General features: G+C 35.5%; 4 protein-coding genes, 1 non-coding gene and 2 pseudogenes across 17 annotated transcripts; 3 read left to right on the top strand and 4 right to left on the bottom strand.

Moving 5' to 3' along the window:
- Positions 1-57645: 57645 nt before the first annotated feature.
- On the bottom strand, positions 57646-62746 carry CAPZA3 (capping actin protein of muscle Z-line subunit alpha 3). 2 transcript variants are annotated; one of them, XM_042945925.1, is made up of 2 exons: positions 61717-62746; positions 57646-57804 (listed from the first exon to the last, which is right to left on the bottom strand). In XM_042945925.1, the coding sequence occupies exon 1, from the start codon at positions 62627-62629 to the stop codon at positions 61730-61732; it is 900 nt and encodes a 299-aa protein (XP_042801859.1). In that variant the 5' UTR covers positions 62630-62746; the 3' UTR covers positions 57646-57804; positions 61717-61729. The 2 variants fall into 2 exon arrangements, with proteins under 2 accessions (XP_042801859.1, XP_042801860.1); XM_042945926.1 differs by having other exon boundaries at positions 61796-62746.
- Positions 62747-62812: 66 nt separating this feature from the next.
- PLCZ1 (phospholipase C zeta 1) lies at positions 62813-108483 on the top strand. Of its 5 annotated transcripts, none has more exons than XR_006204713.1 (14): positions 62813-62909; positions 63399-63554; positions 64591-64714; positions 76135-76366; positions 77398-77599; positions 81957-82101; positions 86699-86848; positions 89396-89617; positions 90867-91014; positions 94879-94995; positions 96311-96483; positions 102919-103051; positions 103667-103788; positions 107399-107485. XR_006204713.1 is itself a non-coding variant. In XM_042945921.1 (14 exons), the coding sequence occupies exons 2-14, from the start codon at positions 63544-63546 to the stop codon at positions 108422-108424; spliced, it is 1893 nt and encodes a 630-aa protein (XP_042801855.1). In that variant the 5' UTR covers positions 62814-62909; positions 63399-63543; the 3' UTR covers positions 108425-108483. The 5 variants fall into 5 exon arrangements, 4 of the variants coding, with proteins under 4 accessions (XP_042801855.1, XP_042801856.1, XP_042801858.1 ...); XM_042945921.1 differs by lacking the exon at positions 103667-103788 and adding an exon at positions 108339-108483 and having other exon boundaries at positions 62814-62909; positions 107399-107548; XM_042945922.1 differs by lacking the exon at positions 103667-103788 and adding an exon at positions 108339-108483 and having other exon boundaries at positions 62814-62909; positions 81957-82105; positions 86730-86848; positions 107399-107548.
- Positions 108484-119579: 11096 nt separating this feature from the next.
- Positions 119580-124661, bottom strand: LOC122223780 (the record flags this gene model as incomplete). The annotated part of the gene is given in 3 exon segments (XM_042944697.1): positions 119580-122600; positions 122603-124552; positions 124554-124661. Coding segments are annotated over 3 exon segments (5079 nt in total), but the record flags the coding sequence as incomplete, so codon positions are not given.
- A 23388-nt stretch (positions 124662-148049) lies between these two features.
- On the bottom strand, positions 148050-495386 carry PIK3C2G (phosphatidylinositol-4-phosphate 3-kinase catalytic subunit type 2 gamma). 8 transcript variants are annotated; one of them, XM_042945913.1, is made up of 35 exons: positions 495117-495386; positions 479302-479427; positions 470122-470880; positions 464588-464670; positions 460968-461125; positions 455500-455614; positions 436165-436267; positions 430474-430544; positions 421804-421867; positions 409324-409446; positions 404162-404195; positions 398873-399068; positions 396284-396406; positions 389356-389487; positions 375474-375588; positions 368196-368326; positions 360082-360270; positions 342507-342600; positions 338420-338514; positions 294888-295055; positions 277654-277834; positions 275501-275608; positions 269652-269744; positions 268069-268198; positions 263061-263197; positions 261055-261224; positions 241021-241177; positions 233965-234074; positions 214325-214514; positions 213712-213833; positions 210015-210123; positions 189088-189163; positions 176602-176696; positions 157766-157891; positions 148050-148440 (listed from the first exon to the last, which is right to left on the bottom strand). In XM_042945913.1, the coding sequence occupies exons 3-35, from the start codon at positions 470797-470799 to the stop codon at positions 148288-148290; spliced, it is 4629 nt and encodes a 1542-aa protein (XP_042801847.1). In that variant the 5' UTR covers positions 470800-470880; positions 479302-479427; positions 495117-495386; the 3' UTR covers positions 148050-148287. The 8 variants fall into 8 exon arrangements, with proteins under 8 accessions (XP_042801847.1, XP_042801846.1, XP_042801848.1 ...); XM_042945912.1 differs by lacking the exon at positions 479302-479427; XM_042945914.1 differs by lacking the exons at positions 479302-479427; positions 495117-495386 and adding an exon at positions 475446-475479.
- Positions 265535-265641, top strand: LOC122225662. Its single transcript, XR_006205278.1, has one exon. It is a non-coding gene; the product is annotated as a U6 spliceosomal RNA (small nuclear RNA).
- On the top strand, positions 349609-357765 carry LOC122223935 (annotated as a pseudogene).
- Positions 400765-403517, bottom strand: LOC122223934 (annotated as a pseudogene).
- Positions 495387-576716: the final 81330 nt, after the last annotated feature.

Genomic DNA, 576716 nt, shown 5'->3' with positions numbered 1-576716 from the left:
GTCAGTGACCCCACTTTGACCAAACAGTCAAAGGCAAGACCCTAAGCATCAAGTTTGTAAAATACTTCTTGGTTGTAAGTTGATAGTATGGATGAACAAGGGAAGGAAATTGGGATCTTTCATGATTAGGTAGAGCCCAGCTACTCTGCCTATTTGGGTTGCTCATGTTTAGAACCGTTAAGTGAGAAAGAAATACATTTCTGTCTTATTTACACTGCTTGTATTTGGGGGAGGGGGGCGGCAGGGAGGTGCTCTTGCTTCAGGAGCTTAATCTTTAAAGCCACACAGGAAGCTTTTAAAAATATTAATGTTCAAGCCCTATCACAATTTAAAAATGTAACTTTTAAGGCTCAAGAATCCATGTTAGTAAACTGAACTGATGTATGACTAGACTGGAAAACCACCAACCTACATAACAAAGATCTCTTTCTCTGGGAGCCTTCACTTTTTATATAACAAGAATAATTACAAGGAAAGAAGGGGAAAACTAGAGAGAAGAATAAAGCAAGTGAACAGAGAAAAGCTGATAGAAGATTGAAGTTACTTATTTTTCTGGTGGTGTTCATCTTTTTGAATCCAGTCTCATTTGAAGGTTGACTTAGCATGCCTGCTCTTGAGACACTTGCACATCCTTAAAACTGTGAAGACATAAAATATTTATTATTTACAATTTTCCCTACCTTCCAAGGATGTGGGCATCTTGCCACACGGGGAAGCACACGAGACTGGGGAGCTAGAGACCTCACTTGTTCTGCATTAAGAAAAAAAAGGACTCAGGTCTCAGTTCTAGAGCTTAGTTGAATATGCTGGACTTGGAGAGGAGAGACAAATGATGAATTGAGAGAGAACATTTGGGGAAATGATAGAAGTTCAGCCACCTTGTATGGAATATAAGCCCTTCTGACATGTCCCCACAAAACATTCAATAACAGGTCTTTTTGTGTGTAGCTAGTATGTTGAAGAGCTGGGTATATGCCTGGGTACTTAGAATGTTTCAAGGTACTAAGTTCAGCTTCCAGGTTGGTGTGAAGTGAGATGAGCAGTTGTCCATAGGATCTAGCCAATACTGCTTTGGTTTCTGAATTAGCAACCAAAAAGCACCAATTAGGACTATACAATCCTACCCACAGATGCAAACTTAGCCTTTTAGTATAATCCTCATGCTCACTTCTATATACCTACCAATTCTAATTTTGACACCTATTTCTGTGTTTTTTAACAATGGCTATTTTATATTTATCCCCTCCACACCTGATATTTATACTTTAGATAACAAATGGAGTTTAAGAAGAGAGAACTGATGCCAGCATTTTCAACTGGGTATAGTAGTCATCTTTATCTTCCTGTTTTAGACTGCTACTTATATTATGATGAACAGCCTCATTTCACTTTGCGACAGCTGCATTTTATTGATATAGCTTGTTATGTTTGTCAAAAGCCCATAGGTTACAAGTTGGTTTGAGTGCAAAGTGTTCTGATTAATGATCATCTTCAAAATGACAAGTGATAAAGCACTTGAGGATTCAGTGGATGACGAGACAACCTTGTACTATTATTGGAGGCTCTTGAATTTCTAGTTACTTTAAAAATATCTTTTTAAAGGTGGGCTAACACCCACATCCTCCAGGAGATTATAATCTGGGATAAACACCTCCATCTCTTGTCAAAAAGCTATTGCCAAGTATTATTACACCTCAATCAGTTAAAGAATGTGTACATGGTATTTGAAAACTGTAGGAGACTTTATACTATAACACATTATTGTTTTTATCTTTTCCATGTAGGCTATAAGCTAATAAAATACAGGATTTCCTTTTATCCTCAAAAGATGGTGTATTCAGAATTTCAGGAATATCCCAGAAGTATTCATAATGAAGGCTATGCCAGAAGAGTTGATTCATTTGTGAACTGTTTTGCTGTTGTTGTTTTGTTTGGCTTCATTTTTATAACTTTTCAGAATAGGACAGTAATTGCTTCTATTGCTATAGCATTTCCTCAGGACACCCATCTAGGATGTATTTCAGATGAAGTAGAGTCTCTTGTTGGCAAGTCCCTTTCATTTCACTCTGTTATTAAGAATCTTTTACTTCAAACTATTTCTTAGAATTTACATCTGGAATAGGAAAATAGAGGATTCTAACTATGTCTTGGAAAATTAATATTATAGTGAGTTTTCTTGCCATCTAGGGGATTGAAACTTAGCTGCAGATTCCCTTTAAGTGGCCTCTGTGGATGCAGAGCAGGATTCAGTTAGTGGGTAAGAGGAAGAGGGTATTGAAAACAAGGGAATGCTAGTGATGGCAATCAGCAGGCATTAAACAGTTCATGTTTTTAAAAATGAGCTCTGAATCAGAAGTCCTAATCACTCGGTCACCTGCTGGGCTCATTTGCCCTTCAGAAATAAGGACATCTCAAAGTGTAGAACATTTTAATAGAATAGCACCAGACAAGCTAGTTATATAGAATTTTATTTGACAGGCTGGAGCTTGTTTCCAATATTCTTTTTTCTGAATTACATGAAAAACTATATTCTAGGGCACATTGTGGAAGGATAAATTGGAGATGATAGAAAAATAAAACAAACTTTTTCTCCATTTCTTTACCCAGATTATCTTGCTGTGACTGTGACTACTAGATCCCATGATAAGGCAATTAAATGGTAGTTCACTGAATAGGGTTACTCTAATGACAGGCTGGAAGAAGAAAATAACACAAATAGACATACTGTTTGAGCATATAATTCAGTAAAATAAACCTGGTAGAGACATTATAGTGAAAATGGTAAGGCATTACACCCGATTATTATTTTTTCTTTGTAAAGACCTTCATACAAATTGACCTCCCTATCTTGCCTTCTAAAAGAATAACAGCATTAACTTGGTTATTAATAATTTTTAATCTTTGTTGAAAATTTTAGAAACATTTACTATTTCTGATAAGAGGAAAAGAGTTCATGATCCTGCTGACTTTCAATCTATGTTCATGAATATATAAAGTTCTGCAAATTCTTACGTACACAATTTGACCTACAGTTCACAAAGCAAAGCAGGCTGAATTGATGAAAACCACTCTTCCATAATCTATTCTTTCTCTGATTGGGAACAGTATGTTTCAGAATGACTTTTGAATAGTCCATTTGAGTCCCTGGGACCTCAAAATTCCCTCTAACCCTGTTTCTCTACACATTCCCAGTGGTATTTCCTCCATCCTTTTGAAGAGCATCATAAATCGGAAGATTCTCTACTTTATTTTCTAATTCTTACTGTAGTACTATGTTAATAGTAGAAATTTAGGAAAGCTAAATAAAAATCTCATAATTCTATCTCCAGACACAGCCAATAACATTTTGGTTTCTTTTCTTTTTCCCTTCTTTCCCCTCTCCTTCCTATTCTCTTTTCCTTCTTCCTACCTTTCCTGTCAGATTAAATCGAATTGCAAATAATAATAATAATAAAGGCCGTACTCCATATAATGCATTAAGAAACTCCTCATTTGGAAGCAGAATCCCTAGACCATTTTGGTCCATCAGTTTTTCAGATAAGCAATGGATATACACATACAAAGACATTTTCTCAATATTTAGGATCCTGCCTAAGAGCTACTTAGCTACTCCTCATATAGAGCCTTTTTGTAGAGCCTTATCTGTAACTTGTAACATAGGCATTAGAAGCTGAACTGCTGTTATGAGAGAAAGCATCTTATCCTGGCATAGATGCCGCTCATGAAGAGCATCTGGGAGAAGATGGTGGGGATCATTTTTATTTTATTTTATTTTTTCATTTCCAGCCCAATATAGAGCCATACAAGGGGAATGGGCTATTTATGAGTAATAAAGTAGTAGAATACAGGTTCTTGAATCAGATACACTTAGCCATGTTGAGTGAGTTTACAGAAATCTCTCAAATTACCTGAGCTTCCATGTCCTCATCTATAAAATATAGAGAGTAATCATTCAACTTACAGGATTTTGTGAACATCTCTCTCTCTCTCTGTCTTTCTCTCTCTGTCTCTCTCATCTGCTTGGTTGTTACAGTACTTTCCTCCAAATAAGCTGCCATATTCATTTTGATAGAAGTTAGAGTGTTTTAGGTTGAGTTCCAGAGAAAGACTCTGAGATATGTTTCTGAGCAGAAAGTTAACTGAGGCATGCTTTCTCACTCAGGACAATACCTAAAGGCAGGAATAGGCAGAGGGAAAAGCTGGCCTGTGATGAAATCTCAGTAAAGTTCTCAGGTGATCCCATAGGCAGATCTGGAGCTGGGATGGCCATTCTGAGTTGTTCCAAACTGAAGGGGGGGCTGGGACCTTGTACCCTTGTCCTGAGCAGGCTCTAGATGAAGGCTTCCCCAGGGAGGGAACATGCACTTGGATTAGGTGACTCCTCTTGACTGAAAGTAATTCCCAGAGAGGGACCAGCTTTGAGATGTCAGCAGCACACACTCTGGCAACTGAGGAAAAACCAGTGTCCAAGTCATGAAGGGCATAACTGAATCTTCTATTCTTCACACATACGTTGCTTAGAAGCTCTTAAAGTCAAGTTCACCCCATTTAGGAACATATCTTCCAGAGTGCTGATTTTTATCATTTCCTGGGAAACATACAAGACACAGCTTAGTGAGAAGGAACTGTACCCCTAACCACTGTTGCTGGTCTCAGGGTTGCAAATGATACTCCTCATTTCCCTCCTCTGCTACTCTGAGAAATGTGAGCCCCAGGTCATCATGCTTTTCTAGGGATGTAGCTGTTGCTTTTGAACATTTACTTTCCAAATGTGGCAGGGGCGAACCAAGAGACAGTCAAGTGTCAAATATATTCTTCTTGTTTACATGTGTAAGAACAACTACTTCCTACTGATGCACAGGGCCATTTATTGCCACCAATGTGGTGAGCCTTTTCCTTGGCTCTTGTAGTATTGTGGATGAATCCTAGAATGACTGGGTAATAGCCAAAGCATAACTGTGCTTTCTGGTGGAAGCATTCACCCTCTTGGAACCAGAACCTCTACAGTGGCAGAGTCCAGATATGTACAGGTGGAAAATATAAATTCTCCAAGTTGTCTGAGAGTGTGGTAAGTAGGGTCACTCTAACTGTTGCTCTTGGTTTTTAGGTTCATGTAATTTATTCAATAGGGGCTCAAAACCATGCAATAGTCATTACTTTTGGGCATCAGTGATGGTGCCCTATCCTCACAGGCATCTTCAAGGTGATGCTTCATCTGTGTCATCAAAAGATTGTTGTCTTGCAACCTGGTAGCTTCTGGTGGTATGAAATGGGACCAATGGATTCCATGGACATGTATGTGATCACCGCTACACCTACTTTATTATAAAACATGTCCCTTAGTCCAATGCAATGTTAAGAGGAATTCCCATGTCAGTGGACCAAATATTCTTTAAATACTTGTAGAATGGTACTGGCCAATGCCTGGAAAGCAAGAAAGACATCTCATATTTGGGATATGTATTGATCTTGGTCAAGAAGACTTGCTGCCTGTTTGAGAATTAAAGGCATCCAATAAAATCAAATTGGTACCAAGTACTTGATTTGTTCTTCTCCAGAACCGGTGACATATGGGGACTGCCCCCAGGCAAGGCAAAGCAGCTTCCTTCATCCAAAGGTCCATTTTGGATGATATGATGCTTTGTTCCTGACAAGTGGAGGAATGAATGTCTCAGTCCCAAAAGGCTTTCTGGAATAGCATACTGCTGCATCCACTCCATATAGAAAATAAATCTAGTTGGCTTAACTTAAAAAAAAAAAAGAGGAAAGGGAAATATATTGGAAGACTTTTGGATCTGGGGGTAACTCATGAAATCCAAACATGTGTTAAACATCTAAAAAAGGCAGAAATCAGCCTGGTTCTAGGGACTTAAGATGAAAGAGTATTGCTGTCAATTTGATTTAGCTCCAATAACTCCTAATCTGAGTTTGAATATCCTGCTCTCAAATTTCAAATTCCTAGAATAGTAAAGATGACTGGCCTAGTTTAGACCAGGTGTCCTTCCTCAATTGAGGTGGAATAATGTTTCAGAGGTATGGCCTCCAAGAACCCAACCCAGGGAGGCCATATTGAGATGAGACAAGTCACTCTGAATCTAGCAGCTAGCCTAGTAACGATTTAGTCATTTTTACTTGTTTTTTTTTCATAATGATACTAGTTTTTCAACTTTTTGCAACCGTATTTTTTTCAGAACCAAAATTTATTGTATAGCCCAATCATACATATTATATATGTATATCTTAAATGATATTATTGAATCTATATAAAGCAAAGGTACTCATAGTCAGTCCCACATGAATTGGAATTGAGGAAGTATTCCCTGTAGTCAGGAGTTATTTCTAACTAGATCATTAGAAGTATCTCTATCTTTACTGTCAGTAATGTTGAAAAACATGTACACCAAGGGGATAGTAAAGTATATTATACAACAAAATTCACCTTAAAAAAAACTTTTAAAATGTTTATTTATCTTTGAGAGAGAGGGAGAGAGAGAGAGAGAGAGAGAGAGAGCGCAAGTGAGCATGGGTGGGTCAGAGAGAGAGGGAGACACAGAATCCAAAGCATGTTCCAGGCTCTGAGCTGTCAGCACAGAGCCCAATGTGGGTCTCGAACTCACAAACCATGAGATCATGACCTGAGCTGAAGTCAGACGCCTAACTGACAGCCACCCAGACACCCCAAGAAAGCTTTTTAAAAATTATTCTTGAAAATGCCAAGGGAAATGTAGTCATATGCTACAAAAGTTTCTTTAAATTTTTTTTTCGACATCTCTCCAGTGGTAGATTGATTACACTGACAGTGCCATTATTTTGATTCCTTCCCTTTCTCCATACCTATAGTAGTTTGTTACATTATGGGCTCCAATAAACATAGCTCCCTGTATCCAAGCCTTGTGTAATCTTCTCCTGTGCTGACTCTGGACTTGGCTCTGTAGTTTTCTTTGACTATGGGACTTGTTTTTGTTAATGAGACATTAGCAATCATGACACAAAGCACTTATTCATTGGGCTTGTTCTCTATTGCTTTTATAACCTAGCCACCATCAGAAACCTGATTTAGCCTACTGCTGACACATAGCCCAATGCCAACGTCAACTGTCAGACATGGGTGTAAGGACATCTTAGATGATTCAGTCTCAGCTAAGTGGTTGATTAATCCCAGGAAATATCTGCAGAAGAATAGCTCCAAATAGTGAGCAAAGTCAATGATAATTGTTTCAGGTTACTAAGTCCCAGAGTGGTTTCTAATAGAGTGATAAACAACTGACGCAACACCCTATACCTTATGACACTGCATTTTCTCTTACTAAAGAGGCAGAGTTCATTTCACCATCTGTTGATTCTGAGTTTTGTCACAGGACTTGCTTTGGACAATGGGATATGTATTAGCAGATACGATGCAAGTAGAGGCTTGAAAAGCCTGTGTATGGTTTTGCTTTCTCTCTTGTTCCTCTGCTTTTGTCACGAGCAAGCCTAGCTTGCTGGAGAAGAGACCCAGTTCAAAATTGCTCAGTTACAACTGAGGCTATTCAATATTACGTGACTTGCAGCTGATTGCCAGACATGTGAATGAGCTCAGCTAAGGCCAGAATTGCCTGCCTAAATTGAGGGCTCAGACTGGTAACTAAATAAATGTCTATTGTTTTAAGCTATGAGTTTTGGATAATTTGTTGTGCAGCATTATTGTGAATAGATAACTAGTGCATCTCCCTTGCCTAAATATTATGCATTCACACCAGCTGCTAAAACATTGTCTCATCTATCCAAATCTTTCCACATGGTCCTCTTACCACTCTATTTTCTCAGTGTATATTTCAGCCTTGTATCTCAAGCCCATCTTGGTGACTCAGGTCTGAATTCTATTTTGTGGTTCAGCTCCCAAAGGGTCTCTAGCATCACTTCAGACCTGATGAGCTTCATAACACTGAGAGTCATGCAGTTCTCACTTTCATTCTAGAGTTTTGAATAGCTGGTGGATAAAAATCACATTTATTAGGACTGACCCAATCAATTCTGATGCTCAAAGCTTAGCTTTACTGTTCTTGGAGAACTAGCTTACTATAGCAGTCCCTCTACTAGCAACATAGAAATGGAACATTTCTCCCCATTTTGATTTTTGGTTATGATTTCCACATGCACATGCTTGCTACTTTTCAGTCTGCTATATAAGCTTTCTAGGGGAAGGAAACAATCTACTAGGGACATGGCGAATCTGGTGTTTTGAATGCCTTATATAAACTCAAATGGTGGGTCTGGTACACTCTCACTTAATCCTCCAGCCTTATCAATTGCCAATACCTGCTGCCCTGTATTTTCAGTGCTGTGTGCTAATCATTACTCAAACGACTCCTGCTGAGATAGTGCAGTATGGATATTTCTCTTATAATGTCAGTGCAACTTGTATCAGTTTATAGGCTACTTAGACCAATTGAAAGACCCACAGCAGCCACCAAGTCTCCAGGGGATCTAGTTAGTTAAACAGAAGTATGAATTTGAACTAGTCCAAGCATGTGTGATTGATCTTTTCCTTGCAAAAAATGGTTCTAATTGCTAAAATATAATGAGCATGCATTGAAACTGGGTTAAAAACAAATATGCACTGCATAACTTTAAGAGTAAATTTTCTATAGTTTCTCATTTTAGTAAATTCATATAATGCTGTATGATTCTGGTTTCCACTTAGAACATCTATTCTTGAACCACGTTTTCTTCTTAAACTACTGTTCTAAACTCAGCATGATCTTGTCAGTGCCCCTCTGATTTACCGGTGTTATTCCAAGAAGCACTATGACTCAGTTCTGGTTCAATGCCAGCCCTTTATGTGCTTTTCAGCAGACTGGTAGGCATGATGAAAATGAGTTAAGAAAAACAGGATTTTGAATTGATCACACACTGTCTGTGTGGCTTCAGTAACCTAGGGAACTTCTCAATTTCTTTATCTCTAAAATGGGATTAATAAAAAGGTAGGAATATTACTATAATAATAATAATGTACAATAATGGTGTTTTTATGAGAATTAAATCAGATCATATCTGTAAAGCACTTAGCACCATGAGTAGCATATGATAACTATTCTATAAATGTTAATTATTAAAAGGAGGTATGAAATATCTATTGTTTTAGCCATAGTTCATAGCTTAGTAGATGATGAACATGACCAAAAGAAATATTTAATCCAGTTGACATAACAGGTTCTCAATTAATTCATTTCTTTAATAAGTATTTATTGTGTACCTACAATATATCAGGAACACTATGTGAATCTTGCCCCAGTAGAGCATATATTTGTAAGTATGGATAGCTAGTACACATATAACTACCCAACTAATTAATTAAAACATTACCATTGAAGTGAGCACTCCAAGATGTCAAGTGGCTACGAGGATGGACAGCAGGGATCCTTACTTGGGGGGACAGGAGTACAAGAACTATATCAAGGAAGTGACATTTTGCCTTAAGACTTGAAGTTGAGCAGAAGTTAGCTTGGTAAAAGAGAGAAAGCAGGGTAGGGGAGAAAGTACTCTGTTGAGAAAAGAGCATCTAGTGCTTTAGAATCTAGGAACAGACTGGTCTACCCTGAGTCTGGAGAATGGGGATAAAAATGGCACTAATGATATTACTGAGATAAGCAGGGGCCAAATCACGAGGGCCTTTCTGGCCATACTTAAAATTTTGAATTTTATTCTAAAAGCAACGAGAAGCCACAGAAACATTTTTGTTTTGCTATTGAGTTGAAATTTGCATCACATAAAATGAACCATTTTAACACATACAATTCAGTGTCATTTAGTACATCCACAGTATTGCGCAACTATTACCTCTATCTAGTTTCAAAATACTACATTACAACCAGAGGAGACCCCACACCCCTTTAATACGCTCTTCTCATTCTCCCCTGGCTTCAGTCCCTGGTAACTACTAATCTGCTTTCAGTCTCTATGGATTTGCCTGTTCCGGGTATTTCATATAACTGGATTCATGTGATATGTAATCTTTTGTGTCTGGCTTTTTCCTTTAGCACAGTCTTTCGAGGTTCATCCATGCTGTGGCATGTATCAGTACACAGCCCCCTGACCTAATGGTGGTCCGACAATGATTTTTCAAGTTTACGGTGGCACAAAGCGATATGCGATATGCATTCAGTAGAAGCTGTACTTTTGAATTTGGATCTTTTCCTGGGCTGGCAATATGCAGTGTAATACTCTCTTGTGAGGCTGGGCAGTGGCAGCGAACCACAGCATCAGCCATGCGATCATGAAGGCTCACAACTGGTACGCTTACAACTATTCTGCACCCATACAGGCATTATGGTTTTCACTTTCAGTACAGTATTCAATAAATTACATGCTTTCAATACTTTATTAATAAATAGGCTTTGTGTTAGATGATTTTGCCCAGTCGTAGGCTACTACCAGTATTCTGAGCATGTTTAAGTAGTGCTAGGCTAAGCCATGGTGCTCTGTAGGTTAGGTGTGTTAAATATATTTTTGACCTATGATATTTTCAACTTATGATGGGTTTATCAGGACATAACTCCACTATAAGTTAATGAAGATCTGTACTTCAATCCTTTCTGTGACTAGTATTCCATTGTATGAGTATGTCACATTTATTTATCCATTTATCCATTGATAGATTTAACGGATGTTAAATCTATCAATGGATAAGATTCATGTTAAGAATCCTTTTGTTAAAGTTCCAAGGACACATAGACAGTTAATTCCTGTGAGAGAAGGGAACAGAGGAGCTTCCTGTCCATTCAAAATTACAGGAAATAAATATGACAATTGCAGTAGAAGGTATAATAAGGCTTTGAAACAACATTTGAAAAATTTTGACATTTGAATAATCTTATTTTTAATGGACTCAATTATTTCTTCTTGTCTACTGAAAATAACTCATGCCTCACTCATTTATGGGTTTTGTTCAAAATATAATTTAGATACTGAAGGTTTGGTAGTCAGACATTTTTATTTGTAAGAGGAGTATGCATTCATATTGTTTTGAAGAATTCTCTCAAAAATTTATATAAATACTTCATTGTTTCAGAAAGTGGTTGTTATGAGTAAGATTTTAATAACCTAGATGAATATGGTCACACTATTTTTCTAAAAATTGGGTGAAATAATAATAAGATAGGCAGAAGGGGGGAACTTAGGCTGAGAGCTATGTGAAAGATCTCCAAGAATTACTAAAAGCCATTCACCTAATATAGATAATTATTAATATGAATGGCCAAATCACTAATTTCAGGGGTACTTCCTTTCCCAAAGTTCAGAATATAATATATTAATATGCTACAGGTATAATTTAACATACCTGTTTTCTGATAAATATTTTTACCCCTGGGATACAACCAATTTGCTATTCATAAGAATTTGTAACTTAATTCTTTAAGATAGAAAGAACACATTATTAAAAGTAGTTATAATTATTATTCACTTTACAGACAATATTCTAGTATACTATCCTCAACAAACTGTAAGATCTATCTGATCATTAAAAGTATTGAAAGGAACTGTAAATTTAATGTATGAAGTATACTATAGTGTCCTGTAGATTTTTTTAAGGATCTTTTTTCAATTCTTGCCAACAAAGTATATTCATGGATAATGTTTAGTGACCCAGAAATAGCAAGATTATTTTATACCTATAGTTGGTATAACTTTCATTGTTTAACTGGACTATGAGATCTTAGAAAAGGATATTTTGTTTTGCCTAAAGGATGAGATGAGTACTAAGTGCCATGTAATAACAGTTTTCTACTGATTGCCCGGTATTGTCTTCGCTGCCTTATCTCTTACGATTGACCTTCATCTGGCAGTGGCTACTTAGGCTACTTCCCTTACAAGTGGTCTGAGGGATCAGTAAAGAAACACTTAAATTCACCTAGGGAGCAGCTTTTTAAAGAAGTCCTTTTGTAATTCAAGTAGTTACCCCCTAATGTTTTTTTATAAGAGCTTTTCAGAGGGAAGCTTGCTGTTACACTGTACAGTGTCCATTGGGTTAGAGTACTTTGTCCAGGGGCTCCTGGGTGGCTCAGTCCCTTGGGCTTCTGACTTTGGCTTAGGTCATGATCTCATGGTTTGTGAGTTCGACGTCGGGCTTTGTGCTGACAGCTCAGAGTCTGGAGCCTGCTTCAGATTCTGTGTCTCCCTCTCTCTCTGCCCCTCCTCCACTTATTCTCTCTCTCTCAAATAAAAAAAGAGTACTTTCTCCAAAAGATAATATGAACACATGTTTTAAAGTATATTACATGGTTTGAAGTAATAAGTATGTAGAGGAAAAATATTAAGTCCAAAGACATAAATACAGGGACTTCAATAATATTGAACAATTTCTAGTGAGAATTAATATCTAAAGGGCACATAGCATGTTAATGTAACAAGAAGAAGAACAAGTCTATCAGGGGGAGGGGGAAGAATCAAACCGACGTAACGAGAAAAAAGAGCAAGAGTGCATTGAATATTTTTAAAAATAAAAGCAAGAAGGTAGGATTTTATAGAGTATTCTTGAGTATCTCTTTTTAAAAGCTCTGCCTCTCCTCTCCCAAGGGGTCTGCATCTTACACGGTCATATTAAATGTCAAGTGTTGCAACACACAGTGATGCCCTTTCCTTGCTCTCAACACCTATTTATGCTGAGCATAGAGAAGGCTTCCCTGATTGGAAATCATTGACGGAGAAGCTCAGCATGGTTTCTTCTGAACAGGCATAAGCAGTTGAAGACAAGTTGTATGCATCAAATTACAATCCCTAAAAGTTTCCAACAGAGGAGATATTATCTTCTATAATTTAGAAATGTTTGGTCATGTGCTCAAATACAACATATATTTTGATCCTGAGCGATCAGACCAGTCTCCTTTAATTAATATTAAACATCAGGGGCACCTGGGTGGCTCAGTTGGTTAAACGTGGACTTAGGCTCAGGTCATGACCTCACGGTGGGTGGGTTCAAGCCCTGCGTCTTGTTGGGCTCTGTGCTGACAGTTGGGAGCCTGGAGCCTACTTCAGATTCCATGTCTCCCTCTCTCTCTGCACCCCCCCCCCCAACTCATACCCTGTCTGCCTCTCTTTCTTTCTCTCAAAAATAAAACATTAAAAGAATTTAAATATTAAACTTCATATGTAAAGCCACTGGATCAGATTCTTACAGGATCTAATGTCCTTTCCTGTTCTCATCTTTGGAGATTCCATTTTTTAATGTAAATTGGGAAGAACCAGGGCATCATAACATCTCATGACTGGGAGAGCCTTAGATCCCGCTTTGCGTTGCCTAAGTTAGTAGCAGTACCGCCGCCAGAACCTCCTGCCTCCCACCCACAATGATCTTTCTACAGTAGCACGGCTCCGTGTTTCAGAATACCTAATTCTGATACAGATATCCTCCAATGGAGACACTAGGCTGTCATTTATTTGTTATTTTCTTAATGGATGCAAGGATTTGAGTCCTTCTGGCTCTGCCTTTTACCAGCTGTGAAATTTAATCAAGTTACGAAGCTTCTCTGGGCTTCACTTTTTCATCTGTCAGATGATCAGGAAATTAGATTAATCTTTAAGGTCTCTTCAAACACCTAGATTTTGATTTTACACTATGCTTTTCACTACATGTAACATCTGAGAAGAATTTATCAGACGTCTTCCTATCAGTTTGTGATGAAGAGATCAGTCTGCATAGCTCACAAAGCTGGTTAAAATCTCAAATACCAAAAAGATTTATAATGTGTGATTCCCCTTGGACAAAAACTCTAGATTTATATAGATTTTCAATATTTTTGTGGACAATTATGGAAACATATTCTTGACATTTGCTAACTTGTGACTGGTCTTTTCTCTCCCATCCAGTGCCATTAGGATTCCTCCCCTTACCTGAGTGTCACAAAGCCCTTCTTACCCTTGTGACATTAAGATAATGGCAGGGGCCAAGTCTTGTAATCCCAATGCATTAAGGAATTGGGTCGAGGTGGTCTCCAGCCTCTAGTGTGTACACATTTTCCATCTCATTGTCTGACATCTATTTTTATCTGTGCTAGAATCTTATTTGAAGTTCATATTCTGTGGTCTCCCCCACCCCCAACACGTGCAGACACTTTCTGCAATGTTGAGAGCAATGTTGCACTTTAGCTCTATCTGACGCTGTAAATAATTAGACAAAAGGAGAAGGCATGAGCAACATTTTGGATGCTGTAAAGGAAGGGGTCTTGAGTAAGTCATCAAGTTGTGATATTCGGTGAGGGCAGGGGCAGACAGAGAGGAGTGAAATTTTAGTGAAAGATAATGATGAAAAGTGATTCTTGAATCAGGTAAGTACCATCAAAGCATTTGTAGCACTAGTTGACATCCCCATTCCTATTTATTTAAGTTTTGTTTATTTAAATCATCTTTACACCCAACGTGGGGCTGGAAATCATGACCCCAACATCAAGAGTTACATGTTCTTCTGACTGAGACAGCTAGGCATCCCTGAGGTCCCCATTTTTATACTTGAAGAATCGGGTTCAGGGAAGTTAAATAATTTATCCAAGGTCACATAATTAGTACTTAGCAGCAGATTAGGTTTTAAATTCACGTCCATGTAATTTTACAAAATGTAATTTTCCTATCCCTTCTCCAAATCCTTAGGTGCCAGATGTATTTTAAATATCAGAATTTAGAAGGCAATACAGTACAAATGTTGCAGAAATTTTTACCTCAGTACCCAGGGTTCATTGTCTCACTGCTTCGAAGAATGAAGAGGTGGACACAAAATAAAATGAGCAGCAGGCAAAAGTTTATTAGAGTATAAGATTAGAAAGGAAGAAGAGTAGGAAAGCTCTCTACAGAGAGGGGACATTCAAAAGTGAATGCCCACAACCATAGGCAGGTGTCCTTGTTTTCTAAGGTTCTGGTCAGCTCTCCCTCTTCACTTCCACCTTGTTCTTTCTCAGGTCCTACCCTTATTGGCTTGATAACTCTAGGTGCTGGGTTGTCCATTCCTGATTGGCTTGATTCCATTGTATGAGGGGTGGGCTATGGTTATCTCATTGCTTGTGGGTCATACGTTTTATGGTCTACTACTTATTTTTAGTTAGGTCTTTTGTCAAATTCCTGGGGGGATCTTGAGGGGGAGTAGGTGGTGTTTGTTACCTTCTTAGGAGGAACCCTTACACCTGAGGGGGGTTGCTGTGGTCAAACACTCCCCACATTCTTCTAAAATATGTGTTTTTCCCCACCCAGGGACCTCAGGTCCTAATTTCCTCCCCTCTGCCTACTGAATCCTCTTTACCTATCATACAAATAGGTATTATATGAACAGTCCCAGCAAGGGTCTGGAGCTCCCCGTAATCAAACATTCATATTTTGGCAAAGAAATGTGAATATTCACCTAAACATGAATATTCAGTTCAGTTTTGATACCAAAAAACTGTTGGGCTTTAGAACTGTCTGAATTTTAGGATTTTGGATTTAAGGATTGTGTGCTTGATTACCAGCCTGCCTGAGTCTACTGAGGGAGTTTTACATAAGTCCTGGGTTTTCCGACTGAGGAAAGTGTGTCTCTATCCCAGGCCATGGGGTAGTCCTGTCAGAACTGTTGCAGAGTTACAGAGGCTGTGAGTCTCTCTGTGGGGGATGCAGGGTGCAGGGACTAAGGCCTGAGTAGCCAAAGCCCAGCGTCAGTGCCATGCATTACTCCATGCCAAGGGCAGCCTCTGATGGCCATGGGTTTCCTGCCCTTTGAATCTCCATGCTGAAAGTTTATAGAGTGAATCTTTTCAATGATATCACATATTCTATTCTATTTGGGAGGTCATTGAAAAATATAGGACTTATTCTGTATAGATTCACATTGCAGCCAAATTCAATGAAGCATATCTAATTTGAAAGTGATGGATATCTACCATTAATGTACCAAAGCTGTCTTATGGTAAGGTTATTTGAAAATAGAGGGGGATTAGAAGTGAAAGTGATAGTGATTTTTTCCCCCTTGGGCCAGGCTACTAAGACTGGGAAAAGCAACTATGTACCTGAAATATTTTAAAAACTACTATATAATCATTATTTCCCACGTAGTATTTGAAGTATTACTAGTTGATGGCCTTTGTTGCTGTTATTGTTCCATAGCCCCTATTGGTGCTACATATTAACATGGTATAAGCATTAATAATTTCTAAATTGTGATTGAATATAAAGTTAATGTTATGAGGTCATTAAGAATTCATGCCATGGCAGTAGTCTGAAATACATAGGTACATTATGTTGTACCCAAAATAAATTTGACCTTGGTGCTTCACATGCATTAATCACTTTCTTCTGGGCACAATAGCATAAGCCTAACTGGATATGAATAATGGATGAAAAATTTTAAATTAATTTTTAACATTTTAGCCTTTGTATTAACACAAAGTGAAGTTAAATTAGGATTCTGGTTCTCTTTCTAGTGTTCCAGTTGCCAGATATCTTTAATTCACTAGGCTGAGAGGTTAGGATTAACTAGCATTAACTAAATAACTGCTACAATAAGGATGGAAAGTGTCCTATGGATGTATGGTTTTCCCCTTATCTCTGTAATCAGATTCATCTTGTTCAGACGAAGATAGAAACTCAGGATGCTAGGTTCCAACAAACCACCAAGGATAAAGCAGTACATATATACAATGGTAGGAGACAGTGAATTTATGTAAATAAGAATCATCAAAGACCTATCTGATGATGGTGCTAATCTGATTACAAAGTTTAAAAATCAAATTAAGTTTTTTTCCCATAAATTGACTGAAAAATATATACACTAAGAGTTAGTACCTACCCTCAGGCTGGATAAAGGTCTCTAACCTTAGAACTGGAAACTTAAGACACCAGTCTTTACCCAGTATGTTCTATGTCCTAAGACTTAGGACATAATATGAACTTAATTTACTTTGATGCACTCAAGATGACCAGAGTAATTAAAAAAATGTTTTAAAAAATGTTTATTTATTTTTGAGAGACAGAGCACAGATGGGAGAGAAACAGAAAGAGAGGGAGACACAGAATCCAAAGCAAGCTCCAGGCTCTGAGCTGTCAGCACAGAGCCTGACGTGGGGCTTGAACCCACAAACCATGAGATCATGACCTGAGCTGAAGTTGAACGCTTAACCGACTGAACCACTCAGGTTCCCCCAGAGTAGTTTTGTTTAATAAACATAAACATTCTCAAATACAGAACCTAAAATATCTTAATATTCCATAATTACATCATTTACAATAATTTACCATCTACCTCAACATTGTAGAATGAGTAAGGAGGGATAAATCAATAAGTAAATGAAAATACAAGAACTATGTCAGTGTCTATGATTAAGATATAATACATCCGTATCTTTTGCATTTAGAGAAATAATGTTCAACAGCCAGTTCAGTTATTATTAGGATATTGCTTTTCTTATTAAAGAAAAGTTTGATTATGCAGAAATGTTCAAAGGATGTTTACACATAAATTATATTTTCCTTCCTGCTACCAAGCTATCTATTTTCAAATTATCCTTAAAGGCTCTTTTGGCTGCATCTCCATTCTTTATGGGGATTATTTCCATTAAAATAAAATCAGCATGAAATAAATCTTCAATCATACATAAGTGACTCAAGTTTGTATTTTGCATTAAAATTAGAGCCTAGAGCTAGCTAAGAATTGTTTTATAATTAGGTGATGTTTCAGTTTTCTCAGATACATATTCTCCTGAAGGAATGTGGGAGAATATTCCTTTAGGATGGTTTAGTGTCATGCTGGTAGTTGCTGTTCATATATGTCTAAACAGAAAAAAAAAAAAAAAAAAAAAAAAAAAAAAAAAAATATATATATATATATATATATATATATATATATATATATATATATATTAATCATTGTGAAATGAGGGTAGCATGTGCCTCAGTGTTGTTTTCAGTTTGGGGCTACACACTCATGATTATTATAGTAATTCAACACAGTCAATTAAATATTGATATTTCCTAATGCAATTATTAAAAAAATAATAAAGAGTATAGGTCATGCGATGGCTTCTGGTGAACACACTGTATTCTCCTGGAAGGGAGTAGTTGTGGTGATTTACCATGTAGCTTATTGATATCATCAGCAGATAAAATACAATTATAATTCTTTCTGTGAGATGATATACCATGCAGAATGGGAAAATTAATCTAGTCACAGAGTCTGGCAATCAAGAGCAATTAATAAATGGTTATTTTGGGGTGACTCAGTCGGTTAAGTGTCGAACTTCAGCTCAGGTCACGATCTCGCGGTCCGTGAGTTCGAGCCCTGCGTGGGGCTCTGGGCTGATGGCTCAGAGCCTGGAGCCTGCTTCTGATTCTGTGTCTCCCTCTCTCTCTGCCCCTCCCCCCGTTCATGCTCTGTCTCTCTCTGTCTCAAAAATAAATAAAAAAACGTTAAAAAAATTTTAAAAAAGGTTATTTTAAGTAAAGGTTTTAAGTAGAGACTATGTCAAATTAAATACTTTCAACATATGCATTGATTGTGAAGTCTCTCTTGAAGAAGGGCTTTTTTCTCTGGAACTTCAGCCACTCAGTAATCAGTACCAGTATTGTGAGCATGGATTCATGAGGAGATCACAATTTTCCAGGGAAATTACCTTATAAATTATTTAAATGACACTATACATAACACTATCACATTTTTATGAGTCCCTGAAATCTAATATAAAGCTGGCACATTGCAATGAAATAAGAGATTTTCTAAGTCTTGTTCAGAATGTCCATATGGGTATGTAGGTGATACTTGTCTAGACCTTGACTCTCATGATATGACCATGACAGCAAAATCCTGTAAGTTTATGTGGGGGATGGGGGGAAGAAAGAAGGAAAGAAACAGGGAAATTTTATCAAGCGACAAGACCACTTTCATTTTCTAGCTAGTGTATTCTCTCTTGCACACCATTGTAATTAGAAAGTTTTAGTACCATGTGCTCAATATTTAATGACATCAGTCTACGATTGCTCTACGCATTAATTTCCACAAAGAATGGATTGTACTTGTCTCTAGAAAAGAACGATTCAGTCACTGAGCTGGGGGTTTCTTTTGTGGAGGGTGTAATGTTAACCATTGTAACCTTCCTTTTTCTTTGCTTCATAGTTGACAGATCTCCCCTTTATCTGCACATGTTCCTTCAGGAGTAATACTTTTTTCTATTTCTAAGATTTTGACTTTTCATAATGTCCCCTACAAATCAATAATGGAGTTTAGAAGTCACCACCAAAGAGCTTACAAAATAGTAGTATTGTAATTTTGGAAAATAAATCACCTTTAAAAAAATAAGATAAAGTACACTCGAGATTCATCCAGATGTGATGGGAGTACTAGATTTATGAGACCGAGCAAATTGGCAAGTATTTACCTGCATGGGCCATACATTGTTCTGTAGGAAGAATCAAAGAATCAAAATATCTTTACTTAATGTAAGTTTTTCTTTTCTTTAAAACTTTTAAAAATGTTGGGGTGCCTGAGTGGCTCAGTCGGTTAAGCGTCCGACTTCAGCTCAGGTCATGATCTCATGGTTTGTGGGTTTGAGCGCTGCATCAGGCTCTGTGCTGACAGGTCAGAGCCTGGAGCCTGCTTTGGATTCTGTGTCTCCTTCTCTCTCTGTCCCTCCCCTGCTCGTACTCTGTCTCTCTCTCTCTCTCAGAAATAAACATTAAAAAAATAAATAAAACTTTTAAAAATGTTTATTTATTTATTTTGAGATGGAGAGAGAGAGAGAGAGAGAGAGAGAGAGAGAGAAAGAGAGGGAGAGAAAAGGGGCAGAGAGAGAGGGAGAGAGAGAAAAATCCCAAGCAGGCTCTGTGCTGTCAGGGCAGAGCCGGAACTGGAGCTTGAACTCATGAACCATGAGATAGCGGCCTGAGTAGAAATCAAGAGTTGGACGCTTAACCTACTGAGCCACCCAAGTGCCCCTAATATAAGCTTTTAAATCAAATATGCTTAAATAAAAGCACAGTCTATAGTCAACTAGAAAGAGATCTGAGGTCGACAAAGTTGAGGGCAGTATTCCTTGGATTATTAAGTTGAGAAAAATGGGTCTCCGAGTTTCCAACTGGGGATTTCTCCATGAGTTCAGTTATGACAATCATGCCATGGATAACTATAACCCGGAATCTAGTCTGATTCCCTATTTTAATTGCCAAACCCAGATCTTTATATTAAAATACTAAGCAGATTGTGATATGATTTAATTACATAAGATTTTAGGTACTTTCTGAGTTCTTGATGATGATGATTTTGTTTCCCATCATCTCTATCAAATGATAACTAACAGGTTTACTCTTGAACATAGAGTAGATATTTATTTATTTTTCATTCAATACATACTTTCTGAACACAAATCATTTGCTCAGGTATGTCACAGAAAAAGTTTCCGCCCTCAAGGCTCTTACATGATGGAAGGGAAGGACATATAAATAAGTAAAGAAGTATATAATATGTTGGTTGGTGTTAAGTTCTGTGGAGGTAAATATAGCAGGATGGGGCAGGGAATACTTAGGCAAGGTGGAGTGGGGTGTCTATTTGATATAAAGTTGTCAAGAAAGGTCTCACTAATGTGGCGAAATTTGAGCAGAGAACAGAATGGCTATCTGGGCAAGAGCAATCAGGCAGCAGAACAAGTGCAAAAATATGGGGTGGGGGCAGCTTGTGAAGCAACAAGCCAGTGTGGCTGACTGCTAGTAGGAAAGAATGGTAGGGGATGAGTTCAAGAGAGATAACAGAAAGCCACTTGATGCAGGCCATTTTAAGGATTTAGGAAGTTATTTTAAATGATTTGGGAAACCACTGGAGGATATTGGCCAAATGAATAACTTGATCTAATTTTTATTTTAAAAAGATCTGTTGGATATATATGAAAAGCCTACAGCTAACATGATATTTAATTGTGAAAGACTGAATGCTGTCCCCTTAAGATCAGGAATGGGATAAAGATTTCTGCTGTAATTAGTTCTATTCAACATTGTACTGGAAGGCTAACTAGGACAATAAGGCAAGAAAGGGAAATAAAAGGTTCAAGTCTGGAAACAAAGAATCAAAATTACTTATTCTCAAATAACATTTTTTTTTTAATGGAGAAAATCCTAGGGAATCTAACAAAGAACTGCTAGAATGAATAAGTGAATTTGGCACAGCTGTAGTCTAATAGGTCAATATATGTAAGTACATAATATTTCTATGTGCTATAAACAGACAATTGAAAAATGAAATTAAAAATAGAATTCATAATAACATATTAAAGCAGTAAAATACTTAGGGATAAAAGTGACAAGAGAGTTGCCAGCCCATGCACAGAAACTATGAAATGTTTGAGTGACATTAAAGAAACTTAACTAAAGCGGAGACATACATCACGTTCATGGATGAGAAGACACAATATTAAGATGGCGAGTCTCCATGAAATAACAGTCATCTTGGTGAAGTAGAAGATTCAGACTTGGAGAAACAAATCTCTACTTGGAAAGCCATGGCACTTGGGAAATTTCCCTGAGATTTACAGATACCTGCCTGACTAGTCATCAGTCAAATTTTTTTTTCTTTCTGGAAAGAAAAAAAAAAAGGCTTACAATTGTTTATTGTAAACAAACAACAAAGCCCTGGTCTTTATTTATTTATTTAAATATTTAAATTTATTTTTTTTCTCGTGTTGTTTTTTTTAATATATGAAATTTATTGTCAAATTGGTTTCCATACAACACCCAGTGCTCATCCCAAAAGATGCCCTCTTCAATACCCATCACCTACCCTCCCCTCCTTCCCACCCCCCATCAACCCTCAGTTTGTTCTCAGTTTTTAAGAGTCTCTTATGCTTTGGCTCTCTCCCACTCTAACCTCTTTTTTTTTTTTCTTCCCATCCCCCATGGGTTTCTGTTAAGTTTCTCAGGATCCACATAAGAGTGAAAACATATGGTATCTGTTTTTCTCTGTATGGCTTATTTCACTTAGCACTGCTAGGAATTTACCCAACGGTTACAGGAGTACTGATGCATAGGGGCACTTGAACCCCAATGTTTATAGCTGCACTCTCAACAATAGCCAAATTGTGGAAAGAGCCTAAATGTCCATCAACTGATGAATGGATAAAGAAATTGTGGTTTATATACACAATGGAGTATTACGTGGCAATGAGAAAGAATGAAATATGGCCTTTTGTAGCAACGTGGATGGAACTGGAGAGTGTGATGCTAAGTGAAAGCCCTGGTCTTTAACAAACACAATATTAAAATTGTACCATAAAGGTCAGTGCTTAGGAAGGCTTATCTTTTGAAACCCAATCAGCATGTTTGAAGTCAAAACAAAAATTTTCTCCTCTGGAGGTGTCTGGGTGTCAGTTAAGTGACAGACTCTTGATTTCAGCTCAGGTCATGATCTCATGGTTTATGAGTTTAAAGCCCCACATCAGGCTCTGTGCTGACAGTAGGGAGTCTCTGCTTGAGATTCTCTCTCTCTCTCTCTCTCTCTCTTTCTCTTTCTCTTTCTCTCTGTCCCTCCCCCACTCACTCTCCCTCCCTCTTTCTCAAAATAAATAAACTTAAAAAAAATTTTTTTCTCCTATGGAAGCTGCACTTTGGAGTACTCCATATTTAAAAAGGCCATTTGCTAGTGTCTCCAAATTATAATTTTATTAATTTGTAGTATATTCCTCCCTAGTCTGCCACTTCCTTGGAAGCCTGGGATTTTCAGGCCAATATTTTATATGTAAGAGTCAGGTTTTATATATGGCTACTCCACACCTAGTAACTCAGGGGCAATATTAGATAATTTGTGGCTTTTATAGATGCTCATTCGGAGTCATTAGACTTGTGGAATTTAGGGTGGTTAATGACTACTCCCAGACAGAGGAGTTAGAAGTGCTAATGTGTGGTTAAGTTGTACCTGCTTCTCATTCCTTCTCTGCCCCCTCCCTGTTTTAAATTCATATTTTCATCTTTCAGAGCCACTTTGGAGTGAGCTGGATGCACATGCTTGCTGTGGGAGATAGAAAGATAATTTTTGTTTAATGTGCTGACAGCATGATCTTGCTAGTTAATTATTGCTGTGAGAGGACTCCTAATCCTCTCTTCTAAAACAAAAAATTTTTCGTATCTATTCCCTGCTTCTTAACTGTGCTATGAATAGCGATCCCATATAAAAATGAGTGCTTACCCTATTTTTGGCTAATAGTTTATCCTGGAAGGGATACGAGGGAATAGCATCACCCAAAGCTACCTATACCAAGGTTGCCTAATTGAGAGTTTGTTTTGTCAAGGTGAAATTCTGGTTTTACCTGCCGTTAAAGTTTTTCAGGCTAAAACTATTTTGACATACTCTTTAGAAGAGAACTTTTAAACTCTGCTCATTCATTTGTCTTTGTCCTGGAGGAGATTCAGAATAATTTTCTGAGAAGAATCCTGGCTCTGCCAGAGGGTGTTCTCTGTGTTCAGAGCACAGGTGATAGAAGTCAGGTCTTTTGATTCATATCTTTTTTTTTTCTTTGCAAGGAACAGAAAACCAGTCAAATTAGCTCAAATGGAAACGGGTTTTATTATCACAGGGGTTATATTAGTTTTCCAGGCTGTCATGAACCAAATGGTCTAAACAATAGGAATTTATGGTTGCACAGTCTGGAGGCCAGAAGTCTGAGATCAAGTTGTTGGTACAGTTGGTATATTCTAAAGGCTCTGAGGGAGAATCTCTTCCAGAATCTCCCCTAGCTTCTGGTGGTTGGCTGAAAATCTTCGGTATTCCTTGGCCTGTAGAAGCATCATCTCTCCCTTTACCTTTGCATGGTGTTGTCCCTGTGTGGTTGTGTATGGGTCCAAACTCCCCCTTTTTATAAGGACACAATCATATTGGAATAAGGGCCTACCCTACTTCAGTATGATCTCGTCTTACCCAATTACATCTTCAATGATCCTACTTCCAAATAAGGTCACATTCTGAGGTATTGGGGCTTCGGATTTCAACATATGGATTTTGGGGGGAAACAATTCAATGGGTTTTCACAGAACTCCTTTGTACAATGTATACCAGTGCCTCACGGAAATTGGAAGTACATCCGGCATTTCTGGAATGTCTCTCTATCAGTTTGCCTCTTCTTTCTGCATGTGTGTCTTATTTTCTTCTCTCTAAACTTGCTTCTTCTACAAGGCTTTTGGTTTGGGCTCCTCTGTAGTTTTGGTTTGTTATGGTGCTGACTCTGGCTTCTGGGGCTGTGGTTCCGGCAGCTGCCTATCGCTAACTGACTGAATGTTAATTCTTAAGAAAGACACTCTGATTGCTTCAGCTCAGCATTGGGTTGCCTGAATTGGGAGTTGATCTGGGGTTCAAGTGGCTGTGGCTGGGGGTGGGAGTGGGGCAAGGTCTGATCTATAGGCCAGTATTTATGCACTGTAGGTGAAATTTGGTACTTTGAGAAGGTTCCAGGGATAGAGCATGGAATAAGAAATGATGTGATTGAAGATAGCCACAAATTCCTTAACCCTCCTCCTACTGGAAGGTAAAATTTTATGTTAGCATGAGTCCTTGAGAACTAACAACCAAGGTAACATTAAATGTGCAAGAATGTTATCAGAGACAATGGCTTTGTGAAAGGAAACAGGGACAGAGACAGGAGAGGCTGGGAGAGACATACAGACACCAGTGCAAGTCTGACTCTGAGTGAAGAAGGGAGGGAGAGAAAGGTGAATGCATTCCAGATTGTTGTGTATCCAAGGAACTTTTGGCAGAGTTGTTGGGGAGTCCTTGGTCCATAGTTACTGACAAAGGAGTCTTATGTCTTTCAGGAACGGGTCTGCCTTATGTCCACCATACTCAATCACTGTGTGGACTCCAGAGTGCAGTACCTGGGCCCCTTGGTCAATTATACTGCCTATAGTAGGAGGACCACAAGCCTACTTCCCCTCCACTTGAATCTGAGTGGATCTTTGGCTGCTTTGAGCAACAGAATATGGCAGAAGTGACCCTCACCAGTGTCTACCCAAGGCCAACAAAATGTCAGCTTTCACTTCCTTTCTTTGAGAACACTCTCTTTAAGAGCTCTCAGCCACCAGGGAAAACTTAGGATTACCCCAGATATGCTGGAAAGGCTACATGTAGGTGACCTGGTTGACAGTCCTCACTGAGTTCAGCTTTCCAGCCATGTCTGCTGACATTCTTGAAGTGTAAGAGAAGCTGTATTGGACTCTCTGGCACAGCTGAATACTAACAGATGACCTCAGTAGTGCCATATGGAGCAGGAGAATCACCAGTGGAATCCTGCCCAAAGCACTGACTCACAGAATTATAAAACATAATAAATTGGTTGTTGCTTTAAGCTGCTAAGTTTTGGGGGTAATTTGTTACAGAGCAATAAATAACCAGAACATTAAGTCTCTTACATAGGATAATTCCATCAAAGGTGAAAGTTTCCATTTGATTAGGCCCTCCTAAAGGAACAAACAGAAGGGTAAAACAGCATGACATTGGGAGAATCAACTCTGAGACCTGAGTTCCGAAGATTGATTTTGTTACCCTTTGGAATTCTAATCAATCCAGAATATCATCCTCTTCAACTTGAGAAGACAAAGAATCGGAGAAGTCATGATGCTGTATACAGGATCCATGTCAAAGAGTTTAAGTAGACTTCCCTTTCTCTTAGGATTCTGGTAAGTTAGAAGTTGGGGCAGAGTTTTTAGTGATAATAGGAGGGACTAGCAGAGACTAACTGTGTCTCAATTTAGAGGAAGCCTCAGGTCCAGCCAGCATCAACTTGTCCCCCATTACAAGGGAAGGATGTGAGCAGGCCCCACGTACTGGGAGAATCCTAGAGCCAGGGGAGAAAAAGGTAGAGAAACCAAAGATAGAAATATGGTAAGAGGGTCAATCTTAAAAGTTCTCATCATGGGATAAAAAAAAATTGTAACTGACAATGGCTGCTAACTAGATTTATTGTGGTGATCATCTTGCAATACAGTTACAAATATAGAATTGTTATGTTGTACACCTAAAACTAACATAATATTATATGTCAAGTATATATCAATAATAATAATAATAATAAATGACAGGTGAGAAGTGTTAGAAGCAGGGTCTCAGACTCAGAAATGTTAACATTCATCTGTGAATGCTGGCTGGAAGTTCAACATTAGCTGGTCCCACTGCCAAAGTCAGATCGCACCTGTAATGATTTAACCTCTGACCAATGCCCTGCCTATCCTGCGCCATAAATGTGCCGTGCCTTGCCCTAAATCAATAGATGTTAGCAACCATGGGTTTTAGAATACATAGTTTCTCATGAAAATAATGGATGATAAATATATTTAAGAAAATCACACTGATCACAGGAGAGTGTGATGTATAGATGGGGAGGATTTTTATCACCTGGCTAGGATTATTAACCTGCCCAAGGTTAAGGCTTGGGGTGAGTGTGGGGATGGCCACAGAAAGCTACACAGGAGGGGCGCCTGGGTGGCTCATTCTGTTAAGCGTCAAACTCTTGATATCAGCACAAGCCATGATCTCACAGTTCATGGATTAGAGCCCCACGTTGGGCTCTGTGCTGACAGTTCGGAGCCTGCTTGGGATTCTCTCTCCTCCCTCTCTCTGCCTTCCACCACTTGCATTCTTTCTCTCTCTCAAAAATAAATAAACATTTTTTTTTAAAGAAAGCTACACAGGAAATGAGGAAAGAGCCTGTGGTTTTTCCTGTTATGATGTATTATCTTCTCTCTTACTACTCTCTCAACTATGACTTTTGTCAACCATCATGATGACACATCATGAGGGAAAAATAATTCACTTGTAAGTGGAAAAGTATTTATACTTAAAATAATAAAAGGAAGAAAAATCAAGAATTGTTAGAAACACATAATACTGAAAAAACATTTATGAATACATATCATGACCAAAAGTTAAAGAGCCATTTACAAAATGGAATAGATGAATTATGAATAATTTGAGATTTCACAAAGTTACAAGTAAGGAGCAGGCTAATACTGGAGAGTGAGAATGTTAAGAACCTTAAAAAAATGGGATAAACAAATCTTTGTTTGCAAACACAGATTAGGTTAAAGAACGGCAAAATCAACATATAAAAGTATTTATTAAAAAATGATTGAGCAAATAAAATTTTGAAAAAATCAAGAGGTTTAGAGGAAGTAGAAATGAGTACCTTAAGCATAAGAAATTAGATCATAAAACAGGGTCAAATCAGCATAAACCAGGATATATGGGAATAATTCTGCTTTGTAGACTCATAAAATGAAATACAGCCCAAAGAATTGAAAGAAAAAGCACAGGAAATATTAATCATTTTAAAAAATGTTTATTTATGGGGCACCTGGGTGGCTCAGTCAGTTGAGCGTCTGACTTCAGCTTAGGTCATGAGCTCACAGTCCGTGAGTTCGAGCCCTGCGTCGGGCTCTGTGCTGACATCTCAGAGCCTGGAGCCTGTTTCAGATTCTGTGTCTCCCTCTCTCTCTGACCCTCCCCCACTCATGCTCTCTCTCGCTCTCTCGCTTTCTCTTTGTCAAAAATAAATAAACATTAAAAAAAATTAAAGACTTCTTTAAAGAAATATATTTATTTTGAAGAGAGAGAGAGAGAGCGCCAAGCATATGAGCCGGGGGAGGGTCAGAGAGAGGGGAGCGAAGGATCCAAAGCGGGCTCCATGCTGACAGCAGGGAGCCTGATGCGGGGCTCAAACTTATGAACCTTGAGATCATGACCTGAGCTGAAGTCAGACGCTTAACTGACTGAGCCACCAGGGTGCCCCAGGAATTATTAATCATTTTAATGAGACACATTGATTCAGGCAAGTGTGAAGTTTTGGCAGAGAACTCCAAGTTGGAAATGTGTTCTCGAGGCTTCCTCCCCTGGCCACCCCCAGGATGTGGTGAGCTCTAGAGCCTGGCAGAGAGCAGCACTGAGCTGGGAATGGCCGTGGCCTCATCCGGTGCCTTGCCCTGCACCGTGAGCACACCTGTGAGGCCCAGAGTACCTGCCAGTTAGAGGTCGTGGACAACATGGGTCTGAAATGGGCTCAGTGCCCAGAGCAATTTAGATACTTGGCAGAAACTCATATTCTAATTATATGTTAACAAATTACTTCTTTATTTTAATTTTTAATCAAACACACCACTTGTAGCTCGCCTCAAAAAATACAAATATGTAATTATCACTGGGAAGTTATAAAAAATCTGGTACAAGGAGTTCAGTGTTTTTAATGTCTTTAAGAGAAAAAAATGCACTGCTACTTTTTGCCTATTCTTCTCAATTAATTTCACTAACAATTTTTCAATTTGTCCGAAGTGTCCTGCATAGTCATTTGAGTCCAGCCTTTGTCACTTACTACATAGACAAATACTTGACTTCTCTTACCTTCCATTTTCTTGACTGTAAAGAGGTTGGAATAGAATTTAGCTCATAGGATTAGTGATTAAGCAAAAAATGCAACTAAAGTCCTTTCCATAATAACTGCCACATAGTAAGCAATAAATGCTATTTATTATTACCATTAATTTATTATCTATGACAACTCCAGACATACTGATATCTTTCCTATATTTAACTTCCCCCACCTAGAATTGTAATATATTGCTTATTCTATTATGCTATTAAGAACCCCCAAACCCTTATGACCTAAATTAAATGAATATTCTGGCACTTAAATATCTTGACCTCTATTATCAGTAAAATTAATTCTGTTTCTAAATTATTCTAATCAGGTATCATTTTTATAAAGAGAGGCAACTAAGTTTAGTTGGTTTATCGTACAGTCTGGAGTCTTGCTGGATTATTGTCTCTAGTAATAATTTTATTCTTTTTTTCTTTCCAGATACATATTCATGCCATCTGCAAATACAGTTCAATCATATCTTCATTCTTATGTTTGTATCCCTATTTCTTTTTCTCCTTGAATAGTAATTGCCAATAATATTAATATGTGAATTGCAAGTATTATTCATATATTAAGCAGAAGTGCTAAAAAGGGGGGTATTCATTGTTATTTTTTTAAAAAGGAATGACTCCAATGAATTTGTATTAAATATATAAACACATGACTTGAAATAGACATATTTGATGGTCTGTTAAGAAATTCCCAATGACATTAGTCTTAGACTTAAAATTCAGAACAAATATTGGATTTTGTCAAATACATTCTTGGCATTTACTGAGAAGCTTAGAAGATTTTAGTTTTTTCCCCCTTATTAATGTGATGAGTCACGTTAATTATTTCCTTCATGCTGCATCAGTTTAAAATATTGGGATAAATCACTGGCGGTTTTTATAATATTTGGATGCTTGTATATCATTCTGTAATTGAAATTAGTCTAATAGGCCTTCTGTGGTATTTCTTTTTTAGGTTTTGGAATCCAAACAGTTTTTGCTTCATAGACTTGTTTGCGCTATGTTTTAATTTTAAATATTTTGGACAGTTGTTATCTATATAATATTCTTTGATATTTTTACAAAGTTTTACAATGAATCTGTGACAATGAAATACACATTATATAATGACTTTTTATATTTTTTCTCATTGATTTTATTAATGTGGATCTTTAAGGAATAGCCATTTGATAACTATATTCTTTTTTATAAATAGTTATCTATGCTACTTTGGTTTCTAGCAGGATGAATGTTATAGTTGAGATTATTTGTCACAATTTAAAAGATTTTTTAAAATAAAATTTATTAAATATTTTTTTGAATTGAGCCAATAGTTGATCATTGATGTTAAGCTCTTCAGTTGATTAATGAGTTACCAATGTCCAAAATTGGCTTGAAAAGTCAGACTCACATGAATCAGAAATCTTACCTAGTAACAAATTTCACCAAATAAGATCAAGGATACAGGCAGTCAAAAGGTTCAGATGCAACAGAGAGAGGTCCTTCCTGTTTCAAATATGCTCCTCTGATCTGGAATAGAGAGGTCTCTATGTGAGGTTGACTGGAGCAATGCCACAGTGAAAGTGTTTTAGTTATGAAACACCTGTATTTTATATCCTGGGTGAAGAGCTCAAGTGGCATTCTCTGAGGAATCACACCCCTTACATCTTGGATTCTATTTGCTTTAAATAATCTTTAGCTTGAGACTTCCTGTTAAAGGCATTCCAGAAATAAGTACTGTTCTTCCTAACAAATATTTCTAGTCTCTTTACCTGGAGGTCTGGGTGACAAGGTGGTCATTGGCCTTTTTCTCTGGGGGTCTTTCCACCTCTTGAAGGAAATGAATGATTGAAGGCCAGTTGCTTTAACTCCTTATTCCCAGCTAATTATTGTTTCTGGTGCTCATTTTTTACTGATTTTTGTCTCCTCTCCCCCAAGCATGCTTGTTTCCACTCTTAGTTGTATCATTTCTGTTTCCAACTTTATTTGGTTTAATTTGTTTCTTTCCCATCTTAGGATGGTATCAGTTATATATATTCAGAAAAGTATATTTTCTTTTATATTTCTTTGGTAATATCTTACAAATTTTGATGTGTTTTGTTTATATTTTTATTGTTCAAATATTTTCATATCTCTCTTTTAAGTAGGATTCTGAAGTAGTATTTTTAACTTATTACTAGATAACTTTGCTTTTGTTTAATTTTGCTATGAGTAGTGCAAATGTAACACAAATCTCTGCCTTTTGGCATTTTCTAAATAAATACTTGGTCTTCAAAATAGCATGTATTTGCAAACATTTACCAAGCCCTTAAACTGTGCCAAGTACTACTAAAATGGAATAAGCATACTTGTGTGCCCTTTCCTTTCCTTTCCCTTCCTTTCCTTTCATTTCTTTCTTTCTTTTTAAAAAATTTTTTATTTGAGAGAGAGAGAGAGCACAAGCAGGGGAGAGGGGCAGACAGAGACAGAGAGAGAGAGAGAGAGGGAGAGAGAGAGAGAGAGAGAGAGAGAGAGAGAGAGAATCTTAAGTAGGCTCCATGCTCAGCATGGAGCTTGACACAGGGCTCAACCCCTGACCCTGGGATCATGACCTGAGCCAAAATCAAGAGTCAGATGCTCAACCAACTGAACTATCCAGGTGCCCCTTTCCTTTAATTTCTTAAGGATTTTACTGTCTTGTCTTCTTTCTATGGTATCATCATTTTTTCTTTTTTACTAGATTATTCTCATTAACATACTCTAGTATCTCCCACCTTGAGTGGAACAGAAGGACTTTGGGGACTCAGTGTGTGTCCTAATCCCTAAAAACTGTGTATCTATTATATTACATGGCAAAAAGGACTTTGCAGATGTGATTAAGTTTTCAAATGAGGAAATTATCCTGAATTATCCTGGTAGGCACAGTGTAATCATGAGGGTCCTTATAAGAGGGAAACAGGAGGATCAAAGCCATAGAAGGGGATGTGATTATAGAGTCAATGATATGGAGCCATGGCCCAAGGAATGCAGGCAGACTCTAGAAACTGGGAAAAGCAAAGAGATAGATTCTGCCATAGATCCTTTAGAAAGAACACATCTCTGCCAACCCATTTTAGACTTCTGACCTCTAGAACTGCAAGATAATAAATGTGTGTCTTTTTAAGCCTTAGGTTTATGGTGATTTGTTATAGCAGCAATAAGACACTAATACATTCAAGAAACTGTACTCCCAAATGAGAGAGTGCTGCCTCATATCCTACTTTGGTAGCCATCTCTGTGCAGTCAAGTTTCAGTATCTTTGCAAGATAGGCACCTGAAATAAGATTCGTTATGTCTTTTGTTGCCTTCGTGTCTATTACTGTTTCATTGTAATGCCTACACAGATAAAATAGTAATAAACTGCTCTGTATTCATGAAGGAGTAGGACAGGGTCTATGCCCTATCTTCTAAGTTACTAGTATTGGATGTGTGTGTCCCTCTTATAAGCCACAGCCTGTTAAGGTTATTTTTAATTTTAATTAAGGCTAGTTTTGTTTTACAAGAAAATTTAGCTTCCTTACTTATTTTTTGCTTCTTTTGATTGCATTATTCATTATCTATTCACAAATTAAAATTTAATGCTCTCACTCTTTGCTTTCTATTTTCATTTACATGCTATCTCAGTGGACATTAAACTTTTCAAACACTGTATTTTGTTTCACACTGATTTAGGAGATTTCAAGGTAAGATATCAATATTAGAATATACAATCCCTATCCCCAAAATTTCCATTTACATTAAATATCATAATTGTTTAGTTTGCTTTGGTTTCAGTACACCTATTTCATGCATTCTATTCATTATTTCCTTCATTATTCTGCTATTATTGTCTCAAGAAATCCTAAAGAGAAACAATTGAGTTTGTTCTTGCTAGTGAATCCCATAAAGTTTTGCATGACCTGCATTAGTTTAAGTTTTTTTTAATGTTTATTTTTGAGAGATGGAGAGACAGAGCATGGGCAAGGGAGGGGCAGGGAAAGAGAGGGGGACACAGAATCCTAAGTGGGCTCCAGGCTCTGAGCTCTCAGCACAGAGCCTGACATGGGGCTCCCAACTCATGAGCCATGAGATCATGACCTGAGCCAAAGTTGGACACTTAACCTATTGACCCACCCAGGTGCCCCTGCATGACATGTATTAAATTAACTACCACATTCAACAGCAAAGCAATAAAATTTCACTCCCTTTTTTAAAAAAGTATGAGTTCCTACTCTTGATCTACATCACTCTTTCTGATCCTTGTAAATTTGATATGATAATAATAATGATAAAGCTGATATTTGTCGAGTACTAACCATGTGCCAGTCACTGTTTTAAGCACTTTCTTCATTAGCTCATTTCACCCTCACCATAACCATGTACATAAGTATTACTCTTGTCCCCAGTTACAGACAGAAAAATTAAGCTGCTGAGAGCTTAAATTGCCCATGGCATAAAATTTGAATGTGGAGAAGCTGGACTTTGAACCCTGAAATTCTGGAGTCAGAGCCTACTCATGTAAGTACTACACTAAAACACTTCTCTGAAATTTAATAACATATCATTCTGGTTTATTGTATAGGTTACATATTTTTCAAGTGTTAAAGGAGCATTTATTAACATGAAATCTTACCTCAAAAACTCAGTACATTTCTTTTTTTTTTAAATATATGAAATTTATTGTCAAATTGGTTTCCATACAACACCCAGTGCTCATCCCAACAGATGCCCTCCTCAATACCCATCCCCCACCCTCCCCTCCCTCCCACCCCCCACCAGCCCTCAGTTTGTTCTCAGTTTTTAAGAGTCTCTTATGCTTTGGCTCTCTCCCACTCTAACCTCTTTTTTTGGGGGGGGGGGGGAAGGAAAAAAAACCCAGTACATTTCTAAGGTAAAAAGTACTCAACTCTTAAATATGGAGAACAAACAGAGGGTTCCTGGAGGGGTTGAGGGAGGGGGTTGGGCTAAATGGGTAAGGGACATTAAGGAATCTACTCCTGAAATCATTGTTTCACTATATGCCAACTAATTTGGATGTAAATTAAAAAAAAATAAGTTAGAAAAAAGTATTCAGAGATTGTTACAATCAATTTGGAACATAATTTGTAATATCTTTCCAAATTGAAGATGTGCATAACCTAAGTACCCTATGAAAATTCTTCTTCATGTGCATAAGGAGAGCTACACAACACTGTTTATACTTGGAAAAATTGAAGAGAACATAACTGTCCATCTCCAGAAGAATAGATGCATGAACTGTGGATCATACATGCAATATAAAGTTCTATAGCACTCTAAATGAATAACCTATGGTTATTTGCAACCATGAATGGATCTAAAAATATAAAATTTTGCTAAAAAGAAGCAAGGATAAAAAGGATACGGTATCATATCACTTATATAAATTTAAAAGGAAGTAATATATTTTGTTAGCAGACACAGAATATACACCATGAAATTTTTAAAAATGAAAATGATAAATATTAAGTGCAGTAGAATGGTTACCTCATGGAAGGTAGGGACCATATAGGCCATATTCCTTGGTTACCTAAAATAAAACTTAATAACAATTTTAATAAAAATTCTTTATTATTTAAAACATCCCCAGGGGCATCTGGGTGGCTCAGTTGGTTAAGCATCCGATTCTTGATTTCAGTTCGGGTCATGATCCCGGGGTCATGGGATTAAACCCTGTGTTGGACTCTGTGTTGAGTGTGGACCCTGCTTTGAATTCACTCTCTCTGTCTCTCTGTCTCTGACTCTGTCTCTCTCTCCCCCTCTGCCCCTCTCCCTAGCTGGTACGCTCTCTCTCTCTAAAATAAAAATAAATAAATATATAAAACATCCCCACAAACTACCATAGGACAAAGAGCAAATAAAAATTCAACAATTCAACAGCTTAACAAAGAAAAAGAAATATGTCATATCAAAGCTTGTGTGATTTGGCCAGAGGTATACTCAGAAGTAAACACTTTGATGTGTTTTGAAAATTAAAAAAAAAGAAGAAAAGAAATGAATCAAGTATTCAATTTGAAAAGATAGAAATAAAAGAAAAATGATGAAATTTAAGGAATCCAAGTGGAAGTAGGTTTTATATATATAAACACACACATACATATGTAAAAACATTAAAAATAAGAATTAGAAGAGTTACAGTTAAATTGATAAATATATACAAGAACTAGTTTTTAAAAATAAGCCAAATCAATGGAAAATCTACAAAGGAATCTACAAACTCAGTTTGAAATGAGAAAGGATTTGACAATAAATGAAGAGTAGATAGAAATCATAAGGGATTTCATACTTATTAAAGCACACAACTTATACATTTCAATGATGAATGACTTTCTGAAGAAAAAGTATTAAAATTTACTCAAGATGTAGAAAACCTTTCTAATGTAATCATCAGGAAAGAAATTTAAAAAACGGCCAATTATTTAAAAATATAGGCTCCAGAGTCACAAAGTCTTTGAAAATCATCCATTTAAATTTTCAAGGAATAACTCGTTTCGGTAGCCTATGCTTCACCACAGAGCCCTTAAAACCCGTGTGAGCTGTTTGTTCTTTGTGTGCTCCTCGGATCCACTTTCCTTCTCCACTCTGACCTCTGCCCAGCCATACTACATCAAAGTTCACCCTGCCCTTTGCTTTTGGACTGGGTCCAACCAAACTGGAAACCCAGCAGGAGACAGGAGGAAGGAAGAAAGCTAGGGTGCACTATTTATTCCTTTGGATCTGTTTCTGAGGAGCTCGCTGCTTGAGATCCCAAATGAAGACCACAGGTTTTCTCAAAGTGACCATTTTCAGGTTACTCTCTCATTCCAGGTTCTGGTGACCGTTCCTTTCGAAGACCCAGGTGTGTTAGTCGCTTGTTTCCCCCTACTTACTGCTCACCTGTCTGTACCTTGTCATTTTATTAATCTTTTTTTGAATTATCTTAATTTAACTATATGATGTTTGTTTCTGGCTGGTATTCTGATTGATTCAATAAGCAAATCATTTAATGAAGTATCACATACAATACCAAAACTTGAAAAAGATAGTGCACAAAAGAATTACCAACTAATCTCACTTTTCATTAGAAAGAAAATTCTAAATTAAATGTTAATAAATTCATATACTCCACCATGGTGAAAAACACTCACCGTGAGTAAGTAGTTTGTATCAGACCACAAGGATAGTTTGATATGAATGCATTTATTTCATATTAATAGATTAAACAAGGAAAAATAAATTAACAGACACTGAAAAAGAAGTTAATAAAATCTAATGTATCTATCATTAAGAAATTAATACTTTAAAAAATTAATAAAAGATTGTCTCAAACTAAAAGCTACATCATTCTTTTTTAAAAATGTTTTTAAGGTTTATTTATTTTTGAGAGAGAGAGACAGACAGACACAGCGCAAGCAGGGAAGGGGCAGAGTGAAAGGGAGACATAGCATTTGAAGCAGGCTGCAGGAACCGAGCTGTCAGCACAGAGCTCCACACGGGGCTCGAACTCGTGAATCCTTGAACTCCTGAATTGCGAGATCACAACCTGAGCTGTAGTCGGACATTTAACCCATTGAGCCACCCAGGCTCCCCAAAGCTACATCATTCTTAATGGCGAATCAAAAGATCTTCTCTTTCCATTAAATTATTTCTTGCACTTTTTATTTAATAGTATTACAGAAGGTCAATGCAATTGGACATGTAACAGTAAAAGCTAGAGTGTTTTGAAAGCATGAGACAAATTATCACTATTTGTAGATGATATAATTTTTTGTGTAGATATCCTAGAACTAAGTAATCGCACTAACGTTATTGGATTTAAGAAAATTTTGTAAAATTAATAATTATTAACAATGTAATGACCACTTAGCTGAAATAACAGGGGAATTTCATTCATAATTGCAATAGAACAAAGAATGAAATTAGGAATTAACTTAAGAAATATAAAGAAATATAAAAAAGCCTATAACATTTAACTGCTGCATATATACGGATTCTTGAATAGATGGAAAGATATACATATTGTAGTACTTGATGAGAAGTCAGTATATCATGATAACTAATAACATGGACTTGAAATGAAATTGGCCCAGGCTTGGATTCTGGCTCCTTCACTTACTAGCTGCCTAAAGTTGTTGAGTTCAGTTTCACTATCTATAAATTAGGGATAATAATGATACTTGCTAGGGGTTCTTGTGAGTATATCAAGTCATAAATTTTTGTAAAGCTCATAGCATAGTGTCTAGAAAATTATAAGAGCTCACAAATGTCAGAACAACTAATAATTTTCCTCACACTCAACGATAGGTTTAACAGACTCTTGATCAAATTAAAAAATAATTTTTTAGGGGTGTCTGTGTGGCTCAGTCGATTAAGAGTCCAACTCTTGATGTCCATTCAGGTCATGATCTCACAGTTCATGAGATCGAGATCTCACAGTTCATGAGATCGAGATCTCACAGTTCATGAGATCAAGCCCCATGTCAGAGCAGAGCCTGCTTGGGATTCTCTTTCTCCCTTTCTCTCTGCCCCTCCCCTGCTTGTGCACAAGTGCTCTCTCTCTGAAAATAAATAAATAAACATTAAAAAAAAAATTGAAGTATATTTTTAGGGGGAACTTGGCAAAAATTCTGATGTTAACCTACAGGAAAATAACTAGATTATTTTCTTCATCAAAGAAACTTTTTGACAAAGAAGAGTTATGACAATGTCCTAAAGTGACCTATTTAAAAATATATGGTAAGGATTTAAGAAAAGGAAAACAGAAAAGTGGAAACTGACACAAGTGTCTGTGAGGTTTTAATATATCAATTAATGGGATAGGCAAGCATATTCATACAAATGGCACTGGCGTTTTTGGTGGTGAAGAAAAAAAAGGTTTGTTATTGTAACAATTTCACACAAATTGGCGATAAAAATTGACATAGTTAAAATTTAAAAGACATATCATCACACTATCAAATCACAGGGGAAATGTGATTTCAATTCCTTGTTGAAGTATACTGTGCTGTACATTGGTAAGTGTGCCTCAGCTTTATTGATAAATTGTTTAGATTCTTCAGGTCTTTTTTTTTTTAACTTTTTACTGTTTATTTATTTTTGAGAAAGAGAGAGAGAGAGAGAGAGTATGAGTGGGGGAAGGAGCAGAGAGAGAGGGAGACACAGAATCTGAAGCAGGCTCCAGGCTCTGAGCTGTCAGCACAGAGCCTGATGCGGGGCTCGAACTCACAAACCGTGAGATCATGACCTGAGCCGAAGCCGGACGCTCAACTGACTGAGCCAACCAGGAGCCCCAAGGTTCTTCAGGTCTTAAAATAACCTTGTACCTTTGTGAGAGCAAATTTACTTGCTTGGACACTTCTTGTGGTTGCTCTATGTTTCATTTTAAATTTGGATACATTCTTTTTTTTTTTTTAAGTTTATTCATTTTTTGAGAGAGAGAGAGTGAGAGGGGGACAGAGGGACAGAGGGGAAGAGAGAGAATTTTAAGCAGGCTCCATGCTCCGTGCAGAGCCTGATGTGGTGTAGGGCTTGATCCCTGACTCTGGGATCATGACCCTGAGCTGAAAAGAGAGAGAAATTTGGATACATTCTACTTCAATTTTCTGTAGTAGCTGCATGGTCCCATGCAAAGTCATTAGTATTTTGTGCTTTAGAATACACAAGGCAGATCCAGCCTTGATTTACATTTAAAATCTTGACGTTAGGCCTTACAAAATATGTATTCACACAAAAGGTGAGTTTGGGTAGTCAGAGCGTTTTTCCCATCTCTATATCCCACAGACTTTAAAATGGACTTTATAACTGTTCCCCCCCCATTCTGAGACTAGTTCACTTAGTTGAAGGTTGTACTTTTTTTTTCCCCATAAAGACGCTGGATCACCAGTGCTAAACAACAGGGCTTTTTGTTTTTTTCCTTCCTTTAAAAAAGTGGTCTGCTATTTCTATCTTTCAAGCTGCACGAATTGACTGTGCTTTACTGCAGGATAACTAGGACTTCCTACAGAGCTTTGTTATGATGATACAGTCCATTTCTCACCCAGGATGCTCCATTTCACCCTCATTATGGTTTTCTTTTCTGGGCTCTGAGGTGACATTTCATAGTCTTTGCCTCTTTAATTCTTAAAGTGGCAGAAACTTGGGATGGTCTGGAAAGTAACATCTGACACTTTCGTTTCCAGCATAAAGTGACTAATGAAATGCTAGACTAAAAATATAACTGCGGTGCCTGGAACAAATGGGGCGTGGTCCCACTGTACTTGGCATTGGTCAAAATCAGCTTATGCTCTGGTACCTGGCTAACTTTCATTAGTAGGAAACTTGACAAGTTGGAATGTCAGAAGAAATGAGGGTGAGGGAGTATCTGGAGAGCATAGGTCACAAAGCATAGATGAGGGAACTAGAGAGATACAGCCTAGAAAATGAAAGGGTTGGGTTATAATTATAAGGCAGAATATTGTCAAATGCTATATTGAAGAGAACACTGGACTTGAATTGAAATAAGTTGGGTCTGTAGTGTGTTTACCATTGACTAGCACTGTGGTCCTTGGGAAAACCCTTAATCTCTCAGGACCTCAGTGTCCTTTAAAATTGAGGGTGTTGGATGAGATCACCTCTGTATTTTTATGATACTCTCATTTCACTCTCTTGTTTTGTAATACTGGAGTTTATCTGTGATTTTTAAATGTTTTTTAATTTTTTTTGAAATGTGGGTCTCTTTCTTTATAAACAATGTTTACTGGGAACTCCATTATATAAAAAAAGATAAAAAACAGAGCTTGTCTGGTTGAATCAATGACAAAGAACTACAAAGTTTCCTGTCCACATGGCATTAGCACCTGTCACTCTTCTTGCATAACAATGTAGACACTGCCACAGAACTTCTTTATGGAGAACATAGTCTAAAACCACAGAAAATCGGATTAAAAATGAACATCAAGAGGCTCAGGTCATGATCTCACAGTTCGTGAGTTCCAGCCCCACATGGGGCTCTGTGCTGATAGTGTGGAGCCTGCTTGGGCTTTTCTCTCTCTTCCTCTCTCTCTGCTCCTCCCCTGGTCACTCTCTCTCTGTGTCTCTCAAAATAAATAAATAAACGTTGACTTTATAGGCTGAAGTTTATGAAATTGCCAATTCTGTGCCTCCACGGTGGTCAAATATCAGTAACTTCAGGTGGTTCATTCTAATATAGAGCCTTCCCTTTTCTGATCTTTGTATTTGTTCCTAAATGAATTTAGGATTTGATGCCTACATAGCTATTTGTTGTAGAAAGATAGGAGAATTCCCAAAATTTCACACCCCTCATGAAAACATCTTATTCCCACTTCAGGTGGGAAAAATTCGCCTTGCTACAGCAAGAGAAAAATGTATATTTACAGTAATTAGTCTGCTCTAATTTTCATAGTTATAATAGTTTTCTTTAATTGGCTTGTAATAAATTAAATGAGAAATTTTCGTAATAGGAAATATTTTAAACCCTTAAGGAAAGCTTTCATGCTTTTCCGAATATAGAAGTAGATATTAATAATATTCACTATTACTACTATCTGTATGTCTCCATTTTACTTCACAGATAATTTAATCAATTTCATAGTAGGACATTTGCAATTAAGAAATATCCCAAGTGTCTTCAAAATCACATGACATTTGTAGCAGTGATTTTAAATCTGTTTTAAATAGATTATGAAATATAAACCAAACTCCAGAGAATGAAATAGCATCTTATTTTGTGAAGAGTATACAGATTAGGACAGTTAATATTGTTGACGTGACTCCAAACCAACCTTTTGATGAAGAAAAAAAATGTTGACAAAAATTATAATATGCTGAAATGAAAATGAACTTCAAATAGAATCTTAATTATTAAAATAACTGGACTGGAAAAGACTATGATAGCTGAAACAGTAGTTAATTTTTCAGAAAGTACCATGGAATAAATTTACATCCTCAAGTTAGGCAGGAAAAATAATAGCACCAAATATATGAAGCCCTCTTGGTTTTCACATATTACTTCCTGAGAATGTAGATAGATGAGCAGGAAGGTGACTTTAATACAGATGCACTTGAGGGTTTAACTCATTAACAATCCAAGAAGGAATAATAAATACTTCAAATAAGCTGTGCTTTTCATATCTGCTCACTAATGAAATTTTAATTAACTGTGGAACCAATTATAAGATTTTGTATAAAATGTTGCAAGATTAATTTTTAAAATGGAAATTAAAGCACTCAAGCAGTTTCCTACTAGACTTTCTTTAGAAAGACTTACCTTCTTTCTTTTTCTTCAATTTTTAGGTTTAAAAAAATTCAAAGTAGGTCAAAAAATTAATACCCTTTTCTTTTTTATTTATATGTTTTGTATATATAACAATTTAAAAAATACAACATTATTGGGGCACCTGGGTGGCTCAGTAGGTTGAGCATCCGACTTTGGCTCAGGTCTCACAGTCTGTGGGTTCGAGTCCTGCACTGGGCTCTGTGCTGACAGCTCAGAGCCTGGAGCCTGCTTCCGATTCTGTGGCTCCCTCTCTCTCTGCCCCTCCCCCACTCTCACTTTGTCTCACTCTGTCTCTCAAAAATAAATAAATGTAAAAAAAAATTAAAAATATATAACATTATGTATCACCTCATTGAGATAAATTGTTAGTCAAAGAGGGACTTCTACTTAGTAGGTCCTAAATGAATTAATTCTTTCCTTCATATGGCAGTACGTGAAATATCCAGAGGTCTAGGAAGCAGATATCAGCCTAAAGAGTTTTTTTAATAAAATTCCTTTAATTTTCCTATCAAAAGTGTTATATAATAAGCTGATATTGCTTGTAGTGGTTTTTAGCTGTACAATGGGAAAGTTTACTTTCTTGGAGCTATTTCAAATGATTGAATACTGAAGATGTTCCCCCTGTTTCCCCCCCGGAGGTCTCCTGCCACCCCACTTCTACTGCCCACCCCATCCTATCCTTGTCTTAAGAGGCAAATTCAGGCAACCTGGATGGCCCAGTCGGTTAAGTGTCTGACTTTGGCTAGGATCATGATCTCACGGTTCATGAGTTCAAGCCTCGCATCGGGTTCTGTGAAGACAGTGCAGAGCCTTCTTGGGATTCTCTCTCTCCCTCTTTCTCTGTCCCTCCCCCACCCTTGGGGTCTCTCTCTCTCTCTGGAAAATAAATAAACAAAAACCTAAAAAAAAAGAGAGAGGCAAACTCAGTGGTACAGATTGGTCACTGTTCAGCTGGGAGCAAGGTGACCCTCTTATTTCATATCTGAAATGATTGCGAGTAATGACCCTTAATTACAAATTTTTTCTTTTTTTGTCTGGGGCAGAAAGAAATGGACTTCTTCTATTCTTTCATGGAAATATTACAGAGAAGCAAGTATGCAAAATCTTTTTGTGACATAGAGTAAGACATAAACACTCTGCCTGATATCTCATGCTTTTGTTCATTTTCTCATGATTTGCTTTCTATTTCTAGAGCCTTCTGATGACAGTCTTCCAACGGCACTATGAGTACTTTGGGAGTTTGCAAAGACAGTTAAGGGAATTATTTTCTAGATCCTCAAATTCCATATATATTTTTCTTAAAACCTATCTGAGGAGAACCTTCCTGCATATCCAGGTAGATTTTTCTCTCACCACCTTTCTTTTCCTAACAGTTATACCCCCATTCTATGAAACAAAGACATAGCCTTCACCCAAATCTTAGTATGGTACATTTTCCCAAGGTGTAAAAGATTCCAGGGCTCTAAGCAAAAGGGCATTTGAAGGTTGGTTGTGTTGTCATGTTCTAAATTCAGGTACATTGCAGGGTGGGATAAAGGAAGTGACTTTGCTTTTTCTATTGCCTTGAGTGGTATGGGAAACTGCATTGTTCTTGAAAAAGAGTGTCTTGAGAACAAGGTCTGTCATTTAAAGTTAACCGATTCTTTCTAACTAGATTTTTTGAAGTTTATTTATTTTGAGAGAGAGAGACAAGGAGAGAGCATGAGGGACAGAGAGAGAGAGGAGAGAAAGAGAATCCCAAGCAGGCTCCACACTATCAATGTGGAGCCGGATGTGGGGCTCAAACCCGTGAATAGTGAGATCATGACCTGAGCTGAAATTAAGAGTTGGATGCTCAACTGACTGAGCCACCCAGGCACTCCCTATTTTCAATAGTCATCCTCAAGCCAGGCCATTAGCTCAATAATGAAGAACTAAAGGATTAAAAATTGGATTGTTGATTCTTTTACGTGTAACTGGAAATTATTTAGACATTATCAAAAATTTTAAGGTACTGGATTAAAACTGTAAATGTGCATTTTATATGTTTTTATTTTTTTATTAAATTTTTTTTAATGTTTATTTACTTTTGAGAGAGAGAGACAGAGAGAGAGACAGACAGACAGATGGTATGTGAGCAGGCAAAGGGCACAGAGAGGGAGACACAGAATCCGAAGCAGGCTCCAGGCTCTGAGGTGTCAGCACAGAGCCCGACACGGGGCTTGAACCCACGAACCTTGAGATCATGACCTGAGCTGAAGTTGGATACTCAACCAACTGAGCCACCCAGGCGCCCCCACATACGATTTCTTTTAGACTGGAGTTAATCATTTACTAATATAGTTAAACTTATTTTCTCAATTATTTTCATAAAATATTTATTCTGATTTGTCAGGCTAATCTTTTTTGTCTATAAAATATTTTTGGACTAAGTAATTTTTAGCAGTACATAGCATTTCTTTCATGAAATACATAGGGAATTTTTATTCTGGATTTATTGTATTTTATATAGAGTTTTTATTTAATTAGACACCAAATGTACACATTTACCAAAGGAATACTATGCCTTATATCATACTCTTCACTTCATAAATAACTCATAAGTTTACACATGATGGGCTTGCAAATTAAGAAATTTATGTCATATTATCATGTTTTCAACTTATTAGAATATGGATAAATTACATTAGATATGAAAGCATTTAGTCTTAATGACTACTTTTAGTAATCTATAAGATCTGATTTCTAATTAACTTCACAGAATTTTTATATTTCTAAAAATATGTGATAACACTTTTATTGGAAGTGAAAACCTGAAGTTTGATTTTTTGCTGATCTGGTTGATTGGTTGGATAATGTGGGTTTGTTTTGCTAATTAGGTTGTATGCTGGACGTTTTCCACAAAGTAAATGAGTTAACTCTGCAGCTCCCAAGTTTTGATAAGATAAAACCATACTGTCAAAAAAGATTGTTGCATTAACAAAGATGTATTGAATTTAATATTTTATTTCCTCCTCCCTGTCTGAGTACATTGGATTAATAAAATACCTTTAAGTGAAAGAGGTACACATAAGGCTAGTCTTTGAATGAATCTGGGTAAAGCCTTTGTGCTCCTCCAAGAAACTGAGAGTGTCAGTGCCTATAATAGAGCCTTTGTAAATAAGTTGGTTTCTAATTCTTTGCTTTTAATACAACAGCAGGGCTACCTAACAACTTATGAATTGATACAGTGTTCAGATATTTTTTAATAATAGATTACCACGTGATTTTGCTATAAAATTTGGAAGAATTAAAGAAAAATTTTTTTAGTGTTTTTATTTATTTTTGAGAGAGAGCGTGAATGGGAGAGGGGCAGAGGGAGAGGGAGACAGACACAGAATCTGAAGCAAGCTCTTGGTTCTGAGCTGTCAGCACAGAGCCCAATGCAGGGCTTGAACGCATGAACCATGATATCATGACCTGAGCCAAAGTCGGATGTTTAACCAACTGAGCCAACTAGGTGTTCCAGAAATTCATAAGAATTTAAAGAACAGAGTGATACTGTTCATTGTTATAAAAAAAATCTTTTGATTCCTATCCACTTATTTATCTGATTGTTTGCTTGTAGCTTATATCCATGAAATAAAAATAGATTTTATGCTGAACCCTCTCTCTTCTAGCAATAATTTTCATTCGTACATATGTAAACTAATTAGAAATAAATGAGCTTGATCCATATCATTATGAGGTGACTTTCCAATAAATTCTGTTTTTATCTTTAATAATAAATCATTCATTTATAATATATTTATGTTTTTGAATAATTTCTTATAGAAGAAAAATTAAAAACTTTTAGACTATGGCTACAGGAAAAAATATATACATATTTTTGTAGCAAAGATGTATTATAACTTCTAATGTAAAAGACTTCCAGTAAAAGCCTTTCTAGCATAAAAATACATTACATTAGTATGAAATGTGTTGGTGAAATAAAATGCACAAGTTCAAGAAGATAAAGGAACTATATAAAATTAGCAAAATGCTTGTTCACTTAGGTTTTAGGTAAATCTAGACTATTTAGATTCTTCTGGATACTTTTTAAAACTTGATATGAATATTTCATTCCAAAATGTCACTATTTACAACATACTTGAAATTACAAGCAAGTGTTTAAACTTTTTATGAAAAATCTTAAGTGCATCTTATACATAAATCTACAGGTGGATATACAGTTTTCCAAAATGCTTTTGAGGATTTTAAAGATTTGTGAGCTGAAGACCTTGTTCTCTTGACGACAACTTTTAAAGCCTTTTTGTCCATTGAAGGACCTATTCTCCCCTGGCTGGTGGCCAAAGCTCTTTACTTCCAAAAAGGACTGTAAAAAGGCCTTTGGAGTTTCCCCATAGTAAGGATCAAATGCCTGGTTTACCATGCCAGGCGCTTCAGTCCACCCTAGCTGATTGTCATCCACTCTGGCCCCGACCACAAGTCTACATTCCTGCCACATCAAATTTCCAGTGTCTCTTGGACAATACCAGGTCCTTTCGTACTTAGTGCCTTTGTTCAACATGTTTCTTGTGCCTGCATTCATTTCACTGCCAAAGGCAAAAATCTCAGAATGTGTAGGAAGATTGATTTTGTTTAGAATATTACAAAGGAAGAGCACCCCAGATCTGAGGATCAGTGTGTTGGTAGAGTGGCTTTGTCTTATATTTTATAGAGCAGAATAGGGAAGTTATAGGTGGAATAATTTTACAGGTTGGGTTTTTGTAATAAGAAGGAATCAGTCAAGTGAACAAGGAAAGTTCATCTCTTTGTCAATCTAGTTCTGGGGGGACAAGTGGTTTAGCTGATCATTTATGAGGCAAAAAAAGAATGCTGAGGGTTGGTGTCTGGCATTGTCATATGTGAACAAGGGAGTCATGCAAGAGTCTTCTGGGAGTCCGGAGAAAGAGCATCTTCCAAGTCAGGTTGAAAAGGTGGTTCTTTGCAGTAAGCCCTTTCCTGGAGCACAACAGGGTGGAGGTTTTTGGAAAACCAAAGGTTGGGAGGATTAACCATCTTTATTTTCTAGGACCACAGGGCTTAGGTAAAACCAATTTTGTCACCACCTTTGTTTAGCAAACCCTCAGTAAAACTTTGAGTCTCAATTCCTTTGCCAAACCTTCATGAGGTCTCTAGAAAGCAAACTGAGACAGAGATTTGCTTGCAGAATGTTTACTGTAAAGTCCTTTTGGAATCAGCTCCTGTGGGGAGCAGACGAGGAAAGCAGTTTTGGTTGGAACCAGGGTTCCTCAAAGCAAATCTCGCTCACAGCCTGTTTGTGTACAATGATGCAGAGTTGTCCTGAATTAGTGCAAGGGGCTAGGGTCTCCTGGCATCGGTCTGGGTGTAGTCCTGATGGGGGGAGGAGTGTGCCCTGGTCGGGGTAGTGACAGCATCCACTATACAAGTCTCCCCTAACTTTCCCAGGGAAAGTTTGCTACCCTCTGTTCTCTCCCAGTGCATCATTTATGATTCTGCTTGTTATGTACTTAGTTCTTTATATGCCAGTAACTTTGACTCGGCTGAGACCTACTCAGAAACAGGAAAAGTGGCCTACTTTTTTCTGTGCTCCTAGTGCCTAACATGGGGTTCGGCATGAAGGAATATAAATATAACCGAATGAAGGAATATTCTTGTTTTTATTAAGAAAAAATAGACTGAAAAATAGAAAATAAGCTGTCTAGGAGATCACAGAATAAGTCAGTGGAAGGGTCTTTTAAAATTCACGTTTCTTGTAAACTGGACCTTAGTTTATTTTCATGAAGTGGATAAGCATGGATTCAGGACACCTAAATGCAAGAAAGGTGGAATGTCCAATTTCAGTCACATAGTTGGGGCTGGGACTAATTCCTCTGGTTGCATAAGCAGTCCTATCCATGTTCCTGACACTTCTTGCCATGTGTTAGAAATAGTGTATTTCTGCCAGACTTTCAGTTAGCCTCACTTGTCTCTACCTTCAAAATACAAAACCTGTCATCTCCTGCCACTCGGGGATAAGCCAACTTAATTCACTTTCTCTGCATCTGAATCAGAAAAAAAACTATTAATTCTAGGCCAAGGGATTCCAGAATTCAAAACTCTGGTCTCATTAAAAATACTACTTTTTCATTCTTTTTATTGTTTGGGTCTGTAGGAGCAAAGAGCAAAGATACTAATTTCTCAATAACATTCTCTATTAGAATGATCATCTCTGAATGGTAGAAAGTCTGAAGTATCATCATTAAATAGTAATAACTATCACTCCTTATAAGGACACTAATTATATGACATAATTCTTCCTGTTTCCTTAGCATTGCATCATCAAGCTTTTGGAGAACAGGAATCATCACTCATGTTACCTTTCAAATTCTACAGTTCCTGGTACAGCAGTGTTTTCAGAACAATGACCTGTAGAATACATTGATGAAAAGTAAATTCTGTATGTCATAAATCCGATGTTATAAAACATTACAAACAATGGTTTATGTTTTGTGTCACCAATGGTAGATAAATTTATCTTGATTTAGATATTCTCATGTTCTGTAGACCTTTGAAAAGAGTTTACTGTTGGCATCATGTGAAACTTCTCCATGGTCACTTTCCCAGGAGAAGGAGTAGGAATGCAGAAGAGGGGACTAGTTTTATTTGATGGATAGCATACATACATTTTTAACTCTGGATTTAGATGGATGGCCATGGCAGATGGGTTGGAAGGGAATCTCTTGTGTTCTCCTGACCTTGTAAGATATTTTCTCAACTATAGTCATTTCAAACACCTTTTGGCTTCAGCATGTAAGAGCCATATTTTAGTAATATGCTTAAAATGTTATTGTACATATTTTTGTGTTTGGCTATAGGGATGCCTATAATATTTTCTAATGCTACAATATTAATGGTAGAAATGCACTGCATTCCCCAGAATCACATATCTTGGGGTAGATGTAAATGGGCTGTCTAATGTCAAGCCTTGCACTGTCTGTTCTTTTGCCAGAAACTCCAGGGCATCCCGAGAATACGTGTGATTATCTGGCAAGGGCACCAAAGCGTCTCCAATACCTATTTGAAAAGTGTCAACTCATTTTCTGTTATACTGTCATTTCCCAGAAAAATATCACTAATAATTTTACAGCTAAATTCCTCTGAATGCAACACTCTGCTTAAAGATAAATGGATTTTATCTTTATGGTTTTGCTTTTTCTGACATACTCATTGAACTATAATAAGTAAAAAATTTAAAAATGAATAGTTCAGCAACTTCTTTCTGCAAATTGTCTTCACCATCGGGAAACTAGGTGAGGCAACAAGATAGGGATGAATCACATTGAGGATCAGAATGCGCGAAACTGGAAAAGCAGGTAATTTATGTACTCTGTAAAGCAGTTTTATTAAACAGAAAATTGCTACAATTTTGTGCAAGTCACAGGAAAGCCATGCTGTATCTTTATGGTCAGACTTTCATAATCCTCTGACCTGGTAAGAAATACTCTGACTTTCCGATTTCCCAGCGGGAACCCTACGCCCTGTACAAGTCCTGGCCTCTTTTGCTCTCTTCTGAACAATGTCTCAGTACCAGTGGCAGCTACAAGCCAAACTCACCTATTAATCACCCCCTAGGCAAAACCAGAGATGGACTTCTTTTCCAGTTTCAGTCTGTGCTTACCATGAGGAATTGAACGCCAGACACATGGCTGGCATTGCTGTCCTGGTTCAGCCTTGCTCATTTCTCAGCCTCTTACCACTCCTCGTCTTTCACAATTACATGGGCTGGAAATGAAGTGTGGTGCCTTCTAACCCCCTAGGAGTTGGGGGAGGGGAGTGGAAATTGCAGGAGGGAAATTTCACTTCATTTTTGGAGGCTTTAGGTTCATGTTGCTTCTGAATAAGTGAAACTGTTTTTACTTCTGTTTATTTTCTCCTTACATCCCTCTGTTTTGTGCTTTCAGTGGTTTATTTTGTGTTTGCTTATTATTTTTTCATTTGTTTTCTTGCTTCTTTTCTTTTGGCTTTTTATGTACTCATGTTATCTACTTATTTTATTCCCCATTTCTTTTTACCGGTCCTGCATAGGAAATCATTCTAATACAGTCCATGTGGGTTATGTTTTTTAAGTGTTTTCTTGAAAAATGTGTATTATTTGTGAGCATCTATTTTTAATTTCTGCATTTGTTATTGTGATGTGAATCACACTGTGTCTTACTCTTTGTTATCCAGAAGAGTGTTTTTAACATCCACTCATACTGTCATGTGCACCTCTCGTCCATTACTTCCAGTTGTCCAAGGCCCTCCATGGTGTGAGGCTACCACCTTTCCTTTTTAATTCATCGGTGGTGAACTTCTAAACTGCTGTGAACTTCCCGCCGCCACAAACAGCACTGCAGTGGACATCCTTGTCCGTGTTTCCTTCCAGACCAATGTGAGAATTTTGGAAGGAAGTGCACCCAGGAGTTGCTACGTCATAGGATATGCATGTGTTTAATTTGGTTAAATTGTGTCAGATTGCTCTTGACAACAGCAGCTTTTGTTTGACTTCCCACCAGTATTGTATGGAAATTCCTACACACACGCACACATACACTCACGTACAGACACACCTGTGCATGCACACATGCACACATACACAAATGCACATCTTTACCATAATTCACTTAAACCAGCTTCTGACTTTTGCCTTTTTAAATATGTGTAATGTGAAACTAATGATTGTCTAATTTGCATTTTTTTGATTATCTATATGCTTTTTTCATGGGCATTTTGGATTTCCTACTCTATAAATTACCTGTTTACGTACTTTGCCCATTTTTCTATTAGGATGGCTGTCTTCTTCCAGTTCACTTAAGAAGCATCTTGTGTCAAACTGTGTGTGTATTATCAGAAGAGGGGTAAGATTTACTTCTCTCCTTTATAGCTTCCTGCTCAAGACCTGTGTAATTTTACCATTCGTCAGCCACATGAAGATGATTTTAAAAGATCCGTTAAATGTTATAAGCATTAGTGATAACTTGATTTAGTGAGAAGTTGTTTATTATTCTCTTTTTGGATACCATCCACTTGTAGGCAGATCAGCAAAATAAATGACAAGGGAGCTGTTAAGACTTTCTTTCTTTCTTTCTTTTAAGTTTATTTATTTATTTTGAGAGAGCGTGAGCACAGGCTGGGGAGGGGCAGAGACAGAGGGAGAGAGAGAATCCCAAGCAGGCTCTGCACTGTCAGCACAGAGCCCAAAGTGGAGTTTGAATCACAAACTGTGAGATCATGACCTGGGCTGAAATCGAGAGTCGGACGTGTAACCGACTGAGTCACCCAGGTGCCCCAAGATTTTCTTTGTTAGAACATGTCCCTCCAGTTATCAGAAGGTAAAGGGGAAATCAAATTGTCCTCTAAACCCACCTTTGTCACCATGTACAACCACTCAGACTGCTCCATTGCAATGGAGTTGGGAGTGGGTCTTTCCAATCATTGTCTCTGTCTGAAGTCAGGTGCTGCTCAATCTGACCCTTTGGATCCTGTCTTTTGTATATACTCCCTAATCTTTACCTTGTGGATTTAGGAATTATGGGGGAAATAAAATAAAATGTGACTATAAACCAGACCAGGACTATAGCATTAATTAAGGTTGCATAATTTTGAAAAAAATACACTAATTCTTAGGGCCTCATTTCAGTTTCCTAATCTATGAATGAAGAAATAAAGCTGTATGATGGTTATGTCTCTCAGTCCAAAAACAAAAACCAAGAAACCAAAAAAAACTCTGAAGCTCTTCAAACTATTTCCAAGCTTCTAAGGGCTTGAAGAAGGCTTAATCATGAATTTTTCAAGACAAGGATGGAATAAGTTGTAAGGAAATACCCAAAGAAAAGGAAAATTCTTTGCAGAAATTAGAACATATAATGGCTAATGAAAATATATCAGTATGGTGTAATGGACTTTTGAGCATATGTGTTACATTTTTACATCAGAATTATAAAGCTCTTATATGTGAATGGAAGATATTAACTCCCTGAAGATATACATGGATATCTTATGTAAAATGGCAACTTGACTTTCCCAAAATGTGTTCGTGCAACGTTAATAAGTTTTACTTGAAAGAGGGTCCCATGAACAAACATTTTGGTTCAGCAATATTTAATCCCTATCATGTGCCAGGCATTATTTAGATGTTGAGGATATTCTAGTAAGCAAGAGAAACAAGGGTTTGTAATCCAGGATAGAAAAATCAGAATTTTCAAAAACTAAAGTGGTGGTGAGTGCTACAAAGGAAATAAAGTTGGTGATGTGGTGGATATTGTGATAGCACTGTATGGTGACAGATGGCAGCTACACTTGTGAGCATGGCATGGTGTGTAGACTTTTGTCCAATCACTATGTTGTATACCTGAACCTAATGTAACGTTGTGTGTCAACTGTACTTCAAGTAAAAAAAAAAAAAAGGAAGAAAGAGGGGCACTTGAGTGGCTCAGTCGGTTAAGCATCTAACTCTTGATATCGACTCAGGTCATGATCTCACTGTTCACAAAATGGAGCCCTGTGTCTGGCTCTATGTTGACAGCAAAGAGCCTGCTTGGGATTCTCTGTCTCCTTCTTTCTCTCTGCCCCTTTCCTGCTTGTGTGCTCTCTAGAAAGAAAGAAAGAAAGAAAGAAAGAAAGAAAGAAAGAAAAGAAAGAAAGAGAAAGGAAAAGAAAGAAAGACAGAAAAGACAGAGGGAAGGAAGGAAGATGGCATTTGGGTTGAGGCTTGAAGGATGAAGAGAAGCTGGTGTTAAGAAGAGCTGAAAGCTATGTTTTCAGGCAGGGGAACCTAAGTATAAAGGCCCCTCATGTAGGAGAGGGCTTGGTATAGAAAAGGCATAGAAGGAAGCCTAAGTGGACAAAAGAGTGGTCATGGAGAAGGTGAGTGGTAGTTGATAAGATCTGGAAGTGAGGCTTGAGCCAGAGGTCATGAGACTCTATGTAGGCTAATATACGAAGATTAGACTTTAAGAATATTAAACCTATTGATATATTTTAGGAATAAGCAGAGGGTAACATTTTTTTTTTTTTTAAAGTTCATTTTGGCTCTTTTGCTGGAATGGTTTTAAGAAACTAAGAGTGGAAACAGAGATACCAGTTAGAAGGACATTGCAGTGTTCTTTTGAGAAGGGATGTGCCCTGGACTGAAGGGATGGATGCAATGATGGAGGGAGGTGAGCAGATATTTTTTGGAGGTCAAACGCAAAGACCTTGTGGACAGATTATATGTGGTTGGTGAGGGGGAAAGGGAAGAACCACAATGATTTCCAGATAACACTCAACTAAATATATTTTTTAAGTGACATATTATCTCAGAGCCTTTAACATGTTAATGCACATTGATACCCCAAGCAGGGGTACATATAGCATTTTCAAACTTGTTTCTCCATGGAAACCCAGACAGTTCTCTTTAAACCTTAGCACATCCTTTGTGCTTGCATTCTCAAATTGACATTCACCTCTTAATGCTTTGGAAGTTAAAATCTATAGTGGAAAAAGTATTTATTTAAAGGAAACAGTAATAGAATTGTTGAATCATTATGTTGTACACCTAAGCTAATATAACACTGTACGTTAATTATACTTGAATAAAAAAAGTAGTAAAATAAGTAAATAACAAAAGAAAAAAAATGAAACAAAAGAAGAAAGAAAAGGAAACAGTAGTAGAGTGTAGTTTGTTTCTTTAACGTCTTTATCTATTTAACCATTCATTTACATATTCAACAAATGCCTACTAAACACTGCTTATGTTCCAGACCCAGTAATGGGATCACCAAAGCAAATAAGAATCCTTTTCCTAATGCAGTACATTTATAAAGAACTGTTTTTTGAAAATCAATTTAAAAGGAGGAATTGAGCAATAAGATAAAAGGAAAGAGGAGTTAGTCATACTGCAAATATTTTGTAAAAGAATTTTGGGAGGGAGTAAAATAAATTTGTAGTAGCATAAAGGAGTCTCTTTGGGATGCAGTCCCTTAGGAGGACACTGAAATACATGCACGGGTGGTTAGCAGCAAGGCTGGTTTCTTTTATCAGGTCTTGAAGAGTTTGATGTGTGGTATTCTTGGGTAAAACCAATACAGTGGGACTATGAATATTGGCAGGTGGGTTACAAGTTTATGTTGGACCAAGCTAAGTCAGGTAATGCAGGTTAACTCAAATTTTCCATAGTCATATTCCCTGCAAATAGTTGTGTGCTGGGAGTCAATTTAGTTCCAACAAAATGTACTAAATGGTACCATGTAACTATAAAAAGCCACTATCACCAGATTTTCCTCTCCTATTTCTTGAGGTCTTGGCATTAGAGATCATGGTACTCTGCAAGGACTTCTAGAAACGTGAATAAATCAGTCTGACATATGATTACCAGTGTAGACATAGCTAATATAATTCCAAAGAGACACTATAGATCTTTCTAAATTTTAGGGATTTGTTATGCTATGATAATAGTTTTGCAAAAGGGCTCTGATTTTCCTTTATTTTTTATAAGCAAATTTTTATACATTTTATAAATCCCATATTTTCTTATAAACCCATAAGAATTTGAGCTGTTGGACTGAAGATCGTTTATCCAAGAATGAGGTATAAAAAAAAAAGCATTGAAATGAACATGAAAAATACTCATTAAGAAACATTATGATACTGTTCAGGTATCTTTGGTAAAAACACATATAATATTTATGGAATTTTCCCTTTCTTCAGTCTCATGCTATGACTGTCTCTGAACTGAGGGCTGCATTTGCATGCTATTAGGGTCACAGATCACATTCCTAAGGAATAAAAAAAATAAATCTGTCCAATTAGTAAATCCTATTCACACAATAAATTCTTTTTTATTTGTATGAGTTTGGAACATGAACATGGTGCTTGTAAAGTGAGGGGCACTTTACATATTCTAAAGAAGAATAAAAAGTGACTAGGGAGATAAGAACAGTATGATAAGCATTATATTTATGCAATAAAGTTAATTCAGAAAATCTGTTGTATTTATAACCTAGAAGAGGTTGTCCTTTTCAAGGCATTAAAATGGACTAAAATATTCAGAAAACTTACTTGAAATCCTTCCAAACACATCTTTTATGTAGCTCTATAAAATATATTTATTTATTTAAACTAATGGCATTTCTAAATGAACAAAATGAACAAATGAACAAAAGGACGAAATAGTAAATGTTGGATGTTCATCTTACCAAAGTAAAAGCCCTGTAAGGTGTCAGAAATCACATTCAGAATGAATGTGTATAGTATCCTCCATTTGCCCCTCCAAATCTACCTTCTCCCCTTCCGCATCCTACTACTGGCCATGGGAGGCTGATGTACATGGACTCCCTTGCCCTCTGGCTTTGACTAGTTTTGCCAATGGGGAGCTCTGACAGAAGCTGGAGAAAAAAAAAAAAAGGAGAGCACTTATGCCCTTTCTCTCTTTCTGAGGGGCCTCTTCAGGCTGTCAGTGCTCCTTCATAGAGGCCCTTCTTCTGGTGTCCCATTATATTGACTCCTCCCTCTAGGTTCTGGTGGCCACTCCCTAACCTTGACCTAAATATGTGAACAGATTTAATGTTATTTTACTCTCCTCAGTGTTCCCGCATCTTTGTGGATAATCCCTTCATTATATCTTTTTGAACTACCCAATTTGTATTTTTCATATGATTTCTGTTTGGGCACAGACTGATTAAATTCTTGTCCCCGGAGCCTCCTTAAGCTATCTATATCTACATGGCATGTGATATAACATCAAGAATGAATTGTCAGGGCAATATAGTGTGGGAATTGTATTCTTATCATGTGCCAGACACTATGATCTTTAAAATGCAAAGCTGTACTTCCAACTCAGAGACATTTGTAAATTACAATTCCTAAAAGGTGGAGAATTTGTTTGGATTGATGCTCTCAAGAACTTTCTCTTATCTTTGGGAAATGCTTGTTGTGAAGTTCTGACCAACCTGAGAGACTATTGGAAGCTTTCTTCTCTTGGACATTTATTTATTCACCAATCATGTATTGTTCACACAGTATATGTAAAAAATTATTCTAGATGTGCATTCAACCATCACTTAACAAATGGAAAAAAAAAATCATACCAAAGATGTCATATATTTTAACCTTTCTTAATGTCAGAAGAGTAGTTATTGGTAGAATCAAGACTTGAACCTATATATTCTGATTCAAAGTTTTATAGATTTTCATTACATTGTGCATGAAAGAAACAAAATTTCTCCTTTGGCCTATTAAGAGAAACAGGGCAAACACTCACATCTAATATTCAAATTAATGTAGACAATTACCAGTGCGGAATTAAACATAAAATGCATTCACATTTAAGAAATGTAGACAGCACTTCTGGTGAAGCGTCTCTTAGGCTTCTTGGAAGAAGTGATTAAGTCCAGTTTAGTCATATAAGGTCCATGGAAGCGCAAGGGGCACTCAGATCATGGAGAAACTTTGAACACTGAGCCAGAAAATGTGAAATCTACTCCCTAGTCAATCAGTATCTTTTAAAAGTGTTTGATCAAGACTGTGAATAACATCAATGAGTAATCAGTTGAGGATTATGAAAATTAATTTGGCAGAACTTCATAGAATAGATTGGAGATTAAAAAAAGAAAAGAAGGCAGACTTATTAGAAATCTTGATAAGTGAGAAGTAACAAAGATTATTGATAAGGTGAGAGAGAGAATAAGTAAGAAAAATACTTGCAGGAACATAAGTAAAAAAATTCAATGACTAGTTACATTTTAGAAAATAGGAAAGAAGTTAAGGATGTCTGAGTTTTGGCCTTGAGTTAATGGCAAGATAGTGCTTCTAAGAGCAGAAAAAAAAAAGAGTAATTTGTTTGAGGGAAAGAGGAGCAGGTAAAAATAACAGCTTTGTTCTGGAAATGTTTACTTTGACATTGAAAGGTAGGATTTGTAGTAGGTAATATCGGAAAAGAAGCCTAAAGTCAAGTTGATTAGAGTCATCTGTGTGATTGTTTAGTAGATGTCTTGTTTTCATTTATAGAGTGTAGGTGGACTGGGGTTGGATGGATGTGGCAGTTGGATGGGAAGGGGCAGTGAGTATGGACAAAGGGACCAGTGCCAAGATAGAATATTCTTGGAGGTCTAAGTCAAACTGGGAGATATGTTTATGCAAAGCTCTTCTGGTAGAGTGTGGTCAATCAATGTTGTATCTTACAATAAATATGGTGCTTAGCGGGAAAAAAAAAAAAGCAACAAGTTTGGAAGCTAAGAGGGAAGAGAAAAATATGCAAATGGTATTGAAAATAGTTTTGAAGAGCTATTTAGTAATAAGCCATGGATTATTTTCTCCAGTCCTGTTGTACCTGATGAATATTGTGGTGAATATTTTGAAGAATGGGGTGGTTGCTGAAGACTTTGGTGACTGAAGGTGATAAGGTAAAAAGAAGAGGATGGAAAACTAAGGTTTGGAGAATATTTGTTTTTGAGTGTGAGGTTCGGTGGAGGGGGAGAAATGAAACGAATTAGAGGAAGGGGAGACTAAAATGCAATTATAACCGAGGAATTAAAGGTTTTTCAGGATGAAGAAGTAGTCATCTTCTCATGACAATAACTGACAAAAGGCAATTGGAATCAACAATTATGATATTGAAAACTTTTGAGAATGGATTTTTATTATATTATTACACTGGCAGCCAGAGGTTGCAGAGTTAAGGCAGCATGATGTGGTATACAGAACAGGAGTTTTCAAGTGTGACAGACCTGATTTGGAATCCCAGTTCTGTCCCTTACCAGCTGTGTCAATTTGGCAAGGCTACTTACGAATATTCTTAGTTTCCTAAGCTGTAAAAAATAATTCCCGGTTGTCAAATTCTTATAAGGAATCAATGAGGCAGATGAAATTGCTGGTAGAATGCCTAGAACATAGCAGTCTCTTAATTAAATCCATTCCTTTAAGAAAATAATAAGTGGTAAGGATACAGAAGAAAAAGCAAGAATAGGATAATCCTTTGAAAAGTTTCATGGTGAAAGGACCTGAGACATTTATAGGGAAAATTTTTTAGTCTAGTTGGAACTGTATACACTTGCTGGTGGAGGAGAGGAGCCAAGATGGATGGGGCTAGTGAGGAACTAAGAACCAAAAAGGGTAACTGAACAATCAAGAGGGTGGATGACAAAATATCAAGGACTTAGGATAAAGTGAACAGGAGGAAGAGTTAGTCTTAAAAAGGAACACACGCTTCTTTGGAGACTATTTGGCAGGAGAGAAAATAAATATATTTTTAAGTGTAGAGAGAAGAAGCTGTAGAAGCTCTTTTTGAAAGCATATGTCTTCTTGGTAAAGAGACTGTGTCATTTACTAAATGAGGGACTGATGAGGAAGCAGAGCTTAAGTAGAGTAGAAAAATTCGAAACACATCATGAAGAAGGCTATTGGGGTCAATCAATAGAAAAGACTAAATTGACTGCTAATCAGGAGAGACTAGTGACTGATGTGGAATTGAGATAGATTTCACTAGAATATAGGAAGCAGTAGACAGAGAACCCATTCTTTAACAATAGTACCATATACTAAGAAGCTCCTGAAATTATCCAAGCAAAAGGGTGAGAATCTAAGAGATGTGTCCTGGTGAGGAGATTGAGGAGAAGGTGAGATAAATAAAAAACTGGTTGAGTGACTGTGACCTGAAAGTACTTTTCATATTGATTTACTAAAATGTAATCAGTTATGTGAACTTCAAAAATATGCAGAGTCTAGTAGGAACTCTATTTGATTATTGGAGACCTTATTGATAAGTAGAAAGGAGTAGTTGGGGTTTGTATACTGTGATCAAAATTCCAACAGAAAAGGGAAGCTGAAGCCTGCTTTAGCCTCAAGGCAATCCTGAGGCTAGGGCATGTCCTCAGAACATCAGGGACTCAGTCTAGTGGGTGGGTTAAAGGATCTATGCTCCTCCTGAATCTCTGCTTGAGTAGAATATGATATAGCCATTGGGCTAGCCCTCTGGACCAGCCCCGCCAAGAGGAAGGGTACAGAAATCTTTGACAGAGGATTATGTAAAATTGAAAGAAAAATATGACTTTTAAAGAACTTGATTTTCTTAAACTTGTTGGAGAAGAAATCTCTGTCCATTTGGAGTGGGAAAAGAGCAAAGGTTTTTCATCAGAGCAGTAGGTAGCCAATTGCAGCTTCAGAATGCAATCAAATGAAGGGTCACAACATCAGCTGGGGGAATCTGCAAAGGAATAAATAGTTCCTAAAAGGACAGCAGGTATTGATGGTTTACAAAATCTTAAGGTCAACTAAACCTAGCATGTTTCATACCTTTGTTACCCTTATTCATTTGTTCACTCATTCACTCATTACCTATCAAATGACAGACAGTAATGGACTAGATCCTTAAATAGACAAGGTTCCAGTCTGATGGAGCTTACATTCCAATTGGGAATGGGATGGGGAGGAGAGAACACTGGAATATAAAAAATAATACATTGAAAAAAAAACAGTACAATGAGTCCTCAGGATCTGAAGCATTTTTTGTGTATGTGTGTATATGCTTGGGTATGTGTGTATATATGTATATTGCTAGAGTAGGTTTAAGTGTAGTTGTGTGTGTGTATGTGTGTGTGTCTATGATAAAGATACAGAAAGGATTAGTTGTAGATTTTTCTGGCCATTCTAGATCCAAACAAAGAAAATAACTACCAAATAAAATCAGTGTGGGAATGATTTTGGTATAATATGGCATAATTTAGTGAACACCTTTTTCTTTGTTTATATTCTTTTAAAGTTTGTTGCCTATCAGAGAAAACATTTGATATTTAATATTTCCAAGATTACTGTGGTGAGCTAGACATTCTCTTATGTTTTTGATGGGATTATAAATTATTAAGTGTTTCTGGAAAGCAATTTGGCAATATATATTAAAATCATGAATATGTTCTTATGTTTTCAATATGCAATTTTAGGGACTTTATCTTATGGGAAATAATCCACCATGTGGGCAAAGCTTTATGCATAGAGATACTCACTATAACCCAATTAATAACAGAAATAAAATGCCAAATATTTAAATTATGTATGAATAGAGAAGTAGTTGTCTTGTAGTAGGTGCATGAACTGTATGAATATCATGTAAATAATTAAAATTATGTGCTCAAGGAATTTTAATGACATAGGACCATATTTATGATATAGAAGGCTATGTAAAAAGAACAGGATAAAAATTTTTATATGTTGTAATTCTTAATATGTAAAACAATTCCATAAAATTGGATGGGAGGAAATAGGCCAAAATGCTTTATACCTGAAGCATTTTCTATGATTTGTACATGTGACTTTTTATATGCAGAAATACCAATAAATATTATTTTAAAAACCCCACATTTCAGTGGGAATTAAATGCTCCTGTGATTGTTCTATAAACCAGTAAGTCCTATTATGGAATGTTCTGGCAAATCAGCACATACATATATAAAACCATAATATCCATTCAAATTTTTGTTAAATAATCTGTCAGATGGGTATGTTTTAGAGCAATGAAGCGATTGTCTTGGCTGCTTTTCTTTAGAAAAGCTTTTCTTAACTTTTATTTTTATTTTTTTTTTATCTTTTTTTTAACGTTTTATTATTTTTGAGACAGAGAGAGACAGAGCATGAACGGGGGAGGGGCAGAGAGAGAGGGAGACACAGAATAGGAAGCAGGCTCCAGGCTCTGAGCCATCAGCCCAGAGCCCAACGCAGGGCTCGAACTCAGGGACCGCGAGATCGTGACCTGAGCTGAAGTCCGACGCTTAACCGACTGAGCCACCCAGGCACCCCATCTTTTCTTAACTTTTTAGCATAACCGATTATGGCCTGTCCTTGGTCTGTGCATAGCAAATCTGGTGAAGTAGTAGACATGGCTTTCATTTGCAAATAGTTTTACAAGAAGTGATTTTAATTGAGTAAATAGAAAGCATAAGCTTGGATTTATGATTGGACCAATATTTCTTAAAATGTAGTGCTGGGTAGGGGCGCCTGGGTGACTTGGTCGGATGAGTGTCTGACTTCGGCTCAGGTCATGATCTCACAGTCCGTGAGTTCGAGCCCTGCGTCGGGCTCTGTGCTGACAGCTCAGAGCCTGGAGCCTGTTTCAGATTCTGTGTCTCCCTCTCTCTGACCCTCCCCCGTTCATGCTCTGTCTCTCTCTGTCTCAAAAATAAATAAACGTTAAAAAAAAAATTTAAAAAAAATGTAGTGCTGGGATCCCTTGCAACAGAGTCATCTCTGAAAATTGTTTAAAATGTAGATTTCTTAGCCTACTAAATCAAATCTGAGGATGGATACTGGGAAGATGTATTTTTTTTTAATTTTTAAAAAAATGTTTATTTATTTTTGAGAGAGAGAGAGAGAGACATAGTGTAAGCAGGGGAGGGGCAGAGAGACAGGGAGACACAGAATCTGAAGCGGGCTCTAGGCACTGAGCTGTCAGCCCAGAGCCCAGTGCAGTGCTCAAACCCAGGAGCTGTGAGATCATGACCTGAGTTGAAGTCGGAGGCTCAACTGACTGAGCCACCCAGGTGTCCCTGGGAAGTTGTATTTTTAAAGATATGCCCTAAGTAATTCTCCTGAGATTCTCTAAGAACCACCAGTTAAGGTAGAAATGTTTGAGATTTAGAAATTCTAACCTTGTCTGCTCCAATGCTTCTTATGTAGAATGAGATCTTTTCTCAACAGCTTGGATCCAAAATACAGAGAATTTGGCCTAGCAGTAAGTCAGAATTAGGGGATGGGGTCTCTCTACTGTTCTGTTGCAATCTTATTAGAGAGCTTTAGATTTGGAATTCTTTGAGACCATAGGCAAGTGGTCAGTCACCTTGCTGGAAATAGTAATAGGGTGACTGAATAGGTAATTTGTGGTCCGGATCCTATGAAAGTGTCTCTTGGATGAAATACTTGCCTAAATCATTATAGAGTTTACAGCTCTTAATGAAACAGGCCTCCAGGGAGAGTGGTCATACCCTAGAGGATAAGAGCAGAGCCAGACACACCTGTCACTTACTATGTGCCAGGATGAATTAAACAACTCAAAATCTTAGATTCTTCTCTCATAAAATGGAATTACTAATAGTGCCAGCTGAATCATGAAAAGTTGTGTGCCAGTCGTTGAGCACAGGGCCTGGCATGAAGTAAGCACTTATAAATGCCTACAGTGATGACTTCACAAGAATTCAACTATGTAAGCTTGAGAGGTCAGGCTTTTCCAGTGATTTTTTCCCAAGTTTTCTATCTTTTCCAGTTGATTTTTCAAAGACCATCTTAGTTATCAGAAAAGCCCTGGGATTTGGGGCACCTGGGTAGCTCAGTCGGTTAAGCATCCGACTTCAGCTCAGGTCATGATCTCTCAGTCCATGAGTCTGAGTCCCACGTTGGGCTCTGTGCTGACAGCACAGATCCTGGAGTCTGCCTCGGATTATGTGTTTCCCTCTCTCTCTGCCCCTCCCCCATTCATGCTCTGTCTCTGTCTCTCTCTTTAAAAAATAAATAAACATTAAAAAAGAAAAGAAAAGCCTGGGGATTTGAATAATCCCAATTCTTGGAGGGCAGGGGCTCTAAGGTTACCTCTAGTTCTTCATCTGAGGTAGATTTTTGATATCTGTTGTTTTCATGGAATATCCAATACTTATGTCACTTACTGAAATCTGCTGTCTGGGTTGGGTATGACTGAACGGAATTATGTAAATTATCACTTGCAGAGTGACTTTTCTTTGTATACATTCTCTAGTTACTAAGAAAATCAAAGCTCATTTCCAAACACACACACACACACACACACACACACACACACACACACACACACACTCACAATACACACAGCCTTAACCCTGGCCACCTTTGTAATACTTCTGGGTGCCACATTGTTTCAAGCTGTTTTAGGTTCAAATAGGCATCTCTGGCTTTATGATGGTTGCTACCATGAAGCACACTTACATCACCCTTTTCTTGCCTTATTGGTTAATATTCCCTGAGTAAAAGTATTTGTTACACTTTTCCTTAATTTAAACTTGCATTTGTCAAGTGATAGGCATCTCTAGTGGCTTCTCAACTTTAGGAAAATACCAACACCCCTCCCGGAAATACCACTAAATCAGGCTGAGACAATTACCAGGAGCAATCCTTTAGATTATCCAGTTGCATAACACACTTCTTGAATAAATGACATAACCTAATTTAGGATACATCACCAAATTCAAGTCAGAGAGTATCCTTTGCCAGTCAATAAGAGTGCGGGTCACTGGAAGATCTCTTCGTAGAATTTTTCTCAGGGCTTCGTTCGATAACTCCTGTAATTCTTCTAAGACTGCAACTTGAAATATATTCTCTTGCTCTTCCACAAGCCTCGCAAAACTTAAAGCCAGTTGAGCTTGGTTAACTATTTCCAAGCTTTCTTTCAGGTCCTTGGAGATTTCAACATGAAGGTTGACAGCCTTGAAGAAGTGAGCTTGCACAAAAATTCTTCCTGTTACTTGGGTTAGAAATGGATTGATTTGGAAAATCCATTTAGATTTCCAAAGGCCATTCCAGCAGTCTCTTGTTTCATAGCTGTGGTCCTCAATGCACGCTATCAAGAACTCCTTATTTTTCACGTTTTTTCTCAGCACGTTGCAATTTCCTTTTGGGTAGTGATCACTCACGTACAGTTTTAAGGCACACAGAACAACATTTCTCAGGTATTCTGTCTCATTCCGAATGATACCGTGACTTTGGATGTCTTTTAACTGGTTTTGAAGCAGGTCGAATTTGAAAGAAAGTTTGCTTTGATAGTCAAAAAATCGGTAGTCACCCATTACGTTGTGGTGAGACAAGAGTACTGGATTTCCATCGATAGAGAGTGGTACACAATATTTCTGGCAGTGTTGGTGGCCTGCACACTCACCTTGATGGTGCATAAGTTTTTCATCACGGATAAGCAGACAGAGATCATCAAAGGCATTTACAAATTCCCCTGGAGGAGCCTGTATCAACAGTCTGCGAATTACTCTTTCTTTCTCCTTCCTACTCAGAACGCTAAGTGACATGCTTGGTTGCAGCAGAAGCAAAGCTTCTGAAATAAAGAGTATTCAAAGGATGAGAAAACATTCCATGAGACACCTTTCCCATCAAGGTGTTAAACATTCAAGCTTAAGATTACTATGGCTAATCATGAAAACAGGTTGTCTTGCAAGCTGAGTCTACTGATGAAGTCATAAAGAACCTTTCTCTATGAAGTGTGGAACCTTTGATGATGTCACCATGGGTGTTCAGGCCAAAAGAAAAACATGACGGTCACCTGACAGCGTGGTACCCAGCCATTCAGCTGTATGTATTTTGAAGATTTTAAAAACTTAGCCTCCCAAACAGCCTTCTTCAACAGTGGTGTGTCGCTGTGTACATTCTATGTTGTCAGGAATCCACAGAAGCAGCCTAGAGTTTCTAGAGAGGGTTTGGCAGCCCTTTGCACCTCTGGGGACCACAGTGGCATTTATTTATCCACGGGCCCTCAGAATATTCTCCCCAAACCCACTGGTAGCACATTATGCCCAAAAGTTTCAGGGGGGTTCAACAAAAGAGTAAAAATAAAACAAGGTACGATGGCAGTTGACAGAAAAATGCCAAACAGCAGAGGATACTGCATTATAAACATTGAGGGTTTGAAGATTGTCAAAATGTAAGCAAGAAGCCAGAAACTTTCAAGGGCAGTGAAATGCAGGGACCACATCTGGCATGTGGATTCTATGGGATTTAATTGTGAGCTATCTCCAAAGAACAAAGGTGCAAACCACTCTGTATTTTCTGCTTTCTCTCTAGAAAAGGGTCAGAGGCAACAGCTGATGAATATCAAGAAATTCCTTTACTACAAAAGGGCAGAGTTGACTATATTTGAAACCTGTGACAACATGTAATGGGGAGAGACTACTAAGCAAGGAGAAGCATAACAACAGGTCATGAAAATATGGAGAACAAATATCCATTCAAAAGTCCTTTCTGTTCCTCTTTTCTCTTCTTCCTCTTAATTAATCTCCTTTACTTGATTCTCCTCTTTCTTCTTGAAGAGTCTGGAAGTTAAGCCTCTCTTAGAGGTTTAAGTATAAACCTCTTCCTTCCATCCGTCCTAAGCTTTTTTGCATTTCCCTTACTTCCTGTCTTTTTCTTATGAGAACATGAGCTTTGCCATATTAAGTCATAGCCTTTATATGTGAGGGCTTTTCATTAGTTTTAGCAGTCTGAAACTCAGTGGAATTTTGAACAATTTTCACAAGTACCTTTCATGATATTATAAGTTGTCATATTAATTCCCAACTTCAGTTTTTCCAATTGAAGTGTCCTGATTTTTTTGTAGTTTGTCTGTGTACAATAAGTAAGCTTGATTATTTTAATTTTCTATTCATACCAAATATACACTCAGCATGGCATTTTTAACCCTTTCTGGTGTTACTTAAAATGTTGCCTTTTTTTGGCACGTGTAGCTGGACATCTGGCTAATGTCATGGTAATAATAATTATATCAAACATGGTAACTATTTATTGAACACTCAGTAGCAGAAACTGTGTTCAGTAATATATTCAGAACTTATGCCCTCACTTTCCCTAAATATTAATTTGCTCACCTTTCAGATGAGGAAAGTGAACTTGAGAGAGGTCAAGTGACAGGGAGATCTTGAAGCCCAGCTGTCCCCCAAGTCCATGTCTCAGGAAATAGACTGTATTTCCCAAATAATAACTTGATTCCTCAAATGTTTATTTTTATTCTTTTCCTGTAATTTTTATTGTGTTATGTATGCCCTCTCATACCTTCACTACAGAATAGTACCTACTTAATTTTGTTTTAACCATAATTTATCATAGAATTATTTTGTCACTTAAGCAAAAGATAGACTATCCCTTAAAAATAAAAATAAAAATGTTAAATTGAAAAGAAATCAAATATTTCCTTAGGCATTTTAAGTACTTAATGATTTTCTGTGAGAATTTCCTTAACTTCTTTTTTTGTGCTTCATACATGGTTTTTGTCGATGATTCGGGATGAATTTAGAGGTGGAAAAATTAACCTAGAAAAAACTCACAAATTACTTGAAAAATTAGATATTCAGTGCAATTATGTTCATGTGAAATCTATATTTAAGGTGAGATAATATCCACCCCTTGTCTGCCCCACCCTATGAAGGACTTAATCCAATATAGGGGAAATGTCAATAGCTACTTGGATGCTTTCTACAGAAAATACATATGAAAAATTAGTCTCTTGAGAATTAAAGCAATTAATTATGCTATATATATTTACAATCAAGAAGGAGAGAATTTAGGTAGGAGATAAAATAAGTTAATGGTAAAATTTGAAATAATACCAGGTTATTAATTTAGCATAATTAGCTGAAGATACAAGAATGTTCATGTAAGATTAGGATCGGTCATATGATTAGATCAAAATCACATAAATGAAGAAATGGTAAATGGATTAGATGTTAGTGATTTATAGAAGGAAAAAGAAATCTTGAGAAAAATGGTATTTTACTCACTTCAAAGTAGAAAATCATGCCAGAAGTTTTCTTTGTTTGAAGAACTAGTGGGGATGGAAACTGGATCAATTTTTTCACTAAAGGACAGAGGGAAAGATCATCAATAAGTAAGAAAAATCCAAGCACTCAGCTGAGTTTTGTGCTAGGAAAAGGCAAATTTCTTGGCAAGTCAAGTAAAAATACTGGATTGGCTAATTAAGTTAAGAAGATGGAAATCCTGAATATGATACTGTTTTCTGAAAGTGACTACCCAGATAACAGTCTGTGAAATTCTTACCATTAATACAAACTGGGAAACCTGTGTTACCGGCCTGTAAGCTAACCAGTTAGCCTGATATAATTTCATGGATGACGGCCAAGGCAGGCTTTTGGTTCAGAGAAAATAGCCTTGTTACAAAAATAGCCATTGCAAGGATATCAGCATCTTGGTGCTATTTCTCCAAGTCTCAATTCCCAAAGCATGATGTGAAGAGGGCCAACTGAAGGAGGCACATGCCCTGGGTTGTCTTATCAGAGAGGGACCTCAAGTTTAAGGAACCCAAATCTTTTATTACAGGAAGTAAGCCTGTCTGATCTTTGCCCTGGAGGGTGCCCTTATCATTATTATCATGCACAGTAAACAAACCTGCTTTTTCCCCTCGAGGGAGACATTATCTTTTCATCATGCAAACATCCTTGAAAAGCTAGTTCTGAAGTAAGTGTTGGTGCCTCTGCTGGAAAACCTGCAGAGACACAGGAAACCATGGAGCAGCCCTATCAAGTACTTCTCTCAACAAGATTTAGCCCCCATGTTTACAAATCACAAAGAGGAGGTTCAAAAAAAAAAAAAAAAAGCTGCACTTCTCAAGAGACTGCAGTAAAAGACAAAAGTTTCAGATTGTTTTTTATGAATGCAAGTAGTCCGTGCTGCCATAAGCTATCAGAATTTTAAGCAATTCATGTCTAATACTATACCTGAAGAACACAAGGTCTGTGAAAGATCTTCACAAGTAGAACTTCCCCCCAGTGGTATCACTCAATGGGAGAACCAAATATGTACTTTTTTGGTTTAATAAAATTCACGTTCAACACAACAGAGAGGTAATATATTAAATCTGTATCAAATGTGAAATGTGATCAATCTTATTCAGTGATTATCAGGTTGCTTTGCATTACCTGCAAAATGAAGATATGTGTCTGAGCTGTACTTGAGTAAAGTGCATGCCCTATTAAAAAGTGTTATGTAAAATGTGCAACAGTTCTAACAGGTAAAGAAATAGGTCATTAATTGATATTAACAATTATTTAGACGTGAGAGGGTGAAGGTCTAGTTTGTTTAGCAAAACCTTTCTGGAATGGCTATGAAAATAATTTTTATAATTGAGGGACAGAGATTGCTTAGAATTCTTTAAAAACCTCTTTAAAATGGCCTCAAATAATTTAAGCATAAATTGCATATAAACAAGGCTGATGATCATGACAAGAAATTGTTATCAAAATAATTCCCCTAGGCCCTTGAATAGATGATACTTTGTTGCCTTTGGCTACATTGCCATATATGCATTAAGAAATTAATTAAATAGAATGCTAGGGAAGGTGTATTGGCTAATGAAATTTTCTGGATAGCTAAAAATTAAGCTTCTTAAACATTGGACTGTTTTGCTTCAACTTTTGTTGTTTATCTTTCCAAAATTCACGGTACACCTTGTAGCCAGAGTAAATGCAATGAATCTTAAAGAATCTTATTTTGGTGACCAAAATCTTCCAGCTTCTCAGGGCTATTGTTATTGGCAAGCTCAATGGGCGTGGAGATTCTTCACTCCGTCAGATCTTCCCTGTTCAGTACTTGGCAAATCAGAAATTTCCCTAAGCAAATGTCTTAACCTGCAGAATGGGGAAACTAATATAGTTATCTTGCCAGATTGTGCTGAATAGTAAATATTATTTGTGAATGTATCTAGTATAAGGCTTGGAAAAAAGTAGGCACTCGATAAATATTATTTGAAGTATATCAATCATAATTGTTCAAAAAATATAGGAAGTTGCATTACATATATTGATTTCTTAAGAAGCTGGCATAAATTCTGATGTGAATTTATTTTCTTATTGGGTGAATATTTACTATGAAATTTAAGTAAAGAAGGTGTACCTTTATGACCCTGGCAAAATATTCACATTTTCATTTTACAAAATCAATTCTTGAGCCATGACGTGGGGAGCAATTCTGTAAGATTTTGTTTTATCCCTTTATTAAAAAAAAACTTTATTGCTTTTACCATTGTCATTAATTTGTAGCACACAATATATTTTATAAGAAATATTCTGTGTCATTTCAATATATATTGCTAGTCTGAGATTACATTCTTGATTGTTAGTTGAGTATGAAGTAGCATCCTTCTTAATTTTAAGAATTCATATTATTATAGAACTTACCTTAAGTTTTCAAATTCTCTAAGCAGTTAACAGCCATTATTAAATCTATAGGATGTCCATGGGACTCTGTTAGAAACTGCGGATTGTAAAAAATTAATAAAGTGCTCTCTCTCTCACTCTCTCTCTCTCTCATCAGGAGGAAAAGAAATACAGAAATTACTATTTTATAAGTAGATAATAATAAATATCATAGTTAATAATTACAGGGAATCTGAGAAGACAGAGACTCAGACTTGGGCATCTATAACAGAGGCTGTGGTACAGAGAGCATTCTTATTGTCCCTCGAAGAATAAGAAGCAGTATATGTAGATAACAGTGTGAGAAGTGCTTGGCGAATAAAAGGTAACGATGTATGACTTGCATATAGGATGTATGCAAGGAAGTGATGAGGAGTGCTAGGTATGGCCAGATCACAAAAGTCCTGAGGTAGGCTACAGAGTTTGGATTTTTTTTTATAGACGATGGGTAGCCATTGAACTTTTCTGAGGAGGGAAATAGAATAGTGCAAAGTTTAGGATATATCTGGCAGTAGTGTAGAGTGGTTTGAAAGTTAGAAGGTAGAGAGAGGAGGTAAAGTATTTCTCTGCTGTGTCTGCCCTACAAATCTGCAACTTGGGTCAATTCAGCTACATATTGTTTAGTTCCACTGCAAGTTTATGATTTCCTATTTTAGTTGGTCTGCCACAATCTAAGCTTATTTTTAATCGTCTCTCAAAAACAAATAGCTCCATATCCTTTTCTCTTTTTTTAAAGAATTTTAATTATTTTTGAGAGAGAAAGTGACGGAGAGACAGAGCATGAGTGGGGAATGGGAAGAGAGAGGGAGACACAGTATCTGAAGCAGGCTCCAGGCTCTCAGCATAAAGCCTGATGCAGGGCTCCAAACTCACAAAGACTGAGATCATGACCCAAGCCAAAGTTGGACGCTTAACCAACTGAGCCACCCAGGTGCCCCACTCCATATCCTTTTCTAAAAGTTATATTCTCTCCTGTAGCAAATAAACTGAAAGACACCTTTACATTTCTTTCTCCATTTCCTCAATGATTCATTGCAATAAATTTTGCCTTCATACCTACCTTGAAAACCTCTATTTTTAAAATGGTAAATACAATGGTTAGGCTCTCTGTGCATTTTATTTATCCCTCTTTTCTTAAACTACTCCTATTCTCACTTCTATGACATCACTTTTTTTTTTTTGAAAATTTCTGAACTTTCCTTTTCCATCTGTCCTTAATTTTCTTTCTTTTTACTTTACATATAATTCCTGAACAATCTTATTAACTTTTCTTTTTTTTCCAGTTTTATTGAGATGTAATTGACATATAACATTGTCTTAGTTTTAGGTGTACAACATGATTTGACATACATTGAATTGTATGTATATATTGAAAAGTGATTAACAAGTTTAGTAAACATCCATCAGCTCACATAGGTACAAATTTCTTTTTCTTGTTATTAGAACTTTGAAGATAACTCTTGTAGCAACTTTCAAATATGCAATATGGTATTACTAATTTAGTTACCAGGCTGTGTATTACATCAGCAGAACATGTTATTATATATCCTACATCAGTGTTTGCTATGGTCATCATGTATATTTCATCCCTAGTACTTGTTTATCTTATAACTGCAAAATTGTACCTTTTGACCACCTTTTGAGCCACCTTTTGATCAATCTGTTCTCTCTCTCTATTAGATCAGTTTGTTTAGATTCCACATATACGTGAGATCATATAGTATTTGTCTTTCTTTGTCTGACTTACTTCACTACATAAGGGACTCAAGCTTTGTCCATGATGTCAAAATTTATAGAATTTCTTTCTTTTCTATGGAAGAATAATATCTTATTCACATTTTCTTTATCCATCTGTTTTTAGACACTTAAGTTGCTTCCATGTCTTGGCTATTGTAAATATGGCTCAAATAAACATGGAGGTACAGATACCTTTTCAAAATAGTGATTTTGTTTCCTTTCACTAAATATCAGGAAATGGAATTGTATGATATGGTAGTTCTATTTTTAATTTTTTGAGTAATCTTCATATTGTTTATAACCCTTATTTGAATTCTTTATTAGGTAAATTGCTTATCTCTGTTTCATTAAGATCTGTTCCTGGGGTTTTATCTTGCTCTTTTATTTGGAACATATTCCTCTATTTCTTCATTTTCTTTTACTGTCTGTGTTAGTTTCTGTGCATTAGATAGAACAGCCACCTCCACCAGTTTTGAAGGAGTGGCCTTGTTTAGAAGAAGAACCTATTGTTCATCCCAGACTTAGTTTTTGTTTGTCTCTCAACCTTTGCAATTGTACAAGCAGCCTGCTTTATTCTTAGTGGCTCTCAGTCACTGAGGGAGTGCCAAGACCCATTAGTGTTCCTAAAGGGAGGATCCCAGTCAGCACCTAGATGTGGGCTGATTAGATCCCTCAGGCAGTAGCTTATAAAGTATACAAATAGACCTCTTTCAGGGAAAGACTGGAAGCAAATGTCTCTGTCATCTCCCTCTGCACCAAGCTCCTGAGGGACAACTAGACAAGGATTTTCTCTTTGTTTACCACAATTCTGCTGAACCTGTGAGCACAAACCTCTGAGTGGCAGCTGTAAAAGCTGGAGTGCCAGATATGTACACACATGTGTTTCAGGGAGATATTAGTGATCTGGAGGGAGATAGAGGGAAAGCAGAAAGATGGTACCTACTGGCTTCCCTGATCTCTGGGGGAGACTGTGGGGCCCCAATACCTGTGTTAGATTAGAAGCATGACTCAGGCTATGGCTTTTAAGGTGACCAGGTAGGCCTCTTTCAAGGAAAAACTACATGTTAGTCTATACCTCCGTGCTAAGCCCTGGCGGGGACTAGCCACCAAGAGTCCTTGTGAGCTGTTAAGAACTCTTTACTATAGTTTCGTGGATCTTGTGGACACAAGCCCCAGTTGGCCTTCAGAACTAGGTATTTGTAGGACTTATCTCTCAGGTGGAAGTCTTAAAATTTGGGGCATTACAAGTTAGATCCAAACACTTCACTCCTCAGGGAGAGCTGAGTGTTGTGTGTTCACTCTCAATTATATGTCATCCTGTTGGGGGTGATGTTTGTGGAGAGATTGTGTCTCAGCCTCTCCAACCCATTTTGATATAGAATTTTTTCTCATTTGCTCAATATATAGGCAAGTTAGTTCACTCAGCTAGTTTCCAGGTATCTTTCAGAGGGAATTGTCCCATATATAGCTGTATATTTGGTATGTCTTTGGAAGGAGGTGAGTTCTGGACTTTCCTATGTCACCACCTTGTTGACTTTCAATGGCTTCCATTACTACTTTATAACGGGAACAAAGCACAAATTTTCTATCCTGAACAACAAAACCATATACACGCTACTATTTGTTCATCGCCTGCCATATTCTAGGCCCTGTGTTAGGTTTTTGCATGCACTATTTTAACAAACATCCAAGGAAGTCGTTACTAGCCTCTTTTTACACATTAAGATATTGAGGTGAGGAATGTTGATATGGTTTATATCATATTACTGTGGAGATTCATATCTGGATCTGTCTGCCTGCAAAATCCTTGTTTTTTCTCCAGTAATACATTAGTCCCCACTTCCCATCCCAATCGTCTACTAGTTGTCTTGGCTTAGATGAAGATACTTCAAATTTAATATGTTTAAGTAACCATCTTTCCCTTCAAAACTGTCGTCTTCTCTTTTCTTGGTGATGGAAGCACCATTCTTTCAGTTATCCAAGCCAGAAACCTGGGAGATTCCGGGACTCTTCCTCTTACCTTACCTCCACATCCAATTTTCAAATCTTTTAAGTTGTATTTTATTTCTACACAAAGTCAATTGGTCTCCAACTATTTGCTACTCAAGGCGTGCTCCTCAGACTAGCATTTCTGGCATCCCTTGGGAGCTTGTTAGAAATGTAGCATCAGATGTACTGAAGCTGACTGTGCATTTTAACAAGTCCCTTGGTGACTTATATGTCCATTAAAATTTGAATAGCCCTACGAACTGGTTCCTTGCTTTGAATCCTAGCATCTCCCCTCTTTATAGCTGCCATAGTAATCTTTCTAAAACAAAATCTATATGATTTACCTCATTAAACCTCATCAGCAACTCACTGGTTGAGAATGAAGTCTGAGGGCCTCAGGGCCAAGGGCCCCTTGGATACAGTTTTGACTTCACCTTTATCTCTCTCACTGAAGCTTTACTAACATCCTCTCTAATAACCTGTTTTGTACTGTTACATGTTTATTTACTCTGATCCCAACAGTTAGAATAACCCTTCTCCCCATTTTCAGACAACTATCTTCCTTGTCATTGAAAGCTCATCTCCAGGATCACCTTTTCTATAAAGACTCTCTTTTTGTCTCCAAGAAGAATCACTGAACTTTCTTTGTCTGTTGTGTATAAAGTTTCTATTATAACACTTTCATACCGGCTTTCCTTTTCTAGAATATGAACGCCCAGAGGGCTCTGATAAGGTGTTGCCTTTACATCCTTATTACACAATTTCATTTCTGCTTCAAATATTTAGTTAGGAAGAAAGGGAAGACAGAAGACAAAGTTGCTAAGCAGTTTCAAGTAGTATGTCAGGGGCGCCTAAGTGGCTTGGTGGGTTATGCGTCTGACTTGATTTTGGCTCAGGTCATGATCTCACAGTTTGTGAGACTGAGCCCCACATTGAGCTCTGCACTGACAGTGCAGAGCCTGCTTGGGATTCTCTCTCTCCCTCTCTTTCTGCCCCTCCCCGGCTCACATGTGCTCTCTAAATAAATAAATAAATAAATAAATAAATAAATAAACTTTAACAAAATTTAAAAAAATAAGTTAATATGTCAGATCCTATGATATATTTTGAATACTTTGTTTTTAGTGTAATTTTACAGACAAGTTTAAAACACCTCATCTTAATTTAAAAGTAAATTTTATATTTTGATAGATCAACTTTCTTATATGGTTGTTTATTTTAAGCGACATCTCATCTTTTTACTAGCAAACTAAGCAGTGGAAACCGGGAACAACATGAAAAGCTTTGATTCTGTTCTCTGAAAGTATACTATCAGAATATCAATAGAATTATTTCAATATGTTCTTTTAGCTTCATGTTTTCAACCATACGTTTAAACATACAGTCACTGATGTCCTATGCTAGGGTAGGTCCAGTACTAGGCATTGGAATAAAAAGAATAAAATATCTTCATGGCATTTATGATCTTAAGGTATGAGATATGTTTTTAAATTATACATAAACAATGAATGAGTTTTTTGATAAAGTTCTTTTTATAATGCCTTGTAAAAAAAAAACCACTTAATATTTTTTTAAACAAAACTGGCTTCATTACTCTTATTTTATGCTGTAATTATAAATGATTAATATGTAACATTTCTAAAAGCTACAATATTCCCTGAAGTGGAGCCTGGCATTTTGCATATTTTCTATGATGTGTATTTAAAAATATCTTTTCTTATTCTTCCTAGGTTTAGGGATATATTAACTCCTTTATCCAATTAAATGCACATATTTCACCAGAATTACAACATTGTTTAGGTGATAGATCATATTCTGAATACCTCCAGCCAGGCACTCTTTTAGGTACCAAGAGTATAAGAAAAAAAAATGGCAAACTTCCTATCCAAGGCAATTCTAGAAGGGATTTAGAAAAAAAAGGCTTTCACTCCAGTGTAATAAACTCTATGATAGAAGAAGATGCAGAGTCTTATAAAAACTGAGAGGCAGGGGGATATCTAATGTGGCCTGGGAGAAGACAGGGACTTTGGGAAGACTTCTAGAATAAGACTTTTTTCAATAGTCAGTAAAAATAAAAATAAATAAATAAATAAAATAAAAAAAGAATGAGTAAAAATTAGTAGGTTAGGAAGTTAAAGAAGGGTATTCCAGACAGAAGAAACAGCCTATTCAGTAGCAAGAGATCTTGTTATTTATGCTATAACTAATTCAAAGTGCCAAAAGTATGAGGTACAAGGAAGAAAGGAATGAGAGCAGTTGCCATTAGTGACATCTTAAAGGACCCTGGATGCCACACAATGCAGTTTGGATTTTGTCTGGAAGACAAAAAAGAAATACTGAGCAATTTAAGAGGTAGTTGAAGGGATTGGATTTGTATTTTACACAATTTAATTTTGCTTATATACTGTCAATATGCACAGTGGTGTATTGATTGACATGTATGTCTTTCTTCCTGCTGCTTTTCTATGGGATTGGGGACAATTGACATATGATTTCTGAACTCCAGTTTCCTCCTACAGGGGAGATATTAAATTAATACATTGTTATTCTATCTGCTTCAGCCACTATTATGTGTCTCAGTCCTCAGATTTGAATCTTTCTTGCTCATCACTTTCCTTCTTCCCTCTTCTCCTGCTGCCAATGCTGTTACCCAGACTCCATGATTAGTGACTTCTGTTGCTTTCCATTTGCTTCTCTTTCTACTAAAATTAAAACTTCCCATCTTCAGTAATACAATTTTCACGTGTTGTGTGGGGTTTTTAATTTTTGGCAATTTAATTAATTTTTGATGGTTGACTCCTTTGGGTAGGATCAATTACAGCAATTATTTGGATTTGTGAAATTTTGTTTGAACTCTACACCTTTAATGCTTTCTAGTATCAGATGACAACTTTGATCTTTTGGGAAAAACAAAACAGAACAAGTCACATTGCCAAGTTTAAACCTTGCCCAAAAGTAATAAAACTGTTATTACTTAGTGGATAATGTATTTTATTTTACACTGCTATTTAATAGGACTGTAATTTTCAATTTATACAATTTTATATAACAAAATTTTCAGGAATTATGGGCGCACTTTGGTTTTTATGGGCTTGTTAAAGATCTTATAACAAATTATGAGTGGGATGGGGCTAAAATAAATATAATTCTATAACATTGACTTATGTAGACTTCAAAATCCAGAATTTAAAAATAGTAAGTCGAATCTTGTTAGTCAACTAAGATAAATTTATAATATGAATTACTCTAAGATTACATAATTTTAAGGAGCTATTATTATTTAATGAGCTCTGGGCCAATTTGACAACCATAGATCCCAGCCTTTCTCTCAAACTTATCTCTGTCTCATTCCCACCTGGGGCTTTATTTCAGTCCCTGCTTCCGCAAGTTGCTTCGTACACATGGATTAATGTTCTTTGTGAACTGAACTGGTGCTCTTCCTGTTTGATTCCCAGCTCTGACTGCCTCTTGGATCCCTCATATCAAACTGGCCTACTACTGAAATTTTGCTGATGAAATGAATAGATCATTTCCAGCATGTTTACCCCCTGTTGTACCCTGGGGATTCATTTTATAGGCACAAGTGCAAAAGAGGAAACACTAGGCTGGATGATGTGAGGCAAGCAGAACTTGATAAGATATAACCATACATGGATATTTGCAGCTACCATTTAATGTATCTCCAGTCCTCACAGCAGTTTGATGACATAGGTAGTGCTATCCCCACTATGCAGATGAAGATTATGAAGCTCAGAGAGTTTAATTTATATGTCCCAAGTTCCCATCTATTTTGGAGCTAGGAATGTAATGTTAGCTCCTTCTACTTACAAACTGTCAGATTTCACCACATTACAATGGCCCTTCAACACATGTTCCTTGTACTCAAGCTGTTTACAATGTAATGAGAAAGAATGTCAATAAATAGCCTCTTTTGAAATTAAATTTCCTTCTAAGGTATACTTCCTATACCCCCCATTTTTTTTTGTAAATGATTCTACTAGTTTTTATTCTAACTCTCCCTGATTCTAGACATTCCTGACTTCTCTCTCTCATGCATGTAAAATTTAACAAGTTGAGTCCTTCTGACTTCTCCGTTCATAATTTTGCTGATACCAGTTCTTTTGTTTCTACTCACCACCTCCTGCCTGGATTGCATCTTCTCTGATCCATCTTACAGTTCTATCTCTTCCAATTGGTTATGCAAACTAATCATTCTAAGCTTTTACTTCTGCTAGTCATTTTGCTACTCAGAAACCTCACAGTGTTTCTGTTACTTTTAGTAACTGGACCCAGCCCACTTTGTCTCTGTCTCATAAAGTTCAAACATGAATTTTCCAGAAGAGCCAGGTGAATCCACTCTTTCTTTTTGGAACCTAACTTGTTTGTCCCTGCCCCCAATTCTTCAGTGATTATGTACATTCCACTTCCTTAAGATACATAACTACTGCATTTACTGTAGTATTACCACCACTATTGGAGTTTCTGTAGCTTACAGTGACCTTGAATGTCTGATTTACTCTGATGTTTACACATACCTGTGGCATGAGATTACATACTGTCTGGTTTTAAGAAGGTACTGAAGGAGAGTGGAAGAGAAAAATGAAATGTATAATTGAAAGACAACCTAGAATCCTGGTGATTTCCCACACCTTTTTCCATTCCCAATGTGGCCACTGGATTTTAGGTGGTGATTTTTCACTTTGGTGTCATTTCATGCAGTTTTATAGATTTTATTTGAGATGTGAATCCAATGTAAGATTCATCTTCCTTCACATATTAGTTGTTTTATATATTATACAAATACTCTAACTTATTTATTTTGTGTTTTTTATATTCACCATGTGAGCCCACCAGTCATTTTTTTTTAGTAGGATAATGACAGGCTGAAGCAAGGAAGAATCACCATAGAAGAATTTAGATCAATTTATCGAATTATTGCGCACAGAGAAGAAATTGTTGAGATTTTCAACACGTATTCTGGTAACCAGAAATTTCTTGTTGAAAAAAACCTGCTCCAATTTTTGATACAAGAACAGTATATACTTGACATGAGTCAAAATGTTGCTTTTGAGATCATTCAGAAATATGAGCCTATTGAAGAAGGTATGCTTGCATTTCAAAGTTTTCTCAAATATTTAAATGCAATGTGCTTTTTATGAATTACAGTTCTCAAATTCAAATTTTTGAATGGGTCAAATTTGTTCTGGATAAAATAAAATATTGGCAGTTTTATTTCTATATTTTATAGACTGTATATAAATCTTTTAGGAAACTACATTGTGTAAACAATTACATTCTTTCCTACCTCATTGTCCAGCTTCTTCTTCTTCTTCTTTTTTTTTTAACTGCTTCAGTATATCTCGTAAGTGTTCAGAAATGAGCTTAGGCATGGAAAGCAGGATGAAATTCTGTTATGTGTACTGTAATGAAAGAAAGCATGTTCACTTTCATTAATAAGAGGAAAACCAAGTAATAGGCAGTTTTCTACTTTCATACATTACATTATTGAAAATATATAGAAATATTACATTAGCTAAGTGAAAACTATTCTAGGAAATGAATAAAATATTACAAAATTACTACTTTCTCCATTGTCTATACACGTAATTGTCTACAACATTTCATAAACATTAAATTTTGTTTGCTCTTCCTTCACTTTTGAATATAATCATCTGGTCTAAACTAAATGGCCATCTAAGCTAATAATGTATCAGAGAAAACTAATCTAGGTGATCAGTGGCCAGACCACTGAATACACTTGAGTTAGTGGGGAGAGAGTAAAAAATTAGCAGGAGGCAGACTTCTGGGGTTCTGCAATGTTTTATTCTTTGAGCTGGGTGCTGGTTTTCTAGATGTTTAGCTTATGGAATTTCATTGGCCTATGATATATGTATTTTCTTGTATGTATTTTTAAAATATTAAAAAATCAGAGATTAAATAATATACTCTCTACTTGAATGTTGATATAGAACAACTAAGGGTACTCATTAGAAAAAAAATGTGTTTCTACAGTAAAATTAGAAATAGTATCATTATTAATTTTAAATATTTTAGAAATATACTTTACTATTGAATAAGTGAGATGTAATTTTTATACAGTTAACGTTATTTCTGCATCTTTTTATTTGTTATAGTTAAGAGAGCACATCGGATGTCATTTGAAGGTTTTATAAGATACATGGGTTCATCTGAATGTCTAATATTTAAACCTGATTGTGGAAGAGTTTATCAAGATATGACTCAACCACTAAATGATTATTTTATTTCAAGTTCACATAATACCTACTTGATATCTGACCAGTTACTGGGACCAAGTGACCTTTGGGGATATGTAAGGTATTTATTTTGATTTTTATAACCATTACATCTTAAAACAATTGGAATTTCCAATAAGTGGTAATTCACAGTGAAAGTAGGCTTGCATGTTGTACAAAAACATAGGAAAAATAAATTTTGATTTGTGCATCTCTTGGAGAGCCATCCTTTGGGTGGCTATATAATTATTCTGTGTTTTAGTATCATTCATTTTCCTTCTAATTCTGTCTGTTGACCTCCTCTGCCTGGTTATTGGTCTGAGGTTTCCTGAATAATTTGGATATTTCTTATAGAAAATCATATGAAGAAGAATTTTCTTATCTTATTTAGCCAAGACAGCTCAGATTTTCAAAAATGTGGTTAAAATTAATTCCCAGACATCAACACACAATGCTCTAAGTGAAATCAACACATAAATAGATAAATTATATACTTTGGCATTTATAGATGATAGATAGATAGATAGATAGATAGATAGATAGATAGATAGATGATAGATTTACATAACTTAAAAGCAATTCATTATACACCTCTAATTTGGCATTCTACAATGTATCACACTGTCAATACCAGTCTTCAATTTAGTCAGCCAGCTGAGAATACATTGGTGAACAAGATTTTCAGAGCTGCTATGCTCATGTGTTCATGAGAATAGACATAATAAGCAGGTAAACAGATATAGTCATATAGAGAAAGTGAACTAGGGTAACATAACAGGGTGGGGGGTGTTACTTTAGTTAAAGGGTTAGGAAAGGCTTCTCAAGAGGTGATATAGTTTGGTCTGAAATTCTTTGTAGGAAGGGCATGCTAAATCGAAGAAATAGTAAGTGCTTAGCATGTTCAAATGAAAGAAAGCAAGTGTGTCTGGAAACAAGTGGAGAATGAAGAGAGATGAGTTTGAGGAAGTAGACAGGACTAGTTTATGAGAGCCTTTGAGGCCATGGAAGGGAGACTGGATTTTATTCCAGTGGTATTGGGAAGCAACTGGAGAGGTTTTCCTTAAAACAATGTCATAATTTGTTTACTTTTTACTGCACAGGAAAGACTGATGGTGCAAAAGTGGAGGTAAAAGATGATTGGGGAAGATATTGTAGTGATGCAGGTGGTGATGGTTATTTAGAAGATGAACTCATGAGGCAGGTGTTGAGATCAGTGGTTGAATTTGAAATATTTTAAGAAGGCAGAGCCATGAAGACTTATCAGGTGATTTGAAGGGAGGTGTGAGGGAAAGAGAGTACAGTCAAGATTTTGGCCTGATGACTTAGCACATGGCGATACTATCGACAGAGATAGTGAAGCATGAGGAAGCTGTTGTAGGGTGTGAGGCAAAAGCAAGAATGCAGTAGTTTCCACATTCAGCTGAGATACCAATTCATTATCAATTGGCTAGCTTGGGCGTGCCTGGCTGGCTCAGTCGGTTAAGCTTCCGACTCTTGATTTTGGCTCAGGTCATGATCTCCTGGTTCCTGAGTTCAAGCCCCATTTCAAGCCCCACATTGGGGCTGGCAGTGTAGAGCCTGCTTGGAATTCTCTCTCTCCCTTTCTCTCTGTGCCTCCCCCATTCATGATCTCTCCCTCTCTCTCAAATAGAAAGAAAGAAAGAAACATTTGAAAAAGTGGCTAGGTCAGACAGTCAGTTAAGTATATGTGTCTGGGACTTGGAAGAAATATCCAGACTAGAAAAATAAAAGTGGAAGTCATCATCATATAGATGATATTCAAAGCTATGTGACTGGTTGACATAATTAAGGAAAACATGGATAGAAAAGATATCTTATAATTCCATGATAATATCAAACTTACAAATAAACATAGCTTCTCCAGTTGAAAAAAGAAAACACATAAATCCACAAGCTCAGAAATAATCCATTTAAAAATCTATAAGAATTCATAGCTATACTTTCATTACAGAAATTTCTACTCACACTTAATTACTTTATTTTTTAAAACAGAAAATATGCATTTTAATCACGTTGATTTAGAAATGCAGAAAATTTACTTTTGAATGAAGAAAATGTTCCACCCAACTAAACATTTAAATTTAAATTTAATTGTATTTTTTCCTCTGTTTGTTTACCCACTTGTGAAAGATACAGTTTTAGAATGCAAGTTTTTCAAAATTTCTCTATTCATCAGAGGTGGTATAATGTTAATGTTTATTGATTAATGTTAAGCTTCTGGTGCTGATCTTTCCTCTCTTTCACTCCTCTGTTAATTATGACAGATACAACCTCTTTGAGTCTCAACTTCTTCATCTCTAAAAAAGGAAAACTAGCATTAACTGCCTTATAGCATAATCCATGAAAAGCCCCTTAAACTTATTGAAATGGAACATTTTTTTACTGAGTGACAGAAAAATTTCTATTATTCATTTCTAAAAAGGGCACTCAGTGTGAAATAGTAGAATGTGGCTTCCACAACACCACTGCGGAAGACACAACTTCCTTTTTTGTGCCTCTGAATAAAAGGAGTTAGCCTGACACAGTGCAATCCACTCAAATCATTTTTGCTGGGGACCAAACCATGTACTTGAAATAAGCAGTTTGGTAAAGTTTGGCTTGATCTAAGGGTAAAAAATTAAAGTTATGTAGAGAAGTAGCAAGAACCAGTGTTAGGTTGTCCTTCATGAAGTTTTCTTTTACAATTTTGTTTTTGGTAGTTTTTTGTTTTCCCAGCAGAGCGTTTATTCTCTGGTAGCAGCCCAGACTACTGATATGCTGTAGTGATAAAAAGGGCAAGACAATTTACTTTGACAATCAACCAAATAATGCAAACATTTTTAAATGGCAATTAATAGAGTTTACAAATAGATATTGCTTCTTCTCCAATTTAAAATAAATACATAAGTAAATCCACAAGATGAGAAACACATTCATTTCGAATTCTACAAATACAGCCCAATTGAGGACTTGTATGTAAAATTAGACAGTCACCTTATTCACCCATGGAAATATCTATAGGTAAACACGATTTTCTTAGAAGAACATTCTAGGTCATTTCTCCAACACAAGGACAAGCAGACTAACAAAACTCTGAAATTTTACATTACAGTGCATCACTATAGACGTGAATAAAGCCATGTGCACTTAAAAAGTAAAACCAAAGTGGTCTTAAAAAACAAACCTCAAGAAATAACTTATTAATTATTTAATTTTATATTTTCCATTGTTTCAGAAAATATAGATGAAATTTGCAAATTTTCTTCCCCTCTAATCCTCTACTTCCTCAGATTACCTCCATCTTTTGTCTAGAGGAGTATAAGGTCTCTATGTTTTTAATTCAACACCTGGACTTTGGGGTCATAATTGCTTTAGTTTTTCTCAGTTAACACTCCTACATAAATATTTCTCACATCATCTACTTTGAAAATAGACTAAATTTGACCCTCCAAAGAAGTATTAAATTGAAAAGTTCTATTTTCTCATATGGTCTCTGATACTCTATATTTCTGTTTGTAAGAACTGTTGATTCTGTATCAAGTACTTGGTGCTGGGACCACACTCCCTTCTGTTATGGCTGAGGTCAGGGTTTTTCAGGTCTTCATATTTGAGGTCAGATCATTCTTTGCTGTGGGAGCTGTTTCTGTGCATGGTAAAATGTTTAGCAGTAACCCTGGCTTCTACCCACTAGATGTCAGTTGCAAATCTCCTTTCCATTCCAAGTTGTGGCCCAAAAGTGTCTCCAGACATTGCCAAATGTCTCCTAGGAGGCAAAATTGTCCTTACTGAAGACCACTGGACAAGGGACAGGGGGATAACCCAATATTCTTCTTGGAAAACAAGTGTTAACTTGGTTTTCTATGAGAAAAATATCTCCATGTATGGCAGGGGACTTCTTTGATCTACTCCCTGACCCATGGCTATCTATTCTAAGATCCTGGGTCTCAGGTCAGCCTTCTTTTCATTCAATCTCTCTTCCAAGATTGTATTTTAGGAGATCACTCTGTCTGTCTTCCACGTTTCTTCTTACATCCCTGTAATTCCCATTTTTTTCTTACTAAAAACACAATAAATGTTTATCGATAGTGAACTATATATAACAAACATTTTTTTGAGACTGAAATTTTAGTTCCTGCCCTTGTAGAAATTAGAGTGTAAGGAATAGGGAGAAATTGCAGGATTCAGAGTCAACAGCACTACACGTCGCACCATCCTGATGGTGCTGGAACTGGGGTTGGTACATATCGCGTCCACCTCAGGCTGTGCTCACAGAAAATAAGAAGAAAAATGTGTTCAGTTTAACACAACAACTTGTCTTTATTATGGATTCAGTTCTGCATTTATTGCAAAATCACAAATAGTCTTTGTGATTTTTCATACTGTGGTATATATTTTTAATGATCCAGAATTGACCATTTATTTTGTTTAAATTTTGTTAGTGCCCTTGTGAAAGGATGCCGTTGTCTGGAAATTGACTGCTGGGATGGATCACAAAATGAACCTGTTGTATACCATGGTTATACACTCACCAGCAAGCTTTTGTTTAAAACAGTTATCCAAGCAATACACAAATATGCATTCTTAGTACGTGCGTATCTTTGTTAAATTATAGTTATTTAAGCACGATATAATTTACTTGCTTCAAAATCCTATAATGCTTGGCCTTAGTTTAGATCAGTGATATTTCAAATTGTGTGTTATGATTTTTGTAGTATATAGTTAAAGGTAGATTTACTGAAGTTAATCTCAGGTAGTAAGATGCATGTTTCAGGAAATTTTTTGTTTAATTACATATTATATATATATATATATATATATATATATATATATATATATATATATGGTGTGTGTGTGTGTGTGTGTGTGTGTGTATTGTGTCACAATGTAAAATATATTTCTTACCATGAGTTGAGTTACAGGCAAAAAATGTTTGAGAAATACTGGTCTATATAATAGTAAATATTTTACCAATATTCAATTACCTTACTTTCAATACATGAGATAAAATGTGTCAAAAATGTGTTATACAGATTGTTGACATTTTTTATGACTATGATGGCAGCTATTCATACAGCAAAGAATGTTTTTTTTTAAAGCTTATTTTTTTGAGAGAGAGAGAGAGCATGCACACAAGCAAGGGAGAGGCAGAGAGAGAGAGAGACAGAGGATCTGAAGGGGGCTATGTGCTGACAGCAGAGAGCCCGATTTGGGGCTTGATCCCCTAAACCATGAGATCATGACCTGAGCTGAAGTTGGACACTTAACCGACTGAGCCACCCAGGGACCCCAAGCAAAGTATGCTTAGAAGTTTATTTGGGGTTTTAAAATTATTGTTGGATTTATTAAAGTTATGGATTCAAAGATCTAGTTCTTCTGAGCACTTCTAAATTCAGCCTACAAATAAATTAGTCTATAAATTGAGTAGGATTGAATGGGTTTTAACAATCACTCAATTTTATTATTTTATTTATTTATTTTTTAATTTTTTTAATGTTTTATTTATTTTTAAGACAGAGAGAGACAGAGCATGAGTGGGGATGGGGTAGAGAGAGAGGGAGACACAGAATCCGAAGCAGGCTCCAGGCTCCGAGCTCTCAGCACAGAGCCCGACGCGAGGTTCGAATTCATGAACCATGAGATCATGACCTGAGCCAAAGTTGGACGCTCAGCCAACTGAGCCACCCAGGTGCCCACAATCACTCAATTTTAAATAAGACTTGGTTTTATTTACAAACGTGGCTAATTAAGCACCTTTAGGTATTTTAAATTATTTTTATAAAGTTAGAATATTTGTTTCTTTCTTAAGTACTTCAATTGCTGTGCCATTGAAGAGATTTAACAAAATCTTACTGAGTACTTAAACAGTACATATATAAGAAATTAAAACTTAGAATTTGATAAACCTAAAGTTCTCCTCAGTAGGTCAATACATTATCTATAAATATAAACATAACTTAAAAATCACAAATTTAAATCAACTGCCTTATTATTTGAGACTGCAAAATACTAAAAATGTGCAAAGTAGTCATATAAAATATGGAACATTTCTATTTTTAGTATAAAACATTGATATATGGCATTGATTCTCTTATGATTTCTAAATTCTCTGATGATTTCTAAATTTATACCTCTACCCCAATTTCTCCCTTAAACTCCATACAATATAGACATGTACATGTTTGACATCTCCACTTGCACATTTAACAGAACATTTTTAGAACTGACCCCAGATCTTCCTCTTCCTCCCATGGTCTTCCCCATCTCAGTTACTGCTAACTCCTGAGTTCAAGCCTAAATTGTTGTTGTCAACTTTAATCCTCCTCCCCTCATTTCTCTCCAATCCTTAAATAAGTTCTTTAGCAAATCCTCTTGGGTCTATATTCAAAATATACACTGAGTTTAACCCCTCCTCTCCATTCTCACTGTCACTGTGCTGAATAACTGACATCACCTCTCACTTGGATTATTGCAGTGGCTTCTTATCCAATGTTCCTGCTTTTTTCCCTGTCCCCCTGCAGTTTCATCTTAATGTTTCAGTCAGAGTGACTTTTTGGTAAGTCAAATAATGTCATTCCGCTTCTCAAAATCTTCAGTCCCACTCAAAATACAAACTAAAAGCCATGTTTAACCTGTTTTCTCTTACCTCCAACTTCTACTCGTCTCTCCCTTATGCACATGGCCATGTTAGCTTCCTTACTCTTCTCCAGACACATCTCAGGGCCCTTGCAACTCCTATTCCCTTTATCTGAAATACTCTTCCCAAATATTTGCATAGCAGACCCTCTCACTTCATTCAGGGTGGGTAACTGAGGAAATAGAGGCAATCTTAAAATTCAAAGGCCTCACAAGAATGGAAACCCCTACAGTTTTTAAGACTCGAAGAGAAAAAGATGGAATGAAAAAAAAAAAGGCTTTGAGTCACACTCAGTGACTTCTCAGTTGAACAGGGTGACTCATTTTTGCAGCAAAGGTTAGAATGAAGCTTCAATTTTCTACTTGAGATAGTCACCATTAATTTGGGGAAGAGAGAGCAGTAAGATAAAATAGATTTGATAATTATGATGAGGTAAGAACTTCGGGTACAGTTGTTGGCACCTGTAACTTACTAGAAGCAAGCATATAAGAAGTCTAAATTTTTAAGGGAATTACATTGCCAAAAACACAACACAATACAACAGAACAAAATAAAACACAACTCTGACTCTTAGGTGAGCCTTAAAACAACTCTTGGTCAAGAAGTGAGCTGCAAAAGTTGCCTGACATTAAGGAAAGCAAATTCCTCAACAACTACTTTAGATGTGGCCAAGGATATGGGGCACCTGGGTGGCTCAATTGGTTAATGTCTGACTCTTGGTTTCAGCTCAGGTCATGATCTCATGGTTTGTGAGTTCAAGCTCTGCATCGGACTCTATGCTGACACCGTGGAGCCTGCTTGAGATTCTCTCTCTCTCTCTCTCTCTCTCTCTCTTTCTTTCTCTCCCCCCTCCTCTGCTTTCTCAAAATAAATAAATAAACTTAAAAAAATAAAAAAAGAAAAAATGTGGCCAAGGATAAAAAACAAGAGGGCCTTTCCTGAAGGTGGAGCCAAGGAACACAGAAGACCCCCCCCATAAAGATCAACTCTCCCCAGTTAGTGCAGTCAGGGCTAATTGAAAAACCTCTCTGCTAGGACATCACTTTGCCTAGTTTTAAAATCACTTTTTATATTTGGGAAAATTTTTTACACTGTTCTCTTGATGTTAGATACAGTCAGTGTATATGGGAATAGGTATGAGGTTATGATAGTAGGTTGAATAAGTGCCCACAAAAGTTCTAATTCCTGGATCCTGTAAGTGTTATTTTATTTGGAAAAAGAGTCTTTGAAAATTTGATGAAATCAAGGACCTAGAGATGAGGAGATTATCCTGGTTGGGCTGGGTAGGCTCTAATACCATACAGAGGAGGAGATGATATGAAGATGAGGGGCAGAGATGGGAGTGATATGGCCACAGTCAAGGAATAGAACCACCAACCACCAGAAGCTGTAAAAGGCAAGGAATAGATCTCCCTTAGAGCCTTCTCCCGCCTTGATTTTAGCTGGTGAAACAGATTTTAAAATTGTGGCCCCAAGAATTGTGAAAGACTAAATTTCCATTGTTTCAGGCAACCAAGTTTTTGGTAAATTGCTGTAGTAGCCACAAGCTACTAATATACTCAGACATTAAACAAGCATAATGTCCTATTCAAAACTCTGTGATAATGCAAGGACCTTGCAAGTCCTTGGCTTGTTTACAAATTGGTAAATTTGTGCCCTAGTAATTATATAGGCTGAAAATCTCTTTGTAAAGTAATCTTTACTTAATAGATTCTCTTTATTATTATATCCTTATCTTTGTTTCTAATTATAAAGCAATGAGTTTTGATTGTAGAATTTAAAACTAAAAAAGTAGAAAATTAAGTTTTCTCTACTTACTGGTGTTAAACTTTTAACTTCACATTTAAAAATATCGAGGGGGTGCCTGGGTGACTCAGTCAGTTGTGTGTCTGGCTCCGAGACTTCGGCTCAGGTCATGATCTTCCAGTTTGTGGGTTTGAGTCCCACATCAGGCTCTGTGCTGACAGCTTAGAGCCTGGAGCCTGCTTCGAATTCTGTGTCTCCCTCTTTCTCTGCTCCTCCCCTGCTCATGCTCTGTCTCTCTCTCTCCTTCAAAAAGAAATAAAAACATTAAAAAAATTAGAATTAAAAAATATCAAAATAAATATATATATGATAAGCAAACATATATATGTTTCAGATATTAACGTGTAGAATTTTACTCTTCAGCAACTTGTATTTTTCCTCATAAGACTATATTATAGATAACTTCCTATAGCAGTATATATAGCACTACCTCCTTCTTACCAGGTTTGTATCATTCCTTTAAGGAGATGTGGCATAATTTATTTAAACAAGTACCCACTGTTGGATGCTTCCGTTGTTGCCTATATTTCTACTATAAACAGTAACAATCTTCCTTTTTATACAGATTTAATGTTCCCTGTTATGTCAAACTCAAAAATACTTTCAGTTTAAAGAGTACTTATTTTGCAAAGGTACAGAACATTGAATGTAAGTTTTAAGATAGATTAATTGCTTCTGTTAATTGCATTACAATCATTAAGGAGTTCTGATCAGTAACCATAGTAATGGTTAATTTTTTAGACATCTGACTACCCAGTGGTGCTCTCTTTAGAAAATCACTGCTCCCCTTCCCAACAAGAAGTGATGGCAGACACTCTGCAGTCTGTTTTTGGAGATGCCTTGCTTTCTGATATGCTTGATGATTTTCCAGACAAACTACCTTCACCAGAGGTAACATTTTGTCTGAGAAGCTCAGGTTAATCAAAAAAGAAAAAGCATGTCACTATGATTGTTGATCCATAAAACTGGGTTAGAGATCAATGAAAATTCTTAGCCTTGAGCCATTATAGGGGTGTGTCTTTGCAATGTTTTGCCTGGGAAATGTTCCTGTGAGCATTTAGGTAAATATATTTTGAGAAAGAGAATATATGGAGATAAACATAAAAACTCACATTTTTATTGTGTGTCCTAGCCCCATGAGTCCAAAGTTTCAAGTCAGTTAATATTGGGCCACAGGGATTTGGTAGGTTTTATAGGCAAAGGCTCAGAATGGGGCAAAAATCTAGGTTGTAAATAGAGCTTGTGTCTAATTCCTTAGCATCTGGATGTGAGGTTTTGTTTTGTTTTGTTTTGTTTTGTTTTTTAATCTGCTTTTTTCAGTTTCCCTGTCTCTTATGGGCCCCTTTCCATTTTCAGTTAAGCATACTCAAGTCCTTGGTTTAAAAAAATAACCCCATTCTAGCCTCATGGTTTTGATCTCTCTTCAGCTATCTCTTTATTATTTGTCTCAACCCAAATTTCCACTTTCTCATCTCCTCACAACCCAGCTTCCTCTTCCACCTGCACCTCAGTAAGTATCTCATTGTCCTCAGAGACTTTCCTACTGGTAAATTCTAACAGAGCTCTTGCAGTCACCATCTGCCTTGTTTCCTTCATGACATTCAATCATGGGAAGCCTTCTTCCTTTCCTTGAAACACTTTCTTCCATAATGCCACGTATTTTAGGTTTTCCTCATTTTTCTCTGACCAGTTCTTTTTAGTTTCCTCTGCCAGCCTACCCTCCTCACCTCAAATGTCATCGGGTGATAAACATTTTTTCTTTTACATGATAGTATTGCCTAACAATAATTTAGTTTTGACCTGTCGTCATTTTAGATGTAGAACAGTATTTGTGTCATATTTGAATTTTTAAAAATATTTTTCCTTATTTTATTTATATGAGTAGAAAATTTAAAGATGAAAGTGTTGTAACACTGGTGATTAGAAGTATAGGACTCATGATAAGAATGAGATGGACAGAAATAATTGAACAGATGGAAACACTGACTCTTTCACTCCATAGAATGTTCACAGATTACATGTGTTCAATTGTGACAAGAAAGAGATATTAAAGACCTTGTGCAAAGTGTGGACATATATTATCAAAGATTTAATCTAATAAAGATGTAATCTAAGGTTTAATCTAATGGTCTAATTCAGGAAACTGTAACAATTTTTAAATTTCTAGAAATGGAATCCCTTATCCTATTATTTATAAATCAACTTCTTAGCATCCACATATGTAGTTTTTGTTAATGTTTTTGCTCCTATGCTAAAGTAAAGAGATGCTTTCCAAAGAGTAAATGAGGAATTAGAGATAATGGTAATTTTCTCATACCTCACTCAGTCATTGGTGTACAAAAGAATTGCCTGGAGACTTGTTAAAAAGGCATAATTCTATTTCCACAACGCAATATTCTCATTCTCTAATTTTGCAGTAGATCCCAGGAATCTGTTCCCTTAACAAGCACTCCAGGGTGATGCTTTTGATGCATGCGATTGCATAGTGCACTTTGGTAAACTCCACATTAGAGAGTAATGTAAGGACCATTGTAATAGAGAGAAGGCCCAAGATGATGGAAATAATTTGAGTGGGTACCTGAGGATAACAAAGGGAAGGGACAAATTAGGGCTCCTTGAAGAAAAGAACTTTACTTCATACCCCGGATTCCTGCAGCATTATATATAAAACATAGCAGACATTTGATAAGTATGTTGATGAGTTAATTAGTGGCTGAAAAGGGTAGGAATAACTAAGGGAAAGAAAGGAATTGGAAGTCTTAGGATTTAGAATGAGGGACCCTGATGGGGAATTTTGCTATGCTCCTAGTTTTGATGGAAATATTAAGTTGATGACGCATGTGGGGAAATACAGTTGAAATATGAAGAAGATTTACAAATATTTACCTTAAATTTAGTCTATTTTAGGTGTCAAACATTATAATAGACATTTCTGAATACCTGATCTCATTTAATACTTTTTAATATTGGATAACAGAGTAATGATCGGAAGCATTTACTACCAGAAGTTGTAACATTCTAACTTTTGTAGCATTGCAAGTATTTTAACATATATATAAACATAACATATAAAATATTAGACATAAATATAATATATATAAATTACATATAAATATATGTGATATGTGTAGAAACATACAATTTTCATGTGTGTCAGTTTTTAAAAAGAGTAGCAATTTGTGGAATATATAAAAGAAATGGAGCTACAGTAAGTCCCAAATCATTGCAGGCTTATTTTGGGGTCAATTTGGGTCAATACTATAATATCACTGGTTTTTATCAGGGTATTTCTATAGGGGTATGGATAAAGATGGAGTTCTTATGTATTTTATTACTGTGGGCTAATTGAAACATGGTGAAAGACTTTTCAATGACTGTTAAAATACAAACTTCCCTGTAAATGTGTAATCGTATCTCTCTTTCAAATCGTTTCTGTAGGTATTAAAATTCAAAGTATTAGTTAGGAACAAGAAAATAGGAACCTTAAGGGAAACCCATGAAAGGAAAGGTTCTAATAAGCATGGTCAGGTAGAGGAATTTGAAGAGATATATCAAGATGAAATCAAAGGATCAGAAACATTGATTGGATCAGAAGACAATCCAGGAAAGGAAGATGAGATAATAAGCGTAGCTGGATTACCACTTTTCAAGAAAAGGAAGGTAAGATGACACTTTGTGAAAATCTTACAAGTGATGGAAAAGTTGTCTTATTTTCTTATTGGTGGAGAATTAAAAAAAAAATTTAGAGGGAAAAATCTTTTTCTTCTTTATAAAAATTCTAGTCTATCATTTAAAACTTGTTTGGAAAAAAATTATCATCGGAAAAGAAAATTTTAAAGTTATCTCTTTTCCTGCATTAGCTGTTTTTAATTTGTTCTATGGCCAAATATTATGCATTTTTAGGTAGTAGGCATTGTGCACTGTACAGAATGCAAACAACCCAATATTTCTGCCCTCAAGGAGACTATACTGTCAGAGTCAAGAAAACCACTGTAATAATATACAGTCTTATAAGTATGCAAATTAACATGACAAAAGAAGTTATCTTGAGTTGCAAGTGACCTAAAACTAACTCAGCTGGTTTAAGTAAAACGTGAATTAATTAATTGGCCCACATCAAGAAAAGTGCAGGAAAAGTCTTTGAATTTTAGGAATGACATGGTATAGTGTCTCAACTTAAGTCCACAGAATGGACTTTTTTCCAACTTTAGACCTATTTCTCTACATTGGTGCAAGACTTTACAAAGCTCTAGCTTTATATGCTTTCAGGCTCAAATCCAATGGAAGACCTATTTATCTCTCAGATGACCAAGCACATTTTTTTGTGCATTGGCTATGATCCAACGATGTGCACATCCCTGAGTCAGGTGCTATTGTGGGGGAATGCAAAGCTGTGATTAGCCAGGTCCAAGCCATATTGTCAATACTTAAGCACGTGGATTGAGCTTGAGCAAGGAATGTTTTCCCAAAACAAAACTTGGGAAGGGGCTAACAGATGTGCAGAGGAGATAGATGCTGGGCTGTCAAAGAGCAGCTGTATATTATACAACAGAAGTTATTCCCAAGTGTTAGATCACACTGGAAATACACTTACTCATGAATAAATACCCTAAAGTTGTCAAATTCATAAACAGATCTTTGGGAAAAAAGAAATAGTAATCATTGTTATCTTCAATATTTACTACGTTAGTTGAGATTTTAGATTATAGGCTGTCTCATGTTAACATTAAATACTATCATCATGAAAAATAATCACATTGATGCAATCCAAATGGTTTTTGAGGAGATATTATTATGAAAAGACTGAAATAATTGATCTGAAAGCATATTTTCTTTATTGGAAAAGGTATTTTTCAAATGATTCTTACAAAAATATGAAATTGCTGCATTTTATTTTTATACCACAAAGGTAAAGGTGGCTCTGGCCCTATCTGATCTTGTCATTTATACCAAAGCTGAGAAGTTCAGAAGCTTTCAGCATTCAAGACTGTATCAGCAATTTAACGAAAGTAATTCTATTGGGGAGACAGAAGCCCGAAAACTTTTAAAGCTGAGAGGTAAATTCTTATGATTCAAACAGATGAAGTGTTTAAACAACTTTTATTCACTGCCTAAATGTCAAGATTGGTCAATGACATTTATAAAAACGGTATTCTCATAAGCTTTCAACATATTTAATGCAATTTAAAAGGAGGCTATCTGCCTCAGGTCACATGAAGCTTTATTTCACAGAATTTGTTTAATTTTTTTAAGTCATGAAATTTTGTTTGGCAATGTCCAGCATGGACATTTTTGTAGGGAGAGCTCTGGTGAGCAGTTAGTGGAGCAAAGCCGTGAGTGACAATGTTGAAGAGGTAGGCAGAACCAAATTACAAGGAAGTGAACTTTGTCTTAGAATCAAAGGCAAGCAGGAGAAGATTGAAGTCTTAGGAGTCACACCATCCCCTATGTGTTTTTGAAGGATGTCTTTGATAGCAGTGCAAAGGTGAGACTTCCTGTAGGGACATGAGGAAGGCTCATGGTAGAGAGCATGGAGCCACAGTGAACTGTGTAGACCCAGCAGGCACCTAAGATAGACAAAGAAATGAACCTAGAACCTGTATGTCCCAGGTGAAGGAGAGCGAGGACGTGCATCTAGGGCAGGCTACCAGACGGCTATACAGAGTGTGTACTGTCCTGGCACGTCTGCAGTGGTGCCGCTGGTCTGCATGGCTTCTTTTTACTGTCTTCTGACTCGTAACCTGAGTTGGAGGATTCTGCTTGCTAGAGCCAAGATGCAAGGTCTTGGAAAGAGGATGGGAAGCAGATCTTACTTACCCTTTGTTAGACTTGTATGGTTGGGGAATAACCTCAGCTAAAAAAGGGATGGACAGGGCCCCGGGTGGCTCAGTAGGTGAAGCATCTGACTTCAGCTCAGCTCGTGAAACCATGGTTCGCGCACAGCATCAGGCTCTCTGCTGTTGGTTTGGAGCCTGCTTCGGACCTCTGTCCCTCTCTCTTTGCCCCTCTCCCTCTCACGCTTTCTCAAAAGTAAAAATTAAAAAAAAAAAAAAAGTAAAAAGGGATAAGCAATTAACTCAGCAGTGAGGTGACTCTCCAAATCCTTCTTAAAAAATACAATCTACCATCTTGTGTAGAAACACCATGACAGGAATATCAGCACCTGCAACTGACTCAAAAAAGCTGTTGGCTATTTGGAAATACAGATTCTGATATATTTCTTGGTTAACCTCTTTGGGCTGGCCACCAGTGCCCAAAGTGTTTTGAGGTATACTTCAACTCATCTCTTCAAACTGTCTCTAGGTATCTTAGGTCCTTTTGTTTACTTGTTTTTTAACTGTAGATTGTGTCTGAAATAAATTCAGTAGGGCTGAACCACAGTTAACAGAATAGAATAGACTTGAATAGAGTAGAAGAGATGCAATATAAGTAAGTGGGAAACATAATGAAACAATTATATGTGTATATTGTGTGTTGGGTGTCATATAAAATATATTTCTTCCTGTGAGTATTGTAGCAGGGTTTAAATTTGAATGACCTACTTTGCTAGCCTCTATTCTTTCAAACTATTGGATGGTTTTTGTTGTTCAAGGGAACAAGACCTCAGCGCACAGCAAAAGTAGTTCTAATTCTCTCACTCTCATTGTGTTAGCCACCTGCTCAAACTTTGATAAGGACTGGGAAGTTGTGAGTCGAGTCATAAAGTTTAGCATCACCGTCTCTTCGGAAAGAGTATAGAGCGTTTTTCTTCCACCCAAATCCAGTAATAAATAATTAATGCTGGGGCGAAGGTATGCTCCAAGAATGTCCATCATTATTAAAAACTTAAATGTCACTAAATTTATAATGCAGAAAAATCAGAAACAACTTTTCATATGAGTGGAGACATTTTAATCATTTAAAAATAATGTAGTAGGTGAATATTACTGAAATGGAATTATTTATTTTTCATACTATTTTTAAGTAAAAAATGGAAGTTTATAAAAGGGAACAAATAATATGATTAAATAAAAAATAAGAATATACATATGACAATAGAGTGAAAAGATATATACTAAGAAGTTACCTGGTTTTTAATTGAGTGATGAGATTATATATAGTTTTATTTTTTTTCTTATTTGATTTTCTCATTTATCTAAAATGAACATAAATTGCATGTATAATAACATAGTATGTTTAATTTTTAAAACTCAATTTCGGAAGTAACAAGATGATATTATGTTAAGGGTCTTTAGTGATCATTTCATCTTTATCACTTTGTAGATAGGCAAAATTAAGATCCAGAAGAGTATGGATTTTACCAAAAGATAAACATCTTGTTTAGGGCTGGATAAGGGATCATGATAGTTGGACATACATGATGTATTTATACATGAGTAGCTTAAAATAAACTTTCTCTCAAGGAGTGTGTAACTTCTAAAATTGAGAGCTGATGAAGTTAATTATTATTAACTTCAGTAATTATAATTTTTAACTTGACAATGATTCTATTCTAGTTTGACTATCAAAGGTAGTGGGCCATAGGCAATAAGCATTTCTCCTAATCCTGGTCACCATATTAGCAGGAGTAGTTGTGGGAACAGGATCTGCTTAATGAAAGAATAAAAGCCTTGGAGAAACACGAAACTGTGCTAAAAAATTCAAAGATGTCCAATGGTAAAGGGCATAAACTAGTTCTGAATCTCAAGTGATTTAAATAGAATATATACATATATATAAGCTTATAAAAATATGTAAGTAGAAACATAAATAGAGAGAAACAAATGGACTGTGTGTGGTATGTGTGTGTGTTTGTGCATACGTGTGCGTGAACTCTAAGTATAGACCTTATCTCAGTAAGGAAAACATTTGAAATAATCAGAACTATACCTGACGCTGTGGAGTACCCAACCCTATATATGCTATGTTTTGTCCTGTACATATATTTCTATGATAAAGTTGAGTTTATAAGGAGGCACAGAGATTAACAACAATAACTAACAATGAAATAGAATAACTATAACATACTATGATAAAAGTTATGTGAATGGGGTCTCTCTCAAAATACCTTATTGTACTGTACTCACCCTTCTTCTTGTGATGATGTGAGATAGTAATATGCCCACGTGATGAGACGAGATGAGACGAGGTGGATGATGCAGGTGTTGTGATGCAGTGTTAGGGTACTAGTGACTGTCTGGTGATTTGTCAGAAGTAGGATGATCTGCCTTGGACCTTGGTTGACTGTGGGTAACTGAGACTATGGAAAGCAAAACCACAAATAAGGGAGGACTGCTGTATTGGGAGGTAGCAGGTTCTCTTTCAGTGGAGACATGCAAACAGACATTGAAGGAATTTGAGGGAAGATGCTGTGGTGGTTAGGGTTGGCAGCTGAATTGAATAACTTTAAGGTCCCTTTCAATGCTGAGAATCTGTTGACTATTCAGCTGGGTTAATTTGGATGGCATTATATCTCTTTATGTGACTTACATGTGATTCTGCCCTAATGTGAAAACCAATGTAAAAAAAAGACAAAATGAAGAAAGATACAAGTTTGTTTTCAAAAATGGATGCATTTTATTTGGTATATGTGCTGTCGAAGCGAGCACTGGATGCATTTTATTTGGGATTTTTATATATTCTTACATCAAAGAAATTAATTTGGATGTGAAAAAATGAAATATATTATTTAATAATTTTTTTCTCAAGTGAATGCTTAGTATACATAAAATTGTCGAATAAAAATTATTAGTTTCTCAATAAGAGTGAATTGCAGCGTCAAAGACCTGGATTTATTTTGATTTCCATGAATTGCAAATATTTTTGCCTAAACAATACATATCAGAAGTACTGAAACAATTATAGGATTCTATAACATAGAGAGGCATAGCCGTTTATTTAGTTTATCTGAAATCTCTCATGATGTTCTTATATTTTTTTAGCCCACGAGTTTGTTCTTCACACCAGGAGGTTCATTACCAGAATTTATCCCAAAGCAACAAGAACAGACTCCTCTAATTTTAATCCTCAAGAATTTTGGAATATAGGTTGTCAAATGGGTATGTTACACTGAGTTTTGGCAAAAAGAAGATAATAAATTCATTTTATGAATTAATGAACGACTTATGAAAAGAACTTCCCAAGTAGATTTTTTGACCCTGGGTGTTTTGGGGTCAGGCAATAATGATGAATCATTGGTTTCAAGAGCTGAAGTTATTCCTAAATGGGTCAGAGAGGGTAAATCTAAGTGAGAATTAGGCACATGGAAGTTAAATTCATGAAGAGTTAGCATGGGAGAGGTAGGAAGAGAAAAAAGAAATAAAAATGGATGTCAGAGGACAGTGAATATCAAGTTCTTTGCTTGAAAGATTTGCTAAGGGCTTCTTTAAATCAAGTGACTTCTACCTTTTATACTTTACACCAGTTCTACATTCACAGTACTGAAAAGTGAATGAGATTGCATAGCTTTGTTATTTGTCTTTACCAGACTTTCCTTATTCCAAATTGATTAGCTGTTATCACACAGGCACTAACCAGTCAGAAGGTACCAGGTGTAAAGCCCTCTGCTCCTGGATTGCAGCAAGGCTCATAGGTTTGTGGACAGAGGGGAAGAGTGGGGTTAGGATTGGTGGGTGAGGGGATGTTAGGGAGAGAGAGGATGGTATTACCAGCCTATATGGATGTATTTTTATTTTTATTTTTATTTTCTTATTACATTTTTTTTATTGTTTATTTATTTCTGAGAGAGATAGACTGAGTGAGAGCTGGGGAAGGGCAGAGAGAGAGGGAGACAGAATCCGAAGCGGGCTCCAGGCTCTGAGCTATCAGTACAGAGCCCAATGTGGGGCTCAAACCCACAAACTGAGATCATGACCTGAGCCGAAGTCAGACGCATAACCAACTGAGCCACCTAGGTGCCCTGGATGTATTTTTATATTTTAACAGCAATTATTGCTCTGCCTGTTTTTCCCTTTCTCTTTAAGTGATAACAGTATCCCTTTGGACCTGAAAGTTTATAAAATATTTGGTGTCTTTTCTTCTGGCACCTAGTGTGCCTATTTTCTCTATTCTTGTATTTCCTGAATGTCATCTGATCTGTACATTGCTATTCTATAATTTATATTGTATGCCAGCTTGATTTTTAAATCAAAGTTATAATTTAAAAATTAAACTTTGAAACTCACCTTTGTAAATTAATATACACATGGCAGGAAGAAATGCTTAAAAATCAGGAATTATTCTGGCTAATGATGCTTGCTCTTAAAATGTTTAGAGATCTAAAATCCATGATTAGGTTTCAGTATATCTTTTAACTGTTTTTATTTAATTGTACCCTCTAATTCCTGACAATATCAAAATACTTTTTGCTCACAGTGGCCTTAAATTTCCAGACACCTGGTCTGCCTATGGATCTTCAAAATGGGAAATTTTTGGATAATGGTGGTTCTGGATATATTTTGAAACCACACTTCCTAAGAGATATTAAAACACAGTTTAATCCGAATAAACCACCAAACCAGAGTGATCCAGTTACACTTACAATAAGGGTAAGATTAATAGCTTTTACTTTTTATGGTTATTGTATAAGCTGGAGAGTATGCATTAATATTTTGAGTTCTACTAATTTCCTTTAATGTCCTTTAAATTTCAGTTGATCTTTTTAGATATTAAAAAGGAGTGGTATTTCAGCACCATTCTGTATCTGAAAATCTTTCTGTTGACTTCTGGCATGAATGATTATCCTGCTTGTGAATAGAAATATTGACGCTGAAAGCTTCTCCTCGCCAAAGCTTTTTTATTCCATCGTCTTTAGGCATTTAATAATGTGATAGAGAAGTCTGAGTTCAGCCCACTAGTTACCCTGTGGATACGCTACTCTCTTCCTCCTTAACTTCACAGAATTTTACTAAAAGATTTTAGGAGCACCTTGCTTTTCATTAATCTCCAGATTTAGACTTCCACAGCTCAGAAGTTTTGCCCCTTGTCTCTGAATAGTGTTTGGTTAGTACTTAGAAACCAAAAGTATGCATACGCTGTTCATGAGTATCTGCCTGCATGTGTACTAATTCCCGTCAACTCACTTTTTTTTTTCTGCCTTTGATTTTCCTCCATATCTGATTTTATTCTTTACTGATTCTAATGTAGATGTGAATTTTTCTTCTGCATCATCGGTTTCTTCCCCTCTAATTTTTATTTACCTCACACTGCTTCCTTTTTATTTCTGTCTGTATCCTAGCGAGCACCCTTTCCCCCTGACTCCTGTCTTGTTATTTCATCTTTTGTTTTATTATATAGTCTGTGTCATTTTATTGGGAGTAAAAGTAGTTGTCTAAAATTTATTGTTTCCATTAGTATAGACATTTTTGAAAACTTTCTTATTCTTCTATAACCAAAGTGCTATATTTATTTCCTTTTTTAAATGTCACTGAATCATCTGAAAAGCCCCTAGCTTTTTCTGTCCATTTAGGTATAAGCAATTCTATTTTAGATTGTATCTGCACCTGTGGTTTGCAACAAATTGGGTGGGTAGGGCTCTTCAGTTCCTGTCTTTAATTAACTAGTTGCTCCTAGAACCATATGAATCATCTCAGGTTTTTTTTTTTAAGTTTATTTTATTTATTTTGAGAGATAGCGCGCACACATGTGTGCTCAGTGGGGGAGGAGCAGAGAGAGAATCCCAACCAAGCTTGGTGCGGTCAGCACAGAGCCCAATGCAGGGATCGATCTCATGAACCATGAGATCATGACCTGAGCTGAAATCAAGAGTAGGACCCTTAATCAACTGAGCCACCTAGCGCTCCCCCCCACCCCATCAGGGTTTTTGTGTCTCCTGTTCTCACTCGGGAGTGTGTTGGCTGTGCTGGCTGATGAGAGCTTGCCTTCTCTGGTTCCCTGGCTGTCAGAGTGCAGGAAATGCTATCACCCAGAAGGCATGCCCCCATAAGTCTTCCTCCCTTGGCTCCTTCCTCTACGGTCCTGATGTCACGGGGCTTGGGGGACTATTTTCATCCACTTCAGGCTCTAGCCTTTTTGTCCCAGCTGAGAATGGAAACTTAAGAGATGTTGCCGTTTTCCAGAGATGGAGGTGGAAAGAGAGTATAGCAAAATTGAATGAGACAGAAATGATCCTGGCCACTGCAGCAGATAGTGGCAGCAAATATATATACACAGTAGCTATATATAGACTATATAGTAGTATAGTGCCAAAGTATGTAGTTGACTTTTTTCTTGGTTGTTAGGGATTCTGAGACTCTAAAGTAAGGGCATACGGTAGCTAGGTAGAAACTGCCTTCAGCACTGATGCAGCCCCAAATCAATTAGTTGGCACTCTTTCTAGGATCCAGCAAAATATTGTCCATTAAACTGCCTTTGCAAATATAACTTTGGCATTCTTTTTGTATTTTTTAATACAACAATCTAAAGGTTAGTAAATTTTTCTTTTACTTTTTCGTTATGGTGTTAGCTAGAAAGTATACATTAATATTTTAACTTCCGTTGATTTCCTTTAATGCCTTTTAAATTTCTGTTGATCTCTTCAGCCTCAATAGGTGGGCGGTATTTCAATCTCTTTCTACATCTGAACCAAGGTCTCCCTGTTGCCTTTTTGCATGAATGAAAAAATGCAAAAGTCTGCATTGTTCTAAACACCTAGTCTAGTAATTGTCATTGCTGTGCCAGTGAGAAAAAGGGATGAATCAGCTGCTTTGTGATCTATTCCTCACAAATCTGCTTACTGTGCTGGGGCTTTCCTATCTCTTCCTACCTGTCTCCGTCTCAAATGATTCTTTCTTGTTCACATTTGTGGGCTCCTCTTCCTCTACCCAGCTCTGAAATATTTATATTGCTAAGGCTTTTTCTTAATCCTCATCTCAAACTATTCTCCTTGTGTCCTTTTATATACATTCATGGTTTCAACTGCCAACAATGCCCAAATCTAATCTGACTTCATTTCTGGAATAAAGGAATATTTTAAATACCTTAATTAGCATCCTTACCTGTTTAATCCCTGTTCTGTCAAACTTAAAAATATTAAAGGCTGAACACCCCTGCCCGGTCCAATCTTATTTTCTTTAAAGGTCAACGAACTTAGTCGAATTCATTGTGTCAATTAACTCAGCCTACAAAATTGGGAACCATTCCTCTCTTTCCACATCTTTATCAATTACTGTGTTCAATCCATCTCTAAATTTCACTGATCCTACTTCGAAATATCTTCCTTATCCAATCTCTTGGTCTGATGCCATATGCTACTTTTTTTTTTTTTTAAAGAATTTGTTACCTGTCATCACATTTATTCGTTTGAACTTCTAAGGGGTTTTCACTTAGCCTGTCTCAGTCCTCCTGACCCATCTTCCACAAGTGGCCCAGAGAGATTGTGCTCCGTACTAATCTCATCATGCCTACTTAATATTTCTTTATGCTTCCTGCTTGCTTTCTTAGTTGGGGCTTAGCCTAATTCTCCAGCCCCACTTCTCACCACTTCCAGTCTTGTAGCTTTTTCTGTAACCATATGGAAGCCTTTTCTGTCCACATGCTACCTGCATGCATTGCTTATGCTTTTTCCTTTGGCTGGATTATTCTTCCAGCTTTCACCTGCCTGTTGCCTTCACACTTATTTTTCAAGATTTACAGGGTCACTTATTTTTGGAAGTTTTTTTCCTACACTAAATTAGTTACGCTTCTTTTTGTAGTTTTGTTTTTCCATAACACCCTATACATGCATATACTAGCCATTGTATTATACAGGCATATGTCAGAGATATTGCAGGTTTCATTCTAGACAACCACAATAAAGTGAATATCACAATAAAGCAAGTCAAATGAATCTTTTGGTCTCCCAGAACATATGAAAATTATGTTTCTACTATACTATAGTCTATTTAAAGTGTGCAGTAGTATTCTGTCTAAAAAAATGTACGTACCTTAATTAAAAATACTTTGTTGCTAACAAATGCTAACCATCATCTGAGCTTTCAGCAAGTCAAAATCTTTTTGCTGGTGGAGGGTCTTGCCTCAATGTTGATGGCTGTTGACTGATCAGGGTGGCAGTGGCTGGAGATTTGGGTAGTGTGGTACTGTTCCATCAGCTAAGTTGATGTAATATTCTAAATCCTTTGTTGTCATTTCAACAATCATCACAGCATCTTCCCCGGGATGAAACTTATCTGTTCAAGTTTTATCATGAGATTGGAGTAATTCAATCACATCTTCAGGCTCCACTGCTGATTGTAATTCTCTTGCTGTCTCCACCACATCTGCAGTTGGAACACACACATTTATTAGTTTGCTGATTTACATGGGCATGGTTTGTGGCACCCCCAAATAATTACCATAGTAATATCAAAGATCACCGAACACCGATCACTATAATAATATAATAATAATAAAAGGGTTTAAAAGTGAGAATTACCGAAATGTGACACAGAAGCATGAAGTGAGCAAATGCTGTTGGAAAACTGGTGCCAATAGACTTGCTCGATGCAGAATTGCCACAAGCCTTCAATTTGTAAAAAGTGCAATATCTGCAAAATGGAATAAAATGAAGCTCAATAAAACAAGGTACCCCTGTAATTGTTTATTTACTTGTACTTGTCTTTCTCCCCCCCTTGTCTGAAGGCCCTGTAAGGATAAGGACTGTTTCGTGCAAGTCTTATCCCTAGTGCCTGACACAAAGTATATGTTCAATATATGCAAATTAATTGAATGAATGACTTCTTTTTCAAGTTAAGAATAGTAAAGAGAACATATGTGCTCTTTGATTGAGAAAGAGAAGATGGAAGATGGCTAGTATGCATGGATGTTTACAAATGCCACCTGTTTGCTTCTGAAGGTTCTCATGTAGCGACATAAGTGGCATGATGTAAAACAGGCACGATTAATGATTTTCCCAGGAAACTGCTGCCATAGTCATGTGGGTCTTTCTTGCTTGCTTTGATCATCGTAGAGAGCTTTGTGATTACAACTTGTGCAAATTGGGGAAGGCATGACTCAGGGTTCAAAAGGCATAGTTTTGCCATTTGCTTTATGTCCCCGATAAAGACATTTCAACATTTCTGGTTTAATCTTTGTCATCTCTCAAATTAAGAGTTTCAGATTAGGTCAACCCTTTTCGAATTTATAAAAACAATGCAACAATTTTCCAAGTTCAAAGTCTGATGCATAAGGCCAATAGATGAAAGCAGAGGTGTTCTTGTTGACCACTAAAGGTCTTCTGTTTGACATTTGTCTTCTGTGGTGGCCCCTGAAAGGGCTTCTGTGAATCAGAGTGTAAAAATTATTTGAATAATAGTTTCTAAATTCTCTGTCAGTTCTCATATTCAATTATTATTATTATTTTTAGTGAGATGATTTTTTTTTTTTTTTTGGTGTGATGTGCACTAAAAGCTGAACTTTTCCATATTGGCAAAGGTCTATTACCTGCAGAGGGGATATTCAGCTGGTAGGCTCTCGTGTCAGTGTGCTAGTTGTTTATGGTCAATGTTCTGTCTAGCTAACCTGGTGTCTAATTTATGCTGGTCGATCAATGCCCATTCCATACTAGTTGTTAAATATTTGCACAGTCACCCTGGTTTCCAGCTAATGTTTAAATGTGTGGATGTAGGAAAGGAAAAATTACACATTGGCACTTTTTCTGTTTCTTTTTTTTCTCTTCCTTCTTTCATTCCTTCTTTCATTCTTATTGAAACTTATTTATTTGTTCCTGTTTATTATAATCTTCAGAAATTAAAATTATGCCTCAATTTTTAGGTTAGTACATTTTACAAATGAATACACTTGAATAATTGTCTTTTGTTTGGACTTTGCTCCTTAAAGTAAGACAAAACTTAGCTTCAACAGTTAGTTTGACTAATAAAGGGTTAAATAAAACTATGATTAGTTTAAGTGTTCTGATACCCAGTTCTTAATATACATATGAAATCATTGATTTTGTCAGACTCAGGTTAGTTATGATAATATTGACAACAAGAGATAATATAAGATTTTGTGATAAATTATCCAAACATATAAATTATACTATCAAGAATGCTATCATAGGAAATTATGCAGTGTTTTTTCTTACATTTCAGAAGTAGTATTAATATTGTTTCTAATTTTTGGCTGTAGACAGACAATATGAATTTCAAAATAGTTCATGTTATCAGAGTAATTCAGCCTGGTTTACAGTAGACTGTGATTATAACAATACTTTTAAGCAATGGCTTTTAACAGCTATAACAAATACTTTATTTGATTTATTTTATTTTATTTTTTAACATCTATTGATTTTTTTTTTTTTAATTTTTTTTTCAACGTTTTTCATTTATTTTTTGGGACAGAGAGAGACAGAGCATGAACGGGGGAGGGTCAGAGAGAGAGGGAGACACAGAATCGGAAACAGGCTCCAGGCTCCGAGCCATCAGCCCAGAGCCCGACGCGGGGCTCGAACTCACGGACCGCGAGATCGTGACCTGGCTGAAGTCGGACGCTTAACCGACTACGCCACCCAGGCGCCCCAACATCTATTGATTTTTTGAGAGAGAGAAAGAGCTCAAGCAGGAGAGGGGGAGAGAGAGAGGAGACAGGATCTGAAGCAGACTCTGTGCTGACAGCAGGGAGCCCGATATAGGGCTCAAACTCATGACCATGAGATCATGACCTGAGCCAAAATCAAGAGTCAGACGCTTAATCGACTGAGCCATCCAGGCACCCCCAAAACATATACTTTAAAAATAAAAATATACGTTGAACTATAAAACTCAGTGTGAATTCTACTATAATTATATAGTGAAATTAGAATAATATAGACATATTCCTAGTATTTACCTATTGATGCTTGAGGATAAAAGGGTTAAAGTTTAAAATATACACTATATTCCACTCTTAATTTTTTGTGGGAACTGAGAGTCTATAATCTTTTCTGAAATACATGTTTTATTTTCAAATTACATGACCGTACAGTTTGATATCCTGCTAAATTTCTGTGTTCAAATACTTTTGTGCAGCTCATCAGTGGTATCCAGTTACCTCCCAGTAACCACTCATCATCTAACAAAGCTGACGCATTAGTGATTCTAGAACTTTTTGGTGTTCCAAATGATCAAACAAAACAGCAGACTCGTGTCATTAAAAGAAATGGTGAGCTCCTAACATATTTTATTGAACTTCTACTGGATTTCTTGCTGGAAAGCTTATAATTTGTCTATTGATAGAGTTTTGATACATATTTATTAATCATAAGGCCAGGGCTTTGCATTAGGTTTAAGGTGACCAAAGTGTTATATACAGCAAAAACAATTGGATAATGATTCAATGTATTGTTCAGATATGTTTTCAGATTACAGATACAAAAACTTATCTGGTCCGAAAATTGCTGCTTTTTTTTTTTAAGTTTATTTATTTATTTTGAGAGAGAGTGTGAGCAGGGTAGGAACAAAGAGAGGGAGAATCCCAGGCAAACTCCATGCTATCAGTGCAGAGCCCGATGTGGGGCTTGAACCCACAAAAAAATGAGATCATGACCTCAGCTGAAATCAAGAGTCGGATGCTTAACCGACTGAGCCACCCAGGCACCCGAAATTACTGCTTTTTTACACTTTGACCTCCTTTTTATGTACCATATTGCTGAATTCAAGAGACATTTTGATGGCTGCAAAGCTGCTTAGCTTCTAGACTTTGTGTAAAATAAAGAATGTACGATTGTTCTGATACAGCATGTTACCCATTTTTACTTCGCTGTTTGAATTATTTTAGATCAAAGGTCTGTGACTTCTGGCTCTGGCTAAAGATGCCATAGAAACCCACTCATACAATATTTGGATTCATAAGTCAGTCATTTTTGCCAGAAGGGAAATGTAGAAATGGAAGTGACTTGGGTAAGATTTTCAGTTCTGCAATCCTGTGATATTTTATGTAATACAGTACTGATGTTGTCACTTCTTGGTTGAGTTTGAAACCATTAAGGACATTACAGTGTAGATTCCTGGGATTGACCTTTAGTCTGGATCACCTTGGAGGAGACCTTGGAACTGATTCGTGAGTCTGTAATTTTCTTTGAGTGGGTATTCCCAAAGTATAGTGGGCTTCATTTCAGAGTCTGAAAGTACGTACCAGATTAAATGGCACTGACAGAAAAACAGGTGCAGTTTTAACACTTTTTTTTTTTTTGGGTGGGTCATCTCCAGTAATATCCACCATCTGCCCCCTGCACTGACACCCCAAATACTCTTCCAGTGTGGCCCCTCATGCAAAGGGCATGGAAAAAAGATGTGGGGAGTTTTGGTTACTTCATCATAGGTCGTCGATGGGAAGGGATATTGGTGATGACCTGCCGCCTTATTTGTCATTCCTCAGAGCTGAAGGCACATTACAATGGATTTGTCAAGAAATGGTAGCCGCTTATGTCAGGAAGCTTATAGTAACCTACCTCTTGTTCTCTTCATCCCCATACTTGAATCTTCATGGCAAGATACACAGAACATCTATTTATACAGCACACCCCTTATAATGTGTTTCTAGCTCCCATTAGAATTTAGATTACGTCCTGGGTTTTATGGAAATATTCCTGTGAAATTAAATTTGGTGTATCTAACATTACTGAGCCTGTTTTATTGGAAGTCTGATGCTAAGTATCAAAAAACTTAAGATCTCTACTTATTAAAGGTATTATTATTTATGTATGTCCCAACTAACTCTATTTTAGATAGTTTTCAGTTCAGTATGGGACATGAGATACAATAAAACTATCACGATAGAGTCATTAGTGTTTTTTTTTTTAAGTTTATTTCTTTATTTGAGATAGAACGAGAGCGTGCAGGGGAGGGGAAGAGGGAGAGAGAGAGCAGAGAGAGAGAGAGAGAGAGAGAGAGAGAGAGAATGAATTCCAAGCCGGATCTGTCAGCCAGACACAGAGTTTGAACTCACGAACTGTGACATTATGACCTGAGTCAAACGCTTGACCAGCTGAGCCCCCAGGTGCCCCAAGTCATTAGTGTATTAAGGAAAGTACAGAGAATTGTAGTGGAAGGGGCACATTTGGAGATGGTTTTGGAGAATGAATCGGATTTTTTTCCCAGAGATTGTGGATGAAAGCATTGCAGGCAAAAGGAATAATATGCACGCTAAAACCTGGAGAAGACTAGCTTCAAACACGCTAGGTGAAAGTACTGAAGTTTAAAATGGGTGAAGTACAGGGTACTTAAGAGGGATTAGTGTGAGATAAAATATAAAAGTTAGGTTGGGAATGGTCATGGAAAATCATGAGAGCCATGATGAGGTGGTAGGTACTTTCTTTTCTGTGTTGTATGTAGAAAATGAATAGAATTAAAACTCTTAAGCAGGGATATAACACTAATATAGTTGAGCTTTAAGGAGATTATTTCTACAGATTAGGTAGGAAGACGTGTATGTGGGGGAAATGAGGAATACAAAATAGAGTCAGGATATGATTTCATGGCTAGAAGATGGGGAATTCAGGCCAAAGAAGGCACAGGCATCAGAAAAGCAATGGAGGACTTATGTGAGGAAGACTAGCGGGAGTAAAAGTCTAGAAAGCTGGACAAAGGAGGATACTAAGGTGGCTTAGCTGCTAGAGTAATTGTGGTGTAATAAGAGACATGAGAGTGGAAGGAAAAAGATCATATTTGGGTAAGGTGTGGAAGCAATTCTTCAGTTTTGGTCATGCCAGAGAAAACTGTAACTATCAAATTTGGTATCCTGATTTACTTCCCTTCTTTCCTCCTTCCTTTTCTTTCTTTCTTTCTTTCTTTCTTTCTTTCTTTCTTTCTTTCTTTCTTTCTTTTCTTTCTTTCTCTTTCACAAATAAAAAGACCTTCTCATAGAATACATATGATATATGTGAGACAGAGAAAGGGAGACTGTTTATAGTGAATTAGGGTTGGAGGAGGAAGATAAGTCAGTTTAAGAATTTTGTGCAGACATTTTGCAGTGTGTATAAAGAACTGACACTTAGACCTGCTCCTGTACTCTATGGAGTTTTCTCTTTTCTTTTTTTTTTAAATTAACTTATTTATTTTGAGTTAGAGAGCATGAGTGGGGGAGGGGCAGAGAGAATGGGGGACAGAGGATCTGAAGCAGATTCTTTGCTGATAGTGGAGAACCCGATGTGGGACTCGAACTCATGAACCATGAGATCATGACCTGAGCCAAAATCAAGAGTTGAACACTTAACTGACCGAGCCACCCAGGTGTCCCAGAATTATTTCCTTTCTTAAGGCAAGGTAATACATTCATTATACCCGCGTGAGTCAATTGGTTTAATATTTTCATGGGCATAGACAGTATTCTGGATCACTCTCAGGTAAATGTGTGCTTGTTGACCACAGATGTACCACAGAAAACAAATTCTTTACAATTTGTGACAAATTAGTCACAAATTCTTTAATGCTTCTGGAAGGGTGACCTAAAGAGCAAAACCTATTGACATAGCAGGCATAGCATTACCTTTGTACATGAAAACAATATTATTTCACCCTGAACCTTTGAGTCTTTATTAAGTAGATTTTATATTTTATCTGGATGTGAATTTCTTTTTTAATTTTTATTTATTTTTGGGAGACAGAGAGACAGAGTGCAAACAGGGGAGGGGCAGAGACAGAGGGAGACACAGAATCTGAAGCAGGCTCCAGGCTCTGAGCTCCAAGCTGTCAGCACAGAGCCTGATGCAGGGCTTGAGCCCACAAAGCATGGGATCATGACCTGGGCTGAAGTCGGACACTTAACTGACTGAGCCACCCAGGGCCCCCGGATGTGAATTTGATTCCATTAAATTACACTTAAGAATTGGATGATTTGGGTCATATCGTGATGGATTTCTTATTTGGCAAGAAATTGTTTGGGATGATTTATTTTGCTAGAGATCTAACTTACTCATCAACTTGGGACTTTAAAGTGAGCACTTAGTCAAAAGAAGGATCAAAGGCTGGCTTTGGAGCACTTAGCTCTTAGGCCAACAACTGTCTATGGGGTTCTTCCCATAATAGGAACTGCTATAGAAAAATTATGTTATTTCATGTATTTGTTACTGAAATGCCCAAACATAGCATTCATGTTGCTTAATGAAAAATTTCTGCTCTGAAATCAGACTCCATTTGTTTGAATTCCTGTCCTGCCACTTAATGACTATGTATGTGAAACCCTGAGGAAGTTGTGTAATATATTTCTGGCTCAGTTTTCTCATCCGTAAATATGGGTTGTAATAACCCTGATGGGTTTGTGGTAAGAATTAAATGACATTATCTACTTAAAGTTCTTATATTGCCCAGCAATACTAAAGACCCAATAGTTATTGCTACTGTCATTATTATTCCTTTCTCATTGGATGAGTGAAAAATTCAAGTGCTCTAAAACATAAGCTATTAACATTACTAAGTGTTGAAAAGAAAAATTTCAGAGAACAGCTATTATGTATTATTCCCTAAAGAACACGTCTATGATTCTTTGATTATATCTTCCTTTATCTTTCAGCTTTTAGTCCAAGATGGAATGAAACGTTCACATTTATTATTCAAGTGCCAGAATTGGCATTGATGCGTTTTGTTGTTGAAAGTCAAGGTTTAATAACTGGAAATGAATTTCTTGGCCAATATACTTTACCAGTTTTAAGCATGAACAAAGGTAATATTCCTAAAAGTAACAGGATTGTGATACCAATTATAATTTAAATTTACCAAAGACACACATTGATATACCAAAGAGCTCTATTCATGAGAGTCAGATGTAAAGGAAATTTTATGAATTGACACACATTTTCTCTCAGTGGAATTATAGAAATGTGTTTTCACATGGAAGGTGGGGTTGTGGTTTGGGATTGCTGGGAAGACAAATTAGACCAACTTGGTATGTATGAGCATTTCTTCACATGGATCATCGCTCTTTTGTTTCAATTAAGAGTAGTCATGACTACCACAAAGAAATAAAGGATGGGAATCAAAGAGAAGGGACAAGCAGTGACTCATTCTTCTACCCAAGGAGAGACTGGGAACCCAAGACAATCCCTTCTTGACTCTTTTCAGGGCTGCCTTTATGTCGTAGTCAGCTTGCTGGGGTGATTTATACTCTGCTCCCAATTAACTCATCCCAACGTGTTTGTGTTTACTTCTCTAACACCATCTGAGCTGTACCTTGGAAACAGAGTCTGAAGCAGAAGGGTGGTGGCTAATTTAGCACACTGCACTTTGAGAGAGAAGAAGTGTGAGCTGTGTGTTCAGCGTTAGGCAGTAAGAAGTCAAAATAGAAGCTTCAAATATTTTATAGTTTGTGGGGAATTAACACGCAAGATGAATATAACTATGCTGTCATAGTTTTTACCTATGCTTAGTAAAGATAATGTTCTTTCTCAGCAGCTCTATCGGGAACACTGCTAATTTATCTTTATTGTTCTAATTAGCTCTGATTCCTTTTGCAGGTTACCGTCGTGTTCCTCTGTTTTCCAGAATGGGCGAGAGTCTTGAGCCTGCCTCACTGTTTATTTACGTTTGGTACGTCAGATAGCAATTAATAGCACCTGACATATCATTAGCTATACATCGTAATAAAACAGCCAAAATGAATGTCTATATCTTTTTTTTTAACATGAAGCAAAATAATTATTTGCAAAAACAGAAATATTGAGCAAGTTCACCTGTAACGCGCAAAATAGAATGGTGGAAAAAGGAGAACCAAACCTTCAGAGGTTCGCAACAGTGTGGCATTCTTGTCAGCCAGATTTTCCTGTTCCTCTATTGCTGAAGCTGCTCTTGCCACCTGCTTGTATCATTTTAAATTGGTAGAACTTACAAGCTCTTAAAATATGTCTGATTATATAAGATATGTTGGCAAATATTTATCAGTAAAAAGAAATGTGAAATCTAAGAGTGTTTTAACTTCTTGACACCCACTACTGCAAGTGGTAGTGAAAAGGAATTAGATTCCCAGGTGCTTTGTGCCCTTTTGTATCCTAGACAGTAATTAGCCCCTGCCTTCTCGAGCTAGTTCTTAGATGCTGTGCATTGGATTTGGTACCCTGTAATTACACAGACATTTTTATGAGTGTATATGAAATTGATTTGCAGTCAAATGGAATTCAATCTCCATACCTGTAAAAGAGATCTACTACGTGGGCTTCTAGGCTTGCATCTCTGAATTAACCCACAATGTTTCTGAATCTGTGCTAAATGTACTTTGAAGGTTGTCTCTTGGTCAGAGATGGGATTCCTGTGCTATTTCATAGGCTGGGCTTCTCACCATCAGCAGGATTTTGATTTACTAAATGATATATGGAGAATAATACAGTTTCTTATGAACTCTTCTTCAAAAAACAGGCATATTAATACTTATCCTACTGCATTGTTGCATGGAGTGAGGCGAAAGTACCTAGCACAATTTTTGACTGATTAGGGGACCCTGATAGGTATTTGTTGAAATTAAATCTGAACTTATAACTAAAATCACAAATGATGGTTTGAGGTGTTTACTAATGTATTATCTCTTGCTGGCTAGAAAAATAAAAAATAACCCATTTACCATATTTTACTACTATGACTTACCCTCAAAACCAAATATTTAAAATAATAATGCCACCGGGAATTCAAATACTGAAGCCATAAGTAGTAAGAACTGTCCCAGTACATCATCATCAAGATGCTCTCTTATACAGTTTCTAGATTTAAGAGTGGGGTACACTCTTCCCATAGGGGGGCACAGCCACTTCCCAGAGGGATGCTTTTTATTTTGCTAGATAAGAAAAAGATCTCGTTTAAAACACCTATTGTTCAGAACATTAGCAGGTGAGATATTCAGCCCATTGGCCCAAGGCTTTAACCTTTTCTAAACTCCTAAAGCCTTTTGAAGATCTGGAATTCCATGAGATTTAAAGACTGATCAGGTGAGTTAGGCAAGAGTTCACTAATTCTACAGCAGTATAAACTTCTATTTCTTGTTTATACCACCAAGATTTGAAATGAGGGAGAAAAAAAGATATATGTATTTTTTTTCTCACTTTTTCTTCAGGTACTAATTAAATTCAGCTCACTAACTTTGAAGACCAAATCCTTCATTTTCAATATCCCCACTCTACATCAGAAAGGCATTTTTGAGAGGAAGCATTTAGATTATTTTATTTCCTGTCCAATAATCTTATAATACCCTTAAACATCTTTGGTTCCATTTTTTGTATACATTATCATTTACTTTCCTTTTGAATTGTACTGGAATATTATTATTATTGTTCTTGTTACTACTACTACTATTATTATTATTATTATTATTATTATTATTATTATTAATTTTCTCACAATAGAAACTACCATAGAAACTCCAGAGCCAGGGAATGTTCTCACTTTAGAGAAAGTTGGGAATGATGTGAGAAGCCAGCTTTGACTCATCCTGTCTAGGCATAATTCACTTGCAGGAAAAAATAGTGTTGGTCGGGGGAAGGAAACAGAATGAAAGGGCTAAATGAGCCCTTGGGCTGTGGCAACAGATTACCTCTTAAATTCTTAGGGGAAATGTCAGTTCCTCAGAGAAGCTGTCTACAATCTTTTAGTCTAGGTCATGTTTTTTGGAGTACATTTCCATACAACTGACAAAATGATAGCCAGGAACTGCTGTGGCACTATCAGGTAGGCCCTGTCATTGGTAGGAGCTTACCTGATGCTTACATTTAGGCAATAGTGTTCTGTTGACCATGACCGACTTCACAGAACAACACCAGACAAGGACACTCTGTGACTACAATGGGTAAAGAAAAAAACAAGATTACTTTGTAGCCATGACTAAACACGTGAATATTGTCCAAAAACAAAAATGCCAAACATCTTCCTATCCTGGCTAACGTGAATGGCTGTTGATTCTTTACCAATTATACCTTTTGCCTTGATTTATTCTTTTTATCTTATGGATGAGATTTATTCCAATTATAGAATTGCCCCCAATTCTTGACAACATCCAATGCAGAGGAGAGCCCTACTTCCTTGAAGCCCCCACAAACCATCTAACACAAGCCTAAATCCAATATTAAGTGCTCTTCAATATCCTATCACTGAGTTGCTCCATGGTTCCCCATTTGTGCATCTCTCTCATTACAACAAGCATAAACCCAACTGTATGTGTTCCTGGTGATCTTTGGCTGGAGGGCATAGACATAAACTTGGCTTCTCCTTCTGTAACATGTACTGCCATATAGTGATCAGTGCGACAGGAAAGTTTTGTTATGTTGTTGATTGTGACATTTTCTCTTTTTTTAATGCTTGTGGTTGTTTAGGGCCTCAGATAGAAAACAGAAAGAGCACAATCTCCCCATTTAGACTTACTCTGACTTTTGTTTGAGAGATGGTGGCCACTGGAGGCCAATGATGCTGGTTGCTGAGGAGTGAAGTTGCTCTATCTCTTAAAGAAATGTGGAGAAGCTCCCTGGAGCCATAAAAAGAGGTCTTTATTGTAATTTTGGGTAGTACATTGTGCTTCTGAGGGATACAGACAATGCACCCAAGATAGTACCTCCAAAGGTTGCAGTTAAAACCTTTATGCAAATTTCAAGGAATATTTGGGAGCCCCAGTGGTAAGAAGCTCACGTTGTGGATTGGTATACAGAGAATGGAATCACTTTCAGCGAAGGCTTTATGGACTTGAACAATGAACATTTTATTGGGACAACACATGAATTTCATTTTGCAGAAGTAATTAAGATTCCATAGTCTTGGTGCTATATAAACGTTTGTTAAATTGCATTTATTTCAAAGTAATAACCCCCTAGAAATATTTGCACCAACAAAAGATTCTTATGATGCATTTTTGATTCTTAGACCATGAATTTGAGGTCTCTGTATAACTAGAGCACACATTTTTACCAGCTATTAGAAATCTCTATTTCAAACATCAAAGGGATGGATTAAAGTGGTGTTTGAATTTATGATAGATTGGAATCTATGTGTCTTATATAGTTACACACCAGCCCAACACCTGGTGGTAGTTGGGGGAGAGTTGATGTTAAATGCCTTAACAACTTACACGTTTTCAGCAACACATGCCCTCTTTCTACTGTCCATGTATAAACAGTTTAACTTTCACACTTCCAGTCCTCTTTCCTGTTCTTCTCCCAGGACAGTTACTTTTCTAACATGAGACATATCTGTAGCATCAGCAGTACCTAATATATGCTGATATTAAACATAAATTAACCTAAATCCTTTCAACAATCCTATATTTTACTGTTAACAAAACAACCCCAAAACATTAAATTTGTCCAGGGTCTATAGTAAATGCCAGAATCTAGGTTACTGGTCCAGGGCAGTCTGTGAAAAAAAAATAATGCATTGATTACATCACACAATATACAAAAATTAACTCAAAATGGATTATAGATCTAAATGTCAAACTATGAAATTAAAACAAAAACTATTAACCTTTTAGAAGAAAGAAGATAGAATATTCTTGTAACTTTGGGGTAGGCAAGGGTTTGTTGGAACATTAAACCATGACATATAAAAGAGATGGTAAGTTGGACTTCACTTAAAAAGAAAAGAACTTTTGCTTTTTGAAATACAAAAATGAAAAGGCAATTTACAGAATGGGACAAAATATTTGTTTTAATTTTATTTTTATTTTTTTAAATTTACATCCAAGTTAGCATATAGTATGACAATGATTTCAGGAGTAGATTCCTTAGTGCCCCTTACACATTTAGCCTATCCACCCTCCCACAACACCTCCAGTAACCCTCAGTTTGTGTTCCATATTTATGAGTCTCTTCTGTTTTGTCCCCCTCCCTGTTTTTATATTATTTTTGTTTCCCTTCCCTTATGTTCATCTGTTTTGTTTCTTAAAGTCCTCATATGAGTGAAGTCATATGATATTTGTCTTTCTCTGGCTAATTTCGCTTAGCATAATACCCTTTAGTTCCATCCATGTAGTTCCAAATGCCAAGATTTCATTCTTTTTGATTGCCGAGTAATACTCCATTGTATATATGTACCACCTCTTCTTTATCCATTCATCCATCGATGGACATTTGGGCTCTTTCCATACTTTGGCTACTGTTGATGGTGCTGCTATAAACATTGGGGTGCATGCGTCCCTTCAACACAGCACACCTATATCCCTTGGATAAATGCCTAGTAGTGCAATTGCTGGGTCATAGGGTAGTTCTATTTTTGGTATTTTGAGGAACCTCCATACTTTTTTGCAGAGTGGCTGTACCAGCTTGCATTCCCACCAACAATACAAAAGAGATCCTCTTTCTCCACATCCTCACCAATATCTGTTGTTGCCTGAGTTGTTAATGTTAGCCATTCTGATGGGTGAGGAGATATCTCATTGTGATTTTGATTTGTATTTCCCTGATGATGAGTGAAGTTGAGCATTTTTTCATGTGTCAGTTGTCCATCTGGATGTCTTCTTTGGAGAAGTGTCTATTCATGTCTTTTGCCTGTTTCCATTGGGTATTCTTTCCTGCTTTGTCAAAGATTAGTTGGCCATACGTTTGTGGGTCCATTTGTGTGTTCTCTATTCTGTTAAATTGATCTGAGTGTCTGTTCTTGTGCCAGTACCATGCTGTCTTGATGATTACAGCTTTGTAGTATAGCTTGGAAGTCTGGGATTGTGATGCCTCCTGCTTTAGTTCTCTTTTTCAAGATTGCTTTGGCTATTCAGGTCTTTTGGTATTCTGGTTCCATACAAATTTTAGGATTATTTGTTCTAGCTCTGTGAAGAATGCTGGTGTTATTTTGATAGGGATTGCATTGAATATGTAGACTGCTTTGGGTAGTATCTACATTTTGGCAATATTTGTTCTTCCTATCCAGGAGCATGGAATCTTTTTCCATTTTTTTGTATCTTCTTCAATTTATTTCATAAGCTTTCTATAGTTTTCAGTGTATAGATTTTTCACCTCTTTGGTTAGATTTATTCCTAGGTATTTTATGGGTTTTGGTGCAACTGTAAATGGGATCGATTCCTTGTTTCTCTTTCTGTTGCTTCATTGTTGGTGAATAAGAATGCAACCGATTTATGTGCGTTGATTTTATATCCTGCAACTTTGCTGAATTCATGAATCAGTTCTAGCAGTTTTTTGGTGGCATCTTTTGGGTTTTCCATATAGCGTATCATGTCATCTGTGAAGAGTGAAAGTTTCATCTCCTTCTGGCCAGTTTGGATACCTTTTATTTCTTTGTGTTGTCTGATTGCAGAGGCTAAGACTTCCAATACTATGTTGAATAACAGTGGTGAGAGTGGACATCCCTGCCTTGTTCCTGACCTTAGGGGGAAAGCTCTCAGTTTTTCCCTATTGAGTATGATATTAACATTGGGCCATTCATATATGGCTTTTATGATCTCAAGGTATGCTCCTTCTATCCCTACTTTCTTGTGGGTTTTTATCAAGAAAGGATGCTGTATTTTGTCAAATGCTTTCTCTGCATCTATTGAGAGGATCATATGATTCTTGTCCTTTGTTTTATTGATGTGATGAATCACATTGATTGTTTTGCGGATATTGAACCAGCCCTGCATCCCAGGTGTAAATCCCATTTGGTCGTGGTGAATAATTTTTTTAATGTATTGTTGGATCTAGTTGGCTAATATCTTGTTCAGGATTTTTGCATCCATGTTCATCAGGGAAATTGGTATATAGTTCTCCTTTTTAGTGGGGTCTCTGTCTGGTTTTGGAATCAGGGTAATGCTGGATTCATGCTGGCTTCATAGAAAGAGTTTGGAAGTTTTCTTTCCATTTCTATTTTTTGGAACACCTTCAAGAGAATAGGTGTTAACTCTTCCTTAAATGTTTGGTAGAATTCCCCTGGAAAGCCATTTGGCCCTGGACTCTTGTTTTTTGGGAGATTTTTGATTACTAATTCAATTTCCTTACTGGTTATGGGTCTGTTCAAATTTTCTGTTTCTTCCTGTTTCTGTTTTGTTAGTGTATGTTTCTAGGAATTTGTCCATTTCTTCTAGATTTCCCATTTTATTGGCATATAATTGCTCATAATCTCTTAGTTTTTTTTTTTTTTTTTATTTCTGCTGTGTTGGCTGTGTACTCTCCTCTTTCATTCTTGATTTTATTTGTTTGGGTCCTTTTTCTTTTTAAAAAAATTTTTTAAATGTTTTTTAATTTATTTTTGAGACAAAGCATGATCAGGGGTAGGAGCTGAGAGAGAAGGAGACACAGAATCTGAAGCAGACTCCAGGTTCTGAGGTGTCAGCACAGAGCCCAATATGGGGCTCGAACTCACAGACCGTGAGATCATGACCTGAGCTGAAGCCGGATGCTTAACCGACTGAGTCACCCAGGCGCCCCCTTTCCTTTCTCTTTTTGATCAAACTGGCTAGTGGTTTATCAATTTTGTTAATTCTTTCAAAGAACCAGCTTCTAGTTTCATTGATCCGTTCTACAGGGTTTTTTTTTTGTTTTTTTTTTTTTGATTTTGATAGCATTAATTTCTGGTCTAATCTTTATTGTTTCCTGTCTTCTGCTGTTTTTGGGTTTATTTGCTGTTCTTTTTCCAGCCCTTTAAGGTGTAAGATTAGGTTGTGTATCTGAGATCTTTCTTCCTTCTTTAGGAAGGCCTGGATTGCTATATGTGTATATATATATATATATATATATATTGCTCTTATGACCACCTTTGCAGTGTTCCAGAAGTTTTGGGTTGTGGTGTTATCATTTTCATTGGCTTCCATGAACTTTTAAATTTCTTCTTTAACTTCTTAGTTAGCCCATTCATTCTTTAGTAGGATGTTCTTTAGTCTCCAAGTATTTGTTACCTTTCCAAATTTTTTCTTGTGGTTGATTTTGAGTTTCATAGCGTTGTGGTCTGAAAATACACACGGTATGATCTCAATCTTTTTGTTGGCATATAATGGCCAGTATATGGTCTATTCTGGAGAATGTTCCATGTGCACTGGAGAAGAATGTATATTCTGCTGCTTTAGGATGAAATGTTCTGAATATATCTGTTAAGTCCATCTGGTCCAGTGTGTCATTCAAAGCCATTGTTTCTGTATTGATTTTTTTTATTAGATGATCTTTTCTTTGCTGTAAGTGAGGTGTTGAAGTCTCCTACTATTATGGTATTACTATCAATGAGATTCCTTATGTTTGTGATTAATTGATTTATATATTTGGGTGCTCTAATATTTGACGCATAAATGTTTACAATTGTTAGGTCTTCTTGGTGTATAGACCCCTTGATTATTATATAATGCCCTTCTGCATCTCTTGATACAGTCTTTATATTAAAGTCTAGATTGTCTGATACAAGTATGGCTACTCCGGCTTTCTTTTGTTGACCATTAGCATGATAGATTGTTCTCTATCTCCTTATTTTCAATCTGAAGGTGTGTTTAGGTCTAAAGTGGGTCTCTTGTAAACAGCATATAGATGGATCTTGTTTTCTTATCCATTCTGTTACCCTATGTCTTTTAATTGGAACTTTGGGTCCATTGATGTTTAGACTGAATACTGAAAGATATGAATTTATTGCCATTATCATGCTTGTAGAATTGGAGTTTCTGATGGTGTTCTCTGGTCCTTTCTAGTCTTTGTTGCTTTTGGTCTTTTTTATTTTATTTTTGTTTTTTTGTCCTTTCTCCCCTCAGAGAGTCTCCCTTAAAATTTCTTGCGGGACTGGTTTAGTGGTCACAAACTCCTTTAATTTTTGTTTGTCTGGGAAGCTTTTAACCTCTCCTATTTTGAATGATAGCCTTGCTGGATAAAGAATTCTTGGCTGCACATTTTTCTGATTCAGCACACTGACTATATCCTGCCACTCCTTTCTGGCCTGCCAAGTTTCTGTGCCAGGTCTGCTGCAAACCTGATCTGTCTTCTCTTGTAGGTTAGAGGCTTTTTTTTCCCTTGCTGCTTTCATGATTCTCTCCTTGCCTGAGTATTTTGTGAATTTGACTATGATATGCCTTGTTGATGGTCAGTTTTTGTTGAATCTAATGGGGGTCCTCTGTGCTTCCTGGATTTTGATGTCTGTGTCTTTCCCCAGGTTAGGAAAGTTTTCCGCTATGATTTGCTCACATAACCCTTCTACTCCTATCTCTCTCTCTTCCTCTTCTGAGACGCCTATGATTCTGATGTTTTTCCTTTTTAATGAGTCAGTGATTTCTCTAATTCTTAAATCGTGCTCTTTTGTCTTAATCTTCCTCTTTTTTCTGCTTCATTATTCTCTATAAGTTTGTCTTCTATATCACTGATTCCCTTTCTTCCTCATCCATCCTTGCTGCCGCAGCATCCATCCATGATTGCAGCTCAGTTATAGCATTTTTTTTTTCATTCTGAGTATTTTTTACTTCTTTTATCTCTGCAGAAAGGGAGTCTAATCTATTTTCGACTCCAGCTCGTGTTCTTATTATCGTGATTCTAAATTCTGGTTCAGACATCTTGCTTGTATCTGTGTTCGTTAAATCCCTGGCTGTCATTTCTTCGTGCTCTTTCTTTTGGGGTGAATTCCTTTGTTTTGTCATTTTTAAGGGAGAAAAGGAATTAATGAGGTAGAAAAATTAAAAAAACTAAAATTAAAAAAATATTAAAATTAAACACACACACACACACACACACACACACACACAAATCGAATAAATGATGCTAGATCCTAGGTGTGTTTTGGTCTACGTGTTGAAAGTGGTTTGACAGAGAAAAAAGGGGGGGAAAAAAAGGAAATCATTTGAGAATTTGAAGAAATGAATACACCGAAGTAGACGCAAATGAGATGATGGGAGTAAAATAGAATATGAAAAAATTTACACAAAAGTAAAGGATATAGTAGAAAAAATTAAATAAAAATATTTTAAATAAAAATTAAACATAAAAATGATTTTTTTCTCTTTCTGTATTTAAGAAAAAGAAAAGAAACAAAAAAATGAAAAAAGAAAAAAAGGAAATCGTTTGAAAATTTGAAAAAGTGAATACACTGTAGTAGACTAAAATAAAATAATGGAAGTAAAATAGAATTTGAAAAAATTTACATAAAAGCAAAACATACAGTAAAAAAATAAAGAAAAATATTTCTGATGGAAATTGAAAGTAAAAATGAAATTTTTCTCTTTCTGCATTCAAGAAAAAGAAAAACGAAAAAGAGAAAAAAAAGGAAATCGTTTGAAAATTTGAAAAAGTGAATACACTGAAGTAGACTAACATAAAATTATAGAAGTAAAATAGAATTTGAAAAAATTTACATGAAAATCAAAAATATTGTAAAAAAATTAAAAATATTTTTAATCAAAATCGAAAAAAAAAGTAATTTTTTTCTCTTTCTGTACTCAAGAAAAAGAAGTGAAAAAGAGGAAAAAAAAAGAAAGAGAATTGAATAGATGGACCTGCTAACAGATTGAAATAGGACTGAAATTACTTTGTTTTCCCCTAGAAATCAGACTATGAAGCACTTTATTGTCAATGAACTAAGCAGGCGGTCAGACTCGTGTTCTTGAAGAGCGAGGTTGGCCCAGTTGTGCAGGGCTCTGTTATTGCTCCATTCTCCACTAGATGGCACCGCTAGCCTACTGGGGTGGATTGTTGGGGTGCTTGTCGATGCGCATGCGGGGGAGCGGTGAAAAATGGTGTCCCCCAGCCACCCAGACTGTTCTCCCGAATCAGCAATCGTGCACCCGTCCTCCATTTTCAGCTCTCGTCCACTCCTTGCTTTTCCACACTCTGTGACCAAGCCCCAGGCAGTACCTCTCTCCTGAGTTTTGTCTCAGATGTGGCTGTTTTCCCCGGCCCCTTACTTCTGAAGGACTGCGGCTTTGACCCGTTCTGCCCCTCTGCGGGAGGGTCTCACTGAGCAATGGCCGAAAGAGCAATGGGCGAATGTCAGCTGCACCCAGGAACCCTTGCTGGACCTGTTATGCCCAGAATTCGTGATCCCCAAAGACCACCAGGGAGCCGAGTCCGATGCAAAAGCAAAAGAACCTTTATTCGAGCTAGCTCGAGCTCAATCCCCTACCTGCACCGATGCAGCGGTGAGATACCAGGGAGAGAGAGCGAGTTTCAAAAGCACAAAGGTTTTATAGGGGTCTAGGGGCAGTTGGTGAGGTAATGGCTGTGGCCTCAGCCGATTGGCTGGGGAAGGGTCGTGGCCTCAGCCGATTGGTTGGGGAAGGGTCGGAGTCCTGTTACGCAGGTCGCTGGGCGTGTTTTGATCAGAAAGTTTGAACGGGTGAGCGGGAGGTTACTCAAGGGGAGGAGGCGCAGTCTGAGGTTTCTGTGAATTTCCCGGAAAAGGGGTCATGTCGGGGACATAGTCACTCAAGGTGGAGAACACAGAACAAGATGGAGTCGGCCGGCGTAGGCCCGCCCTTTCATTCCCCCCTTGTCATGTAACTTACGGACCCAATCATGGGACCGGCTGCATTTATGGTGACAAGGGGAACAGAGTTTGGAAGTTTACGCTAAGTTCTGGGAAGCATGTGTCCCTGGGGTGGCTCTGGGAGGTCTAATTAAGTATTGTCCCTGAGCTGGTATCTATGATCTGCCAGGTGATGTTTTGGGGGGTGTGGGGACTCCCGGTAGCATGAGCAATGACAAGCAGAGTTAACAGAGTTACCAATATTAGGTGGGTCGAATGTGCTGTAGCTTGAGCTTGAGCTTGAGCTTGAGCGGGTTGTGTTGGTCCCGACTGATGGCCCATCACGTGACGAAGTCCTTCCGGATCGAGGAGGGGTCCGCTGGCCGAACGTGGGTGTGATGGACCTAGGTCGCGATGCCGTCTACTTTGAGAGCAGTGGGGGTTGTCAGCACTACAATGTAGGGTCCCTTCCAGCGCGGCTCGAGAGTCTCTCAGTGGTGCCTCTTGACATAGACCCAGTCTCCCGGCTTGTATTGATGAGGTGTCGGGGTCGGGCCAGCCTCGTAGATGGCACGGAGGCGCGGCCAAATATCCTCGTGCGCCCTCTGGAGCCCTCTCAAGGAAAGAAAAAGTTCTTGATCTTTAAACTCTGCAAGAAGTTCAGCTCGAAGGCTGGGAATAACAGGGGGTGGCCTGCCAAACATGATCTCGTAGGGAGTAAAACCCAGAGTGTAAGGAGTGTTTCTAACCCGGTAAAGGGCGTACGGTAGGAGAGTCACCCAGTCCCCGCCAGTCTCCATAGTTAATTTGGTAAGGGTCTCTTTTAGGGTTCTATTCATTCTTTCTACCTGTCCTGAGCTCTGGGGCCTATAAGCACAATGTAATTTCCAGTTTGCCCCCACCGCCTTGGCTACTGCCTGTGTTACCTGAGAGATAAAAGCTGGTCCATTGTCTGATCCTACCATGGCAGGAAAACCATACCTGGGTAAGATGTCTTCTAGTAGCTTCTTAGCCACCGTCTGAGCCGTTTCATGCTTGGTTGGGTATGCCTCCACCCAGCCAGAGAAGGTGTCTGTAAATACTAAAAGATATTTATAACCATACTTTCCTGGTTTGACTTCAGTGAAGTCGACTTCTCATTGGGCTCCCGGTCTGGTGCCTCTGAGCCTGGTTCCTTTTTTATTTGATGTGGCTTTCGCGTTGGTGAGTTGGCAGGTCTTGCAGGCAGATACAACTTGCTCTATTTTGGTGTCCTGTTGGTGAATCTTGATTCCGGCATGTCGGATTAAGTCTTTTAATTTTCGGGCCCCCATGTGAGTAGACCGATGCATGTGCTCTAATATTGAGACTCCGAGCCGGTCTGGCAGCACGAGCTCCTTGTTTGGTGTATACCACCATCCCTTTATCTCCTGGGCCATGGGGAGTTTCTTGATCCGCTGTAACTCCTCCTGGGAGTATTTGGGCTGGTCTGGTAAAACTGGGTCTCCCGGGTCTGGTAGTTGTATGGTCATGGTGGGGACTGGAGTAAGGGCTACTGCCTTGGCTGCCTGGTCAGCCTTTCGATTACCTCTAGCTACTGGGTTATCAGCTTTTTGGTGCCCTTGGCAGTGGATAATGGCTAGCTTGGCAGGAAGCCATAAGGCCGTAAGCAGGTTAAGTATCTCCTGCTTATTTTTTATAGTCCGTCCTTCTGCCGTCAGTAACCCCCTCTCCTGATAAATTGCCCCATGAATATGAGCTGTGGCAAATGCATAACGGCTGTCTGTGTAGATGTTAAGCCGTTTTCCAGCTCCCAGCATCAGCGCCTTGGTGAGGGCTATGAGCTCCGCTCGCTGGGCTGACGTTCCGGAGGGTAGAGCCTCCACCCATACGGTGTCCGTTTCGGTGACCACCGCTGCACCCGCATACCTGTGTCCATCTCGCACAAAGCTGCTGCCATCAGTGAACCAAGTAGCCTCGGCATCGGGGAGGGGCTGGTCGGTCAGGTCCATCCGGAATCCATGTACTTGTTCCAGGATTCCCGCACAGTCATGTAGTGGAGCACCTAGGTCAGGGTCGGGCAGCAGGGTTGCAGGATTGAGGGCTGCACTGGGGTGGAACCGCACTCGTGGAGGGTTGAGTAGGAGGCTCTGGTAATGAGTCATACGTGTATTGCTCATCCATCTATCAGGAGGCTGTTTCAGGACCCCTTCAATGGCGTGTGGGGTCGTGATCCAGATCTCCTGTCCTAGGGTCAGTTTGTCTGCATCCTTGACTAGGAGTGCTGTCGCCGCAATAATTCTTAGGCATGGCGGCCAGCCGGCAGCCACTGGGTCTAGTTTCTTAGACAGGTAAGCCACTGGGCGGTTCCAGGGGCCTAAGGCTTGAGTTAGAACCCCTTTTGCTATTCCCTTATGTTCGTCTACAAAGAGGTGGAAGGGTTTCGTAATGTCTGGTAGGCCCAGGGCTGGGGCACTTAGGAGGGCCTTTTTTAACCGATTAAAGGCAATTTCTTCTTTTTCAGTCCATTTAAATGTTTTCCCCTCTTTGGTAGCTTCATATAGGGGCCTGGCGATCTCAGCAAAACCTGGAACCCAGAGGCGGCAGTAGCCGGCTGATCCTAGGAATTCCCTCACTTCTCTTCGGGAGGTGGGAGTAGGGATCTTTAGGACAGTTTCTTTTCTGGCATCTGATAACCGCCGCTGTCCGCCCTCCAGGATATATCCCAGGTAACTTACCCTCTCCCTGCATATCTGAGCCTTCTTCGCGGATGCCCAGTACCCTAAAGCCCCCAGGGTAGCCAGCAGGTCCTGGGTCCCTCGCTCACAGTCTTTGGCCGTGTCAGCAGCAATCAGGATGTCATCTACGTACTGTAGGAGGGTGAGGCCAGGGTGCTCCCTTCTGTACTCACCCAGGTCCTCGTGTAGTGCCTCGTCGAAGATGGTGGGTGAATTTTTGAATCCCTGAGGTAGCCGTGTCCAGGTGAGTTGCCCACTGTAGCCCTCCTCCGGATCATGCCACTCGAAGGCGAACAGGGGTTGGCTCTGGGGTGCCAGCGGCAGACTGAAGAAGGCGTCCTTTAAATGTAGTACAGTATACCAGACCCTGGAGGGCGCCAAGGAGCTCAAGAGAGTATATGGGTTGGGAACAGTTGGGTGTATGTCCGCGACCCTCTTATTTACTTCCCGGAGGTCTTGTACCGGTCGGTAGTCATTTGTGTGAGGCTTTTTGACCGGCAGTAAGGGGGTGTTCCAGGCAGACTGGCAAGGAACTAGTACCCCTAGGCTTCGTAGTCTCCGGATGTGTGGCTGGATCCCCTTCCGGGCCTCCTGTGACATGGGGTATTGTTTGATCCTTACCGGACTCTCTCCTGGCTTGAGCTCTACCAGGACTGGGGTCCTATGAGCGGCTAGTCCCATCCCCCCCCAGTCTCTGCCCAAACCGAGGGGAATTCTTGTAGCCATCTGTCTATATTATCCTCTCTCGGGAGCGCCTCCTGGTGGAGGAGGTATTCATCCTCCAGTTTCATGGTCAGTACCTGGATGGGGTGGCCCTTGCCATCGGTGACCTGAGGCCCCCCTTGTCTGAAAGTTATCTGAGCTCCAATCTTGGTCAGTAAGTCCCGTCCTAACAGCGGGTAGGGGCATTCTGGTATTACCATAAAGGAGTGGGATACCCGGCCCGTTCCCAAATCTACTGTTCTTCGGGTAGTCCATGAATACTGGCTCATACCAGTTGCCCCTTGTACCCAGGACTTCTTGCTGGCTAGTTTTCCTTGTGGGGTGCGGAGGACCGAATGTTGTGCTCCGGTGTCGACAAGGAAGTCAACAGGGGTCCCCTCCACTTTAAGAGTTACCCTGGGTTCGGGGAGAGGGTCCGAACCCCGACTCCCCTAATCACTTAGTTCATCTAGCTCTAGGACTTTTACTCGATCAGTCTTGCTTCCTTTCCCGCCGGCCCTTTTCAGACAATCTCGGGCCCAATGCCCTATCTCCTTGCAGTATGCGCACTGATCCTTCTGCAGCCTCTGTTTCCCCCCCTTGGTGGTTCTTTTACCTTTTCTTGCGTCGTCTGCCAGCTGCCGGAGACGGCGGTCTCGTTCCTCAGGGGAGTCAGCAGTGGTAGCTAGTAGTATTTTGGCCAGGTCTCGAGTCTGCTTACTGCTGGCAGCCGCCATGGCGCGAGCCTGCTTGTCCTCAGGAAGCTCCCGGTTATTATATACCTTTTCGGCTACCACCAGTAAGTCCTGCAGACTTTTTTCTCCTAGTCTATCTATTTTCTGTAATTTTCTCCTAATGTCTATGGCCGATTGGTTTACAAAGGCCATGATAACAGCTGCCTTGCTTTCCGGAGCCTCTGGATTCATGGGGGTATAGGTACGGAATGCCTCCATGATCCGTTCTAAAAAGGCAGCCGGAGATTCATCTTTTCCCTGTTGTACATTTCCTACCTTGGCCAAATTGGTTGGCTTTCTAGCAGCCATTCGGAGACCCCCCATTAGAGTCTGGCGGTAGACCCGGAGCCTCTCCTTACCTTCTGCCTTGTTGAAATCCCACTGGGGCCGAGTTAAGGGGAAGGAGGCATCTATCTGAGCCTGGTTGGTGGTGGGATTCCCATCTGTGCCCGGAACTAGTTTTCGGGCCTCGTTGACGATTCTTTCTCTTTCTTCAGTCGTGAACAGGACCTGCAAAAGCTGCTGGCAATCGTCCCACGTGGGCTGATGGGTAAAAAGAACAGAGTCTAATAAATCAATAAGCCCTGCCGGTTTCTCGGAAAACTTAGGATTCTGAGCTTTCCAATTGTAGAGGTCACTAGTGGCGAAAGGCCAATAGTGATGGGGCTGGTTCCCCTCCGCGTCTGGGGGTCCGGTGGCTCGCAGGGGCAGAATAGTGGAGTCGGCGGCGGAGGCGGATTGCTCCCTCTGAGCCCTTTGTCTGGTGAAGGGCGGGCTTCCCACTGGAGCGTTTCCGCCTCCCGCTCTCGGAACAGCGTCTGCCTCCCCCGGAGGGGGAGGATGGTGTTCTTCCAGCATCCTAGAGGGGTTATACGAGGGAGGAAAAATTAATTCTTCTTCAGTACCCCCCTCTAAGACAGGGTAGAGGGGTGCTGAAGGCTGGATAAGACTTTTCTTCTTCTTTGTCCCCTGCAAAGCAAGAATGGGTTTTGGCTCCGGAGGGAGCGGGGCTAGGAAGGGCTTAAGCCAAGAGGGTGGGTCTTCCACAAGGTCCTGCCAAGTGATAATGTAAGGGAGCTGATCAAGATGGCCCGTCTTAGGCTGAGAGATGATACTCCTGACTCGGTGGATGGTAGGGAGGTCGAAGGTCCCCTCTGGTGGCCATCCGACTTTGAAAGTTGGCCACTCGCTAGAACAAAAAAAACTGCCACCGACCCTTTCGGACTTCCACACTGAGGTTGTTAGCTCTTCCCCTCACATCCTTAAAGTGATCAATCATAATACTTAGAGGAGTAGTCTGAGTCTGTCCCATAACGTCCGTCCAGTAAGTCCACAGAACAAAACAGAGAAACACAAAAACAGACAAACAGAGGGCCCCTAGAAAATCTTCCAACTCCATGGAAGCAAAACTGAAAGCTAGCTTAGACATTTGAGGGGATTCCATGTCCCTCCAAAACCGATGAGGGGATTCCACGTCCCTCCAAAACCGATGAGGGGATTCCACGTCCCTCCAAAGACGACGGCCTCACGCCGACCAGCGGGAGCGACCCGCCTCGTCTCAGACCTTTGAGGGGATTCCACGTCCCTCCAGAAGGGAGAATCAGAACGTCTTCCGAAACTCCCGGCCCGTGGTCCTCCAGTGCGTCCACTTAGACCGCGTCGGGCACTACCAGAACTCCAGAAGTGAGCTCACACAGAAAAGACAGAACAAACAGACAGACACTAACCGTGGCCAGTCAGGCTCTCCGGGTCGGGGGTCCCTCAGGGGTCTTGGGGATCCCGGACGAGCCCCCAAATGTTATGCCCAGAATTCGTGATCCCCAAAGACCACCAGGGAGCCGAGTCCGATGCAAAAGCAAAAGAACCTTTATTCGAGCTAGCTCGAGCTCAATCCCCTACCTGCACCGACGCAGCGGTGAGATACCAGGGAGAGAGAGCGAGTTTCAAAAGCACAAAGGTTTTATAGGGGTCTAGGGGCAGTTGGTGAGGTAATGGCTGTGGCCTCAGCCGATTGGCTGGGGAAGGGTCGTGGCCTCAGCCGATTGGTTGGGGAAGGGTCGGAGTCCTGTTACGCAGGTCGCTGGGCGTGTTTTGATCAGAAAGTTTGAACGGGTGAGCGGGAGGTTACTCAAGGGGAGGAGGCGCAGTCTGAGGTTTCTGTGAATTTCCCGGAAAAGGGGTCATGTCGGGGACATAGTCACTCAAGGTGGAGAACACAGAACAAGATGGAGTCGGCCGGCATAGGCCCGCCCTTTCAGACCCTGCTGTTGCCAGTGCCCCGAGACTGTGGCCAGGTGCCAGCCGCCCCAGAAAAAGTTTGCGAGACAGTGTTAGCAGCAGCTTTTCAGGGATTATGGAAAATCACCACACACATTTGGCACCAGGCTTCACCCTCAATGACCTTGTTCCAGCACCAGGGAATGTGGCTGTTCTCTGGGGTCTGCAGGGACCAGGTGGCTTCAACAGTCTGTACCAAATGTTCTTCCAGCAGTGGAACCGCTTTTCCCCGTGTGGCCCAAGAACCTCCCCGACTCCACTCTGCTCCTGGAGACTCGCCCTTCCCACCAGAGCACCACCAGGTATAGAGCTGCAGAGTTGCAGACTTTTCACTCCCCTTGTTTACAGTCTTAGTGGAATTTAAACTCTCTCCTTTCTTTTTTCTCCCTTTTTAGTTTAGTCCCTGCAGTTTCCAATTTTCCGCTTTCTCTCTAGCTGTTTTCGGGGAGGGGTATTCTCCCCACCGTCTCTATCCCCTCTCCGGACACAAAAGCACCTCCCTTCCCATGCCTTCTCACCTTCTCGCTCTCCAAGTTCAGCTCTGCACTGTGTATCTTCTGAATTCTGTGGTTCAGGTTGTGCAGATTGTTAATGCTCCAATCAGTTTACTAGATGTGCAGGATGGTTTAGTGTTTGTCTGGCTGTATTTCATGGACATGAGACACACAAAAAACTTCCATGCTGTTCTTCCATCTTGGCTCCTCCCCTGAAAATATTTTTAACATATCTATAAAAAGACTTGTATATGCACTATATAAGGAATATTCACAAGTCAATAATAAGACAACCCAATAAAAATGAGCAAAATTTTTGAACATGAACTTCCCAAAGAAAAATATATCAATGCCCAATAAACATCGAAAAGGATGCCCAGCCTCACTATTCATTAGGGAAATGAAGAAAGCACAATTAGTTACCAATAGAAAGGCTAAAATAAAAGGAGCCATATAAATGTTGGAAAGGATGTGGAAACCAGAATTTTTATACATTGCTGTTGGGAATGTAAAATAGTACACTTTGGAAATGGTTTGGCAGTTTCTTTTTTTTTTAATTTTTTAAAATGTTTGTTTATTTTTGAGAGAGAGAGAGGAAAGAATGAGTTGCAGGAGGGGCAGAGAGAGAGGTAGACACAGAATCTGAAGCTGGCTCCAGGCTCTAAGCTGTCAGCACAGAGCCTGATGCAGGGCTTGAAGTCACAAACTGCAAGATCATGACCAGAGCCGAAGTTGGAGGCTTAACCCACTGAGCCTCCCAGGTGCCCCTGGCAGTTTCTTATAAAGTAAAACATAGGGGCACCTGAGTGGCTCAGCTGGTTGTGTCAGGCTGCTGATTTCAGCTTAGGTCATGACCCCAGGGTCATGGAATAGAACCCTGTGTCAGGCTCTGCGTTGAGTGTAGGTTCTCTCTCTGCCCCTCTCCCCTGCTTGCATTCTCTCTCTCTCAAAATAAAATAAAATGAAATAAAAATAAAGTGAAACATATACTTACATATGACTCAGATATTCCTCAAGGTCTACAAACATACACATGACTCCTTGATATTTACCCAAGGGACATGAAAGCATATGTCCACACAATATGCGACTGTTGATAGCAGCTTTATTTATAATAGCTACAAACTTGAAATTACCCAAATGCCCATTAACAGGTGAATGGATAAAGTGTGTTATATACATACAATAGGATACTATTTAACACCATAAAAAAACTAAACTATTGAAATATGCATAAATGTCAATGAATCTCAAAGTCATTATAATGAATAAAAGAATATAGGCAGAATAAGTCACACTGTGTAGTTCCATTTATTTACAATTATAGAATGTATAAACTATAGTGCCAGAAAGCAAATCAGAGCAGGGGGATTGAGATGGAAGTAAGGCTGGATTAAAAGGAGTTACTAGGAAATTTTGGTAGAGATGAAAATGTTATCTTGATTGTGGTGATGGTTTAATAAAGGCATATATATCAAAACTGCTCACATTGTGCACTTGAAACACATGAGGTTTAGTGAACTGCAATTAGATATCAAAAAAGTTGAAAAAATACAAACTCTAAGAAAGTAGTATCATCTCAATTCTCTTTTGGGCATTCTCAACCAGTAATCTGCATCAATGGTACACAAAATGTTGACCTGATTCAGCTGTGACAAAATGCATTCTAAGTGTAAGATTAGCCAATCTTCTAATCAGATCAGGTGATTTAAACTTCCCTAAATTGGGGGACAAAGGACTGAGTGGAGTGCTAAGCATGGAGAACTCTTCTAGACTCTGTGGGGTGCTGGGCTTGACAGAAACTTGCATGGAGTTGCTTGTACAATATTTATGGCCAACCCACATATACTGAACACCAATCATTTAACCAATGAAAACTATTTCTAATATCCCTTATGCTAATTGACATACTCTATTGTATAGAGATAGGCAGAGATATTAAACCTGTAAAGTATCACCTTTGGAGTGTAGATCCCTGATTAGAGTTTTAAAAGTGTTAACTGATCACTTTGGGAGGTTGATTAAAACTAATTTATGCACACACAGATATACACATGCATCACACAAACACACATACTTATGCACACACATGCTCATACATATATATTACATGTTTTATTCTGAAGTTAGTAAATTATAGATATTTAAACCAAAACAAAGGATGGATTTGTTTTTGAATTTTTAAATCTCTTTAAAATACCCAAATAATTATTTTTGTTCCTTGTCTAGAACAGTGGTTTTCAGCCTTATCTGAAAGTCAATTAGAACACAGAAGTCAATTAGAACATTAAAAAACATTTTCAGAGATTCTGATAAAATTGATGTGACATTGCTTGAACACTGAGATTTTAGTTTTTATTTTTTTAAACTTTATTTTGAGAGAGAGAGCGAGAGAGAGAGAGCGCACATGTGTGCGGGGGAAGGGCAGAGAGAGGGAGAGACAGGATTCCAAGCAGGCTCCATGCTGTCAGCAGAGAACCAGACACAGCACTCAAACCCATGAACCATGAGATCGTGTCCTGAGCCAAGATCAAGAGTTGGTTGCTGAACTGACAGAGCCATCCAGGTGCCCCGAGCACTGAGATTTTAGAATTCTTCAGTTTATTCAAATACAGGGCTAAGTATGTCCTCAAACCAGTGTCAGTAGCATAATCTGAGGACTATTTGGAAATGCAAAGGCCATGAGAAGCCAACCAGGGGATTGAAGAGAGGGAAAAGAATGAGTTCAGTGTATGTCTTCCTCTGATTCCCCCCGATGAGGTTACCTTGGAGTGGTCATAGTTTCAGTGTGACTTGCTTATCTGCTGGGTTCTGGTCAGTAAGAGTCAGAGTCCGAAAATAAGATATTAAGGAATGAAAACAAATATTCTGATTTTCTTTTATATTCATTCACATGTGATGTGTTGTAGGAATAGAAAACAGCCTCCAGCATGTTAAATGTATATTAAATGGCACAAATTTATTTTTATATATAGTTGGTTCATTCAAAATTTATATTCTCTCTTTTTCAAGGTATTTGACTTTGATTCCAACATCTATATTAAAACTTACGTGATCAGAGATAACATTATTGAATGATCTAGTAAGAAATGAGGGAGCTAGCACATAACATAAGTAAAAGCAAAGAAACAATCAGTCAAAAGCTTAATGTAATTCGAGACACTTTTTGGCTCCAAGAGCAATGAAGACTGAGCCTGGGGGTTAGAACAGGATTGTTGCAGGAGAGACAGTACCTAACAGAGGTGCTGAGAATTAAGTTAGAACAAGGTGACAGCTGTATTTTCTTATTAAAAGACAGTATTACAAGAGAATTTTCTGAAGTAATATACGTTAATTCCCTAAAAACTATAAAGCTATAAATCATGATACACCATGGTATCAAATAATATCTTTTACACTCTTTTATATTTTGAAAAAATCAATCCTTTTCTCATCTATTCTCTAGAGCTGTGTGCCATCCCATAGTAGTGTCTGTGGTGTCCCTCTGTCCAATAGGGGAGCCACCAGCTGCATGTGATTATTTGCCACTGGTGATGTGGTGTCACTAAGGAACTGAATTTGTGGTTTTTTAGTTAATTTAAATTGAAGTAACCACATGGGGCTACCGTGTGGGTGGGTATAGCTCTGGAGTGCTGGCCTCACTTCTGCTCTTCTCAGTTCCAGGCTTTCTCCATTATGCTCACTCACACGCCATCCCATATTCCACAAAAAGGACATGATCATCTGTCATTTTTCTGATATGTGTCTCTCTCTTCCTAGTCCTTTTCACTACATTGTGGATTCAACCCAATAAGATAATATCTTATTTGGATAGCACTTAGCAATTTACAAAATGTTTTTACATGCATTATTTAGTTTGATCCTTATTTAAAAAATATATATAATATATATTACATATTATATATACTTTACATATTTATAATTTATATATATTATATATAGATATATAGATGATAGATAGATAAAAATCTGTGGTTTTCAGTGATTTTCCCAAGTGAAAGTTTCTTAACTGATTTGATCAGGTAAAAGAGCTCATTTAAAAGAACAGGTGATTGACAATATAAACATAGGTGATCTGAGGCATTATGGAAGAGCATATTTAAAATTGTTCAGTGCTAATGTGAAAAGAACACTGAATTAGCAATATTCTCTTATTTATTTTATAGCTAGAAGTTTGTGCCTTTTAACTCCCTTCCCCTATTTTGCCCATTCTGCCCCCTATTATGAGTTAGATTTTTAGAAATTGAGGATAATAATTCCAACTAAACAGATTTGTGTTAAAGATTAAATGAAATAATATATCTAAAATATTTACTACTGTGCCTGACAGATAATAAGGATGAACAAAAATGGCTATAAGGATAATAACTATAAGGCTATAAGTATAAGGGCAATCACTGGCTATAGTACAGTGGTTAAGGGCTGACTTCTGGCACTTGATTTCCTAGGTTTCTAGCCTCTATTCCCTATTAGCTGTGGGACCTTGGACAAATGACTCAACTTTTTTTTTTGTTTTTTAGTTTTCACATCAGGGGACTCAAGACAATAATCATTGTTACAAGGATTAAATTAACAAATGTGTATAAAGAATTTGAAACAGTGCCTGAAACAGGAACACCATATACATAGTAGCTATTGTCACTCTTATCCTTGTTTTCATTACCTTTCTTCAATGAGAGAAGTTACTCTGATTACTCCCCTGGAGCTTCTCTATTATTATTTTTCTCATATGTCAAATGATTGTCTCTGTTCTCATTTGTAGCCGAAAATCTAAAAAGATCAATCATAATTTTTCGCTGGGTGATCTTCTGCACTCGTGTGTTCTGATGAGTGGATGGGCATCAGGCCCTACATGTCACCAGGCAGCATCCCTGGGCAGCAGGCATAGCTTTGGGGTTTGAGCACTTCTATCCAGAGAGTGACAAATCTTCTTGTGGGGCTGGTGGTGAGTTAACCTGTAGTGAGAAGAGCCTCACAGAAAGGAGATGAATTACACTAACATCACTGGGCTTCCCCAGGATGTAGGTCCTGTCTTCAGTGTGTCAGAAGATGGTGGGCCAGCAATCATGAGGTCCTTGAAGAAGGCAGGGGTCTGTAGGGCTGCAGCCCCAGTGCTCCAGTGGTAGCAAATGCTTGGACTGCTAGTGATGCTCTCAGTCCATCTATTGCCCGAGTAATTTTGATGCTCTATGTATGTAGGTTGAGTTCCAGCTGGATGAACAAGGTTTTGCTCTCAAAAATATTCTTTATTTAAATCACCTCAATAGGAGCTTAGTAAACTGGTAAACTGGTAACATGGCAAAGATGTATTCTTAGATTCTCCAACTTTCTAAGGAATTATTATCAGTGGGAATCTTCTTGGTGAATAGAAACCTATTATGTAAAAATTTTATGTGTGTTTCTTTTTAAGAAATAACATCTCTAATGTGATATTCTACAGAGAACATTACTGAAGTTATGGTTGCTGTTGTTCTCTTAAATGCCACTACCCACTAGTCCCTGAGAGACACAGGAGGTTAAGATAATGAGAAGGTGGAGGGGAGAAGTTTCTGATAATATAGCTTGAGACTGAGAGACAGGTGTTTTCATTTTTTAAAGCATAATTATCAGTAAAAGATGCTAAATGGATATTAATTTTGATGACCTCAGAAATCTGATTATCTTTTAGGTACTATTTCCTGAAGGTAAACCCTGGATAAAACTTTTCCCATTGGGGTACCTGGGTGGCTCAGTTGGTCTAGTGTCTGACTTGGGCTCAGGTCATGATCTCGCAGTTCGTGAGTTCGAGCCTCTTTTTGGGCTCTGTGCTGACAGCTCAGAGCCTTGAGCCTGCTTCAGATTCTGTGTCTCTCTTTTCTCTCTGCCCCTCCCCTACTTTCGCTCTGTTTCTTTCTCTCAAAAATAAATAAAAATAAAACATAAAAAAAATTAAGATTTTTCACATCGTTCCTATTCCTCCTCAGGATCCAAAGTGCTCCCAGCTCCCTACCCACCTCCCTACCTTGTGCTATTTCCTAGAAAAAATCTGGTAAAGCTGTGAGCTAGCCCTTTGCCTTCAGGCAGAGCTGGTGTGGTAGAAATTGCATGGACTTTGAATTCAAGCCAGGACTGGGTTTGACTACTGGGTTCAAAAATATTTCTTAACTTTTTTTGAGATTTTATTTTGTTTTGTTTTAATGGAGATACCATTGCTTAGTGTACTGAGTTTTGTGAAGATTAAATCATGTACTTAGGGTCGAGTGCCTTGTACCGTATACAGGCCTTCAACAAATATTAATTTTCCCCCCTTTGTCAATACAGGAATTAGTGAACAAGGATGTTGACTAAGAAAGAAACTTAGGCAAAGGCAAAAATGTCTTAAGAATTTTTAAAAACAAGCCAAACTCTGCCCATTCCCAGCTGTTTTGTATTATCTCTTTATTGATCTTCTCTATTTGGTGAGGTATTATTCTTATGGTTTTCTTTAGTTCTTTGTACGTGATTTCCTTTAGCTTTTTGAGAATATTTAAATAAAGTCTCTACTAATTCTAGTGACGAGGATTTCTCAGGGACAATTTCTATTAATTTCTTTTTTTCCTATGTATAGCACACACTTTCTTGTTTATTTGCATGCATTATAATTTTTTGCTGAGGATTGGACATCTTAAATATTGTAATGTGACAATTCTGGAAATCATATTTTCCCTTTCTTTGGGGTTTGTTGCTGCTTTTTGTTACAGTAGCTGTTTAGTGAATTTTCTGAATTCACTGTTCTGAATTTTCTGAACTATTGTTTAGTAGTTTATATACTTTATTGTGTATGCTCACTGAAGTCCCTGTTCTATTTCTTCAGACTACTGGAAAAAGATTTTTTTTTTTAATTTAAAAATCATTCTTGTCTTTGTATATAGGCTCTGTATGTATGTTGGGGGATGCCTTCAACACTCAGTCAGGAAGCTTGTAGCTTTGCCGTAGTCTTCATTTCTTGTTGCCTAGAGCCTGGAGGTCAGCCAGGGATGAGAGATTTGTGCCTTGACAGGTCTTAATCTGAACATGCTCCTGCCCTGGGCATGTGTGTGGTCTTATAGATTCTCAGGGACATGTGAAAGATTTTCAAAGCCCTTGTTTCCCAAATCATCACATTCCCTAGCCTTTCTTCCCATACATTTCAGTCTATTGTTTGCCCAACTGTTATCCCTTGTCCCCAGCAGCAGTGCTAATGAATACATTTGCTCTTGAATATTTTCAACAAATGTTCCCTGGCCAGCCACCTCAGCACTGGGAGAATTCTGAGGTAGGTGAAATAAAGACAAACCCTTTGAGCTGGTCCTTCAGGGAGCACCAGACAGATCAAAACAACCACAATTCTTTTAGAATAAGGTTTGTTTTGCTTCCTTCTGTATTAGGAACCTATATTAGGAATGCGGGCTGTTGTCTTTATTGGTGCTATTAAGCTGGGGAGTGGGGTATGAGGCCAGGGTAATTTAAATTGTCACAAAACTTTACCAAAATTCACTTGTCTTCTCTTGTTTAAGCATCCTTTTTATTTTAATTTTATTTTTTAAAACTTACATCCAAATTAGTTAGCATATATAAGCATCCTTTTGTGTGTGTGCGTGTGCGTGTGCGTGTGTGTGTAGATGGACCTTTGGAGTTTCCTACTCCATCATTTTTGCTGATGTCACTCTCCACCAATATTATTAACATCTTATATTAATGTATTATATTTGTTACAATTAATGAGCTAATATTGATACACTATTATTAACGAAAGTCCATACTTTATTCAAATTTCCCTAGCTTTTACGTAATGTCATTTTCATGTTTCAGGATCCCATGTCAATGTCATGTTCCAGGATCCCATCTAGGATACACATAACATTACAAGTCATGTCTTCTGAGCCTCCTCTTGGCTGTGACAGTTTCTCAGACATTTTTTGTTTTTGATGAACTTGACAGTTTTGAGAATTACTAGTCAAGTATTTGGTGAAATGTCTGTCAATTGGGTTTGACTGATGTTTTTTTTTTTCTCGTGGTTAGACTGAGACTGTGAGTTTTTGGAAGGAAGACCTCAGAGGTAATTTTCATCAAATCTTATCAAAGGTACATACTATCAACATGATTTTTCACTGTTGAGATTGACCTACATTACCTGATTGAGTTGGTGTTTGTCAGGTGTCTCCACTGTAAAGCTATTACCCATCCCCACCCTCTTTCCGTATCATATTCTTTCAGAGGAAGTTACTATGTGCAACCCACAGCTAAAGAATGGGTAGTTCTGTTTCATTTTCTAGAAGGCAGAATATCTGCATAAATTCTTTGGAATTCTTTATGGGATATTTGTGTCTTTTTCCTCATTTATTTATTCATGTTGTTATTCTTACCGATATGGACTCATGCATAACTGTTTTATACTTTGGGATATGATCTAATGCTAATTGTCCTACTTCTCCCAGCCTTGGTCATTGGGAGCTCTTCAAGTTGGCTCCTTGTCCTAGGGAATATCTTCACCCCCCACAAACCATCTAACACAAGCCTAAATCCAATAGTAAGTGCTTTTCTACATCCTATCACTGAGTTGCCCCATGGCAATCTTGTGGGGGAATATCTTCACCCCCATCACCACGTTTGTTTCTTTGTTTCAGCTGAAGGATCCCTGGTGGTAGATCCTTTCCCTGAAGCTGTGGTTGATGTTTGTGAACAATAGAAGTCAATAGTGATGATTAATGCTTTTGCCACCTGATCTTGAAAACACTTTGTTTTCTCAGGTTTAAATTTTACAAGTGTTGAACAGAATTTCCTACATTTAAAATCTTTAATATTTTTTTCCTTTTATTATTTACATATTCTTTTGCTTCTCAGATAGTTACAGCTGGTTTTATAACTTTGTAATCAACTTCTTATTTTGGCTTCTTTACTTCTCTAGCTCACATGGGCACAATGTTGTTTCTTGGATCCGAGTGCCTTTTTTCCTTTTCCTTTGCTCTCTGGCCCAGACATTTGTTTTTCTAACTTTCTACTCTCAGAGTTTTGCCTTGACAAAGACGAAGTTGGTGAGTTTCCACGTTTGTCACACAACACTTTCAAGTCTTGACTATCTTGACCCTCTGGAGTAGGACAGTCCCACCTACTCAACTTCTATTAGACCAACATCTATTCTAGGTCAAGCCTTAACCTGTAATCATCTTGTCTGGCTTCCTTTTAGTAAGTTTTCCCTTTGCTTGATTTTCTTTTCTTTTTCTTTCCATAAATTTTCCAAATATGTTCTCCAAATATGCCACCCCCTTTGGCAATAATTCTATTCCTCTGAATGTCACACAATAATTCTTGGAGTCATTTACCTCTCTCTTCCTGGGGTTTCCCTCTCAAATCTGACCAGATTTCCTTAACCACTTTATTGCTCCGTCCTAGTTTTTAAGGGATGGTTTGCTGGTTCTTACAAAATGTTGCTGCTTTAAGAGGGATCTTTTTAAAAATTTCTGAACTTAGTTCTCTCTAGGATGTCATTATATCTGCTCGCCAAGGCGTTTCCTCTTTTTTATCTGATTGATTTTTTTAGGTACCAGTCTTCCTTTCTGAACTGGTAACAACTGAAATATATTGCCCTTCTCCATCACCTTCCTTCAGAGAAGTTAGACTTGAGCATTATCACTTTTTTAACTTTGTAGTTCTCTCTCCCGTCTCTTAGCATCTCATTTCTCCTTCATATCTGCCCAGCCTATGCCTTAAGACCCCAATATTTTTTTAAGGAAATATCTTTCTCATTACTTCTCAGTTTGACACCTTCTATTTTATTTTCCTTCTTCTATTACCCTTGTTTTGATGGTAAGAAATAAGGCACCTGTTGAATCTACTTCAGTTTCTTCCTGGATCCTGGGGTAAATCAGAATCTCAGAGCCAAAGGCTGTCAGGCACAGACCTTTAAATGGCTTTCTCAATTTTTGGGCATTTAATAATCTCACTCAGTTATTTTTTGACCTCAGCCTAGGAAGAGAGCATTTTCTCTTTATAAAAAGAGTCCTAGTCCTTTTGATTTAAATATTAATAAAATCGACATCCCTTTTATGATTACAGCCATGGTTTGAACCTCTGAGCTCTAATAACTAGACTTTCTTCGATTATCAGATACAGAGCCTACTGGGGACTGTATTTTTGAAGTCACAGAGGTCTAATGAGTGTGCCTCATGAATTTAAGTTTGGTATTGTCTCTTCCATTGCTTGGCCACCCTAAGGGCACTTCACACACACACACACACACACACACACACACACACACACACAGAGAATACAGTTTGGGGAAGCTGAGATAGTAGGCAAGCATATTCGTGTCTGGAGATAAGATTTTTAAGCTACAATTCCACTAAAATTTGTAGTGCATTTTCAATCCAGCCACTGTTCAAATTTCTGGCCTAGTAGTTAGAGATCTGGCTAAGAAATCCATTAAAGAAAACAGCTGATGTTCTTTTATCACCTAACGCTTAGAAAAGCTTATTCAAGAAAATAAAAAAGGTTGTCTTTCCTTATAGTCTATTTTGTTCCAGGGACTAAATCTTCTGTGGCTTGTATTCATGAATGCCTAAGGTTTAATGCTACATCCCTTTAATGATAAAAACCCATCATGTGGTGCAATATAAGCCGTTGCAAACTACCAAGATTAATAAATTCGCATGGCCCACACTTACCAAAGCCCAAAGTCTAAGCGGGGTGTCTTGGTCCACTGAAACTCCTGTGTTTATGCTATGTAGGCCCCAGCATTCTTTCTAAAGAAAAAGCTTTCATTAGATTTAATCAGTTCAACTAAAATGTTTTCAGAGCATACAAGCTCCTGTGCTAGGAAATAAAATATATCTTCATTTGTGACAGTTGTGTTGCAATATAAGACCTGAAATCGCTGAGCAACTGCTTTAGTCACTAACATTTCTCCCATATGCTATCAAGTCATCCCTTCGGGCCTGGATAATATGTAAATAGCGGGACCTTCTCAATAATCCATTCCCTCTGGGAATCAAGTCCTGACCTTGAGCTAAATTTGCTGGAAGTGGCTGGAAGTGGCTGCTACCACAGCCACTTAATTGTTATAGGTAGCCATGTTGTGTCTGTGATCCTCAGTTTCTTTTAGCCTGTGTTTTTTTGACATGTCTTCCTTTTCTGTGGAAGTTTCTCAGGAATTTTTAAGATCAGAATGGACAGTTTGAGGGGGGTTGAGGGGTGGCCAATTGTCCAATGCTTCAGGTCCCTCACATCCACTTACCTTAAAAATACCTGTCTGCGGGGCACCTAAGTGGCTCAGTTGGTTAAGCGTCGGACTTCGGCTCGGGTCATGATCTCATGGTTTGTGAGTTCAAGCCTTGCATTGGGCTCTCTGCTGTCAGTGCTGAGCCCACTTCAGATTCTCTGTCCCCCACTCTCTCTGCACCCCCTCATAATAAACATACATTAAAAAATTACCTCTGTGTCTGTCACTCTCTCACATACACACACATGCACAAACATTCCATTTAAAATTTCATTTGAATGGAAAGATTATGCTACAATGAGACATTTGAATGTTATTACCCTCTAAAGATATAATCATCCTTCCTTCCCCATCTCATTAGACTTCTTGTAGGGAACAAATAAAGTACATTTGTAAAAAAGACTAAAGGAACTTTAAAACATTATATGAATGAAAATTAATATTAGAGACCTTGCTTTTCTTGTTTACTGGTGTCATTCAGTCATTTATTTAGGCATTAATTCACAAATACTAACTTGGCATCAACTATGCACCAGGTATTTGTGGAGCTGAAACAGAAAAACAAATGAAGACCCAATGTATTAGTTAGCTAGGGCTGTTGTAACAAAGTACCAGAAAATGAGTGACTTAAACAACAGCTTTTTTTGTTTTTTGTTTTTTTGGTTTTTTTTTGTCTCACAGTCCTGGGGACTAGAAGTCTGAAGTTAAGAGGTCAGCAGGGTGGGTTCCTTTTGACAATCTGTTCTATGACTCTCTCCTAGCTTTGGGGAGTTTGCTGGCAATCTTCGGTGTTCCTTGGTTTGTGGATGCATCATCCCAGTCTCTACCTTCATGTTCATGTGGTGTTTCTGTGTATGAGTCTATGTCTAAATTTCCCTCTTTTATAAAGACACCTGTCATATTGGATTAGGGGCCTACCCTACTCTAGTGTGACCTCATCTTAACTAATACATCTGCAATGGCCCTATTCCAAATAAAGTCACATTCTGAGGTGGGGGTTAGAAATTCAACATGTGAATTTTGGGGAGACATGATTCAGTCCATAAAAACTGCATACCATCTGCTTAAACTTAAAAGTTATAAATAAAATTAACAAGCTGTTAAAAATAATATGCTTTGTTCTCCTATTGCGACAAATGCATCTTCATAAACACCTGGAAAGGTAGGTTTTAATTTAGAATTCTTGGACTTCTTGAAGATTGTTGTCAGATTACAGTAGCCTGAAAAGGGCTGGCTCCCCTCCGGAGCCCTCTGTATGCCCCACTTTTTCTTCCTGCCTTGATCTGCTGTGGCTGCCTTCTGCACATCTGTGGACACTGTACCTGACACATTCTGCATCCATATAACCCTGCGGGCAACCTCCCTTAGGCCACCACTAGGGCCTGTGCATTTCTCACACTGAAGATGCAGTCTCACTGTAGATGAATGTGTCTCTGTAAGAGGCCTGCAAAGGCTGTTCAGGCAGGGAGTTCTGGGATTCCTGTCCTGGAATGTGGTCTAGAAAGAGGGTTCTGGGGGTGACTAATGCTCATAACTGGAGGAAGCAAGATTCTCTATGGTGAGGGCCCCAGGGCAAGGACTTCCTTTGCGGGGGTCTAAGGTTGCATTGTCAGTGAACAAAACTTGTTTACAGTCTTGGGGTTTATTGTTTAGTGAAAGGAGACAAAACATAAAACAATAAACAAAAGAAGTAAATTGTATAGAATGTTCAAAGGAGTAAACTGTATAGAATGTTCAAAGATGATAAGTGCACAAGAAAAAAAAGTAGAGCAGAGGGGGAAGGATCTAGTGTTTATCTGGGGATAGGGCAGGTTCCAATATTACAAAGAGCTGTCAGTGTAGGCCTGACAGAGCTGGAAACATTTGATCGAGACTTGAAAGAAGTGAGAGGGTCAGGCAAGTGGATTTATGGGACCAAAGCACCTTTTGGAAAGAAGGAGCTTTCTGATAAAGATTCAGGGTGGAAACATGCCTGGAGTGCTCAGGAAACAGAAAGGAGGCCAGTGCTTGAGTGCTATGAGCATAGGAGGATGTCATGGGAGTCAAAATCAGAGGTAGCTAATGGGAAGAACACAAAGGCCTTTTAGGTTATTTTAAAGTTTGGGGCTTTTACTCCGAGATTAGCAGTTCCTGGAGAGTTTTGAGCAGAAGAATGACATGATCCCTTTAGCTGCTGTATTGAGAATAGACTATAAAGGGGACAAGGTAAGCATGGAAACAAAGAGACTATTTAGAAGAAGGTGAGTGTAGTAATCTGGGATAAAGATGGCAGTAGTACCTTGAAGCAGAGTGGTAACAGATGGAAATTAAAAAACAGTTGGCTTTGGGCTATGTTTTAAGGTAGAGGCAATAGGAATTTCTGATAGACTGAATTAGATTAAGAAAAAGAGGGGGAGGCTAGCAAGGATTACTTCAAGGGTTTTGCTCTTTAAACAGGTTTGAGGGGAAAAGATCAAGTGTCTCATTTGGGATATGCTGAGTTTGAGATATTTAATAGTAGGCAGTTGGATATGGAACTCTAGAATTTGGGAGGGGGATCTGGGCTGGAGTTATAAAACGGGATCATCAGCAAACAGGTATTTAAAGCCACGAGAATAGATGTGATTTTTAGAGAGTGAACGTTGATGGAGAATAGGACCCAGGAGTGAGCCCCGGGACACTCCAACATGGGAGGTTATGGAGATGATGGTCCTGCACAGAAAACTGAGGAGTCACCAATGTTACAGAAGGAAAGCACAAGAGGGTGTTGGGTGTCCTGGAAGCCAAGTAAAGAATGAGTACTGAGGAAGATGGAGTTACTGATTGTGTCAAATACTGCTGATAGGTTAGGTCAGATTGGAGCTGAAAATTAACCTTTGAATTTAGCTGTATGAGTCAGTAGAGATCTTGACCAAAGTAGTTATGGTGAAGTGTTAGGGGCAAATAGCTCCTTGGAAAGAATCTGAGAAAAGAATGCAAGCAGAGAAATGACACGGAGTAGGGACAACTGTTCTGAAGAGTTTTGCTATAAAGAGGAACAGGGCAATAGGTAAATATTTAAAAGAGGAAGGAGGGTCCTGTTAAGTTTTTTATTATGGTTGTAGCATCATGTAACCATGTAACATCATGATTTTATGCTGAAGAGAATTATCCCCAGTAGCAAATAAAGAAATGAAGCTTTTGAACAGAAGAGAATTCCAGTAATGTTTGTGAGTACATAAGAGGGGTTGGGATCAAATGTACAAGTTGAGAGGTTGATTTTGTGTAGGAGTGTGGATAGTTCTCCTATGGTAATAGGTCAGAAGGTGAAATATAGGATCTGCTAGGTGGGTAGATGCTGTGCGGGAATCTGCAGAGGTCTTTTGACCGATTCCAATTTCTTTTTTAAAAGTATATTTATTTATTTTGACAGAGAGAGAGAGAGAGAGAGAGAGAGAGAGGCACAAAAAGAGAGGAAGAGAGATAGAATCCCAAGCAGGTGCTGCACTGTTTGGAGCTTAAACCACAGAACCTTGAGATCGTGACCAGAGTCGAAACCAGGAGTTGGACTCTGAACTGACTGAGCCACCCAGGCGCCCCGACTGATTCCAATTTCTAAGTGATGTAGGAAACATCAACTTGAAGAGAGCACTTAGGGTAGAAGGTGCTAGGGTTTCAGCAGAGAGAAGAGCTTATAAGCATTGTCTAGCAGAAACAGAGAGTGAAGGGACCTGGAACATATGGAGTAATTGCCCAGCAGTACTGATGGCTTACTTGACTTGGATGATCATATATTTTATTGTTTTGTTTTGTTTTTTAAAAAATTCTATTTATTTATTTTTTAAATTCACGTTAGTTAACATACAGTATAGTCTTGGCTTCAGGAGTAGAACCCAGTGATTCATCTCTTACATATGACATCCAGTTCTCATCCTGAAAAGTGCCCTCCTTAATTCCCATCACCCATTTAACCCACTCCCCCCCCACCTCTCCTCCAGCAACCCTCAGTTCTCTGTATTTAAGAGTCTCTTATGGTTTACCTCCATCCCTGTTTTTATCTTATTTTTCCTTCCCTTCCCCTGTTCATCTGTTGTGTTTATCAAATTCCACATATGAGTGAAATTTTGAATGGGATCACATCAACCCATACCAGGCACTCAAATATTTTCTTCTTTTAGTTTTTATTTTAATTCCAGTTATTAACATACAGTATTATATTTGTTTCAGGTGTACAGTATAGTGATTCAACACTTCCATAAATGATGCAATGCTCATCATGACAGGGTTCTACTTAATCCCCATCACCTATTTAACCCATTCCCAATCCTCTCCTCTCTGGTAACCATTTTCTTCTCTATAATTAAGAGTCTGTTTCTTTGTCTGTCTCTCTCTCTTTTTCCACCCTTTTTCCTGTTTGTTTTGTTTCTTAAATTCCACATATGAGTGAAATCATGTCGAATTTTGTCTTTCACTGACTGACTTAATTTAGCTTAGCATTATACTCTCTAATTCCATCCATGTCATTGTAAATGGCAAGATTTCATTCTTTTTTATGGCTGAATAATATAAACACATGTATATATATACATACACATGTGTATATTATGTATATTACATACATAACACATATATGATTCCATTATATATGTGTTACATCTCCTTTATCCATCAGTTGGTGAGCACTTTGGCTGCTTCCATATCTTGGCTATTGTAAATAATGCTGCTGTAAATCTAGAGGTGCTGTATCCCTTTGGATTAGTGTTTTTGTATTCTTTGGGTAAATACCCAGGAGTCAATTGCTGGATCTTAGGGTAGTTCTATTTTTAACTTTCTGAGGAATCTCCACAAAAAAATACTGTTTTCCACAGTGGCTACGCCAGACTGCATTCCCACCAACAGTGAATGAGTGCTCCTTTTTCTCCAAAAACACCTATTGTTTTTATGCTGTTGACTTTAGCTATGCTGACAGGTATGAGGTGATATCTCATTGCAGTTTTGATTTCTATTTCCCTGATGATAAGTGATGAACATCTTTCCATGTGTCTGTTGCCCATCTGTATGTTTTCTTTAGAGAAATTCATGACTTTTGCCCAATTTTTAATTGGATTATTTGTTTTTTGGGTGTTGAGTTTTATAAGTTTTTTATATATTTTGGATAGTAACCCTTTATTGGATATGTCATTTGCAAATATCTTCCCCCATTCTGTAGGTTCCTTTTTTTTTTTTTAATACTTATTTATTTTTGAGACAGAGAGAGACAGAGCATGAACAGGGGAGGGCCAGAGAGAGAGGGAGACACAGAATCTGAAACAGGCTCCAGGCTCTGAGCTGTCAGCAGAGAGCCCGACGTGGGGCTCGAACTCACGGACCGTGAGATCATGACCTGAGCCGAAGTTGGACGCCTAACTGACTGAGCCACCCAGGAGCCCTGGTTGCTTTTTAGTTTTGTTGATTCTTTCCTTACTGTGCAGAAGCTTTTTATTTTGATATAATCCCAATAGTTTGTTCTTGCTTCTGTCTCCCTTGCCTTAGGGACATATCTAGTAAGAAGCTGTCACGACTGATGTCAAAGAGGTTACTGCCTGAGTTTTTTTCTAGGATTTTTATGGTTTCAGGTCTCACATTTAGGTCTTCAATCCATTTTTAGTTTATTTTTGTGTATGGTGTATTAAAGTGGTCCAGTTTCTTTCTTTTGCATGTTGCTGTCCAGTTTTTCCAACACTGTTTGCTGAAGAGACTGTCCTTTTCCCATTAGATATTCTTTCCTGCTTTGCTGAAGATAAATTGACCATATAGTTGTGCATTCATTTCTGGGTTTGCTATTCTGTTCTATTGATCCATGTTTCTACTTTTTTGCCAGTACCATATTGTGTTGGTGACTACAGCTTTGTAATATAACTTGAAGTCTGGAATTGTGATGCCTTCAGCTTTGTTTTTCCTTTTCAAGATTACTTTGGCTGTTTGAGGTCTTTTGTGGTACCATCCAAATTTTAGGATTGTTTCTTCTAGCTCTGTGCAGAATGCTGGTGGTATTTTTGATAGTGGTTGTATTAAATATGTAGATTGCTTTGGGTACTATAGACATTTTAACAATATTTGTTCTTCCAGTACATGAGCATGGAATGTCTTTCCATTTCTTTGTGTCTTCTTCCATTTCTTTTATCAGTGTTTTATAGTTTTCAGAGTATAGGTGTTTTACCTCTTTTATCAGGTTTATTCCTAGGTATTTCATGGTTTTTGGTGCAATTGTAAATGGGATTGATTCCTTGATTTCTCTTTCTGCTGCTTTATTATTGGCATGTAGAAATGCATCAGATTTCCGTACATTGATTTTGTATCCTGCAACTTTACTGAATTTATTTACCAGTTCTAGAAGTTTTTTTGGTGGAGTTTTTGGGTTTTTTATAGAGAGTATCATGTCATCTGCAAAGAATGAAAGTTTTACTTCTTCATTACTGATTTGAATGTCTTGTATTTCTTTTTGTTGTCTGATTACTGTGGCTAGGGCTTCCAGTACTGTGTTGAGTAAAAGTGGTAAGAGTGGGCATCCTTGTCTTGTTCCTGACCTTAGAGGAAAAGCTCTCAGGTTTTCCTCATTGAAGATGGTGTTAGTTGTGGGTTTTTCATAAATGGACTTTATTATGTTGAGGTATGTTTCCTCTGAACCTACTTTATTGAGAATTTTTATTATGAGTGATGTTATACTTTGTCAAATGCTTTATCTGCATCTATTGAATGATCTATTGAATGATCATGTGGTTCTTAAACTTTCTCTTATTGATGTGATATATCACGTTAATGATTTGTGAATATTAAACCACCCTTGCAACCCAGGAATAAATCTCACTTGATCATGCCAAGTGATTTTTTAAAATGTATTGTTGGATTTAGTTTGCTAGTATTTTGTTGAGGATTTTTGCATCTATGTTCATAAGGGATATTGGCCTGTAGTTCTCTTTTTTAGTGGCGTCTTTATCTCGTTTTGGAATCAGGGTAATGCTGGCCTCATAGAATGAATTTGAAAGTGTTCCTTCCATTTATATTTTTTGTAACAGTTTGAGAAGAATAGGTATTAACTCTTCTTTAAACATTTGGTAGAATTCCTCTTGAAGCCATCTAATCCTGAACTTTTGTTTATTGGGAGTTTTTTTGATTACTGGTTCAATTACTTTGCTGGTTATCAATCTGTTCAAATTTTCTATTTCTTCCTGTTTCAATTTGGGTAGTGTATATGTTTCTAGGAATTTATTCATTTCTTCTAGGTTGACGAATTTGTTGGCATAATGTTTTTCATAATATTCTCTTATAGTTGTTTGTATTTCTGTGGTGTTGGTAGTTACTTCTCTCTCATTTGTGATTTCATTTATTTGAGTCCTTTCTCAACTTTCATAAGTTTATCAATTTTATTGATTTTTTTTCAAAGAAGCAGCAGCTGGTTTCATTGACCTATTTTTTTTTTTTTTTTTTTTTGCTTCTAAATCCTTTATTTCTGCTCTAATCTTTATTTTTTTTTCTTCTGATTTTAGGTGTTGTTTGTTGTTATTTTTGTAGTTCTTTTAGGTGTAAGGTTAGGTTGTTTATTTGAGATTTTTTTCGCTTCTTGAGGTAGGCCTGCATTGCTATAAACTTCTCTCTTAGTACCACTTTTGCTGCGTCCCAAAGGTTTTTGATCATTGTGTTTTCATTTTCATTTGTTTCCATATAGTTTTTTATTTCTTTTTTAAATTTCCTGGTTGACCCATTTATTGTTTAGTAGTATTTAATCTCCACATATTTGTGGTTTTTCAGATTTTTTTCGTGTAGTTGACTTCTAGTTTCATAGCATTGTTGTCAGAAAAGATGCATGGTATGATTTCAATGTTCTTGAATTTGTTGAAGCTTATTTTATATTTTTATGTGATCTATTTTGGAGACTATTACACGTGCACTTGAATGTATGTTCTGCTGTTTGAGGATGGAATGTTCTGCATTAAATATCTGTTAAATCCATATATTCCAGTGTGTCATTCAAAGCCATTGTTTCCTTGTTGTATTTCTATTTAGATGATCTGTCTGTTGATGTTAGGTGTTAAAGTCCTCTCCTATTATTCTATTATTATGTATTAGTTCCTTTATGTTTGTTATTAATTATTTTATATATTTGGATGCTCCTCAATTGGTTTCACATATATTTACAATTATTATATCTTCTTGTTAAATTGTCCCCTTTATCATTATACACTGTCCTTCTTTGTCTCTTGTTACAGTCTTTGTTTTAAAGTCTATTTTGTCTGATATAAGTATTGCTACTCTGGCTTTATTTTGATCTCCATTTGCATGATAGATATATATCCATCCCCTCACTTTCAATCTGCAGGTGTCTTTATATCTAAAATGAATTTCTTATAGGCAACATATAGGTGGGTCTTGTTTTTTTTTTTATCCATTTTGTCACCCTGTGTCTTTTTATTGGAGTGTTTAGTTCATTTACATTCAAAGTAATTATTGATAGATATAGTTTTGTCATTTTATTATTTGTTTTATGGTCGTTTCTGAAGATTTTCTCTGATCTTTTCTTGTCTTCCTCTCTTTCATGGTTTGCTTATTTTCTTTAATTTTATATTTGGATTTATTTCTGTTTATTCTTGCACATTTATTAGTAGTTTTTGATATATGGTTGCCATTAGGTTTGTATATAGCCTCTTCTGCACATAGCTGTCTATATTAAGTAGATGGTTGTTTAAGTTTGAACCCATTCTTTACTCCTTTTCTCCCCATGCTTTAGGCATATGTTTTTATATTTTATATCCTTTTGTTTTGTGAGTTTCATGACTGAATTTTTACAGAAATATTCATTTTTACTGCTTTTGTGTTTCCTACCTTGATACTGTCACTGTTGGTCTCCTACTCAGAGTCTCCTTTAATATTCCTTGTAGGGCTGGTTTAGTGGTCACGAGCTTCTTTAGCTTTTGTTTGTCTAGGAAACTATCTCTTCTTCTATTCTGAATAGTAACCTTGTTGGAGAAAATATTTTTGGCTGCAGATTTTTCCCCTTCAGCTCTTTGAATATATCATGCCACTCCTTTCTAGTTTACAAAGTTTCTTTTGAAAAAATCTCCTGCTAGCTTTTTGGATTTTCCCTTGTAAGTTACTGTCTTCCTTTGTCTTGTTGCTTTAAAAATTTTGTTTATCACTATTTTTTGCCACTTTAATTACAAATGTGTCTTGATGTGGGTCTGCTTTTGTTGATTCTGAGAGTTCTCTGTGCCTCCTGGATATGGATATCTGTTTCCTTCCCTAGATTAAGAAAGTTTTCAGCTATCATTTATTCAAATAAATTTCTGCTCCCCTCTCTTTGTCTTCTTCTCGGATTTCTATAATTTGAATGTTTTTACATTGGTGGTGTCACTGAGTTCCCTAAGCCTATTCTTATTTGCATAACCTTTTCTGTCTTTTGTTTAGCTTGATTACTTTCCATTATTCTATCTTCTAGGTCACTAGGTCCTGTTCATTCCAACAAGCATGTTTCATTTTGTTTATTGAGCACTTTATCTCTACTATGTTATTTCTTATCTCTGTGTTAAGGGTCTCACTCATGTCTTCCACTTTTTTCTCAAGTCCAGTAAGTATCCTCATTATAATTGCTTTAAATTCTCTATCAGGCATGTTACTTATAGCTATTTTGCTTAGATCTCTGGCTATAGCCTAGTCCTATTCTTTCATTTGGGATAAATTTCTTTGTCTTCTCATTTTCCCTCCTTTCTGTGTCTGTTTCTCTGTGTTAAGAAGGTCAACTATGTTTTCTGCTCTTGAAAGTGACTTTACATTGAAGAAATCCTGGAGTTCCCTGCAGTGCAGTCCCTGTTCACCAGAACCTGGCACTTCAGGAGAGTATCCTACATGTGTTGCTTATGCCCTGCTGTTGTGTCAGAGTCACTTTTCCTTTCAGTGCGGTCATCTGCATTGACTTTCTGCCTGCTGTAGACTGGCACTCAAATGTTTTCAATGAATAAATTTTACAGTCCTTTATGTGTTTACATGGTTATGTAGATGACCATATCTAAGAGCTTAAATTACTTTTTTATTCATTCACAGTGAAGCATTGAAAAAAAAGCAAGAATTTAACTTTTTTAAGTAATTTAAATGGCAGGGATAAAAAAAACCCAAACTCCTATTTTGTTCTCTTAAAGAATGTAGCATAGTGCTTTGAGTTGTACCTACTTTGTAGGTAGAAATCCGTAGGATTGTCTACTCAAGTCATGATGAGTACACAAGTAGCTTCAGAAGTTAGAGAAATTCTTGATGTGCAAAGAGAAGAGGTTTTGATCAGAGGGGAGAGTTTCAGAGTTTGACATCGTGGAGTTAAGGGATAATGAAATTTAAAAATGTGATCATGCCTCTGGTTGGGTGAAATCCAATGATGATTAATTGATTGGCATAGAAAAAGGCAAGAAACTGCAAAGAAGTTTCTTCCAAAAATTGGATTTAAGAATTTCAGGCATTTGTCCTTTGTTTTTCTGATAGAAAATAATAAATCATTCTGCTGGAGCTTACTAATTCCCTCGATAAATAGGATTATAAGTCAGTATGCAGGTATGTATATTTACTTCAAAGTTAAAAATCTGTTACAGATATACTTAGATCTTAAATTAATTGATGAGATTTATGGCCATATTTCTTGGAAACTACAGTCAGAGTGTTGCTTTTAACAGTAGGCACACAATTAAAAAATGTGAGCATGTGTTTGATTTAAAAGATATATTAAAATTAGGTGTTCTTTTATTTTACACAATAAATTGGCACTTTGTTAAGGAGAAAAGATTCTAAGAAAACAATGAAACACAAGTAGAGAATATATAACTCTAACAGACTAATTCTGATGTCTTTGTTTTGGGTGTCCTTGATACACTATGCTACCTTTGACAACAAAAATGTCCTGCTCTAGTGACAAAGAGGCCCAGAAGTGGAAAAAGATATAGGTAGTTACTGAATAATGCATTCATTGATAGAAATGGTCAAATTATACAGTTTCCTAGTGGATACCATTTTTCTTCATTGAGTGGGACAGTATAAAGTTGGATGTTAATTGCTCCCACAAATATGCTTTTGCTTTTCACAATAAGCATTAAAACATGTCCTTGGAGCTCTGTGACTTCATCATACACCACCTGAAAAGGGAATAATGAAAATATAAATCAGATATGCTTAAATGCGCTTTTTAAAAAATATTGCTTTTAATAAAAATATTTAGCCGTTAATATCATTTAGCTTGCCACAGATATGTTAATGTAGGATCTTTCATTTCTAACTGTAATTCTGGAAAGCTAAAGGTTCTCTTAACATAATGGAGTTTAATGACAGAATATTTCTCTAAGAAGTTTAGAATTTATTCTGATTCCATTAATAATTGTCCATCCCAAATTTAATATGACTGTAAATTATTCTCTAGGAGGAAATTTAAATACATCACCTTTTAACTGTCCTTGAATTTATTGTGCCACATGGGACCTTGAACATTATCTTTCTTTGTTGAAGACTAATGAGGAGAGCAGGCCAATCTCCATGATTTCCTTGTGTTAATTTAGTGCAGTACAACAATATTTCCTTCTACATGGGAAGAATTAATTCTATGCTAACTTTAATTTATTTAAAATTGTTTAATTTTTAATTATGAAAACACATGCTTATTAAATAAAATATGGATGAAACAAAAAAAGGAAAATCTATATTTCCACCATTGGGAGATAATTACAGTTAATATTTTGATGTTTATTTTTTCTATATATAATTACTTTTTAAGAACTGAGCTGTAATTATGCTGTATGTACAGTTTTGTGTCTTGCTCTTTTTCACTTGTTAGTCATATAACTAGTTTCTAAAAAGGGATCTGTTCAACTGTGTGTTATAATTTCCAGGAAGTAAATCATGGGCATTACCACTGGGTGCCTACAGTAGTAAAGAAACTTCAGAAGTGTAGTACTATCGAGAAATTAGTTACCCATCATAAAGGGAGGGGAGACCTGTGTATAAACCTAACATGGTTGCCAGGGAAACTCCTCAGAACACATTTAGAAAAGGAGTTTCATATGCTACTACAAACTTGCTTGCTTTTTATAGCCAAGCTACAAGATAGAAATAAAGTGTTCTCTATATGTACAAAAAAGAAGTGGGGGAAACCCTTTCAGTCAGTTGGGAGGTCTCCTCAGTGTATATGGATATGGTTTCTGGTCCATCACATTGCATTTGTCTACCATTTATGAACCCATGAAGTTATTGATGAAGTTCCATTCAAGAGCCATCTTTTAGCTGTTCTGAACAATGATTTCCTTATCAAATAAACAATTCAATCAAGGGACATGAGATGTGATATAACAGGTTAATCCAGTCTACCCTGCTTCATGTGACAGCTCCTGGCTACCTCCTCTTCTAGAATCCTATTCTCATTCCAAACAGAATATTATCTTTTCAGTTTCTTAGGACTGCTGATTCAGATTATTCCATTTCACTTATTGAGTTCCCCTGAGATAGTAAAGGAGTTTAAGCGCTGCCTTAAAAATCTCAAAACGCAATTACATTAATTATTCTTCATTACCAGCAATGGGATGCCCAGCATAGACTCTGTGAGCCACATCTCCTCCTGAACTCTTATCTTTCCAGGACTATAGAGTAAGCTCCTTTTTTTTTTCTCCACAGTGGCTATTTTGAACTGTTTAAACTATCTTCCATTTTCTTCTCCACAATACTTTCAGCAGATAAACTCATTTATTTTACAGAGAAAATAGATGAAGGGGCCCTTAAAGTGTGACTGTATGTGAAATAGAAAAATGGAATAAACCTAATTATTAGGGCTTTGCAAAAGTCTGGCTTAAGAACTCTGTGAATCATATAAATAAGCTCTAAAGATACAAATTTCTATGACATAATAATTTGTATGCATTTATGGTCATCTATATGTTTTTTCATTTGCATAATAATAATGGTGATAATAATATTTGCCTTTTAGCACTGTGGGGAGAATAAGTGAGATAATGAATGTAAGCCTTACAACAAAACCTGGTACCTATTGAACACTAATAAATTATAGCTGAGAAAGATCCATCAAATACACAAAAAGGAACAGCTGTTTCTTGCTATTTTGCATTAGTTAACTGGAGAAAACAGTTCCAGACAGAAATGAGCCTCCCTGGTATTTGGCAAGTTGAAATTCTCAAAAAATGACTTTAAGAATTAATTGCCTTTCTGGTTAAAATACAAACATTTGAACTCTAGAGGTTACATTACCTTACTTCCCCCCCCCCCCCACCTTGTGCTTCATTAGGCAAAAGTTATTTTCTTAAAAGTAACTCAAGTTTTATAAACATGCAATCATTATACATCATAGATAATATAGATCTATTTTAATTGCTTTACTGTATCCATAACATTGTTAAAAAAAAAAAAAAGCACTCTTATTTGTTGTGATGAGCACTGGGTGATGTATAGAAGTGTTGAATATTATACACCAGAAACTAATATTACTCTGTATGTTAACTAAGTGGAGTTTAAATAAAAACTTAAAAAATAAAGAAAAAAATAAGCTGTAGGCCTTATTTCTTATTTCTATTCTTACCGCACAATGACTAATTAGTGGTTAATGCTAGAGAAGTATGCAGATGATTATATTCTTTGAGACTTTTTCACCAAATGATTTAATATGAATATTCTGTCTTCACATAAACAGAACCAAAATGCACAGCTCTTTCCGTTTAACTTTATGATACTTTTTACTTATAGACATGAGCCAGGTCTTCATTGCCTTCTGACAAATACTGAATTTGTAGGCTTTAAATTATCACATCAAACAGAAAAAAAACCTTGTTTAGGGTAATTAATATCTGTTAACTTGTATACAAGCACTCACCATATGTTATTTGCCCTGAGGGCATAGTAAATAATTCTGAAGTGTGTTTAGCGTGACTTCAGTGGAAGAACAAGAACATGGAAACCAAAATGTGTCTACTACTGGTGGTAAGGGGAGCAAGGAGGCAGGATAATGAAAAGGAGAGTTCAAAATAAGTGAGAACAGGAAAACTCTGTGGGTGTGGGAGGAAGGGACCAACGGCATAACTTAGTGGGGTCGGTATGAGTTTAGGAATCTGGCAGTTTTGGACTTGAAAACCAGTAGCTGGACCCTGGTCGAAATGTTTGACATCAAGGTCTCAATGTCTTCATTTACAAATCGAGTTTTCATCATGTTATGAATATCAAACGAGAGGATGTTACAGATAACCATAGCTATGACTTACTGAGTGTACCATACACTTACTGCTATGCTAGATAATCATTCACATTCCGCAAGATATTTTAAGATCTGTGAAACATGTAGAATGTTCCTGTTCTGTTCTAATTTCCCCTTTATACTTTATAACAGAATAGTACCTAAGAAAGGAATACAATGTACAATATGCATTAGCTATAACAATATAATTGTGCCCTAAAATACGATCTGTTTTTCTAATGAATCATTGCAAAAAATGATGGTTTTTAACCACATGCCAAAGGTAACAGAGTGAAAAAGAGCAAGGGCATTAGCGCCAGGATCCCAGCTCTGTGTCTTAAAAGATGAAGGGCAGTTTGTGAGCATGCTTACTGCCAGCCCCACCCACCTCCAGTCCAGTCATGTCTACAACAGGGATCTATACATGATAGGGATTTTCAGGGAGACTGCTGGCAAAGTCTGTTGGGAATCACTCTGGGAAGTGTCAAATAGACAAGTTTGGCCCTGTATCAAAGAAAGTTTAGTATCTAAAGGGTGGATATAAAAGGGACCCTTGGCAGTGTCCCTGACCCAGCCTTTCTCAGTCTGGGTATTAGGGGGAAAGAGAGAACTATGAATAAAAATGGAAATAATTATTTTCATGAAAACCTTTGTAAGACATTGGTGATGCAATGTAATATGCACTTTGTATTCCTTTAAGAGATTTATATAAAAAGGGGAGTGAGGTCATTCTCTCCCACTTCCCAGAACATTGCGTGGCTTCGGCAGTTTAAGAAATCCCAGCCATACTGAGTGGTTGATGTAGCAGTATTTGGGAAGCAAAGCAGGGGACAAGTTAAAAACGAGGTGGATGCCATGTGATAATTTTCTGGGCTTCCGAGAAAACATGTAAATTGTTGCTGAGGGTGCCCAGAAATATTTGAGGGGTTTGGCACAGAGATGCGGCCTACAGCAGCACAGTAGAGGGCAAGAGAAAGTAAAACCAGAGTTAAAACCGGTGTACTTTTTTTTGGCATTTCTTATAACTATTCTTGTATTGATACAAGACACAGAACAAAACAGGAGAAAAATTAAAATGTTGTCTTCTTTTTATTCTCATCACTTTCTAAATTCAACCAGCTTCCCCACCAAACTTGTTTATATGATGATCATTACTATTAAAATAGTCACTTATCCACATATTAATTAACATTTCTGCTTATTTGAGTTATGTAGAAATCAGAGTGTACTAGGCATGGACTATGGACTATTGTTGAAATAATTTTAAAAGTTTCCAAACAATTTTAAAAGTGTTTAGAATTTATAAACAGTGTGTCCAAGCTACAAGTACTGGCTGACGAAAAAAGCATTGCAGTGATTTCTTTTTTTTTTTAAAATTTTTTTTTTCCAACATTTTTTATTTATTTTTGGGACAGAGAGAGACAGAGCATGAACGGGGGAGGGGCAGAGAGAGAGGGAGACACAGAATCGGAAACAGGCTCCAGGCTCCGAGCCATCAGCCCAGAGCCTGACGCGGGGCTCGAACTCACGGACCGCGAGATCGTGACCTGGCTGAAGTCGGACGCTTAACCGACTGCGCCACCCAGGCGCCCCGTATTGCAGTCATTTCTAATCAATGGGCCACGAATGTGGGAGGACCCAGAATTATTGCAAGCCATCAGAAAACTTATGGAAATAATAAGCAATATAAAATAATCTCCATGCATGTGTATTTGCTATTTAAAAATATTGCTTTAAAATATTGCTTGAAATAAATAAAACACAAGTTAATTTAAACTCCTGAATTGTCAGTGGCTTTTTGTCCTTATGTCCCTCCTTGGCTTACAAATGCTGAAGTATAGCATTAAGTCTAGAGAAATTTCTTGATATTCATGTAGGGGGTCTTGTACTGAAAACATATGGAAACAAATGATCTACTATTGGGAGAGTATATCTCTAGCTGTTGATATCATGATAAATAATAAAATTTCAGAAGATCTTTCCTTACTAAATTATATGTATAAATATATATGCATTTTTACACATCCATATAAAGCATCACTTATAAAACTACCCCAAATATTAAATTCCATAAATCTTTTTAGAAACAGCTAAATTTTAAAGATATTAAAAAAAAAACAAAAAACAAAAAGGTATTTCCTTTGCCCTCAAGAAATTTACAATATACTAGAAGAAAAAAAGCATGTAGAACTAAGTAAAAGAGGCAAGTGTGGCATAAGAGTCTAGGAGGGAGTAGTTCCCAGAATCCACATTTGAGGTAAGCTTCAAAGTTGACAGGGAAGAGCAGAAAGGGTGAAGGGAACGAGCTCCATCACAGAGGTCCTAAGGATTGTTCAGGGAATGACAAGCTGTCTTATGTGACCTGACAATAGGATTAGGTGTGAAGAAATAAAAGGTAATGAGCACACATATATTCCTGACCTATTTTTTTAAGTTTATTCATTAATTTTGAGAGAGAGAGAAAGCACAAGTCAGGAAGGGGCAGAGAGAGAAGGAGAGAAAGAGAATCCTAAGCAGGTGCTGCACTGTCAGAGGAGCCCGACACAGGGCTGGAACCCACAAACCATGAGGTCATGATCTTAGTTGAAGTTGGATGCTTAACTGGCTGAGCATGAGGCTCAAACACATGAACTGTGAGAAATCATGACCTGAGCTGAAATCAAATGCTTAACCGACTGAGCCACCCAGGAGCCCTCTGACTTATTTTTGACAAAGTTACAAAGACATTTGGTGGATTGCTTTTTCAATAAATGATGCTTGAGTAATTGGCATTAATAGGTTAAAACAACAACAACAACAAAATGAACTCCAACCTAAACCCCATACTTCATTCAAAAATTAACTCACAATAAATAATGGGCTTAAATATAAAATGTAAAACTAGAAAACAGGAAAACTAGAAGAGAAAATATTTAGGACTAGTGCTAGGTGAAGAGTTCTTAGATTTGCCACCACATATGCAGCCAAAAAAGGAAAAATTGATAACTTGTACAAAATCAAAATTAAAACTTTTAATTTGAAAGACCCTGAGAAGAGGATGAAAAGTAGTCATGGAAGACAGGTAGAAAATATTTGCAAGCCACTTATTTGACAAAGGACTACTATCCATAATATATAAAGAACTCTCAAAACTCAGCAGCAAAAATACAAACTACTCAATTAGCAAATGAGCAAAGACATGCAGAAACCTATCACTAAAGAGGATGGTAAATAGGCACATGACAAGAAGTTCAGCATCATTAGTTATTAGGTAAGTGCAAATTAAAACCACAATGAGGCACACTCAATACCTATCAAAAGGACTAAAATTAAAAAATAGCTGGCATAGATGCAGAGAAAACTGGATGCATTACTGGTAGGAGTATAAAATGGTATAGAAAAAGAGTATGGCAAGTTCTTTCTTTTTTTTTTTTAAACCTAATATGCCATTACCATATATTCCAGTAATTACATCTTGAGCGGTTATCTATGAGAAGTTACAACTTATGTTTGCACAGAAACTTATCCGTCAATGTTCACAACTGCTTTGTTTGCAATAGCCCAAGCCAAAAATAACCCAGATGTCCTTTAATGGGTGAACAGTTAAGGAAAATGTTATACTTCCATACCATGACTACTACTCAGTGGTGAAAAGAAAACTATTGAGACATGCAGCTACTTGGATAGATTGCTAGGGCATTATGGTGAGAGAAAAATGTTAGTTTCAAAGTGTTACAAACTGCATGATTCCATTTCTATAACATTTGAAATAACAAAATTATAAAGATGGTGAGATTACTAGTAGACAGTGATGGGGGAGTGGGCATTAGAGTGAGGGATGTGTCTGTGGCTATAATAGAGTAGCACCAAGGGTCTTTGTGATGGAACTGTTCTGGACCTTGATGGGGTGATGGTCACACAAATTTATACATGTAATAAAAATGCATAGAACCAATTGGAATGAAAATAAAAATGCATAGAACTAAATACAACAAAATGCATAAGAACACATGTAAAACTGGCAAAATCTCAATAAGGTCAGTGAATTGTAATCAATGTCAGTTTCCTGGTTGTGATACTGTACTCTAGTCATGCAAAATGTTACCATTGGGAGAGAGTAGCAAAAGGTTATTTGAATTCTCTCTGTATTATTTCTTCCAACTGCATGTGAATTTACAATGATCTCAAAACAATTTTTTTTAGTTTATTTATTGAGAGAGAGAACAAGTGTGCAGAGGAGGGGCAGAGAGAGAGAGAGAGAGTGGGAGAGAGAGAATACCAAACAGGCTCTGCACCATCAGTACTGAGCTCGAGGTGGGGATTGAACCCACAAACTGTAAGATCATGACCTGAGGGGAACCAAGAGTCAGATGCCCAACCAACTGAGCCACCCAGGTACCCCCAAACAATCTTTTTAAAAGTATATAGGGATGATACATAATCCATGAGGCAATGAGGAACTTTTTTTTTTTAATTTTTTTTTTAACGTTTATTTTTATTTTTGAGACAGAGAGAGACAGAGCATGAACAGGGGAGGGGCAGAGAGAGAGGGAGACACAGAATCTGAAACAGGCCCCAGGGTCTGAGCTGTCAGCACAGAGCCCGACGCGGGGCTTGAACTCATGGACCGTGAGATCATGACCTGAGCCGAAGTCGGACGCTTAACCGACCAAGCCACCCAGGCGCCCCCAATGAGGAACTTTCAAAAGAAATTTAAATAGTAGAAAAAATAAATATGACTGGCTTTTGAAAGACACCGTAGGTAGAAATGTGAATGATTTGATTGAAAAACACAAGAGGCAGATAGGAGGCTATTCTATAGTAGCCAAAGTCACAGGGACCTCAAACAAAGAAGCAGGGATGGGGCAGACAGAAGGTGATGGGTTTAAGAGGCAGGTGGCTGTACATATAAAAAACTTTTAAAATGACAAAACTTGGGGATTAGTTGGAAAAGTAGTGAGAGAGAGGGAAGTGTCATTAGAAGATATCTTTTTAGATGGGAAACAGAGGAGGGAACTCTGGTTTAAAAGTGCCTAGGAGACATTCAAATGGAGCTCTTTAGTAATCAGGCAGAGTACAGAAGGTCAAAAATTTAAGGCAGAAGCCAAGGCTTGAGGAATAGATGTAGATGCAACTTACAGAGAGGTGTTAAATGAAAATTTTTAGGTATATAAGATAATTTTGAGACTGTATCTATCAAGAGGAAATGAGGGTAGATCATGGAACAGCAAACAAGAATAGTTTTCAGAGGAAGAATGGCAAAGAACAAAATTAAATGAGTGGTTAGAGAAGATGGAGGGAGTTCAGAAGAGGTAAGACTCAAGCAAAAGGGGGGTGTCAAAAAGAGGGTGCAGTTGGCAGCGTGGCTGTAGAAATGTTCAGGAGAGTAGAACCTAAGGGTTCATTAGGCTCATTGAGCAATTAGGAGTCTACTGATGTCACTCTTAATAAAGCAGCATCTTTAAGTTCAAAATCCACACTGCAAAGGATTAAAGAATGAAAAGGAAGTGATGAAGTGAGAGCAGGAAATGTGAGTTACTTTTGCAAAAGTTTGGAGGCAATAGGGAGGGAAAGAAAATGTGGGTGCTTTAGAAAGGCTGAGTTCAGGAGTTTGTTTTGTTTTTTTAAAATTTCTGACCTAACCAGTGGATGAAGTAGCCTTAAGAAAGGCAAACAAATTAACATCCGAGCAAGGTACAGAGGAGATGAGAAGGGATGGAGTCAGGAGAATAAATGTGGGGTTTGCCTCAGAAAGAAGTTAAGGGTTTGGATATTCAAATTGTGAAATACACGTGAATTAGAGAGCTATATATAATATAAATTAATTTTATTGGTGGTTTGTACTTCTTTATTGTTTTTCATTTTTTCAAAGGAGATTTTATGAAGTTTATTGTTATACACAGGATATACTATGATAAAGTTATTAGGTAAAGAAAACCAGGTAAGGGAAAATAAGGTTAGAGAAAATAAGATGAAGTCAGGGATAATGTTAGGCAAAACAAACGCCATCGTGGGCTCTTGCTGGAGGATAGCCAAAATTTGAAAATTGGTTCATAAATGCTTTGAAAGCAGAATCTGTATTTTCCAGTTCCCATAGCATCGAGAACAGTGATCAGCGCACAGTGGCTATTTTGTGAAATGTCTTCCCTTTATGGAATAATGCTTCCAATTACTGCACATTTTCCATATTTGGTTGTTAAGCTGAAAAATGGTAAGAAAAATACAAAGCGACCGGACAAGAGATGAATCATACTTACAATTTCATTATAAGTGGGGTCGGTACATTTTGGAACAGATTTTGTTTTCCTCCTACGAACTTCACTGGGATATGGTAAAAGATAAAATTCAACATGTGCACTGGGCGCAGAGCCATCTGGGAGATGCTGCAAAGGAAAATGGTTATAAATATTAATGCGTGTTGCTATCAAAGAAAACAAATACAGAGCTACTAAATATCGAGACCAAAGGCAGGATCAAAATTTATTACAGTACTGTTTACCAGAAAATAAGAGAACAATCAAAAGAAATTCATCATTGCTCAAAAATATTCCCAAAGCACAGTGTAAAAGAGTAAAATCATCGATCTTAAATTAAGTGTTGTGTCAGAGAACTATATTTAAAAGCTTATTAAATGTAATTTACTTTAGTTTTTTATGGTAGAAAATAAATTTGCAGTTCTGACAGAAATGGTCAAGAGATAAATATAAACCACAGGCAGAGATAGGAATTAAGTGCCTCAGGATACTGTCCACCACTTGAAAATTAAAAAATGCAAGTTTAACACATAAAATAAAATGTAGCATTTAATGATAAGTATATGCATATTATGTAATATCACATTTTAAAGCAGAATGTAATTAATATACCAGTTAGACCTGCAACTTTAATATAGTTAAAAGATTTTAAGATAGTTATGACAATTTTATTATAAATTACCCTAAAATATATTGGATAACCCCTTTCAAACTATATTCTTTATTTTATTATTATTATAATTTTTTTATTTTGAGAGAGAGAAATATAGATTGAGCTGGGGAGGGTCAGAGAGAGAGGGAGACACAATCCCAGGCAGGCTCCACACCCTCAGTGCAGAGCCCAATGCCGGGCTTGAACTCACAATCTGTGAGATTATGACCTGAGCCAAAATCAAGAGTTGCATGTGTAACTAACTGAGCCACCCAGGCATGCCTCACACTGTGTTCTATGGAGTCTCTAAAGTTGCCTAAAATACTGCCTGATGGGTAGATTAATGTTGTTAAATATCTAGATCTTTGGACCCCCTGTCCCCAGGTCGTCCTAAGTGGCCTCCCAACTTCCTCCCTTCCCAGCTTCCCCATTCTGGCTGCAGAACTTCTCTCCTTCTTCTTTTCCACCTTTCCTTATTATGGATATTTTTATTTCTTAATAGTCATTTGAGGAATAAGTCCATTGTTTCAAAAACTTGGAAACTACCAAACTTCAAAGAAATGTGTTTCACCTTTATCATCTTGACCAAATGGAGAATAAATCATACTAGAACTCCAAATATCTAGTTTCATAAATGTTAGTTTGATAAATGTGTAATTTATATTTAAAGAGGATGATTTAAAAGTCTAATTTGAGAAATTAAATTCTTATTTGGTTGACTATATTCTAAATATTAAGTTGGTAATTTTCAACAAATACATTTTACTGTTCTGAATCACAATGACATTTATATGTTAACATCCAGTGCCCCAATGTCATTAGCTTTAATTGTATATCTTTCTTTGGCACTCAAAAAAAACATAGTGGAAAGTAAGAAAATATGATATATATTATAATAGTATTAATTTTTACTCAGTTCTAATTTACAGGGTGAAAATTACATTAGGAAAATTTTTTACTTTATTATTACTCACAAATTAGATATAATACATCTGGATACACCATATGTCAAAATGCTAAGATTGTCAAAATTGCTACTTCAGGTAGAGCTCAAGGTTTCTTTCCTCCATTGAAAACCTCCTCCAGGATAAAAATCTCTGAAATGTTTCAATGGGATAATGGAATCTTCGGTGATGCAGAAAGGAAGTGCTATTAATATTTGAGAGAGTGCTTTTACTTTTTTTGATTTGGTGTGGTTTGGTTTGGTAAGAAGGATGAAGGGAGAGTAATGTTTTGCTCTGTAATTCTCTCTTGTCTGCCATGGTGTTTGAGGATACTGCACCTATAATCACTGTATGCTCCAGCTTAGTGGTTAGAATCATGGTTCTGAAAATGGACTTTTTGATTGCAACCTGGGCCCCCAAATTTGCCAGCTATGTGGCTTTTGGCAGGCATCTTAACTTTTCAGTGGATCTGTTTCCTAACCTGTTGAAGGAGGATAAAGGTGATATTTGTCTTAAAAGACAAACCATGTAATGTGAAATGGAGTAAGACCTGATAAATGTTTGGTACTATTTTTATTTTCTATAAATTAAATTTAAATTAAACATAAATATACTATATGCACTGATTGCACAAGATATCCCTAATGTACTATGACATTTATGAGCAGAGTTCTTAACCTTGGCACTATTGACATTTGGGCCACATAATCCTTTGTTGTAGGAGGTTGTTCTGTGCATTGCAGATATTTTAACAGCATCACTGACCTCTACCCACCAGATTCCAATAGCACCATCCTTCTAGACATTGCTAAATATCATTTGGGGGACCAAATTAACCCTAACTAAGAACCGTTTAGATGACTCCCAAATAAAGAATCTCTAGTTCATCCTTAGAATCCAAGCATAGTGACCTGTGAATATTTCCATCCGGATATCTTCTTGGCACACTTACATAGAATCTAACCAAAATCTGTTGTCTATCCTTCCTTACACTCCCAAACAAAATTTTCGAGGTTGTTAAAGCTATATTAAAATAATACCATTTATTTTCTCTAGGGTCTCCCTTGTTACTGATTTTCAAATCCAAGCATAGCGAGATCAATATCCTCTGTTTGCCCAAGTACATCCGCCACCACAGATCTTTATTTCCTAACTTATTGTAACTAGATTTTAATGACTTTTTTGGCCCAGTCTTTCCACTTCTTTCCTTCATTCATTCCATATATCAATGTTGTAATTAACTTTCCTGTAAAGCTGCTTTGATCACGTCACTTTCCTTCTCGGGGCATTCAAGATTTTCCCCCATTGCCTGAAGAATAAACTCCCAATCACAGATGGGGAAAGATATTTTGCATACCAGATTTCGCCAAGCATTTAGCAACTAAAGGTTTGGGTTTCTGTTTCCAAGTTAATGTCCTTGACAAGGTCCTTGAATATCCTGAAGGTTTTAGGATAATAGAACAGAACAGGTTTCAATTTAAAATCGGAAGTGGATTAGATCTGAACAGCAGTGGACTTAGTATATCCTTAATAGCTTTCAATGCAGACATTGATTTCTCAGGTCTTTCAGAGATTCTTTTTGTTTTTTGTTTTGTTTTGTTTTCCAAAGCAGCTGTCCTATCAATATTATTATTTTTTCTTTCTTGTACTGTATCTTGATCCTTAAACATCACAGCTAATTTATTTAAAAAACTCTAATTGTGTTCTCATCAGTACTTCTCATTTCACCCTTTGCCCGGATGTTTATATGAATTAAATTTAACTTTGTTTTAAAATATATTTTTTAATGTTTTTATTTATTTTTGAGACAGAGAGAGACAGAGCATGAGCAGGGGAGGGGCAAAGAGAGAGGGAGGCACAGAATCTGAAGCAGGCTCTAGGCTCTGAGCTGCCAGCACAGAGCCCGACACGGGGCTCGAACTCACAGACTGTGAGATCATGACCTGAGCCGAAGTTGGATGCTTAACCGACTGAGCCACCCAGGCACCCCTAAATTTAACTTTAAAAGTGATTAAATAACCTGTACTTGTCTAAATGCCTTAACCTAGGATTTTTACTCTGGTTGCAGTTTAGACCTTCACAACGACTTAACACTTTTACCTGAAGAGTCATAAGGCTTGGAGATTCAGAGTTCTTAGTCTGATGCTCAGTCTAAGCAATGAGAAGTTTCCTTGTATTGCCCAGAGGATTTTCATATTCCCAGTGGATTGAAGTCAGGCAGTGTTACTACCACTTTCTTCTAGAATTCTGGCTAATATTGTTACTGTGCTAGAAGATGATGTAAAGTCATCTAAAATTAATTTTTGTTAATCATCCTAACTCTGGATTCTATAGATCCTAGATTTTCCTAAAATATTTTCATTACATTTTTAAAAGTTTTGTATATGTTATCTCCCTTATGACATTAAAATTCCTTAAAAAGGAAACCCACGTCTTGCTGTTTTACACTTCTTCCACATTTCCCTGGGGCTTTGCTCCATTGGTTACTCTACTACTCTACTACCCTAACCCTACCCTCAGTTCCTTCATTCTAATCTTTTAATATGTCTCTGAATCTCCAATGAAAAATGTAAAATCCTCCCTTGAGATTTGGCTTCCCTTTACATTATTCTTTTCTTCCCTTTCATAGGTATGCCTTTCTTTCATAGCATTCCTAGAAATCCAGTCCCTAACACAGTGCTTGGCATATAGTGAATACTAAATAAATAGTTATCAAATGACTGAATGGATGAGGTATATATTTAAAAAAAATTTAATATTTATTTTTGAGAGAGAGAGAGACAGAGTGCAAGCAGGTGAGGGGTAAAAGAGAGAGGGAGACAGAATCACAAGCAGTCTCCAGGCTCTGAGCTGTCAGCACAGAGCCCAGGGCAGGGCTGGAATTTGTGAACTGTGAGATCATGACCTGAGCCGAAGTTGGATGCTCATCCGACTGGGCCACCCAGGTGCCCCTGCACACAACATTTAAAATGGATGCCTGGGTGGCTCAGTCAGTTAAGTATCCAACTCTTGATTTCAGCTGGGTCATGATCTCACAGTTTGTGAGTTTGAGCCCCGTGTCTGGCTCTGGGCAGGCAGCATGGAGCCTGCTTGGGATTCTGTCTCTCCATCTCTCTCTGCCCTACCTTACTCTCTCTCTCTCTCTCAAAATAAACTTCAAAAAAAAAAAAATAAATGCCTTTCAATGTAGGGCACCTGAGTCACTCAGTCAGTTAAGCATCTGAATCTTGATTTTGGCTCATGTCATGATCTCAGGGTCATGATCTTATTGTCGTGAGATCCAGCCCCATGTTGACCCCTAGGTCAGGCTCAGTGCTGGGTGTGGAGCCCACTTGATTCTCTCTCTCCTTCTGCCTCTCCGCTGCTTGTGTTGTCTCTGTAAATAAATGAGTAAGTAAGTAAATAAATAAAATGGTTTTCAATGGTAGTTCTCTTGTCTCTGTGGTCAAAGAATAAAACTATATTGAAAAATGGTTAATTTATCAAAATTCAGGAAAAAAAAGTAAGCAGTAGCATGTTGGTATAAAAAGAAAGCACAATATAAACCATTTATTAAGTAAATAAAACCATTTCACATTGCAGGGTATGACAACCACCCTTTAGTATTTTCATAGAAGTGTATGGGGAAGAGACTTATTTTTCATGTATAGTAATAATAATCATAATAGCTATCACATAATGAGTATTTGCTTTATTTAAAACACTCTCTTAAAAAACCTTGAGGGGCGCCTGGGTGGCTCAGTCGGTTAAGCATCCCATTTTGGCTCAGGTAATGATCTCACCATCCGTGAGTTCAAGCCCCGCATCAGGCTCTGTGCTGACAGCTCAGAGCCTGGAGCCTGCCTTGGATTCTGTGTCTCCCTCTCTCTCTGACCCTCCCCTGTTCATGCTCCGTCTCTCTCTGTCTCAAAAATAAATAAACATTAAAAAAAATTATAACAAAAACAAAAAACCTTGAGCCAGTATGATTGTCTTTATCTTATTGAAAATATTTTATTAAAACTTATGCTCTTAACCATTACCCTATATATTGAGTCTCTACAAAGAATGCAAAGGAAACTACCAGATTCAAATTAAGAGCTCTTCTACATCAAGTTTTATCAGAAATGTGATGAAGATAGATGGTTTAAAAATAACTTCTGTAGATTAATTCAAAGCTTAATTGTATTTAATAGGTTCTTATCTTTTTGATGAATAATTTATGAGAATTTTCCATCAAATTTTTTTTTAACTTAAATGTTTCCCATCATGTGATAATATAGGCTTTGGTAGAAATCAACTGCTGGTGATTAAAATATGATAGGACTATCAAAACCTGAGGTCTATGCCAGAAACAAAATAACATAATAAAAAAGCATTTTCCTCCTCTATGTGCCTGCCAGATTGCAGTACTGAAACCCAGGCTAGCTACTATGAAGAGGGTCTTTTTATAAAATGACAATGCACAACAAAAATACAAAAGTACAATAAAAGTGCTTGTGATATGTGGTTTGCTCAGTGCTTTGGTTAAAGAAATAGTGAAATGATCTTTCTAATCTTTCTGTGTGTTTTCGTTAATATAGAGTGGCATGATTTCAGGTCCTCATGAATTAAATTGGATAGTCTTCTGCTTCATTTCACACCAATTAAACCTTTAATAGAATTCTTGTCACTAATAGGTGATTTTCAGTAATTTTTTAAACAATCAATTCAAAAATCAAACTACCATGTGTCTAACACTTTGGATAGTCTATAAGAGGTCACAGAAAAGTGATTGAAACAGTTTTTACTTTTAAAGAAATGACAAACTCATGGGCATGATCATCTTATTACATACCTATTAAAGATTTTTCATCCTCAACTTGATGCAGTTAACAACTAGACAGAAGTCACAGTCTAGTAGATAGAAACACTTTTCTGACTCAATAAATAGGAATTGAATTGCTTTTAATAATGCAGAGTTTTAATTAGAGCTACAGACCAGACTTTGCTACTGATTGTGTTGCAAAGTTTGGGAAGTTTTTCCATTTCTCAATCTTAATAACATATAAGAAGTATGGCTTTAAACCTCATTTCTTTTTAACAATGTATTCAATAGAAAATGCTGAAGAATTGTTTATGAGTTAAGTGGTAATTAAACTTTTTCTTCTTCTTTTTTTCTTTTTTTTTTTATAATTGCACTGAACCATTCTAAATGATTTCAAATCCTATAACCCTTAACTTCTATCCTCCAATGCTGAGAAAATTGTACAAATAAGAGACAGAGTACGTTTGTTAATGATAATTAAAGAACTGTGAAGAACAGATGAAACACTGGAATATTAGATTTATGATATTATACTTGATAGTATGAAAGATTTTTTGCAAAAACCCCAGAAACTAGTAATTCAGAGGGAAAGTAAAAGAGTTTTCTACTCGTATACCTCAAAAATATGCCTTGATTTTGTCCTAGTAAACAGTTTTATCATGATTTAAATAAAGATATTGATATATGATGGACAGTTGTCAATAATTGGAGTGTTTTGGGCAGTATGTTTGATTAGATAATCAGGAATGAGCTGTGAAGGGCTGGAATGATGAACTATATCTAACAAGGTTAGAAACAAATAGACTCAATGCCAAGTTCTCCTTTTGGGCCTGAAAACATCATTCTGAAAATCCAGGATATGAAACACTTGGCTTACGAACAGCACTTGGAAAAACTTTACAAAAATTGTATGTGACTATTGGTTCAATATATCTATGAGCCAGAGATTGCTAGCTACAACCTACAGTATGGTCCTCTATCACCTGTCTGTCTGTCTGTCTATCTATCATCATCATCTATCTTCATCTATCATATCTGTGTTTCATCTATCTATAGCAAATATACAAGAAACTTGTAAAGAGATGAAAGGTTAAAGGTAAAAGGATGGAAAAGATATACTATGCCAACCTTAATCAAAAGAAAACTGGAAAACATATAAATATCTGACAAAGTATATTTGACAGCAAAAAATACTACCATAAATAAAAAAGTTCATTTCATAATAAAGGAGTCAATTAATCAAGAAGACATAATCTTAAATGTTCATGTAACATTATACCAATGCACAATTATTGTTAAAAGATTTTAACATCCCTCTGTTAATAATTCATAGAACTAGTATACAGAAAATCAGTAAGGCTATAGAGGAAAAAAAATAGGGGGAAATGAGTGTCTTATAGGCAGCATATAATTGGATCATGTTTTTTTTGTTTTGTTTTGTTTTGTTTTGTTTTGTTTTGTTTTGTTTTGTTTTGTTTTACCCATCCAGCCACTCTATGCCTTTTGATTGGAGAATTTAAACCATTTACATGGAGAATAATTATTGACGGCTAAAGACTTAACTAATGTCATTAATTGTTTTCTGGCTGTTTTTTTTTAGTTCTATCATCCTTTTCTTCCTCTCTTGCTGCCTTCTTTTGTGAACTGATGATTTTATGTAGTGGTATGCTTTGCTTTCTCTTCCCGTCATCTTTTGTGAATTTACTGCAGGTTTTTGCTTTGTGGTTACCATGGGGCTTGCATAAAACATCTTAGGTTTACTAGTCTATATATGCTGATAAATTTACTTCAATCACATACAAAAACCCTACCCTTTATTCCCCCATTTTTTTATGTTATTGAAGTCACAATTTACCCCTTTTATACTGTTTATTCATTAACAAATTTTTGTCACTGTAGTTATTTTTAATACTCTTGTCTTTTAACCTTTATACTAGAGTTAAATGGTTAGTAGTCCACCATATTACACTATTAGGATACTCTTACTTTGATTGTATACTTATTTTTGCCATGGGTTGTATATTTTCATATGTATTTATATTATCTGTTAGTATCATTTCATTTTAGCTTGAAAAATTCCTTTTAGCATTTCTTGTAAGGCAGGTCCAGCGGTGATGAACCCCTTCAGCTTTCATTTATCGTTCAGCTTTTATTTGTCTGGAAAAGCCTTTATCCCTTCGTCATTTCTGAAGGACAGCTTTGCCAGGTAAAGTGTTCTTTGCTGGCATTTATTTTAGTTCACTACTTTGAATATATCATTCCATTCCCCCCTGGCCTATAAGGTTTTTGCTGAGAAATCTGCTGAAAACCTTATAGAAGTTTGCTTATGTTACAAGCTTTTTTCCCTTTTAAAATTCCCTCTTTGTCTTTGATTTTTGATAGTTTTATTATAATGTATTTTGAAGAGGATCTCTTTAAGTAGAGTGTTTTGGGGAACTATGAGTTTCATGAACTTAGATATCCAAATATCCTTCCGGATTTGGAAAGTGCTCAATCATTATTTCTTTAAATATGCTTTCTGTCCCTTCTCCCTTTCTTCTTCTTCTGGAACTCCAATAATTCAGAGTTCTTGTTATGGTATTCTAAGATCACATAGGCTTTCTTCACTCTTTTTTTTTTTTTTCATTTTCTTTTTCTTTTTTTGTTCTCTACTGACTGGGTAATTTCAAAGTTCATGTCCTCTATCTCACAGATTCTTCTTTTGCTTGATCCATTCTGTTGGTGATGCTCTCTGTTGGATTTTTCTTTTCATTTATAATATTCATCAGTTCCAAAATTTGTTTGCTTCTTTTTAAAACATTTTTATCTCTCTGATAAACTCTTATTTTGTTCATATATCATTTTCCTGATTTCGTTGAATTGTCTTTCTATGTTTTCTGTAGCTCACTGAGTTTCCTTTAAAAGTCTATTTGAATTCTTTATATCAAGCAAATCACATAATCTCCAGGTCTTTGAGTTTGGTTAGTAAAAGATTATTGTGATCCTTTGGTGGTGTCATGTTACCTTGATTTTTCATGTTCCTTGAACTTTTGCATCGCTGTCTTCAAATTTGAAGTAGTTGTTACCTCCTCCAGTCTTTACTAACACCCCACTTCAAAGTGTTCAAACTTATCTTTTTCTTTGCCTTACAACAGTGTGATGAAATGTCTCCTTTGCAAACCTGGACTTCCACAAAGGCTCTTTTATCTGTGGAATGTTCTCTAAGACAGTGGTTTCTAGGAGCTCCCTGACTATAGCTAAGAGGGGTTGGAAGCAGTTCATGAGCCACTACAATGTCATCAGCAGGGACTGAGGACTGAGTGTCTATTATCTGATGTATGGGTGCCTGGATCCCTTGGTGTATGGTGTTAGATCCCATAGCTCTCACAAACATAACTTTTGTCTGTGAATGGATGCTGAATTTTTGTTGTTGGGTGAGAGATGTCTTTTGCATGATGCTAATATGACTCTTAAGTTGATTACAGAAAAGCCAGGAAGAAACCAGATTAAGAGGACCAATGTCAGGACTCTAGCTTATGTTTTGTTTGTTTGTTTGTTTGCTTCAGTTAGAATGAAGAATTGAGGGAGATTTGGATAAAGAATAGCAATTAGGGTATAAGCTTGTCAGTAAAGAACAGAGAGTGATTAAATAAAATTTGTATAATGTGGTGACCTGTACATTGATGGTTATGTCAGCTGGAGATATGGTTAAGTGTCCAGAGTTGTTGAGTATTTAGAGAAATAATCCTCAGCAGGAAATCACTTTATTTTTTGAATTTTAAAAATTTTAATAATACATTTATTTAATTTATATATATATCATTATATATATATATTTATGATATATATATATAATCATTTGAACATGTAATCTACATAAAAATTGAAATTTATTTTCAGGAATAGAATTTAGTGATTAATCACTTACATATAACACCCACTGCTTATCCCAACAAGTGTCCTCCTTAATGCCCCTTACCCCTTTAGCTCTTACCCCCACCAACACCCCACCAGCGATCCTCAATACATTCTCTGTGTTTAAGCCTCTTATGGTTTGTCTCCCTCTCTGTTTTTATACTGAAATCACTTCATTTTTAAGTGAGACAGACTATTTAGGTCAAATATTTGTCACCTGACTATTCTCAGTTTAGTATTAAGTATTATAGATAGCAGAATTCACAGAGAAAAGCTATTCATTTATGAATGTAGCTTAAATTTAACTGCTCTGCATTGTGACTATTTTCACAGTGGTATACACTTAAATGAATATTCACTTATTTAACAAACATGTATTAAGGGCATATTATTGTGTTAGGCATTGCAGAACATACAAAATATATTTCCCACAGTTTCTTCCAATAAGTATATTGTCAATACAATTGAAACTACAGGATAAACCAAAATGATAAAGGTTTTAAGAAATGAGATAAGGCAGTGAATATCAAATGGGTGGTGTAAACAGTAAGTGTAAGGAGGTCAAAGGACAGAAGAATTACCAGGAACAAGAGTGATCTGGGAGATTCAGAAAGGATGAGGTTTGAGGTGAGCCTGGATGTTAGAAGGTAAATAGAAGGGAAGAGGAAGTATGATATACTTTGCTAGAATGACTGGAGCGTGTTTGATAAACAATTAGTAAACCATCTAGAATATAATACATGTTTTCTGTTGGGGAGGGTGGATATAAAGGCAGGTAGAGCTAAATTGTGTAGTACCTTAAATATTAGGCTAAGGAATTTGAGATTTACAAAGATTCTGTTAGCATTTTTATTGATATGTTAAAAATAGAATTTTAGGATGTTTTATGCAGAATGGATTAAGAAAGTAGAACACAAGGACAGGAATATCATAACAATCAAAATAGTCCATAAGTGAATTAATAGAGACTATAGAATAGGATTTTGGCAAAAATAAAAGTAACAGTAAACTAAAAGGATTTTCTGATGATTATATATAGCAGTACTGGAATAAGTTAAAATATGGAAAATACATTACAAGGAAATTTTGACCAGGGGTTACTTGAGGTTGGTGCAACGATTTTTTTAAATAAGCAGTCAAGAGTGAGAGTTGATTTCAGTGAAAAGTAGAGAGCTATAATTTAGCACTGTTGAGTTTCAGGAGATGGCAAGATATCAGAGTGCAAATGTCCATCAGGCAGTTGAAAATATGTAAATTGGGTTCAGAGATATATTTAAAGTAGAGATATAAATTTAGGAGTAATTCACATAATCTTCAAAGCCTCAAGACTGGATGGATTTTTTTTAGGAAATCAATTTGAAGAGTTAAAGCCATGAATACTGGAAAATCTTCACATTTAAGGGTTAAAGGTGAAGCCAGCATTTATTAAGCCACTATGTACATTAGTTTAAATTTGTAAATGCTGGGGTGTCTGGATGGCTCAGTTGGTTAAGTGTCCAACTTCCACTCAGGTCATGATCTCATTGTTTATGAGTTTGAGCCCTGCGTAGGGCTCTGTGCTGACAGCTCAGAGCCTGGAGCCTGCTTCGGATTCTGTCTCTCTCTCTCTCTCTGCCCCTCCACCACTCATGCACACACATATACACACATACTCTGTCTCTGTCAAATATAAATGAACGAAAAAGAATTAAAAATAAATAAATACATTTGTAAATGCTAAGGAAGCCTCAGAAAGAGTGCTGTCAAAGAAGTGTAGAGAATATATGGACAGTGAAGTTTCACTTTGTGAACAGTAAAGTTCACAAAGGAAGGACTAGTTAAAAATATTGATGATGGAAAGAGATGAGTTATTATTAGCATATTATTTATCATAGGTTTAAGAACAATTTATGGTTTTTTTCATTAAGAAGTAATTGGTAATCTTCGAGGGTCAGTGTTTACTAACCCTGAAAAATCATGGAACAATGAAATATCTCTATCTGGGCCAGCTCCTCTCCACTATCCACTGCTTTGCCTCATATTCTTTGAAATGGGAGATCAGTGTCATAATGGGCCAGCTCTAGAAGAGTAATTTTTTATTAATGAAATATAAGCCAAATACAATCAATGGGATAATTATTATTAGAAAATTATCCTTTGTCAAGAAATTGACATTTATTTAGACTGAAGTGCATTTAGGATAGAACAATGACATATCTCTTTCAAAAATCTAGATTAAAAATATTGGATTGGGTTAGTCAGAGGAGTTAGCCAAGTTATTCTTGAAAGGATATACAAGGGGTGCCTGGGTGGCTCAGTAGGTTGAGCATCCAACTTCGGCTCAGGTCATGATCTTGTGGTTTGTGAGTTCAAGTCCTGTGTGGGTCTCTGTGCTGACAGCTCAGAGTCTAGAGCCTGTATCAGATTCTGTGTCTCCCTCTTTCTTCCCCTCCCCTGCTTGCACTGTCTGTCTCTCTCTCAAAAATATATAAACATTTAAAAAAAATAAAAATAAAAAATAAAAGGATACACAGAACATTGTTATCTTTGTATGTCAAACATTGTCATCACCTGTACTTTATTTTCACAACCCTCTTTTGTCAACTTTACTAAATCTAAGTGTTGTATCTTCTACACCAACAGGCCCTTCAATTTGTTTGGTACCAAGTACAGAACTGGAATTGTATGTAGAATGCCATTTTGAGGTGTAATTAACCATTTGAGTGGTTCATGGACTACTTGTCCATGGAAGATATGGAAGAATTGTATGATCTATGAGGCCAGGAGAATATATATTTTAAAAATAAGAACTTCCAAGCTACACATACACATTAAAAATGTAAGAAAAATTTTAAATAGAAAATAAAATGCAATAAGATGTGTGTGTGTGTATTTAGCCTGGGGTTCTTACTGATGTGTTTGAGTCTTTTTCTTTCTCTCCTGTTATTTTTTTTATATTGATTTCAGTGCATTAAAGTCCAAATGTGTATGTGTTTTGAAATCTAGTATCCAATTTCTAATGTTTAAGCAAATCCAACAATAAAAGGGACACATTTAAATCTTCTCTATTTTTTATATTTTGTCTTACAGCTAAATTTGGGCTAATAATAATAGGAAAGGAAAGAGAAAGTAAAATAAAGGAAAAGAGAATAAAGGGAGAAAGTGAGGAGAGGGGGAAGAAAAGAAATGAGAACAAAGTTTTATCCTTCTGCTTTTGAAACAAATTCTTTTATTCTTGGAGAACTAGATATGGTGAGAAGACAAGTTTAGGGCTATAAATGATGAGGTCAAGGTTTTACACCAGTATTGCCTCTCTAGATACATCTGTCTTCTCATAGAATGAGACAAGTCCCATCATTTCTGTTCCTTCATCCCTTCTGAGCATATGGCTAGGAGATCTAATACCATAAATATTCACAGCAAGACAAAACAACTTTTAATTAGTTACTATAAGTTGCTTATTGAATAATAAGGCTACAGAAGTCTTTTTTAACTGAAGTATAGTTGGATCACAGTGTTACATTAGTTTCAGGTGTACAACTAGTGATTCAAAAGTCTATATGTTACACTATGCTCACCACAAGTGTGACTACCATCTGTCACCATACAATGTTATTACAATTACAATACCATTGGCTATATTCTCTATGCTATACCTTTTATTCTCAGGACTTATTCATTCTGTAATTGGGAGCCTGTATCTCCCACTTCCCTTCACTCACTTTGCCCATCCTCCTACTCTCCTCCCTCTGGCAACAATATAGTTTGTTCTCTATATTTATGGGTCTATTTCTGCTTTTGTTTGTTTATTTGTTTTTTTTTTTAGATTCCTCATATAAGTAAAATCATATACTATTTGTCTTTCTCTGGCTGACTTATTTCACTCAGCATTATACTCTCTAGGTCTATCCATGTTGTCACAAATGGCAAGATCTCATCCTTTTAAAATGGCTGAATAATATTCCATTATAGAGACAGAGGTAGAGACAGAGATAGAGATCAAGATAGAGATTGAGATAGAGATAGAGATGATAGAGATAGAGACAGAGATATACCACATCTTCTTTATCCACTCATCTGTCAAGGGACACATGAGTTGTGTCCATATCTTGGCTACTATAAATAATGTCACAAATATAGGGGTGCATATATCTTTTCCAGTTAGGGTTTTCACCTTCTTTTGGTAAATATCCAGTAGCGAAATTACTGGAAAATATGGTATTTCTGTTTTTAGTTTTTGGAGGAACCTCCACACTGTTTTCCACAGGAGCTGCACTGATTTACATTCCCATCAACAACAACACACAAGGGTTCCCTTTTCTCCACATTGTCATCAACACTCGTTATTTTTTATCTTTCCTCCTGTTTTCATATCACAACTATTCTGCCCTATTTTGTGTCTTATTAAAGGATTAAACAGCATTCCATCTGAGATGTGTCCTGCTTTCCCTGATATTACTTGCGCCTCATTTGAAATCATATCATTTTGCTATAGTGTAAGAGTCTCTGAGAGTGTGAGCACATTCAATATCAGAAGAGAGTCTGGAATCTTTATTGATTACTTTTAGAGCCTACTAGAATGCACATATTCTGGAGCAAGTAAATGGAAACAGTCTGGAAATGACGCAGACTAGGGGAATTCATGAGACCAGGAGAGACACTGCAGACATTGCAATTCATAGAGAGACATATATAGAGAGACATGAAGATATCAGTGGAAAAGAGCATTTTAGAGTGGGCTACTTGGGAAAATGCTAGAAAGATTTTTAAAAATGTTTTAAATTCAAATGATTTTTATATATGTCTCTGTTATATAAACTGAAACATTATTTTTAAAAGTCTTTGCCAACCTTCCAAATAACTGCATTACTTTGTCAGTCTCTGTTCACTAGAATAAATCACATTGGGCTGCTTTAAAAGGGAAAAAATTTAGCAAATTTTGTTTTAGCTTGTGAATTCACAGGAGGGACGTAATTCTTAGAGCAAAGCTTCAAAGATTTAATATAAGATAAACAATTCTTTTCATCAAACTTAATATTAAATATAACAGAGCTGCAGGCAGAATAATTCACTTTAACATTAAAATAAAATGAAGCACGACTTCAGTCTGATTACTTTGGCATGTGAAAATACTAAAGGCTCAGAAACTAAATAACAATTAGTTAAAACTTGAAATAAGCAAAGAAAATATGTTGAGAATTTATAGATAGATTTTCCTGTCATTTATATTATAGTGTTATCTCTGTCCTCAGATAAGCAGAAGAAATAAAAGAGTCATTTAAAAGTAGCTCTGAAAAATGCAAGGCATGAGAACTTTGTTTTGATGGTTTTTGGTAGGTGAACAAGATCGTAATTCTTAGTTGTTTATATCAGAAATAATTTGACATTCTTTTATTTAACAAAGTATTCATTGAGCATCTACTATGTACTTGACACTGTTTTAGCCCTTGGAGTAATAGCAGTGATATAGGGCCGTGGAGACAAAAAGTTAGAAAAGGAAGTTTGGAAGTGGCAACAGGTAGTGGTTTTGCAGCTTTACATATGGGAGTCAGAGAGGACCTCACTGAAAAGGTGGCAGTAAGACTTAGTCCTTCAGGATATGTGAGACTGAGCCATGAACCTGGGAAAAAACATTCCAGATGACATGAATAACAGGTACAAATGTCCTGGGGCAGAAACATGCTTATCATATTTAAGGAACAGGAAGGAAGACACTGAGGCTGGAGTGGAGTGATTGAGGGAGTCTGTCGAGATGAGGTTGGAGAGATCAAGGAGGCCAGATCAGTAGTAGGGCTTCATAGATCATTAATAAGTACTATGCCTTTCATTATAAGTGATATGAGTGAGACCTTACCCTCAGAAGGATATGAGAGAAGAATGACAAGATCTGACTTTTATTATCAAAGGAATATTCTGGCTCCTAGGTTAGGAAAAGATTAGGAAGAAATACAAGTAGAAGCAGGGAGACCCATTAAGAGACTACAGCAGTGGGGTGCCTGGGTGGCTTAGTTGGTTAAGTGTCCTACTTCAGCCTAGGTCATGATCTCACCATTCCCAAGTTTGAGCCCTGCATCAGGCTCTGTGCCAACAGCTCAGAGCCTGGAGACTGTTGCAGATTCTGGGTCTCCCTCTCTCTCTCTGCCCCTCCCCCACTTGAACTCTGTCTCTTGCTCTCAAAAATAAATAAACATTAAAAAAGTTAAAAAGAGAGACTACAGCAGTGATTTAGGTGGGAGATGATGGTGGCTTGAACCATTTATGGTAGCAGTGAAGGGCAAAGGAGTGCAATTCTGGATTTGTTTTGAAAGCAGAGCTGACAGAATTTGTAGATAAATTGGTTGTAGTTTGTGAGAAATGTCAAAATGACACCAGGGACTTGGAGTAAATAGTAGGATAAAGTTTCTATTTCCTGTTATGGGAAAGTTTGCAAAAGGAGCAATAATCAGGAGGCAATAAGCAGAAGTTTGATTTGGTGTATCTTAAGTTTGCAATGCCTATTCAATTTCTACTAGAGTTGTTGAGCAGTTAGTTATACATAAGCCTCTGGATTTCAGGGACAGTTCCAAGATGAGTTATAAATATGGAAGAGAAAGACATGTAAATGATATTTAACATCACAGGGCTGGAAGTAGAAAAGAGAAGAGGTGTAGGAATGAATTTCAGGGCAATGCAAAGGGATCGGGGAGAAGAGACGAACCAGCAGGTAGACTGAGAAGTCAGATTGCAAGAAGTATTATTTCATTATTAATAAGAGGACATTGGCATAGGCTCTAGGGGCCCTAGATGGCTTTTTACTCCTTATAGGATGCACCTGGTTATTTGCCACGTACCTATCACTTGACCTAAATCTTTAATTCTAGCTCTTGCTTACTTTCTCCCCTCCCTTCATGCCTGCATCACATTCGTTTTGAATATTCTTATTGTTAGTGTAACTTCATCTCACTATAAAATGCATTTTTGAAAACTGTCAAAAGTAATTTGGATATTTATCTGGTGAATAAAATGGGTGACCAAATTGGTTAATACTGCTTTTGATCAAATATTAGGCATGACTATTGAGTAATATCACCAAGTTTACTGTGTGGTTTATAGGCCAGATCTAAAAGCAATGTCAATAGACGTGTTCTAAAACGTTTTGATCAATGACATTATTGGAATAAATATATAATTTCCAGGAGGACTATTTTCAGTTAACAGTCATATAGCATATACATATGTAAGTGCTGTTAACTTGATTAACACCATTTCTTAACATTCTCTTACTTTATCACATATATTTATATAGATGCTTAAAGTCTATGAACATGCATATAGCCATAAACGTGCCTAATTGAATCTTCATTTCCCAGACTAAGAATTTCTTAAACAACTCCTATTCTCATTTAAGATGATTATCTGATCAAAAGCAATTGAAAATAATTATTTTAATGACTAAAGTTCTACAGAAACACATCTAATAATATTTGCCCAGCTATTACAAAAATTGCTGATTACAAAACCACAGACTTACAAATAAGCATCCTTGGATAGCTGGCTAATTCTAAGTTTGTAAAGGATGTATCCCCTGCAAATTATGCCAACTATTTGTTCACTGAACAGACATTTGTTAAATTCTAGTATGTTCCAGATCACATCACAATGAAGAGTTTGCTCTTTTAAGTCTTTCCAAGCACATCCTGAGAGATTTATATGCATAAGGGATAGAGCCAAAATAGGGCTACTGACTTTCTCTATAGTCTCCTAGGGAGTTTTACCATATGAAGGACCTGCTTTGAGTAGACTAGAGGAAGACTGGAGAAGTGGCAAGGCTTAGAGTTACCTCCTTCTGGTTACTGCACCCAGACTCAGACCATGAATCAATTACACTGTGACGCAGAATGCTCCCTCCCTTACTCAATGTCAATGGTCCAATTGCTATTCATACCTCTGACTTGACCCATCTTCAGAGAGGAATAGGGTATAATGGAATAGCTTGCAGTTGTTTTTAGAGGCTAACTACCATTGTTGTCCTATGTTCTGGTATATAAAGATGGGTTTCCTGTCCTCAAAATAATATTATGTTTTGAGGGGAAAGATATATCTCTGAGTAATTACATCAGAACATAATAACTGTTTGGGGGGTATGAACTCAATGTACTCAATGGGCATCTGGGGAGAAAGCCTTAGAGTTGCTGGCTTCACAGAGAAAGTGTTGGCATTATTCAAAGAGATGAGTTAATCTTCCACTAAGCTCAGCAAGATGAGATAGATGTAAATTCTTGGGACCTAGCTTTTTTCCCTTTGGACCTTAATGCTCTAGCTATTCCTGTATTTTCAAACCTTTTTCGCGAGATTTGACCTAACACTTCATTGTGAGTAAAGTCTAATTTTCATTCTAGGACTTGGCCTGTGAAATATTTTATAGTCTTTACCCTAGGGATTGCAATCATACAGAGGCAGAACATTGTAATTGGCCTACTGTTCCTCACTTAAACTTGGTGGCTGGCCCCATTCCTCTTACTAATGTTGACATTAATTGCCTGAGGGAGGCAAGTGATTTTTAAATGTAGGTTTACATGTTTCTCATTAGAAATAATAAACTTACAATGTTTTTCATGTGTTTCACTAGTATGGTCAGCTTCGCATCCTCATGTGATATCACTAACTGCACCTTAGGCGTCTTGTCAGGAAACTTCTCACCTGATAAAGCAATAGAATTTCAGTGGGTTAAGTTGGAAGCGGTTCATCACAGGATAAATTAGACATTTAAAGAGTAAAATAGGACCAATGAATAATGTGCAAAAGAAACATTTTTCAGATCATGTAGAAAACATAATACTCTTTCGGAAACTGAGTTGGTTGAAGATGGGATTTTTGTCTAATCATCCTGAACCCTCTCTTTCTCCTTATATTTTGTATTTTTGATTGATTTTGTGTTTGTTTTGATTATTTTCGCAATTATTTAAATTTGCAAACTTAGTGCCATTTTTGGCTCCAAATTTCTCAATGTTCAGCACAATAAGGGTAAGTATTAGAGAGCATGAAAGTGTTGACTTTAAAAGTCAGTAAGCCTGGGGTTCAGGTCCCAGGACTATACTTAAGACTGTGTTATAATAACTAAGTTAATTAACTTCCTTAAAGTGGAGATAATAGTTACCTACTTCAGAATAGTTGAGATGATTAGCTGAGAAATTCAAAAGTTTTCACAATGTAATCTCTCAATAAATGTTTGCAATTAATAATAGTCTTCTCCACATATTTGCATTCATTTCTTCTTGTCTAGTTCCATAGCTCCTAGTTCAGACTTATACGAATATCTTGTCTGAACTACTAGAACATTCTCTTCCCCTCTCCTAGAACTCAAATCTATTTGGACACAATCACCAGTGTAATTTTCCTATGGCAACTTCTATAAAATTACTGTTTTTTGTTGTTGCTTATTTATTTTTGAGAGACAGAGAGTGGGGGAGGGGGCAAAGAGAGAGGGGACAGAGGATCCGAAGGCACTCCTGTGTTAACAGCAGCAGGCCAGTGCGGTGCTTGAACTCATGAACTAGAGATCACGACCTGAGCCAAAGTTGCATGCTCAACCAACTGAGCCACCCACGTGCCCCTATAAAATTACTCTTTTAATCAAAGTACTCTTCATAGATTGCCAGTTCCTGTGAAAAAAAATCTGAATTTCTCAGACTTATATTTTTGCTTCCTATTGTATTGAATATTTCTGTTTTTTTTTTCATTTCCCACTGTCTTTATTCCATACTGTAGTCTGTATGTTCAGTTCTACAAACATGCTCTGCTCTATTATTCTCTTTATATGAAATGACCTCTTCTACCATTTTTGGCTATTGAACTTTTATCTTTCTACAAGGACTAATTAAAATGCAAAATAGTTTCTGTGGTCATCTCTCTCTGACCTCCCCTAACACAGCCCTTATCACTTACTATTTGTATCGTAATTATTATCTTACATGCCTCAATTTGTTTCGTGGACTATAATCTCCCCCAAGGGTGACTTTTTTTCCTATGTCCTCAAGAGATGTATAAATCAGTGTTGCTCCATAATGTCACACTAAACTTTTATTTAATAACAAAAGTAGTCTTATTTTTTTTTCGAGTTATATCATTCCATCAATAAAATGAAGGCTCTCATTTTTTAATTAAAAATTTCTGGTTTATAGCCCAAAGATTAAGCATAATTTTCAGTGTCTCTGATATTTCCATTGCTAATCTTTGGTTGTATATTCTCTGAGGGAAGTTAGAGAGAAGTTTACTAATAACAAGAAATTTGGCAGCATTCTGCTGTGGGCTCATTGTGGTCCACATTGTTTTCTGAGAGCCAGTTTCAGCTCCGTAATCCTCTCTAACCTTTGAGAATTAAACTTGACTGGTATGTCTCCTTTTCCAAAGATTTTTACATGTTTATGAGAGTAGTTTACACATTGTACGTTGGTAATTTTTTTTAAGTTTGTTTATTGATTTTGAGAGAGAGAGGGAGAGAGAGAGTCCCAAACAGGCTCTGTGCTGTCAGTGCAGAGCCCTACAGAGGGCTTGATCTCACAAACTGTGGGATCATGACCTGAGCCAAAATCAAGAGTCTTACGCTTAGCCAATGGAGCCACTCAGGTGCCCCTGTATGTAGATAATATTAATTAATTTTATCATCAATGTGCATTATTGATATTGAAATAATTAAAATTGACATTGTTTCTTACAATTGAAATGGTAATTACATAACAATAATTCAAAATTTCCTTAAAATATCTTGATTACAATGACTGAGAGACATTATGAGTTAGAGGTACTATGGGATAATTCTGATTGTAGTACTGAGGTAAATGGAATTCATAATAAAAAAATTTAATTGGATTTTTGGTATGAGCATGTTAAAAATGATGACTTTTTGATGTACAATGGACATTATTTTTGCATTAAAGTGTGAAAAGATTACTAGCTAGAAACTCAATGCATTTAATCAGAGGACTTTTAGGTTGAAGGTAAGAAATTAGCAAAAATTTATGATTGAGTGTCTAAATAGTAACCATATAACTGTTATTTGAACTGACTGAAGGTGATATTCCACTCTGAAACTCTTGTGCCAGATCAGTAACCAGATCTGTCAATACCTGGCAGAATTCAGAACTCAGTGAAAATTCAGGCCACCAGGAAGTTTTAGTAGTCAGTGTAGTAATAGTAGAGGTACTTAATATTTCTAGAACTCTTACTGTATGCCAAACATTGGCTGAGAGCTTTATGTACATGAACTCACTCATCCTCATAGCAATTCTATAAAATTTGTGTTACCTCCGTTTTACACATGTGGGAACAAAAGCATTTGGTCAGAAGTCATGCAGACAATAAACCATGCAGGGTCAAATGATCTCTAAAGACTATGTTCTTAAACATTGTGCTGTAAAGGGGCAAACATGGGGGCAATAATCTAAGGGAAAGAAATGAAGAACCCAGAGAGGGAGAATTTTGGGAATAGTTCCATATGGACAAGAAGATGCTGGAATATTTTGACTTTCTGCTTCAAGTTAGTCTGGAGAATCTGATTATACTTAATTTAATCATTTATAATAACCCTAAGAACTAATGGGACACCTGGGTAGCTCAGTCAGGTGTCTTACTCTTGACTCAGGTCATGATTTTGGCTCAGGCCATGATCTCATGGTTGGTGAATTTGAGCCCTGCCTCAGACTCTGTGCCGTGCTGACAGCTTGTCCTTACTCCCTCATGTGCGTGCACTCTTTCTATCTCTTTCTGTTTGATCCTAAGAATGATTGTGTTGAAATGTTTGAATGTAAGACACTACAGCAGATAATACAGCACTCATTATGCATCCTGTGTCCATTAATGTTAAGAAATAGCATTTCAAAATCTAACATTTTCAGATGATAATATATTCATAATTAAAAAAATAAAAATTTACTTTAAAAGTATACAGCAAAACATCTTCCCCCATTCCTAACACCTATCCACCTAGTTCCTTCACCATTATTTCATTAGTCTCCCATATGTCCCTCCAGAGGGACATTTCTCCTTCCACAATTTCTCCACATAAGCAAATACGAATAAGTATTTTTATCCACTCCCCCCCTTTTCCACAAAAGGAATAGCATATTTACTATTCTGCACAAAGATCTTGGAGACATTTTTATAATAACACAGAGTTTATTTATTTTTTAAAATATAGTTTCATACAAGGTGAAATACCATAATTTATTTAACCAGTTCCCTATCGATGGGCATGAGGGCAGTTTCCAATGTTTTCCAGCTGTTACAAACCATGCTGCAATAAATAGCTTTGTATGCATGTCATGTTGTACCTATGCACAAATATTATAGGATAAATTTCCAACAGAATTGATGGTCAAGGGTATTAGCCATTTGTAATTTTGATAAATGTTGCTAAATCACCTTCCATGGAGGTTGTAGCAATTTGCATTACCACTAGCAGTGTCTAAGAGTGCCTGCTGATTTGTAACCAAGCTTATTAATTAAATTTTTGAATTTTTGCCAAATCTGATGAGTTAAAAATGGTATCAGTGTAATTTTAATTTGCATTTTTATTATGAGTGAGTTTGAGGACCCTTTCTTTTGCTTAAGAGCCTTTGTATTTTGAGGTGCATACATCTTTTCATATTCTTTCCACAATTTTTTATTTGGTTATTGTCTTTTTCTTACCAATTTTTAGATGGTTATACATTTGACAACCAACTCTGTGATAAATTGCAAATATTTCACCCATTTTGTCATTTATCTTTGAATTTTTTAAAAGTTTGCTATAGTTTTTCTATATCATGCAAAATTGTTATGGCTCCTGGATTTGTAGTGTTACCTATACCAGCTCATCCTCAGATTATAAAAGATTCTTCTATGTTTTCTTTGTTATATATATGGTTTTGTTATTTACATTTAAAATCTTTCATCCATTTGGTCTTTAACCTGGCATATGGTCTGAAATATGCTATCTCATCACCATTTATTGAATTTTCCCTTAGTGGTTTGACCACATATTAAATTCCTGGATGTATTTGACCCTATTTATGTACAATCTGTTATGTTCTATTTATTCATTCTTTTTGGGCCAACACTACACTGTTTTAATTATCAAGGCTTTGTAATGTGTTTTATAGGGCTAGTATTACCTCTCTGCTTGTGTTCAATTTTCCTGGTCTTTATATATTTTTGTTTATGAACTGTAGAATTAACATCTAATTAAAAATAAATCTATTGATATTTAAAAAATTATATTCAGAATTATATCAGAAATATCTGACATAAGATTCATGATGTAGAATCTTCCTATACAAGAGAGCATGCTATTGGGTCTTTCCATTTGCTCAAGGCATCTTTGAAATCCCTCATTAATGCTTTAAAGTATTTTTCATTTGCTCTTGCATATTTCCTGTTCAATTTATTCCTAAGTTTTTTTTTTTTTTTGGCTGCTATTATAAATGGGATCTATCTTTCTTTCTTTTCTTCTTCTCCTTCCTCCCCTTCTTCTTCTTCTTCTTCTTCTTCTTCTTCTTCTTCTTCTTCTTCTTCGCTGCCTCCTCCTCCTTCTTCTTCTCCTTCTTTTTAAGTTTATGTATTTATTTTGAGAGAGAGAGTGCAAGTGGAGGAGGGGCAGATAAAGGGAGAGAAGGAATCCCAAGCAGACTCTGTGCTGTTAGCGCAGATCCAGATGCATGGCTCCATCTCATGAAGTGTGAGATCATGACCTAAGCTGAAATCAACAGTTGGATGTTTAACCAACTGAGCCACCCAGGTACCCCTGGGATTTATCTTCCATGTTTATTTTATCTTTATCTATACATCAATTTGGTACCTGATACCTTTATTGAATTTTCATCATTTGTGCTAGATTCTTAGTTGATTCTTATTTTTTTAGGTATGTAATCATGTTACTGGCAGACATTGTTTGTTTTGTCTTCTCTTTGCCAAACTTTGTTTCTAAGATTTTTTTTCAATTTCATACAATCATTTCACAAATATTTATGGATATCTTATGGACAAGGCACTGTTCTAGACCCTTGGAACAGGTTAGACAAAATTCCTCTCTTGGCATTTCTATAGTAGCCAGGGATATATAAAAAGCAAAACCACACAATAAACAAGTAAAGTTTATTATAAGCTGAATATGATAAATGATAGGAAAAAAAACACCCAGAACATGATGAAGGCACTGAGGACTAACAGAATAAGAGTCAGTTTGCAATTTTAGATAGGATGATCAGTGTACTTCTCATTGAGAAGGTAAATTAAAAAGTTATTTTTTAATTTATTATTTTTGAGAGAGAGAAAATGCATGCCTTAGTGGGGAAGAGGTGGGGGGGGGGTGGTGCAGATACAGGATCTGAAGTGGGGCTAGAACTCTTGAACCATGAGATCATGACCTGGGTGAAGCCGGACTCCGCTTAACTGACTGAGCTACCCAGGTGCCCAGAGAAGGTTAATTTTTAGCAAAGACCTAAAAGAGGTGAAACAGTAAGTTACCTGTTGGTAACCATGATGATCATGGGCATAGTGTCTTATTTTATAGTTTAGTGGAAATGCTTTTCCACTGTTTCCTTGTCATGCCTGATGTGGGCTTTGGATAGCCAAGATAGATACATTTTCTCATGTTAAAGCATTACCCATTTATTTTTATTTGAGTGCTTTGTCAAGAAAGTTTACTGAAATTTATCAAGTGCCTTTTCAGGGTCTATAGAGACAACCATATGATTTTTCTCTTTAAGTCTTTTAAGATGATAACATGTACACTGTATATTACCAATATTGAACCATTTTTGCATTTCTGGTCCTGGTGAATTTCATTCCTTTAGTGTGATGATGGATTATTTTAGCAAATATTTTAGAATTTTCCATTGATACTCAGAAGTGAGATTAGGCTGTGATTCCTTTTTTGCTGTTCTTGTATTCCTTGAAGCTACCAGCATAAATACTTTATATGCTTCATAAGAATAATATGGAAAAATTTCCTTATTTTTCTCTGCTCTGCAATTGTTTAACAGTGGAATCACCTACTTTTTAAAGGTTTTATAGAATTCCTGTGGAAATCATCTGAACTTGGTAGTGTTCTAAAGTTTGCTTTTTGAAGCTTGTTCTTTTCTCTCAAACTTGATCTTTTCTAGAGCAAGGAAATTGTGTTTTCCTAGAACACTATCTATTTCAGACAGATTTGCAAATTTAGTTTTGTAGACTTGAGCAAAGTAGTCTCCTACTATTCTTCAGTTTCATCTTTTTCTATGGTTACTTCTTGATTCTCCTTTTGTATTTTACATATTTGCATTTGCCCCATTCGTTTTAATGTTTATTTGTTTTGGGGAGAGACAGAGACAGAGAGTGAGTGGGGGGGGGGGGGCAGAAAGAGAGAGGGAGATACATAATCTGAAGCAGGCTCCAGGCTGTCAGCACAGAGCCTGACGCGGGGCTCGAACACACTAACGGAACTGTGAGATCATGACCTGAGGTGAAGTCGGATGCTTAATGGACTGAGCCAACCGGGCATCCCTGCCCCCAGTCTTTTGATTATATTAGCCATTGGCTTTTTTATTTTATTGTTTACTTTTAAACTTCCAGATTTATTTATTCTGTTTTCTGTGTTCTAACTCATTAATCTCTACTTGACTCTTCATCCATTTATTTTTCTTTTTTGTATTCCTTTGTTTTGTTTTGTGGTCTTATTCCAATTGTCCCAGTTATTGAGCATTGCTTTATCTTTCTCCCATGTTTGTGAGATGTACTGTTATTCTTTAGAAATTTTGCCATTTTGTGCTTTAAGTCCTTTTGGCCCAAGAGTTAAGAGAGGTTTGTTTTCATAAATATCTAAACTTAAGTATCTTTTAGCTTTCTGAATTTTTAAAATTAATTTCTCACTTTACTTTCTCATGATTAAAAAATATGTCTGTACTATTTCTACTTTTTAGGATTTATTGAAATTTTTCTTGTGGCCTAATATATAATCTATTTTCATGATTTTCAGGATAAAGAGTTTTTATATAAATTACCAATTTTCTTTATTAATTTTATTTAGTGTTCTTTGTTCTACTTATTTAAACATTTTTAAATGTTTTTATTTATTTTTGAGAAAGAGAGAGAGAGAGAGAGAGAGAGAGAGAGACAATGCAAGTTGGGGAGGGCAGACACACAGGGAGACAGAATCTGAAGCAGGCTCCAGCCTGTGAACTGAGAGATCATTACCTGAGCCAAAGTCGGACGCTTAACTGACTGAGTCACCCAGGCGCCCCTGTATCTACTTACTTTTTTCACTCAGTCTTTCATAAATCAAGAGAAGTTAATTAGAATATCCTATTACCAGTCTGTGTATTTTTCCTTGAATGTTCCATAATTTCTGCTTTATATGTGTTGCTGTCATATAGTTGATATGTAGTCATAACCACTCATATCGTTATTGAGAATTGTACTTATGATAGTTTAAAGTTGTATTCTTGTTTAATTTAATGCTTCTTGTCTTAAATGCCACCTTTTCTTTATTAACATCATGGCTTCTGGTCTCCATGTCCTAATGTACCTGTGCTTGGAGTTTAATTTTTAATTTTTAAAAATCATTTTCTCTTAGGTGTGTTTTTACATAAAGTATAGAGTTATGATTTATACTTTTACTCCAACTGGAAATTTTTTTCTTATAGATGAGTTTAAGCCCATTTCTACTTATTGATACAATAGATTCATTTTCTGTTATTGTTTTATGTTATTAAAGAAATATAACATTTTTGTTTTTATAATTTTTAAAGAAAATCTTTGGCTATATAATTTGTTTTTATTTTTATGTACTTGTAATACTTAGAAAACTTTTACTTTTGTTATAGTGGTTACTTTTATTTAGTATTCTTAGACTTTTATATTTTTGACAATATTTGTTTCCTAATAGAGACAGAGATAAAATTAATGTGTATAAAATTTTGCACTTGACTTTCATCTACCACCTAATTATATTCAATGTTATAATCTTTCTTAGTGTTTCCCTAACACTAATATTACATATGCTACAATTATTTTTATCACATGATTTGTTAGGTTTTAGCGATATCTTTTGATACTCAGCTTTTAGAAATAAAATAATTAGAAAAAGTCTTCTAACTCTCATCTTCTTTTATCTTTTCTTGCCTGCATTAGCCACAAATAAAAGTCTAAAATAATTTTCTAATTGGAAACATGGTATTTTATGATATAATATAGCAAATGCGTAAAATTTAAAGATTTCAACTTTCAAAAACAACCTAATATAAATATTTATTTCTAAGTAGCCCCAGCCCTCCCTTTCTTGTCCTTCCATCTCATTAAAAGTTACATTGAAAACCTGGGTAACATACTTCAATGTATAGATAATTGACTGAGTTCTGCTAGAGTAAGTAGCTATAACATTAACCAGAGAGACCCTGCCATGGAGACAGTGGCTTCAAGTTCCCTTTTAAATTAATAGCATCTCCAACTGGAGGTTGGTAATGTGAGGTAATGATTGAAAACTCCTGTTTGCAACCATTTGTTATTATCAATGGCATATAAACATGTTTATTAATTCATCCTCTTAACTCTGACAACTGTTATCTTTGATCATGTTCTACTCCATTACCTATGTTATTGTCACTATACCTTGACAATAAAATCTATCTTCTTCATGTCAGTGTTGTGTACTGGTAGAGGATGGATAGATTTATATTTTTGTGGAGGTACTATTTTGCATGGAACCTCTATTAATTTGGGGGAGTATAGAGGATCATGCTATTAGAGAGTTAAAGAGTATACAAGATAAAATGCAGCAACTTTCTGGGTAGTGCTTTGGGTGAGTCTGGTTGAGTCCATATTTAATGTGGTAATTTGTAGAAGATTTCTTTTCTAGGTGCTACTTCAAGAGAATTCTAGTGGTTGGGAAGCGGTGAAGTTCTTGTGCCTGGGCACTGCCATGGGAAGTGGGAAGTGTGGGAGAAGTGGCATGATTTGGGATTTTAGTTTTCTTCTCTTTGTCCCTTTAATAAAAATGACAAGCTACCTTGGTAGAGAATATAAATGTGTCATACATTGTTCTTTCTGTCATCAATCATTTATTCAGTAATTATTTATGGAGAGTGAATCTATAGTAGACCAGACACTGTGCTAAGCCCTGGGGTTACATTGTGAGCAATATAGACATGGATCATGTCTTCATGAATTTCTAGTCTACAAAGAAGCACACAAAGCCATAATCACCACTGCAATAATTTTGAAAAAAAAAAAAAAGCATTTTAGGAGTAAAGAGCAAAGACAATTGAGATGAGATATGAAGGATGCAAAAAAAAAAAAAAAAAAATGGTGGAGAAGGTAGAATGGGAGTCAAGTGGTCCAGGCAGAGAAAGATCCATCTGTTACGTGCTGGTGTGCTTGTCTTAGTTGAGGAACTGGAAAAAGAATCAAGATAGGGAAGGGTCTGATATTAGGGCTGGAAAAGGAAACTGGAGGATGCCAGATTCTGCTGGGATGCCATCATGAGAATTTTGGTCTTTACCCTAAGGGCAGGGGCAACTATATAATTTGTGAGGCTCAGTGATAATGAAAATGCAAAGCGAAAATGCAGGGTCCCTTTTACAAAAATTATTAAGAATTTTGAAATAGTGACAGAGTATTAAACCAAGTGCAGGACCTTTCTAAGCACTGTGTCTAGTGTGACTGCACAAGTCACAAACCCATGAACTTGGCCCTGCCTAAGAGCAACGGGAAGCCAAGGAAAAGTGTGAAGTAGAGAAGAGTATTGATTGGATTGGCACTTTAAAAGACAAATTCTTGGGGCGCCTGGGTGGCTCAGTTGGTTAAGCATGGGACTTTTGATTTTGGTTCAGGTCATGACCTCATGGTTTGTTGAGTTTGAGCTCTGTGTCCAGCCCTGTACTGACAGTGTGGAGCCTACTTGGGATTCTCTCTCTCTCTCTCTCTCTCTCTCTCTCTCTTTGCCCCTCTCCTGTGCTCTCTCTCTCTCTCTCTCAAAATAAATAAACATTTTACAAAAAGACAAATTCTGGGGCGCCTGGGTGGCTCAGTCGGTTAAGCGTCCGACTTCAGCTCAGGTCATGATCTCACGCTCTGTGAGTTCCAGCCCCGCATCGGGCTCTGTGCTGATAGCTCAGAGCCTGGAGCCTGCTTCAGATTCTGTGTCTCCCTCTCTCTCTGGCCCTCCCCAGTTCATGCTCTGTCTCTTTCTGTCTCAAAAATAAATAAACGTTAAAAAAAAAAAGACAAATTCCTTTTTTATTTTTATTGAAAAAAATTTTTTAATGTTTATTTATTTTTGAGAGAGGGAGACAGAGCATGAGTGGGGGACAGGAGAGAGAGAGACACAGAATCCAAAGTAGGCTCCAGGCTCTGAGCTGTTAGCACAGAGCCTGATGCAGGGCTTGAACCCATGAGCTGTGAGATCATGACCTGAGCCCAAGTCAGATGCTTAACCAACTGGGCCACCTAGCCACCCTTGTGTTTTGTTGTTTTGAAACAATAGGCTGTATTTCATATGCAGTCAAATATTGAGAATCAAATCTTTTGTCTATCACCACTCTGCCAAAACAAGTCTTGAGTATTGTATGATGTAGTAAGAAATTAGCAATGAGAAAAAAATCAAACCACCATTTTATTTTTTATAATAATCCTAATTTTTCGTGTGCTTATGTATTTCAAACATCCTATAGAGAAATAATACCTCAGCAAAACTACAAATTTGATAGTGATCCACAGTTTAATTTTTTGATACATAGAGAAACAATTTCTCTTAAGGACTTTTATGACAGAATAGAGATCAAGCTATTACTCTTTAAAAAGTCTGACAACTATAGAAATCAGCAACCTTATGCTTTTTTTTAAATCTCGTTAGTTCAAGTTTATAAATACTAATGGTAAAAGTTATCCCCAGCTAACAATATTTTTGAAAAGAAGATAATTGTTAGATATTTGTGTATCATGACAAGAAAAAAAGGAAATATTTTTTGGGGGGGACGTCATTCTTTAGATACATGTGATTAATTATAAGAAATTACCTTATATTTACTTAAAAATATTTATGGTTTGTTCTATTAACTATATTTACTTAATAATGTTTATGGTTTGTCTATATAAGCAAAGTGTCAGAGAGTGATGTCAAATTTGGAGATTGTGAGAACAGAGCAATGCATAGTGGGGAAGTGAGGCCTCAGTTTAAAGTTGCTTCAGTCTAACAGAAGAAGTAGGCTGACACACACATAAATATACAACTTAATAAGCAATTACACTATTCAGCTTGATCTGGTTGTATAGACCTCTGCACTTAAGTGTAAGTAACTACAATGTTAGATACGAGCAGAGGTGAGAAGCCGATGGGTCTAATCTTAAAGGCAAAGAATCACAAGGAGGATACGGATAAAATAAAAACAGAGAGCTGTGAAGGAAAGGAGGGTGAGGCCTAGCAAATTATGGGCTTGCAAATCTTTGTGAGATAAAAACCAGTATCAGTATTTGATAGCTACTGGCAATGGAATTATACTATGGACACTTAAAATTAATGGGACATTCAAAGAGAGTTCCTGCCAGTCTGGGAGAAATGCTAGAAAAGTTCATTAGGATTAACACACATTTGGCGGAAAATAGGGTAGATAATTGTGCTGGGATAGTTTGGGATCCAGGTAATAAAAGAAGACTTTGTGAGGTAATTACTGAGCTTTAAAGGATAAGAGTGAAATGGCTAGATAATTCATAATCATTGTTATTGCCTAATATTTACTTCTGTTGCTTCCTAAGATGTTGAGTAACCTGGAAAACTTACCTGCAGGGGAAAACAAGAACTCTGTCTCTGACATGCAATTCCACCTCGAAGCACAATTAATTGAAATGAGTTAATAGCGTGACATCATGTAGTTATCATAAATGGACAAACACAACTCGGTTTAATTTAACTTGAACATATTTTAAGGGGTTAAAAAGCTTTGGAAATGGAAAAGACCCTTAAAGCTTATTCTTTAAAAAGATTTTAATTTGAAAGTTGAAAAAAATACGTAGTTGTGATTTTTATGCACAATTATATTGAGACTCAAAAATTGTACATAGTAATAATGATAAAATTACTTGCCTAGGTCCACAAATGATGGTTCTTCAATTGTTTGTTGCACAGGCTCAGAGAGGAAAAAACTAAGCACGCAATCACTCTGAAAAAAAAAAGAAAATATAATATTTCTTCATATGTTACTTATTTATTGCTCCCATTCACTAGTAGAGGATAGACCCCTAATTTAATATGACTGGTGTTCTTATAAAAAAGGGAAGTTTAGACACAGGTATTTATGTAGGAAAGACAATGTGAGGAGACATAGGCAGAAGATAGCCTTTTATAAGTCAAGAAGAGAGGCCTGGAATAGATTCTTCCCTCACAGCCATCAGAAGGAAACAACCTTGTTGACACCTTGACTTTAGACTTTCATATTCCAAAAACAAGAGACAACATATTTCTGTTCTTTAAATCATCCAGCTTGTGGTACTTTGTAATAGCAGCCCTAGGTAAGCAAGACAGCACCCAATGCTGATCCCTTCATCTATGTCCTAGATTCTATTTCTTCCTCCTTAGGAACCTTGTGGAATATCTCAATCTATACATTAGTAACTTTACCTTCTTCCTTTCTTTCTCATCAGCATAAAGTAGTCTCTCCATTTTAACAACTAGCAAACAGAAGAGTCAAACCACACAAAGTATACTCACACGTAAATAATACCCTGTCACTAATGCCCCTTTCGAATCCTGTTATTTCTGCCCCCTCCCTTCCTTGACACAAACCTATGGGAAGAGCTACCAACATTCATACTGGTTTCACTTCTTCAATTTCTACTCTATGGTCTACAGCACTCAGGATTCCCCCCACTAATCATTCTCCAAAAATGCTTATAACATCATCTCTAATAACTTTTTCTTTTTTCATGTCTCCCGCCCACCCCACCCCACCAAATCTGATGGGGATTTTCTTGGCTATTATATAGCTACTCTATTTCTAGTGAAAAACTCTCTATCATTTGTTTTTATGATACTAGGTTGTCTCAGTTTTGCTTCCATTTGTCCCATCATCTCTTTTTGGACTTTTTTTTTTCAGGCTCCTTTTCCTTTTGGTTATAATTTAAGTTCTAGTGTTCTTCACTTCCAGGCCATCTCTCTCACTCCTGACACATTCTTTCTGGGTGATGGTATCCCTTTTGGCAGCTTCTACAATGATGCACCAATCTAAACCTTTATCCCAGATCTGTCTCCTGAGCCTCAGCCCTCTATATCAAAACACCTATTTGTTGGCTTCCTTGACTTTTCTAAAGACAATTACAACCAAAAAGTACACCAATAACTGCATTTTCTTTGCCTTCAATTTGCTACTTCTTCCTATGTCCAGGCTCAAAATAGAGTGTATTTTTTAGACTCTCCATTGTTCCTTACTCCACACATAATATTTATTGCTAAGTCCCCTATTGAATTCCTAAATATCTCAACTACCCATTTCTTCTTTCCAGGTATGCTTCTGAGTTCCAACATCCTCACTTTTCACCTAAATTACAGCAGGGATTCCCAACTCTTACCTTGCTACTCTTTTTTTTTTTTTCCTTAAAACTGAAATTTATGCTTTTATTTATTTATTTATTTATTTATTTATTTATTTTTATTTATTTTTTATTTTTTTCCAATATATGAAATTTATTGTCAAATTGGTTTCCATACAACACCCAGTGCTCATCCCAAAAGGTGCCCTCCTCAATACCCATCACCCACCCACCCCACCCTCCCACCCCCCAATCAACCCTCAGTTTGTTCTCAGTTTGTAACAGTCTCTTATGCTTTGGCTCTCTCTCACTCTAACCTCTTTTTTTTTTTTTTCCTTCCCCTCCCCCATGGGTTTCTGTTAAGTTTCTCAGGATCCACATAAGAGTGAAACCATATGGTATCTGTCTTTCTCTGTATGGCTTATTTCACTTAGCATCACACTCTCCAGTTCCATCCACGTTGCTACAAAAGGCCATATTTCATTCTTTCTCATTGCCACGTAGTATTCCATTGTGTATATAAACCACAATTTCTTTAATCCAATCTGTTTTCCACTTCATAGTCAAACTGATCTTTCAAAATAAATATCTAACAGTTAACTGCTTAAAACCCAGCAATGGCTCCTTATTGCTTTTATGAAACAGGCTAACTGCTTCACAAGGCTTGTAAGACCTATTTTGCTTGGGATATTGCTCATTTCCCCTCTTTATCTCTCACCATTTCTCTTCTAGGACTTCATGCTTAACTACACTGAATTATATTTCTTTCCTCAAGTGTGTCAGCTCTCTCACCTCTTTGTCTTCCTACACACTTTGTCGTTATCCATCCTTTCCACACTTATCCACCCATTTGCCCAAGGTTTTTCATGTGCTTTCTTTTCTACTCTTTTAGCCTCGTCGATAGGATATCAAGAGGAGGGATTGTCATTTATTCACTCATATCTAATAGAGTATTTTTGCTTAATCAATATTTATTAACCAGAACTGAGATCTGTTTTTACATAAAGAATACATTGGTTTTCCAATGCATATATTGTTATCTATGTAGCAGTTTTATGCATCAGTGTAAATTAGTTAATTACCAAATTTTGATCTCTATGTATTAATCTCTTGTGAACTTGCTTAATAAGAATCTATCCCCAGGAAATGTATCCATATTCAGGATGCTGACCAAATCAAGTTTTTTGTTTTTTTGTTTTGTTTTGTTTTGTAAGCTTAAAGTCAAACTTCAGACTGTGTAGAATTTGTTGAACAAAATTTGACCTTCTTGGGCCTTTTGACAACTAGTCAATTATTCTTCTCTGGCGACATTTTGACCTCACCACCCAATGGTTATTAAACTTCAATAGTAGGCAGAATATCTTCCCAATTAGTGTCTGAAATGTCACCACTAGCCAATTATTCCCTTGTGTTTACACTGTCATATCCTTGAAATCCTCATTTGTAATTCTGGGTGTGGGTGACATACTAAATACTAATTCCTTATTGTAACGAGATTGTTTTCATTCTTGAGGAGAAACATGACTCAGTGTCAATGGAGGGAGAAATCAATAAAAGAGATGAAGAGGGGAGGAAAAGTAATGTTGTTGGATCTTAAAATAATTAATTTTGAAATTTTCTCAGACTTGGCTTTACTCACGTGCATGCCTCCCACTGCTTTTTAGCACACTGCACCACTATAGAGTATGAGTTATAGAAATGTCAGTACTAAAGTTGTTCTTACTGATGACTTAGATCAATGTTCTCAGTTGGGTTTGTATTGATCCCCAAGCAGTGTAGCTACATTTAGTTGTATAGGTTGTATACTGAGCAACATTACAGGTGCCATTTTTACATGGATTCTAAGTATAATCCTACTTAGCAGTGTTCCCCATAAGTAGGGCTGGCAGATATAGCAAACAAAACCAGAGGATGTCCATGCAATATTTGCAACATACTTATTCTAAAAAGAGATATGTTTATCTCAAATTCAAATTTAACTGGGTGGCCTGCATTTTACTTGCTACCCTACAATATGAGGCGTCTAGAAAACGTGTGGGCACACTTTTGGTTGTCTCAGAGGATACAACTGGCAATTAATGGGCAAGGCCACTTATCCTAAATGTGCTGCAATACCCAGGAGGTTCTCACATTATGAAGAGTGTTTCTTTTCTGCTTAGTTCTTCAAAAGGTAATGGTCTCCCAGGTTAAAACAAAAACAAAACAAAAAACTCTGAAATTAATTACTCTATTGTAGAAGTGAGAAACCTGAATATTAGATAGCATAAGTGATTCAGTGATTGAAATTAGTACCAAAAACAAAACAAAACAAAAAACAAAATGCAACCAACCAACAAAGCCCTGTGTTACCTGTGTTATCATTGCCAATGGCCTATAGATGTGAAGAATGCATATGGGAGACAGGTGGGAGATGTGGCTACAGAGTCCTAGAGCACACTAGTTCTATAGAAACCTGAAACTACTGTGACCTGTTGATGAATGTTAAGCAGAAAAGCCTCACAATCAGATATTTTTAGAAAGGTGACAGTGTAGCATTGTGGAGAAAGAAAAGGCAGCAGCCAGTTTTGGAGAATATCATCAGCAACATACTGTATTTTCTAAGCATATTGTGTTTTCTAATTTTCCATTGTGCTTTCCCATTAATTCTCTAAAATGGCATTTGCATTCTCTCCCATTCCCTTTATCTCTCTGGTCCTGGTGGTGGGGTAGGTAGCCTCCTCGCATCTCCTTGCTCTTCTAACCTCCATTCTTTCTTCTTTTATAAAAATACCCTGCTTTGAAGATCATGTCTGCTGACTCTACTGCCCTCCCCACCTCCCTTGCTGTTGCACTTGTCTACTGACCTCTAGGTCACTGACCTTCATTTCTTGAACATTTTCCACCCTGGAACATTGTCATTTTCTTCAATAGTTCTTGTCGTAATTCACACTGTTTTATTTTATTTTATTTATTTTTGAAATAATTTTGTGTTTTACTTTACTTTTTTTTTTTTTTAGAGAGAGTATATGAGCAGGGGAGAGGGGCATAGCGAGAGTATCTTAAGCAGGCTCCATGCTGAGCATGGAGCCCAACATAGGGCTCTATCCCATGACCTGAGCCAAAATCAAGAGTCGGACATTCAACCAACTGAGCCACTCAGGCGCCCCATTTCATGCTTATCTTAATATTCACACAAATTATCCTTTCCTGTGGTAGTTTCTTTGCTTTTTAACTCCTCTCACCTATTGATGTTGTTCTGCATCCTACTCAGGCACTCACTCCTGTTCCCTTGATCTTGTCTCGATCAGTGAAGAAAGCGCTTCCATTATCTTGAAAAGAATTTCTATAAGCTACCACCAACACATCTATCATCTTACTTCACTTCTACCCTTTCCTCCATTACATGGGTGGACTGTCTGTACTTTAATCTCACACTGATTTGTCACAAGATATCATGCTCTTTACTCAAGGTTAACACTTTGGCCTCTGGCTAAGTTCTCATTTTTCTCATCATCAGTTTTTACTTCTTCAATAGATCTTCCTACCAGCATACATATATACTATAACATTTCAGTAAACAAAATTTCTTGACCTACATTTTCCTGCACATTATCTTATTCCTGTTCATCCTTAGATAAAAGCTCCTGCAAGGATAATTTCCTATTTTTATCCTAAATGCCTCTCTTCATATTCTCCTTTGAACCTATTCTTTTTTTTTTAATTTATTTATTTTTGAGAGAGAGAGAGAGAGAGAGCGTGTGCACACGAGTTGGGAAGGGGTAGAGAGAAATACAGAGATCCCAAAAGAGAAATCTGGGCTGACAGCGCAGAGCCCTATGTGGAGCTCAAACTCACAAACCATGAAATCATGACTTGAGCCGATATCAAGAGTCAGAAATTTAACCAACTGAGCCACTCAGGCACCCCTCTTTTGATCCTGTTCTAGTCAGAGTTTTGTTTCTAACACTCCCATCAAACTGTTGTTAAATTCACCAATGATACTCATTTTTCTAAATCCAGTGGTCAATTCTCAATTTTTGACCTAGCAGTAGTATTTGAAACAGCTGATTTTGCTTTCTTTGAATTTAATTTTCTATTTGATTCCAGGCATAAAATGCTTCTGGTCTCTAAGAGGTCACTTTTTTCTCAACCTCTCTTGTTGATTCTCTCCCATCTTCTCAAACTTTAAACTTGGTATGCTGCAAGGTCTAGTCCTCAGATCTCTTCTGTGTTTACATTTCACCCTAAGTAATCTCATCTAGTCCTATGGCCTAGAAAACCAATTATTTGCTGACAACTTCAATATTTGAATTTCCAGCCTTTCTTTTTCCCTCACCTCAAGACAGTCAATTTTCCTCTTGACATCTCCGATTAGAAATTTTGTATGGAACTCAAACCTAGTGTATTTTGATCTAAACTCCTGTTTGCTCCCACTCTCCACTGCTCCGCCTATAGTTTTCTCCATCACAGCAAATATTCAGCCAATACAGACTTGTATGGCCCTAATGGTGGGTTAGTGGCTGGCACTTTTCCTGGTCAGTGTCTGTGCCCTAACACTTGTTAAATATTTGGTCTATCCCTCCTATTTGGAACATTATATATTTGGTGAATAAATCAATAAGAGTTTGGGCTTTTTTTAGGGACTCTAAAGTTACTGGTCTTTGATATATCAATGTTTCAGGTCAATGCATTAGGTTTTATTAAACGCTTTATAAGATTATATACATATTTTCTTTGCTAGAGTAGATGTTTCACTAATATGGGTTTTTTAATGTCTAATAATGCACTTGAAAGTTAGAAATGCAGTCAACAAAAAGCAAATTTGAAAGCCAATTGAACAATTTAAAATTAATATCTGCATCAGCTTATTTTTGTCAAGTTCAGAGCTCTTATTAATATGTTGTTTACCAATTATATTATTAAGCCATTTGCAATTTAAAATGATTGATTTATGAGAAAGCTAATCAATTCAAAGTTGCTCAAAACTTGTGTTTTTCTTACATGAACAAAGACTACAGAGAGTTAAAGTATTTGCAAAGATCAGAAGTAATGTAATATAACACTGAGATCAATTTTTTCTTTCTCTAAAATAACACATTAAGAATTCCCATTTATTAACTGGCAAGCCAACATCTAGAATTGGCTGCAAGATTTAGTTTCAGTGAGTTAAAACAATAAGCTAAATCTATCTCTCTCAAACACTGTGAAAGACTGTAAAAATGTGAATTTAAAAATGAATTCCCATAAGAGTTTTAAATCAAAGTTGAACAGTAATTGTATTTTATTGCCTTTTTCATAAGGTAGCTTGTCAGAATGTCCAGTCTTTAATGTAGTTCAACCCATTATGTTCATATTGGAGTTACATAGAAGAACGACACTATGAAGAACGGTGAACTTCTAAAGAATCTTTCATAATTCTCATTCTAAAATGTCATCAGCACTTCACTAGACTCTGAAAAATAATCTTGGTTTTACTGATGGTACACATGTGACATTTATCCTGCCTGCAAAGTCATCCCAGCCAGCTCCAAATAGGAAAAGAGCAATGTAGTGACAAATGTAGTAATTAACATCTGGGTTTAGCAACCAGGGAACAAGAAACATATGTTCACTATTAAGATGGGATTTACCCATTTGGATTTATTTTGACATTGGATCTCTGCTTAAAATAATAACATTGCCTACACCATAAGTGATATTATTCCTTATTTTAAGAGGCTTTTAGAAATAAGCAGCAATACTGCTAAGAGCTAGAAATTACAGTGAATATAACTTTAAAATTAAAAAGAAAGGAGAGCTGTTTATATATCTCGGCTGAAGTCAGATGTGGGGATATGTGTGTTTAGGTACTGCAATCATGTGCTATAACTTATTATTTCATGTGTATATTGTTCTTTATAAACATCTTATTTAGTTTGCAACACAATTCCACCAAAACAGTGCAACATTTAAAGCAAAAAGAATTCCTGTTATCACAACTATCATTTGCTTGTGGAATGAAACTACATTGAAAGGATAAAAAGAAGTTTCTATTAGCTTCAGAGAAGAAAGTAAAGCTAAACAGACAAAAGCCAGGTAGATACAGGACTAGGACATCTAAACTGATGCTTCCAAGCTCATTAAAAGAGATATTGAGGTAGCATAGAATTATAGTCTTCATTTATGCCTATTTTCTTTTATCAACAGATTATATGGGCGTGTGTGTGTGTGTGTGCATGAGAGAAAGAGAGAGAGAGAAACAGAGAGAGACAGAGATTTATAGGCATTGCTCTATCTGGGTCCCTCTTATATCTTTAGACCAAAGCCCCAAAGATGTGTCTCCCATCTAGCCTAACTCTGATACCTGATATTGGACTTTAAAACAGACTGTTTTGGGGCACCTGGGTGGCTGTCAGTTAAGCGTCCGGCTTCGGCTCAGGTCATGATCTCACCATTCGTGAGTTCGAGCCCCACATCAGGCTTTGTGCTGACAGCTCAGAACCTGGAGACTGCTTCGGATTCTGTGTCTCCCTTTCTCTCTGTTCCTCCCCAACTCATACTCTGTCTCTCTCTCAAAAATGAATAAAGATTACAAAAATAAAAAAAAAACACCCTTTTTATCTCATTTGCTCAACAAAAAGCAAGACTGTTTACATTTGTGAATGACACTAGGAGGGAATATAGCAGCTGATTTAGCAAGATTGTCCAGTTTTACATTCAGGCTGCATCTTCTACTTCTTCTCTTCTTTTTCCATTCGCTGCCATATATTTCTTTATGTTCATGTCTGTATTTATCACTGTATTATAAACTCATTGAGAATAAAGTTTATATGGTATTAGTTGAATCTCTCCAATTTGTTCTCTACAACCAATTTAATCCTCTTAGTCTAGAGTGTTATACATAGTAATTGCCCAATAAAAATTTTAAAATCTTTACAAGGTTATGTTCAGTGATATAGAATATTTTTAGTTACAAATAAATGTACTAAATGTACATTAATAATAATTGTACTAATATAACTAAAAAAGAATGTGAGCTTTAGTACATAGGCATAATAGTATTATTTGTCTTTCCTACACTGCCATATGACAAGCAGCTAAGTAAGAAGAAAAGTATTTTTATGAGCATTTTTCTAGGGCCAGAGATGGGGATTATTCTATTGCAGGAATATTCAACACAAATGTAAAATTACTTTAAATCTCTTATTTTATTAGAAGCAGAAAGGAAACTTGCGTATGTGTAAAAATTTCCTCTAAGCCATTCATAGCACTTAAAATAATTAAAATATTCATGTTACATCCATGACTCTATAGATTTGATGATTACATAGATAAAACTTTGTTGATATATATGAGAAAAGGGAAAAAGTGTATCAATAGTACAAAACTTAGAAAATCTCAAAATAACATGATTTACTTTGAAATTATGTAACTTTTAGGCTGATAATGTTTTATTTAGTTAAACGATGTTTTCATTTCTAGAATATAAACAAACTGAACCAGGGAACAGTCCACCAACATATGGAGACACATAAAGTTTTCACCATGATTAATCCATTTGAAGATAATTGATAACTGACCACATTATGCAATTATGCACAAAGAACCTGGGTGATTAGGCACCTGGTATTAATGCTAATCAGCATCTGATGATATCCCTGTCAAATTATTATTGTTCTATTATCATATAATCCATATAATGAGTATTATATCAAGACCCATAAAGTTCCTTAGCAATAAGGGTGAAAAACCAATTATGAAGTTATGGAAGTCTTTATGGGGCCATTGGCACTTATCAACATAGACAGACTATTGAGAAAGACTGTAAACTACAAGGGAAGTGCCCTAGTCTGATTCCACTTTTGACTTTCTGGAATAGAATTTCTCAAATCTGGCTGTGCGTCTAAATCCACTTGAGTTCTTAAAAAACAATACAGATACCTAGATATCAACCTTTACCTAGAGAATCAACATTTGTAAGGATGAGGCCCCAGAGCATACTTTTTATTTATTAAAAATTTTTAAAAAATGTTTATTTATTTTTGAGAGACAGAGACAGAGTGAGAGTGGGGGAGGGGAAGACACACACACACACACACACACACACACACACACAGAATCTGAGGCAGGCTCCAGGCTCTGAACTGTCAGCACAGAGCCTGACACGGGGCTCGAACTCACAAACTGTGAGATCATGACCTGAGCCAAAGTCTGACACTTAACTGACTGAGCCACCCTGTGTCCCAAGAGCATACTTTTTAAAACCTCCTCAATTTATTCTAAAAAAATTGATCACAGGTGCTATTAAGGCACCCCTGGCCAGACCATATACAATGTAGGCAATCAATAAACATTTGTTGAATGACTAATGCAGTTTTCCAAAATAGCCTCTTTTATGCTAGTGCCCACATTTAATTTTTGTTGACTTGATTTTTATTAATATAGCACTACTTTATTTGTTTTGTAGTATAGAAATGGCAACTAATGAATTCAATTAAATTATCAGGGGGGTGTTACTTTAGAAGAAGGCACATCTATAATATTGGTATCCTTTTGTAAGAGACAAATGGGATCCCCCTCGTTGGAAGTTCAGTGTGAGAAGATGGCTGACATATTCTCACTTAGAGTATTTATAGGATCTGTGATTTTACAATAGTGTCTCATGTTTGATGATATAAATACCTCTTCTTTTTCCTTCTGTTTTTTTATTCTCACTCAACTCTTAGACCTTAATTCATCCAAGAACAAGACAATGTGGTGTCTGAAGTTTCTTCACCTTCCTTTTCCTAAATACTGACCAATAGGGATTAAAAACAAAAGAAAAACATCTCTTCCTGGGGTATCTACCGTAGAACTTGGGTTACCACATTAGCAAATGTGAATGTGATGAAACCTGGGACCTCTATGTGTGGTGGTTTTTTTCATCTGCCTGTGTACAGCAGTGACTGTGGTGGGCAGCAATATTCACTAAGCCTTGCTGTGTTAAGCTGCCCCTTTGCAAGTCTTACCCACCTGTTATGTCTGACCATTTGCTTCCCCCTCTCATAACAGTCCTCTGCTAACATTTCTGTAGACCTCATCCTGTGAGCAGACACATCTAAGCGTTCCCTATTGAAAGCCTGCTGCCACATAAAAACGGATCTCAAAACTTGTCTTCTTCACACTGGGGCCAGAAATCAGAAGCCTCTCCACTTTGCACTTACTTTTCTCTGCCTAAATGGGCCAAGGCCTGGCACCTTCAATGGTTACTAGATATTTTGTCAATCACCCTGAAAAGGCATCGCCTTTAAAACAGCTTTAGTATAATCAGTAAGGCAGCCTTCCGCATACAAAGATGATAATCCCATCCACTATCCCCTCATCATTTTCCCTTATAGACAACTGCCATGCCCATGAGGCCCTTGACTATAGCATAAGTTAATGGACATGACCTTAGGAGAATGTTAGAGTTAGTAGAGAACATTAATATGTCAACATTCTAAAAAGGGATGTCTGGCGAGACCCCTTGATCTTGGGGTCATGAGTTCAAGTCCTATGTTAGGCATAGCATTCTATATTCTGAAATACACAAAAAGTAGTTGAAATCCAATGAAATAAATTAAGTTGCCTTGATCCTATAGGGAAGAAGCCTCTGTTATAACACATTTCCCATTACTCACTGATTAAGACATAAAACCAAATATATTCAAAAGATAGAATACAATTTATATTGAGTAGGCAAGTTTAAATTAATGTATATGCAATATATCTACACATAATCATTTATTATAATATAGTTTTACTATTGGTCTAACACCATTTTCAACAATTATTTTATATCTTTGTTTTCAGTTTCCTCATTATATAGTTCTAGTCCCATAATGAACACATACTGTTTACTTCTTTCTCTTTGTTCGTAACAGACATATTAAAAATGTGCTCTGAGTGGTGTTTCTGAAGGGTACAATCATGATCCAGTGCACTATTAATGCTCATCCTTTATGAGCATGGCCAGGCAGTGTTCCTGGGCATGGTACTGGGTGACCAGTGGGACCACTTTCTGAATTGGCAGCTAGCAGAATTCCCAAGATTATTCTCTAGCCAGCCAGGCTCCGTCATGGGGTTCCTATGGGATTATACACTGGGGTGAGGAAAAATATCAAAATTACGTTAATTTTTATTTTGTAACATCATCCAAATATTCCATTTGTCTACAAATTTTTATTTATTTATTTATTTATTTATTTATTTATTTATTTATTTATTATTTTTATTTTTTTCAGATTCTAAACACATTCTCTTTATCACATATTTGATCCAGAGGAGAAACTATGTGTGGGAGGTGGGGAAAGGGACCACCTTGCCTAGGAGCAACCCCCATCTATTTTTCTACAAAATTTAAAACATTTATTACTTATTAGTTTAGTAGTTTCTATTAAAACATAAATAAATGACATGTTTTGGAGGCATGAGCTAATTTCTAAAAAAAAACAAAAAACCAAAAACCAAAAAACAACCCGAACTTATAGGATGTAAGAATAAATAAGCAACCACTGTTAAATACTTTTCAGATGCAAACTTTCAGTCTTTCAGGTTTTGAAAAGCAATATAAATCCCATTGTTAATATATGCCAATGGTTCTGTTATTATTCATTTAAAATATCAATTAAATATTGATGAGTTTGTAAATGCTATGCATGGGTAAAAATTGAATGAATATAGTTATTGAGTTTTTTAAGCTTCAAAACAAAAGGAAAGCATAAAACCATAATGGATGCTTCGTCCTTGAAATTCTTTTTGTCTAACACAACTTTCTCCCAATTTCTATTTACTAACTCCTATTTGCCCTTTACAACAACCTGAATGCCCAGCTCTCTGGGATGCCTTCTCTAACTCACTTGGAATTCAGTTAAGTATACCTCCTTAAGTGCTCAACCACTTGTCCTTTGATACAAAACAACATCTCCAGCTGAGAATCTACCAGCCTGGAAATAATATTGTAGCACAATCTTCTTGAGTTCATATTTGCTAAAAGTCAATCATATAGGAGGGCACCTGAGTATCTACTATATTGAAGGCCAAATGTCTGATCATGTCCAAACTGGAAAAAAAAGTGTGTGTGGGGGGGAGATGTCTATAGTATATACCTCATACTATAGGTAATTTTTCTCAAACAATAGTGTGCATTAGAACACCCTGCAAGACTTATTATTACACAGATTATTGGGTCTCATCTCCAAAATTTCTGATTTTGGGCCTCTGGCTGTCTCAGTTGGTAGAGCATCGACTCTTGATCTCAGGATTGTGAGTTCAAACCCCATGCTGGGTGTAGAGATTACTAAAAAATAAATAAATAAACTTCAAAAATAACAAATGGGCTAAAATTTCTGATTTAGTCTGTCTAGGATGGGCTGAAAAATTTGCATTCTTGTAAGTTCCCAAGTGAAGTTCCTAGCACAGTCCAGAAACTATGCTTTAAGAACCACTAGTCTTAGAAACTGGTGATAGGAATTCAAAAGTCTCACCTCTTGCTTCTAGCTATATGGAATCTAATGCAGTCATTATTGACAATTCTGGGTTTTTTTTCTAATAGCTTTAGGACCCCTAAGATCTGAATTGTGGGATTTTCTTCTTTTAAGTAGGTCTATTCATCATCAAACCATGATATTACCCAACTGGGAGGTACAGCAATAAGCTAACATCCTGAATCAGCAAACCTACAGTTGAGACAGAATTTTTAATACAGTCATTAATATATTGTATTTTTAAATTTCAGTAAGGTTTCCTTGATATACATTGATTTACTCTACCATACAGCATGTAACTGAAAAAACTTCAAACCATGACTGCAGTAGTCTCATCTACTTCCTTTCCCACATTCCAAGTAGAGAAGAAAGTTGTTGAGTTAACAGCTGAGAAACATAGGATTCTTTGACCCTTTATTAAGTCTCAGTTGTGGGATCTAGTGTAGTCTTCCTGCATAATGCTTGCAATTTACTGAAGCTTAAAATATGTCTACATATATAGGATGATGTTATGTGTAGGTTTCTTAGGTCAAGGTACAACCCAAGTACTGCTGACTTTTAACTAAGACTACAAAATCCGGGAATTGCCTATTAATGTCTGAATCAAGGCTACACTAAGAGGGGCACCTGGATGGGGGAGGAGAAAAGGAGTGTTCTCAAAATTTTAATCAAGAAACCTATACAAGGGCCAGTTGGTATAAATGCTTCTGTTATTCACCAGCAACTCCAACAACAATGGGCATTTTATTAATTAGCATATTGAATGTCAGACATTAGATTTTTTAAAATAAAAATGGTAGCTTATTGGCTAGCATGATTAATATTGGAAATGGGCTCTCATTGGTGATATTAAAGTTATTCCAAATGTGTGGATTACTTACAAATATTCCATAAATGTTTTTCATTTTTGCATTAAAAGGCAACAAAACAAAACAAAACAAAACAAAGCAAAACCACAAACAACCATAATAGGCTTGCATACTGTACGCTTAGGGATAATGTTTTAGATAAATCCCTAAAGAGTCCTAAGTCTGTCTAAAAACTCTGAAGGATTCCGTTAGTTTGGTACTTGCCTCTAAAATTTAGCATTTGTCTCATAGAAACCTTTAATTCAAATGGTGATAGAAACACCTAATAGTACAGAGAGCTAGTGCCCCTTTGAACATTTGGAAGGAGTTGCACATCCATGTGCATGTATAGCTTGTATGCTTATATGAGTGTGTATGGTATGTGGGATCTTAATGGTTTTTTTTTTTGACACATATAAGAGAGCAGAACAGAAATGGAGTCTGGAATTTCTGGCATTAATTTTCCAGACTATTCTCAGAATTATTGGTGAGTACATCAAACAGCTTACCAAGGAATCATTAAATATTTTTTCAGATGGGAAGTGTCAATAGACTTAGACACTCTGATATAGCCTATGAGAGAAAAGTTATATTTGAGCATAGGATGGGGGTGAGAAAGCAAAATGGCAGATATCTCTGAAAGCTGTGGGTGATGATTGCAGTTCTAGAATCCGATTTTTGAGGACAGTAGATTAAGCAAGCCATTTAATGCACACCTACTGATGAGGATAATTGGATTACTGCACAATTTGTGTCTTGAAACTTTGCTTGAAAGCATCAGAGAGCTAACAAGATAGTGAAGAAGTACGAAGCCAGGATGTGGGACAAGGATTTGGAGATGCAAACTTGGGTTTGACACTACATTTCTGTTGTGGGTATTTATTGATATGGGTTGGAACAGTGGATGGGCTGAGAGGTTGAGCAGTACTTTTGACCACCTTGCAGAAATAAGAGGAAAGGAAATGGAACCCAGAGCTGCCAAGTAGGCTCTTGGTGAATCTGCCTCATTTTGGACTTAGATCCAAAATGGCTACATCTGGGGCACCAAGGTGGTTCAGTCAGTTAAGCGTTAGTCTTCAGCTCAAGTCATGATATCATGGTTCGTGGGTTTGAGCCCGACATCGGGCTCTGTGCTGACAGCTCGGAGCCTGGATCCTGCTTTGGTTTCTGTGTCTCCCTCTTTCTCTGCCCCTTGCTCATCTGTGCTCTGTTTCTGTCTCTGCCAAAAAATAAATTATATATATAAAGAAACAAAACAAAATGGCTACAATTAAGGAACAAAGATGAACCTGAAATAGGCCCTCATAAAGGCTACAGTTTGGTTTTGAAAAATCTGAATCCCTGCTATTGAATTTCAGCAATCCTAGATTGTTAATGTCCTCAGATATTATAATTCTCTATACTAAAGTAACAAACAACAACATAGGCCTCCAATTATTTTTACAAACGACATTGCAGTGCAATATCTGGCCACAATAAAAAGGAAAATAACCAACCTTACAAAGGAACAAGACTGGATGATTAAAGAACAGTAGAAATACTAGACAATAGAAATATACATGCAGTGGGCCCCAATGTTGAAGTTTTTACAAAGATTTAAAAATAACTATGCTTATTATTTTCAAAGAAATAATAAAAAGGACAGATTTTCAGCAAGGAATAGAAACCAAAAAACAAGGAAATTCTAAAACTGAAAAATATAATAATTGAAATTGAAATTAAGAGCTCAAAGGATGGATTTAACAGTATATTAAGCACAAATAAGTAGGGGCGCCTGGGTGGCTCAGTCGGCTAAGCAGCTGACTCTTGATTTCAGCTCAGGTCATGATCTCACAGTTGTGAATCAAGCATTGCATTGGGCTCAGTGCTGAGTGTGGAACCTGCCTGAGATTCTCTCTCTCCCTCTTTCTGTGCCCCTCCTTCACTCGTGGGCTCTCTCTCTCTCTCTCCCTTAAAATAAATAAATAAACTTAAAAAAAAACTTAAAACAACCTTAGGTAAGTAGAAAATAGGTAACTCAAAAGCTAAGTCAGAAGAGAACTATTGAGAATAAATTAGGAGAACAAAAGGAGAAACAAGACAGGAGTAGAGGTATGAGGAGAATTAACGTATGTGATTACAGCTTCAGAAAAAGGGAGAGAGGAAAAAAATATTAACAATGTTGGAAGCAATAATGACAGAACTGTCCAAAACTGATGAAGGACATCAAGGAACAAATTTAAGAAGTGTTAATAAGCATGACAAATAGAAACAAAGTTGTATTTGAGCAATTAAATCAAAACTGTGAAAAACAAATATAAAAAGAAAGACATTAAAAGCAGATAAAGAATAAAGAAAAATAATTTCAAAGAAGCAACAATTATAACAGTTGGATTTGAAACAGAATCAGTGGAAGCTAAAAGACAATGAACTGATAGCTTTAAATATTTTAAAATAAAATTACTCCTATCCAAATAACATATTCAGCTAAAATATCTTCTGAGAATGAAGACAAAAACTTTTCAGACAAATGCAGATTTAGAAATTTTTCTACCAGCAAATTCATATTGAAGTAATAAAATGTGTCCTTCAGGTAGAGGGCAAACAATCCCATATATAAAGTCAGAGTTACAGAAGCAACAAAGATGAAATATGTGGGAAATATTAAACAGATATTGACTGTATAGAAAAAAACAGTGCTTTTTAATTTTATGGGATACAGATATAGAGATATATTATTGGGATACAGGTACAGAGATATATTATTAGCATAGCATGTAAAACTCAAACAGGTTAAATAGACTTAATCCATAGTCTCAGGAAAAATCATAGTGAACACTTATAAATATTTAGAAGAATGATAAAATATAATACTGTATATAAAAACTTAAGGGGTCAATTAAATCTTGGTTAGGCAGGGGGATGTAGAATTTTATTTATTATTACTTATTATTTTAAAAACTTTCAATGTTTATTTTTGAGAGAGAGAGAGAGAGCAAGCACAAGCAGCAGAGGGGCAGAGAGAGAGGGAGACACAGAAGCCGAAGCAGGCTCCAGGCTTCAGGCTGTTGGCACAGAGCCAGACATAGGGCTTGAACTCATGAACTGTGAGATCATGACCTGAGCTGAAGGCAGATGCTTAACTGACTGAGCCACTCAGGCACCTCTAGAATTTTAAATGTGTAAGTGAGGACAGGTTGAAAATAAACAAGTAACTATCTGTGAATGTAATACATAGAACAGCAAATCATAACCAAAGGAAGAAGAGGAAAGGAAATAATCATGATCAAACATAAATAAAATAGAAAAATAATATAATAAAGAGTCAATAAATCCTATGTTTCATTCTTTGCAAAGATTTGTAAAATTCATAATCCTCCAGCAAGACTGATTAGGAAATGACATATGCAAGGACTAGAAGAGTAGACATCTTTTCAGATCCTATAAATGTTAAAAAGATGGTGAGAGGATTCTCTGAATAATTTCATGCCAATAAATAAGCACAAATTCCTAGAGAACTATAACTTAGACCCAGGAAGAAATAGAAAATGTGAATTGTCCTATAACTCTTAAATAAATTGAATCTCCGTACTTATATGGCTTTCCAAATTAAAGAAATAGAACCAATTCTATACAAATTCTTCCAGCGAAAAGAAGAAAAGCAAGAAGTCTTTGCCATTGACATTGTGAAGCCAGCATATTCTCCATTCTAACCTGGTAAGGACATTATAAGATAGAACACCTTTGGTCTCTGTCATAAATAAAGGTGGAAAAAAATGCTAAAGAAAATGTTGTATCAAATCTAGTAATACATAAAAAGGATAATACATTATGACCATGTAGCGTGCATCCTAGGAATGCAAATTTGTTTAAAATTAGAAAATCCATCAGTGCAATTCACCACACTAATGGAATAAGGGAGAAAAATCACTTGATCATTGATCATCTCAACAGATTCAGAAAAAAAATTGATAAATTCAATATTCTTTATTGTAAAAACTTTTTCTTACAACAGGAGGAAACTTTCTTAAAGTAATAAAGGGTACCTACAAAAACTTGTGTATTTACTGGGGAACTTTAGACCTGAAGTCGGGAATAACACAAGCATGTCTGCTATCACCACCTGGAGGCCCTCGAGAGTACAAAATATCCAGAAAAATAAATATAAAATATAAATATTGGGGAAAAAAAACCTCTTGTTATTTGCAGACAATATGATTGTAAGTAGAATATTTAAAGATACAGATAAATTATTAGAAGTAGAAGTGTAGTTAGTGAGGTTGTTGAGAAAAATGTCATTATATAAAATCAGTTGTATCTGTATACTGGTAAAAAAAAAAGAATTTAAAAAATTGTTTAAAAAGAATTTTACCAAGTAAAATAAAATATTTTAAGATAGTATTGTTAAACTACTTTCGAGAAAAAAGTGTTTTAAAGATTTAAATAGGTACATGATAATGGATTGGAAAATACTAAGATGCATTTTCAACTAAAATCCCAGCTAGCTTTTGCATGGAATTGACAAGAAAGTTTTAAAATTTACATGTAAAGATGAAAGTCCAAGAAGAGCCAAAATATTGTTTATTAATAAGGGTAAATTAGGAGAATTCACTCTGTTAGATTTCAAGACTTAGTATGAAACTACAGTAATTAAGCTTGTTGGCACAAGGGTAAACAAAGAGATCCCTGGCATAAAATATAGAGCCCTGAAGTAGACACATCCCTACATGGATATTTAAATCATCACAAAGGTGTCACAGCAGAGGAGCGAGAAAAGGAAAATATTTTAAATAGTGTTGGAACAATTAGAAGTCTACACGGAAAAAAAAATAAGAATGACTCTTATCTCACATGATGCACTAAAATCTATTCTAGACCAATTGTAGGTTTCAACGTGAAAGGCAAAAGAGCAAAGCTTCTAGAAGATAATATATGAAATTGTCTTTATGACATTGAGGTAGCTCATGTTCTAATCATCTGGGAAAATATCAATACATTTTACTATATTAAAAATAAGAGTTTCTGTTTATCAGAAGATATAATAAAGAGAACAAGAGGGCAAAACACAGGAGTGGAAGAAAAATCATTACGACATATTTAATTAGCAAAGGATTTTTTTCCACAGTACATGAAAAATACTATAAATTAATAATAGAATGTCATATATTTTAATAGAAAAAGGGCAAGAGACATGAGCTGTCACTGTACCGAAGGGGACATCCAAATGACCAAACAACATATGAAGAGGTGCTCCATCTCATTCGTAGTTAGGAAAATACAAACTAATGCGCAATGAGATGCACACTCACCAAAATGGCCAAAATTAGAAAGACTGGCAATACCAAGTATACATAAGGTTGTGGAAAATGTGAACTCTTATTCATTGCAGATAGGACAGTAAATTGGTCATTGCCTATAATCCTGAAGATAAGCATATATTGAAATCCAGAAATTCTGTTCTTAGGTGAATGACCAACCCATGTAGATTAAGAGACATACAAGTAGAAGAATATTCATAGAAGCATTATTTGTAATCCTAACTTGGAAACATTCCAAATGCCTATGTAGAGAGGAATCTACAAACTGCCATATATTCATGTAAGAGAATACTATATAACAATGAAAATATATGCACCTTAGATATGGTCTATCCCTGCATTGTTGGTTTAAACGATCATTTTGCCATTGTCTCCCAGTTCTGCGGTTTGGCTGAATTCACCTAGGGTGTCCTTGCTTGTCTCTAGTAAACAGTCATTTGGTGACTGGAGCTGGAGTCATCATTCACTCAAAATATTGTGACATTGAAGCTAGCTGAAGGTGAGAACCTCCGCTGGGGACCAGCAGAGCTGTGTTCTCTGGACCTCTCTCTATTTGATCTATCCATATTGTTTCCCCACCTGGCTCACTCCGGGGAGCTCAATTTCTTATATGGCAGCTGAAGGTTCCCATTGTGAATATCCTGAGTGAAATTGGCAGAAGCTGCATGGCTTTTTGTAACCTAACTCTAAAGTCTTCTGTAGACGTTTCTGGATATATATTATACAATTTAAAAGGCTAAAAATTAAAAGAACATAATTCCAGCCCAGTAAGGAGGGACAGGATCTCCCAGAGTGGTGAGGAACATTGTTCTTCTTGTTTTTAGTCCCTCACTACCCTCTAAGGCTTAGCTTAGCTCTTGACAACCTGGCCCCAACCTCCTTGCTGATTTTAATCTTCCTTTCACATTTTGCACTTAGATCACAAGAATGCTGAGAACCAACTGAATTGTGCTGCACTTTTTCATGTATCTCTGTGATAGAATTATGGCCCTCCAAAGATGTTCACATTCTAATCCCTAGAACTTTTGAATACGTTACCTTACATGGCAAAAAGGGCTTTGCAGATATAATTAAATTAAGAATCTTGAAAATGGTGAGAATGTCCTGGATTATCCAGGTAGGCCCAGTGTAAACACAAGGAGACTCAGAGCAAGAGTCAGAGAAGGAGATGTGAGGACAGAATCAGTGGTCAGAATGTGCAGTTGCTTGAAAGGGCACAAGTCAAGAGATGCAGGAAATTTCTAGAAATTGAAAAGGCAAGGAAATGAATTTTTTCCTACTATCTCCAGAAAGAACCAGTCCACCAACACCTTGAGTTTAGTCCCTCAAGACCCATTTTCAGAATTCTGACCTTCTAAACTGAAAGATAATAGATTTCTGTTGTTTTAAACTCCCAAATTTGTGGTAATTTGTGACAGGAGCAATAGAATCTAATGATATCCCACCCCCCCTTTTTCCCCAATTTATGACCTTTTCTATATTGTTTGGTTTTACTTGAAACACTTCCTTACACCAACTCTTTTTAAAATCTTACCCGGTATTAAAGACCTAGCTCAGCTGCTCTCTCCTCCTTGAGACCTTCTTACCATCAGAATCAGAAATAACTCTTAATCCTCTAAAACACTAGGGCACTTACCAGCACTGATAGTCCACTAATCACATATTACTTCAAGTACTTCAAGTATATAAAGGTGCTATATACCTTACTGCTGTTCCAATTTCTGTTCAGGAATTTTATACATATTAGTCACACACTCACTTGTCGAGTGGATATAGGAGGAAAAGAAGGTTATCATAAAGTATTTAAAAATATTTCTAGTAATAATACATAAAATAGTTGATATTTATATAAAAATATAAAAGTAAGTTGTAACATACATTTGCAACTTCATATGATCCATTTAATATCTGTTCCATGTAATGATTTAGATCTCTGAATCGTTTGTGGTCTGAGTTTGTAAAAGGTACGTGCCACCAATGAGGAAACCTGTTTAAAACATAAATAAATTAAAAAAGAAGTGTATCTTTATTAGTTTGAAAACTGGTCTCTGCATCTTAGGGTTGTTAGTGAAGTTATAGCTACATCAGATGGAGGGGCCAGTGAAAACATTAAAAAAAAAAAACACATAGAACACATGATTAATCCTGAGAGTTTCATTAACATGATTGTGGTCACTTGTGCTATTTTAACTTTCATTAATATTAATGCTAATTTAATTTAATTTAACCTATTAAACTAATATATATGTTCCTTCTTGCTGTATTCATGGAAGACCACACATTTTGTCTTTTAAATACATGTGGAGGCTTAATAAATACTTTCTGAAGTTAATGATTCATTATTTTTCACAAAGGTCAGATTGTATTGCTTCTTCTGGGTTCATTAGAGATATTTCCGCATTAACTAAATTAAACATTTTACCAAGTGACATATGTTTCCATCTGGTCTTAGTCTTTTGGAACACTGTATCATTTTCCTCAAGAGTCTGACTTGCAGAATTTCCTCTGCACTCTCTGAAGATTCCTCTTGATGGGTTAGATGTGATTAAGACCAATTACTGAGTGGAATGAACTGTTAATGGATAGCATTTGGTGACATATTTTTCTGGCTAAGTACATTTTCTTAGGAACTACCTAGCAGCTTTCTCTGACTTCAGTCTTGCTGCTTCCTCCTTCATACTTCTGCTTCTTTGGTACAGGTATTTCCCTGGGGTAAGGGTATGAGGGATAGAGAAGGGCTGGCAGCAGACACAGAAGTAGGTGACAACTACGGGCCAACCCATTCACTGTTTCCTGTTGTAAATGTTAAGGAAGTCCAGAATTACGTTTGTGTATTTAAATAATTGACATTTTATTTTTCAAAAGGTTTCCTGCAATTCTAAGGCTTAAAGTATTAAAAATTTTCACCCGGATTTAATTATCACAATAATTTGTACCATATACAATTAGTTCAAAACATAGAAACACATTTGATTAACAGATGGATTGGGCAGGTTTTAAATATTAATTTGGGGGCTCCTGGGTGGCTCTGTCAGTTGAGCGTCCGACTTTGGCTCAGGTCATGATCTCATAGCTCTTGAGTTTGAGCCCCGCGTCGGGCTCTGTGCTGACAGCTGAGAGCCTGGAGCCTGCTTTGGATTCTGTGTCTCCCTCTCTCTCTGCGTCTAACCCACTCTCATTCTGTCTCTGTCTCTCTCAAAAATAAACATTAAAAAAATTATTTTGTATATCTGTAGATGAATTTTCCTTATTGTTAGAGTAATTTGGAGTTCACTATCAATTCTGTTCCCTTGTTGATGTTTTTTTCAGAGGTAGGTACTAAAAAATCTTGTATATAATTAAGTATGAGAGAATGTAAGAGTTTAGCCATAGTAATGTCATTCAATTGTCTGAAATGCTTTTCAGTTACATGTCAAATATAATATAGCAATCATTTTGTGAAAATGAGTTTTTATCTTTTATGTGACAGCACCATCATGTCCCCCGCCATTTTGTTCATGCCAAAGAGTAGGAAACATCTGACTGACAAACAGATTTGATATCTGGGTATTAGAATAATTCCTTTTTTCCCCCAGTACCAACACCAATGTCTTGACTTGCCTTTTATTTGATTCTCAGAGATTTTTTACTCTCTGGGACAATGTACCAAAATAAGTTCTAGATGGTTGGGAGAAGAACAATGTTGAAAGTAGAAGAGGGAAAGGAAATCAACCGTTTAATTTTTAAGCAGGTTAATTTAAAGACCTTTAATTGTATGGAAGATTCCAATGCCTGTGTATTCTTGGGAGATACAAAGAGCCTGCTTTGAAGACCCCTGTCATATACTATGAATAATGTGAATTTTATTCTTCATGACTCTAACTTTCTGATCATACTCTCCAGATCAGGTTAACATAATTCTTGTAGGGCTTCTCTTAGTAAATTTGGGAGTCCGAGGAAATCTTGATTTCATCCTTCATTTATATGTATCACTGGAAGCCTTGGTTCCTTTGGAACTATCTGCATACAAATATTGTCAAGGGCATACACGAACTATATGCTCCCCACCTCCAACCCCCCTCCCCCCCTCCCACACACACACATACACACTGCTTGAACGGTCTTAAAATCTTTTTAAATACCATTGTAAGGCAGTTGAACAAGGCATAATCTTAGAACTAAAGCTGAAAAATCAAGAAGAGACATATGGAGAGAGATTATTAACATTTTTAAGGTTTTACAAGTTATGTTAAGTGTAGTGGACAGATAAAAGTGTAGAACAGAGAAGTTCTTGAAACCAAAAAAGGGCAGCCATTGAACAATAACATTTTAAATCATTAATTGGTAGAGTACAATGACAGTCCCTGATGTTGAATTCAATATTTGCAGTCAAACTTTGAATTTTTTTTTTTTGCCAGCACCTCTTTTTCTGTTATTTTATCAGATGGTTTTCAGTAATTCTTAAAGCTGGTGTTGCTTTTAAGTTTCCACAATGACACTCCTTTCCTCTCAGTCTCTTGAACATACTCTTACTCTAATTTGTTGACTTCCTGATATTTAAAGCATCTGTATTTCAAAATTTCTGTAGCATCTGCAAGTAGTGAACTATTCACTCTTCAATATTTCACCATATCTCTCCATTCATTGATAACTTTGCTTAGATTTGTATTTTGGAAGGTGACTAAATCCTGAAAGCCTAGTAAAAAGCCTAGTATTTCATCCACATGTACAAAGTATGTCAGGTCAGATATGGACATTCACATTATTAAGGGACCATTTCCTTAACAAAAATTCCTAAGTGTAGATAAAATAACGTTTGATTTACCTAAGTGCCAATATAATTTCTGGCAAGTTCCTTTTTAAAGTCAAGATACACCTTTCGTATACACTGAAATCTATGACCTAAATTTGGCAAGTTCTAAGTGATGAATTTTAGAAGGTTTATTTGAACAGAAGTTGTTTGCAGTTACATTCTTAATTTGTTTATACTTAAATATTTAAAAAATGATAACATGAACAAAAGCAATGGTTTTCAAGATTGTTTGAAAAGAAACATAATGACAAATTAGATTTAGACGATCCAAGTCAAAGTTAATCGTTAACAACAAAAGTGAGTTGGTATTAGTAAATTTTACTTCTATGCTAAATGATATTAATGAATCTTTTTCTGGTATGGAAAATAAATGTATCAGGGCTTTTAACTGCAATTATTTGTTGAAAGAGTAGATATATCCAACTTAGTTCTGCATTTTCAATGTCAATTTTATTTTTATAGAAAAACCCAAAAAGATTAAATTTAAAAACAGGCAAATAAAACAATTTTCCTGGTAACTGATGAAAAATGAAATCACTCCTGAATTTTTCTGTCTACAAAATCAATGGCTAAAGGCAAACAGAGAAATTGCAAACCTTGTTCTGTTTTATGAGACAAAAGATTCTTTACTCTGGGAGTCATACAGACTCTGCTGGGATAGGTTCAATGGCATTGGAGTCAGAATGCTGTGTTGTTCACAAATAGAAAATCCCATAACCATAATTTTTCCTTATGTTCAAGGACAAGAACTGCAGACAAAACACAGGGGAGGAAGTGCCTTACTCTGGGAGAGTCAATGATGCAAACTGCTTCTGAAGTTGGCTGTGAAGTTTTGAAAACTGGTCAAATGATTTTTCTGTCAGGCTCATTTCATTGTTACCATGTATCACCTGGATTAGATACAGCTGCAGAAAATAGACAAAAATCAAAAGGTGGCATTATCAACCTGTGATACATTTTAAAATATGGTTTCATGTAAACTAAACAAAGCAAGAACTTTTCCACAAAATGTCATCGCACGAACAAAAGGATGCAATTTGTAAAGGCAGAATTACCTATAAACACAGTATATAAAGATATCGTAATCTTATGTGCTGGGAACAGACTGCCTAATTTCTGCTCTTCTTTTCATGCAGACACTTTAATTAGCTCTTGATTTATGGTCTACTACAGGCAGGAACTGTTCTCTTTGATGGTTCTCTACTAATAGCTCTGGTTGTTATGATTTCTCCTTAGAACATCCTCCTTAATGGCACTTCTGCTCAAACCGTAACTGCTTTTTCATTTGCATAGTAAAAAAAATATCATGATATAAGGAAGGATGTGTAGCATAGTGAAGGGAAGTCTGAGATGAGGTCAACAGATATTTAAGTCAAATGACAGACTTGAGACTTACATTACTGGTTTTCTTACTGAACCTTAAAATTGTCGCTCTTTGAATTGACCTGGTTGCACTCAGCATACAGGATTCCTGGGAAGGAGTCTGTGAAGCAGATTTGGCAGGACTTGTGGCTGTCATTTGTGCAAGTGTATGGATCAAGTTATTTAACTTAACAGGGAAGCACTCCAGACTTTCCTTTATTTTCCTAGAGAAATGAAAAAGAAAAGATAGTGGGTAACATTTCCCTGAGTTGACTCATTTCACTTAAGATTTGTTTTCTTGTGTTTGTTAGACGTGGAGGATAGTCAAGAGCCATGTCTGTTTATTTGGAGCCCAACTATTAAATGTTATTTTTAAAAACCCCAAGTCACAGCTTATGTTGTTAGCGAACATGTGTTGTTAGCAAACACAAAACTGTAATTGCAATTTTGACTTATTTTAGGTTTGTTTTCTAATTTTAGGAATGATTTATTTAAAACTTAATTTTAGTTTATAATTATTTAAAATATTTAAATAATTCAGAAGTTAAAACTACAAAACAATGTATATTCCAAGAAGCTGAGCATTTATCTCTGTACTCTCTATGCTATTCTTTCTCTCCCCCATATTTAAACATTCAAAAAATTATAGTTTAACTTTTATTGTTTATTTTATTTATATATATATTTGTGTTCTTCTTTCAACTGTATTAAAAAAAAGTTGCAGTTTATATACTATATTTAATATACATTATATGAAATATTTTTCACTCTGGTTTTTTTTTCTGGTGGGTTGTTTTTGATGTGTCACTGTTTTTCAAGTCTTTTTTTTTTTGTATTTGAGGTTTGCAATTGTGTTCGAATGATACAATAAATATCTGCATATAACATTTTTATTCCCTCTGTACCCTCCTCTCCAGTATCTAATTTGCAGTGTTGTCCTTTTTATCCTAGTTTTTTTTTTTTTAATAATGGTTTCAGGAGTAGAATTTAGTGATTCATCACTTATAACACCCAGTGCTCATCCTGCCAAGTGCCCTTCTCAGTGCCCATCGTCCATTTAGCCCTTCCCCCCACCCAACATCCCCCCAGCAACCCTCAGTTTGTTCTCTGTATTGCCTCCCTCTCTGTATTTTATTTTTCCTTCCCTTCTCCTATGTTCATCTGTTGTCTTTTTTAAGTTCCACATGTGAGTGAAATCGTATGATATTTGTCTTTCTCTGACTTATTTCACTTAGCATAAAACATTCCAGGTCCATCCACATTGTTGCAAATGGCAAGATTTCATTCTTTTTGATCACAAAGTAAGTAGTATTCCATTGTATATATATACACCACATCTAATCTTTATCCATTCATCAGTTGATGGACATTTGGACTCTTTTCATAATTTGGCTATTGTTGATAATGCTACTATAAACATTGGGGTGCACGTGCCATTGGAATCAGCACTTTTGTATCCTTTAGAAAAATGCAATTTATCCAATTGTATTTATTGCAATTGCTGGGTCATAGGGTAGTTCTATTTTTAATTTTTTGAGGAACCTCCATTCTGTTCTCCAGAGTGGCTGCATCAGTTGGCATTCCCACCAGCAGTGATTTGTATTTCCTTATATTTTGATTTGTGTTTCCCTGATGATGAGTGATGCTGAGCATCTTTTCATGTGTCTGTTAGCCATCTGTATGTCTTCTTTGGAAAAATGTGTATTCAAATTTTCTGTTCATAACTGGATTATTTGTTTTTGGGTGTTGAGTTTGATAAGTTCTTTATAGATTTTGGATACTAACCTTTTATCGGATATATCATTTGCAAATATCTTCTCCCATTCCATCAGTTGCCTTTTAGTTTTCCTGACTGTTTCCTTCACTGTGCAGAAGTTTTTATCTTGATGAAGTCCCAATAGTTCATTTTTGCTTTTGTTTCCCTTGCCTCTGCAGACATGTCTAGTAAGAATTTGCTGTGGCTGAGGTCAGAGAGGTTGTTACCTATTTTCTCCTCTAGGATTTTGATGGCTTCTGGTCTTATATGTAGGTCTTTCACCCATTTAAGTTTATTTTTGTGTATGGTGTAAGAAAGTGGTCCAGCTTCATTCTTCTGCATGTTGCTGTCCAGTTCTCCCAGCACCATTTGCTGAAGAGACTGTTTTTTTCTATTGCATTTTCTTTCCTGCTTTGTGGAAGATTAGTTGGCCATGCATTTCTGTTATCCTAGTTAATACTATAAGGCAAGCAGTATGTATACTCTGCTCTTCATATGTACTTCATATACCACTTCCATTTTCTTATAGAGCTATTCTACCTATGTGTAGCATACATACCACACAGTTTCTCTTCTAACTACCATTAAATCTTAAACTATCTAGTAGGCATTATGTCTGCATCTCTGTCATTGTGACTACCTGAAGTTCATTCTCTACCTGAAATTCCTCAGAAAGTGCTCAAAGAAAAAAGTTTTTGAGTTTTAGATGTTCACAACAGTTTGTGGCCTGATTTGTAAGTCAGTTTGGCCTAATACATCATCTTTGGCTCACATTTTTTTTTTGAGTGCCAGAAAAACATTATTCCATTTTCCCCTGGAATAAAGAATTAGTACGCAGAGCTCTGATGACATACTGAACTTCTTTCTCTTATAAATAATAAATATTTGTTTCTTTTTGCCTAGACGCCTCAAGGAAGTTTATTTTCCTTCAAAGTCCAATAGTTTTTCTAAAATATGTTTCAGGTTGGTTACTCTGGGTAATTTTTCCAAATATTCAATGTATCCTTACAATATGTAATTTCAAGACTTTTGACCTCAGAAAATGTAATTTATGATACTGATATTTATTAAAATGCTAAATAATTTAGTATTTATACCATTTTAATATATTATTTGGGTTTTACTTTTTAGGGACTTTTAATATATATATATATGTATATATATATATATATATATATATGTTGGATTTTCATTGCCTTTCTTAATTTTTTAATTTTAAAAGTCCTCCTTTTTTCATCTGTTTTTTCTAGAGGCATCTGTTGTGTTGTGTTTAATCTGCATTCTTTCTGGTTTGCTTTTAAAACTATGTTTTCTTTTCCCAGAAATGAGCTCACAACTGTATTGTCAATTAATCTTCAACAAAGCATGAAAGAATATCCAACGGGAAAAAGGACAGTCACTTCAACAAATGGTGTTGGGAAAACTGGGCAGCAAAATGCAAAAGAATTAAGCTGGCCTGCTTTCTTATAGCATACACAAAAATAAGTTCAAAATGGATCAAAGACCTAAATGTGAGACCTGAAACCATCAAAATCCTGGAAGAAAACAGGGGAAAATTTCTTTGACATCAGCTGTAGCAACTTCTTTGTAGATATGTCTTCTAAGGCAAGGGAAACAAAAGCAAAAATAAACTATTGGGAGTAAATCAAAATAGAAAGCTTCTGCACAGTGAAGGAAACAATCAATAAAACTAAAAGGCAACCTATGGAATGGGAGAAGATATTTGTAATTGACATATCTGATAAAGGGTTAGTATCCAAAATCTATAATGAACTTATCAAACTCAACACCCAAAATATGAATAATCCAATTAATAAATGAACAGAAGAGGGGCGCCTGGTGGCTCAGTTAGTTAAGCCTCTGACTCTTGATTTCGGCTCAGATCATGACTGTGAGGTCATGATCTCACAGTCATGATGTCATGATAGGTATTGAGCCTTGTGTGGAGCTCTGCATTGGGCATGGAGTCTGCTTGGGATTCTCTCTCTCCCTCTTCCTTTGCACCTCCCCTGTTCATGCTCTCTCTTAAAAAAATAAAAAAGATAAAAACAGATTCTCTTTCTCTCTCTGCCACTCCCCTCCTCACTCACATGTATGTGCCCTCTCTCTCTTTCTCTCTCTCATAGACACACAAAATGAACAGAAGACATGAATGACATTTTTCCAAGGAAGGCATACAGATGGCCAATAGCCATGTGAAAACATGTTCATCATCACTCATCATCAGGGAAATGCAAATCAAAACTAAATGAGATATTAACTCACACTCGTTGGAATGGCTAAAATCAGCATCACAAGAAATAACAAGTGTTGGTGAGGATGTGGAGAAAGGGGAACCCTCTTGCTCTGTTGGTGGGAATGCAAACTGGTGCAGTCCCTATGGAAAACAGTATGGAGTTTCCTCAAAAAGTTAAAAATAGAAGTACCCTGTGATCCAGGAATTGCATTATTTACCCAAAGAATACAAAAACACTAATTCAAAGGGATATACGCACCTCTATGTTTATAGCAGCATTATCTACAATAGCCAAATTATGGAAACAGATCATGTGTCCACTGACTAATGAATGGATAAAGAAGATGTGGGATACACACACACACACACACACACACACACACACACACACACACAGTGGAATATTACTCAGCTATAAAAAGAATAAAATTTTGTTAATTACAGGAATGTAGATGGATCTAGAGAGTGTTATGCTAAGTAAAGTAAGTCAGTCAGAGAAAGACAAATACCATATGATTTCACTCACATGTGGAATTCAAGAAACAAAACAAATGAGTAAAGGGTAAAAATAGAGAGGCAAGCCAAGAAACAGACTCTTAACTGTAGAGAACAATCTAATGGTGACTAGAAAGGAGGTGGGTGGGGTAATCTGTTAAAAAGTTGATAGAGATTAAGTTAGTGCACTTGTTAAGATGAGCACTGGGTGGTGTATGGAAGTGTTGATCCATGATCCACTATATTTTACACCTGAAACTAATATTACATTGTTAACTAGTGGGAATTTAAATAAAAACTTAAAAAAAAGAAAAGCAATCTAAAAAGTTGTGTTTTATTTTTAATTCTTTCTTGGGTTCAGTCACCTCATTACTGAGTTTTTTAAATTGTGATATATATTGTTCCTTTATGTCTTTATCATTTTCTTAATTTCTTTTAGCTCTATTTGAAATATAAGGATTCAGTTTAATCCTTTGGTGGGAATATCTTTCTGGCATACTTTATTGTAGGGATTTTGTTTACATCTTCTTTTTCTTTTTCTTATTATAACTTTGTATGACATTCAAACATGATCCATTTGGTTTAAGCATTTTAATATGAAATTAGTATTCCTAAACTTTTAAGATGGAGTATAAGGTTTTTGAGGGTCTGAAGCTCCCTTTGCTGTTGGTACCATACAGTGATGAAAAATATTTGTTTCATATTTTCTGAGATATGTTTCTTTTGCTTCTCCCCTCACCCCACTTTTTTCTGGACTTTGGTTTTCTTTTTCTCCTATGACCTTTCTCCTCTCAGTTTGGATTATACATATAGTAGTGTCTCTTCAGTGTAGGACTTTTTCCTGGAAGGTAGCTCCAATTACCTTTGAAAGCTCAAAGAGTTCTTTGACCTTTTCAGATCTGCCACAGAACGCTTGCCCTTCCCAGTGAATTGGGGTGAGTAAAAATTCTTCCAAGTTTTAGCTGCTGTTATCAAATTGACCTGCTCAGCTTTCCAGTGAGTACCCATGGAGTCTTTGGAGTTCTGTTCTCAGGTCAATGAGATGACCTGTTGCTTCTTTAGCTTCTTCCCATGATATGCTGGTATGCAGGTCTTATAGCTGACTTGTCCTACCTGCTTATATTTTAGGATTCTCAGGAATACTTTGTTGCCTAGTTTTGTTGTAGATACTGTCCATAGTTTTTGAGTTTTGCTACCTTATTTGATATGTTTTATTTGGAAGAGATTCAGGGATATTAAAAAACTTAACTTTTTATACTATTTAATTCAAACAACACAGTAAAATATGAAGTAAACCATGAAAGGATCCCTTCATCCCTCCTCCATTACCACTCTCCTCCCCAGAAATAACTAGTAGAAACAATTTGATATTATCCTTTTGTACTTTCTCTATATTTTTGTGCAAAAAGACACACACACATACATATCTACTATATTTATTCCTACCACATGCCAGCTGCTATTTTAGCGTTGGGATATATAGCAAAGAATAATAGAAATGTCTTCCTTTATAGAGTTTACATAATGTGAAATTCAGACAATAAGGAAATAAACATTTAAAAATAAAAGAGTCAGGAGAGTAATATATGCTATAAAAACACTAAAATAGAAATTGTAGAGATGGAATATGAGGTGGGTAACAGTTTGCAATTTTAAATAGGATGGTCAGCGAAAAGTTGAACTATTTGACACAGATCTTAATTTGGCAAGAGTGTAGGCCATGGGGACTTCTGATGAAAGACTTTTTTGTAGCAGAAACAACAGCTAGTCTAGAAACTCAGAGGAAGATGGGTGACTGGTGTTTAGCAGCTGGCAAAGAACAGCAGTATGGTTGACAGAGAGCGGAGGGGAAGAACAGAATTAGACAAAAAGAGCACTATTTTGTAAGGATGATGATGTGTGAGATAGAAGTAAAAAGACAGGAATCAAAATCATAATTCCATGTCATGTTGTAATTTGCTAATTTAACTAAGTAATATATTTTGGAAGAAAAATTTTATAATGATTGGTATAGTACGTGGCCCCCAAATATCTATTGAATGAACAATCTTTCTAATTCCGAACAGAGAAAAAAATATTCTATTTTAAAATAATTATTTAATGCTTATTTATATTTGAGAGAGAGAGAAAGAGAGAGCAAGGGAGGGGCAGAGAGAGATAGAGATAGAGACAGAATCTGAAGCAGGCTCCAGGCTCTGAGCTGTCAGCACAGAGCCTGATGTGGGGCTCGACTCACAGGCTGTGAGATCATGGCCTGAGCTGAAGTTGGATGCTCAACAGACTGAGCCACCCAGGCGCCCCCAAAATCTATTTTTTCAAATGACCACATACTATCTGAAAGTATAGATGTAGAATTTAACCAATTTTTTTTTTAAATTGCAGAGACTATTCTTTCCTCACTGATTTAATTTTGTCCAATACTAAGGCTCCATATAAGCCCAGGCCTGCTTCTTCATTGTGTTGCACTTGTTATTTGTCTATTTCTGTGTCAGTCCTACACACTTCCTTAAAAGCTGGAATTTATAATAAGCCTTGAAATCCATAAGTTCTTTTACCCTCTTCTTCTTTAGGCATTTTTTTTTACTATTTTAGGCCCTTTAATTTGCCAAATTTATTTATTTATTTATTTATTTATTTATTATTTATTTATTTTTAATATTAGTTAATTTTTGAGAGACTGAGAGAGAGACAGAGTGTGGGCAGGGGAGAGGCAGAGAGAGAGGGAGACAGAAGCAGACTTCAGGCTCCCAGCTATCAGCAAAGAGCCCGACATGGCGCTCAAACCCACGAACTGCGAGATCATGACCTAAGCCAAAGTTGGACACTTAACCGATTGAACCACCCAGGCACCACAATTTGCCAAATATACTTTAGAATCAGCTTATCAAACTCACCCATACACAAAATAGATGTGTACGGATTTGAGTGGTATTGCATTAAAACTATAAATCAAATTGGAGGAGAATTAACATCTTACATTATGGATACATGCAAGTGGTAAACAGGATAGATTTTTCCATGTAGTTAGGTCTTGTTTTACATCTCTTTGAATGAGTTTTGCATTGTTTTCTTCCTGTGGAAGTTTTGCATATCTTTTGTTGGATTTATTCATTAATTGAACATATTTTTGTATGGCAAATGGTAAATGCTATTTTTTCCTATTTTTAACTAATATTTGATAATATATGAGTAGAGTTTAAACTGATATTAATTCTAACAATATTTCTGTATAATATTTCCAAAATTTGTATTGACAGAGTCATGTAATCTGTAAGTAATGCTAGAGTTTTGTCACCCTTTGCACTGATAACACTTCCAGTTCTATGTTATCAGTGGTGATAGTAAGCCTTTTTGGTTTGTTCCTGATTATAAAGAAGTTTTCAATGTTTCACCATTAAGTATAATGTTTTCTTTACATTTCTATTTCTAGAGTTTTTAAAAAATGAGTGGTTCTAAATTTTATTAACTACATTTTCTTTATCTATTGAGGTGATCATATAGTTTCCCCTTTAATCTTATTTACTATGGAGTCTTGAATGTTTTATCTTGTAACTACTTGCTTTACTGAACTCTTGTTACTCTATATTTTTTAATTCTATAGAATTATTTTATTTGCTTTCTTATTCAAATGGAAAATGAGAATATAATAAAACTTAAACATAGAGCTTTACTGTCAATATAAAGGTATTCATATCTTTCTCCTGACATTCACGGGAATGCTTGCAGTTTTCCATTTTTATTTTTTTATGTATTTAATGTTTTATTTATTTTTATTTTTATTTTTATTTAAAAAAATTTTTTTTAACGTTTATTTATTTTTGAGACAGAGAGAGACAGAGCATGAACAGGGGAGGGTCAGAGAGAGAGGGAGACACAGAATCTGAAACAGGCTCCAGGCTCTGAGCTGTCAGCACAGAGCCTGACGCGGGGCTCGAACTCACAGACCATGAAATCATGACCTGAGCCGAAGTCGGATGCTGAACCGACTGAGCCACCCAGGCGCCCCTGTTTTATTTATTTTTAGAGAGAGAGAGAGAGACAGGGTGCAAGCAGGGGAGGGGCAGAGAGAGAGGGAGACACAGAATCCGAAGCAGGCTCCAGGCTCTGAACTATCAGCACAGAGCCCGACACGGGGCTTGAACTCACGAGCCGCGAGATCATGACCTGAGCTAAAGTCAGATGCTCAACCAACTGAGCCACCCAGGTGCCCCATCAATATTCCAGTTTTAAATGTAAGATATTTACCTAAGTTTCCTTCCATTCTGAGCTTACTAAAATTTTCTAAGAGGAATGGATGTTGAATATAATTAAATACTACTTTTCTGGGTTGGCATCTATCAAAGTTATCATGCAATGCCTTCTTTAGACTAATGTGACATATCCTCAATGTTAACCATGTAGTTCAATAATGTTTAATAATTTCCCCTTCAATTTTGTAAAACTTCAACCCATCTATCTTGTTCTGGTATTAGACTCTTTAAAATAAATTCCAAAATTTGTCATTATTAAACATCAATCTAGGCCAAAATTTGCTAAGAAAGTTAAAATATGACTGATCATTATTCACTTCCACATGTTCATGTTTCTAAAGATATTCTTTGACTTTACGAATTTATGGGTATATAGTATAGTATAAAACATTCATTTCTTTTCTCATTCATAGTTTAAGGAATGAAGATAATAATAATAATAGCGGAAGTATAATGCTAATCATGATTTACGGAGACCCTATCATTCGTTCATTCATTCATTCAACAAATATTTACTGAACATATTTTGTGTGTGGGGTGGAAAGCTCTAGGGTAACAGCATGTACTCGCTTCTCATGACGATAGGCCATGAACGGTAAATCTTAAATTCTAATGTATTCACCTTCATAAAATTTCAACTATGTCCATGCCTTACTCTTATGATGCCCAACAGTTAAGATGTAGGAAGACTGGAGATGAAGGGTGAACTTTTATGATAAGCCTATAGTTTTAGGGCAGACTTTCACCAATCCATCTCCCCTCTTGCAGGTGATAGATTTAAGGCCTGATAGCACAGTGCTGTTAAATATGACCCAATTTGGGACTGGGGACCCGAGAGCAGTAGGTTTCAGGCCTCTGCAAGGATCTGATTTATGCGGGTGGCAGCCCTGTGATTTATTTTGCTTAATGGCAGGATCAGCAGGATTATGCTTTGGAGTATCCTTATATTACAGGTTCAAAGCCACATTTCGAAGGAACCAGTTCTTAAATTTCTTAGGGAAAGCCTCCAGATCATCCTGATAAACACTTCCAGCTCCCTGCCAGCCACTGTTTTATGTGTTGGGACATAGAAGTAAAGGAGAGAAATCAGATTTCTGCCCTCAAGGAGTATATATACTTTGGCCGACAGTGCCACTAAATGCCTTATGTTAATCTTTTCATCCTTATAGGAAAGCAGTAAAATTATTTTAGCAATGATGCCAGAAAAAAAGACCAAGAAAGGTTAAATGAATACCAAAGGTGACATCACCTAGAAAGTAGTAACCAAAAATTTCAACTCATGTTTATCTGATTCCACAGTCTTTGCTCTCATTGTGGATTATTTATAATAAACAGTATTTCAACTTTGTCTTTAAGATTAGCCAATCAATACATTTATCATGGAATTCTTAGATGGAATAAAGGCACTAAAATAATGATCCTTTAATTTTTACATAGAAATATTGCTTAGAAAAACATTTAACAGTATTTCTTGAAGCCTGTTCTTGAAGGGAACATGGTCCAAAGGGTTATAAAATAACCATAAAATCTTAAGCCTTAGGTCCTATCTTAAAAATCTGTACAAATTCTACTCTACTTCATAACATACTTATCTTTTAATATGGCATAAATATTTTAAATAGCTTATCATTACAAACAAATGCTACTAACATATTTCCTAGCTATGTGTGTGTGAGAATGAGCCATTGAGTTTTTCAGTCTCAGAAAATTGGGTTGAATCCAGGAGGTCTGGTCTTTCATGTCAGGTTCAACATAGAGACAGAGAGCAGTTTTTTTCTCAGATTAAATATTATGATATTTTTTGAATGCACATTTACATTAATATGTGACTATACGGGGCAAAAGTTTTTCACTGCTTTATGAGTCACATCAGAGTAACCATTGAGGAGAGATGTCTATAATGCCGAGGACTGCAGTTGAGCGAAGGTTCTGAGGCAACAGGATGGGAATTTCAAGAGCATCTTTCTATTGCTGAAGTTGTTTATATCATTTTGTGGCTTGATAGAATACCTGTTTTACTGGTCAGTCTCTTTAGTCTAAGGAAAACATTTCTCAAAAGACTATCTGTGAAGGAATTTGCAGAAGAACATTCTTATTTCCCCATTGACTCTATAATTTTATCGTATATAAATAGAAGACTTTTAAGTGACTCATTCTCCCCATAAACCAATTTCTTCATCTAACCTTCAAACTTCACTTTGCTTTGATTTTGGCGTTTGTGATAAACACATTACTTTTTTTTGTCTTTTGTATTGGAGTTCCTGATTGAGTGTCCAGCTTTGTGAGTCATAACGATTCAGAGGGAACAATGACTTAATACAACTTTGTCACAGTTTGTTTTATTCCATTAAGAAAAGTAATAGCTCAACATTGACTTTGTAATCTCTAAAATATATGACCAATGTTTTCTCATAGTTAAACCTATAAAGTGTGCTATCAAGATAATTCCTACTTTGCTGCAAATTTATACTGGACAATAAGTATTCAAACCCATATTTTTTTTAACCAAAAAAAATATTATGAGATGAATTCAGTGAATAATCATTCTTGATACACAATAAAAAAAGTTTCTGTCTATGCATTTTTATTTTTAAAACTTCAAGATTGTCTGACATGAAAAAGAGATGCTTTTGGCCGTATATGTATGTACACATGTGAGAACACAAAAATTTGAGCTTCATGTTCTAACCTTAAATTTTAAATAAAATAGATACTATGAAAGGATATTTCATATTCATCCTTGTGGCTTTGATGGCCTGGTATCCTAATATGAGATACATGGCTATAAGCATTTAGATATTTTCTTATTAAACATTTAGATGTTTAGATGTTTTCTTACCATGTTCTTTCACTTAACCTGAAGACATCAGAGTTAAAAAAATCTGTATTTATCTGAGATTATCAGAGTATGAGGACTTTCATAGGTAGGATTTTTTTTCCATGTGATTTTGCTTAAGGTCCTGGGAAGAACATCCATTATGCAAGAAATCAATTTTGCTCTATTCTGAACTCACTTATTAGTTCTGCCTGTGATCTCAAGAAAGTCAATTAGCTTCCAGGAGACTCAATTGTTTCATCTATAAAACATAGTTGACGACTAAACCATGCTATTCCTCCAAGACTGTTGATAGAATTGAATTAGGTAACATATGAAAAGTCATTGGAAACAGAGTAATATTATGCAAATATTATTTCAGAAAACTTACTACCAAATAAGTAAAGAAATGAATATATATATGAGCCCAAAATGTAGCAAACTACAGATAGAGGGATACAAGGGAAAATAAATGTGCAGATTTATGGTTTTATGGAAAATGACTTACGGGGAACTCTCTTGAAATCCTACAAAAAATAGAGGTTAAAACAAGAGGCAGCTTTAGGTTTATCTTTCTTTCTTTTCTTATTTTTGTTTTCTTTTCTCCTGCTTCATAGTTTAGAACGTGGCTTAAAAACACCAAACAAACAACAACAAAAACTTTGCTCTTTTCCAAGTTAAAGTTTGAAGTCTTCAAAATTTACCTATGAGGTTAGTGAGTCTTATGTAAATGTCATCTCAGGGACCTAACTCTGCATACAAACAAGAATTCCAGGCTCCATGGTCTTGACTATCAATAAGTAATTCTTATACTTTCTTAGGGAGGCTACTTAGAAAAAGCAGCCACATCAGATCAGATGGAATAAAGGAACTAGAAAAAGGTTGATGGACTGGTCTTATTATGTGTAAGTATTATGCCAGTAAAATGATATTCCGGGTTTCCATTCCCACCCTCCCCAAAGCCAGCTCATTTTATTGATGACATTAACATGAAATCTTATGCAAAGCAAAAAAAAAAAAAAAATCTTAACATGCAATAGTATAGAAAAATCAATAATAATAATTGATAACCAACTGATAATTGGTGCTATAATTAAGGTAACAAAAATCTTTAAAATGTGAAAAATATATTTAAAAATAATAAATTACTTTAGCTGTTTGTTAAATCCCTGGAATATAGCAATCCTATGCAACACATAGGTCTGTCAGGAATGCCAGTGAGGATAGGCTGTTGCCCTTAGCTGTTGAGGGGTTAGCAGCTGTTGTGAAACAGCGCCATCTGGACTATTCATCTTTTGTAACTAATGACTTCTGGCACTCTGGGTGGGTGCATTGAACTTTCCAAATGCTCTTAACCTTTAGACTGATAGTCTCCGGAAAAGTTAAAATATCTTTTTTTAAAAGCTAATAGCTAAGGTGTATCATGACTTGATATTTAGGCAAATTGGGCAAATTCTCAGCGTAGCTTATATAATTCAAAAACAGAGACTCTCCTATTGCAGAAATTTAGAACAGCAGCCAAGCTATGGAACATTGTAATGAGTGTGACTAGGTCATGCAACTTAGGAAATACAGTATTGTAAAAGGTATTATACCTTCAGTTAAAAAGTGGTTTATAAAGTCAATTTAGTTCAGATTTGTTTTTACAATTATTATTTTTTTTAATGAGAGACTTTCACAATGAAAAAGAAACTTCCATCTGTTTTAATTTGCATATCTCTTTGAAATTTGCTTTCCTAATTTAATGAAAGTTGGACATCATGATTGTTAATTCCTCTAGGTTCTGGGTTTTTGTTTTTTGTTTTTTGTCTTTTGTTTGTTTTTCTTGTGAGCATTTATCTCTATGGGTATCAGTGGTTACTAAGGCAAAAGAAAACTTTGATCCATATTTGTGGAATTACAACAATCCAAGAGATAACAATTTGCAAAGTACTAGAAAAGCATCAAGAAAGTCTAAGGACAAAAGAATCCAGGAATCATCCCTCTCCCATATTTTCTTTAATGTCAAAGAGAAACTAGACAGAAGGCCATTGACCTGTTTTGAGGCATTGAGCACAAAGAGTCTCATTTCACTCTGTAGCCATGAAAAATAACTAAGGAAGAATGAGGGAAACACCGGAAGTTTCTGGCATTATGTCTGCACACTCAGGAGGCTCACAGACCCTGGCTCCTTTGTCTATGTGGAATCCAGGAGCACTTTTTCTGGATGTCATCAACATTTCCAGTGGCTTCATGGTTGTACTGGTTGGGACAGTCATTGTGCCTGCTCTGCCCAATGGCTCCTCATAACTAAGATTGCTCTCTCTAAAGCTCAAAGTTCAGAGAAGAAACTCTAGGCTGTTCTTTGGCAAGGAATGGCCCATGATAGGTGTAAGGATAGGCAACAGAATCCACGATGGCTTTGTGTGAAGGATTCTGTCCAGTGGGGACAAAGGCAACTATTTAAGTCAATTAGATTGTCTCTCTCTGGAATTTCCACTACAGAATACTGGCCAATGGGCAAAGAGGTAAAATATAGGCAGAGTAAGCAGAGTAGAAGTCCTTTGTTTCCTCTAGAAATCAGGTCCTATTGGTTTCTGGGATTTGTTAGGTTATGATTTGAGTCCATTTATACCCTTTTCTCCAAGGATACCAGATAGAATCTCTGGCTCTTGCTACCAAAATACCTCATGAAAACAAAATTAAGTTTGGAGTTTTGTGTTTTGCTTCTAGCTGCCTTCAGTTTTAGCCAAAGAGCCAGAGATCTTATGCTTACTAAACCAAAGAATCTGTGTGGCAGGCCAAATAGAATATCTGGAAATACATGGAAAATTTCCTCTCACATGTTTGGAGGAGAAAATGGATGAAGTGAAAAGCATGATCTGTATGTGGGAGGGGAGGTAGGCAGGGAAATTTATGCTTAATGATCCCAGTCTGGTCTGTGAAATAGGTTATCTGTTTCTAAGGACAGCTAACCCGAGGTTTGAAAGTGATTGAAAATTCTAAAGTAACCCATTCAGACAGCATTTTAATGGATCGTTGCCTTTCTTGCCTAGCAGTGGGCTCTGCAGAGGTATTACATGAGAGTATCCATTTGCAGGAATTGAGTCACGAGACTTTCTTGATTCTATTCAACAGCACTCAGCTGTAAGGGGAGTCGAAAAAAGTAAGGGAAGCAGAGAGAGGAGTTGGCAATGCTGTGAAAAACCTTTGTGGTCAGTAAAAGAATTTTATTCTCATTTTTCTCTAAATGCCATTAATTGTAATACAATTTTTAATGCCACGCTGAGTACAGCATCTTCTGAAACACTTACGATCACCTCTTAAGCCTGAGTGCAAATACCCAAGAATGAGGTAGGATCCTATATTGTTCATAAATAAAGCATTCTCTCGGAGAGGGAAGAAAAGCCATTTCTTTCAAGTCTCAAAAAATATCAAGAGGGCAGCCTCTTACTGCTACTGTAGTCAGGACTGGGCACTTAAGGTAGCCACACATGCTGTGTCTCAGATGGCTTAGTCCTCATTCATGACCCACATCTGTGGGCTTGCTGGTGGTGGTGGTGGATGGTGGATTTTCTTATTTTTACTTCTATCTTAGTAGTAATATTGGAATAAGCAGTAGTATAAAACACTTTTAGCCTGTCAGAACACAGAGAACACAGACTTTAAATATACAGGGGCTCTCAAAAGTATATTAGAATTAATGTCACCCATTGAAGCACCAAGACTAGTGCTGGATCCATTACATAATGGATATGTAATATCCATTACATAACTTTCCTTTTTTGGTAAATTATGTGCACTGGCGTCTTTATTCAAGTATCTCCTTCAGTTTTGTAACCCATGTGATGTCAGAGAACACAGTTTAAGATAACAATATTATTTACACAGAAAAGTAAACAAGTGCACATAATTTTTCACATTTATTTTAATCATGTGGATCAAGTCATTCAAAATTCCACTATTGTTTTTAATTAATCAGGCTACTTTTATAAATTCATTCTATATATTGCTTGAGTATAAACAAAAGAAATATCCTATAATTAGGTTAAAAAATTTTAATATATAAATAATAGAGAGATCTTAAGTAATTTTTCAAATGGTTAAGAATCCTAGTCACAATTAATTGAGGTTTCTTAAATCTCCATAACAGGGTCTTCACAGTGCTGTGTGATAGGAAAGATCATCAGCACACGATCCACATTTGCTTACCAAAGAACTTAAGAGAACATGTGGAAAGGCAAACTCAAAACACATAAATCATATCTAAAAATAAAGGTATGTAGTTGAGATTATAGGATAAAATATATCACTAAAGGGAGACATGAGTCTCATGGGAGATTTCTCTGAGCGGAAAAGGGGAAAGACAGAGAGGTTCAAGGCATCTGGTAATGAGCCAAATCAGAGAAAGGAAAGGGGTTGAGTACCTTGGAGTCAAATTACCCCATGGCGGTCCCCTGGGGCAGCAAACATAGCAGATCCTAAACCAAACATCCGGGGGACACCTGGTGATGGCACAGAGATGATAGTACTGGGAAGGAACATCTGTCCTCCATCAAGGCTTGGGATAGTCAAGATGTGAGGACTATTGCCCGAAAAAAGATCTACTTTGTTCAAACTGTAGCCAAAGTGGGCTCTAAGGAACCTTGAGAAAACTATGGTCTGAATTATGAAGTGACATACCCCAAGAGCCTGCATATGAGAGGGGTGGTTTTGAGCCCACAGGATAGAGTGTAAGACCTCACACTCTGTAGCATAACCCCCTGGATACACATTGTGGTTACATTCACAGCTGGCTATATCCTTTGGTAAATTATTTAACTTCTCTGGGGTCCTAATCTAAAAATTTAGATTAAAATTATATTATCTTACAGACTTTTTTTAAATCACTTTACTGAGGTATGATTGACATGCAAAAAGCTGTGTATATTTAATATATACAACTTGATGAGTTTGGAGATGACTATACATTTGTGAAACTATTAGGATAACCTATACCATAAACATACCCATTACCTCCAAAAGTTGCCTCCCATGCTCTTTATTTATAATTGCTATTATCAGTATTACTAATCATTTTTCTTACAGACTTGTTATGATGATGAAACAACTTACTCTATGAAAAGCACTAGAACAGGGCCTGACACATAAGAAATACCGCCCTAAATGTTAGCCATTATTATATAACTTTTATAGACTTAATGTTTGATGTTTACATTGCATCTCCTGTTAAACTTTAAAATATATCTTAAGGGGAATGAGGCATGTTTCACATTCAGATATGTTCGAAAGTGGAAAAGTGGGACTATGTCCCCTGTTTTACTTGGGAGAAACTGGTATAACCAATTAAGTGTATTAAGGTGATATACTAGACATCATGTAATTCAGTAATAAATTAAGGACAGCATGAAATAGCACACATTCTGTAGGATTATAGAACAAAAGACTAGTCATGATGGGAATAATCTGAGGTTTCATGGACAAGAACCTAGTTGTCCAGCATCTTAAGGGATACATAGAGTTGAAAGTTAGATCAGACTCCCCCCCATTCCAGTAATTTTTTTGATTCTTGGGAAGTGTTTCTGATGTATTAAATAGACAAAGGAGGAATGAATGTATATGAGAAATTTATCTACCCAGAAGAGGATTCCTTTGGGAATAATAGAGGTGGAGTGGATAAACCTTGATAAAGACAATCAGATTATAAGGTTGTCAAAAGTAAGAGGTAGGAAATGGCAAGTCAAAAACAATTATTGAACAGAGAAATGATGTGCCCTTATTTAGATGACCAAATGCCTTTTAAGTCTGCAATGGAGAACAAGGTGTTTACCATAAAATTGTAGAAAGAAGTTTAATTAACAGAACATACTATATAACATCTAAAAGTGAGAAAATTAGCCTGGCAGAAATATGCAGGCAGGATAATGAGGTCTAGCTCACTGCCAGGAGGTTAGTGGCTTTAGATCTACTTCCCATATTAGTTCACAATCTCTTGACTCGGAAGAGGACATAAGTAAATGTAGGCAGGCTCATTTCATGTCGAAGATTCTGCTCTTTATAGATCTGGGTGTATCAGTTAAAGTCAGAAAATGTGGAGGGATGGAACTCTGGCAGACAAAGCCTATCGACATTTTCCCTGTGGCCAGGACCTGAAAGAGCTTTTCTTCATCCAATATATAGTTTCTTTCCTTTGCTCTAGGTAGTAGTAGGGACTATTTGTAAACTGTCTAAGCAATGACACATCAAACACAGGCTTTAGCTGAATCACATGTTTCCAACCTTCATCTTTTCTGGACCTCTCTCTGCAACTCCTCTATCTCCCAACCAGGTCCCACTGACACATCAATCATTGTGCCTGTAGTGCAGCAGCCCACTTCAAAGGAAGGGATCCCACTCAGATCATAATTGGATAGCCTGAGGGGGCTATTTTTGGTACCATGTGCACTCACCTACTTAGGATGGAGGTAACTAGACCAGGGGCGAGCAGCTGGAGTATAAAGCTGCTTCCTGCTGATGGGATCCCAGAGCTGTGTTGAACTCTGAAGGACCTTCCAGGCTCTGTGACAGAAGACCTTCTGCTCTTCCCGAGGCCAATTGTTTGCCTTTCCCTAGGATTTTTCATACAAATCCCCCATCCCCAATAGCTGAGGCAACTTGAGAGTCTTTTATCCTTAAAATCAAGGATCTGAAACACTTATGCAAATCTTTAAGCTAGCGTCTTTGGCCACAGACTATTGTCAACTAATATTTATAGTTTTCTAAGTAGACATAAACAGATGCTTCTTTCAGAGATAACCTTTACTACCAGAGGGCATTTTTCAAGACTCAAAAAACCTACCAGACTCCACTAAAGAATCTCTTATGGTAGAATGTCAGAAACAAAGGAGGTAGCAGAAATGTATATTTTTGGCAAGGGCTCTGCCTGGTGTTCCTTAATGGTATCATATAATTTTCTATATTAAATGTTGAAAAACCCTAGACCAGGGGATTGAAGTCCTAGCTATGGGCCCTAATCCTAGCTGTATTTCTTACTATTTTTTTATTGTAGGCAAGATGTTTAATTCTTTGAATTTCAGTTTACTTATTTGCATATTTATTGTCAGAATAAATGAAGTATGAGGTCTCTTCCAGCTCTAGCATTCTATAATTCTACCATATTGCTTCTATTCAACCACAAGAGGAACCTATCTAGTAAAGTTCACAAAAGACAGATTCTTTGCAAAAGTGAAATTCTTTATGTAGGATGGCCCAATCAACTCTCATTGTTGCCTTGTAATAGAGAGAGTCCTCACTATACATTCTGGAAGGGGAAGAGTAAAAGTAATAATTGGCTGGGAAAGATTTTATTCTAAATACTGTTTTCCTCAAAAAGACAAAGCATACATCCATTAAAAAGAGTATAATCTGTGTTTACAAATTTCCGAAGTATTTGAACAATTAAAAAGTAGACTCAAGATTCAATATTAAGGAGTTATAGGAAAAAGTGTATTTCTCTACTTAAACTCTTTACTATGATAATAATTATGCTAACATTTATTGAGCACCTAGAATTTGCTAGTAATTATACTATCCATTCAAAAATTGAAGTTCAGAGGAATCTTCTATTATAAAATGCACCACTCTTTTGACAATGATTTTGAGTGTAATTAATATTCACTATATTCTGGACAGGCTCCTTCTTTGATGTATATTAGTGTTTTCTCAGACTTGCTTAAAAAAACATAGATTTAAAATAGAAGATAGTTACCAAATACTCCAATATTTGTATTGTCTTAGAGTTGAAAGTAGTGAGTCCATATCTCATCATAAATCTCTTTTTCCAAATTGTTTTCCTGGACATAGTTCAAGTAGAGCAACCAATCTATTTATGTCAGTCCTTGCTCTTTTTAGTGACCTCTTATTGAGCAATGTAATAGATGAAGAGGCTGGTTAGCAAACAATAGCATGGTACAGAAACACTGACTAAGGCCCTCTCCTCGACATTCACATTGCTCCCTTTCTATCCCTTGGGAAAGAAGACACAAGCTGGTTATAGAAATGACAGCTTTATAGTACTGACTGTTCACCCTGAAATCACCTCAAATGTGAAATGTATTTGTACACATGAATAAATTCATACTCATACATTCACAGCTTATCTTACTTGGTAAAATGACTTGTTGCTTCTAGGTCTGTGTCTTGTGGGCGAAGATTATTATACACATATTTCAGGTCTTGAATTCCACCCAGCTCAGGCAATCCTGCATGTAGCATCTTAGCAGGTAAACAAAACAAAAGCAAACAAACAAACAAACAAAACCTCAGAATAAATGTAAATCAGATCTTAGTTAAATTTGGTTAAGTTTACTTGGTTAATTCTACAAATGCATATACACTTAAACTTATACAGCAAAGCCTTTCAGTTTATAATCATGAATGGATAGAAGTTCATGATTTTTTAACTTCCTGTATTTACTAATAGAAGCAACAAAACAACAATAAGAAGAAGAACCAATAAAATTGTCAAAGTGCTTGCAGATTAATAATTTAATTTTATTGGGGTGCTTGAGTGGTTCAGTCAGTTAAGCATCAGACTTTGGCTCAGGTCATGATCTCATGGTCCACGAGTTTGAGCCCCGTGACAGGGTCTGTGCTACAGCTCAGAGCCTGGAGCCTGCTTCAGATTCTGTGTCTCCCTCTTTCTCTGCCTCTCCCCTGCTAGTACTCTGTCTCTCTCTCTCTCTCAAAAACAAATGAAACTTTAAAATAATAATAATAATTTAATTTTATCTTCATCATAAACCAGTGGAATAAGCATGATAGTATTATTATCCCTATCTTGTCTTCTTGTAGAAGAAGCATAGTCAGCATTGGATGGTAGAATGATAAGGGTTCTAGTATCAGAATTTCTGGACCCACCATTAAAAATCCGAATGATCATGAAAGTCTCTTAACCTCTTTGAATCTCCGTTTTCTCATTTTGAAAGTGGAGATAAGAATACTCAACATGTTCCGGGGGCAATCAAATGGCTAATGAATAAGAAAGAGCTTTATACATTATAAATTATTACACAAAAATTATATTGCAATACCCATTTTAAAGAAGAAAAATTTAATCCCCAAAAAAGCATAAGTGAAATGTCCAGATCAAATGGTGTGTAAGCACAGAGTATAAAACTCATCCCTCTGGCTCTTAATCTTATGTTCTTTCGTGACTCTATGACTCATACTCTAAGAACACAATTTTCCCTATTTAAGTGGTGATTACATTTATTAAAGATTATTGAAGCAATGCAGTAATTAAAGATAAAATTGTACAAAGGCTCAGATATTTTTCTGGCAGCCTTTGGAAAAGTACTGTGTTTATATTATAGTGTAGACTGAGAGATAATATTCTTTTTAGTTATAGGCAAAAAGAAAGAAAATTTTTTTGAGAAAAAGTAGATCTTTCTGAAATAAATTTAAACTTTGAAAAAGAAGAAGGAGGAAGAGCAGGAGGTGGAGAAGGAGGAGAATGTCAACAGTACCTCTATGACTAAGATAAATTATTTCCTGCTCTGGAATAGAGGCACTCTTACAGTAGTGGGAAGTTAAGAACAATGCTGCTAATTCTAAAAATGTAAAGGAAACAGTGAGAATATGGTTATGAAGGATGGGTATATTTATGATTGACTTGATGAAGTTCAAGTGAGAAAAAAATGGATTTGAAACTGTTCTTTCCTACTGTCCCCACCCAGGCAGAGGGAACAGCATGTATAGATGTACCAAGGAGCGCAAGATGTCTTTCATTATTTCACAAAAAGAACTCCAGGAGAGCATCTGGAACATAAGATATCCTGTGGGTAGGTGACAAGAGATGGGCCTGAAAAGGTAAGTAGGGTAGGAACTTTTAGCTATATAAAAGTTTTGTACTTTATCCTAGAGGCAAAAGGAAGCTCTTTTAGTGTTTTTAAATGGGCACTAAATAATTGAATTGTGTTTTTAAAAGATCATTGTGGTTATTTGTGGAAAATGGATTAAAGTGAGGCCAAATACGAGACTGGACTAGGAGAATGTTTATGAATAAAGAATAAAGTTATTGGATTTTAAATATATTTAGGAAGTAGAGTTGAGAAAACTGGGTGATCAATTGGATAAATTTGAAGGGCTGGGTGGGATCTAAAGTATATAGCTGTAAATATAGATTTGGGAATCATTAACATATAGATAGTAATTGAAACCTCGAAATGGATCAGGTAGTCCTGGAAAGTTATTAACTCCTTCTCCTTATGGATGATCTAAACTCATAATATCTAAATTTGAGCAAATTCTCTTCTTCCATAAACTCTTCCTCCTTTTTCCTCTCCATCTCCAGTGCAACCATTGTCCAACTAAAAGAAATTCATATCTTTGATTCCCTCTTCTAACTGATTCCCAATGTCAGTAACATAATTCTATAAAAACTACCTCAATGGTCTCTTGTATTCATTCTCCTTTCCATTTCAATTATTGTCTTAGTTCAGCTCCTCATTTTCATTTGATTAGATAATTTTGCCTACTTCTCCAATCCCTCTGTCTCTAATTACATAGCTTCTGAGTTGTCAGTTCAAAATCAAAGCTAGATGATGGTACTGTCTTCATCAAAAGCAAAGAAACTTCCAGGTTCTCAGGTGTCTGTATATCAAAGTCCAAAATCCTCATTCTGATCATAAATGTCTTTTGTAATCTAACTGTGATCTGTCACTTCATCTATTGTCTATATAGGTCTCCCTGTGTACCACAGACTAAGTACATTTGATTACCTCTATTTCCAACGCATGTCACGCCCATGTTCTTTGAGCTTCCACACATACTTATAGTTTTCTCGCAGCCGGGATTCCCTTCCTATCCTTCCTTACCTATTGAAATTCTTTTTGAAAGCTTAAATATTTTTTTCACCTTGAAACACCAGATTGTCTTGATAAGATTTAATTACTGCTTTTTTTGTACAGCAATCGTATCTTGGTCGCACCTCTTTCAAGTGCTTATTGCTGTCTTACTTTTACTATGTTTGGTTCACATATATGTTTGTCACATTTGGTTTTAAGATCTTTGAGGACAGGAACTGAGTTTTTATTTGATGTTAAATTGTTTATATCACCAAACATGGTACCTTGCAAATGGAACTTAATGAATGTCTGTGAAATAATGCATGCATGCAGGAATGTGTGAATGAATGAATGAATGAATAAATGAAAAAAATGCCTAGCTTTGTTGGGCACTGGAAGCCTGTAAATAGTAAGTTCAACCCCAACTACTAAACTTAAAATCAACTATAGAGAGGTATATTCTCAGGAGCAACTAAAGTGTAGAGTAGGCTTTATCTTTTCAGTTCTGTAATTAGAGTTCTGGACACATTTGTGTACTTATTGAGACAGTTTCCCCTTTATTAGACTTATGATTCTCTACTTGCTAACAGCTTTCTTCCCTAGATCTGAATTGCTTTCTGGTTTCTCTAGATACTCAGAATTCACACCTGCTTGCTTAGAACTCTGTCAAACATTTTCTTGGGAAGTACACCCTATACTTAATCCTTCTCCACCCCCCACCCTGGGCCCCTCATTATGCACCAACATCCAAGTGCAGATGGCTTCAAAGTAGATGGACTCAGCTTTCTCCTTGATATGTGGCTAATTAAAGGTAACAAGAGCAAATTTTGCCCTTGTTGATGTGCTCTGTTCCCCAGAGAGGCGGCTTTGAGTATTGTGACTCTGCCACTGGAGTAAGGATGACCTCATACCCGGGTCCACTTAGCCATGTCTGTTCTCTGACCCACAGAGATGCGGTTCAAGTACCTCTTAGCCTAGATTATATGGGCAATAACTTTAATTGGGGCAATAGGAAAGGGAAAGGGTGGCTAGGCTAGTATAGGTAATGAGCAGATACAGGCGATAAACAGATAAATTCCTTTTTAAAGGACAGAAACACTTTTAAATTTTCTACTTTTATTCTCCAAGTCCAAATCTATTTTGATAGTTATGCTTAGGGAAGCAGACACTCTTTGCCACCTCATAGAGCAGTTAGAAAGATTTCTTCTGGGAAATATCTGGTATAATAATGGGTGTGATAAACATTTTAAACTGGGTGAATGGTCCCTATGTTCTTTGGGAGCCTTCCATAATAGCTGATATTGATTTTTTTAATGAGAGAAAAGCTGATGAAATACAGGCTTTTATGTTAGTGACTTCAGCCAGCAACACTCTTGGGTCTCCTACAGATGTTTTGCTTTTAAGCACGATGGGAATTTCATGGATTATTTTTTTCCCTGATTTTCCCAGGAGCAAATAAAAAGGACTGTGGATATCTGGAAACATGCTGCTCTCAACAAGGGATGAGCCATTAACTCCATAGTAGACTTACCAGACACTTGTGGCTCATAATCCTGGATACTGACCATTCACAGAAGATAGAATTTATGACCCATGTCAATTATTTCTCAAGTTGTAACTGGGTCATGGAGCAGTAGATTTAGTTCTTTTAAAATAAGTTAATACAACAAGAGTCAGTTTGAGAGAGAATTGAGGGAAATATTGAATACCCACATGGGCAGAAAATACTCTTTCATGAATTTAAATTTGTTTTTATTTTATAGGAAGCTATGCCAGAGAAAGTGTGGTCCTGAAGCCTTACTGAAGCTTTGATTGTCTACAGAATCCCATAAGAAAGAAACCTCAAAAGCAGAGAATGAAGAGGTAAATGACCAGAAACAGAAGTAATATACTGCTGTTTCATATGTATTCATTGGTCTAATTGGTCCACATTGCTTCTGTCTGTTTTAATTTCTGTGAGAGTTTAAATCTAAGATTATTTGCTTAATCTGAATTAGGGCTCTGTACTGCCAAAATTTCCTTCTTAGCCTAAAAGTCAAGACCTGGGAGATTAAAACATACGAAGATTGTTTGGATATACTTTGTAACAGAAATCTTCAATATTTGATTTTAATACTATTTTATGAAAAATTGCTTCAGTACTTGATTCAAACATCATTTATCTCCTTCTTTTAAATGAAATAACATTACATAAACTCTTTAATAATTATTTTATATATTATGACTCATGGGCTAAAAGTTTTCTTTTCAGGTAGGTACAAAAGTTTATTAAGCAAGAGGAAAAAGTCCACCAATAGCCTTCTCAATTTTTTCAAAAGGCTGTCCTCTCACATTATTTTAACATGTTTACTTTTGTTATTCAGCATAATTTTAGTGTCACCTGAGAAATAGCATAATCTATATTTTGTGCTTTTCTATTTTGTGTTTATTTTTAAAATGTCTGTTGCTGGTTCTAGTAGTTGTTAGAATATGGTACTTACTTGTGTGCAGTTATTTATAACATTATAGACATGTAGAAATGCTGGACACTTCATTTATTGTATACACAAATTTTATCTTCCTTATCATATTGAAAACCTTAAGGCTGACTGGGTCTTATATGTAAATGCATCCTCACAGTTTCTGGTATGTAGTAAGTAGTCATGACCTCATGGATTCATGATTTGGAGCCAGTTAGAACCCAAGAGAATATTAGAATGATATGACCTGGATTTTTACATGTAAATGGAGTCGAGGTCACAGAGTTAGTCTTTGTAGAGTTTCCTCTGTGGTATGAACACAGATTATGAACCATTAGCCATCTCATAATTGCAATATGGCCTAATAGAATTGGGAGTTAGAATGCAAATCTACCAATATGAATCACTGGCTCTTATTGAAATAGCCAACTTGAAAATTCTAGACATGGGCAAAATTTATATATCTAGTTTACACAAAGAAACCAAAGTGTCCTTATGCATGAAAGACTATATGTTTACAATACTTTTTTAAATATAGATTTTTTAAGACAGAGTAAGGTACATATGTTGAAAGTTACAACAAGGATCCAATCAAGTCTTCATTGCAACAAGGTCAACATTTATTCAATACTACCCAATAGAACTTTTCTGCAATAATGGAAACGTTTTATATCTGTGTTGTCCCATATGGTATCACTAAGCCACATGTGGCTATTGAGCACTTGACATGTGGCTAGTGAGATTGAGGAGATGAATTTTAAAGTTTAGTCAATACTAATTAATTTAAATTTAAATAACCACATATGAGTAGGGGATATTATATTGGACAGTACTCTTTTGGATTAATAAAGATCTAGCATAATAAATTAATTGAACTCTACTATATGACAGGTACTATGCTGAGTGCTTTATATTAATGATCTAATGAGGTTATTATGAAATATAAATCAATTAGTACACATAAAGCACTTAGTATAATGGTCATGGAAAACATTCACTATTAGGTCATTTATTCATCAATCCTGCAAGGTAGACTCTATTATCTTCATTTAATAGATGAGGAAACATAATCTTATTGGAGTTAAGTAACAGCACCTAGTAGAATTATTGTCATCTGAAGGTTGTAAACCAGCTATTTGGGATTATTGTATTGACTCCAAACACCATATTGATTTACCAAAGGTGTGTTTCTCTCCTACATTTTGCTGTAGTTACTAGTATATATGTGTGTGCCCAAAGGAATCACCTCCTCCTTCTCCCAGAAATAGTTCTGTCAGATTCCTTTCCTCTCTCCCTGTATATATAGTGTCCATCTCTTTAACATTGGACAGCGAAATGAAACTTAAATTTTACACTTAAGTCAACAGCATACAGGAGCATGACTCAGTAGACCCAATGTACACCACTAAGTGTACTATTCTGTGGTTGAGTTGCTAGCAAGTTGTCTTATATTCTTGACCCCTAATTTCTTAATCTGAAAAATAGGCAAATGATCAAAGGCAGAGATTGGGAGGGATGCCAGGAAAAATCCTTGCTTGGTCTACATCATTGGGTTGTTATAATGTGTAAATGAGATAGTACTTTTTAAAGTACTTTTGAAAAATCCTAAAGCATAATAACAAGTGATATAATACTCTAACTACTGTCCTTAATCTTTAATCAAAATATACTGAGATAACCCATGAATACATCAATATTATTGTGAATAGAAATGTTTGAGACAATAACTGTGAATTAATGTAATGAATTATTAAGAAATGTGTTTATAAGCTGTACAGTGGTACTTTTAGTTTGCTCATTCCTTTCTCGTTTGAATAGCTCTTTGGGGAAATCCAAGCCATTAGCAAAAATAGACTACTGGAAGAGAGACATATATGAAGCTTATTATTTTTGTTGTTTCCTCAAGGGACTTACCATTTCTAGCAGGTTCAAGAGCAGTCGACTGTGCCTTCTGACAATATTATAAGCTCGACAGCAAAGCTCCACAAAATCTTGGAAATGCTGTGGGTTTTTCCCACCTTCTGTAATAAAGTACTCCATCTCTGAAGTAAAAATAAAAGGTGCTCGGTCCCTACAAACAAAAACAAATAGCAACCATAAGCAGGAAGAGAAGTGGTGTGTAGAGTTCAATTAGGCATTTACAACAACTTATTTTCATTTGATTTTTTTTTTTTTTTTTTTTGTATTTTCTATCTATTCTAAGGAATGGGACTATCTCCTTTATGGAGTAGCTGAAGAAACTTGCTAATTATGGGCTTTGAATAGCCTACCTGGGCTGCAACAGAGAAGGAAGAACATCGATCTATATATCAAATATTTAATTCCAAGTTATATTTGATGGAAATATTATCCATTAAAAATTATTGTAAGACCAATTAATAATGAAAGTGATTTTACAGAAAATATATTCCTAAATTAAAAATAAATAAGACAGATCATGTATTTGACTTCATGGTTTTGTTATTTAAGTTTTCTCTTTTCTTTCCTTTTCTTTTCTTTTTTCTTTTTTTCCTTAGAAGATATTGACTATTTAAGGGAAAAATTTTCAGGTAATGACAAATTCTTCCAGAAGGCAATCTGAGGGAAAAAAAAATGTTACCAATTCACTGTTGTATGCTTAGTAAGGGAAAAAAAGAGTCAGCTGTATTTTATTTCACACTAGGTCAAATAAAAATACGGATCAGAAAGCAGGAAATATGTGCAAACCATGTTGATATGTATATAATGTCACCCCCTGTAGTTCTCAAGGTTGAAAAACAGGAAAACAGAAGACCAGAAAGATGATCCTGTTTTCTCTATTTTTGCCATTTTTCTCATTTTATTTGAGACATAAAGAGACCTAACATGAAGCATTAGCATATCTAAGAGATTAGCAAAGAAAGGATTGGAAACACTTTTCTGTGATGTGAAGAACAACGATGAGACAAAGAATTTTGATACTGATTTGGCCTACGGTCCTCTAGAAACATTTGAGATAGGAGTACAGTTTTGATTAAAACATTGTTTTTAAAGTAAAGACATTTTTATTTTATTTATTTAAAAAAATTTTTTTTAACGTTTATTTATTTTTGAGACAGAGAGAGACAGAGCATGAACGGGGAGGATCAGAGAGAGGGAGACACAGAATCTGAAACAGGCTCCAGTCTCTGAGCTGTAAGCACAGAGCCCGATGCGGGGCTCGAACTCACGGACCGCGAGATCATGACCTGAGCCGAAGTTGGCCGCTTAACCGACTGCGCCACCCAGGCGCCCCAGTAAAGACATTTTTAAATAAATTCAAATAAAACATATTTTAAGATTTCAGCCTGGCAACCTAGATATAATTAAGGTTAGTCTAAGCAATAACTGAAAAAATCAAGGACTATTGAGAAAGCTTCTTTTTTTAAAATAAAGAATGATTATGTTTTTTATTGTTGCTATGCTTAGCATTTGAATAAATATATAACAGAGTGGAAAATTTTGCTAATCTGATTTAAGCCTCTCAGAAGTGTGGCTATTTAAATCAGAAAGCTATAACCTAGGCATTTTGTAGGTGACGTGGAGAAGCAGAATCTAATCATAGGCAAAGTATTTTAAAGAAAATAATCTACCTCTATTTGGCTATAGTTATTTTATTTTATTTTGTTATTTATTTTATTTTATTATTTATTTATTTATTTATTTATGATCCATACTACCACTGAATATCTGACTGAGAGGCTGGTGTAACAGTATCTCTACTTAACTTTATGTTCATTCATTCATTCATTCATTCAACAAAATTTATCAAGCATCTAGATACTGAGGAATGTGTCTTAAGAATCAAGTCCAAATTTAAAAATTTCTGCTTAAAATCCTTTTATTTTTGGCTGTCATTGACTTATCTGATGTATATGCTATAAGTATATTTTACAGCTCTTTATTTTAGTCAAGCTGGAAGCAGAGCTATTGAAAACAGGAGTTATACCATGGGTTCTAATCCTGGACCTGTTATATCTCAATTTCCTCGCCTCTGAGATGCGTAGATAATACTGAGCTCTTAGAATTACTGTGAAGATTAACTGAAAACGTGTACACACTGCCTGATACACAGAGAGTTCTACATGCTTATGAATTGCTATGGTTAGAGGCTCTATGCAGAGGAAACAGATTGCAGGTTTTCAATCATATTCTAGCATTTACTAGTTCTGTGGCCCTGAGCAAGTTATTTGTCCTTTCCATGCCTTAATTTCCTCCTCTGTAAAACAGAGACAAGGGCACTTGACTCCTGTGACTTTTGAGAGGATTAAATGGGTTACAGCATGTAAAAGTTTTAGGACACAGTCTGGCACATAGTAAGCACTGAACAAATGTTAAATACTATTGTTAGTCCTCAAACTAATAACAAATGTGTTCTCAGAGCTAAATCTTGTCATAATTAAATCTCTCTTTCTCTTCAAAAATGCCATCAGTTTAGGGCATCTGGGTGGGTCAGTTAGTTGAGCTTCCAACTCTTGATTTTGGCTCAGGTCATGATACCAGGGTCATTGTATGGAGCCCCACATCAGGCTCCATGATAACTGTAGAGCCTGCTTGAGATTCTTTTCTTCTCTCTCTCTCTGTCTCTCTCTCCTCTGCCCCTCTCCCCCACTCATGCTCTCTCTTTTAAATTAAAAAAAAAAATGCTACCAGTAAAATTCCAGGCTTCCTTCAAGGTTTAATTTACTCCCAGATCCTCCATATAACCTTTTTGCATAAGCCCTTAAGTGGACCTTTGAATTTGGTAGCACTTTTTATTTTTATTTACTTATTTATTTATTTATTTATTTATTTAATATATGAAATTTACTGTCAAATTGGTTTCCATACAACACCCAGTGCTCATCCCAAAAGGTGCCCTCCTCAATACCCATCACCCACCCTGCCCTCCCTCCCACCCCCCATCAACCCTCAGTTTGTTCTCAGTTTGTAACAGTCTCTTATGCTTTGGCTCTCTCCCACTCTAATCTCTTTCTTTTTTTTTTTCTTTCTTCCCCTCCCCCATGGGTTTCTGTTACGTTTCTCAGGATCCACATAAGAGTGAAACCATATGGTATCTGTCTTTCTCTGTATGGCTTATTTCACTTAGCATCACACTCTCCAGTTCCATCCACGTTGCTACAAAAGGCCATATTTCATTCTTTCTCATTGCCACGTAGTATTCAATTGTGTATATAAACCACAATTTCTTTATCCATTCATCAGTTGATGGACATGTAGGCTCTTTCCATAATTTGGCTATTGTTGAGAGTGCTGTGGTAGCACTTTTTATATGTCGCTCACACATGTAGTCATCACTATCGTTAAAATTTTAGTAGCATCTTAGCAATATCCCAGACTTCCATAATCAGAAAAAAAATTTTTATATATAAAAATTTTCCAAATTTTTCATACTCTCTATACTATATTTACTATATTGAATGGAACTCTTGAAATAACTTCAAGAGAGTCAATTTTACAGCTTCCTGAAATTTTCTTTTCTAATGTTGTAGATATGCTCTCTTCTTCCATATGCTTGACCAAATGGATTTCCCTTGGAAAGTTGTTGTAATTATGCTCAAGTTCATGTGATGACACATTTCCTCCTTCCATGGTAACCACCATTATGAGTCAGATGAAGAAACACCATAGCAGAAAATCAAATACACAAAAGAAGCATATCTAGGTTAGAGAAAATATAAACTAATAATAATATTGAAGGACCCAATTTTAGCTGTGTTTAAATATTATCATAATCTAAATTTTCCATGGGCCCCCAAAATAAAATGTTACATTTTTTCTATATGATTTGCATGAGTCACTGCTGAGCAATTTTTAAAATAATGTAGACTAAAATTTTTTTGTAAATGGAAAGAAGTTGAACATGTGAAACAGAATCCTATCACATCCCTATAAGCTGTAAAAATCGTAGCTGGGATGTGCTTTATCAATTCCCTCAAATGTGAACCTAATCCCAGGTCACAGAATTAATGTATTGGAGCCTATGTCTGAAGTTTAAGCGATACTTATAAATTTGAGATATAAATTGGTTATGGCATGAGAGAAGGTTGAAAACTATTTGATCTCCTAGAGTCCATACTGATATTACATTCTGAATCATATGCTGAAAATCTGTCACTTGTAGCTGGACAAATTTACCAAGAAATTTTTTGGTTTCTATTTCCCTAATAGTGGTTTTACCATTGTTTGCCTAAATCCTATCTGTTCTTGCTTCTGTACCTTTTACTTGTATTTTTTCCTGCTTCTGGCCATGTTTCTCTCTCTCTCTGTGTCGCACCTGATGCTCTATTTTTTTTTTTCTAATACTTCTTCTCTAATTTACCGATCCCTCACTGGTTTCTCTCTTACTTTGCCTTTTGTTTTAACTTGGCTCTACAGCTAATATATTTCATTCTTTTTAGTCTCTAGTAGTCTTATGATTTTTTCTCCCAAATAATCTGTGTGATTATCAAGAGGAGAGGCATTATTTTATCTTTCTTTTCTATATTCTTAATGTCTCAAACAATATTTTGATGATATTCTGCAATGGATGCAACAGTAAATATACTTAGTTCACACAGTTAAAAACTTGTGATAATTTAACATTTATGTGGGAAGGCTGTATGAACAATCTTATTGGTTACAATTCTGTCATTTTGTTGTCCAAGTTAATCTTTTTATTAACTTCTAATCAGTCCTTCTCTGAAAGTATTATTCTGTAAAACTGCAAGAATATTTTATACATTTCCCAATATACGTGAGAAGTGAGTAGTGCTTTACAAATGTATATAGACTTGAGAATTTTAAGGATATTTTTATTATAAACAAATACTAATTATTAAGGAGATAAATTATTTCCCATATCAATGGTTAATAATTTGCTGTTTATAATTACTTATGCACAGACTTCCCCCTTAATCATTCTGTAGAAGTGATCTCCTTGTATAAAGTCACTAGAATACTAAGATCATCATCATTAACACTTACACATTTTTATTTTACTGAGGGTACATAAGCTTTTAGGATATGTCTCTCCACTGGGTAACTAGGGAGGCATGCACCCAAACAAAATGTTAGAGTACTATAGTTATTTATCAACAAATATTTATTGAGCATCTATAATAGATGTGTATAAGGCTTATAGGTGATGTTACATATTTTAAAAATCAATATCCTAGAAGCAATACAAATGTATTAATAATAATGATAGTGTTTTGAAAAGGTCCCTCCAGCTGTAATATGGAGAAGAATTTGGGAGAGGGAGAGTATGTGAGTAGATCAGACAAGAGATTTTGCAGAAGATTTTGGTTAGATATGAGTAGCTCAGATTAGGTTTGTGGCTTGCAAATACAGAGAAGTGGGAAGACAAAAAATATTTTGAATCAAAAATCAAGAGGACTTCATATGGTTCAAAATGAGAAGAGTGTTAGGAACAGATTTAAATTTTTGGCTTGTGTATCAGGAAAACTAAAGTGCGACATTCCGAGTGGGTTCAGTTTTGAACAAGCTATGTTTGAGGTGCCTTTGAGATATACAGGAGTAGATGACATTGAGGTATTGTGATACTTATTTCCAGACCATAGAGAAAAGATCTAGGTTGGAGGTAAAATTTCGTGTGTCAGATTTCCACTTCGACTGCATCAGGACCTCAGGACTCAAGAAACAACATGGTGGGGAATTCTCTGGAGGTTTTTTTTTTCCCACATATATTCCAAACATAGACCTCAAGAAGCTGGCAATCGTGAAATGCCAGTGGGTGCAGACAAAAAAATTGCCAAGAAAAGCCTGTTCTTTCTAGCCAAGGGCCCAGGAAAGGGATAGCTGAACAAGGCAGAAAATTAAGTTTAGACAGTAACCACGCTACTCCAACCAAATACTGCAGAAAAGAAAAAAAAAATGACTCCACTTCCCAATGACACCAGTGAAGTCTTCAAAGAGAGCCTAAAATTCCATTCTCACCAGGCTGTAATGAGGGACATCAATTGTTGTCTCTGTGATATCGAGACCATTGAATAAGAAATTGGTATTGGTGGAAGGGAAGACACATAGATCATTTGAGTAGGATACATAACAGAAAGAAACTTACACAAATATGCCCAACTGATTTTTGATGAAGGTCCAAAAGCAATCCAACAGAGAAAAGATACAGATTTTTGATCCCATGATACTGGAGCAAATGGACATTCATAAGCAAAAATAGAAACGTAGACCTAAACCTCATTCCTAATATAAAAGTTAACTTTAAATGGATTACAGACTTAAATATAAAATGCAAAACTACAAAACTTTTGGAAAAAGACATAGAAGAAAATCTTTGAGACCTAGCACTATGCAGAGAGGTTTTTAAGAAAATAAAAAGACAATTTATAGACTGGGAGACAATGTTTGCAAACCACATAGCCAGCAGTAGACTTGTATCTGTAATCTACACAGATCTGTAAAAGAAAAACAATACAATTAGAAAATGGGCAAAAGACAGACAATAGAAGATGATATGAGGATGGTAAATTAGCACATGAAGGAAAGTTCGACATCATTAGATATTAGGTGAATGCAAATTAAAACCACAATGAAATATCACTGCATACCTATCAGAATGGCTAAAATAAAAAGTTAATGACAATTAACTTGCCAAATGCTGGCAAGGAAATGGAGAAACTGGATCACTCATACATTGATGGTGGAGATGGAAAATAGTACAGCTACTCTGGAAGACCACTTGGCAGTTTCTTAAACAACAAGAACAACATCATGCAACTACCATACAACCTAGCAATTATACTTTTGAAAATTTGTCTCAGAGAAATGGATATCTATATTCACACAGAAGCCTGTACACAACTGTGAAGAGCAACTTTACTTGTAATACGTAGAAATTGGACATAATCCAGATGTTCTTCAGTGGGTGAATAATTAAACAAACTGTAGTTTATCCATACTATGGACTATTATTTGTCAATAATAAGAACAAATTATTGATATACAGAACAGCTTGGGTGACTCTCCAGTGAAAAAAGCCAACCCCAAAAAGGTACAGACTGTATGATTACATTTATATAATATTCTTGAAATGACAAAATGATAGAAATGGAGAATAAAATTAATGGAGGGAGACAAGGGTGAGAGGAAAGTGGATATGACCATAAAAGGGCAACAAAGGATACTAGATGTCTTGAAACTCTTTTTCATCTGAACTATATCAATATCAACATCCTGGTTATGATATTGTACTATGATTTTATAAGTTGTTACTGTTGGGGAAACTGGCAAAGGGTACATGGGATTTCTTTGTATTATTTCTTACAACTGCATGTGAATCTACAATTATCTCAAAGTAAAATGTTTAATTGCAATTTGTATGAGTCATCTGGCTATTGATATTGATTGGTAGGAGCCTTGGGTGTGGCTGATACCAGTTTGGAGGAGACTGTAGAGGGAGAATAGAAGAGGGAAAAGAATGAGTTTTGTGGAATTCAACATTTAGTGTCATGGTAAAAGAAAACCTCTTGCACTGGATACTGAGAGGGGAAGAAAAACCAGACAGTGAGGATCTATTCCAGAGGGTAAGCTGAAAGTTATTTTGAGGAAGGAGAAGTCAACACCATTGAAATTTGCTGATCAATCAGGTAAAATGAGGAATAAATACTGTTCAATTAAACACTATACAGGTCATTGTGAGTCTTATGTAATAAAGAAGAAAGTCAGTTTGAAGTGGTTATGGAATGAAAGGTATGGAAAAGATGTCAAGAATTTAGACAACTCCTTCAGGAAGTTTGTGATGAGCAAAGTGGCATGGAAACTGGGCATTTGAGGCAAGGTCACTTAAACTTTGAAGAGACAAGGATATTCAAAAGGATTATTTAAGAGGGAGAGGATAAATATGTAAGACAAAATGAATTATTGATAGCATAATGTTTGTTAGAAGGTGGGAGGGAAATGGCTGCAAAGCACAGATGGAGGGATTGGCTTTAGAAGGGAAACAAATCTACTATAACAAGAAGGAAGAAGTTTATGCAACTGAGATGTAATTAGGTTTGTTAGTTTTGAATTGAGTTGAAAAGCAGTCTCTGTTACTGTTTCTATTGTCTCAATAAAATAGGAGTTCTGGCCCTCTATCTAAAGTAGGGAGTAGGGAATAAGGGTTAGGAGAGATCTGAGGTTTATTCTGCAAGAATAAAGTACAAATCAATGTGGAGCAGGAAATAGTTATATGGCTACAGAGTGTTGTTGGATTTCTGGGGTGTGAGGACAGCGTATTTGAAAATGAAGACAACCTGGGAAGGAGGTTGAGCTCCTGAGGTTGACTCACTAGGTTGAGCATCTGGCTCTTGGTTTCAGCTCAGGCCACGATCTCATGGTTTATGAGTTCAAACCCCTCATCAGTCTCTGTGCTGATGGTATGGAGCCTGCTTGGAATTCTCTCTCTCTCTCTCTCTCTCTGTTCCTCTCCCCACTCATGCTCTTCCTCTTTTTCTGTCTCAAAAGAGATAAATAAAAACTTAAAAAAATTATTTTGAAAATGGAGACGTTTGCCCTATAGTGTTGATGGTTTCTTACAGCGCTTGACTACCGTGGTGTAGCACAGAGAAAGATGAGTGGGTTATGGCACATGTTTATCATCTGCTTTCACACTTTTATTCACAATACTCTACTTTTAAATACAGGCTTTTTGCTCCTTTTTCACCACTAATTTAAGTCTTACCCTTTCTTCAAAGTCCTGCTCATATTACACTTCCTCTTGAAATCTTCCCAATATCACTAGCCCTCACAATGGAGACTGATCTATTCTGAAATATATTTTTAAGGAAATGAACCACGCATCCTAATTGTAACGGATGCATTCTGAAATAGCTGAAGTCTTATATCCTTAAAATGAGTGGCCATTTATTGTTTTATTTCTTAAATGTGTACGTACTTTAAAAAGAATGATGTTTGATTTTAAAGTATTAAACACATAAGCTATTTAAGGACACAGTAATTCACAGGAGCAACTTCCTCAAATGTGAATTATATACTCTAGATACTACCACTGGGCTTCATCCCAGCTGTTCAGGGTGGTCTTTGGCCATCCTAAGTTCCATAAAACAGTTCCTGGTGGGCTCTGAAATTAGAGTCACATTCCATAAACTTTAGACTTCTCTTACCTATTCCTATTAGATAGTTTTTTTAAATTTAAGAGAAAAAAATTTTAAATGTAAGAAAAAGGAAAGAGAATGAACAATTGTGCCTGCCTTTTTACCCATAAGAGAGCACATTGCCCATAGATGGGAGAGTGGTGCTGCTACTTTAACACTTGGTTTTAGTTTGCGAGTGCCTCTCACAGTGCATTCATCTTGCAGTATATTTGATTGAAATTGTTAAAGATATGGATTTAATATATATCATGGTCATAAATGCACGATAACTCTGTCATCTGTTACTAACTAAAGAAGCAGCCACCTGTCCCAATGCTGGACAGAAAACACAGCATGCTGGGATTATTGAGAAATGGGATTATCAGTTGCCTACGTGGCATTTTCCCAAGGCTCCTACCACCTACTGTCTATGATTTTGGACAAGGTATAACAACTAAGACTTCTCTCTGTCTTAGTTCTTGACTTGTAAATTAGAGAAAATAACAGCAACTACTTCAAAGAGTTCCTGTGAGGATTAATTAGCTAATGCATGCCAAGTATTTATGAGGCTTTCAAGGGTAATTTTGACTATTTCCTTTAGAATCTGATTCCCCATACCAGATGATGCAGCATCACAATAAGGGTGCTTACTTTATGCCACTTCCAGTGATAATCCACAGCAATTTGAGAAGACGTATCTGTTTCAGTATTGGTAATATTGGATATGGAGAGTGAAATGGAAAGATAGAGAACTTTATGAAGGATTCATGACAGTAGAATCTGTCTGCTGGGCTCCGTGAACATATATATTTCTTCTTTTGTCGTATAGTTCCTCTAGTATTTACTTGAACAACTGATAATGTCAATAAATGGACATTTATAAATTTCAGTCCCATACTTTAGATTCCATTGTTTGAATATGTATTTGTACCCTGAATTGAAATGTGGGACTCAATAATGAGGTACATTTTATTATTGTTATTATTATTACTACTACTACTATGTTCATGATTTTCAGGTGGTTTTATCCCACACTAAAATATATTGTTTCAGAGATTTAAAAAGTTGCAGACTCCCATCATAGTGAATGGTGTCATTAGTACACAAATAAACAAATGCAGAGTACACTGGGGAATGTTTAAGCCTACCCTTTCCTTGATATCACAAATGACCTACATTTCCGAGAACACATTTTGCTGTCCGACAGAAAGAACACAAGTCTCTTGTCTAATATTATGAGTTAATTGAGAAGGCCAATTTGGAATCCCCACTGGATAGGATAGAACCTTGTATAATTAGACAACACAGGAAATCTCCTATGTGAAATACAGAGGAAACATAAGGGTGTATATACTATTACAAAATGAACATTTAACGCCCTTGAGATCTCCAAGCTCTCAGCAATTATTAACTGAAGGGACTCTCGCCAATAATCTGTTCAGTGTAAAATATGGGGTTTTTTTTCCTCCTTGTCTAGCCTCTTGTAGATGCACTGTAGGGCCATATTCAGATTCTGAGAAGTTCCTGATCTTAATTAAACTGCTTAGTAACTTTAGATACTGACTCTGGAGTTCCTGTCAGGCTCAGATACATTATCTCTTATTTGAAAAGGGTAGTTAACATCCACCTCTTTAAAATGAGCAGTTCTAATTTCTTAAATCTGATATTTTGGGTGGGAGTTTATAGTAGGTCAGGATTTTGTGAGGAGAAGAAGAGACTGGTCAGCGTCTCTAAAATATAATATTCCCTCCCTTGAGTTTGAGTTCAAGAATAAGTGTACCGTTAGGCTTTGCATGGAATTCCAGTGTATTCTTGGAACAGAAGTTAGTCTACATATGAGGAAAAGTTGACCATTGCCATAATGCTTGGTTGAAACTGGATTGTGGAATCACATTTTAAATAGGCTTAGGTTAGAAAATCAAGTTGGATGTAAAAATCAAGAATAGTCCAAGTTACCTCTGGAAACATTTAAATCACCCATTAAGTTACCATATGCATGATCAAAACTTAGGAATCATGCTTGAAATAGATATTTTATCTCTAAGTTTAACACCATGCATGAGTTAAATTCTGCCAAAGGAGGAGGTACTGTTTCTTCAGTTGGACATCAGGTGAAGTTCTTTTAATAGGCTCATGTTTAGGAGACATTTGTAATCTTTATTTTTTAAAAAAAATGTGGGGCGCCTCGGTGGCTTGGTCGGTTGAGTGTCTGACTTCGGCTCAGGTCATGATCTCATAGTCCGTGAGTTCGAGCCCCGCGTCAGGCTCTGTGCTGACAGCTCAGAGCCTGGAGCCTGCTTCCGATTCTGTGTCTCCCTCTCTCTGTGACCCTCTCCCATTCATGCTCTGTCTCTCTCTGTCTCAAAAATAAATAAAAAAGTTTAAAAAAAATGTTTACTTATTTTGACACACACACACACACACACACACACACACACACACACACAGAATGAGCAGGGGAAGGGCAGAGGGAGAAAGAGAATCCCAAGCAGGTTCCACACTGTCAGCTCAGAGCCCAATGTGGGCCTTAATGTCACAAGTTGTGAGATCATGACCTGAGCCAAAATCAAGAGTCAGATGTCCAACCAACTAAGCCACCCAGTGCCCCTGTAGCCTTTCTTTAAAAACTAGATTCATACTTAGTACTACAAGATGCTTCTATTGACAGGCATGTTTAACTTAGACCTACTGAGGAGAGCATACATGTCTTCTGCATGCTTTGTTCACAGACCCACTGAATGCCAGAAGGCAGAATCCTCCCACCATTTAAATTGTACTCACTCTCCCTCTTCTTCCCCCCTCATTTCCTTCCTTTTATTTCCCCTTTCTCATACTTCATCCTTTCTCAATCATCCCTCACTCTCTTCATCTGAAAACTTACATGTCTCTCTTTGAAGAAAATTCATGTTTTTTTTTTTTTTTTAATTAGAGGAACTGTTTTCCACTTATACTGGGAGGGAAGTAGATATAAAAAAGGTTACTCAGAAGAAACAAGGTGATAAAATATAGTGTAATGATATGGGGAGGTAGGAGAAGAAAGAGAAACAATAGTATGGAGATGAGAATGACAGAACAAACTTCTTTTCTGGAAATAAGTCTATGTGAGAGTGCTTTGAACATCCAAGCACTGTTCAAATGTTAGGTGTAGTTTGTTTAGGGCTGGCTTTGTGGCTGGAGAAAGCCTTTGTACCATTTTTTTCAGTTATTTTATTGTAGAATACATATTACATAAAGTTTACCATCTCAACAATTTTTACATATATAGTTCAGTGGTATTAAATATATTCATAATAGTGTGGAACCATCAAAAAAGCCATCCATCTCCACACTTCTTTCATCTTTTAAAACTGAAACTCTATTCCCACTAAGCAATGACTTCCCATTCCCCCATCCTCCCAGATGCTGGCTACCACTATTTTGCTTTTTCTATGATTCTGATAACTCTAAGTGCCACACGTAACAATTTTGTCTTCAGAAAAATTGTACTTTCTCAGGTCAAGGGAGGTAAATTTTATGGCATTTTTGTAGTGATCCTTCAATCACCCAAGACTTAGCTTCTGCTAAGTGTCAGGAGACAGGTGTATATGATTCAAAGATGTCCTGCAGGCATTCACAGTTGGAGAGGTATTGGCAAGTGTGCTTTTTTTAGATACTGAGGCCTGCTTTGAGTAAAAAGAATCACAATGTTTATTTAATAAACAAATGTGTGAATAACAGACCAATGAGACTCACCCAATTTCAGAGGACATTAAGACAGTAATTAAAGCATGTGGGAGATCATTAATGCCTATATAGCATTTGGATTACATGAATATTACATTAAACCAGAATGATTGGAGTAAAACAAAAAATCTTTTAATCTGCTAAGGGAAAATTTTTTCGAAGATGGTTTTAAATTGACAATATTTAGAATATAAACATACAATACTCAAATTAGAAATTAAACATAAAAAAATTTTACATCAGGGGTGCCTGGATGGTTCAGTTGGCTAAGTGTCTGACTCTTGATTTCAGCTCAAGTCATGATCTCACGGCGGTGAAATCAAGCCCCATGTGAGGATCCGTGCTCAGCGCAGGTTCCTCAGTCACCTTTTATTTGTAGAGGGCTACACCTTTCCAATTGCTCTCCATCCTTCATTTCTTGTTTCCTCACAATAATCCCATGAGGTAGGTAGGATAAAGAATACTATTATTCCTACTTTACAAATGGTGAAAATGTAGATCCAGAGAGAGAGGTTACCTGACCCAGACCCATGTACTGTCAGGGGCAGAGATGTCACTTAGACTAGAGGGCCTTGTTGACAAGACTGCCCTGCTCCTTGTCACTTCCACCTGCCTGCCTTTGATCCATCAAGCTGACAGCTCCCCCCAAGCCCTCAAGTCCCAGATTCTCTCTCCCTCTTCTCCCCCTCTTACACACTCTCAATCTTTCTCTCAAAAAAGTTTTTTTTTTTTTTAATCAGTGGTAACTAACTATTGAAGATCATGTCAAGATGATTACAGATATAGGGAACGTTTATGACTAATATTGAGAGGAAAATTCTGAGATTAATTATATTTGGTGATTGATGATCTATTGGGACAAAACTTCAAAAGGGTATAAACCATGCTGTAATAAGACATATATAATATTTTGATTATCCTCATGTAAATATTTCAATAGGAAAATAAAAGTATTTTATTTTGTTTGTATGCTGGGATGATTTTTCATCTGTTTTAAATGGATTTATGTCCTCTGGTATGCTGATGTATATTTAATAACTAGCTAATTTATTTTAAGAGAAAAATAAAGCTCTCATTTATGACATTTGCCAATTGTCATGGTGTATACACTCTCACCATGGCTGATTTTAGGCTGCCAAAGTGATGTTTTTGAATATGGAGTTGAAAAGGAATACACAAAATAAGCTCTTGCCAGCTAGCATGAGCCCAGTCCAGCACACCTCTGTTTATGTATGAAATCATATCAGAAGTCAAGAATGATTTGGTGAAATACCTTACAACCTAATAAATCTGAAGAACAGTGCAAGGCAATCCAGTCTGTCAATCAACAAGCCTCAAAGTCAGAGAAGTTAAAGGACTAATAGTTCAATTCATGAATTTTAAAGCACATACTTTAAAAAAGTACCAAAATAAGATACATCATTTAAATATTTTTTCTTTATTTAGAGAGAGAGTGAGCATCCACAAGTGAGAGAGGGGACACAGGGAGAGAGAGAGAATCTTAAGCAGGCTCCACGCTCAGGGCAGAGTCAGATTCAGGCTCAATCCCCCAACCCTGGGATCATGACCTAATCCAAATCAGGAGTCTGACCCTTAAACAACTGAGCCACCTTTTAAATAATTTTAAACACAAAGAAACAATAATCATCTAGAGATTCAATTTCACTTCTTGTCACTTCATTTGGAATACTTGCATTACAGTTAATTACAACAAACATTTCTAGAGCTTTCACTGGATGCCAGGCATTCTTCCAAGCACTCTATATGTATCAGTTAATCTTCAAAAAAATCTGTTTTATAAAAAAACTAAATTGGAGCACAGAGAAGCCATTTGTTCAAGGTCACATCATTAGTACATTAATTAGCATGGGATTCAAAAAAACTCATACAGTCTATCTCTGGACTACCTGACGTCAACCACCACTCATACAGTCCCTAAAATTAAAGATTTCATGCAAGTCTAGCATTACTGAAGTGAAAGACCATACAGGTTGTAAAATATAGTTTTCAAAAAAAAAAGTATCAAATAATGAGTTAGAAGAGTAGTAAATATCACCAATAAATGTCTTCCTTAGTTTCTCCTCCTCTGTAAAAGAGTCACTATCAAGAAATTATGGAGTTGAAATTTAGAGTTTGTTACAATAATATCTTTTATTTAATGAAAAAATTGCTATATAGAAATTGTTACAGGGGAACTTTGAAAAATTGTGGATGCATAACTTGTTAACCACTTTAATTTGAATTTTTGTGAGATAAAATAAAATAAAGAAGATAATAATTAAGCAATATTTCAAAAGAAAAACCCATTGGCTTCAGAAAGTTGATGAAATTCTTCATTGTTTACATTGTGAGGATTAGCCAAAATTTCCCCAGAATCATTAAGGAATGCTAGGGCTGAATTGCCCTGTGATTTAATCCATTGGTGAATATCCTCTTTAATCTAATAATTAAAACCAATAATGAAGGATTGTTTGTTTATACACAGGATGTGAAATCCTTCATATTTATAACTGAGATGTGAGGGTTTTTTTCTTTCTTCAAAGTTAGAAAGTCTGCAGAAACCTCTGATTTGGTAAAAGCATGGGCTTTCCATATTTCTGGGAAACTGAATTCAGAGGAATGGTTTAGAGACATCTGGGCAAGGACTCCAAATGTGAGTGTTGCTGGGCTGACTCAATATAATCCAAGAATCAAGAGAGCCAATGTCTGTAGGCATTGTCTAAATAGGATTATATAGATGGTTAGTGGGAGAGGTTTTGGAATGGTGATGTAAGCATGAATATAAAAGGGCAATGGCCCAGCAAGAAATCAGCTTCTTTTTCAAGATCCTGCTTGTAAAAAAAACATTGCCTCATTGCTCTTCTTAAGGAAACTAAAGATCAAGGGAAAGATATACTACATCTGGTTCTGCTCTGTTGGACTGCTAACTTCTATTATTAAATTCTGTATCCTTGGCTAAAGGGTATATCTACAACTTAGAGAGGGGGTTTTATGTGTGTATGTGATTTCTTTTGCCAACCTATAAACCACCCACAACTGGAAACTGTACTCTTATGTGCAGTTGAACAATGGTTTAGGCAAATGTATTATTAAGTAAAATTAGTCCCTATGTGTTAGTAATCTTTTGTAAACCTAGAAAGTTATACAAATATTTTCATCTTCCATAGTGTTAAGGAGTATACAATAGTAGAAACACATGTATCTGAGATACGTGTACTTTCTAGTCCCAGTGGGTGCAGCATTTTATGTTAAGGAGTATGATCCTGGGTTATTACTAGAGCATTATGGCCTTGCTAGACTGTGAGAGACTAGGATAGTCCTAGGGCATTATTTACATACGTGGCTTTGTACATTATGGGTGGGTTATTAATATGCCTAGTATGTGTTTAGAAGGAGCTAGGTGAAGCTAGTCTCTTTAAAGATCAGGTCTATAATATAATAAATATAGTATAAGTAAGAACATTCATGTGTCCTAGGAGAATATAGAGGTTCAATTTATAAGAAGTCTATTGTCAACCTAGCAACCAATAAGAACAGCCAATGGTCCCAAGTTAGAAGAAGTTGGCCATCTTATGAAACAACACTCAAATGAACTTCAGAAACAGCCAAAAGACACTGGGAAGGAAACTATTAGAATGTAATTCAAAAGATATAGTGAATAAAAATGAGTAGGAATAGTTCAGTTTACCTGTTAAACTCAGAGCAGAAGTATCAGTTTCAAGACAGAAATCCAAGGAGACATTGCTAATTAGCCTTACATAGCCACTGGTGGAGATAAAATCTTGCAAATAATAATCCAAATGGATCATAATGCTTCAGTTGGCCTCCTTAGCTGGTGAACAATAATCAGTCATCTCAAGAAGACACTGCCAGCTTCATTTCATTCATCCAATCAATGATTATTGAATGATTGAGGGCTTCCACATGAATGGTTTATTAACTGATAAACAATATTGAGAACCTACTATGAGTGAGGTTATGTACTGTGCTGGACGCATTTTCATGTACCTCAGATGTTACCTAAAAGAGTTAAAATTGCCAAAGAGAGGACCTGAATAGACATTTTTCCAAAGAAGATGTAAAGACAGCCAACAGATGAGATATATGTAAAGATGCTGAACATCATGAATCACCAGGGAAATTCAAATCAAAACCACAGTGAGATACCACCTTACAGCTGTTAGAATGGCTAGTATCAAAAACACAAGAAATAACAAATGTTGGTAAAGATGTGGAGAAAACGAAACTCTTGGGGACTGTTGGTCAGAATATAAATTGGTGCAGCCACTATGGAAAGCAAAAAATTAAAAACAAAGCACCATGCAATCTAGTAATTCCACAGCTGGGTACTTACATTAAGAAGATGAAAATATTAGTTTGAAAATATATATGTTTCTCTGTGTTTATGTCCATTAATAGATGAATGGATAAAGATGTGGCATATACACACAATAGAATATTAGCCATAATAAAGAATGAAATCTTGTCATTCGTGACAACATGAATGGATCCAGAGGGTATTATGCTTAGTGAAATAAATCAGACAGAGAAAAACAAATACCATATGATTTCACTTATATGTAGAATCTGAAAAACAAACAAAACAAATAAATGAATAAAGAATCCAGAAACACATTCATAAATACCCAGAACTGGTAGTTGCCAGAAGGGAGGAAAGTAGGGAGTAGGAAAAAATAGATGAAAGGGATTAATAGGTACAAACTTCCAGTTAAAAAATAAATAAGGCACAGGGATGAAATGTACAGCATAGGGAATATAGTTAATAATGTAATAACTGTGTGGTGACAGATGGTGACTACACTTGTGGTGAGCATTTTGTAATATATAGAATTGCTGAATCATATGTTGTACACCTGAAACTAATATAATATCATATGTCAAAAAAATTGCTAAATCAGAAGCAGCAGTAGCTCTTGTAATATTAATAAACAAACAAATTGAGCTCCACCTTTTTTATAGACCCTGGTACATATCTCCATTATAGGACTTACCGTATTGTTTAGTAACTTGTTCTTATTTTTTATGACTTATTCAATTTTTTCTGTGAAACTGAAATATTTTTATTCCTTTTTTAACCACCCACATGGTCAACACTATTGCTGGTTAAATAAATGAGTAAGCGTTAGCCCAAATATCCAGTGGACAATACAGCAAAATAAATAAATAAAGATGTCAGAATTGAAATCTAATCTTTAAATTTCTAGGAAAGAATGGATTGTAGGGAAAAAGTATTATATGGGTAAATTATGTTCATGCTTATGTACATTAATTAGCTTTTGTCTTTCATAAACTAGGTATCTTGCTTCTATGCTTTTCTGATAGTCCGTACATCTATTTCTGCCTTTATCACATTTTATAATGATTATTTATGTTTTTGTCTTCTAGTAGTCTAAGAAAGAGCAAACCCCATTGAGGTGGTAAATGTGTACTATCCACCTTTGTATCCTCAAGATTTATCACAGTGCTTGGCACGCAGATTATCCTCAGTAGATTTTTAAGGAATGAATGCAGATGTGGTGAATTTTCTTGAGGTAGTCATAATAGAAGGCAATGCATTGAAAATAACAACATGTGAAATGATTCCATTTGTATGCTTCTACAAAATAGGAGATACCATATTATGTAGTTTATATTGGCATTTTAATACCAGATAACTGCCATCTAGTGAGAGTTCATCATGTTATATTATAGAAGACATTATTATTCCTTTGACTGAGTAGATACTTTTAGCTAAAAGTGAGTGATTACTCTTTGGAATGATTTGGTCCCATTTCTACTTTAAGGTATTGTATCTTTTTAAAGCAAGGGACTTTAGTCTTAAACTTTGGGTTTCCTTGTCCCAGTTCAAATAAAATAAAACAAAAACTTATTCATCCACCAGTCTTTTTGGTTTCAGTAAATGATATAATTATTTGTTAAGATTAAAGATCCAGGCATTATCCAGGCAAAATAGAATGTTTTCTTTTCTATTTCTACTTGCTAAGCCCCTCCCCCAGCCATTAGTCACTGCCAATGTCCAATCAATTAGCAGGTCTTATGGCTCTGACCCCAAATTATATTCTGAATCTCAGTTTTTACCACTTCTTTTCCATTAAGGCCTTGCCCTAATCATTGTAGTAGACTCCTAACTGTTCTTACTACTTCACAGGAGAGAAGAACACGTTTTGAAATTCACTGAAATCCATCAATGGCTTGCCCCGAACCCAAAATAAAAACCAACCCTCATACCATGTCCTCAGTGCCCTACTTGGTCTGGCCTCCTCAAGCTCTTCACCTTTACATCTTACTGCCTGCCCCCTCTCCATCCACTTCCAGGTCCCAGGTCTTCTTATCACTGGATCATACTAGGCTTATTTTCATGCTCATGACTATTACTTTTGTTGTTCTCTTTTCTTAGAAATCTATTCTCATGGAGTTCCACAAGGTAGATAATTAATTACACAGTGGTCTCTCATCTCTTTCTAGAGGCCTCTTTAAAATGGCATCCCTGCTCCAGTCACTCTCCATATAATTTCTTTGCTTCAGTTTCTTATTAAGAAATTAAATTCTTCATTTACTCATATTACTTCTTTACATGCTAACTTGTTTAATGTGTATCATTCTTCCTAGAAAGATTATCAGGTTTGTGTCTTCCTTGTTTGCTGTTACATCCTCAGAGCCTTGATCGGTTGTTGCTCACTGGGTATTTTTGAAATGACTTAAGGTTATTTCAGTGTAGGAAATGTGCTAGTTTTGTGATATGTAGACCAGGGATGGTGATTGCTATGGGCAATATACTGGATGTATTGAGACCACGAATTCATGCCTCATTGTCCATTCAGGGTTTATAAGAAAGCAAGAATATTATATTTCAGACAATTCAGACTGGAGCAGGATTAGTTTCTCATGGGAGAAGTCCACTAACAATTTGAGGAAACCTAATTTGTTCCATTAAAAATATATTGAAGAAAATATTTCCTTCAATCATATTAGACATATAAACATGTTTATGTTATCTGGGGGGGTTTGAGAGCTGGGGGAGCAAGCCATCTGCCGGGTTTCTATGCTATTACATGTCCTATATCACTCCGGGACATTGCTTAATTACTGTAATAGACATTATTTTCACACTGACCTTTTTATCCCTCCAAATGTTTGTGCATGACCTAGGAATTTTCCAAAGTCAATATGAAACATGTGGCCTGACTTTGTCAGCATGATATTGTCGTTATGTCGGTCACAGACTCCCAGGATGAACGTTACCACACACCAGCCGGCACAGGAATAGAAAAAGTTCCTCAAGGCCTAATTGGTTGAAAAGAAATAACACAAAGATAACACACAGATAAAATAAGCAAATGCATTAGCATCAGAGATAATGGTAAAAAGTAGTATAAAAAGCGAAATTACATAATCGAGACCCACTTCTACGTCTCAGTTGAGAGAAGATTATGATTAAATGACTGGTTCTTGATATGCTATAGAAGAACATGAAGCAATTTCTTCTGTGGCTAATAAATGTTTTCATTTAAATTGGGCAAAATATCTCTTTCATTCAGTTGGATCTAATTTTCATAGCTTATTGAAGAGGATTCCTGGTGTATTTTTTTGATGTCCCAAGTATACAATATTGAATGATTTTTTTTCAAGGTAAAAGAAGAAGGAAAAATATGGCTCAATATTTCCTATCCCCAGAGAAACTTAAAATGTCAATTTTGAATATTTGAATTTGTAACACAGAAAAAACTGTATTGAGATATAGGTAATATATTATGTTTATCCTTACAAATATGTCATCCAGCTAATGTCCAAAAGTGTCTTGGTACAGTATACATCAGTGAATGTCTGTGTGGGTGGAAGCAGGTTATCACTAAGTCAATTGTGGCTTCTGTTTCTTTAATAAACAGAGGTTTCTTGCCAAAATTACTCTTTGTTTTCAAATGTTTCCTGAGTACACATTATTTTCATCAGTGATACAACCATGACTGTAACCATGGTGGAGCTGTGAGTGATTGGTTGGGCCATGGTAATGGGTCTCCTGGAATGGTGTGGCTGACATGCTGGAGTGGAAATCTATGTCACTGGATTACCTGTCTTCGTTCCAGATATCCCAAGTGCCTGAACAAGTCACTTAATTTGTCTCATTATATATGTTTCACTTACGAAGTGAAGATAATAAAAGATGCCCTTATGTGTAGCTGTGAAGAGCAAATATATGCGTAAACACCTCAAACGATATAACCCCAGGGATTTGTGCAAAACTCAAGTTCTAATTTTGTGAATGATTACAAAATAGATTTCAAGGTAATGTCACCTCATATTTGTTATTTGACCTCCAAAACCCCATATTTTGCTCCACTTCAATCTCATAGAAATCTGAAACCGATGAACTCTTGGGTCTCCCTATCATGGCCTGTGTTAACTAGGGTGACCAATCATTCCACTTTGTTCAGGACTGAGGAGTTGCCTAGAATGAAGAAATTTCAGTGCTCAGGACAGTTTGGAGAAAATTCAGTGCTAGCCCTTATTGTATCTTTGTGTGAATTAGCATAAAGATGTTCCTCCCTCCAGGTAGACCCAGCTGGACCAGTTCATGCTTTGGCAAGTGGAATAAAGACTGGATTTAAGCAACTCATTCCTCAGCTGGGAGCCCTGGTAGATGGCAGAACCTGCACAACTATACACCACAGGCCAGATGCCAGCATAAAGGGAAGTGGGAAAAAATGTTTTCAGTCAAATATAATAGTACATTTTGTAAAGTTCTGAGATATTTATGCATTTTACAAACATTGGAAGAATAAGGCATGAAAAAGTAGAGCTCGGCAGAAGAAATGCATTGCAAAGGAAGGAGAGGGATTTATAGAAACTGGAGGTTGTATACAGATAGTCAGAGATAACTTGAAAGAAGTAGTTTCAGGAGCAACATCTCAAGAGAGATGGCTGTAAGAAACAAAACCAAATACAGAAATTTTATCTAGTTAATATACCATTTAAACTGGATCATTATTACTAAGCTGATGACTGAATGGATTAGAACTCAAGGTGTCCTTAATTTACTTTTTCATGCAACACAATAGTTAATGATCCAGAGCATATTCTTCTTTAAGTACATTATTTAAAATTAGCTACAGCAGGACAAACCTTTTCATAATCTGCCTTTAAATGGTTGTGCTGACTGAACCATTTTTTGATTGTGTTTTCTTTCAATGGTCCTATCAGTCCAGAATGGCGATGGATCTTTGCTAGGGTGATGGCATCGGGCACCATCTGCACCAATCCTGGTTGATAAAAAAGAGATGATATAAATAATTTCTTCTTCACAAGATGAGGAATACTTAGCTAACACATCTTGACCTATGTGGCAACAATACTTCTCAGCACTACTTCAGTTATCCTTTTCTTTGTAAACCTTCTTTTCTGAAGAAGACTTATCTGGATGAAGAAGACTTCCTTCTAATTTTTCTGAAGTCCTGGGGAGCACTTATTGTGTTCGGAACTATCAGAAGAAGCTTCACTATTTTTTTTTTTGAACTACAGTAGAGAGCCAATCTAGACGGTCTCACAGAACTCTCAGACAATAAGATAGTCGGTTAATTACTGTATGACTTGTGCATTCATTTACAGTTGAAGAGAGGACATTCAAACTTGTATAACAAGCGTATTTATGATAGAAGAGAACCAAATACAATATCCATAACAAATATTTCAAATATATTATAAAAATCAAGGTTCAGGTTAATGAAAGCTTCATAGTTAAATGTCCCATTTCTAGGAGTGAACAGAATAATTGCAGTAAACATGTGGAGAGCCATCTGCTCCTTTCTTCTCAGCCAACATTAAAGACAAACTATGCTAATAATTTTTTAAAGGGGAGCATATATTGATTGAACTTCATTAGGACCTTTGCCCCACTGGCCATGTATCCATTAAGGCTTTTTTCATTGTGTTCCTAAGGTTATTAAAATGTAAATATTTTCAAATCTTCTGATTTTTATTCTGTACAGAATAGCAATTTAGACCCAGTATTTAATAAAACTGCCCAGACTAATGTCCACAAAACAACCTGTAATATACTGTTCTGTAAATAAAATCACTGAAAGAAATTAAAGTCTAGTATTTTTGATTTCCACAATCTTGAAAATTGCAAGAGTTGAAAACTCAAATGTCCAAAGAGACCAAGGACACAAATGAAACTATTTGAAAAGAGAGATGTTTGAATTTATGAAACTATTTCATAATCTGTCTTCAAACATTCAGATTAAACAACAATTAATCAAATCACAGTGTTGGTAAATGAAACACTTCTCTGTGCTGGAGTCGGCCAGCAGTAGCTGGTTGCAGCCTTAATCTCTCTTAATATTTAATAGTCCAGTTGTGACTCTTAGACATCTACATTGCTGGATCAGAAAGAAATTTAAACATGGGGAGTGGGAATGGAATATTGAATGCTGCAGAAATAACCTATAAAGCATATCTGAAGGAAGGAAGGAAGGAAGGAAGGAAGGAAGGGGAGAAAGAGAGATAGGGAGAGGAAGGAAAGAATGGAGGGAGGAAAGGAGGGGGGAAGGAGGGAGGAAGGAAGGACATAACTGAATACTCTAGAAGTAAATCTTGGGCTTATCCTTAATATCATAGTACTTCTCCTTTCTCCCCAATAGTATTTGGCTCTCATGCAGGTTTTCTCATGTATATTAAGTGAGATAGAAAATGTAAGGCTTTACATTTTGTATTAATGTAATAATTTTAGAGAGAAGTGATTCCTCTTTCTAATACTGAACATTTCCTTCCTCAAATTTCCAGTTCCTCCACTTAATACACCTAAAGGGAAATCACCTTCTATCTGGTTCCTTAGTACTTCATTGCCTCACATTTGACCATGTCCAAAATAAAGACTTAGATTATTACACCATTTAGATACTGTGCTGTAGCAATGTCAGTTACTTTCCAGACCACATTTGTCTTTAGGGAATTAATCTTTGCTAAATCCCAAGCCATTTATCATAAGACTTACATTGCTGACTACCCTGAAAACCTTGCACCTAATTTTTAACAATCATGGTGGCCAAATTTTGTCTATTAATAAAACCATAAATTACATTTTATACATTTTAAGATAGTATGTATCATACACCTTTTAAATACTATCAAATCTGTGCACATTGAGTAATATGTATAGTTCTATTCTTATAGTCCTTGAATGCAGAGATTCTCCAATTTTAGTGTGTGTATATATATATATCACTTGGGGGTCTTGTTAAAAGGTAGGCTCTAATTCTTTAGGGTAGGGGTGAGGTCTGAGATTCTGCATTTCTGACAAGTTCCCAGGTGATGCTAATGCTGCTGATTCCCCGGGTCACATTTTAAATAGTAAGTTTCTTGGGGACAGAACTTTTCAAGGTGGTGTCATATAAGGCAGTGGCTCTCAAACTGGGGTGCATAAGAAATAATAGAGCAGCTTTTTACAGTCACAAAGACTTGAGAACCCCCTCCTCTCTTCAATGCCTACGTAGAGAATGTGATTTAGTACCTGGTTGGGTCTAGTTATCTCTACTCCATTTCCCCTAAGTAACTTTTACGCCCATCAAATTTGGAGAGCCAACAATAAAATAAATCCTGTGCTCCCTTCAGCAGCACATGTAGTAAAATTGGAACAATACAGAGAAGATTAGCATGGCCCCTGCACAAGGATGACATGCAAATTCATGAAGCTTCCATATTTTTCTGCCATTTAAACCAACGTGGATGGAAATAGAGAGTATTATGCTGCGAAATAAGTCAGTCAGAGAAAGACAGACACCATATGTTTTCATTCATATGTGGATCTTGAGAAACTTAACAGAAGACCATGGGGGAAGGGAAGGGGGAAAAAAGTTACAAACAGAGAGGCAGGGAGGCAAACCATAAGAGACTCTTAAAAACTGAGAATAAACTGAGGGTTGATGGGGGGGGGGTGGGAGGGAGGGGAAAGTGGGTGATGGGCATTGAGGAGGGCACTTGTTGGGATGAGCACTGGGTGTTGTATGGAAGCCAGTTTGACAATATATTTTTTAAAAAGATAAATAACTAAATAAAATAAATCCTAAAGAATTATTTGTCTTGATAGGCTCTCTTAAATCTCCTGGACATCATGTACAAAATAGTCATGTGAATTATAATCAACAATCATGTTGATAAAGTCATGCAAACTTCTGGCCTGGAATATACTCTCCTTAAGGGCAGCAACTCTGATTAGCTCATTTTAGTATACTTTACCTTACTCTGTGATATTTTTTCAAAATAATAGATATTCAATAAGCCTTGGAAGCATAATAAAAATGGAACCTGACCTCCTAAAAATGACATTTGCCTTAAAGATTTCTATTTTTCTTGAAGAAGTATTTTGCCAGTATAACGCCCTCTCAAATCTTACAACTATAGAAGATTGTTGATAGATAGGAGAGAATAATAGCTTGCTTGTTTTACAACATCTGCAACTGTGGACAAGTCTACATTCATATTTATTGAGCCATTTTATTAACTTTAAAAGATTTAGCCTCTGTTATATTCTATAGTTATAAACAAAGAAATGAGAAGATGGAATTGAAGAATTCCACAGAGGGGGCATCTGGGTGGCTCAGTCAGTTAAGTGCCCAACTCTTGGTTTCAGCCCAGGTCATGATCTCACAGTTAGATCTCACAGTTTGAGTCTCAGTGTCAGGCTTCCTGCTGACTCCGCAGAGCCTGCTTGAGATTCTCTCTCCCTCCCTCTCTCTCTGCCCCTCCCTTGCTTGCACACGTGCATGCTCTCTCTCTCTAAATAAATAAACTTAAAAAAATCTTAAAAAAAAAGAATTCCACTGAAGTCAGTGATATATTCAATTTCTGAAGAAAAGGTGATCCTTATGGCATCAAAAAGTTCAGCTTGGTTCATCTAGCTTTATTCTTACTCTTTTAATACATTAGAATTTGAAAAAGTTCAGTTACCCATGTAAAAAAAGGGAGAGTAAAACTCAAGGAATAACAATCTCAGAGCAGTGATGATAAAGACTCTTAGGAAATAGAGCTTTAGAAAGGGTAAAGGGGTAGACACTTGTCCTGAAAGCAAAAGCCCTATTATCAGAATCAAAATAATTGGGTAGTGTAACTTGTAACAGAGTTATCCTGAAGGATCAGGTTGCAAGTTAAACTAAAGTGGAGGTGCTTCTGTACTTAGTTTCTAAAGTCTCAAGTCATGGTTGTCTGGGGTACTGAGCCTAGTGGTGGAACCTCAGGAACTGGGGGGGTCAGACAGTGATAGTTTTTTGTTAGGTTTAAATTGTAGCTCTTTCTTAATAAAACAAAACAAAACAAAACAAAACACCCACAACAGACCAAAAGAAACAAACTACATGGTTCTAGGTTCTGTCTCTGGTTCTATGATTTTTTTTTATCCCTTTGTTTATGTAAATGTATCTGCTGTAATTTCTACCAATTAATTTAATGAAATTCTAAGTGGTGATGACCACATTTTAAAAAGATTATAAGGAATCTTAGGAATTATTTCTTCAATTTAGCACTATTGTAATTAAGTACAACTTTTACCTGTGATGTTTTGCTAATAATTTGGGTGGACCATTGACATTATTTTCATTGAAAATGTGTATAAATGTAATTGTATTTCTATATTTTATATTACATTTCTATAATAATATATTGGAATGTTCAAAGTTTGCATATTTGGTCATCTTTGACTATTGATATTATGATTTACTGAAACATCTTTTAGAAATTAAATGCAGGTTTATAAGGTATTTAGAATGTTCAGAACTCCTTTAAGCATTTGCGACTTTGTGAATTTTGTGTTAATAGGCAGCAATTGAATTTTTTTGAACAAGTAGGTTTTTCTATTATTATCTTTAAGAGAAAAAAAACACACAAAAGATACAGGAAAAGATACCACGGTTAACATCTGGAATGTCAAAATCTTAATTACTATCATCAAAGACATTACATTCCATGTAAACTATTTTGAAAATAATTCTTTTTAAGAAAGAAGAATGACTTTGTATATAGTTCTTTTGATTTTAAAATTTATAGTGTAAAATGAAGGCTGTGAAAGTTTGGTGTCATGCTACCAGTGAATGTTTGAGATAAATAATGTAAGTCAAATCACTTTCTAATCTATACTGACCTTGACCTTTTCCTGTGGATAGACATCTATAAATGATCATTTGCATATCCAACCCCTCTTGCAGCCAAATATTGTCCATCACTTGAATAATCTGCAGAACAAGCATATCCTGACGGAGATCATCGCCAGCCTGTTAAAAACAAAATTATAGACTGGATTTCTCCTTGAATTCCATTAAAGGCCTTCAAATATGGTATATGTCATTTCTTTCCTCAAAGAAATTTCTAGCCAGACTTAGGATGGTTTCAATTGTTTTATTAGTACTAAGAACATCTTGTGTTTCTGAGAGAAGATCAAAGAAAATAAGAACTTTCCTTTAAATGATTACAGAAGCTTCAGCCATCAAGTTAGAAGTTGCTTGGAATGCTGTTCCTGATAATAATCTTTCAATTTATCATCCACGTGCAATGTCTTAGACTTAAAGTCTAGAGAAGAGAGACTCAATGAATGTTTATCCAAATTTCAAACTCAACCAAGAGAGATTTCTTTCGAACTGAAACACTATTTCGTATGCCATAAATGTATATACTGATATACAGTTAGAATACCAAGAGCTTCTTGACTAGGAGTATAAATAGCACACACAGGATTCATTAGACTTTAAATCATTGACTTCTCATATTATGAAGGTGGTTAAAAATTTTGCAGAGTAAACAGCCTTTGATAATAAGAAGAAATGATTAAGAGATGGTTTTCTAGCATAAGTGAAGGAAATGGAATATGTCCAAAGGGAAGGAGGATAGTTTTATGCTTTTAAACTAACAGGTTTGGTTTTGAAAATGCTTTCTAAATAATATGCAGAAAAATATTCCAAGATGAAATTTTGTTATTTTTTTTCTTCGTCAAAAATGCAGTGTCATGTGACCATTAATGCTTGAGGTGACACAGGTCAAAGCCAAAGTAGGGTGTGCTAAAAATTACCCTCAAAAATAGTCAAAATCCACCAAATAATTCACTCTGAGAGCTGGTTGTCTGGTTTGGCTGAATAATTGATTAAATTAAGTGAATGAATGTAAATTCTTACTGTTCCACTACAGTTTCTTCTTCAGTCCCTCTTTCCTACCTGTCTTTAACTCTGTTACTACCTTTTACTCTTTTCTCATGGGATTCATGATAAAGACTGATTTGGCCCATATTTATTTAAAAAGAAGAAAATAACTCAAATTATTAAAATAAGCAAGTTCTTGCAGATAAGAATTTTATGTTAAATTAACATATCATTTGAGTTTCAGCTAATATTGATTCTAATTTAGTATATAAACCAAAAGAAAACTCTTCCACTAAGGGCTAACCAAACATTCCACATTCTGTGCTACTCAAAAGTGATTATATAATTTTATTCATTGAAACATCTCTTCTTAAGTTTTGCACTGAAGGTTCACTAGCTTGAGCCAATAACGATTTATTTATTATCAATCACAGTTTGACATGTACTATAATTCTGTAAAAATGCAGAATAAAAATAACTGGAATCCTCTGTGTTGTTGCCAGCAGAAAATAGCTGTAATCATTTCTTTTTGTGAGAAATAAATCAATAATTCTACCTGTGAAATCAATTTGATGTTTCAGGAGGGCTACTGTACCTTAAAAATGACGCTGATGTTTTTGCCTATTGGGTTAGCATTGATGAAAGTAATCTTCAGTGGCAAAGCATTAGATGTGAAATATGAACATGCCTATGGAAAGAGAAGGAAAAAAATGCTTAGAAAAATAAAGGAACAAGAACACTTTCCATGAAATCACAGGCCTCTTGGATAATTTGTTATAGAAGCGAATATAACACATATGAATAATTTTTACACTTTGGAACAAAGAAACATATTTATTAACAACAACAACAAAACAACTTTAGTCTACTAACCAAAACCTTAGAAATTGAAAATACAGCTTCTTGGCAGGCTGTAAGTCTTCAACTACATTTTTTTCTCACTGAACAGTGGTGATATGTTGGGAGGTTAAATAAACTAAGTAGTATGTAGATATTGTGTTTATGCTAGTCGGTTAATATCTAAAAGATAAAATTGTTATTAAAAAATCTATTTCCATTTAATTATTTCTTCCCTGCAGCATACTTTAAGGAAATATGGATATAGAGTTAAGAAAATCCTGGTGCAGTAACTCTGGAAAACAGTATGGAGGTTCCTCAAAAAATTAAAAATCAAATTACCCTATGACCCTAGCACTACTAGGAATTTATCCAAAGGATACAGGAGTGCTGATTCATAGAGGCACATGTACCCCAATGTTTATAGCAGTGCTATCTACAATAGCCAAATTATGAAAAGAGCTCCAATGTCCATCAACTGATGAATGGATAAAGAAGATGTGGTATATATTATATATTTATATTTATATACACAATGGAATACTACTTGGCAATGAAAAAGAATGAAATTTTGCCATTTGCAACAACATGGATGGAACTGGAGTGTATTGTGCTAAGTGAAATAAGTCAGTCAGAGAATGATATATGATTTCTCTCGTATGTGGAATTTGTGAAACTTAACAGAAGACCGTAGGAGAATGGAAGGAAAAATAAGATACAAACAGAGAGGGAGGTAAACCATAAGAGACTCTTAAATACAGAGAACAAACTGAGGGTTGATGGGGTTAGGGGGTTGGGGGTGGGGAAAATGGGTGATGGGCATTGAGGAGGGTACTTATTGGGAGAACTGGAAGTTGTATGTAAGTGATGAATCACGGGAATCTACTTCTGAAACCAAGACTACACTGTACATTAGCTAACAACAATAAATAAATAAAATTAAAAGAAAAAAAGAAAGAAAGACTTGGGGCACCTGGGTGGCTCAGTTGGTTAAGTGTCTGACTTTGGCTCAGGTCATGATCTCGCGGTTAGTGAGTATGAGCCCTGCATTGGGCTCTGTGCTGACAGCTCAGAGTCTGGAGCCTGCTTCAGATTCTGTCTGTCTGTCTGTCTGTCTGTCTCTCTCTTTGTCCCTCCCCACTCATGCTCTGTCTCTCTCTCTCTCTCTCAAAAATAAATAAACATTAAAAAATGTTAAAAAAAAAAAAGAAGATCTGAATTCAAATTTGAACTCTGTAACTAATTAGCTGCAAGATCTTGGGTAAGTTACTGAAATGTTTGTATCCCACTGAAAAATGGGGATAATAACCCCTGTCTCAAACATATTTGTAATAGACATATGGACTAATGGATATAAAAGAGCTTCTACAGTGCCTGACACTAATTGAGTACTTAAAAAAAAATAATGCATTCCCTTTCTCTTTTTTGTTAATGAACATTTTCTTACCTTCACAAATAACAGTACAACATATTTCATTTCAATTTCATTTCATCTTTTCATTTCTTTCAATTACACTTTGCATTTCCACTTTCAGCTTATGATATTGACTACTTTCCATTATACTTTCCTTGTTGCTTATTTTCCTTTATGTTCTTACAATTGTTTGAGTGTCAAAGGCTATATGTCTTTAGGCTATTAGAGACTTCATGTTGACAGTGAAGAGTTAAATCAATACTAAATAAAGGAAAATAATGTGATGGTTTCAATTTATCAACTTAGTAAAATACGACATCAATACATGTTGAAAGATCAGCTTGAATATCATTATTTTTGAGAAGTCTGAAATCGGTAGAGGTAGAGAGGAAAGGATATATTTTTTTAACTTAACCTATCAATAGAAATCTAACCTAATCCCTAAGCAAACAGAAACTCTTGCTTACTGAATCAATTCGAGGTTTATAGTAAATAGGTGAGGCTGCTTATTAAGTAATGAATTCTTGCTTCAAGAATCAGTCAATCAAGGAACATATGACCTTCTTTCATGGTATTGAATTAGGAAATCCTGTATTAGACCAGAAATGAGTCTAGATTAGTGGTTTTCAAACTGTGCTCATCCAATTCTTGAGGGTCTTTTTGAGACATCCAAGTCCAGGGAAGAGAAAAAGGGTAAAGGGAGGCTGAAGGCAAAGCTTAATTACATCACTCAAAGCTGTTTTGCTTTAATTATTTTATAGTTTGGTTTTCACATGCAGAGTATTTTTTGAGAGTCATGAGAAAAATATTTTATATTTGACAAATAGTACGCACAAACTGTTATCTATATGGTAACAGAAAGAGACACCGTATCTTCTCTCCAAGAGCCTACAGAAAGTTGGTATGAACATATATACATATGCATTAAGTTGAAAATAATTTACAAGACCATTTATCATAGTTGAATGGAGAAGCACTTTAAAAAGACAAGTCTTTCAGAGATGAGCTGAATTTGAAGATTGTGAAAGACAGAGATTAGCAAGCATTTTTTTTTTAAAGGCTTTCTATGAAGGGAAAGGCAAAAATGAGAATTTAGACTAGATGTTAAAAGTGGATTATGAAGGCCACAACCAAGAAACAGGAAAGAATGAATTAAATTCTTGGAAGATAATTTTATTCAAATGGTGAGATAAAAGAGCTGGAATAGAGAAAAGAAAATAAGGAAAGCTAGAATAGATAACGCAAGATATGACTTCCGTTCTTGAGAAGCACACACTAATGACATAGATTTAAAATAGCTTTTAAAAAAGGAAAGAAACCTATTAGTAAATGACATGTGTGGTCCTCACTTTCCAGGAGCAGAGAAGAGATTGCATTAAGTTATAACCACTCTCCTAAATGGTCCATTCCCTAGTGACCCAAAGGAAATGGTCCATTGTGATTAGTGCTTCCAAGGAGAGACAAGGGTAAAAGTTCTTTGAAAGAAGGTTTAATCCAAAGCTGAGACCTTTGCCCTCCATCTTGGAGAACCATACTTTAAAAAATGGACTGAGCTAGGCCCGAGTGCTTCTCCCCAGTGTAATTCACTGATGGTGATTAAAATAGAATGTTGACTGTAGTCTTTCCCATAGTCACCACATTCATAGAGCTTCTCTCCAGTGTGAACTCTCTGATGCATGATAAGCTGTGAACTATCCCAAATGGCTTTCCCACAGTCACTGCATTTATAGAGTTTCTCCCCAGATGGGTTCTCTGACATCATAAAATTGGTGCTATAACCAAAGATTTTTCCATACTTACTACATTCATAGGATTTTTCACCAGTGTGAATTCTCTGTTACACAACAAGATGTGAGTCTTGATTGCTTATTTTCCATATTTACAGGGTTTTTTGCTTGTGTGAAGTCGAGTGACATAAAATAAGACATTTACTCTGACTGAATGTCTTGTCATGCTGTATTCCAAATGTTTTTCTCTGGTACGAATTTGCTCATAGCCAACACGTTGAGAGTTCTGACTGAAGCCTTTTCCATACTGCCTATATTTATGTGCTTGTTCCCAAGTGCAGAGGCTCTGATGTCAAATAAGACATTTACACTGACTGAAAGCCTTACTATGTTCATTATTCTCACAGAGATTCTTCCCATTATGGATTCTCTGGTGGTCAAGATGGTTTCTTCTTCCAAGAAGAAAAAAAAAAAGCTTCCAAGAGCTTTTCCACACTAATTTCAACTGTAATGCTTCTCACTTGTATGAAGTACTTGATGTTGAAAAAGGCTTTTACTCTGAATGAAGGCCTCCTACATAAAATTTATAAGTCTTCTCCACAGGATATTATCTGAGGGTCAATGCGTAGGGAACTCTGAGTGAAGGTTTTTATATATTAAGCACATTTATAAGGTTTTCTTAATTATGGAATCTCTGATCTTGAATGAGATGGGAGCAATGATGACAGATCTTTCTATGCTTGTTACATTCATAGGGGTTCCCTCCTTTGTAGATTTTCAAATGAACCATTGTCTGAGAGGTCTCTCTAAATGTCTTATCATATTCATTACATTCTTAGAAGCTCTTGCCAGTATGGATCTTCTGATACAGGTTCTAATTGAAACCTTGCCCCATTCACCACACCTTCAGATGCTATGTATGTTCCTTCAGACCTCCTTGTTTGGCAGGACTATAGAATAGACTAAAATGTTTCCCAGGAGAGAGTGTCACCTGGTCACATCTGCTGTTTATTGCTCTATACACAGGTGCCCAGCCTTGTGTGAGGCACAGCTGACCAGAACAAATGGAGCAAAGAGGTAGCTGCTTGGTGCACTTCCCAGACTCAGGAAAAGTGTCTGCAGGTAAGTAAAGGAAAGGAGTATGGTCCCAATTACAGTGCTAGGTGTGGTGCTAGGTGCAGTGCTAGGTCACCTGGGCTGGTGACCCTCAGCCTGATCATCTCACATGGGCATCCTCAGTAGCCACCCATTAGAGCCAACGTCCCACATCTTCAAGGTATACAAAAAAACAAGACTTAATATGGCATTGTAACTGAAAAATATGTTTTCCTCCTTAAACAACAAATCAAGAAAGCAGCAACAACAACAACAAAAATAATATATGGACTCAATGATCCATACTGTTCTTTCTCCTTTAAGATACCATGTCTTTGAAATGCCACATTTCCCTATATTATCAGCATTAATCAGTGGATATTGCTAATGACTAAAAAGTTACACAATTTTTGAAAATTAGCAATGATTTGGAACTTAGCCCAGATAGACCTATGTCAACTTATAAAATTTGATGCATTATTTTGTTATTTTTCAAAATATACTTGTGCAGCATATTAGGAAAGTTTCTAAGGTGTCTGAAGCAGCAAAGCCATAAAGGCAATAGTACCAACTTCTTGGCAAGAATTTTTATATTCATGCTAATAATGGACTAATTTTTCTCCTAAGTATTGGATTTGTTTCCTTGATTGTCATATGGCTTTAGTCAAGTAACATTTATTGTGCATGTGTGATAGTTTAACCTCTTTTCTTCTAAGTCTTGCTTATCAGTCCTTTCTCTATTTGCGTTTCCTAGTCTTCTTGGACTTTTGAGGAGGAGGCTAATAAAGTTCATGCAAAAAAGGAGAAAGAATGATTCTAAGTTAAAGAAGTGTGACTGGCAGAGGCTTAAGAAGAAAACGAATTTGTGTCTGATGCAAGGAAGGTCACTCCAGGCATAAGTAAAATAACAAAATATATTATATGGCACACTGACCCATGAGTTTCAGTAAATTTTAAATTAAATAAAAACTGAGATGTTGTAGCTAATAATATCCTTAGCATACTAGGCATGTGTATGCACATAATCTAAATAAGCATGAAATTAAACCCAGCCTGCATAAGGTCACCAAATCAACCATTTTGAATAAATTAAGAAATCAATTTAGGGAGAAGTATCATTATTTATTTATTTATTTACTGAACTGATAGTTTATTTCTAAACCTACAAATCTTATGATGAGGTCAATGCAATCTCAACCTTACACAGTGTATCAAATGCAGCACATAGTATGGATGGGATTCGATTACTTTTTTCTTAAGGTACTTGCAATGACAATTTACAAATTGTTTTTGCCATTTCAAAAAACATACAGTGAACTAAATAATGCAAAACAAAAACACTCAGTTTATCTACCAAATAAACTGACTTACATCATGATCAATACCCCTTATACACAGGGCAGGGTTCAGAGGAAGGTGACAGGTATTTATACACTGAAAGAATTCTTCTAGTCTGCCAATCTCTTTCTTCAGTACCTCCTGTGAAAAATCATTAGAAAAAACATTTCAGAAACTGTAAAGAACTTGAATTTTCTTTCAAGTTATAATTTTCTTCTATTGATTAAATAAACTCTAATTCTGGGGCTGCATACTTGGATGCTTTGGGGTCAAATTGGTTATGTAGCCATATACAAGGAGGCAGTGGGCTAAAGACAATAGGGAGTGTTGGGGAAAATGGGGAACTAGAGCTCATTCTCTTTCTACAGGATTTTAAATTCAATTACAAACAAAACCAAAACAAAGAACTATTGTGTTCAAACAAAACACAGGATGGGATGGATTTGACTTGTGGCCCACCAACTTGCAATACCTGCTTCAAGTAATGATTAACATGATCAATTTCTGTTGAATCTAATTTCTTTGAATCTTAGTTTGTAACTCTCAAGACTTATACTTAATAGTAACAGTAAATTTTATTTCTTTAGTTTTAGTTTCAGTTTTTTTTTTAGTTTTTAGAGAGAGTGAGGGGGGGCAGAGGAAGAGAGAGAGAGAGAGAGAAAGAGAGTATGTCAAGCAGACTCCATGCATAGCACGGAACCTGACAAAACATGGGGCTCGATCCCATGATCCAGGGATCATGACCAGAGCTGAAATCAAGAGTCAGACACTCAACTGACTGACCCTCCCAGGTGTCCCAGTAATAGTACATTTTAGAAAACAAATTCACATATGTTAAGAGTAATAATGGCAAAAGATGATAATTGCAGACAGTTGATAATTGTCAGAAATAGCAATGTATTTGAACAAATAGTTTACTAAATGCCAAGGAGTATATTTCCGATACTTGACTCACTACCTTCCATAGTTCTCTGTACCTGTGGGAAGGTCTGAAACCACAAACAATACCTTTAAAATTGTGTATCCCTTATCAAAAAGTGCGGAAAAACAGTAACAATTTAAAAAATAATTCAAGAGCCACCTGGGTGCTTCAGTTGGTTAAATATCCAACTCTTCATTTCGGCGCAGGTCATAATCTCACATTTCATGAGATCGAGCCCCACATCGGGCTCTGTGCTGACAGAGCATGGAGCCTCTGCTTGGGATTCTCTCTCCCTCTCTCTCTGCCCCTTCCCTGCTTGCTCTCTATCTCTCTCTCAAAATAAATAAAAATAAACTTAAAAAAAACCTTTTTTAAAAAAACTTAAATTCTAGTTAGTTATCATACAGTGTAGTCTTAGTTTCAGGTGTACAATATAGTGATTCAACACTTCCATACAACACTAATTAGTACCTTTTAAAAAGAAGTAGAGGGGCGCCTGGGTGGCTCAGTCGGTTAAGCGTCCGACTTCGGCTCAGGTCATGATCTCACGGTTCGTGAGTTCGAGCCCCGCGTCGGGCTCTGTGCCGACAGCTCAGAGCCTGGAGCCTGCTTCACATTCTGTGTCTCCCTCTCTCTCTGCCCCTTCCCTGCTCATGCTGTGTCTCTCTCTGTCTCAAAAATAAATAAACATTAAAAAACAATTTAAAAAAAAAAAAATAAATAAAAAAATAAAAAAATAAAAAGAAGTAGAGAGAAATAGATAGCAGTAATTTGAATTGTGCAAATTTGTAAATGCTTCTTCCAACTCTTTTTTATTTTCTTATTTTCATGTGAAGAAGTGTTATAAAAACAGCCAGTCAAGGTGAGAGAAATATATTTATTTGAAAGAATAATGTCACTATCACTTTGGAATTTAATGCAAGTGGTCAAAAAAGGTATCAGACTTACTTAACTGTAGTATGCATCTCAAGTATGTGAGGAATTTTAAAATGTAAGAAATAAAGATGGAACTCATACACAAGTTTTATAATTTTAAACCAGTTTATTTAGCTTGCTTTCAACTTTTTGCTACCACCAGAAAATAATTAATGAGTCATTAACTTTAGACTGTAAATTGAAAAAAAAAATCTTGATTAAAATAATTGATTTGGGTACCTTAGAACTAAGTATAGACACGGAATTTACTTTCTAAGCTATGAAATTAAAACTTAATTGAACAAAAGATTAAAGAAAACACTACATGAAGATTAATTTCTCAACAAACCTGTCTTTGAGGGTCACTGGCAGACTTGACTTTTTCCCCAATGTCTCCCAGAATTTTAATAAGTTTCTTCTCTTTGGAAAACTCATCACTCAAGGCTTTTCCTGAACAGAATTGGAGAGCCGCCAATAGTTTCTGATACCAGCTTTTAAAATAAGTTTCATTCTGTGCATCCTTTAGCAGCCTGAAGGAAAGAGAGAAAAAGAATTCTTGTATCTATAGCTGATTTTTTAACCACCTCCAGCAAGAACAATCAGTGCATTTTGGACTAATCTGTATTTGGTGGTTTGGGCAGTTTAACAGCCTTGAATGGGGGAAAATGTTGTTTATTCGTTGGCAGTCATCAAATTCCATCTGATAGTTAATGAGATTCCTAGAGTGAAGAATCAATAAGAGACCTGCTTTTTATTCATTTCAGTTCACAATGCACTTTTTCTTCTTTCAGGCTTTTTAATTCTGTAACAAATACTTAAGAACATATTTTTGACTTATTAAAATAAGGACAAAGAATTTTAGAAATAGTATTTATTAGCGACTTTACTATATTGGAACTCAACCATAAAACCTACGTTTTTCTACTTTTCTTCAAAAGACCATGTCCCCCACACTGTCACATACCTATGTATTTCTCTTTCTTCTAGTATCTTCCCTTGACTATCTGCAAGAAGATATTGTAAAGGCAAGAGCATGATTTTTGTTTTCAGGCATTTCTGGATTCAAATCTCAGTCCTATACAACTTCTAAGTAACTTAGGTTACTTAACTAGGCTGAGATTTTCTTTCTTTATCCATAAAATAAAGCAATAACTCTGACTATGCACAGCTGTACAGAACACAGAATGAGCTAATGCATTCAAAAGGGCTTAGCACAATGTACCTACTAGTCAGCCAACATGAGTTCATCTGTGTTTCATGGCCTCCCCAGCCAACTTCTGCCACTGCCTGGCTGCATGTGCATGTCATGAACATGGGAGGCATAGAACATAAAAGAGTGAGAATGCTTTGCTAGATAACGGAGTGGTAACAAATATTTTACTACTCTGTCTGCCATGTGACAATTTTTATCGCCTTGAAACTTATTCTAAGATGCTTAAACTTTACTTTCTATTATGCCCTAAACCACTGAAATAGAATAAAAAAACTAATACCTTTGAATGTTAACCTCTCTTTGATTGATTCTTTTAATCTTAACTGGTCTCTAGTCTTCTCCTTCTCTGAAAGATTAACTTTAAAGAAACTAGAAGAAAGTTATTGTGAGAATGGAACACTAAAAAAAAAAAAAAAGATTAAATGCAGAGCAGTCGAAAAATATATAGATGAATTTCATTCTGCATTCTTAATTTTGCATCTCTGCCTAATATGTATTATGCTATAGAGACTCTAATACATTATTTTCATTTGTTTTATGTTCTCTGTTTCTACATACTGAAGTTAAAATATAATTAAGTGAGTATACTTTTTTTTTTTTTTTTTTTTTTTTTTTGGTAAGAGCTTGCTCTCTTGTCATTGTTATAAAGCCAACTTATCGTCTAGCACCTCTTTTGCTTTTACGTGGAATAATAGTTCTTATTTACTTCTGGAAAGCATTTTTAAAAAACCCTCAAGGGGTTAAAGAGGCATTGATGAAAAAATGTAATCCACTGCTTATTTTCAATGTAAGAAGAATATTAGACAATGAATAGTTCTCTTATACTTACCCTTATGGTGAAATTTTAAAATGTCAGATGTAATAAATGGAACCTGTCATTATTTGGAAGCTGTAAGAAAATGAGTTTTGTGTGAGTGTGAATTGGAAAGCCGCAAATGCAAGCATCCACATGTAAAACTTCAAGATGCCTTATGTAAATTATATATCTCTCAGATTCTCTCAGTATTTTGAGGACTTTGGTAATATATCATTTTATAGTGTACTTGGCTTTCAGTGAGATAGGCAGTTGATGGGTAGAGTGTTTCTATATCTTGACCAATGCTTGCCAGCATTTTCATATACTTCGAATAGTGAATCACTTGTTTTAAAAATATTTTTAACCAGTTATAGTATATAAATATAACTATAATCTCCTTACTGCTATATACATGATAAAAGGAGAAGTTATTTTGTACAGATGAAGTCAGCCTTTTACTAAAATAATTTTTTTTAAGTTTATTTATTTTGAGAGTGAGAGAGAGAGAGTGCATGTGAGCAGGGGAGGGGCAGAGAGAGAGGGAGAGAGAGAATCTCAAGCAGGCTCCATGCTGTCAGCACAGAGCCCCATGTGGGGCCCAATACCACGAAGCCATGAGATCATGACCTGAGCCAAAATCAACAGTCAGATGCTAAACCAACTGAGCCACCCAGGCGCCCCTACTAAAATAATTTTTTGAAAACATATGTTTAGAGGTGGGGGCAGTCAAGGGGACTGTCAGAATTATATAATTTGCCTTCATAATACTCTTAATTTTTTTCTGTTAGATATGTATTTGGTTATTTGATTCCTCGCTCAAAATAAAACAGATCAGGGAAATCACTGGATTCTACTCCTGAAATCAATTCTACACTGTATGCTAACTAACTTGAATTTAAATAAATAAATTTTAAAAAGAACAGAGCAGGGGAGATTTGCAGAGAGAATATGACTGTGTTCTAAAAAAGATTTCAAGGCAAAGCAAACTTGCTGTATTCCACTGTGATTATTTTCCTTGTAGAATATGCCTCATTCAAACACTACATTCCTGCTAAGATGATACATTCTCCAGGTCAAATCTGGTTCAAGCTCTATGGCTTTTGACTGACTAATGAAGAGTTTGTCTTTACACATTGCAGAAGTGAAATCATGGAGTGATGGAGTGTAGGAGATGACCATGACAGGTAACATAGTCCATCCCTATGCATGGGTGCTCTCTCTCTCACTCAAAAATAAATAAACATTAAAAAAAAGAAGAAATAAAAACAATAATCCCTTTTCAAAATGAAGTAAAAAGCATGTATCTCTTTAGTCTTTACAACTTTTACTTCCTAGTGTTTAAGAGATTTATTTAATATTTTCCCAAACTGAGGAACTTGACACATTTTTAGTCCTTACAAAGACAATCATTTCCTATGACTAGTATATTCTTAGAATATTGATTTGCTTTTTCAGAAATTTAACTTTCATTGAGTTTTGCATATAAGGAGCATTATATTGGCAAAATCTACAGAAATGTGATTTCCATTCAATAGTTATTTGGCAATATCTGTCAATAAACCATTTTGTAACAATTCTTATTTTAAAATGTTTATTTATTTACTTTGAGAGAGAGAGCACGCACAGTAATGACATCCATACTGTAGAGATTGTATACATTTTTAGAACACTTAAATATACGGGAGGGACCCATAAAGTATGTAGCTGACTTAATTGTATCCCCATATGTAATTTATATATGTAATATTTACTACCACCTCAAAAGTGTTCTCTTTGAAGTGTTATATGTGCACACTAATGATGTCCCGTTGTGTTCTCACTATATAGTAGATTTGATTATTGCTTCCAACTCTCTGCTTTCTCCTCTGAAGGAGATTATACATCTCCATGTGTGACTTCCAGTGCCTTCCCATAGGCAGAGTTGACTTTTCTGCCTGTTGTCAGGGTTGGTCCTGTGACTTGCTTTGGCCAATAGGATGTCAGTAATGAAATGTATATCCGTGTCCATACAGATGCTTTAAATATGCTATTATGGATTGGTTTGGCGGCTTATACTTTTCTGCTTTCTGCTGTGAAAACAGTGTATTCCAGCTGGGGGCTGCTCCTCCAGTCCTGGAGTGACAAGACAGTATAAAGCAGAGCTAAGCATTGCTGTGTGGAGTCCAGTGGAGCCGAGCCAAGCAGGACTAGAGCAAGTCTGCAGCCAATGTACTGCACGAGTAAGAAATAAATCTTTGTTGTTGTAAGCCACTGAAATTTGGGAGCTATTTGTGGCTGTAGTAAAAACTAATGAATATGCCCAATTTTCATACTTTCTTTTTCCATTTTCTTTGCTTTTGTTTTTATTTATTTGTTTGGATTGCCTTTAGAATATGCAGCATATTTTTTACACATCCACAGTGTTAGCCCCGGGGATATTTTGGGGCATATCTAATTACTGAAAATGAATAGTCATTTGGAGCCAAGTCTGGTGAATTAGATGAGTGATCAATTTGAGTATACTATTTCAGATTAAAAAAAAAAACTATTAAAGTAATAAAAATGGTTTTCTTTTATGGACCATAAAAAGACCCTAAAGGATTTAAAAAATGATTTGATCTGGCTCATTTGGGCATATAGATTCTGTTACACTGCTGACATTGTGTTGTTTTATTACTACTAACATACTTTTTGACCCATTTAAAAGTGTGAATAGGCCTATGTACCATCTGTTGCTTTGTCTAGCCAAGTGTTTGAGTACCTAGTAGGAGATTCTTTCTGAGTAAAAATGTACTAATGAGTGGACTAGGGGACTGGCAAGATTTTTTTTTTAGGACTTACAAAACACAGAACTAGACAAAGGGCCTGATGGCTTAGGGCAGTGAGGGAGGCAGTAAATGTAGCTGCTCTGGAAAACTAGGAGCTCTGCTCTAATGCTAATAGCTGTAAGAGTAGAATGGCTGAAGAGGCAGGGGACCGATGGCTTTGGACCAGAAAGTACCCATATCAGCATGTTTGAGAGTCATGAGTCATCAGCTTAGTGAGGAACAGACTATGCCCACTTCTTTCTGCAAAGTCCAAAGAGGAAAGCCCAAAGAGAGCCATTTATTCAGCTGTGTGCCAGAATGGAAGAGTGTGTTGCCTCATTCCCAGGTTAGATTTCTGTTCTGAAGGAGGGTTTACTGATTTCCCCTGGGCTTATGTGAATAGGAAGAAAATGCTAGGGCAGGATGGAGAGAAAGGATAGGAAAGGAGCAGCCCACACTCCCGCACCTCAACTGTTTGGCGAAGCAAGAATGTGCAAGTTTCTCAAGGTTCAAATAAACACATGGAAGGTAATTATATGTGATCCATATGTAGAAAGGGGTTGATCCAAGGCCAGATATCCTTACGGGATGCTCCTGTAAGACTGCCCAAAGAACTCATCCACGTGAGGTAGCTTACTTTCCCAGTGAACCCACACAGGGCCTTGATGGAAAATCAGAGACCTCAGACAGAGGATTGCAATTGTTTGTACAAGTGTGAGCATCGCTTTTCTTTCTTTTTTCTCTACTCCCAAGTCAAGAGAAGTAAGAACCAGAAAGGAGAGTGAAGAGGAGTGGAATATCAGATCATATTCTCTACCCACTGCAAGTCTCCCAAACTAAAACTTGGCTGGTGCTGGAGAATAGGGAGGAGGTGTGTGTCAAATTGGAGAAGAGATGAAGTTTTAAAATGGACAAAACTAGTGGGAGTTTTTGATCTAAAAGTAAGCAGGAAACTGTGGAATCTACTTTGGTTTTAATTGGGAGGATGTGAAAGAGCAAAGGTAGTACTTTAAAAATAATAAAAACTTTTATTGGAGACTACCAAGTTCAGTCAGTTTAAAGAAAACAATAAGACTTAAAAATCTAAGTTAGTATAAGAAGAAATACAGTTTCAGGAAATTCACTGATTGCACTGCATGAGAGAAAAAGCCTCCAAATGCAGAATAAGAACTGAGGGGATTTTACCTCAAAACTCTGAAGAGGGTTGGCTGAGATTTATCTTTTTCTTCCCTTGCCACTTCTGTAAAGGCAATGCCCATTTATTTGTGGACGATTATTGCTATACCCAAACTTGTTTTCAAGAAGTCATAATTGCAACAACGGGATATTAATACTGTATATATGTGGACACAGAGGTATGCACTTACTATTATAATTGGTAGCTTATCATCATATTTAGATAAAATCTTTAACAGATATGATCAGGCACACATTTAATTATAAACTTAAATGGCATTTTTTCCCCCAAGGGAAAATTAGCCACGGATGGTACTCAGTTTGTGTGAACACCCTCATCAGGATTCCTGTTATACAGCAGTGATGTCCTCTTAGGATCAGCTGGAAGCTATGAAGGGGAAAAAGACAAACTATGATGAGCAGATAAGCTCCCCTGAATAGATTTCTGAATCTATAGTAAGGAATCAGAGCCCTTTCCACTCGTCTCGCTGATCCACTAACATGTATTCACATGTTTACACATTAAATATTCTGAATAATGTGACTTAAAAGCGAAAACTCTGTACTTCTCCATTCCAACATACACTTATTGCTTTCGTGTAAGTTATTTTTTTTTCAAATCACTCTTCTAAATTAAGGACTAAGCTGTGAATAACTGTTAGTGATCTTTCTCAGCCCCCACCATTTTACTCCATATACACTTATTAATTCTAAAACAAAAGAAAACAAAACCAGATTGAATTTTAGCCCTGGACACCCTTCACAAGAGATAGCTATCTATGAGACCTTCCTGAATTGCATCTCTCTTTTCTCACATTCTGGTTTTCTCCTTTCCCTGATCCCCGAGAATCTTTGTACTCCTGCTGCTCTTTCTTTGCTGAAAACTCTACCTAGTCCTGCTCTCTCTTCTTGTCCTGTTGTGCCAGGCACCCAATTATTCCTTGTCCTTCTTATCCTAGTCAAACCTATTATCTCTCACTGTAAATTATACTCATATACTCGGAGAATAATATCACTTGAGCATGGGGCTGAATGATATTTTGAGATAATATCTCCCACCTTTTACATTTATTAGGTGAGAAAACTGAAAGATTAAGGAACTTGCCTAAGATACTATGACTAAAACCCAGAGTTCCTAAACCACTGCTTCAGGCTCTTTCCGTAGTACCATATTCTGTGTCTGTTACGGATGAATGAGTGAATGTTTATGTCCCCACACCCCCAAATATATATACTGAAGCCCTAACACCCAGTATGATATTTGGAGGTGGGACCTTTGGAAGGTGGTTAGTTTTAAATGAAGTCATAAGAGTGGGACCCACATAATGGGATTAATACCCTGAAAAGAAGAATAAAAGACTGGAGTTCTGGGACACCTGGGTGGCTCAGTCAGTTGGGCGTCCGACTTCGGCTCAGGTCATGATCTCACGGTCCGTGAGTTCGAGCCCCACGTCGGGCTCTGTGCTGTCAGTTCAGAGCCTGGAGCCTGCTTTGGATTCTGTGTCTCCCTCTCTCTCTGCCCCTCTCCCATTCACGGTCTGTCTCTGTCAAAAAATGAATAAACGTTTTTTTTAAAAAAAGGCTGGAGTTCTCTGTTCTCTCTGCCATGTGAGGACAGAGCAAGAAGGCATACAGCGTCAATCTATAAGCTGGGAAGACAGTCCTTATGGGAAAATGGAATTGGCTAGCACCTTGATTTAGGATTCCCCAACCTCCAGAATTGTAAGAAACAAATTCCTGTTATTGAAGGCACGGTCTATGTTACTTTTTTTTATTGCAACTTGAGCTGATTAACATAGTGTCCTAACAACCATTAAAACATGATTTGGAAGACAATTTTCTGCTTGCATTACCTCTGGCAAGAAACTTAATGCATTAGTCCTTCACTTTCCTAGTCTGTAAAAGTTGGAATTGATGAGGTTTAGTAAGCTACCTTCCAGCTACAGGGCTCTATAATTTTAATCCCTGATGAATTTATCAAGCATTTACTCTATGCCAGTCATTTTTCAAGCATTCTACATAGCTGTGTTTGGTAATCTTCATATTTGCCGCAGGTAACGACTCCTTCCGTCTCACAAAGATATTATGGTTTATAGAGGTCAAGTAATTTGCACAGTCACCCAATCAGTGTACCAGGGATTCAAATTTAAGTTTATCTGACTCCAAGGCCTTGGTTCTTTACCACTGTGCTATACCACCTCCTGACATCCTGACACAGGTACCAGCTAATGATTTAGCCTGAAACTAATACACATCTAGGAATCATTTCTTGCCATTTTAATCTCTTTGTCTGGCTTCCTGTTTTCTAACCCTCAGAAGTCTCATGCTCTCCAGATTGCTTTCTTTCTTCTCAAAGTTCTTCATTTGTCCTGCTACCTATAAATTCCCTCTCCACCAAAAAAAAAATCCAATGATATTTTCCTATTTTTAACTTTTTTTGGAAATTTTAAAGAAAAGTTTGTTAACATAGATATATTTTTGTGTGAAATATTTATAAGCAGGAATACTTTTCTTTCTCTTGCCTAGCCTACAAAAAGAAAAGAGTATGTGGGCTTTATTTTACATGTGGACAATGCCAAATCACACACCTGACTCACCTCTTCTCCATCCTTCCTCACTTTAGAAAGTGAGACCAACACCACAGTTTCTAAGGATCTGGCCTCCTGTGGCTTACTTAGACTAGTGCTGGGGGGGGGGGGGGGGGGTGGGCTGGGAGGAGAGAGAGAAGATGGTAAGTTGAAAGTAACACCCTGATTGCATTTGGGAATCTAAGAATTCAGATGAACTGTGCACACAAAACAGATGTACCTTGAGTTACCCACCTTAATTGGGCCTGTAGTTCCAAATTATTTTAAGTTTTGGCAAAAGAGAAATGGGGTGTCACTAACACCAGCACATGTGCTGTAATAAAATAAATCCTGCTTGACACATAATTAATGCTGAAATCCATGCTCCTGGAATTTTAAATTAGTCCAATAGATGTCTACATTTTCCATTACTTACTCTTAGAAAATATGGTTCTGAATTGAGTTCCTAACTCAGCTCTTTTCTTCTTTTTTTTTCCCCCTGACTACATATACAGTTACTTTAAAGGCAGTATAAGCGTCTTTTTCATAAAGTTTTCTTAACAAAATTTCTTTTAACAGCAAGGCAATTCCTTTGCTATATGAATGTTTCATAAGAATAGTAGCCTAACAATAAAAATCCTCTTTACCCCTTAGCTTTTTGTTCTTTCACAGCCCTCTCATGAAAGCTGGATAATCATCATATTGTGCAGTGAACAATTCATGTGTTTGAACACAGCCAGAGGGGCAGGTTTATAGGTGTAAGGCAAAGCTAGCTTTGAAATACCTAGTTTCCCTGGAACCTTAGTTTCAAATCACCGCTGGGGCAGCTGCTTCACCCTTCATTCTTGAGTCACAAATAGCGTGGTTTATTCTGTGAGGATATTAAAAGTTCCCTGGGATGTTATCCGTAAGATTTGGAGCTGTGTTTGATGTCCTGAGAAAATTTCTGGGACATTCTTGCTCACTGTCATGAAACAGCATGTCCCCTGAAGTCAGCTAGTACCATTTAATCCTATTCCTTTGGGAAATTCATTAAAGACTTAGTAGTGTTCTATAAGGCCTCCACAACCTACCTATTTTTCTGTTGATTTATGTGATGATGTTATCATTGTTCTTGTACGGATTAAACTTGCCAGGCAGGGATAAGTGTCCTGTCCACTATATCATATGCATATAAAAAGAGGACTAAGCATATTCCATTTCCAATGTTCTCTACATCACTGCACAAGTGACTTAGCAGTCTCCGACCTCAGTCTCTCCATTTGTAAAATGATGATAATAATGTCTGTCCTGTCATCAAATCTATGTTTCTGTTATGGTCCGAATTGTGTTTCCTAAAATTCACATGTTAAAGTCCTCACCCCCAGGGTATCTGTATTTAAAGAAAGGCCTTCAAGGAGGTATTTAAGATTAAGTGAAGTTCCAAGGGTGGGAACCTAATCCAATAGAACTGGTGTCCTTGTAAGAAGAGGAAGAGAGACCAGGTGAGCATATGCACAGAAGAAAAGGTCATGTGAGAACCCATCAAGAAGGCAGTTGTCTGCAAGCCAGGAAGAGAGGTCTCAACAGAAAGCAATCCTACTGGCACCTTGATTTTAAACTTCCAGGATTCAGAACTGTGCGAAAATACATTTTTATTGTTTTGACCACCAAGTCTGAGGTATTCTGTTATGGCAGCCCTAGCTGACTAATGCAGTTTCCAACCTGGAACTCTTTTTTTTTTGCAATCCAGACCTACATGTTCATCTGTCTATAAGATAACACTCTTAAATTTTCCTAAGGCATTTCAACTTCAACATGACTAATTTCATTATCATTCCCCCCAAGACCTTCTTTTTCACCTGAATTAACTCCATGAATAGAATCACCAGCTTTCCATCACCCTAACTAAAAATGAAGCAGTCATTCGTGATTCTTCTTTCACCTTTCTACACCTCAAATTTGTTACCATGTCTTAACATGTTCACCATCTAAATAGCTCTCAGATCTAATTTCTTCTCTCTGCACCCACTGACAGAATTTAATTGAAGACTTAATTTCTTGAAGGTATTACTGGAATCTTCTGGTACTTGATTTTTCTACCATATGCATCTTAATGTTTTTCTCCCTCAAATTAGTCCCTTTTACTTAGTCAAGTGAAGTCCTGTTCTTGTAGTTATAATCCATATAGCCTTTAGGATAAAACATAAAGTACTAGTGTAACTTGAAGGGCACTCATGAGTTAATTTCTTTACATCTTCAAGTCCTGTTCATGTGCTTCCATTCCAAATGTAAAGTACTACTTATAATAACTGGCATCTTCTCTGCCTTCTCAGGCTACAATGCTTTTGCATCATCTCATCCTCTGTGCCTAAAATTATATTTCAATATGCCAACACCTGTTTATCCCCTAATGTTCTACTTAATTAACACCTTTTCCAAAAAGTCTTTCCTGCATAGGTGTGCAGCATCCCCTTTGTAAAGGTGAAGTACTTACCTGTATCCATTATTCTTTTAAAACTTGGTTTATTGTGGTTTTTAAGATTGTGCTTTAATTGTTTTGTTTTGTTTTAATCTCATCCCTATTTGACACTAAATTCTTTAAGGGCTTCTTCTGATTGTGGCAAGAGTAAGCAGTCAATTTGTTGAATAAATGAATTGACTACTAAGTAAATACATCTGGTTTTCCTAAAATTGGATTCTTCTATTTCTTGATTAAAATTTTAGCATATGAACTCAAACTAATTTATTAATTATTCTGGAATTATAGAATCTTATTAAACTATATTTTCACATGCTATTTTCTCTACTGTCCAAAAAAATTAATACTATACATATATATGCAGATATTTAATATATATTTGTTAACCTACACATTAATTATTTGCAAACTTTGAAACATTCCAAGAGGTTACTAGAGATTCTCCATCACGTTTTGATTTGAGGACTCAGATCGTGGGGAAAAAATATTGGAGGGATTTTTAATAAGAAAAAATAATTGTTTAATTAAATGAATTTAGTGGAGGATGGTCGATGGAAAGTCCATCACTGGCAAATTAGCTAAATGTTAGGCAATTTGAAGAGAAGCTTTTTTCCATCAGATAAACCATATCATTGTAGAATTGGAATTTCTTGCATCTCAGAGGGAAAAAATATTATAAGTGTTAAGAAATAAGTGATGTCTGTTTGTGAGGGAGTGTGTCTGTGTGGGAAAGCAGATTGATTTAGGTAAGTAATCAGAGCATTTATTTCCAAAGGATTTTCAAAAGCTTGTTTGTAACACGCTTAGACTCTGCTACCAATAATATTGGTTCAAAAAAAGAGTCAGACTCTAAAATTTAGTCCTATTTAAGAAATGACCAGTTAAAGGTATATCTGTCAAAATTAAAATAGCCTATAACAATCTATTATTTCAATTGTTATTTTTGTTTTAGGTCCTCTTTAGAAACAAGACTTTTCCATTTTGAGCCACCAAATCATTTAGTCCTTTATGGGACTCTCCCTTCATAATGATCTTTTAAGAAAAGTTTCAAGAGCCTTACTTTAATGACACTCTTTTTTTGTCTCTGAAATCATCAGTGGAGGTTGGATGATAGCACTCAAAGGTCAGATAACTGAAATTGCTTTGGAATTAATTGGTTAGTGATTTTCTTTTTCTTTCTTTCTTTCTTTCTTTCTTTCTTTCTTTCTTTCTTTTCTGACACACAGTTTTAAAAAAGTAGTTTACTGTTCATGTTTCTTAGAAAATGGCATTTACTACTAGTCAGAATTTGAAAGAAAATTATTAATTTGAATTATGAACCAAATAATATTTACATGCTCTGTCTTTGAAGGAAGTTCTTCCCTAAAATAGTATTTTCCTCTGTATTAGTATTTTACATTAGACAAATTTAATAATTCTTAACTCATTTTCTTATTTTTATTCTTTAACTTTTTTCTGTTCCCCTTTATTTCAATTAGCAACAGAACAAAATAAATGATCTATTTTAATGGTTTTTCTGATTACAGTGTAATGATTTTTTATTTTGATAAATAAGGAAAATAGGATACTAAGAGGGTATGTTATTGATGAATATTTCTTGTTTTCTTTCCAAGAAGTCTGGAAAGGAGTATATAGACAAAGAATCCAGCAAGAGAAAGTCTATTATTTTTGCATGGCAAATTCTGATTCAGATCACCTCATTTATGGTCTCATTTCTCTCTCTCTTGAATTGGTCATACCATTGGTAATCAATAAAGTGTTTCTTTCAGTTTGAAGGCCTTGAAATGTAGGCAAAGGCTCAGGAGTCAGATGTATCTGAGTTTGTAACATGACTGATCCACTTAATTGCTGTGTGACTTTTCACCTCTGACTTAATTTCTCTGAGCCTTAACAGTATCTAATAATTGCTGTGAGGATTAAATGATATAATTTAGGAAAGTACCTAATGAAAATCTGACATTAATATCAGCTCAATAATAGTAGTTGTTCTTGCCATTCCTAGATATATGCAGTTTTCTTTAGATGTCATAAGTATTTTTGGTTACAGTGTGGCTCATTTTATGAACACACACAATGTGTTTCTCTAAACATGACTGAATGGGAAATCTAAAGTTTTCTCAATCAGAATAACTGCTAACTTAAAGGTATTTCTTATTTGAATGGTATTTAGCCAACAAGTTCAATTTATTAAAAACAATGAAGAAGAATGGTGAAGCTTTCTCCACTGTTCAAGACAAATCTGGCTTCAAGGATATTCAAATTCAGTATCTTCAGTTTGTGTCAGGTCATTGTCTAAACCACTGGCAAAACAACCACTACACTAACAAACAAAACAAATGTACAGTAATAATAACAGCAATGATTGAAATCAAGGCACTGATGTAAGAACATATGGTAATTGATTCAGCAAGCACGCTAAAGTGATCATTATTATTACTGATAAGATTGAATATATCTGAGTATTTTTCTTAGTTTTTCAACATACACTGAATAGTTGCTCTACATATATCATTTGTACTTGACCCATAGAGCTGGGCTTGTTGTTTTTAATATTTAATCTGAACTGGTTGAGCAGGCAAAGGAGCAGCAGTCATAAGCAGAAGATGGATATAGACATTGTAAACCTCTATACCATATAAATGGCTGGCTGGCCCAGAAACACAACGCAATTTGTTTTTTCATGAGACATGTGTTAATTAATTACTTCCATGTTAAGTTTGCACAGTAGTGGAGAGAATAATTATTTCTTTCAGTGTTTGCCCAATGAAAAATAACCCAGAAAGATAAGCTATAAAATATGGGTTGACTATTCATAGACTAAGACTATTCATAAGACTAAGATTCATAGAACTAATGTTATTTAGAAGTTCTTTTTTTAATTGTAAAAATAGTATATATTTTTATTATTTTTATTTTTATTTATTTTTTTAAATGTTTATTTATTTTTGAGAGAGACAGAGACAGAATGCGAGTGGGTTAGGGGCAGAGAGCGAGGGAGACACAGAATCCGAAGCAGGCTCCAGGCTCTGAGCTGTCAGCACAGAGCCCGACGTGGGGCTCGAACTCACGAGCTGTGAGATCATGACCTGAGCCGAAGTCGGACACTCTACCAACTGAGCCACCCAGGCGCCCCTATTTTTATTTTTTTAAACAAAATTTTATTTAGAAGCACCTTCTTTCTCCCACTCCCAACCGCATTAGAAAAAGAGATAAAAAAGATTTGCCTAACTGAGCATGAGAAAGGCACTAGACCACTGTTGGTTTTATTCTCTCCTTTCACACGCCAAAATAACTTGAAGGGAACTTTGTGGTTTGAAGAAAAACATGGTTAAAACATACTGGAATAAACTTTTCTATATTTAGAGATGCAATGGTTTAGGCCAGAAGAGTAAAAGTGACTTGTTCTAGTTTATTCAAGTATTTATTTATTTATTCAAAAGATAGATTCTAACCACCTACATAGAGCTGTTAACGTGGTTGTGTCCAAAACATGGCAGCACAGAAGTGACCAAGACACTGTGGTGATCATGATGACCGAAATTCTTGGCCATGTAGTTTACATTATAGTGAGGAAAGAACAGATGCTAAACAAATACAAAAATGAATAAGCAACATAATTTTAAGACGTCATATAAACAACCAGAATGCGACCTATAGGTAGCTAAGTGAAGCCAGTAAAAGAGCATCTTTAGACACAAATCCAGGGTATAAAAATACAATTAAAATATCTACAGATGTTTCATTCCTAAGATATGGATGCATTTTAAAAGAAAGATACTTAAAGCAAAAGCAAAAGAATTAAAAATGTATAATTGTCACCACTTTTTGAACTAAATTAATGACTGCTTAATCTATTTCTTCTTTTCATGTTTTTACATATTTGACTATATTTTTGGAATTAAGGAATGCTGAGTGTCCTTTCAAATTTGAAAATAAAGATAAGTTTAATTAGTTTCTGTTTGGAATAAGTTAGTGAGGAAGTCCAGTTCAGTTTAAAATAATAGAATCGGGGCGCCTGGGTGGCGCAGTCGGTTAAGCGTCCGACTTCAGCCAGGTCACGATCTCGCGGTCTGTGAGTTCGAGCCCCGCGTCAGGCTCTGGGCTGATGGCTCGGAGCCTGGAGCCTGTTTCTGATTCTGTGTCTCCCTCTCTCTCTGCCCCTCCCCCGTTCATGCTCTGTCTCTCTCTGTCCCAAAAATAAATAAAAAACGTTGAAAAAAAAAAATTAAAAAAAATAAAATAATAGAATCACATTTCTCATAGCTTTCTAAGGGTAAGCCACTTGGATTTTTTTGATGCAGTTTGATTTTGGTATAAATACATCATCTTGTGGTTTTGTAGATATTCTGTGAATAATTAACACCCAAATATTCATAAATATTAGTTACTGACCATGGGTAATATATTTTTTTTTAATTTTTTTAACGTTTATTTATTTTTGAGACAGAGAGAGACAGAGCATGAACAAGGGAGGGTCAGAGAGAGAGACACACAGAATCCAAAACAGGCTCCAGGCTCTGAGCTGTCAGCACAGAGCCCGACGCGGGGCTCGAACTCACGGACCGCGAGATCATGACCTGAGCCGAAGTCGGCCGCCCAACCGACTGAGCCACCCAGGCGCCCATGGGTAATATTTTTAGGCACTGTGAGAAAACCATTGATTGAAGCGAAGGAATCCCTAGCTTCAGAGGCACATACAATTTCATTGGGGAAGTAAGGTATACTTAACTACACGCAGTCTTAACATTATGAGAATCAAATAATGGCATACAAATTTTTGTTATAGAAAATTAATTAGGAAGAAATTTCTGTTCAGAATGATTACAGAAAAGTCAGATATAAATTAACTCTTAAGAAATAACTAAAACATGGATGGGTATGAGTTGCAAAAGAAGTAAGTGATACAGGGAGTATCCAAAAATGAGACTTTCAGAAGGAAAGGCTCTGTGATAGGAATAAACAAGGATTATTCAGGCAATAATGACCTGAAATCTGACTAGAGCAGAGAGTTTATGGCAGAGACTAATGGAAAAAGAGTTGTAAAGACAGATTTGGTGATAGATTATGAAAGACCTTAAATATTTAGCTAACAAGATGGGATCTGTTCTATAGCTAGAATTAGGGAGAGTAATGCAGGCATTCCAGATTTTTGAGTAGGGAAGAGATGTTAAATTTATATAAGATGAGATTGGTCAAATCCTGAGCACTCATTTTGCAAATGAGCAGAGTAAGTTCCATAGAGAGTAATTATCTTGCCTGAGGTCAGGCAACAGGTTCTTCGGTAACAGTCACTTGGTTTCCAGTGCATATTTATAGCTTCTCAAGATGAGGACAAGTTTTTGTTTATTCCTTTTCACACAATTGCATTGTTGAAAGTGGCTATTGTACATGAAAGGACAGAGAAACAATTTAGACTAAATCTGGTAAAATGCTTGAGGCCTCATAAAAGTCCAAATCAGTGTTTCCTGACTTCTTAAAAACTGTTCTCTCTTTTGATAAATAAAACCAATCTCATGTCCTTCTTTAGTACTCTCCAGAAACTTTGAAATCAAGTAAACTATTTTGATGATAATCAAATATTATAATGCCGAATTTGATTTTTCAAACTACACATACACCTATTGATGTGAGCTATGTCTCTCTCTCCTCACTCCTGACAATGAGAACCACTAACCCAAACCATTACCTGAAATTGTAGCAGGAAGGAAGGAGGAGTTAAAAGAGAGTCTTTGAAGAAAGAATGTCTGGGATTTACAGAACTTGGAGACTGGATATGAAGCTGAGAGAAGGGGTGGTAAGGGTGTCTCCAAGGCTTAAGTTGCCAGAGTGTTCATTCAAGGAATGTCAACAGGTCAGATAGTTTTGAGAAAAGCCATATAAACATCAACAAATTGTTCTGAAGCACAGGAGTTTTCAGAGCCTTAAACATCTTGAAGTGTACTGTGACTTTCCATGACGGGAAAAACACGTCTAGCCCTTTGAAAGTTTACTTTGACCATTGAGCCCTAACTGCATGAGACAGTGGCTCCTGAAAGACATTTTTGAGATATGTACCTCTAAGTTATCAGAAGGTCTCTCAGATAGATGATAGCTCTATCATCAAGTGGCAGAGACCCTGCAGCCAGTGTCTTCCTACCTTGACCTTTTGCCCTGATTTTAATGCTTCTACCAACCAGCAACTTTGCCAAATACCCTGGGCTTGACTAATTCCCAACCCATGTTTGTCTGGATTATGACCTTACCTGCCCCGATGCCAGCCACCTATCTTTACTCATGCTTATTTTATAATTAATAATCTCCCAATTTAGGGGCATCTGGGTGGCTCAGTTGGTTAAGCATCTGACTCTTAGTTTCGGCTCAGGTCATGATCTCAGGGTTCATGAGATCAAACCCTGTGTTGGGCTCTGTGCTGACAGTGAGGATCCTGCTTGGGATTCTCTCTCTACTTCTCTCTCTACCCCTCCCCCACTGGCACATGTGGTATCTCTCTCTTTCTCTCTCTCTCTCTCTCAAAATAAATAAACTTAAAAAAATCTCCCAATTTATAATGCTATCATAAGCAATAATTTTCCAAACATTTTTACCCTATTATGCCTAAATTGGAAGTCCTCTTCCCACTCTGGTCAGAAACAGAAAGATGAGTAAAGATGTGATAAAGAAAGAAAGCATGTTGGGCTTTAACCCTCAGGACCACTTTAGACACGGCTCCGAATCTTCTAACAAGGTTGATAGTGACAAGTCTCATGAAAAGCCTAAATGGAAAACATAAAAAAAGAGTTGCAGGTAGCTGATTTTTGTTTTTCCTCACTTAAGAAAAAAATTAAGCACATAGAGAAGATAGCTAGGAGGTAAGAAGTGCTGCTATCTAATACTACAACTACCTGTTTATCAAATAAGCTTTTTAAAAAAGAAGCTCTTTAAGTGAATTAAGCATGCATGCATCTTTTTTTTTAATGTTTATTTATTTTTGAGAGAGAGAGAGAGCAAGAGGGGGAAGGCCAGAGAGAGAGGAAGACACAGAATCCAAAGCAGGCTCCAGACTCTGAGCTGTCACCACAGACCCCTATGCAGGGCTCGAAGAGATCGTGACCTGAGTCGAAGTCAGATGCTTTTAACCGACTGAACCACTCAGGTGCCCCCATGCCTGCATATTTTAAAGAGAAAAATAAAATGAAAGATCACAAGATAATATAAGAAACTAAATGTGGAGAGCAGGGAGTGATGGAGAGAAAGAGAATAATATGGAGAAAATTTGGGAAAGATGGGTTATCAGAAAATGTTTAAAGGGGCTAAAGTGTTAAATATGAGATGAGTATCCATAGGATAAAAGTCAGAGTAATACATTTAACAGCTAGTTTATGTAAACTTTACCTATAATCCGAAACAATTAAAAGCCCAGTATAATTTGAGCATATCATGTCTTTGAAAAGGTCATAGTTGAAGTAAGCAATATATTGCCATTAATTTCCAAGTTTATGAAAGTATTTCTAAGAAAACATTTCCCTCTCCACTTCACAGGAGTTACTCTTTTATTTCCCATAAGAAATGATCATTTCAATTTTATGCAGAGTCAAAAGCTTCATTGCACTAACATCAAAGAAGTTATAAACTACTTTGCAGGTAAGAGCCTTCTTATCAGAAATGGGCCTCTCAGGCAGCTCCAAATTAGGGGCAATAGTTTAGGGAGTGAAAGGGCCTGAGGAGCTGCTAGTCCCATTTGTGTAGAAAGCATATCTAACACTGACTTGGAAAAAAATGTCTGGAAATACAATACAGAGGCTTTATCTGAATAGTTGATTGAAATAACCTGTGTACATGATCAAAGACTATATTCAGCAGCTTCTACAGATCCTTTTGCTACATAGGGATTACAAGGCTTATGATGATATAATTTCAGAGAAGTAAAACCATGTTGAGTTTTTTTCTTCTCCCTAAAATACATTTCCGTTATTGGTTTATCTTATGCATTATTCACCTTTGACCAATGAAATTAAGCCGCTCTGTTTCACATCAATACATTGACTCATTTTCTGGTCGTTAAGCACATGCTTTTTTGTTGTTGTTGTTGTTCACAGGGTAAGATTAAAATACTTTAAAAAAAGTAATCCACGGCAGCACTTACATTGATTTTTTTTTTTTTTTTATTAAACTCAATCCTGGAAAAAACAATTCTGAATCATAAATGGTCAGAAATGTTTTTTTTAAATCAAAGCATGTAACTGCTCAAAGATTATAAGATACAACAATCATGATGCATTATTTATAGACAATAAAAGGAGATGTCACAATTACTATTTGTTCCCCAGAGTATCATGACCTCAAACTGAACTTAAGGAAATTGTATAAGATCAATTGAAGAATAAAACACAAAGACGTCCAAGAATTTCCTTTGAAGCGTTTAAAGAATAGGCCCATGAATTCAAAGATGAGTCATTCCTGCAAGCAAGAAGGAAGAATAGTTGGCAGTTGTGAGGTAGTGAGTAGAGCCTGGCGAAAAGATTTGTAAGAAAAGGAGCAGTGATCCTTGTAAGAGGGTGACAGACCGAACATTTGATCATGGAAAGTAAGGAGACTGTTCTGCAGATTCCCAGGGAAGGACCTTATTTATCAAAAGTGAAATATTTATCAGGATTCTTGTCAGGCAGGTAACTCTTATCTTACACTGGTTCCTGATTCAGGTCAACTTTGCTTGACATAGTTGACAAGTTTCTGAAAAATTAACTGTAAATGAAATTTTATTTAAAAAAACCCAATATTTTAAAGGCTCTGTTTGGGGAAAGCATTCAAGAATCAGTAAGGAAGCCAATCAAGGATAATATTTTCAAACGAGAAATATTACTCCCTCATTCCCTTGCTTCTTGGTTTTGGAAGTCAGCATTCCGTGTGTTGCATTTCCTACCAGAATAAATATACAACTATACCCAGAATGATTCTAAGAATAGGAGGAGGAAAATCAATTCTCTGAAGCAGTGTCTATGTATTTAAAAGCTGTTTTCCAGCTTATAACTTGTTTGAATTGGTGAATTTGTAATCAATGAACTGGACAGTTCAGTTAACTATATCAAGCCATTTGTACATGGCTTCCTACCCTACGGCATTTCAAAAATAGTACACTATGAATGACAAAAGTAAGGTCATTCAGGACTTGTTCTTCTAAATATGGTAAGCTCCAAAAGTGAGCTCAGTAAAAATAACAAGGAAAGGTGAAAATGAAGGCTCCTACAGATTGTGTGTGTGTTTTTAAGAACTGTGATCTTGTATTATCCTATTAGTTCTGTTAAATTAGGAACACACAAAGTAAAAAAAAAAAAGGTTATTAATTCTATCTGTGTCAAATGTTAATACTTTATTCATGTATGATTGAATTAAGTTTGCAGCAGATGAAGGTTAGGGAAGGGTAATGGCGATTATCTGACCCCAGAGTCATCTAAACAGAGCTTTCTCCTTTCTATGCTAAAGTAAAGTGGTTTGCTATTGACTTTTTCCCATGTGCTAGTTCTTGAAACATTCAATCTTCTCTAAATAAATTCATCTACCCATCTGGTTATCATGCTATTCAACAAATGCTTAAATCTTCATGAAGGCACTTACTTTTTTATATTCTTTAAAATAGTCTTATTATTTAACTGAATATACTTATTATAAGTGTTACAAGCTTGGATATTTGTAAAACATCTATATAGATAAAATACAATAATGTATTTTACATACTGTTGTGTGGTATATAAGAATTTATTTTTTAAAGGATTCTATGAATTAAAAAAGTTTGAAAACAATATTAGTATCAACCCTAAAGATGTTTGGGGGTGAAAGCAGAACTCTGAATATTTCAAGATGAAATGTGACAATGGTTAAGGACATTATTCCAATTTTTATTGATTTTGCTTGCTTTTTTTTTTTTTGTTAGTTCATTAAGCTTGCTATTTCTTCTATTGTTGATGGGAATTTTGCATGGTTTCATGTTCACATAAAGAATGTATATCAACAAAGTCCATTGTTTCTACATTTAATGCATATCCTGAATTTGATTGCTTTATGCCAGTTTCATTACTATTACCATTACTATTCAAATTTGGACTGTATGAACTGTTCTGCCTATTTTCATAGTTATATCCCCCACTTGCACAAAGACACATACAAAATCTATTCACCACACAACAGCTGTGAGGCTTTTAAATTGTGAATCAGTTCATATCCTTCCCTGTTCAAAATCCATCAAAAATTTTCTATTTCTTTCATAATAAAATCCAAAGTTCTTACTATGGCTTATGACAATCTGATCTCTACTTACCACCATGGCCTTACTTCCAAACATGGCTCACTCTAGTTCATCACCTGGCCTTTTCTGGTGTACCACATTACCCAGCCCTCCATCCTAAAGGCTTTTTCCAGGCATTCAAATGGATCCCTCCTGTCCCTCACTTCATTCAGATATTTGCAGAATATCTTACTATCCCTACCAGCAGCATCCCGAACACTGCTCTATTTGTCTTAATAATGCTTGTCACCACTTGACATTACACATTTGTTTGTACATTTTCTTTTTTCCTTCTAGAATATACGACCCTAAGAGCACAAACTTTGTTTTGTTCACTGATGCAACCTGGCAACTAGGAAGTACTCATACTCAGTAAAGATTAGATAAATGACTAGATAAGTAAAGGAATGTGCATGCCCTTTCTCTTATCCTGCTGATGTAGACTAACACCAAAGTAAGCCATATAAATAGTGATTACTATTTTACATCACTGAATTCTGTAATATCTTCACAACTCTGACATGGTGATTGTTTTTTGAGATGTTTACCCAAGGTTAAAGCAATTAAAAATCAAAATTTTAGAAAAATTGATCCATTTAAGATAGTTTTCAGGCTAATTCTATGATAATTTAAAAACTGTATAATTCTATTTTTTAAAATTTTTTTTAACATTTATTTATTTTTGAGACAGAGAGAGAGCATGAACAGGGGAGGGTCAGAGAAAGAGGGAGACACAGAATCTGAAACAGGCTCCAAGCTCTGAGCTGTCAGCACAGAGCCCGACTCGGGGCTCGAACCCACGGACCGCGAGATCATGACCTGAGGCGAAGTTGGACACCTAACCGACTGAGCCACCCAGGCGCCCCAAAATTGTATAATTCTAAAGAGATGATCCATAATAAGTTCCCATGTAGTCACAGTATTTATCATACTTTATCCTGTTTCAGGTGAACCTTCATTTCTTTGGGTCTATTATACTAAAGAGACATATAGTAATTAGGAGTGTCTGGAATTACACTACTCAAATCCCAGGTTCAGTACTTATTAGCTAAATAACTTTGGGCAAGTTACTTAATAATTTAAGTCTCATTTTCCTTATCTGGAAGATAAGGATATTAATATAGTCTATTCTACAATAACACATGTTTCTTTAATGTGAATTAGCTCATGTCAGATTATCATGGGGAGTGATGTTAGCATAATGCAGAAGTCACACTGGTTCATACGCAATTTTTTCCAGCATACAATGTTATATGTCACTGAGAAGCAGCAGCTGAATGCAAAGTACAGGAAAGAGTTGAACACAATAAACCATGGAGGAATAACAGTAGTTTTATCTAAGTCCTCTTGGTTTGAAGTAGCCACAAGCTCTCTCATGAAAGATTCTAATACAAGGGTCCATCTCCATCTAGGTACCTTTATCTTATACTCTTTAAATTAAAATCTTATATTTACTTTATTACTTCTTTATTAGAAATGTAACATCTTTACAAATTATTATGGCATTTATTACTGAGATTGTTATTATTTTGGCTAGTGCCCTAATAATAATGCTGATAGAAATTTTGAATAGTCTGGTCCAAGACTTTCCCCCCATAATTCCTACTCCTTTAGTAAATGATTCTATAGGATGTGAATTTTCTTTAGGAAAGCATACAGTTTTGGTGAGGTCTACATGAGCTAATCCATGTGAAACACATTAGAGTGCCCTCCACCTAATAAATATTCAAAAAACAATGCTTATCCCATGCTCTTAGTGTGTCTCTGTGTACATATGTAATTTTTTTGAGAGATTACTAAAATTAAGGCACTGTGTTAAACACTGGAGATACATAGTAAACAATGAATCGGGATAGGCATATTGCTTCTTACAACAATTTTGAAAATATATTTTAAATTGACTGTTAACTTCTGTTTCCAGTGGTATAACAGTTTAAATGTTCTAACCAAGTTTCCTGCAGAAAAAAAAAAAAAAAAACAAATGCTGGATTACAATTTAAAATATTTATTTTTAAACGCATGAAATGCACTGAATGAGACAGGTGGAAAGAAAAGATTACTCAGATATCAAAAAAATTAAGAGAAGGCAGAAATGCAGAGAGGTAAACAAGACTCCGAAACCAAATTCTGGCTCACATTTGTGAACTCAAGCAACCTGGAGTTTTGTTTTTCCCATGGGGGATAAGAAACAAGTATTGTGCCCTAAGAACAGGACATTTAATAAGAAATCTGTACGAAATCTTGGAGCCCAAAGGGATAGGCCTTTAGTGTAGGAGTGAACTAAAATCAGATAGACAACTTCTAGAGCACAAGGAAAATTAACTTCCTGAAACTTCGGTGCTGAGTGGAGAATTCTTCTGACTCTACCTGGGTTTATATCTTATACACATAGTACCCCAGTGCTCAAAAAAATCCTTAAGCAAATAACTTAGTTAACATAATTCTGAATTGAGAGAGCTATCAGCCACCTGGTAGAAGCAAAAGCAAATCCTCTTGAAGGAATCTACCTTCTACTGAAGCAGTCCTCATACCAATGGATGAGAATGCTCACAGATATGTTTCCAGAAAATATGAGCTCTTAATACCCAAATTTACATAAAGAAACAGGGAACCATGAATCATAATTGGGAGCAATAAAAGATGAAGGAATCAGGCCCATATAGATTTCATCTGTTAGAATTATCAAACATGCAACAAAAATATTTATATTTCACATGTGTAAAGAATTCAAAGAAAGAATAAAAAGGATGAACAGGAGAGAGACACTAGAGTAAGATAAATAATTTTTATTGGAAATAAAAATGTGATTAATATAAATTAAAAACTTTCTCTCTTTCTACACACACACACTGCAAAATATTAGAAATGGCTGAAGAGAGAATTAATGAACAGGAAGACAGATTTGAAAAAATTGTCCAAAAAAATTGTTTTTATCAGGGAGATAAAAAAAAAATAAAAAAACATAGAAAAGCAATACAAAAGACAAATAGAATGTTATAAACACTTAATTGGGTTTCAGGAAGAAAGTAGAGAAATAATGGCGGAAAGTCAATAATTGAAGAAATAAAAGCTGAGAAATCTCCAGAACTGATGAAAAACATTAATCCTTAAAGTCAGAAGGCCAAAGTTCTGAGCAAGATAAATAAAACAAGTTAACGTCTACACACATCATAGTAAATCTAACGATAAAGAAAAGTATTTAAAAATGGTCAGAAAGAAAAACAAATATTGAGAAAGAAACAACTAAGATGATGAATGATTTCTCAATAACCACAGTCAAAGTCAGAAGGTAGTAGAATGTATTCAAACCTGCTGAGAGAAAACAATTGTCAACCTAGAGCTATATGAACATACAGCAATATCTTTAAAAAAATGAAGGTGAACTAAAGTTATTTTAGAAGATAAAAGTGGCCAGAGTTTGCACCCACCCATCTCCACAAAGAATGCCCTTTAGATAGAAAAAAAAAAAAATGATTCCAGATGAAAAGTCTAAGATGCAAGAAGGAACAATGAACAAAGAAAGTGAAAAATATACATAAATGTTCACTAAACATACAAATAATAACAATATATTATAGAGGTATATAAAACAAAATAGAGCTATAATACATAACAGCAATAGTATTCAGGCAAGTTATTCAGAGATAAAGTGTGCTAAGGTCACTAAGATGTAAATTTTCACGGAATCAAACTGTAGTTCCAATAGGTCAGGGTTTTTGTGTGTTTTACTGAGATATTCTAGGAGCTGTATCCATGCTCTGAATGGATGAAAAAAATGAATAAAGTTCCTTATTTTTCAATTTTATATTCTGATTAAGTATAGATGTTATAATTTCTAGTGCAGTTATTACAAGATTAGACAGAGCTTAAAAATGTCAGACTAGTAAAGGAGAGATAATGGAATAAATAAATCATTCAAAAGAAAGTAAAAATAAGAGAAACAAGATAAAATTACCTAAAAAACACAAAATCATAAAAATAAATCTAAATGTATCAATATTTACAATAAATATTCCTGGCATCCACAGTAGAATATAAATAAGTTGTGATACACTTATATAAGAGTACTACAAAGCACTGAAATTTAATAAACTAGAATTACAAACACATAAATTTCAAGATCATAATATTGTACCAAAAAAGTAATTTGTAGAAGGCATACACCATGATTTCATTTACAGAGTGTTAAAATGCATAAAATGAAATGATATATTTTTGTAACAGTACAAAGGTGAGTGGTAAAATCACAGAGAAGCATAAGTGAATTTGAATAATAAACTTAAAAGTCATTCAAGTCATTCTTTCTTCTGATAAAGAAGATTAAATGTATGTGATTTGGATAGGTTACACAGAGGTGTCAAAATTCATATTTTGAGGTATCCTACTTGATGATGCATGTGTGGGTGTCTGTTGTATTGCCATTTATAATTTAGACCTGTTTTATATTTCCTTTGCTTACCTAGTTAATAAAAACAATTAAAAATCAAATCTATACAAAATATTTGTGGGACACCAAAGAATACTGATGCACTCTAGGTGTCTGAGGACAACTCTCTCTCTCTTTTTAAATGTAACACTATGTAAGGGCATATGGGGCCACATTTACACTTAAGAGGTAGCCAATTTTCAAGTTTTACTACCTCATTTATTCACTAATGCCAGACAATTCATTTCATCATTCAATAGTTTATGATTCGGTAATGTAAATAATTCTCAGGAAGGTAATAATGGAATGAAGTATACAGTGAAGTGTGAAAGTCTGAGATCAGAGCTTTGGCTGACTTTGTATAAAGAAGAGGGGAAGCACTGAAAACCTGCAAGTGGGAAGGGAGGAAGAGAGATAAAAAGTAATGGGCAGAGTGGAGAAGTAAAGAGCTTTTATGATCTCTGTAGATGTGTCTATTGCCAGCTCTGAGGCCATCAATACACTTATTTAGTGCTAACCCAAAGGGATTTAGGGTAGGAGGACACTGGATCTCTGAGTTTCAGTTTCCTCACTTGTAAAATGAGAGAAAGGTAATGGAGACATATAAGGTCTCTTCCATTTTCACATTCTATGCTTCTGTGATCACAAACACAAACACCATCTTAATTGCCATATTCTACTAATATAGAATAAAAACTACTAAACTACCCATGCTCATTAAATTCCATTGAAATTATGAACACCTGCATCAGAAACATAATCAACACATAATCACCTGTGCAGTCCACTGGTGGTTAATTAGGGAGCATTCTTCCCTTTGTGTAAACATTTAGCAGGAATCCTCCATGTTGCCTATGCCAAGTTTATTTGTGACAGGAGAAACTTGATTTGAGGCATTAAAGAGGAAAGGTGGAGAGGTGGCTAACAATTTCTATTTGCAGAATTTTATTCAACTGCTAAGCTATCATTGTCGAGGGGAGATAATGTTTTGATCTCTTGCTGCCTTTATATTTAATTTCCCTTCAATATGTTGTTAAAAGCTGGTGTGCTTTACCATAAGTATGCTTGAAAATCACATGGTGAAAGAAACTCTTCTGTATGCTACAAAGTTTTGGTGTGTGAGATATACCATGTCAATGAATAGCCCAAGCAAATCTTATGACTGAAAGAATGACAGAAATCAGATCACAGCCATGTTGATGAGAGTGATTATTAACAATAATTAAACTGAGTCAAAATCAAATATATCCTTATCAATTCCTTAATTTTCCTATGCTTTACAGAAAAACTGTATCTTTAAACACAGTGATAAAAACTGTGGTATTCTTTATTTTTTTAATGTTTATTTATTTTTGAGAGAAAGACAGAGTTTGAGTGGGGGAAGGGCAGAGAGAGAGAGAGAGAGAGAGAGACAGAATCTGAAACAAGTTCAGGCTCTGAGCTGTCAGCACAGAGCCCGGCGCAGGGTTCGAACTTGGGAACGGTGAGCTCATGACCTAGGCTGAAGTCAGATGTTTAACCGACTGAGCCACCCAGGAGCCCTAAGGCTGTGGTATTCTTATGTAAGCAGTGATAATATGCCAAATGAACACTACATTTCATAAATGACAGCATTAAAATAAAGCTTTTCCAAACCATTGAAAACACTGGATAATTTAGTTTTATTAGTAACACAGAGACTAGATTATATTGTTGGTAAGCAAGTTGGTCTTTAGAAAGCAGCCAATATTATGTGTTGAAATAAGGCCAATTTAATCAGTGAGAAGAAATTCCTGAGCTAGAAATCCAGTTAGCAAAAAAACTTGACATTGCTTGGAATAAACCTAGAGGGTCCACATTTAAAACTTCTTCTCTTGTAAAGTTGGCCCTAAAGTTTTGGATTTTCTCACAGGTTAAAAATATGTCTCATTCAGCTTTCTCATGGGCATTGGTTCAGATTTCAGAATCATCAACACCTTTTGGCTTATCCCCTGTCAGTGATCTACAAAAATAGGCCTGAATCAAGGTAGTCAAGATAATGAAAACATGAGGAAGTGAGAGGGACAAGGACTACTTACTTGATCTCACTATAGTTTATTCTGATATCAGCCACAATATGCATGCAATATCCATATAAGGGAAAATCACAATGTGTGTGTGTGTGTGTGTGGTGCTCCAAGTGCATTATCTATCTTTTGCAAAAGGACTATTTTAATTTAAGTAGTATCTGAGTGTCCAATATTCTGTGGACCATTTGTAAAGTTTAATATTAGAATTAAATCTCTTTAACCTTTTTAAAGAATTAGCTAACGATGTTGTAGATTAAGGTAAAGGCTACCCTGGAAAGAAATGAAAGTAACTTATTGTGGTAAGCCAAGTAATATACCCCTTCCCCCCAGTATGTCTGTGCCCTAATCCCCAAAACCTATCAATATATTACCTTATGTGGTAAGGGACTTACAGATATGATTAAGTAAGAATTTTGAGGTGGAGAGTGTCCTGGACTATCTGGATGGGCCCAATGTAATACAGTCGCCTTATAAGAGGGAGGCTGGAGGGTCTGAGTGAAGAGAAGTGATGGAGACAGAAAGCAGAGCAATTCCACTGGTGGAAGAGGACTATGAGCCAAGGAATGAATGTGGGCAGCCTCTAGAAACTGAAAACAAAACAGCAAATTCGACTCTCTCCTAGAGCCTCCAGAAAGAATGCAGCTCTGCTAATACCTTGATTTTAGCTCCTTAAGACCCATTTTCTGACTTTTGATGTCCAGAACTAAGTTGGTGGTAATTTGTTACAGCAGCACTAGTAAACTAATACATTTGCTGTTGGGCCTTTACTGAGAAATGGAATTCTTTGCAATGCAAATTATATAATAACCCTCTTAAAATAAATATGCCATTAAATTAAGAAATACTAGGGGCACCTTGGTGGCTCAGTCAGTTGAGTGTCTGACTTCGGCTCGGGTTATGATCTCACAGTTCATGAGTTTGAACCCTGTGTCAGGCTCTGTGCTGACACCTCACAGCCTGGAGCCTTCTTTGGATTCTGTGTCTCCTCCCTCTATCCCTCTCTCGCTCAGGCTCTATCTCTCTCTCTTAAAAATAAATAAATGTTAAAAAATTAAAAAAAATACTAAAGAAAGATAACAAAACCATGTCCAATCTCATTTGTAATTCAATGAACTCAACAGTTAGACATTATTATCAAATCCAGTTAGAGTGCAAGTGAGGGTGAGAGTACAGGAAACAGCCACTCTTATGCATGCCAGAGAGGGTGTAAATCCCTACAACCTTAAGAAAGAGCAATGTAGATCAAAAGAAGCATACATTTACATTCTCCATTCCAGCAATCCCACTCTTAAAAAATAGTCCAAAGAAATAACAAAGGACCTATGTAAGTATTTAATTACAAGGAAGTTCATCTCAATATGAAGGTAATAAAAAAATGTTGAAAACAATCTGAATATCCAATAAGGGGTTAGTTAATCACATAATAATAAATCATGATATTATAGTAAGTAATCACATTAATTAACAATAGAATATTGGTCAGTTGTGAAAGCGATACTATGAAAGTGCATTACTTTTTGGAAAGACGCTCAAGGTAAAATTCTTTTTTATAAAGCTATGTATAACACAGTATCTACAATATAATACATTTTTGTATTATATACAATACATATTATATGTCTATAATATACACAGATTATACACATGCCTACACATACACACACAATTTAGAAGAAACTTGTCATCAGAGTTTACTATGAATATATCACAACTGAACTACAGGATCTGTTCTAAGCATTTACATACATTAACTCATTTGATCTTCACATTAAACTTACAGAGTAAGTATTATTATTCCTCTCTATTCTATATCTGAGGAAATTCAGGCCGCCAAAGTTGAATTTTTTCTTTTGTCTTTTTTCTTTTTTTAAGAAATTATTTGTTTAAGCTTATTTATTTTGAGAGAGAGACAGCGTGAGTGGGGGAGGGGCAGAGAGAGAGAGAGACAGGGGGAGAGAGAAAGAGAGAGAGAGAGAGAGAGAGAGATTGAGAATCCCAAGCAGGCTCCACACTGCCAGAGCAGAGTCCAATGCAGGGCTCAAGCTCACAAAGCCACGAGATCATGACTTGAGCAAAACCAAGAGTCCAACGCTTAACTGACAGAGCCACCCAGGCACCCCCAAAGTTGAATTTTTTCAAAGTGACCTAAATAGTGAGTGAGAGATCTGAAATTCTACCCTGGCAATTAATGTGCAGGGCCTGTGTGCCTAACCACTAGATGACACTGCTAAACTTGAATGCTAGGATCAGTGAAATTTTAAAAAAAGTGGTGTTTTTTTTTTTTTTTTTTTTTTGTTTTTTGCTGATTTGTATTTTCTAATTTTGATATAAAACAACAAATAATAGCTAAAACTGACATATATTGAGTGGTTTAATTGTTCTAGGCATTATGCTAAGTGCTTTATAAGCATGATCTCAGTACTAATTAACATCTTATGAGGCAATATTTTTAATCATACTGTTTTGAATATTAAGCAACTAAGTCTCAGAGAAATGAAGAAACATTTTACAATCACACAACTACTCAGTATCAGATTCAAATTCACATTTACCTGAATCTAGGGCCACTATTCTTAACCACTATGCCATGCTGCCCAAAGAAATAGGCCAGTGAACAAAAGTTCATTAAAAGGAAAGAAACTGTCCCTTGGCAGCCTGAGGTTCAGAGAGCTTCAGGATAGCATTTGATGTAGCATAATAGTAGTGGTTCTTTATACACCATAGACTTAGTTATATTGAGTATATTTTATGAAACAGTTCAATGTAGACACAGGTTAAGCACTCAACAGACTAGATATGAACCTCACTACAACTAATGTCTTTCCAATATAAATCCACATAGGAAAATTAGAATTTAATGTTTCCTAGTAGGAAAACACTAACTATATAATATAAAGAAGTAAAGCAGTCTGCATATTCACAGGGATCAGTATCTAGACAGTAGAAGTGAATCTTTCATCCTCTACTGTGAACATATCCTTGAGGATTTTGTTGTACTGAAAGAAAGTTTTCAACCAAAATAACTGCTTCCTAACATAGGCAACACTGTTAATTTGTTCCTCATATAGGCTAGTTTCTTTTCCTTTTTCTAAATGCCTTAGAATTAGGTGAGTAGCTAAAATGATTCATACTGGACTGACGTGCCAAACATCTGCTTTTTTATATACAATTATTTATGGAGCTCTCTATTATAATATTGAGGGATTATTTGAGGAACAGTTACACATTTTTTAAAAATGGCTGAGAGTTTCCAGGTTATAAACTTCTTAAAACTCTCTTTCCCCAAGAAGTTTTCTTCTCAGATTTTAATGAGGATGACAGCTGATAGGCTACAAAATCAGTGGGTTAAAACAATAGCCACTTATTAGCTCATAGTTCTGTAGGTTAGCGGCCCAAGCATAGCATGGTTGGGTAGTCTGCTCAGGCTAAGCAGATTTTAAGGCTAAAATCAAGGTATTAGCCAGACTGGGTATTCATCTGGAGGCTCTGGGGAATAATTCACTTCTGAGCTCATTCAGATTGTTGGCAAAATTCAGTTCCTTATAGTTGTAGGAATGAGGTCTATGTTTCCTTGCTAGCTACTGGCCAAGAGACCCCCTTAGCAACTAGAGTTCATTATCATTTCTTACTACATGACTGCTTCCATCTTTAAAGTCAGCACAGAGTATCTTCTTGCATTGATTCCCTCTCACACTTTGAACTGTTTTAGTGACTTCTTGCTCTTCTGCTAGCTGCAGGCAAGTCTCTGCTTACATTGGCTCAGCTGACTAGTCAGGGCTGCTCAGGATAATCTCTCTTTTGCCATATAATGTAACATACTGTAGCATTACGGTAATGATGGCTCATTATATTCACAAGTTCTTCCCACTGAAGGGCGGGAGATCTCACAAGGATGAGGGTCGCTGGGGCCATCTTAGAATTCAGTGACTGAGCACTTCTGTCACTGATCTACTTGAAAGATTAATTTAACATTTACGTAACATATCTAATGAACATCTACAGGTGCCGGGTACAGTGCTAGGAATTTGATGTAACATAATTAATCACACAACCCACTTATTCTTTTTTATTTACTCCATGGCTCATCATACAGGCAAATTGTTTGGGGTATGGAAATATTTTTTCTCTAAATAATACAGTATGCCTGGGCAGGTATTGATTCATGTTAATATTCCTTTCATTCCTTAAGTTATCTAATATATTAAAATGATCAGTCCACTCTTGGAAATTAAAAACACTTGGAAGATCTATCCCTAAAATTTCCCATCCTTTCATGTCTATAAAACTAACCTAAGTAATGGTGGATATGATGATGGTAGTAAATAAGAATAGCAGGGGCTAACCCATAAAATTTCAGACGTTTGAATCTTATTTTTTAAAGATTCACGTAAAATAAATTGTTAATATTAAAAAAGAATGAAGAAGTAGATGGTATAGTTTTTTTTTAATTTTGAGAAAAAGATCATATTAAATAACATTTAGATTCTAGTTAAATAATGCTAATTTTCTGATTAGGTTTAACTTACTACAAACATGATTAATACGACTGTAGGTCCATGTACACATCTACTTCATAATTTTTCATGTTTACTATGTATAGAAAGCCCCCAAATTGGCAGCTAACTCTCCCATGAGTATTACTAGATTCGTACTGATTGAAAGACAGTCTGGAATGAAAGTTACGGTCTTTCATTTGAAAAAATCAGTACATCTGATTCTTATTTTATAGAAATTGAAAAGTTTTTAAATCAGCACAGATTATTACATTACAAGGGAGAGTTTGGGAACATTTACTTGCTGGAGAGTTGCAACAGAAAGCCCTAGGGAAGTTTTTTGGAACATGATGAACACACATACATCTTCCAAAATCAATGATGTGGTTTAGACAGGTAGAAATAGGCTCACACAGAACTGAGTCCAGTGATAGTGGCCCTAAAAAATGGGCTGTATTATTGTTAGTCCACATAACAGTATAATTTCCTGATGGTCACTAAAAAAGGATTGTGAAATCATTTTTCTGTATTGAAGGGATTATGCAGGAATATGCTGTATGCATATTCATTTTTCTACTTTCTCAGTTACTATCATAAATAAAAGGAGATTCAGAAAGAAAGAGGTAATATGTAACTTTGCAGGCTCAAACAAAAGCATGTAACTATACTCTGCTGATATCAAGCTCACATTCACATCTATCTGATAATTTTTCATGCACAAACCCCAAAGTACAATATAATATGCATATCTTTATCCCCACTTTCCACAGCTCCATTTTGGTCTTGTATCCTTCCAGCCAATTTCTCTACTCCAGTTCATCCTGGAGATTGCTCATTTTTTCTAGGCTTCAATCTTATTCTCATTTTACATTAGAATGCTTTGCAAGTAACCACTTTTTGGTGGTTTTCAAGGGTTTTGGCTCTCAGGAATACATAATTCTTAGAAACTGAAAACTGTTGTGTAAAGAGGATGGACTGTAAAACAAGACATGCACAGTCTCAAATCCAGCTCTGCCATTTACTAGCAACATGGCCTTGGACACATTTTTGAAATTTGATTTATTGAAAATAAATTTAATTTATTCTTAAACTTGTGTCTAGATTTATTTAAGTCTCTTATTGAATTCTGACTAGTAAACAAGTGCTTTTGCTGAGTTCTTCTTGAGGGCAAGGACTCTGTGTTACTGCCTTGTAACCCAATAATGGGCACATTATCAAGTTTAGTAAATATATCTTGGTCACTTCTGGGCACTTCAGAATGGTGAAAAAAACAAACAAACAAGAAGAAATGGCATAAGACAAAGGTCACTGACAGATTATGAGTGGAGGCAGAAATCTCTTAAAAGAAAGTATCATGAAGATTTGGAACTTAAAATCTATTGCAACTCAAATTCTGTGATTCAAGGAAGAAAAATTAAAATTTGAACATCAAAAGAGACTTAATCAAATAAGATGATTCTATTCACTGTTATTCACATTAGAGTCTTCCTAGCTCTTTTTTTGCCCCTTCATACTTCAGGTGCGAAGCATCTGTTGACATGACCTACCATGATCCTGCCTCCTGGTGTTCATGCTCTTGTGGAATCTCCTCCATCGAGCATGGGCTGAATCTGGTGACTTCTAACCACTAGAATATGACAATGGTGATGTGTGTCACTTCTGTGATTATGTTATAAAAGACTGACTTTAGTCTTCTTGGTATTTCCTGTGGCTTTTCTTTTTCTCTGATAAAAAGGGCTTCCTGACAAGGAACTGAATCTTGTCAACAATCACTGAGTGAATTTGGAAATAAATCCTATTGCAGCTGAATCTTGAAGTAACTATGGATCCCAGGTTGACACCTTGATTACGTCCTGTTGAGTGAAAAACCCTGAAGCAAAGGACCCAGCTGAGCTGTGCCTGAATTCCTGACCCACAGAAACAGTGAGATAATAAATATGCGGCTTTTAAGCCACCGATGATTTTGGAGTGTTAGGCAGCATTAGATAATGAATACACCTCACATACAATTCAACAGTAGGCTGTCAGCTGTACCTTCACATTTAGAACAGAAAAAAAATTCTGACTTCTAAAATTCAAAATTGGGATATAATCTTACCATCTCACAGCTACCACCTTCATATAATGCAATATAATTTTTCATTTGATTACTGCAATAACCTCCTGGAATATATGACATTTCTGCTTTTGCCTTTGCCCTCTTAATGCTATTCACAAAACAGCAGGTAGTGTGATCCTGTTAATGGATTCTATTCTCCTTCAGATACTCAGCCACCTTACAAAAACCTGTATGATCTGTTTCCTTTCTTTATGTGTATGACCACACGACACCACTAGCATGACCATACTGGTTTCTCACACTTACCTAATATGCCATCATAATTTGATACCTTTGCACACTGTTTTCTCAGCATAGAATGTTCTTCACACAGTATTTTCATGGCTGGCTCCTTCCAATACCTTCACTTTGATGCCTTCATCTCAGAGAGGTCGTTCCTGGGCATGACATCTAAAATTGCACCTTGTCTCTCTGACACATCTCCCTGTTTTATTTTCTTTTTAGTATTTATCACAACAGAATATTTTATACATTTTACTCATCTTGTTTATTATATTTCTCTTCCACTAGCAGGTGAGCTCCATGAGGGTTCAGAGTTTTTGTTTACTGCTGCATCTCTAGCACATGGGACAGTGTTTAATACATAGTAGGCATTCATTAAATATTTGCTGAATTAGTTAAATGAATGAATAAGTATTACTAATTTGCATTTGCTTGAAGAAATTAGTAGAAAAATTCCATTTTGAAAAGTGGATATGTACCACATAAGTATGCAACAGCATTCTTAGATCACTTAAAGCCACCAGGAGCTTTATGTTAATAATATGCTAAGCAGTGGGGTGGAATTAAGCCAGCTCTTGGCTCTTCCTAACAAACAGGAGTAAACTTTGGCGTGGAATGCTCTAAATCACAGATAACTGACAACATTCAAATTAAGCACTGAGTCAGAACACTAATTAAAACTTACATTTAAAAGCTAATTGAGCCGTGTTCACTTATACAAATTATTCAATAGCAAATTACTTCCTCTTTCTCATTTTAATTAAAAAGAACAAAATAAGGCTGACAGAAGGTCTCTCTTTGTTGCTTCAAAATTACTATTCGGAATTAACACCTGGAAGAAAATTCCTACAGGCACTTTCCAATGTGTTTAGTATTGCCATTAACCTCAAGATAAGAGTGTTTCCTTGAACTTTAATGTTGAACCTAAGGCCTCCCCCTGACATTCAGGACCTGCAAGTCAGTTATTAAAAGCACTGGTTGCCCAACTTTTCATCACATACTCCTCAGAGGAAAAAATTGTGGAGCAACTCTCAGAAATATATGCATTATCAAGAGTTATAAGCATATTCTTTCAGACTAATAAATTACATTGTATAACATACAGAAAGGGAAAATTTCTTAAAGAAAGAAAAAGAGTAACTAATATTTAAAAATAATTAAATTGCATTTGTCTGTTTTAACCAAAATGCATTTTTTGTTCTCTCTCAACATTATTATTACTACTACTTAGTGAGAATTATATTATTGAATATTCTGCATTATATTTTAAGATCTTAGTTTACCATTTTATGGTACAGAAGTTTGGTTTACATATTTGGTTTCTTTGGCTTCATTCCTGTGAAAGATCTTCACAAAGATGCAGAGATCCAAGTGGAGAAAATGCAACAGAGTCTATACTGTCATTGATATATTTTTAATAATAATTTTAATGATATTATTTAATAGCTAAGCAAACATTTTCAAAATTTTGCTAGAAATTTTTAAATTACCTGATAGCTATTGGTTGTTCTTACAAAGTAGTGGAAATTGTTGTACTTTTATACCTTTAAATTTTTTATTTGGAAGATTTTGTAACAAGTTAGGAAATTCTGTCCCCAAGTTTTAAAAGTATACAGACGTGAGAGATTTTGCAAGTAATGCTTTTACATAATTTTTGGCAACAAATCCACTTAGCTATCCACTTAGAAAATCCACATTTTCTAACTACTCCCTCTGTAGTACAAAAGAATATTTACTTTTCCCTACTGTTAAAAATTACCTTTATTTTGAAGGGGCACATGAAATGAGGTGTGTGTGTGTGTGTGTGTGTGTGTGTGTGTGTGTGTCTGTGTGTTAAGAGAATATCTGCCAAATAGAATACTACTAGACATTACAGGAATGGTTGCAAATTTGGAACTCATATTTTGTAAATGAAAATGCATAACTCATTTTTAAATTTGACAACTTTCTTAAATGTTCTGTCACAGGATAACCTCTGAACATCTGTCTGGACAAAAATTCCTCATGGTTACTTCCTATATTATTACAAAGTATTGTATTGATTTTGCCATTCAAAACAATGTAAATCTACTTGACCAAGCATAAGTGAAAAGTGCTCCTCTGTCAATTACTCTATGTTGTAGAATTCACTCTTCTTTCACGACATCACATAGTCTTAAGAGAAAAATGATTACCTGACAATGGATCAAGTGAGGGTACCAATGACAATCCTTATATTAATAATGCAATGGTTACTACAATATGTAGTTCAGTGTCAGCATTTAATGACTGAACCAAACGTGAAGCACCATGGAGTCGTGGAAAGAGACTAAAAAAAATTAAGGTCTCTATCTACAAGGAGATATCACTATGTCTTCCTCTCTCCCTTCCTTCCTTCTTTCCTTGAGAGAGACAGAGGAAGAAGGAGAGAATCATAAGCAGGTTACATGCCCAGTGCAGAGCCTGATCTCACAATTGAGTGTTCATGACCTGAGGCAAAATCAAGAGTCTGATTGATACTCAACCAACTGAGCCACCTAGGCGCCCCTGTTTTCATCCCTTCTAAATGAAGAAATTTCACTGAACTCTTTATACCCTGTATTCTATAGTAGGTATACTATTAAATAGTAAAAACATCTAACAATAAAAAATTTTAAAAAGAAGCAAAAAAGAAAGCTTGGCCTTTGAAAACCAGTACACTAAATAGAGTATACTTTGTTATGCATACTCTGTTTAACATATATATTATCTTGATGATTTAGAGAACTCTCTAACAATGATATTCTTGTACATGATTCATGCCAATGATAAGATCCCTACTTTTGCTCCTTCCTATATTAGTTATAGCAAAACCACAACCAGCAACAACACAACCTACTTCCTTCACTGTAACAGTTCAAATAGGAAATTATGCCCACTTAAATAATTTGGGAAAGATTTAATGAGACTATTAAAAAAGATATGAGTGAGGTGTAGGCAAACTGCTATGAATAGGCAGTAAGTTGGGGACAATAACAGTGGATTTGTTAACACTCTTAGGTCTGAGGTATGGGAGAGTTATGGGAACTTAGGAGAGTGTCCATGACTAAAAGGAGCGGTGAAGACAAGGCCAACTGAGGGACAGTCTTACTGGGCTCCTCCTAGGCAAGGAATACCCCAAGAATATACCCTGCACTTTCTTGTTTCTTTGTAATCTCTTGCTGGGGCTACCCATTGGCCCTATCCAATCACAACAAAAGGAGCTCTGTATACTATTCAGGAAGGTCAGCTTCCTTGGGCACGGAGCAGGGTGAAAGGAGAGAGTGGTTCTAGAGAATCAAACAGAAGATATCTGGTGAGATCATCTTCTAGTTTATTCCCTTCTATATGATAAAGTAATTAAGTGGCAGATTGGCAGTGTCTAAATTTTGTTTTTTATAAAAAACTACGAGGAGATTATATAGTCTGTTGCCCGAAAGCATGACTAATTACAGTTTTGTTTTTTTAGTTAGCTACTTTTACTTTCTGAACAGGCAATGCATTTATGTTACAAAGTCCAAAAGATGTAAACAGGACTACGGGGAAAATTAAGACTCTCATGCTCCTTTCCCTGTGCCAATTTTCCCTCTCTCCACAAAACCATTACCACTACTTTCTTTTTTTATCCTTACAAAGATTTCCCATGCATTTGCAATCAAGGGAAAACAGATAAATATATATTTCTTATTTTTTTACAAGAATAGTAGCATAATGTAAACACACTACGTTTCTTTTAAATTGTAATAACACATCTTGAAATGGTTTTAAATCATTATATAGGCTTCTTTCTAAGGTATACAGAATTTTATTTTTACAGGTTTAACAAAACCTTCACCAATTCTCTGTTGATGAGAATTTATTTCTGATTGTTTCCTACAACCAGTGCTACAGTGAATATTATACATGCATCATTTTCACATGCCCTATTATATTTGTAATAAGTAGTAAAATTAAAGCAAAATGACTGTTAAAAGTTTAGCGGATTTAAAAATGTAAATTGTGCTGATAAATAAACCTCCATAAAAGTCATAATATTTAAACTTCCAACTACAGTTTTGGATTCTCCACATTTTTCTCCAGAAGTTTCTCCACAGTTTCTCCACATTTTCACCAGAAGAATGCTACCAAATTTTTTATTGTTGCCAATCTGACAGGTTAAAGTGGTATATATTTATATTATAATTTCTATTATTATGACTCAGGTTGGACACCAATTCATGTGATTAAGGACCCATATGTTTATCTTTTATTAAGTTACTTCTCAATATTCTTTAACTAATTTTATGGATTTTATAATATATTTTTATAATTTTATAATTTTATAATAATAATTTTATAAAATAATTCTTTAAGGAAATTAGTTATTTGCCACTAAAAAAACCTTTATATGTAAAACACTTGGCTTATTAAAGTTTTTTCCTGTATTTTAAAAAAACTTTTAATGTTTATTTATTTTTGTGAGAGAGAGAGAGAGAGAGACAGAGCATGAGCAGGGGAGGGGTAGAGATAGAGAGGGAGACCCGGAATCTGAAGCAGGCCCCAGGCTCTGAGCTGTCAGCACAGAAACTGATGCAGGGCTCAAAACCGCGAACAGAGAGATCATAACCTGAGTTGAAGTCATATGCTTAACCTACTGAGCCACCCAGTTTTTTCCTGTTTATAAAAATAGTCTCCTATCTTTTGTTTCTCTAATGTTTTTATGGTCTATTTCTCCCTCTCTCCTTGTAAATCTTTGATACATTTGGAATTTAACGTCCTGTATGAGTTATGTAGTCAGTTTTTCCCCCAGTTGGTTATCTAAGCACTACTTATTAAATTATCTGTGTTTCCTCTAATGATTTGAAATTATTAAATATCTAAGTTCTTGAAGATAATTGGGTATATTTCTGGACTTTCTGTTTCATTAATAATTTTTGGTAGTCTCATTTTAGACAGTACCACATAATTTTAATTATGGATAATTATTAGTTTTTATCACAAATGTACTAAAATTATAAAAAATCATCACTGTGCTGGAGAGTGTTCATGAACATATCAAACTCAGAACGTAATTTGAATGCATTATTTGGGTCTTGGCTGAAACAAATGGACTCAGAGAAATATTTTTAATAAAAACAACAAATAAAAACATTCAGATTGTGTTGGATACAGTATTAAATCAGGTCAGCACACAGAAAGAGAAAATAGTCATTGTTGTTGATACTGATGCATATTTGTCATTGTCCTCAGCAGCAGCAATGGTACCACCACCACTGATTGACTATTGTATGCAGAACCTGGTCATCACGACCCCATTCTACACTATGGAAACTGAGGTTCAGAGAATTTAAATTCTACATACAGCTAGAAAATATCAAAACCACAATGCAGGCTCAATAAAAATACTGACGAGCATTTGTTACATGTATTAGGTAAGCGTGAGAAGTCATAAGATGCTTGCCTACACAAACACAAATGTAGCAGTTCCGCCTTATCTGCACTCCCATTTCCCATGGTTTCAGTTACTTGTGGTCAGCCACAGTCCAGAAGCAGATGACCCTCCTTCTGATGTATGGTCAGAAGGTTAATAGTAGCCTAATAGCATGTCACAACGTCAACATCATTCACCTCACTTCATCTCATCACACAGGCATTTTATCATGTCACATCATCACAAAAAGACGGGTGAGTACGGTACAGTCAGATATTTTGAGAGAGACAGAGAGACCACATTCACATAACTTATAGTATATTGTTATAATTGTTCTATTTTATTATTAGTTATTGTTGTGAATCTCTTACTGTGCCTAATTTACAAATTTAACTATCATAGGCATGTATGAAAAGGAAAAAAAAACATAGCATACATAGGGTTTGTTACTATCTGCAGTTTCATGCATCCACTGGGGGTCTTGGAACAAACATACTTTCCTCAGATAAGAGGGGATCACTGTACCAAATGACTGATAAAGACAATGTCATTTAAGACTTGGGCAGAGTTAGAAATCCTTCAGATTGAAGTTGTTCAAGTTAGACTTCATACTAGTGATGGAACTGGTGAAGATTATGACTCAGGAGGTCATTCCAGGAAGGGGGATTGAAGGTCAAACATAATGTAATACAGGGAAAATGGCTCCTGTTGTTTGGAGAATCATATACATTTTATTGGAATGGGAGATGTTATATTCATAGATTCATTTCCGTATTCATTTTGTAAGAGAATAGTGCTTTGGTACTCTCTGATGGGCAAGAAGAAAGCTAATATTTGTTGCTTATCAAGTGAAATACATTCAGTACCTATGAGAGTTCTGAATAGGAGTCAGGCCTGAAGTGAATATTTGCATAGTTATGTAATACTTCAGGAGCTGAGACTGTGCAAGAGGCAACTGTGTAAACAAACAGCTCTTGTGTGGTGAGGAGAAGGTCATTACACTCAAAAGTGTTTTCCATAAAAACTTTACCAGCCCATATTAAGGAAATCTTTGGATCTTTCTTGTGTCTAAATGATTAGAGATGGCCTGTATAATTTTTAGACTTAAAGAATGGGAGAGATCAGGAATAGAATTTCGTATAGATTTTGATTTAGTGATCCATTTTCTTATTAGAATCATAATGTCACTTTTGCTGTGAAAGAATTCTCTGTTCATTCTGTCTCTGTTTTGCCTTATTCTATATTTTTAACCCAAATTTAAACTTTTTGAGGACAGTCAATAATACTTCTTATATTTTTTTAAATTGGTCCCCTGCACTCCCCACTCACGGAGTATCATTAAATCTTTCTGAGTGACATGAATACAGTTACTTCTCATACTTTGGGGGCTAATATTATCAGTTGAAACAAAGTAACAGTGAGCACTCATTTCAATATAGCTTTCATTTAAATATGTTGTGCCATAATACACATCAAATTCCAATCCGGTATCTTTAAACTAATAGAGTATGGATCTTAGATGCTGCTGATACTTGGTAATTTTTTTTTCTCCTTAATGGAAACTGGTATTCAGTCCCACTACTGAATTAAAATGTTGTTTATTTAAAGTTTTACATTTTATGGCTTCATTTGAATAATAAAATGCATATATAGAACTAAGAGATTAAAAGAAAACAAAGCTTAGAGACCAGTTTAATCAGGGATTTAAGTAGGAGAGTCTGCTTTGCTGCGCTGGGCACCTATAATTCTGTCTTCAGTACACAGTTCTCGTACTTTTATTTTGCTTTTATCATCTGCTTCACTGGTTTGTTCTTTGCTATATCATTGAAATATCTTGGACTCCTATTACTGTAAATACTGAATATAGAAAATAAATAGGCCCCAATACAGTATTTTTGCAAATGAGTAATTAAATGAGTGAAGAAGTCAACTAAGCATTTTGAGGAAATAAAAATTTTGAACTCTAGCCTTAGATATAGGTGGTTATTTAATACATAGGTCAGCAGTTCAACAAAAAGAACAGTAGTGCAATTGGACAAGTGAACATTCATAGATTGATTGCAATAGATGTATCAGGTAGATGCTTATGACCCTATCCCGAAGTGTTTTGTTTTTTAAAAAAATTTTTTTAACGTTTATTTATTTTTGAGACAGAAAGAGACAGAGCATGAACGGGGGAGGGTCAGAGAGAGAGGGAGACACAGAATCTGAAACAGGCTCCAGGTTCTGAACTGTCAGCACAGAGCCCGACGCAGGGCTCGAACTCATGGACTGCAAGATCATGACCTGAGCCGAAGTCGGACGCTTAACCGACTGAGCCACCCAGGTGCCCCGCAAGGTGTTTTTTATCCTTGAACAAGTTATGTAGCTTTTCAGAGGCTTTTTTTTAATGCATAAAGCTAATCCTTGCTTTGCAGAAAGGGGAGCCAGAGAGTTACCAGATTTAGCAAATGAATGTATAGGACACCCAATTAAACTTCAATTTAAGATAAGCAATAATTTTTAGTGTGTGTCCTAAATATTATGTAGGATATACTTACATTAGAGATGAAATTCAAATTTGGCTATGTTTTGTATTTTACCTGAAAACCCAAATTGCAGATGATCTTGGTACATACTACACACATTGTAAATCACAATGAAAGTATTGGTGCTCTAATGTTGTTCATAAGGCTTATAATATTTCCATGACTGTTAAAGGTAACATAGTGTGATTGTTAAAAGTAGGATCTCTGGAGTCAGATTGCCCTATTCAAATTTCATTCTTCCACTAACAGCTTTGTGACCTTAAGCACATTCCTTAATGTCTCATTTTTCTTATCTGTAAAATGGGGATAATAACAGTGCCTAGGGGCAGAGCTGTCATACAGATTAAATGAGTTAATTTCAATGAAATGTTAAACATAGTGCCGGAAACCAGGAATATAAGCCCTGGATACATGCTACTTATGATTGTGGTGTAAAGTGAAAAACAGTCCCATTGTGCCCAAGACTAAGGGGTCTCCTTCGGCATGAGACTTTGAATGCTAAAGCCCAGATAGTCCAGGACCAACTGAGACACAGGGAAACAACTCACGTATATGAGAATACATAGCATTTAGTGCTGAGTAGTAATAGAAATCAATTATTAAGAGCACTGATTATATTCTATATTTGCCAACTCTTGTCTTGAAAAACTCAAAGAAATCATTATAGGAGAATTTAAGGAGGTCAGAAGCTTAGTCAGGAGAACAGATTCTGAACAATTAATTCCCGAACAATTTGATAAGCAATATTAACAAAAAGTTTGGCGATCCAGAGAGTCTTAACTGACTCTAGCCAAGAATGGAGATTTAGAGAAGATATTTAAACTGGATATTGAGAGATGCCAAGAAGTTTTTCAGGAAAAAAGGGAAAAAGAGGATTTTAGTATCTTTATTTTTCTTAATTTTTTAAATGTTTATTCATGGGAGAGAGAGACAGAGAGGTGGGGGAAGGGGAAGAGAGACAGGGAGACACAGAATCCAAAGCAGGCTCCAAGGGCTGAGCTGTTAGCACAGAGCCTGACGTGGGGCTCAAACTCATGAACCATGAGATTATGATCTGAGCTGAAGTTGGACGCTTAACCAACTGAGTCACCCAGGTGCCCCTTTAGTATCTTTAGACAGCAGGAAGATGCACTAGCACGTATGTTGGTATGGTGTCACCATGAGTGCATTGAGTGAACAGTAGAAAATGAGGATGAAAAAGCACAGGAAGGACCAAATGTGTAGGGCTTATATGGTTTTCTATTTATGTATGTATTTACTTATACAATGTAGAAAAATTTTAAATTAAATATGAAAAATGATGCAAAAGGAAGGTACAGATAGGAAAGGTGGACCCAGGAAGACAGGTGAGTATTCAGAATTCATACCACAAGGCTGTGTTAGAAGTCAGCTAAACTTTTTTTTTTTTTAATTTTTTTTAACGTTTTATTTATTTTTGAGACAGAGAGAGACAGAGCATGAACGGGGGAAGGGCAGAGAGAGAGGGAGACACAGAATCCAAAGCAGGCTCCAGGCTCCGAGCCATCAGCCCAGAGCCCGACGCGGGGCTTGAACTCACAGACCGCATGATCGTGACCTGAGCTGAAGTCGGCCACCTAACCGAGTGAGCCACCCAGGCGCCCCTGAAGTCAGCTAAACTTTTGACCCCAAGTATATAAGTAGCCAAAGGGAAGTAATGACATTTAATGAATGTTTACTATATACCAGCCACTGTTCTTAACACTGTAAGTCTTCTGGTAGTTTTAAACAGCTTTGAATGTAGAAAAGATTTTTCAAAAATTTTCCTTGAAAAATTAAGTCACTTTACTAATTTTCAAATTAAAAAAAACATAAATTTCCTTAAGGTTTTTAAGTTTAACTTATATATCTTATATTATTTATAAATGTACCAAATTTTAGCAATGGCCTTCAGGAAGGGAAGGTCTTTAGTTACCGTCTTCCGAGTTAGAAACCTAACACCCTTAAACATTTGGAACTTCATTTATAAGTTGAGTATATTTTGAGTATATTCAACTTTCTTTTTAAGTAACTCAGTGGTCTGTCTTGACAGAGAACATTTTCTTATTATATCTACTACATAATACTGTAAATATTATAAATATGGTGCACTGTTTACAAAACTGTTTCATATGACTTATAAATGCAGTACCATTTCAACCTAAATGACAAAGCTATTTGATTACTTGGTTAATCTGTTATTCTAAAGGCCAGATTCTCTTAAATATTAAAAAAAAAAAAAACTAAGGTGGCATACATACAAATATAGTAATAACTACTACAGTTTAATTCTCTCAAATATTTCTACACCTAATTATAAATCTGAAAAATAAATAATACCTTTTTAAATGTACCCAATCCTGATAATGTTGCAACTTGGTGGTAATATGTGTGTATAGCGGGGTACGTGGTAATGGTACCATTTTCTCTATTTTTATAAATGTTTGAACATATTTATAATAAAAAATGAAAACGCTTTGTCATTAAAAAAGCAAACATGCTATCTTCCAAACAATCTTGGAACTAGCTTTCTAAGCAATTTTTGTGTTGCTTTCTTGGCTTTGATTAAGTTTTCTAAGCACCAGAGTGGATTCCTGGGTAGGATGCTGACCAGTTGAGACCTATTTTGTAATTTCTAGGTCAACAGCTTCCAACTGTGGGAATCTTTCAACCCATGTTCCTTAGATTCACATTAGAACTTACATAATTTTCCAGCCTGACACTGACATTCTGCTATATCCCCTCATTCCTGACCTCCCAGCTCCTTATCTGTCTGCATGCTGCTGTGTCACTTAAATAAGTTTTACTTTTCTCTGGATCTTAAAATATTTAAAGGACTTTCCTTCTGGCTCCATAACCACTGAACTTAAGAGAAATTCTGATTCACATAAATTCTTGCCCTAATTACTTGAAGATTTTAGTTAACAGGGTCACTTGTCACTCTCTCCAACATCATTTACATCACAATTTTTGGTGATTTCATTATCCATGAGATGAGTTTCTCAGTATCCTGGACTCTCAATTCCTTCACCTCTTTTTTCATGATGTTATCTTTAATATCAGTCAAACTCATGTTATATACTTGACCTCATTATTATCAGTGTTTGCAAATTCTCTTTCATTTCAATTTCAGGCATCTCATTCTCCACCCACCACCTCCTATTTTTCTAGTTCACTGCTTCTAGTAATCCTAATGCTTAAAATCTTTTTGTCTATGCAGACCTCTGTAATTCATCAGTTCTTTTAACTCTCCTCCCAACTTATGTCCTCACTTTTGTCCTTATACAAGTTTCATGGTTTATCACCATAAATTATAAATCATTATATTGTCTATCCTTTGCAAGTACCTTCAGTTCTCTTGCTTCCCTTGTTTCATGATATGCTATGGTAAACAACAATCCTGGTTAAATCCAACTCTCCACCTATTTTTTGGGCAAGAGGAAAAGCACACATCTTTCTAGTTGGCCCTACTTTAAATTTATAAGCAGTAATTTCAAGTGAGTCCACTGTCCTCAAACTCCCAACACCTTCTGCCCCGTTTAGAAGATGATTTTGTTTCCTTCACTACACAAGCAATTACCATGATGTCTCTCCACCTACCTATTCCCGTCTATTTTTCATTTCTTCCTGTTACTATTCCTGGACTCTGTGCCAATCCTCTTTTGCCATAGAACCCAATCCTATCATTACTCAATACCTTTGCATGAGAAATTTTCCTATTTTCTTTGGTCTTATCAATGTTACCCTCTCTATTTTTTTCCACCAACATACAAAAAAGCTGTTATTTCTCCCATCCTAAACAAACCAACCAACAAACAAAAAACAAAAAACAAAACAAAACTTCTGTCATGATTCCATTTTCTTCTTCAGCCACTACCCCGTATGTCTTTCCTTTTCCAGCATAACTCCAAAAGTTACTGTCTCCGACATGTCTCTGTTTCTTGAGTTTATTCCTACCAGACTTTCACCTCCACTCCACTGAAATTGCTTTTTCAATGACTTCCAGTGATCTTCATGGTGCTACTCAGATCTCAATATTACATGACCTATTAGCAGCATTTGACAAAGTTAATCATATTACTTTTAACCTTTCTTTAGTCTTTTAGGATTCAATACTTTCTTGGTTCATCTTTTAGATCTCTGACTGCTTGTTTTTAGTCTTATTTTCTGTTTCTGCCTTATCTCTTTGGCTTTTAAATGTTGGCTTTACTCCAATACTTGGACTTTTTTTTCTTTCTCTCTGTTCTCATTCTTCTATGATATCACCTACTCTTATGCTTTTAAGCCCCATTTTGTGTTGGTATGATAATTCCTTCCTTTTTATTCTGTAGTCCAGATAAAGATGTTCAGTAGTAGTTATTCCAGATTTTCATAGATCCAAACTGATCTTTTGGTATCTTTTTCCCACCTCTAGAAACATGCCCTCCTGAAAATCTATTCTTTCAATTGTTTGGGCATCAGTCTTGGTATCATCATTTAATTGTTTCTCTTATGCCCCTCAGCAATCCATCAGAAAATTCCATTCACTTTACTTTTATGGATAAACCCAGAATTTAATGATTTTTCACTCCTTCTGCTACCATACACTGCCCTGAGCTACTATAACATTTTAGCTGGATTATTCCATTAGCCTCCTAACTGGTTATCTCGTTCCTGCCATTGTTCTTCTTCAGTTGATCCTCAACACAGCAGCCAGAGTGGTTCTATTAAAACATAAACCAAATCACGACTTTTACCTTCCCAGAACTCTCTAATGACTTCCCATCTTACTTAAATTAAAGCCCAAAATTCTAATAACGACATAGAAATTTTTACATAACCTGTCCTCCCCTTTCTCCCTTTCCCCTCTGACTTCATTTCCTATTATTTTACCCCTTGCTCAGGTTAATTCAGCTATACTGACTTCATTGTAGCCTCAGAAAACTACATTGGTTTCTCTCTAACACCCTAAATACACCCCTCAATGCCTTTGAATATGCTATTTCCTCTTCCTCATATTCTCTTTCTTAGATACCTAACCATCCATTCAGATGGACCTCACTGAGGTCTTTTCCCAAATGCCACCTTTTTAATGAGGACTTTCCTTGGCCTTCTGTCTTAAAATTGCACCTCCCCATCCCTCATATTTATCATATTTCCTAATTGTTTCATTTTTCTCCATAGCTTTTATCAACATCTTATATCTTGTTTCTCTTAAAAGCTATACAAGGAAGGATAGGGATTTTTGTTTTATCCCTTGCTATATCCCTGAAGACCACAACATGGAATGTACTTAATAATTTTTGTTGAATGAGTAAACTCTTCCTCTGAGATAGGATCACAACTTGCAGGTGTAAGCCTGACACCTGGTTGGATTCTCTGAGTCACATGGCTATGTAACTCTACGGTCTCAAATCTTACACATTACATTAATTCTCACAACAATCTTCTAAAAATAAATGTTATTATTATCCTCATTTTAATGCCTGAGAAAACTGGTCTTATAAACGCTAAGCACTTTGCAAAAGTCAGACACCTAATAAATAATAGAACCAGAGTTTGCATTTAGGCACAGTGAAGTAGATTCTAAACTGTAAACTATTATTCTGTGAGTTAAGAAAGCCAACATTTTCATATATTAAAAACAAACTGGTTGCTTTGGAGAAACACAAATTTTTCTGACACTGATAATAAAATAAAATTTATTCCATTGGATATTTTATATAGAATAAGACTAATGAATTTGATCTTGATCTTATGAGCACTGCAGAATCATTGAATTGGGCAGATGAAATAATAAATAATAGTAGTATTAATCAGGAAATCATGATGTTCTGAGCTAAGGGTTTAGTGGAGATGGAGAGTACTGACTCATGAGATTTTATAAGTGATTTGGTAGATATAGAGGGAGATGGAAGAAATTAGTTAAGATACATAAATGAATAGTTAGGAAACTTGCTAACTTAACTTTCGTAAAAGTTGGCATTGAGCTCTAGATTGAGCATGCATGTACAATAAAGTCAAAATGTGAAAGGGCTAATAGATTATATTTCTGAGTTTGAAACTCCAAATGAAGAGCCATTCCTAGTAATGAAAAGATTTAATATGAAGCCATGGAAAGTAGTTGTTGAAGTGTGAAGGAGCTAAAATTTATTGGTAAAATAGGATGTAAAGTGCTCTTGAGGCATTTTTTTAGCTGAATCATCCTTCCATTTAGAAATGAAACTGTCCAGAATGGTGGCAAGATGTGGGATGGTGAGAAATACTAGAAGTGTGTCCCAGAACTTTTCCCACTTACATGGTTTTTCCATTTACACTTAGATGAAATGTACATGAATTCGATCACAGAATTATAGATTTATGCCCACTTATCTGATAACTTACTTAAGTTGGGGAGTGCTAATTAAAACATTCTTAAACTATACTCCAACAAATAAAGTGCCATCATTTGATTAAAAAATAAAAAGAAGAAAGATAAAGAGAGAAAACAGAAGGAGAAACATCTGTTAAGACTAGGAACTGCACAAGGCATATTGCATAATTTTATGTCACTTCACTCTCAGAAAAATTTCAATTCTTCCAATTATTGATTTATTCAATGTATATGTACTGAGTAGCTATAGGTGTCAGGTCTCATGGTAGGTATTTTGGTAAGCATTTTATTCCATTTCCTCATTCATGAGGAAAAGAGATTCAGGAATTTTAAGTCAATTAACCAGAACCAGATCCCATAGCTGGGATCACTAGTTGCCTCAATACAAAACACCAAAACTGGTGGGTACAGTGCTATCCAGAGGTTGGGACACCAATTGGGCCTAAATATAATATATGTACAGAAACAACAAATGACTTCTTGAAGATAACCATCTCTACATATCCTGGGTAAAGGAAAGAGAAAGGAGAACTATACAATCATCATTTGTCATTAACAAATTGTCAGATGGGCAGGAATGGCCAGGTGTGACCTTGGAAGTGAAACTTGTATAAAAGGCAGGTTTATCATTATACCTAAAGAAAAAATTATCTCACTGTATTCACAAGCTCAGTAATAAGGTTTATTACAAGTATTTTATACCAAAGGGATACATCATTCAAAATTTAAAAATCTAGCTTAATAATGGAAAAATCCAAGATAGCCACCAATCACGAATCATGAATTCTGTCCTGGTTCATGAGATGTTTCAGTGAGTTTCTATTTTCTTCTTAGATGGTCTACAACGCTTTCCTAGTGTGGTAGGTTTAGCAACACAAGATCCATTCTCTTCCTGTGGTAAGGAGTTTGTTTGCTTGCTTATTTATTTATTTATTTATCTGTAATAAGGTTTTTTTTTTTTTTTAATTTCAATTCCAGTATAGTTAACATGCATTATTCTATTAGTTACAGGTGTACAATATGGTGATTCAACAGTTCTATACATCATACTCAGTGCTCATCATAAGTGTACTCTTAATCCCCTTCACCTACTTCACTTTTCCCCTACCCACCTCCCTTCTGATATGCTTTATTTTAAATGAGTACCCTCAATTAAAGTTATTTTTTTTCAATAAGAATATTTTTTACTTGAAGCATACTACAAAATGTGTGGTCCCCAAAGGGGTTCTTTAAGTTCTTTGTCTTTTAAGTTCCCAACTTCTTGCATGAGTACAATTTTGCATTTGTAGTTCATAGCCATAATCCTTTAAAATAACTAAAGAACTAATGAAAATTTTTACACAGATTTTCTTCTTCTGAATTGTGCTAGCAGACAAGTGAGTGATGTGAGTGAGACAGAAGGTGGCTGTTGAAATGTAAAAACATGTATCAACAGGCAATCTGTGAATGTTGCTAGATTCCTTTGTCAAATTTCTCTGAAACTAAATGCACATATTTTCAACCTTTTCTGACACTTAGAATGTTTCATGATACTTTGCTCAACAAGTCTCTAAACTAGTTTATACAGTGACTTTTCTGCTCCCACTTCCACCCATTTCAGATTCTATTATTAAACTTTAATTTTAAATTTGAATTGGAACAAAACAAAGAAAGAACAGTGGTAGGAATGAGGAGTCAAATGTCAAGAATCCAAGATCTAAATTCCATGTAATTATTAATTTGTGATACGACCTTGGGAACTGGGATTTTTTGGATACTTCTTATGCTTTCTAATTGATTAAAAATATATATCCTTTGGATATACCAAATATATATTAAAGATCTTAATAAACATGATCTCAGTTTAAGTTAACAATAACTCTGTTAGGCATAATTATAGTTCTTTTACAGATTATTAAAAAGATCAGGAGGTTAAGTAATTTTTCTAAGGCTATACAGCTAATAGACACTTGAGTTGGAATTTCTACTCAAGTATGTTTCTCCCCCCGCCAAAAGCATTATTCTGCTTTTTATTGTTTTTTGATATACCCTTCATAATATTTAAGCAGGTGGAAGGTCATAGTATATAGGGCACAGGGACAAATTTTGGCTATTCTACTTAATAGCATTGTACACTTAGCCTCTTTAAGTACTAATTTATTCCTCTGAAAGATGGACATGTTGGAGGTGTTGAGAATCGGTGAAATAATATGAAAAAGTGACTAGCATAGTATCTAGCATTAACTATATTATTTCTACCTGTCATGATAGGAACACTGAAGACACAGAGTTAGATGGTTAGAATTCTTAGTGATACTTTATAAGTCACAGCCACATTAGAGTTGATAAACTTTAGTATTCTGGTCTTTATAGCATAGAAAGAATAGTAAAATATTCCAAAGATTATCCAAGTCACTATCTTATCCTCAATTCAGTTCCTGAAGTTCCTTGGTCCTGGAAAGGGGTTCCCTGGACGATTAACACAACTATTTCCAAGAACAAATAATTGTGAAAGAATATGCTGAACTTGGGTTTACAACTCAAAGAGGATTTGAAAATCACTGAGTGTAATGTTTAAAATTAACTTGTTGAGACAGCAGAGTTGAAAAATAGACTCTAATATCTGTGGTAATTGCCTAAAATAGCTAGGAAGCTTAAAAAAAACACGTTGCTTAAACCATGTTTATTAGCATTTGCTTATATTTTCTATCTCTTTCACAAAAGAGCCATAAATTATGTATATAATAGGAACTCAATTAGAGAATAGATGAATGAAATAGTAGATGAATGAAATAGATGAATCAGAGAATAGATGAATGAAAGAGTAGATGACTAACATAAAACTCTCTCTTTCCTCAATATACTCATGCACTTTCTTGCATCTGTTCAAATTACCCTCACAACATTTAGTTACTGAAGCTGTAGATTAAGTGTTGTGAGATTTCAGAATCCTCAATCAATTTATGTTAGCAGTTTATTGAGCAGCATCCTCTCTAAAAGTGATAGTAAATTTTACTTGGAATAAAATAATAAAAGTCCCACCATTTTGGTAAATTAATGACATTCATACCACCTTAGGAAACATCAGTACACAGTGCCCAATTTAAAAAGAAAGTGACATGTACATTAAGGTTCCTCCTTTTAACAATTTCAGATGACTAGACCTAAGCAACATATAATTATGTGGCATATCTGTCAAGAGTGGTTAGTGTTTCGGGCAGATTCTAGCAAAGACGAGCATTATTTGTGCAAGCTGTTCACTTGTCACTGGTCAAAAATGAATCATACATGTCAAAACAAAAGCAAGAATTCTAAGTTATTAAACGTGACAAGTATTTGATTAAAATATCCAAGTCTGGATTTTGTTGCACTAAAAGCAATACATGTGAAGTTCTTTAGACAAGGAAAAGCAAAATAATTGTCTTTCTCTTGTAACAACAACAATACAAATGAAATAGAAAATCGAGTTAAAAGAAAAGCAAGAAAAACCTCCATTCAACCTTTCCAAAGAATGATCTTTTGATGAACAAACATAGAAAATAAAATAGAGCCTGAAAATAAAGGACTTACCCACCAGCTGATACAAACAAAACAACAGCAAAAAACTATCAATCTTCCCAGTCCAAAAAAAAAAAAAAAAAAAAAGCAACTAACCAACCAACCAAAATAGGACAGGAACCAGCAAAAAGCAGAAACTGCTCAGTAATTCCCCAAAACTCATACAGTCTCAACATAGAAAATTATATTTTAAAAAGATAGTAAGTGGCTTTTTACTAACTTAAGATTTCCCCATAAAACACTTCTTATCAAATCACTAGGTATAACTTTTTATTTTTAATCAGGGTTTCAAGAAACAGCAGTTAAGTCAATATAAAGCACTTCACACTGTAGACCCAATCATTGGTCAACATGTGATAGCTCTTCAAAAACTCTTATTCCAAAGGATCATATTTATCGGTAAGTCATGTAACTCAACTTCCCCCAATTACAGAGAGCTAGGGAAGTTCATTTTTTTTTAAAAAGAGCAAAAGTGATTATTAGAGTACCAATGGTCAACTTATACATTTAATATAATATGATTTTACTATAATATGACTCATTTAGTGTAATATGACATAATTATATGCTGTTTTAAGTACAGTAGTCAAGAAAAGTTAACCTGTAGGCAGTATAAATGTATGTGGCATAATAATTTTTAAACTCATTCAACAGTGTTTATTAAATACCAATTACATATGCTATGTGCAATGTTTGCTGTTAAGGATGGATGATTAAGGTAGGCTCTCACAATCCAGAAAGAGAACATAGGGTTTTATCTAAACTAAACCTAGTCTTCCCTTCATAACTGAAAAAGAATCAGATTTTGTTCAGATATCAAAATCTTCAGGGAAGATGATGAGTTTAGAGGTATATTATAAATATTCTAAACCAATTAAGTCAGTTTACCTGCTTGCCATCTAATCAGGTGATTGGCTCAGGATAACATGTGACCCAATTCTGGCAAATCTTAAAGGAACTCAACTCTGCTATGAAGTTTATAAGAAAATTTTTTTTATTGAGGAAGAATTGGCCCCTTTTCTTTTGCTACATGGTGTCACCTGTGGCAGTCTCCTTGTAACCATGATCTGGACTAAAAACAAGTAAACACATTGGAAATGAGAAACAAAAATATGCGAAGAAACTGGGTTTATGATAAAATTGGTTAGCTGCTGCAATAAAAAACTCTGTAACCACTCAACTAATGAACTTCTTGTTATATGAGATAATTAATTTTTCATATTGTTAAAGCCAGTTAAATCAGCATTTTATGTTACTTGCAGCCCAAAATATTTTAAAGAAAAGGTAAATGGTGAAGTAAGCAAAATATATAATATGCTAAGAACTATATCGGTAGTGGGTACAAGGGCTGAGACATCCTCAAAGAGGATAAAAAGTTGAGCTGAGTCCTAAAGGACTCTGTGTAACAACAGGACAACTGCATTTCAAGAAGAGAAATGCCATGTATAAAGCAATCAAGGCATGAAAGATCTCGGAAAATTTGAGTAACAACTAGAAGTCTATGTTTGGATGTAGAAAGCCATACAAAATGGGGGTAGAAAGTAGGCAGAGCAGAAATTATGAAAATGTATTTCAAGGTCATATTTAGTTGGAATTACAGAATTATGCTAGCTATCTGTGTGTTACCCTGGAACGATACCCTACTTTATGAGTTCTGGATCAAATTGTATTACATAGAGATTATACCAAGAGCCATGTGGAGTATGGATGGGCTGGAGATAGGTAAGAACAGGAGGAGAGGGAGGAGGAGGGGAGGAGAAGGAGGAAGAGGAGGAGGAGGAGGAGGAGGAGAAAGAGAAGGAGAAGAAGGAGAAGGGGAGGAGGAAGAGGAAGAAGAGAAGAAGAAGAAGAAGAAGAAGAAGAAGAAGAAGAAGAAGAAGAGGAGGAGGAGGAGGAGGAGGAGGAGGAGGAGGAGGAGGAGGAGGGAAAGGAGGGGGAGGAGGAAAAAAACAAACAAAAATTAGAAGGCCTTCTACTTGCAATAGTCCAAGTAGGTAATACTGGACTTGAGCTTGGTAAAAAGGCTTGAGCTAAGGTGCTAGGCATAGAAATGAAAAAGAGACAAATTTAAGACATTGTTAGGAGAAGCAATAGTTAGGTCTTAAGGACTAATTAAATGAGGAAGGTGATTGGATAATTGTTCTGTGTTGGATATCTTGGTAGTGGCTGTTAACCAGGATACTGAATATAAAAAACGAGGTTTGGACACAGTGTGGGCAAGGATTGAAAAAGAAAGGGAGCATAGGGATATTTAATTCAGTTTTGGACCTCTTGGGCTGAGACACCAGTTACCCAGCATAGCTACATAAAAAACTTAATAATGATCTGTCTAGATAAAATGGTTTAAAAATATAGCCATATGTTAAATCAACTTGGAAATAGAGAATTGTTGGACAAAAGACATTTTTAGAGGATGTCTGCCAAAATGATGATTCTTAATCAGGTAGTTAGGCAATAGTCTTTTTTGTCTGTTGAGATTAATCTTAGTTTTTGAAAAGAAAGCCAATTAATATATATGAGGGTGCATACTGGTTTTCCTTCCATGTCCTCTTTCTCTTGGCCAAATTTCTTGATGGACAAATTTCTTGAGTCATCCACATTGTTTCACCTCCATGGCAGACAATGCTGTGGGTTTACCAGATCAAGCAGCATTTTGCTTCTGTACATAGCTAGATACTTGGTCCACTTTCTTATATTCTCTTGCATGTAGGTAGAGCCTTGTTACTGATTTTGGCCTATGAAATGTAGGCAAAAGTGGCATGCCTCTAGACCTGGCACCTGAAAATACTTTTGATATGATGCTCTGGTTTTCTCTCTTTTTTAAAAACTCTGGATATAGGTACAGGGAATCTGAGTGAGAACTCCAAACTCGGGGGACAACTGAACCATAAGATGGAAGCCCGGCAAGTACTATCAATGTGCTACTACATTCCCATTCTGTTACCAGTCCAGATCTTTCTCCTGCTTTTTAGGCTTCTATGTCTAATTGCTTACTGGGTTTTTTACTTAGAAGGAAACTAAAGATGAATTTTGCTTATATTTTATTATTGCCAAGTTCTGGACTGGAGCATGGGAATTTATTTTCTAACTCATTTAACTTGATGAAATGGGATGATTTGAATTGCATTAGCATATTGCTGGTTGCTTAAGTAAATAGTGTTTTTGAAAAAACTGAGTCTTGGTTTTTTATAATATAAAGTCCTGCTTTTATATAGTATGTATTAAACAATAAGTACAAACTGAGACTAAGAAAATTATTCAGAAACTGTTTTCTTATCACTCATGGCTTCATAGTAAAACTAAGAGAACAGATTTAATGTTTTAGGTATGAATCAGGAACCACATAAGAAAAATTCTGGGAAAAACCTACTGTTTCCTTCAAAACTCCTTCAAGTATACAGTGTTTTTGGAGCTTACTACACACACTTATTAATTAATATTATAATTGATAGTACTTGTGAGTCATGCTCATACCTAAAACTTCTGAGTATTAGATATAGAGATCTCAATTTACGATATTGTTTTCTTTTCAGTTTTGCTTTAAAGTTAAGGAAAAGCCACTCCTTTAGTATTTTAATGAGTACCTAATTATGGATAGAAAGACAAGCAAACATTTTATGAATTCTTTGAGTTGTACTTTCTTTGAAAGTAGATATTGAATTGCCAAGAGACCTGAATTGGGTATTAGATGTCATTAAAAAAAGATATTTTAATCTCAATTCTTTAGCTAGCTAGATAATTGTAATTGGAAGAATCACTTGTTGAAATCCTTTACTGGGTAAAAAAAAACTGCTATAGCAGTTGATTTCTAAGGTTCCATTCGACTCCCAAATCCTATAACTCTATGAATATTTATTAGTCTATTTATTTTGGAAGCCAAATTCAAATATTATTAAAAGACAAAGACAATTACTAAACAGAATGCCTTTTTGTTGACCATATATTTTGTTAGCTAAATTAAGGCTGCAGTCTGATTGGGAAACAGTGAAAATTAAGCAGCATAGTGTTGTTTTTCAAGGACTTGCCCCAAATCTTTAGCATTAACGATGACAGAGGAAGACTGATATTATTATAGGGACACCAGATTACTATCTAAGGAAGCAGTGATACAATGGCAGTGTCTATTCTACTGAAAATTGTTGGAGAGTGGATTAGAAAGTTCAGTTCCCAAAGGCCAGATCTTGTCTAAGTTACAACATTTGAGGTCAGTATGTATGCACAAAATGTTCATTTTTATAGCTCTTGACTTTTAAAAAAAAACAAAATAGAAGAATTTGAAGGGGAAACAATTTAAACTATGGATAAATTTAAGGTTGACCTTTATTCCTGGCTATTGTATTGATTTGAGATAGAACTTTGTTTAAGATTCTAAAATTCTATTTTCATATGTATTTAATTTAAAAAAAATAACACAAATGGGGCACCTGGGTGGCTCAGTTGGTTCAGTGTCCGACCTCGGCTTACATCATGATCTCGCCGTTCCAGAGTTCAAACACCACATCGGGCTCTGTGCCGACAGCTCAGAGCCTGGAGCCTGTTTCAGATTCTGTGTCTCCCTTTCATTCTCTGTCCCTCCCCCGCTTGTGCTCTCTCTCTCTCTCAAAAATAAACATTAAAATAATAATAATAATAACACAAATGATATAAGATAATTTAAAATTACATTCTGTTTTTAAAATCTTTTTATTTAAAGAACTATATAAGACTTAACATAAAATAGAAATAAAACAGAAAAAAAAACCCCAGCTGTTCCTTTATTGTGCCTTAACTAGAAAATTATGCTAATGCATTTTACAGATTATAACATAAAACGTAAACTTTCTTAAAAATATCCATCACTTTTTTTCAGGTTGGTTGAGGTAAAGAATAGCTATTGTTAGCTTAGCAAATTGCTTTATTGGAGAGATTTTATCCTGTGTATACTTTTCTGAGAACAATACATGAAAGACGATTATAAGAGATCAATATTAAACGACAGCAAGCCATATCTCTACCTTATAAAAAAAAGTAAAGCAATAATTTATTATTCATTACATTGTAAAAGTAAAAGGTGAATTAGTAGTAATGTAATGATTCTAGAAAGTAAAGGACTGAGGCTTTAAAACCTTCTATTGATTCTGTATTATGCATGCTCTATTACACTGTGATAACTCCGTAAAGTACAGCTCTTTACTCTTTCTTCAGGGAGTGTTTCAGATACCAAAGTAGAGAGCACTTACCTCCTTTGTGTATACATTTGTATGCCTGTATCGATATTTAACTCTGACAGAATGGGAGTGCACGTTTAGGCTTTTTTATTTACTTGATGGCCAGCCCTGTCTCTCTACCTTGTCGTTACATTTTGGATGGATTACTGTAAGGTGGACAGAATTTGTTGTCAGATCTCTCCTTCTAGTTTCTTCCCACCACATAGCCTGTGAGCTTGTCTAGGCAAGGACTGTTCTGTTTTATCCTTAATAGTTCAACGGTGTCTAGTATCTCAATGTTTGTCACATAAATGAACAAATGCTAACCTAATTCATCACAAGCACTATGATCTGAACATATATACACATATATACATACACATTAGAAGAAAACTTCTGGGAGGGAACAATACTTAACCTAAAGGAATGACTCACTAATGATAAAATTTCAGGTATCAGGCGTGATATATTTAAGAGAAGGGGTGAGAGGGACATGTGTGACTTCAAATCACATGATGCAACATGTCCACGTTATTTTGCTTTATTTAGAGTATTTCCTCCTTTGAGAAATTACCCCAAAATTCTAGAGGAGAAAAGTTTAGGACTGAGTGTTTAGAAAATGAATGGGTAGATTTTGCATCATTTCAATTTTATGAGTGGCAGATTAAAGCTCATAGGATTTGATCCTTCAATGCCATTGCTGTCTTGGGAACCCCTTGTGGTGCCAGAAATACCATTGTCTTAAGTCATTCAGGACCAGCAGACACTGCTGAAACAACTTGTTCTTTGAGCCCTAATTCGTGACTTCCGCTCACACTCTCCCTTCAATCCAGTCTTTACTTTACTAGTGATAGGCATCAATCCCCTGAAATTGCCCTAGCCTTCCTTGCCAGCTCTGGTTTGACATCAAGTCTGACTGACTCCTCAAGCAGCCCTCTTCTGCCCCCTTCTGTCACAAGTCTGCATGTGCACAGCTGGACCCAGGCAAGTTAATCCCATTCATTCATTCAATAATAATTTATTGAATATTTTCAAACACCATGTACCATACTAGCAAAGATTAGTATGAGTACTGTATAGAAACAAAATTGCTGCACTTAGAGTTTGAAAATGGGAGCTTCACCTCAGGCTTTCCCTATACTTTGAAGGGAACACTTTCAGATTTTTGTAACATGTGACTTAAGTAACAATTTATAAGGGATCCATGTTATAAAATGGTTCCCCACCACACAGATTTGGATTCAAACTGGTTCTCTCTCTCGGGGCTTATTCAGTCAGACTTAAGAGTATGAAAGATGGCAGCGTTGCTGCGCAATTTACGACAGATCCTATAGCATACTGATTCTCTAATTAAAAAACAAAAACAACATATATTTTAAAATCTTTACCTTAAACAGAGAAATGCTCATCTTAGGTCAGGTGATAGAGCTATGTAAGAGATATGGAGTTACAGGGCTTGGAAAACAATTGGACATGTTAGTGAGGAACAGGGAAGATCCAAGCCCTGGGTGAGCAGGCAAGATGTTGAGTTCCATGTTGAACATGCTGAATCTGAGGAAGTGAGAGCTCATCCAAGTGAAAAATAAAATCATTAAATTGTATGGATTTATTTGTTTAAGTGTATCATGGAGGGTCTGAGCTGCATCTTTAACACTTTAACTCAAACATTCTATATACAAATATTCCCTAAGCTTGATGCTAGGTGCAGGTATTTTTTTAAACTCCAGGCCATGTTTTAAATATGATTAATATTATTTCATGCTTAGGATATTTTTCCTGATACTTTTTAAATTTAAGGTTTAAAAGGATGTAGGGATTTTAAAATCTCCCTCCTTGTTTTCATTTTCCTCTTCCCATATTCTTACAAATTAAGCACTCAAGAACAAACATTTCATTTGTAATTTATGTTCTTTTCTATTCCTTCTATATTACTCTCTTTTTGAATCAGTGAGAAGTGAAATGGGCTTTGTTTTTTGTCTTTCTTTTCTTCATTAGGGTGAGAATTATACAGAGAAAGACCTTCCTCGCAATTCTTTGGAAAGAGTGACATAATTAAATTTATTGTGAACTTCCAAGTATGACACTGATTTACAACTTTGTTTGCATTCACTGTTGCCTTTCAAATGACTCCAATTTTCATGCTACTTTAGCAAATGAAGGACTTACTTTGGGGGCACATGTATTACAACAATCATTACTCTAGTAGAGAAGTCCTTAATATTTTATTCTACTTTTTAAAGATATCTTTTTGAATTATATTTTATATACATATTATATTTTGGTTCAAATATTTAAATCAAGATCATTATCAGGTCATGTCACTTTTTAACATGCTTTAATTTTCATAAACACATGTCAAAAAAAGTGAAAAGCACAAAAAATAAGTGAAGTTTTAAAGGAAATAACCACTGAGTTTGACTGAGTTCTAGTTTTACTATGAGAGCAGAGGACCACCAAGTGTATCTACTTAACTTCCCCTAGCTAGGTAGCAGCTGATTGAAAAACTGAGGAGCGTAAGACTTCATTTAGAGCTTGATCTAAGAGTCTATTCAGTGACTGGCCCAGTGCTGGTCATGTGTGTGATGCCTCACTATACTGACATAGTAGAAGAAAATGTTCTGCTTTTTATATTAGGTATTTAAAATAAAAGTGAACATCAGAATAAACACTGGTGGTTGATAGTTTCTTGTATCTCTACTTTGCTATGAAATGCTTGAGTTATTTTCATGGGAAGAGTGGTGTCAATATGGGTAACATTCCTCGAAGCAGAAAAACATACTCAAAAGTTAGACTTTTTTTCTACTAATTAAAGTTCTTCACTAGCAATTGAAGCTAGTAAATGATGCCTGCCATACATATGTGAGGACAAAAGATAGGTCTATTTAATTTGTGGATCATTGATATTTGTAATTAAAAGTTTTACTATGAAGGTGAGTCCACAAGTTTAGTAATAAAAGTAGGAAGTATGGCATCCAATGAACATCGTGTTCAATAGGATCAAGAATAGGTGATAATGGAAGAAGATAATGGAGGATAATATCTCTTAAGTTTTATTTCTCCACTAACAACATTCAAAATTTATGTTTGGAGAAAAGTTGAGTACCCTAGGGATTTGCAACACCAAGTATATGTTAGCCTTCACTATTTACCACTGAATGGTACAAAAATTACTTTTAAAGCACACATTCTTCCCAAACATCCACTATCTCATAAGTAGATTTTATACTGAAATCTTCAATGAATAGATATGACCACAAATAGCACAGGTGATTTAAAACTACAGGAAAGCTATCATCCAGATTTAAAATTCTGATTGGATGTAAACAGAAGCAACTGTACAAAGGGGAGAATTTGAAGACAATGACAGTTAAATTATACTCATAAATAAAAATAACCTTGACAAACACTCAACTTTGGCAGAGTTTTAAGTAGAGGTTAATATCAATGACAAGGGAAGAAATCTTTCACTTCTTCCAAAGCTCTATGGAGAGAAATTGACAATTAAAAAAAAAAGTCATCTTGTCCTATTTTAGTTAATCTTACCAGTAAAGACGATGGGCAATCTGGATGCTTTGCAATGAACGGTGCAATAGGAGTTGTACTAGAGGACTTTCAAGGTTCCATTCAAACTTGGCAGCCTGAAGTAAGAGATATAATTACTTACTTCTCTTCTCAGTAGCAAAATTATAGCAGACTACAAAGGGACTTAAGAGGCTTAAGAAAAGACAAGGGGAAACAGCATAAACATCCTAACAAAATGTTAATATCATATTTGATAACCTTATTAGCTGGTGTATAATAACATAAAACACACATCACACAATTTGGATTTGTGTAGTCTCTTTCTTATTTATGCTTTAGTATCACAGGATAATAAATAGAGCAGATGGTTGGTTGATGGAGTTCAACCATGCCTAGGAGAATCCTGGAACCCACAAAAGTAAATAATATCATGATTAGTGTCCTAGATATAAAAATGTCACTATTAAACAATAGATATTTGTCTTCTTTGGGGAATGAAATTAATCCATATTCAAAGCCTTAGCTGAAATAACCAATGGATATGTCAGTATTAACCTGCAGAACTTGACACGTTACTTAGAGGTTTCAAAGCTGATTGTTGCCACCCTAAGCCACCCATCCCACAATCCTTTCCCTCATCTCCACTCTGAACAGCTCTTTAGGAGTTTCTAGGATTCCCAACCTGGTGGAAAATACAGACAGCAATGGCAGCCCCTAATATCCTGTGGACCTAATTCAGACTTCCACCTGTACTCTGCAGGGACCTCACTATCAGTACGCAGTACAGTACCTGGGCCCCATCGTCATCCTAGAAATTCAAATATGTTGTGAAAGTGAAAACCAGGCTCTCTTGATAAAAGTTTCCATCCCTGCTTAAGAGGCAAGGCTTCTATCTTTAGCTGCTCTATAGCCATTTAAGTCACACACACACACAGACACTCATACACAGAATTTAAGCCAGATTACATACTATAGTGCAGAATTTAAGCCAGGTCCTATACTATAGTACAGACAACAGATAAAAGTGGGCACAACATGCATTCAGATACACACCGGAAGAAATACCTCAATATGCTGACCATACTCAAGGATGAGAAAGTTTATAAATTCCTAAGGTATAAGAGTGCCAAAGATGATTTCAGCAAATTTGCATAAACTCTTGATGCTGTCTGAATGTATAAAGACCATAATGTATGTTGTCTTAAACTGCAGCTATGGCTTTCTTTCACTTACTTGCTAATACTGGGCTGACTAGGTCATAAGTTGTGTTTATGACCTAATCGTATATCATATAAGCACATGAGCAAGAGAGGTGTCTTGGAATTTACTTCCATGCTTTTCTTTTTAGATTTCCCAATTATTTCTTCTTGATGCAATAACTACTTGTTGCTCTTAAATTGCTTCATTGTTTCTAAACTATAAAGCATCACTCTGTGTACTGATACAATTTTTCCCCTAAATGCTACCTCACCATCTAGGAGGGAGGCAGGCAATATTTCTGGTGCACACTGCATTATTATGAAATGTTCTTGGAACCTACCCACATGGTGTTGACCTGTGGTTTGCAGTAACTTCTGGGTCTGTGTCTTAATTGCTTTCTGTCTATGAACAATATGTCCTGTTTTTGTTATGGTCTTACAGTTTTATCTTATTGCTTTAATATATCCTGCATAATGCTCACAAGATAATACATAAAATAACACACTTCAAGAAAATAACGAATGGGGTAGAATTTTTTGTTTCAAAAGTTTTTATGTTTTTGAATTTTTTTTAATGTTTATTTATTCTTGAGACAGAGGGAGACAGAGTGTGAACAGGGGAGGGGCAGAGAGAGAGGGAGACTGAATCCAAACAGGCTCCAGGCTCCGAGCTGTCAGCACAGAGCCCTATGCGGGGCTCAAATTCATGAACCATGAGATCATGACCTGAGCCGAAGTCAGATGCTTAACCGACTGAGCCACCCAGGTGCCCAAGAGTTTTTATGTTTTTAAACTTTTGAAGGCAGGAGAGAATGTGGAAGTTTAATGGCAAATTCTATAATAAATGTTTTGAAAATTCTTCCTAATTTTATTTTTCTAGCCATTTCTTTCCACCTCAAATCATTTTATAAATTTCACTTTTTTTTCAAATATTTATTTACTTTTGGGAGAGTGCAAGCGGGGGAGGGGCAGAGAAGGGGACAGAGGATGGGAAGCTAGCTCTACAATGACAGGAAGCGGGCTCTTCGATGACAGGCTGACAGCAGCGAGCTGGATGTGGGGCTCAAACTCACAAACTGCGAGATAATGCCCTGAGCTGAAGTTGGATGCTCAACTGACTGAGCTACCCGGGTGCCCCTATAATCTTCATTTTTATTTTTTTATTTTTATTTTTTTAAAAATTTTTGTAAGTTTTTACTTATGTATGTATGTATGTATGTATGTATTTATTTATTGAGAGAGAGAGAGACAGAGAGAGAGAAGAGAGAGCACAAGCAGGGGAGGAACAGAGAGCAAAGAGGAGAGAATAATCCCCAGCAGGTTCCACACACTGCAGAGCCTGATGCAGGGCTCGAACCCATGAACTGTGAGATCATGACCTGAGTCGAAGTCAGACACTTAACCAATGTGCCCCTATAATCTTCATTTTTAATTAGAGAGTAACTCAGTGCTTCCTAATTGTACTTCTGTGCATTTGCTGTTGGATTCTGTGTGCACCTTGTCTTATGAATTTAGACTTGCAGGTTTATGGCTCTCAGCAATATTCCTGATGCCAAGTGTATTGATTCAGACTGTCATTTCAAAAAATTTTGTAAAAGGTTATTTTATTTTTTTTGATTAGGGTAAGATAGAGCATGTTGCCCATACTCATGAGCCATGAGATAAATAGTGTTCCTACAAGTTAGATTAATTTTTATTTTCACCACACTATCCTGGTAAGTATAGAAAAATCACAACTATAAGGATTGGTAGAAGTAACTCTATGGTACAACTATTTCTAAACCAGCTCTCTCCCTAGGAGTCCTTCAGAGAAGTATATATTCCATGTGCAAAGCAATATGGTATTCAAGTCACTGATAGAGGTTTTCCCTATTACTTTCAAAGTTTTCTGTCCTAAATGTTCAGAAGCTGAGGCACTTGGCATTTAAAATAGCTTGCAATTACAACCAGACCTTTCAGATAAGAACACATCTGAGTTACAAAAATGAAACAAAAATGAAAAACATCAAGACCATTATATTTGAACTACCTATTCAGCCCTTATTTCATAGTCAACTTGGAAAAAAAAATATTGTTTGTAGTTTGGGTATTACATGGTCATTTGTAAGATGTATAGTTGTTTATAGTTCAAAATATTCAGATTAAATCAGTCTTTGCTCATATTTCTATATAAATTTATATTATTTTCTAAAATTACTCCAACATTGTGATATTTAATGTTGTGGCTAAAATGCAGTTATCTGTTGGCAGAATTAGAGTATTATCTTATTAAACTACTTTTATAGGTTCATAATCAATATTAGAACATCCTAAGGCAAAGGCAAGAAACACATATGTTATGAGTAAAAGACTGTTTTTCACATAACATTTATTTGATTAATTTTTAATTGTTCTACGTAGATGAAAAGATTTCATCACCAGCATTTCTACCCCCCCCCTTCCAGTTCTAATTAATAAGTGAAGTTGTTTTTTAAAAAATTTCTTTTTTGGCTTTTATATACCTTTTTTGTAACTACCAATTTGGGCTAAAGAATTTCTATGTTACCCATGTTGACACATGAGCTATAGTTTAGCTCCTGGCTTGCCAAATTACAATATCACTTTTATGTCGTCTGTTGTGGAAACTTTTTACAATTTTTTTTAAATGTTTATTCCTTTTTTGAGAGGGAGACAGAGCATGAGCGGGGAAAGGGCAGAGAGAGAAGGAGACACAGAATCTGAAGGAGGCTCCAGGCTCTGAGCTGTCAGCACAGAGCCCAATGCTGGGCTCGAAATCACGAACCATGAGATCATGACCTGAGCCGAAGTCAGGCACTTAACCAACTGAGCCATCCAGGTGTCCTGGAAACTCTTTTTAAAAAATTATTGGTTAAAATCCTGGAATCCTTTGGCAACTCTGTGGTTCTTACCTGAACTAGCTGTGGGAGATATTCCAGTAGTTCATCATTCAAGAGGTTGTCTAATTGTTGAACTGCCACTTTACGAATTTCTTGATCTGGAAAACTAATACAAAGTATATAGATCTATTAAGCTATTAATGGTATGGAATAATCCATGAGAAATGTCAGGGAGAAGAGAGAATGAATTCCACCCCAGCACGTAAGATAAAATAATAATCTCACAATCAATTAAGATGATAATTAGCACCAAATTATTTTTCCACATTCTCTACTCTCATATGAACTGAAGTAAAATGCCCTTTCAACTAGATTTCCTTGGAAACTTGGGTTTAAGTCAGAATTGTTAGCTTTCTCGTCTATAAAGGATTGTAGGATAGCTAAAATCTTGAAACTCTTTGCCGTACATTTTGCTAAGAAAATTATTACCAGTTGGAGACCTGATAGCTTATATAATTAAAAATGGGATATAATATATTTAAATGAGTTTTGGCTAGGTCATAATGAAAAACCAGAAATCTAAAGTACCTTACAATAAATAAACAACAATAATTTAATAAGACTAAATATTACTAGAATATGAAGTTCTTGAGGGTAACTGCCTTATTCAATTTTGGACTTCATATGTCTGTTGTAAGATTAAGCACCCATTAGACACTTAATAAATGTTTGTTACTGAACTAAATTTATGAAAGTATTTAGCATTTGAAAATCTATTCCAGAAACAATTAATCCTCAGATGGGCTCCTCAGACTGCCATCATCTTGTTCCATCAGAAGAATTAGATTCAATTATCTCCAAGCTCCTGGGAAGTGCCTAGAGATAACTTTTGGCATCATACTGTTTTGACGTGATTTTGACATACTGCTTTGACATGATTAGATATAACTGGGGCTTTGGTGAGAAAAATTAATTTTAAATAAATATGTTTTCAGAAAAAAATCAATATGAATAATTTAAAACTTGAAGGAACGGGGCACCTGGGTGGCTCAGTCGGTTGGGCGTCCGACTTCAGCTCAGGTCATGATCTCACAGCTTGTGAGTTCGAGCCCCGCGTCAGGCTCTGTGCCAACAACTCAGAGCCTGGAGCCTGCTTCAGATTCTGTGTCTCCCTCTCTCTCTGCCCCTCCCCTGCTCATGCTCTGTCTCTCTCTGTCTCAAAAATAAATAAAAACATCAACAACAACAAAAAAAAACTTGAAGGAACTACTTACAGTAACTGATTGAAAAAACAAGTACATAAATAAATAAACAAAAGCCAAAAATCTTTTTGTATGGAAACAAACTGAATGCTTTCAACCAATCAGGAGAGAGTTCTGAAGATTGGCTCCCAATACTATGGAGATCAGGAAACTTTTAAAGTCTTTAATGTCCAGTCTCTTTTCAGCATATTAGGTTACTGAAGGGTGAAATGAATACTATGCAGCTACAGTGTCAAGAAAAAAATTGGTATTACTTAATATCTCTCAACTGTCCTTGATAGCAGCTTGAAATGTAATGCATAAATGTAATGTTTTACATAGTTTTTCTTAAGTTAAACTGAGCATTTTAATTGCAACAAAAATTTCACTTCCAAGGTTAGTCACTCAAAACCCTTATTTCTGACCTGCAAATATTTTTCCTATAATTTTCTCCCTTTGAGCAATCTAGCAGTAAGACCTAGTAAGAACTGTAGTCCAGACACATCTTCTGAAGTACTGGTAAGATCAGAAGATCCCACCATAACATCAAGTGCAGATGAAGAGCAGAAAGGGTGCAATAAAAATGCAAAGCTAGAAGGTCAGCTTGTTTTAGCACACTTACACTACTTCCTCCTAACTAAATGTGATTGATTCAAATTTATTGCTCTCAATTACTAAGCCGTTTGTCTGAAGCTTGTAGACATCAAGGTCAGTTTGAGGACAGTTTGAAGTCTTAGAGGAAAGAGTTACCTGGAACATTTTGCAGCCTAAGTGATGACTTAAGTCAGATACTAGTCACCCATGCTTTCTTTCTTTTGTGTGTATTTTATATTATTGGTACGAATGAAAACAGAAAGAAATAAAGAAACAAACATCACAATGAAACAAAATTCTTTGGTGAACACTATACCTCTAACTGTGTATTTATTTCCATATACTGGAATGTAAACTCCATGAAAGCAGAAAATTTTTGCCTGTTTTGTTCATGGAGATGTCCCAAATGCCTCCAGACTGGTGAACATCCTGTACATATTTTTTTTTGAAGAATGTTTAAACTGAATTTTCTTCCCAACTAAAACATCTCTGCTGCTAGACTTTTCTATCATGGTTTGTGTTATTATCTTTCTCCAATCATGTAGATCTAAAATTTCGAGTCATATTTTCCCCTCTTTTGCCCTCTTCATCGAATTTCCCCCCCCTTTCCCATCTGGCAAAATTCAACTGATCTCTGAAGTCAAAACTCAAGGGCTGATTTACCTGGAAAGCTGTTTCAGCTACTTTGTAGCCTCCTGTAGAGTTTATCACACTCTTCTCAGTGGGATTCTATATTATGTACTTGGTTGAGGGCAGGCTCATTCATTATAAATCCCTGATACAAGCACAGTTGAATAATAAGCTCCTAGTAGTCTCTTATCTTTATATCTAATCAGTTGCCAAGTTCAGTGGACTTTTCTATCCTAATGGCTCTAGCATTATGCCTGTTTTTAGTTTCTTCTGCATCTAGCTAGTCTAGGCCATAATTATCCCATGCTGGTATTAATATTTTTCATAGTAATACCTTAAAAATTTCCCTAAATTATTTCTTTTTAAAATATCCTTTTCTTTTGGGGAGAGCACAAGCAGGGGAGGGGCAGAGAGAGGGGGATAGAGGATCAGAAGCAGGCTCTGCGCTGACAGGCTGACAGCAATGAGCCTGAGATAGATGTGGGGCTTGAACTCACAAACTGCCAGATCATGACCTGAACCCAAGTTGGATGCTCAACCGACTGAGCCACCCAGGTGCCTCCTCCCTAAATTATTTCTAAATTCACTTGTTATAAAACTTTAAATGGTTTTCTATTTCCAATGGGCCTCTCTTAGGTCCATACTGCTTATCTAGATAGCCAAAGCTAGCCAAACATGAGATTTTTCTCCTACTGTAATACTGAATAAATTGCTCTGGCTGACTCACTGATTATTTTTATTCTGAAAATGTCATATGCATTCTCACCTTTGTGAGCACTGTAACCCCCACGTGGAACAGCTTCTCTTCTCAGAGTTTGAGTTCCTTCAAAATGTGGTCAAATGCTTTTAAAGGTTACTACCCCAATGTTTACTAATCACTTCTCTGAACTCTAAGGGCATTGACTGGCTGACTCCATTGGGCAATTAGGATATGCTAGTGTTTATTAGAATTTATCGTTTTTATATATGTGCCATCATTCTCAACTAGTGAATAAATCAACTGAAGATAAGAATTGTTCTATACTCTCTTTTTAATACTTAGGATTTAGCACCATGCTCCATACGTGTTGGGTCATTAATAAAAATGCACTGATTGTGATGATAATAATGAGAAAAATCATACTATTGAGCCCATTTATCTTGCTGTTCTCTGAAATAATTTACATTGGTAGCAATAGATTTAACTCAAAAATACCACTTATACAAGTTCCAGGGGTGTTTTAATTTGTTTTCTCTCAAAAGAGTGAGAAAAAAACAAATCTGAAGGTAACAAAGAAGAAGGATGTATTTTTTTTTTCAGACTTTTTCAGGAATAGAACAAACCCTAGCAACATCTATACACTCAAAAAGAAAAATTATATATTTGTATTAATATGTAAAAATGCTGGAAAGAACATTTTTACACATTAATGGAAAGGAATGGATCTTTTTATTCACTACTGTTGCATTTAGTTTAGAACGAAATTGGAGGAGAAATTGCTAAGAAGCTAACCACATGACATCCTGAGATGTAACTAAGGCCAAACAACAGTAAAGCATATCCAAATATAACTTTCATTTGCTTATTTTAGGAAGAGTTGGCCACATTAAAAGAGATGTTGGCAGTGTTAGTGGAGCTCCTGGGAAATGTGCCCCTTCATACATTGCTGGCAGTATGTAGCAGAATGTATTAAAAAAAATTTTTAATGTGACTATTCCTTGATCTAACTATTTACTTTTGAGAATTTATCCTAAAAAAATAATCAGAGCTATGTATAAGGATATGTGTAATTGGAAATAACACAAATGTCTAAGAATAAAAAGTTAACTAAGCTATGACCATATGGTAGAATATATGTAGTCTAAAAATATTCAAAGAATATTTAATGATATGAAAATATTATGAAAAATGTATGTAGTATAATACCAGCATGTACATAAAAGTGTGCATATTTCTCCATAGGCTTGACAAAAAGATGAGAAAAATAAAAAAGTTAATACCAAATACCTGAATATTAATACTAAATTTCACAGATGACTTTAGTTTTCTTTTTTTAAGCTTATTTTTTTTAAAGTTTTTCAAACTTTACGTAATGTTACATTGGTTACTAAAATATAAGGATTTTTTAAAATTAAGGCTCATTTAAATAATTATGAATATATTTGAATAAGTACAAGTTCATTATCAGTACTAGAAAAAAGCTCAAAATCATATGTCCCTTTAAGAGTAAACATCATTGTGTAAAAGAACAAGTATACTTTTTGTCTGATTTAAAATTTTCTTTAGTATAATAGGTCCAAACAGGGATCTCTGCCTCTACAGAATTTATGCTTGATACCTTTTCAGGGCCCTGAACTCAGGCAAAGATCAATGGATAAATATGTTCCACAAATCTTGGCATTTCTTGCCTGTGATGTTGTCTGAAATTGTTTAAACATTCTCATGGGATATAGTTATTGGCATTTCATGCTCAGTAACACATTCCTCAATGAGGTGAGGGCTACCCATATTTTCTGACTGTCATGTGATATTTACAGACTGAAATGTCACATGTGACAGAAGAACTACAACTTATTTTGAATTTTCCACAAGCCAGGCTATTGTACTTTCCAATGACCTGATTTGCTTGAAAAGTATACATAATGCCTGCCAATAATAAAGCAGGGTCCACTCTCTAGTGATTCTGCTAACCTTGGGACTACTAATTACTTGAGGCACGGATATGATACCTTGAGTCTGGGGAAGAAACAAAAGTATCATTAGAAGATTCATCAGGCTGATATTAACTAGGTCCTTATTTATTTAAATTTGTAAGAAACTTGCTTATATTCATACAGAAAATAGACCATTTACAATGTAATAAATGGTGATCTATCAGATTTGAGATATTAAAAAGATACAAGGTCAGTAAAATTCTATTACTTGTTGGAGAGGAGATCATGTAAAGTGAAAGGAATTTTCATTTATTATGAATTTTTAAAATTAGGTGTAACAGGAATTCATGTGAAGTAATCACCTCTTTAAGGTTATTCATCATTTTTTAATTGTTCATTTAAGTAACTTTAGGTTACTTAATTTACTTTCCAAGCATGTCTGAATAGGGGAGCAAAACCAATTTTGATCAAAAGCAAAACATCAGACTGGCTTACTATTCAGTTTGATATGAGTTTCATGAGCAGTGATTCTATCTATTCAGTGTTTAGTTTCCTCTAAATTGAGCTAACAATTGAGCCTCTGCCTTCTGTAAAAGGACATAATACCACAGCTAAGATAAATATAACTCTGCACAATAATTGTTAAGGAAGCATTTAAAAATTGCACATGGTCCATTGTCCAATGAGTTCATTTAAACACAAAGAAAAAATACTCCTTGAAGACTAGGATTATAAAAGTTAATAAAAGAATCTAAGACATGGTTAAAAACTCAAAGGTGAAAAAATTAGGTAAAATGAAAGCAACTTCAAGATAAATATTTTCAAAGGAACTTTAGGGAAATATCAAATCTGTATTTCGCCAACAGTGTAAACACAAGGTTTATAGTCAAGCAGAGGATTAAGTTGGAAGGGTAATCCTTATGTGGGCAGGAAAGTAACAGTATCAAATATGTAATAACTCTTTAGTTCAAGCTGGAAGTAGAAACTGACCAGTGTTTAGGGTTCTCCTGTTTTGGGTCTCAAGACCCTTTCAGCACTCTTAAAAATTATAGAAGATACCAAAGAGTTCTCATTTATGTGAGTTATATCTATCAAGAATTTCCATATCAGAAACAAAACCAGGGCATTTAAGAAATATTTATCAATTCATTTAAAGTAACATCAATAACCCCTTTACATGTTAACATAAACAATATATTCCTATGAAAAATCGCTATGTTTTCAAAAATAAAGAAAATATTTAGAGAGAAGAGTGATACTGTTTTAGATTTTTGTAAGTATCTGTAATGTCTGGCTTAATAGAAGACAGCTAGATTCCCCTATCTGTTTCTGTATTAAATCTGTTGTAATACTGCATGTCAGAAAACACTCTACACCCATGAATGAATGCATGTGACAAAGGCAAGTGACATATTAGAATTATTATGGAAATAATCTTGACCTAGCAACACCCCTGTAAGCACTTCGGGGATTGCAAACCTAATTTTGAGAACATAGTTTTGGCATGAGTTATTGTTGTGGGCCCATAAGTCAAGGAATCGGTACCTATGGTCTCTTTTGAAGACAGAAGTACATCAACTTATCTTTTCCCTGAATGACAAATTGGCTTTGAAGTCATGTGACCAACACTCAGATTTGGGAAACATCATTCCTCCTCTCTTCCCTCAATCATTTACAACCCTTGTCAGAGGGCTATAGGAACATCACCAAGGATCCCAACAATTTTCAAAAGGGACAGTGACATCATGAAGTGAAATTTTCACAGAAAAATACACCTTTCAACTTCTTCCATCTGACTAGTTATTTTGTGACTTCTATTCCTTTCTCATTTTCTCCCCGTATCTTGTTTTTCTCTTTTGTTGTTCTTTTTCTAGTTTGAAAAATGATACAAGGTCAATATCTGGCTCAAAGAATTCTTGAAGTGATGGGGAAAAGCCAAATGTGACGTAACAAATGCCAACCTTTAAAAAAATCAACTTTGGGTAAAATGAAAAGCAAAGAAATCTGAGATCAAATTTAAGTGTAACAGAAATGTCAGACTTCAGAATACACAGTAAGAATTCATGCAGAATGCCATGAGGCTATTCACAGTTAAAAGCTGCAATGTCAGGTTAGAATTAGAAAACTATCAGAAGTACAGAACAGTTTCTCCAGCAGGTTTTGAGTCTGATGACACACTCAGCATCATCTTGGAAGAAAATGTCAATATGAATGTATTTGCTATTTTTCTAGTACTAAAAATGATCAGATGTGACAGAAGAAATTTCTTTCTAGAGAAAGTGGGGAATAAGGATTCTTTAAGATGATTGTAAATCTCTACCCACTGAATAATTCATGTCCGTTCAAGGATTTTCACATGATTGCAGAATATTAGAATTCAAGGAAACTTGGAGACCTGGTTCAATCTCCTAATTATACAGATGAAGAATCTAAAAGTCAGAGTTTGAGCTGTTTGCTCAAGGCCATTTGTTAGTGGCGCTAAAACTGGAATCCAAATACCCAGAACACTAGGCCAGGAGGCTTTCTATAGTACTTCTAGCACGACCTTTTTATCTTTTGACTAGGTATTGTCATATATACTTACATGAAATCCACAAGACAGGCCTGAAAATATTTATTTTACTTAGTGCATTCTAAATGGATCAATAGAGATACATAATAGGGAGAAGTATAATTTATCTAACTGGATAGGGATATTGTCCCAGTCATGACCCAGTAGGCATAAGTATGAATCCTAGATCCAAAGATATTTGGAACTGTGCAGAGATATTTCCTGATGGATAGTCTATGGATTTGCATATAGAAATTGGGAATTAACTGTATGTTTATGGTATTAATTAATCACTTATTTATACTTAAAGAGTAGTTATTGATTTTGTTCTATATGTTTACACTTTGATTTTACTTACAGACAAGCTTAGAAAAGCACTGCATAAAGCAACTGGTGTAATGAAGGCACCATGTAGAAATTTTGTGTTTGGATGGATTTAACATTACATGCAAAAGCAGCATGATGTTATGGAAAAGAATGAGGGATTTTGAGCTTAAATATGAAGGATCTTGTTTTCCTAGCTTACACTTTCTCTCTCTTTTTAAGCAAATTTATCTATACCCTTGACTTAATTCCCATCCTTCTGTGGATGATTTCCAAATTGTATTCTCTCTCTTAGATTTTCCCTTGAACCATCACTGGCTATCTCAAGGACATCTCAAAGCTAATCTATCCCAACCTGAATGGGAAGGTTAATCTATAATCTATTTGTTACCCAGAGTGCTCCCTCTTAGCAAATGTTTCCATTTTCTACCTACTTGCATTATAAAGAAACCTAGAAGTAATCCTTGACATCCTCCTTTTTTCACTGCCCTTCCCCTATCTTCTCACTTTTACTCCTAAATGTTCTGATTCCGTTCATTTTATTACATCACCACTACCACCCTTGTAAGGCTGACTTCCTATCCTCTGACACTTGGACTACTTCTATAGCTTCCTAACTGTCTTGCCTCATTTACTTTCGCTTCTCTCACCAAATTTATGCTTCGCTCAGAAGGCAGAGTGATCTTTAAAAGATGCAAATCTGTTCAAAATATTCCCTCACTTAGAACCATTTGTCCTTTCCCAATGCTACTAGAATAAAGATCAACTTGCTCAACATGGTCCTGTTTAGATGTCCTTAGAACACCAGTTCTCGCTCTATCTTAACATATCTGCTAATCTTACAATATACATTTCTTCCCTGGACTCCAGGAATGCTGGCTCTCTTTCAGCTTCCTGAATTAAGTTTCTGCCCCAGGGCCCTTTCATGGATCCCCTCTTCCCAGAAACTCTTTTCTTATTCTTCCCTTTCATCAATTCATTCCCACTCATCCTTTGGATCTGAGCTCAAACTTCCTCAGGGAAGACTTTTCCCACTTTGTAGAAAAGGTTTGGTTCCTTTGTTACATGCTTTCATAGAACCATGTACCTTTCATTCAGAGCTGTTAGAACACCTGCCATTTTACATTTATAATATGGCATGACCTATTTCTCTCCACCTCCAGTAGATGGCAGCTCCATAAAGGCAGGATTATATTTCTTTTTTGTGCATTATGCTAGTTGTAGGGCCAAATGAAGTGCCTTACATGAATAAGCCATCAGTAAATATCCATTGAGTAAATGAGCAGACAAATTTGGCTTCAATTTCTTCTTCTGTAAAATGGGGATCAATAAAATCGGGGTAATTGTAAATGTTGCTAATAATATTAAAGAAGTTGTTTTGTAGAACAAATCATGTAACGTGAAAATGCTTTGTAAGCTTTGTCATTCAGTTGTGAATTATTTATTATTAAGCTGCTAATTCTTTCACATTTTAAGAAGTAAATTTAACTTATTGAAACTTAATTGAAATGAAATTATTCCCATGGATTTATTGATATTTACAGTTTGGTATTGAAAGACTCTGAAAACTCTAAATGATGTAATTATGTTGAAGAGGATAGTAATGATAAAGATGATTGGTAGAATTTTATTGAATGGTCTCATAAGTACCTTATCATAATAGGTACATAATGTTATTATCCCTGCTTTATAGATAAGGAAATTTGTCCAAGGTCATTCAGGTAATAAGCTCTACGAAGCAGTAGAGCTAGATTCGTCTGATTTCAAAGTTTTTGCTGTCAACTGTGAAATTTGGAAGCAACACCAGAAACTTTCTAAAAGTGCACAAAGACAAGATATTTATACAAGGTATATTGGGTTTATCCTATACCACATTTCTCATTCTAAGTATATCAGAAGAATATTGACTCTTCCTTCATAGAGAAAATATTGAAACTTCCACATTTTTCTCTTCTGCATTCATACTTATCTATAATTGTATTCATATTTTTCCTTGCCTCCCACCTGAGGGGAAGAAGTTACTCTCTTCCTTTCCTCGGATAAAATTACCATTTGTACTTTTATTCCAGGCTAGTGGCTGTTGGTACCATCTCATTTTGCTACTTCACCCATCCCTCTACTTTTGGATCTTCCCTTCATGCATCCTTCAACTCAATTTGTAAACATGCTTGAAGCTATTTTATTTGAACAAGCATACAAATCCCAAACCTCAAAGCCTTTCCCATCAGTCTTATTTCAAGAGTCACAATTATCTAATTTATTTCTTCCATTTGCTCTTTAGGATCTTGAAGTATGGCATCCAATTTTACTACAGTATTAAAACTGCTCTCACTAATACCATCAGTGACTGCTCATTTTTCAATCCATTGATTTGGTTTTAGACTTAATTTTATTTAACCCTTCTTTGAAGACTTTGAAAACCTTTTTTTATGAATTCTAAATTACTACCCCTTTCTCGCTCTCCTCCGACTTCTTGGTCATTCTTCCTGTTGCCTTTTCCAGCTTTGCTTGCTTTATGCTGCTCTTAAAATGTTGCTACTCTCCGGGGCTCCATCTTTGCCTCTTTCTTTACTTCCTCCACATACATACATGCAGTGCCTCTACTTCTTGGCTTCAATTACTGCTTTCAAGCCAATAATTCATATATTATTTTTCAAGCTTTGGTTTCTCTGCTAGGCTTCAGATCTGAATATACAACTGTATACTGGTCACCTTCTCCTAGGTGTCCCACAGGTTTTTGTTTTGTTTTGTTTTAATGTGTTTTTATTTTTTGGGAGAGAGAGAGAGAGAGCTCGAGTGGGGTAGGGGCAGAGAGAACGAGACACACACAGAATCTGAAGCAGGCTCCAGGCTCTAAGCTGTCAGCACAGAGCCTGATGTGGGGCTCGAATCCACAGACTGTGAGATCATGACCTGAGCCAGAGTCGGCGCTTAACTGACTAAGCCACCCAGGCGCCCCTGTCCCACAGGTTTCTAACTATGCAACATGTCCAAAAACAGAACTCTATATCTTACACCACCTAAATTTTCTTTTTTCTGTAACCCTTGTCTTGATTAACAATATAGTTTTCTATCATTTGCCCAAAACGGAAAGCTCAAATTCTTCCTTATCTCTTCTCTTTTTTTCACTTTCCTCTGAAATGTTTCTCAGATCTGCTCTGGGGAACTCCACTATTTTTCACGCCCAGATCATTTTTCAAATGCACTATTTCAATACTTGACATCTATCTAATATCCTTGCTCTCATTGTCTTTTTTTAGTTCATCCTTCACATTGGTGCCAGAATTATCCTTGTATAATATAAATCTGATTCTATGACTTCCATTCTTCACAAAATTCCATGGCCTGCAGAAATGCGTCAGTAGTAACTACCTGGCTCATGAGACCTAAAACATCCTAACTAACCTATCCTTTTCAGTCTTGTCTCACAGTACAATTCCCTTCTAATATGACATAGGATTACTCACTATTCTCTGAAACTCCATAACTGTCCATATGTTAGCCTTTCTTCCAGAAAGGCCATTTCCTGTCTTCTCCACTCAGTAAATTACTATGAATATTTCAACTCAGCTTTCAATTCCTTTGTGAAGATTTCCTTACTTTTTCAGAAAGAATTTGCCTCTCTCTCCTTTGGGCACATATAGCACTTAAAACTTTGATTATAGTATGGAGTATATTGTGGGGCAGTCTTTAGCATAAGTATTTTTCTCTTATTGTTTTTTAGGGATAGCCACTATGTCTTACTATTCAGTCTCCTTGATTCATTGCAGGTCAATTTCCAAGTACACATATGTGTGTCAATCTATAAATGGGAAAGATACATCATTATCAATCACTTAACTATTTAGTCTATGTGGAAGTTATAACTGCCTCTCTCTTCCATATTCCATAGTACCAATTTGCAATGCTAGTCAAAAATGTCTTTATTATAAATTAATCCCTACAATAAAATATGTAATGGCTTTGTGCAAACATGTTTATGAAACATTTTTCCAAGGAAACTGATTTTGGAAGCTAAGGCACTGCCTGTTAAGCATTGTTCTTCTTCCCGCAAAATAATAATTTTACATCATGTGGGATGGCAAGTTCTGGTACCTTGTCAAATTTTTATTTAAGTTTCTGATGTAATCCTCTGATGCCAGTTCAGAGTTGCTATTTTTAAATGAATACTTTCCTTGAACTGTCTTTTAATTCCTTGGGTAATTTCTGCTTGCTATTAGCAGTTGAATAGTTATGCCTGTGCATCAGAGTTCAAGAAAATAGCAACCATCTGCCAAGAACCACAGACCTTCGCCCTTGGTCTCTGGTATTCTGACAGCACTGCCTTCTCTAATGGAAATATCAGTACCCAGTGAGCATACTGCTGGCACTCAGTAGTGGAAATATTAACACCCTATGGCCTACGCTAGGTAAATTAAATCTCAACATGTCTCTTGCTAAAAATAAACCAAAAGGAGATGGTGAATCTTTGGATGGGATTAAACAAACAGAAATATTAAAAATTTTTCTGAGCTAGAAATGGAGCACACCAGTTCTCAAGAGGTTAAACCATTGGAAAAATAAACTATTCAAAGGAGAAAAAATACAGATCTCTGAAGACCTCACTCTGACAACTCACTTAACAAGCACAAACTGTTTGTTCTCAGAAAAGTCAGCTTTTGAATTTAGAGAAGTTGAAAGGTTCATTTTTGGAAACAGCTTGTCCTCAAGGTTTTTTTTTAGTGGTTCAGTTAAAGAGAGTGGGAGTCATAGAATGAGTGCAATGGAAATATTTTAACCTTTCCAGTGACCTTCTTTGGTGCATGATAAGGAACTGTCCAATGTTCATATAAATCAAGTTTCTAATAAGTTTCCTGAATGATGCTCAATAAACAACACTTTACTTTGAAACCAGTCCCTATAATCTCTAAATATCTGATTGTTTGGAAAAAAAGAAATTACACAGTGAAGTAGAAACATCCAAGCATGACAAGATGGTTAAGTACTGCTATTTACTATAATAAGACTATTTTAAGATAGTTTTATTTGCATATTTAATATGTAAATAGCCTTGGGGCACCTGGGTGGCTCAATCAGTTAAGCGTCCGACTTTGGCTCAGGTCATGATCTCACAGTTCCTGAGTTTAAGCCCTCCGTGGGGCTCTGTGCTGACAGCTCAGAGCCTGGAGCCTGTTTCGGATTCTGTGTCTCCCTCTCTCTCTCTGCCCCTCCCCTGTTCATGCTCTCTCTCTCTCTCTCTCTCTCAAAAATAAATAAATATCAAAAAATTAATATGTAAGTAGCCTAGAGTATGTATGTAGAAAGGCTATAAGAATAGTGGTTAAGATTTCAAGCTCTAAACCCAATGTTTATAGCAGCACTATCAACAATAGCCAAAGTATGGAAAGAGCCCAAATGTCCACTGACAGATGAATATGTATAGAAGACATGGTATATATATACAACAGGGTATTACTCGGCAGTCAAAAAGAATGAAATCTTGTCATTTGCAACAACATGGATGGAACTAGAGTGTATTATACTAAGTGAAATTAGTCAGTCAGAGAAAGAAAAATATCATATGACTTCACCCATATGTGGAATTTAAGATACAAAACAGATGAACATAAGGGAAGGGAAGCAAAAACAATATAAAAACAGGGAGGGGGATAAAACATAAGAGACTTAAATATAGAGAACAATGCGAGGGTTACTGGAGGGGTTGTGAGTGGGGGAATGGGCTAAATGGGCAAGAGGCATTAGGGAAAACACTTATTTGGATGAGCACTGGGTGTTATATGTAGGGGATGAATCACTGGATTCTACTCATAAAATCCTTACTGCACTATATGCTAACAAACTTGGATGTAAATTAAAAAGTAAAAAAATTAAAAATATTTCAAGCTCTAAATCTCTGGATTTAACTTGAACTCCTCAATTTAATAGTGTAACATTGGACAACTTAATCTCTATAAGCCTCAGTTTCCTCATAGGTACAATTGGAATAATAATCAGATTTGCCTCATAGGGTTATTGTGGATATTAAAATTAGATGGTACTAAGTAGCACTAAGTAAAGATTTGATCTTTATTTTTAAAACACTGAGGTGGTGCCTGGGTGGCTCAGTCAGTTAAGCATCTGACTTTCTATTTCCGCTCAGGTCATGATCTTACAGTTGGTGAGTTTAAGTCCCATATCCAGCTCTCTGCTGTCAGCATGGAGCCCACTTCCGATCCTCTGTCTCTCTCTCTGCCCCTCTTCAGCTCATGTGCACTCTCAGAGCACAAGCTCTCTCTCTCAAAAATAAATAAACATTAAAAAAAAAATAAAACATTGAGTCAAATAGATTTTCAGCTTCTGTTCAGGTAGAGAAGGCTCACTATAAGCAGAATTATGCTTTTTTTAAAATGTTATTTATTTTTGAGAGAGAGAGAGAGAGACAGAGTTCAAGTAGGGAAGGTGCAGAGAGAGATGGAGACACAGAATCCGAAGCAGGCTCCAGGCTCTGAGCTGTCAGCAAGAGCCCAATGTGGTGCTAGAACTCATGAACTATGAGATCATGACGTGAGCTGAAGTCAGAGGTTTAACCAACTGAGTCACCCAGGCACCCCCAGAATTATGCTTATTTATCAGGGATCAGAGAATATTGAAGTCTATTTAGTGAATTCTTTCATTTTACAAGCAATATTAATCCTTTTATTTTACAAGCAACTAAGCAATATTATAGGCTTCATTCTGATAAAGATTTTTATAAGAGGCTCCCATGACTCCCAGAGCCAGCATGGGGTTGGGAACTCAGAGTGCTGTCACAGCGGTGAGCAGCGTGGTGTGCCCCCCTGAGGTGCCCGTGGTACATCAAGTATTTACTGCTTGGTTTCAACCTTCTCTCCTGGCTGATGGGGTTGGCTGTCTTTGCTTTTGGACTATGGTTTTGGTTTGGAGACACCATGAAGAATTTCTTACCAGAGAAGGGGTCACCAGAGTAATTCTACATGAGGCTCTATGTGTTGGTTGGAACAGGGGTCCTGATAACAGTTGTGAGCTTCTTCGAGTGCTAGAAGCCATGAGACAGTTGCATTGTGTGCTCAGCATTTTTACCTGCCTAGAGGTGATATTTGCTGCTGAAGTAACCTTTGGAATATTTGTTTTTTATAGGCAAGGGTGTAGCTATAGGACGTGCTCAGACCATGTGTGTGGAGGCTTATAACTATTACCTTACAGAGAATGAAAAAGGAAATAGGGCTGTCAGTACCTTCCACTCAACATTTCAGTGCTGTGAAACAAAAGCTCTGAAGAGATCCAACCCACAGAGCTGAAAGCGCTTCTACGGCACAAGCAATATATGGATGAGACTGGGACCATAATCAGTGTTAATTAAGTTTTAAGTCGTCAAAATTTATTGGTATTGGAATCACGTAATCTTTCACATGATATTCAGCATGGTCCTTTGCTATGCAATACTAAACTCAAGAGATGGGATATGAAGCTACTTTGACATGAAAATTGTAACCTACAGCTTTCATACAGCTGTTGCAGGAGCTAGGTCATTTTTAACATTCATAGGACACTTAGGATCTAAAATAATTTTCCCTTAATTGTACATTTGCACCTGAATATACATTTGGCTAATTATTGGTTTACCCCTTGAGGGAATAGCTACTAATTATGTTGACTGAAAGCATATTCGTGTGTGATCTGCCTATTTCTGGTATATACTTTATACATAATGAAATCTGTTTGATGGGAATTCCTGATTCTTGTTATGTCAGAGCAACAACCTATTTACCTCAGAAAAAAAGATCAAAAAGCTTTGATAAAGTTTAAAAATGTGGGTATTGAAAAAAAAAGATTTTTCTAATAGTCTATAAACTTTATAAAAAAAGTATTCATCGACACATTTAAATATCTTTAAAATAGACCAAGATCTGTCTTAGTAAAACAATAATAATCCCCTGCCACCCAATAAAGTGGGCTTATGCTTTAGAAACTAGAAAGTTGTTATATTGTCTGGTGAGAAAATTATGCTTTGGATATTACAGAGATTCATACCTCTATTTTTAACTTTACAATTATTATTTTCAAATTTTAATAGTGTTATTGAGATATAATTCAAATGTCATGCAATTCACTTAAAGTGTAAAGTTCAATGGTTTTTAGCATATTCCCAGAGTTGTGTAACTATAATCACAGAAAGAAACTTCATGTTCATTATCAATCAACCCTCTTTTCCCCCAACCTCCCCTAGACCTAGGCAATCACTAATCTATTTTCTGTATCTATAGATTTGCCTATTCTGGACATTTCTTATAAATGGAATCATATAATATGTGGTCTTTTGTGATGGGCTTCCTTCATTAAGAATAATGTTTTCAAGGTTTATTCTTGTTTTAACATGTATTAGTATTCATTCCTTTTTTTATTATTGAATAATACTACATTGTATGGATGGGCCACATTTTATTTATCCACAAATTAGTTATTGGCCATGTGAGTTGTTACTCCTTTTTTGTTGTTATAAATATTGCTGCTCTGAACATTCACATATGAGTTTTTGACTGAACATGTATTTTATCTTGGATATATACTTAATAGTGGAATTGTTGGGTCATACAGTAACTCAGTGTTTAATATTTAAGGAACTGAAAACTGTTTTCTAAAATGATTGCACCGTTTTACACTCCCACCAGCAATGCATGAGTTTTTCAATTTCTCCACATCCTTGCCAACACTTATTGTTATTTGTCTTTTTGATTTTGATTATAGCCATTCCAGTGAGTATGAAGTGGTATCTCATTGTGGTAGAAAAAGAAAACCCTTTCACCTCCTTTTCCATCCCAGAAGTTTTGGAAAGTACACTAATTTAACATAAATCTAACTATATCAGTTTGAAAAGTCTTTTGCGTCACTCTCTCTTCCACATTTCTCCTCTGTAGGACCTTGAGAGAGAAATCAGAATAGAACTGGTCGCCACAACTCTTCTCTGATTCTAGAGATTACAGACTTTCTTTATGGCATCACTGAACTGATGCTATCAAGACAGATTTAAAAAAGCTCGTCTTGGCTTTTAATATAGAATAGAAGCCAAAAAAGAGCTGTTTCCCCAAACTAGAGCCAGCTTCCACACTTGTTCCCATACATTTATCCCTAACTATAAAAAGACATCATTCCTCCACCCCTGATTGCATCCTTGTGTATTTTATTCTGAGAGACTATCTGGAGAATAAATAACATATATTTATATATTATTATAATTTATTCTTATCATTATCATTGGCATATTAATTGTACACCTACTATATGTGGGATATTTTGCCACACTTTGTATACTTCAATAATAAAAGATATGGTCCCAGTTATTCAGGACTTTTTTTCTTTTGAGAGGGGTCAGAGTAGAGAATTTAATTTTTCCCTATTTAATTTTGTTGTTATTTCTGTAAGAGTAATGTAATCTTCATGTAATCTTCACACAAGAGACTGTGACCATTAATTATACTTACAGTTTAGCACTGGAGACACAATTATAGCTTAGATTTGTTTAAAATTTGTATTCATAGTTTACATTTGTCTAAATTTAATATCTATAGCTATTGAAATTGGGAACAACCAGAATAGCTATTGAATTAATCATATAGTCCTATTTTTTCTCTTCAAATTTTCTCATCAGTAATACCATGATTGTTTTTGCAATTCTTACCTAGAAGTCAGAAGTCCAAGTGCTTCCAAAGGGCAAGAAAATTTCCATCTTCTCAAAATGGTATGCATTTCTGAAACAGTTCTTTCATCCCATCCAGGGGCACTGCCCAAGACCAAAGGAAGGGAGCAGTTTTCATTATTGCAGTAGAAACGATAAAACCATAAGTATCTTCTCTTTTCCTCAGAGAGTCTGCAAAACCAGATTGGAAACTGTAATTTGTTGGAGTTTGCTCCACTAAAAAATGTTACAGAACAAAATTTTACTCAGTGCTTTGACTTTTATTTTACTTTACTTTGGAAAACAAGTTCTTTACTTTCTTGGAACAATTTGAGAGTTTATTAGCTTACTTCCCTAACTTTGTTCTTCTATAGAAAAATAAAATAGACTTCAGATAATTCATATTTATTTTTTCTTCCTCTTACCTTTGTCACTTAAAAAACAACAACAACAACAACAATGTCATTTTGGTTAACAAAATCTATGCCTCCTTTAGGGCTGACCAAGTTTTATCTGAATCCTGCAACGTGTACTACTTAGAACAGAGGTAATCTCTTACCTTCTTTACAAATTTAGACCCAAATGGGCCCGTGAAGAAATGTCATCTTTTAAAGATGATATTCCTTCATCTCAAAGCAAGTTTCATCAGAGTTCAGAAAACTCTGCTCTAAACTTTGAAAACAAAGAAACTCAATTCATCCCTGGATTTGGGCTTTAAATTCTCATATTTAGCTGGAAGTTTGGAGTTAAAATGCCAGTGAATAGGATTTATTTAAATGCCCAAGTGTTTCCCCCTGGAGAATGGTTCCAAACAGAAGATCGAAATCTAGGACTAGGGCCATTGACTTGCTGACAGTTTATCATGTTTTGCTCACACTTCAGCAGAAGCATTCAGAACCACAGTTCAACTGGAGGACAGCATTTCTCACATGACAATGACAGCTTTTGAACACTGTCTCCTCCAAACTGACAATGCTGCTTAGCTTAAGTTAGCTAAAACTTCCAATAAGGATAATGAGAAATATTAAAATATCTTAAAGGCTTACATTTCTCTACATTTTTAAAAGCCATCTTAATCTACAAAATAAAAGGGATGGATTATAGAGATTTTTAAAGTATGTTTTGGGCTCCTGTCCTGTTTTATCACTACCTTCCCCACCAGACAGTCCTCAGAAGAAAAAATGCCATGACAAAGTTATTACTAAATTATTATTGAAACAAATTATTTTGCTCTGATTAAGTTTGTTTTTCCCCAATATTGAACAAGACATATTTGTTTTACTTTCTTTTATTGAAGCATAATTTACATCAAAAGGAATGCACACACGCAGTTCAATAAATTTTAACAAATGCATGTACTGAATGAAAACCACATTCCTTTCAAGATAAAGTTTTCTCAAGCAAACAAACAGAAGCAAGCACTGGTAGGATTTCTTTCACTCTGGATTAATATTGCCTACTTTAGAACTTCATAAATATTAAATCATAGAGTAAATGCTTTTATTTATAGCCTCTCTCATTCAGTATAATGTTTTAAAGTTATCCATATTATTGAGTGTATTAGTAGTCCAGAAATTTTAATTAATGAGTATTATTCTTTTATATGAATACACCACAGTTTGCTTATCCATTCTCCTATCTGATAGACATTTGAATTTCCTGCTTGGGGATATTATGAGTAAAGCTGCTATAAACATTCGTGTGCATGTATTAGATTGATTTTTCATTTCTCCTAGGAAGTTCCTAGGAGGGGGATGACTGGGTTTTATGTCAGGTGTCTGTCTACCTTTAAAAAAAACTATTTTCTGAAAATGTTTGTAAAATTGTACATTATTATATGCCGAGTATGATAGTTCCAATGATACCACATTCTTGCCAACACTTGATTTTGCCCATTTCAAGATACTATCATTTTAATGGGTGCATAGTGGCATCTATATCACTAATTTGGGGAGAATTAGAATTGTCATCTTAACAATAGGGAGTATTCTAATCAATGATATGATATAACCTTTTCTTTCATTTCTCTTAGAAAAGTTTTATACTTTTTAGTGTAGAGGTTTTGATGTAAATTGAACTTTAAAACAAAATTTTTCTGTTTTTCACTGAAATACAATTGCATTTTGTACATTGATGTTGAATGCTATGATTTTACTTAATCATGTCATCTGAAAAGAGAGGAAGTTTTATTTCCTTCTTTCCCAGTTTTACACATTTATTTTTCTTACCATAGTGCACTGGCTAGGACTTCCAATACAACATTGAGGAGAAATACTTAGATAGATATCCTTGCTTTCCCATCATAGGAAGGGGGAAAACATTCATTCTTGCACCATTTAATATGATGTTGACTTTAGATTTTTTCCATTGATCTAGATTAAACTCAGGATTTTAAAGTTGAGAAAGTTCCATTCTATTCCTGGTTTCATGAGTTTTTATTATGAATGAGTGTTAAATTTTATCAATTGTTTTTTTCCCTAAATCTATCAAGATGACATAAATTCCTTACATATTTTTTTCCATTTTTAAAATTTTAATGTAGGTGAATCCTTATATTTAAAACATATGACTGTAAACAGAATAAAGTTTTATACTGCTTTTGTAATGTAGGTGACAATTTCTTGCTTTAAGTTAGAGTTTTTATTCTATTTATATTTAACATAACATGGATATAATTGGTTTGATTCTACCATATTGCTATTAGTTTGTTGTTGTTCAAATCATTTCTTTGTCCCATTTCCCTTTTTTTTCCTGTCTTCTTTTCAATTTTTTCTTGGTATTTCATTTTTGTTTTCTTCTTAGCCCGTAAATGTGCACTTAAAATTTGGGGGTGTAGTTCTCTAGAGATTTCAGTATTATCTTTCAGTATATCACAGCCAACAGTTGATAAATATTATACTGCCTTATGTATAAGAACCTTGAAACAGTATGTTTCCATTCTTCTATTTCTCATTTTTATTACAGTTGTTATATATTTTAATTTTATATATTATTAAATTTTTTGTCATATTTATTTTTGAGAGAGAGAGAGAGAAGAAAGAGAGAGAGAGAAAGAAAGAGAGAGAGAGAGAGAGAGAGAGAGAGGGCATGAGCGGGGGAGGGGCAGAGAGAGAGGGAGACACAGAATCTGAAGCAGGCTCCAGCCTCTGAGCTGTCAGCACAGAGCCGGACACGGCCTCAAATCCATGAACCATGAGATCATGACCTGAGCGGAAGTCAGACACTTAACCAACTGAGCCACACAGGTGCCCCTTAATTTTACATATTATAAATGCAGCAATACATTATATATTTATATAGTTATAAAAATATAATTAATTATTTTTTAAAGAAATTGTTAAATATGTAAGTAAGAGTAATTTTATTTCCTACCTATTTTCCCTTTATGATGATTTTCATTTATTCTTATAGTTGGAGCTTCATCTAGTTATCATTTTCTTTCAGCTGTTAGTATTTCCTTTAAGATTTCTATGGTACAGATAAGCTGATCATAAACAAATTCAGCTGTGTTTAACTGAAAATGTTTTCATTCTGCCTTCACTTTTGAAATATAATTTTACTGGTTATAGAATTCTAAGTTGATAGATTTTCTTTTGCCCTTCCTAGATGTAAGATAATATTCTACTATCTTTCAGCTTCCATTGTTTTTGATGAGAAATATGCAATTCATATTGTGGTTGTTCCCTGTATGGAATTTGTTCATTTTCTCTAATGCTTTAAAAAAAATTTTTTTAAGTTTATGTATTTATTTTGAAAGAGAGAGAGAGAGAGCATGCACACAGGGGAAGGGCAGAAAGAGAGGGAGAGAGAGAATCCCAAGCATCTAATCCATGCTGGCAGTGAGGAGCCTGATACGGGGCTCCAACTCATGAACCATGAAATCATGACCTGAGCTGAAATCAACAGTCAGACACTTAGGGCCTGACTTTAGGGCCACCCACTTTAGGGCCACCCAGTGCCCCTAAAAATTTTTATCATATGTTCAGTTTTTAGAAATTTGACTATAATATGGGTATGCATGTGTACTTGATTGGGAGTTGCTAAGTTTCTTATATCTGTGGGTTGAATTTTATATTTTTCATTTTAATTTATTTTTTTTTCTGTGGTTTCAATTTTAAAACAAATTTGTAAAATTTTGACTATTATCACCTTTTCTTTTTGCCTTCATCTTTCTCTCCACTCCTGTGTGTCTAACACATATATTGTCAGTCTAACAGGTCACAAGAATCGAACACTCCTTTTAGGATTATTTTTTTCTGTACTTCAACATGGCTAATTTTCTATTGCCCTCTCTTCAAGCTCACTGTTGTTTTTTTATTATGAAATCTATTAAGTCTTTCAAGTAATTTTTAAAAAATTTAGATATTGTGTTTTTTCCAGCTTTTAAATTTCCTATTTTTTTACTGAGATTTCATTTGTTCAACCATATACATCTTGTTTTTGGAAATCCATAGATGTCTTTATAACAGTTGTGTTGAAATCATTTTCTACTAATTTTAAAATATCTGGATTTGTTTCTGTTAATTGCTTCCTCCTATCCCAGGCTATGATTATATATTCTGGAGTCTTCCTATGTCTAGCAATTATTGATTTTATGTTAAATATTTAAAATGCTCCATTTTTGAGAGTCTGCATTTTGCCATCTTTTGGGTGTTGAATGTTTCAATTTTTTTAGTAGGCAGTTCAAGTACTAGCAGATGAGCTTCAGCCTTTTGAGACTTGTTTTTATAATATGTTAGGTTGGGCGTAGCATAGTTTTTAATCTTGGGCTAAAGTACACTTACTCTTAATATGCATCTTTCTGACTTCTTTATTGAATGCTTGAGGTGTTCTGGGATCTTTCTTCATTCTATTGGCCAATATTTCTATGTCTCCCAGCATTGTGCAGTCTGTGGAATCTGTATCTATTTCACTTCTCCCTGTGGTGGTTCCTTTGCAGGCCCTGCAAACTCTCTACCTGCTCATGAGTAGCTTAGCACTCAGTTACATATTTCTGTAGCTCTTATCCTATACATCTTCCTTCTCTTTACTATTACACACTAGAAATTCCAGCTGCCTCAGCATCATTAAAATCTGATCTCTGCCCACTTTTTTTTTTCTTTTTTAAATCTCAGCAAGACCTCTTCTTTGATTATGGCTCCCAGAGCCATAATGTAGAAAGTGCCTCTAGGCTGAAAACCACTTTATTCATGAGCTCACCTCAAGCCCTGTCCAATTTCTGAAATCAGTTATTTCATATGTATTTTCTTGTGTCATATTCCTTTAAGTTAGGAGGATAGGTGCGTTTCATGGCTAGAAGTGGAAGCATTAATTTCTTTCAAAACAAATATTTTCCTATCTTTTTTTCTAGAATCTTCTTCATACTAGAAACATTTTTTTACTTGTCGTCAAGAATATATATTATTTTAGGGGTGCTGGGGTGGCTCAGTAGGTTAAGCCTCTGACTCTTGCTTTTGGCTCAGGTCATGATCTCGCGGTGTCATGGGTCTGAGCCTCGTGTCAGGCTCTGAGCGCTGACCATGAGGGAGTCTGCTTGGGTTCTTCCTCTCTCCCTCTTTCTCCACCCCTCCCCTACTCACACTCTGTCTCTCTTAAAATAAATAAAAACAAAACCTTTTAAAAAATATATATATATATTAAAATTTTTACAAATATTGTAAGTATATTTTCATTGAATTTCATTGAGTCTGAACTTCCTGACTCTGATTACATTTGATCAATTTGAAAGAAGGAACAATTGTCATCAACTAAATGACAAAATGTGGTATTTTGAAACAAGTAAATCTGATTCTTTTTTTTAAGTGAATCTGATTGTAACACAAGTTTTATCAAATTGAAGGCTGTTCTTTTTCAGAATCCAGAATAAAATTGTCCTGTATTGAGCTTAATAATTGTATTTGAGTAAGTGAAACAGAGGAAAATGTTGCTTGTTTTATGTGTAAATTATTAATTTAAGTAGAAACTGAGGACTGAAACAAGTTGAGATTCACTGGGGTAAATTTAAAAACACAAACTCCTAATATTTAAAGGAAGTTACTGTTATTATTTGTTGCTTTGATGTTTTTTTGCTTGAATATATTTAAAATTTCAAAGCATGGCATCTTTTTCATATTTAAAAAATCCCCAATTAAAAATATATTAGTCTGATATGTGACACATTTGTTAAATGTAATCTTTTATATTTTTGAGTAAGTGGTAGGAAAAGATGCTTCACCTAGTTGACAGTAGTTTAGTATAACAATGGATTATCAAAATGTATCATAAGGACTATGAGAATGTCCATCATTTACAACCCTTAAGGTAACTTTTTATATCAGATACTATGTGAGGGAACTTTATTCATTATAACATTTATTTTAGAAGTAGTATTTGAAACAATTTTTCTTAATGTTTATTTATTTTTGAGAGACAGAGACAAAGAACGAGCAGGGGAGGGGCAGAGAGAGACACCCACACAGAATCTGAAACAGGATCCAGGCTCTGAGCTGTCAGCACAGAGCCCGATGCGGGGCTCAAAACCACGAACTGTGAGATCATGACCTGAGCTGAAGGCTGACGCTTAACCGACTGATCCACCCAGGCACCACTTACATGCAGTATTTTTAAGCACAGCTTACAGTACTGGAAATATAGTGACAAACAAGATAAATGGGTTTCTTGCTCTCTCGATTCTTACAATTTAATGAGGAAGACAAGGAAAAAATGCATTAATGAAGAAGATGACAATAGATTGTGTTATGTGTGATGATAAAAGGTAATAAGGTAGAGAGTAAAGAGAAAAAGGTCACTAGATAGGGGAGTCAAAGAACTCTTTGAGAAGATCACAGTTCAGTGCACACCTGACCTACAGAATGAGATGACTCAGTTGTGTGGAGAACTGAAGAAGGAATATTTCAGGTAAAGGGAACAACAAATGAAAAGGCCCTGAGACGGGAAGTACATGGAGACTGATGTCACTGGCTTGAGGAAAAGAGTATTACAAAGTGAAATTAGAAATCAGGGCAGCAATAAGATTCTCCAAAACAGAACTCTTGATCATACTGAACACTTCAGTCTGAAATGGCCCAAAATTATTCCTTCTCCAGAAAATGACTCTAACATCTGCCCATTCAATTTTTCAAAACTTTGGATCCTCTATTGACTTAACTTGATTTCTTGCTTTCTCGGTTGGCTTATCCCCTAATTGCTATTACTCATCAAGTCATGTCTTCTCAACTTGCAAAACACGTCTCCCAAATCTAACCATTTCTACCGATGTCCGTTGTCATCACCCTAGTTTTAACCACCATGACCTCTTGCTTTAAAAAATTGTATCAACCTTCTTGCTCTACTGCTTCCATTCTTTCTTTCTCTACAATACATTCTTCAACTTGCGGTACAAAGATCACTCAAAAAAATTATTTAGATCACATTACTCTCTTGTTCAAAATATTTAAACAATTTCTTATTCTTGGAATAAAAAGCTTTATCACATTATATATCATCACAGTATATACTTAAAAAGTTACTTCTTAAGTTTTATGCTTTTGCATGCTATTAATGAGCACCATCAGTGATGGATTAGATATTACCAAGTAGAAAATACCAATATCAGTAGTTCTCTTACAGTTCTTCCTGGGATTTGATATCATTTTTCAGAGAATGAGTGCTTGACAAAATTTAAGTACGCATTAGCCACTAATTTAGTACTATTAAAACATGATTTATATCTATTCTTTTTAAATATGCATAAAAATTAAATGTTGCTTTTTCCAATCTACTAAAACAACTTTCTACTCAGTTGAAGGATGGTTGAGCAATGGTTTATCATTGTTAAACACTGAAATATATCTAATCAGTCTCTGCTTTGTTGTACCAAACTAAATGATTGCCAATCTTTTTATTCATCCTTTGACTAGAGTTAAAGTTGCTAAATGCCATGGGAGAAAAATCTTTAAAAAACATAAAAATTCTAATTTAGTTCCTAAACATTAATTGATCATCCAACAGGTGTCACTTTAGAAAATGAAAGGAGTTTTGTTAGAAGGTTCACTCTTTAAAGATACCAGTGCTTCCAATATGGTTGTTGGTATTATGAAGATCAGGCAAAATTCACTCACAAGACCTGGGTCACTTACAGTAAGGGAGACTGTTTCTGTGAAAGTCTGGAAATATGTTTTAAACACTCTTTTGGTGGTTCTTCTGGTTTACTTCTATTCTCTTCGGAATCAAGTTTCATATACTCCCACTCAGTAGCTGGAAAAGCAATCTGAAATAAAAAAAAAGATTTGTCATGTATTGAATACCTCAAAATGCACCATTAATTTAATCTCTATCTTAGGTTTGTAGAAACTAAAGGAAAATTCCTATGTGTCTGTGCTCTTTATTACTTAAAAATATTTTTAAAAGAATCATTAGGGTTTGAACTTGGTATTAAAATAGACATGGTATTTGGAAAATACTCCATTATTTATATAAATGGTATAAATTAGTAATCTGTAATGTTGTGTGAGGAAAAATGAGAAAAATAATAAGAATATTTGAGGTTTCATAAATTTAAATATTTTGTTTTTGTTTAATGCTGAAATTATCCTTTCTACATTTCAGTATCAAAATGTGTTTCTATTATTAAATGATAAAAATTGCAAATGGTAATTATAGATTTTCATGTAAACACCTGGGAATAGAAAAATAATTACTTTATGTTGGTTTCTTCCTCAGGAATCTACAGGGCTATGAACGACTCTGTAGACATGAAATCTCTGGTAAAGATCTGTTTTGCAAGTGCATAACCAAATAGAGTATTTTTGCTCTGGCTCTATCATTTAGCTTTATAGATAGGGCTAGAATTCAGGCCTTTTTTGGGGCAGAATATGCTTTCCATTAGATCATGTTTCAGTGAAAATATGATTCTAGTAAATAAAAAAAACAGTTAACAAAATATACAGTTTCAAATTATGTAAATGAGCTAGATATTTTAGTGCTCCATATGTGTGTTTAATGTTTTAATACATTTTTTTCATATTGAAAAATGTAAATAATTTTTCTTTGCTGAACTACATTCGTTTGGGATCTCAGAGAAAATTGAGGAACACTATAAGGTAGACTGTAGGATACAGTTTGAAATACAGTTGAATCTATTTGGGTTATTTACTAGAAAAAAGTTTTAGCAATTTTATAACCTCTACAATTTGTTGCTACATTAGTTTTTGGTATAATTTTTGTTATACTGTACCACTTATTACTCCAACATGATAAAAGAACTAAGTCACAGAAAAATAATATAATAAATTCTGCCTCTTGAAAAAAAAAGATTAATTTGGGTGTCTTAGAGAGAAGTAACTCTAATATTAGCAGGCTACAAGTTACTCTTTGCATGCCCAAATATGTTTAAACACATGAAATAAAAATACTAGAAATCAGGGCACCTGGGTGGTTTAGTCAGTTAAGTGTCTGACTCTTGATTTCAGCTCAGGTCATGATCTCATGGTTTGTGAGATCGAGCCCCATGTCAGGCTCGGTACTGACAGCATGGAGCCTTGGAATTCTCACTCTCCCTCTCTCTCTGCCTCTCCCCTGCTCACATGCGCGCTCTCTCTCTCTCTCTCTCTCTCTCAAAATAAATAAATAAACTTAAAAAAATACTGGAAATAGTATTTGATGAGCTAGTTCCATTTCATGTTGGTTTTAAGTAGAGGGCAGGGTGGGTGAGGAAACTAAAGCCATTGGATGAAAATATAGAAATATCCCTTTGCACAAATATATAATAAATTATTTGATATATTTCACTTACAAATTTTAAATTTCTGATATATGAGTGACACCTTATACAAATTGCATTATCTCATATGTTATGAAGATAAAATTACTGGTTCTTGAGCCATTGATAGAAAAGATTAGAATTTCTCTCAGATGACGTTTGTTCTAATTTTTCACAGAAGTGAAGTTCCCCTAAAGTGTATGTCATTATATTTGCTCTAGAATTTTTTTTGGGTACCACGGATTATGGAGGATATAAAAAGTATCCTCACCTTCAGAGAACTTAAAGCCTAACTAAGAAGACTCTGGTCTTCTTCTGTGATTATGATTAATTAAGCCTGCCTTTGGTCTCAAAATTATTTTTAATGGAGTAATCCCGGAGATCTCAAATGTCTCCACTGCATGTGCCATGATACCTATTTGTTACATTCCTGCCTCAAGCATTGAGGATAAACTCCTGATTTCAAGAACAATAACAACAAAAAATTATGAGGCTCTTTCTTCTGGGGTATGGGAAAATATTCAGACCTGATCATCAACTCTCTAATTCACACCTCCTTATATATTTGGATATTGGTTTCTTGTGTTTGGTTTATCCATCTTGTTTCACTTCCTCTCCTCATCCTTCTTCATTTACACTTGACCACCATGGTTCCTACTATGATTTCATGACCTGGAATGCCTTGAAGGAGCTTCTGTGAATGTCCCTAGCGTCCATGGCCATAGGTGCCCATGGGCCTAGCGTGGGGCCCCATGATTCTGTCAGCTTGTTCTAAGAACTACTCTCTAGACTGTAGATGTATTTTGGATTTTATAAGGCATACAATTGTTAGACCAGAAGGGCTATAGTAGTTCAGGGGCAAGAAAGCATACCTACCAACTGGATGGCAGTTTGGTAAGTCTTAAGGAAGGAGTTGTAAAAGAGGGACCCATAAGACACTTCAGCAGAGATGGTAAAGAAAAAACAAAACAAAACAAATCTCTGATACATTAGGATGCAAATGTACTGTGTTCAAAGGACTCATATCAATAATAAGAATGTTGCCTCCCCCTAACATTGTTGATAATGAAAAGTAAGCCTGTAATAAAATGTTAGGTAAAGTAAAATACTTTGGGTGAGTGAGTAAGGAAGAACTGGTTTAAGAAGAAGGCCACTTAGGGGTGCCTGGATGGCTCCACCAGTTAAGTGTCTGACTTGATTTTGGCTTAGGTCATGATCTTACGTAGATTGAGCCCTGCATCAGACTCCCTGTAGTGACAGTGCAGAGCCTGCTTGGGACTCTCTCTCTCCCTCTCTCTCTCTCTCTGCCCCTTCCCCACTCATGCTTCTGTCTCTGTTTCTCAAAATAAATAAATAAACTTAGAAAAAAGAAGAAGAAGGCCACTTACATAAAAGGAAAAACCATACACTCCGGTATGTGGATTCTAATAAGTGGACCAAAGTGTTAAGTTTAGAAACATCTGTAGATTGGGTTATTATAGTGATCAGAGGTATAGATGCACAGCATCAGTTTTAGAAATACTAGATATCAGGTACTATGCTGGATTCTGGGGATAAAACACTCAATGCTTTCAGAAATCAAGAAGTCAATAGGAAAAACAAGTCAATGAGAAAGAAATATGTGGCCCATGTGTTGAAAAAAATCTTATTGGTTATTATGTGAACACAGAAGAAGGTCACTTAACCCCACTTGGGGTAGAAACAGAGGAAAGCATGTGGGAGATATTCCTATGGGAGGGCCTGTGGATTCTAAAAGATGAATATTAATTACACAAAGTAAGAGGAGGGGTGGGCAGTGGATGGTGAAAGGAAGAGGGAGGGCACACTGCAAGAGGAAACCGTATTTGTAAATGCACATAAGCTAAAAGCAGGACAGTGCATGTCAGAAACAATAACATTTTCAAAGTTGCTGGAGCTTGAAGTGTCAGACAAGGAATGGTAAGAAAAACAATGTGTGTGTGTGGGGGGGGGGGGTCATACTGTAAAGCATGACTTAATTCTCTAGGTAGTGTTCAGTTATTGAAGAGTATAAATGTAAGAGTAGCACGTTCAAATTTAAGTTTTAGAAGGATCACATATGGATTCTGAATGAGAGAATGACAAAGCTAAAGGCAAGGAAACCAGCTAAACTGTTGTAACCTAGGAGGGAATTTCTGAACTAGGGCAGATGTGGCAAATTGAGAGGATACACTTAGGGAACATATGGGCGATAAATTGCAGGATATAGTATATACTGATTGAGTAGGGATAAACAAGGAGGAGGCAAATGAAACAAGTGAGGGTATATGGGGGACATAAACATAAATAATTCAGGGGGTGAAAGCAATTTGGAGAGGAAGGTGAGCTCAGTTTGGGATATGTTGTCTTTGAAGCTGTCTACGGAATATCCAGTTGGGAGTTTTAGCAGGTATATGGCCATATTTGCCTGAAGCTTGTGGTGTGAAAGAACCTGAACTAGATATAGACTGAGAAATGAACCTGGATACATACTGTGAACAAAACCTTAGTAATGAATGAGAGCTAGCAATTCCAGTGCTAGGTATGTGTATTGTATATGTATATGTATATGTATATGTGTGTGTATATATATGTGTATATATATATATATATATCTCCAAGATAAATGAAAACATATTGTCTACACACAAACTTGTACACGAATGTTCACAGTAGTGCTATCTTAATAGTCAAAAGATAGAAACAATCTAAATATATATCAACTAATGAATGGATAAATGAAGTGTAGTATGTCCATACAATATAATATTATTCAACAACAAAAAAGGAATGAATACTGATATATGCTCCAATATAGATGAACTTTGAAACATTATGCTAAGTGAAAGAAGCCAGTCACAATAGACCAAGTATTATATTATTTGATCTATATGAAATGTGCAGAATAGGAAAATCTATAGAGACAAAAAGTAGATTAGTAGTTTCTTAGAGTTGGAGAAAATGGAGGAATAGGAGGTGATAGCTGAAGTTATGGGATTTCTATTTAAAGTGATGAAATGCTCTAAAATTGATGTTGATGATAATTGTACGTATCTTTGAAAAAACTAAAAAAAAACTCAAAATACTATATTGCACACTTTAAATGGGAAGATTATATGGTATGTGAATTTTATCTCAAGAAAGCTTTTTAAGAAATTTTTCCAGAGAGAGTATATATGCTGAGAATAGCATTGGGTAGCAGATGGAACCTTTGAGAACTTGTCAACAGAGAGGATTAGCAGAAAGGGAGCCTGGGAAGGAAATAGAAAGGATAATGAGAGAAGAGTATTCTGTAATGGGGAAGAGAGAGTGCCAAAAGTTGCAGAGAGGGCTAGTATGAAGAGAAGTGAAACCATTGGATAGGCCAACTAGGAATAACAAGTAAACCAGAATATAGTGAATGTAGACATGAATAGGGGGATGGGGTAGTAGAGGAATATAGAATAGAGCAAGTGCAACGTTGATTAAAACTCTGCTTTTGGTTCTTAAATTGTGATAGAGCCACTGTACTACATTGTATACAGGGAGAGGTAGGAAGTTGATCCAGGTAAATGGAGTCATGCAATAATCTGTCTCCATTTCTGAACTCAGATCTACTTCACACCATTCACTGCTTCTGGTCTGTGCATCAGCCATAGAACCCCCTCCCCTCCAAAACAATGATGGACTTGAGGGATTCGGGTTCTGTGCCATATCACATCCCTTATCATACTAGGGTGGCTACCATGTGGCAGTAACTGTCTAATAAAGACGATCAGAAAAGTACAATCTTAAAGAAGTTGGATAGGCATAGTGTAACCCTTTCATTGTACAGAGGTGAAAATAGGTTTGGTGATTTGTTCAAGGTCATGAAGTTTTTTGTTAAAGAGCTAAGACTATAATCTAGATTTTCTAACTCTGAGCCTGATGTCTTTTCCCTGAGACCCATCTTGATTCCTTAACACAAACACTGGTTGCAGAACTCTAATTTCCTCACTATAATCTTTAGGTTGAAAGATTCTGCTCTAAATTTAGCTGTGTATAATTAAAGTGATTTTGGTCCTTAAGGGTTTTAACTTTAATACCTTAATAACTCCTATTTTATTTTGTATATTTCATCATTAATTAAAAATATCCTGAGAAGTTTCCTTGTATGTCTATACCATTTGAAATTATTTTATAAAAATTTATTGATTTAACTTTTTGCATACTTTTGAGTGATTTACATGCCTCTCCTTTTTTTATGTAAGATAAATTTAGTTATGGCTCCAGATGTCTACTTGAAAATCTATGCTGCTATTGAATACTTGAAACTTGTCCGTATATTCCACTTGCCAGGATCTGTGTTCTAAAGGAGCTATTCCTCTCATCTGAGAAGAATCATCTGTTAGTCTCCCTTCTTCTTCCACCCCCACTACTCCTGATAAAGACCCTTCTAATCATAACTTTATATCCTCAAAGCTCTGGTAATGATCAGACTTGGAAGATTCTCATTAAGCTGAGGTAGTTTGAATCTGGCAAGGAATAGTCTGATAAAAAAATGCATTGTCCTCTTAAAAGAAGGTAGTTTTCCTGTTACAATGGGACATCTACTAATCAATAAGCCATCATATGTTGAGTGTCTATGATGTTGTGCCAAGATCGAGCAAACACTTATTCATCATCATGTCTGTAAATTGGAAATAGACCTTTGGTTACTTCTTGGTGAGGGCTTATTTCAGAGTGGAAGCCACATTTTTATTGGTATTATTTTTCTCTTCCAGTTTCAGCATCTTGCTATCCATCTTGCTAAACATTGTCCCTCACCCTGAGCCTAGAAACTTAAGAGCTTAGAGGCTCCACTATCTTTCTTTAGAGCAACTATGCTCAACTGAGGGCAACTTTTATCCCTAGAGGACATCTGACAATATCAAGAGGCAGTTTTAATTGATTTAGGTGCTACCAGCACGTTAGTAGATAGAAGCCAAACATATAGCAGTTCTCAGTTTTTCCTTATAGATATGGAAAGTTCACATTCCCTGCACTTCCATATATGGGAGTGGCCATGCTTCATGTATCAGACCAATATGATCACTTATAATGATGAACACACAAGGAGCTCTCAGCAGTAAGGACCAAAGCTCAGAATCATTAGCCACCTCTTATTCATGATTACAAATCACAGAAAGAAGAGAGACCTTAGGAAAAAAAAAAGTATGTTGGATAGATTTTGTTTGAAGTTTCTCCCCCACTGCTGAGCTAATCACTAGTCATACAGGAAACACAAACTTGAAGTATTTTAAGGAAACATGACACAATGCAGAGACAGGTGTAAGGTATCAAGTTAATAATATACACCAATGACTGTTTTCAGACAATGGACAGGAAAATGAATACACATAATGAATATAATAATGGCAATGCTCCATCTCTTTCCTTTATGATCATGTTTGGTGGAGAATGGCTTGAAATTGCTATTATGTAAGCTGGGAGAAAAGTGCTTTGAGAGTACTGGATACAAAATAAAAGCACCAGAGGTTTTATGAATCCCAGCAGGTTAGAGAAAGAGAAGACTATTAAAATGTGTGATCCTAGAAGAAAATTGTTTCTATAATTGACAAGCTACTCATCAACCAATACTTTACATGAATACTTTTTTTTTCTTGCCATACATATTTTAATCTCATAGTCTGACACTTACCTGTAGGGTCACTGGGGATGGCTGGCTTATATCCCATACTCCTGGAGCTATCATTTCTATGGGAGGCTCACTCTGTAATGTCATGCTGAATAGCATAGACCCGAGAATGGACTTGCTACAAAAGACAACACATACAGACATACAGGAGTCACTTCATAAGGGAAGTTTTTATAACCTATAAATATTTTCTTTTGAAATGTAAACATAACCAGCTATTTTAGTGGCTTCATTCAGTAGCTAGAAAGGAATACAATATTCTATAAGCCTAGAAACTGATTAGTAGTTAATTTCTAATATACCACATGCATGGCTATGTTCACAGATAGCTACATTTATTTTCCACATGAGAAAACTGTTTCCAAAATAGTTTCTGACAGGTAGAGTTTTTCCTTAATTTCCAACAATATTGATTATAAGATAAGACTAAGAATCTTAGATTTATATTCTTGGAGTTATGAGTGCCTCAAGTCAATGAAGACATCAACTCTTCAGAACATTTTTTGCTCCACAAAATGACTAAATTCCTTGGGCATCATTAAAGGTATGAGCTCTAAATTTATAGAAAGAAAAGATTTAAATTAGCATATGATCTGAAGATTCAAAATAGTTGTAATTCACAGAGGAAATGCTTCTAAATAGAAAGATTTTTCATAGTCTGAATGTTTAAAAATAGGTTGTATTAACATTGTAAATGAGAGTGAATACAAGAAGCCTTTAGACAGGAAGAATTCATGGATGGTTTTAACAGCTTCAGTAACATCCAAATCCATAGATCCATATAGGAATTAAAAGAGAATCTACATGTGATTATATATATGAATTAGATTATTGATAAAATGTTCCAATTGATCAGGGAGGACAGTCTTTGACTTTAACATACCAAAATAAAAATGTCAGCAAGTCAACAAAAATTAAATTTAAGTTTATAAAGAACTTTAAGGCATCAAGTGAGTCTTTTGAAAACAGTATAGAGTGGGGAGGAGCTAAAATGGCAGAGTAGTAGGAAGACCCTAGGCTTGCCTCATCCCTTGAACACAGTTAGATAAATGTCAAATCATTATGAATACCTAAGAAATCGAACTAAGGAAAGCAGAAAAAAACTTTACAAATAGAAGGAGACAGGAGGACACATTGTGGAAGGTAGGAGGTGTGGAGACATGGTTTTGGGGAGAAACAGATCACAGGTGCTGTAGAGAGGAGAGAGCCCTAGTTGTGGAGACATGGGGAGAGAGAAGAGCACATAGGGGATCACACAAGGAAAACACTTCCCCAAAGCCACTGGGTGGGAAAACAAGAGGGGCTGATTTTCATGAGTATTTGCAACCAGTGGCGCTCAAAGACTAGAGTTTTAGAGGTCCATGACATGGATGGTGTAAAGCCTTGAGGGTACTGCAGCATTACTGTAGAGTGGGCAGGCAGGTAACCCAGAGGCAGAGGGTTCAATCTGTGGATCACCTCAAATGTACTGGGAGAGACAGTTTACCCCTTCTTAGAGTGTATCTGAGAGAGGTGGCATTGCCTGTCTGGGGACAAAAGGAGCCAGCAGGCACCAATTCCCTCTCCCTCCCCTCAGCATAGGTGCAGAGACACTTGTTGAGGGCAGCTAACTCAGCCACTGGCTGCTTAGTGTGTTTTGCTCCAAATTCTACACTTCTGAGCTCTTGTGCAAGTGCCTTTCTGGGTCAAACCCATACCAATCCCAGTGCAGTGAGATTGTCCCCCAGAAGATCAGCACAGATCCCTGACACACTAGCTCCCTAAAGTTTGGAATTTTAAAACTCAGTCGGGACAGAGCAAAAAGTCCACTGCACTTGTCCAGGCAGGCACTAACTTGAAGACAGATAATGTGAAAATAGCGGTCTGAAAAACACCTATAACACACAAAGGGAAGTATCTGCTCTTTTGGGAGGGCTTTCCCGGCAACAGCAAGCCTGAATTGCTCTCTCCAGGGACAAAGGAGTGGGCTGGTGCCCTTTCCCTTCCTTTCCCCTCAGCATAAACTAACTTTAGTAAACAGCACAGGGCCAACACTAGCTGCCTAACCTGTATACGCCAACTCCCACCTCCCTGAGCTCTGCTGGTACTGCTTTTCTAGAGAAAGTGTGCCTGAGAACCAGCATGGCGGGTCCCTCTGCCAGAAGACCAGTGCAACCCCCCTGCATGCACCCCATCTACTGACCATAGAGTTCTGTAAAGCATGAGCTCTAGTGGAAATAGATTCAGGTCTTTTTTAACAGGCAGGTCAGAGCATACCTAGGTAAAACTCACCACACTCTGGCCAAGGTACAAACACTCCCCACTACAGGCAAGGAGAAACCCTGCAGAGGACTGACCTGAGGGAGAGCAGCCATAACACAGGGGAAGAGTATGTGCAGCATACACCAAAGACACTTCCTGAAGTGCCAGGTCCTGAACATTATATGACCTCTTCTTCTTCATAAAGCTATTACTCTCAGAGGCAGGAAACATTATAGGCTTTCCTAACACAGAAGAATACAAAGATCTAAACAAAATGCCAAGATAAGGAATTCATCCCAAAGGAAAGAACAAGAAAAGGTCATGGCCAGGGATCTAATTGAAACTTATATAAGTAATATGCCTGATCCAGAATTTAAAGCAAACAATCATAAGAATACTATCTGGACTTGAAAAGGCACCAAGGAGTTCCTTACTACAAAGATAAAATAACTTAAAAACAATCAAGCCAAAATGAAAAATTCAGTAACTGAGATTTGAAATCAACTGGAGCAGTGACCACAAAAATGGAAGAAGCAAGGAATTGAATAAGTGACAGAGCAAATAGAATTGTTGAAAACAATGAGGTTGATCAAAAGAGGGAAACAAAAATCTTGGACATGAAAGTAGACTTAGAGAACTCAGTGATGCCATAAAGCATAATAACATTCGTATCATAGGAGTACCAGAAGACAAAGAGGGAAAAGGGGGCAGAAGGTTTACTTGAGGAACTAATAGCTGAGAAACTTCCCTAATCTGGGGAAGGAAACAAACTTCCAAATACAGGAAGCACAGAGAGTTCCCATAAAAATCAACAAAAGCAGGCCAACACCAAGACACATAGTAGTTAAATTTGCCAAATACAGTGGTAAAGAAAAATCTTAAAAGCAGCAAAATAAAAGAATTCATAGGGAAGACAAATAAGGTTAGTAGCAGCTCTCTCCACAGAGACTTGGCAGGCCAGAAGGCAGTGGCATAGTATATTCATCATGCTGAATGCAAAACCCAACAACCAAAAATATTCTATCCAGTAAGGCTATCTATCATTTAGAATAGAAGCACAGAAAGAGTTTCCCAGACAAACAAAAACTAAAGGAGTTTGTGTTCATGAAACCAGTCCTGCCAGAAGTATAGGAGACTCTTTGAGTAGGGAAAAGAAACAGAAAATCTCTAGAAACAATGACAAAATAAGCATTAAAATGGCATTATATTCATATCTATCAGTAATTACTCTGAATGTAAATGGACTAAATGTTCCAAACAAAAGACCCAGGTGTGTCAGAATGGATAAAAAAAAAAAAAAAACAAGACTCATCTATATGCTGCCTACAAGAGACTCATTTTAGACCTAAAGACACCTGTAGATTCAAAGTAATGGAATGGAGAAATATTTTTTATGCAAATAGATGTCAAAAGAAAGCCAGAGCAGAAATAATTTTGTGCGACAAAATACATTAAAAAAAATTTTTAACGTTTATTTATATTGAGAGACAGAAAGAGACAGAAAATGAGCAGGGAGGGGCTGAGAGACAAGAAGACACAGAATCTGAAGCAGGCTCCAGGCTCTGAGCTGTCAGCACAGAGCCCAACGTGGGGCTTGAACTCACAAACTGAGATCATGACCTGAGCTAAAGGCGGATGCCCAACCGACTGAGCCACCCAGGCATCTGTAGCAAAATACATTTTAAAACCAAAAACTATAACAAGAGATGAGGAGAGCACTGTATCATAATAAAGGGGTACGTCAAACAAGACAATCTAGCAATTGAAAATATTTATGCCCCCAACTTGAAACACCCAAATATATAAAACAATTAATAACAAAAAGAAACTCTTTGACAATAATACAATAATAGTAGGGGACTTTAACACTCCACTGACATCAATGGACAGATCATCTAAGCAGAAAATCAACAAGGAAACAATGGCGGCACTGAATGATACACTGGACCAGATGGACTTAAACAGATACATTCAAAATATTTTATGAGCAAAATAAAAGCAGCATAATACATATTCTTTTCAAGTGCACATGGGACATTCTCCAGAATAGATCACATATTGAGTCTCAAGTAAATCCTCAACAAGTACAAAAAGATTGAGATCATACTATGCACATTTTCTGACTACAACTCTATGAAACCTGAAATCAGCCATAAGAAAAAGCTTTGGAAAGACTACACATACATGGAGGTTAAAGAACATCCTATTAAAGAATGAATGGATCAACCAGGAAATTAAAAAAGAAATTAAAAAAAAATACATGGAAACTGGGGCACCTGGGTTGCTCAGTTGGTTAAGCATCTGACTCTTGATTTCAGTTCAGATCATCATCTCACAATTCATGAGTTCGAGCCCTACATCAGGCTACACATTGACAGCATGGAGCCTGCTTAGGATTCTCTCTATCCCTTTCTCTATACTCCTTTCCTGTTTATGTTCTCTCTGTGTCACAATAAATAAATAAACTTTATTTAATAAATAAATAAACAACCAACACCACAAAATACAATTATAATAGAATATTATGAAAAATTATATGCCAAAAAATTGGGCAATCTGGGCAAGATATGGATAAATTCCTAGAAACATATAGACATCAAAATTGAAACAGGAAGAAATAGAAAACTTTAACAAACCCATAGCCAGTAAAGAAATTGAATCAGTAACCAAAAATCTCCAAAATAACTAAAATCCAGGGCCAAATGGCTTCACAGGGAATTCTACCAAACATTTAAAGAAGAATTCATACATATTCTTCTCAAACTATCCAAAAAAATTGAAATAAAAGGAAAACTCCAAAATCATTCTACAAGGCCAGCATTACCCTGATTTCCAAAACCAAACAAAAACTCCACTAAAAAAGAGAACTATAGGCCAATATCCCTGATGAACATGGATGCAAAAATTCTTAACAAGATACTAGCAAATCAAATTCAACAATACATTAATAGAATCATTCACCACAACCAAGTGGGATTTTTCTCTGGGTTGCAAGGGTGGTTCAATATTTGCAAATCAATCAGCATGATACACCAAATTAATAAAAGAAAAGGTAAGAAACATGATCTTCTCAATAGATGCAGAAAAAGCATTTGACCAAATACAGCATACATTCTTAATAAAAACCTCAACAAAGTAGGGATAAGAGGGAACATACCTCAACATCTTAATCACCATATACAAAAGACCCACAGCTAATGTCAACTTCAATGGGGAAAAACTGAGAGCTTTTCCTCTGCAGTCAGAAAGAAGACAGGGATGTTGACTCCCACTGGAAGTCCTAACTTCAGCAATCAAGGCAATCAAATTGGCAAGGAAGAAGTAAAACTTTCACTATTTGCAGAAGACATGATACTCTATGTAGAAAACCTGAAAGACTCGACCCCAAAATTGCTAGAATTGATACACAAATTCAGTAAAGTCACAGAATACAAATTCAACATACAGAAATCTGTTGCATTTCTATATGCCAACAATGAAGAAGCAGAAAGAGAAATCAAGGAATCAATAACATTTACAACTGCACCCAAAACTGTAAGATACCTAGGAATAAACCTAACCAGAGAGGTAAAAGATCTGTACTCTGAAAACTATAAAACACTGATGAAAGAAATTGAAGATGACACGCAGAAATAGAAAAACATTCCTTGCTCATGGATTGGAAGAGCAAATATTGTTAAAGTGACTATAAGGACCAAAGCAACCTACACATTTAATGCAATCCCTATCAAAATACCACTAGCATTTTCACAGAGCTAGAACAACCCTAAACTTGGTATTGAACCCTAAAAGACCCCAAGTAGCCAAAGCAATCTTGAGATAGAAAAGCAGAGCTGGAGGCATCATGATTCCATACTTCAAGATATATTACAAAGCTGTAGTCATGAAGATAATATGGTACTGGCACAAAAACAGACACATAGATCAGTGGAATAGAATAGAGAACCCAGAAATGGACCCACAATTACATGATCAACTAGTCTTCAACAAAGTAGAAAAGAATATCCAATGGAAAAAAGACAGTCTCTTCAACAAATGGTATTATGAAAACTGGACTGCAAGAAGCAGAAGACTAAAACTGGACCACTTTCTTACACCATACATAAAAATAAATTCAAAATTGATGAAAAGCCTAAATGTGAGACAGGAAACAATCATAATTCTGAAGGAGAACACAGCGGGAGCAACTTCTTACTAGGTACATCTCCTGAGGCAAGGGAAACAAAAGCAAAAATGAACTATTGGGACTTCAAGATAAAAAGTTTCTGTAAAATGTTGGAAATAATCAACAAAACTAAAAGGCAACATTTGGAATGGGACAAGATATTGGCACATGATATATCTGATAAAGAGTATCCAAAATCTATAAAGAACTTATCAAATTCCTCATCCAAAAAACAAATAATCCAGTTAAGAAATGGGCAGAAGACATAGACAGTGTTCTGAAGAAGACATATAGATGGCTAAGAGATACATTAAAAGATGCTCAACATCACTCATCATCAGGGAAAAACAAATCAAAACTACAATGACTTATCACCTCACATCTGTCAGAATGGCTAAAATTAACAGCATAGGAAACAACATGTTGGCAAGGATGCCAACCCTGGGGAACCCTCTTATACTGTTGATGGAAATGCAAACTGGTGCAGCCGCTGTGGAAAACAGCATGGAGGTTCCTCATGAAGTTAAAAATAGAACTACCTTATGATCCAGCAATTGCATTGCTAGCTATTTACCCAAGGAATACAAAAAATACTGATTTGAAGGGATACATGCACCTCTATGTTTATAGCAGCAATATCAACAATAGCCAAATTATAAAAAGAGTCCAAATGTCCATCGACTAAATGGACATAAAAGAAGTGACATATATATATACATACATACATATATGCACCACACACAATGGAATATATCTGAGCCATAAAAAATATGAAATCTTGCCATTTGCAACAATGTGGGTGGAGCTAGTGAATATTATGCTAACTGAAATAGGTAAGTCAGAGAAAGACAAATACTATACGATTTCACTCATATGTGGAATTTAAGAAACAAAACAAATGAACATGGTGGGAAGAGAGAGGCAAACCATAAAACAGACTCTTAACTATACAGAAACTGAGGGTTGCGGGAGGAGAGGTGGGCAGGCCAATGGGTTAAATGAGTGATGGGTATTAAGGAGGGCACTTTGAGATGAGCACTGGGTGTTGTATGTGAGTGATGAATCACTAAATTCTACTCCTGAAAGTAATATTACACTGTAATTTAACTAACTGGAATTTAAATAAAAAGTTGAAACTAAAAAGAAAAAAATGAAAAACTATATAATTTCATTTTTCCCTTTACACAAACTATGCAAAATATGAAGGAAAAATCCAACAACTAAAGCTTTCTTTAAACCTTTAGCTTTCTGAGTCCTGCTTTTTTATTTTCCATGTCTAAAGATATTATTAGAAAGTGTCTAAGGGAGTATAATTTGTAAACATTACTAGACAGATATTTTTATATGACCCAAGACTATTCTAGGATGAATTTTGAATTTTCTTTATCCCTTTGTTCCATCCCTCCTCAGCTGGAGAAAGAAACTTGTTTTTTTGGTAGAATAATGAAGAGGGGATGGTATAGTCAGCTTAATGCTATAATTATTTGAAAATTATTAATATCACTTTTCATTATAGAGTATATAACCTTCCCCCAAATTTTCTGAAGCATCCATCTGCCTAGAAAAAGTTCTGGATTAGCTTCAGGCAGAATGCAAGAGGAAGGAGCATGTCTAACACCAAACCTGGAGGGCACAGATGTTAATGTTTTCCATAGCATTTATAGAAAACATTCTGTCCATGCTTAAGGGTTAACAGGAATGAGGAAAGAGGATGTGGCGTATTGGGTGGAGATTGCCACCACTTTCTAGCAATTTGAGATTATGGGAAGCAGAAGACGGAGAAAGAGGAAGTAGAATGAGTATGGCTGACCTAGGTGTCCCAATTTCCCCCTCTTCTGCCTTTGCAAGACAGATGTGGAGGAATGTTAGATGAATGAGCACAGCAAAATGTTGAAGACAGAGCGTGCTCCTCTAACACTCTGTGTTTCAAATCCTGGAGGAAAACCACATCTTGAGCCACTCCTGTACCTACTTGTGTTATGATTAAACTTTGGGCCCCATGGTAAGGACACAGAAGAAGCTCCTGAGTTTAACTTTATTGGGCCTTCTTTGTTTTTTGTGTAGAAGGGATGAGATGTAGTAACAGCTAAAAATATCTAGGTGAAGAGTACCCAAAAAGGGGTCATGTGGTGGGAATAAAGTGTGTTTGTAATAATGGCACCTGACTGAACTATTCAAGCTGGGGTCAACTGGGAACTCTATGGTACCTAAGAGAGACCAAGTAATTCAGGGAGTGCTAGTAAACCCTAGCCAAGCTAGAACAGCCACAATCATGAGCTATACTAGCTGTAACAAGCAGTTACCAGCTTAAAACATGCATTTGATTTGGATATCAAAAGTCACCAAGACAAAGAATCTGTTCCCTTCTGATCCCGTGTATCCGGACACCCTATTAGAAAGAGAATGAGGGTGTCAGGAAGCTGTCTGAGTGACTGAATGTTTTATCCAAATGAGACTGTTTATTTCTAAAATAACTATTTAAATTACTGAATTGACTAATATTTTGTCATTGTTGTAAAGTTTTTTCTCATTAGTTACAGGGTGGGAACTCATGAGGAAAAGTGTGATTTATTAATCGCATTTTTCTTCACATCTAAGTTATACAGTGAATTATACTTATGACCTTACTATATTTATATATCCTGGGTATACCTCACTTTGCAAATATAACTGATCTAAGCTGAATCCTACAGTGGATGAAGGGACTCAAGAATAACTGTTACTATCTGTCATTATTCTCCTTGGATGAAGTCTGGATGAACAGCTGCCATGGCCTTAACCCTGAGGCATATTGTGCAGAATGAAGTCAGAACACTTAATTCAAGTATGTGCATGAAGAGACATCAAGCAATAGAGAGCATAGTGAGAATAAACTTCTAGCTGTCCAAGTGAGGCTAATATAACACATACTTCAAGGAAATTCATGGGGGAAAGGATGTTTGGCACCATTCTTTGAGCTCTCTTGTGTTTGATATTAGCTAATTCACTTTCTGATAATAGATTACATATAATATCTTTTGAGGTATTGCAAACATGGCAAATAAATTCCCATAGACTTCTGTAAATAGAAAATATGAGGATGATGAAGACCATTAGTGGAATTAAAATGCGAAGAGAATGCATCTAAGAGTGATGGTGGTCTCATAAAGAAAAGAAAATGGAAACATTTAATACCCAGGCCAGTGGGGACCACAGTCATTTTTATAGTACTACTGTTAAAAGGTTTATTAAGTGAATTAAAATTAAGCATACAAAAAAAAAACATTATGAAGATAGAAGATGGGAAACAGCTTATTTTGAGAAAAGAACACCAGAGGTTATCAAGACATCTGCACCCTATCTTCATTAACTAGCCTGAAATAGCTTAACTTCTTTGAACTTCTTTGATAAAATCTGTGGGTTTTCAAAGTAGTTTTTCCCCCCTGTGGCTTGATGGTTGGAGGTGGACTTTAGAAAGGTGGTGAGGAGATGGCAACTAGGTTGGATTCCAGGATTTTAAATTTCCCCTCTCACTCCTCACCCAACAACACATACATGGACTGGTCATCACTCTTATACTCTGAGGTTTTGAATAAGATGCCATTAGAAAAAGGGCCACAGTGCTAAATATAACATTTCAAAATATTTTTTTCTGGAATACCCTTAAGGATATGTTTTATTTCAAAATTGTATAAATTCTTATGCTTAGAAAAACCAACCCCAAATCCATGGCACTGGGAGAACAGATGGGCTGGTTTACCCTCTCTGTGTCCCTGATTCCTCTAGCTGTGAAATCAAAGGTTGAAATAAAATAATTATTGTCACTTTTAGCTATAGGATTCTATGTGCATCCATGGCCTGGCATTCTGGAACCAAGAATAGAAAAAACTCCAGATCTGAGCAGCCAGCCTGTTCATAGGATCTGATGTTATAAAACTCTTTGGGATTCTGCCAATCCTAGGTCTAATAGGTTTCATATCCCAAAGCAGACCACAGGCAAAGCTGAGGCAGGAGCTTCTTGTATGTTGGTGAGAATGTCACAGTGCATTCACGGAGCAAGGTGTGACACCTAAGGGCAGGAAGGGAGGCAGTTTAAGGTAGTAAAACCTGTGAAGAGAAGTCAGCCCTGCCTTCTTGTTCTTGTTCAATTCTTAAGTAGACTGGTGACCTATAAAAAGTCCCTTAACCTTCCTTTATCATAGAGATCTTCATCTGTAAACGAGGTATTTGGACTATTTGAACACTGAGGGCCTCTCTTGGACAGGAAGAACAGACAATAGGGAATTCTTATCCACAACTTTTTTATATTTGATTTTGAGGATATATCTGAAATGATAAGACACAGTGGGGTCAGAGTTGTCTACTCAAGCAAAAATCTAAGGAAATCAAGTTGTTTTGAAATTAAGATTTATTTTGGCTCTCTTTCGAAAATCGAAAAAAATCCTAATTTTTCTGGGCTTTAATACACCTGAAAAGCTTTGAGAATACTGATGCCTGAGCCCCAGTGCAGACCAATTAAATCAGAATATTTGGGTGCACTTGGTTTTTGGATTTATTTTAAAATCTCCCCAGGAGATTCTATTGTTCAATCAGTGTGGAGGATTTCTGTGTTGAAGGAGTTGACCACAATTTAGAAATGCTAAGTAACTATCCCAAATTTGTTTTGAATTTAAGTAGGGAAGGTAGCTCACAGAAATTGTTGAGGTGAGAAAAACACTTTCTTATTGCAGTGTGGAAGCATTGTGAATATAAATGTAATGGAAGTTCTGTCTGCAAAAGAAAGGACTATAAAACTTCTGTGGACAAAATTTTACCTTTGTACTTTGGTTATTTTTTATAGACCTGAAGGTGAATTTGTGTGCTTCAAAATGTTAAAATTTATTTTTATTTGTAGACAGTCCTGATGTAGCCATAACTGATATATCTTGAGTTAAATCACCATGGGTTCTTTTGAAAACCACTTCTGGAAACCACAAAGAGGCAGGAAGCTTTTAATTCTGCATATTTTCAGATTGTGGGTAGGTTGGAAAAAATAAAGATATAAGTGCTCAATACAACTCCACATGGCTAGCTATGGGCAATTCAAACTGTAATAAGTGACAGATTCAATATGAAATGTTTATGGGCCGGGGTCATTCTGTGAAAGAAAATGAAATTAAGTGGCCTATTTGCTGTACTCTGGAAATATGTGCATTGAATAAATTGGGTTAGAATCTCTGTCACTCAGAGCAATGAACACAGTGGGAGTCATCACATTTCCCCAATTGCCCCACATGATGGATTGTTGATGTCTTGAAAAGATCTGGATTTCTTCAAATTGTTTAGCATAGAAGAGAAGCAGATTTTCTGATTTTCATGAGAAATGATCTTTCAGAAATTTATTTACAAATGCTTATCAAAGCGCTCTTTGAAGTAAGTTTTGTTTTCTGATGTGATGTCTCATCATCCACAATTTCAACACTTTCCCTTAGGAAAACACCACCAATATCAGTCCCAGATGGCATTAGTTAAAGATGAGCATTTACAAAAAATGTTTACTAATAATAAGTGATATATGACAAAACAACATGGAGGCAGTAATTTACTATCATAACCATATAGAAAAAAAGCCTTGAAGATTAGTTTGAAAGACATATATTCCAAACTTCTTATATATTTAATCTTTATTGATTGTTATGTGCAAAGTAGTGTATTAGATGATGGACGGAAATAAAATGGACTGATTTTTTTTTTCAGTGAATAGCTAGAAATATTACTCTACAAATATGCTGGATGTTACAAATTCAGCAGTTGAAACTTTAAAGAAACTCACTCAAGAGAAGGAAGGGCACTTGCATAGCTGCTTCTAGTGCGAAAGTAATGAAAGTTCTTAGCCCACAATCAGATTTTTGAAATATTTGCTAGTAGCAGTAGGTATTCCTTTTAGGGCTAAACCATTTCTTTATTTTTTTTAAGATTTTATTTTTATTTTTAAGTAATCTCTACATTCAATGTGGGGTTCGAACCTATAAACCAGAGATGAAGAGCTGTATGCTCCACTGACTGAGCCAGCCAAACGCCCTAGGGCTAAACTATTTCTTATAGTCTTTGGAAATGTTATTTCTTTTTAAATCTCCTATAGAGTTTGATTTTTTCCAGTTCAATCTAGTAAACAAACCTCTACTGATTTCCTATTTATAAGAGGTACCATATTGGGTGATAGATACTATAAAGATAAATACATTACTTGTCCTCAAGAAACATATTTGTGGGGGCGCCTGGGTGGCTTAGTCAGTTGAGCATTAGATTCTTGATTTTGATTCAGGTCATGATCTCACGGTTGTGATATGGAGCCTCATGTCAGGCTCCAAGCCCAGGGTAGAGATTCTCTCTCTCCTTCTCCCTCTGCCCTTACCCCATGTGCATGGGTGCAAACTTATTCTCTCTCTCTGAGAAAAAAAAAAAGAGAGAGAGAGAGAGAGAGAGAAAAGAAAAGAAAAAAAATAAAAGAAACATATTTGTGGAAATGGACTCTTGCATGAAAATAAATAAGAGAGCAACACACACACACCAGATCAGAATTAATCCAACGAAGATGATCTTAAAGATTTATCATGGTTGCTTTGATGATAAATTATTATAATGACCAAATTTGGGAACAAAAAAACTGATGAACAATTTCCTTAGCATTTTATATTATATTATTTATATTATATTATATATTATATTATATTATATTATTATTATAATATTTATATTATATTATTACTATATATACATTATATGTATATATATATATGAACATTATAACAATATTAAAAAAGCAATATACATTCTAGGCTTTTAAAGATATTGTATTTTATAAGTCAATTCTAAAGCAAGTCCTGCCACATGAAAACTGACTAAGCTCATTTATTTGAAATATTTTTTCCTTAATAGCATAGAAAACCATGTAATTGACTTTGTCAAACATTCTAAGTATTAATTGCTCCAAATCCTTATAGTTAAGTCAACGTTAATTTTGCAATGACCAGTTCTGATAGAATATCTAAACTCATAGTTGGCTTATTTTTCTGAAAAATTTTACCTTAAACCTATCAAATATTTTTGTCTTGGCAATAAAGTATCAGCAAACCAGTTACATTGTATAATTTTACTTCAGCCAGAATTCCATGACTCACATTGTTTCTAAGTGAAGGTATTGATCTAAGTCATTTTGAATAACTAATTTCAGAGAAACTGGCTGGTCAGAGAAGGAAAAGCAATTTAGATTGGTCATGCCAATACTTTTTTTATTATACATGACCCAGTTGACAAGTTGAGCATGAGGCTTGTTTCTAAATCCATTTTTACAGTTTTGCTTTTCAGTTCCACTTTTAATAGTCATGACTTATATTGATCTACCTCAATTTTAGAATAAAATGTCTTCTTGATTTTCTCATGCCATATATTGCAAAATGTTCATTTCTAAGGGGGGTTTATTGAGATGAGAGCTTTATTTATCACAAATGATATACTTACTCTTTTGGAAACAATGGAAGACAAGTCCAGGCCAGTAAATTGGCATTATTGGTTGTACAGATAATTCCAAACAATCTTATAGTAAGCATGGATTCCCTTGGAAGTGACTTTATTTCAAGAGGAAAATTGATCCTAAAAATAAAAGAAAGAAGTAGATTATCCAGTTACAAAGATTTTTCATAGATATTTCCTTGTAATATAATGGTGTGTGATAAAATTAACTATTTGAATTGAGGGATCCTTTTGAACTTTTGTGTTTGATCTTATAAAAATGGAAATATAGCAGAAACACATAAAATAATGTGAGATTGGTTAGTCAATAAATGTGGATTGCTTTAATTATAATTTTGAGATGCAATCTTATTTTCAAAAATTACAATGCCAAGCATTTACTCTTTGTAAACACAGACTAATACTGTTTTAGGGAAAGGGGGGAGGGAGGAAATAACTTGAAACAAGTCTTAAAGCATAAATTTGCTATAATCATATTGAGATTTGGAAAAGAATATTCCAGGAAGAGAAAAGTACAAAAACAAGGTCATCTATGCATGGAAAGATTAAGTGTAGCTGAGAAACGGTGAGTGGCTCATTGTGGCTAGAACAAGCGATGTGGTCAAGTTGGTTGGGGAAGTTATACAGAATATAATTGAAAAGGTAGATAGTTGCCTGAATGCCTAAGAACTCCATATGCCAGGCAAGGGGATTTGAGCTTTTTCCTCATGGCAAAAGAGAATATTTGAAAAAGACAGCTAAAAATATACAGAATTGCTCACAATTTTCAATGTGAACCATTCTGGGTAATGATGAAATCCCAGGCATTTGGGGGATGATTGCTAAAATGTAATGGACATACCAATTTCTGGTTAGGTCAAAGGGAAGGAACTTCAAATACAGACCCTGGATGGATTGCATATTTTGGGCAAAAAAGGGGGACAAGGGTAAAGACAGGATTGTTAATGGTGAGAAAAACTTGGATTCAGACACTGAATCCATCAATATATAAAAGAGAATGTCTAGAAGGTTACATATGATACTGTAAAGACTGAAAGGAGTGCACCTGGGTGGTGTAAGTGTTTAAGAAGAAGAAGCTTTGACAGAAAGTTGAGAGTATGATCTGAAGTCTCTAATGGTGGGCAGGGAGAGGGGTACCTTTCTTTCTTTTCTGGAATCATCTTGATTCCATAGAAATGATCAGGTTCTACTGTAAGAATCTCAAGAGACGTATGGCATTTAGGAAAGATCTATTTATGAGATGAGGAAATGAAAAATATAGTTTTCAAATGGCTTAGATGGGGCAATGTGTTTACTAGAAGATGAGAATGCTAGGAAGATATGGAAAAACTAAAACAGGTTAGCAGATAGGGGAAGATCATGGCAACTGATTCCCTAAGGAATGGGAAAAGAAAGAGAAAAGTGACAGAGCAAATGGGACAGTTTGTACTGTATGATATCTGATGGTATTAGGTATGAGGAATATGAAAAAAATTCACATTCCTTGTGATTCCAAGTTGAATTTTGACATCAATTTCTTAAGCAGTAGGTAATTGTTAAAATACTGATGATGACCAAAGCCAATGTTCAATTGGAAAGTGCTGACTGAGGCTGGCCCAGTTGAGACCTCAGGTAATATTGAGCATTTTCTCACACTAGGATTTGGCTGTCTAATCTGGATGCTAAGGAGAAGTCCTTACTCAAGATGTCAAATAACACATTTGTGACCCCCTTTTGTGAGTGGCTGGGCAGTATTCAGTCTAAGAAGAAATGAGGAGTTAATTCAGCCCAGTGACCATACTGGTTTTGAGAAAGTACACATCCATCTTCCCAACACGCTATTCCTAGTGATAAAGAGTCCCAGATCCAGGGTGTAATAAAGCAGCTAATAATAAGGAAGACAGAAGGGGTATTATAGAGGTAAATTTAATAACTAATATTTGAGTGAGCATATTACTGGAATAGGAAAATGAAGAATTAAAGATGAATTCTAGACTGGTAGATTATGTTATAGTGGATAACTTCAACTGATACAGAAATATAAAAGAAACAGGAAATTGGGGTAAGGGTAAATACTATGCAGTTTAAGGTGTGATATAATTGAATTAATAACAACTCAGATTTCAATATGTAAGCTATGAGTGGAGAGAACAAGTCAGAAATTGGAATCTAGATATATCTGCATTCAAATATTGGCTCCATGACTAATAAGCCTCATTTTTCCTTATCCACAAAATGGATCAAACATTGTATAACACAGTAGGTGGCAATTGTTGGTTATATATCAGCAATACATTCATTATTCAACCAATAATGTAATAATTTATATTAGCCATTGTAGACAGATGAAATTAATTCTAGTTAAAAGTAGGAAAGGTAAATAAAGGAAAGACTATGGTGAATAAAATGTATTTTTCAACATTAGCAAAGTTTAGATTATTAAAAAATTAATTTGTTTCACATTTATATATTTAAAAATCTTTATTTTCTTTCATATTCTTTTATACCCAAAATATCCACCTAAGATATTGTGGACATACTTCTCAGCTTAAAAGAAGCTCTGAAACTCAACATAAAATGTTGATGATCCTATGGAATGCACAGTAATTTCTTGAATGTGCTCTCTTTTACTTGTAATTGATTTTCTATTCAGTTTTCATATTTCTGTGCTAGAATGGAAGATATAATAATTTCACTTTATTCCTCACATAATCTGGAGTGTTCTTTTTCTCATTGAGTCTGGCTTCCTCATGTATAACTGCACTTGTTAGTGAGCTTTCATATCAAGAATGACAAAAATTCAATCAGTTACAGTGGATAGTTACTGTCAATTTCCATTTTGTCATTTTTATTAATAAAAATAAATTCTTCTAGGGTAAGAATACATGCTCTCTAAATAGTTATTTATTCATTTCTTGCATACATATGGATCTTTAAAGCCAGAATAATCTCATACTCACTAAGAAATCTTTTTTTAACTTCTATATAGCTATTGAAAAATTAAAGGAGTGAACTTTTATACAAAAAAAGTTAGAAAAATACTTTACGAGACAATTCAACAAGTAAAGTTGGATTGCTTCTTTTTATGCAAGTAGCTGGCATAGATTTAACCATATATTTGCCTACTCTACTGTTGAAAAATGAATAAACACTAAAATTTTTCTGAAACACTTTTTTCTTCCATATGAGATAGTTTTCCTAAGATCAGAGTAAGTTTCTCTTGATAAAAATGGGAGATTTAATGAAGTAAGAATGTTTAGAACTCTCCTTTTAACACATATATAACAATAAACCATTGTAAGGACTTTGATTTTTGTCTGAATGAAACTGGGAGCCATTTCAGTATTTTTAAGGAGAAGAATAACATAGCCTGAATCACATTATTTTTTAATTTTTTTATGTTTATTTATTTCTGAGACAGAGAGACAGAGCATGAGTGGGGGAGGGGCAGAGAGAGAGGGAGACACAGAATCAGAAGCATAGCCTGACTTACCTTTTAAAATAAGTCACTTTAGCCACTGTGTGAGAAGGACTATCGAGGTGCAAGAGAAGTAGGGAGACCATTATAAAACACTGGTAATTCAGGAGAGAGAGAATGGGGGCCTATACCAATGATAGTTATGAGAAGTAATAGTCTGGAAATATTTTGAGGAGAGACCCTGTAGGATTTCCTGAGAGCAGGAGATTCAGGTTAAGGATGTGATCTGAACAACTGGAACTGAAAAGGATCATCCAAGGTGGCTATCCAAGGATAGAACAAGTTTGGAATGTAAGGTTTACAGTATTGATTCAGAAATGTTGAGTGTATAAATGTGGAGTTTGTGACTGATGCCTGGTTGGTGATATAACTTTTGGAGTTGTTGGCATATAGATGCATTTAAGGATATGTGATGGTAAAAGAAAACTAAAGGAGTAAGTTTAGACACAACAGAAAAGAGGTGTAAGTGCTAAGATCATGATCAGTCTGGGAAAAGAGGAAGATAGAGAAGTAATGTCCTGTGCAGGAGGAGGAAAGCGAAAAGAATATGGGAGCCAAGTGGAGAGCATATTTCAAGATGGAAGGTGAGAGCAACAGTGCCAAATACTCCTAAATAGAGGATGTAAGATGAAGACTGAGAAACCAACATTAGATTTAACTATGCAGGTCACTAGTGACTCTAATGGGCAATTTCAGTGAAACAGAGTGATGAAAGCCTAACTGGAGTATATTTTAGAGTAGAGGGGAAAAAATGAAAAAAGTGAATATACACAACTCTTTGGAAGGGTTTTGCTATAAAGCAGAGGAAAAACACAGGGTAGCTGCTGGTAAGAGAATGGAGCTTTTTTTAAATTTAAGATGCGAGGACTATCTATAGAATATAAATACTTTGCCAAGGATTTTATATGTTTTAAGAAATAGTATAGAAATCACAGTAAAAACATCAGCTTTGGAGTGAGAGTAGATCTGAGCACTAGTTCTGCCGTTTACTGGTTGTGGGAACTAGGCATAAAGTTAATTATGCTTCATAACCCTCAAAACACTGATCTTTTAAAAAGGATGACAATACCTGTTTCATATTTTTGTTGTTAAGATGAGATAATATATTTTGGATATACTATGATGATTAAATATGTCAAATCTATGTCATACATTATTAAATAACAAATTTTCTGTCCTTAAGTGTCATCCTTAAAGGATGACAATACCTGTTTCATATTTTTGTTGTTAAGATGAGATAATATATTTTGGATATACTATGATGATTAAATATGTCAAATCTATGTCATACATTATTAAATAACAAATTTTCTGTCCTTAAGTGTACAGCCTAGTAATGGAATGTATAATCAATTATAGTATAATAGATACATGTTGAAATACATAAAGAATGCTACAAGCACCTAGAAAAATGGTAATTTTTAATTCCATTTTTAATAGAAATGAAATCAAATGAAAATAATTCTAGGTTGAGGTCACTAATTCTATTGGGGGAATCAAAAACTCACAGGAAAGATAGTACATATACAGCCTTGAAGGAACAGAAGAAAAATACATCAGTGTAGTTATTCCAACAACACTAATGATTTTCAATTTATTTGGGGTTTGGGAGGAGGATTTTTTAAATTGACTTTAGAATTACTAGGTGTTTTTCTTGAATTGTTTAAATGATAGCACATATCTATCAGCTGAAAATTAATCTGATTTTTTGAAATAGTTAGGAATAAGTTTTAATTAAGTCAGAAAAATAATTTTAGTCATTGAGCTAGTTAATAACATTTTTAAAGAATCACTTGTTACATGAAATTCATTTGCCTGTCCATAAACACTGAACTCTTACTCTATCTAATGCTGCTTGTGTTGCCAGGAACAGAATGGAAAATTTTAAAAATAGAATAAAATAAAATATCAAAAACAAAAGATCTTTTTTTCATTTGGCAAAGTCAAACAGAAATATAAGCAAACACATTCAATAAGAGTAGATTGAGGTTCACATCAACCAACAAAAGAAAAAGTGGCCAGTTATTCCAATGATGTAAAAAGAGTTTATAGGGAAGGTAAAAGAGTGTCTTGAAGGACAGGTGGGCAGTAAAGGCACTGTGCTCTTGATAGATGGAGGACCCCTAGCAGAGACATGATTTCTCAGTTTATAGTTAGGATAAATAGATCAGATGCAGAATGACTGGGTACAGGGGCAGGGAGTGGGGCTAACTCCAAAGATAAAGGTGCAGAGATAGGCAGGGGCCAAACCACTAGGAGCCTTGTATGTTGTGCTAAAGGATTTGTATTTTATCTTGTAAGAACTGGGGAGCCATTGAAGAATTGTATAAGCAGAATTCATTTTGTGCAATAGAAGAGGATTTTGTAATTAAAGAACAGGTCTTTGGTCAAAGGAATTAAGAACCTAACCAAAGAAAGGAAGATAAATGTTGTCATAGTCCTAGAGGAAGGAGGAATTGCTTTAGCATAGAAGGAACTATGGAGTATTTAAAAATTGAAGGCCAAATGTCATGTCTCCATTGATTGTAGTAACACTAAGATTGGGATAAATGGCACTATCTAACAACATCCTTGGAGTCCTAGAAATTTTGACGCATATTTCTCTGAGAAAAAGCACAATATTGGGGAGTCAAATCATCTCCCAAGCCAGATCTTGTGAAAAGGCTAAGGGATAGTGGGTTGGGTTTTTTTTTTCTATTTGAGGTAGGAAGAAAATTGATTGTAAGGGCAGCATTGGAGACGCCAGAGAAATGACTGAAAGCTAGTGGAATAATGTCATAGGAACAGCAAGGAAAAGCAATCATGAAATAAAGCAGAAGTAATCATGAAATAGCCATAGCCAGGGCCTGAGTCTCCTGAGATTCTGAGTAAAGACTTGAGGAGGAGGGAGGGGATACAAGGGAGCAGGAAGGCATGGATTGTGTCAAGATGGTGCTTTTTTCTTCACGTTTTAACAAGTCTCCATTAAATGAGAAAGTAGGTGCCAGTCTCCCAAAACTAGATGGTAGTTTACACAAGGCATAATTATTATCAAAAAACATGATTGTTTAAATACATTTATAATTGGCTCTCATAGGAAAATGGAGATTACATATGTTATTAGGTATTTTCTTTCTTCTTTGTTATATCTAGAATCTATTTCCCTCAGCCCCAAATAGAGGGTATCTCTTATATCCATAGTGTGTGAATGATTAATAATTCTACTTTCTCCAATTTCCCTTTGTGATCAATTCGTTGATGTAAATTGGATACTTGTCTAGGTTTCTAAATGGGTTTTTTTAACCTGTTGAATTGTGCACTCAGTTATCTATGAGAATGAGCATATTTATCACATCACTGAATCACATCAACTGGTAATATCTTTAAAAAATCACATCTTTCAGTTTAAAAAAAAAGAGAAAAAAGAATCCCTGATCTTTATTAGATAAATGATCCTGCCAAAATAAAGATTAAACTTACATTTCATTCCAGTTGACCAAGAAAAAGAACAATTTTTTGACTGGAATATTTCTGTAGCTTCTCACTTGGCACAACTTCTTTCCAGCATATGTAAGCCAACAGGAAAAAGAAAATGTTTTATAGCTAAAAAAAAAATAAAATAAAAATTTAAAAAATTGATTCAATAAGCTGAAGACTATAAAGAAACCAGTTTTCTATATGGATCAATTATTTTTATAGTTAAAAGTCAAATGAAAAAGTTATATTTGCTTGTATAAAGTATACCTCAAAAATTACTTTAAAAATTCATGTTGGGTGACATCAGCAAGGTGGTACAACAAGAAGCCCTAGACCCTCCTTCCCTCATGGAAACACCAATTCAGCAATACATGGATGAATTCCCTTTGTGAGAAATTTAGAAACAAGAGTGTCCTGCACTCCAGGCAAGTGCAAACCAGTCACATAGAAATCAGTAGGAAAATTTGTGGCACTGCTTTTCCAGAACTCCTCCCCAGTAGAGTGTAGTGTAATCAGGAGGAAACCTAACTCCCAGCTTCTCCCTGGGGTGGGAAAGAGAAAACTGGAACATATGTCCAGCATTCAGACTTTTTAGGGGGCTATCCAAGGAACTAGTTTCTGTCCTGCCTAAATCTAAATGCCTAAACCAAATCTAATTTGAACTAGCACAAATTCACTTGCCCCTGTCTTTTCTCCCTCTTCACTGGAAAATGAAGAGGAGAACATCCAAACTTCTGGCTTCTTCCTAGGGAGAAAAAGAGTCGGAGTGTGAGTCCAATGTTTCAGTGTTTTGGGTGGTGGCCTGAGAGACTGGTTTCTGTCTTACCTAACTCATAGCACAGATGGGACCTGGCAGGGAGCAGCTGAGAACCAAAAAGAGCTGGGGAGTTTACAGCTGCACTGGCAAACTTGTAGTACCACAAACAGACACTAGGGAGAACAAAAAATATGAGTTTCTTAAGAAAGAAGCAAAATGTCTCTAATTTTTGAACAATCAATGCATAAAACAAATCAAATGGGAAATTAGAAAAAATACTGATACAAATGAAAATGACCACACTATACTAAAATTTATGGGATGCAGCAAAAGCAGTACTAAGAGAGAAGTTTATAGCAGTAAATACTTACATGAAAAGAAGACATATCAAAAATAAACAACCTAACTTTATATGTAAGGAACTGGAAAAAGAGGAACAAACTAAGTCCAAAGTTAAAAGAAGGAAGAAAATAATAAAGATTAGAGCAGAAATAAAGCAGAGAATAGAAAAATAATGGAAAAAAAAATAAAAAAACTGTCACACCATATGTAAATGCAGGCTCTGTGCATATAGTGTTATCAGTATTTATCTGGCTAGTTTTTCCATGTTAGTTAAAATTGATAAGTATTTGCTAATGGTTAAAAAATGTAAGAAATTTATTTTATTATATTTATTATATTATACATCAGACCTTTAAATTTTCAAAAAATTGAGAAAAGGCATAAAAGAATCATCCCATGGATTTAAAGAAATATGTGTATGTGTAGATAGGTAATGTTTTTTACATACAAAAGCCAATTTTTCTTTCTAATTAACTTTATAAATATGTGTACAGTTCAGTTATTTTCAAAAATACAGATAGCATTTTCTTTTGTCTATTTATTGGAAAGGTTTCAGCTTTTCTTTGAGATGCTAAATGCAGTGGGTACAATAAATACATTTATAAGTTACTATTCTTTTATCAACTTTAATTGATTTAATACACATTCTACTATAGATTTAATCCATAAGGCATTTAAAATAATGATTATAAGGGTGCTTGGTTGAGCATCGGACTCTTGGTTTTGTCTGGGGCCATGATCTCGCGGTTCATGGGTTCAAGCCCCACATCCAGCTTTGCGTTGACAGCACTCAGCCTTCTTGAGATTCTCTGTCTCCCTCTCTTTCTGCACTCCCCCTTCCCCCCAATTCTCTCTCTCTCTTTCTCTCTCTCTCAAAAATAAATAAATAAGCATTTAAAATAAAATAATGATCATAATATGAATCTAATCATGTTATTAAAGAAAATACTACATAATAGAGCCAACCTAAAATCTAGCAATGTTCCAGGCATAATTGTGGTTAATTTCCAATGTAACTCAAATTACTCTTGGCTAATTCCCACTTTATCAAGGTACTAATTTCACAAAACATTTACCACTCACAACTTGATGGGTATCAGAGTGATTTTTTTTTTCTATTAAGTACTTCTCCCTGTGTGTGCTATCCCTCTGTTCTGTTAATTAGCATTGGTCTTTTAAACTCAAACATTAAAAAAAAATTAGGGCAATTACATAAAGTAGGTTGAGAATTTTCTGTTTCTATAATGATATACTGACAATATGCAGCTATTTTTAATATGGAGAATGGGAGAAGACTTGAGGGAAAAGGAATGCACATTTGGTAATGAAGTTTTTAAAAATGGTTTTAAGAATTAAGATAAATTTACACTGGTTACATTTCAAAATCTTATAAAATATTCGCTCCTGCAAATAAGAACAAGACAAATTATACTATAATTAGAAGCCATGTAAATATTAACTAAAAGTTTTGTGAAAAACTCACCACCACTCACCTGTGCACCCAAGTCTCTGGAATGTTGTGAACTGCATACACTGTGAAGCTCAGGTGGGAATGGAGTCCAGGATTTACATAGGAAATGTCATCAGGTATATTTAGAGGCTGGAAATCTGCATAAAAGCTGCGGCAATAGACACTGATTAGCTGGTAGATGGCCCTGGAGAGTTCAGTTGTCACTTTCTCTATCAAGCCTAAGGTGGGGGAGAGGGGGGGAAGGATAGAAATCAGGTCATCTGTGAAGAGCCATACTCATTATAAGCCATCAATTACAGCTTTGAAATTTCTTATGATAACTTTTAAATAAAATTTAATTAAAATGACCATCTACCAACTGACACCAATTAGCCATCTGTGCCTCTCTATGCAGCCTGAATTAGTTGATAGTTGTGTAGATAATCAATAAGCTTTCACATCTTCAGTTGCAAAAATCTTGGAATCATGGCCTTTTATCATAGATCAGAGTTTTGGATTATTAATTTGGCATTCTTTAATTTGAAATATTTTTTTATTCTAGTTTATGATTGTTAAGAATTAGCTTTCAGACAAGGAACATGTTTTCTACATGGCTTAGAAGTACTTCAAACAAATACTATCTAAAAATTAATCATAATAAATTTGACTATGCTATTATGTTTACCATTAACTGAACACTAATCATATACATTGTGCTATTGTAAAAGGAGAACAGTAAAAGTACCTGGCTGAGATCTGAAATAAGCTTGAAATGAAAGATTTATGATGCTTACTAAATCTCTTCAAAATTGAAGACTTACTTAAGTTTTACTATTAGTTGTTTAAACGGAGTTTATTGATTATTCCTAAAAGTGACTTGTCACGAAGGAAAAAAAATGAGAAAAAAAATGACTAAGTATAGGGGCTAATAGCTGTTAAGTGTGTACTAAATGAAGGCATGCCAATTTCATAGACCATATGGAAAGGGTCACCTAATCACGGAATTTAAGGTAAACTTTCCTGGATTTCTCTCTCCTAATAAACTCCCAATAAAATTCCTTCCTGAGAGGAAGGAAGTGGAAGAGACTGATGAAATGGACCAGGTAGTTAGGTAGTGGACTTTGATCAAAATCAGGAAAGATAGCGTCATTATAATGGTGAAGTTTTTGAGGATGATGAACATTATCCTAGGGGTGGTGTTCAGTGTCAGACCTCTTCATGGGGCCACTAAATAACACCAACTACCGACATTTTGTATGCAGTAGTGAATGAGTGAAGGAATATACTTCACTCATTTGCAATTGTTTTTGTTTTAATACTCAACTATGATAGTGTTTCAAAAGTTAAATGAAGAATAAACTCTAATTTAAAAGCTCAAAAATTACCATCTTTTAACCCAAATCAAGAAAATCTTTAACAAATATTTAAGTGATAAAGGGTTTAGGAAATGAAAAGAATGTATGAAGGGAAGTAAGTTGTGAATGGAAGCTCTGGTGCCCTCCTCAGAGTCCCTCATGCGTGATGGGCTTTGCTGAAGGGGCCTCCAGGCAGGTGGCACAGCTACCTACGGTAATGGTCAAAGAGCTCCTCGGTGTGAATCTGCCAGGCTTCAGTCTCATCCCCGAAACAGGCCTCCTTAAATCCTATAAATTTATTCTGGTTGGACAGCTTAAGGCAGAAAACTATTGAAAAAGAAATCAGCCTAATCTGATCTGAATGTTATTCTTTCCCTTCCCGGGCCAGAAGAAAAGTACTGAAATGCCACACTTTAGATATTTCTACTTTTCGGCCACGTCGTCCTGGAGAAATGAAATGGAACTGCAGCTTAACTTGTGGAGGGAAGCCAGAGAGGGAATCTGTGTTCTTTGGTGACACCCACATCCAGCTGGGTACAGCACTGAGGAGAGCGGGGCCTCGAGGCCCTCCTCAGGAGTGTTAGATCTTATCAGGAGGCCTGAACCCTGTGTCCCTGAGGGCCCTGAGCGCTACTCTGCAACTAGACCAGACCACCAGCTGGATAATGCCGCGGTTGTTGAGGGAGAGGAGGTGCCAGCCTTCTGAAAGAACTCTGGCACCAGACACATCAGGTTGCAAAAGGTGGCATGGCAGATTTCAGAACCGTTCTGCTGCCTGGCATCAGCCAGGTGGATGCAATTTAGTAAGCCACTTCCCTTCCGGCTCTGTCTTCCTAATACCCTCAGTCTCGGGCTTCCAGTGCGACTTGGGCCGATTTAGCTCGTTCAGCTAGATATGGGCGCCTTCCCTCAGCAGGTCTGTGCTGACTTTGCAGACCCCTGGCACGTGTTTGCTGATGATGTCAGTGGTTTCTATCGCGTGGGTCATGGAGGAATGGTCGATTTTATTAAGTTTCAATCCCAAGTTTACAAGTCGGAACACCAGTCAGCCTAGCCTGTCTGCGACCTAGGAGAGTCGGTAGTGCAATCGGAAGAGGCGTCCACCTGGTACTGGGATTGCCTGATGATGAAGATGTGCCGCATGGCCTTGCCTTTGTAATGGTCCAGCCTGGGCATCAGTTCTCCTGCAGACTTCAGGCTCCTCTTCCGGATGTTGATCAGGGTCTGTGGGCCTCCCAGTACCTGGTGGTGTCCCAGACACCCCTGCGCACGTGGCCCCGCCCACTGTGGCGGCGGCTCCGCTAGGCTCTGGGCTTGGGCTGGGTGCTCCCAACTCCAGGGAGAAGGGCCTGGCGGCCGAGATCTGCCGCTGAGAAGTCACCGAGATAACAGCTAAGCGCGTCCTTTGAAATTACGTTGTTAAAACGGGCAGTGATTTTGATTTGATTTGATGTGTGCCAAGTCAAGTCACATAGTACTGGTATTTATTCAAACGCATGCACTTCCTCGTCAAGTTGTTTCTGAAGCATAAATTGCTTGTAGTTTCTAGTTGTTTTGAAAAGAAAATAAAAGAGCCAGCTTTTTCCTCCATCAGTCTGCAGTGTTCCAATACCAGACAATTTGGTACTCAAAAATCATGCCACTTTCAGCAGGGAGCTTCTTTGAACCCCATCCTGTCCCTCAGAAGCTCTGTCCATAATTAAAACATTCTTTTCTTGCTCAACACATGCTATTATTCCCTTGGTTATTCGTAAGTTTGTACAAAATTTATAAGATGGCCACATTTTACTTAAAATGGTGCCCTTTGTTGAAATCAGTCTGAGGGAATGAGCAGCATGAAATAAGCCTTAATTAAAATTCTCAGAGAAATCAGCAGTAGCAGTTAATAAAACAGAAGAGTAAAGCAGCATAAAAATCGTTTTTAAAGAGGACTCAAATTCTTGAGGCCGACCAACAGGGATTCTCCTGAACAACAGGAGGCAGGGAACTATAAATTTATAGAAACATGTTACCCAGTCCCCACATTGTGCTGTTGGTACTCTGAATCAGGAAGTATAAACTTAATAATTCCCAACCTTGTGCAAATGAATACACATCTAAAATAAATCATAAAGTTGGGTCAGAGATCTTATCAATTCAAGCCCCAGCATGTATTTTGGGAAATCTTAATTATCTGGGTATTTACTCAAACTCTACTCTTGACTTTTTCTGCAGAAATACAGTTCTTGGTTATAATTTGCTTCTTTGAGGTAGTATAGAGATGTGTGCTTATGCATTATGCTTTACTTCCAGAACTCTGGATGAAGAGTCCATTTCACATATCATCAGAAATGTACTAGGGACTCAAGATAGTGGGGTTGGTGGTGAAATGTGGAGTAATAACATTTATCACACCTGATTTTACTCTGGGAATAGAGTTATAGTGTCATAAATTGAGAAATAGTGACAATATATATTTGATTAAAATTTATTAATTAGGGGCACTTGGGTTTCTCAGTCAGTTAAGCATTTGACTCTTGGTTTTGGCTCAGGTCATGATCTCATGGCTTGTGAGTTAAAGCCCCACGCAGGGCTCTGCACTGGCAGTGAAGAGCCTGCTTGGGATTCTCTCTCTTTCTCTCTGTCTCTCTCTCTCTGTCCCTCCCTGCTCATGCACTCTCTCTGTCTCTTTCTTAAAATAAATAAATAAACTTAAAGTTTAAAAAAATAAGATGCATTAATTAGAATCTGTGATGATTTAGCATTAAAAAGAAGTCTTTGTGAACATTCCTACACAGTTCTCTGGGATCTTATATCCCAAGCCCTTAGGACTATGGAATGAAGGGATTTTATTCCAACATTCCTAGAAGAAAGGAAGAGAGGGCCAATTCCATCTGACATAACCTCCAGCTTGTTCTCTCTTCATTGTATCACTTGGACTCTGTGTTAGTGATATTGTTAGGGAGCGTCCATCCTTTCCCTTCCTTAATGATGTTCTGGAGTTATGAATGCCTGGAACAGGGATTTTTGCGCCAGTACAGTTTGTTTGTGTGCGTGTTTGTTTTATCTCCATGCCCTCTGCCGTCCCATATTTCTCGGTGATGTGAAGGGGGGAGCTCTTCAAATGTAATTGAATGTCTTCTTTTGAGTGGTGGTAATTAGAGTAGAGAGGATATCCCTCCGCACATTACTTTCTCCTAAAAATGATTAAGGGAATGGAGGACAGGTTGGGGCTATCGTTTGTATGTGAGTCTGTTTCCTTGAAGATACTCGCAGGGTTCATATGCCAAATACCACTTGCCTGTGCAAGCAAGAACAACTCTGACCACACCCTGCACATTGAGTAACTATCATGTCTGCTATGCATATTGGGGAATCAAAGAGTTTAATTCCCTAAGATCACAGAGTCAAAAAGTGGCAGAGTTGAAATTAACCAGATTCCAAAAGCCAGATCCTTTGCTCTATACCACACTATTGCATATCCACTGTTTTCTGTAGAGGCAAAGTCCTCCTGTGGCTTGCAGTTTTATAGGCTCGGAGCCTCTGTGAACACTAATTATTCCAGGACCTAATCCTCCTACATATTATGTTAGATTGGTCTTTCAAATACTATTTTAATTTAAATTTGAAATTAGTGACTTTGAAGAAAGACATCTGCTATTTTTTAGACTCTTCTTACATCAAAATATAAGTAGCTAAATAACATTTTATAGTTCTTGGAATGGTTATAAAAATATTTTCAGTATTCCTTTCTTTTTTATAGACCTCTTGACTTTTCCCATTTCTTAAAAATGTCAGGCTAAAAGTTTAGAGTGTTGATTTTTATTCACTTGCAGAATAATCATTTCCATCAGTAAAAACAGTTTAGCAAAACATTTATGCCTCAAAAAATGTTTGTGTGCGTGTGCTACCATAATATTTGGATAAAAAATTGAAAAGAATTAAATTATTTTTGTTTCTGTAACTGTTTCTTAAATGTGGGTACATGTATGTTTTACCTTTTGCTGAAGTCTCTGAATTTTGATGAAAATTCTGAAAAAGAAAAATAAGTGCACAGACAGAATAGTTATTTAGAAAACAAATTCACAAAACAACCAAACTGATTATATGCAGATCTAAACACTGAAATTTCTCTTGCATCATAAAAAGACAAAATATTTATTGTTATCATGTATCAATGTTGCTTAATAAACAGAAGGAAGTTAAATTATAAAGTAAAAGGAAAGCATTCTGAATGTTTTAATAAACAATCTAGGTTTTTTGACTGAAAAAAATTTAGAATAAATTCAGCCTGTTTAGTGTTTTTTTAAAAATTTTTTTTTAATGTTTATTTATTTATTTTTGAGAGAGAGAGACAGAGCACGAGCAGGGGAGGAGCAGAGAGAGAGAGAGACACAGAATCCAAAACAGGCTTCAGGCTCTGAGCTGTCAGTACAGAGCCCAACGCGGGGCTTGAACTCACAAACCATGAGATCATGACCTGAGCCGAAGCCGGACGCTCAACCGACTGAGTCACTCAGGCACCCCAAGCCTGTTTAGTGTTATTAGAACAGTTCTATATATATTGGCTAAACTCAGTTCCTTCCCTAGCATTAAATAAGTTTTTGAAATAAGTGCATTTTAATTCTTTCTGTGTAGTATGTCCAGTTCTTATTATTAGCAGACGTTCAGTTGCGAGCTTTGCGCTGCTATGCAAAGAGGGCTGGATGGAAGTGGGCAAAATCAAGGGCACCTGGGTGGCTCAGTTGGTTAAGCGTCAGACTTTGTCTCAGGTCATGATCTCACGGTTCATGGGTTTGAGCCCCCTCTCCTGGGATTCTCTCCCCCTCTCTTTCTCTGCCCCTCCCCTGCTCATGCTCTCTCTTTCTCAAAATAAATAAATAAACTTAAAAAAAAATCAAGTGGGCAGAATCATACAGATTTATGGTATAGTTTCATTTCTTTTTTTTTTTTTTTAACGTTTATTTATTTTTGAGACAGAGAGAGCCAGAGCATGAACGGGGGAGGGTCAGAGAGAGAGGGAGACACAGAATCCGAAACAGGCTCCAGGCTCTGAGCGGTCAGCACAGAGCCTGACGCAGGGCTTGAACTCACAGACCATGAGATCATGACCTGAGCCGAAGTCGGACGCTCAACGACTGAGCCACCCAGGTGCCCCTCATTTCTTTATTTTTAGGAGATTTAAAGAAACTGACAGTAAAACACTTGTGACCATATTCTAAATAAAACAGTACTATCTGAAATTATATTTTTTGTCATTTTAGTTCATATTCATTAGTATGGTTTTATTATTTATTTGCTTGTTTGTTTATTTGTGTTTCTATTTGTTGGAGACCTAGAATTACTTTAGTGGTTTAGGATTTACTGGTTATAACTTCATTATCATGAAAACTGTATATAGCGATACACAGTTTCACAAAACTGAGGTTTCAGTCTGAAAGCAAACATAATTTTCTAATATGTCAAATCCATTTTAATTGGTGCTACATTTTTAAAAATTTTGCTTTAAGTTTGTTTTTAAAGCCCAGTTTCTCAAAGGATAATCGTGGTGTTTTTGTTTTTTTTTTTGTAATCAAGAACTTGCTACAATATTCCTTTTGAAAGAAAACACTTGTATCATGTTTAAAATTTAATTAAATTTATATATAGCTTTTTCACTTAAAAGCATTGTTCACGTGAACCTTTTCAGAAGCATTTCTCTTAAGTATAATATTTCATCTGAGTGTAGTTTACACCACTAGGCTTAATAATTGCACATAAGATCTTCACCTCACCCATGTGGATGAGACCATTAAAGTTGTTAGCCTGACTTAACTAGAATTCAATTTATTTCAGAAATATAAACTTGTATTTTAAAATCACCATGACATCCACCTACAGCACAATGTGTAAGACCATATTTTTCTCTTTGTGTTTCATTTATTGTATGAACATGTAATGGAAATATATTATGTGAGATTCTGGAATAGAATTTTGAAGGATGGAAAATTGTTTCCAGTGCTGAATAAGACTATAAACTGCATTTGTGATATAATTCATCATCTTGCCAAAACTTACATTTAATAAATACCTCATTACTTCTCTGTATGGCAGGAAATAGTCTCTTGCAAGTTGACCAAAAAAGGCAGCCAAGGGAAAGGAAAGCTTTTCAAATTTGAGTTTGTTGGCAGAAGATTCATTTTTCTCAGTATTTTTTTAATCTTAGGTTCATGGTGGTTAGACAGACTGAGGTACTTTGGCATTGTTAACTGCAGTTGGTTACTGCACAAATTCTGAAAATATGTACTTACTGTTTGTGCTAGCATTCTTATATATAGGTGGGCTCTTCGATTAAGATGGAGAAAGAGGTGAACATGTTTGAATGAAGGTGATGTAGAATAAGTGAACTTTTAAAGTGTGCTCAGAATAAGTATAATCTGTTTATTTTATTTTTATTTATTTATTTTTAAAGTAGGTTCCATGCCCAGGATGGAGCCGAGCTCAGGGCTTGAACTCACGACCTTGAGATCGAGACCTGAGCTGAGATCGAGTTGGATGCTTAACTGAGCCACCTAGGCACCCCTAGAATCTGTTTACTAAGGGTTTTAAACTGTCTGTTTTTCCCATTGACATATATGAAATAAAACTGGTAATTGTCAACTGTTTATTTCTATGTGTGAGTAATCACATATAAGTTAGTGCTCATAAATATATAAGATAGGTGAAATGTGATTATGAGCTTTTCATAAGAATTATAATTGTTCAGTTTTCCTAGGATTCACTTTCTCTTTGAAGGATTCTTTTGGCTTCAGCTATATTGAAAATTTGACATTTCTGAGAAAATTGCCATTTTGTTCTTTTAGGGAGTTTTCAAAAATGAATGTTTTAAGATAAAGCTTTTGTATCTTGTAATATTTTTAACGGCATTTGAAGTGCTTTATCCTAAAATGAGATTTTCCTCATTCTTTGATCAGTTATTTGTTTGTATTGATTCACTGAGAGCCGAACATAAACATTGAAGCACAACCAAGTGGTCTTAGCAGATGGAAAGACATGTGTTCACATTCATGCATGTGGTCTCCTCCTCTGGCAAAGGTTCACATTTGTCATGATGCTGGCTATAATCAGTAGTCGTGAGAAAATGACCTACGTGGTGCTTGTGTGAATTAAAACCTTCATGTCGGCTATATGGGGAGGAATCTCAAAAAGTACCACCAGCACCATTCCTACTACCTTCAGTAATAATAATGACTTATGCAAGAAACACTATCATTTGGACCTTTATTAACATTATTTGTAACACAGGAACCCTGTAGATTCTGCTGTTTGTTTGTTTGTTTGTTTGTTTATTTATGCAGTGAGGAAAGCTGAAACGCAGAGGTATGAATTAATTTTCCGAAGGATGTTCAGCTAAAAACTGGTAGATATTGAGTTCAAATCATATTTGCATGACCCTAAGCTCTTTGTATTTTATTGCCAGCTCTAGGTGCTTGTAATGTCTCCCAAATGTGATACTCTAAGAGAAATTAGTTGCTTATTGAAAGTTAACTCTCACTACCTTGTTATCTCTGAAAGGATATCCTTGAAATGTCCTTCTTAGCATCATATAATTCTTAAGTTTTTGAGTTTATCAAAATATTTATTTTCACAACATACTGATGATAGGCTTTTGGCGACTATGTGGAATCTTCCCACTCTAACACAGAACAGAAAAATATGACCAGATTAAATGTGATCACTTCAAATTTTTTACCTTGTTGTCTTTTCTGAAGACCATGGATATTAATATGTACATACAAAAACAGCTTTGGAGACTATATAGGTACTTCATTGTCTTCTATTGGAAGGTGTAAGAGTAGATATTTTCCCATTAAGAAAAATGTAAGGAAATGAACACATATTAATTTCAGACATCGAATTTTGATATTTATTGATTATATTGTTTAAATTTTGACTTCTTCATGCTTTGTAATTTTAGCTTTTAATGAATGTTTATCTGGAAAATCTTTTGATAGGATGATTCCACTGCTCCTGAGTCATCACTGTCCCAATATGTAATGCAAACAAGGTATTCAAATTTCTATATTCATTATTACTCTATAATTACAAAAATAAGTTCTAATTAAAATAAGACACAGAAAATCCAACATTTGAACCAATGATGATGATTTATATATATTAATATAATTGTCCACTTTCTAAATCAGTCTTTTTGAAATTTCAAGGTTGGCATATTCAAGGTAATATAATCTGTGCTGTTCCTTTCCCTTCAGGTAAAGAATGAATGTAATCATTCTTTCTTATTAAGTTTCACATATATTGAGGAAGAGGCCTAGTTTCAAATCTCTATTTGGCCACTTATTAATCCTCCGTACATGAGCATTCTAAGCATCTGATTTTAATAATAAAATTAACATTAAAACACCACTTCATGGTGTATTGTTGGGAGGATGAACTGAAATGAAATAAAAGTGAAATGAAATGAAGTAATAAATAAGTGAAACTATTATTGCAGTGTACTATCAAGTATTAGTTATTATCATCATCATATCTTCTTCATCATTTGCTAAACTAATAACAAGATTGAATGGATTATTGTGACCAGATTTCCTAATCTTTTTCTTGGGCAATAATCACACCTGTAATTCTATATTAGATTTCTGAGATTAAAAAAAACATATAATACTTATTTTTTTTAACTGGAAAAAAATGGTATTAATGCATTATATATAAGCAGTATGCACTGCAAATTCAGCAAAAGATACCACAAAAAACTGGTCTTTCCTATATGTGTGCTTGTCCACATAAGCATGGATACTTGCTCCTGAATATACTGGTGCACATGAAAGCCATTAATAGTCTATACAAACACTTGTCTGTGAATGTTATATAATTGTTTCCTCTAGGTAGGATAGTAGGATTGATTTGAGTCTCACTTGGAAGATACATTGCAGTTACAAACTTCAAAGGTGTAAGAAATTTCCTTTTAATTTAATTGAATCCTTTTGGTATAATAATCTATTTCGTATAATAGAATCAAGTTTCCATTACCCCCAAATGATTGAAATATTTATGCGCACATACACAGACACACACACACAGTAGGCAAAATTCTTTCACTCTTCTTAATTATTGAACTCAGGTTTAAAATAATTACTGTCTAATAAATGAGTATATTTACCTCTGCATTTCTCTGAAGAGTCAGATTTAGTTCATTTACAGCATCTGTAATTTGTTTGGTCTCCACACACCCCAGAACACCGCATATATTTTTTACTTCTTCAATAATATTATCTACATTTTGCTATGGATGAAAAATAAGAAAATGCAATTTAATTCGGATGCATTTTAAGTCTTTACCAGATTAAGAAAACACAACTACTCAATTATAACATGGAAAAGAAAAATTTATGAGTAGTTCATGTGGAAAAAGCCAGTTATTTTATTTATGTGAACTCAATATGATTCTCCAGAACAACTAAATGACAGTGGGAGGGAATGATATGTTCTTTTGTTTTGTTTTGTCTTCCAGAACAATGCAGAGGAGAAAAATTTGTCATCAATCTTCTCCAATGTTCAAAATAATTTTAAGATATGATTAATATCTAAAGTACTAGAATGCTGCTCTTTCAGAGTCTATGTTACATCAAATATTTCCTGAGATAAGCTTGGAATATAGCACATAAAATAACAAAGCTGCATTCTTGTCAGTATTCACTAACTCAGAGTCACAGAGATAGAAAGAATTTAGCAAACTCCTGTGTAATAGAACATTCATGACTGCTTGCATACCTGTAATGTGGAAGAATTCTCTACCGACAGGACAGTCTATCAATTTTTGAACAAGTAATTTTTACAAAGATTTTTCTCATATTGAATCAAGATGAATGTCTCTAAGTTTGCAACCATTTATTCCAACTTATCATTCCAGAGGTACTTACAGTAAAGCTAATTACCTTTTCACTTGAACAGCCATCAAATACATGAAAATGATTGTCATGTTTCCCTTCTCTTCTTTTTTTTCAGGCTAAAATTTTCTAGTAACATCAACTACCTTTACTTTATGTACATTAAACTACAGTCTTATTATGGCTTAGGTCTCAGTACTTTGTGTACTCCATTTGTGATCCAAACTCCCTTTTCCATCTAAATATTAGATGTTCTGAAATGTTAACATAACAAGCTTTCCATTTTTCCTTCTTATATATTTTCTTAGGACAATCGTACCAAATCTTGTCCAGGTATCACCTCTATGAAAAAATATGCTCAAATCTAGCCTTAATGTCTCCTGAAATCCAGTGCAAATACATGCTTCATATCTGAAGAATCTCTCATATGATGGATCAGCCATCATAGGATTTGTAAATTTTAAGCTGATTATTCCCCTTTTACCAGCACGTATTTATTTGTGTGTATATATTAGAGGAAACTCCATGGTTTTGGAGTTTAGAAAAGTATTCCCTTATAGTGGTTTTGCATTTGCTTCTGCCTGTGTCCAAAATAGTCACTATATTCTGGCACAATTTTTTGGCATAAATTCTTACTATCGTGTAAATTAATACTTCACAGATACCCAGACAATTTTTCAGGTAATCATTTCCTCACTCAAAGCTCCTGGGTAGAGAGAGGCTTTCTCAAAAGCTCTCTTGGTCTGTAGGCATTATTTTTCTTCTCTCACTGTTTACAGGTGACAGTCTATCCAATGTCCGGGATTTATTCAGAGATTTCAGCTCCATATATACCCCTTTCTTAACTTCCCCCTTTGAATCAATATTTTGGTATCCTTTGGGTAAACACCTAGTAGTACAATTGCTGGGTTGTAGAGTAGTTCTATTTTTAACTTTTTCAGGCACCTCCAACCATTTTCCATGGTCCTGTACCAGTTGGCATTTCCACCAAGAGTATAAGGGGGTTCCCCTTTCTCCCCATCCTTGCCAACACCCACTGTTCTTGTGTTGTTAATTTCAGCCCTTCTAACAGGTGTGAGGTTGTACCTCATTGTGGTTTTTATTTATATTTCCCTGATGATGAGAAATGTTGAGCATATTTTCATGTGTATATTGGCCATCTGTATGTCTTCTTTGGAAAAATGTCTATTCATATCTTCTGCCCATTTCTTAACTGGATTATTTGCTTTTTGGGGTGCTGAATTCGGTAAGTTCTTTATAGATTTTGGATACTAACCCTTTAGCAGATACGTCATTTGCAAATATCTTTCCCCTTTCCATTGGCTGCCTTTTAGTTTTGTTGATTGTTTCCTACACTGTAGAGGTTTTTATCTTGATTAAATCCCAGTAGTTCATTTTTGCTTTTGCTTCCCTTGCCTCCAGAGACGTGTCTAGTCAGAAGTTTTTCCAGCCGAGGTCAAAGAGGATGCTGCCTGTGTTCTCCTCTAGGAGTTTTATGGTTTCCTGTCTCACATGTAGGCATTTCATCAATTTCGAATTTATTTTCGTGTATGGTGTAAGAAAGTGCTCCAGATTCATCATTCTGCATGTTGCTGTTCGGTTTTTCCAACACCATTTGTTGAAGAGACTGCCTTTTTCCATTGGACATTTTTTCCTGCTTTGTCAAAGATTAATTGACCATACATTTGTGAGTCCATTTGTGGGTTCTGTATTATGTTCCACTGATCTTTGTGTCTGTTTTTTGTGCCATGTTTTTTTGTGCCAGTACCAACCGTACTGTTTTGATGATTACAGCTTTGTAATACAGAGTGAAGTCTGGAATCATGATGCCTCCAGTTTTGGTTTTCTTTTTCAACACTACTTTGTCTTTTGGGGTTCCATACAAATTTTAGGATTGTTTGTTCTATTTTTTTTTTTTTTTGCAAAAATGCTGGTAGTATTTGGATAGGGATTGCATTAAATATCTAGATTGCTTTGGGTAATAAAATTATTTTAACAATATTTGTTCTTCCAATCCATGAGCATGGAATGTTTTTCTATTTCTGTGTGTCATCTTCAATATCTTTCATCAGTGTTTTATAGTTTACGGAGTACAGATCATTTACCTTTTTGGTTAGGTTTATTCCTAGATATCTTATGGTTTTTGGTGCAGTTGTAAATAGGATTGATTCCTTGATTTCTATTTCTGCTTCTTCATTATTGGTATGTAGAAATGGAACAGATTTCTGTGCATTGAGTTTGTATCTTGTGACTATGCTGAATTAGTTTATCAATTCTAGCAATTTTTTTTGGTGGAGTCTTTCAGATTTTCTACCTGGAGTATCATGTCTTTTGAAAATAGTGAAAAGTTTAACTTCTTTCTTGCCAATTTGGATGCCTTTTACGTCATTTTGTTGTCTGATTGCTGAGGCTAGGACTTCTAGTACTATGTTAAATAACAATGGTGAGAGTGGACATCTCTGTCTTTTTCCTGACTGCAGAGGAAAAGCTCTCAGTTTTTCCCCATTGAGGATGATATTAGTAGTGGATCTTCATATATGGTTTTATGATGTTGAGGTAAGTCCCCTCTATCTCTACTTTGTTAAGGTTTTTTTTTTTTTTTTCAAGGATGGATGCTGTATTTTGTCAAATGCTTTTTTTGCATCTATTGAGAAGATCATATGTTTCTCATTCTGTCTTTTATTAAGGTGGTGTATCACATTAATTTGTTTGCAAATATTAAAGCACCCATGCAGCCCAGGAATAAATCCAACTTGATTGTGGAAAATAACACTTTTAATGTAATGTTGGATTAGATTTGCTAGTATCTTCTTGGGAATTTTTGCATCCATGTTCATCAGGGATATTGGCCTGTAATTTTCCTTTTTAGTTGGGTCTTTGTCTGATTTTTGACTCAAGGTCATACTAGCTTTGTAGAATGAATTTGGAAGTTTTCTTTCCATTTTTACTTTTTTGGAATAGCTTGAAAAGAGTATGTATTTACCCTTCTTTAAATGATTGGTAGAATTCCCCTGTAAAGGCATTTGGCCCTGGACTTTTTTTTTTTGGGAGATTTTTGATTACTGATTCAATTTCTCTGCTGATTGTGGGTCTGTTCAAATTTTCCATTTCTTCTTGTTTCAGTTTTGGTATTCAGTTTTGTATATTTCTGGGAATTTGTCTGTTTCTTACAGTTTACTCAATTTGTTGGCATATAATTTTTCATAATGTTCTCTTATTATTGTTTGTATTTCTGTGGTGTTGGTTGTGATCTCTTTTCTGTCATTCATGATTTTAATTTTTTGGCTACATTTTCTTTTTGAAAAGTCTGGCTAGGGGTTTATCAATTTTATTAATCCTCTCAAAGAACCATTTCTTAGTTTCCTTGATCTCTTCTACTGGTGTTTGTTTGTTTCTGTATCACTTATTTCTGCTCTAATCTTTATTATTTCCTTTTTTCTGCTGGCTTTAGGCTTTATTTACTGTTTCTTTTATAGCTCCTTTAGGTGTAATGTTAGGTTTTGTATTTGACACTTTTCTTGCTTCTTGAGGTAGATCTGTATTGCTATACACTTCCCTGTTACAACGGCCTTTGCAACATCCCAGAGATTCTGGACTGTCATGTTTTCATTTTCATTTGTTTCCATGTAATTTTTAAGTTCTTAAATTTTCTGGTTGACCTATTCATTCTTTAGTAACATGTTTTTTAACCTCCATGTATTTGTGGTTTTTCCAAATTTTTTCTTGTGGTTGGCTTCAAGTTTCATAGTGTTGTGTTCAGAAAATATGCATGGTATGATCTTAATCTCTTTGTATTTGTTGAGGCCTGATTTGTGACCTAGTATGGGATCTATTCTGGAGAATGTCCTATGTGCGCTTGAAAAGAATGTGTATTCTGCTGCTTTAGGTTGAAATGTTCTGAATGTATCTGTTAAATCCCATCTGGTCCAGTGTATGAGTCAAACCAATTGTTTCTTTGTTGATATTCTGTTTAGATGATATGTCCATTACTGTAAGTGGGGTGTTAAAAATCTCCAACTATTGTTGTATTATTATCAATGACTTCCTTTATGTTTGTTATTAATTGATTTATATATTTAGGTGTTTTAATTTGGGGGCATAAATATTCACAAGTGTTACATCTCTTGTTGGATATTCCCCTTTATTATGATATAGTGCTCTTCTTCATCTCTTTTTATAGTCTTTGCTTTAAAATCTAGTTTGTCTGATATAAGTGTTACTACTCCAGCCTTCTTTTAACATATAAGTATGATAAATGTTTCTTCATGCCCTCGCTTTCAATCTATAGGTGTCTTTATGTCTAAGTGAGTCTCTTGTAGGCAGCATATAGATGGGTCTTGGGTTTTTGTGTGTGTGTGTGTGTGTGTGTGTTTTTAGCCATTTTGATACCCTTTGTCTTTTGATTAGAGCATTTAGTCCATTTACAGTCAGAGTGATTATTGATAGATATGAATTTAGAGCCATTTAGTGTAAAGTGGTTTCTCGAGATTTCCTCTGTTCCTTTCTAGGCTTTATTGCTTTTGATCTTTCTTTCCCACTCAAAGTGTCTCCTTTAATATTTCTTGCAGGGCTGTTTAGTGTTCATGAACTCCTTTAGTTTTTGTTTTTCTGGGAAACTCTTTATCTCTCCTTATATTTTGAATGACAGTCTTGCTGGATAAAACATTTTTGGCTGTATATTTTTTCCATTTAGTATGTTGAATGTATTATGCCACTCCTTTCTGGCAAGTTTCTGTGGATAGATCTGCTGTTCACCTGATTTGTCTTCCCTTGTAGGTTAGGGATTTCTTTTCCCTTGCTGCTTTCAGGTGTTTTTCCTTACCTCAGTATTTTGCAAATTTTACTACAAAATGTTTTGGTGTTGGCTGGTTTTGTTGATTTTGATGGGAGTTTTCTGTGCCTCCTGAATTTGGATGTCTGTTTCTTTCCCCAGATTAGGGAAGTTTTCAGCTATAATTTGCTCAAATAAACTTTCTGCCCCTTTTTCCCCTCTCTTCTTCTGGGACTCCTATGATATGAATGTTATTATGCTTTATGGTGTTACTGAGTTCTCTAAGTCTACATTCATAATCCATAATTTTTCTTAATCTCTTCTTTTCAGATTCATTATTTTCCATAATTTTATCTTCTATATCACTTATTTGTTCCTCTGCTTCTTCCATCCTTGGAGTCACTAAGCCAGTCGGTTTTGCATCCCTGTTATAGCACTTTTGGTTTTGCATCCCAGTTACAGCACTTTTTATTTTGGCTAACTAGTTTTTAGGTCTTTTATCACTGCAGTAAAGGGTCTCTCTGGCTTCTTCTGTTTCTCAAGACCAGCTAGTATTTTATGATCATTGCTTTAAATTCTGGTTCCAACATAATACTTATATCTGTTTTGATTAACTCCCTGGCCATATGTTCTTGTTCTTTCTTTTGGGATGAATTCCTCCATCTTGGAATTTTCTCTAGGACTCTATCTTTTGTGTATCAGGAAAGCCTGTGCCTGGTCCCGTTTCCACTAGAGCTGAAGCTTTGCAGCACTCTATGATCAGTAGATCTGGTGCATATGGGAGGTTTGTGCTGGTCTTCTGGGGAGGGGACCCCTGCTGCTCTGGCTCTCAATCAGACTTGCCCTAGTAAAAAAGCCACCTGCAGAGTGCCAGGGGGTAGGTCTTGCAGTAAGTGGCTCAATCCTCCACTGTGTGTGCTGTACTGCTCCCTAAAGTTTGCTGTACTGATAAGAGGGGTAAACAATGGCATCAGCCCACTCTCTTCCCCAGGGAGGGTATTTCGTGCCCACCGCTGTTGAGGAGGTCTTCACAGAAGGGGGAACAATCTCTCCCCTTGTGACCCAGGCTTCTGTCAGATCCCTGCCTTCACCCTATGTTTGATCTGTCTCAAGGCCTGTTGGTGCACTGTTCCTCTGTTTTAACTCAGATGAGTGGCTGGGTTTCAAAACTCCAGATTTTAGGGACTTAGTGTGGGGCAAACTTGTGCTGATACCCTAGGGGAGGGTCTCACTCCCTTGTGGCTGATAATGGTTTCTCTCAGAAAAGCAGTTGTACGACTGGCAGGGACTTGGATTTTTATGGTAAAGCATAGCAAAACAGCCAGCATCCAGGTTAGCTGCCCTCAGCAGGTGTCTCTGCTTGTATGCTAGTGAATGAAGCAGCTCCGTGGCACCCACTAGCTTTTTTGTCCTGAGAGGCAGTGCTGCCTCTTCCAAATGTACTGCAAGAAGGGGAACTGTCTCTCCCAGAATGATCCAGGAGATCCTCAGAGCATGCTGTCCACTCCTGGGCCTCTGCCCTCATTCTCCACAGGATCCCCCTATGCCTGCCATGCTTGACTCTGGCAATGGCACAGGCTTCTAAAACTTCAGACTTTTAGCTCTGCTGCTTGTAAAATCTTGCGATAATCAGTCCCTCTCATTTTCTCAGTCAGCATTGTTTTGGGGAAGTGTTTTTCTTGTGCAATCCCTGCATGCTGCTTTATCTTTCTCTCTCATTCCTTCTCTCCCCTCTCTCCATGATCAGGGCTCCCTTCCCTGCACAGCACCTGTGATTCCTTTCTCCCCCAAATCGTATCTCCACACCTCCTACATTCCACAGTGTGACCTTTTTTTTTCCTTCTAGTTGTGCAGTTTGTTCTCTCAGTCCTCAGATCAATTTCCTGGGTGTTCAGAATGATTTGATAGTTATCTAGCTGTGTTCAAGAGACATAGCAAGCATAAGGTCCTTCTCCTACTCCACATCTTAACTCTCTCCCCATTTAAGCAAAAATTTAAAAAGTTGAACTATACCACATAGTGAGAAGATGGGGCAATGGGAACTCTCATCTGTTATGAAATATGTGTGACCCTATTAAAAAGTGTCTATGACCCTAGGTATATACCCTAGAAAAATTCTTGATATTAGCTCAGGTGTACATCAACAGTGGATTAGATAAATAAATTGAGGTTCTTTGAGCTAATTGAATACCATATATCAATGAAAACAAATCAAAACCACATAGGACAAGGTGGATAAATCTGAAAAACAATGAGCAAAAGTTATATGGCTCAAAAAGTACATATAGTTTTATTCCACTTATGGAGACATTAAAAAGGAAAGCTAAAATGTATATTTCTAATGAATGCATAGATATCCTTTGGTGGTAATGTGAAAAGGTAAAATGGTGAAAACAAAACCTACAAAATACTTTTCACCAAAGGATACCTCTCATGTAGAGAAAAGAGATATAAAGTGGCACACGGGCAGATCCTATGATACCGGCAATATTTTGTTCCTAAACTTACTGTTTAATAAGAATTCCTGCTCAGGTATTATTCTTTAGTTTGTATATGTATTATTAAATGTTCCTCATGTATTATATAATTCACTGCACACATCCCAAATAAAATGTCAGATCATGTTATTCCTTTGGCAAAATCCTTCAATGCTTTTGATCTCACTTGGAATACAAATTATGTTGGCTAGTGATTATTTTCCTTATTGGAGATCTATTTTCAGTTTTTCATTTTTTGCTTCCTTAAGTCTGAAAATGTCCTATACATAATAGGTTTGACTTTTAGTAGTTTCACTATGCCCTTTATTTCTGCTAGGGTAGTTTCCAATTCTGCAATTGTGTTTTATTTTTCTTGTGACCTGACTTTATCTCCTTCATCTCCTTGACTTCTTCTTTTGTAACCTTTAACCAGGTTCTTGTTACCTATTCATTTTGTCCTATTTTCTTCTTACGATTTTTTGTTCTTTTTCCCACTTCTTCTATTCTATGTTGAATACAAATCGGTTTTGTGACATTTTTCTTCTTTCTTCTGAATCCTACTCAGTCCTCTACTTTAGCAATAAAAACTTACCATAATCAGCCCCCAAAATATATAACTTTAAAAATAATCACTCTAATAGCACTAAACTAACACTTGTACTTATCTTTACCTGAACACGTTTTATCTTCCAGCCACTATATTATATTAAACATATCTCATATGTTTTTTTTAATTTTAAAAATATCATTGTCATATTTTATTAAATTCACTCTAGTGATGAATAATATGAACTCTAAGAAAGTTGAATAAAAACTTTCTTTAGTGTAGGGTTGGCATATACTGCTATCTGACTTTGGAGTCTCTGTACCTAAATTCTGTCCTTACTGCCACTCTGTTTAAATTATGTTTGAGGGGTGCCTGGATGGCTCAGTTGGTTAAACATCTGACTCTTGATTTTCATTCAGGTCATGATCTCATGGTTCATGAGTTCGAGCCTCACCTTGGGCTCTGCACTGACAGTGTGGAGCCTGCTTGGGAATCTCTGTCTTCCTCTCTCTGTCCCTCCCCCGTTCATGTACTTGCATTCTCTCTTTTTCCTCTCTCTCTCAAAAATAAATAAGCATTTAAAAAACAAATTATGTTTGAATTTGGCACTTTTAAAAATCCAACAATTTGGATTAGGTCTGCTTGTTACTAAAAGAGCTTCAGTTCTAATAAAGCCAAATACAGAAGATCCTTATGTGCCCCCTTTATTTCTACTTACACGTGGAATTTTTAGCTTCTGTCTAGAAACTGAATACAGTTGGATTTAGGTCTTAGGGAGGGGAAAGTGTGAGATAATTATTATTCTGTGTTACTCATTTAGTTACTTAAACCTGAAAAATAGAGGTGCCATTCTGGTTATCTAGTTTGTACTCTTTCTGTGTCATGAGCTAGATGATAAAGTGTTTGGAGGTTTTTAGCTCTTTTTAGACCAAGCAGATGTTTCATGAAGACAAACCATATTTTAAAGCATGAGTAGATTTTTCTCAATCCACATTTATCAGTTTATAATTAGTTCATCAGTTATTAGATTCTAGTATAAGCTTGTCATCAGTAATAAGGATTGCTAACTTTGTTAAAAGGTCCTATTTGGCACTGTAATAAAAATTTTGGAGACAGTGCATTAGAAGCTACTAGGAAGAAGCAACTTTGAATCAGAAGTTGATTCTTGCACCTAGATTGAAATCTTGTTTTTTTCACTGTTTTGCTTTGTATATATACCACTCTATGTACATTATTTATGAATATGCTGTCTTTCCAACTAGATCATCAGCAACTTCAGAGTATGGTTTTGTTTTCTATTTCTCTCTCTCTCGCTCTCTTTTTTTTTTTTTTTTTTTTTTTGAGAGAGTGAGAGACAGCAGGGGAGAGGCAGAGAGAGAGGGAGAAAGAATCCCAAGCAGGCTCCATACTGTTGGTGCAGAGCCTGACATGGGGCTTGAACCCACAAACTGTGAAATCATGACCTGAGATGAAATCGAGTCAGATGCTTAACCAACTGAGCCACCCAGGCACTCCAGATTTCTATTTCTCTTGATTCTAGTGAATAAATAGTTCACTAATTAACATTAAGTAAGCTAAGTAAGCTAAGTAAGCATTAAGTAATACCTTAGGGGAGAAATTCTTTTTCTTTTATTCTTAATTTGTCTGAAATATTAGAGATGAACACAGAATATAGAATGAATATAGAAAACGTTCCATACCTTTCTGGATATTAGTGGCATAGAAGAGAGGAATAAAATGCCCAAAATAAAAGTTCTATGTAAATTGCTTACAAAATTAGCTACTTAGCAAACATAATAATCAGGGCCCCCAAAGTGAAATCAATAAAATCTAAAATATGTTAAATGACCATGGCTGGGGAAAGAAAATATTTGAAAATTTAAATTACCCATATTATTCAATAATATCTGTGTCATATTTATTCAGCCTGCATGTTTTCTATTTTTTTAAAAAAATTGTTTAATAATCCAAGTTTGGGAAATATAAAAAAAACATTGTTCATGTTGGCACTATTTTTGACATTAATGAAATATTACTTAATGCAGTTGTCAAATAAATAGAAGTACCGCAGTCTGTCCTCATTTCTCAGATATTTGCTAGTGATGCCTCATAGGAAGAATCACATTTAAAAAGATCATTGTTTTGGAAGGAGTTCATCTGGAAAATCACAGACACTGTGGCCTATTTACAAGATAAGTCAGATGTGGGTGATGATAACTATTTGCCTGTGTTAATGTAAAGACAGTAATTATTTGATGTTTTGCCAACTTTCAAGTCATACTGAAAAAATTTACAATAATCAATGGATTCTTTCAAAGTGGAAATATTGGAGGCTTTGTATAAGAGTTAGAAACTTCTTGGAAATTAAGAACTTTACAGATTCTCAACAATTTGTGTGCATGTGTGTATGTATAAAAAGGCATCTGTGATACATGAGCAGTACTGAGACATTTAGATAATTACCAGTCATCATAAGTAGGCTATCATAACCTCAAAAGTATATCTATATATAGTGAAGAGACATAAATGATCTAGGAATGAAGTCTTCGTCTGCCTTGTGTACCTGGTAAATTTCAAATTCTACACTCAAAAGAATGACTATCACAAAGGTGAAGAGTCAAGCTGAAAGAAGTACTAATTATGACACTTTTATGAGACTCAAACCAATCTTCTGTGAATTTCTTTCACATTTCACATTTTAAACTTACATATTTAAGCCAGACTCAAGAAAGAAAAATGGAATTAGAGTGATAGGATTACATTTTGCGAGGGAATATGAGTTGTGTATTTGTCATCATCATGTCTTTAAATATTTATGTGGAATTCACATGAGTTTGGTATCTATCCAGAAGTATTTATTATTTTCAGAATCTTCTGCTAATTAATATTAGGAATAGTTACTTAGGGTCTTTATCTTTTCATATATATCAGGAGTCAATTATTTAATGGAAAAATAAATCCTCACTTGTTTTAAAACACTGTATTTACACAATTTTCTATAATCACAGCATGTTTTATCTGTGGAAGATTTAACCCTTCCCTGGAAGAATAAGCTATAAGATATGGTCTGCCTAATGGTGACCACAACTTTGATGCCCAGTTGGTGACCAAATCTCAGTAATCTTGGGCTAAGTCCATCATATTTCCTTGCCAAGCTAGCTTCTCCTTTCTGCTATTTTAATAAACTGATGTCTCTATGTAGTCGGTTGGCAGCCAGGAATGTGGAGGTATTCTAGACAACCTCTTCTTTTGTTTTACTCATAGTCTTTCACCAAATCATATAAATTGCACATTTTCATATATTATGAATTTGTCCCCTCCTGACCACCACTATTGTAGAGTTTTTGTCAATACCCTCATCATCTCTTTGGGCTAATGAAGTGCTCCTCTAGTCACCTATCTGTCATTCTGTTGCCTTGCATAATGGCTCTATGTCATCAGCTGATAAATTAGAAAATCCTTAAATTGTCCATAAAGTGTCCTTAGGATCCTACATAAGTTGGCCCCTGTTTGCCCCTTTTATCTGGTCTCTTTCCAGTCTCTCAAACTGAACCCTAGTTGTAGCCATTCCAAATTTCATACAGTTTTCTAATCATTCTAGGCTTTTCCTAACTGCTTCTCTTTATGTTGTTCTTCACTAAAAGTTATCCCCACTCCCCACCTTCTTTCACCATGTGCCTTAGTTGGCATACTCATTTTTCAACATTCAGATCAAATAGGTAAAATTGATAACTTTCTTTTGTGTCCTGTATACACATAGGTCTTTCACATTCACAGTACCTATGACACTTTATTCATACACATCTATTTACTTGTGTGTTTTGCCACAATAGAATGAAAGCTGCTCAGATATTGACATTCTACTTTATTCATCTTTGTGTCTTCAGAAAATTGCAAAATTTTTTTATGGTTAATAAATACTTATTGAATTGATAGATGAAGTAACAAAAGTTAATACCTGGGTTTTCAATAGGCATTTCAGGTGGAAGTCATATTTTTTGATTACTGTTGAGAGGCACTGTCTGGAAAGAAAAAAAATGACTTTGTCTAAAAGTGGGTAAGAAAACTTATATTAACTTTAGCATATTTATCATAAGTTCTGTTTTGTCCATGATTCTATAGCAGACATGGTTTAAAAAGGATTGCTACTGACACGGTTTTAAAAACCATTTCGGAAGGATGTTTATAAACTTTATGTAACTTGATAGCCTACAGACATATCTGAAAACTTTAGAACTCCAAAGAAATCCATGACAAATTAACCAAACCTCTCAAAGACTGTTCATAATATCAAACTATTCTTACTTCAAAATGTAAGTTATGAAAGGATTTATGAGCAGATAATGACAAATACTAACATCAAGAATTGTTAAATATGCAAACACTTGTAGAGAATTGCTCTCAGAATGAATGACATATATTTATAATAGATAAGTCTGTCTTTGGCATCAAACCTCTGTATCTTTTTGCCCTAAGCTTCCCTTATTTCTCCAACCTTATCTGTGCTTAGGTGGAATACATGTGAGATAAGCAGAGGTTCTTCTTACTTCACTAATCAAAATTATTTTCCAAACATCATGACTTTCTCTTCCTATTTCTCTTTCTGGAAACCGCTGAATTGAACAAATCATACAACACAAAAAGTGTTAAAGACACACCAATGTATTTTACAATAACTGCCTTCTCAGCCTTTATTAAATCATCACTTCAGTTGGATTAAATCTGACAGTTCAAAGACAAAATGCATTGACCATGTAAAAAATCAGTGGAGGTATAGGAAAAGAATAGTGAAAGATTTGGCTATTGAAGGGAGGGTTTTTATATAAAATATGACCACAAAACTTAAAAGACCCTCAAGAATATATACCCTCAGCACCTTGCTGTTAAGCATTATATTTATTTTATCGAAAAAACCCTGGAAACTAATGAAGGTGTATGATTTGCCCAACTTCTAAGAGGAAGTTAAGTCAGGGAAGAGTGAAACTGAAAATAAAGCTCCTGCCATCTAGTGTGTGATCTTTTAATGACACCATAAAGTAGTCTGAGGAGGGAAGGCAGAATAGCATTGTATTACAGAGAGCAGTCTTGGAGGTCTCCAACTTGGAGGTCTCCAAGATGGCAAAGTACGAGATCCCAATCTCTGTATTCTCACAATTAGACAACTATCTATGAACAAAAACAGCTCTGGGAGAGCTTAGGAATCCTTGCAAGAAACTTTGACAACACTGTAGAACAAGAAACCCTGAGAATAACCACACAAAAATGGGAGGGTACTTTCATTTTGCCTGCATCATCTCATCCTGCAGGCCAGCACTGCTCACTGTCCATAGGGAAATCCCCTTGCTGGGAAAGGGACAGTAGGTGAGCCAGCAGCTTCCCCCAGCCTTTTGGGACACTGCAAGAAGGACCTGCATTGATTTTACCCTACACAGAGACCAGCAAAGCTGAGATACGTAAAGACGGCCAGGAACAAGGAAGAAGGGGCTGCCAGCATCAGCAGTGTAGGGGGAGTTACTATGGTTCCCAGTGACCTGCACTGCAGAGGGCCCCAGTACCTTTCACCACTGGAGAAATCAACAGCCAACACAGCAGCTGCAGACCCGCAGGCAGATTTCACCGTTTCCCTTCCCCTATCACACACAGGTATTCATATTCACAAACAGCAGCTGCTTGAGTCCCTCCCAGCTCCCTTTCCCACCCACTGCCACCCTAAGGCTCACTGGCAGCTGGTTCCCAAAGTGTGCACCTGCAAGCCCTTGGCCTGGTTTCTGTACTGGCCTTCACTGCCATGCACATGTTTTAGGGAGACACTGCAGGCACAGGAATGCACACCAATTGCCAGGACCCCCACAGATGCTTGTGGGCCTGGTTCTGGCCCTGTTTCCTGTGACTGGCCTACACTGTTGGGCTTGCTTGCAACCAGCCGCTCCAGCTGTGTACCTGTATCTAACCAGCCTGAATCCCATAATAGCCTCCATTGCTGTGCACATGACCAAGTTGAGACTGCAGCCACAGGAGTGCATACCAACATCCAGGACCCCACAGTGCCAGTGCACCTACAGTTAGTTGTAGCCCTTGCTGCCAGCCCTGCCCTCCCCCATACTATATGTATGTCTGCAACCAGTCCCTGCCACTACACAGGCACTTGCAGCTGACATCCAAACTCTATGTGTGCGTGCCACCAACTCTAGCAACAACCATTGCCTACCCTGGGCCCTAGCTGCTGGACCCAGAAACACCACTGAAGATGCCAACAGCACTTGTTAAAGATGTTGTAGGCCCCAGTGGCCTGAGCTGAGGAGACATCACATTCACCAGACCTGGGTCTTCCACATGACTGTATACTTGGTGCCCTGCACCACTAGACTCACAGCCATAGCATGCTCCAGTCTGCCTCACCTGCAGGTGAAGATCCTGTACTGAGGTCAGCCTATAAAGTCTGCTTCTTCCCAGGCCCAGACATCTAGGCAAGGCTCCAGGGATCATAAAGAGTCAGGGAAATATGACACCACCAAAGGAACACAGTCAACTTAAAGCAACTGACCCCAAAGACATGGAGCCACATGAATTGCCTGACAAAAAATTCAAAATAATTATTCTAAAGATGCTCAGAGAAATATAAGAGAACACAGAAAGACAATTTAATGAACTCATCAAAACAATGTAAGAACACAATGAGAAGTCCAATAAACGTATAGAAAACATAAAAAAAGAACAAGAGTTTTGGAGATAAGAAATACAATGGCCGAACTGAAATTCAATATAGAGCTTCAGCAGAAGAAGGGACCAAGCAGAAGAAAAAACCAGTAAGCTCAAAGACAGATTATTTGAAATTACCTAAGCAGAAGAACAAAAACAAAATTAAAAAAAAATAAAAAAGGAATTAAAAAAGTCTATGGGATTCATGGGGCCCCATAGAGAGAAACATGTGCATGTCATTGGAATCCTGAAAGAAGAAGATAAGAGAAAGGAGCTGAAAGCTTAGTTAAATAATGGCTTTTGAACTTCCCAAACCTGGGGAGATATTTGGACATTATGAAGTAATAGGTTACCCCATAATTTCAATCCAAAATGATCTACTCCAAGACACACAACAAAATAAAATGGTCTAAAATCAAATACAAAGAGAAAATTTCAAAAGCAGCAAGAGAGAATAATTTTTCCTCATAAAATAATCACCATAAAGCTATCAGTGGATTTCTCAGCAGAAATCCAACAAACTAGGAGAGTAGGATGATAAGTGTAAGTTGCTGAAAGAAAAAACAAAACAAAACAAAACAAGAAAGACCCCTGCCAACTAAGAATACTTTACCCAACACAATTGTCCTTCAGAAGTGAAGGTGAAATAAAGACTGTCACAAACAAAGGAAAGGAGTTCTTCAGCACAAGGCATGCCTTAGAAAAAATGCTAGTTCCTCAAGCTGAAATGAAAAGATGCTAATTAGTAACAGGAAAACATGAAAATATACAACACACTTTACTGGAAAGATAAGTATATAGTCTAATATAGTAATAATGATGTGTCAATTACTTAACTCTAGTATAGAGATTAAGGAAAAATATTAAAAATAGCTAAAGTTTCATATTGTCAATGGATATATAATACAAAGAGGTATAAATTCTGACATCAAAAGCATAAAATGTTAGGACAGAGTAAAACGTAGAGTTTTTATGCAAATAAGGTTAAATTGCTATCGGCTTAAAAGACTGTTACAAGATATTTCAAGTAAACCTCAGAGTAACCACAAAACAAAAACCTATCACAGATATGCAAAGGTAAAGAGAAGAAATTAAAGTATACTACTATGGCCAAACATCAATTCAGGAAGAGAGAAAGGAACAGAAAAAGAAAGAAAGAAGAAAGAAAAAAAGAAAGAAAAAGACAGAAAGAAAGAAAGAGAAAGAAAGAAAGAAAGAAAGAAAGAAAGAAAGAAAGAAAGGCTACAAAACAAAACAATTAACAAGATGGCAATAGTGAGTCATTAACTATCAATTATTATTTTAAATGTAAAGTTTTTCAGTCAAAGGACAGATAGTAGCTGAATGGATGAAAAAAGACAAATATACTGCCTGCAAGAGATTCCCTTCAGCTTCGAGAGCATACATATATTCATAGTGAAGGGATGGAAAAAGGTACTTCATGTATAATAGAGACCAAAATATAGTAGAGGTAGCTATACTTATATTACACAAAGTAGACTTTAATTTAAAAGCTGTTACAAGAAACAAAGAAGGATCAAAAGAGACTATTATGAACAATTATATGCTAAAAAAATTGGACAACCTGGAAGAAGTGAACAAATTCCTAAAAAATACGACCTACCAAGACTGAATCAGGAAGAAATAGAAAATCCAAATAGACCAATAATAAGAAGATTAAATCAGTAATTAAAAACCACCCAACAAAGAAAAATTCAGGAGCAGATAGCTTCATGGGTAAATCCTACCAAATATTTAAATAAAAATTAATGCCAGTTCTTGTCAAACTCTTCCAAGAACATGAAGAGGTAGGGACACTCCCAAACTCATTATATGAAGTTAGAATTACCCTGATGCCAAAGCCAGATAAGGACAATACAGAAAAAGAAAACTATGAGCCAATATCCCTGAAGATTATAGATGCAAAAATTCTCAACAAAATACTTGCAAACCAAATTCAACAGCATATTAAAAGTATTATATACCCCATGACCAAGTAAAATTTGTCCCTGGGATGCAAGGATGATTCAACTACACAAATCAATAAATTTAATAAAGCACATTAATAGAAGAAATCATTGATCATCTCAATAGAAGCAGAAAAAGCATTTGAAAAAATGTAACATCCTCTCATTATAAAAACTTTCAACAAATTGGGTATAGAAGGAACACATCTCAACATAATAAAGTGTACATATGACAACCCACAGCTATCATCATACTCCGTGGTGAGAGGTTGAAAGTACTTCCTCTCAGGGGTGGCTGGGTAGCTCAGTCAGTTAAGCATCCAATTTTGGCTCAGGTCATGATCTCAGTTTGTGAGTTTGAGCCCTGTGTCGGGCTCTGTGCTGACACCTCAGAGCCTGGAAACTGCTTCAGATTTTGTCTCCCTCTCTCTCTCTGCCCCTCCTCCACTCATGCTCTGTCTCTTTCTGTCTCTCGAAAATAAAATAAACATTAAAAAAATTTTAGAAAATACTTCCTCTAAGAGCAGGAACAAGATAAGTGTTCCCACTCTCACTCCACCTATTCAACATAGTACTAGAAGTCTTACAGTAATCAGGCAAGAAAATGAAATAACAGGCATTCAATCTCAAAGGGAGAAGTAAAACTGTGTCTGTTTGATGATGGTACAGTCTTGTATATAGAAAATTCTGAAGATTCCACCAAAATACTGTTAGGACTAATGAACGAATTCTATAAAGTTTCAGGATGCAAGATAAATACATACAAATAGTTGAGTTCCTATACACTAACAATGAAAGTTTTGAAAAATAAAAAAGTTTTACTTACAATAGCATCAAAACAAAAACAAAACCAAAAAAAAAAAACCTTAGGAATAAAATTTAACCAAGGAAGTGAAAGAGCTATACACTGAAAGCTATGAGACATTGATGAAAGAAATCAAAACACATAAATAGAATGGCATCCAAGTTTTTATATCAGAAAAGTTACTATTGTTAAAATGTTCATACTACCCACAGCCATCTATAGATTCAATTTATTTTTTTTAAGTAAGCTCTATACCCAACATGAAGCTTGAACTCACTACCCTGAGATCAAGAGTAGCATGCTCCACCAACTGAGCTAGCCAGACATCCCTATTCAATATAATTTTATCAAAGTTCCAGTGCTATGCTTCACAGAAATAAGAAAAATAATCCTAAAATTAATATATAACCACAAAATATCCGGCAGAGCCAAAGCAATCCTGAGAAACAACAAATCTGGAGGCATTACACTTCCTGACTTCAAATTATATCACAAAGATTTGGGAATCAGAAGTATTATGACACTGATATAAAAACAGACACATAGATGAATTGAATAGTCTTGAGAGCCCAGAAATAAACCTACACATATATGGTCAAGTAATATTTTACAAGGAGCCAAGAATAATAAGTGGGGAAAGGATAGTCTCTTCAATAAATAGTTTGGGATAACTGGATATTCTCATGCAAAAGAATGAAATTGCACTCTATCTTAAACCTAAAACAGCAAAGGAAAGAATGCATAAAATGAAAAGGCAACCTAGTTTATGGGAGGAAATATTTGCAATCCATATATCTGATAAGGGGTTAATATCCAAAATGTGTAAGGAGCTCATACAACTCAATAGTGAAAAATCAATCCGATTTAAAAAATGGGCAGAGGACCTGAGTAGACATTTGCCTTAAAAATATATACAAATGGCCAACAAGCACATGAATAACAAGTACATAAACAATATCACTAATCATCAGGAAAATGCTACGCTTGACTTTAGCTCAAAGGCTGAAAAGAAATGGGGAAATGCAAATCAAAATCACAATGTGATATCCCCTCACACCCCTTAGAATGGCTATTATCACAAAGACTCTGGTCAAGGCTATTCAGAAAAGGGAACCCTGGTGTACTGTTGGGAATGTAAATTGGTTCAGCCACTATGGAAAACAGTATGAAGCTTCCTCAAAAAATAAAAAATAGAATTAACATATCATCCAGCATTCCCACTTCTAGTATTCAAAGGAAATTAAATCACTATCTTGAAGAGATAGCCGCACTCCCAAGTTCATTGCATCATTATTCACAATAGCCAAGACATAGAAACAACCTAAATGTCCATCAATGGATGAATGGATAACACGTGTACATATACATATACACACACACATATAATGTTATTATATATAAAATGTATATATACACACATGTATAATGCTATTATATATGAAAAATATATGATATATATCAATACTATAAATACTATATATAAAATAAAAATTATATTTATATAATTTAATGTTGTATACAATATTAATAGTTAAGTGGAATAAGTGCTGAGTGTTAGACATTTGGTTTTAGTCCTGGCTATGGCATTAATTATCTGTATGATGGCTGACAAACTTTTAAACTTTTCTGTGTTTTACTTTCCTTACCAGAGGAGAAGCAGCAATGCCCTGGGGTTAAAGGGAAGGGGTGGAGGAATTAGATTTTGAAATTAGTCTGTGACTGCCGAATTTAACTCAGTGGACACTTGTATTGCACAATGGTCAAGGTCACCAGACTTCTGTGAGGGGGCTGGCAATGGCAGGGTAAGACAGAAACAGAAGGAAAACTGTCTTGCTCTCCCCTTCTTCTCACATCCTCCCCTTGTCTCTCTGTGCCCCAGACAGCATCTACCTACATACAAGTGACAGTCCTCCACCAAACCAGTTCAGAACAGTCCTTTGTCTCCCAAGGATTTCCCACTTTTTAAAGAATTTGTCAGATTTGATGCTTTCCTCTAAGGTTTTTTTTTTTTTTTTTTTTTGGATAAATTTATTTTGGAATGAGGAAACTACAGCTGTTGTTAATATGCCATTTTGATGGGAACCTATACCTGATCCATGTAATTAGCTATAAAATAAAAATTTAGATTAGGATATATTCAAAGTCCTCTGTAGTCCTACCCATTCTGTGACTTTGTTGTGTGAGGATGAATATTTTGGGGAAAATAAAGAGAGGCATACAGGGAAAGACAGAATAGTTTTAATAAAAGAATAGGGTCTTTGCAAATTTCACACAGCCCTGATTTCTGTCCTACCACTAATGAACTGAATAGCCTTATGGAAGTTATTTAACCTTCCAGAACTTGGGTTTCTTTGATTCTGAAGTAAATTTTGTGTCTTGTCACAGGGCTGTAGGGAGAATTAGATGAGATAATGCATGTAAAATGTACAATAACTCCACTAAGTGATTGATAGCTATTATGAATAGTCACTAAAAATGATTTTAACTCATATTTTTTATATCAGGCTTTGCTTTGGAGATTATGATATATACCTCCCATACCCGATTTTTTGCTCATTCAGCTCAGAACAACTTTAATTTCAGATAAACCCATACTGTAGCAGTGATATCTTCTCCCAGGCTAGCTTCCTGATGGGTCTATTCTTTCAAATAATACACACATACATTTAGATATGAGAATCAGTTAGGATATGTTCATTTACTGTCATTTGAGTTTCCCAGTTTGAATTCATGCTCTTCTGCTTATGATATACCAGTTATTTTCAGGGAATTCAAGAAAAATTTAAAGCAGGATGTGGTGACTTTCAAAGTGTGGAAATTCAGTTATACAAAGAGCTTAGTGACACATGCACACGCAAATTCACAAAATGAATGAGGAAAAAAATTCTTGAAAACATAATAACCGGTAGCAGAGATATTTTAAAATGAATGTTAGATTGTTCTGGAAGGTGTTAGCAGCTCTTCAAATGTATCTGAATAGCTGTGAAGAATAGATAATTATTAACAGAATTTGCCAAAGGGAGATATCTATTAAAAGTACAATAGCTTCCACGGTACTAACGAAAGGACAGTTTTTACAGTCAACTGAAAAATATTGTGATTTGGCACTTGAGAACTTGGTCAGAAAGTAGTCTTGGAACAAAGTAAAATGTCTTACCTGGATATTTTCCAAATATGCATAAATTCTAGAAGTTGGTTCAGATAAAACTGACTGTGGTCATCTTCATGCTGTAGACAGCAGAATATATTAATATTTATAGAGTGAATAGGAATGAGTACCAGATAAAAATAGGTCTGTGGCTTCCTGCTGTCATTTTATTCACCTCTTTTGATAACCCTCATTCATCACTTTAATACTTTGTTTTAAAGACTTTGTAAGACTCTTCTTAACTCTATAAGCATTCTTTTCAAAAATGAATCAGAAGCTGAGCTTTGGGAGAGGATAAACCTCAAGGACAGAAGAAAAGCATCCTGGCATCACCAAGGTCAAACATTAAGTTCTCCTAGCAGAGGGCAGTTTTGCAGACTGGTTCTCTCACATACATGCACATTTTCTTTACATTTAGGCTATGGATGCTATGGCAGTGTGTGGCCTGACAGCTTGCCAGATCAGTTGGCAGGCCTAGAATGAACTCCCAATTTTTCAACTTCACCACACCTTGCCTCCCAAATGTGAGTGTAACAGAACTTTCTATTTCGTGAACATTGAAGTGTGCTAATGAGTGACAACTATAAATTCCAGGAGTTTTCAGGAGGCATGTGTTTTCTCCCAAGATTAGCAGAAACTACTTATCATAAACTATCAGTCCTGTGGTCCATACGCATAAACACACATGCGTGCGTGCATGCACACACACACACACACACACACACACACACACACACACATTTTCACACCATAACTCCTTGATTAGCTCTTCTGCAACAGGCATTCATGAAAATCCTGTGCAAGTCTGCAAAGGAGAATGCAATATAACTTCCCCGTAATTGCACCATTTTCACTATACACAGCTGTTAAGTTTGAGAGCTTAATGCCTGGAGTGCATGCAATCTTGGATGTTAATACACAATCTATTTTTAAAACTGCCTATTAGAGCTCCTGACAGGAAACATCAGAAGGAAAACCTTTATATGGCCTAAGGTCAAAGGTGTATCATTGGGCTCTTTTGTGAGGAAGAAAGAAGTTGTTACATGGAGAAAATAAGGTCATAACTGTAATACAATACCTTGAATGCACGCTAAAAAAAAACAAAACAAAAAAAACCCAAAAACTTTCAGAAGAAGAAAAGAAACTTCTTTCAGAAGTTAAAACAACCAAAGCAAGCATATAAATAATGACTTATTTGCATCTTTCTGTATAGCATAATCATATTCATTTTAAAACCACTTTACTTGGCTTCCAGAGATGCCTTTGGGGGAGAAATTGGCCTTTGTCATATTGTCACTTACAAGGAAAGTTTTGTTTTGTTTTGTTTTGTTCTTATTTAAGGGAGCTCAAAAGTCTAGAGAACAGTCTTGAGCAGTTGTCCATGGAATATATCATACACTTTACTTTTCTCCAAAGCTGAAGGCATACCTTCATCTTAAGGAAAAAGTTAAGGTTTCTTTTTTTTTCCTTTTTCATACAAAAATCTGCTGTCTGTGTTCTGTGAGTTTCCTTGAGCTAAAATGAAATTTGATTTTATGATTAATGTCAACAATGTTGAAAATACTTATCAAATTTGAGAGACATAAAGAGAACATTTTTTTAAAGACTCAATTATACACATCTAGTCAAGATGGAGATTGTAAAATTTTGAAATTTAGAAAGATTTATATGGACTGTCAAACTATTTTATGAATAATCTCATGGAACAAGAATTAAATTACCATATTTCTGTATAACACAAGCAATTTTAAAATAGGAAAGGCATCTGAGATGAATTGAATAGTACAATGTGCCTTGTACAATTAGAGAACTCTAAAAGTATCTACTGAAAGGCAATGGTGTCAATAAACTTAATGAAATGATAATTATCATAATGTTCCTAGCATTATATAGAAGAAATAAGCCATTGTATGTTGTTTTACTGGAAAGAAAATATAATTTTTATAAATGTTTTTATACAGCTAAAATTATGAAAACTGTAGAGAATTTTGAAACCACTTTAAACAATAGGATCAAGAGAGAAGAACATGCAGTATCTCCTTACCATATAGAGTTTGTAATGGTAAAAAGCTAAAATGTCATCCCTAATTTTATGACATTAGTAACTGATACTTACGTAGTCCCAGTTAGACACAGGCACTGCTTTAGGCTTTCATTTACATTTCTCAATTAAGTTACAATAATAATCATATTAGGTAAATATTATTATTCACATTTTTTAACAAGGAAAGTAGGGTGAATATAATAATTTATCCAAGAGAAGACATTTGATTTTGGTAGTATGGATCCGGAATCTCTGTTTTTAAACAAGATGCCAAGTTAGCGAATTTAACACTCTTTATTTATATTTATGGTGAGAACTAGGTTTATATGTTCTAGGATTAATACATAGAAATGATTACCACCCCTGATTCATCTGTCAGGTGTTCTTACTCCAGGCTTTAGAAGCATAGTTATCTCTTTCTTTTGAAACACATATCTCTATCAGACTTTTAAATGTATATTTGTTTATTGTATGTCTTCTTTACCAGAATGAAAACTCTGCATTCTAGAATAAGTACTGAAATGTCTTGTTTGTCTTTGTATCTCCAGTATTTAGAAGAGTGCCTATATGGTAGTTGATGAATAAATGAGTATCTGTCTGCACGTATTTGTTTCCTAATACATAATTCTGAATTTTAAGTAGGTTCGCTAACTTGTTCATTCACTATGTAAGACCCTCAAAGACAAGTACTAAATATTGCATGTAAAAAATATTCAATAAATATATGTTGAATTGGGGCACCCGAGTGGCTCAGTTGGTTAAGCATCTGACTTCAGCTCAGGCCATGATCTCACAGTTCATAAATTCAAGCCCCAAGTCAGGCTCTGTGCTGACAGCTTGGAGCCTGGAGCCTGCTTCAGATTCTGTATCTCCCTCCCTTTCTGCCTCTCCCCTGCTCACACTCTGTCTCTCTCTCTCTCTCAAAAATAAACACTAAATTTTTTAAAAAAATATTTGTTGAATTAATCAATTGTTTTTAGATTATATATAATGTACTTGCATAGTATCTTAAAGTAAACCCTTATAGATTTTAATAAGGATGTAATATCTTCTCTTTGAAATATGATGCTAAAAAATCCTTCAAGAACCAGTATTTGGGGCGAATAGAGACATGGGATGCCTTTTTAATAGTTTGTGTGGAGGCTACCACTGCTCTTTAACTGAGAGTCAGAGCCAGTTGAATCCCCTGTGCACTAAGCCCTTTGAAGTCTGGGATGTTGTTGATTTTGTTCAGTACTCTAACCTACTACACCACAGTGATATAGTTAATATGTGAGTAAATGGAGAATATATAAACTTCTGTGTCATCAAGCATATTATCTTTTTAAATGTTTATTTATTTTGAGAGAGAGAGGGAGGGGCAGAAACACACTCACACACACACACACACACACACACACACACACATACACACACACAGAGAGAGACAGAGAGAGACAGAGAGAATCCCAAGCAGCCTCTGTCCTGCCAGCTTAGAGCCCCATGCAGGGCTTCATCTCATGGACCATGAAATCATGACCTGAGCCGAAATCAAGAGTCAGGTGCTCAACCAACTGAGCCACCTAGGCACCCCATCTATTTTTAAATAACAGTGTTAGAGTAGGAGAAGTTGTGGTTGAGAAAAAGCATTTATACTTTTTATCTGTAAATTGTTGAATTGGCCAAGAGATGGTGATATTCACTATAGGAAGTAAAGTTTGTGAGTTGAAGCATAAAAAAAGCAGCCATGTAACTTAAATCCTGCTATGATCCAAATGAGACATTGAAAATTAGGAATTTCTAGTGATAATTATATACTTTACACCCAGAAATGACTATATTCTTGTCCCTGGATATGATGATGACAACAGCCCATAGATATTACATTGGCTGGAATTATGATATAGTGAGCTCTATGACTAGACTAGCTGTGCTCAAATTTCATCTCCTTCTTTAGTAGCTATGAGACTTTAGGCTGAGAACACCCTTATCTTCTGAATTTTCAGTACTTTTATTTAAAAAAAGGAAAATAATAGTAATTATCACTTTTTTTGCTCTTGATTTATTGTGAATAAATACATATAAAGCACTGATAACAGTACTTGGCATCTAATATATACTTAATATGGTTAATCATCATGGAACACCTATCATGTCCCAGACTTTGAGGTAAGTGAATATAGCCATGGAAAACAAAACTATCTATCTATCTATATAGATATCTATATATCTATATATCTATATATCTATATAGATATATCTATCTATCTATCTATATCTATATATCTATATAGATATATAGATATGTATATATACACATCCCAAGTATACTTGTCAGGTAGGTTGATAGCATAAAGTATGGGCTATGGAGACTGACTGGGCTCAAATCCAAGCTCCTCTGCTTACCAGTTCCATGAATATGATCTGGGCACGACCATGGAGCTCCTTGTGATTCAGTTTCTTTATTTTTAATAGTATTTGCCACATAGAATTATTGTGAAGATTAAATAAAGTCCCAGACTTAAAATATATGTCAGCATACATTGTATTCGAGTAGTGGTGTTAAATGGATTTAAATATAAACCTTAATTTACATGGAATTGAAATGTTAGTGATTTGTGAATTGCTACCAATGAAATAAGTTATTTTTTAGCAACATGAAAGTTCTCAAGGAGAGTAGAAATTCTAATCATATATTTTCGCTTCTTCCCCCATGTTGAAATGAAACATGATGATTTTAGCTTTTTCAAACCATTGAGGACAATTTGAAGACTCTTATGTTTATTAATATTGAGAGTATTAGTTGTACTTTATAATGTTTCTCTGTGGAGATTTCAGATGCATAACCCTGGAGCTGTCAACACTGGCTGAATTGAGTACCAGTTCCAAAAGATTTTTCTAAACAACTCTCTTTTGGCCTCATTATGTTATATTCCACATAGATATACTGCAACCTAATGCACCACCTGACACTTTTTATGATGAAACACCTCAGACTAGGAAAAAAAAAGTCATGCACTGGAAATCTGTTATCTGATGTAAATGACAGGGTGATGGGATTTTTGCTTAAAGCAGGTAATTGGAAGATTCTACAGATAAAGCTGCCAAAATATCAAAGTTCATTGCATACTGTGCAATTTGGGTTTGAAATAACTCAAGACATCACATAGGGAATAAAATTCATATCTAACAGCATGGAATTGTGTCATTAAAGCACAGTAATCCCTTTCTGGGTAGTTTTATTATATATATTATGAATATTAATCTGTCTTGATTTAAATTGTGTTGATACCGACAAACAATCTTCAAATAGAACAAGTTATTTTTCTTCTTTCAATGGCTTCCCCCTCACATTTTTTACTCTGTTCACTTCCTAGTGGCTTCCTGGATAGTATGAATATAATAACCTTAATAAGTTTCTCATAAGTTATTTTTCCAAGAGACCAATTGATTTACTATTATACCAGGGTTGCAGTAATGTGTTCATGTAATTGCTTCAGTTCGAATTGTTAACAGGCATTTAGGTAAATATTTCATTATGTTTCAGTAAACATACTCAAATGAACATGTATTCATTAAGCTATGTAATTCCAAACTGGCAACCATCCATAAAGATAGGAATATTGTCCTTAAAATGATCAGCTTGAAAATTCAAACCAACGCTAAAAAAATCTTACCTTTCGAGATAATTTTCCTGGAACTTTCCCATTTTTATGAAGAGTAAGTTGAATAACAGATTTATCTTTCTGAAATATTTTGTGGCTCCCCAAAGGGTAATCACTGAAGAAGAAAAAAAATGAATACAGTCATTTCCTCCAGAATACTCCCAAGAGTATTATTTTCCTCTCTGACTTTGTTTCTTTTCATTTTTTTGGAACTTAGTCTGGTAAAATTTTCTATATATCCTAGTCCTATATACTTATTTAAAAATATATCCCTATTATATTCATTTTAAATGATAAGATATTACAATTATTCTTCAAGTGCATCAAGTTAGAAAATGATTCGATATCTTTGCAATGGAGATAAATTATAATAGAGAATATTTTACATATCCAAAGTTAGTTGTTTTTTTTTTTTTTATACAGTCCTCTCAAAGCTGAGGACAACATCCTTCTGGGAGGTCTAATTGATGCCACAAAGTGTATGCAGGGACCACTGTATCAAGGAAGTGGAGCAGTGAGGTGGAGATGTCATGGGCTTTAGAGACAGATTTACTAGCTCCATGACCTTAGGCAAGCCAATTAAACTATCTGAAACTCAGTATATGTATTTTAGAGTTGATATTATTAATGTCCAAATGAAAGGGTTGACAAGCAAATTAAATAGAATATCCCCACATATTTTAGAAATTTCTAAAGGCATAATTTTCTTCTTCCTTCCTTTCCGCTCTCTCCCTGTAAGAGCCATTAAAAAGGATGAATTATGTTAATGTACTTTATTAAGGATCTTGGTTAAATGTATGAAGGATTTCAGTAGAAAAAACCCTTATATTAAAACATTTGAGGGGTGCCTGGTGGCTCAGTCAGTTAAGTATCCAACTTCAGCTCAGGTGATGATCGTGAGTTTGAGCCCCTCGTCAGGCTCTGTGCTGACAGCTCAGACAGAGCCTGGAACCCAGATTCTGTGTCTCCCTCTGTCTCTACCCCTCCACCACCCACACTCTGTCTTTCTCTGTCTCTCAAAAATAAATAAACATTAAAAAAATTAAAACATCTGAGGCCCTTAAGTTGACAGACCCATTTATCTGGAAAATTCACTAAACATTTGGGATCGGTTATTCCCAACAGTGACAGAGAAATAAAGCATTACTCAGTTGATAGCTAGTAAATTTTCTATAAATGTTCTTATTTTGACAACTGATATCTTTTTTAAGAAGACCCAACACCTATCCACTCCCTAAATGGTGAATGTTGGTATCCATAACATTTGTTTTACACCTCATTCCCACAGCCCCTGTTAGATTTCTGTCCCAGTACTCCCTGTATTGTTCCTTGAGTTATTTCTGCTGCTAGTCTACACATAAGGCATGGCATGTGTATTCCCTGAGTTCCTGCCTTCCTCACTGACCAAGTTCTGCAGCAAGGGCATTCTCCATATTCTATCACATGGACTCAAGTTCCTCTCCTTTCACTTCCCACCCCCAACTCCTCTTTCCATGCAGAGTCCTGTTTTCCTATTCCTATTCTGGGAAACATTTTAAGAGTAGTGGACCACCTTGCTATCAGAATTCCTCGTGTGTTGAAGGCTGGACCCCAGTCTAGAGACTTAGTCTCAGATATGGTTGCTGCTTTCTTGAACTAACTTTTTTTTTTCTTCACCCATTTGTATGTATACCCCTTACTAGGGCTTCCAAATAAAATAGAAGATGGCCAATAAATAAGAATTTCAGTAATAGTGAATATATTTTTTAGTATAGGTATGTCTCATGTACTGTTTGATATATAATTTCAAAATTTGGGATTTTTTGAAACTGAAATTTAACTGGAAAGCCTATATTTTCATTTACTAAATTTGCCAATTCTACCCCTTTCTAAAAGTAGGATCTAGTTCTTCTCTTATCTTGCCTTCACTCTTTGTGTGTTTGTGCATGTGTGTGTGTCTGTGTGTGTGTGGCAGGATCTGAGTAGTTATCAGATTTTGGGTAATTACCAGAGTTTGTAAGTCTCTTTTTTACCCCTATAATTCATCTCTCTCTCTCTTTTTTATGTTACATTATGGGAAACTTCTGAATTGTACTAAGCTGTGGGAAACAAAACAGATAAGAAAAATTCTCCTCTTTCCCTTTTTCCAGAAGAATAGTTTACTCAGAGTTTATGGCACTTTTTTGTAAGCTGAAATAAATACATTTATTTATTTATTTATATTTATATTTATATTTATATTTATATTTATATTTATATTTATATTTATATTTATTTTATATTTATTTATATAAATATTTATATATATTTATATATTTATATATTTATTTATTTATATATAAATATATATATATTTATATATATATAAATCTATATAAATATATAAATATATTTATATATTTATTTATATATAAATATATATTATTTATTTATATATATATCTATATAAATATATAAATATATTTATATATTTATATTTATATATATTTATATTTAAATATATATAATATATAAAAATATATATATTTAAATATATACATTTATATATATTATATATATTTATATTATTTATTTATTATTTTATTTATTTATGTAAGCTAAATACATATATTTTTCTGTTAAAAATGAAATCATTTTATTTTACCTGTGTCTCTAGCCTATAGCTAAATATTTTTTAACTTACTTTCTAAGACTTTTTTAATCAGAAAATTTAAACTATTTTACCCATAGCAATGCCTTCTGCTGTTATTGCTGTTTATATTAACTATGAGTTTTTATTGTTTTCTTTCATTTGTTGAGGTTACTGAATCTTCTTTGAGTCTCTTCTTTATCTTTAGAGGCTTGGAGACATAAATATATTTTTATATTTATATTTTTTATATTTATATTTTATATTTTTATATTTATATAAAATTTTATATTTATATATAATACATATATTATTTATACATAGTTATATTTATATTTTATATAAATATTTATTTTTATATTTTATATTTATATATATTTTTAATCTTCCAGTGGTTACCTAATATTTAAATAACATGTATCTTATTTTTTCCATTGTAACCTCAATTTAATCACTGTGTACATCACATTCTCAAATAAGCCTTAGCACCTAAATATGACATCAGTTTGGTTCTCCCACATTGCCCTCCAATTGCCCTCCAATTGTCCAAATGGGGACTGTATGAATTGTAGGTCTAGATTCTCTTATCACTTAACTGATGAAATCAAGAAAAGTGTAAGTAAAACAAAGTTAGAGATGGGAATTATAAAAAAGACAGATGTCTGAAAACATTCTATTTTTAACTAAAAATATCTAAATAGACTCTCAATTGCCTAAGTTTGATATCAGAGTAAAGGAAGACTTTGATATAGGATGAAGGGTCTATTGATTACAACTTTATGTCTTCTTTCTGGCATAAACCAAACCTACAAGTAATTATCTTTAACTTCTAGTTCCACATTCTTTATAAAAAGCATGTACTTGAACTTGAGGAACAACCTGAATAAAGAATTGGTTTAGATTTTTATAATTATTGCTCTAATCATTTAAAGTTGTTTCTTCCACATTTAATTCAGCAGTAATAGTTTTTAATAATTCCTTTTTATCAGTTGTTATAAAGAATTCAACTTAGGTGTGCCTGGGTGGCTCAGTCCATCAAGTGTCCAAATTTCTTGATTTTGGCTCAGTTCATAATCTCACAGTTTGTGGAATTGAACCCATCCTTGGACTCTGCACTGACAGCCCAGAGTCTGCTTGGGATTCTCTCTCTCCCTCTCTCTCTGCTCCCTCCCACCCCCTCCCCCCACAACACACACATGCTTTCTCTTTCTATCAAAACAAATAAATAAACATTAAAAAAAAGAATTAAGCGTAATTTTTTTTCAGAGCAACACTCTTTTTTTGTTTTTTATACTTATATCCTTATATAGAATCCATCTGAAATGCATTTGTTGAGTAAAGAGTGATGCATAGTTCCAATTTTAGACATTTTTCCAGTATACTGGCAATTTTATTGAACACCTCTAAAGAGGATGTCTTTTCATCTGTGACCTGTTGTATTCATCACATGACCAATTTTCATAGATATCTGATTTCTGGACTATAAGTATTCCTTTAATCTATATATCTATTCCTGTGCCAATAACAGATTGCTTCAATTATTTAATTGAAGCATATTTTGAAGTGTGGAATTGAAAGTCACCATTTAAAAAAATTATATTATCTATTTTTGCACGGTTTCTCTTCCAGAACAATTTTAGAATTAGTGTGCCAATGCTAAGGATAAAATGCTAATATAGTGCAGACTTATATTTAATTTATGGAATTATATAAAAAGAATTGGTATTTTTATAATATTGAATCTACTCCTTAAGGATAAGTATATTTCTACATACACTCTAATTCTCTTTTATGCCCTTGAGTAAAGTGTTAGTTTTCTTTCCAATCGTTCTTACACATATGCTTTTTGCAAGATATTTTATAGATTCTGTTCTATTATAAGTCAGAGGGTTTTTTTTTTTTTTCACAGTATTTATTAGTTGGCTTTATATGTTAATTTATCTGGTGGAATCCTGTTGTAATACCTAATGGTTTTCAGTTGATTATTTTGGATTTTCTAACAGAAAATTATTTTCTTTAAAAATAATCATTGTTTTGTCTGTCGCTTTCCAATATGTTTTCTTCCTTTTGTTTTCTTATCTTACTGTGATGTATAGGATATGAGGCACACTGTTGAATAGTAGCAATGATGGTAGACATCCTCCTCTTTTTCTTGCTTTTATCGGAAATGCCTCAAAGGATTAATCATTGGATGTATTCGCTCTGTATTCCTGGTTTACACTTTTCCTGTTCTATTGTATTAAGAATTTTAAAAAAAATTATAAATAAGTTTCAAATTTATCAGACGGGCTTTCTGTATCTGTTAGGTGCATCACAGTGAGAAGATCATTTTTTCTTGAATATGTTAATGTATTAATTACATTGATAGATTTTCCTAATTTAAAATTATCTTTACATTTTTATGTAGACTTGTCCCCGTAGTAGGTTTAATTTGCAAGTTTTAAAGGTTTTTTTGTATATGTCAAAACTTAGAGAGGCCTATAATTTTAACATTTTGTTATCTTTACTTGTTTTAGGCATCATAATTAGGTCAGACTTGTAAACTGCATGTACCTTTTTCTCTGTCCTGGAACCGTTTCTATAATTGAGAAATCTCTAGTCCTTGAAGGTTTGTTGCAGTTTAACTAAAAACTAACTTTCACTCCCCACTGCGCATTATTTTTACTTTTATACTTCTCTCATTGAGCTAATTTTGAAAATTCATCATTCCTTAGGAAATCGTCTTTTTATAAAGCTATCAAATGAATGTCTCAAGTCCCTCCTATTTTAAGTATCTTTCAACATTTTATCTAGGAGCTCCACAATCCCCTTGCAACTGTTTCCTCCTTCCCATGGTATCACTCTTCTTGTTTTACCAGGTTTTGTAGTAATATTTTTTCCTGTCCTTTCATGAGAATTTTGGTGCGCAGGTAGGTAGATTTGCATTTTAATATACTAATTTAGTCCTGAAGATCTATATCATCATTCTAATTGTGGGAATATCATGTATGGTTTTGCATGAAAAAGATCTCAAAAACTGGAAAAGAAGTACAGTTCTGGTCCAGATATCTCATTTTGCAAATAAGGACACTTATATTGACAAAATAAGATCAGAGATTAGAACATAAATATTTGAAGTAAAAATAGCACACATAAAACTTACTTATAGATTCAAGCATTCCTGGTATAATGTGATACACGTGTTTCTTTTTTTCCATGTGTTTCTATCCATATAAGGGTACAGTGAGGTGTTTTGCAAATTGTGGGCTAAAAATAAGAGGTCTCTTGGGAAAAAAGGGTTGGAAGAGACCAGTCAAATCAATAAGGTCTCTAACCAGAGCGCACATGCACATACATACACAAATCTTTAAAAAAATTTTTTTTTGATGTTTATTTATTCTAGGTGGGGGGGGAGGGGGAGAGAGAGGGAGACACAAATCTGAAGCAGGCTCCAGGTTCTGAGCTTTCAGCACATGGCCCCACACGGGGCTTGAACTCACAAACCGCAAGACCTGAACTGTAGTTGGATGCTTAACTGACTGAGCCACCAGGCACCCCTACATACACAAATCTTAAAAAAATCAGGACAGTTTTTAAAAGACACACTAATTTTAAAAATATAAAGAAGTATCATGGTAAGTAAAAGAGTTGGCTTTATTTGGTTAGAAGTGAATATGAGAAAGTTTGATGCTTCTGAATACAGAAGCAAGAGCAAAAATGCCCAAAAATTGTGGAAAATTCTGCAATAAACATTTTCAAGACAGCCCGAGGCCAAGGTGAGAAAAAGAATGCATGTTTGGTGAATGGTCAGTGGTCACTGCCTCAGCAACTTCCTGAATGCTTTGCATTCAGCCACTGTTATTTAACAGAACAATACATTAATATGCCAGAATGTTTTACATGTAGTAAGGTAACTTCTATGAATAAGCTAATTTATGTTAGAGTAACATGTTATATTGCAGAAGAGATTGTATTCAGTACCTCATTTTTTCAGGTATCATGTTTAAAATACTAACAGTCCTTTTTAGGTATGTTAACAATAACAAAACTATTATTGTCCTAGAATTGTCACTTAAGATTAAGTCTCTGATCTTACAGAGTCTCCATTAACCATAGCACTTTCTAAGAGCTATAAACTACTATTCATCACTTTGCCATCACTCTTCTTGGCAAGACCACCATTTCAATCAATTTGTTTGTAACCACTAGACACATGTGGCTATTGAACACTTAATATGTCACTAGTCTGAATTCAGATGTGCTCTAAGCATAAAATACACTTTGAATTTTGAAGACTTAGCACAAAAAAAAAGGAATGTAAAACATCTCAGTATTTTTAAAATTGTGATTACATGTTGAAATAATTTTGGTTAAATATTTGAGTTAAGTAAATAAAATATGTATTAAAATTTATTTCTACAAGTTTCGTTTTATGTGTTTTTCAAGTGGCTAGTAGAAAACTTAATTATGTGGCCCACGTTACATGTCCATTGGACAGAGCTGATTTAGAGGAAATAGAAGAGAGAAAAATAAAAACAAGGCATTCAAGAATAGAAAGGTTGGTATACAGAATTTAATGAGTAAGTTGAATAAGGAAAAACTGGTTTGTGTTTGATGACTCTAGGTATCAGGAAATATAGGAAGAAAGCCTACCATCCCAAGAGAAAGAGAACAAAAAATATTGCCACTACGATGGGTAATATTGGAGAACAGGACTTGAGCACTAAGAGAAATCCCATATTTAGGTATTACTATACCTCTAAGGTGAACATTGGAATTATCTACTTCAGATTATACCAATGATGTTTTTTCTCAATCTGGTAACATTTTAAATTGGGTGCTTAGTAGTTTCATTGAACATTCATGTAAAAAACTTTGTTAAATGAACTGAGTCTTTATGATACAATAAAAAGTTTAGTTTTTCTTCATATATACGAGTAAGTCAGAATTCTGCACATCCACTATTTGTTCTCTCAACAAGTATTGGATTCCATCTATGTGTCAGTCACTATCTTCAGAACTGTTATGAGTATACCTGTCATTTAAAATGAACACCACAGTCTGAATCCTTGTACATAATTACTTCTATTTCCTATTCATAAGTAGCTCATGTTATTTTAAAGTATTTCTATAGCAGAATGTTTATTTAAGGAGAGATTAATGACCTTAACACCAAAAAATGATATGCAAATAACCTCAAATGTGTCTTATGGGCAAAAAAGACATCCTAATCCTAAATAATATTCGACCTATGAATACTGATTCCCATCAGCTTAAGCACTCCTTGTAAACTCACATTTACAAACATTATTGTTTTATTGGAATAAGTACATACAAGTCCTTATTTTATAGGATAACCTAGTTAGGTTTAAATATTCTTTATTCTTATGTGTAGGAAATAGTCACAGAGATATATTGTGAAATGTTATGGTCATATAGAGAAAAAATTACATTCATTTGATTTTATAAATTGTGAAATATTATGGTCATATATAGAACAAAATTATGTTCATTTGATTTTATAAATGTTGAAATCCAGTATTGCTAGAGCTATTAAATATATTTCTTTAAGGAAATTTAGCAATTAAGCTGCTTTTTAATACTTATGTTTACTAAGAAATATAAGGTGAATATAACAAAATATTAAAATATTAATAATACCATAGCACTCCAGAGAATATTTTTCAAGTATTTATGTGTGTTCTGTGCACACAGAAGTACACACATATTCCTTCCATATTTGCCACTTAAAAATGTTGATCATGTTACTTCTGTCATAATCCTTAATTCTAGTATGCTTTGTAACCAATGAAAACACCCTGGATTTTATGCTTAAATTGTTACTTGCTACTCAGCATAAATAAACATCAGTGGTACATTGTTTTCCTCAACCAGTGATTCTCAATTTTATTGTTATTTTGCTTTCAGGGGAACCATGAATAGGAAAAGTTAAATGTCATGGTTTAGAGAGGCAAGCATAGGTTAAATTCTAAAACTAGGGCTTACAGCCATGGGGTATTTAATAGAGGAGGGTCATAGTTTTGAATAGAGACCCTCTATGGAGCATAAATTTTATCAACAGCTACTACTCAAGAGAGAACCTCACCTAAGAGATCTAAACTTTTTTTTTCAGGTGCGCCATTTTTCCTTAAGAATTCCCTCTAGCTTGTAAAAAGCAACTCTCCCTTATGCTTCTTCACTTCAATATCATTGTGTTTCTTTACATATATAATACACATAGTTTTTAATTCAATTTTTTTAATCTAGAGGAAGTGTTTTATAACAACTTTCAAGTTTACAATGCCCTCTCTTAAGCTGTGCATTCACAAAAGATCAGTAATAACACAAAAGTTTAAATAAATGAAGTTAGAGGCACCTGGGTGGTTCAGTTGGTTAAGCATCCTACTTCTTCTCAGGTCATGATGTCACCGTACCTGAGTTTGAGCCCCATGTCAGGCTCTGTGCTGACAGCTCAGAGCCTGGAGCCTGCTTCAGATTCTCTGTCTCTCTGTCTCTCTGCCCTCCCTAACTCACGCTCTGTCTCTCTCTTTCAAAAATACCTAAACATTAAAAAAAAGTTAAATAAATGAAGAAGATAGAGAGTAAATAAGGAAGAAACACATCAGTGAATGTGGAGCTTTGTGTCCTTTACAAAAATATATATACTAAACTCATGGGAATTATTTTTGAGGTATGGTGTGCAGAAGTTGTAATATAGTCACCAACTCAAGAGATCAAAAATACAGATCTTATCCCATTTCAAAGTTTCATTATTTTCCCCACAAACCTCCAGAGGAGAAACATTCTGCAGACTTTATGAATATAAACCATTCAAGAACTCAAATTAAAATAGCACATTTAAGCCTCATTAAGGTGATATTGGCTAATTTGAAATACTATGCAATTCACATATTCTCTATCTTATTCCTTAAGAAAAACAGATCATTAGATTACTTAACCTTCAATTAATTCAAAATTGGTGAGGAGAGGGAGATTTTTAATTCTTAGCTTTTAGAAGTAAGTGCTTTTGAGTAACAAAAATAACTTGATAGCTGCTTATTGATTATTATAATTTTAGGTATAATGATATTAAATTATATACCAATGTTTAGTTCTGATTTGCCTTGTCTTCTTGGAAAAATAATGCAACGGGTTTTTATTTTAATCAAGTGATTCTTTTTATCAAGTCTGTTGGCTGATGATGCATGTCCAGTCACCATAAAGCTTTTTAGAAAACTTGAGTCTGAAATATGCTTTAATTCTTACATGTAGCTTTTAGTAGCAAATGACCCGTATTCAGCACAAGACTTTCCTTTGGGAGAATTGCTTTCAAATGAAATTATATAGAGAGTATTCACATATTAGGACATTTGTTTTATGTAGAATTGTTGGTTAAAACCAGATGCAAGTTTATATGGTACATTATTATTATTGTTACTTTAGTTAGCTGTTTGCTAAAGATAGAAAGCAAAATTAATTTTTAAAAATTAGGAAAAATCCTTTGACAGAGATCTAAAAACTAAACTGAAGTAGCTCAAGATGCTCTTAATGAATGATCTATTAACAGAACACAACTTTTATTATGGTACGTGAAAGTTCTCAGAGTTTTGACACATTCTTTCCAACGCTCTGACATGGTTTTATGATTTCTAGGTGGAAGAGCAAAATTATGTAAAAGAAAAAAAAAACACCGTAAGCTATTTATTTACAAAATTAAGTCTAAAAAGAGTCAATTATAATATTGGCAATCTTAGGCTGTTCTGAATGTGCTGAAAATAATCAATTTGTTTAAGTCGCTAAAGGAAATCCTTAATTTTATTAAGAAAGGGACTCATTCCGCCCACCCCCAGGAATGTATACAGTATTCAGTTTTTCCTGCTAGTGAGTATAATCATTATATATAAAGTTTAAACTTTGTATAGCTTAACTTTATAAAACTTAGCCTTTTCCCTACTGGTAATTAGTGGTCTGATTACTTTGAATAAAGCAATTCCAATTTATAACCAGATATTTAAAGAATAAATTAATACAGATTGTCATGAAATTAGCTAATTTTTTTTAGTAGTAGAAGGTTTTCTTTTTCAAGAAGATTATTTTAAAATTCTAATTAGATACAATTTTTGAAGAGGATTTTCTCACTCTAATCGAAGGTTATTTAAGATTTTCTCAACTGGGAAAGGTCAGAAGAGAGAAAAGGGATTCCCTAGTAGATAACTAGATCAAATTAATCAATGCTGCTAATGAATAAAGACGTGGATACAGCCTTTTAAATTTAGATTTAAGAATATATATAACTATATATGGAGCCTGCTTCGGATTCTGTGTCTCTGCCACTCCCCTGCTTACACTCTGTCTCTCTCTCTCAAAAATAAATAAACATTAAAAATGTCTTTTAAAAAAGAATATGTATGACAAAAATAATATATAAGGCAATTTCAAAGTAAGATTTTTAATTACCATAGGTTTTTCTTTTTTCTTTTTACATTTTTAGCACTCTGGGTTCTAGCATTCTTTGACAAAAGTCAATTAAATCATATAGAACAGTTTTGTTTTGTTTAAATCATTGATAAAACACCCGGTCATAAATGTAAGCAATAGGCTCAAGCAGAATTTTCCAGAAAGATTATTCAGTTTCTTCTTATGCAGCACTTGTGGTTTACTACTGACGGTGCAGTCATGATTTATTCAACAAAAGCTTTTAAGCATAGTAAATTTTATTGTTTCATGCAGCACCTAAGAAACATTATTTTTAAGTTGAATTAGAAAGTAAAACATATAGCATGACTTGTGAGAGAAGAAATTACTTACATCACATGAAAAACCTGTACTCCTAGTAAATGTTGGGCTGGATACTAAGGGGTACAATTATGAAGTAACATTATGCTTCATATATTACAAATACATTTATGAAGAAAAAGGTCATGTGAGATGGTTACGAGTGCAGGTGAAGGTACAAATCTTGTTGCTCCCTGGAAAGAAACAAGAACCAGGCACACTGGGTTTTGTATCTGTACTGCATCTAACAGGAAAGAAAAAAAGGTAGTTGTTCCTGTCCTCAACCTGCCACTGTATTTGCCCAATGGGGTCTGTCTGCTGGATAAGATCATGAGAAATGGGGAAATGAAATTACCCAGGACATTCCAGCTATTGTAATTAATTTGAGGTCTACAGACCAGGAACATGATGGGAGATGTTAATATGTTTTGAATGTACAAGATTACTTTTATTTTTCTATTATTTCTCTATTTAATTTTTTGACTGCAATGTACAGTTTTAGTATTCTGTACTTTGTATTGCTAACAATTTTGTATGAAGCTAACTTGAGCCTTATGAGAAAGTGGATAGTTTCTGTCCTAATTCTTTAATTTTTTCTTTGTTCGTAATATAGTACTTAAAACCATGTATAAAGCAATTTTTTAAGGAGAATACTGTAGCTAATGAAACTATTTGATAATGTTGAAGTACCTGGTAAATACATGATATCCAGGTGTAAGAGGTCAGGAACCTTCTCATTTTTGAGAATAGTTGTGGGGACATGCTATTAAAGTGAGTTCCTGTGTTTATAGAAACATTTAATAACAAGGAGGGAGAGAGCCAGAGCAAAAGTGAGAGCAATACTGCTCTCAAAACTAAATAAACATTTAAAAAAATTAAAAAAGGGAATATGGACTTGCTAGGAAAGTTCTCTTTCTTTATTTTGCAATATGTTACAAAATATAAATAACATCTTTTTCTTTAATTAAAACAATTTTTAATGTTCTTTAAATTTTTAATAAATATTTATTTTTGAGAGAGAGAGCGAGCGAGAGAGAGAGCATGAGCAGGGGAGAGGCAGAGAGAGAGGGAGACACAGAATCCAAAGCAGGCACAGGGCTCAAACTCATGAACCGTGAGATCATGACCTGAGCCAAAGTTGGAAGCTTAACTGACTGAGCCACCCAGGCACCCCAAAAATATAAATAACATCTTATTTGCTTTGTTGATTAAATTCACTTTTGTTCAGTGTACAAAAATGTACTGTTTGGGAAAAATATGTAAATTTTTTTTCATAGAGTCTAAATTATTATGTTATTAATATCCCTGGGCCTCTAAAGACAGGTGAGTCCAATAAAATAGCAAAGTATAACCTAAGGAGGAAACACAAATAGAGCATCATGAATATACTTATTAGCAAAGTTATGAAAAGTATCCTGACCATTTACATTTTAATTGTGCTAACAAAAAGTCCTAGCTACTTCCTCAAAACTTGGTTGGTTCATGAGGTAGTTACTTATTGGGACTATTTTGACAGACAAATATACCAACTAAAAGAAACCAAGAAGTTTAAATTTTAAGTATTTGTCTTTCTTTATCTGGTCTAACGTAGATGAAAAATTGCAAAAGTGGCAACTAAATATAATTTATCTCTATCTTTATAATCCAGGACAGATTAAAATTGCATATTTCTGATAACATAAGGAGAACTTAATATGAGAAAAATATTATTTCTACATCATCCCACAAAAATAATAGTGTTTTGTTTTGTTGGTGGTGGTGTTTTTATGCTAGGGCAGTAGCAGAGAGAACACTCTCTACTTCTTAGTTCACTATATATTAACAACCATATACTTCTATTTATTTATGTATTTATGTCTGTATTTATGTATTTACTTATTTATTTTTTGAGAAAGAGATAGAGAGTGTGTGGACACAATTGGGACAGGGCGAGAAGGTGAGATGAGAGAGAGACAGAGACAGAGAGAGGGAGAGGGAGAAAATCAAGCAGACTCCACGTCCACTGAGGAGCCAACTCAAAGACTCAGTCTCATGACCTTGAGATCACGACCTGAGCTGAAGTCAAGAGTCGGATGCTTAACTGACTGAGCCACACAGGCACTCCGACAACTACATAATATTTTTTATGTATTTAGACCTACACTCCACAGGAGCTCAAAGCAATCTATATACCCTGAAAAGATTAATAGAGGCTTAGTAAAATTTTAAATCTGGAATTAAAGATTACTAAAATGTAATACTATAGCTCATTTGTAAACTAGAACAAATACATTAGAAATAAATTATTTAAAAGATAAGTTGATGTTAAAGAAAGTTAAACTCATTTTGCCAAAGCAACAGTGATACCGTAGCATTATCAATTGTGGGCAGCATTTGTTTTGAAGATATTTATTTGCTTAAAGAGTGTCAAAATTCCAAAACAATATTTTTGTCTAATCAGAAATTTAATACTAGCAAACTAAATCTGACAATACATTAAATGAATAATTTACCACAATCAAGTGGGATTTATTCCTGGGCTGCAGGAGTGGTTCTACTCCTGGAACTATTATTACACTATGTGTTAACTAACTTAGATTTAAATTACAAAAAAAAAAAAATGAAATTGAACAAGCCCACCTTTAGTGATTGTGATTTTCCTTCATTTTAGTCTAATCACTTCAAAATGTCTCTGATTAAAGATTTTTAAAAATTTAAATATGTCAGAACATGATTGTTCTCTAAACTATGGTTTCTTTTTCTCGTGTTTGACCCAAATTCTGTATGTTGGATTATAAACCCATGTTTACAGCCCAAATTAATGTTCATTATCTCTAATGAAACGTTATCCCCATAATTTTTATTTTCAAGTGGCCCTTCATTATGAAGGAGACTTTGTTATACATTAGAAAGGTTTGGGCTTCATAGCCAGGTAGACTTATGCTATCCACTTTGCTGCTTCCAAATTTCATAACCTTTAGGAAGTCATGTAATTTCTCTTTGCTTCAATATTCCCATCTGTAAAATGGATATAATCATGCTTTTCTTATATGAGAGTGAATGGTACTACATATGAAAATTCTAGTCCATAAAAGACTTTTAACAAGTAAAGTAGATTTTACTGTTGTTATTTTTACTGTTCTTATTATTTTCACCTCAATGAGGAATAATTTATTTCTTTAATCTCCTAATAGTAAAAAAGGCAGGTTTATCATAGATGTTTTGTAAATTAAAAAAGAAATGAGTAAATATCATTTTTATTGTAGTCCTTTTTCAAGGTGTAAGTAACTACTTTAACATTTTAGTGTATAAGATTTCTTCTTTTCCAAATAGAAATTTACTTGTAACAAAAATTAATATATTTAAATGTTATTTGAAAAGATACCTTTCACCTTTTAAAGGTATGATACATGTTTTTATTTCATATGATGCTATATTTTTTATTGATTTATAAATTCTGTGCCATATTATAATAAAATTATGCTCATGGCCTGTTTTACCACTATTTTGGAGTACTATTGGAGATTTCATTTTTTTCCAGTTTTCATTGTCATTGTTGCTAATATTAGAAATTATGTTATGGTAAATATGCTTTATAACTAGGTCATTTTGTATAATTATAATTGTTACTTAGAGGTATTCATAGAGGCAGAATTGCTGAAACAGATGATCCATCAGTTTAAAACATGTTTCTACAGACTTTTAACACATTTTTGACAAAATTCTCTTCAGCAAGTGCTATATCAATGTCTATTTCTAGCATCTGTTTACATATTGTCCATTTCCAAATGAATTTCATCATATTTTGAGAATTTGATGGGCAAAAATGGTATTTCATTGTCTTAATTGGATGTTTGTTCTTAGATCAAACTCTAAATAATTTCTTTTTTAATGTTTATTTATTTTGAGAAAGAGAGTGAGAGTGAGAGAGAGCAGGACCAGGGAATGAGCAGAGAGAGAGGGTGAGAGAAAATCCCAAGCAGGCTCCACGCTGTCAGTGCAGAGCCCCACTCGAGGCTCAGTCTCACAAATGGGGAGATCATGATCTGAGCTGAAACCAACAGCCCAACGCTTAACTGACTGAGCCACCCAGTGGCTCAGGTGCCCCTGAATAATTTCTTGTCCATTGAATTTATATTCATGCTATTCACATTTTTAGCCTGTTTTTTTTCTTGATAATTATTTTTTAAAAACAAAATTTAAGTGTATTTTTTATATTCAAAAGCTATTAACATTTTATCACATGGTACTGATTTCTTCTTCAGTATTTATTCTCCAAATAGAAGTTTATCATTGATTTTTCTTTGCACTGTTTCCATATTCTTCCCATTAATCTCTTTCTGTGATCTACAAGCAGTTGGTGTATGATAATGCTAATAATGCCTTCATGATAAGGGCATTGTAAGAACTGATTACAGGGCTTTATGAATTTTTAGGCAAGGGAGAGGGCAAAGGTTGTATATAACCCATCTTCGTCTTGTATGTGTGTAGTTCTCAGTAGGAATCGAAGTAGACTAATACAATCTCTGTACCCCATTCTTGCAGACACCCACAAAACTGCATATATTTTCTACCATGTGCTGTAGCATGAAGAACCTATTTGCTATTTCTTGTATATTCTTCAAGAGCTTTTGCACTATTGTTTTATAGTTCAGACCCAGGGCAAGCAGCCAAACCTGGGTTTGAATTCAGGCTTCATTCTACCAGCTTCCTAGTTATGTGATCTTCAACAAAACCTCAGACTTCCCATCTATAAACTAGGGGTTAAGCAGTATCTATTGCACTGATAATGTCATAAGACTTACAAGTCTACTCAATATGAGGTAACCAAATAACATGCACTTGATAAATGGCTATTATTATTATTTTTATCAATCAAAGCTAGTCAAATACTCCAGATGAAGTGTAGTACTATAACTGTTAGAGCGTAAATTATTACCTATTGTATCATTTACTTTATTTTGTGTTACCTGTGTTCCTTCTGTAGAAAAACATTATGAAAAGATATCCAAGTGTTTAAGGGCACTTTTTTTGACAAATTTCATAGGAATAAACAACAAAAAAATCTTACTGATTTAAATGTTATAAAGAATAGTAATGAATATTATGCTTATTTTAAAAAATCATAACAGGGGCGCCTGGGTGGCGCAGTCGGTTGAGCGTCCGACTTCAGCCAGGTCACGATCTCGCGGTCCGTGAGTTCGAGCCCCGCGTCAGGCTCTGGGCTGACGGCTCGGAGCCTGGAGCCTGTTTCCGATTCTGTGTCTCCCTCTCTCTCTGCCCCTCCCCCGTTCATGCTCTGCCTCTCTCTGTCCCAAAAATAAATAAAAAACGTTGAAAAAAAAAATTAAAAAAAAAAAAATCATAACAAAGAGGTAGTATGTTAATCTTAAATAGTAAATAAATCCCTGATTTATTTATTTATTTATTTATTTATTTATTTATTTATTTATTTACTTGTTTATTACTATCTTAATAAAAGCCCAATTAAATGAAATATTTGATAGAAATAAGTGACTATAAAAACATTTAGGAAATCTGTATGTTTATATTAACAAGAAAAAGAAAAATGTTACATACATTTTTAGCAGTCACAGTTGAGTTAATTATAGATAACTTACACATTTAAAACAGTAATTAAGCCAAAGTCATTATAAATTTATTCACATTATACTTTTCCAAATTTCTGTCTCTTCAATACTTTTACTTGTGGGATGTTATTTCCTACTGATAATACTCAATATAAAATTTTGATAATTTTTTTAAAAATTTTTTTCATGTTAATTTATTTTTGAGAGAGAGAGAGAGAGAGAGAGAGAGAGAGAGAGAGCATGCATGTGCTCACGCACAGGAGGGACAGAAAGAGAGGGAGAGAATACCAAGTGGGCTCGGCTCTGTCAGTGCAGAAACTGACGCAGGGCTCAGGCCCACGAACCGAGAGATCATGACCTGAGCCGAAATCAAGAGTTGGATGCTTAAGCGACTGAGCCACCCAAGCGCCCCTTGATAATGTTTCGTATTTTTTGCATCTAATGTTTGACATTAGCTGAAGACCAGATGTACATTTGTAGGCTAAACATTCAGAAGTTGAATTTTAATGAGTATTAAGTATAAGATTACATTTCTCAAGTATTTCTCCTTGCTCTTTGTATACAGTGTCAAAACCATATATTGGAAGAAGGTAGCAGCCCAGTCATTGGGTATATAAATGGGTAGGTGCAAATACATAAGGGAGAAGGGGGATATCTGTGAGTTAATGCAATGAAATATCTATGACATATAAATATTATTATTTTGTTATAAATGGAATACAGAAAGGTAGATAATGTCTTAAACAGTCACAGTTAACATTGCACAGTAAAAGACTGGATTTCCTGATAATATTGCTAAATTCACCAAATTACTGACAAGTTATTTTCAAACACATTTGGCATTATTCTACATTATGGTAGAATAGTAATGACAGTAACAATGGGTATCTAAAAAGAAATACACTTTGATGAGACTTGTCAATCTTTAGACACTTATGGAAACACAAGGAAAAAATGTGACAAACCACTTTATCGACTACTTCAGTTTACTTTACTATTTAGAATATCTGTGTAATAACAGCAGAGAAATATCTCCTTTAAAGCTGTGTTATATTTTCAAGGTTGGTCTTTAAGGAATTTCAGAATAGGCATAATTGTGATACAAATAAGAGAAGATGAATTTTCTATCAAATAAGTATTTGCAGTTGACCTACATGAGAACAGACTTTTTTAATTGCTTTAAGAGCTTCCTGACTAAAGAAATGAAGAAAGTTACTCTTTTATGAAAATGTTGTAATGCTTATACTCAAATCCTCTGTGATTTTTAAAAATCAGTATTTAATCAGCATACTAATACAATTGTAAACCAAAAATTAGTTATTACATTAAAATTTATTGTTTTCAAAAATTGTGACCAGGGGTGCCTGGGTGGCTATTGGTTAAGCGGTTAAGCCTCCAACTTCGCTTCAGGTCATGATCTCGCCATTCATGAATTTGAGCCCCGCATCTGGCTCTGCTGACAACTGGATCCTGCTTTGGATTCTGTGTCTCCCTCTCTCTCTCTGCCCCTCCCCTGCTCATGCTCTGTCTTTCTCTCAAATATAAATAAATATTAAAATTTTTTTTTTAATTGTGAAGTCTTTTTAATTATTTTTTAAAAATGTTTATTTATTTTTGACACACAGAGAGAGACAGAGCATGAGCAGGGAAGGGGCAGAGAGAGGGAGACACAGAATCTGAAACAGGCTCCAGGCTCTGAGCTGTCAGCACAGAGCCTGACGTGGGGCTTGAACTCACAGACCACGAGATCATGACCTGAGCCAAAGTCGGACACTCAACCAACTGAGCCACCCAGGCGCCCCAGTCTTTTTAATTCTTGTGTGTGTGTCTGTCAGGTGTATCAAGCTACATTTTAATTTTTTTTTTTTATATTTATTTTTCTTTGAGGGAGAGGGAGACAGATCGTGAGCGGGGGAGGGGCAGAAAGAGAGGAAGACAGAATCCGCAAGCTCCAGGCTCTGAATGGTTAGCACAGAGCCCGAAGAAGGGCTTGAACTCGTGAATGGCCAGATCATAACCTGAACCAAAGTTGGAGACTTAACCGCTTAACTGACTGAGCCACCCAGACGCTCCGTGATTAGCCTTAATAAGCTTTATTGCAGTAATTTGTGTTGCCCAGAATTTTCTTCGTTTCAAAACTGAAAGTTCCATGTCCTGAGAATGTCAGCCTGGTAACAGGTCATTTAAATACATGTTGCCATAAATACACAAGATAACAAAATAAAACCAACAATGCACCTGTTGCTATGAGTCTTAAAATTTTGAATTCATATTAAAAAGGGCAAAATTGATTTAATTATGCTGGTTCTAAGACTATAGTGTTTGTCCAAAGTATGTTTAAAAGAAAAAAAAAATGAAGTGTGTCTTAATATAGGTTATAACAATGATCAAAATTTACCTTAATAAGATACTTACTTCTGTAAAAATTCTTCATAGCCACATATACTTAGAAGATGATCTTTGGGGAATAATTCGTCATTTGTAGAAAAATGTAGAACCTCTGCAATTAGGTCTTTGACAAGATAATTAGCTAAAAACAAAGGTGAATAATAAAAAGTTAATAAGAGCTTATCATATATTGGCTGGGGAAAAGGTTTTGAGCACAAAAAAGATATACACATTATGAACTATAACTGTCTAGCTCCATCAAGAGGAATTAAAATGAGATGCATCTCATTTATTAGTCTCATTAAATTTGGAGGTACTTTTGAAAATACTGTTTGCATTTTCTTTGATCAATCTGTCTTCACATTACTGATGGAGCCTGGTATTGTATTCCTCATATTAAAACCTGAATATGCTGTGGCTCTGCAGAAAAAGTGTTCTACCCTGAGTGCTCACAGAGACTTGGGAAATGCCAAGGACATTGTATAGTGAGTGATAGTGGCAAGCGAAGAGTCCAACCTAAATCTGTCAGATTCCAAAGCTTGTGCTCTTGATGATTCTAAGTCTCCAAAGTTTATTGTTCCCCATGTAGGAATCACCAAAGTTTCCATCTTGGGCAGCATTGTGATAACTTTAATGAGCATGTGCTTTTTTTCTACACTTTCTCTGGAGCTCAAAGTGTAAGCATACTGTTGGATACAAATCCTTTGGCTTTACATTCTGTAATCTCCCCACTAAGCTCTTACATACATATGCTACTTAGTAGTGACCAGCACCGTACTGAGTTTACAGTAATGGTTGTCTATGAAATAGTGCAGGGCTCATTTACTATCATAAATGATAATAGTTGAAAATTGTATATATATATATGTCTCCATGCTTTGAATGTGAATTCATGGTCGCAATCAATGAAGAAAGTAAAAACGGACTGTACTGATGACCATTAATCAGAATTTGAACAGCATATTGCAAACACTCAGTTGTATTCATCTGAGTTGTATTTAGTTTGCCATTATCTGTTTACTTTGCTGTGTCTTCTTTTTCTGCCATACCCTTCTGTTTGGAAAAAATGTTTTTGACACAAACTGGCTAACAAAATGTAGTGCAATTGGTATTGCCGAACCTGCCACAAAAAAAGGTGGCGGGGGGGGGGGCGGCGGGGAGAATAATACTGGATTTAAAAGTGTGGGTTTTTACATTTTTTAAAGCGTGTTTATTTATTTTGAGTGAGAGAGAGACAGAGGGAGGAGCAGAGAGAGAGGGAGAGAGAGAGAATCCCAAGCAGGCTCCTTCTCAGTGCGGAGCCCAACGTGGGGCTCGGTCTTACAACCACAAGATCATGACCTGAGCTGAAATCAGATGCTTAACTGACTGAGCCACCCAGCCGCCCCTAAAAATGTGGGTTGTATGATAGATCAAGGTATTTTCTAAGAAATGGCTAGAGAAACAAATGGTAAAGATAATCATGGAATTAAGGGTTGTGGAAATGCTTTGACCTGGGAGAGAGTTATCTTAAACACCCTGTTGCTTGGGAATAATGACTGAAATAGTATGATTGCAACTAGAAGAAAATATGGCCACAGCAAAATCATGACTGTAAGAGCATTGACAAGGAGGGGAGAAAATTGCCAGTATATAATGGCAGGAAAATATCTCCAGGGATATCAGTTCATTTTAATTAACTTGATTCTCCCATTTCCAGGCTGCATCCCCTGTGCTATAGGGGGCATGCATGAAATCATTATTTCACTACATCTTTCCACTCTGCATGGTAGACTCCATAATCCAATTTCTACTATTACTTCTCCCCTGTGCTTCAGCTTAATTATCGCCTACTATCTGTTTCATGTTACTCTTTGAATGTTTCATTATTACTTCAAATTAGGCATATTTAAACCTGAAATTATCATCTTTCTCCTTGAAGTCAACCATTAAGTATCTATGATTAAATTTCTCATCCATATTGTAAGTGAACAAGTACTATGACCTCTTTTAAGTAGATTTTATACTTGTACCTTCAGTTTGGCAGCTAATATAATACTTTCCCCAATTTCTTGTACTCTTCCACTTTATGCAGCCCTTCTCAATCTGTTGACTATATTGCCTACCATATAGAAGAGGCTAATGCCCATTTGAGATTCTTTAATTAACTACCTGTGCATTAAATCTAGTCTTTTATACATCATTCTCTACATCTTTACACATCTTGTGAGATATAAGTATTTTGACTTTTTTACTATATCCTACTTCTTAATCTCAGATTTTTCCTACCCTAGGTTCTATTTCCATTGGTTAAATCCCCTATTTTTTATTTAAAGAAATTAATGTTTATTTATTTTTAAGAGAGAGAGAGAGAGACAGAGAGAGAGAGAGAGAGAGAGAGAGAGAGAGAGAAAGTGGGGGAGGGGCAGAGAGAGGGAGACACAGAATCTGAAGCAGGCTCCAGGTTCTGAGCTGTCAGTCCAGAGCCTGATATGGGGCTCAAACTTGTGAACAGCTCATGACTTGAGCCAAAGTCATATGCTTAACCAACTACACCACCCAGGCGCCCCTACCCTTTCTTTTATATATTCAATATTCTCCATGGTAAAGATGATTTTGTTTTTTCTTAAAATTTTTGTTTTTTCTTAAAATAAAATCTCCCCTTACACATTTCATTACATTAAGATAGTATTTTTTTAACCTTCCCAATATTGCCAAACTTCTTAGTAGATAACTTTTACAAACAGTTGTAAATCACTCTTTAATCTTTGCAAACTGGTTTCTACTTCCAACACTTTGCATGTCATAAATGGCCTCCTAATACAGTTCTGACCATGCATCATCTAAATCTAAAATGTAGTTGAAAGTAAAGACACTCTAGAGAAACTTTGTACTTGTAAATAAGGACACAGGAATCATCTTCATTGAAATGATGGCTGAAGATTGTGGAACACAGAATTCTTTGCTTAAAACACCTACTTCTCTAGAAGGATTCTATTTCTTCACTCTTGGGGAAACAGTATTCTTTTTGGATGAAAATGCCTTATCCTCATCCATCTTGTCCTCTTTATTTATCTAGATTTCATTATTCTCTAAATTTCTAGCAACAACATCTTTTATTGAAGTCATTCTTGATATACTCTTCAGATACACTATTTTGTTCTTTAGAGCACATCTGTATTTACTAGTAAAACACTTAAAGTGGTGAAAGGATCACAGTTTTAGCATAAAGATGATTTCATAGTGAAGGTATTTGAAATCTTATCTGAACTTTTATTATCTGACTAAAGCAGAGACTCCCTAAAATACAGCTTCCACTAACTTCCTTCTGAGGGAATTTCCTATAAATTCCAGGAAGGAGACAGATTGCCCATCCACTAGATGGTTCCTACTTTCTTAGTGAAGCTCTAACTGACACACTTCAACACACACACATATACACGCTTTTACATTAAATTGGTAGATAAACCTTTACCTCTGGGTATTCAGCAGGTTACTCATTGAGTAACCCCTCCATGCGTATGTAAATAACCTTGCCTTTTCTCCTATTAATCTATTATCAGTTCTGTCACAGCCACCACCCTCATCCCCTTCAAATATAAGTAGATAGGGGAAAAATTTTCCTGCCAACAGTGGCACATGCTCTGTATGTTTTCATGAAGGTGTCCTTTCCTTCTCTCCTTCTTCCTCCTTTTTCTCCTGTACTTCACCCCTTCCTCCTCCTCCTCTTCCTCCCCCTTGTAAATATCCTTGACAGCGCAGACATCCTCTTTACCACTATACATCTCTAACACTAAACACAATGACCTAATCACTTTCCTGAAACTTCTCATAAAAGTCAGAAATGGCCTCCAACTGGCCAAATTCAACAAAAGAACATGCAGAGAGAGAGAGAGAAAGAAATGTTAGAAATTAAATACTGTAAATTAGAAGAAGAGAAGTGGTCTCCCTAGTTTACAGTTATTCCCCTCTTCTCCAGCAACTGATGCCAAGATGATACAGATTGTGATTGACTCAGGGTTCAACACCACTGATTTTGGCTGGGCAATAAGAATCTTGCTTTTTAGAAATTTGGAATTGGATCTAATAGAGAGATTAAATTTTCTGTAGGTAAACTGGCCAAATAGCATTTAAGCTTGAGAACTTGGCTTTCCGTATGTTCTGGAAAAGCAAGGGAAATGAGTCAGCAGTAAACAAGGGAAACATGAGAAGCAATTATATAGAAGAGATGAGGTGAGATGCATACAGGAATTTTGGACTGCTTGTTCATCTGTGCCTTTAGTACGTTCCTGAATCTGCTGAATTCTTACTCTAAAATTCTGTAAGAAATCCCTATATTCTTTAAGAATTTTTTTTCTTTGTAAGGAAGCAGAAGTTGGTTTTTGTTAGTTTCAAACCAGATGGTCCTAACTAAATATTCCAACATAACATTGCTGTTTGTAGCCATCTGTACTAACTCAGAATCTTGACTAGAATAAGAAAAAAAAAAACCAAAGTAATAATAATATTAATAACAATCACTAAAAGAAAATATTTGTTATTATTTGCCAAGAAAAAATAGCTCATATGTAGAAACTCATTAGTAGAAACTAATGTTTAAAGAACTATTATTGTTTTGCAAAATAGTTGACTATAACAGTGAAATATTAAACTTTGGGGCGCCTGGGTGGCTAAGTTGGTTGAGAGTCAGACTCTTGTTTTCGGCTCAGGTCATTATACCAGAGTCATGGAATCAAGCCCCACGTTGGGCTCTGTTTTGAGTGTGGAGGCTGCTTGAGATTTCTTGTTCTCCCTCCCTCTTTATCTATCCCCAGCTCATGCTCTCTCCCCCTTTCTTTCTCTAATATATATATAGATATATATTATATCTATAACATATATTATACATAATATAATATATATTATACATGATACATATATTTAATATATATTAAAATTATTAAACAACTTTAAAGAGATTCTAAAACTCTAGAAAAAAAAAAAGAATCATCTGATGAGTTTGAGAAGATGCAGAATCCAGGTTCCAGGATTCATCCCCAGAGACTGATTGAATGGATCTGCTCATTATTCATAAGGCTCCTATACTTCCTACAGTGAGAATAAAGACTATGTATCAATGTCTATTATTTACATTCGAATGACATAGTTGTTTCTAATGGTTAGTATTGCCATTTTTATATATATATTCATTCATTTCATTCATATGCTTTATCTATAATCTTTTTGAAATTTAGTTTTGTTTTTAATATGCCAAAAATTTGTTATACTTGCCATCGGGTATTATATAGTAGGAAAGTAAAGTGTTCTGGGCTGAGCTATATGAAGAGAGTTCTTAAAAACAATAGCTCAACAAATGTTCACAAAAGGTTTCCAGATATTTTCCTCTTAACTCCAGTTTAGGGCAAAATACTAGCATTTAATAATGCTTCTTTTAATGCTTTCAGTCTGTGGACTCAAGGCTGTGCATCCTATTAGCTTTGTGTAGATTTTTATATTTATTTTGCAAGGTCGCTTACCGTATGGCTTAAAATGAAGTCGTTGTGTTGAGTTATCAATACAAATATTTATATTAAACTTAGTGTTAGAAAAAAGCTGACATGGAAATGCTGCAGTAGTGCTCCAGATCTTCCCTGAATTCGAATTAATGTCAGCTGCATGATATGTTTCTCTTATCCTGAAAAATATATGGGAAAAAATACTTAGGAGAGATTGTAAGAAACTTCATGTTCAGTTTTGCTTTAGATTTAAAATATGGAAACAATCGGGACGTGATTGGTGGTACAGTGCTATTAACTAGGCCAGATTGGTAAAGATTACAATTATACCAAGACAACCATAAAAGACTGTTCTTTAGATTTCCCCAGGAGCATCTCATTTGAAGCAATTAAGAATATATTGGCATTTATCAGGCATGAAAACTGACTCTGAATCATGAAGCCTTCCTTCATTGACATTACTTTTGAAGCTGAACACCTCCCCTTGGTTTTTGCTAACTTTCTCAAGCTGGAAGTCACTCATTTTGATTTAAGGATTTTGGTAAATAAATTATCTTGTTTGTGTTCCATTGGTAAATACCATTCTTGGCTCAAAATTTTTGGTTTTTACACAAATCTCTGGATTTTACATAAGTAATTTAGCCCAAAAGACATTTGCACAAACTGAACAATTCCTTCTTGCTCCAGTGAGTCAGAGAATTGCAAAATAGTTTATCCTTGGAGCCAGAAGCCTTGAGTTTGAATGCTGACTCTTCCCTTTAGTAATTTTATTGTCAGAGGCAAGTTATTTGATCAGTTCCTTTGGTTGTACAATTAAGGATATTTATATCTACTTCAAAGGTTTATGGCAAGGATTAAAAGTGAAAATGCATGTGAAAGAGTTTCGTAGAATGTAAGCATATACCCATGTGATGTATCATAACTATCATATATTATTATAGCTGAATCCCTTTTGATTCATGTTATTACCCACATGTAGAATATAACATAAGATTATTTGCAACTTAGGTATTTAAAATGCCTTTGATTATGAATATGAAATTATGTTTTTTGTTAATTGTTCAGACAGCTAAATTTTGTAGTGCTATTCCTGAAGAGAACGTTATACGTTCTGTGTGTAGAATGTATGTCATACATTCGATGTAATGTATCAATAGGAATTACATCCTTAGCATTCATTCACTTTGTGCAGCATTAAAGTAGTGCCATGCTCACTGAGATAGCTTAATTTCTATGCTGTTAAATTCCACAGAAACAGCCCCTTCTTGAGGGGCCTGAAAAATGAAAAAGTGCATGGGCTGGTATGTGCCAGAATCACCTATTTCTGAGTCCCATCCTCATATTTGCTGATTCAATAGATCTGTGGAGGAATCTTCATTTCCCCTGCTAACAGTTTTCCAAGTAAGCCATTACTGCTGCTGCTCCATAGCTACAGTTTGAAAACCCATTGTTCAGGATAAATATTTGGGCGTCTCTCCTCTCTTATACCCTAGGATAAAGATCTAGACTCCAACATCTGGTGGAGGAGTTTCATGATTTAGTATTCACCATATGATAGGATACTATTCCATGCATACATGATTTAAGTTTCTCCTGTTTTTCAGGAAATAAATTTAAAATGCAAATTTATGACCTATTCACTCCTAAAACTTTGCTGAGCATCTACTGTGGCCAGAACTTTGCATATGCTATGCCATTTGATTGTATTTTTTACAAAAATATGACACATTGCTTGAAAGATGTGGCTTAAAAGCATGTCAAAAAAAGAAACCAGATCCAATAAGTTAGAGACTCTCTTTAAAGGGTATATAACAGGAATATTGCAAACATTTTAGGTATGTTTAAATATTAAATAAAAACAGACTAAACTGGATACATAAATCCATTCTATTATGACCCTCTTAAAAAACCTGGCTTTCAAACTCAATTTGGTCTTCTTTTGAATTAAGAGGGGTTGGACAGTGCCTAGTACATAGTAGATCTTCAATATGTTGTTGTTGGATGAATAGTATGTGTAAAAAATAATTAGGCATTTATAAATTTAATCATTTTATATATGAGCATACATCAAAAAGGATTATTGAAAACCAAGATAAGTATGTGTAAATATAACCTATCTCTTCCTTTCACTACACTAAAGTTTATTATTATTTGGTCATCTGTTTTAGTTTCATGGTTACTTTGAAAGGAACCATTGAGAAAAATTACATTTAGGAACTCAGAAAATGCACCATGAGCTAGTGACAAACCATCACATAAAGTATTTTGTGTCACTATTACATCCACAAGAAGACTTCATCTGAGAATATTACATTATGTTAAAAAAGGAAGTGATGGGAAGGACTAGTAATAAGTGTTTTGTCAATGGATTTATACTGAGTGATATCTTGTGATATTAAGATGAGCTATTGCTCATGCTTAATGGGTAGAAATGATCATATCTTAGATTTAAAATGTCAAGTTCCTGGCAATGCTTGTCAGTTTGTGACAGTGAGTAGTTTATTCCTAAAAGAATCAATATTGATATCTTTAAAGATGCTAATTTAGCAATCCAAAGAGTCATTTTATTTTATTTTTCTGTGAGCAAGAGTGAGACATTAGTTATTAAATATTTTCATGGATTTGAGCTCCTAGGTTTAGTTTAGTTTAGTTTAGTTTAGTTTTTTTTTTTTTTTGTCTGTATGCCTTTCAGTTCTTCCAGCAGGGTTACAGACTTTTTAGGACAGAGACCTTGCTTTTCTGTTGGTTTGTTCCACTTTTGAATCTTTCTCATGCATGGACTTGTTATTAGTCATTCAAATAGCCTTTAAATTAATTATTAAATAAATGATTCCAGTCTTTAGTCCCAAATGATCATTTAGCAGGAAGCTGCTATAGCTGATAAATAAGTTAAAGTTTATTTATGTGTATATTTATTATTTTTATAGTAGCTATAAATAGATAAAAATTATGAGAAGGAAAATGCATGAATTTTTCAAAGCTTTTGGGAACCCTAGCAGCAGAAGAGATGGGGTTATATAAATTTTAACTGCTAATAAGAAATTGGTCTTAAAAAACAGAAGCTAGCTTTATATTATAAGTTCATTTTAAATAAGTAAAAAGGGGACCAGTGATGTTTTTGTAATATCCTATAATGAACAAATTAGTTTTTCAATGGACAAACACCCATGCATTTGTTCATTATTCTGGAAATTCATTCAAGGTAAGATTGAGTTATTAAAAGGAGGGCAGTCTCATCATTCTAAATAGTATATCCCAGGTAGGAAGGATAAATCTATGCTAATTTGGGATAAATCTATGCTAATTTGGGAGCCAGAGAAGTCAGTCAGTTATGCCATTAAATAAGAAATTAATTCACTGCAAACTAAACTGTCAACAAATAGCAAGGGCAGGTCTGAAATTATTAAACATTTAACTTTAACTGAATTATCAAGAAAATAAAATGATTTGACTAAAACAACAAAAACAATACTAGAAGTTAATCAATGAACTAATTTGTCATGAATTTATATTTTTCACTGTTAAAATATATAAAACTTTAACATTTTGTATTCAAAATTAATCAGTTCAGTGCTGTTATAAAATAGACAAATTTATGCCGGCACAGAAATTTCAAAGTTTCATGAAATAGCAAGACTCACTTTTTTACTTTGTCGCAGAAGGAGGCCAGACTCTTATTACTGCCTTGAGGTACTTCAACCAGCTGAATAGAACAACCTGTCAGCTTAAAATAAAAACTGTCAAATTAATATAGTTTGATGTGGAGAAAACATTAATACAATTCTACATTTTTAATTTTGTTTTAAAGAGTCTGTCCGAGGGGCACCTGGGTTGTCTCAGTGTTTGACTCTTGGTTTCGGCACAGGTCAGGAGCTGGCATATTTGTGGGTTCAAGCCCCACATCAGGCTCTGTGCTGACAGCCTGGAGCCTGCTTGAGATTCTTTCCCTCTCTCTCTGCCCCTCCCGCACTTGTACTGTCTCTGTTTCTCTCAAAATAAATAAATAAACTTAAAAAAAAAAAAAAAGATTCTGTGCGGAAGGAAGAACTTCCCGTCCTATGGTCCTTCTAGCTGGATTTAGAATCAGATTGACGTGAGACAGATTAACAGGAGAAAATCAAATTTAACAGGCATATATATGTATGTATGGGGAATCCACACAGGAAATTCCAAAGACAATGAGGCAACTTGAAGCTTACTTGAGCTAAAGAGACTGGTAGGAGTCTGTGAACACAAAGGGGAGGAAAGCCATTCACAAGATGAAAAGATGTGTTTGAAAACAAAGGTTGCCTTATTTTCTAGATAAATTCCTTGGGTAAAGGGGAGTCTCTGTTAATAATTCTCTTCTTTCCAATGTAAATTCAGGCAGTTATGAGGGAAGCAAAGTTTTTCCTGCATCTGCTGTGTATTTATTACTTTCAACTTGAAATAAACTTTATGCCCAAGTGGCACATTTTGGGTTATCCCATCGTACATCCCTTCAATTCATTCTGTATTTATTTATCATTTAATTAATTAATTAATTAATTATTTATTTATGTGGATTTTTTAGGTGAGGTAATGCATACAGAAAAATGCATGAGTCTTAAATAATATAATTTAAGTTTTGAGGAATGTATACAACTGTGCTATCAACATCACAATAAAAATATAGAACATTTCCATCACTTTAGAAAGTTCCCGCACATCTCCTTCTATCAAACTACATTTATTTGGTAACTACTATTCAGATTATTCAGATTTCTAACATCATAGATTAAGCATGTGCCCTCCTTTCTGGTTTCTTTCACTTAAATGATATATATTTTTAAATTTTTCTATGTTGTCACACATCAGTTCTTCATTTTTTATTGCCAATTAGTACTATTCTGTTGATGAATATTTCACAGTTTCATAATTTGTTTATCCATCTTCCTGTCAATGGGCATTTGGGGTGTTCATAGTTTTTATAAGGAAAACTATTAATTTTTACATACAAGTATGTATAAGGACCTGTGTTTTATTTCTTATGAAAAAATCCATAAGTGACTCCGTCAGAAGGTGGGTACATGATTAACTTTAAATGGAGTAATTTTTGTTTGTATACATTGAAGCTATTATTAGGTACATAACACATTTACATTTGTTGTATTTTGTTGTAATACATTACATTTGTTGTATTTTCCTGATGAACCTTGTTGTCATTAAGAAATGACCCTTTTCTTTTTCTAATAATGCTCTCCCTTGAACTGTACTTTTTCTGGTATTAATTAATAATAATAATAAAATAAAGCTTTTTGTTTGCTGATCAAAGGCTAAATCTTCTGTTTCATTTATTTTCAACTTATATGTGCCTTTCTTAAGTTCATCTGTTGTAGTAGTAGTTACATTTCTTTTATCTAGTTTGTCAATTTTTCTCTTTTACTTAGAATGTGTACTCCATTTATGGAGTATATTTATCGATATTATTGGATTTAAGACTGCCATATTCATTTTTGTTTCTATTTGTTTATCATTTATTTTTCTATTTTTACTTCCCTTCTTTTTTGGTTTATTTGATTTTGTTTTCTTATTTAATTCTGTTGGATTTTTAGTTTTTCTTCTCAGTATTATTTTTTTTAATAGCTATACTTAGAAATGACTATATGCATCCTTAACATATCATGGTGTACTTGGAATTAATACTGTACCAATGCAGTTAAAATGAATGTAAGAATTCATAATAGCTAATAATGTTTACCCCTCCCATCCTTTATGCTATTGTTGTCATGTATTTTTCATCTCTCTATATAAAATAACTCTCAGTTAAATGCTGTTGTTTGCTTTAAACAGCTATCAAAATTTAAAAGTAGTTTTTCCTATTTACTAATATATTTACCATTTTTACTGCTGTTTTTTCATTTTTAGATTCCATCTGGTGTCATTTTCCTTGTATTCAAAGCATTTTAGTATTTTTGTGTGCATGTTAGCTGGCTAATTTCTCTCAACATTTGTTTATATGATATCTTTATTTTATTTTATGTTTTGAAGTATATACTCAATTGATACAAAAGTATAGATATACATACATACATATATATGTATATATATTTTCTGTGTGTATAAATATGGATATATATCCTTTAAAATGTCATTCTATTGTTGGGGTACCTGAGTGGCTCAGCTGATTAAGCATCAGACTCTTGATTTCGGCTCAGGTCGTGATCTCACGGTTCCTGAGATGAGGCCCGCGTTGGGCTCTGTGCTAACAGTGCAAAGCCTGCTTGGGATTCTCTTTCTCCCTGTCTCTCTCTGCCCCTCTTCCACTTGCAGGCATGTGCTCGCTCTTGCTTTCTCTCTCTCTCTTTTCCCAAAATAAATAAATAAACTTAAAAAATAATTTTAAAATGTCATTCCATTGTTGTCTTGCTTCCATTGTTTCTGATAGAAATTTGCTTTAATTCAGATTATTGTTCTGCTGTGTGAAATGTTTTCCCTCTCTGCTCTCTTTTATGATTTTCCTTTACCTTTTGTTCTCAGGTATTTGAGCATTATTTGTCTACATGTTATTGCCTTTGTATTTACTCTGTCTGGGACTTGTTCAGCTTCTTAGATCTATAATTTGGCATTTTATACCAAATTTGAGAAATGGTCAGACCATTATTTCTTTAAGTTGGTTTTCCTATTTTTTCTTTTCCTCTCCGCTAGCATTCCAAAATTGTCCATATTATCAGCTTCCTTGCCACATAAGTTTGAGTCCTTGCTCATTTTTATATAATCGTTTTATTTTCTCTTCTTTAGTTTGGATAATTTTTCTTAGTTTTCTTTCAAGTTTACTATCTTCCTCTCTGTTATCTTCTATATGTTTTTAAGTACACCTAGTGATTTTTCCATTTCAGATATTGTGTTTTCAGTACTAGAAAATGCATAGTCTTTATTTTTTTGTAGTTTCTGGCTTCCTCTTGAGATTCTTCATTGGTCTACTCATTATGTCCATCTTTTACTTTATCTACTTCAACAGTGATAACCACCTTAAAGTCTCTGTTAATTTCAACATCTGAACTATGTCAGGATCTCTTTGAATTGACTGGGTTATTTTCTTGATTGTGGGTCAAAATTCTCTGCTTCTTTACATATCTGTGCATCTATTATTATATGTTCAGCATTATAGATGACACACTATAAATTGTGTTGTCTTTTTTACAAAGTATACGATTTTTCCCTGGAAGGCAGTTAAGATCTTTTTGGTCTCTTTAGCCTTTATTTTATTTTTTGTTAGGCCATATCTATTTTGGCAGGTACAGCATTCACTCTAGAGTATATGTTTAACACTCTTAAGAGATAGCTTTGGGTATGGGGTGCCTGGGTGGCTCAGTTGGTTGAGCGTCCGACTTTGGCTCAGGTCACGATCTCACGTTTCATGAGTTCAAGCCCAGTGTCGGGCTGTATGCTGACAGCTCAGAGCCTGGAGCCTGCTTTGGATTCTGTGTCTCCCTCTCTCTCTGCCCCTCCTCTGCTCATGCTCTGTCTCTCACTGTTAAAAATAAATAAACAAACATAAAACAAAACAAACAAAAAGAGATAGCTTTGTGTAATCTCAATCGAATGCCTGAACTACTACTCAGCTCAGTGTCTTCTCTTGCTAGGTTAGAATTAGAATTTATACTACATAACTTGTACTTGTGTGTGCTAAACACAATCACTTGTCCAAAAACCTACAGTAAATCTCATACAGGTTTCTGACTCCCGTCCATTGCATACCTCCGCTGGCACTCCGCATGGAACTGCAGGCTGTGCCTGCTCAAGCTTAGCGATATTGCTGCTCAGACTGGGCTTTACTAGCCTGCTCTGCAAGCAAGAAAGTGCCCCCATGAGGAAGTGAGGATGATGCAACACTGCGGTGTTTATCAAAACGATAAACTTTGGTAAAGTTGACCTCAAGGACTGTGTCCTATACAGCCTTTTGTTCAGTATCTGAAATCAGGAGAAGTTATATTCTAAGTTATATTTTGCTTTGATCATAAATAGATGTCCCTAAAATTCATTGACTTAAAAATTTTTTTAATGTTTATTTATTTTTAAGAGAGAGAGGCAGAGTTTGAGCGGGGGAGGGGCAGAAAGAGAGGGAGACAGAATCTGAAACAGGTTCCAGGCTCTCAGCGGTCAGCACAGAGCTCAACGCAGGGCTCGAACTCATGAGCCATGAGGTCATGACCTGAGCCAAAGTTGGCTGCTTAACATACTGAGCCACCCAGGCACCCCAAATTCACTGACTTTTAATTCAGATCAGTTGAGTTGCTACCTCCTCTCAAGTGCCTCAGAATTAGGTATTTCCTCTCCTGTGAACTCATTCTATCTGTTATTTTACTCTGTTGCCATTATTTGTTGGCAAGTTAATTTGAGCAATATGCTATTTCTGAATTCAAGTGTCATGTCATTTCTTTGCATTCATTATGCCTAGTATATCATGTATATTTTAAGAATATGATGGTTGTTGAATAAATGAGGAGTCCTTTTGCTTCACCCTGTAAATTATAGCTGCAATAATGTTTCTTTTTTTTTTTTTTTACTGTTTACTTCCAGTTTCGCTTGTGTCTAGACTTAGTGTAAGCAGAGAAATATTCAAATATTATACAAGAAACTCTGTGGTAACTAAATTGATTGGAGAACTACTGATGAAACCATTAGGATGAAGTGCACAATTATTGCTTAATTTCCTACTCTTGGAATGATCCCAATAGATGTTGCCTGCCAACAGCATAATTTAGGAGTCTCTGGGTAAAAGGACATTTTTCCTACCATAATGATATAAAGTTTTAATTTATGACAGTATGACTCAAAAATATCAATCAAATGAGATGTATGTGTTTTTTATGTATGCATAATAATACAGTAAGAATCAAAATTACTTTCATCAAAATTTCCAATTATATTTTTTATCAAATAAAATGTAAGGACTGTAACACTTTATTTAGTTTTGATGAAATTGGAACTTTAAAATGATGTACCATTTTAATTTTTTTCTTCAGAAAAAGTCATTAATTTAGGAACACAGAATTTGTGAATAATAAATTATTTTTTTACAAATAATATCAATACGTTTTCCTATTAAGGTGAATGACCCTCATTACCAAATTAATCCAGTACATTATTGAATGATTCTTTCAGATTCTTTTTTTGTTTTTTTTTTAGGCCAACATATGTTATACATACATACCTCTGTATTCTCTGGCTGTGTACTTTCCCAGGTCCTGGGTGGAAAAGAACCTTCAGAAAGCATCAGAGAATGTTTCACAATGTTCATATTTCTACTTCTTTTATTCTCTTCTTTTGGCATGAAGTCAGTTGAGAAGGATGGATATGTAGAAGGGATGCTACTTTCAAATCCTATGTGGTAGTTATGATTTTCATTTTCTGATTCTCTCTGTGAATTAATTTTATCCAGACTAGTGGATGATGGAGCTGAAATATTTATTCTGTAATCATCACCACCATGATATTTTCCTATGGGGTTTCCACAAGAGCTTTGTTTGTTCATATTTTCAGGATTCGGTAGCACAGAGCGCCTAAAACCAATTACTGGTGTTTTCCCAGCTTGGTGACAGGAGAGTTCTGAGGTCTGAGAAGTTAATTCATTCAAGGGTATTTGGTGTGTTTCATGTAATGAATGCCTTCTTGAGTCCCAGTTTGGTGCATGGGGTACACAAACAGTGTTTTCTTCAATTTCACTCTGATAGAATGGAATTTTAATCCTGATCTCATCTACTAGCTGATCAAAACCCAGACTGACGTGGCTAGGGAAAAAGGACTGATTTACAGAGTGAAATTCTTGGTGCTCATGCTGCTCTTCGTGTGATTCACTGGTATTTAGATCTGTTTTCCAACAATATGCCATTTTTAATTTTATGTAACTGAGAGGATTGATTCTGCTCCAGATATTGACTTGGTGATATTATGAAAGATGATAGGAATTTTCCTAGAAAAAGCATAAAAGAAAAAAAATTCTTCGATTAATTAGAAATAAAAGAACCTGCAAGAAAGGAATATGATGAATAAATATAAACAATTGTTTTGAAGCTTCTCCTTAGTAAATGAAATGATTCATGAATAATCTAAAACTCCATTAGGTCTCACAACATTAAAGTCTGTTGGGGGACTATTGACTTTAGATTTGTGAAACTCCTATAAGCAAAAAAATAAGTCCATGTGAATTATGACAGGAATTATGACAGGAATTTCATGAATCAATCAAAAGTCAAGGGGAATCCCTTTGAATTCCTTTACCTACTGAAGATCTAGTCATCATAGAATCATTATCTTCCTCTGTATTCAATCATCTACAAGCACACTAGCATGTTAAAGTCTCTTATTAGCTAAACAGTCTCTTTGATGAGCAATTACTCCATTCCTAGACATAGTTTTAACTTTTTTCTTCTTTCTATAACCAATTATCTTGTGGGTTGGCTAGACTCTTTCTTCCCCTTCCCAAAACTCTTTAAACAATTGCAGACTTCTTTCAACTTCTCCAAAGTGACTTTTCATTAAATTCACCAAAAACTTCATGTCAGTAAATTCGGTTGACATTTGTCACTTTCTATTTTAATTTATCTCTCTACAATATTTGATTCCATTCACTATGTTTCTCATTTAAAAATTTCTTGCTTTCTTACTTGGACTCTCTCTGATACTACACTCTCTGAATCCTTCTGTGTTTATTCTTTCTCAAAGACTCCTTTGCTTGTTATTCACTTTGCACCTGACCCTTGTCAGAGCTTCTTTACTTCTCAATTATTCTCTCCTTCTAAGTTATTTCATACTTCCTGTGGTTTAAAGTACCATTTCTATGTCAGTGGCTCCAGCCTTGACTATTTTTATTACTACCTTCTCAATATTTTCCCTTGAAAATTTTTTTTAACCTCCAAAAGAAAGTCTAAAACTTGGATCATAGTCATCCAAAAACCTGCTCCTATTCCAGTGTTCTCTGTGATGGAAAATGACTCGACCATCAACTCAGTTGCTCAGACCAGAAACCAGGGTTTCATCTTTAACTCTTCCCTCATTTTTATTCTTCAGTATAAAATTAACTGCCAGTTCCTGTAGGATATCTTGTTCTCTCTGTCTACCACCACCACAATCTTGGTCTAAAACTTTTATCTTCTCACCTGGAATGTGGCGTTATCTCTGAAACTACTTCTACATTTTCTGTATCCATTCCTTGTGTCCTATAATCCACTTTTTAATATTTTAGTGATATGTTTAAAAGACTCACCAAGTATCTCCTCTGGGTATAGCTTTCCAGTGGTTTTCGTGCTGCCTTAGGATAACCTCTATAGATGTTACATATGTAAGATTTCTCTTTCCCATTAATTAGATCATTAGACCATGTAACCTTTCCCACTTATAGCTCAGTACCTAGTACTTTGGTTTACTCAGTAAACCAGAAGTTTGGTTTACTGCTTATTTGTATTTGTTGAACAGATGATTAAATAAGTTAAAAAATTATAATTGAGTTATAAGAAAATGAAATTAAAAAGTATTTGTGTCAACTCATATGAATTAATTCCTTTCACTTTTATGAGCTTATTAATTCCCTTAATAATTATTTATATGTGTTAAGAATAAAAAATGTTAAAGGATAATTATGATAGTGGTTCACCATCAGATATGATTCTTTATTAGTGTTTTGCAATGGCAACTGAATTTTTTTCCTTTAGTGCTAAGATTTACTTAAAACTCATAATCCCCTAAGAAATAAGTGGATTAGATTTATTGTACTACTTTGCTCAAGAAATTGAACTGATATATTTGGCAAAAAATATTTCAGTTCAATCCAGTCAAGAATTGAACTGACAGGTTTGGGAAAGACTTTTAAGAGATATACACTTTTAAGAAGTGTATAGAATGAAGTGTTAACCAAAAAAAAAATCTATAAATTGTTATTCTAAGCTATCCTAATTCATGGGTCACATTATCTAGCCACAGTCTCTTTTTCAGTAATTGCCATTTTTTAATCTTCACATTAGTAGTGAATACTATGGTTCATTAAAACAAATGAGACTCCTTCATCTGTCTCTGTCATGGAACTCAAGATTGTCATTGGTATGAATTTAACTCTGACAACCAGAGTCAATATCCTGTTACAGTCTTCCTTAGACCAGCCTGCTCTATCTTAGCTTAAATATGATAAATGTGGCTATATTAAAGTGACTTTAATAATGTGACAAATAAAACCCAAACCCAGCAAAAGGAAGGGAATAAGAAAGATTAGAACAGAAATAAGTGATACACAAACTAAGAAAGCAATAAGACAGATTAATGAAACAAGGTGATAGTTCTTTGAAAAGATCAGCAAAAAACAAAATCACTAATGAAAGAAGAAAAATAACAACAAACATTACAGAAATACAGTTGTAACAGAATGTTATGAAAATATACATGCCAACAAATTAGACAACTAAGAAGAAATGGATAAACTCCTAGAAACATATAATCAAAAGTAAAGAAAGAAGAAATAGAAAATTTAACAGACCAATTACCAAAAATGAAATGAGATCAGTAAACAAAAAACTCTCCAAAAAGAAAAGTCCAGGACCAGACGGCTTCACAGCGAATTCTACCAAACATTTAAAGAAGAGTTAACAACTATTTTTCTCAATCTATTCCGAGAAGTATAAGACTTCCAAACTCATTCTGTGAGGCCAGTATCACCCTTATACCAAAACCAGATAAAGACACCAAAGAGAGAGAGAGAGAGGACTATAGGCCAATATCTCTTATGAATATAGATGCAAATATCCTTAACAAAATATTAGCAAACCAAATTCAACAATATATTTAAAAAATCATACCACGATCAAGTGGGATACAAGGGTAGTTCAATATTCACAAAACAATCAGGGTGGCTGGGCGGCTCAGTCAGTTAGGTGTCTGACTATTTATTTTGGCTCAGGTCATGACCTTGCAGTTTGTGGGTTCAAACCCCGCATTGGGCTCTGTTCTGACAGCACAGGAGCCTGCTTGGGATTTTGTTTCCCTCTCTCTCTCTGCCCCTCCCCTGCTTGCCCTCTATCTCTCAAAATAAATAAATAAAACTTTAAAAATATGAAAAAAATATTCACAAAACAATCAACATGATATGTCACATCAATAAGAGAAAGAAAAACCATTATAATCATTTCAACAGATTCAGTAAGAGCATTTGACAAAGTACAAAATCTATTCATGTTAAAAAAAACCCCTCTGCAAAGTAGGTCTAGAGGGTACATACCTCAACATCATAAAGGCCTTGTATGAAAACCCACAGCAGCATTGTACTCAATGGGGAAAACCTGAGAACTTTTCCCCTAAGGTCAGGAACAAAATAAGGATGTCCACTCTCAACATTTTTATTCAACATAGTACTGGAGACCCTAAGCACAGCAATTAGACTACATAAAGAATAAAAGATCCAAATTGGTAAGGAAGAGGTAGAACTCTCACTATTTGCACCTTACATGATACTATATATAGAAAACCCTATACTATAGTATAGAAAACCCTATACTATATATAGAAAACTCCACCAAAAAAACTACTATAACTGATAAATGAATTTAGTAAAGTAACAGGATACAAAATCAACAGAAATTGGTTGCATTCATATATACTCATAACGGAGAAGCAGAAAGTGTGATTAAGAGAACAGACCTACTTGGGGCCCTGAGTGGTTCAGTCAGTTAAGTGTCCAACTTCGACTCAAGTCATGATATAACAGTTTGTGGGTTTGAGCCCTGCATCGGGCTCTGTGCTGACAGCTCAGAGCCTGGAGCCTGCTTTGGATTCTGTGTCTCCCTTTTCTCTCTGCCTCTCCCCTGCTCACTCTCTGTGTCTCTCCATATCATATAAAAAATAATTTTTTTAAAAGAAAACAATCCCACTTACAATTGCATCAAAACCAAAAAATATATATCTAGGAATAAATTTAACTAAAGAGGTGATAGACTGTACTCTGAAAAATATAAAACACTGATAAAAGAAATTCAAGATGACACAAAGTAATGGAAAGACATGCCATACTCATGGGTTGGGAGAATATTGTTAATATGTCTGCACTCCTCGAAGCAATCTATACATTTAATGCAATTCCTATCAAAATACCAACCACATTTTTTTACAGAACTAGAAAAAGCAATCCTAAAATTTGTATAGAACCACAAAAGACCTTGAATATCCAAAGCGATCTTGAAAAAGAAAAACAAAGCTGGAGGTATCACAATCCGCGACTTCAAGTTATATTACCAAGCAGTAGTAATTAAAACAGTATGGTAATGAAATAAAAATAAACATATACATCAATGGAATAGAATAGAAAACCCAGAAATAAACCCACAATTATATGGTCAATTAATCATTGACAAAAAAAAAAAAAAAGAATATTCAATGGGAACAAGGCAGTCTCTTCAACAAATGGTGTTGGGAAACCTTGACAGCTACATGAAATGTAATAAAACCAAACTGCTTTCTTTTACCATACACAAAAATAAACTCAAAATGATTAAATACCTAAATGTGAAACCTGAAGTCATAAAAATCCTTGAAGAGAGCATAGGCAGTAATCTTTTTGACATCAGCTGTAACATTTTTCTAAGTATGTCTCCTGAGGAAAGGGAAACAAAAGCAAAAATAAACTATTGGGATTACATGAAAATGAAAAGCTTCTGCACAGCGAGGGGAACAAGTAACAAAACTAAAAGGGAACCTCCTGAATGGGAGAAAATATTTGGAAATGACATCCAATAAAGATTTAGTATCAAAAATATATAAAGAACTGATAAAACTCAACAGACAAAAAAAAAAATCCAATTAAAAAGACATGAACAGACATTTCTCCAAAAAAGATGGATAAACACACACAAGGAAAGATGCTCAACATCCCTCATCATAAGGAATATATAAATCAAACTACAATGAAATATCACCTCACATCTGTCAGAATGGCTGAAATCAAAACCACAAGAAACAACTATTGGCAAAGATGTGGAGAAAAAAAAAACACTCTTGCATTGTTGGTGGGAATGCAGAGTGGTGTAACTACCATGGATAACAGTATGGGAATTCCTCAAAAAGCTAAAGATGGAACTATGCTATGATCTAGTAAATACTGGATATTTACCACCCAAATACAAAAACACAATGGGGGTGGGATAGAAGGGAAAGTGGGTGATGGGCATTGAGGAAGGCACCTGTTGGGGTGAGCACTGGGTGTTGTATGGAAACCAATTTGACAATAAATTATATTTAATATAAAAAAATAAAAAAATACAAAAACACTAATTCAAAAGGATATATGCACCCCTATGTTTATTGTGGAATTATTTACAATAAGCCAAACTATGGAAGCAGCCCAAGTGTCCACTGATAGAGAAATGGAGTGGTATACACACACACACACACACACACACACACATGCACACATGTACACAGAGACACACACAGTGGAATATTTTTCAGCCATAAAAAGCATGAAATATTGCCATTTGTAAAACATGGGTAGTGCTAGAAAACATAATGGTAAGCAAAATAAGTCACTCATAGAAAGACAAATATCACATCATTTCACTCATATGTGGAATTTAAGAAACAGAACAACCAAAGGAAAAGAGAGAGAGGGACAAGCCAAGAAACAGATGTTAACTATGGAGAACAAACTGATGGTTACCAGAAGGGAGGTAGGTGGGGAATTTGGGGACATAGAGCATGGATATTAAAGAGTATACTTATCATGGTGAAAAAAAAATCAATGATAAAAAAGAATTAAATTTAAAAGTGAAAAAAAGGCAGCGCCTGGGTGGGTGGCTTAGTTGGTCAAGCATTCAACTCTTAATTTCAGCTCAGGTCATGATCTCACGGTTTCATGGGTTCAGGCTCTGTGCAGGTAGCATGTGGCATGGAGCTTGCTTGGGATTCTCTCTCTCTCTCTTTTTCTTTCTCTCTGTCCCTTCGCCACTCAAGCTGTCTCTGTCTCTCTCAAAATAAATAAATAAAAATTTTAAAAACAAAAAATTGTGATTTTCGCTTTATACATTAAAAAATAAAGTGACTTGTAATTTTTAGTGGCTTCAAAGAACTGATAGAGTTTTTTAAATTATTTTTTAATTTTGTAGAGCCATTAAAAGAGGTCTTTAAAGGTCTCAGTGGTCTGATCATGAAATTAAAGTTTCCTTTAGACTGTACCATTTGTTGTTAATAGTGATACCTAACATTTTTTGAGACCAACTCTGTGCTACTGCTCTATATACATGTACATGTTTACATGTATTAACACATTTATTTCTCGTTTCAACCTGGGATATTATTATTACTACTTAATAAATGAGAAAACTGAGGCACATAAAGGTCTCCAAGTTGTGTTTACAGATTTGTTATAACCAAGGATTAAAGAGAGGCGTATGGGGCTTCTGCACAGCTCAGCCAGTTAAGCATCCAGCTCTTGGTTTTGACTCATGTTATGATCTCACGGCCCTGAATCAGGCTCTGTGTTGACAGTGTGGAGCCTGCTTAAGATCCTTTCTCTGTCTCTCTCTGCCCCTCCCCTGCTCTTTCTCTTTCAAAATAAGTAAACAAAAACAACATCTAGAACATGGCTGAATTTAGACACTGCAACACAGTATTCAGCTCAAACTCTCTCTAATGAAAAGAGTTGAGAACTTTAAAATTTTTATTAATAGCAGTATTTTTTCAAGCATTTCTCACAGCACTAAAACTTGAAATGGGTTAGATGCCTCTCTGAAAAATCTCATCATCATGAGACAAAGGAGAATGAGAAATACTTACCTGTATTGAAAATACAATAAAAAAAACTTCCAGATTCACTTTTTCAATATTAAATTTGGTGACTTTAAGGAATTTCTAATAATTTTAAATCCCATCTTTACCAACACAATCAAAAGCTAAATTATTTCTTAGTTTATAAACAAATAGAAACATTATTTGGTACCAGCTGGCAATGTGTACACTCTGCATTATGAAGTAATGAATAAAATAATTGAAACTCATATACCTTGACTTTGAGGCAGAGCTGTACATACAGATTAGAAGCAATTACACCATAATTGAGAGAACATGGCTGTCGGTTTCTGATTCAAATAAACTCTTCAGAACCATAAAAAATATGTACAATAGGCAGAATAGTGCCTCCCCAAATATCTCCATGTCTTAATACGTGAAACCTGGGAATATGTTAGATTATATGGCAAAGAGAAACTAAGGTTGCAAATGGAATTAAATTTCTTAATCAGCTGACCTTAAAATAGGGAGATTACCTGAGTGGGTTCAATATAATCACAAGGATCTTTAAAAGGGAGGGAGAAGGAGCATCCCAAGCAGGCTCTGGGCTGTCAGTGCAGAGCCTAATGGGGGACTTGATCCCATGGACCATGAGATCATGATCTGAGCCAAAACCAAGAGTCAGATACTTAACCAACTGAGCCACCTCGGTGCCCCTCAAAGAGCCTGTAGAAAGAAGCTAGAAAGCAAAAGGAAACAGATTTTTCCCTAAAAAAGCCTCCAGAAAGGAACACAACCCTTCTGACACATAGATTTCCACGCAATGAGACTATTGTATTTCTGACCTACAGAATTGTATGACAAATTTGCCTTGCTTTAAGTAACTAAGTTTGTAATAATTTGTTACAGTAGCAATATAAAATCAATACAATGTGCAAGTTGGAAGCTGCTTCCTAATTGATTGGAAAATCAGAAACCGGAATTATAGCAGACAGCACAAAAATAGTCCTCTAGTCTTCGTTGGCACATTCAGCTGAATTTAAACAGGATATTTAAAAGATGTCAATCATGAAAACTTAGTTTACTGCAATTGCATATAACATTCCATTCAGTTAAAATTTTCAGAAATCAGTTTTCATTGAGGGTTAGTTACTCATTTGGCCTCAAGGAAAAAGTGCCAACAGAACTTAGGCACCTGTCAGAGAAAAGGCGGCCCCTGTCAGCTGTTTCCATTTACTAAATCTACAAAGGTATAGATATCATCCAAATAAGCCCAGTCTTGGGGTTACAAAACCCCAACAATGGGAACAAAAATATTTATTTTACCGAAGAACAAAGAAAATGTCTGAAAGTGTCTGATCTTGATTCAAAAACTTGTCTACACTACTGAATGAATATATCTATACAGGAGACATGAGAACGGTAGGGGAATTAAATTACGAGGTTGAAGAAAATGATCTTTATTTCAGAGAGCAAGTTGTAGCCATTGAAAATGTACCAGTTTTTAAGGTGTATATAAATGTCATGGAAGATCAAGATTGTGCCAACATAAGACATGTTAAAGTCCAATCAAGCCAAACCATCTGTATTTTCAGTAAGTTGGAGGGAAACTCTGCAGAGCTACGGAACTAACCTGGTTCCTGAAAAAAAACTCTTGGCTGTAAGGATGATCTGAAATTACCATCTTTCTTTATCATGCAGACACAGAGATGTTCATATTTTAGCTAGACATAAACTGGAACTTCCTCAGCTCACTTTGCTGTATAAATACAAATAAGACCACAATGAAATATATATATATATATATATATATATATATATATATATATATATATATATAAAATTTACATTATGTCTAGTTTGGAATTGGGTGATGACAAGGTAAACATCTTATTATTATCATGAGCTCTGATAGTATTTTCACCTAAGTGGAGACAAGAGGTGCTTCGGGAAAACATTACTTTCCAAAAGTCTCTATTAGGTGCCTTTTTACATGAATAATTGACATTTTCTTATACATATATAATCCTATAGAAGCCTCACTTCTCATTAGACTGCCTAAAGCTTCTTGTATACAAAAAATTTGAAGCTGTTTTTTATTTATTCTTGTTTTGGGGAGATATTGACTTGAATAAATGAACTCATTTATTCATACATCTACAGATGACCCTTGAACAATGCAAGGGTTAGGGATGCTGACTCCTCCTACTATTGATTAGAAGCCTTACCAATAACATAAATGGTAGATTAACATATATTTTGTATGTTACATGTATTATAACTGCATTCTTAAAAAAGCAAGCTAGAGCTAGGCAAATGTTACCAAGAAAATAATAAGGAAGAGAAAATACATTTTCAGTACTGTACTGTACTTATTACACAAAAAGTTTAAGTCCTTTGTTTAAAAAATGAATCACCTGTCAGAACCTACATCAATATTGTCTTGTGTAATACAACACACTGTAGATGTTATACATGTTATTAACACTAGACATCAAAAATAAAAGATAATGTGAAAAATTCATATTTTTCTTCTCCCGGATAGGACACTTTCAACTACATTAAAAACCTTCCCAGGCAGATATCTTTTCTCCTCAGTGATTTTCTTACTGCCATCTGGGAGCTGCTCCTTCTTGATCAGCAGAAGCTGCTTCTCCCGTTATCTTGTCATTTTTTTAAAGACAAACTTATTTCTAAAATTATCAAACCATCCTTTGCTGGCATTTAATTCTCCAGCTTTAGGTCCTCCACCTTTCTTTTGCCTTAAGTTGTCATCTTTTGCCTTAAGATGACTTTGCTTTGTCTTGAGTCATATTAGACATAGCAATATATATTGCCTATGTAAGGCATATAAGTATGCCTGTCTTTTAGCAATCCTGCTGCCACATAAAAGCTGAACTTTGAATATGAGATAAAAAAATATGTCACAAAAAGTGCCAAGTTTTTGTGTCTGCTGGTGTAGCTTCAGTCATGATTCACAAAGTTTCTTTCATTCTTTTTTTTTTTTTTACAGTAGTCCATATATTGGGTTCATTTATTTCAAAATGGTGGGCACCTATAGCTGTAGACCTCCATCTATAATACATATCAAGCAATTCAAATTTTTCTTGTAATGTCATGACTGTTCTCTGCATCTTGGGAGAAATTCCAGCATCACTGGTGACACTTTGTATGGGCCCCATGGTGTTATTCAAGGCTTATGATATTATACTAAACACGATGAAAAATATGTGAGAACCTCAAAAGATCACTTTTTACTGCAATATGCAGTTTACTGGAGAGACCAATTACTCACGTGGAAATGATTAGCATCACACGGTATTTTAAGTGGATATTTGCAACACTTGAGCTCACCACTATAGCAAGAGGAAGTGGCTATGAAATTATTATAGTAATACTGTGTGTAGTATAGTTAATTTTATGATTTAATATTGTATCTTTACATTTGTTTACATTTCTCTCAACTGAATAGAGCCATGTGTGGTTTGTAAGTGTGTGTGTGTAAATTTTGATAAATTTCGACTTTTTATAATGGATTTGTGAATATATTATGGTAGTAAATAATAAAAAATACCTATATCTACATATATTTTATGCATTCATAAGATGCCTAATTTTTTCTTATTTTTTCATCATTCCTAGGCTATGCAGCTCAACTGTGAATTTTTCCAAATTGTCACAAATCTCCAAAATTTTTTCCAATGTATTTATTTTTAAAAAAATCTGTGTATAAGTAGATCCATGTAGTTCAAACCTGTGTTTTTCAAAGATCAACCTATTTACTCTTTGAAGATTTAATTGTTCAGTACCTGTTTTTTAAGTATATTTTATCTTAGGCACTGTACAAAACACTTAGAATACAAAAATGATCAAACACAGCTCTTACCCTCAAGTAGGTAAATTGTGTCTAAATTTATAATACAAGTTTATAATACTATACCATGTGAGAATTACTTTAAAAAACACAGGCCTCATTTTATTTGGGGGAATTTTATGTAGAATACTGTTAAGCTTATTTTGCCTTAGAAAAAACAGAAGTAAAATTCATGAATAACATATTTAAGACTTATATATTGGGTATGTTTTTATTTACATTGTCCAGTACACCAGAGATAATTTCTTGCAAGTCATTGAGACCTGGTTTCAAGCATGTTTTGATTCCTAAGTATTGTTAAAATTTTAGTCTTAAACATGATAAAGCAGTTGAAGCAGTAATTCATTCAATTCCTCTGAGTGTATCTTAAGAGTAAATAAGAGAATGAAAACTATGTAATGCTGGATACACAAATGAGTAATTCTAGCATCCCCAGTGCCCTTGAGATAGAATCAGAACTGAAGGCATCAGAATGAACTCATGAAGTTTTGTTTTTTGTTTTTGTTTTTTTAATCTTTCTCTCTCTTTTTCTGTCTCTATGTATCTACAGCTTTCTTCCTTGGAAAGGCCTAGAAAAAAATGTCCATCTCAATATCAGTGAGCATCCCTAACATCCAGATTGTGATACTGAAATACTACCCACTGAAAGAGAGTAGGGCTACTTGGAGGACCAGCTGATTTCTGATTTAGAGAATATATAAGATGAATCTAAGAGATCCTATTATTGTAGTTAGTAAGGAAGATATCAGAGAATACAAGGGTGTACCAATAGGAAGTGAAAGCCAACTTGAAAAGGCTCCCATTGGCCAATAAGTGCAATAACTGAAATGGATGAAAACATACAAAACATGTTTAAATGCATGCATTCATAATGACACACATACACACACAACTAATTAATTGCCTTTGTACAACATAGGGTTAATAGAATACACCGTTAAACCATTTGTTTTGTCTTTTTTTATATGAAATAAGACTGAATAAGTAATAGATGAGAAAAATTTCTCCTTGTAGAAGTATTGCAATTAATAAATGAAGAATGAATGATAAAATTGTGTTATCAATGGTTTACAATAAGTCATGAATTATTAAATCTGGGCGTCAAGCATCAGTGGATGCTAACATCACAAAAGAAGGCAGCCAGGCATTTTGTACCCTCTGATATAGAATCCAAAACTACCATAAAGAAGTTTTGCAAATAACTTAACCATAATCTATCTGGTCAAACTTTTGTATCCAATCACTAGTGCTCAAGAAACACAGAAGACAGAGGAACAAATTAAACTAAACACAGGATAGAAATCGATATAGGAAAAACAAACTAGTTTCTTCAAAAAATAAATTACAAGAAAAAAAGGAATGCAGATGAAATGCATTAACAACAACAACAACAAAACTGTAAAAATATACCCACCCACCTCTTCCAAAGAAAAAAAGGCAAAACAACACTATATACTTTATGTATATACATTTGGATGATGAGACTATATAGAAGAATATAATGTGATAGCAGAAGAGTGTTTATTTGTGGGGAGAGGAAGGATATTGTGATGGGGAGGTGCATGGAAGGCTTTATGGGTGGCAGGAAAGTTTTGTCTCTTGACATGGAGGGTGGTTAGAGGATTATTCAACTTATAATAGCACACTGAGTTGTGTGTTTGCTTTATATCATTGCTGATACCATACATTTTAAAAAAGAAATAGGTAGCTTGAATTTTTAGATATGTGGAATTTGTGGAACACCTTGGTGGCTCAGTGGGTTAGGCCTCTGACTTCAGCTCAGGTCATGATCTCATGGTTCGTGAGTTTGAGTCCCCATTTGGGCTCTGTGCTGACAGCTCAGAGCCTGGAACCTGTTTTGGATTCTGTGTCTCCATCTATCTGTCCCTCCCTGGCTCGCAATCTGTCTCTCTCTCAAAAATAAATAAATATTAAAAAAATTAAAACAACATCAAAAAAAAGGTATGTAGAACTTGAGGATTTATATAAAATCTAACCTAAGATTTTGAGTGAATATTTGTGCATATAGTTCTTTAATTCAGGAGGTAATTTTTGCATTTGAAACCACGAGCCTTGCTTAAGGAGGATTTAATTATTTAAGAAGAGATGTAATCAATCAGAAAATGGTATCCTGATGTGGGAGACAACCCGTATTTAATTAATGGACCCCAAAAGTAGAAGTACAAAGTAGTCTGAGAAGTAGGGAGAAAACCATAAGCCACTATCACCTCACTGTGTCCACTTCTGGTACTACAAAGAGGGAAAGAAGTGAAAGGCAAGTGGCTCCCTTCTAAGAACCTCATTGGGTGGTGGCACATGTTTCTTCTCACATCCCTTTGCCTGAATAAATAACTGCAAGGAAGGCTGGGAAATGTGGTTCCTTATTCTGTTGCCGTGAGACCAGAAAAAACAAAACAAAAACAAAACATGACTGTTTTATTATTAAGAGAAAGAAATCATCTTATTTAGAACATTCATGATGAAATGGTTTTCAAGTTCTCTGGGAGGCCTGGAGTTAGAATGCGAAATGCAGACACTCAACCAGGTGCACTAGGAGCAAAAGTCCCTAATAGATGTGGAGGAACAAAGTCAGTGGATGTCAGTTAAGTAGGAGGGACATAGGCAGTAGAACAAGATGTCACAGGGTTCTGAAGAGTAGAGTTGAAGTATGAACTGTTGTTTAAGTATAAAGCATTAGAAATGAATGACCTGTAAGGCAGTGGCTGTCTGGTGAATGTTAACCTTGCCTCCTGTTCTTTGGTATGTGGGGGGTGAGAGAATGAACAGTTTCCAGAGGAGGGCTTCAAAGAAGCAGGTCGTTGGGGAGAACCAGGTTTCCCTTTAGGAAAAGGAAGTGAAGGAAGGCTAAAGAATTCAACAATCCATCTTGTATAGATTAAATCTCATCTGGAAAATAGTGCCTCTCCCTATATTTTACGACTTGGAATTTCCGTCATTCTTCTTACATTGAGGGGGCATGGAATACAAAACACTAGTTAATTCTGATCTAGCTCTTAAAATCAGCTGTTTAATTTAAATACCTTAGTACTGTTTAAATAACAATATATTAGTATGTTTATAGTAAACAATTTCAGGCACATCAAAGTTATATTTTTATACTATGAGACTATTCTGGGGTGCCTGGGTGGCTCAGTCGTTTAAACGTCTGACTCTTGGTTTTGGCCATGAGGTCATGATCTCACAGTTGGTGCGTTGGATCCCTGCATCAGGCTCTGCACTGTCAGTGTGAAGCCTCCTTGGGATTCTGTCTCTCTCCCCTTTGCTCCTCCCCCACTCGCACTATCTCTGTCTTTCTCAAAATAAATAAACTTAAAAAAATAAAAGAATATGAGACTATTCTTTAAAAGGATTTATATTTGTGAAACATTATATATTTTCATTATAAAGTACCCACAATAGATTGTTCTCTGTTATTTCAAACTGTCTATAGAATAAAACCATGAACAGTTACATAACTAGGCTAAATTTCATAGTATCCTGATCCACAATCATTTGGACTACTTTATTTTATCTGACACAGGAACTTAACCCTTAAATATTTTCTTGGAAAACAATAATAGTCCTTGGGAAAATTCTAGGGGCTAAACATAGTTCTATGAAGCTAAAGTAAATTGCTTTTCTATCCTATCCTCCAATATATAAATTTTTATCTGTTTGACTTTTTAAAAATCTGTGTCTAGACATTTTTAAATTTTTTTAAACGTTTATTTATTTATTTTTGAGAGAGAGAGAGAGAGCGAGAGAGAGAGCGAACAAACAGGGGAGGGGTAGAGAGAGAGGGAGACAGAATCCCAAGCAGGCTCCATGCCATCAGCACAGAGCCCAATGTGGGGCTCATACCTACCAACCATGAGATCACGACCTGAGCCAAAACCAAGAGTAGGATGCTTAACCAACTGAGCCACCCAGGCGTCCCTGTGTTTAGGCATTTTAAAAATAAATTTAAATATATTGGGGAACCTGGGTGTCTTAGTTGTTAAATGCCCAACTCTTGATTTTTGCTCAGGTCAAGATCTCTTGGTCATGGGATCGAGTCTCCACTTTGGACTCCCCCCTAAGCATGGAGCCTGCTTGGGATTATCTCCCTCCCTCTCTGCCCCTCCATTACTCGCTCTTTGCACGCTCTCTCTCTCAAAATAAGCAACTAAAACATCAAAAAAACACTATAAAATATTTATTTACTTTATTTATTGTCATATTTATTTCCATCTAGTTTAAGCTTCATTGCTACATGCTAATATAGCTTAGCCAAATTTTCCAAACATGCAAAAGTTTATCCTTTCTGTAAATATTTGTTATAAGGAAATCAAAAACAGTTTCTTCTTTGGGGGAACTCTAATGTGGATCTGAAACTAAAGTGGTAAATAGTTTTATCTCACAAATGAAATCTCATTACATGGTAGTAGCTTTCCAGGACATGGTTTGAGAAGAATTGTGTGGGTGAGCAAAGCTCAGGGAGTGATAATGCCCTGTTACCAAGGTCTGCCCTTATGCAGAAGAGGAGAGTGGAGACACGCATGCCGTATGGTATCCATTACTGTTCTAGTAGCTAGAAACATGTCCATGTTTTTCACCAAATACAGTCAGACTTCTAGGTGAATTAAATGTTCAAAATATTATGGGTTTGAAGAAATGTCTACTTAGTGATATTTTACCATTAGTGCAAGATATAAGTTCTAAAGAAATACAACTTCAACTGAATCTTCGAGAGAGTTTTTGCTATGATAAATTTGATTTGAATATGATTTAGAGAGAGAGCCTAGAAATTTTTAAAAAGACAAATGTAGGTAAAACCATTACAATGTAATTATAGTGGTAATTGTAATGCTTCTAAGGACATGCTTATTGTATCAACTCCTACCCCACAAGGCATTTCTTTAAAATATGTGTGTTCCATTTAAAACATACATCTGAAAGGCATACATAATATTATTTACTGCATAGGAGCTACAGCAATAAGAATGCATTTAAAAATCAACATAGTATAAGAGTTAAGTGAATTAGTATTGTTAAAAAGAAAACAGGCCCAAAATGATGTCACTTTGACCTAGTTTCCAAACCAGGGCTTCATACCTAATATAATTGCAATTTCAGTCTCTCCCAGAAATGCGGTCTTAACTGGTCAGCCAGGAATTTTTCCATCAACACCAATGCTTAAAACCCTCTCCATTCCTTCCCACCCTAAAAGGAAGACTAGGTAATCTGCATAAGAACCCTAGCCTTTCCCCCAGGGGAAGCAGCTTTGCTTGAAACAATTATTTTATTTTGCTAATAATTTTCTTGCCCCACCCTCCTTGTATAAAAACTGTCCATTTTGTACAACTCCCCAAAGCACCCCTCAGTTTGCTACATGGGGTGCTGCCTGATTTATGAATTGTTTGATAAAGCCAATTAGATCTTTAAAATTTACTTGGTTGAGTTTTTGTTATTGAACAGTATATAAAGGTTAAATGAAAAAAAATAAACAGTAAGGCAAAATCAGAACATTTTAAAACATCCTGAGAAGCTTATATATTATGGCAATAAAAGTTGGTTGACAGACTGTGAGTTTAGTAAATGAGTTCAGTTCCCTAATCTCAGAATAATAATAATAAAATAAATTGGGGTTTTTAAGATCAGTCCAGTTACTTTTTTTAGAATGGTGTCTGGCTGGTAGTATGTGATTTTAAAAATTAATATTAAAAAAATTAAAAAAACAATATCTATTTGCAGTTTGACAGTACCAGCAAAAAGGACTGACAACCATTCATTTGATCACCCCAATTTTCAACATATGGAAGTCAAAGTAGATCAAACTGAAATAGAAGGGAAAAAATGGCTGACACTTGCTTTGTTACCTGAAGGAGAATAAATCTGCCAGTTTAAAAAAAGGTAAGGAGATGACTCATTTCCCTGCTACTGCCTGACTCAGTTCGAGGTTCTGATCAGCTCTCCTTACAACCCAAAAGGGGATATCTGTACCAGGGCTGTTCTACCATACCCCTTTTTGCATGTTTTCTAAAACTAAAATTTGCAATCATTAATGCAAATATCCAGAGGCTACAATGGCTAAGCATTTAGTTTACTACATCTGGGAAAAGGAGATGAGAGAGTCCCATGAGAAAGTGCAAAAGTAGATATTTTTTGGCAGAAGGACTCTATATTGATTAGAATTACCTAGAAATATGTTTACCTTCTCAAAGTGGTCAACCAGAAAACAAAACAAGATAAATGAAGTCCAGAATTTAGTGAAATTGGCTATTAGTGACCACTAACTGTGTTCGCATTTACTGTTCCTCTAGCTGAAAACTTAACAAACGTGTTCTAACAGCAACCAGATAAAAAAAGGGGGAAATAGAAAAAGCTAAAGATATTATTTATGAGTAATCAGTGGAGAAACCCTTCATTCCTAAAAGGTGAGTAATTGAGAAAAAAATCAACACAGATGTGAAAATATTTTGTAAGAAATAAAATGTTTAGCAATCAAGACACAAAAGGAAAAATTACTTTTGAAAAAATATATGCTATAGTATACCTAAGTAAATTGTATAAAAACTTAAGTTTGGGGCACCTGGGTGGCTTAGTTGGTTAAGAATATTACTTCAGCTCAGGTCATAATCTTGCGGTTCCTGAGTTTGAGCCCTGCATAGGGCTCTGTGCTGACAGCTCAGAGCCTGGAGCCTGCTTAGGATTCTGTGTCTCCCTCTCTCTTTGCCCTTCCCCTGCTCATACGCTGTCTCTCTCTCCTTCCCAAAAAAAATAAACATTAAAAAAAACTTAAACTATTTTTTATAAAATGAAGGAACCATGTGTTTGATTAAATACAATGTGAAAATAACATACAAAATAATATAGCAATAAAATGCATCATAAAAATGTAGAAGAAATTGGATGAAAGGGAGATGTTAATTAAAAAAGAGCTTAATGATCTATTGAAATGTAAGAAACTAAAAGTTTAGTCTCACATTAAAAACATTATTCATGGGGTGCCCAAGTGGCTCAGTTAGTTAGGCCTCTGAGTTCAGCTCAGGTCAGGATCTCACTTCATGAGTTTGAGTCCCGTGTCGGGCTCTGTGCTGACAGCTCAGCCTGTTTCAGATTCCTTGTCCCTCCCCCGCCCCTGCTCTGCCGCGCTCCTGCTTGTGCTCTCTCTCTCTCAAAATTAAATAAACATTAAGAAAATTGGTTAATATGGACTAAGTCTTAGTAATTATTGCAAACATAATTTTAAATATGATAATTAAAAAAATTATTTGGTATTAATAAGCTAGATGAAAAATCATAGACTATTTCATCTGAAACTGAAAGGTGTGCTAAATTTTCTGTTTTACAAGAGGAAAGAGGATTAAATAATGCTGTTTCCTTTTCACTGATGATTAAGATAATAAGTTCATATATACTTTTTAATAAATATATATAATTGTTATGTATTATAGAGACTTATTAGTTGAAGACAAATGGCATGTATAATTTCCAGAATACTGGAAGAGTCAAAATTGGATGACATTTACATTATAATCATCAGGGAAATAGGAAATTACAAGTTATGTGTTAAGAACAGAAAACCGAATGTGACAGGATCAATTGCATTTCTAATGACAGTAAATATAAGCATCTAGTTGGATTAAAAATCATCATTCAAAAAATATATCCTCAATTGTGTAATTTCTGCAACAAAAACATAAAAAACATCAAAGCAAAGTTAAAAGTGTTTCCAAGTATGTTACTCAAACATACACACACTATATTCTCACACACACACACACACACACAAACACACACAAACACACAAAACACAAAATTAGACAAGATAATAAATATTGGTGTTTAGTACCAGAAATCAATATAGGACAAAAAGTATCAAGAACATTTTATTGCAATTTCTAAAGAAATTATAATAAATGTGGGCATTTATGTATAAAAAAAGTGTGTGTGTGTGTGTGTGTGTGTGTGTATGCATATGTACTTCTTAAAAAGTGAATTAATGGACACTTCTGGGATTTTATATCCAACTCAATTTATTAATATTAAATTTTATAATTATATTTTATAATTTTTCTTTCATAATCTGATCAAGATGAATCATTGAACAAATAGTACATGAATAAATCATAGCAGAAATTAATTTTGGATTTGCTGTTTTTAACCATTCATTTTTTAAATGGTAACTATAAATGAAAAATCATAATTAAACAGATATAATTTGCACATGCTAACAATGAAAGTTTATTTAATGAAGAAATGCTATGAACTTTCTCCTTCAAATCAAGAATAGGATAACTATTTCTTCTGGCAAATTATTTTAGAAATATAGCCAAACAATAAGATAAATGAATGTATAACCGCTAGAAAAGAGGAGATTATTATTATTTGTAATGGTATGTTTATGTATGAAGAATGTGTTAAGTCCTTAAAAACGTGGAGACACACTATTTCCAGATGAGAAGATACAAAATTTAAAAATTTAAATAGATATTTGAAGAATTCATACATTTTATTTAATCCCCTTATTTGGGAAATTAATGAGCCGATTCTAAGTCACTTTTGGTAAAGAAAATGATGGAAAAAATATTAGTAGGGACTTGCATATGAAAAATGATACACATTTTTTATTTTTTTATGTTTACTTTAAAAAAAATTAATGTTTATTTATTTTTGAGATAGAGGGACAAAGCATGAGTAGGGGAGGGGCAGAGAGAGGGAGACACAAAATCTGAAGCTGGCTCCAGGCTCTGAACTGTCAGCACAGAGCCAGACGCAGGGCTCAAACCCACAAACTGTGAGATCATGTCCTGAACCGAAGTCAGATGCTTAACCACCTGAGCCACCCAGGCGCCCCAAATAATACACATTTTAAAGACATAATAATTAAAACAATATACCAACTGATAAGTTATAGACATATGTGTCAAAGAAAATGTATGAATCAACCACAGCATATGTCAATTTTTAGGTTAAGTTAGACATGAAGGAAATAGTAGGTTGCTTAATAGATGTATCTGGGCAGGCACACTTAGTTAATCACCTGGGTAAAAAATCTAAACACCATTAAATATGGATTACAATTATGAAGTAAGTTCTATAGGGAATAAAGATCTAAAAGGTGGAATCATGAAAATACTGTATCAGTGTTTCCTAAACCACTATGAAGCACAAGTTTGTCATTTGTTATGGAAGTTGTCAGAAAAAATGTCCAAATTGTTTGAGAGATGCTGAGTTACACTAAGGTAAGCATGTTTTTGTTGGTTTGCTTTAATGTAAAAATACATAGAGATTTTACTATGCTTTGTAAAATGTCAAGAAAGGACTACAGTTAGCAGTACTTTAAAAGTGGCTTATTCAGGATACTCTTTTGAGAACACTTTTGTTTTGGTTAGGACTCTTGGTCACAAGTGGCAGAAAATGCAAAAGGGAATATGATGTGAACTAAGAGCATGAACAACTGTCACAACTAAGCCTCTCTTTCTCTCTTGAAGTTCTTTCTCTCTCAATACATTGGTTTCTGTATTTTCTACAGAAAAATGGACTTTTTTCTCCAGGAGGGGAATATGGGTAGAGACTTGGGAAAACATGTTTTTCTGCATAGCAAACGATGTCAGTTTAAAAATTAAGAGCAGGAATCTAGTTGATCTACCTTGGATCAAATGCACGTCTTTTGGGTTAATCGCCGGGGCCAGTGGTAAGCAGAGGGTGAAGACTGGACCATGAGCCTAACTCTATATTCTGTTAACAGGAGGATGAAAGCCCAGAGACCTAAGCCACACTCATTAATATTTTCTAGAAGATTGTCCATCAGAATGTATTCTGCTAAGTACTGATTAGGAATAAAAAGACATAATTTAATAATTTCAGTAATTTCAAACATTTATTGAGTGCTAACTTAGAATGTGCAAAGCATTATTCTAAGTGCTTTGTTTTTAACTTATTTATTCCTCATACAAAACTTATGATGGACTTATGATGGTCTTTTGACTAGGCATTATCAGTTTCTTCATTTTAGAGGAAATTGAGGCACGAAGCATTTAAGCATCTTAAGAGCTTACGTAGCTAGGAAGTGGAAGAGTTGGAATCAACTTTTACAGTTAGAAAAAAGGATTATTATATTTTAAGATATCAACTCAACAACCCACTCTTGGTAATGATTTTGCTATAGTTTTTTGGAAAAAAATGTTTTAAGAAATTGATTGGCAGTAACATAAAGCATGAAGTGAAAAAATAATTACTTGGTATTGCATTGTATAAAGATTAGCAAGCCAAGTACTGTACCTTTATATATCAGGACTATTTCTAGGCTTGATTTTTATTTTGGACACTATTTATGGTTTTATGATTTGAAGGGATGGTATATGTATTACTCATTTGTTATAGTTAACAATAGAAAACTATTTGGTAACTCTCAAGTAGAGATTTAAAAATGATTTGAAATAGCAAAGATATTTGGTTGGCAAAGTAATTAGAAATTGATACAAATTAATGAAAATTAACACAAATATTGACATGACAGTTTACTAAAGTGGAATGCTTTACCAACAAAAAGGGCAAATATGTGAACACTGAGTAAAAGGAAAACTATGGTAAGTAGTTTGAAAGGTATAGGGAAGGCCTCCACCCTGTTCTGTGTCTCAGAGATCAGAAAAAAAATTTCCTGTTGTGTGAGTTCTGCTCTTTGAGGCAATTGGTGTTTGTCTTCTTATTCATAAAATGAAAGTGTGGGTATATTGAACTCCTATTCTGTCAGTCACTGGAGAGGACACTGGAGAGATGACCTTGAGTGGAGATAAGACTATGGTCTTCTTTTATGGTGCTGAAAATCCTGAGAATAATATAGGAAAGTAATTTTGAATGCTATATGCATGTTACAAAAAGAGGGTTTCTTTCCTTCTTCAATTTTGAGACTCCAACCAAGTGAAAATAATGAGCTATAAAGTAGTATTAGTAGGGGGTGGCTAATCATGGCGAATTACATCAAAGAGGGTACAGTGTTCTTATACAAAATCACTGTAAGTTTGAAACAAAGATTAAAAACCTCCTGACAGCAGTTTTTGCTGAGGATGTATGTGTTTGAGCGTGTGTATGTGTGTGTGCATGTGTGCACGCTCGTATGTGTGTGTAATAATGTATTCAGATAATCTGAAACTAGGTATGGGTGTATGGAATTATTTTTAGTTCCTTAGACTTGGATAAATTAAAAGCTCATTGCAAACTAGAAAATAGGGCACATCTGAGGGGATTCAGCCATAGTCTAATTGATCAGAGTACAGATCAAAAGAAAACACATATCATTAATTTCTCTGGATTAACATTTTCTTCTTAAAGGTTGAATATATAGCCATGCATGTGTACATGCAAACATAGACACATGCGCGCGCGCGCACACACACACACACACACACACACACACACACACACAATGAATAAGTAACCAATCTAATGCTTATAGAATAATTTCAGTATGTGGGAGAAAAACATCATTATGAAGACTGTGAGAAAGAATTCTCCAAATAATTGAAGAAAAGGGTTACTGAGTGAGCAAGCGTGCAGACATCCCATGCATGCTTTTAGAGAACAGGCTATTAGTTTCAAAAGGTAGAGGAGAAAAAAAGTGGTGACACTTATTTCAATTAGCTAAAGACAAATACCTTGTCATGGTCCATCTGACCATATATTCCAGCCTTCACTATGAGCTAAGTAGACATCTTTCTATCTCAGTGTTTACCTAAAAGGTAGGGTGTTGATGAGAAAATGTTCTGGAACAACAGATCTGAATAGAGGTGGTCTGCTCACATAGCTAATTTTCCTGGTTTCCTTCATATACAGTCTTTCAAGAATGAGCTGTCTCAGAAAGAATCACTGCTATTCAGAGATGCACAGCTATAAGAAAGTAATCAGCATGAGACCTAAGCAAAAACATCAAAACAAAAGAGGGAGCCAACATGATCATGAAAAAAATCAGACAAGGAACATAAGCCAATAATTCAGCAAAACTGTTTTTTAAGAAGTAGAACAAAATGAAAACCTGTTCTCATAAGGAAATAACGAGTAAGGTTGTAGTAAATATGTGGGTAATTCTCTAACATTGGCTGTATAAACAATAATTGCTAATTTAGAGATCAAAATAGACTAGATATAATTAAATACTAGACCACAAGGCTAGTATTTGGGGCTGGGTGATCCAAATTTTGAAAGATACTTGTATTGTCCAGGAGGAAGTATAGATATAGACAACTTTAGATTTTTCAGAAATGCATGTTAAATTTTTAGATGTAACCAGTAAGATAATAGAGGGTATATCTTTCTACAGCAGAAAGAAGGAAGGAAATGAAAGCAATTGCAACAACCCTTGGTCAGTTTGGAAGAAGGTCCAGCGGTTTCAGGAAAATATAGGAAATTGTACAAATATAAGTGTTCTTTAAAATGGTAGAAATGAAAATGTATCAGAAGCACATAAATGTAAATGGTCTGAATATATTACATAAAATCTATAGATTGTTACGTTGTGTTAAAAAAGAAAAAAAGCCAATCAGACATACTACATACGCAAGTGTAAGGATTGCTTAAAATTAAAAGGACAGGAAAAGATATTCCAGGCAAATAGTAACAATAATAACAACAGAACTAGTGTAGTTATGTTGAAAAGAACCCAAACAGGCCTACCTGCAAAAAAACTTATCTGGAGGAGAAAAGGAGCACTTTATAGAAATAAAAGATTCACTTCACCTTGTCGGTATGTGAGATATGTATGTACTAAAAATAATTCATTACAAATTCATACCATTACACATTATAGTGCTATAAGAGAAAATGACAAATCCACCTTCATAATTAAATGATTTCATTGAAATCTTACATGATTTATAGATCAATTAGATAAAATATCATTAAACATGTAGACGATTTGAAAAAATAAGCTTTATGTAATGAGCATATGTAGAATATTGCATTCAATTAATGAAAATTACATATTCTTTTCAAGGACAAGTATAGCTTACGGAAATTGACCATATATTCTGTGACTTTTAACATAATTCAAAGTCAGCATTACACATACTATTCCTTCTGACCCCACTATATACTTAACTATCAATAAAAAGATAATTTACAAAATAATTCATAAGTTTTAACTTAAAAACATTTCTATATAACTCAAGAGGAAAAAAATCACCAAAAAATGGAAAATATTTAGAAATACAAAATAAAGTTCTGAGGAAAAAAACATTTTGTGTAAATTAGGAGTTCAAAGATATACATCACCCTTATTTTGTAGCAGAAAATAATTCTTGAAAATATTCCATCCAACAGAAAAATAAATCATAACTGATAACTTAAAAGTGGACAAGTTGTGTCATAAAAGGACTACTGCCAAGAGCTGATAACAATTAAAACAGATTTATGCCTAAATAATTATAAGGATTCATTTTTGCTATGATTATCTGTGTATCCTTTAATCAGATAATAAATTTGGGAAAAAAATTAATAATTTAGTTAGACATCCAATGCAATGTATTTCTAGACAGGAAATGAAACTACTTTTTCTTTCTAAACTCCAAGAGAATTCTATTGCACTGTTTGCTTACTTGAAGAGGGCTTCCTCACGGTGAAAATGATCCCAGCTCGGAGACAAAAAAAAGTGAAATCATGGCCTGGAGGCTGACACTGGCAACGTACTAGCTTGTTCATTCAGTGAATCACGTAACTCATCTACATAACGTGATCCTTTCCATAGACACTGGACGAAGCTATCTTTTTGCCAGCTCAGACACGGTTACTATTTCCTTATGCTCAATTCACAGACTTGCTTTCTCCGCGAAGCAGGTGGCAAGTAGATGGGTAGAGTATGAGTAGCATGTTATGGAAAGAGCCTTAAGTTGGAATAAGAAAAACTTGATTCAAATCCAAGCTCTTAATGACGTTAATAATGACATAGGTGACGTTCTTCATAACGTAAATTACATCTGTTCTTTAAGATCTCTCTGAATCTGTTACCTGATATACAGTGTTACATTAGACAATGCATTTTAAAAGCTGTGCACCATATGCAAGTTACATTTTATAATTACTTTTTTAAAGTGGGGCGTATCACTTCTGTCTTTAATCGTAAGTGCCGGAAATCTATTTGTTTGCCAGGCTCGAAAGTGAGGGGGCAATTGGGACACATATGGGTTCATGCCGGCCTTCAGTGAGCTGTCAGTACAGAGGCAGACAGGACAGGGCAGGAGCCCAGCATGGAGTGACAGAACAGAAAGGAAACAGCTGCTTTTCTCTAACAGGAACTCCAGTCAGTTTGAAACCCATATGTTAAGAATATCTACCCTTCCTTTAATAAGAATTTCCTTTTGGAGTCATCATCAGCATGCAGCCTTATAGACTACTGGCACTAGCAGAAAGATACTGAAGAAAATGTGCACAAAGGAAAAGTCCACCAGCAGACGTGACTGAAATTGGCTCAAGACTCTGACGGACATAAAAGTGAGCAGTGAGGAAATGACAAAGGGATATGATATCAAGGCAATCTGTAGGGTCAGCCAAAGAGACAGAGAGAAAAGAGGGAAAGAAGTAACGAGGGAGGGAGAGAAGGGATAATCAAAGCACAATCAGTTTTTCAGGAAGTATTTATCTTCTGGAGAGTATTTACAAACTTACTCAGATCTTAAACTCCTCTACCATTTAAGTTTCACGATACAATTAAGGAGCTGCTTTGCCTCAGCAGTACATTTGAATTCAAATATTCTTCTATGTATTTGGTTAAGTACAAGAGGTTTATTTGTTTCCGTGTCTTACCTGAAGCATACATCTTCCTGAAATGAAACATGATCTCATTTCTTTGCAAGAGTGAAATATGCTCATACAAGCTAAAACACTTCTATTTCAAGGGAACATTATGCTTCCTCTGAAAGCTTTTATTCCTGTTTGGCAGGTTTGACTTGTTTGGGAATCTATTTTTCATCAAACCCTGGAGGGCTATATGGAAAGAAGGAGTTTACATAATGAATACAGGATTTAAGCACACAACAATGAATTAGCTTCTCTGTGCTAAACAGAATTTGTGCCAAGCGATACTTAGCAACAATATGGAAACAAAAATATATTTTTGAAAAAAGTGAGTAAGGCGAGCATATTTCTCCATTTTTTTTCCCTCATATTATCATGCATTTGAATGTGGGAGTGGGTGGGGGACAGGGAACAAGTGATTTCAATTCGCGGGAGCAGAAGTGAACCCTTGAAAATGCTACTTTAGCCATTCTGTGAGTTTGACTATCAAGTTATTTTCCTTATTTCATTAAGATTTGATGTGTTTTCTTTTCTCAGGTTTAGGAAAATGTCAGTTTTGTTTTCTCAACTTTAAGACCATAGTAAATTTCAATTTTAAAGTATTTCTTATTATCTAATCATATTTCAAAGAAACAGAAATAAAAGGAATATTTAAAAGGTTAACAAGAAAATACATGTGGGTAGTTTGTTGTTATTGTTTCTGTATGCTACTGTTGAAAATGAGCAATGAGTGTGGAAATTTTGTGGCAACCCATAAAATTATCTAATTGGATCCAGGAACGAGGTTTAGCCAGAAGCATGCTTACTTTATTGGAGAAGGTCTTAGCAACCAAAATTATGTTGGGTCACTTTTTTGTTACCAGAATATATTATAGGATCCTCACTTTCTTCTTTTTTTGCTTTCTTTTAATTTTGTATTAGTTTTTTTTTTAAGACGGGATTTCTTGGATAGAAGGATGGAGAACAGAAAATTGAGAATTTCATTCACTCTCAGTGCTGCTTATGAAAAGATATTTATAATATGAAAGTTTCAAAATGTACACCCTCCCTTCATACTCCTTTCCTTAGAGAGAAACATAAGTGTGAGAGATTAACACAAATTGGAAACTTAGCCTGGAAATGGAAGGTGACAATGGTTGCACCTTTATATTTTAGTCATAACCTAGACTGCCATTCTTAACTTTGAGATTCTGGAGAGGTAGAAGGGTTTAAAAATAGCTTTATTTGCAGTGATCTTTCCTGAATACATTTATGCTAAACACTCACTGTCTCTTTGCATTGATTCTTGGAATGAGCCACTAATTTTTAAGAAAATACTCCCTTGAAAAATTGGGAATTTTTGTACCTTCAAGCCTCTTATCCTAGGTTAGAGTAGACTCATGTACATTGCAGGAGAAGCTAAGAGGAGAGCTGAACGTTTTTGAAAAGGAGCAATCTAATCTTGGTAGAACTGAAAGATTAAGGCTAGCTCAGTTTGATAGTGATTATTTATTAACAAGAACGGGTACCAAAGTGTACCTTGTACTCTGTTTTCTTTGAAAATATGCCCTTCAGTACCATCCGTTTCCTTACTTAACATGTATGCTTACCTATTTCAGTAGAAGTTTTAATTAAAAATAAAATGAGATGGACAATTGTGCTATTTCTATTATTTACTTCTTCGTGGTTTTGTTCTATGCCTGCTACTTTAAACAGGTAAAACGTTGTGTCTTACAGAGTAGTCTACTTATTTTTCAGGCAAAGCATTTAAGACAACATGAGCAGCCTGTGGTGCTGAAATTGCAAGTCTTTGGGGGAAAAAGGCAATCTCTACAGTGTTTCTTCCATTTCCTGTGTGTTGTGTTAATATTACTTTGGGTTATTTTGTCTATGCTTTTTTTTAAAAAATAAAATGCAAAGTTAAAAAGTGTTAGAAACAAGAGTTTTAAGTGTCTTGGTGGATAGACTCCTAAAACTTCCACTGCTCACGGCATTAAGAAATTAATGTCCAAGTACATATAAACTACTTTTTCTAGATGTGTTTATTCCCCTCCACACACACACTTTAAAGTAAATGTAATTTATTTGTTCCAAATACTTTGATTTTAATTTTTTTTAATTTTTAAAGTTTTTTAAATGTCTTAATTTTTAGAAAATACATTCCAAGCTAGGTTCTGTAAGTATCCTTGGTAGTCAGCCTGCAGTCTTGCCTCAAACCTGGACAAGACTGACTTAATAAGATTGAGTTGAACAGTAATCTTGACATTTTAATCCAGAGCATTATGGTTCACAACCTTGAGGCAACGTGCAAGTTTCATATATGCTTAGTATTTGCCCTACCCTTCATTCCTCTTAATATTATTTACATAAACCCTTTTGAAAATAGGACCTCACTTATGAAGTCAAGTATTCTGATAGAGTATCTACTGGGTGCTTAGCACCTGCTTGGTACTAGGTACAGTCTGATAAACAAGACTGGCAACGTCCCAGCTGTCATGGAGCTTACAATTCCTTCCCCCAGCCCTGTTGCCTAGTACAGAGATTTGAACCCAGTTGGTACCTCACTGGAAAACAAATGAAGGCATTTGCTGATAGGATAAAGTTATTTGTATATTCCCACTTCAAATATTAGGAAACTGACAAAGGGAAGGCTTTGAGCAAGTCGTTTTGAAATTAAGTCCTAGTTGCATTGCTGCTATATGAGAAGTAAATTGCTTATTCTTTCATCCACTTTAGCTTGGTGTTAGGGAAGAAGTATATCAATACAAAATGAAGTCTTTTTAAAGTTAGAACTCTTAGGCCTTCAAAAATAGTATTTGTTTAAAATCTAGTATAAAAGAGCAAGAAATTGATATTGATATTTCCAAACTTTACACCAACTGTGTTTTTTGATATTCTTTGTGAAATTAATCCAAGCATTTTGTTCTAAGGGATTATTCAATTACTAAAGAATAAACACAAATGAAACGTTCATTAAAGAGTATTCACTTGGAATAAAATAGTTTTTTAACAATACCTGCTCTACTAGGGTGCTTGTTGTTCATTAGTAGCACTGGTGAATGCTGTGGATTGTTTCATTAAACATCATCCCGAACTTTTCCTCCTGTACTTGTCTGACTACTGATTCTGAAAACCTTAAAGTGACATTGCCCATGTACCTTGCAGCCAGGAGTCAAGATGAGAGTTAGTTTCTACCAAGAAGATGTTTTCAAACAAACTTTAAAAGGTGAAAGCAAGGAATATTTATGTTGCCCTGTATTTTCTTTTCTCCTGGCAAGCAAGATCTTGGTTTCTAAAGCAATACTCCAGTGTGTCCATTCCTCACTTCCCTGGGTGTTGAGAGGTAGCTGTGACAAATGTAGTGGTGACAGCTAATTCCCAGTTTTCTGTTTATGGAATTGCTTTTAAAGTGGAAAGTGTGTACTCAGTAGTTCCAGTGGTCCAATCCCTGGGGGGACTAAGGGATTAAAACTTCTCAGTTAATTGGGGTCCATTCTCGTTTCAAAGGTTGGATTAAGGGTGATGCTTTCCTATCTAAACTAATATTTTCAGATAATACTGTGTTCTGGAGTATTCTTTTCCACAACCTTGGCTCTTCCTTTCGTCATTTTTTGGAAGCACTGTATTCTCTGAATTACATTTTTCTTCCCTGCTCTAAATATTTAGATTTGTTTCTGCATAACACGGTAGCATGTCAGACTGTGAGTTGTTGCCCAATATCTGTTCTTAATCTCTTTCCATAGTATAGTTTCAGCTGGTCACATTTCTACCCAATTAAAGACTGCCTTTCTCAGCCTCTCTAACTGGAAGGTATGACCATGTGTCTAAATTCTAGATCATGGAATTTAAACAGATGTTAGATTTGATACTTCTGGGGTTTGTCCTCAAAAGGATATAGCATGCAATATTCTGGCACCTTTCTCTCTTACTGATCACTGTGTGAAAGCAAAGGCTGACCAGCTTCGCTGAATCTAAAGTTATAAGTTACTTGTTGAGAATGGTGGATTGCTCAGCCAATAGTGAACCACCTATAAGATAAATTTCTATCTTATTTACAATGTTGGATTTTAGCCTATTTTTGATGGCATCTGAATCTTAAATAAAACATAACTTGGTTACTAGAAGTGGAACTCTACCATACTGAAAAAAATAAATTAGGCATTGGTCTAACAGATGGTGGAAAGCAAGAGCAGAGATATTGCAGAGGCTGGAAAACAAGTGATCCTTATGACACCATAATAAAACATTTGGTAAAACTGTCACTTGTGATCCTTAAAAAAGGTAGTCTTCTTGCTGAAAGAACATGCGAACTGTTTGAAAGAACTCAGAACATTGAAAAAACACAGAACATTTAGATATGTTGGCTCTTTCTTGTGCAAAGTTCTGTGACAAGGTGTACTCGGGCTGGTTATAAGAGATGATTTTAAGCAAGCAGCTTAAACAGTAAATAGGTCTCTGATGGTGTGAAGTGCCCACATTAAAACTTCTCAGTTAATTGGGGTCCATTCTAGTTTCAAAGGTTGGAGTAAGGGTGATGCTTTCCTATCTAAACTAATATTTTCAGATAATTTCAAAGTAGACAGCATTAAATTAAAGGAAAGCAGAAACGTGCTGAGCAAAGAAACCACTAAATATAAGAAGATAGTTTGCAAGCATGGAAACCTTGTCTAGATTAGATCTTTGGTTATGGTTATTTGCTTGTGGATCTGATGGTCAGTAACTAAACCAAAAGCACACTAAGCTTTTTAGGGATTGTATTGATTTGTAAAAGCCAATGTGTGTTTGACCTTTAAAGCAACTCCAGAAGCTTCCCAAAGTGGCTTTGCAGAATGTAGCCTACAAAGTGTGTACAGTCTCTGGGGGAGTTGTGTTCAGTTCTCTTGTAAGAAGATAATTATATGGTAATCAAATACTTTTTTTTAAGTTTATTTATTTTGAGAGCGACAGCAAGCAGGGGAAGGCCACAGAGAGAGAGAGAGAGAGAGAGAGAGAGAGAGAGAGGATCCAAAGAGAGAGATAATTATATGGTAATCAAATACTTTTTTTTTAAAGTTTATTTATTTTGAGAGCAACAGCAAGCAGGGGAGGGCCAGAGAGAGAGAGAGACACAGAGAGAGAGAGAGGGAGGATCCAAAGCCGGCTCTGTGTTGACAGCAGAGAGCCAGATGTGGAGCTTGAATTCAAGAACCACAAGATCGTGACCCGAGCCGAAACCAAGAGTCAGAAGCTTAACCAACTCAGCCACCCAGGTGCCCCAAAATATTTGTTTTCTTGAAAGTTAAAGGAAATTAGTTTAAGTTGCCAGGTTGGTTTTGGCTAATTTTATTTACTAATGGTTATAGTTTACCTTACCGTAGATCGTTAGAATTTGAACATAAGGGATAGTGACAGTCATACTAGAATTTTATTGTGAGCATTTGGGAAATACGTTTAGGCCTTTGAGGATAGCATTCCACTACAGCTACAAAGTACAGTGGCCCTGGCGACCTGGTGGCTAGGTTCCATTTTAGTCTTTTTTCACCTTTTTCAGGTTTAAGTTGTCCAGAAAAGCCCTTGTTCACATCTTGCATTGTTCTTTATCTCAACAACTTTTGAGGCATTTATTACTTTCTGCCTTGTATAATAATATGGTTACATGCATGTTTACTCTTCTGCGTTTTATTCACATTCTCTTGATTTTTGAACATAGTAAACACCAACACATTTAAGAATTCACTGTCAGGATATCTTGATCCTGCTCCTGCGCCTTTTTGCATTCCCATACCCTTATTGATTATTTCTACTAACTAGATACTATCACTTAAAAAAAAAGTTTTTTTAGAAATACTATTGGCATTTATTCCTTTATTCATTTTGTTGCATTTGGAGTCAAAATGAATACAGTAGAGAAAGAAATTCCTCTTCCATTCCATAAAAAATTTTAGCACAACTTTTTAAAATGTAAACTCCTTTTTTTCTGTTATGTTGTTTGTATATAATCTCTCTTTTTTTGAGACATAATTTGCATGCAGCAAAATGTATAGGTCTTAAGTGCACAGTCTGATGTTTTGAAAAATGCATAGACCTAAGTCAGAGCTCTGTCAAAATATAGGACATTTCCATTATCCTCTTTCCAAAACAGTCCTACCTCTCCTCCCAGTTACAATTATTGTCCTAAATGCTATCGCCATCGATTGCTCCCACCTTTACAGATCTTCTGGATTCAGAAGACTGTGAAGGTCTTTAATTTTGCTTTGGCAGGCAAGTGACTTTACTGGTGTTTCAACTTGATCATTTTGAGCTTGATTGCAACACAGAGATAGACCAGGACTTCACTTAAGCCCTGGCAATTCTGAAGTTTCAACTTAATTCCTAGAATGTCCATCACAGTCTCTCCCTTCTGGCTGGTGAGGTTTTTAATACTCTAGTGCTGCCAAGCCTAGATTCTCTGTTGGGTTTATAGCTCTACAGAGCAGTGTGCCACACTGGTGGAGTACCTCTCTGTACACGCACAGCTTAGAATTTGCACAAGGACTCAAGATGTCTCTTACCCAGATATGGAATTCTCTGTCCAGCTGCCTTCTCTCTGTTACCCTTCCCTGCAAATAACAGGTACTTTGGTGGTGCAGAAATCCAATCCTTGTTTCTTTTCCTCAAGGAGATTGCTGTTTTGTGTTTGGGCTCCACTTCTTAAACTGGAAAGTGATCCCTAGCAGAAAGCCAGGATGAACATAGAGCTCATTTCCTGTATTTTCTTTCTCTCATTGATCACAACCCCCAGTTCTCTGTTTTCCAATTTTGTACAGTTTTGTAGCTATTTGCAGCGGAATTATAAATCTGATGAACACTACTCTATCATGGTCAGAACTGTAAGCCCCATTATCAGGTTAATTTTTACTTAGCATTTTTTTTTTTGACATCCCATCTTGGTTGATTAGTCTCTCTTCAAAGATAGAATGAGAATAATGCATTTCATATCAGTTTATTGTTGTTTTAGGATCAAATAAGATAAACTTTGAAAAAGATAGTTTTCTCCCCAAATAACATAGCTTCAGAGTCATTAAAATCGTAACTCTTCAATGTAATTAACATTGTAACATTTCATAAACATACACACTGTATTAACATCCACGTAAGTAAGGAAAGAGAATGCAATTCTGAAAAACAATATAATTTAGGTGATAATATAACTTCATCAATTTTTCTCAAACTTTTCCAACAAAGTGCCCTATTGGCAAAGAAGTCTATACTAGGCCATAGCAAGTATAAAATTTATTTAGGTTGTTACATTTTATATTAAAATATATGCATACAGTAGATAATTATGTTGGGTTTAATTAAAATATAATGTTCTCTTCTCACTTCAATCTTTAAGCAAAATTGAGAATTAGGAATTTGCACTATATTAGTTCTAGTTTCATCTGTAGGCTGTACATACGTAGTTGTACTTTGCTTAGAGAATTGTAGTAATGTGTGTGTGTATTTGCCTGAGAACTGGAAACATTGACCTGAATCTGAATATTTGGTCTACTTAATTCCAAATGTTAATGTTTGAAAGAGCTTTTCAGCTGGAACAACTATTTTAAGATAAATTTAAAGAAAAACAAATTTGCATACTTTGCAATCATTGAAGAGTTTATTACATTAAGGGATAGATTATTAGTAGAGATATTAATATTGCCCAAGTGTCACATGTAATTTTAGTTTGCTCAGTATTCTTCCTGTAAGATAAATTACTAGTTTAATTTGCATACAACCTCCCAAAACCCTGTAAGTGGGTGTGGTGTATATATGACTATAATGTGTTGCATTGAGGCTGCAGAGAAGTTGAGTTGTGATTTAAGGCCAAAGAATGATTACTTTTGAACAATCCATTTTCAGGTTAAAGTGGTTTTGGATTAAATGTTTTGGATAAAACATTTTTGTTGCATATTTCAAGAAAAACAGATTTATGATAACAGCATACATATTCAAATATTTAAATCAGGGATCTATTCTTGACCTCTACAGGTCTTTTATTTTACTTATTTATTTTTACAGTTTATTTATTTATTTTGAGAGAGAGAGAGAGAGAGAGAGAGAGAGAATCCCAAGCAGGCTCTGTACTGCCAGCATGGAGCCCAGTGTGGGGCTTGAACCCATAGATCACGAGATTATGACCTCAGCCAAAATCCAGATTCTGACGCTTAACTGAATGAGCTACCCAGGAACCCCTTCAATGGGGGTTTTAAAATAACAAATATTTTAAAACTATGGAGCACCTTAAAGTTCCACAAAAATAAGAGTGACACTCATTGATGCATTTGTGATGCAGGTGCTGCCCTAAATACGTTTTACATGATGTGTTTCAAATCTGCTTTAAGCAGCCTGTACTATTCTCACATGCTTACTGTTATATTAGAGACGCATTTGCGGTTTATACAATATAATAACTGGTAAACAGTAATACTCAGACAAAAAGCTCTCAGGACATAAATGATTATGACTAAAACTTCCAATTTCCTCAGAAAATTATTAGTTGACAGTGTAAATGAACTTTGACATTCTAAATATAGTTTGACTTTGACCATTGAATAAATTCTTATTGCTGATAGAAATAAATAAATGTGCTGGAAATCATCAGTAACTCAGCAAGATCACCAATGTTCCCAATTTGTCCATGCATAGAAAATGGATCAGTTTACTGTAGCCAAAGTATAATACCTCCATAATGCCACATATCTTTTCATTAGGCAAGGATTTCTAGGAATTCTACATAGAAAATTCAAGAATTAACAGAATTGTCCTTCTTTTTTTAATGAAAAAAATATTTTAATGTTTATTTATTTATTTTTTATTTTATTTTATTTTTTTAAAGTTTATTTATTTTTGAGACAGAGAGAGAAAGAGCATGAATGGGGGAGGGTCAGAGAGAAGGAGACACAGAATCCGAAACAGGCTCCAGGCTCGGAGCTGTAAGCACAGAGCCCAATGCGGGGCTCGAACTCACAAATTACGAGATCATGACCTGAGCCGAAGTCGGATGCTTAACTGACTGAGCCCCCCAGGCGCCCCGCTCCTTTCTTCTTTAAATAATAAATTCTTTTTATCTCTTCTTACTTTCTACTTTTCCTCCAGCTTTTCCATATGCTTATTACAAACAAAGATTTTATAATTTCAGTTATATTTTCAATAATTGCTGGGAAATTATAAATTTCTATTATTATCTGATTTTGCATATATTTTGCATATAATACAATTCTGTGGCATCAAATGTTATTCAAATACATGTATAAATGCACTTTATTGAAAGTTAAAACAGAAGCTGGTATATTGTTCTCTAAACCTGGCCTACTTTTCTAACATGTCGCATTATATTTTTGTCTATTTTATTTGAATGCTGCAATATCTACATTGTTGTGTTGCTAGTTTTCCCTGACAGTAAGTCAGGTCAGAGACAGAAAAATATTTAGAGCTTTAAATGCTATCAAATAAAAGACAACAAGGCATTTATTTGGTTTGAATATGCATTCTGTGTTTCCAGAATTTCTGTTAACTTGAATGTTAATGAAGGCACTTCTGCCTTGTTTCAGATGGAAGCAAACCTGGGTTTCCCAACTATTCTAGAGCGCCACCTGCTGGAAATTAAATGCTTCTCTAAATATCAAGAAGCCACTCGTGATTGTGGCAGAAGTAGGATTTGGTACTGAGAAAAATCATGCCTTATGAAAACTATATGCTCCTTTCTAAGATATTTTATTCCCCACCTCCTCCATTGGTGGATTAAAATTAAATAAGACACCAATATGTGTAAATGGCAGAATAGTGAAAGATTATATTAGGGATATATTTGTATTAGGGATATATATATATCCCTCCTATATTAGGGATAAATTTGTCAATTCTATTTTTTAAAAAAATGTTTATTTATTTATCTTGAGAGAGAGAGAGAGAGAGAGAGAGAGAGAGAATACACAGAAGGCTCCACATTGTCAGTGCATCCCCACATGGGGCTAAAACTCACGAATGGAGATCATGACCTCATCTGAAACCAAGAGCTGGACGCTTAACCAACTGAGCCATCCAGGCCCCCTGTCATTTCTCTTTTCCCTTAATAAAACTAAATAACAAAGTTGTTCTGCTTTCCTATATCTAGTTATAGTATATAGAAATATGGAATACTACTGTTAACACAAGTGCTAACCCTTAGCAGTGCTAATTAATAACATATTCTCAGGCTAATTAATGAATAGATATTTTATTTGCTGTAAGACATGCCACAATCAGACTTTTTCTTTTTTGACTAATTCTGACTACATTAAGTTAAACTTGTCACTAGCTAGAATTCAGATTTAAATCCAGGGCATCCCACATTTGTCATCTCCAGGAAAACAGTATTTTCACTTCAATTAAAAATTTTTTTTAAAGAACTATTGATATTTTTGAGGTTTTACTACTTCAACAAAAAAATCAGATGAAGATTTAAAAAAAATTTTAAGCCCTGTTATTTCTTTCTTTCTTTCTTTCTTTCTTTCTTTCTTTCTTTCTTTCTTTCTTTATGAGAGAGAAAGGGGAGTGGGGAGGGGCAGAAGGAGAGAGAATCTCAAGCAGGCTCCACGCTCAGTGCAGGGCTCCATTTCATGACCTAAGCTGAAAATCAAGAGTCTGTAGGCTCAACCGCCTGAACCACCGAGGCACCTCTAATACTTGTTTTAATTTCTAATTCTGGACACATGAAGATTGTAGATATAGTGTCTAGTCAAAAAATCTTAATAGTATCATACAATCATTTGGCTAAATTTGGAGGAGCAAATTTATTGTATTGTTCATTATTATTATACGAACAATTACTCTGGCAGATATCACTAACTGATCTTGGCTACATTTCTCACTAACACAGGAAACAATATATATAATATTTTGCCCCAGATAGTTTCAATGTAATAGTTTATGATGTGAAGCCTACTGATTATTGAGGGTCTAGAGGAACCACAAGAAGGATAAAAATATGTATAATGGAAGTGGGAGAAAAAGATGAACAAGAATAATACCAATTTTAAGGGAAAGGTGGAAAGATAATTAGTTTAGTGATATAATTTAAGTTGGCAAGTGCGGGTGATAGTCTCAAACTCTCTTCAATTAAATTTCACCATTACATATTCATTTTTTTAAAAGTAATTCTTATTCAACAGGAAATACCATCAACTGGCAAAAACAAAAGCATAATACTACACAACCATTAAAATTTTATCATATTTATTTCCTAAAAACCTCAAGATTTTTCTTGAGGTACATCCTTGGCAGGGAGTGGGAAAGAGAGAGGCAGACCAAAGTTTTCAGCACCTGTGCAGCTCAGGCAAAGTGAAAGTCACAGCAAGAGAAAATTGCAGATTAATTACTTTGTCTAGGAAGAAATCCAACAACCTTCAAGCCTGTGATGTGCTGGATGCTGTTTTGTGTGCTTAGGATACAGAGAATATGTGCTCGAGTCCTAATAACAAAAAGGACCCCATTAGATCAGGGAGATTTACATTTAAAAGAAGGTAGTTGGAACTATTTCATTGAGTTCATGATTATGCCTGCAAGGAGTACAGAGGGGAAAATATGAGAACATTTTTTATGAATTATGAATAAAACAAAATTCTCTTGAGAAATAATTTTAAAACCCGTACATAATTGGTCAGAGCAGAGATGAATCACCTCAATGAGATATATGATAGGAGCAAGAGATGCCCCAACATTTTCTCTTTATGTATAATATATAACCTTGACATATATAAAGAATATGACAATTTTAAGGGTGATTGGTCAGTAATAGAAAATACAAAAAGCAGCTATGAAATCAAAGTTGAGGGAAGCTATCCAGATATCACCCAAGTTAATCAGTAAAAGCTTAGTTTGCTTGCCAGTTTGTTTAGCAGGAGAGGAGGGGAAAGAGAGAGAGAATTTACCAGTTTATATAATTTAAAAATTAAGCTAAGCAAGATAGCTGACATCAGACACTGCTTGATCTATGAATTCAATACTATCATCAGGATTTGGTCTTTCTTTCTTCCTATCTCACTTCTGTTTCTGTGTCCACACCATTCTCAGATACCCTTGGCAGCTCTCAGGTACCACTTCCACAGTTTATAATCCAGAAAGTTAATTTCTTTTCCTTTCCTTTCCTTTCCTTTCCTTTCCTTTCCTTTCCTTTCCTTTCCTTTCCTTTCCTTTCCTTCCCTTCCCTTCCCTTCCCTTCCCTTCCCTCTTCCCTTCTCTCTTCCCTTCCCTTCCCCCTTCCCTTGCCTCTTCCCTTCTCTCTTCCCTTCCCTTCCCCCTTCCCTTCCCTCTTCCCTTCCCTTCCCTTCCCTTTTGTTTTTTGGGTTTTGTTTGTTTGTTTGTTTTTTCTCTTCTTCTCTTCTCTTCTCTTCTCTTCTCTTCTCTTCTCTTCTCTTCTCTTCTCTCTCCTCTCCTCTCCTCTCCTCTCCTCTCCTCTCCTCTCCTCTCCTCCTCTCCTCTCCCCCTCTCCTCTCTCCTCCCCTCCCCTCTCCTCCCCTTCTCTCCCCTCCTCTCCACTTCCTTTCCCTTCCCTTTTTAAGCAAAGCATATTTCATTATGCTGTACAAAGTTTTGCATCTATACTATGTTCTTATCTCTCCTAATAATATAAAATATAAATATGTATTTATGCTGGCTGTGTTATTTCAATGCTCTAACTACTTGATTCATTAAATTCTGAGGGACATATATCAAGAGGTATCATTTTCTGCTTCCTACCAATTCTCCATAATTTGAATCTCATTGAATCTGATGGTCTTAGCTCCCCTTCCCCAAAGATGCCACAAAAAGAGATGTCCACACATCTTGAGAGGAGAAATTGTAGCCTTTCGAGTATTATAATTACATAATCTAAGCCTGGGTTTCTTGGATTTCTAGTTCTGGGATAGATCAGATATTTAGCTCCCATCCCGTGCCAAAAAATAAAAATAAAATCTAAAGTTGTGAGAATTCTTGCAATGACAAAGCAAATTTCTAGAATTTGTTGAGTACACATTGTTTTACGCAGCATATCATTTTTCTTCATCAGCCCCTTATAATGTGACTTGGGAAATTCTGGGATAGATGGTCTCCAACATAAAAATAAGTGAATTTCATCATCTTAGCCTATTGCCATTAAATGTTCAAATTATAAAATTTCTGTTTTTCTGATTCAGAGTCTGCTAAGCAAACAATTGGTTATAATTTGAGTTTCTACAAAAGTCAGCCTGTAGGGAGAGGATGTTCTAGTTTTGACAATTAAAAAATTCCAATCTATGTGATAGTGATATTGATAATGGTAAATGACTGAATTGGACTCTGCTTTACATACTAATGATGTAACAAAGTGCTGCAAAAGTATTCAGCCCTACCTTAACAGTTTTATGATATAATATTGAAATGTAAGTTAATCTTTCACTATGAAGTAGACTTCTTTTCAGTACTTAATTATCTTATACCCACATCAAAAATGTAAAATGCAGATGTCACCTCTGAATTAAAATGGGAATTCATTGGAAATAAGAGGTAATAACACATAAAGAATAAAACAGTGTGGTTGTTATATAAGAAATACCCCTCTTGACCTGTTGGTTATAGAATATATCTTTATTTTCCCTTTTTCCATAAGTGTTTCCTAATATTTGGATCACATACTTTTAAATCAAATATCTTAAAATTCAGATGCCCATTTGATCTCTTATTGCATTATTGTTACATGGTTTACCATTTGACTCTCATAAAACTTCTGTTAAAAGGCTGGGCAAGTGAAATTGCATCCCATTTATAGTTGAAAAATTGAAAGCCAAAAGAAATATAGGACTTGCGTGTGCACAGATAGAAAAATCGGGGAATCGCATCCAAATCTTTGATTTCAAGAGGAATCTTGTATAATAATCTACCTGTTAAATTAAAAAAGGAGATTTTGCTTTTTTCCTTCCCAGACACCATCAGTATTATGTATTATCTATGATGCACACTTTCTATTTAACTCCATATGGTCATATATTATTTCTGAATTGTTTTTCAAATTAATGTTTATTGTTATAAATGTATTGTAATTATTCTGAAGACAAGACTGTACCTTCTTAGTTATTCTTCACAGCTCCAAGCAACTAATAGCATTATAGCAATGCTAAAGATGTATCTCATTTAATAATGACTAGAAACCTTAATATTTTCCTGATTTAATTAACACTTTAAATCACTTGTAGAAAGATATTGTAAGATATCAGAGAAAATAAATACCTGGACTTAAAACTATCTTGACTAAGGTACTGATTCTCAGATACCCAGAAATCAGATATGAGACAAGCCCAGAATTCCACTAAAGGTAATGCAAAGTTTGTGCCTACCAGTTCTCTATTTTATTATGCCTTTTTATCAATCCACTAAAACTTGTGTATCTCTATTGATTGGAAGTTTTTTGCTTTGTTATACATCATGACGTTTGGGGGAAAAAGAATTTATCCTTCACACATTTTCTTTGGCAGATAAATTTATTTTGCTTGATTCTATACCTTTAATTTACCAAGACCATTTTGACAGCTAATATTCTTGTATCATTATTTTTATACAAAACTCTTGTAATAGAGCCTCTGTGTCTCATAGTTATTATCACACTGTACCTTGAGTTATATAATTGTCACTTTGTTCTCTCTTACTGAACATTAACTTGTTTTCTTAATATTAACTTTAGAAAGCAGGGATTCAGTCATAGGTTTCTTAATATTTCTGTTATCTATGGGAATATCTAGCACATAAACAGTCAGAATGTTTAATACATTAATGAGTTTATGAGTGCCCTTTAAATATTATTAAAATGACTGATTGTTATGTTCAGATTGACTGATGGTTATGTTCAGAGTTTCTGAATTTGAAATTCTATTTTAGAACGCAGGACCATAGGAAAGGGTATACGCATTAAAAATGAAAGCTAGTTTCATAAACTAGAAATGAAAAAACACAAAGTTTTGGCTCTGTAATGAAGATTGTATTGTCTTGACGATGGTTTTTTGAAGGCCTAGTGCTCTTTTTTGCTTGTTATTCTTTGGGTGCACACTCTACTTGTGGCTAAAATGTATAGTTAGCTCTCTGTGTTTCTAAAGTTTCTATTTTACCTCCATTTTTTCTTTGATTTTGAATTGTTCTTTGGACCAGGTGGAAGTCAAATACTGACATTGACCACAACACATGACCTTTCTAGGTTTTACAGTCCCATCTCTAAATGAAGAGTTTTGAACCAAGATCTTCAGCAGTTAAATGATTATACAAAGTATTTTTGCTTTACCCTATTCTCTCAACAATTGTTATCTAGAACAATTATTCCATAAATTTTTAAAAAATGCACATTGAAGAAAATTTTGTTTATGGGAACTTAAACTCTACTTATGAATTAATAATTTTCATAATTATTCAGGCATTTTGTGATTAAATATTTTACAACACACCATATGTTAATATTAGTCACCTTATGTTTTCTTCTCTATTTTAAATTTTATTTCTCTTTCCATTAGAAATGCAAATAGACTGAACTTTGAAGCTTATTACATGTTTAATGATTCACTACAACACTGTGAAAGGAGTTCTGTTCACCTTGATTTTATCTTATCAGTTGCTATAACTAAAATTACATGTTCCCATGCTTTGTTTGAGCACCTTGAGTGACTGGCATGATAACTATCAAAATCAATTTTTTCCAATTTTTACATTAACACTTCCATCGGCACATTTAGTTTATACAACTAAACAGTTACCAGTAATAATCTAGTTATTTAATCCTCTCTCTCACTAGCTCCCAAGGCCCAGACAGGGAGCTTAAAGGCTATAAAAGGTCTTTATAAACATCTCTTAGAAACTTTATTATTGTTTGAGATTGTCACTCTCTTTTTCTGTCACCCATATAAAATCTGAAAGTTTTATTGATGGTTTAGTGGAGTTGAGATTAAAGGTATATGTTATAACTCTGTAATATACTTCTTCTGCATAAGAAGATTACAAGATTGATTTGTCTCGTTGAAATTGAGCTAAATCTAATGCAGCAATTCTAAGAACTTTTTGGTCTCAAGAATCTTTTATCCTTTTAAAGATAAAAATGCTGAAGAGGTTTGTTCATATATCTTTTAGGATTTACCATGGAAATTAAAATTGAAAAATATTTTAAAATATATGTATATATATATATATACATATATTTTATCTCTATATTTATTTTTTCCAGCTTTTTGAGATATAATTGACATCTAACATTGTACATGTTTAAGGTATACGACATATTGATTTAATACACTTACACATTGTGAGGGGCACCTGGGTGGCTCAGTTGATTGAGCATCTGACCTCAATTCAGGTCATGATATTACAGTTCGTGGGTTCAAGCCCCACATTGGGCTCACTGCTGTCAGTGCAGAGCCCACTTTGGATCCTCTGTCTCCCTTTCTTTCTGCCCCTTCCCCACTCAAAAATAAATAAAAATTAAAAAATACTATTAAAAAATACAATTATACATTGTGAAGTGATAGCTACCATAGCCTTAGTTAACACCTACATCATGAAACTTGAGAGTTCCTAACATGTATCTTCAGTGTTTCCACCTAATTACTATTTATTTTTTTATGATGAAAACATTGAAAATACTGTTAGTAACTTTCAGGTATATAATACAGATTTATTAACTATAATCACTGTGCTATACATTTAATCCCTAGAACTTCTTCATCTTATAACTGGAAGTTTGTACTTTTGACCATTATCTCCCTCTTTTCCCAGCCCCTGGCAATTCCCATTTTACTCTCAGTTTCTATTAATTTTTTTTCTATTAGATTTTTTAAATTCCACAATTAAGTAAGACCATATAGTATTTTTCTTTCTCTGACTTATTTCACTTAGCATAATGCCTTCAAGGTCCATCCATGTTGTTGCCACTGGCAAGGTGTCCTTTCTCATGGCTGGATAATATTCCATTGCATATAAATACTGTATCTTTTTTATTCATTTATCCGCTGATGGATACTTAGGTTATTTCCATTTCAGGCTAAAAAATGTGAGTGCAGATATCTCTTCAAAATCCAGTTTTCATTTCCTTCAGATATATACTCACAAATGAGACAGCTGAATCATATGATAGTTCTGTTTTGGGAGGTTTTGAGGAAATGCCATACTGTTTTCCCTAGTGGCTGCACCAATATTCATTCCTACCAACAGTGCATTAAGGGTTCACTTTTCTCAACATCTTTGTTAACATTTGCTACTTCTTGTCTTTTTGATGATAGCCATTCTAACAGGTATGAGGTGACATCTCATTGTAGTTTTGATTTACATTTCCATGATTATTAGTGATGTTGAGTATCTTTTCATGTACCTTTCAGCTCTTTGTATGTCTTTAGAAAGATGTTTATTCAATTTCTTTGCCCATTTTTAATAGATTATTTTATTCACTATTGAGTTGTATGAATTAATTGTATATATTAGATATTAATCCATTATTAGATAGATGATTTTCACATACTTTTTCCCATTCTGTTGATGTTGATAGTTTCCCTTGTTGGGGATAAACTTTTTAATTTGACGTAGTCCTACTTGTTTATTTTTGCTTTTGTTGCCTTTGCTTTTGGTGTCAAATCCAAACAATCAGTGTCAAGACTAATGTCAAGGAGATATTCTCCTTTGTTTTCTTCTAGGAATTTTATGGTTTCAGGTTTTACATTCAAGTCTTTTATCCATTATGAGTTGATTTTGTGTATGCTGTAAGATACTGGTCCCAATTTCATGTTTTTTTGTTTTTGTTTTTTTTGCATGTAGTGTTCCAGTTTTCTCAACAGTATTTATTGAAGGGACTATCCTTTTCCCATTGTATATTCATGACTCATTGGTTGTAAATGAGTCGACTATATATATATGTGTAGATTTGTTTCTGTCACTCCATTGTGTCTCACTGTTCTATGTGCCTCTTTTTACGCTAATAACATACTGTTTTTGTTACTATAGCTTTGTAATATCATTTGAATACATTAAGTGTGAGGCCTCCAGCTTTGTTCTTCTTTCTTAAGATTGTTTTAGCAATTCAGGGTCTTTTGTGATTCCATACAAATCTTAAGACTGTTTATTCTATGTCTGTGGAAAATGCCATTCGAATTTTGATAGAGATTGTATTAAATCTGTTGATCACATTGAGTAGTATGGACATTTTAACAATATTAATTCTTCTTAGAATATTCAGTGTACAGATTATTCACCTCTTTGGTTATATTTATTCCTAATTATTTTAAAACACTTTTCATGTTATTGTAAATGGGATTCTCTTCATTTCTTTGTTTGTTGTTATTCTGTAGAAACACCACTGCTTTTTGTATCTTGATTTTGCATCCTACAAATTTGCCATATTTGTTTTTTAGTTCGAATAGTTTTTTGGTGGTGTCTTTCTGTATATATATACCATCTGCAAATAGAGACAGCTTTGCTTCTTTCTTTCCAGTTTGAACGTCTTTTATTTCTTTTTATTGCTTAATTGCTCTGGGTAAGATTTCTGGGACTATGTTGAATGAAAGTAGTGAGAATGGGAATCTTTTTCTTGTTCCTGATCTTAGAGGAGAGTTTTCAGCTTTTCACCATTGAGTATGATGTTAGCTGTAAGCTTGTCATATATGGCCTTTTCTATGTTTAGGTATGTTTCCCCTGTCTTCAGTTTGTTGAATTTTTTTTTATCATGAATGAATGTTTAATTTTGTCAAATGCTTTTTCTTCATCTATTGAGTTGATCATATGATTTTATTCTTAATTTTGTTAATGTGATGCATTGCATTGATTGATTTGTGGATGTTGAATCTTTTTCACCTCCTGGACTAAATCCCACTTGATCATGCTGTATGATCCTTTTAATGTACTGTTGAATTTGTTTTGCTAATATTGTGCTGAAGATTTTTTGCATCTATGTTTATCAAGGATATTGGCCTATAATTTACTTTTCTTTGGGTTCCTTGACTTGGTATCAAGATAATACTGGCCTTATAAAGTGAATTTGGGAATGTACCTTTCTCTTCTGTTTTTTGGAAGAGTTTGAGAAGGATTGGTATTAATTCTTCTTTAAATGTTTGGTAGAATTCATCAGCAAAACCACCTGATAATGTTCTTTTTTTGGTTGTGGGGGTAGTTTTGATTACTGATCTAATCTCTGTAGAAGTAATCGGTTTATTCAGATTTCTATTTCTTCCTGATTTAGTCTTGGTAAGTTGTATGTTTCTAGGAATTTATTCATTTCTTCTAGTCCAATTTGTTGCCATACAATTGTTCATAATAGTCTCTTATGATCCTTTGTATGTGCATAGTATCATTTGTAAATAATAAACTAATATATGACAAATTAAATAACATATTTTAATGAAAAAATAACTATAGTATCCAAAAAAGAAGAAAGTGGCATTTTTTTCACATATCTGCAAAACCTGTTGATGTCTGGTTTAATAAAAGACTGATGCCTATTAATTTCTGCATTGCATGTGTTATGGGTATTGTTTTGAAACTGCCCTCATCAGATATGTAGGAGGAAATGGACAAATATTTTACTATTCTCTTCAAATAGTTTGGAAATTATCCTTTGACACTACACCATAACTCATTAAATGGTAATTTCCTAAGTGTAATCTGACATTTTGTTAACAAACCTTTCTCACACTGCTACATTAAAATTCACAGTTTTATCTTGCAATGGATCTTTTACTCATGCATGATTTTATAACATCAAGCATTGTTTATTTGGAAAGTACTGATTTACTGAGTTATTCATTTGTGCTAAATGTTGGCACATTTCATTATATAATATCTAAAAACAAATCATATTTGTTAATATCACCACTAATCTAAGTTTAAGTATTGGCAACATGTAGAGTTCAGAGTGGTGGGTACAATTTTTCCAGAATTCAAATTTTTGTTTCAAAGATTAAGTTTTTTTTTATTGGCAGCAAATAATTATTTTCTTTGAAATGACAAATATAATTCATTCATTTTTAAGAATACCAAATATTCATTACCCAGGTTGAATAGCCATAGTTCTCTGTCACTCATTTCTATAAGTAAAAATGGTGTTCTTTAGAAATGTGTAGTTCAGTTTTCAGTTTAAGCCATTACACATTTCCTCATGGTAATCTTATATTTTAACATGTAACAAGCATGCTGTATGTGCAATTCTTATTTAATTACACAGAGTATTAAAATAACTTGTACTTAAAGATTGAGATTTTTGTACAAATAATGATTATACGACTTCATCAGACTTTATAAAAAAATATGTGTTTTTTAAAATGTTTATTTATTTTGACAGAAAGAGAGACAGTGAGAGTGGGGGAAGGATAGAGAGAGGGAGAGAGCGCATCCCAAGCAGGCTCCACACTCAGCACAGAGCCCAATGCAGGGCTCAATCCCACAACCATGACCTGAGCTGAAATTGAGAGTTGGATGCTTATCTGACTGAACCACTCAGGTGTCCCCACCCACAATTGCTTTTGCCCCATCAGTGCGAATGTCAACAAAGTGAAAAAGGAGAATAAGTTTTGTATTTTTATGAAATTATTTGACCTCATGGCCTTTCTCAAAGGGTGTCCAGGACCTGCATGCTTATAGATGACATTTTGAGAACCATTAGTCTTACCTGAAAAAAGCTTCCATCCAGAGTTAGAAGACCTAGTGAGTGAGTAGCTTAGCTTTTCTGGAATCATTTTGTTGTTTGTGGCAAATTTCTTAAATTTTTAATCTTAGTTTAGTCACCTATAATGCCTTTGAAAATTAAAGGATTAATGGTTATTTACATCCTTCACAATACATATTGTGATGTTATTAGAAAATGTGTGTGTGTGTGTGTGTGTGTGTGTGTGTGTTTGTGTGTGTAAAATCTGGGCCTCATTAGAACTAACTAACTAAATTATTTATCCCAGATCCCACACAGGGATAAAATGCAATTAAATTTCATATGCTTAATTAGTGAAACCCACCCATCTTTGTTAAAACATAATAGTAGATATTACTGGTAATTCCTAAATATTACTTTATAGTTGGTGCACTGTGAGTTTGTTATATCTACATAGTAACTTCACATTATTTCAATATTAGTAATTAGAAATGGGATTACATTAGGGTAGAGTGCTATTTTTCCCTTTTTTATTTAATTAAAAATCCAATTAGAGAAATCTATTCCGAAAATACACTGAAATTTTGCTTTAAAAAAGTAGTAATAGCATTTTCAAGTTAATTAAATTCTGTTGCTGAGTAAGAATAACTGTCAAAAAGAATTCCTGAAACTTCTGCCTTTGTTAACAATGCACCTGGGCCCTTCCCTTTTATTGATCTAGTTAATAATCATCACTTTTTTCCTTTGTAGATTATTATAAAACACTCACTGGTTCAGCAACATCATTTGAAGGCCTTTTTTTTAAATCTCTTTGTAGATCTATATAATTGGTCTTGAAAAGTGAAATTAGCTTCAATTCCCAATATACACCTTGTGAATATACAGAAGTCTACAATATTTTTGTAAATATTGGTGATACTCTTGTATACTTCTACTGTAGAAATCATGCTGTTCCAAGTGCTTTCTGTATTCTGTACTATGACAACCCAGATACATGTTTGGGCAGCTTCCTCACACTCCATTAAATTTCACTTATGCCAGGTATTATCAGTGTAATAGTTTACAGCAACAAAACTATTTCCATGTTTTGCCATTTAAACTAATGCAAAAATTCTCCCTTATCTCTAAAAACAATCGGAAGTGCTGAGTAATATGAATTGTTCATCTGAGCTCTTCCAAAAGTCGAGAAACTTCCATGTGCACACAGAGAGAGGGGACAGAAACTAGGTTTCAGAGCATAAGCTAACCACTGTGATTACTTTGGGGATGTGTGTTTATAAATACTCATGTAATAAAATTTGAACCTGTAAAAGGCTTCCTAATAAGTGAAAGAGGTATTAGACCTTCCAAAACCACCAGTTTTGGAAGAAAAGAAAATCAAAAGTTTTCCCTATTAGATAAGGAAAAATGTCTCCTTGTGAGAAATCAAGACCTGAGATCTGTAGCTCAGATAATATGGAGTATGAAGACACAAAGTGTGCTGCAGAAGTCCCCAGTCCAAGGGATTAGCAACAACGTTATCCAGGCCCAGAGATACCCTTGGGAACCTGCAATGCCACTCCAGAGCCATTCTCTTATAATGCAGGGTGTATAGAATTTAATATGAAAAAAAAATGCCATCCTCACTGAAGAGAAGCTCACAATTAAAAATAAATCACAACACAAATGAGTAAAGTGTCATGAATGTGTCATCAGTTTTAGCAAAAAGAAGCCAGTTTTGAGATAATTGAACTAAGTCAAAATAATAAAATAAAATATGTTTTGAATGATGAAAGTAATAAAGGAAAGCATAAAAACTCTTAAGACTAGAACAAAATATTATTACATATCAGATTAAATCAGCTAAAGCAATCATTAATAATCTAGATGGGAACTGACCAGAATGGCCACACAGCTGTATCAAAAAATATGAAGAATTTGAGACAGTTAAGAGACATAAAATTGGAATATATCTAATAGGAGTTTATATTTAGAGTACTCAAACTTTAGAGTTTAGAGTCCTTAAGAAAGAATAGAAAAGTTTTCAGACAAAAGATTTTCAAAAATATAATTTCAAATATTTTCTAGAGTTGACGAAAGGTAAGAAAATTGCCTTTGGAGAAGTAAATCAGTAAATCAATAAATCCAGATATATAAATGATCCAGATCTATATAAATACTAAAAAAAATAATTCCAAATATATGTAATACCAAAGGGAAGAAAAATCCTCTTAAAAGCAATATTAAATAAAATAAAAATTCAACTACAAAAGATTTCTAGGAAGCAACAAAATAAGTGACATAATTAAAAAAAACATATCTTCAAATTTTTGAGGAGAAATAATAGAAAGCAAATTTTGTACCAAATTAAGTTGGTTTACAAAATTAGGGAAAAATGAAGGCATTTTCAGGAAAATATGAAATATTCAAATATTGTACTATCTCCAAAAGAAATACTGCAGGAAGAATACCGAACACAGGAATGAATGGCATGCAAGAAAAAAGGGGGGGGGGGGGAGAATAAATTAGTAGTATTCATATATATATAAATAAACATTGCTGTATAATAATAATAATGTGATGAACATTGGGAAGTTTAAAGTTGAAAGGTAAAATAATAGATTAAAATTAAAAAATGGAAGGGTGATTAAAGTTTGGTATTGAGGTGGAATAACTGATTCATTGTAGACCTTGTTAAGTCACATATACATGGAAAAAATCTTTTATTGTAATCCTTAGTAATATGGAAATAATATGCATATCTTGAAACCATTAAAAAGGAATAAAGAAAAATCAGATAAAATGAGAAGAAAGAAAAGGAGTGGATTAAGAAAAACAAGAATGGGGCGCCTGGGTGGCGCAGTCGGTTAAGCGTCCGACTTCAGCCAGGTCACGATCTCGCGGTCCGTGAGTTCGAGCCCCGCGTCAGGCTCTGGGCTGACAGCTCGGAGCCTGGAGCCTCTTTCCGATTCTGTGTCTCCTTCTCTCTCTGCCCCTCCCCCGTTCATGCTCTGTCTCTCTCTGTCCCAAAAATAAATAAAAAAACGTTGAAAAAAAAATTAAAAAAAAAAAGAAAAACAAGAATGTTTTAAACAGGATGGTAAATAGCTTTGAAGCATGGAAAGCACGAAATACAATGTAGAAATAAATCTAAATATGTTGATAATTGTAACAAATAACAAAGGAAGAAACTTTCAAGTTAAAAGACAGAGACTCTGGTTTAGACTAAAATATAAAGGTATTGAGTTAAATGTAATTTTTGGAAGATACCATGATATTTATTGAACTAATATCTTTCTTTTTCAACTATCTTTTAAGATCCTATTATGTGCCAGGCATTTTTCTAGATGTTTCAGTACATCACTGAATCAAACATACAAACATCCCTGACGTAATGAAATTCAATTTATTTTTTTTAATGTGTAATTACTTATTTTGAGAGAGAGAGAGGGAGAGAGAGAGATCATGTGTGGGCAGGGGAGGGGCTGAGAGTAAGGGAGATAGGGAAGCCCAAGCAGGCTCTGTGCTGTCATCATGGAATCTAACATGGGGCTTGATTTCACAAATGGTGAGATCATGACCTGAGCCAAAATCAGGAATAGGACGCTTAATCAACCGACCCACCCAGGTGCCCCTGAAATTCAATTTTGAATGGAGAAATAAAATAATAAAGTACATTACACAAAAGGTAAAAAAATATGAAATATGGAGACATTAGGAAAACAAAGAGGGTTTAAAGTAAGCAATATAAAAAGATATGCCAGGTATATATGATGTGGGGAACAAAGGCAAAAGAAACAATATTAAATTTCTTTACAACTTACAGACCACTGACAAGTCCTTGAGACAGGCAGAGTGACCTTCCTCTAGGAACTCAACTACTTTGCTAAGGGCAAAAGGTAATCTTACCTTAATATTATCTTGACCTCCAGAATCCTGTAAGTCTCCTTTAACATATAAAAATTATTTTGGGAACTTCCTTTATCTCTGCCCACCCAAGATATACATTAGCAATCATTTTCCAAGCATATGGCCCAAGGATATATATCCGAAGGGCCTCACAACTAAGGTTTTACTAGACAGTAATAAATGACCTTTTCCTAACAACACCTAGCTCCTCAAGGTCCTGGAAATCTTGCTTCTGAATTCCTTAGAAATTATGCTGTCCCTAACCCCCTCCCAACTTGAAAGTATATAATCAGTCACTCCTCACAACCCCACTGCAGCTCTTTCTGCCCATGGGCCCTGTCCCCATGCTTCAATAAAACCACCTTTTTGCACCAAAGATGTCTCAAGAATTCTTTCTTGACCCTTTGCTCCAAACCCCAGCATTTCCACATCAGGCATTTAGCAAAAGAACACTGTGATATCTGTATTAGTATGAGAAAAAATAGAGTGAAGTCAAAATAATTATTAATGAGTAAAGATTCTATATTTATGATAAAAATTCAGTAGAAAAATGAAAATCTTGAACCTGAACACATCTAACAGCATAACTTCAAAATTTACAGAGCAAAAATTAAAATAATTAAAATGAAATATTTAAAAAACTACTATAGTATTTTGAGATTTTAACCCAACTCTTGAAAACTTGCTAAAGCAAACAAGCAATAGAAGGAAATAGAATAATTGAACAATAGGGGTGCCTGGGTGACTAAGTCAGTTGAGCATCCAACTCTTGATTTTGGCTCAGGTCATGATCTCAGTTTGTGGGATTGAGCCCGGCATTGGGCTCTGCACTGACAGTACTGAGCCTGCTTGAGATTCTCTTCTTCTCTCTCTGCCCCTCCTATGTGCACTCTCCCTCTCTCTTAGAATAAATAAACAGCTAAAAAAAACTTTTTAAAAGAATATTTGAACAATAGTCATGAAAACAAGTTTGATCAAATGGAGATGCCTCCAACATAGAGTACAAGTTTTTTCTTTGTTTTTCTTAATTTTTTTGTATCAGATGTACAAAACACTGAAGAAACAGAGTTCATTGTGCATAAACTTTTTTAAAAAATTTTTGTTTAATGTTTATTTTTGAGAGACACAGTGACAGAGTGAGAGCAGGGGAGGGGCAGAGAGGGAGACACAAAATTTGAAGCAGGCTCCAGGCTCTGGGCTATCAGCACAGAGCCTGACATGGGGTTTGAACCCACAAACTGAGATCATGACCTGAGCCGAAGTCAGACCCTTAACGATTGAGCCACCCAGGCACCCCATGTGCATACACTTTTTGAAAAAATGGAAAACTTACTTTTTTATGAGGTTAATATAACCTGGGTATCCAAAAACCCCAAATCCCATAAAAGCAGGAGAACAGACTAAGAAAAGAGAAATTATACTCCAAGTATATTTTTGAACATAGGGACAAAATTTTTAAAACATTATTTTAAAAAGCAAATAGCGGGGTGTGTGGATGGCTCAGTTGGTTAAGTGTTGGACTTTTGCCCAGGTCCTGATCTTACGGTTCGTGGATTCAAAACCTGCATTGGGCTCTGTGCTGACAGCTCAGAGCCTGGAGCCTGATTCTGATTCTGTGTCTCCCTCTCTCTCTGCCCCTCCCCTGCTCACAATCTGTTTCTCTCTCAAAAGTAAATAAACATTAATTTTTTTTTTAAAAAAAGCAAACGTGTATTTATGAAAATAAAATGATGCCTCATAACTAAGTTGATTTTAACCTAGAATTGTTTTACCATTGCAAATCTATTAAGAGTTATTACATATTAACAGTCAATAGAGAAAAACTATATGATTATTTCATTATAGATATTTTAAAGTAACATTTTATACTAATTCAAGACAAAAAGTCTTAGCAAACATGGAATGGATGATAATAGCCTCACCTTAATTAAGAGGGTCTAACAGAAATATAAAGTATCATTTGCATTGAAATATGAAATGTTTAAAACAATTGTGTTTTCATAAGAAAGAAAGTAAGAACTACTAACACCACATGTATTCAACATTGCTTTAGAGGTCCTAGCTAGCACAACGGGATTTTTTAAAAATGGTAATGATTAGAAGAACAGTTGTGATTATATTTTGCTAATGTGATAGTCTATACAGAAAAGCCAAAAGATTCTACAAACTATTAGAACAAGTAAGAGAATTCAGAAAAATTTCTGGCTATAGAATAAATAGAAAAAAAAAAGAATAGTATTCCAAAATTTGTAATTAACAATTAAAAATGTAATTTAAAGACAGATACAATGTATAAAAACATGGAAACAATGAATATGTCCTGGAGACAAATGTAACAAAAGATGGAATCTTTACAGAGAAAGCAATTACTGTTCAAGAACATAAACATAAGTAACTGGAGAGAGTTATCACTGTCATGGATATAAGAACTCAATACCTCAAAGATAGAAATGTTCCTCAATTAAACTATTAAGTGAATGTAATTCTTATTTAAAATCTCAACATGTTCTTTCATGAAAATGATAAGCTTTTCTGCAATTCATTTGGAAGTGCAAAGAACAAGACTGGCTATGATAATTTGAAAGTAAGAGCAATTTAAGGAAAACTTCACCCTCCAGGTCTCTAGAATTATTAGATATTATAGTAACTTAAATGATACGGTATTTGAGCAGGGTTTGACAACCCTATATATGCATATATAATGTAGTGGCATTATAAATCCATTTACTTTTAATCTATCTGTGTCTTTATATTTAAAGTGGGTATAGACAACATGTATTTGGGCCTCATGTTTTGATCTACTCTGGCAATGTCTGTCTTTCAGTTGGTGCATTTAGACCACTGACCTTCAATGAGTTTATTGATATAGTTGGATTAATACCTACCATATTTGTTGCTGTTTTATGTTTGTTGTCTTTGTTCTTTGGTCTTATTTTTGTCTTCCAGTCATTTTCTTCCTTTTGTGGCTTTTCATATTAAATTTTAAAAGAAAAAATTCAACTCTTTAAAATTATTTTAATAAATTATAGATTGGAACTTGCTTTTTGATGATTTGGTTTTTCCTCCAAGATTTCAAATGCAGAAAATCATTATGGTGGTAGCTGATAATGGTGAGTGAGGTAAAAAAAAAAAAAAACAAAAAAACAGGGAAATCATTAAATATAAATTTCCTTTTCCCAGCATTTGCCTCGATGCTTAGCATAATGAAATGGCAAAAGCAATGCTGATGATAATGACAGTAAATCATCATGTGGAATAATCGTTATGCATTCTCTAAAATTAAGAAAGTATAAATATTTAAATGACAGACATAAGGAGGCCTCTTATTCTTCATTTCATGTATTTATTACCTATTTTAACCTATTTTAACTGAACATTTTGTGGTGTTAATTGGAGCTTGCTATCTATAATCTGGTACTTTTGATTCCCCCATTTTAATTGACTTCTAATAATTGATGGTGATTGTTTTAATTTTGCCTCATTTCAGTGACATTAATACAAGAACATAGCTCTATTTGCACTAATTTCAAATTTACACAAATTTAAAAACTTGCCCAAAGAAATACGATGAAGGAAAAGCAACAATGAGATCACAAATTCGAATGCCTTAATCTCAGTCCTTCACTGTTTGCTTGAACTCAATAAGCCTTAAAATAACATCACATATTTTAGAATATACAAAGAATATAATATGCAAGTAAGGGTTCACAAATGACCTAAAATAATAAAAAAACATATGTTTGTTGATATTTATAATGATGGATATAGTGTTGACTCTCAGCACTAAATTTAAACTGAAGAATGCATTAATTAGCTAGTTAAGATTAATATGGTAATTGACTTTATAACTGTGTATTTAAATTTCAACATTTTTACACCCTTTAATTTTCCCTATGCCTTTCAAATTCCTGCAAAATTCCTCTGGAGGGCACTATTACCATAACTAATACAATTAGCTCCTCCTCGCTGTGATAGTGAGGCACTATCCATGTTAATGCTGCCTACCTCTTTCAAGTCTCAGTGTTCAGTTTGACTTTAACTTCTCCCTCTCCTTAAGGGAAAAAAAAATTAACTCTTCTGTCTGTTGTTTTGGAGGATTATAGAAGTTATCCCTAATCACATTAAACTCTATTTAAAAACAAATACTATTTCTGTCCTCCTTATTACTTCTTGATAAAATACCCTGGAAAGCTAACCAGGTGCTAGTGTGAAGTGCTAGTTCTACAGGATGTTTTTTTTCTAATTTCTTTAATCATAGGTAAAGAGGAGTTTGAGTAGTAGTAGAGAAATCAGCTACACATAAAATTACATTCCCATTTATTTTTCTTCAACATAATCTTTGCTTACTAAATGAGAATTCAAGGCAGAAGAAAAGGTCAAAGTTGCTTTTATGTTTTTATGTTTATAGAGAATACATGTTATTTTAGGAGAGTAATGTTGCTCAGAAAGCTGTGTGTGACTATAACCATGATAATCAGTCTCTTAAATAATTTATGTGATCTCACTTAGAATTCTAATTGAAAAGGAATGCATTTCATTGAAAGTCAATTGAGATAATTACTTATCTAAATAACACCTGGGTCACTGCACTATTTACCTGTACTAGTCTCTTTCTTGAATCTTTGAATACTTTGTATTTTGGAATCTTTTTCATCTTCTGCTTTCAAAGAAAATCAAAAAGTGTTTGGAGATTTCATAAGTTTCTAAATTACAACCAGAAATTAAATATCGCCTTCTAGATAATAAAGATTTTCAGAAATACTGTCTTTCATTTTAATAATTTATAACATAATAGAAATGTAGCAGCTGTAATTTTTGATATCGAGAAGGAAAGAGAAGAAAGTAATGGCATATAAAAGAATGAAATCCTGCCATTTGCAATGACGTGAATGGAGCTGGAGAGTATTCTGCTAAGTGAAATAAGTCGGAGGAAGACAAATACCATATGATTCTACTCGTGGATTTAAGAAACAAAATGAGAAAAAGGCAAAAGAGAGAGAGAGAGGCAAACCAAGAAACAGACTCTTAACTATAGAGAACAAACTGATGCTTACCAAAGTCGGGGGTGAGGGCAGATTTTACAGGTGATGGGAATTAAATACACAAGAACTTGTGATGAGTTCTATAGAAGAGTTGAATCACTATATTGTATATGTAACTAATATTACACTGTATATTAACTAACTAGAATTTGGATAAAAACTTAAAAAAAAAGTAATGGTGTATAGAACATAATTTAAAAAGGGAGAACATATATTTCTTAATTTTCCAAAAAAGTACATTTACCTACATATATTCCATATCTGTCCACACTCATTTTGAACTATTAGCAAATATATTAACACTGACTCTGAAGTGAATTATTCCATAATGATGACATTTTTTCCCTTCAAACAAAATAACCTTTTTCTCATCCTCAGCAGATTATACAGTTGTATTGATCGATGGCTAATATCAGCCTAGGCATTTACTCTAAGATGGGGGTAGGAAGGGGATTGAGTGTCCCCTGCTTTTTAGCATTTTCGAATCGAGTGCTCCTAACAGTGAATTGATCCCACATAGTGTGAAATGTCTCCAGAGACTCCTGTTAACTTAATTTGTGTAATTTTGCCTTTTACTCCATATAATTCCATGCTTCTTTTAAAAGAAAGAGAACATCCCAAATAGTGTGTCATATTTATCCTTGACTTCAGTACTATTGCGATCCCACTCCAAAGCCCTCTTTTATTTTTTTTAAGTGTTTATTTATTTATTTATTTATTTAGAGAGTGTGTGCACAAGCGGGGGAAAGGTTAGAGAGAGAGAGAGAGAGAGGGAGAGAGAGAGAGCCCCAAGCAGACTTCATGCTCAGCGCATAGCCTGAGGTGGGGCCCAATCCCATGACTAACCATGAGATCATGACCTAAGCTAAAATCAATAGTTGGACACTCAACGACTGAACCACCCAGATGTCCCTCAAAGCCCTCTTTTAGAAGCAAGAGAAAGAAAATGGCATTTGCAATTAAATATAGATTCAGATCTTAAGTTTATGGTTTACTAATATTGGCTTTATATGATTTATTTAATTTCTCTAAACTTCAGCTACCCCTATAAATGGAATTAATATCAGATTGAACCACATGAAATTGCTATTTTTTGCAAGTTAGAAATAGTGGAGTATCAAAATTTCTTATGGTTCAAGCTAACAATAGCCTTCCCTTCCCAAGCATATATGAAGTAATGTGTGCCAAGCTCCTACTATAGTGCTTGACTATAGTAATTTTAATTGTGCTAGGAAAATTGTTCAGGGCTCAATGCTAACAATATAAATAAAAATACTTTCTGTATTACAAATAAAACAACCTCTATTGTGACAAATGAGAAGTCTATGCAATTAGAAGTCATAGGTACCACTTCACTACTCATCAGCCATGAAAGTAAACATCATCATTATTATTGTTTCAGTAACTACTTCACATGGTTGTATAAATGATTATATGAGAAAATACACATGAGCATGCCTGTTGTGTATATTCATTAAAGAAAGAGTAAAATAATACAAATAGGTACTATGTAGAAACAGAACAAACAAATATGGCAGGTGCTGTTCTACATGTCAGGAAGACAGCAGTTAATAAAACAAAATCCATTTCTTCTGGAAGCATTGACACTGGTAAGAGGAGACTGATAGTAAGCAAAATAATTAAATAATTGCATACAGAGATATGGAAGAAAAGATAAAAATCTGAGCAGGTAATAGCTACTTAAAACCTATTTTTGAAATTCAGTGATTCTTTCATCATCATATATCCATACCATTAAATCATGGCCCATCAGTCCCTTTCCTTTGTACCTTAATTTATGTGGATATGTGATAGGAAGGTCCATTTGGAGCATTTAAAGAATTCTGAATTATTAGCTTCTCTGGATAACAAACTTCCTGTGAAAAAGCCTCTCTCTTTTCCTTCATTAATACATTAGCCATAATACTTGACTCTGGTTAAAAGGTGGTAGCACCATAAAATTTTAAAGCTAAATCTAATCTAGGTTAAGAAATAGCGTGATTGTTATTAGCAATGCATTATATTTCCCTAAATAACCAGCCTTCCTAAGCGAAACATTTTTATTTCACCTTCTCTTTTTATAGCTGCATCCCTTTGGAATCTTTTATCACTTTATTGCATTTGAAGCGCTTTCTTTTTTGGGAAAAAAAAAAAGAACTATTTGAACTTTACAAACAGATATAAATGGAAAGAAAGAAGAGGAAGGTCAAATTTTGGGTCTGCTAACCTTGGCAGTGTCCTTTGAAAGGAGTCCCCAGGTAGCTTTAACTTCTGCAAGCACACGTGAGCCTGAGATCACCCCCGGGCCCAGCCTGCTTGGCAAACTGACAGAGGTCAAATTTTCACACAAATGAACAATTTCCCTGATAAAGTGAAACTGGTACTTAAGCACAAGCTCTAATGAGCAGCCCCCTGTCTTTAGCTCCCACTTTAAAGTATCCCCAAGGTTTCCAGTACAATTTCATTTGACCTTTAGCTAAAGACCATATTTTACTAGATCACCAATTTCCCCTGATCCCTGGAGTGTTTGCCTATGTCAGCACTTATAAGAAACTCCATACTGCACACAAGGCAGGTGTCTTTATTCCTCTTTAAGAACAACCTATCTCTCCTCTCATCCATTCCCTCCTCCCCCCATCTCCTATCTCTCCTTTGACAGCATGATAGAATTTTTCAGACTGTTTCTTCAAATTCCCTAAACAGCATGCTTTGATACATTTTGGCCTGGGAGCAAAACATGATTATAAGCTATCCAAACTCCTATTATTTTTTGGACAAACTTAAAAAGTGCATGGGCTCCTTAAGGTTATAGTTAAGTGCAGATTTTTTTTGTATTCTAGGAGCTTCAAATCATTTATGTAAATTTCCTCTTTTCCTATTTGTTTCAGAACTAGGATCATATAATAATTAGTGTAAGTAATTGATCATACTGCTATTTTCTTGGTTTAGTAACTGCTTTTAATCATATAACATCCTGTTTGAGTCAACTGTTGTAAAAATAATATCACAGACATTATTAGAGACACTTATTCCCCCACTAATTATACCTGCATAAAGGGAGACAATTTCCATTCCACGTCCAAGAGGGAAAAGCTCAAGTGGGACACCTTCATCTTTTCTGCACTTTCTCACTCCCTCCTGACAAGGGAATAGCAGTGATTTATTAACTTCATGCCCTATGTGTACTGAGAAGACAATGTGATCTGCTTTCTCTGTCGTATGATAACCAAACTGGTATGGGCTTTGTCCTTGTGAGAATGAGGCCTGCAAACTGCAGTTACTGAATTCTGTAATAAAATATAAGGAAGCATGTTAGAGTTGCACATAGAAGCTATGTGCACCAATTCAATTTTTTTAGTTTTTTGGTTTTTGTTGTTTTTTTGTGTGTTTTGTTGTTTTTTGTTTGGTTGGTTTGTTGTTTTATTTTGTGTTTTTTTTTTGTTTGTTTTGTTTTGTTTTGAGAGAGAGTGTGAGCAGGGGAGAGGGGCAGAAGGAAAGAGAGAGAGAATCTTAAGCAGGCTCCATAATGAGCCTGTATGACTTGATCCCATGACCCTTGGCTCATGACCTGAGCTGAAATCAGGAATCAGATGCTCAACCAACTGAGCCATCCAGGCGTCCCTCCACCAATTCAGTTCTTATCAAGAAAGTCATATCTTGTTCTTCATCTATCTCATTCCTGTATATATCTTTCAATCAGTTGCAAATGTGTCAGGGAAAGTAAAAGAGGTATTTGCTGGAGTACTAAATCCACAACATATACAATTATACCTTTTAGTCTGTAACATGATACATGTTATGACAATTGCCATTGTTGTTTTTATCCATTCTAATGAATAAAAATTGGAAACACTTAACTGTTTTGGGATCGAACAAGTTCAAAAGTAAAATCAAAACTAAATTTAAGTGACCTTAGACACCATTTTACTTTCTAGCCTTCTCAGTCCCCATCATTCCCAAGTATTTTTTTTTTTTTTTTAGAGAAAGAGAGACACAGATTGAACATGAGCAGGGAGAGGGACAGACAGACAGAGAAAGAGAGAGAGAGAGAGAGAGAGAGAGAGAGAGAATCTTAAGTAGGCTCCATGCTTAATGTGGAGACCAATGCAGGGCTTGATCCTATGATCCTATGATCCTAGGATCATAACCAGAGCCAAAACCAAGAGTTGGATGCTCAACCAACTGAGTCACCCAGACGCACCCCATCATTCCTAAGTATTTAATTCATTCTGATGAATAAAATTTGAAACAACTAACAGTTTGGTTAGAATTTAAACATTCAGACTAGCCAGTAGGCAATATATAAATAATACCATTAATTATTTAAAAAAATTAATGTTTATTTTTGAGAGAGAGAGAGAGAGAAAGAGAAAGAGAGAGAGACAGTGTGAACAGGGGAAGAGCAGAGAGAGAGGGAGACACAGAATCCGAAGCAGGCTCCAGGCTCTGAGCTGTCAGCAGAGTCCAACGTGGGTTCAAACTCATGAACTGCAAGATCATGACCTGAGTTGAAGCTGGATGCTTAACCAACTGAGCCACCCAGGCACCTCAATACCATTAATGATTTAGATATGTGAAACAGATATAGGAAAACAAACAGTGCACATTTTGTGGCATTTTAGTTATATACAGCTGTCCAACCATTAGAAATACAAATTTTTATGCTACATGTATTCATGAAACTAAATGCTTAATCAGTGATATCTTATTTAATTCACAAAAATCCAGATAGTTAGATGTGTTTCCTATTTCACAGCTGAGTAAACTGAACTATAAAGATGATAGCCACATACATTTCTTGTTGATTGTGCCTCACTCTAAGCTTCAGTATAGCTGTATTTCATTAATATTACAAATTTTGGCAGTATGAGTTTTATAGATTGGTGTTTTACAGTATTTTCTAAAAAACAGTCCTGACACCTATGAGTTATAAATATGCAATTTTTTTCTCCAAGTAATATTTCCAACCACAGACAATGAACTCAAGTCATCAGTGGAAGATACACAGTTTTTGTTACAGTAAAAACAAAAATTATGTTAATATATAATACAGAGGAAACAAGGAAGAATTTATATATGGCTCATATGTCTAGGATGAGTTTAATACATTAGGGCTTAGAGTCTAAATTTTGGGGAAAAGCTGTGATGGTCTTAGGTCCATTCAGGTTTCCTCATCCATATCAACAGCAGGAACACATACCCAAGTAATTTTCCACCTCTTCCACTCTATCTACAAATTGTTTTCCAAAATCCTCCCATAAAAAGTAAATATTGATTCAACAAATATGTATTATTTCAAGCCAACAGCTCATAATTTGGTATTTGAATTCTGTTGAATTCATTTAGTTATGTTTTCCCTAAAATTAGTATGCTGCTTTGGAAATTGAGGGCACAAAATAGTCCATAAGCAATTGGAAATTAGGGAAACACATGAATGTTCCAGCACAAAAAAATGTATAAAATTCTAGACAAGTAGGTGTGAATACTGAACAAAGGGAGCCTAGAGATGAAAATGATAGATTTTTTTTGGCGGTACTGGTAGAGTATATAGCTGTTCTGCTTTGCCTGGGACTGAGAGATTTCCCTGGATGCAAGACTTTCACTGATAAAATCAGAAGAGCCTGGGAACACCAGGACAGTTGGTCAGCCTAAACTGGAAATTTTTTTAGTATGATATATTTATGGACAAATTTTTAATAATAATGCTAATAATTTCCATATTACTATTTGTAATAATCATAATCCCTATAGGACATTGCTCTATGGTAATTTCATATAGCCATCCTGTGTTATAAAGGCTATTATTCATACACAGAAACAGAGGCATATAGAAGCTCATCAGGTACTATAAATAGGTGGATCAGGATAGATTAAGATATTCAGGAATGGTGGGGAATGAGGGTAAAAGTATATTAAAAAGCATTTAAATTTAGTTTTGTTTTTGAACTTGTTCCATCCAAATGAATACCATCTTCAGACTATGTGTGTTCAATAGCTACCAGTTTCTATCTTCTGAGGGATTAATGAAGATGTTCCACAGTGAACACGGGAAAGGAATGGCATTGCTAGAAAGAAGAGTGCTCTGGGACAAGGAATAGCAGTGTAAAAGAGATAGATGGTGAAATGTTCAGTGTGGCAGGAACATTGGCTTTTGTGAAAGGAGAAAAAAGAGGTATGGTATTGTCAGCAAAAAAGATTAGAACCAGATTTATGCAGGCATGTGTTGTTTATATAGTGAGCAGTGATCATTTGTCAGAGGTCCTTAAGTAGGAGTGCGACACTATTATTTTTGAAAACCAAGTTTGGTGCAGCATTGCCAATAATTTGAAGAGAGGAAAGGGAAGAGAAGAAAGCAGTTAAGATGTTATGGCTACTATCTCCCAAAATCATAATGGTCTGAACAAAGTCAATGACAGTGGTGTTGAAGAGAATAGAGTCAAAGGCATTGAAAAGGTAAAATTGAGCACTCTCAGTACATAACTGAGTATGGTAGTCAAGGAGAAGCAAATATGAGGATGATTAGAACCTGCCTTGTTTGAATCAATAAATAAATTGTGATTCAATTTTGAGTGATTTGAAAAGTCAGAAAATGGAGCAGATTTGAGCTAGGAAGAATTAGGGAATAAAGTCATATTTACATTTAGTTTAAACATAGTTTAAGTGTGCATGTATCTTATGCTCTCCAATGAAACAGTGAGTTGGAAAGTTGTTTTTATCATTCTTAATATTAGAAGTCCTAAGGTAAGCATTCTGGTAGAAATGCTCTAACTTGATAGAATGAGGATAGCTTTACAAAAATCCAGAGCTGGCAAATAACAAAGTGGAACTGTGCCAGATAGGTTAATGGTCCTGAAAACCATTTACTCCAAGATGAAAAAGAAATGTGGGGTGGAGAGGAGGGGGAAATTAATGAACTAGGAGCCTTTACTTTTAACTTTAGAACAAGTCATATTTTATAGTCTTATGGGATGCTATTTAGGGAACATCATCAGGCTAATTCATCAGCATTAATTATTATTTATCTGATGTCTATAGTGCAGGACATTTTACTACATAATTTGCTAGATAGGAAGAGACACAATTCCTTTCCCCTAAGGATGCCATATTGCAAAAGAGATATGCTAAATACCATTATCAATTATGTCTGACTTTTCAAAAAGATAATTTATTGATTTGAGCCTAGTATAGTTATTGCACTCCATTGCTGCTTCACACACATAAACACACTCTCTCTTTCTCCAGGTCAAAATAACCAGGAAAGTGTTTTATAGAGCAAGTGAGTGACACAGCTCAATTCAAAAAACATTGATGGTACATCTCTTGTGTGCAAAGCTTTGTTTTAGGTGTCGCCTAGTAAAAAGTAAGATTAATAACATAGTTTTTGCCTTAAGAAAGAACTTAATAATTTATGAAGATGGAATTTTTCATGCCATTTTAATGCATATTCTCTCATCTGATTTTCACAAATATTCTATGGACTAGGTGAGGTCTTGTCCCATGTTTCACGCATGATGAAATTGCCTTAGTAATATCAAGGTAATATCATGTCTTCACACTTTGTGTTAAAGTAGTTGTCATTTATATAAATGAGTCACCATCACAAATGGGTAATAAAAACAGGGGAGGGTTAAACTGAAAAGAGTTTATGGTCTGTGTGAGAGGTTTAGATCAGTATCAGCAAACGCACAGTACTTGCATCAGACTCCTCATTTGCATCAAACTACTACAAACCTCACTAATCAGATCCCAGAACTCATTTCTGTTAAGCTAGAATTGGCCTTAAATTCCCTCTCCTCACAGTCTTTCAAATAGCCATTATAGTCCATTGCAAGTGACATTTGTCATGGAACCTATTTGTCACCAGATTTAGGAAAGAAGATGAGATGACAATTGAAAAGATACAACTGAGGTAAAAAATATTGGAGAGAAGAGTTCAGAATATTTTTTTCTGGAATTGTTTTGAGAAGAGGCATGTGATATCAACAGGAAGGCGCTTTAAAAAAGAGAATATTACTCAAGGGATAGTACAGGGTTTATGAGGAATTAGAACTCTAAGGGAAAGCATATAGTAAAACTGATGAATGATTATCAGATATGGGCCAGGAGATCTTTGTGTTACACAGAAGTCATTCTCTTTCTTGTTCTTTTCCTTTCTTCTCCCCACCCACCACACTGCCCCAATTCACAGAGAGACACATGCATAAACTTCTCTATTGTTAACATCCCCCACCAAGGATGAATCTACATCGAAACATCATAATCACCCAAAGTCCATAGTCCAACACTTATGGTGCTGTGTATTCTGTGTGTTTGGATAAATGCATAATAACATATATCCATCATTATAACATCATAGCAAGTATTTTCACTGCCTTAAAAGTCCTTTGTACTCTGCTTACTCATCCCTTCCCTACCCACCTTACTCATGGCAAATATTGATCTTTTTATTGTCTCCATGGTTTCATCTTTTCCAGAGTTCCATATAGTTGCAGTCATACTATATGCAGTCATTTCATACTGGCTTCTTTTCCTTGGTAATATGCATTTAAGTTTCTTTCATATCTTTTCTTGATATAATAATTCATTTCTTTTTAGTGCTGAATTATATTCCATTGTCTATATGCGTCATTCATTTATCCATTCACACACTGAAGGGCCTTTGGATTTCTTCCAGGTTTTGGAAGAAATTTCAGTTCAACATAAGAGAACCATAAAATGAATAAATGCCAAAAATTGTAGTTGTTCAATTGTATGGTCAGAGTACATTTAGTTTTGTAAGAAACTGACCAGCTACCTTCTAAGGTTGGTGTACAATTTTGCTTTCCTGCTAGTAACGCATGAGAGTTCCTGTTGCTCCACATCCTCACCAGCATTTAGTGATGTCAGTGTTCTGGAATTTGGCCATTCTAATAGATGTGTTGCAGTATCTCATTATTGTTTAAATTTGTGTTCCCTGATGACCTATGGTATTAAACATTTTTTTATATGCTTTTTGCCATCAGGGTAATACTGGTAAGAAACAATCAGAGGAAATGATCAAAAATGCCCTTAGAAATAAGTTGTGATGGCATAAATAAAACATCCACTAGAAGACTGAAAGCATAAATGTCAGAGATAACTTCTGGAAAGTAGAAATATTCAAAAACAGGGATACACACACAAACACAGAGAAAAGATAGAGGATATTTTCTGATTTTAAAACTTCCTGAAAAAGACAATAGAAAAAAAAAAGTTAAAGGAAAAAGTTCTCCGAGAAATAAAATAAGGGAAAAAATGTCTTACATGCACATGAGACACGAGACTTTAGTTTTAAAAGTGAACTGGGTTAGACAAATCTTTTACTAATGCATAAAAACATGAATATAATGCTAGAGATTAATGTGCACATGGTAAAAGCTTAAAGAAAGAAAAAATAGTTTCTATAAAAATAAGAGAAAGAATGACATTTTATTTTTTTTACTTTTTTAAATGTTTATTTTTGAGAGAGAGAGAAAGAGAGAGAGAGAGACAGAGCACAAGCAGGAGAGGGGCAGAAAGAGAGAGAGAGAGAGAGAGAGAGAGAGAGAGAGAGAGAGAGATGGAATCTGAAGCAGGCTCCAAGCTCTGAGCTGTCAGCACAGAGCCCAGTGTGGGGCTCAAACTCATGGACTGTGAGATCATGACCTGAGCCGAAGTCAGATACTTAACCTACTGAGCTACCCAGGTGCCCCAGAAAGAATGACATTTTAAAAAATAAAACTTACATGCTATAAGAATGGAATAAAGTCTTCGAAATTCTGAATATCAACCTGGAATAATAGACCCTGCCAAATAATTACTGAACTGTAAGGTTAAAATAAAAATGCAGAAATTCAAGGACTCAGATAGGTACCCTTCCTCTACTGAACCAATTAGTTATGAAGGTACTAATATAAGGAAAGAAGTAAACAAAGAAGAAGAAAAATAATGAACAAGAAATAGCAAACAGGCAGTTCAACATAAGAGAACCGTAAAAAGAACCTCAGAATTATAGATATGCAACATGTCATGAAAGTAATCTATCCAGTTTGAAACAGGAAGAAAAAAATAATAGCTATCTGATGAGTATGAATATTCAGGGGAAAAAAGTTTGCTAGGTGTGTGCTTGATCTTATTAGGTAGTAGGAAAATTTAGGGATAGGTCTATAGAAAACCTGGCAAGTTAAAATTGTGAGAGTTATTAAGTTCAGAAAATTAAGCTGTACAAGAAAAGAGATCATAGAATGCTACTTGATTCTGTAATGAAAAATTCACAATTTTCTTATTAGTGTAGCACTTATTAAAATTTGGATGAAGGGGCGCCTAGGTGGCTCATTTGGCTAAGTGTCCGCCTCTTGATTTTGGCTCAGGTCATGATCTCATGGTTCATGGGTTCGAGCTCTATATTGGACTCCACACTGTGTGGAGCCTACTTGGGAATTTCTCTCTTCCTATCTCTTTGCCCCTCCCCTGCTCATGTTTTGTCTTTCAAAATAAATTAAAAAACTTAAAAAAATTGGATTAAGCTATATTCATAAACGAGACAGCAAGTTAGGTCTATAAGAAATTAATTTCAACTACAGGAGGAGTCAGAAGATAATATCTAAAATTGCTAACTATATATTCAGTTATAGTAATACAGAGGGTAAGTAGAAGGAAAAACTGCTAAAAGTACTTCAATTAATTAATAAACAGGAGAATGGTATGGCATGAGTGTGTACTTCTATTAAAAGCTTTTTGGCATCATGATCCAGTTTTTAAAATATGTTTTTCCAATTGTCAGATGCACTAGGTTAGTCTAAAACTGGAGAAGGACTTGATGACACCTCTGATCTTCTATTTTTTTCTCATGAAGGGAACTATCAAGCCCTCTCTGGGTAGTGTAGCCTTTCTTTTTTATGATTATGTTCATTGTGAAAATGGTCTGTAGGAATTTCTGATGAATAAAATTCTCTGCGTCATTATGGCTTAATCCTCAAATAGCTAGAGCTCTCTGGCATATCTTAATCTGACCTTATTCCCATTAGTGATACACTTTAGTCCAGTGTCCACCATGTGTTATTCCTTGAAGACTTTCGCTCAGGCTCTTCACATGGGTCTGGCATGCACTTCTTACCCCTAATATTTGTCATTGTTCTATATCCCTCTCAGACTGTTAAAGATACACTCCCAATAATCTCCACAATATCCCTTCAGTACCAATTGAATTCTCCATTTTCCCATAAACTTGTTACAGTGCTTTGTAGCTCCATTTTAACATTTATCCCAATATATCTGGTATAAAAATTTAATACAGTCTTTGTGTGTTTTTCCTACTGTATACTTAAGTGTGTAGCAGATGTGCACATCCACAAAAATACACACTAGATTGTGAACTTCTAAAAGGGTATGACTAAACCCTATTCATTTTTTTAGTGATAATTTGTATAGGAAAACAATGAATACAGGTTGATTAAATTGAGCAGGTCACATATGCTTCAAGTAAAAGAAAATTGTTAAGAGAGATATCTGGTATATGAAATTCTGGTCCACTCTGAAATAATACAATTTATGATTCCACACAGTTTTTCAGACAATTTCTAATTAACCTTTTCTTTTTCTTGTCTTTTCTTTTCTTTTCTACAGAGGATGTCACACAACTGTCCAAGTCATTTTTTTTCTTTGTAAAGCTTCCTTGCTATCTTAGTCCATTCAGGCTGTTAGAATAAAATACCATGGATGGGGTGGCATATAAACAATAGAAATTCTCACAGTTCTGAAGGCTGAGAAATCCAAGATCTAGTTGCCAGCAGATTCAGTATCTACTGAAAGCCCACTTTCTGGTCCATAGATGATACCTTTCAACTATAATCTCACATGGAAAAGCGGCAAGCAATCTCCCTGTGGTCTCTTATAAAGGCACTAACCTCATTTATGCAGGCTCCATCCTCATGACTAACCACCCCTCAAGACTCCTCCCCCTAACGTTTTCACAGTAGGGGTTACGATCACAACATATGCATTTTGGGGCTGCACCAGCATTTAGATGACAGCACTGTCTTCACCAGAGTAGATGATCTGACCTACAACTTGAACATTTCTATGCTGGCTTCTCAGTAAACACACTGATATCTTTTATCTTAGGAGTAATTCAATTCTGATAATGGCAAAAAAAGTAATTATTAAACCAACCCTAGAGAAGCTGGATAAAAAACTGAAAAATAAGTAATAAAATAAAACAAAACAAAATAAAATATTTGAAGATAATAAAGAAATGTAGGTAAAAATTTAAAGAGGGAAACAGAAAAATAATAGCATGGGCATTTGAGTCTACTGCTCCTGAACAGATAGCTGAGAAAATAAAAATCTTTCAAAAAGCTCACAAGGCCATAAGGGCCAAAATTAGAATTCAGGACTCATTAAAAAGGAAGATGACATCATGCAGAAAGTAATATTATTTTTACAGAATTTATAAACAGTGTTCATCACTGAAAAACTAAGTAAGAGTAATATGAGGAGGTAAGACAATATTCTTGAAAACCAGAAGAAAGAATACAAAATAGAAGCAGTCCCATAGGGGACACAGATCATGAAGCTATTATTACACATGGACTGCAGGACAATTATGATGAATAAATTCAAGGACGTAAAAGACAAGAGTAAGAATTTGGGCTGTGAATTGGAAGCAGTAAAAAAAAGGAAATCAATGGAAAGTCTAATTCCTCAAAAAAATAGAACAGTTGGACATATTAGGCAGAGCTGAATAAAATGATTTAGTGAACTGGAATATAGGACGGGAAACATTCTAAACGACACAGAGAGACATAATAATGGAAAATATTGAAGAGAAGATAAAAATAATGAAGATAAATGAAAAATCTAACATATCTGAAATTGAAATCCAGGAGCAAAAAGAAGGATATATTGGGAGCAGAAGCAATGTCTGGTGAGGCCGAGAATGTTCTTTTTTTTTTTTTTTAATTTTTTTTTCAACGTTTTTTATTTATTTTTGGCACAGAGAGAGACAGAGCATGAACGGGGGAGGGGCAGAGAGAGAGGGAGACACAGAATCGGAAACAGGCTCCAGGCTCTGAGCCATCAGCCCAGAGCCTGACGCGGGGCTCGAACTCACGGACCGCGAGATCGTGACCTGGCTGAAGTCGGACGCTTAGCCGACTGCGCCACCCAGGCGCCCCGAGGCCGAGAATGTTCTAAAACATGTGAAACCTGAGCAGGACATACATACAGAAAACTCCCACCTATCGACATCATAGTATACCTGCTAAAAACTCAAGTATAAAAGTTTAAAAAACAGCGAGGACAAAAGGACCAATGACAGTCACAAGAGCAACCATATGACAACTTACTTTTAATAGAAGCCAGAAGAGGACAGAATGACATCATCCAAGTACTTACTGAAAGAATGTAACTGTGAGCTTAACATTTCAAACCCAGAGAAAGATCCTTTAAAAATAAACATGAAACATATTTTCAGACAAACTAAAACTGAAAATTCGTCAACAGTCCGTATTTTTATAAAAGGGAATACTGAAGGGTGATTTTAGGAAAGAGAAAAATATTGAAGATGGGAAGACAGACATAGGACTTAATGAAAAACAGCAGAGGACATAACCTAGTAAGTTACTTAGTAACTTACCTAGTTACCTAGTGAGTCTAAGTGCATATTGATAGTATAAAACAGCAATAATTTAATTTCATATGTGTAAGCATATATACATATGTGTAAAATGGGCATTAAATAGAGTTTCTGAATGTTTTAAGTGTATTCAAGATGGTAATTTTTATACTTCTTGGTTGGCATTTTCATAGATGAGTTTGTTTTATTAATAACTGTAAACTTTTGATTTGTGTACTCTTTCTTCTGATTGCTTTCAGTGGAATAGTTGTAAAAAATATTGACAATAAATCTATAAATGAATAAAGAAATAAGAAAAAACAAGTACGTTGCAAATAAATAAATTATATTAAATTCTGGTTTTATCCCTTGCTAATTCCCTATTTTTATGTTCTGGTCTCAGTAAAATATATTTTAAAAAATGAATATTGTTTTCTATTTTTAACAATAGTCCAGACCAGATATCCTGACTATAAATAGTAGGTAAAACCAAGTACATATCTTTTCATTATATTGCTGTTCTCACAGCAAAATAAACTCTAAATGAGAAAGAAAGAAAGAAAGAAAGAAAGAAAGAAAGAAAGAAAGAAAGAAAGAAAAAACTTGGAAAGAAAGAAAGAAAGAAAGAAAGAAAGAAAGAAAGAAAGAAAGAAAAAACTTGGAAACCAGAATCATAAGCCTAGCCTATTAACTATGTCAGCCTGTGGTTGTCGGTGTTTTTTCAGTAATCAAGAGTCTTGATTCTTAATTCTCAACAAGGAGTGGATTTGAAACTGAGACCACTACATAAAGCTAGGATCTTTAAACCTCACTCACTGAAAAAGACTGTGAGAAAAAAAATCTACCTGTCTGCAAAATAAAACTACAAAGACATGTGTCCTTTTTGGCCTAAATTCTGGGTGGGAGAAAACCACTTGCCATCAACATCACATGACTTAATGAGAACATGGCTTTAAAAGTGCATGGGTATTTCTACCATATTATAGTTGGAGGTGTAGTTCTATAAAAACTGGAGATTGATTTCACTGAACAGAATTAGTTTTCTAAAATTAGTTTATAATTTCATAGCTGCATATGAGAAAATAATGTAAACTTCTAATATACTTTTATACATCCCTTATAATTAGTTCTTTCCTTGATTCAGCCTTCAAAAGGTTGTTATGGGGATCAGATTAGATAATATGCATAAAACTGTTAGATTAATGGCACATGGAAAATGCTCAATAACATTGGTTACTATTATTGTCATCATAATTATATTCACATTAAATTTTAATGTTTGTACACATAGAGAAAACAGAGAAGCTAACAATTATCAACCTTCTGCTCTTCATCTAACACTGTGCTGTGTGCTTTCATAATTTTGTCTTATTCTTTGGAACAGGCAACTTTTTGGTAGTTGAGGCTCTGAGAAAGGTAGTGTTCTAAGATTTCCGGTAAGTAGTAAATTTAGAACTCCAAATTTTGGATCTTTGACCCCAAACCTTTAATTTGTTCTCCATACAACAAAACCATTCACAATCCTGAGTCCTCATCTTTATTAGTTCAAGTTTGTATCCTCAAGATCAGATGGAAGATCATTTGGCTTTTTATTGTTAATTTCCAGTTAAAAGTAAAACAAATAAAATGGAAAGCACATAACAGGCTTTCTCCCACCCCCATTAACACAATCAGAATTCTTTTCTCTGGGTTTTCCAAGTTCACTGCTTGAGGCTTCTCCAGTCACTACCTCTCTCCAGAAATTAGAGTTAATGTAGTTAACATTTCACAGTGTATACAAATATTAAATGATTATGTTGTATACCTGAAACTAATACAATTTTGTATCTCAGTCATACCTCAATTTTAAAAAATAAGTAAAATGCAAAATGTGAAAGCAAAAACAAATAACTATCCATCTCTAGTTTTGTTATTTATTTAATTTTTTCATTAAAGAAAAATCTAAATCTAGCTTCACACTGTTTTGCTGTAATTAACATCCATGGTGGTAATGGATCTATATTCACTTCTATAGACTCTGAACTAATATATAGATGTAATGGAAATGATGATAATGGTGGTGATGTTGGTGGTAGTGGTTTGCATGAACTAAGTTAGTGACAAGGTTGGAAAGATAAATAGGAACTAGTTAGCAATGTTTTTTTTTTTTTTAAACGTTTATTTATTTTTGAGACAGAGAGAGACAGAGCATGAACGGGGGAGGGCCAGAGAGAGAGGGAGACACAGAATCTGAAACAGGCTCCAGGCTCTGAGCTGTCAGCACAGAGCCCGACGTGGGGCTCGAGCTCACGGGCCGGACCGTGAGATCATGACCTGAGTCGAAGTTGGATGCTTAACCGACTGAGCCACCCAGGCGCCCCAATGGTTTTGAATATAGACTTCCTAGTTACTTTAGTCTGCCTTGAAAGCTAGTGGAGAAGTGGAGAAACTGAAGGATTAGAACATGTGAGACACTTGGGAAGATTTTCATTTTGGAAAGAACATTCTGATAATTTGGAAAATGGATTGCTGAGGAATGACTGGAGGGAGGGAAAGAAGCTAATAAGTTGTTATGATAATGTAAATTATCAGGACCCGAATTGAGACAGTAAAAAGATAGATCTAACAGATAATAAGAAGATTGATATATAAGACTAAGAATGATTGAAAATGGGAGAGTGAGGAGTTAAAGAGTGAGTCCAAGTTTGTAGCTTAAATGAGTGGGTGGAACGTGATGGCATTTTGAAAAAATAAAATATAATGTGAAAAGAGAGAGAGAATGATGAACTCAACTTTGGACTTCGGACTAGAAACTTTCCCAGTTTCAAATGGAGCAGGCAAAGACACGTGATCGTTGCCTCAGTGATTTCTTGCAGCGGGCTTTAGTTCTGAGGCAGTGCTGGGCTGTTCTCTCTCCCCATTTCTCTTCTCTCTCTCAAGCGGTAGTACTACTACTGTTAGTAGTAGCAATAGTGGTTTCAGCAGTGGTACTGATAGTAATAGTAGTAATCATCAGAGTAGGGTAGAAACTGCAAGATCAATTGCCCAGCACGAAAATGTTGTCTGGTGTTTAGTGCTCAGTTGATTGGCGGAGGACTCATTTTGCACCACAGTTTTGGTGACTCTTCCTGGCTCTGTAGTCTCACTTCAGGTTTTCTGGCCCTTTCAAAAATTTGATTGGACATTAAATCTAGAGTCAGCTCTGTTGCTTGTAACTAATAATTCTTGCTCAAATTGATGATTTGAATTTGGGTGCCTGTAGAATATACAATTAGAAATGTCATATAGGAAGTATCAACTCATGGGTCTTGGTTCTTGAAAAAAAAATTCTCAGCTAGAGATTTGGCTGTGATCAGTATTTGGCTAGCAATTTTAACCTGCAAGGTCCTACATACCTACAAGTTCTCTGAGGTGGTGGGTGGTGATGGAATTGCAAACACAGGTGAAGATTGTCCTCAGACAACTTATGGATGCCTCATCCTTTAAGACAAGAAAAAAATACTGGAAGCAATAGCAGAAATTGAGTACCTGCATTCCATAGAATCACTAATAACCATGATTGATATTCTTTCCTCAAATGCATAAAGTTTCATAATGACAACGAGCTCTCTCCTACAGCCCAGGATCTGACCCCAAAGAATTTTATTTTCAAGTAAGCTTTTAAATATACTTCTCTAAGTATCTAGTTCATATAAGAGTTACATTTACACTTTTTTATTCTATTAAAAGTAGATGTGTGTGATGAGGACGATACTTGATTTTTCACAGATCCTAGCCAGCTTTTATGATCAGAGATCTCTTCTTCACACCTGACTTCACTAGTCTAGTAATATTGGCAGGATTAAATAAAATAGAAAAATTACTGAATTTTCAACAAATGCAGGAATTGAAGGGAGTCAAATTTCAAACACAATTTCAACACAAATCCCTCTTAATAGTTTGGGTTTGACAAAAACAGGAAAAAACTTAACTAAGATTAAGTGAGATAAGTGCAGGTGATTAAATAATGGATTACAATATTTTTTTTTCTGGAGTGTCATTTTCTCATCAACTACCTTCAATCTCTACTATATCTTTAATAACAAACATTGATTTATCTCTAATAATTAAGAACTACATATTTTAAGGGGCCTATCTGCTCTTACACTAATAATTATTTCCCTTCCGGTACAAAAGAGGAGGAATTAACCATTTGAGATGAAGACCAACATATCATTAGCAAATTAGTTTGGATTATGGCTCTTTGCAGATAATTATTTTAATACTATCATAAGGTAATGTTTTTATGATCTGTTTTCAAATAATTTAGTCTCCCCTAGATTTAAGACCCCCTAAAGGGCAGAGAACATGCCTTAATGATTTTTGTAAATCCAGAAGCTAACATAGAATCTGAACTATAGTAGACTTCCAGTACATATTTATTGAAGGAGAGATTGAAGAAATCATAAACCAATCAAGAAAAATGTTACCCATTAAGAGGTTAAAAGGAGGTGCAGTCTATTGAAAAAAAAGTATTTCATGTACAGAACTTATTTTTAATAACACATGTTTCTTAAGCACGTAATAAAGTGATTGATATTGTAGATACACACAAGTAATGAACTTTTTTTGTAGGCTGCATATTAAGGAAGAGAATATTTAAGAGATTGTCAGGAAAATTCAACCTTTACTCTCCCAATACACTTAGATAACTGCACACATTTCTTAGTATAACAAAAACATTTAATGCTTGTGAGAATGTAATGAGAAGAAAGAAAAGAAATATTACCTGACAAGATTTCACTAAATGAGTGATATATTGAGCAATTTGAGATAACTTAGTCTTTGGAAGCATTCCCAGTCATAAAAACTAAGTCAAAAAACATCATGTTGCATAGTATTCACCTTCTTTGAATTCAAAGTTAATAAACCATAATTCTTATAATTTCTTTTTGAGAAGTAAGGATCATCTCTTTCAGAACTTTCATTCTGAATGTTGTTACAAGGCTCAAAATGAATTAAGGGTTTGTGTAAGGATGCTTTGAAAAATGATGTCTGTGTATGGGGTCTATTTGAAATTAGCAGATGACACTAGAATGATTAGATGAAAATGCTAATTTTATGATGCTTGTATCCTGCTGTTTAATCGTTGATTCTGACAATATTGTAATTAATTTTTTGCATCTATTTTGTTGGGTTTTTAAAACCAAGGGCATAATTTATACAATTAAATAAAACCTTGATGTTTTCAATCAAAAAAGGAAAACACTCGAAATAATATGGATCAGACCCTGTGAAAAAATCAAGTTGTTCATAATATAGCCACTTCACTCTGAATAGTTAGTATCGCAACTCTGAATTTCAATTAATGGTATCCTTCAAAAGTCTCATGCTTTGATAATTAGTTTGGACCTGTGTCAAATTCATTTAAATGAGAAATCAGCTGTCAAAGACAAAAACATACTTCAATTTAGAGATGTGCTTTTAACTTTTTAAAAATTTATCTTTTATTTTGAAATTTTTCAAATGCTCAGGAAAGTTGAGTGAACAGTTAAATGAACACCTGTGCACCCATCACTAACATTGACCAATTACTAATATCCTATCTACCTGCTCTATTTTCCTTTCTCTGTCCAAATGAATGTTGCACACATCAAGATATTTCACTTCTAACTACTTCAGCATGAACCATCCAAGACAAGGACATTTCTCTACCCAGCCACAATGTTTTACATTTTAGAAAGTTAGTATGAATTCAAAATCATGATGCAACCAGCAAAATTTCCTCAGTTGTAGCAAAAAAGTCTGTTATAAGTTTGTTTTATACCATTGAGGACCAGTCAATATTGATGAATTATCATTGGTCATATGTCTTCATTTTCTCACAATCTGTAGAAGTCCTAGAATTTTCTGTCATTCTTCATATTTGATTCTTTGAAGAGTCCAGTCCTTTTGTCTTGCAGAATAACCCACATTTTGTATTATGTTTATATTTATGACTTGATTTAGGTCAAATATTTTTGACAAGACCATGGCATGGGTGATGTTCGGTACCTCTTACTATATTATAGCTGGAAACATAAAATGTTGGGTCTTTCCACTAGTGGCAATGCCCGGAGTAACACCCAGATCTCTCCATTGTAAAAGCACACTTCCCTTTTTGATAGTTCACAAATCATCTGTGGAGTGATACTCTGAGATCTTGTAAATATACTTTTAGCCAACATGTCACAAATTCTTTTAGGTCCTATCGATTATTCTTGTCAGAATCACTAAAACTACATTAGCAGATAGAAAATCATAATTTTCTGATGATATTTTTAGTACACTCCTCCTAACCCAATATTTCTTTCCCTTCCTCTTTCTTTTAAAAATTACTGTGGATCCATGCGTGTTTGTTTTAATTCCATGTATTATCTGTCAACCATTAAGTTCATTATTCATTTTGATACTAAAATGGACCCACATTTTGTTAGGAGAAGTTTCTACTAGCCAGTTTCTACTTCCATGTATCCTGACACCATTGGTCTTTGAGTATTTTCTTCTTGACCAATAACATATTCCAGGTTCACTTTTGTATTCTGAAGATCTAAAATCAATCATTTCTTCAGAGAACCCTGGTATTCTAAATGGAGAATGGTTTTCTAAAAGCAAGATCTGGGTACTAGTTCTGTGATTGTCTTTTTTTTTTTTTTTCAATATTTATGTAACACATTTTTCCTCTCATTATTTTCTTGAGTAGGACCTCTGGTACAAATCTAGATACAAGTAATAATAGTTGACACCTTTGCCTGGTTCTGCCCTAAAGGAGAAGTACATTTTTACCTTTGAGTATGATTTAGGATGTAGGGATTTTATAAATTCTATTAATCAGATCAAGCAGGTTCCCTTCTGTTGCTATTGTATTGACAATTTTATCCTGAATGGGTGCTATTTATCTAATGACTTTTCTATACCTAACAGAAGAACATATGATTTTTCTGCTCAGTGTCTTGGTGAGATTACTGTATTTATTTTTGGAAATTTTTGGAAGTGACTTCAAATTTACAAAATGTTATAAGAATCAAACTGATTAAAGGAATACCTGTATATGCTTTATCCAGAATAACTTATTATTAATATTTTATCTCACTTTTAAAATTATTTGATGCATGTACATTCTCTTCATTATAAATATATCCTTCATTATAAATATATATATATATATATGTATTTTTGTATATACATACATTTTTTGTATTATATATATGTATATTGATGAACTGTTTCAAGTAGTTTGGGTACATAATACTCCTTTGCCCCTGAATGCTCCAGTGTCTATTTCTTAAGAATAGAGAAATTACCTAATCAAAGTACAGTTACCAAATGCAGTAAATTTAACATAATCTTAAATACTTTCATTTAAGCTATCATTTTTACTCCATTTTTTCCCAATTCACTTGTAATGTCATTATAGCCTTTGTTCCCCTCCAGTACAGAACTAGTCTAGCTTCAGAAATTGCATTTAATCATCATGCCACTTTAGCCTTTTAAAATATGGAACATTTCTACAGTCTTATTTTGCCCTTTTGTGATATTGGAGAATATAGCTCCCTCACTTTTTATTAAGAGAAAAGTTTTTTCTGATTTTTTTTCTGATTTGATATAATGTATTCTTGGCTAAAAAATTACATGTATGATGGTGTGTCTTTCTCAGGATATCACATCGGAGGGGTACATATTTTCCAGTTGTTCCTCATCGGTGATATCAATTTTGATCATTTCATCAAGGTCTGATTTTTCCACTGGTGGAAATTACTGGTGGAATTTTTCTGGACAACAACAAGTCTGTGGGAAAATATTTAAGACCATTCAATTATTAGATGAAGGTGACTTTTTTATTGTCATGGGTAGGTTTTTGGCTTTGTTAAGGTTGGTGTACTTTCCCTCACTCCTACGACATAAACATTCAAGAATCTCATCCAAAAGCCTGAGGTCTTTACCAAATCTCTTGAACTCCAACTTCTATTTTCTCAAAACAATATAAATCTGATAAAAACTTCTGTTCAGCTCTGTAGCATCCCAGCTTCTGCTTTCTGGTGTGTTGGTTTGTTTGTTCTGAGACATGTCCTTCCTTTGAACAGCTTTGGCGTCCAAACTATCACAAGAAAATTTCATGCAAATTTCTGGATTCTGTTTTCAGCAGTTTCTTCCCCTCCATTACCAGCCCCTTGGAAATTGATTTTATATGTCTGCTTCCTTAGCTCAGTGTGAGTAGAGCTTCCTGATCATACTCTATTGTCTTTCACTGGCATTAGCAAATGCCCTCAAGTTAGAAGCAAAGATAACTATGGATCTAATGTGCATGCATTTCCCTTTGCTTAGGGATCACCATGTTGCTAATCTACAAAACATTCAGATAGGTGTTCCATGTATTTTGCATTGTTTTTATAGTCGTTTGGCAGGCAGGTTATTTTTATACAAGCTATTCTCTAATATTTTGGTAGTCTACTCACTGCTTTTGTTTTTTTTTTAATTTTTTTTAACGTTTATTCACTTTTGAGATGCAGAGAGAGATGGAGTGTGAGCCGAGGAGGGGCAGAGAGAGAGGGAGACACAGAATCTGAAACAGACTCCAGGCTCTGAGCTGTCAGCACAGAGCCCGAAATGGGGCTCGAACTCATGGACAGAGAGATCATCACCTGAGTCGAAGTCAGCCACTTAAGTAGACTGAGCCACCCAGGCACCCCCTCACTGCTCTTTTAATAACAGTTGAATTATGCATATCCAGCTTCTTTTCCTGTAATCTAAAATGTTTTTTAATTTCCTAATTTAAAATTTTCCTGACCTAAAATGTGAAAGTGTCAATAGGTGTGACAACTTTTTTGCTGGACTTGGCCAGAGAACGTAGTGGTTTAAAAGTGTTCTGACTGTTCTTAGTTTTCCTCTTCCCTAGAACCTAAATCTATTCCTTGCCATTTTGTGCCATATTCTATACTCTTAGAGTCTGAATTCTGTAGACTGCTTCATCTGTGCGTCCTCCATTTTGACAGCAAGTTGGGCCTAGACACAGGGAGGCCCCTGCAGTAGATTGGCAGTTACTAGGATAGACAGACTGGGAAAATTTTCTGTACTCTTGTAAGCCCATGACAGTCCGGCAATGCTTGCATTCCTCTGTGACTGTGCTTATAGTCCCTGTAGACCTTACCTTCTTTCATAGCCTCAGCATGTATTAATTTCTCAAACCATTCTCTCCTTTTTCTTTCTTCAGGTCTAAGATGGTAACAGTCTCCACTATTACTTCTCACTGGATGCTTCATCATTCATTATTAGTGTCCTCAGGTATACCCTCACTCCTGAAAATAGTTGATCCATTAAATACTCCAGTTAAATCCTTTGGAATAAACCATCTCTTTCTTATAGAAATTTCCACTGATATATTAGATCAGTAATTATCAAGAAAATCTCCCAGAGGAAAAAACAGACAAAAATATAAGTAGAAGATATCCTTCAAAGAGGATAGACTGAGAATTTTTAATGTCTTTTTTCATAGATTTGCTAATACATAGCTAAGTAAAAATGTGTTAGTAATAAAAGTAACAAATGTTGAGGGGTGCCTGAGCGGCTTAGTTGATTGAGCATCTGACTCTTGATTTTGGCTCAAGTCATGATCCCAGGGTCATGCAATCAAGCCCTGCATCAGGCTCTGGACTGAGCATGGAGCCCACCCAATCTCTCTGTGTCTCTCTCTGTGTCTCTCTCTTCTCTCTCTCTCTCTCTCTTTATATATATATATATATATATATATATATATATATATATATATATCTGCCTCTCTCCCCTACTCATGCTCTCTCTCTCTCTCTCACTTTCTCTCTCTGTAAAATTGAAAAAAATGAAACAAAAAAATGTTGAGTTCTCATTTACAAAACATGTCCATCAGAGGGACGTGGGTGGGGGGTGGGGGGGAGGGAAACATGATACAACCATGTCATTACTGTTAATGCATCTGCTTTGAATGTGGCACTCCCGCTTGTATTTCATTGGTCAAAACATGTCACACGGACAAGTCCAATTATAATGTAGTAGAGACAAATAACCCTTTCTCAAGTATATTGTGAATATTCTGGGCACTAAACATAAGGAATTGCAGAAGAAAAAACAATGGAGGAAAAAGAGAAAAAGAAGTACATGAATAGATGACAATGTAGAATTGTCCAGAATTGAAGGAATTTATGAACCGCAAAATAAATGTCCACTCTGTGTACAAAGCCAGTTAAACCAATATGAAGCCATACTCAGAAAATAACTGAATTGTAAAATACTGACATTGCAATGAAAATGTTAAAGTATGTTAGAAAGAAGTGACATATCTACAAAAGTATGATAACTAGATTAAAATGTTCTTTCTCGTGAACAACAATAAATACCAGAATACACTCCCAGGATATTGTCTAAGTTCTGAGAAACTTAGTATTTTATGACAACCAAGCTATCATCTAGGAGTCCAGACAATAAAGACATTTGTGAGTCATAAAACATTAAGCAAAATTTCTACTCGTAGACTGTTACAGAAAGAACTGTTACAAAACATTATTGAGCATGAAGAAAATGAATCCAAATTGGGGGGGAGGAGGGTAAACAAAAATATTAGGCCCTCAAAATTTGATGTTGCAATATTAATGTCAAACAGCAAAGATAAGAGGTAGGAATACAAGTTAGTAATCAAATGAAGAATTTACAAAGAAGATATAGAAAAACTGAACTTATGTACATCCTTAATAACATGATTTTAACATTTATAAAGCAAATCTGAAAAAAATAATAGAGTTTTGTGTGTGTGTGGTTTTTTTTGGGGGGGGGTGGGTTGGAGAGGGAGAGAGAACAGGGAAATGGGCAGAGGGAGAGAGAATCTTAAGCAGGATCCACACTCATTTCAGAGCCCCATGCAGGGCTTTATCCCATGACTCTGGGATCATGACCTGAGCTGAATCAAGAGTTGGAGGTTCAACTGGCTGAACCACCCAGGTGTCCCAATAGAGAAATTCTTAAATACAGAGTCAGTGGAGAGATTTTAATACATTTCTAATGAAAATAAAGAGATAAAGGAAATTAAGAAATACAAATAAAGATTTAATATGGGTTTATCTAATAGAAATATATTAATCTCTGAAGCCTAGTATGAGACAATGCAATCATTTTTATGTATAAATATATTGACAAAGAAAGAACATGTGCCTTTCACAACTGTGTTTCTAGAAACTTAATAAATATTATAGAGACCTCATTGTTTGACACAATGCAGTTAAATGAGACATGCAAAAATTAACTAATATAATAAAAAAAATTACTATAGGTTGCAAAAGTTTTAAATGCCCAGAAAAAAATCCGTGTCTTTGAGGGGGGAAAATCAATGAACATTACAAAATAGAACTGAATGTATTAATTTTATTTTTGTACTATTTTTTTAAATGTTTATTTATTTTTTAGAGAGAGAGAGCACACACGGGAGTTCATTCACAGGAATGGGGGAGGGAGAGAGCGGGAAACAGAGAATCCCAGCAGCCAGCACAGATCCCAAAAAGGGTTCAAATCCACCAACTGTGAGATCATGACCTGAGCTGAAATCAAGAGTCTGATGCTTAACTGACTGAGTAACCCAGATGGCCCTGAATGTATTAATTTTAAAAGATACAACAAGATTTTGGAATATTTCTATCCATAATTTCAATTGTATTTTCAGTCAAGAAAATTTGAAATTCTGTGAGCTAAGAATCTAACACAGAAACTTACAAGGACAAGGATGTAGCTGAAAGAAAAGGGGAATGAACAAAATAAAGATAAGAACAGAAATTAATAAAATATAAAATAGTAAAACATATAATATACATATGAGGATCTTCAAAACCAGCTGATTTTTTGGAAAGAAAAATCTTTAGTAACATTTATGAGGAAAATAAAGCAATAGCAAAAGACTATTCATTAAAATATGGAACAAAAAAAGGCAGAAATAACTACAGATATAATAGAGATTAAATATATATTTAATATATATCAATATATGTTATATATAGTGAAACAATTTGTCAATAAATTTGAAAATCCTTATGTAATTGATTATTTACATCAATAACAATTATAACATCAATAACCAAAATTCTTTTTAGAAAAAATAGAGATCTTTGAAATCCTCTAAGCACTAAAGATTTTAATTTAAATTTTTAATTATTAATTTTTTTAATGTTTATTTATTTTTGAGAGACAGAGAGAGAGAGAGAGAGAGTAATCAGGGAGGGGCAGAGAGAGAAGGTGACACAGAATCTGAAGCAGACTCCAGGCTTTGAGCTGTCAGCACAGAGCCCGACACGGGCTCTAACTAACGAACTGCGAGACCATGACCTGAGCCGCCCAGGCACTTCTAAAAATTTTAATTATTAATCAAGATAAACTACTCATCCTGAAAAGACACCAGAACCATACCATTTTACAGGTGAATTTACTAAAACTTCAAAGAACTGAAAATGTCCTTCCTATGCAAACTGTTAAGAAAGTATTAAAAAGGTGGGATTGCATAATGCAAAAAAATGGATCATAGACCTAAATGTAAAATGCAAAACCATAAAACTTCTAGAAAATAACAAAAGAAAATCTAGGTGACCTTGGATTTGGTGATGATTTCTTCAATACAACACTAGAACCGCTAGCCACAGAAGAAGACATTGGTATGTAAAAAATTAAAATTAAAAACATCTGCTCTGTGAAAGACACATATAGGAGAATGAGAAACAAGCTACAGACTGGGAGAAAATATTTGCAAAATGCATAGCTGTTAAAGCATTGGTATCCAAAATATACAAAGAACCTTGAAACTATACAATCAGAAAACAATTAAAAATGGTCAAGAATCTGAAAAGATACCTCTTCCAAGATTGACAAATGGCTTATAAGCATATGAAAAGATGCTCAAAATTACATGTCATTAAAGAATTGTATGTTAAAACCGAGATACCACAATACTACTTAATAGAATGGCTAAAGTTCAACAAACAAGAAAACTTACCATAAAATCTGAAAATACCCAATGTTTTCAAGAATCCAGAGCCATAGGAATTCTCAGTCATTGCCAGTAGAAATGTGAAATGCTACAGCTTCTTTGGAAGACACTTCAGCAGTTTCTTTTTCTCCTTTTCCTCCTCCTGCTCCTCCTTCCTCTTCTCCTTCCCCTTTTTCTTCCTTTTCTTCTTCCTCTTATCCTCCACTTCCTCCCTCCTTCTCTGGCAGTTTCTTACAAAGCTAAACATAGTGTTACTGAATGATCCAGTAATTACTCTGCTAGGTGTTTACTTGAATGAGTTGGCAACTGTGTTTACACAAAAACCCACCTGACAGTCTCTGTAGTGGTTTTATTAATAATTCCCCCAAACTAAAAGCAGCCAAAGTATCCTTCAATAGGTGACAAAATAAACATACTGTGGTACATCCATTCAATGGAATATCATTCAATAATTTAAGAAAATGAACTAGAAAGCCACACAAAGATGAGTCTGGGGCGCCTGGGTAACTCAGGCAGTTAAGCATTCAATTTCGGCTCAGGTCATGATCTCACAGTTCATGGGTTTGAGCCCTGCCTCTGGTTCTGTGCTGTCAGCTCAGAGCTTAGATCCTGCTTCAGATTCTGTGTCTCCCACTCTCTCTGCCCTTCCCTGACTTGTACTCTTCTCTCACTCTCTCAAAAATAATAAACATTAAAAAAATAAATGAATCTTAATTGTATATTACTAAATAATAGAAGCTAGTCTCTAATGGCTGCTATATGATTCCCCCTCTATTGCCACAGACTATGAGTCTGGAGTTCTCGCTTGTCCAGCAAGAGAGTAGATGCAGAATTGAATACATGAGAGGCTAATGTCCGGGAAGAGACAAGGGCCCTGAACAAGGGCTTCGTCTCTGTATTTATTGAGCTCACAAGATATTACTCATGTGGTGAACGTGAAGAAAACAAGATCTTACAACAATTATGTATTAATACTGGATTTATTAATGATAAAAAAGGCACCACACTAATGCAAAACATTAATAAATGAAACTGTGCACAGGAAAGGAGAGTATATGGGAGCTCTCTGTACAACCTGCTGAAGTTTTCCATAAATTTAAAACTGTTTTAACAAATAAGTCTATTAAGTGAAAAAAAGTTCAATACCCATTTGTATGAAAAGCATAGAACAAGATGGAGAAAGATGGAGAGTGATAGTAGATGCGCAAATGAAATATACCCAGCATTTGGGGAATAATTTGACTTCTAGATATCAAGGTGTAATATAAAGGTCTATCAACTCAAGTGGGCTGGTATTGGGGAAAGCTTTGCTACAATAGTTTAATTAATGAAAGCTGAGGAACAGATCCATGGACAAATGACACTTTAACTTCATGAATTGGGAAGCAATGCAGACCAGCACAGAAAGGATGGACTCTTCAATGGTGCAAAGAGTACTGATTTTCTGCGTGGAAATAAAAACTGGTAAAACCCTATCTCGTGGCAAATAAAAAAGAAAATTCCCGATGGACAAAAGAGCTAAATGATAAAAAATAAGTTTTAAATTTTTAGAAGAAAATATATCACCATGTAGTAGGGAAGTAGTTCTTAAATAAGATTCAATGTCATAAAACCTGAAATAAAACTTGGAAAAATTTGGCTATATTAGAACGTTTTTATAGAAGATAAAATATGCATTAATTAAAAAAAAACAAAGACTGGAAGAAAATAAAGACAACAAATATTTGACAAACAGCAGTAACCAATATTTCTAAATTGTTAAGAAAGACTCATCAACAGAATAATGAGCACAATATGTAACAGAAGCTCCTCATGAACAAGAACTCCACCTAATTATTTATATTTGAGAAAATGCAAAATAAAATGATATTAAGATACTATTTTACACATAATAGAATGGCAAAATGAAAATACTTGCTAACACCACTTGCTTTGGAGGGGTGTGGAGAAACAAACATTTCTATTGCTACACCATGATAGTGGCAATATAACCAGCAAGCATAACTCGGCACATAATCTGATGGTATCTAATACATTTGAAAAATGCACACTTCTTACCAAAATATTCTACTCTCAGATTAAGAAATAGCTACCTATTTTGCCATTGCTGTATTTTTATTAATATGTATCATTTTGTGTGCCTAATGCAGAACTCTAAAAATTCTTTTGGTTGTAAAAGTATGTTTTATTTTGACTTAATGTGAAGAGACCTCTACCATGCAGAGAAAGCATTGTTCATTGCAAAAAAAATACACATTTCTAAAGTTGCCTTGTGTCTCGTCAAAAATCTAACTATTCAATAACAATGTTCTATTTCTTCTATATAGTTGAAAATATAAATTGTCCATGGTAGTTTACTAATGATCAAACTCATCCAACTCTTCATTTACATAGTTTATTTTTCTCCCAAAAGAGAAAGGTTTTTTTTTGTTTAAGGGCAAATAATATATGATACTTCTTCTTGAGAATACTGGGTAATAGACAAAAATTCCACTGGCATTTCTATCATTCACAGGCTCACTCATTTCTACATTCTTTTGTATGGGCTCTGACAATATAATGGTGTTTCTAGCCTTTTATTCTTGATCTTGAACAAGAATCCTGGTGTGCCTGTCAGAATTGTAAGGGAGAGTATAAAGAAGTTATGCACCATGGTGCCAGAAATGAGAGGCAAATGAATAATTTGAAATGGTAGATTTTAGAGAGACAGAACAGAATTTGCTATTCTTAAGAAACTTTACTGAGGCATTTAGGATAGAAAAGAAGATCTAAGTTACTGTATATCTCTAACAGCCAGGGCATAAATAAAACTTACTGATCTTTGCATTTATAACCAATGTTTTTTTACTTTACCTTAAAATACTCTGGTAATTACTAAAATAGATTATTTGACTGTTATCGTCTTTATTAAAATATACTTAGCCAATATAAACTACGTTGTGAGAGTACATCATTCAGGCAGTACAAACATAAGAATTAAATTCATTCTGACGGGTTCATGTATTTTATGAGTTTTAGGGAAACATTTATGAAAAACTCTAATCCAAAGTGAATATCCAATGTGAGCATATTAATGTGAATTAATATATTACTCTATATTATATTACTGTATACATTAATATACATATATATATGTATTATATATATGTATATATATGTATTATATATACATATAATATACATATAATAATATATAACATTAATATTAATATATTAATGTTCCTATATGTCTAACTTTCAAGCAGAGAATCAAAACGCATTCAGATTAAATTGTTCTGGCAATTTAAAAATAAAACTTCGTTAAAATTTTCTTGACTCAGGGTTACAGTTGCTTGAATAATGTATATTTTGTTTAAATTGTTATGGTGTTTAGGCATAAATTTATTTGTTTGACATATATCATTGTTTTACATTTTCATATCTTAGGCAAATTTGTGAGAGTATGTATTTCAGCTAAGAAGACTCATTCCATTTTCTTGAATCTCCACTTAGCATTTCACCTGAGTAGTAAATGAGGTTAAGATTTATGAGGTTAAGAGAATTTTCAGAAACAAGTCATTTTAATTTGGAACTTGAGTGATAAATTACACAGAAATTCCTCTTTAAACCATTGTGAAAATATTTTCTTTAAATTATAAGTTGTATTTATCTGTTACCTAGATAACATGTAAAAAATATACATTTTGGGGGAGTATATAAAAATATACATTTTTGAGTTATTTTTGACAACTTTATAAAGCAAAACAACTAACTTTAAAATTAATTTTCCCTTCATGTTCTTTTTCTTAATGTTCATCTTCTTAATTTTTTTAATGTTTATTTATTTTTGAGAGAGAGAGACACACACACACAGAATCTGAAAGAGGCTCCAGGCTCTGGGCTATCAGGATAGAGCCCGATGTGGGGCTTAAACTCATGGAGTGTGAGATCATGACCTGAACTGAAGTGGGACTCTTACCCAAATGAGCCACCCAGGCACCCCATTAATGTTCATCTTTGATGAAGAGAGAGAAAGAAAGGGAGGGACAGAGAAAGAGGGGGAGAGAGAAAGAATCGCAAGCAGGCTCTGTCCTGTCAGCATGGAGCCCAAAGCAGGGCTCAAACTCACAAACTGTGAGATATGACCTGAGCCAAAATCAAGAGTCCAACACTTGACCGACTGAGCCACCCAGGCAGCCCCCCTTCATGTTCTTGGAGGCATCTAGTTGGTACAAAACTATTTACATTGTTGGTTAATTCTAATTTCGTCTCATTTTTTTTTCTTTTCTCAAATGTAATAACTTTCCTGGGAAAAGAAGAATATAGCAGGGCAACTTGAAATAGCCTAAAGTTATAACGTTCAAAAGAGAGTGGGAAAATGGTATACTTGCTTTGAGGTTAGCAGTGATTAACTGTGTGCGTTCATATTGTACATTGATGCTCATAAAGTGCTTTTATGTAAGCAATGGTGTCGTATTTCATTGTGCATTTACTGTATGTCAAACACACTGATAAGTAGTTCATCTGCGATACTGCTTTAATCCTCAAACAACCCTATGAGTCATTAGGCACTACTATTATTTCTATTATATGAATGCAATACTGAATTTTAGGTAATGTATATAAAATCACATAGAGAGTAAAGCTAGTAAGTGGCCTGATTACTGTAGCATTTATCCTATTTATCTATGTTTCTCATCTGTCATCTATCTTCTGATTTCTTGCCTTTTTGATCTATCACTGACAGAGGGGTTTTGAAGACTCCAACTGTAAAAGTATATTTGTCTATTTCTTATTTCACTTGTATTGCTTCACATACTCTGTGATGTTCTGTTAGGTGCATGCACATTTAAGGTCTTCTTTTAAAATTAATGCCTCTATTATTATGTAATATTCCTGTTTATCCATGATAATTTAGTTCTGAAACCTTTGAAATTAACATAGCTATTTGATTAGCATTAGTATGGTACATCTTTCTCTATCCCTTTGCTTTCCATCTGAGTCTTTTATTTAATGTAGGTTTCTTGTAGACGACATACACTTTGACTTTTAAGTCCCTTCTGACATTCTCTATCTTATAATTAGTGTATTTTGAGCATTGAAACCTAAAGTGGTTATTGATGTAATTGGATTAACACCCAACAATTTTGTACATTCTTTGTTTCTCTTGTACCTCCTCATATTTTGCCTTTTCTAGTTTTTTTTTTAACATTTTTTTTTTTTTTTTTTTTTTTTTTTTTTTATTTTTGGGACAGAGAGAGACAGAGCATGAACGGGGGAGGGGCAGAGAGAGAGGGAGACATAGAATCTGAAACAGGCTCCAGGCTCCGAGCCATCAGCCCAGAGCCTGACGCGGGGCTCGAACTCGCGGACCGCGAGATCGTGACCTGGCTGAAGTCGGACGCTTAACCGACTGCGCCACCCAGGCGCCCCTGCCTTTTCTAGTTTTAACTTGCAATTTATATGATCTTATTTTATCTCCTCTCAATGTATCAATTATACTTCAAAATATTTAGTGGTTGACCTAGAGTTTTCAGTATACATTTTAAGCTAAGCCTAGTCCACCTGCAAATAACAGTGTACTGCCTTACATGTTATGCAGGTGTCTTGAACCAGAATATTCCCAATTCTACATCCCATTTCTTGTATTGCTCTCATGCACTTTATTTTTCCATATGCAAAGTCATGCAATACATTATTATTTTTAAAATTTCATTTATTTATTTTGAGAGAGAGAGAGAAAGCGTGAGCATGCATGCAGGGGAGGGGCAGAGAAAGAGGGAGACAGAGAATCCCAAGCAGGCTCCCCACTTGATAGCAGAGGCTCTTGCTCTGATAGTGCAGAGTCCCGCACATGGGGCTTATCTCATAAAGCACAAGATCATGACCTGAGCTGAAATCAAGAGTCGGTTCCTTAACCAAGTGAGCCACCCAGGTGCCCAATACATTGTTATTATTTTTAAAAAGTAGTTATCTTTTCCAACAATTAAAAATAAGAAAGGTAAAAGATTTTATCTTCTATTGGTCCTTCTCCAACGCCATTTTTTTTTAAACGAGTGTCGTGTATCATTTCTTTCCCCCTGGAGAACTTAACATTTCTTATAAGGTACTTCTGCTGGCAATAAATAAGTCAATTTTTGTTTGATAGGTTTTTATTTCTCATTCACTTTTGAAAGATAATTTCACTAGATATAGAACTCTACACTGATGGGGTTTTGTCTTTTTCTTTTGAGTATTTAAAATATTTTAGTTACTGTCTTCTTGCCTGCATGGCTTCAGATGGAAGTCCACTGAAATTCTTACCCTTATTTCTCTGTAGACAAAATGTCCCTGCCCTCCTCACTGACTTCTTTCAAGATTTTTTTCTCTGGTTTTCTACAGGTTGAATATGATATGACCATTTTTTTTCTTAATCCTGTTTGTACTTTCTGAGTTTCCTGCATTTGTGATTTGATGTCTGGCATTCATTTGGGAAAATTCTTAACCATTATTACTGCGGGTCTTCCATCAGTTCCCTTTTCTCTTTCCTTCTTTTCTTCTGCAATTCTAATCACATTTATGATGTTTGATATCATCCCACACTTCTTGTATGTTTTGTTCTGTTTTGTTCATTCTTTTCCCTTTTTGCATTCTATAATCTTCAGATTAAATCTCAGTGTTTTAGTGGGTCCAGGTATGTGGGCTCTGACCTCAGGATTCCTCCAGTGGTCTTTTTTGTTCTCCTGTCCCCACCTCAACCTCTTCCTGTAGTATTTTCAGTCTATATCTATATCAACTTCTGTTGACTTTTTATCCCGTATAGGTAAGATAGCAAACCCAGAGAGCGATAAGGTTAAAGGAATGCCCTTCCTCATTCTGGAAAAAGGCTCTGGCACAGGTCTTTTTCCCTGGAAAGTAGGCTTTTATTATGGAGAAGGTTCTGAAGATATTTCACAGGGGTTGTTACTCCCCTCCACCTGCTTGCCAGAGCCATCAGGAAATCTTTCTTAGACCTTCGCAGTGATAAACCGAAGTTTGTAGCTGCGTCTTCCCCCCAAGATTTTAACTCCCAGGAATTTCTCACTCCCAAATTAGACTTCACTTAGTCTCCAACAATTTGTAAAACTCACCTTGGAAATGTTCCTACCGATTTATGATTACAGCAGCTTCTGCTGAAGATATGTAGATTGTGGCTATGACTCTCTGGATTCACCTTTCCCTCCAGATTTCAGTGTGGCAGTTCACCCTGCAAATTCAGTTTTCTGATGGATGCAAGACAAGTTATTGATTTTCAGTTTGTCAAGCTTTTACTTGTAAGGATGACAGTGGCAACTTCTGTGCTTTTTACATGCAGAAGCTGACACCAGGAATCCAAGTTCAATCACACACACACACACACACACACACACACACACATGGACACATTTTATAGTTGAGATGCTGAATCTTAGAGACTCCTATAAAGAGACATTAATTTAGGGCCTTACACCAAAGTCACATAGCTACAGAATGGCAATCGCAGACCTAAATCTTTAAGTCTTCCTGTGCATATTCAAGATGTTTCCTGCTATAACACAGTTCAGTGCTTCTCATTTCTCTTTCTTTACCATAATTTCTGTCATCTGGGATAAAATCAACAGCTTCTAGTCTATTTAGCTTGTGGAGATATTATATGTATTGCAAACCTAATTTTCAACTCACAAAAATTAATGTATTCAAGGTTGCCTCAAGATACATTTATATTTCCTTATAAATAGCTCCTAATTTTCCTATATCACACCACCTAAATAATTTAGGAGGATCACTTGAATGTTCACAAACAGAATAAATCAATTCTTCAAGTGCTATGCTCTGGAGCTCAACTTTCTCAATAGATGTTTGTCACCAGAAAGGTGTCACCTTAAGACAGTCTTAAATACAGAAAACAAAATGAGGATTTCTTGAGACGAGGTGGGTGGGAGGATGGGGTAAAATGGATGATGGACATTAAGGAAGACACATTTTGAGATAAGCACTGGGTGTTATATGTAAGTGATGAATCACTGGCTTCTACTCCTGAAACCAATACTACACTGTATATTCACCAGAAATGAATTTAAACATTCAGGGGGCAAGGAATTTTAACATTTCATTCTAGATATGTGTATAAATTCCTTGTAATTCAATTTTCTACAAAGAGAGTGAATCTCATGAATACATTCTAGTTCTAAACAAAGGATGGTACCAAAGTAAATGATTTAGTATCACATCAAATAATTTGAGGATAAAATGTACATCCACCCCAATGTTTATAGTAGCACTACCAAATAGCCAAATTATAGAAAGAGATCAAATGTCCATCAACTGATGAATGGATAAAGAATGTGTACACGCGCGTGCACACACACACACACACACACACACACACACACACAATGGAATACTACTCTGTGATCAAAAAGAATGAAATGTTGCCATTTGCAACAATGTGGATGGAACTAGAGTGTATCATGCTAAACAAAATAAGTCAGGCAGAGAAAGACAAATATCATACGATTTTACTCATGTGTATTTTAAGAAACACAGCCGATGAACATAGGGGGAGGGAAGGAAAAATAAGAAAGAGAGAGAGAGAAAAACCTTAAGACAGTCTTAAATACAGAAAACAAAATGAGGATTTCTTGAGACGAGGTGGGTGGGAGGATGGGGTAAAATGGATGATGGACATTAAGGAAGACACATTTTGAGATAAGCACTGGGTGTTATATGTAAGTGATGAATCACTGGCTTCTACTCCTGAAACCAATACTACACTGTATATTAACTAGCTTGAATTTAAATAAATGAATTTAAAAAATAAAATAAAATAACCATATGTGTCTGTGCCTTCATATGCAAAGATAGTGAAACACTTTTGTGTCTCACTACAATTTCTGTAGCAGTAAATCATATCTTTTTGTTCCATATTAGTGAGTGCTTCAGTTATATAGATGCCAGTACACAGAATTCCTAGAGTTGAACTGAATATTAATGCAAAATATATTCATTACAATGATGGAAATAGCTAATTGTAAAATGTTAACCCTTACTTTAACTCAATGCTATAAAAATCTCAATGGAAAATGGTTAGATTCATTTTAGAAAGTTAAAAATTGTTATTTTTTAAAGTTTATTTTTATTTATTCTTAGAGAGAGGAAGGGCAGAGAGAGAGGGAGACAGAATCCAGAGCCCGATGTAGGGCTCCAACTCGCAAACCATGAGATCATGACCTGAGCTGAAATCAAGAGTCAGACGCTTAACCAACTGAGCCACCCAGCTGCCCCCAATTGTAATTTATTTTAATTTTTTTTGTCAAAAGTAAAGTTTCCAGTTTATCTTAATATGACAGTCTTACTGGACAAAAAGCTCCTCCAGGACAAAGAAAGGGATATGTGTATCTATATAGATATATCTAGATATATCTAGATAGATATATCTATATATCTATATATATCTTTGAGCCAAGAACTGTTCCAAGCACTTTACATACCTCTAATTTCTTATCTTTGGATAAATAGCATCATTTCTATTAACTCCAGTTTATAGTGAAGTCAGCTGAGGTTTAGAGAATTTTCTATGTATGAAACTCTGATGTTATCCATGGCTATCTCCTACCATGTGGGAAAAGTCAAGGTTCGGAAGGAGAAAATGAAGAGAGGTGAAGACAGAAGATGAAGAAATAGAGGAGGATACATACAGCATCTGATTTGGTGAGTTTCATCTTTGCCTTTCCCATATTTTTTTGAAATAATTTTTTAAGTTTGTTTATTTAGAGAGAGAGAGAGAGAGAGACAGTGTGAGCAGGGGAAGGGCAGAGAGAGAGGGAAAAGAGAGAGAATCCCAAGCAGGCTCTGCACTGTCAGCACAGAGCCTGACGTGGGGCTTGAACTCACAAAACTGTGAGATCATGACCTGAGCCGAAACCGAGACTCGGATGCTTAACTGACTGAGCCACCCAAGCAAACCCCCCTCCTGCCTTTTTTTTTTAACAAATATATTTACTCTCCATATTCTGGCCTAAACTAGTATGAAATGGATTTTAGCCCCTTATAATTACCTGTTTTTAATATTTAACCACATACATTATAACTGAAAAATTATAAATCAAGTTTTATAATGTCGTAAAATTGCAAAACTTTTCTAATTTTGAATTACAAAACAAGTAACATTCTATTGGGAGATCTACCATTCGTTGCCTGATTTTTCCACTGCAGCTGTACTAACAAAGCTTCCTCTGTGAACAGGGCAGCCCAGTTAACAGATATTAAAACAACCACTACTTTAATTCAAGAAACATCTATTGAACACGAACAATGTGCAAAACACTGTTTACTAATCTACTTCTCTAACCCTCTTCTAAAAGTAGAGTACTCCAGAGTTTAGTCCTTGACTCTCTTTTCTTCTCTATAAACAGGGTATTTTAAAATTCTATCTATAGGCTGATGATTGCCAACAGTAAATTTCCCACACTGAATTCACATTTAAGCTTCTCACAATTAATTGCAATTCTCTCCTTGACCTCTTCATTTGTATGTCTGTTTGGCATCTCAAACTTAACTTTTTAAAAAATAGGACTCTTAAACCCACACTCTCAAAACCTATTCAGAATCTATTTCAGAATCTACTTTCTTCCTTCCACTTCCCTCTGCTATGACCACTTAAACTCTTATCTGCTTTGAAATTAATGGTTCCTCAACAAATGCCTTTCTTCTGCTTTGATTTTTCTATAAGTTGTTTTCCATACCACAACCAGAGTGCTCTTTTAAAACATAAACCAGGTTATGCACTCCCCTTGATTAAAGTCATCCTATAAATTACCTTCAAAATGATCCTGGTTGCAAAACCATGCAGGATCTGGCCTTCCCCTTTCATGTTATGACACTCCCCTTTTGCAGACCATGCTCTTCATACACTCCCCTTTCCATTTCTGAAACACATCAAGGTCATTTTCACCTTAGAGTTTTGTACTCTCTGTTCTGTGTGCCTAGAATGATCTTTCCAGTGATTTCCCTGCTATTCAACTCAGTTTAAAAGTCACTTCCTCAGACAAAACCACTTCTAACTGCCCAGGTGAAAAAAGGTATGTTGTATCCTATTTTGAGTCTATGTATCAGAGTTATCACTATCTAACATTGTATTTCTTTTGTTTGTTTTCTTTCTTCTTCCTACTAGGATGTATCTTGCCTAGTCATTAGACTTCCAGTACTTAAAGCAATAGTTCATAGTAATTGTCCAAAATATCTATCGAATAAATAATTGAATGAATGATTTTTTTCTCTCTCAGACTCCTCATCTAAGTAAATTGTACCCAGTTGCTTCAGACAAAAATCTGAGAGCCATCCTTGATTTTTCTCTAACTCCCTAGTCTAACACATTAGCAAGAGTTTTGGTCCCATTTCAAAAATTACTTCCAAATCTTCCACTCTTGTACATCGCTAATCTCTAAGCCCTGGCCATTACAGCCTCTTGTTTAGACTATTTGTTTTTTGTTTGCTTGTTTTTGCTTTGTTGTTGTTGTTCTCAATTCCATCCTTGACAACCAAAATGCTTTTTAAAAAATATAAATCAGATCATGACCCCCTATCGCATGAAATCTTCAGCAGATTCTGAACAGACTTAGAATGCAATCTAAACTCCTCACTATGGCCTATAATGTCATGAAGCAGGCCCTGATGAATCTTTCCTTCTTGCTCATTCTCCTTCAATCTCACTGACCTTCTTTTGGTTTCTTGAACAAAGAAATTACTGCTACAGATATGTTCCTGGTTTCTACCTTGGAGTCTTTATTTTTATTCCTATGACCTGGAACCTATTTTTCTCAGCATTTCAAAGGATTAGTTACTTATTATGCAGCTCTTAGCTCAAATATCAGAGACTGAAAGTAAAGCACCAGCAACATCCTATCTAATATTTCCCACTGGCATTATCTGATTCATTCTTTATTATGTTACCCTATTTATTTTTCTATGTAGCATTTGGTACTATCTGATTTTTATTTTTTACTTGTTTAGTGTCAAACCTTCTTAGTAAAAGTTATCTTAGAGCCTGAAATCCTTTTGCTATTTTGAGTAGAACTAAGGGTTCATGTTGGAGGGTAATAAAAGATAATGCTGAAAAGTAGTTTAGAGACTGAATGAAATGAGCTTTAAATACCAAGATACAAAATATATAGACTTCATTCTATAGTTGATAAGAAAACTTAAAGTTTTCTTATCATTCTATCATTCTATCATTCTATCATTCTTATCATTCTATAGTTGATAAGAAAATTTAAATTCTTAAATTGAAAATTCTGGAATACGCACTATAACGAGGCAAGTGTTGTATGGAGATTAGTTTGGAATAATAGAGATACAGTAGGCAATTAGAGGGATATTTTAATACTCCGTTGTACACATGTGTACTAAATACGGAAGTGAACAAACAGATAGTAATAATACGGGGATGGATGAAAGTTTGGATTGAGGAGAAGAGGAAAACATGAACCTTAAATCACCAGTCATAGAATTTTACAATTTACATTATCAAAGCATACTTGAACCCCCATGTAATTTCTCCCATTATTGAAAATGTATTCAGCTGATCTGAAATCTTTGTGTGAAGGTGAATTCATTTTAGCTACATAAAATAGAAACAAACAGCTTTCTTTTGAAAACCAAATAAGATGTACTCTTATTAATTATTTCCCTTTCAGTGACACCACTTACAATTACCATTTTATTTGTAATAAAATGCCCCAAATGGACAGGAGCCGCAGTAGGTGACTGTTAAAGCTAAATCATATATTCTCACAGCTATCTCGGATTTTCTTAATTACCTTGTTATCATCAAAACAAGCTCAATAAAATTTTTTATAAGAGATAAGTAAGAAAAATTTTGATATGTGTTGTTTAAGAAATATATTGTTATCTTTTAAATTCTGTTAAATTTTATGTAAAAATAATAACTTTAGTCTTCCACTTCCTTATAATAAAGTATAACTTAAGGCAATGATTCTATGAACCAAATATTTTCTTCCTTATAAAATACTCCAGCCAGAATATTTACTTGAAACTGACAGCATATCTATGAGATTTCCAGGAAATTCAACCAAACATTTCTTGAAATTCTTCTAATTCCCACCTGTGAAGAATAGGATTGATATTGACTGAGAATAATGCTTCACTATATCAACTGTCACTAAGATTGGTGATAACTGATGCCTTCTTGATGAAACCTAGATCACTTAAGACTTAAAATAAGCTATTAATAACATAAATTTGCAAGAGCTCTATTTTAAAGTATTCAGTTTATTAAGAAACATAAACATAACATAAAGTTAGAATTTTAGATTAAATTTCATGAGTAAAATGTCAAGTTATTGGGGCACTTGGGAGGCTCAGTTGGTTAAGCACCCAACTTTGGCTCAGGTCATGATCTCGTAGTTCATGAGTTCAAGGTCCATGTCAGGCTCTGTGCTGATAGCTCAGAGCCTGGAGCCTGCTTCAGATTCTGTGACTCCTTCTCTCTCTGCCCCTCCCTTACTTGCTCTCTCTCTCTCACTCTCTGTCTCAAAAATAAATAAACATTAAAAAAAAGTCAAATTATCCTTAGAAGTACAGCATGTTAAATATTTCTTAACCTCTAATAAATGCCTTTGGTATTGATGTTTACCTTTTTAAACTAAAATATATTTTAATTTTATAATATACTTCCAATTAATTGTCTTGAATGTTATACATTACAACCACATAACTGGCAGATATAATTTTATTTTCTCTTTTCAATTTTTTATGCCTTGAATATACTGCTTTAACATAATTACAATGGTGGTTATTACTGCAGCAATGGTCATAAGTGGTAATAGGGTACGTTCTTGTTTTATTTGTGACTTTAATGAGAATACCATTGTCCTTTTCTATTATGTGTAATAGTAGCTCTTCAGGGTGTATGTATCTGCATGCTGGATACAAGACATATAAGCATGCTAGTTAGAATCTAATTTCAGGGGCACCTGGTGGCTCAGTCAATTAAGCACTGGAATCTTGATTTCAGCTCAGGTCATGACCACACAGTTCCTTAGATCAAGCCCCATATCCAGCTTTGTGCTGAGCCTGGAGCCTGCTTAAGATTCTCTCTTCCTCTGCCTGCCCTCTCCTGCTCACACTCTTCCTCTCTCTGTCTAAGAAAAAAAAATAAAAGAATTTAATTTCAGTTGCGGTAATATACAGACCTCACATATTCATGGCTTAAACAAAATAAAAGTTGATTTATTCGTTGGCTCTGTGCTGAGAAGTTTTAAGGGGATTGACACCTGTCTTGTTACACCATTTTACAATCTTCCCCTCATCTCTCTGGTGTAGGATGTATCACAATCGTATCTACACTTCAGAAATGGAAGGGAAGGAAAGGTTGCATTGGACTTATTGCAAGCATATAGAAAAGAAGTAATACAGACTCAGGTTTCTATACCTGAAAAACCCTCAGTGTTTTCAGGGCACCCAGATGGCTCAGTAGGTTAAATGTCTGACTCTTGGTTTTGGCTCAGGTCATGATCTCATGGTTTGTGTGTTCAAGCCCCGCATTGGGCTCCATGCTGACAACATGGAACCTGCTTGGGATTCTCTCTTTCCCTCTCTTTTTGACACTCCCGGCTCTCTCTCTGTCTCTATCTCAAAATAAATAAACTTAGAAAATTAAAAAAAAAAGTATTTTCAATATTCCCACACTGAACTGAGCTGTTAAGCACTTAGCTCAATTCAGCTAGGAAAGAGGAAAGAAGACAGCATTACAGGTGGGGTTAACAATGTAAGCAATGGTTCTAACACATATTTTCCAGGCCCCAATGATTTTTTTTTACGTTTTTATTTATTTTTGAGACAGAGAGAGACAGAGCATGAACGGGTGAGGGCCAGAGAGAGAGAGGGAGACACAGAATCTGAAACAGGCTCCAGGCTCTGAGCTGTCAGCACAGAGCCCGACGCGGGGCTTGAACTCACGAACCGCAAGATCATGACCTGAGCCGAAGTCGGATGCTTAACCGACTGAGCCACCCAGGCGCCCCTATGATTTTTTATAAATACAGCTCATAGAATCCTATACCATTACAATTCCAAGGTAGCAAAAAGCATAGTACGAACATGTGCGGTAGAGAAAAGAATGTTTAAGTTAGGTATCTTCATTAAAAAAGCACACTTTGCCCTGGAGCTGTGCTGAGTTATAGAGCTTGTTAGTAGTTTGTGAATCCACCTTTTCACATATTCTAGGTCAGGTACATATTTCAGCACCTGCTACCTATTTTATTCTGTTTGTTTGTGAAAATAAGAAAATGAAAAACAAACCATCTGAAAGGCTTTCAGTGCTTTATAAAAGTAAACTTAACATTCTTTTGAGGGGAGAGGTAATGTAGAACAGTATTTTTGAAATACCTTCGAGTGGTTTGAAAATCATGAATAGCTTAGAACCCTGACATGGTTCTGATTTACAACTTAATAACTTCAGTTTTTAGGAATAAAGTGGAGATCTTATTTAAAGGCTGAAATACTACCATTTTCTCTGGATACCAGTAATAATTTAAATTCATGACTTCTGTATTCATGCAACCCAATTTAATATGAACAGTGTTTCTCACATTCCATGTTTATGAAGGGTATGTCTTGAGGGTATACTGAGGTCTATAACGAACAGATGCTAACAGTAACTACCCAGAGTGCTACCCTTATGAACAGAGCCTGATACATATTACCTTACTTGGCAACCTACATACAGAAGAGGAAACAATTTTTGTCTTAAACAAATGCTGTGGAAGATGCACACTTTAAAACCAAACATAAAAAGGTTATTGTTTACAAAAGAATATTTCTTGTTATAGTGAAAGTCATATTTTGGATTGAGGTATATTGATAGTGATTTCTTTGATTTAGATACTCGTATGTTTGTTTATCACAGAGAAACAATATTTTAGAAAATATTACTAACTGAAAACTAGAAGAAAATTAAAGCTTTTATAGATATATAACTCAGCAGGAAAATATGACACATTGGGAATACAATTTAAATGTTAGCTATTATTTTAGATATAATACTGAAATAGTGTTTGAAGAATAGTGGATGTGACTGGAGGTATTAAACATCTGTTACATGAAATAGGAAACAATTTTGCAAAATTATGTTTCAAAATAGTTAAATGATGACTGCTAGTAATTTGTATTTATATGAATGTGGTATTTGTGTAAACTTTCCAAATGTATAACGTACCACTGAGTATCTTATTAAAATTATGTAATTTTCACTTTTGCCATACTGTTCTCATTTTAATTATTAAATAAAGTTAATGAAGGAATGTGAGCTTAAGGATAGGTTAGATTTTATTTGAAACATGCTACTAATCATTTTCAAGAGAAAATGTTAGTTACTAAGAAGTTTAAAACTATTTTCAAATATTATTATGAAAACTCTCTTTAAATGTTCTCAAATACATAAGTATCTGGTTTAATCTTATATTCTGATAAATGTTGAAAAGTAATTAATGAAACAGTTCTTGTATTTTTCTAAAGGCTGTGAATGTTGGTAAGAATATAGATAGGTCTTGTTGGTCTGCAACCTGCGTTCAAGTTCTTTTTATTTTTGACTGAAGGAGTTTCGTAAAGTTATTTAATTCTTTTGAACCTATATCATCATCTTCAAAACAAAGATAATAACTAATAGTAAGTAAACAAACATTTTCATGTGGAGTAAATGAGATAATCTGCATGAGGGCTTGATTCGTCATAGGCATTCAGAAAATAATAGTTAAATAAATAGTTAATTGAATTTTTTTCCTAATGAAAAAATGTATTGTGGTAGCAGCAAAAAGAGTAACTGCCTCAAGTGAAGACTGTGACTGTGGAAGGAAGTTAAAAGACGGAGAAATGAAGGGGCTAAGTTGGTTAAGTGTCTGACTCTTGGTTTTGGCTGAGGTCATAATCCCAGTGCCATGAATCAGGCTCTGTGCTGGGTGTGGAGTCTGCTTAGAATTCTCTCCGCCCCCACTCCATCTCTCTCTATGTCTCTCAAAAAAAAAAAAAAAAAAAAAAAGATGAAAAAATGGAGAAGGGACCCAAATGGGGGTCATTGATTAAACAAATTGAATTTTATAGTTTAAACTTTGAACAAAAAAATCATGTTGATAGCTTCAGTGATGGGTTCTTTAAAACTCTTATCTAGATAAAAGAGGATAGAACTCTATCTCATGTAATGAGGCCAGCATTACCTTGTTACTCAAACCAGATAAAAACATTACAAGAGAAGAAAACTATGGATTAATATTCCTCACAAACATAGATGCAAAAATCTTCAATGAAGTATTAGTATATGAAATCCAAAATTATGTAAAAAGGGTACTATCTTTAGATTTGGATTTGGATTTGGATTTGGAGTGAGTTTTCTTACTGAAATGAAGGGTCGATATGGTTAACCAGGTTGGCCTGAATTCCTTCCCCTCCTGTCTTGCAAGAGAATGCATTAATACCTCTCAGACATTTGCAGTTGCTTAATGTACAAATCACTTGTTAAGAAATTTTTAACATCTAAACCATCACTGCATAAGGTCTCTATATAATCAGTGAGAGGAAGGCCAAACAGTCCTTTTATATAATCTCTAATGAAATCTCCCTACTTATTAGGGATGTGGGTTATAAGGGGAAAAAGGGCTGGAGACTGAACCCAGATAGGACTTCAGATGTCAGATGAGTGTAACCTGAGTTATCTTATGCCTAAGTTCATTCACTGGCTTGGACTTAACTGTGCTATCCAGTGTTTCCATGGTGTTGGTGAGCACTGAAAGTTCAATAGCTATCCCTAGATTCTTTAGGACAGAGTGGCTCGGAATTCAGGAAATTCAAGCTCTTAAGTATGGGTCTTCCAACAGTAGTCATAACAAGAACTCTTTAAACTGTTAAATTAAAATTTCTGAGCACCTAGGGGTGCCTGGGTGGCTCAGTCAGTTGAGCGACTGGCTTTGGCTCAGGTCATGATCTTGCAGTTCGTGAGTTTGAGCCCTGCGTCGGGCTTTGTGCTGACAGCTTGGAGCCTGGAGCTTGCTTCAGATTCTGTGACTCCCTCTCTCTCTCTGCTCCTCCCCAGCTTGCACTCTGTCTCTCCCTCTCTCAAAAATAAATAATAAACATTAAAAAAAAATTTAAAATTTCTGAGCACCAGTTTTATATTTTAATTTTAATATAATTAAAATATATATAATATATGCCTCAGACTTCTCAATCTTCACGTAAAATAGTATAATTTAATATATGCTTTAAAAATTCAGGTCCAAAGTAAAAAAGGAGTATAAAAAAAAATACACAGAAACACACACACATCCACATACATTTTCTGGATTGCCTAGTCATACAATTATAAAAATTTTTATAACTTTAGGTACAGAGAAATTATTAAGTATAGAAGAGGTCCTGTTAGCTTAATTTATTGGAAAAGATCCTGATTTATGGATTTTCTAGTAATATATCATATCTCCCCAAAAGGCAAGGTAGCTCATTTCTACTACCTTTTCATATTTCTTTTCCCCATGTCACATATCAAATATTAAAGAAGTCTTCTTTGATTGATTTGTCTTTATTATGGAACATTGATTGTTTTTTCCCTTCTCCCTATTTCTGAAAGTCTTAACAGCTGCTGCACCACACTGTTTTTAACTACCACCAGATTTATTTTAAGGTACCATTTCTCTTGCCTGGTCTTTCCTCATTTCTCTTCACTTTTCTTTCTCTAATATGTTTTTGCCAATAAAACTTCATTTTTCTATCAGATGTTTTAGAAAGTATTTACAATTTCCAATTAGCAGACATTAAACATTACAATGATAATGACTTCCAAGTATTTGGTACTACTTTTTTATTGACTTATTGACATGCAATATTGTGTTTGTTTCAGGTGTACAATATAGTGATTCAATATTTTTGTACATTACGAGATGATAATTATGACAGGTCTAGGTTACCATGTGTAACCATACAAAGTAATTTACAGTGTTATAGACTATATGCCCTATGTTGTACATTACATTCCTATGACTTATATCCCCTTTACCTATTTTCTCTGTCTCCCTACTCCCTCCCCTCTGGCACCGGTTTGTTCTCTGTATTTATGAGTCCATTTCTGTTTTGTTTGTTCATGTTCTGTTTTTTAGATTCCACATGTAAATGAAAGCATACAATATTTTTCTTTCTCTGTCTGACTTATTTCACTTAGCATAATACCTTCCAGGCCCATCTGTGCTGTTTCAAATAGTAAGATTTCATTCTTTTTTATGACTGAATAATATTACAATGTGTGTAGGTATAGATAGATATAGATACAGATATAGATATAGATATATAGATATAGATATATAGACTTAGTATTTACATTTTTTTTTCATAAAAATACCCAGAAGTAAATTGCTGGATCCTATGATAGTTCTATTTTTTAATTTTTATATTGAGGAAGACTCATACTGCTTTCTATAGTGGCTGCATCCATTTACATTCCCATCAACAGTGTGTGAAGGTTCCCTTTTCTTCTTGTCCTCATCAACACTTGTTATTTTTTCTCTTTTGATTATGGTCATTCTGACAAGCATGAGGTGGCTGCTCATTGTGGTTTTGATTTGCATTTCCTTGATGATGAGTGATGTTGAACATCTTTTCATGTGCCTGTTGGCCATCTGCCTGTCTTCTTATATTGATGGAACTCAGTAGAGATCCCAGAAATAAACCCATGCTCCCTTGCTCAAGTAATCTACAACAAAGGAAAAAAGAACATACAATGGGGAAAAGACTATTTCTTCAATAAATAGTGTTCAGAAAACTTGACAACTACATGCAAAAATAATGAAAATGGATCATTATCTTATGCCATATACAAAAATAAACTCAAAATGAATTAAAGACTTGATGTGAATCCTAAAACCATAAAACTCCTAGAAGAAAACATAGGCAATAGGCTCTTTGACATTGGTCTTAGCAATATTTGTTTTGGCTATGTCTCCTCAGACAAGGGCAACAAAAGCTAAAATAAACAAATGGGACTACACCAAACTAAAAACGTTTTCTACAGCAAAGAAAACCATCAACAAATTAAGAGGCAACCTACTGAATTGGAGAAGATACTTGCAAATGGTACATCTAATAAGGGGTTGATATCTGAAATAGATAAAAAAAAAACTCGTACAACTCAATCACAAAAAAAGAACAACCTGATTTAAAAATGGGCAGTGGATGTGAATAGCTATTTTTCCAAAATATTTACTTTCTAATTTTAGAGTGTGGCTTTTGGGATCAGACATGCCTGGGTCTTTCCAAAACACTTATCCATTTATTTAACAAATGTTTCTTGAACCCTTACTATGAACAAAGAACTGTGCTAAATGCTGCTGTCACAGTGGCCTGTGAGCCTTCCATTCCTAACGGAATTTCAGCTGGTGATGCTGAAATTTAATATTAAATAATATTTTAGAGATTGCCTAATTTTTCCAAACCTCAGTTTATACCTCTTTAATGGGGATAGTAATATGGATAACAGGGTTGTGCTTGACATTAAATATGATTATGTATGAAAAGTGTTCATTTTATAACCCAGTGAAGAAATGGGCAGAAAACATGAATAGACACTTCTCTAAAGAAGACATCCGGATGGCCAACAGGCACATGAAAAGATGCTCAGCGTCGCTCCTCATCAGGGAAATACAAATCAAAACCACACTCAGATATCACCTCACGCCAGTCAGAGTGGCCAAAATGAACAAATCAGGAAACTATAGATGCTGGTGAGGATGTGGAGAAACGGGAACCCTCTTGCACTGTTGGTGGGAATGCAAATTGGTGCAGCCACTCTGGAAAACAGTGTGGAGGTTCCTCAAAAAATTAAAAATAGACCTACCCTATGACCCAGCAATAGCACTGCTAGGAATTTACCCAAGGGATACAGGAGTGCTGATGCATAGGGGCACTTGTACCCCAATGTTTATAGCAGCACTCTCAACAATAGCCAAATTATGGAAAGAGCCTAAATGTCCATCAACTGATGAATGGATAAAGAAATTGTGGTTTATATACACAATGGAGTACTACGTTGCAATGAGAAAGAATGAAATATGGCTCTTTGTAGCAACATGGATGGAACTGGAGAGTGTGATGCTAAGTGAAATAAGCCATACAGAGAAAGACAGATACCATATGGTTTCACTCTTATGTGGATCCTGAGAGACTTAACAGAAACCCATGGGGGAGGGGAAGGAAAAAAAAAAAGAGGTTAGGGTGGAAGAGAGCCAAAGCATAAGAGACTCTTAAAAACCAAGAACAAACTGAGGGTTGATGGGGGGTGGGAGGGAGGGGAGGGTGGGTGATGGGTATAAGGAGGGCACCTTTTGGGATGAGCACTGGGTTTTGAATGGAAACCAATTTGACATTAAACTTCATATATTGAAAAAAAACATAAAAATAAAATAAGCACGGGGGAAAAAAAAGAAAAGTGTTCATTTTAGTTTTTACTATATTAAGCACTCCATGAATTATGATTATTAATTTATTATTATTGCTATTAATTTTTATTGTGTTTATATATACATATTTCTAAACCTCATGACTATTTTAAAAGTAAGTATTGAAATCCTTTCTTTACAGATAAGGTGACCAAAGCTGAGATAAGTTGTTATCTTACCCAGGTTTATGGTCATCATGTTAGCACAGATTACTGAACAAGCGTGACCCATCAGGTGGGACCTGCAGGCACTAACCTAGTAGCACTGTGTCCCTGCAAAGACACAGGCTCTTTCCTCTGTCTTCAGAACTCAGATCTGATGTTACCTCACCCAGGAAGGCTTCCCGAATCTTAGTTAAGATAAATTTCTTTTTATTCTCTAGTAATTCTACAAATTGTTCAATTATTATATCCCTTTCAATCTTCAGACTTTATTACTTTCCTTGCCTTCTTTACTTGGGCAGGAGCTTTTTGCAACCCTAGTCTAACTCTGTATCCCAGGACCTTTCACAATGCCTGGCAGGGAATAGTTTCTTAATAAATGTTTGTTGAATTGAATTGAAAATAACTATGACATTTATATCTGTAACACTTTACATATTGAATAAAAGACATTATGTATCTTCGTCTTCATGATAAACAGCAAGTCCTCTCTCACATTTTAGATAGCTATCCTTTTTTTTCTACGTTATGTACTTGAGGATATCTTGGTTTATTCATAAGTATCTGCATCTGATAACTCGAAATCCTGACATTTCTTTTTTCCAATATCCTCCCACTCGATCTTTCTGCCTGGTTGAAATTAATAAATCAACCTGTTATCAGTCTTGTTAAGAACTGATAACTAAAGCAAGAAACTTGTAATTTCATCGTGTTGTGCCTTCAATATCTAGTCCATCCATCAAAATAACTTAAACTCCGTGTTGTGAATTTACTTCATGATACACAATAGGGGTTGCATGATACTCATTTACAGTAGAGATGCTAATTCCTTATGTTTATTGTATACCAGATCGTGTATAGAACATTACAGAGCAACAACTATATATATTGCCCCAATTTTAACAGAATGATCTATTTTTCCATCAGTAGCAAAATATCTATGATATTTTGGTCATATGAAGCTATTTTGAGTTCAGGGCCAATTTAGCTTCTGAAAAGTACAGGTTTCAAATTTAGACTACTTTTCCTTCTACTTGCTTACAAACAAATCGCTATTAAGGTAATAATTTTTTTGACAAAAGGGATTTTCCACCTCCCTTTTCAATCTTCAATATAATTATGATTCATCTTAGAACTAAAAGAAATAACCTTTCCCTTATTTTGCATCTGATTGGCTTTAAATGTAGGAGGTGGTATAAAAATATTTTGAATGAAAATTCTATGTATAATACCACTTGAATTTACTTTATGTTACAAAATTAAAACATCACTTAAATATATAGATGCATAATTAATAGAGAAATCATCACACATAAGAAACACAAGACAGTTTTACACACTTTAGTATGAGGGAATATACTTATATACATTAGACAAGAAGGGATATATCATTTGCAGCAATAATTACTTCACACAGGGCAACCAATATAATTTTCCTTTATCTCTCATTACTTTCTACTATTTAGTGCTAAGCAAGTCTACCAGGCAAGTAGTAAGTAGAGAGCCCTTAAAATTCTCCTATTAAAACTTTCTTGGGTGCCTGGATGACTCAGTTGGTTAAGCAGCTGGCTCTTGATTTTGGCTCAGGTCATGATCTCACGGTTCAGGTTCATGAAATTGAGCCCTAGAGTGGGCTATGTGCTGACAGCATAGAGCCTGCTTAGGAATCTCTCTCTCCTTCTCTCTCTGCCCCTCTCCAACTCACTTGCACTTGGGCACACTCTGTTTCTCTCTCTCTCTCTCTCTCTCTCTCTCTCTCTCAAAACCAAATACGCTTTATTTTTTATAACTTTATTTTTTATAATGTTTATTTTTGAGAGAGAGAGAGAGAGAGAGAGAGAACATGAGCAGGGGAGGGGCAGAGAGAAAGGAAGACACAGAATCCGAAGCAGGCTCCAGGCTCTGAGCTGTCATCACAGAGCCTGTTGTGGGGCTCAAACCCACAAACTGCAAAATCATGACCTGAGCCAAAGTCGGAAGCTTGACCAACTGAGTCACCCAGGCGTCCCCAAATAAACTTAAAAAACAAAACAAAACAAAACAAAAACCTTTCTTAAATTTTTTCCTTATTATAAAGAAAAACCACTCTATGTACTTATTTTTCCCTTCTCTATTTGTAATATATTTTATTTGTACCATCACTTTTTTTCTTTATCTATATTACTAGAGGTTTCACATAATTGTGTTTTTTTAATTTTTTAAAAAATATTTTCTCATGCTTTTCAAAGTTTATTTATACTATTTGTTTTTGATATTCTTTCTTCTACTTTCTTAAGACAAGGTCTCTGTTCTCTTCCAAGCTTCTTGAATTGACTGCTTAACAATTTCTTCAAAGTTTCTTATTAAATTAATGCATTTGAGGTTGTAAAATTTCCACTAAAAACTATTTAGCTGCATTCTATATTCACTGACAGGGCTATTTATGTTGTCTACAATTCTTATGATTTTGGAACCTATTATCATTTCTCTTTGTGAGAATGATTGTGGAATATACGTGCATTTGAGTTTTCAAACCCACAAGACTTGGATCTCTTTTCAGTTCTGTACCACTACATAATCACATTATGGTGAGAGTAAATAGTCTATATGATGTGATTTTTTTTGGTTTTATTGATAATTCTTTCAAGAGTGGCCCATGAAAATTATAAAGAAAATGTTGCATCTATGCT

The sequence above is a fragment of the Panthera leo genome, chromosome B4 (assembly GCF_018350215.1).
Source record: "Panthera leo isolate Ple1 chromosome B4, P.leo_Ple1_pat1.1, whole genome shotgun sequence".
Taxonomy (NCBI): Eukaryota; Metazoa; Chordata; class Mammalia; order Carnivora; family Felidae; genus Panthera; species Panthera leo.
Note: the sequence above shows the minus strand (reverse complement) of the source record. Positions and strands in the feature narration are given on the sequence as shown.

Coding starts and splice junctions, on each gene's coding strand:
- PIK3C2G (XM_042945913.1), bottom strand. CDS start 470,799: ATGGCATATTGTTGGAAAACAGATCTAAATACCAGTGAATCACACGAA. Junction 275,609..277,653: donor CCAGTGACCCTCAAAGACAG/GTTTGTTGAGAA, acceptor GATTTTTCACAG/GAGGTACTGAAGAAAGAGAT. Junction 213,834..214,324: donor TCAGTAAGAAAACCAGTAAT/GTAAGTCTCAAG, acceptor TATTTTCTGCAG/CTGTATCTAATCCAGGTGAT.
- PLCZ1 (XM_042945921.1), top strand. Junction 76,367..77,397: donor ATATGAGCCTATTGAAGAAG/GTATGCTTGCAT, acceptor TATTTGTTATAG/TTAAGAGAGCACATCGGATG. Junction 103,052..107,398: donor TCGTGTCATTAAAAGAAATG/GTGAGCTCCTAA, acceptor TTTATCTTTCAG/CTTTTAGTCCAAGATGGAAT.
- CAPZA3 (XM_042945925.1), bottom strand. CDS start 62,629: ATGTCACTTAGCGTTCTGAGTAGGAAGGAGAAAGAAAGAGTAATTCGC.